This window comes from Buteo buteo, chromosome 3 (assembly GCF_964188355.1).
Source record: "Buteo buteo chromosome 3, bButBut1.hap1.1, whole genome shotgun sequence".
In the NCBI taxonomy this organism is placed as follows: Eukaryota; Metazoa; Chordata; class Aves; order Accipitriformes; family Accipitridae; genus Buteo; species Buteo buteo.
In genome coordinates, this window is record NC_134173.1 from 3,482,999 (window position 1) to 4,059,714 (window position 576,716).

Genomic DNA, 576,716 nt, shown 5'->3' on the forward strand with positions numbered 1-576,716 from the left:
AACAATTCATATGTCAGAAGTTATACTTCCATTTTAATTTTCTGTTACAGTTTAACTTTTTTTGCTCCACTTGAAAAAGTAAATTCCTAAGCAAAAGAACACCCATGTTCCCAGTGTCCTCTTGACTTATTCACAACACCTAGCTCCCAAGATGATCTTAATGACTTTGGTTTTTTTTCAGCTTAGATTTTTTTGTTTAGCCCAGAAGCCAGCAGGAATATTGTCTTTTTGTGTGTGTTATTTTCTTTTAAAATGCTGCAAAAGGTATTTCAGAAAAAGTAGAAACTTGTACAAAGTGGCACTCAGGCTAGTGGATTACAGCAAATATTTTTACAAACATCCCTGAACCTTGAAGCTGCAATTTGCCTCCAAAATGGAGTAATTGCGTGCTTTTGTATCATACTCTGCTTTCAGATTTTTTTTTCCCTTTGAGTACAGCTGCAAGGAAGTTGTTTTGCCTAAAAAAATGAAATTATGATTCCATTCAGTCCTAAAATACAGGCTACTTACTTCATCCTTGAGGCTTGGTAATAAAATAACCTCTGGCCTTTAAACAACCTTATCTCCAACTCACGTTGGTAGTAAATAAACCAAAATTGCTTAGAGCAAATCCCAAGTCACCGGGGTTTTTCAGGGTTAGTATGGTAGCTTCCTTGTAACATCTTGTGTAAATCCTTAGCAATACACGGTCAGCATCCAGGAGCCCCAGCTGCAGCCTGATGTACATACACAACATCACTGGTCTGCCTTGCTTTTCTAAGGCACATCCCAGCTTTGCATCCAAAGCTGGAGATACGATGGCTACAAAGCACCACTCTAAAGATGCCAGAGCTAGTACCACCATCTGCCTTTTTCTTTTCCATTGCAGATTTCCTGTTCTTCCAAGTTCCTGAAAGATCAGCTTCCACCTGCAGATGATTTTAATGACTGCATGCGCTACTCTGTTAAAGTGTAAAATACATTTGAGATGTTTCCAGAATTTATTTGTAAATATTTTAAAGTGAGCTTTAAAGTCTGGATCTGTAATAGGCTGCAAATTCCTTAGATTTCAAGTGTATGGAAATATGGGATGGTAGTTTGTCCACATAAAGATAAACAACTATGAAATCTATTGAAAAGCACAGATCCCATCTAACTACTTAGGAATTAAGGAGTTTCCATCCATTTCAGTGATTAATACTCATGACATATTTGCAAATACACTTTTTAAATTAATAGTAATCAAAGTGTAAGTTTCCAAGTCTTAAGGAGTCCTAAAGGACTCCTTGAAATAAATTTAATTTCAATACGTATTTGACATTGATGATGCCTTTTCACATATGTTTCTAGCTATATCCCACCTAAAAATGCACAAAATATTTTCTTAGTAAGCAATGTACTGGCTTTGTCAATTCATTTACTCATTTTGATTATTCGTTAATTTCTCAGTGCCATTTTAAAGGCAATTAAGAGGCACCTTGATTTTTTTTTAAAGGTTCTCCAATTTGTCCTGTGAATTTGTCCATTACACTATTTAAATAATAAAGTTACATTCACTTCAGTTACGGCTATGGTTTTATTGTACCTCATTTTCAGCTGCAAACTTGGTGCTGCAGGTGGCACCCTACACCCAGTAAAGAAATCGGTTGCCTTCAGCACAGTAAGGCCTCACTGGCTCCCTTTCTTCCCAGCACAGTAGCTGCATAAAGCCTGTCTTTAATTCATTAAAGAGCAAATAATGATGCTTATCTAAAAAGAATAATTTTTTACAGCCTTCTCACATGCAGTGCTACTCTGCACACTTCACTGATCTGAAGTAACATGTATGAAATGCTGCCCTCCGTGTTGTCCACCTGTTTTCACTAGGTTAAGAAACCCGTAGCTTCCGTACTTGGAGTTGAAGCTTTGGGAGCACCTAAATCTTCATATAAGTATCCAGATTTTTGAAATATTTATTCATATATTTGGAGGGCAGAGGGTCTAGCAGTTTAAATAAGGAGGCTACTAGGCAGGTCTTACAGGTGGGCAGACCACTGCATCATACAGTAATTACCTGAGGATGTAACAGCTCTCAGTACCCCTTCGCATGCTGACTTCCCATGTCTACTGAGCTCCAGAAAACATCTGCTCCGCCTTACACCAGTGGGACCCCACTCCCCACTGATATCTAAGCATTATTATGAAACAGCATGAAAAGCTTATCAATGACAACATTGATAAGCTTCTTCTTCGGGAAAGAAGATGTTTCCCTAACTTTGCTTTTTTGCTATTGTCCAAAAAAAAAAAAGCTGATTCATGATGAGCTGAGGCTCTAATTTACCATTTTATAGGTAAAATGAAATCTGAGGAAATCAAAATCCAGATGAAAGAGTGAGAAGCTGCTTTCTGATAATCTGCTATTCAAAGTAGAGCAGTCTAAAAAAGTCACATAGAAAATGAGCACTAAGTGTATTTATATGGATGCAACGCCTCCAGGAAGCACAGCTATCAGATAACACAAACTCAGACACTGAATAAGACCCTTGGATGGCAATGAAGAAGTTTATAAGCTTCATAGCAAAGGTATGAAGTCCCTTTTCTCTTTCTCAAAGAGGCACATTTCAATGAAAAGCAGCTATACCATTAACAATACACAATATGTTGAAGGGAAAGGATGTGAAGGCTTTTGCAGCTATTAATTTGATATAATGAAAATGTTATCAAACAGGTAACCTGATCTGGACACAGTAAGAGGCATGACAACGAGAAACTCACCCTCTGCATTTTAAGTGAAGCATTTGGGTTTTTTTGCAGACCAATCTCAAATTAAGTTCTAGGAACAAAGTAGCAAGTCAGCCTGTATAGTATTATGGCTGTCAGAGATGTAACAGCCAAGCATATCCATGCTTTTTATCCTGTGAGTGAATTTGAGAACATCGCCTTTATTCCAGCCTTATAATATGAACCACATGGAAAGCATAACATTAAGACGAAGTCACTAACATGTATAAATTTCACATCCTAGTGAGAAACCAGCGCTAAGGAAATGCAAGGGAGCTGATGTCCCTGAATTTACAGAAACATAGCAATGGGCTCAAAGGTGGCAGTGGGGGAGGAATCACCCAGATTACAGGTACAGCTTCAGCATGACAGCCTTAAAGAATAGCACCAGATAACACTTTTGAGTTGACTTCCAGAAAAAAAGAACCATCAGCATCATTTACCTTTCCTCCATAACCATCATTTTACTCTGGGGAAACCCATAATCTTGCCAGTGCCCCAGTTGTCCTAATAGGCAGTAATTGCCCCATCATCAAGGACTGGGGAGGCCCAAGCCAGGTTTTGGAAGGAGCTCATGGGTCTCCTCCAAGTGTAAACCCACCTGTCCTCATTGCACCAACCCCAAACCACATTTCTCCTTGGAGATACTTAAAAGCCATCTGGACACAGGCCTAGGCCACCTGCTGGAGGAAGGGTTGAGGTGATGAGCCCCAGAGGTCCCTTCCAACCTCAACTGCATTCTGTGAAACCAGCAGGTGGACAGAGTGGTTACCACCTCATTTCTGTTTCAGTCACAAAGAGAGTGCATGAAATGCTGTAACAAGACCTCTAACATCACACCAACTTTCTTCGAGATGGCTGGGCTGCCTCCCCACAACAGGCAGAGCTTTGCCTGCAGCAATAACATCCACGTACCCATCCCACAGGCTCCATCCTTTGCTAATTTCAGTTCCCCCCACCAGAGTAATCCAGCCCCTTCCCACGTTCCTGCAGCCTGCTTGCCCAGTTCTGCCAGGTTCACGGTCTCCTCAAAGAAAACCAGAAGTATCTGCGAGAAGCAAGCAGGCACACACTCCCAGCCAGTTCTACTAAAGGCAGACAGGTTCAGCTTTCTAGAAAACACAGCCTGACTATTCAACCATCTACCAAACCAAACCATTGATATTTAAGGCCTTTTCCTACTATTGACCACATCAACCTAGTAACCAACTGTCTTAAGCACATGTAGTCCCTGCAAATTCATCTACTCTTTCCATATTTCCCTGCTGAGGCCTTATTATCCAGACCCCTTCTATCACCAGCCCAGCTCACAAACCCCAAAACCTCAAACAAAAACAACCAGAACATAAAATACAACTAATTTTTTTTTACTCTGAATTATTTCAGGAGAAGTTCTCTTATCTCAGCATAGGGCTATAGCATTCACCAGTCCACTCAAGCCCAAGAGAACATCCCACAAACTTTCCCAAACTTTCTGACAGCAAACTTCCTTCCAAGCCCACACTTTTATAAGGAGGGGCACACCTGGATGGGAGGGGACCCTGCGGTCAGGGTCCTGAGGGCACTAATGGGCTTTGATGGCCCTGACCACGCTCACCTGCCCCCCCAGCCCTGCCCATGGGCCCGGGGCTCTATTTAAGCTCAGGGGGCTCTCTATCTTTTCTTGAATTGTATGTATACCTGGTTTTGGTGTTGTTTTTTGGTCTTTCTGTATTGTTGTTTGTTTTCCTGAGTTGGTTTTTGACCTGACCTTTTATTTCGTCTTCTATTGTTCAGTAGGGTGTTGGTGAAGCCTGTAGCTACCCTGTGTTCTGTCCCCCCTTGTTCAAGGGCTGTCCCTTGTTGGTGAGATCCTTGTCTGCGTTATGGTCAGTCTCTGGTCCCGGTTTGTTCTTTTTTATGAAGTAGCCTTGCTCCTACTGCTACTTGATGAATCCCATTGTCTTTATATGTGCTGTCATCCCTTTTTTTACACATCTGACTTACATGTGGGGTTGTGAGTACAGGGGTTTTCCGAGATGCTTTGTCCCATGTACAGGAGAGAGACAGAAGTGAGTTTTGGAAGCTGGTCCTACAAGCGGGTTCTCCATGTGTGAGTTAGTCCGTTGAAGGTCAGCCTGGACACGAGGCAAGTTCTCTGGTACTCTCCCCTCCCAAACCCATCAGCTCATGTGCTCTGAGCATGAGGCTCGCATGGTCATCTCCCACCCTACAAGCGCCGCGTGGGATGGCCGAGCGGAGGTACCATGCCCCTTAGCTGTGGCTGCTGTCGGGGTTCCTCATGCCCAATACTCGAGAGGACTCTGAAAAACCCATTCCCCAGACAGCAGTATAGCGCTCATTCCTTCTCCCCACCGCTCCGTCATTTACGTGTCTTTGGCAGAGCTGAAGGCCAGATATCTGCCACTGCTTTTTCACATAACACAAGGAAGCAGAGAGATTTGCCTGTGGAAAGGCAGTGGCTAAAACGTTAGGTGCAAACTGCAAATACCATAAAATATTCCAGCTGGCTGGCAGCAGAGCTGTGGGAGGCTGTGACTAAGAACATAAATGCACTGTGCATGGGGCAGGAACTGGCTTATCATTTGATCATAACCCTTATTTCTGGAAGATGTCAGTCAAAGAAAATATTACGGTGTTGGTTTTCATATTACTTTAATTGGAAAGGGTTGAGATGTGGAGCTGCTTGCTCCCACCCATGAAGAACAAAGATTTAGGAAGACAAAGGGGGGAGACTTAAAAGATGGGAAAAGTGTAAGAATGTAAAAACTGAGCTTACATCAGTATTTTAAAGTATGGAAAAAGGTAGTAAAGCAAATACTAGTTTTCTTCATTACATTCCTGGTGGTTTATGACTGTTAAGCTTGAGTTAATTAACATACCTAAGCAAAGATGTAATGTAAATACATTGTTAGTGTTTTAAGTAACACGTAGAAATTACAAACAAGATAGTTGCTAATACTTGTGTAGCTAAGTTTATTTTACCCAAAGCATTTACATATTTATCATAACCTTATACCCTGAGATCAGTGAATTCTCACATATCTACTAACCAGCTCTGCATGACATGAAAGATTTAATTTTCTGGCAGTTGCGATCTGGAACACCAAATTTATTAGGTAATGTCAGTGCCAGCATTTTTAGTACCCTTTACCCCATGGTAATTAATTGCAATGCTAACTTGACCTAATAGCACAATTGCAAATGCTAGTCTGGATATTCCACACATTTTTTCTTCCAGGACTCATACTTGTGGTTTTTCTTCAGAATGTCCTGGAACAAACATTTGTGGCATGTCTAGACCAGCACTTAGCGTTGAATTCGGTTAACTCAAGTTAATTGGTAATCAATTAACTGGAGGTAAAATAGGACCAAAACCTCTATCCTATGCATATTGCAATCCATCAGGCAACAGAAAAAGTCCTGCAGCCTGACTCTGTGTGATCCTCATCTTTTCTACTTAAGCTTAAGGTTCACCGAAAAACATTAGCATTTGAAAGTCAGTAGCAAAGAAGTTATTTGTGTAACAGTCCAGCATCTGTCTGTTTGTGCCAAGTATCTCTGAGGAGTAACTTTCTCCAGCTATAAGGATCTCCAGGGTATAAAACCAAAGCTATAGTACTACCGGTCTGCAACCAGCCTGAAGAAGTAATGTGGTGGAGATGTACGTGGGGTGCGCAGCTGTACGCGAACGCATCGCATGGGATCTAGCGCTTGATGCCGGCGGTAGCGTTTGGAAGTTTCCCGGCTGGAAGTTGTGCTTCCCCAGCTGTGTGACACGAAGCGTCCGGAGCGCTCGGCAGTTGCTGCGGGACATCGCCAGCCGTCAGGCAGTTGCTGTTGGGGGCCAGCTAGCCATAAACAAGGTTCAAAGATCTCACTGGAATTAGCTCTCGTACTTGTGCCATCAGGGTTTGTTTAATCAAGACCGGCTGAATGTGTTCTCCAGAACTCGTGGTCTCTGACCAAGTCCCCCCAGCAGAGCAGCGCATCGATTACCACAACTGCACTGGCTTTTCTTTTTATAGTACCGCATTCTTCCCCGGCATTGTCGTGTGTTCCTCAACGGGTCTTCTGGTGTTCAGGACAGCAAGACAGTATTAGTTTTTTGGTTGAGAAGTGATTGTACTTCAGCGGTATTTTTGTTTATGCTTACCAAGTGTGCTGAGAACCCAGATCTTTGTTTTGTCTCTTACTCGGCAAGTGAGGCGAGCTAATCCTATTGACAAGGTGCTGCCTGATGATCTTGTGGAAATTGCTAACCCAAGGGCTGTGTTCACATAAACGGTAGCAGTGTTGTTTACATAATATCCACAGAAATGTACACAAATGTAATGTCTCTGCAAATCTAGCAATATTAGAGGTTTTTTTTCAAGACTGAAGTGGTTATTTCAGCAGAAGTGGAATGACTCCACTGGTGTGAGTCTCCTCAATAATGCCACAGCTGCATACACAGATCTATCTACATATGCTGCTGCAATGGTCCTGTTTAAAAAACAAATGGTCACATGCAAGCATCCCTGTGCATAATAATTACATCTTTAGAGTTTAGAGACTACCTGATTTATTTGAATCACTAAAACCTGTTCTCCAATCACTTTGGCAGGTTCCCCTAACAATTCAATATTTACAAGGAGAGACAAAGAGATGCATCCAGTATTGGAGAACCTCTACAAGTTTCCATGTTTGAGTTATATACCACAGTTTGATCTTTATCTTCTGGTAGCCTAAACATGATACAGCCACTAAAAGAAGCCGGTACAGCTCAGTTTGCATTAGCTCTTTAGTCGCAAGCTTCAGCTGGGCATCAGCTTCAGTGCTAAGTGATAACGCGGTGGTTCCTCACGCTTCAGCTATTTGCCAAATCTCATTATATTATTTTGCTAATGCGTTCAGCTCTGCCTTTGTCTCCGCACAGAGAGAGCTGGGGTTGTCTTGCTGTTAATTTCCTGACCCACGGGATCCTCGGACTGCTTTTCGAATAACTGCTGGAGGTGCAATAGCAGTTCATAATAGCCAAGGTTGCCAAGCCTGAGGTTAAGCTCAGAGAACTATATTTAGGCGCTTCAACAGGTGGCCTGATGTACAAAAGTGCTGAGCCTGCGAGCTCCTGCTCAGCTACTTAAATACTGAAATCCATGGGCCAGCTGAGAGAGGTCAGGACTCCTGGATGTCCAGACATGCACTCAGTGCCTGAATATGTTCACAGGAACACAGTACGGTGTCTTTCCTTTTAATTCTGCCTACTGTATATTTTGAGTTAGAAACCGTTTTATCTAGGTAATTGTTATTTTCGCCATTGTTGTAGAAAAGCTGATGCCTGACGTCCCCCGTCAGTTCTCTCTTCCTCATACAAGCGTTGAGTCCGTTTGGTGGCCAGATCCTACTGTTAATACCGGAGGGACACTGGCTGATTTCACCTTTCCTTTAGAAAATAAAAAAAAATAGTAAAATTCAATGTTCAGTTCTTATCAGTCAGTGTTTCATGGTCAAAACATAAGCGATACATTAGTTTCCCTTTGTGCAAAATGTTACTGCCCTGGTGGGATGGCTTATGGATCACTGCTCAGTTTCCTGACAGGTTTTGAAGTTTGGGCATCTATTTCTGCTCATAGCGGGCTGAACGCAAGTTTTTGGAAGAATGTTGCAGAACAAAATTCTCTCCAGCCACACAAATTCTGATGATCAAAAAAACCATCTTCATCTTTCCAAAAGCTTCCTATGAGATGTGATAAAATACTCTGTTTAAACTGCTGTTAACACTGACACGTCTGCATGAAATGTTTCCATGTAGCCGAAATGGCATGTTTTAATGACATAAATGTTCTTCAAAAAAACAATAATCAAGATTCTTGCCGAATTCCTGAGTGTTTGAATGAATCTGATTTTAGTCTGTTATTGTTTTCCTCATGAATGTTCTATATAAGAATGCTTTTTGATACATAATACAGCTGTTGAAAGTTTAGTGATCTTTTGGCATGTGTCAATTTAAGCCATTATACCTTGCAGACAGTTCGTAAGTCCTAGACAAAAGCTAAATACTACTTTATCCAAAGTTCTTAGATGTGGCCATTGCTGGATCAGAAACTCCCTTTTTTGGTCTAGAGGCAGATCTGAACGGGGACCGATCCAGCGCAAAACAGTGCTGCCCAGATTCTGAAATCATATGAACAACAGACTTTGCCTGTAGTGAATAATTAAACAAATGAGCCTAATGTTCCCCGCCTGTGTTGATTTTGGCTTATTAATTGTGCGTGTGATCCCGTGACCCGTGCTTTGCTGCGAAGAGCAACCCCCTCGCCGGCGGTGCGTAGGGCTGCCTCCCGCTTCGCTCTCCATCACTGAACAAACACAGCATTTCTACTGTATTTAGTTTAACACCCCTATATAAGTAGGCTCAGGATTAGACCTTCTGTTTATAAGACCAGGTTTAAAGCAAGTTTGTTTTCTCTGCTTAATCCAGATTAAGAAGAGATTTGCATTTTGTGTCATTCTTCATTAGCTACAAAGCCCGCTAGGATGTATCGCTTGCTGTGTGATTGCATGGATGCTACGACACTCTCTGATCATGAGCTCAGTTATAAGGACATTCCTTATAATTAAGTGCACTGGATCTTCTAATTGCTTTAATACCATGCCTCTGCTTTGTCATACTTTTAAATTCAGCTGACAGATTGGCTTTTTGTCTTCAGAGGCACCAGCTGAGTTTAACCTTGCTTCACTTTAAGAAACAGCAGATAGGGCAAGCATAAGAATTTATCAGTCATAAATCATAATTGCCTGTTTCAAAGAAAAAAAATTATATCCGTACACTGATAATACTATTGATTTTGCATCACTTTTACATGAATATTTAAACTTTTGTTCTTTGCTTTGCTTGAGCTTTGTAACAAGGTAACCCTTAGAAGGCTTTCACAAGCTCCTGTTTTTTTTCTTTCAGGGCTGAACTGTGCTGTCATGGAATCTGATTGCAGGTCTCCTCCGACCATGGAGCTGACATTGTGCCCTATGAAAGGAAAACAAGCCTATTATCTTTTTAACACTACAAAATCATATTCAAGGTTGGTTTTTTTCTTTTTTGGAATAAATACAAGCACATCAAGGTGAGTATTCCAAACGGGTTTTGACTAATAAAACCCCAGAGATGGACTATCTATTAACCTGAATGCCACAGAACAAAACAGTGGTTTACATTGCAGGTATGAAAGCCAGTTTCACCATCGAGAAGGAAACAAACTGTGTATTATTAGGAGTTTATTATTCTTCCCCCCAGACTTTTGCAATACTAGTCCTTCATGGATTTTGACTCTTGCTTTCATTTTTGGTACATAGCCAGCTCAAGTTAAGATGAGGACAGAAAGACGGGAAGGATGTCTGTGATAGCTCAAGGAATTTTTTAATCAAAGAAAACCAGTATTAAGTAAATGCCCAGATTCAGCCTAGTTCAAAGAGCTAAAAAGGACTGTCTCTGATTCTGCTGTTCCGGCTGCTGAATGCCAGATAGTCCATGATCAATCATCTGGCTGACCCGGTACTTTTCCCCAGCACAACATACTAATTTGTATTAGATCTGTAGATTGTGCAAGTGATGTATTTCATCATCTGGGTAAGTCCAGAGATGGCCAGACCACAGCAGCATATGGCACTGGGAGTGCAGATCTTGGGGCAGTCTTTACAGCTAATGCAGCGCTTAACTGCCCCTCGCAGTTCCGTGCAGTTTCACAACTGAGCTCGTCAGCCTCATTTGTGGGAATGGGGACTCTTCCCCTCTTTGTCGAGGTCCTGGCTGAACTTCATTGCCAGCTCCGCATCTTTCTCGCTAACAGGGAAGCAGTCTGTGATCCTCCTCAGCCATCTGTGCTTCATCCATGATCTCACATGTGACTTATTCTAGCTGCAGCCTCATTAACTTTCAGTACCCACAGTCTAACACGCACCTACTTGGGAGCTCAAAAGGAGAGGAAGGGCAAGGTCATTTTCTGAAACTTGATTACATGGTTTAGCAGGAGCTGCCCAAGTCTGTTTGAACACAGTGGCCTTGAGCAAAAATTCCCTTCACTACTCCTTATCTTAGCAGAGATCTACAGGCTATTTGCACTGTTCAGCAGTTAAAGGGGGAAAAAAATCAAACCTAAAGAAATCAAACCTAAAAGCTTTTCATACAGATAACATTGAGAAGTACCTTTCTACAATGAAGGAATAACAAGCAGAGGGCAGCATGCTGATGCAAACGCGTTTTCAACCAGAGGACGTTTTCAATATTAATAATAAAGTATTCTGTAAAATTAATGTTTCGTGACAAGAGAAGAAAATGTCCTCTCTCTTCCTAAATTAGGTGTGCCCATTTCTGCCCCTTGCCTCAGACGCTGGCAGATTGCACTCACGGAGAGAGGATAGCCCAGCAGAATTACACATTGCGGTTTTCTTTTGGGGGTGCTTTTAGAAGCTGGAAAGGAGGAAACTGTGTCACATTAAAGTACAGGCTTTAGTTCCTTCTGACTTAACAGTTCAAGTGGTAAACTGGATATGCTGGTACCCAGAGGAGTTTTAGGAATAGCATGAACTAAACAAACAGCTCCTTTGGGCGTTCCTTTCTCTTGATTAAAAATGCTGTGACTGTATGATAAAAATCAGACTTTAGTTTCAAAAGTGAGATCTTTTTCCATGCATATGAAGTGCTCGGATGACTTAGATTTTGCTATCAGCCTCCCTTGTTAGGGGATGAATTTTGGCATCGCTGCTACTGCAAACATTGCCTCCGTGTTTAGCCCAGAGCCTGTCTAGTTCACCAGGATAAAAGACTGCTCACGTGAATAGAGTAGTTCCAAGTTTTGGGCGCACAGCATATCAAAAGCTTTCTAATATTGAGTCCCTGCCCAAGCCGAGAAGGAAGACGTGCCACCTTTTGTCCTAGGCAAGGGCTGCAGAGCCAAGAGCCTGTTGGTTGTGACCATCTGGCACTGCCGATGCCTCGAAGGGAACTGCTGGAGAAGTGCGACTGTTTTCCCTCTTTACCTAACACAGTTCAAGGAGACAGACAAGCAACCTCTCTGCAGGCTTGTTGATTTTTTTTCTTTACCACTTAGCAGAAGTCTAAAGGACTGAGCCGAAAAGTAAAACCAAAACGCAAACTCCTTAGCTGACTGGTGTCAAGTGGCAGAGGTCCAAGGATCAGGCCTGCAAGCTTTAACCAGCAGAACAGGTTTCTATCCATCCAGATTACATCGGGATGCCTTCATGTTTCTTCAAGGAAAGAAAAATGGACGTTTTCTGAGTTGTAAGCCACAACCTCAGGCTACAACCCAGGTAGAAGACATTTTAAAAAAGCAAAACAGAAAACAGCTCGCTGGCCCAAAGGCAACAGGATTCTTGTCCCAGTCAGCCCTCAGGCAGGAGATTTTAATTAAGAATCCTAGTAAGGAACTATTTTGCAAGTCTTCAAAAAGCCAATGTTCAAAATGGCCACCTGCAGCCCAAGAGAGACATTTAATTGCTCCCATAAGCATGGGATATGCATGAGTTCTCTGTTTGCCTATGCACAGAAATATTTATGATCAAATTTAGATGCACATTGATGTACACAAGAGAGATGAGGTAAGACCAGTCTTTCCAACAAATTATCCAGAAAACTTAAAATATCCAATGTGTATCTGCTATACATTGGAAGAAGCGGTATGCATCTGTTACAAGTCTTATTAGGTTCTACAGTAACTGTGCCCGTTTCAGGAAAATATCCTGATTTTACCGGGAAGAGTTAGATGAAACTCCGGCTCCGTGTACACCAGGGGCTGGAAAGGCAAAAAATTAATAAAAATATTTGGATGCATAAAGAATGGGATGAAAACTAATACAGAAAATATTACAATGGCTTTATGGAGATAGTTTCTTTTTACTCTTAGAATTCTCTGTCCAATTTTCATTGTTCCACTCCCCAAAATATAAACCAAACATACAGCATGTTCAGAGGTGGACTAAAAAATAGCAGAGGAATGTAAAACTTCCACCTGAAGGGAGGAAGAAAATATTAGATGCGTTTATTTTATAAAGGAAGTGAATAAAAATGAAGATGATAGAACTATTTAAAACAACGAATGCTATAAAAAGGGAAAATATTAATATCTGTGTAGTTGTCTTAGAATGCAAGCTTTCGAGGGAAAAAATAGGGGAATTCCAAAACAATGAAGGGGAAGGCTTAAAAAAATATATATGTTTAGCCTGTGGAATTCATTGCTGTGAGACCATGGTGAGGTCAAGTATATGCCGGCCCTCAAGAAAGGAGGGAGTGTTTATACTGGTAAGAACATCTGAACTTAGAAAAGTGTATTAAAGAAGAATATTTAAAACTAAAGCTGTTGTGGAATATACAAAATCATCTGCTAAATATTGTTTACCATGAAAATGGTATGTACAAATTATCTCGCAATTTCTTATGATGAAGTCTCTTGCTCTTCACCCTGGGGTAGGTGATATTGGTTACTAAGACTAATATTTTCCTGATTTAACTGTCCCCAGAAATTTGTTTATGAACTTATGTTTACAAGATTAGTAACAAGCAATTTTGCATTGAGGATGTTTATATCAGCATAGGACTCCCTACGTCAAAATAAATAATGCTTGATTATCTACAGTCACTTCACATGTTTATAAAAGTTGATATGAACACTCCCCTGTGTTTTCCTCAAAGCGCAAATATTTATTCTTGGTCCAAGCTTGGAATACACTTGTTGGATGTGTACACACTGACTGGGGAAAATACATTTTAAGTAGTATCTTAATTAGCAGCTAAGTAACCTAGGGTGCAAAAGCCCCACTATGAAGACAAGTTTTAAATGCTGTAGAAGCTCATTTTGTTGACAAAAGGATTGATAAACTGTCAAGCACACCTTCAAGAATTTGTGGTCTTTTCCTGTAAACACTTTTCCCCTTGAAACATGTTTATTTTAACCTTCCTAGATTCTAGATCAATTCACATGAAATGAGCATCTGCAATGCAAAGTGAATACCCAAAATGCAAAATGACGAACTATTTTTTCTCCTGCAAAGTTTAGTTTATACAAGTCACCAAGGCAAAACTCAGCACTATGTTATGAGATAGAAAGTGATGTGATAACAAGTTCTTAATCGGTGGGTTAATGTTTATGGTTAAAGCAAATTTTGGACACTCAGATTTTAAACTAAAGTGTGCTGTTTCCCTCAGGGAAAGGCTGTTCTTACTTATACTAGAAAATACTTTAAAAACTGAACTGAGTCTTGACAGTTTTTCAGAAGTTGTCAGTTATGGTCATGTGCCAGCAAATGGCCACCACATTCCCTGCTGTTGTCTGTTAAGTGTCTGCACTGCTTGTGCCTGCTCTGGCATTTTTTTTTCTATTAAACTGAAGAGGCAAAAAAGTTCATCACGGCTACAGCATGTCTGTAAGCAGGTTACTTTATCCCCATTTCCTTCTTCTTGTCAGTCCTTTAATGATAGAAGCTTTCAGTACAAATGTATGTGAAACATGAGCTTTTCAGCTTAGAAGAAAATTAAAGAGCAATGACATGAATTCCACCTGAAAATACAATTTGCTTGCTACGTAACGTAAACCTTATTAGTCCTCACATCACTGAACTCCATGCACCAGCAGATGTAATCCATGTCAGTGTCTTCCCATTTTCCAAGAAAGACTGATTAGCTGAGTTTTATGGTAAGATCTCATACTAGAAAGATATCATTATCTTTGATAAAATCAGTGCCAATTTCTATCAAAATTCAAATGTCAAAGAATAAGCAGCATCTTACCAATCACTCTCACTGCTGCTTCTGAGGTTTTTTTAGTTCATGTGCTCTTTCATAATGGAGAAGAAGGATTGTGCTTTATTCTTCATCCCACTGAAATGAAATTACCAGCTTCCATCGCCAAGCCAAAAAAAAATCAGTTTGAACAATGCTTTCAGCTGATTGTCGGCCAGGGAATAATTGGAAGTTTTTTGGGGTCCTTACAGAATGTGCCACACCAGGACAGACAACTGGTCCATCATAGTCTCATCTTGCTTCTGGAATCAGCCTTTGCCTCACACCCTCTCTGAAGACAGAGTTCAGCAAACCCCTGTAACCACTGTGCTGTTACCCATTAGAGTACAGCATGCACCACAGAATGAGGACGAAAATGAAGAGAGGTGAGCTCTCTGTATGCCCTTCCCTAAAATGAACTTCTCAGGATCGATCAAATGGCTTTTCAACTCAAAAGCCAGACTGTGTTAGAATATAGGCTAGTATATTTTCAATAAACTCAACGTGAGGAATCCAGAACAGAAATAGAAAATGCTTGTAGCCAACTCCTGCTGCAATGTTCTTGCAGTGTGGAATCAGACTTTGCTTCCAGTTTTATTTGCAGTCAATTCAGTAACTTTCTGAGTTGCAGCAAACTCTGCAGCCTCCCCTCTGCTCCCTAGCAGGTTTTTCTTTCTGGTGCTTCTGTGGCCTAACTCAGCAGCCTCTCCACCCGAGCATGATCTTGCCGTACTCTTCAAGCTGTACAACCTCCGCCACCCATTCCTAATCAGCCACTGCCAGGAGAGGAGCAACATTCACATCCCCTGGAGGAATCCACGCAGCTTCTTCATTTTTAAAGGAAGATGATGAAAAATGGAGAGAAAATCTACAAAAGACACACCACAGTGATGAAAGGAGGACTTTGATTTGAAGCTTGAGTTTTTGTCTGATTTTAATGGCCAGCCCTAGAGAATCGGTCATCGTTTCAAAAATCACATAAGGTTACGGCCCTGTAACATTACAAATGGTGAAGGATCCCGCAAGCAGAAATAGCTCTTAAATGATGCTTGTTTGTTCCCATTGTCTCACGCCTATGTCCTTAGACACCTTAGACATGTTTGTGGCCTCACTGACATCCATGGGCTTGAAAGCTTGAGCAGTTACAGTTAACAGTAAATTGATAAAGCGTGGATGGTTCTTGGCTGAAGGTTTGATGTGTCGGGTTATCAAGAGAAAGCAGCAGGATACACTCCCTTTAGAATCAGAGAAAATGGCTTATATATACGTGCTTACACAGATGCAGAATAAATTATTTTCAGAATAAATGTTGCTTTACAACTTCATGTGTTATTTGTCTTTTCTTTCTGAGACAGAATCAGGACTGAGTAGCCGAGACGGTTGATTTCTGCAAGCTCACTGCCTCGCTTGTTGAGGCACTTAAAGTGAATAAATCCAGTGGCTTGAGGACTGAGGCGAGGGAATCTCATGATTAAGCCCTGTAAATGCTGCCACGGTGAAGTTCCAGTGCAACGTGGAAGTTACTCCCAGAGACTTTCTCAGAGTCTCACCGCACGTGTTTCCTCTTCCTCTGCGCAGCCTGGTGTTAGCTGCAGAACATCTGTCCAGCCTAAGCTGGGGTCACTGTCAGCTGTGCTTTTAACACGTAGTGTTAAAAGTTCTTAGAGGTTTCGAAATCTGGTTGTAGGCGGCTCAGACTTGGACAGCCAACAGCGGAGGTTACTTTTGACTTCACCTCCATTGTGTCTGGTAACACTCCATCCATAAAATGGGAGTAAAATCACTTCCTCCCTGCAGAGGAGCGCTGTGAAAATAAATTAATAAACAGTTGTGAAGCATTCATCTGTTATACTACTGAGCACTGGAGGAAATCTCTTGAGGAAATTAGTTCTGTCATCAGAACCGGGCTTAAGTGGCGTGCAATGGATAAGGCAGGAGGAAGCCTTGAGCATTAAACAATGAAGCTGAAATAAAGTATCTGTGCGCATGAATTAAGCCCCCTTGCCTGTGTGCCGAAGGAGGTAGGAGTCCTCTAAGAGACTGCAAGTGTGCTTGTGTAACCAAAGACTGTGTTAAATGGCACCGTGCAGCGTGTACATCATAGAAACTTCACTTTTTTGCCCTTTCAGCAGTGGTTACATCTTTAAGACCCAGCTAACTTAGGAAAAGACCTTGCACAGAAGAAGGTGAACTTCTGTAGGACCACCGTCAGAACATCTAACAGATTATTTCCTGGGGCGGTACGATCCATGGATCAGGGCTTGGTTTTTACAGATCTGTGCAGGATCTTTGGACATGGGGTCATTCTGGAATTGTGTACCTTGAACTGACCTTCACCACCAAACTACAGTATTACTTCATATACAGTATTAGCCAGCCACCACAGGAGAACAATTTTCAGTAAGAATCAACTGAATTTGAACGTGTGATTCTGCAATTAAAGCTTGATTCAGACCAGCGACAATCTTCGGGGGCATTGCAAGTCCTTGGCTGCCAAAGAAAAAGTCTTCTGTTAAGGTGGGGTCTTCTGTGGACGTTTTCTGTGATTCAGTTCCCACTGCAGTCAACAGAAAACCACTTCTCTAAAAAAAATCGTATCGGAATCGTATCCTCGATCTGCCACCTCCTCAGTTTCCCCATCTGTGGGGTGGGAATAAGCAGGCAACATTGAATGGTAGGGTAGCAAAGTGCTTTGAGATCCTTGGATGAAGGAGGCCAAAATCCACGGTATTATTCTTGGTCTCGTGACAGACTGGATTTCACTTACACACCGTTAGTTTGAGAAGTGTGTTATGTTATTTGCCTGTCCACGCTAACAATGACAATAAATCATTCTCCACACTTCACCAAGAGAACGAAGCATTATTTACAGATTATAGTGTGGGTAAGGCAGAAATACTGTTCCCATCACTACAGTAAAGGATCTGTCAGCACTTTCATTACCATACTTTAATTCCAGTGGTTTGCAAGCCCATTTTGATTACCATTACCAAACAGACCGCTATTTTTCAGCTTTATTAATGTTAAGTGAGTAAATCATGGAAGTTAAAATTGTTTTTGTTCTCCCATAACTAAAATTGGCTTGAAGTCGAAAAAATGAAATGTGGAAAGCAGTTCAATTTGCCCAAAAGAGAGAGATAAAGAAGTTAAAGGAGTGGCCACTTCACATGCTTATGCTGTAATCTCATGATCATGCATCTAGATCTGTATTGACATGATGATATACCGGAAAAACTAATATTCCTCTGGAGTTCTTCCAATTGGTCGGATACCTACTATCATTTTTTAAAACTGCTTAAATACACATTTACGTTGTGTCTGGGTGGTCCTGGGGTTAAAGAATTTGCTTTCAATAACTTTCCATCAAACATATATTTTTTATTTTTAATAAAAAAGAGGAAATTAAAGACAAAACCCAATGTTATTTTAACATTCAGGTTTCAACAATAATGAAATTCAAATTTAAGCTTGACACACCATCCTAACTCATTCAACAATGGACTTTTAAGAAATGCCAATAATGGGAAGAGTTAAGAAGAATAAACCAGCCCTAAATGAAGACTCCTAAGTTATGTTTTGTTCCTGAAAAATATGTGGGCGTGAAGGATTTCTCCCTTATGTTTTTGTAAAAAGAACTTGGGACCTTAAAACTGTGAGCTTTACTTGATCATGCTCAGGCTTTCTTTTTTGGAAAAGGCTTGAGATGGACTCGGGAACGCCAAGCTGAGGGATTTACACAGGCCATTTCGGTTGCCTACCTTGGGAAGGGGACTCAGTAGTCCATGATACTTCTGAAGGCAAAAGGACCCCAGCCTGGACTCTGCTGAGGATTCCCCGGAGCTCCTGAATGCTGAATTCGTTCAGCATGACTGAGGAAAATGCGCATGTTCTCTCGGAGGAGGCCTTATCTTCTGTGATGAGGAATGGGGTGAGACAACCACATATGCTGTTCTTGTCGTGCCTCTGATTGTCTTTCCAGATGCAATGCCCGTGGTGCCTCATGCCGAGTACCTCTGATGGGCAGTATCGGGCTGTTGATTTGCATTTTACTGTGCGTTAAGGTCTTTTAAAAGCCATCTATGTTCATTTAAAAGGCTGCGGTGGGACAGAAAGAAGGAAAGTTGCCTGCTTGCCTTGTTTTAGCTGCTGCGCTGGAGAAATACAACCTTGTGGAAGGAGCGGAGAGGAAAGTGTGCTCTGCTGCAGGCTGCAAAGCAGACCGGGGGCAGAGGAAGGACTTCTCAGACGACAAAGTATGGCTCTGCAGCAGGAGCAGAAACTGGTGACTGCTTGGAAAAGGAGGGAGCAAACTATACAGAGGCCTGGCTCAGGCTGATGGAAAAAGACTGCCGTGTCACAAGATCTCTGAAGAATATGTAGAAAGGTGGGAAACCATTCAAAAATGGAATTTAGAGATGTATCTCTCTCTCCCTCTACACACACATGCGCACGTGCGCATGCACTGATCGTGTAGTGGTACTCTGTTTTATCCAGCAGTTCTGTGTTTTTAATTTCCACCTGTATTGTTTTAATTCAAAATCAAATAAAATCCAGCTTCGGAAATTCAAAGGTCTGTAGTGGTTTGGGGATGTTTACAATATGGAAAAAGTATAGGTAGCTGCAACTCAGAGCTCTGGCTGACTCAGGTTCCTTTCACGTTTGCATCGCTCTGCTTTTCCTCCAGCACCCTGGGCAAAAGAAGTATCTTTACTGGCCACCTCGTATTTGGAAATCCAGTTGAAGATCACAAAGTACAACATCTAATTTTTCCTAATGGGTCTTAGAGTCTGTGGCTAGACGTTTTGATGTTGAACCTTAGAGTTATCTGATCTCTACAAGGATTGCACTCAACCTTTATTTTTGTTTTCTGGTATTGGAGGAAAGATAGCTGATGCTGTCACAGAGACACGATACAAAATCTTGGCTTCCTTGATTTATTTAAAACTTCCCTCTGAGCGTTAATGCCTCTGCAATAAGACAAGTGCCATATATTAATTAGCAAATGTCAGGATTAAGCCAACGCTTAGCAATCTTACGCCACCTCATAGAGATCATTGATTAGCAGCAAACGTACAAATTTGTTGCACGAAATTGGAAGCTTAATATAAATGGTAATGAAGTAAATTATGATGAACAAGCCCAAAGCATCCTGTTTAATCTTGACTTTACATGGTGACAAAAGCACAACATAGATAAGCAGACAGATATGCAGCAGTACTGTTTTCTCTAGAAGCTAAATTGTCGGTACTAAAGTGGATAGAAAAATACATTTCTTTGTAAAACATGAATTTTCAATTGCTTAGATACAAAACTCAAAATCAGGACTTCACTGTGTGTAACTCTTGGTGGTTCATGAGAATCACAACCGAGAGAGAGAGATGAGAAAGGGGGTGAGACAGCCCATAAGCCCTTTTTCTTGTCCAAGCTGAGAGAAAAGAAAAAAAGTGGACAAAACATCAGCTGTGAAATGTCTGAAACCACAAGACAGCTTCTGAGTTTTAAAATCCTTCTTGATTTTAGCAATCTTTATGCTGGATGCTCTTTTCTGAGCATACGTATAACTGCAGGCAAAACCAAATCATGATGTTAGTCCTGAGAATAACGGGAACAGAAGGACAGGCCGTGTGTGGACAGAAATCCCCTTTTGTCCCAGTGCTGACAATTACTCCCAAACCAGTAATCATTTGGGGAGGAAACAGTTGCTTCATGCGAACACTATGATCTAGAGGTCATGCTTCCTTGCCTAAGACATATAATTTCTGCGATAAATCCCCCATTTCTCACAGTGCTACAGCTCTTGTCCCGCAGCCCTCTCCACGAAGGACGAAAGGATAGTCAGTCATGAACCATGGCCGTGAAGTACAGCACATCCCCTCGGGTGGATGCTCAGCCTGTGGGAATGCAGCTGTCCCCACAGGACAGCGAGACCCTTCTTTCTCCGTATTTCACCCGTAAACTGATTTCACGTGCCTTCTCCTGCCCTGAAGAGCGAAGAGACAAGTGCATCCTCCGTCCCCACGAACGAGGCGGCAGACCCCGTAAACGCGGCGCAGAGTTGACTCAAAGCGTGCCGAGGCCATCCTCTGCCCCAGGCGCCCGCCGCTTTGTCCCAGCCTTCCCCTCCAGAAGGTAAAACCAGGCCGGGGGCAAAATGGAAAAGATGGGGCGCAAGGCCGGGGCTGAGGCAAAATGGAAAAGATGGGGCGCAAGGCCGGGGCTGAGGCAAAATGAAAAAGATGAGACATAAGGCCAGGCGGCCCCCGGTGCGGATCCCACCTGGGGTTGTAAGCCAAACGAACCCCGGGGTACGTACAACCCTACCGGGAAAGAGGGTTTTCTGCCAATATGGAGAAGCCCACCCAACAACCTTGGTCGAATACCCCAGTCAGCTTCTAAAATTTTTTTTTTTTTTTAAGCAGGTATTCTTTAAAGCTTCCTTTTTTTCCGAACCCGCTAAACATCACGCCACAGATTTAAGACACTTGGGTTGTTTGTGGCAGCAACGCCGTGCTCCCTTAGAAGCGTACTGCCGGCGCCCTGTGAGGGGCTGACCCCGCCTGCGCCATGGCAGCCCTTCCCTCACAGGAGGCTCCTGGCGGGACGGGGTGCCCGCCCGCCCGGCAACCGCTACTCCGCCCTGAGGCGAAGGTCCCTCGGCCCTGAGAGGGAAGCAGACTCCCTCCCTCTCCTCTAGCCGCAGCGAGAGGGGCTACCGCTCCCCTCTGGCTTTCTCTTCCCCCTCCGCCGGCGGACCGCGGCCGCACTCCCTTTCCCGCCCTCCGCCTCTCCTCAGGCCGGGGAGGAGGTTGCCGGCGGTGGGCGGCGCCATCGCCGGTGGCCGCGGGGGGGCGCCGGCCGCCCTCTGCCCGGCCGCCCGTGCCGGTGAGCGGCAGTCCCGCTGCCCGCTCGGCGCGCAGCGGCCGGGCATGGGGGAGCTGCCGCCGCCGCCGCTCTGCCCTCGCTCCGCGGCCTGAAGCGCGCCCGCCCTCAGTAGATCCCGGCGGGGCAGGGGGCCATGGGCCGCCTCCCCGAGGCGCGGGGGTTGTGAGGCGTTAGCCGGCGCTGACTCGGAGGCTCGGGGAGCCCGGTGAGGGCTGCGGCCGGGAGGGCAGCGCCTCAGCGCCGGTGACTCGGAGCGGGCGGGCAAGGCAAGGCAAGGCAAGGCAAGGCGGCGGGGAGAGAGGGGGCAGCGGCGGGGGGGGGCGGGGAGCGGTGTGTGCCCGCTCCGCCGCCCGCCCGCGCCCGGCGGCGGCGGTGGATGGATGCGCCATGGCCACGCTGGTGTGCCGGGTACAGCTGCTGGATGACACCGACCCTTTCAACAGCACCAACTTCCCCGAGCCCACCCGGCCGCCGCTGTACACGTTCCGGGAGGACATCCCCCTCGCCACCCAGCTGGCCGGGGTGCACCGTCTCCTCCGAGCTCCGCAGAAGGTACTGGGGGAGGGTGGTCGTCTGGGGGGGGGCGCCGGGCGAAGGGGCAGGCAACGGGGGAGGCGAGCCGAAAAGCAGCCCCGTGGACCGCTGGCCGTGGCTCTGGCAGCCTAAATAATTTCCTTAAATCCTCGGGAGAGGCCCCCCGGGGCGGGGGGGGGGGCTGCCCCGCTGCTCTCGTGTGTTCCCAAACGCCTTCAAGGGCACCTACTGCCTCTGCGTTAAGTTGTAGCTGCTCTCCGTTTTCCTCAGGAGGAAAAAAAAAAACCCCAAAAAACCAACCCAACAACCCACCAAACCGAAGCCCTTGGCGGGGTATCGAATATTACGCGCCCGTCCCTCGCTAGCGACTTCTCAATATCTGGGGGATGTTGAGGAATAACGCGGTGTCTAAGGACAGCCGAGCTGCGAGGAGCGCGGTCGCGCAGGCAGGAGCTGAGCTTTGCTGTGGTAAGGTTTAACGAGCCAGGGCTTTGGTAAAAATAGCAGCGCGTCTGCTGCCCTTGAAACCATTGGTACCGCTAGTCCTGCTCGCAAAGAGCTGCTGTGCGTTGCTGCCACGGCCCTTGTCAAATCTTACCTATCTCTTCTCGCATACTTCTTCTAATACATAGGCTGGCATCTGTAGTTCTGCCCTTGAAGTCGGGCACCCGGGCATGATACTTGAATTTTCAAAGCAGCGCCGTTGATTGACATAATAATAATTGTCCTTTTATTACTATCTTGTATCTGCACGTTAGTTCTGCAGAGCGCACCGAAGAAAAAAGGAAAAATGCCCACTTCTTTTTTTCTGCCCAGAAAAAAAACCAAAGTAAAAGTTGTAAAACTCTTTTATTTGCTCGCTGATAAAGTGGGAGGAAAATGGTCTCTTAACATCACTTGTTGTGTTTTATCTTGCTCTTGGGAGCTTGCGGGAAGATGACAAAGGGCTGTGTGTGCCCTTAGATTTAAGGGTGTCCAGAAGCCCATAAAAGCATTTCAGAGAAAAGCTCTTGGAGCAGACAGAAGTTTTGCATTTGGAGAACGGTTTCTCGCATAATAGTTGCCAAGGATACAGCATCCAGCGAGCAGAGCTCTGCCTAACGCACAAAACCTTTGGAAGCTCTTGGTGCGCTGGGTCAATTCTGTTTTCATGTGCTCAGTCGTCCTCAATTCAGAGACTGGTCCCATTGTTTTCAAGGGAGGCTTTTTTTGGAGTCAGAGCTAATTAAAAGAAGGGCCCGATGGATTCCGACACCTAACGAAGTAAATAAAAAGATAGTTTAAAATCTAGATTTGCAGTTGATTCAACATCATTTTCAAGGGTATTCCACTGTGTTGTGTTTTGCTTTTACTTTGCTTTGAATACTGTCCTGGCATTTTTTTTTTTATAACCATGGCTTTTTTTTTTTTTTTTTTTAATAACTCTATACTAACCAACACCCCCCCCGCCCCCGTTTTGTGTCTTAGGAGCCACCCAAAATCCATGGCCACTTCTACACATTTAACTCCTGCCCTGTGTTTCAGCGTGCAGTATGTTTCTCAAGTTTAATTAGTTTGGAAACTGGATTGCAGACTTTGGATGAAAGATGGCCAAAGTCTCTAGAGGTGCTGTAAACCCAGCTATGGAAGATAGCTGCTCTGCTAAAGGCAAGTCCTGGCCCAGTGATGTGTTAACCTGAGGTTCTGACTCTTGCAAACATTTTGTTTCTGCTGTTGTAATGATGTGGGCAGGCTCACTGCAATCTGCTTACGTGGTTACAGTTACCTTTGTGTTTGCAGAACCAGGGCCTGTTTCTAGAGTGCCTTAATTACCTCTCTTGGCCTTCTCTTAGCTTCTACAAAGAAGGAGGAAAAAAAGGGTTGATTAGACTTGTTTACCTTTACTAGTTATACTGAAAGCCTAGTTCATTGTGTGCACTTGCACTTAGTGCAGCCTTTCTGTGTTTGGCATTACATCTTTGTGTGTGTGATTTTGTAGAACCAACTGATTAGTTGCTTTTTAAGGATAGGCTTTCCATTTTCTTTTTGGAGGTGGGAATATTCTTTCTGCAGCTTTTCCTCAAGACTGTATTTACTTGCTCTCTAGAAGATCACCACATTTGTTGACCGAGAAGGATTTTGCTCCATTTCTCCCAGAGATCAGGACAAACTCTGTGATCTCGGAGGAATGCAGCTGTCAAAGCAGAGCATAGGTTGAAATTCAGGTGTCAGTTCACATTGACGTATTTGAGGCTTGATCGATTAATTGCTTTGAAAATTAGTGAGCTAGTGGATTGATGGTCCGTTTAGTATCTTGATGGTGACTAGAGCAAAATATCTTGAAACAGATGTAGTAGCTCATAGCTCAAATACATAGTAATGCTGCTGTCTAAATCATTCCTGAAATCTTATAGTGTTGGTCTTTTTGCCAGCAAGTTTGAATGATCAATGCTAGTTTTCTTTCATCAGTTTTTAAGTTATCTTCATTTGACTTGGATGAATATTCACTTATTTTCTGAGCAGAGGTGCCAGCTTGCTGCCTTCAAATCACGGGCTGATTTGTACATCTCCTCGTAGATGGTGTTCTGCTGTGGGATGTACTTGAGAGACTGAAGTCGGTAGCGAGAATCCAGGTCACTTCAGTGGGTGTCAGATTTCACCATTGCTGAGTTGAAATTTGTAGTGACGATGGTCTTTTTGTAGTTAATAAAATAACTTGTATACTGCAAGTCATTGTAAGTTAAATATTATAAACAATTATTAAGAAAACCATTTAAAATTCAAATGAAAAATGCTATGACCTGTCATAGCATGTCGTTAGTAGCTTTTCTGTAACCAGCAAATATTATAGTTTTGATTCCAAAGGTCAGCATTTCTTTAGTCCAGTTCTTTGGAAGTACGACACTTGATTTCATATGTTCGTTTTATTACTTCTTCTCTTTAAACTTACAAGTAGAGTTCAGTCTGGATGCAAGTCTGGATCTATAAAGTGTCTTCTGATTGACAGTGTTTTTTAGATCCTCGTGGAGGAGCGCAGTGTAGTTAGGCAATGGAGTTCCATGAACGCTGGCTGGGATGGGCTTTACCGCCCTGAATGCATCAAGTATCTGGATGAGGGGGAGCACCTAAACTGGTTGACAGGGAAAACTGAGAAGAAAGGTGCCTGCAATCCTTCCTTCACTTGGAATTAGGTGCCTGATTGGAACCACCTCCCTCCCCCTTATTTCCCCGCTTCTCTCTGTGCACGTACCTTTCCCTACAGCCTTATCTCTGGATGAAGCAGCTTGCTGTACCTTGGCTTGCGATCACTTCTGCCTTGTGTGTGCAGCAGGCGTGCCCGGTGCCGAACTGAACCCCCTGGGGCAGGGCACTGCCGTCGGGAACAGTTGCTTTGGGTATCCCCCCTGGTTTCAGGTGCTGGACGATGACACACCATCTTAGTTGCCAATGCAATGAAGTACCACAAATTCTGTTATGGTATTTTTAGCCACATCTACAAATTCTTGCTGAGTAACTAAGCCACATTGCAGAGCTTTTTTGGGTTGCTTATGTTGATTCGATTGCCCAAGGCGCCACTTTGGATTTGGCTCTTACTGCTTTGTTTCTGAGGATTTTAGGTCTCTCTTACTGTCCGTTGTATGAATGAGAACTGGATCTAGTCTGGACTCTGAATTCAGATGTCCCTTTTGCCCATTTCCATGAACCTTGGGAAAATTCAGAACTGGATCTAAATTTGTGGCTCAGGCCCAGTGCCAATAATGCTCTTTGAATCTAATTTGGTACTTTGGGTTTGTTGGTTTTGAATTGCTTTGAGTTACTTGATACTTCTGACTTGCTGACACAGGGCCGTTAAGGAGAGTGGATATATATACATGGCCGATGTCAAGTGGTATGCTTTTTTTAGAGATCTTCTTCATTATAACTTATTCATATAATTACAGCATGCTGAGTATGTTGCCATAATCTGTTTTCACATCCCACAGTACTGCTCAGCGTTGGGGCAGCTCTGTAAGAAATACATGTTTACAATAATATAGGAAATCACACTGTCGAATCTATCAAGAAAATGTGATTGAAATACTTTGTGTAATAATGCAAAACCAAAAAAACTCACAGTGCGTATGGGGTGCTGCTGGTCACGGTGGAAAGGGGAGATATAGTGCTATGAGGGTAGTTGGTTTGACCTCCTCTTCCCTCTGAGAAAACTGGAGGCAACTTCTGTGTTTAAATCTCTTCCAAGAATTTGTAATTAGGAACAGTGTCATTCAAAAAACAGTGGTATGAGCAAATAACTCCAATGAGCACTAGAGGGATTCAGGAGTTTCATTCATAAAGAAGCCATCCAGATTTCCGCCTTCAGTTGCTATGATTTAGCCCTAGATGAAAGCCAGGGCTGACTCGGGGGGATGGTGTGATGTAAACTGATAGCGGGGGCTGTTCGGCCAGGTTGTGTCCTGGCATGGAGCTCCGCTCTGGCACTGAACTCAGTGCCAGGCTGTATCCTGGCATCAACTTCAGGTTTTCTGAGAGCAGAAAACCTACCAACTGGCTCCTTTTCCCTGGGTTTCCTTGAAGCACAGTGGCGTTAAGAAATGCCTTGGTGCACAGGGGCTGGGGAGAAGCAGAAGAAGGGAGGAGGATTTGGATCCTGATTCTGCTGGAAGTAGCGGTAAATAGAGCAGCTGTTCTCTGAAGAGGGCATTTTTGGGGTTAGTTGTTATGCTCTTCATGGGAGCTGAAGAATAGAAGATGGAAACTGGAATATCATCATTGTCCCCGGGAAAATGAACCCCCCGCAGGCAGGGGAATCTGGCTGATATCTTCTGCAAGTGTTGTTGCTGAGGTCTGGGGAATATTTTACTTGAGGGCTCTCAAGACACCTAGGTTTTTCACATTGTCTCTCAGGCAGGTGGACATCAGCCCTTTCTCATCCTTCAAGAGAAGAGGGGATTTCATACAACCGTTATTTCCAACAGGTTTCCAAAGTGTTCTGGATCTAGCCAAGTATTTCTGGAACTGACAAAATACCGTGCTTCAAGAGATTGACCCTGTAGTGGTTGTGTGTGCTTGAATTTTCTAGGGAAGTATTTATGAGGGCAGAGGGTGCAGGATGCAGGTCTGTCTTCTGACTTGAAAGCACAAGCTGCATCAGAGCCTGTGTGAAACACACTCTTCTGGGGGAGCATAAATACCTGCCCAAAAGCACAACCGTGAAAAGCTGCCCAGTCTGCAGCAGCTTATTGTCTTCTGCGGTGTGGGAGCAGAGATACCCGTACAGCAGATACAAAGTGACTGTCAAATGCTGAGCTTTATCTCTGGCGGTTTAACATGAGAGGTATTTGAAGTTCTTGCAAGGTTCTTCTGACAAGTTATAGTTGGGGCAAGTTACAGTTCAGTTCAGTTGTTTAATCTGGACTTAAAAGCTGTGTTGTAAAAGAAGGGGAGCAGACCTATCCCAGAGATCTAATTCCTGAATTTGACACTCGTCTCTTGCAAGTCTCTCAGTTTGGCTGCTCATAGCTCAAGAGTCTTTGTGGAGCTCAGTGTCAAGAATGATGGGAGCGAGCGTGCTGGTAGTTCTCAGGGTACCGCTAAATTTTGAAATCACAGATTGGTCAGATGCAGCCTCTGGAAACTTGCATCACCTTGTGTTTACTTGGAGGTTTGTAATCAAAGGAGATGAATAGGAAGAAGTTAGACTTTGCTGTTATCATACTCCAAGTCTTGTACTTGCAGTTACAAATTTTGATGTTTTCTTTCAAAACCAGGTGTAGGTACCTCCTTTCTTCCAAATTCTTCCAGAATTGTTGTATGAAGATTGTTAATGGCTTCAGCTGGCAAGAGACTAAGATGACTTCAGTCTGTATCTATGATGGTGGAGGAATGGTCAAAGATGTGGGACCTGGCACGTTGTGATCTCCAGTTCTTACCGTGTTGTCCCAAATAAGAACAAACATTCTAAAAACTTTGAGGAAGAGTTTTCTCTTTCCAGTGCTTGCACAGCTGTCCTACCTCACCAGTAATTAGGGTCTAACTGGGAGTCCCATTTGTTTCTGCCTGATCTCACTCACTGGGTTGTGAGGATAAGTATTACAATCCTTGTGCAACTGTATGCAAGGCAGTCGGGCTGTAAGTCACCCATCCATCACATTATCACCTATGACAACGCTACCTGGTTTTACAGTCCACTTCTCTGACTGGAATTGAGCCAGGACAGGTTGGTACCTCTACTCTTTCAAAACGTGTCAAGTATTTTTTTGGTGAACCCGAGTGGTCTGGGCTGGGGCTATACTCAGTGCTTCAGCAGGCTGTGTAAGATACTACTTCATTACCGGCTCAGAGGAAAGAGTGCCAGCTACTACACCTCTGTCATCACTTTCCACACCACCTGGATTGCATTATATTAATATTAACTTTATATTGTATTACAGTTATTAATAAGACAGCAAGGAATGTTGTTACACATTTTTAGCAGAGGAACAAGTTGGGACAAAAGTAGCAGTGAGCTTTCTAGTAGGCCCAGCTACCTAGAAACATCTGCAACCATCTGGCATATGAAACTATTGAAGTAAAGGTGAGACAGACTTGAAAGTTCACTTTACACATGTCATCAGCTTAACACATGTATATTAAAAAAATGCATTGCAGTTTCCAATTCCAAACACTTAAGAAGAAGTAATTCTGTCATTCCCACCATTTTAAGAATGCTTTAAAGAAAGAAAGAAAAAGGCTTAGACCTTTTCCTTTACTTTCAGTATGACTACTTGACTTCAGTAGTCATGCTTCTAAACTGACCCTCTATCTGTTTTGTGAGTAGGATATTTACTTGAATTACAAAGTCCTGGAAAACTGCTAATTGTGATCCTGGATGACTAGTGACTATTGCTAAACAAGGGCAATGCATTATTATTCATCTTTTGGTCATATCGGTCATCATTTTACATAGTAGTGCTCAGTAGGCTGACTAGCAAAGAGTGGGGTGACTGGAAAAGCAGCTTCATCTCCTTTTAGTTGTAATTCTAGAGTGGTTTTTAAGGCAAAGAAAATGAGACTTAGTCTTGCCTTGTGTTTACTAACAGTTAAACTCTTGATATCAGGAAGATGAGAAAAAGCTGCATAAATAACAAGTTGTAATACAAAGTCAAGTCAGGTACATGTGATTACATGCAGTAGTGGAGGGGTGTGTATGGTTTGAAGCTTTATAGTCATCAGCCACAAAAATAATAAGCTGTATCTTGTGCTTTGTGTAGGTAAACCAGTTGTATTGCTTTAAGCCTATTGATAAGATAAAGCAATACAATTTTCCTCTTGTACATAGCATGCATGATTATATTGGAATGAAAAGCACTTGCAGATAGCTTGTATTTCCCTATTTAGGAAAGAAAGAAAGTTATGCCTTCGTCTTGGTTTCTGTGCTATCTTCTGCTTTTAGAAACTACAGACTGTGCCAGTTAAAAGATAATTGTAAGTAACATTGATACTGATGTAAAAATAAAAATACGAGACATTTCAGTGCTGTTCTTTGAAGCTAGTTGCCTCAGATTTACTAATGAGCCCTTCAACCTTTGTAAGTGAAATTGAGAAAATAAGTATTTTCTTTAGAATTGTAAATATACTATTGCAGCCACATGTAACAGCTTCAGAAGTAAAGTAGCTGTTTCAGCTGCTGGTGAGCTGCCTAGGGATTTTGTGTCTAGCTTTTCCTGATGGTTGTGTTATCAGCAAGAAGGTGAAGTTCCTGGCCTTTCTCTGGTGCTGCTGCTAAGCATGTTCATCGTGAACCACCTGGCGTTATTTGGGGGCTGGCAAAGGAGGTAGCTGTAGCTCTCATGGCTGTGCCAGCTAGGTTGCTCATCGAAGGGTCATATGCAAGTTAAAACTAGCTGAAAAAGCACATCCTGTCTGTTTTCTTACTTCATTACTACAAGGCTATTTTACAGCAACAATTTTTTGTGCAAGAAAAGAGCACAATAGCAAGGCGTGCAACCAGAACACCAACTGGAATCTCATTTGTGCTAGTGAAATGCAAAATGGGGACTTGTGCCTGTTTTTTGTCAGGGTGGAACAGAAGTTCTGAATTTTCTCCAAAGCACCAGTGATGACCCCATTCTAGCTGTGGGGTAGACATAAATAGACTTCTAGAACTTGGAAACACTTGGCATTTTATGGGAAGTGGAGAAATCAAAAGAGCTTCGTATCTACCCTCTGTTTATTACAATACTCCAGCAGCTGTCCCTGGAGCATGGCTTTTGGCTCCACACATAAAGGGTTTGTTTTTTTTGTTTTTTCTTCTTCATCTCTAGTGTTGGAAGGGAGTTGGCTTGCAAAAATCTGGAGCCCTCTGCTCTCTTTATGGGAGGTCTTGGTGTCTCTTGAGGGGGAGACCCTTCTAGGTTGCAGGCAGAGAATTAAGGATACCTGTTGAGCTTTATTCTTTGCACCTGAGAGGTGTAGCAGTCCTGCACGGCCTGAGCAATTAAAGGTGATGAGCAGCCGGTGAAGAAGAAGGAATAAGCAACAAGGGGGAGAAAGAAAATGGTGCCATTTCCTGTGACCCTTGGAAGAAAGGGGAGATTCCTGAAACTGTAAGGTTCGTTTGTGTTGCTCTGTTTCACAGGCAGCGAGGGCTTCTGTGGCTGACCATTGCCTATCAAAAGTAAGTGATTTGTAGGATTCTCTGTGTGTTTTGTTGCAGGTTTTTTTGTTTGGTTTTTTTTTTTTGTTTTTAAAACTTGGTCTCTTTCAAGAGGGTGCAAGGACTGAGAAGGCTGAGAGTGGTGAGTGCCAAGGAGAGCAGGTGAGCTGCAGACTCACCTGTGTCTGGCTGTGAAAGTGTGTTGGTCCTAAGGCTAGTGCCTTCTGAATTTCAAAAGTTTCCCTCATGAAGCACATTTCATCTAAATCCTTTAGGTATATTTATAGGAAACTGTAATGTGATCTGAAAATGGGTGTTTTTTTGAAAAACTGTGTCCCTGAGGGAGAAAAGGTACTGCTAGGGCAAATTACGCTATTTGTGCTTTTCAATCTCTACATGTGTTTCTTCCTTGTTTTCATCGTTCTTTCAAGTACTCTGTATCATGCTACCAGTTGAGTCAAGCTTCTCTTACAAATACAGAAGGCCTGTAATTCTCCAGTGGCCACAAGTAAGGTAGGCAGGCTTTATTCAGAAGTGGGAAAGCAGGGTGTAAGTAAAACATGGTATTTTATTTCAGACAGACGTAACTGATTTAACGTGTGTTACTATTCTAAATGATTAATGTGTTGCAATGATCAGTGCTGGTCACAGTTGAAGGACTCTCATTTCACTGAAAATTTTTTGTTCTGGATTGATTATTATACATGACACGTTTTGTCTTGTGGCTGTACAAGGCAGAAAGAAGTGCAACTCTTCTGGATTTAGTATGCACTGGTTTGTTTGCCTGTGACCCAAGCATTCCCTTCCTGTCTTATGCAACCTTCATTTTAGACTGGAATACGTTATACTTGCTTGTTTATGCCCCCTTTCCACATTTTTGAGCAGAATTGAGCTTAAATTATTGAAAGTAATGTGTTTAGGTTTGTTATACTTGCCTTGTAGATGGTAATGTGTTCTTGTTTAGATGCTGAATCCAGTTGTTGCTTTTTTAAGTCTAATTAAAAAGTTAACTTGTCTGCAGCATTGTTTCAGCTACTGTATAGTGGTTTTACTGGGTGTTATGCTGCCTTGTGTGTGTGTTACTGTAGTTAGGCTTCTTGTAGACTGAATTTTGGCTTAAGGAAAATGAGCCATTTTTCTGATGAAGTTGTATGTTGTGGGGGAAGTGGTGGAAGAAATTGTGATTGTTTACAATGTAAAGGGCTATAGTTTCTGAGACTCAGGCTGTGTTTCTCAGTTCAGATGCTACTTAATTAAGCTTTTAGGTTTCCTGTCTTCTTGATGGACTTTTTTCTTGGTTTTGAAATGTGGATGAAAAAAGCCACCACAGTTACGAATGTGAATTCATGCTAAGCCTAGGGTATGCCCATATCTTTGAGTTTCCGAACTTACTATTCAGATTCTTAGAATACAGTTTTTCTGGTGCTTTTATTTTACTTGCTGAAGAGAAGTGATCAGCACTCAAAAGCCCTTTGGAGAAACACCCACCTGTAGTAAATTTGAAATGTGGAAGCTTGCAATAATGGAGAGAATTATCTCAAGATGCAGATATTCTATGTTCTTTCTTTGCTAATCAGATGTTCCTTAATTTATATGTGTTGAGCTTGAAAGTCTTCAAAATGTGCACATGTTCCTTGTAGTCTTTCTCTCTCTCTTGTCAAGGGGTCTGAAGAAAACATCTCCTAATGTTCATCTGTACAAAGGTGAAGAGAAAGAGAATACTGTTTAGGCTAGTGATCAGAAGCTGTGTCAAAAAAGATTAATGGTCCTGGAAAACTGGTAATGAAACACAGTCTTACTCTTCCTCACATCATTGATTAGAATTCAGCTCTAGTTTTAGTGTATGAAATTCATTACTGTTTGATAGATCGTTTAGCTATATCCCAGAGGACATTGTGGTGTCGCTTTTTTTTTTGTTTTGTTAGTCTCAAAACATAAGGTCTTCTAGGTCCTAAGTCTGAAGCTGTCTGTTACACAGCAAGATTAGTGTTTTCAGTTTTTAAAAAAAGTCTGTCTAGTTGCAGGGGAAAAGCCTGAAAATGTGACTCCTCAAGGTTAAAAAGACAGTGAGACCTTAGCTTTTTTAATAAAGAGTTAACACTTGAATGTATAAAAACTACTTGGCTTGAAGAAAAGAATTAAATTTATGTTTTTCAGTGTTATGAAAGACAGGTATTTACAAAGCATCCTTGCAAATGCTGTTTCAAAACAGGTCCTGTAACTGCTACCTCAGCACAGGAGTTCAGGAGCATGCAGGGTGAGGACTGAGTTGTCTCCTCATCAGCAGTATTTTCAGGGCAGGATTGAAGTGGGCTGCTTTAGCATTGACAAAGCTACGTCATCTGAGCAGCTGCCGGTGAAGGTAAAAGGATATTGATTTTCAAGGTTGCCAAAACGTTGTCTGTCTTTCATGAGTGCTAAATCACATTGAAAGGAATTGGAATGAAACTGTCATTTGTTTTAATATTTTCCTTTGTGGACTATTGATTGAGATGGGTGAGATGCAAGTGTATGCTCTGCCAGTAAAGATATCCGCTAGCACAGAGCAACTGTCTGTCTAGTGGTGCTCCTCCCAATGTCGACTCCAGTTTACCATCACGTTCTCTCAACATGTTTCAACATGTAATTGCATTGGCCTATATACAGTAACGTGGCTGTCTTGGGCTTTAATCCTGGCTGGTGTAAGAGTGCTGATTGAATTGCAGGCTAAAAATAGGCTTTACTCAAATGTGCTGTAGGCTATCAGTTGTGCTCTTCTTTGACAGTTTGTTGGTGACGTGGCATAATTAAAAGTTGACAAAGGCAATAGGCAGAATGCTGTCCAGCTACTTCTAGGATTTTATCTTGAGCGAGGTATTCTCTTAACTTGATGAAGTTGGCTAGTATAGTTACACCTCAAATAAATGACCTACTGCATTAAATTCTTTGATAGTCCTGGTAGGCTGCTGAAAGAATGCTCTTGCCTTAAACCCATTCTTTAGATTGATGTTGTTTCTGTGGGAAAGCCACTGGTAGCAGCCCATAGCATTTGGAAATCATTACAGCTAGGTGTGATTTGAGTGACAAAAAGGAGATTAGAAATATTTTTCAGTGAAGTGTAAGCTAAGCTATATTTACCTCCTTTATGTCGTTATGGTTTGTCACTGATATTCCAGCAACTATTTCAGAAAGATATATGCAGCTGACGAGGGTAGAATAGCTTGCTATCTCATGAGTAGTCATCAGCTAGTGTTATTTTAAGAAGTTTCAAGGGAGATTGATTAAAATTATGCTCTCATGTTCTTCATCCACCAAATTAGATTTCCTGAAATAAAAACAATAATCTAAATCTGAGATAATTAAGCATCAACTCATAAAATATAGTTTGAAGAAGGAAGAAATACTCACCCCCCCCCCCCCCCCCCCCCTTTTTCCTCAGTGAATTCTTCTGAAGGAAGTGGCATCAGATGCAGGCTGCCAAGTACTCAGTCTCTGTGTTTAGATGTTGGAATCAGGGAAGGGAGAATAAACTACAAACAATTACTGTAAAAAGATTACTTTCTTGGATGATTGTGTGTATATGTAGATGCAATCAAAGCAATGTTACACCTGCCTCATGCTCGTTATTTGTCCATTCCTTCTAAATAAGTTGATTCAAGACTGAAGTGTGTTCTGTAAGGTGAGTCACGGGAGGTTAATATTGAAGTTGAAGTCATGCCCGTGTGTTACTTTTTAACAGGCTGGCTGTTTGACAGTTTAAAAGTGACTCATCTCATGCTGCATTTCTATGGTTTGAGTTATTTCTGAAAGCAGATTCCCAAGAGAACCAGAGGATGATGGAGTTGGGGTGATTGTACATGAGAAGAAAAAAAAGAGGGAAGGTCTATAAAGTTTTCCTGGCCCAGAAACAGGAATACAATCATGAGCAGGTTGTTAGCCAAATTTAGTATCTCTTGCAGGCTGCAATTTGTCAGTTGTAACTTTGTGAATAGGTGTTATGTCAAGACACTTTGCAGGAGAACTATTCTAGCAAACTGAAACACCTGTTTATTTTCAGGTATCTCTGTTAAATATTGATAGGATTTGTTGTGAGAAATTGTAATTAGCTGCTTGTGGAAGTGTATGAGTGATTTGGCATGTGTGTTCTTACCATAGCCAATATACTTGTGTAACCTTGTGCCTGTCCTACCAGGGAATTTGACTCTCATATTTGCTGTTGCGGTGGAACGTATTTGGGCTTGATAGTAAAGCTGTCACCAGTGGGCAATGACCTGAGTGGTGCTCATGTTAGTGTCCATCTTTATGAGCTACTAATGGAAACAGAAAGACCTATTTATGTAATCAGATGCTATTGAAGCTAATGACTGTGTTTGGTTTTGTTACGGAGTCACAGAATGTTTATACAAACACATGGAGGTGTTTGGGCATTTTCAAAGGCCTGTGTAGCAAAGCAATGTTTGTGCCACCCCTCATTCTTTCTGCCCTTCCCCTTGCTGTTGTTCGGTATTGCAGCCCACACTGTAGCAGAAGGCTGAAGCTCAGTTTACAAGTGATGGTAGTTGGCAGGTCTCTGAGTCGGCCTCCTCCAGGAGACGGATTTTGGCCATTGATGATAACTGCTTTGTTGCTATTGATGGATCAAACCATGGTGATGGGTATCCTGTGCACAGGACAACTGTCTCAAGTAACCAGGGCCTGCTCCTTTCTTCCACTGTAAGTAACAGTGGAAGAGAGATAGCCTGGAGAGAGGCTGTAGTTTTTCAAGAAAAGAGCTTACTTTAAAACCTGGAAATAATAGTACTGTAACTTCTTGATTCTCAGGAGCAATTTCTGGAGGCCTGTCTGTGAAAAGGGTGTCACCGTAACCTGCAGTGCTAACAAAAAGATAAGCTAGTAATGAAATTACATTTAAGCTGTGTGTTACAACCCAATATTCAAAGCCTTGTGTACTCATGCCCATATTCCTTTGTTGCAGTTGGGAAACATGTACTGTTAGTTGCAGAGATGCTTGCACTGGGAAGCATAAGTCTGACTTGTAATTTTTTGATGTCACTGAGTGAGGAGTTCTGTTTGAAGTTGAGGAGAGTTAAAGCTTTGAAGCCCTTATACACAGATGGATAGAACTGGTAGAGCTCCTACACTAGTGCAAAAGGAAAAAACAAACAAAACCTTTGTAATACAGGCAAAGCCTACCTTGCCCTTGGACGCACACGTACATTTGTGGCGGAATGGGGAATGCAAAATAAATATTCTCTTTCCTGTATTAACTCTTGGACAATAGCCATTCCTTCTTCTCAGAAACACAAGAGGTTTTGGAGCGTGGGCTGTCAGCTTTTTGGGCGCAGGAGCGGGTGGGTGGGCGGAGGAGAGCGGCGCCTGGGATTCCAGGAGAAGCTCTTCAGCGGAATGTCTGCTAATGGCAAAATTGGCGTGAAGTTTAAATACCAGTGTTGCTGCTGGCAGATTTTAGAGTTAATGTTTTGTTTATGCAGTTCTCCTTTGGGTGTTATATTGTGCCCTTAGCATAGTCTCCTATAGCCATACAAAGGAAAACAAAGTACTAAGCTGATGAGCAAGCTTTTATTGGCACCTTGTTTTGTCCTTGTGCAGGAGAAAATAGGTTTGTACTTACTGTGTTATTTTATGATATGGGGGCAGGGGAATTATTTTACTGTCTTTAAATTCTTCAAGCTTCTGTAAGTGAGAATAAGGTTGAAGTATGTCTGTTGCTTGGAACAAAAAATACCAAGTCTTTCCAGGTTCCCTGAAATAAGTGTTATACCTGAGCCAGTCCCTGAGAACTTTCACAACTCATTTCACAAATGAATTGGTATCCAGCTATTTTATTGGTCTGGAGGAAAAATACTTATGTCTCAGTCTCATCACTGTCATAACAGCACGTGTCTAAATTTGCTGTGAGGAAAACTGTCTTTTTAATGTATCTTAGATGAAACATGTTTAAGTTATGGCTTTAATATACTAGTTCAATGTATTAAGAATGCCCAGTTAGTGCAATAAAACTGTATCTAGATGGACTATTTTTTCTTAAGTGTAAACCTCACATATTTGGAAGTAGTTAACTGTATATTTGTTGGAAAAGTTTTTGGGATAAAAGGTTTTACAGAATTTGTCAAGATAGTGATGTCAATACCTGCTTAGGCAGTTGATTTAGAAATGGAGTTCTTGGCAATGTTTAGTCTCCTCCTTTGCCTGAAGGGACCTATATCTCCATTTCTTATCTCTCAGAAGAGGGTTGTCCCTGTTAAATATTAGTGGACTATTCCACATTTGTGTTAAAAATAGAAATCCAATGTAAAGGACAGCAGTACCGTTTGACAATATGACACAGGCTGCCATCACCCTAGTTTTGGCATGTTGCATTATGTAGTTCATGCAGGGAAGGTGTTAATGAGACTTGCCTTTGGGATGTGCTTTTTTAATGGGCTTAGGAGCCTTTTAACTGTTGTGGTTCCTATTAGAATGCTAGTGATATTTGGAATCATATTAATGAGTAGGAACTCGGTTTAAAAAACAGTATACATTTTTGCTGTAGCAATTTAAGTCACTTAAGTTGGAAGAAAGTGAAGAAGGAACATATAAATGGGAACCTAAATAAAAATATCACATTAATCTTATTTCATTTAGGAACATGATTTTTTTGATCTACCCTTAGTTTTTGGGAGACACCATAGAAAATGAATGATGGGAAGAGATTTGCTTGCAAAAATACTTGTTGTTGAATGAATAGACCATGTTGGCATACATAGTGGGAGACTTTCTTGATGTGTAAGGTGCTCTCAATGCAAATATGTTTTAGTTAATTTTAGTCTTTCTTACCACATTGTAATGGGATGGTTGTCAGAGGTGAGGATATTTTCTCCATGCTCTTGACGACACAGTGCTGGATAATACTTTGACTCCACACCAGACCTTACCATAAGTAATTTTGGTATTTTCCTGTGTGTCTCCATAGCACAGTGATGGATGGCTGGTACTTGGAAGCCATTTTCCTAGTTGCTTAGCTTTTGCCACTGAGGTTTTCTGGATATGGGTCAGAGGAGGCATTTTTCTTGGAAGTTTGAGTCATTTGAAGTGGATGCAGTGGACTAGTAGGCCATGAGTATGGCCTTAATGTGCAGCTCCGCTGGACTCTTGAATGTTATTTTTCCAAGAGCTCTTTATAGTGAAGCAATGGCTTAAGCAGTAGGTTTCTGTGGTAACGCTATCCTTGTGTAAATTATGGTAATTATTTTATTATTCAAAACCAAGGTAGTTCTTTCAAACATATTGTAGATATTATTTGATTACCGAACGGACACTTAGTGTCTTTTGAGCACAGCTGATATGCATCCTTTATCCTGCTTTTTCTTGTGATTATGTACTTCTATTGTCTGTTACCCCTTTGTTAGCATGTTTTGATCATGCTGTCAAATTATTCAGTCTTCGTAATATAAGACTAAACAGCTTCTAGTTTGTACTTGTCTGTTGAACTTGATAGTTCTGCTGCTTTTTGTCTTTCCAGGAAAAAAAAATACACCCTGCTTGGTACTGGAATGGCTGTTTTGTCACTAGACATCATTAGGCTTGTATAACAGTCAGTCTGCAACTGCTATAGGCTTTGCATGGGATTTGTTACATCTTTTTAAAATTGTTTTAGGTTTGCCAGCAAACAAAATGTTACTGAAGATTACAGAGCTATGTTAAGCTTGACATGTTTAAGGGTAACTCAGCAGAGCAGTTTGTAAACCAAAAGTACTCTCGGCACAAGTTTATCCATAGACAGTAATGCATATAGATTCCTTTCTCGTAGCATCTTGTTGAGGTTTCAGCAACCGCTGGTCTTTCCAGCCAAAGGAGGGGCAGCTTGTTATCATGACACCGTTGTTTAGCAATCAGGGCTGATGCTTCAGGAATGGAAATTACTGAATGTCTTGAGTACGCTCTTTGGAAGATGATCATAGCGTACCAAAAAGGTCTACGACTGGGGAAAAGAATCTCTTGAATCTTTTGTGCTAAATGTGCCACTGTTCTCAAGCGTGACTTGTCACCTGATGCTGAATTCCAGCCAAGGCTGTAGCGGGAGGGAAGGAGGGATGCCTGGGTCAGACCCTGACGTGCTGTATTTTCATTTATAGGCTGAGGTGCTCTTGTAGGCCTTTCTGCAACGTGACCCTCTGTGCCCTAAAGCTACGTAAGCTTTGTTGTTGTTTTATGGATTCAGTTTTCTGGTTTGGTAGCTCACCCAACTGAGTGACCGAGAGCTGTTTCTGTCACCCTTGCTTGGACGGTTGCCTTTGCTTAGCAGGCAACCCCGCTCCCCCCACACCTCGCAGGGCCATTAAGGTGCACAAGCGTCTTTAAAATCTAGACTATCTCAGTACCGTCGGGGTAAAAAAGTTACTGCATATGCCCAGTGGCTGAAATCTTCAATCCACTGATGCTGCAGTTCTCCAGAGGAGCCCTGGTTGTGCTGCAGGCTGGCCTCTGACCGCCTCTCCTGTAAGAGTCAACGGGAGGTTGCTGGGGACCACATCAGGTGTTGAAAGCAAAACTCAAGCTAGTGAAGCGAGTCTGCTAAAATTCAAATTAATTAAAAACCACCCAAACAAAAAGGTAGGTGTTACATAGGTTGAAGTGGCCTTACACCCTTCTCATGTGGGCTCTCTCCTTTCCTTTGCCACCAGCTGCGTCTTTATAGCCTGGCACCGTTTCTCACAGCTTGACCGTCCCCTGACAGAGAGGATGAGGTGGTTGCTGCTCTGGCCTCTGCCCAGGCAGCCCGTGGCGAGACTAGAGATGTGAAAGTTGCTTTTGGGACAGGGACCGTCTGTGCCAGGACCCGCTAACCTCGGCTTTTCTGGCGTTTTGGGTGCCTGTGGTCACAGGCCATCTTGCTAGGCTGACTGTAGCAAAGGGGTAGGAGGGAGGCAGGCAGGCAGAGACCGGGCAAGGTCCTGAAACTTGGGATCCAGTGCCTGTGGTGGCCAAGATTGCAAACACTGTAGGAGGAATTTTGTTCCCCTGGTCTGCTACAGACAGGAAAACCAGCATTGCCGAAGCTAATGGTGGGAGCCTGATGCTGAGGGTGAGAGATCCCACGTAAGTTTAAATAGCAAAGCTTCGCTTGCAGGATTTCTGTCTGTCACGTATTTGCAGCGTAGCTGGCTTTTGTATGCAATGTTGAACTTTGTGTCGTGGTTCCCCTCCAGCGTAAGGACAAAGTTACCACTTATATAACAATTGCAAATTATAGTAGAAATTGACTGCGGATCTATACCGTACGCTGTTTACAATCCCCTACTCCGATTATTTAATAAGTTGTTTCTAAAGAAGGACTATATTTATTCACTAGTAATCAATATTTTCATATGGTTCTGGAAGGGCAGTCAGGACAAATGAACTGTGTGTATTAACTTTTCTATTGGTGCATAGGGCTTGCAGTTACTCATCAATGCAATTTCTTATTACAGACAAAGTGCAATTTCATATCATAAACATTATGTCTAACTGGAAAATAAGAGAGTAAAGGAGAAATATTGTAGATTACATTCTTGTACTAAAAATGTTATGTGCACCAGTAAACATAAAATCAAGACATTTAAATTTTTTGCTAGTAACAGCTCAAGATATGACTTCTTACAATTAGTCTTTTTAAGGAAAAAAAGAAAGATGTCATTCTGTTTTCTGTTCAAAAAAATAAGATTACCTTTGCTGAATAAGTTCAGGGAAAACAGCTAACTGAGACAAGAACAAACTGCCTTCAGAGCTAAACAAAATTATGTACTCTAAGCAAATCCTTCTAAGCTAGATTGCCAGAGCTTTCTACATTGGTCTGAGATGCAGGAGGTACTGAAGATGACTGTGTGTGCAGATTTGTCAAAGAGCTGAGCTTATGGTGAAAATGAGCCATGATTAAGATGAGATCCATCTCTCATTGCAGTGAGAGAGGACTCTTACTTTTTTGTTTGCTTCCTACACATCAGAACCTTCATCTTTTCCTGCTTGCTATTTCCCAATGTATTTTTTTGGCAATCTGAGAAATCTGTGTGCACAGAATCTGTCTGTCCCTACAGGTGGCCATGTTGAGTCCCAGTATCTTCTTTGGAAATTGTGCCTGTATATCTATGAGGAGTGGGAGATGTTGCCGCTAGAATAATCAGGCGAGAGTATGTTAAATAAACTTGTGAACCCAGTCTTGTATAGTGCTGCCCAAGATGGCAGCTGACATATTTCCTATTTAAGAAAAAGCATGTGATACTAATTTTTCTTTCCAGCGTTCCTTGCTTAGAATTCTTGTGCTGCTTTCTGAGGCAAGAAAAGTCTAAAATAAGCAAAAGACAAAGTTACAAAGAAAAGCAGTGTCTTCCGTTCTTAGATGGGTATGTGAGCCTTTCCTCAGGTCTGAAATAGAAGTAGGAGCTCTTGGACCTGAATGTTGGGAACACCTGCTGGTACCTTAACTGGATCATGTTAACATGCTAAACAATTTGGGAGAGAAGATGGCTCATCACTGTGGTACAGAGACAGTGTTAGCAATGGCAGTTAGTCCCTGTGCTGGTGGGGAGAAAGAGGCAGCAGTTATTGCCTACAAGACATTGGAAAGTTACCTGTTGAGGAAAAGCAGAGAGACACGGTGTACTGGCTACTGAAAAATCATAAGCATCAGGGGTTATGCATCTTATTACTTAAAAGATATTTTATAGGTCTTCACATCATTAAAGCTACAGCAAGACCATCTACTCAAAATAGTAATTTAGAAGGCTTATAGAAATGGAAACAAGCCCTTGTTTTGACCTACTTCATGTAATTGCAAATAGAGATTGTGTATTTTTTATTTATATTCATTCTGTCAAATTTTGCTTGCCTTAGTGTATGCCAAGCAAGGACAGAGAATATGCAAAATACTTCTAAGATGCAAGGACTAGGAAGACTTAATTGCTGCTCACTCTGTTAAATGATCCTAAATCCATCTGGTGCAGTCTGCACCCATAACCTCCGGATACATTTATAATAATCCCATAAGCAACTTGTTGGAAAGAAAATATTCGTGGCTGCCATGTAGGAAGAATAAGTGTGGTCTATTTGATTTCTGAGACATCTGGAAGGGCCACGAATTTCCTGGTGGAAAACCTTCTCGGTGAAACATCTGGGGCTTATTTCTCTGTCTAAACCCAAATAACCTGAAAACTGTCTGAAGCATGTGTTTAAACTTAAAAGCTAGCAGGATGTTCACTCTACCAGCGAAGAGCAAGGAAATGCTTCAGAAAAAAAAGGACACAAAAAAACCAGCTTGAAATACTGCTGCTGTAGACATTGAAGTACCATTTTCAAAAAAGGAAGAAAGAGTAGGAATGTCTTCTCATATGCATAGTTGCTCTTTGCAGTGAAGTAATGCCTAGAGAAAATGTTTTCTGATTTTTTTTTTTTTTTTTTTTTTTTAGAGGGGAAAAGTGTATTTTTAATTTCTTACTTTGAACCTTCTTCAAGCATGACAAAAAGGTGCATTCCTCTCCTGGTTTAGGATGATTGAGTCAGCTATTCTTTGCCTGGCCAAGCTGAACAACCATAGCTGTTGTTTTCTTTTTAATTGGGCTTCACAATGGCTTTTGGATCATCAGAAACTTCCTACTACTTAGGTTGTCAGCAGTTTTCCAATCTGTGGATCTTTGTTGTTGGCTTGTGTTTTGTTTGGGTTTTTTCCTTTGGACCACTGCCAGGACGGGTTTCAATGTTGCCTCTTGCCTATTTTTTTTTTTTTTTTTTTAATTTATGTTCTGCTCCAGGAAGTGAAAGCTCAGCTAGAGGGACGGAGTCAGGAGAAGCATGGGTCTCCATGGCCACAAGGATGCCCTGGGGCGCCCAGGGTTGCCATGGCCATGCACCATCCAACTACAACAGCAAAGCGCCTGCAGAGAATTTCAAAACTCTTTCCTCTTTCATGGACTGCCTTTTGAATGCGTCCCCAATGCTCAGTCCTTTTTTTCCCTCTTTTAAATAGAGCAGGGCTAGTTTATCAACAGGGGAGGGTTTAAGCACTGAAAACCAAACAAAAGGTTTGGGCCTTCTTGCATGTTGAAGGGACCTGTTTCTTATTTCGCTGACATGCTGTTGGAGAAGATGACATCATCCCTGCGGAGCCGATAAAGTTACACCGGTGTATGCGTTGTGAGGTTAGAATAGCACCAAAGACCTTGATGCTTTGCAAACTGCAATTGTTTTTATGCTTTTTTTTTTTTTACATAAGGGTTTTGCCTCCATCCTTTTACTGTGTAGTATAAGACGGCAGCTTAACTAAGCCAAGCTACTCTTCCCACTGTAAGAATTGCTTTCAAATTAATTGGCAAACAAAAGTACCATGAATAAAACAGAACTTTGCGCTTCGTATTTCAGAGTTTTTGATTGTAGCTCACTCTTGCTGTAGTGTGTGAGCTATGCGAGACGTTTGCCCATAGTGAATGAAACTGGAAGGATGAATAGGTACAGCTCCAAGGTAAAGCTTGGTTATGTTTTTGTGGTGTAATAGTGGTTAAGCTCATACTGAAAATAAATTAGTTCTTGCTGTAATTTGTAGTAAAATTATAGTAGAAGTACCAGTAGTACTGGGGGGAGAGAGAGAAATGGCTATGCTTTTTTTCTTGCATGTGTTGTTTACTTGTATCTGTATTTTAGGGCTGTGCTATTGTGTTGTGTTTTTTTTTTTTTTAAGTCAGTGGAGAGACTGTGTCATGATTATAGAGGGAATATGGAAAGCGAGAGACATACTTGTCTCTCCCTTTCCTACTAGTTGCTCAAAATGTGTGCTGTTTTTATCAGAGAGGAGGGTTTTACATTTTATTTGAACCAGATACTTTTCAATGAGATTAAAGCTACGTTGTGGAAGGGAAACCTATTTTATTAGTTGTTATTAGTTAACATGATGCTTTTTCTAGTATAAGGTAGTATATAATTAATTTTTGTGTCAGAAGAAAGCATATACTTTTGTTTCTAGACTTTAGAGAATGCAGCAAGTACCCAAAAGGCCATGTTTGGGGAGGAGGGATGAGCTTGTGATGAATGCCTTGATCTAAGGCTTGGGAGAACATTTGGTCTTTCTGAATGTGCCAAAAGCTTGCTGTGTGACGGGGGGTTAACCACCTTAGGGTTGATTCTGCTGTGGGAAGTGTGACTCTTCCCACTGCTTTAAAATTACTCCTAGCTTTGTTTCAAACTGCAGGTATTGGGCATGTTTCTCCATGTGAAAACCTTCAAACTCTTTTCAACTTTTAGTACCAAAGGTGTCTTCTCTACATGCAGCCATGTTCCCTTCATAAACCACATCCACATTCTTGTTCAACTCAAAAAAAACATAAATCAGTGTGTTTATTGCATTTTGGGTTTTTTTTTGCCAAAGAACGGTCTTCCACCACAGAGTTGGGAAGTCCCTAGTTCTGTGAGGTGAAAGAGTATGGTGTTCCGGCACCTTCTGGGAAATACCGAACCAACTAGTCCGTACAGCTTCAGGACATACGTGTACGTGATAGGGTATTCCAAATTATTTTGCTACAGGCAGCTGTGAGGAGCAGTTGAATTCAACCAAATGGTTATCAAGGCTTATCTATAGTACAAAATGTTACACCAATTAATTTGGGAGTAGAGCACCATGTGCAGTCTAGGCCAGCTCCTTAGAGCATACTCCTAAAGGCCAGATCCCCCCAATCCACATAGGTATCTCTAAAATAATTTTGACAGCTTCATCTCCAAAAGATGCCCACAGTGTCTTCCCCTTCCTCACTAATTGCCAGATATCTAAGGGTTTGTTCTTCCATAATACACTGGCTTTGGTGGCAAGTCATCATCCAACAGTTCCGGACAGCTGCTCCTGGGCTGTTTTTACAGCTTGGTGCCCAGCTGCGTTGCAGGGAAACCCAACCGTTTGTCATGAGGTAGATTGTCAAAGTGATCTGTGTTAAAAGTAACTACAAGAAAGTTGTTGCAATTCCCGGACAGAGGACTGAAGTATGTGCACGATGCTATTGGCTCTAAAATTGACAAGTGCCAGCTTGGCTGACGATGGCATTTAGGTGCCATGTACATTTGGTCTTGTAAGTGTCTGTGCACATTCCCAGCATCTTTTCTGCAGGCAAGTCCATTTGGAATCGTCAAGCTAGACATCTGTAAGTTTGTTTAATCAAGTACTGCAGAAAACCATGTTCAGTCCTAGTGGGTTTGACCCATGTTACCTGTCAAAATCACTCTTTGTGTTTTACTGTGGTTAGTCAAATGTTTTTAAAAAAATGTTAGGAGCAAGCACTGAAAACAAGGGCCCCAAGTGAATTGGTTTATACAAGCTTTTATGCTTATGGCAAAGTACAGGTACGTTGTGGTTCTTATGTGCATAGAAGAAAGAGGTAACTATGGCAGCGATCTAAAGTAGCTAATACTAGATAGTTTAGAAGGGATACTTGAGTACCACCCTAATGGACCAATTTAAATAATAGATATTGGATGGCTGATGTCTTGAAACTTACATGTTTTATATGCTTTTAATTAAAAGAAATTAGCCCTCCTATTCCTAGAAGTATTTAATTGCATTTGATCTCTAAGCCTTGAACTCTAATTATGAGCTTTATTGGCCCATTATGCACTGTATTTAAGGCTCACTTTTAAACAGTGTTGTATTTCTTTCACTTATTTATTCCTTTGTTCTGAAAAAGGTTAAGAGCATAATTGACTTTTTTTTGTTCTTGAATACCACAATCCTGTCTTGCTTTTTCTCAACCTATCTCAGTCTTTCTATTCTCTTATGGCATCATCTAGTCCTTGCTGATACCATTTAGAGCCTGTCCGCTGCCAAGGAAAATAGATCAGCAGTTTATTACTAAAGCCATTTGTTTCTCGTTATTTTCTCTCTATGCCCTTTGAAACAGGGTGATCAGAGTGTGAAGAATGAATACTGTTGAGAGAAGACTAGTAATGTTGCATTCATTTTTTCCTTACAAACTTATTTTTTACTTGTAACTGCGTTGGAGAGTGTGCTTTTCTGTTTCAGTATTGTTCAGATGTGATACTAATGAATGCAGAGGTTCTCTTTTGTTTGCCTTTTCTAGTCTAGACAACTGTTTCAAAGCTGGGGGTTGAAACTGCTTGGCAGCTAATCAAACAAGCAAGAAATGAATGATTAAAAAAATATTAAATGATGAAGCATAAGTGCCAAATAAATTCTGCTCAAGGGAAGAAAATCTGACTTTAGACCCCTTGTGCTTCTATAAAATCTGGAAGTTGTAGTTAAGAAGAGAGTCTGCAGGGTATGTGTATTTTCACCTTTTTTTCAGCGTTCTTGTATTGAGTTTCATTCTCTTAAACTTTTTAATCATGCTCTTTTAATGACTTTACAATTGATGTTTGGTTTTGAAACCATTAAGCCTTTAAGAGACAGTCTAAGTATTAGGAAGAATTGATGGCTGTAGTCATTAGAATATTGCTAGTAGACAAAATCTTTCATTTAAACCTGCAAGATTCGGGCTGTGTCAAGTGTATGATGTTCTCTTTGGTAATCCTGCCATGCTTTATTTTCTTTTGTATTTCACACAAACCCTTGGTGTGAATGTGTTTAGTGTATTTTCCTGTATCTTAACCCATGGGTTTGTGCCAGTGTGGGGTTTTGTGTTGTGTGGGTTTTTTGTGGTTGTGTGGTTTTTTTTTTTTTTTTTTTTTTTTTTTTTTTTTTTGTTGTTGTTTTCAGATAACCAACCAGAAGCCTCTGAATCAAGTTTTGATTATAACAAAAGGCAATTTACCCTGGGCTTTTTGTTGCTTTTACTGACTCTGTCTTTGACTCTCATAGCTCCAAATTTCCTGTGCTTTGGCCCTCAAAAGATTGTGACTTTTGCCAGAATTGCAGTCGTTTCAGAACTACTAACCACTCCTCTCCCTCTGAAGTTGTCTTGTTTTCCTTAAAAACTCCCTGCTCCAGGTTTCCAGATGGCCTGGTATATTGTCTCTACTTTCTCTGTTTCCTATAGTTTTGACTTTTTGTACAGGAGAGATTATAGATGCAAATAACCTCTTCCTTCAAATACTTATTTTAAGTACAGTTTATCTCAGGACTGACATTCCTGCTGCATTATTTTTAAAAGGGTGCAAATGTGAGTCATATGGATGGAAATGCAATCTGCATGTTAGGTTAAGGATGGGTATCTTACTTTTTGTGGTATATTGTCTAGTAGGTGTTTAACCACTGTGTCAGCGAAACCACCACTGCTGAAGATAGATTGGATTTACTGCTTACTGTGTGCTTGCTGCACCTCTGTAAATGGTGTGGGAGGTTCTGCTGGAGTCCGGTATTTTAGTTTTTGTGATAGGGTAGTGAGCAACCTGCAGTGTCCCAAATGCAGATACAGTAGCAATGGTGAAATCCTTAGAACAACCTGTGTCTTTTAACTGTTCAAGCAGGGTGGAGGGAGGATACTAATAGAAAGCTGGTTCTCGGGGACGTGCGTTAAGAATAAAAGGCTGCAAGTCATAGGTTCATTCTGCTACATCACTTCAGAAAATATTTTTTCAATGAACTACTTCGCAGTTTCCAGCTTAACAGAAGTACAAAAGAAACCAGATGGAATTGTTTGATAACTTTTGCTTTTCTGGACTACTACTTACCTTTAAATGAATGTTTTATGAGATTTTTAACTCAACGTTTTTCCTATACACACATACACACACTCTGAACAAAAGATTCCTCAGATGGTAAACCCCACTGAAGCTAATCCTTTCACTCCTCCTCTCTCTTTTCTTGACCTATCTCCTTCTTAGAGATTATTTCCATTTCCTTGGATACCTTCACAGTAATTCCAGGCAAAGGGTAATGAGAGCGTGTCAGCTGTAGGCATCCCCTGTGTATCGGCCAAAATGCTGTATGTCCTTCCAAAGAAAGGATGCTGTTATGGCTGCTCTCCTTTCTGTTCAGCTGAAGATGTACCTAACCACGAAGGTGAAAAGAGCTAGTTCTTTATCGTCTTGGTTAGGAAAAGCTGAACACGATGGGGAAAGTGAATGGAAGAATCTAGGTGCCAAGTTAATGACAGGATGCAGAGGTTAGGTTATTCTTATCCTGTAGGTTCATTGTGCTTACTGTGAGAAACCTAGAAAAAGCAGTAGGTTTTGGGGGTTAAAGAACTGGGAAGTTTTTGGTCTAAACAATTTGACTTTGCTAAGTTCTACTGTTGGCTGTTTGGTTTGCATGTCATCTCAAATTTAACTAATTTAACTTAAAATAATTGAATTAGGTGGAGGAGAAAGAATGTGTGTTAGTTTCCTGTGCAGCATGAAATTCTGCATAGTTTTTTTTGCACAAATTCAATTATTTTGAATGTTTCCAGTTAGCTTTTTAAAGTTCATATGGAACATTGCAGTAACTCCCATCTCTAGATGAATTTATTTGGCTTTCCTGTTCTGTGGTTGTTGACGTTTTGAGCACTCATGCACTTTCTAACAATGCCTGTGTGGCTGCTGTTGGAAGCCACGGTGTCATATTTGGACACAGATACTCTAGTAAACTCTAAATTGCTCCCTGTGGAGCACTGTGTTAAAGGGAATTGTGAAATAAAAGGTCTGCAAGTCAGTGACATAATTGTCTAAGAATAGCAACAGGTAGGCATCTACGTGTTATGTTTTCGCTGTGGTGTGTTGCCTGTATTTCAGAGCCCCCCTGAAATAGCAGTTTCAGAATTTTGAACTCTGAACTTCCTTCTGTTATTCTTAAGTCAAACCCATAATATTAATATAACAGCTTTCTGTGTTTGTTTTCAGTGTCTTTGTTATTTCAGCAGAATATTTTTATTGGCAGTGTATTGTTCCAGTGGCTCTTGAGGATCTAATGTGGCATTAATGTTTCACTTCGTGCACTGTATTACCTGACCCCAGGAGTATTTTGTGGCGTCTACCAGGCCAGAGATAAAAGCTGCTGTTTGAGACTGGGAGTGCAGGCTACATTCAAAATACCAGCATTTTCATATCAGAGTAGCAGTTCCTTTTAAAGTAATTGTGCTCCAATGGCCCTATGCCCAACTGCGCAAGCCTTTGGACTGTACTTTGTGCGTAGGCACGGCTCTATCAATACAATTGCACATAAGCTCCGCAAAGCATACAAAGTTAGTGAAGTAGTTTGACAATAGCAATTACTGTGCTAAAAATAAACCAGAGGTCCATTAGCGTTAATAACTACTCCCACAAGCTATGCTGATCACTCCTGAAGAGCTGCAGAATTGGGGAATAGCGTTGTACGTGCTAAATTACTTCTTACAACGTAAAGTCACACATCGAGCAAAACAGTTTGTTTGGGTTTTTTTGTGTGGTTTTGTTGGGTTTTTTTTTGGTTTTTTTTTTTTTTTCCCCTTTGACCTCTAAATGAGTATGTAAGAGCGAGTTTGCTAAAGTTCAGAAACCTTGCTGACTTTTGTGAGCATGGATGACTGAAGGTGGCACAGATGCCTTCTTCGTAAATGGTCTTCCATATAGAGCATGTGCTTGACCTTACTTTTAAAACTCTGACCTCATAGAAGTATTGGTTTTATTGCAATTTTTAAAGAATTTTTAATACGTTGAGTTACAAAACTGTATTTAAAAAGAAAAAAAAGCATGGGGAGAAGGAGTATGGTTTTTTTTTAAGCAATTTCAATGGAGCTACTTGGAGCATAGGGACTTTTAGATCAAGACGTGGTGATTGTATGTTGGGTTGCTGTCATACTTTAAGCGGAGAGCAATTTTTAGAGTACACTGTTAATTTTGGGCACTGATATTTGTCTTGCATACAGATTACTTGCTTTCTTTTCATCTCATTAATGTCAAGCTTTTTACCTGAGATGGGTCATGTGGCATCACTGCTGGGCTAGGTGCTTTGGTCTTTCTCCATTGTGGTGCCCAAAATGATGATGACTGGAACGTGGGTTGGCTGTGGTCTGTGGGATGCAATTAGACCATGCCCATTTTTCGTTACTCTGTGGAAACTAACAGTGATGGCAATCCTGTTACATTTTAAAGGGCCAGCGGTGTGCCAGTTCAGGAAACTAGCATCTGCTGATCTGTAACTCAGAAAATTTCAAAAGCATTAAAATATAAGGCCTTGTGAATATAATAGCATGGTCATTCTCAGTTTGAAACTTGGCCTTGGATGGAAAACTATTAAATATTTATTTGCACAAATCAGTTTGTGTAGTTTGCTTAGAAATATGGAGAATGTTTGGGCTGGTAAGCAGGCAGAGCTGGTTTGTTGGTTTCTTGGGGTTTCTTTTGTCTTTTTCCTGAGTAGAATTGGTTTTAATAAAGAAGGGAAGAAGATGGCAATGCAGAGGGAAAACTGGCATTTGTTGGCCTTGGTAACAGGATCGCAGTTGCACTAGAAACAGCTGAACCAGCAGGGAGTGTGTTTAAAAACTGTAGCTGGAGTGTGCAAATGTGTCAGGCTTGTGATGTGTAAAGCAAAACAAGGCTTTGGATTTAGAAAGGAAAAACTGAGCATAAAGGAACTTCGCTTTTTATCAAACCTACTCTGCAAAGCATCTTGTAGGTGAGTAAGGAGCATGCCAACACTAATGAGAACAATTACCATCCAATAATGTTTAAATGAAACATGAGCTAAACTTGAGTAAGATAAGGATTTTCCAAGTCTGTGCCAGAAGCCAGAATTGAAGAGGGATTTTTACTTCTGCAGCTTGATACTGGATTACTCTAGTCTCTACTTCTCTCTCATTCCCTTTCCCTGTAGCTTTGGAAACAACCAAATGAGCAAAATAATCTTGTCCAGTAGCTCCATCTAGAATTACTGGAAATCTGGTGAGAGTCAGTTGTACTTCCAGCTGGTGGCTACAAAGTCAAGTGGTTCTGGTGATTTGTAGTAACACCAGTAAATGAGCGTATCCTCCTATCTCGTAATGTAGAGCCCTTCATCCTATGAATGTGATCCTTGATCACTATCTGAACAGAATTTTTGAACGGTGCCTACCTTTATTTAAATGGAAGGTAAAATCATGAGGATGTTTTGCTCTATCTTTGCACTCACTGGCTGCTGACTTGTTAACACTTTTTTGGTATTTAGCAGAGACTTGTCCAAAATACGTTGTTCTGAATAGATTCTCAGGGCAGGGTGTTGGGGCTGAGGAAAGAGCATTTCTCTGTGATTGTTTGTTGAAAAATACAGTTCTGTGGTCTTTGAACAAACAGGGAAGAGGAGAAGCTTGTGGCTCTGATTTTTGAAAAGGCAGGAGGGTGCCTCTGGTGTTTTTCCCCCCCTTAACCTCTGCCAACCTACTGCTGCCTTGGGACAGAGAAGTTAAACCAAGCCAAAGGAAAGTCCACTTTGGACATGTACTAACCTAGCAAAGCCTTCTAGAGGAAGAGAAAACAGACTTGCAGGAGTTTGTTGGCATGGTAAGCATGTGTTGCCTTTACGTTGAATTACTTACCCACTGGGTTTCTTGAGTGAGAAGACTGGTGTGCGCGTGGAGTGCTCACAAGCGTGTGCGAGGAGGAGCAGGTGGCAGTGCTCGGTCTCGGGGTGGACGTGTGGGTTGTGTGTGTGGGGAGCAGATGTTTTGTTCTCTCCTTGCACCCTCCACCCTCTGGTTTTAGGTGTTTCTCTTGGACTGTAAGAAGCTAAAGGCAGTAGATGAAAACAATGACTGAACTCAGATTTTTTTTTTTTTCTTTTCCTTCATTCAACTCATTTCTGAAAGTGGCAGTGGTCATTTATTGACATCGGGTAACTGGCTGATCATCACCTTTTCTTGCTTTTCTTTTTTCTTTTTTTTTTTTGCCTGCTATTCCTTGCTCCTTTTGGTGATGGGCTTCACCTCTGAAATTCAGAGAAATGACAAGCTTTCCTGTTGTGCAGCAACAAGGCTTCTTTATGAAGAGAAATGGGTGTTACCTCTTTCTGTGGGTCAGTGCTTGAAACGAGAAAAACGTAATCACTGGTGTACTATTATCAAACTGTTTAACTATTTTGAGTCCTCTTAAGCTTGGTAGCCTTGTAGTGCAAATTATTTTGGCCCCCCAGGTTGAGGGACTAGCCTCTACTAGCTGGATTTGGTTACCTGTGAAAGGTGATGACAAACTGAGCTTCTGCCCCAAATTCTTGATTTGGTTGCCTTAACTTTCCCCAGCCTGTGTGTATTCACGTGGCAGACGGGCACGTTGCCGCTGAGGGCTCTCCAGGTGCTGGCGAGATGGGGATGACCCCCGAGTTAGGGGAAAACCCAAGGTTTGCAGCTCTGACCTTGCTGTGCCTGTTCCTGGTTAGAATCAAAGCCAGGACACCCTTCTTGCGTGGTATGGGTTCGCTCTGTAATGGGTTAAATGGCACAGGATGAGGGAGTGGGAAGCTCTGCTTTTAAATGTTCTGATATTTTAACCTTTTAATTGGATGTTTGTTGGCTTTTGCATAACGAATTGTACTCAACTTCTCAGAGTGAGACTTACCACAGTGTAAGTATAAACTTACAACAGTATAAATATTACTTGTAATCTTACGGTCTTTTTAAGTGTTTGCTGCTCATTTTTCTTATGTTTCCCTTACATTTTCTTACATTTCCATTTTTCTGTGGAAAATTCTATTTCAGGGTTATTCGAAGAGTTTCTAACTGTGGTGATGACTCACAAGGACATCAGTAAAATTTCTTGTGCTGAAACTATCATTCTGTTTCACTTTTAGAAAACCTATTCTTAAATACTTAGGTGTTGTAATCATCTCCACATAAGACAAACACTTATACACAAAATAAAAAGTGTGAATGTAACCTTGATTTCCCCCCCTCTTTGGACACATACATTATGATTCAGTCATTAGTGATATGATCACATACTTCTTAATTCTTCATGCCTTGCCTTATTGAAAGCACAGCGTGGTTCTGCTCTGCGAATGCCTGCAGAGTGTGTGTGTGTGACCCGTCTGGTTTCCTGAAGATGTTTGGGAAGTGAATGAAGCAGGAATCTGCAGGAGAGAAAAGTACCTCATAGTTACAGACAGTGGATGATGCTGTCCTGAAGTTCTGGTGTTTATCTGCACTTTTCTGGCTCTAGCTTCTCAGACAAAGCTGTTCCTTCCCTTCTGAGGGCTCAACTTTTTGTTCAGGGATCTGACCCTCAAATTCAGGCAATTGTTACTTTTTTGAAAACCACAAGCAAAAATGTCTAAAATGTGTATGCATGTATACACCCATACATATATACATGTATGAAACTGTTGGGATGGTGGTGTTTAGGTCTGTGTGTGTGCGTGACACTTTTCTGGTTTTCCGTTTGTGCCTGTTATGGTTGCAGCATAGGGGGGTTGGACAGTGCGGGTCAGATACCAGCTGTGATCTGAGAAAGTTCAAACATCTCTTGGTTCCTGTTTTGGAACATTTATTACAGAAAAACTGGTTTAATTTAGTAGCTCTACTTGCATTTCAGGCTGCATTATAGAAACATCTGGTTCTCTCACTGTTCTTGTGTTTCTGGTCAGTTACGGAAAATCAATGAAGAGCTAGTGAGGTCAGCGCTGCTTAAGATCTTAATATTTCAATGAGGTTTCAGTGCAAAACTGAAGATGATAATTAGCCCTTCAGTTAAATTAATTTTTAGTGAGGAAGACTTGCATAAAGACAGTCTTATTCTCCTTGCTTCTTTCATGTAAACCCAGTGGGGGGATGGCTGCTGATAGCTCTGGCTATCCACAGCTGGTGATTCTGGCTAAAACACTTGATGACTCTTGCAAATACCTTTGCTTTTGTTCCTTCACTGCTGTGAAAGAGACGACTACTAGGTACATCCACTCTTTATAGAGGCAAGAAAATTTGGGAATATCCATAGGGATTCAAAAGTATGCTCTGGATATTTTCTCAAGAAACTGTTAATTTGAGAAGACGAGAATGTAATCAAAATGCATACGTAGGGGTTTTTTTTATAGCTTTACAGAGTCTTATGTTATCATTTGATGCTTAAGCTAAAATCAAAAAACTTGAAATCTTGCAGAAGACTGACAATGGAGTAACCCTGTGTTAGACTCAAAGAAGTAGCATTACATTTGTCCCTTCTGACTGTGTGTCTTTTTGTTTATGATTCCATGATACCTGTAGTATTCTTTTAATAGGACTATAGGAAATTATGGAAAATTGCTGTAAAGCCTACAGGATTAGTTGCATTTAAATGATTTATATCAATCTTTTGGCTGTTTTGGGCGATACAGGAAAGTGCGATACAAAAAGCGATAAATTATTTGAAGGGACTGGCAAGAGAGATTTTGGAACAAATGGGTTTGTAAGCTTAGGAAAAGATCTTGGAGACTCGGACCTTGTGGCAATAGTATAAATGAGTTATGCAGTTCATAACAAAATGCAGATCTGAATTTTTGGACCAGGAAGGAATACTGAAGAGTTAAACAGAATTGTGAAGAACAAAGTGAAATAAATGGAACTAATTTCTAAAAATTTGAATAGCAGTCTCGTTCATGATTATGGAAAACAGCTCAGTTTAAATGTTCTTTGAAAGGCTGTCTTTATAGATTCTGCCTCATGATTGTCCTAAGAGAGGATGGTTATTAATAAGGATTTTAATGTGAATTATGATAAATGGGAAGAGCATGTCATGAATGAATTAAATGGGGCCATTTGCGAGGGTCTCCAGAGATGGGAGAAGTGATGCGTAGCAGATAAACATGAGATTAACATTGAGCAGAGGGGAGAGACCAACATCCCAAATTGTTACTAATAAGCACTAAGGAGTGAACATCAGCCATTCTTTGTGTTGAAAAAGGCAGGCAATTTACTAATTAAAAATAATTCATAAGGTGGCTTCTCTTTTTGTATTCTGCCTGGAAAATAACGTGCGCAAGTGAAGCTTGGAGGCAAAGTAGCAAAGTGATCCTGTATAAGGAGGATTTTAGAGTTCATTGCCTTAATACTTATGCTCCTTTTAAAAGTGTTGTTTTGCTCCTTTCCATCTCTGTGTGTACACCTGCAAAAGACGAAAAGAATCTTTTTGGCAAGACTCAGTGTTAAGTAATGGAAATAAAAGATATTACCGTTTCTCCCATTACCCTAACTCCTATTAATGAATACAGCCTATGATGTACAGTGCTTTAAAGCCTGAATGAATACTATGTTCAGCTGAAACTATGGAGATGAGATGAACATAGGTAGAATGTACTATTCTTTATTTTGTACATGAAGTACTTCCTGTTCTCATCGTGCTTTTTATACACTAAAGTCATAAGATACTAGTAAAGCACTGTTCCTTTTCCCTAATTATGCAGCACAATTGGAAATTGTGGGCAAATCTCCTAATCTCCATAGTGACAGCAGAACATTTATCTAATTAGTAGTTTGCCTTTTGGCATTACTTTGAGTAAATTAGCATTTCATTAGATACCCTGGGCTACTGGGAAAAAGTTTCCCAGAGTAGTATTTAGTGTTTCTTCTCAAGAGTGTATTCTGAATTAGCATAGGTTAATGATATCCTTTGTAACTGGAAAGACACAGAGTAATAATACTGTTGTTATTCTTAATATCAGAGGGCTGCGCTTGGAGGTGCTTTGCTTTCTTTAATCCTCAGGAGCCAGACTTAAAACTTAGTCACCTTATTTGATGACTTGCTCATTCCTCAAGGGTAAAAAAAGGAGGGGGGGGGGGGGGGGAAAGTGGAACAGGTTTGAAATACAACTTGACGTCCTACCTCCACCCTTTCCCTTTCTCTAGAGGATGAACTTTCCTTTTGGATTGCAAACAGTGCAAAGCATAGTGGTGAGGACTAACCCAGAAGTCATGCTCTATCACTTGCTAATTATAAATGAGCTCTTCTGCAGTATTTCCAGCACAGCTGATCCAGAATAATCAAAGACTATTTGTATTCTTTCGTTGCATACATAAATCAGTGATAGGAAACTGGGTGACTAAGTTTTGGTGCTGACTGCCAGATAAGAAGTGTGGGTGCTTATCATGCTTTCCTGAACCATAACTTTGATGGAAAGTTAAAAGAGGTAATTCATCAAAGATGGATTCTCATTGGTTTTCTTTCCTAGTGTTAAAAAGAGCAGAAAGAAAAATCCACGTATGTGACAAAGGGTTGCCATTTCCTTTCCTTGAGTCATTGGCTGTCGCCTGTGGCAGAGGATCAGTATGAAGTATGATGTTAAATATTCTTTTCCCAAAGTGGCCTTTGCATTTACATTTGTACCACCATTTACATTTACACCGCCGTTGTCACAGTTGCCTTTTGGTAGATGGAGGCATGTAAAGGACCCGTCAGTTGTTTTGCCAAATCCAGAGGAATGAAACGTCTTCTGTTTGGGACTGCTTGGCTATCAGGCTGGATTTTGTATCTAGTAGCACAACGCATCTGGAGCTTACAATATTTGTGAACTTGGAACCAGTTACAAAAGGGACCCCCAGTGTGGCGTTGACAGATGAAGGTCCAGAGCAGCCTGTCCAGCTGGGCTCAGTGATGGCAGTTTTTTTGCTTCTGGGCTGGGTTCTCCAAGCAGATGGTCACTTACCTGTCTGGTGGTGAGGCAGGACAACCCTGTACTTTCACCTGCCCTTTGGTAGGTGTTTTCTTGTTTCCCTGCCCTGGCAAGGCTTTTTTCCTCATTTCTTGTGATTTGACACTGGGTTATCTCATGGCGAGAGAGGAGCTCATGTTACTTTCTATCTCTTCCCTCAGGCATCTTCAGTTACCCCTCTCGATCCAGTAATTATTTTGTATTCCTGTGCAATGAGTCAGCCACAGTTTTGGGGTGGATCTTCCTAGACTTTCTGCTGTGACGAGCTCCCTGTAAAAAAACCAGGAAACTAATTTTCTAACTTTGATCAAATCTGGCTTTTTTTTAACAACAACTGGAACAATTAATGGAAAACTTGAAGATGAGGGAAGACAGGATGGAAATAAAGAGGGTTTATTAATCGCTCTTTCCCTCCTCAGCGTCATTGCAGGCAGGTTCCTGCTTTCAGGTCTGGTCCTCGGTTACCTCGGTACCCTTGTAGAAAGTTCGTACGGGTGTCCAGTCCTTCCTCCTGGTGCCTGGGAAAGTCTTCCCTGCAACCACTGAGGCCGGTTAGTGCCTGGCCCTAAAATGACAACGCCAGAAAATCTGGGTGTTGGTTGACTGCCCTCCCCCTCGCTGCAGGACCCCAGCTCTTGGCTGCCACACGTTGTACTGTCCCTCGGCTGTATCCTTCCTCACAGGGGATGTTCAGCAGCTCACGAAACAGCTGGTTCTTCTTTCCACCTCCATTAAGAGGCCCAGAAACTCTACTTAAATGTACTGTAAGAACAGAGAACAGTCAATCATATCCTAGATATACATTTGAATTAACTTCCCTTTCCTTATAGGATTCTAAAGGCGCTGTGATAAAACCCTTTAATCTCCTTCTACATGTTCAAATAAATACATTTCTCTGTGTTTGTTAGTTGCGTTGATATTGTTGTTACTGAGCATGATCTAGTGAATGTGGATTTGGGACTGCATAAAATTGCCAAACAGCACCCATTTTCTTATCCACGCCCGACATAATGGTTTGTTTTAGGGAGATCTTGTCTGAGGACCTGGAAAATGTGAAGGCGATGTTAGAGGTATGTTAGAGAGAATGACTGCTGTAATCTAATGATCTGAATTCTGTTCTACAGCTTGATGACTGCACCCTGCAATTGTCTCACAATGGTACCTATCTGGATCTCGAATCCACCTTAGCAGAACAAAGAGATGAATTGGAAGGCTTCCAGGAGGATGCTGGGTAAGTAAATGTTTGCTAAATTTAGATAAATAGGCATATTTTTCCAGAATCATTGAGGTTTTGGGAGTATATGTGGTTAACTTGGTACATTCAGGTCAGCATAGAAACAGAAAAAATAGAATCCTTTCCTCTGTATGCACGTATATCTTGCCCTTTCTGTGATTAAGAATTTTATGACGTCTCTATCTACATTCACTCTTACAGTTTCTCTAAAAGGAGACAGCATACTGTAAGAAATCTATCAAGATGAATGTGTTGACTAGTTAATAAATTTTTATAGTTCTTTTGAACTTGATAAATGCGTGTGGTTTTTTTTTTTTTGAGAACTCTGAGGTCTTTCTTATACCATAGCAGTCAGTGTAGAAGATTATATTGGGGTCGTGCTCCTGAAGTTATAAACTTAATTTCTTTGCACCTTGAGATTTAAGTCCTTTTATATTCTTGGAGAAAAAGACCTGTACTGATTTCTTTTTTACTCCTGGAATATTGATTTAGCCAGCCTGGTGTGTGTGTGTGTTTTGTTGTTGTTGTTTGAACATTCTCTTCTCTTGCCTTTTTTTTTTTCAGTTATTATTGAGGGCACACATGGATTGCTGTGTCACAGCTTTCCATAAACCATCTCTGATGAGAACTGAGAGTGAAAACAAAAGTTAGCATCAATGTGTGTCTGTGTGAATGCACATATAAAATTTGCTTTTTAGAAGATTTTTTTTTTCCTAGGCCTTTTAGGTGATTGTCTTGTTTTAGATATAAAATGAACAGACAGTCTAGAGCTATTTTTGCCTTGCTGCTTGCTATATTGGACTGGATAGTTGTAATTAATTTTATGGGTGCGTTTTGGCATGGGCTTCATGCGTGTGAGTAACATAGCTGTGCCAGAAGGAAATTAACTGCATTCTGAATTGGTCAGGGCTTGTTAACACTAAGAGATGCAGCCCTTTTGCTGATACTGGTTTCTCTACTTTTTGTGACAGCTGTCTTGCCTTTGATTGATGAATATTTCTTACAAATTTAAACTGTGCCTCTGAAGATTATTTTATGTGGAGAAGCATTTTAAATATGTGTGCATTTGTGTATGTCTTCATACATACCAATTTTTGGGCATGTTTTTACTATTGGAAAATAAAGAAACTGTTCTGTTGGAAATTAAATTAGTTAGAAGAGAGTTCCTCAATAGAGTAGCCAATACAGCTAAACCGAGCCTCCCTTCCTGTGCAATAGGAGTGTTGCAGTTGATCTAGTGTTCAGTTTTATGCAGAGGTGATAAAAATTGTTGCAAAGAACATCAAGTTTGTATTTCCAGCTAACTTTTTTATTAGTTGAAAGCAAGTAAGATGAAGGAAAAATCTTCTCTTTTAATAGTTTTTTGTATTAGTATGTGTGAGTTTGTCAAGTCACGCTTTCTTTCCCTTCCATTGATGTCTGTGTGATAATTCTGGTAATTTTCACTTCATTGCTTTTGATACCCCACAATAGCATTGCCATGCAATTCGGCAAGCCAGGGATGACTTGGTATTTTTCTTGCCAGATTTTGCACTTGAAATGGCAAGCTACTTTCCACCTTGTCTTAATTTCTGCTTCCTTTGGGCACATAAAATCAATGATACAAATTGTTCCTGAAACACGATTCTAATTTTCTCTGTGGTGCCTATCATAGGGGGAAAAAAACCCCTCAACGCAAAACATGTGGAACTACCTGTGCTGCTTGGAGTTTCATGTCTACTGTGTTGTTCTGAGCTCAAAGATCAGGTTATGTTTTTATGTACTTTGCATGCGTGTGCAGGCCTCCTCTTAATTGTGCAATCTGTTGTCAGTTGAGTAAAGTAAATTGCTTCTTCCAATGGCTTGTCCTGCCGGGTAATGTGAAGTCTGCTGGGAAGTCCTTCATTCCTCTGCAAAGATGAATAGGGAGGTATGAAACTGGGTGTACTAAGGTGCATCACAAAAGCTTGAGCTACAAATTATTATTGTAATTATCTTTTGAAATGGGTTTTGTGAAACGACAGAGAACAACTATTGTCTCACCTTCATCGGTCTTTGCCCTGTTCTCTGAAGTTGTCCCTGTGGTAATTGTGGGCCGATACGAAGTTCTGTGTTTTCACGTTTCGGCTGCCTGCCTTGGGTGCAGTACCAGGACAGGCTGTGTTAGATGCTGCCATTGTAGCTGTTGTGACCCATCTGTCTTTGATGTCTTCCTACTACAGTCCTCCTGCTTTCTTACCTTCACGATGAATTACGTAGGCGGTGGTAGTTGAAAAGGCTGAAGTGGTGAGAATGGAGAGAAGGAAGAATGGGGGGGGGGTGTTGGGGAGTAAATCAGGTATGGGTCAGGCAGAAGATGAAGAAAGTAGCTTGGCAGGAAAGGATCTGACATTTTGGGGAACTGTGAGCTGAAAGCAAATCAGTGGTTATGGTGCTGTGAAAAAGGTAAGGGGCATCCTAGGGTGTGGAGCAGGAATTTAGCCAGTGAAGCGCAATGAACTTGGTGACTTCATTACTGGTGAGGACTCACCTGGATTTCTGTATTCCATTTTTGTCCATATTTTGTGAGAGAATGGGAGGATGATGAGCAAGAACAACCAGAACTTCAGAGATCTGTGCAATAGTTTCCCCCAACGACTTAGTAACATTGTCACTTCAAGGTAAATGCAACTTGTGTGATGTTATCCAGAAAAAAGGAATATTCTAGACATAGGGTAGCAAATGCAGTCAGTCATGTCCTTTTCCATCCCAGGTTTCTCGCAAACTAAACTCCGTTTTTCGGCCTTGCAGCTCTGATCTTTTGCCCCTGCAGAGACCAAGGTGCTGAGCTGAAGTGCTCCAGAGCTGGAGCTGCTGGCTGCAGAGGTTGGGTGCTTAGCAGCAGCCCGCTGTCTGGGAGCGACTGGCCGCAGAAACCACTTAGTCTCTCTCTTTCTCTCTGGGTCATTTCAAGGTCCTGCTCTTAATCTTCAAAGCTTTTAATTTTCTGAGATTAAGCTTCCTCAGGACCTGCCTTTTTGCCATGCTGAGGCTGTTGTGCTCATCAGGGTCACTGAAGCTTGCTGAACTCTGAATGAAGGATTTAGTAGCTGGATATTCATGGCATTTTTAAAATTTTAGATCCTCGACTGTGGAAACGCCTATTAAGAGTGACCAGAATGTCCTGCAATCTGGCTGTGTTCAGCATCTTTTTTGCCAAATGTTCCTGTTTGCCCAGGCAAAACTATGAAGATTTTTATTTTTCAGTACACTGCTGAAAGGATTATAAATAAATAAACAAACCATGCAGGAGACGCAATGTTACAAATTTTTATTGGTGTGAGAGGCTGCAGGTGTCTGTTTCATCTTGGAAGGTTTGGATGAGTATAGGGAAAAATGAGAAGGATTTTTCTTCAAGAAGAAAGAAGGGGATGGTGGCAGTTAGGCTGGAAGTTTATGATGTGTATCTGTAAATAACAGGTATAAGAAACACATGCACTAATACACAATTTCAAATGAATCCTCTTCCGTTACCGAATATAATGAAAAGAGGCTTTTGGTAGTTGCTGTCCGCTCCAGCAGAATCTAAACTTCTGTTTAGGGAAGAAGAAGAAAACCCAACACACGTGCCCTCTTGGCCTGTAGAGCTAACTGAGCAAAACATGGACAGGGATGGGACTCTCTTCCTCTGTCCACAACTTTCGCTGCTGCCATTTGCACCTTTGGGAATAGCTCTGGGATTCAGGAGAATTGGATTGTTTTTATATGGGTTTTTTTTGGGGGGGACAGTCAGCATGAACAGTTGGCCAAGCAGTGAGGCTGGCCCTGCAGAAGGTATCACAACCAGGAATTGGATCAGTAAGAGCATGTAGGAAAACTGCCTTTCTTTTCAAGTCTGGCATGTATTCATGGTTTGTTTGCTTGTTGTTGTTCGGTGTTTTTGTTTGTTTGTTTTTACATCCCCCCTTGCTCTCAACACAAGTTACTTTGTGGACGCTTAATTGTGTAAGGAGGTAATGTGGAGGTAGTTTAGGTGGGCTGGCTGTTTTGTTAAGGTGCCTGTGACAGGTAATGCTCTTTTCCTTTGTTTACTTGAGATTTTATAGAGCGAGCAAGAATTGTCAAGAAATTTATGTTTTTAAATTACCATATAATTGCCCAAGTTCTTTTTATGGGCATGTCTTAACAGGCCCTAATGATAGCCCACAAGGTAATGCAGTCCTAAATCACAGAACACAAAAGTTCCTTCAGACAGCACTCTGTAAGCAATGGAGATTTGCTGAGGGAATATGTTTTTAAGACTTACGTTCAGCAGAAAGATTGTTTTAAAGTACTTCTGACGAATCACTTCAGCGCTAATGTTTTTGCATTCCTTCTAGACACCCTGTCCCAAGCCGTTTTGGCTAGGTGAGTCCCATTTAAGTTAGAAGCCAGACCTTTTCCCTCTTGATGCTGCTATTCATTCTGAGCTTGATTCGGAACCTGTCGAATGCAATGGAGTCTGGCAGGGATCTTTAATATTCTTTTCCTGCTTATGTACTGTATTTTTTAACCACTTAGACTTTGATTAGCACAGTTGTGAGAATGAAAATTTTTCGTCACTTTTTTACGTGAGGAAGTTGGGGATGCATTATAAGGTTAACCTGGTTTTTGTCTAATAAAAATGATGTGGCTCATTTCTTGAAGCAGTACGGCCAACTAGCAGATTCTATGTTGATTTTTGTATTAGTTTGAACAGAGTGTATTTGTATTAGTTCACTGTTGGAAAACTTTCTCAACTTATGACAGCTTTCTTTCCATGTTTTGTCTTGATGTTGTTTCCATGTTTCTCAGTTCCAACAGCAAGAAAAATAAGGGAGGTGCCTGTGACAGATTGTCATGGTGTTGCTGCAGACAGTAGAGACTGTGATTGCTTATTGCAATGATTTACTCATGTTTTGAAAGATGTATTAGTCCACCTGAATATTTTGATTTCTGTGATATCTAGTTATTACTCTGTCCAAATGCTGAATCTGAGAAATGTAATGGATGGTCACAATAAAAACATGGAACAAAGCAAACAAACAAAAAAACCCCCAAGCTCCACCAAACGAAAACCCCTAACAAAACCCCCGAATCCAAACAAACAAACAAAAAAACAGTCAAAACAAGCTTCTTTCTATCAAGAAGACTGAATTAGTTCAGGAAATTGGTGCACAGTTAGAGCAGGTGGGGTGTGGAAGATTTTCTTGTGTTTTGCTTAAGGTGCTCCTTGTATGTCACATATCATGCATCTGTCCAGTGAAAGATTTTGAGCCGAAAGGCTCAGAACTGTAGAGGAACATGATGCTATGTGGGCCTGAGTGACAGTGACTCAAGTGCTTCTGCTTTTCATCTTGGCTTTCTTAGGCCTTGAATAGCCTGGTGTGTTGTTCAAGGGTTTCCTGAAGTGGGACCCTCCTGCTTTCTCTCATGCTCTTTGGTTAGAGTCTAGATGTATTCAGGCTGTCATATAGCTGAGAGTTTATGGTAAGTTTTGGCAAGTATAAGACTTTATACAGGGTAGCGGTATTCCAGTCTATAATGTATCAGGCTAAGATATCGATCCACATTTTGAAGTGAACAATTAGCTAAAACTTTACTGTTGCAAAATAAATGGCCGTAAAGATTAAGTTTTCACATTTCTAATGAAATACATTGATTTTTCTCAATGGCTATGTTGGTGCTTTTTTAATTCCCTCCCTTCCAAAGTTTGAGGGCAATAGCTATTACTACCCATGTTTTCAAAACTTTATGCAGCTTTTTAACTTCTTAATTTTTAATCCTAATAAAATGTCTTTGTTTATAAAAGAAAAAATTCGTTAGAAAGAATGTTGAAATTAATCTTTAGGTGGAACTGTAGAAATTAATTTTTGTGGTTACCTTGTGATATTCCTTGACAGCAAAATGAAATAAAATAACAGGTCCCATAGACTTTCCCTGTGACAGAACAATAGGCAAGGCATCTCTGAGCATTCATACTTCCAGAGCATGTAATCAAGAATAATTAATCAAATGTGCCTGCATTTCATAGAGCCTGACAAATGAGACATGTGACTTTGAAGGATGTGCCCTGGAAGTAGGATAGAGGCAATTAACACTTGAATGTTCCACCACAGAAATTATTGACCAGTTATGAGAGAAGAATTTCTTGTCAGTGGATCTTCTCAACAAGGTATCTTGTGAAGAAGGTGGTTGTCAAATTGAGCTTTCCTACTAGTAGTAAAATGCTACTACTTTTGTAGTTAAAGAATGAAGACTGTTGTGTGAATGTAAAAGGTATTTAGAAAACAAGCATCTGAATAAATAATAGCAAACTTGAATAAATTTTACTCCAGACCAAAGCTTGTTTTCTCATGTACTCTCAGCTTTAAAGCTGGCTTGATTGTGTAGAAGTAAATATCTTCTGTATATATCTAGGTCAGAGACTGCAAGCTGCTTTGCTCGCACCAAATGAGACAAAATGCAAGACCCGTGGGGGCTTGTGGAAAGAACTGGTCCTCACCTGCTTCAGTGGGCTGGCCAGGAGGGAGCTGGAGGGCGGCAGTCAGTGCAGAAATTACGGCGATCACCAGTATCTGTGGTCTGTGGTTAAAGTCTGGGAATATCAAATGGGGCTGCACTCAGTGCACCTTACAACTTTGTTCCGGTCTGGAAAGAGAACCGTCAGGCAAGTAGCCTACAAAAAAAGTTGAGATACTGCATAGTCTCACTCTCATCGACGTGTTGATGTGCCCTTCAACGGGAAGCAGAGGTGGTCTTGCTCTTTTTCCCAGTGCCCCCAGTCTTCCAAGCTGAGCCATGTTCCTTCCAGCCAAGAAGGAGCCAGCGTCCATAGTGGTGCCTTCCACGACTTGGACGAGGAGGCAGGTCATTGCTTCGTGAGCTCTTCCCCCTCTACGTGGTTTTGGTTTTGGGGCAGCACAGCCTGGGTGGTTGGTGACCTGACTGGGGTGGGTCATGGGCAGCTCTTACGGGTGGTGCTTGTGCACTGTGAAGGGACCCAGTCATCTTACCCCATCATCTGTGAGTAGCGTCAAAAGCTCATGCAGGCTTTTGGGGTGTGGGGCAGCACTTCAAATCCCAAACATTAAAATATTCTGCAGTCTGGTTTTGTCCTGTGGAGTTTTTTTTGTGTTTTTGTTTTGTTTTTTTTTGGCAAGGGTGTTTTTCTGTGTGTGTGTGTGTTTTTTTTTTTTTTTTTTTTTTTTTTTAGGCTTGACTCGTTATTTTATAGCTTGTGGCTGTCAATACCAAAACAGCTGTGTCTTTCTCCCCCACTTTGCCTCAGAGTTTACTCACAGCTCTCTGTTGTCGAGGGAAAAATCTACATCTGTACCAAGGTATCTGTGGAAACATTTGAAGATTTGCTATTTTTGAATTTTAGTGATTACTGCTGGCAAATGAATGCCATGAGTGCTTTTCTTCAAAAATGATTTCCATTGCAAAATGTATTCAAAAATACTGTTGTGCTTAGCTCTCTCCCAGGCCATTACCTACGAAATACAGTGCCAAACCAAAAAGTGTGTGAATAATTTTTACGATTTTTCCTAGGACAGCCTTTTTTAAAGATAGTCTAATTTGGCATTCAGGTTTACATGTGAAAATAGCTGAGGAGTCCAGTATTTTAGGATGGAAATTTAAATGAAAACAGCTTATAGAAACAGCTGATGCCAGATGTTTTATTTAAAAACATTTAATTTTATTAACATTGAAGCTCCTTAATAGCTGCATTTGCTCTCTGCCCTCCTCATCGATGATGAGGTTATAAGCTAAGTGAGCAGCTCTTGAGGCTTGGAAATGTGTTTCTCTTCAATTTGCGAGGAGGAAATCCCTTCCTCTCTCCAGAAACAGATCATCTGCAGGACTTCAGGTAGGGCTGCCAGAAAGTGCTGTAGGACTGCTCTGAACGTGATTCCTGTTGTGAGTAAAACCATCCATTTGAGGATCCAAACCTCGAACGACAGCAGCACCGTGCACACCCACCGTCTGCTGGTGCAGCTTGCAAACTGGTGTAGTATTGCAGCGTAATTGCCCTGAGCGTGTGGGCAGCTGAGTGAGTTTGTGCTGGGTAATTAGTAAAAGCTGTGAATTTACTACACTTCCTATTCCACAGTAATTATTTGTGTGTGTGCGTCTACCCTGGGGTAAACACAAAGTAGATGTGTATAAGCAAGTTCAAACTCTGTTTATCCTGTGGGAATTCATCTGTCTACGCACTTCGTGTGTGTGTGTGTGTGTGTGTGTTTGTTTTACCACTGACTAAACTAAGGTAATAATTCACTTCTGATAAAAATAAATGTCTCAAATTTAACCTCCAGTTATGAACTAGCAGTTTAAACCACTGCAAATCTGTGACTAGCCCAGGATCTCCAGTAATGGAGCTGTGAAAATTGGTGACTTCTGCCAGGTTTAAGACCACAGCAGTACAGCAAAATAGTAATTTATTTCACGTGTGCTGCTCAGTAATTGTGCTCGCTAGCAAAAGCATTGATGGCCCAGCAATAAATGCAAAGCCAATTTCCTAAATAGAATTAATATGGAGAAGTGAGTGGCCTGAGGGCAGTGTGTTATATTTAAGAACTTGTATGAGAAGTTATGAAGGAGCCCTTGCCAAATATGATGCTAATGGAAAACTTCCAAAAAGCAGAAAGGGACCCAAAGAAGTATGTTGATCAATGCAAAGTAGAATTTATTTTTATGTACTTATGTACACGCATGCATGTTCTACTGCAAAGTCAGACAGTTTTAAAATAGTTCTTGCTGAGTCACGTTAAACTGATCACATCCTGAGAAAGACCTTAATTGGCCAATTAAGCCAGTAGGACGTAGCTTTGAAACATGTTCTGTGTTGCTTTGCTTTGGTTAATCTTTTCTTTAGGTTGTTATCTTTTTAGTATCATCAATGAAATTGGAAAATCGTGAAAGATAGAGTTTTTTTCTTTAAGGTGTTAGATTTCTAGTAGAAGGGAAAAAATTATGAGAAAGTTATTAAAACCATTCTTTACAAACTAAGTCAGTTTTTTGCTTATTTTTAATTATGAATAAATAATTATGAAAAAAAATTAGAGCTCTCTTTTGGTACTCTAACTTAGAATTGGGTCAGGTAGCAGGGGCCTTTATGAGAATGAAAATGATTGTGCAGGTGCTGTCTGCTTCTGCTCTGCAATTATGGAACTTCTCATGAAGTTGGTCTGGCACTTTGTTCTCCTCGAACCAAAATTGTGGGAGCACCAGAGGGACCTATTGCCTGAAGAAGTGGAAGCATCAAGTGACCCAGCTGGGGGAGATTCATTTATTTTACTTTCTTTCCTGCCCTTGTCCTGTAGGTTCTCAGTTCTGATCCCCCCCCCGCCCCCCAATCCTGATATTTCAAGGCATCCGCTTCTCCAAGTGCAAAAACGAAAATCCTAATGTAACAGGAACTTCAAAGTGCAGGTGATAGAAAAACCACATGACCAGAAATTACCTGGTGTAAAGATTCCTGGGAGGAATGTGCAGCCAGAGTTTGAGAGCTACTGACAGTGGTGGGAAATATAGAACCTGAGAATTGGAAAGCATTGGTCAAGTCACTTGTCATCTCCGCAGAAGAATGCAATGCAAGGTTGAACTAGAAGTGAGGAAACGAGCCTTCTGTTTTTGAGTTTTACCCAGAAGCAATATTATTGTTAAAATAGCACTTCTAATGTAAGTCTCTTCACCATTTGCCAACTCAAAGTTTGTGTTTTCTTAATGCAAAAATCTCAGATGAAGATTTAACTGATCATGCTATCAGTGTTTCACGATTGACAGGGTAAACTTCCTGCTGAAAACAATTACATATGGATTGAACTTTTGGGGTGGGAAGGGACACAGCTTTGTTCACGAGTAAGGACAGCTCTTGAAAAATGGTCACTTGTTGACTGCAAAGGCAGCAGTCAGCCCTCAAATATTTTAGGGGCTGTTGGAAGGTTACTGTTTTAATGTGTGGAAATTGAGCTATTGGCAACAGAAATAACTAGCATGATGGTTCAGAAGGTAGGGGAAGGGGGTGGGGAGGGGATTCTCATTTTCCAGCTTCTGAGGTTTGCTTGCATATAAACTACCAAAAAGGACAAATGGAACAAATGTTCCCCCATTTTAACTTGCTGCTTTTCACAGTGTGTCAAAGTGATTCCTTGTCTTCTGGCAAAAATCATTGCCTTGTGGTGAGGTACATAGAAGACTCCACCCAGACTTTTACTGACACGTACTCAGAATACATTAGTAATAAATAATTAGGCACTACTAATGTGGCTTATAATGCATACTTGGTGAATCCCTTGAATGTTTCACTCGACCCTTTTGAGTTTCTCATTTTCTTCCCTCTTCTTCCATTATATTTCGTTTCTATTGAAAAAGAGGAAGAAAAAGATGAAAACCCTGCCTAGTAAATGTTACGCTTGGGAAGAGTAAGTAGGTGGATGTAAAAACCCAACACCTTGTAGTGACTGTATGTAGTCCTTATTTGCACAGTTACAGGGATAAGAGTGTGTCAGCCAGGGTGCTTTTCCTCTCATCAGCATTCACATGTAACTTTTTGTACGGTATATAGGTTGTTAGTAGGGAATGAGGTAGTTAATTTTTAAATTCATGTTGGCAAACACAGAACATATTGGAATAATTTACAGGAGAAAAAACCTGTACAAGTCTCAGCATACTTTGTTCCTTTGCATACTGTTGCTTACACTAATAATTTGCAAGATTTTGCCTGCCCAGTTTTTCTTTAGGGAATATGCTGTTGGGATTAATTTCTACTGGATTAGTCAAGTTTTAATTATTTATTTATATATTTGTATTCAGGCATCTGAAGAGTCTCTGTTTATGCATTTTTATCCACTCTTGTTAAATGATTGTTACTTTAGTAAATGTGTTATGGTCCAGGAATGCTCTGAATAAAACAACTATGTTAATCAGATGACTCGCAAGTGTATTGCAAGAACAGGATGCAGACACATTCTGACTTAACGCTAAGTTTTTAGGTGGAAAAACTGAGGTAGGAAAGGAAAGTCCATTGACTTCATTTGAAGATGAGTGTGTGTGTTTGCCTCCAGCTGCCTGTCATGTACGAGAAAGGGTTACCAGTGCTGTCAGTCATTTGAAGTGTATTGGAGGTGAATCTTAGCATTTAAAAGACTGTTTTTGTAATTATTTATTTCCTGAGCTCCTTTGTTTCTATTACTCAATGAGAATAACATGAACTTGAACATGATACTTGGATCATTGGATGATGATCTGTGAAGAACTTCAAAAAGGTTATTTGTTTGGGTAAGATTTGTGGGTGACTTTCAGAGAGATTCTTAACTCCTCTCTCCATGCACGACTGTGCTCTTGCTCCCTCTCAAAAGACTTGGCTTTTACACAACTTTTTTTTTTTTTTTTTTAGAGTGTCAGGATTTTTTTGGCATCTGTTGAATCTGCAGTCGAATGGAGAAGCATATCATATTGAAACTGCAGTCAAACCCTATCTTAACAACACTGAAATCAAAACTTACGATTTATGCTGTCTGATTAATAGCAGGTTAAGAAACACTTTGCTTATTGTGTGTGTGCTGGCTTGCAGATCTTTTTCAGGGAAAATCCGATAGGCTCAAGTGAACTCTGGCGAAAATTTCATCTCTTATGTGTTCAACAAGGAATTACTTGTTTTCCACTGCTGATGTGGAGTACCTTAAACTACAAAGCGACTGACTGTGAGGCAATACCCCATTGCAGAAGTGTTTTCCACTCCCTGAAAGGCGCATGCAAGCGAAGATGGAAATACATAGGTGCTGAAATGAAAATGTGGAAGCCAGTTGCAAAAATAATGCACTTCAGAGTGTGCCTGCTGTCACACATTTGCTTCTGGTGGCATGTTATTGTCCAGGCTTCTCTTGTGGGAATCAGTGGCTCCTATTTGAGCTTAGGGATTGTTGTTGGATGTTGTTCTTATTAAGCTACTCCTCTTGGAAAAAACACGGATGTGATTATTGGAGAAGGTTGATGGTCCACCAAGAAACCCGAGTGCTATGAGAGGCTGTAACAAAATGTGAAGCATGTGTTGTGCATGTGTGCTTTGAAGGCTTTCCATGAAGAGCAGCATTTGTGTTAGGTTTTCATAATGGTTAGGTTGTTACATCAGGCAGAAGTAGATGCAAAATTTTTATAGGATAAGTCGTCAGGTTAGGCTGGCTTTAAATGCTGGCGGAGTCTGAAGATCTTGTCAATGTTACTAAGTTGAGTTCAGTTTTCATCCAGCCTATGCCCTCTTTGGGATAGAAAGGCAACAGCCCACGGTGTTAGTTTAGCTTGACTCAATAACCTGTTGTGTTTGCTTTGCTAGCGGTCATGAAGGATGATGAAAATACCTGATATTTCAGGAGAGGCTTGGGGCAAGGCAAACAGATGCCTGGCTGATCTGATACCACCTGGTTCAGAGTTGGCCTTGCTGTGATTGATTTACTGATATTGAACCTAATAACAGTGTGAAAGACTGAGGGGGGGGGGGTGTTGAAGGCTGGGGGGTGGGAAACCTTCCTGTCTAAGAGCAATTGAAACTAATAAAAATGCAAGGTGCCTATACTGTTTGCCAGTATCCGGTTTCACCTTTATTATCCCTGATTTGGTGAAACTGAAGAGGGTAAACCTTTATCTAACATGTAGGTTTTTATGTAGAGTTTCACAAGTTACACACAGGCTGCAACTGTGAGCCGATTGCTCTTTACAGCGCTCCTCGGAAGCAGGGTGAGGAAGGCGTAAGCTGTGCTCTTAGCCCAGTGTCGTGGGGCAATGGGAAAGATAAGGTCCATGCTCTGGACCTCCAGACTTAGACTCCCTTTACTGCTGTTGCCAATTTAAATTGAAACTTTTAGAACTTGTTTTCCACCATGTTTAGGTTGTCTTACCAGAAGCACCGCTGGGATCCAAAGGAAATGATACTACTTAGTTTAAAAACCAAAACACATACACGCACGCACAAACTACTCTGGTTTTCAGAGGTTTTGTGTAATTGTCCTTACTAGCACAGCAAATTACTTTTCTCTCTGAGTTACCCTCAAGAATTATCCCTATCTAGAACTGACTGATAACACTAATCTTAAAGGATGAAATCCTTGCTTGGAACAGAGTAAAGTGAGGGTCAGGTTGTGGGAATATGCTAGTTTAAAACTGCTGTGAGGATAGGGTATGATTGTTTAGTATTATTTTTTAAATTTAATTAGTATTTTTTTTAAAAAAAACAAAACAAAATCACCCCAACAAGATGTATCACTTAAAATCCAGACACCACTGTAGTTGGCTTAGTGGTATAATCCAAATTCTAGATCATAGAGTTGGGAGGGTTTCACTTGTTTGCTGATAGCCGTATGAATGTATGTAGCACTTCATGGAAGATTCAGATCCAAGGTTGTTATTACGGGGCTAAGTTTTCTTAAATTCCTTAAATATTTCAAAAATGGAAGAATGTACAGACCCTAGCAAAGAGTAGAGCTTAGACACTCTGTCTCTTATCTACATTAATTGAAAGGCCCCAAGTTGTTTGTGAACTAAAATCATGGTTTCTAACAGCACCCTACTTTGCTGCTGCTTGTGAGGGCCTTTTGATGATTCAGGTGTCCATGCTACAGATTTTTTTTGAGCGAGTATAATGAAGTACAGTAAGTTTGCTTGATATCCAACTATGTTCCTAGAGTGTGTTATTAAAACCCTTGCAGCTTATCTGCTGCTGTGCTATAAAGCTGTGGTTTTTTCCATGGTTGTCAAGTATTATGTAGAAAGCAAAACAGAAGCCCAGAAGGGTGTAGCATGACCTTTTGCAGAATTAACACCTTCCATCTAAAGATCTTTTATTGAGACATTGATCGTTAATAAAGCTTGAAAAGTAATTTTCTACTTTGCTTTTAAATGATAATGTGTTTTCAGAAGCATTAAAGTTTTAAAACAAACTAAATTTATTGAATTGAAATATCTAGGCCTTTAGCAAAATATTAGGAAGTTTGAATGGTTGCCTGTCCTGAAAGAAAGGTTCATCAGGAAAAAAAGGAAACATTGATACAGAAAACGTATGTTAATTGATGCATTCCCCTGTCTTACAAAGATGAACTTTGACAGGGAAGTGACTGTGGTCTTCCTTGCTAATAATGATAATGAATTGTAATTGGATATTTACATAAAAATCCCATTTTTGATACCAGCACTCTTTAGTATAGGACTGAGGAGGAGGGATGTCTGTGTCCTAATAAAATAGACTCCCATAAAAATGCTTTTCAAAGTTTCCTTGAAACATTCAGAGGAAAACCGGGTCTGTGGTGTGTTTTTGGTTGGTTGGGTTTTTTGTCTTTCTTCCTTTGTTTTTTCTCCTTAAGGCAACATTCTCAGTATTTCTCTTCTGGTCAAGGAATTGCTAGGCTCAAATATAGGCTTTACTTTGGAAAAAATAACTATTATAGACAACCAATTTAGGTACTATTTTCAAAATGTCATATAAATTAAGTCTTGGAAATATATAATTGAGCGAAACTATTTGTAATATATACATAAACAATGACAAAATAAAGCATTTATATTGCAGAAGACAGGCACTCAGTGAGCTGTTGGTGTGTATTTATTTACATTAACTTACTGGAGAAGTTGAAACATTCTGTGTCTTGGTAACTCCAAAGACTAGAAGTTAATCTAGTAGCGATAATGATTCTGATATCAACATAGATGTCAACAGAATGTAATGTCAGCATAATATGTGAAATTTACCTACTCTACTGCTGCTAAATTGCAGCTATTAAATTAACTCTATTAAATACTTCTTGGCTTTTTTTTAATAAATACTAGCCAGTCGCACGCACTAGAACGTACACTGTTTTTTAAAAAGTCATACCAAGAAAACTACAAGCCTTAGTTAAGAGTAGATTACAGGCTTTGTTACATGCCTAGGTTTTGGTTTTAATAAATGAAGCCTGTTTGTTTGAAATAATTTTTTGCAGGATATTTTTGAAACCTTTTTAATGCAGATGCCTTGTCTGTCCCACGACACACCCCTCCTTGTCTGTCCCGTTCTATGGCTGTTGACGGGGGTCTTCGCAGACAGCTTTGCATGGCTCAGACTGCAGTATGGTTTTATTCTTTCCTAGTCAGCCTGGTTATGGCGCCCAAGGATCTTGAGCTTACTTCAATAGTCAGATAGGTACTGACTCTTCTATACCATTATTATGTTGCTTTACCTGCTGTTCCAGTGCTATAGAGGATGTCTAGCTGATGCTTATCTGAAAGTTTTAAGTCCCCCACATCCTGTAGTCTCAGAAGAGCAAAAAATACAGTCATAAAATGATCAGAGAAGAGAAATTATATGAAGAACATAGAGTGGAAGGCATACCCAAGGGTGATGCGGGTTGGCAGGGCTTGCAAAACCCAGGGTGAGTCTGCTGGTGTTCCTTGCTCAGTGAAGGTCTGAGAAGAAGTGCCTCAACATTCTCCCCGTGCTGAAAGGGCGGCTGGTCCCGAGCAGGTCGGCCGTTTGCTCCCACCGCCCCAGGCAGCCTGCGGAGCGACAGGTCACTTGTGAGGCCACGGCAGGCAGAGTGGCCGTGCTTTCCTTTCTGTAGCAAATACATTGTGCTTTCTTCTGCTGGAAACCTCTCCCTGTAAGTCAACAATTGATTTTTAAGAAGTTAAAAAAAAAAAAAAAAAAGTAAACTTGCTTTTTGAGACCTGTTTAACTAGAAGCCTTTGTTGCTACGCTTCGTCTCCTTATTTTTGAAGACATGATCTTCTGCTGAAGTGTTTGATGCAGAGAGAACATTTACAGCTACTTAAAATATTATACTGTAGATTGTTTTCTGAAAAAAATAATAATAAACGGCTGTTGATTTTGGTCCTCGCACCTACTATTTTTTTAATGTATACACTCTTTAAAATCACTTGTACAGACCTCCTGTGAAGACTGTGTGCTGCTTAAATAACAGCAACATGTAAAGGCTGGACAAGACCTGACTCCTACAGAAGCAGGAGATGGGCAGCTGCCGCGGTCCCTGTTTTGCAGATGGGGGACACAAGGCGTAGGAGAAACTAAGCTCAAACCCTCAGAGTAGCTGAGGTCTGGCTTTTGATGTGGCACATCGGCATCTCTGTGGCCTGGCCTTACTTGAGCACAACTGTGCAGGGAAGCTGTGGCAAGAGGGGAATTCAAAGGGGGTTTGTCTTTGTCCCAGATGGAGACCCTAATCCCTGAGCTGTTCCTCTTTTGTTTCCACAGGAGAGAATTCTTCCTTTTGTCTCAAGTACTAATGGAGGGGCAGAGGTTTAGAAATCTTTTATTGTTTTTCAAATAATTACAGTGTACCCTAGTAAGAATATAATGACTCTTGTCTAAGCGCGGTGATATATCAACGAGCAATGCTAGTATTGGTATTTTAAATTGGGTACCCTGTCAAAGACTCCTCACTACCTTTGCAAATTAAGTATTCCAGAGGAGTCCTGGCACCCCTGTGCAAAGGGACAGCTGTTAAAAATCCGCAGGACGTGAGCACAGGCAAAGGCTGTGTCCAACCAGAATGGCAGGAGCAGTTTAGGTGGGCAGAGAGTCAGTCCTCAACCTGGAACTGCTCCAGGAAACTTTAAAATCCAGACTTCAGGCCACTCTTGGCGGGGGAACAGCATGTTGCTGTTTGGCACTTCAGAAGTATTAAGAGAAGGTTCACGCTTTCCCCATTTTGTCCTAATGATGTTCAAGCAGACCCATTAAAGAGCAATTTCATTTAAAGTTGGAATTTTTAAAAATTATTTTATTCTTTAATCTATAGAGAAAGGTTGCCATTCTGAAACTGGAACTAAGTCCTCTATTAGCAGGTAAACAGTTCCATGTTAACCACTTTTTTCAGTTTCTTAATGTGCTTTTTTTCCTATGTTCTTCTGGGAGCAATATTTTTCGAAAATATCTGTCACTACTTCACTGTCCTGCCTTCCCCAGCAAATTTTTTCAGGGAGATGATATAATATGTTCTTTTTTTGTTGAAAGTAATGAAAAATATTTTTGTTCCTCAAAACAATTGTGGGCAGGAAAACAATAAGATGGGGAAGAACCTTTTTTATCTGGAAAATAGCAGGTTCATTCTAATTAACTTAAAGCCAGTGGAAAATTGTGCTGAGTGTCTGTGTGAAGGGTTTGGCCCCAAAGTCTCTCAGCAGAGTCATAAAGTATATAACTGAGGAAGGTTGTGCTGGTTTTGCATTTGCCTCTAACTCTTATATAGAAGTGGGTCTAGGGTTCACGTGACACAAACTAAGCTGCATCTGAGTGTGTTCTAAAAACAGTTTTGCTTCTTGCATGTTTTCCCACGATAAATTCATGGAATCACAGAATGGCAGAGGCTGAAAGAGTCCTCTGGAGGTCATGTGGTCCACCCTCCCTGCTCAGGCAGGGCCACCTAGAGCCACTTGTCCAGGAATTGCATCTTTAGTTTCAGAGAAAAGAGGGAGAACATGCTGCTGTACAAACGGAAAAGACGTTTGGCTTTTCTTGCCCTCCCACCTTCCATCAGGTGAGAAGGTTTGGGGGCAGAGGCGAGGTGCTGGCTGTGTCCTGATGCCAGTTTGCAGTTGTAGCACCTAGAAATCAAGAACAGTGCTCTTCTCCAGATTGAAGAAATGCAGCTAATATTAATTTGTTTGAAAAATGAGGAATGTAGCAGCTAGATAGCTGACAGAAAGATAAAGTCATTCTGTTTAAGACCAGGATGGAACTGAGAGCCAGAGTGAAGGAGGACTCAGTTTTACCTCTTTGCTTGAAAAACACATCTATCTTTGTGCTTTAAAGACCGATTAGGGTACATGAGCAGATTTGTGAAAGTGTAAGCACCCTCTTGTTTGACCTTGCGTTTTCTTTTAATGCTTAACTATACCTAGCTTTAAAATATTTTTGTGAAAATTCAAATGTGTGATCATCACTTGGTAGTTCTCTAATATGGATTTCTAGAGAGTCTTTGTGGTGGATTGACCTTGGCCAGATGCCCACCAGCCACGTTCTTGCTCCCTGTCCTCAACAGAAGAGGGGGAAAATAAGATGAAAAAAACTTGTAGATTGAGATAAAGACGGGGAGAACACTTACCAGTTACGGTCGTAGGCAAACCAGGCTTGACTTGTGGAAAATTAATTTAAGCTAATTAAAATAGTTGGATGATGAGAAAAAAAGCCATAAGTCATAATGTCTTCTCTCCCCCCTCCCCCTCTTTTTTCCTAGGCTCAACTTCACTCCTAACTCCTCTACCTCCTCTCTACACCTTTATATATTTTTATTCTCTTCTTTTTTTTTAGGAGGGGCAAGAAGCATAGTATAATTCTGAGGACCCAGCTGTCAGTGAGAGTCCATGCCTGCATTGGTAAGTGAAGTTCCACATGCCTGAAAGAGAACAAATAAACAGAATTGATCTCTGAGAAGCAAATCCGGGCAATATGAATCAGACTTGCTGTGTTCCAAGTTGAGGATAATGGCCAATAAATTGATTTCTTTGCTCTGTTTGTTGCGTGCTAAAATTAGGTTGAGTTAATTACATTACCCTTAAAGTATGTTAAACAGCCCAGGGAAGTATAGCATTTGACAGTGAAGTGTGATGGTTGGGGGTGCTTTGGAGATCTTGGATTATCCGTCTTGACACAGCCTTTGTGTGTGCCTGGAGAGGACCTTGTTCTGAATTGGGAAGGGGATCTGATGAATTGTTGGCTGACAGCTAACTACTGCGTTTTAATAGTATGTAATGTTTATTACTTCACATGTTGCAGATCTTGGCCGTGTATTTGTCATTATCACAGTGTCAGTGTCTTAAAAACCCTGGTTAAAACAATGCTGTCATGAGGAAAAGTCTAATGAAAGTCATAATGTGCGTGTCATAAGAGCTTTTAAGGTTGCATAAACAAACGCTGATGTGCTGTGATGGCGTTAATATGTTCTTCAGCGTTCTGCAGAGCAGAGTGTCCTGCTGAGTGTTAGGGGCAAAGCTAATGCTCATGTTCTGGAGACGTTATGGTAAATGTTATGGGTGGCTGGTTTTAAAAAAAATAAATAAAATTCCTATATGTATGTGCCAGTCACCTGTTTTGTTTTCAACTTCTTCATAGCAGATTCAGCACCCTAACATGTTTAGCTTGTTGTTGGTCTTGCTTCAAGGTATTACAGCTGAAGCATTGAAATACAGGTATTTTCCTTAAAAGGAGGAGGAGAATGTAAAATTTTTGTATTATTTCCACAGTGCTGCTGCTGTTGGAGGGTTCAGGCTTTAAATACAACTAAACTTCTTTCCCCTGCCCCCAGGATGCATTATGAAACGGCCTTTCTGGGAATTTGAACTGAGCATAAGCAACCTACAGAATTCTTCAAATACCTCCCATTGAGAGCAATCTCTAGGCTGCCTCATGCAGGAACGGATTCTCCTCTACTGCATTTGACTTCAGGAACTACAGTAGAGCAAGCCTATGCGTTAAGTATTAGGGGAGAAACAGAGATGCTGCAAACTCTAGGCTGATTTTATAAATGCGAATGAAATTAAGAACAGCTTGGAGAAGCTTGTTCTTGTTAGGTCTGGGAATATATTTGGCAAAACAGACCAGTGCAGCAAGACAAGATTTCGTATGTTTCCTGGATTGAGGTTTTATAAAAACAGTTTTCATGTAAAAATTTTTGTTCAGAATGCAGCTATCGAGGAATTGGAGCACACCAGGCTCTGAGCTCCCACGTGTGGCTGCTTTGTTGTTATCTGCTTGCGTTCAAGCTTGCTGTGGGCAATTAGGTGTATTACTGTGCATGTATTTTAATTGTTTGTGTGTGAAGGCGTGTTCCTTTGTCAGGTGCTGTTACTCTCTGGCAGGGGTGATGCATTCAGTGGTGAGTACAGAGGAAGCCAGGCTGCAAAACTTGAGTCCAGATTTCAAACTCCTAGAGCAGAGGTGTGTTTGGATATGGATTTTTGGCTTGGTTCGTTATAGGCACAAAAGCCAAACACAAGATCTGGTTCTAATTTCCAACCCCCCTGCTGAAGTTTAGATTTTTAGGGTAAGTTTTTGTTTCAGCCCATAGCTTGATGTAATGTAGTTTCTTCTTTCTTCTTTTCTTTTTCATTTCTACATATCGAATGTGTCTTATTTTTTGGTATGGGATACTTGGGAAGAGTCAGGGACACTCTGCAGTTCTTAATACTGCCCTTGTTTGGTGACCTGTGCCTGGCAGTTAAACTTGTCACAGAAGGGGAGGGTTGTTGCACTGGCACAGTGGGTACTTTTCTTTGTCTTGCTCATACTTTCACATCGGCTGCCTGTTAAGTTCTTTTTTGAAATATAAGCCTTAGGTTTAGAGGTTAAAAGATGTATGACATGTTTGGAGTAGAAGCTAGGAGCTAGAGCAATCTGAGATGGTGTTATGTGGAATGAAACCGTCTTGCTTTGGCTGTTTTCTTTCGGTCCTCACAATATCCTTGGAAAGCACTGTGGTTAGCAATGTTACTGACTCTGCAAAGTCCCCAGTAGATATCTAGGACTGCTTTCTGAGAAGATGTGGTTTGTTCTGTAGTGCCCTTGCCACAGAGCCTCCTGTTGTCCTTGCGTTCAAGGTTTTACTTTGCTCTGAAGAACTGAGCGGTGTAAAGAAATAGCTTTTCTGTCTTAAACTCTCCCATTTGGAAGTTGGACCAATATTTTTTTTTCTTCTCCCTAACATGTACTTTTAAATTGTGGGAAGTACACAAGTGTTTATGTTCAGATGTCCAGATAAAGTTTTCCATCATTAGTGACTTCAAATCTCTGGGGAATTCATCTGGCTTTAGTGTCAAAGGATGTATTGACTTACAGGCCAATATTTTATGAGACTTGGGAAGCTTTAGCAAGTCCCATGTCAAATGGGGTGGGGTTTTTTGCTTTTAAGCAGGGCAGGGAAGGAATAAAGCTTACTAACATGAGTGCGGAAGTTGTTAATGAGTGGTATTTTCTGCCCTGTTGCATACCAGTCACTCTTAAGCATCTCACTCAATGCATTAATACTTTTTTTTTTATTATTCTCTTAATTTGCATTCTTGTCTTATGTTCACACTAAGGACTTTCAGCATGGAGGAACACATTTTCTTTTGAATATCATTCTACTTCTTTTCCCATTTTGGCTTGATTCTGATTAAACTGTCAGAACTAATTAAAAGGTAATTTTAAAAAAAATTAAGGTTTTTTAATACAAACTGCAATATTTACAATGGTTTTTTTATATCAAAAGACTTATTGCTGAAACCAGTTTTGTTCATAGAACATAACTAATTGAAAATTATAGATGTACTTTTGTATTTGTCAATGTTAAAAGCCCTTAATGGAGGAAGACCAATCCTTAAATCACAATGTCAATTGGTGTTTTGTTTTGTTTTATTTTCCACAATCTGTCAAATCTGACCTTTTATTCAAATTAGAGTTATTGTGAGTTAATACCCTGTGGGAAAAGTCTTTCTGGTATTTTTGGCAGCCGAATGACTTTTCCTTGTTTGTATTTAGTTGTGTCTTAATGTAATTCTAATTTGTATGTATTTAACAATTACAGGGCTCAGCTGAAGCCTTGATAAAGTCCAATGTAAATGAGGGTGTAGCTTTACAGGGTGAACACCAACAGTGCCAAAAACTTTAGCCCCTGAAAATAAATGGAAGGTTTTAGTCAGAACAACTCTTTGACAGTGAAGTTTTAAAGATCTTTAAAAGCTCCACTCTTCCTGGAGAGTGACTTGGTTTATTCATAGTGTCCTTGCTTAGACAGCTCTATTTGCGGCTGCAGCATTTGTCTGTTTGTTGCTTCTTGGTAGTTTTCTCTCAAAACCTGAGGTGGTCTGTGAGAGAAAAGGCACCATTTACTCTTGCATATCTGGACACAGTATCTAGCCCAAGAGAGTCCCATGTCTTCTTTTAAAATGCTTATGTCTGTGATGGGGAATCAGGAGTCTTGTCCTCAATAAGGAGAATGAGGTTTGGACAGGGACCCATGACAATGATTTAGAACGATGCTGCCAAAAGAAGTTTGACATAACCTTCAGGTGTTAATACAATGTAATACAAGAAGAATGCAGATAACAAAGGTTGATGTAATTCTGAATACATGTATTGGCCTGGGATTGCTCATACTACCGTAGCTTGCAAGGTCAGCAAATGTTGCAAGGTGTATTTTAAATTTTACTTCTCCTTTGTGTCAGTTTATTATTTAAAAAAATCCAAACGCCCCCCTCCCAACCTTCAATCGGTTATTTAAAATGTTTTTGCATTATAAAATTGAGTTTTTGTATGGTTATAGCTCCTTCCTGTATTTATGCAAAGTCTTTCTTTTGTCTGTCTATACATTAAAAATAATTTGCATAGATATTTGTGTGTATTACGTTTGCTAGCTTGATCCAGCGAGGTCCCTAAACGGTGTGCAAGTGTATTATTGCAAGAGTCTTGCTAAACATATAATACAGCTTCACTATTAGTCATTATAACCATTTTATAATCCTGTTCTATTGGCTTTTGCACATGGGCGGTTGCAGATTTACCAGAGCACGGCGCTTAAGTGATCTACAGCGCACCTGCCTTTCCCCATCCTTCTGTGGGTGCTCAGCAGTGGATTATTCCCACGTACGCGACGCGATAGCTGCCATGCCGCACGGCGGCTCTTTCTAGCCCCTGTTATTAGGGCATCTGCTTTAATCAGCGGTGTTAGCACCAATAATCCAGCCTTTCCACACAGCTCTTTGGATTGTCTCTTCGATGTGCTCTCGCTCTTGATATCTTTTATGAAATGGAGCCGTAAATACCTTCTTGAGCTCTTGTTCTGGAATACCTGGGGGAAGCTGTAAGCTCGTTGTACCTAGGAGGCTAGTAGAAGGCAGCTGGTTTTATTTGTCCTGTAATGGCTGAAGTATGCAGCTAGTCCTTTTTTCCCTGTACAGTTTTCCCTTCTGTTATCCATTATGTGGACTTGTTGCATGTATTACAGCAGATATGATTAGGTTCTGCAACTATTTATGCATCTATTGAACGTTCTGGCAAGACCTGTCCGTCCAGGTGCTTGAGATGCAAGTTCCTCCCCAGTGGAACCATAGTGCTTTCATGAAGATAAAGTCATGTCTTGAGTCTACAGCTGCATCTGGCACTTTGTTGCAGAGAAGTTAAGATACATGGACAGAAATGGGGAAAAAACGTGGTTTGTCCTCTTATGAGTATGGTATCCAAGTGTAGTTAAGGATACTGGTTAAGGAAACGTGAAATCATGTTGTATTTCATTCTCTGAGGGCAGAGTTAAGCTTGTGCCTACAACCCATGTTATTGGTACTGTCTCACTTGAGGTGCTTCTCCCTACAAATATCATTATCCTATTGCTTCTGTGTGGCATATGTGTGTTTGCAGTGTGCTGAGTGCCGCAGTAGAGTTCTCATAGCCATGGACACTGAAGCTCCTCTAGCTCATACTTTAAAAAAAAAAAAAATCAGAAAGTTTTAAAGGGAGTAACTTATTGAATTTAAAATAAACAGCTTTTTTTTGGTAAGGGAGTTTCTGAATACACTAAGAGAAAGAGTCTAATTAAAAAGCTTTCCTAAAGGAAGCTTAATTGTGGCATTCACTGTGAGCTCTTCATTTGGGCAAGTAGTGATTGATATGTTCCAATGAAAGTCTCAAGAAAGAGAGGTACTTCGGGTTGTTTGAAGGGCATATTACAGTTTTCTGTTCAGTGTTAGGCATTCCTAATAGAAAACATTTTCAGTTTGAGGGAGGGAACATGTGGAGAGCATTAGCAGTTCAGCAAAACGTGCAACCAATTCGGATTTAATTTAAAGAGGAAAAAAAGAGGTGCCTTGAGAATTTGTTGGAAGTGCTGTGGTTTTGCCTTCTTTGTGCTGATGGTAACAGGAGAGAGAGAGAGGTGAGTTTAAATTGCTTTATCAAATATCTTCTTAGCATAATTGGGACAGAAAAGACAGTGATTAATGGATTTAATGGTGCTGCACAAGGATCCTGCATGCATTATGGATTTGTAATCATGATGTGCTTCATATGACTCTTGCTGTAACTTGGTAAAAGTCCTGGCTTAAATGAAGATAATAAACAACATGTTTATTAGATGTAAACTGACATCACACAAATTGAAAAAATGTGAAAAGGAATGCCAGAGCTTGGGGGGGATTTTTTTTTTTAAGGGTTAGGCTTTTTTTAATAGAATAATTTGAGTTCTAGTTAAGACAGTGCACACAGTTCTGGGCCCTGCTTCCAGATGTGATTGGAGATATCTGGTTCAGCTCTCTTTCAATTTGACTGGAACATGAAATAGCTGCAAAGTCTGTGATAAAAATACCCTTTTCAGCTTTTTTAGGATTATTTAAATTTTCTTTCCTGCGAATGTGGAACACAGATGCTCTAAGTAAAATCGCCTGGTTCCCAGATCAGATTGCTTTGTGAAAGTCTATCTGTATAAATAACTTGTGGTTTTGCTCTAAAAATGTACACCTCTTTAAACTGAAATGTTAGACTTTTGTTGTACTCCTCATGCATGCGTTTAGTTGGCCTCCTTTGTGGGGATGAACCACGGTACTTCCCCGTAACCTGTGATTTACCTTCCATGATCTCACTGAGAAACCTGTGGGCTGGTCCCGTAGGATTTCAGAAGGTGTTTTGAGACAAAGCAGGGAAATTTCCAAGATTTGTCTCTGCGTATTTCATTTCAATTATAATCCTTAAAATAGGTTTTGCAGCAAGAAGGACTAAGAAGCTGTAGAGCAGATAAAGCCTCCATTAGCAGTGGTTGTTGCTTTAAAGTGGTGGATTCCTGCTTTAAAAAGGGCTTGTCCCAGGTTTGAAAGGACTGCTGTGGAGCGTGCTAGTGGGATGCTTTTCTCATCTTGGGAAGCTTTGTGTTAAAATGTGAAAGCTTATCTGACTTGACTTGCACCGGGAAGAACTGCAGAAATAGAGTGAAATGTTTTTGAATTGGGATATCCTCTTTCTGGCTTTTTTTTCTGGCAACTTAGATTTCCATAATAATTCCCTCTTATTACAATGTGTAAAACTTGGTAAGGGAGAAGGGATCTACTTTTGACTCTTAAACCAATGAAATTTAAAACAAATCTTGTTTCCAAATAAGCATAAATCCTCAATCATCTTCAGTGGTATCTTAAAGGAAATCATCTCCTCATAAAGCCAGGAAGGAAAATAAGTAGTACGATACTTTGCTTCCTACCTCCCAACACAAGCCCATTTAGACTTGTTTCAGGTATTTTTAAAAAGAATTATGAAGTAACATATTACTGATATTTGGGGGGGAGGGGTTGGAGAAGAATCACATCAATTTCAAAGCTGCAAAACTCCATGATCAAGGCAACCTCATTAGCTTGTTCTGCTACTGATGCTGCTGCCTAACTGGGATTTTGCAGGTCCATGTTGAGGTGCGAAGCTCCCCTTCAGCATTGCTTGTACTTAATGCGGCCTTTTTCTCACCTTGGGGGTTGTCCAGGCATCAGTCTCTCCCAAATCACAGCTCGTGACTCTCTCACTTGGCTGGGACTTTTGTGGCTTGCTGAGGGGTGGCTTTAGCCATCCTGCTACGGTAGGAATCTATAGAAATCATAGCTGCTATATAGCTAGGTATAATGTGACAAAATTGCTTTTACTTCATCATAACAGTCCCCAGATTTTTAAGGGGGTATCCTAAATTTCATTAAGTATGTAGGAGTTAGTGTAGTTTCCTTAAAATAAAATAACAAATTTAATGCAACCTCTTACATCAGTAGCTGTTGTTAGTTGTCATGTAGTTTCCCTTTTTAGCCATTTGCACTTTCCACTTTATAGATCTTTGTATTGACAGACAATGCAGTTCTTACTCTTACGGTCTGTGTTCAGACAGTTGAACATTTGCTGTAGACTGAAGCACAGCATGTTCAAGACCTTAACTAGGAGAAAAAAGTTAAGCTCATATTAAACATCTTCAAATAAATTAGTGTTACACTCAGAAAAGAACAGAATGATTTGTTTTCTGCCTCCATCTAAACCTGTTCTGTACAGAAGATACAAACCAAACAAATGAATTGGTTTCAGATTAGTTCTCTTGAAACCATGCACCACTCAGGCCTGTTTTAAGCTTTACCCTGCAAAACTTGTTAGAATAAAACAAAATTAAGCACCTGAACTGTGGAAGAGAAATTAGGAGCCGCTACTTAAAAGCTGTGCGTTTGGAATAGGAAATGTTGGTATTTCTTTGGGATGTCATTCTCAACCTTGCCACTGATTTAGCCATGTTTGTAAGGAAGGCAGAGGGATGCTGATTTTGCCCAAGTGGAATTAGGGTAAATATAGTTCCTACCTCCATGAGATGTTCCAAGATGCATGGACAAAATTTGCTTAGGTCTTGCCAACAGTCTGTAAGCGTGTATACTAAAGACTGCATTAACATTAAATGTATATTTTTTTGTCTACTAGCTTTTGTGTTTAGAAATGTGACGTTCTTCATCTTGCCCAGCTGTAGATTTTAGCTCTGGATTTGCTGAAATTTAAGGAGCTGCATAATGATCCTGGAAGTGGCTATAATGCAAGTTGTGGCTCTCCAGTTCCCAGAATTCTTGGGTAGAGAAAGAACTGGATTAGTGATGTTTATTTTTCTATAATGTACTTCTAGTGTAATAAAAGAGCAGAAGTGGTGTTAGTTCATAGAGCAAGGGGTCATGCTACTATAGAAAGGAGGCTTCTCTTCTCTTCAGAATGAATCCATTACATGTAACGCTTTTGAGTGGAAGCCCTGCAAAAAGAGTAGAGCTTTAGCATATAGCAAAATTTGTATACCCTGTTTATTTCACAGCTTTTCATGTCTTCAAGTGTTACTTTTAATCGTGAGCTGCCTTTTTCTTGTTTTTCTTGGCTGTTTTTTTTGTTCATTTGTTTGGTTTTTTTGTACAGTGTCTGTATTTCAATAATGGTAACAGCTCCTTTAAGTCTCCCTTTTCCTGCTTAAGACTCAACAAGGGACATAAAAATTTAGGCTCCAAAGGGATAAAGTTACAACCTCTTAATTTAAAAACCCAGCAGAAGTTACTGTGACTGAGCAGCATGCTATTGTAAGTGGTAGGATATCATAAGCCATGTCAACTCATATTTAGCCATTTGAGATGAGTCTGGTATGTATGAAGTTATGTATCAGGTTTCTTTTAACCTTTCAGACATTAAATATTTAGCTCTGGTCTTACTATTAAAACTTGAAGAGGAGTATGTTGGTAAACTGTGCTTTAAAAAAAAATAATAAAAAAAAATGTGTCTGCAGGTTTATTTCTCCTCGTGGCTGTTGACAAGGATTTCACTTCAGCTTTAAGGGCCAGTTATAACTTCAGAATGTCTAAAACTGGTGTATCAAGTTAACTTGTTGCTGTGCTGAGGAGGAAAATATAAGTGTTAGACGTCTTCCTTCTTCCACAATCCTAAATTTAGGTTCACCGGCCATTTAAGAGCCTGTTCAGCACCAAATGCCAGTGGAGAGATTTGCTCGCTGCTTGACTTCGCGTGAAACAGGGACAGCTGAGAGTGTGGAAAGCTTCTCGGCAGGTTGGGCACGGGAGAAGGCCTGGGATAGATTTTGCCCGTGCCTGAGGGCTGGGGTTTTCCTCAGCCCTTTTAGCCGTAGAGTTTATTCTGCAGGGTGTGGGGGCCGGGTGAGCTGTTCCAGGCAGGGGAGGATGGTGACGGTGCGGCAAGACGGCAGCCAGCTGTCATTGCTTTTCTGCGTCTTGCTGCTGAGAGGAGCACGCGTGAGTAGTTCCCTGTAACTGCATCAGAAACACATCAGGAGGCTTCCCTGCTTCTTTTCTTTTGCTGTCATGCTGAAATGCTCGGTGTTGCACTGAGGAAAAACTTGCTGTAGAAAATGTGGGTATGTTTGCATGCAAGATCCAGCGTCGTAGGTAACTAACCTGAAAATCTTTGTTAAAACCCTCACAAAGGAGTTCTGCCATCTGTTGTTCACTTCAACAACAGTATATTAAAAATTATTGATTAATTTTTAATTAATCCCAATACATTAAAATTCGCAGTATATTAAAAATATTCGAGATCCAAAAACAGTGGGTGAGGAAATAAAATCCTCCCTACATCTTTGCTGGAGCAGCCAGGTACTACTGTAATATTCTTAGGGATGGTATACCCTGGGAAAGGGGAGCCCCAGGATGCTCTGAACAGCTCCCTAAAGCCCTGGGTGTGAGCACACACTGCGCTTTTCTCCAAAGGTTAGTACAAGTGATGAGTACGCAAGCACCCGTGGTTACCCTAGACAACACGCTGTGGGATATTCTGGTAGCAGTGACTGGGTCTCCTGGATTTTCACTCTGAGGTTAGTGGTCAGCACATTACTGTCACCACAGTCTTGCTGTTTTATATTGTGTATCTGTAATTCAGGTGGCGTGTGTGGTTTTCTGTTCTGTATGTTGCATGTTTCGGACTCCTTAGTCAACAGTCATTTAAATATCTTTACTAGGACTTCAGGGGGAGTTTTCCTAACCTGAACAGCTGTGAGTTTTTGAATCTTTGTTTTAAAGCCAATAAAATACTTACAATATGATACCAACTAACAGGACCTGGAGGACTGTCTGTGAGCTGGCAGTACCTGTTTGACTAGCTGCCTGTTACCTTGGGGTGTGAGGTACCATTTCCAGCTGGCCCCTGGGAATGCTTATAGTGTGAGCAATGCAAACACAGAAATGCCCAAAGAGTTCCTAGATTTCTTTTTAGGGAAAAAACAAAACATCAAACAGAAAAGCACATGCTACACAGAACAAGGATTTTTGTAATTGTATCTGTTTGATGAATCCTGAGAACCCCAATTCCTCCTCTAAGAAGAAAAAAAAAAAAGGTGCCCACCAAAACACTCAAAACCCAAAAGCAAAACTCCTCAAAACCAAAAAACCAAACCCGACAAGAAGAAAACAGCATGGACTTATTTCCTCCCTCTTGTCTGCTTTCTTCTTCTCTTTGTTGCAGGAAAGGAGTAGGAGCCTTACAAGCCTAATTCAGCTGATAGGGAGCTTCAAGGCACTGGGTGTACTTAGTTTTCATATTGCTTGAGTTGCTCTTAACCATAAAATATCTAGGTGAAGCTTTACTGCTGCATCCCTGCCACGAGTCGTCCTCTTGTCGGCCTCCGAGTCACGCCAGGCATGCAGCTTGGCGGCCGTGTTAGCCACTAGGCTCTCTGTCAGGGGTGAGCAGAGCCTGTCTCGGGGGCACTTCGGAGCATCTCAGTTATGTTCCTGCCCTGGATTGCTCTTGTTCCATTGACCATAAAGGGAACAGATGAGGGAGAGGAACTGCCTGGCTGAGAGGTACATGTATTATCTGTTGTACCTTCCTGGTTTCTGTCTTCAGTCCTGATAGTCATTCTTGGATGACAGCAGCTTTGAGTGAAATCTGGTTCTTTGCCAAGCTCTGAAAATAGTTGCACTGATTTCTTCTTTCCTAGTTCTGTCAGGATCTAACGTGTAATTTGTATATGTAAATTTACTTATCGGAATAAGTCCTGTGAAGTTATTCTGGAATGAAGTTTGGTAAGAGCAAGTAAGGTTCAGGGATTCAGGCTATGAGTTACCTCCATTGGCTCTAAGGCCTGTTGTATGGGCAGAAGAAAATGGAGATGGTGTCTGCTCTCCGATTGTACCAGAGCACTTTGCTAGGACTGAGGCAGAAATTCTGGGTGTTGGAGCACAAGGCTCTTTCTGGGCAAATCCTCACCTCCCATAAGATGGTTTGGGGTGAGAGTTGGCCCATTCTACCTTTATGGAGCGCCAGTCTTGCACTCAAATGAGATGCTGCTCTTTGATAATTTGTACCAGCCTGTTTCCTGGGGATCAGAGGTGCGGGCGCATCCCTTCCCAGGAGAAGGGGAAAATTACAGTTTTACTCTGGTTCCCAGCACAGTGTTTCTGACAAGACCTCCCTGAGAGCAAGTGGGCTGTTTCCTGCGTTACAGAGCCTGCATGCTGAGCTGCCAGCGCTGAGGAGGAGTAGTTCTTTCCTCTTTGTGTCTCTCCCGTTACTGCTGTTGCTTTTTCGTCTCGCCTGATCTTCTGAGCCCGATGCCGTGCAGTCGGCGGTTTTTGGAGGCGGCCGCTGCCTGTGCTGCCCGTTGACAGATGGACTGATGGCAGGCGGTCAGGCAGCCCAGGCGCCGCGCACGCAGGCTCTCGCCCACCCATCCCTTTGAGGGTCAGGTCAGCTGTACTTTGGCATTAAACTCCCAGCTGGAAAGATCTTTTTTTGTGTTTCCTAGGAATAACAAGAAAAAGGAAGGGGGAGACGCTTCGCAGGCTGCAGCCGTACCTGCCCTCTGCCGCGAAAACAAGGGATCTATTTTCAGGACAGCTGCGTGTCGTGGGCATTTAAATGTGATACCTTATCGGAGGTGGCTGTGGCGCATGTCAGCATTCACCCTTTTCACGCTGGCTTCTTGCTAGATAGTGAAATTGTGACTTTCACCTGTCAATTCTGCCTTCGTTGTGCGATATCGCAGCCAGTGTTAAAGCAACCCAACTATGTCCCAGTGACCTCGTTGTATTTCTTGGGGTTTTGTACCGCTGTTCTTTGCACGCTTGCGCGTGCATGACAATATTGCTTTAAACTTTCCTCTCTTTCTTACCTTGTTGATAGTATGTGAAGTGTATTACAGCCTTAGCACTTCTTATCAGGGATAGCTTGTTTTCTCTAGGAAGAAAAAAAGTAGCACGGTTTGGACAAAAAGCCCAAATTCCTGTCTGCCCGCCCTTTCTTTTCATGAATTTCTTGGGGTTAAGTAACATCAAAATTATGCAGGGAAACTCTTATATTTACTTTTGTCAACCTCTAATTTCTGAATAAAAGTAGCTGTTGCGGATGGAGCATTTGCTTGCAGATGTGTGTTTGTCATTTTGGAGCACCATATCTGCTATTTCAATGTTAGAAGGCAGTTTCTCAGCTGAGTTAAACTGGTGTAGATCATCCCTGTCAGGATTCACCGCTGCCTTTGTCTGTGCAGAAGCGGCCTGGGCAGCTGTGTCCATCTCTTTCTGTCGGTCTAGTGCTTTTTCAGTCGATCGCGTGGTCCGCGTGTGTGTGCAGCTGAGCACCTGGCTGCTTCCCCCTGAACCCGAGTCTCCCGAGCCACTGCCTCTTGGCTGATAAAGCGGGCAGCTTGCTTGTGGCTTTCGGGGGTTTTAATCAGACTGAACAAAACGCGTGCTGGGGAACAAGGCAATGTTCGTTAGGATTATGTTTCTCAGGCTTACTTCCTTGACAGTCTTGGTCAAATACAAGGCAATTAAATTTCTTGGAAAATGGGTTCTCCTGAGGATGGATGTTTCTTTTCCATTTTGATTTGGAAGACTGCCATTAAGGACCTGTTAGTGAATAGCCTAGTTTTCTCAATCTTACATTTATTGTCTCATGTTCTTTTGAATTAGGTAACTGCCTGGTACTTTGGCCGTTCTGAACTGCGCAGGTAGGAAGGCCGTGGTGTGCTGCTTATGTTCACAGAGAATGAATGAACATCTCTGGGCACCTGCAAAATAAATTCTGGTTATTTAGACACTTGGTTCTCTGAGTTTTTTCTTTCTGAGGAGTTAATGAAGGTCTGAGTTTGCTGTAATAAATCTATTCTGATGTGGAAACAAAGGCGTAACCTGATGCACATTCAGGTGTATTGAAGGAGCCAGAACTAACCCTTATGTTCATTGTGCCAGGGTGGGTTTGTCTTAACTTGAATGTGATTAATCACCACACATCTGTTTTTCATTCTAATAAAAATGTAACTAATACCTCTTTCTGCTTGTTCTTCATCACTCATTTTTCATGGATCCATAACAGACTCAAGAAAAAAAGCTTGGAATATTTGGCTGAAATTTGAGATATTTTACTGAGACGGAGAAAAATTTACTTGGACATGACCAGTGAATTTTAATTAATATTATCTAGTAAGAATAATGACTATAATTTGAGAGAAAACAGGTCTTTGCTATATGAGCTCATTACCGTATCAGAAATAATACCACTTCTCTGTTACTACACTTTCCCCTCCTCTTGTTGAACTGCTGCAGATGCAGCACTTGCAGGGATGATTTTTCTATTGTTCCTCATGGTGGTAAATACATATGGCCTGAATGCAAGAATTTTCTGCAGACATTTGCTGGGGAGTTTTTTGTGTTTGGAAATGTCCAGCAACTCTGTGAGCTTGTTGATAACTTTTAATAATTAGGGTTTTAAGAAGGGTCATGGTGGTGTCCCAACCACTCGTGTCATGCCTTTTGCATGTGTGAGGAGCAAAATGAAATACAGCAATAGCTTTCCACCTTGTGGTCAGTTTGGTGTTTTGGGGGAGCTGGAGGACCCTGTGTGTGTTGGGTTGGAAGGGACCTTTGAAGATCATCCAGTCCAACCTCCCTGATATGGGCAGGGACATCTTTCACTAGGTTAGGTTGCTCAAAGCCCCATCCAACATGACCATGAATGCTTCCAATGATGAGGCATTAGAAGTGATGACTTGGTATGTCAAGAGCTTAATCACACCACCTGGACAGTTTTTTGTGTGGACTTTCAAGGCATTTGTGACTGGGTAGGACCACACTTCCACGAGGTTTTGTTGATCTTGCTGTTGGGATTAAGCAAGAGGTCAGAGACTTCTGGAGATGCCAAAGCCTTTTGATTAAACTCTTGAGGGTGATAAACTTGGCACATATGAAAAGTCCATATGTAATGGGAGAGCTGAAAACAGAAAGCATGTCTTCTCTACCATACTGTGAGGAAGTTCTGCTTTGCATAAAAATCTTGCTTGCAGGCCTGTGTCACAACTCTGGGCAGCATTGCCACCAGTGCAATGCTTGGTTATCCCGGACCTTGCTGGCTTAAGCTGCAAAATAAGGGAACTGTTCGTAAGGAGTCCTGAAATGAACAGTGATAAAACACAGGAAATCTCCTCTCCTTTTTTTTCTAAAAAGGAGAACTATTTTTAAAGAAAAGGTGTACTAGTGCTAAAAGACATTTGATACACTCCTCAATTTTAACCACAAAAGATAAGCTTCCTGTTTTAAAAAAATAAGTGTTTTTCCGGTAGATGCTAGACTTGTGACGATTAAGAAAAAGCAATCTGCATCATCTGTGCAAACTGGGAGCATGTCATCCAAACCAGTAAAAATGTTCTGTTGAGAGAATTTATTCCTTGTCCTGCTTTATCTAACACATTTTAAATCTCCTGATGTCTTTGTCCTCCTGTTATTTATACTCTCTGGATCTTTCTGAAGTTTCTAGCTGGAAACAGTTGAATTAATTTCTGTTGAAACTCTGGGTGCTTGGCTCGTCTGAAAGTCAGTCCCTTGATTTGTCAAATATTCATATTTTTAAGATTAGCTTTTTTTCCTTTCTGCTTTGCAGTTTCCTAGAGCTACGCACTTCAGTCATTGGTACTTGTTCACCAGCAGGCAACGTGCCGATGACTTCAGTTTTATTACTTAGTTACTTGATAATTGTGAATTTCCATTTGAAATTGGTTGAAAATCCTACAGGCGCACAGTCTGTTTTCACATGTAAATCTGTCCCACAGTGGCACAGATACGTATGAGTGTGCTGAAGGCAATTACCAGTGGGTGGGGAGGGCAGCTGATGTACCCTGTACGCAGAGGTTGGTTTACCATGGAAACTCACAAAAAGTCTCTGCAAATCTGCTACATATATCAACATTATAAAGCCACTTGCAAGGTATAAGCTTTGCTTTCCCGAAGAAAAAAAAAGAGTTCTCTACAGCTTTAGTTTTTATGCACACGGGTGTTTATGGATGTTAATTTGGAAACTCGTGCGTGTTTTCAAAACTGTGCGCTATAAAGAATGCACTCTGGGAAATCAGTGATATTTTGCACTGTTCTGTATTAAAGTCAGTTTACTACATCACATCTAGTAAAAAATCACTTTAGACAAGTATTTCTTTTCTGATAGTCTTTATGCAGGAATTTAAGACTGCAAAGGCATCCTCTGAGAGTAGTCCTCTGCTATCCCGCATTACATAATCTCCTCTATAAAGTTACTACCTAATATACATGAACACAGCAATAGCCACTTTTTTTGCTTTCAGTTGCATCTATGAATTGCTAAGTTGACCCCGTAGATCCTGGATAAAATTGAATTTCTGCTAGCAGTGCAGCCTGACATTTAATTACTGCTGACCTCACTTGGCATCCCAAGTTTGGGAACAGCTGTGTGTGCTGAATCAGATCTTCAGCCTGTGCAAACTAATTCTCCTGTAAGTCATTTGAGAAGCTGGTACAGTCTGTATGTCATTTCTATCACGTATAGATGCAAAACATTTATGCTGAGCTTTGTTACTGTGCTATAGATCCTGAGTTCAAAGCAGCAAGGAGCTTCCAAGGTGGAATCTCAGAGTGGAATGAAATCGATATTAACGTGCTTGAGGTAGAGATCAACAGTCGAAGAGTAATTAAGGTCTCATCTTCAAATTTCAGATTGGACACTTCTGTTCAGCAGCAGTTCTCCTTAACGGATTCTGCAGAGCTTGTTTTGTGCTGAGTATATTCTCATTGCATTGACTTTAAACAGTAGAGCATTGTATGTGGTATGTGTTCATTGAATATTGACAACTTAGAAATAAGTAGACAAACTTCTAGGGTGGTGGGAAGGAAGAGGTTACCACTTGGTAGCTGAGTCTTGAATTTCTGAATCTAGGCAATTTATTTTGAGCAAACTGTGGTAGGGATTGCTGCTGGATGCTGCCGTGTTGCATACCCTGCAGGTTTCCAAAGGAGCAGCTGTGAAGGCAGTTAAATTCACTGAAGACTTTCCCTGGTATTACAGTAGGGTATTTGGCACCAACAATGAAATATGAGGATATAGAAATACTCTCAAGGCTGCTAAGCTAACTCAAGGCAAAAAAACCCCCAACCCAGCCAACCCCTCTCTTCCCCCACACCCCAACCTAATCCCTAAGGGAATGCCTGCTTCTAAGGATGAGGAATGTGTAAGTGGGTGTATATATACATTACAGTGGTCTTGGTCACCATCATATCCAAAATGAACACTTGGATTTCCTCATTGCCTTAAGAAAAAACGATGGTGTCACTGGGGGGAGATGTGACAGGGCTGGTTGAGAAGCCCTGAATGCTGCTGTAAATGGATACCTGGGTTGAAATGAAACTGAGTTAATTCAATACAGGCTCACTCCTAGATGACAGGTCAGTTGAGCAGAGGAAAAATACTGCTGTAACAGATGGACAACTGCTTGGAAAAGAGATTGAAATAGAGTAAGGTAATTAGGGCAGGAGACAAACGTATTACATGACACTACATACATTGAGTAGGGCTAGAATCAACAGTTACCTTCCTGGAGGTCTTTGGCTGGGACACCAAAAGGAAGTAGTATAAAAGTGGAAAGAAAGCAATATTTCTATTATGATTTCTTTTATAGGCTTACATGCAAGGTACTTTCCAGATACTTGAAAAGGATAATCCCTGCTTCAAAGCACTCATTTTTTGACTACAGAAATGTAGACAGAGGTTAGGGGAAGGGGAACTAAATAAGGAAAGTATATGTAATGTAAATGCCTAATTACACATCCAGAAAATATTTGAAACAGTCAGGGTTAAGAGTTAAATCTTCAAAAGTTAGGAAACACTGGAATTACGGTAGAGTTCAAAGCTTTTCTTATGGTATATTTCAAAGCTGTTGTATGTGTATCTGTCATCTTGGCTATGCACGCTATAGGAGAAAGAAAGGCTGAATGGGGTTATCTGCTTATGGAGTTTAGCTGCCGCTATTTCATGCCCCTGTGTGCATTAGATGCTGGGTGAGAAAGACCTGCAAAGCACGTACCATGGGTCGTGGCACGCTCCTCTCATCCTGCAGGCCATTGATGGGCCGTAGTGAAGTATTGAAAGATCCAATCACGCCCTAGGAGCAATGGTGGGCAGTGCAATTCCCAGATGCAGCGTTATATTAAATTAAATATGGCATAGAAATGTTAGAGGAGTTCTGTGTTCAGCTTGCAAAGCTTTATGAAAAGGACTCCGACACAAATTCTGTGGTATGGCACCCAAGGCTGGGTGCAGTGCTTCTGGGGAGTCTTAGGTGAATCTGTGTCATGGACTTCTTGGCACTGCTGGTGCTGCCCTGATGGATGGCAGGGGAAGGCTGAGGTGCTCTGCAGGAACTCATATTTTGCCAGTGGTTTTCTCAGTTACTTGCTGATTTCAAAAGTATACTGGCATCGATAAACTCAGATTTAGCTTCAGGTGCTGGAGGGAATTTGCTTTAGAAACCACAAGTTCTTCTGTATTGGTAGCTTGATTTTCTAACTACTGGTAGAGGAGGAAAGGGACAAAGCACTGTTTCTCTGTTCCATGAATAAACCATTTTTTCCCTTCTTATCTTTCTTCAACTCCCTCTTTGCCTCCCAGGAGGGAGAGAAGAGGGGAGAGACAGCAGACCAGATGGCTGAAGTTTGGCTTAAAAAAAATAAACAGCAAAGACTAGGGTCTTACAATAACAAGTGTTAGGTGACATTAACAAGAGGCAAAGCTACCAGACTGACTTGTGGCTAACCTACTGATGTTCTTCTGGGCCAGAAATGTCACTCAGAGGTTGCTAAGGTTGACTGATAAAACAGCTGCTGCTTTAATCAGCACGTAGGTCTACAGAGAAGATTCTCATTAACAATTCAACAAATGTAATTTTAACTTTTTTACATTTCTGTTACTGAAATGAAGTTGGTTGTTGCAGTACACCATTGAATTCCCACCCCCCACTTTGTGTTTAGGACAGTAGTTACTCAGTGGGATAATTTATATCTTTTGATAGAAAGGCTATGCAAGAAAAGTTAGCAATAGCATATGTATTTGAGCTATTTTTCTGAGTCTACTTTCAAGACCACACTCAGCTGTTTGAATATCTTTCCAAAAGGAGGTTATTGCCAAGGACTTCTTGTGGAGATAGACCATGCGTGACTGCCAGTACCTCCAGCAGGCAATTTACTGCAGGAAAAGTGCCACGTTAAAACATAAGTACCTCAGCTGCCAAACGCTGGATTGTGGACTATAGTCTTCCTATTTGGAGCTCTGTGTGGCCATTGTATATGTGTTGTGTCCATCTCGGAAGTCCATTCAGGTTAACCTCGTTTACTACTTTTCCTCCTCCATTCCCCATCACTTCCCCACTATTATAGTCACAACCTAAAGCAGTGTAGAAGCCTATTTCTTCTCTGTATTGATACGCAAAAATGGCAGTCAAAATAGTCTACAGTTTAATTAACATAAAAAAAACCAAACAAAAACATTTCTCTGCTCTACAGCAAATCAGCCAGGAGTGGAGAGATGGTATATTTAAAATATCATCTGCTTGTTTCTTCATACCCTTTTCTAGAGATGGCTAAAACATTGAGAAGGTAAGAGCCTTTATTGTTACGTGAAATAAAATGAGTGAAATTGTGTATGTGTTCCTAGTTAAATGTAAATAGATGATATTGCTAAGGATTTTGCCTAAATTTGACCTAGTTGTATTACTTCATTTTTTTTTTTATATGATGACTTTATGTATTTAAGTATTTGTAGCTCACTAATAGTTTTGGTATCTGATTCTTCAGAAAAAAAGTATCTGTTCAGCGCTTTTCCGCCCTTTTTAGGTGACGTACACAGTAGTGTGTACATCCGTTCCCTTTTTACTTCTTCAATTTAGAGACCTTATGGAGCCTTTCAAAGAACTGTTTTCTGTAGAAGTCTTAAATAAGAGGCTAGGAGAAACGCAAAACATTACATTGCAGTCTGATGGTTACAGGCATTATGAGGCCCATTTACTTCTCCAAAGTTTAATTTTCACTGCTAAGGCCAACTTGTTGTGCCTGTCCTGCTGTTCCTGCATTCTGCAGCCACCTTCGGGCTGGCTCCTCACTTCTGCCGTAGGCTGCGCTTCTGGAAGAGCAAATGTCCTCCAGGGGCTCGGGTGAGTAAAGATTTCAAAGAGCTGGGCTGGAGCTTTGAACCATTACTGTGACCAGACTGGCAGCCTGTCTGAGGTTGCCGAATGGTATTGGTAAGTGTGTGGCACGTAGCGCGTGAGCTGCTATGTGCTGAGCTACCACTTACTCCTCTTTGGATGAGTAAATACCTCAGAGGCAGAGTGGGTTGCATCACGTTATTAAGTGTCTTCTTGGACCACCTTGACAGCACGGGGATGTGTGCACTCCATTTGGCTGGCACGTAAGTTTCTGCTGTTGCCTCCAAGTAGCTTGCTTTCCCTGCCCATGTTATTTCTGTCTTAACAACTTAGAGAAAAACAAATAAAAATCAAACTCCACAGGACAGGGGATCCCCAAGCTGCTTACTCAACTGGATGTTATGCTGGCAACTGCATAGTGAAGCTGTTATGCTATACACGCTTCAATTACAGTATTATAGTTTCAGTTCCTTTGGCTGTAGGATACAGTGTTGTTGTGGGTCATGTTTTGGGAATAAGATAGAAAATACAAAGTTATTAAAGTAGCATTTTTGTTTATCCACCTACAGGAAGGGTTGTGACATTTAAAAAATGATCACCTGTTCACATGGGTCTGTACGCACGTAGCATACACAGTTGTGTGCACATCCACATTCAGTAGTGAGAGGTTGTTCAGCCGTATGGGAAGTATTGTACTCCTGTTTGCAGAGGGGAGCAACAATGAAAGAAGTCAACAAGCAAGGGCATCAATTAAATTTCAGTATTTGAAGGAGGATTGGTCCTTGCCTCCTTTTTCTTTGTCATTCTCTAGAAGCTGCGGGCACTTGAGCCGTTTCTCTTGAGCTGAGCAACCTAAGCCGCCAAGTTCAGCTCCTTGGGAGGTTCTTCTCGAAGAAATAGTAAGGCAGTGGCATTGCTGTTTGTTTTCATTGTTTTTAAAAAAATAAATCTTAATGCATATAAATTTCAAAAGCATTTTTTACTGTAAGAGAACCTGATAGCTAAAAGGTAAGGAGTCAGTAACTACTATAAACTATGTTAAAATTTACATCATTACATCTCAACTCTGATTATCTTGTACATTATTTTTTGTAAAATCTGTTGATGTGTTTGTGTCATAATTTTGACGAACTTTATGATGGGTCATTAGACCCTTATGCCAAGTGAAGCTTTGTCTCCATTTTCTGAAATATCTCGTTCTTTTTTAAATAGACCAGAGAGATTGTTGCTCCTTCAGAATCAATGAGCTTTTGAATTTGGAGTGCCTATATTCTGGTGTGCCACAGCAATGCAACAGCTCTATAAAAGTTCAACAACTAGATTTTCTAAAGCATTGTGGAATTATTTTTTTTGTCGATGCCACACATCAGGTATCCTAATTACCTGCTAATTATATTACTGAAGTTCAAGAGAGTCCTGCTACAGCTAAATTGCTTCCTCCCTTACTACCTTTTCAGAAGACTAGTGGAATATATTCTGGGTTAGAGTGAGCAGAAAGAAGTAGTCAGGTTAATACAACATTTTCTCCTTTGAACCCCTTTTGCTTTCCTAAGGTTTGGATAGCAAATGTAGGTAATCAGATTTGGTTCCTTGCTGAAGCATTTAGCTGGGTACTAGTGGGCTGATCTGTCTGTGAAAGGAAATCAAATCTCTTCTGTAAGTAGAAACAGGTTAAGATGCAGGACAGTGCAATTACAGTTAAAGTTGGACGCAGCACTGATGTTGTCTTACGATAGGTTTGTTCTTTGTGACTGCTCACAAGCTTATACGTAGAAGAGCTGCCATAAGGGTTAACAGGTTGTACAGGTGGTCTGCGTATAAAAGGGAGTTGTTTTCTTCCTTGGTATTAACAGTTACTGAAACCTGCCAGGTTCAGCTGCTCTCAAAGCTCAAAAGGATATGGAAGTGACAAGGGAGCTTGTACTTAGCAATTTTATCTAAAGGAATTGGGTAAAAGGCTGAACAAGGTTTTAAAAACCAGCAAAAATATCTTTCCTCACCTTCCTGAGCTGATGTCAGAACAGTGCTTTGGTGTCCCAGTGCCCCATTTTTGGGAGCAGAGCCCTGCCCAAACTTCAGTTTTCAATGTCAGGTCTTCCTTCAGGGCAAAGAGACCTTCAGGTGCTGTCACTGGCAGTCAAAACTAGACTGTAGTGGCTGGGACTGTGTATAGGTTATTGGAAATTAAACCTCAGCCCGTACTGGGGCTCGGGTGCTCTGCATGCACGGGATGCACAGGCTCAAATCCACCCGTGGTGGTGAAGTGGGGTCAGCAGGTTGGGAAGGCTTTTTCCAGGTACGAAGCAGGGATGATTCTTCTCTTCTGATGCACAGTGGGGTCGTGACAGGGGAAGGACCTGCTCCTGGGGGGCTGGCAAGAGCTTGCTTACCAGCACCTTCTGACTGACTGCAGGAGGGACGCACGGGCAGCCCTCAACAACAGGAGTTTTGTATGTAATTTTCTTTTTTTAAGACAATATTTTGGGCTGTGTCCTGCAGTAGTTAATTTCCCTATTGAAATTTTGAGAATATTTATTTCCTGTATAGCGTAAGCATTATGCTTAGTTATGTTACTTATTCCATAATATATATTTTCTTTTTTGTCTTTACATTGGTAAGTAGAAAGTATAGCCTCCTGGTGTGTGTGCGTGTGTATACATATTTAACTGAAATGTATGCGAAACAGTTTGTGTCTCCCATCTTCCAGTCCTCTCAAAGGAAGGGGAACATCTAGATCCCAAGTTGTTATTGTCTTTAGATGTGCTGTATCACTTGGTTTAAGAAATAGCTCCCTTGTCACACTGCAGCTATAACTTCATGCTCAAGCCAGAGATTGAGGGGTGTCGTGGTTTAAGCCCACGAAGCTGCTTGTTCACTCTTCCCCACCAGTGGGATGAGGAGAAGAAAATATAAAGACAAGCTCATGAGCTGAGACAAGGACAGGGAGGGATCACTCCCCACTTATGGTCACGGGCAAAAAGCCAGACTCAGCTTGGGGAAAAAACAAAATAAATTTAATTTACTACCAGTGAAATCCAAACAAGGATAATGAGAAGTAAACCCAAATCTTAAAACACCTTCCCCCCATCCCTCCCTTCTTCCCAGCCCAACACCCTCCTGATTTTCTCTACCTCCTCACCCTCCAGTGGCACAGGTGGAAAGGGAATGGGGGTTGCAGTCAGTTCGTCGCACCTTGTGCTCCTTCCTCCTCACACCCTTCCCCTGCTCCAGCGTGGGGTCCCCGCCACAGGAGACAGCCCTTCACGAACTTCTCCAATGCGAGTCCTTCCTGTGGCCTGCAGTTCCTCACAAACTTCCCTGGCGTGGGTCCTTTCCGCGGGCTGCAGTCCTTCAGGCACAGACTGCTCCAGCGTGGGCTTTACCACAGAGCGGCGGCCATCTTGTGGGGCCCCCGCTCCCCTCCGTGGGCTGGGGGACACAGCCTGCCGCCTCCCCACGGGCTGCAGGGGCATCCCCTCCTCCTTCCCTGCCCTCGGCACCTGCAGAGGGGTTCCTCTCACACCCCACTCCCTGCAGGTTCCCCTTCTTAAATCCGTTCTCCCACAGGTGTTACCGCTCTCACTGATGACTCAGCCTGGGCCAGCGCCGGGTCCCACCTGGAGCTGGGGAACCTTCTAGAAGCTCCTCACAGGAGCCAGCCCTGCAGCCCCTACCCCGCTACCAAAAATCCCACCACACAAACCCAACACAAGGGGTCAAAGCAGTCTTCTGGAATAGAAGAACGAAGAGGAAAATTAAGGGTATGAAGCATTGCTAGTAACCTGCAAGCCAGCAACCAGGTGTGTAACACTTTCTAGAAATATGTTACAAGAAAAAGAGCAGGGCAGTAGCTGTGCTAGCTCTGTCTTTGATAAATGGCTGCGAACATAGTTCTTTTCAGTATTGCTTGAAAGTTAGGTTCAGGTTTCTCTTCAACACTGGAGAAAAGTATATATCAAAGAAATGTTAGTGTGATTTTTCTTGCTTGTCTCATCTGAGCACTGCTAGCTAATAAATGTTTGTTTTGCTGCTGGTGTGGTCTGGGAACCTCCAAATGTCTCATGAAATGAAAGTTACTCATGGTTAAGAGCTTCCTTTCATTTGGCCTGAAATTGATTCTTTCTGCATTTTTTTTGTTGCTTCAAGACTGCTTTCTGCCAGGCTGGCACAGCCCTGCCTGGGGCAAAGACAGATAGATGCTAGTGGTGGAGTTTTCAGAAGCTTTGTGTACCTTTGTGTATTCTTTTAAAATAAACAAAATCAATATCTCCCTTGGAAAATGGTTGGTGGTTTGTATAAGAAAGCAACAATGGTGGTAGTATCTAGCCTTGCCCCCCCCCCCCAAAACCTCAGCCAGAAGCTATCCTTAATTTGCAAGATTTTCACATTTAACATTTTAGCTTTTAAACGTGGATAGTTTCTGTTCTGAGAGTGCTACATATGGGGTGGGATGAGAGGACAATTGCAGGATGTCATGGCACGTGTTTCAGGTGTGGGTGGCAGTCCTCATGTACTGCCGTGGGGGTTCCCAGGGACTTTTTGGTAATATGAGTCCAGCTGTTTAGGAGTTGTGTAATAGGAGACTTGGCCAAGAGTTTCTAGTGTTTCCTACGCAGTTTTGCTGAGAAAATGGCTTCAGGGCTTTTTTCTTTTCTTCTTTAGGTTTAAGAAATTGGGGGGATCTGGGTATATGTTTTTACACTTGGGATATACAGTTACGATTTTTCCCCAAAGGATTCCAAAATGGGACTGAGGAACTGTAGGATTGGGTATAAATGTGAAAGGATCAATTCAGCTGATGGTTAGGGTAATTGTTACTTTTGAGTGGGGGACAATACTCTGTGTTGAGTATTTTTTTTTTGTTTGATTTTCCCCGCTGAATATAATAGACAGCTGGAAGTAGACAAGCACATTAGCATGCTTGGAGGAATGTACAGAGATAACTAAGATAATGATTTGGACTAGAATTTGTACCAAAATTTTTTTTTTTAAATTGGTCATCCTAATGCCCTGACTTACAAGGCCAGCCACCAGTTATTGCTGGGAATAAAAAGGTAGCAGAAGATCAGATTTTTAACTTCAGATCTGTTGCAGCTGGTGGGTGAACTCCTTTGGTTTGGAAAGTACTGAGAATTTGTTCTCTCTTGCAGAGTTATTTGCACAAATTTTATGCAACGCTGTCCATTTAGTGAAGCTTTTACTAGGCTTTGCTACCAGATTTTACTTTGATTGAGTTCTATATCTGATATAGTACAAGCAGCACCTCCTGCACTCAAGTTCAGGTTACCCATATTCATCCTGTGCAGTTGTATGCTTGAAGATGCTCCCTCCTTTGTAGGGATTTTAATGAATGTCCTTTACTTCATTTATTCCTCAGCTGGCAACTGAAAGTAGCCTAGTGAAGGGCTGAAGCACATGTTGCCAAGTATTTCATTTCTAGAATACAAAAGAAAACATAATGAAAGCAGATAAGTATCTTGCTTACTGCAAGGAACAGGTTACGTCTAATTGGAAACAGACCCTAGTAGCTTTAAAATCTCTCTAGTACTTGAAATGAGGTGAAGTTATACATACTGATAGCTGTTCTTCTCAAAAGATTTTGCAACACCTCACTTATGGATGTGGACAAATTCCATGGAAGTTGCCACTTCTATGAACTTGTGAAAGATGCATGGGGTTTTGCACAATAACATGGGAAAAAGGAAGCCTTGGAGTGTGGCCCTCATTTTTCCTTCCTGTGGTCAGCACTGCAAGTTCATTAGTACTGTCCTGAGTAAGCAGGAGCTTAAATTTTAAGATGTTACTGAACACTAGAGTTTTGTCGGAGGAGTGGCTTTACTGCTCTCAGTATTGTATAGGGCAAAATTGGCCTCGCTGAGATGTGTCCTCTGTGTCACAAAAACTCTGATCTTGCTTGGATTGGGTCTCCTCTGGTTGCATTGCTGAAAATGAGAACAGGCTTAGCTTTCTGCCGTGTGAGGAAACGTGTAGTCCATGCCATCTTTCTTTTCAGTGCTAGCGAGGAAAAAAAAAAACCCAACATTAAAAAGTTTTCTGTAGTGCAACTTTGTAATCTTTCATTGTTTAGAGATTAATGAGTTGGTGTTTAAATACAAGTGTTTTGATAATGTGCGGGATATACTATTCCTGATCATTGTTGTAATGATTGTTTCATCAGTTGCTAATTTTATGATATCAGAAAGCATCACATTCATAAAATGATAGCAAAATTTGGATATTGGACTGTTTTTTCTATATACTGCAGTAGAATTAATTTAGAGTTGTCATGTAACTGGTGTTGGAGTAGATTCTTTGATTCTGACTGTATGAGTTGTTTATCAGGTTTATTTAAAATATAAGGTCATGATCCTGTAAGCTTTGGGGCAAACTTAAGCAAAGCTTGGCCTGTTGTGTTTTGAGATCTATCAATAAATTTTGGAGAGTATCTGAGCAGGAGGTTTTGTTTATAGTATGCATGACTTACCTTAAGATATCATATTTAAAAGGCAGAAATATTTTAGTCCTGACTCCTACTTGATTATATATGGATCTCTAGAATCCAGATTCTGGATATGTGCAAATTAATGAGTAATTTGGTGCAATACAATCAAATCTGGACACTCCTGCAGTTGGTGTTGAGGCCTCTAGTTCTATACTATACGCAGCTTGGAGTCTTCAAATTGTATTTAGTCAGTCCCCTGGGCTGTCTCACTCTAGTGTGTGTGTCACAGTTGTGTAAAAGACAAGTTATTGACTGCAACTTTTACGTTGTCCTTAGGAGTTGGAACATATTTAGTGTGTGGCTGGAGCTGGGCTTCTAGTTTGATTTATCTCCAAAAGAAGAATGTTAGCATGCACCAAAACTGCTTTGTAGACCAAACCAGGGAATGGTTAGTGGGAATGAGTGGGTGTTTTGTGGTTTGGGGTTTGTGTTTTGGTTTTTTTTTTCTTTCTTTAAAAAAACTGCAGCTGCTATCAAAGGCTAATTTAGCTGTCAAGAGAGGTTCCAGAAATTCAACTGATAGAAATGCTCTGCTGTAGCGTTCCATCTAGCCTGTTGTGTCTAGCAGCATCGCTTATGCAACAAATTAAAAATAAATGCAGTTCAACAAAGTACTGCCATTGATGTCTTTCCTTCTGGGGGTATGGTAATGATTTGCCATTGGCTGGATTTTCTATTGCTGTCTTAAAGGTGGTACCATTGGGTGAGTGAAATAGAGAAGTGCTGCTCGTTTACAGTTCTGGCTACAGCTGTCGTCAGGCTCCAGGCCAAACGGGGATCCTGTCCCTTTTAGTGCCAGGCTGTTATTTCTAGTGATTTGTGGCAGTGGGCTGTGTTTGCTGATTAGACAACATGACTGGAAGTACAAGTACACAAACTGGAGTGTTATTTCAGAACTGGGGTTTCCCGCATGCTTACCGCGCTATGTAAAAGCAACCTGGGTGTATGTCAGCACCCATCCTCTGCACGTGGGTTACCATCAGCCAGCAGGTGTAAGGGAATCGAACAAACCTGAGATCAGCTGATCTGCTTGGCTACCCACTCATAAATGCTGGTTTATGATAGCACTAAGAAGTCTGATACTTCTACTTTTAATTTCAAGTAGCAATTGAGAAGAGTATTTTGAACTATTTTATTTTCACAATACCATAGCAATTTATTTTTCATAAATTGTCTTCAATGCATTTGATTAATTTTTCTGGTTAATTTTGGCTGTGCTATAGAAGATGCTTGAAAGCAGTGTTAACTACCATGTTTGTGTGGGTTTTTTCTCCTCATTTTTTTGTGAAATCTACATGTATCCAACTGAGCAGATCTCTAACTATATATATTTATTTTCCATATATTTTTCTGTATTAACATGGGAGTTGCAGGGAAAATGTCTCAAAATAGCACACTGAATTTGTTTTATGTTTCTGTTTTCATATCAACTTCATTATTAAAGGATTAAAAAATTGGAACAAGATGTGAGATACTTGGTTTTAGTTTTATGCCAGAAGACAGAAGTTGATGTTGGTTAATTGTAGTGAACATGCCCCAAAATTTCTGTGTTCCAAGTGAACTAGTTGTCATCATTTTGCTATATAATTAATCTGATTGCAAGTGATCTATGTCATGAGTCTAATCCGGCAGGGCACTGGTGCATATAAATAACTTCAAGCATATGAACTGACTTCAGTAGTTCTACTCGGTGCACTCTTACGCTGCAGTTGCTGTTCTCTGGACCAGGGTCTTGGAGGAGTTAACATGCCAGTAAACTGCAATAATTTTGCACCTCCCAAGAGAGAAGTATTGCTTTGTAACATTCATCAATGCCTAAATTCGAATGGTGTTTAGCATACTTCTTATAATGAAGAATACAGTCTTCATGTTTCCCATTTTTTTCCTTGTTAGTAATTTGTATGTATTTATTGAAAAAAATTCCAATTTAAGTATTAAAATGCTTACCATACTACCCTTTATATAGCACTCAACTCTATAATATGCTGTGCCTTTCTGTCATGAGAAACTTGAGAGCATAAAGGATTTGTACTCGACTCCCCAGAATTCCACTTCACATGGTGTGCAACAATACAGAGAGAGGTTTTGGGCTTTATTACATTAAGCACTCCTGTTATTCTAGAGGAAAAATATATACCATATATTTCACAACTACTGTGTCTTTTATTCTGAATAATAGCACAGTTGCCTCTTTTTTAGTGTCTTAATTTTTAGGCTGCGCAGTTTGCACCGTGTATAAATGTGCTACTGTAAATTGTATTACAATGAGGTAGTAGTTGTGACTAAAAAGACTGCACCCGTAAATTCTGTACCTGCTTTGTTCTTGCACACTTCAATTTTTTAAATTTTTTTTGGGGGGGTGGTGGTTTTTTGTTTGGTTGGTTTTTTTGGTGACTGTAAATCTACAGTGAATTCGGACTTGCATAGATTTGTTCCCTTCCAGGAATATACACTCATATGAACTGTGATGCCTAGACAGAGTGTCAAGGTCTTTGAATTCCTCATCTTTGATAAGCTTACTTGTAGGTCTAAAATGTTATTTTTATGCGTTGCTTTGGCAGTGTTAATGTGATGTCCAAGTCCAGCAATCACAAAGCTTGCGGAAAGCTGGAGGCTGAGATGTCATGCAAAAAAAGGCAAACAGAAAACCCCTAGCCAACCTACATTTGCTGCGTGTGAGGTGAATAAAGGATACGAGTTCCATAGCAGTCCTTGCAAAGTCATGGCCAAGGAAACTGTATATGTAGTCCCTGAGCATGCCAGAATTCAGGGCGAGTGAAAAATAAAAATTAAGTTTGTGAGTAACTTCTGATTTTAAAATATGAGTCCTTTCTGCATTCTCCTTACATTAATACCTTTGGTTACTCTCCGTTAACTGCCAACTGAATTGCAAAATTACATTGGGAAGATACTGTGTCCTTCAGTAGATCATGACAGATCTTTTCTTGACATTGAAATAAGTCTTTAGAAATGCAGACAGAGTGTGGTTTGTAAGGAGGTAAGATTAGCTGGTAAGGGGGACTCCAGAGAAGCCACCTGTTAGCCCTTTTCATGAGTGTTGTAAAGTAAAAATACCAGACTCTCTTCTTTGCCTAAAGTATTTTTTTCAAGGAGATCAGAAGCCATTGGATCAATTGTATGGTGAGGTTTTATCAGACGCTTCGTTTCTGGTCTTGTGTATATGTCTAATGTGTTCATATTCTCTTTAGCCCTCTACATATCTTTATTATTACCAGTACCACTCTGAGATGAAGACAGCAATTTTTCTCTGAAAATATGGGGGGTTATTTTCTGTCCTTCCAAACCACTTTAGCATGGCTGTTTTAACCATACGTTGTGTCATAAATTCAGGGTTTTAGCAAAACGAGCCAAACAAAAAAAAACCAAACCCACCTTCTTGTGTGATACTGTGTAACTATGAATATGTGTGCAGAGTTAATCAGAGATATGAATTATTAATCTGAGTTAAGTATAGCATTCTCACTTATTTCATTTTTCCTGTTGGTGCCTAGTTGTGCAATGTAGACTGTCATAAATGTCTGGGAAGGAAGAAATCTCTTAAATACTCTGGTTCTTTTCTTCCAGTATGGGCCAGTTTTAACACATCCCTTTTTGTTAAGTTTCCAGTCCTGTAAATATGAAGTGGCGCAAATTCGACCTCTTTCCTTGTGATAGTGATCCATGTTGTAATATATTTAGCCCTTAATTTCTTCCTGGTATTTTTCTATGTCCTCTCATTATTTTTACTACATTATTTTACTGCATTTGAATAACTTGTATTTTACAAAACTTTATTTTGATCATCTTCAGAAACATGGAAACTTTTTATCCCTTTGATATTATTTGGCAATTAATTAGTTTTATTTTTCTTGATAATTCAGTGCTATTTCTCTAAACACTCTAATCTTGAATTTGTTAACTCATATACTGATTCCATAACTGAGCTTATGATTCCAAGACTGGAGATAGAAAGAAGTTTCACTTGTGCTATTCCCCCCCCCTCCCCCCAATTCAATAGTTTTGCTCCACTTGTTTCAGAATTTCATATTGTAATTATGTTAATGCTGCTAATGTAGCACATAGAATTTCACCTTATCTTAGCAAGGCCCCCTATTTTTTTGGCAATGAACTAAACTGTTTTAAACTACCAGCTTTCATGTTTACCATTAATAAATAATTCATGATTAAAGAACAGAGCTAAATAAGCCAGCCATTTTAATATGTTTACATAATATGCTGATTTGTGTAGCAGCTCAGGTGCTCTCTTTACCATTTGGAGAGACTGTCACAGCTAACGCCAGAAAGCTTTGTATTTCTGGTGCCTATGGGGTTTGGTTTGGTTTAAAAGAAAAATAAATTTCCTTCTTGCTTTTAGTGTTGAAGACACCTGTTTCAGTCTGCCGTGGGTCAGCTAATAGGAGATATGCGCGTGATTCACAGGGGCTGGATGCTTGCTTGCTTACTGTGTGTGCGATCTGGCGTAGTTATGTGCTCACTTCAAGTTGCTGCTTTGGTTTGCTCGGTGCTCACGTGAAGCTCCCTAAGGCTTCTGTGCTGTCTTCAAGTTTTAGAAAAAGCAGTCCTTGCTCTACCATTTCAAATACATCATGCTAAAATTCTGTGCATAATAAAACTATGTTTAGGTTTTATTTAGCATCCTTAAATTGCTACTGACTGAGCATTTGCCAATTGCAAATCTCGTATTTTGTAGCAAATTATAAAAGTTGTTTATGCTGTTGTATATCCGGTTGCATTGTGCTGGAAAGCTGTAATTACATGTACGTATTAAGAGTTAACGTATCTCACGATGGAGCTATTTAGGAGAAACAAGGAAACCTGCAAATTCTTGGATAAATGCTTTTTTGTAACTTCTACTTTTGAACACAAATGAAATAAGGAAATGGGAAGTGCTTTGTGGGGACATGCGACTTGTTAGGAAAATTCTAATGAACGTTTTCCAATTTTTATCTGTGGAAAGACCTGGACTTGTTGAGGCCAGGTCTTCGGCAAGCATCCATCAGAACAGATCCTTTGAAGACAGCGAAGCTGTGCTGGTTAAATCCAGTTTAGAATTGAGCCCATAGGAGATGTGTCAACTGTCCTGCATTTGACTCCCTTCTGTATAGTTATCTGATGCAAGCCCTGTGCGGTTGTTTCTCCTTGCTCCCGGACTCCTGCATCCCTGTTGTTTGGTCCGAAGGACCCGTACAGAAAGGAGCAATCCTGGAAGGAGCATCTTCCAGCTGTGCTGTTGTGTCATGGCTTGTACCAAGGTGTGTGCACTCATCAATGCGGAAGCCAGAAGAAGATTTTAGAGGCTTCTTGTCATTTGCAGGGGAGTTTGACAGTTTGATGCTTCTGCAGAGGAGAGCACAACCTCTGGCAGTCCATCTGATTTCACACTCCTTCCTTTAACCCCGTCATGGAGTTAGTTCCAAGTTTTAACCCCTGGGAAAATGGAGATATTGCTACTGCCTTCCAGCTTCTGCCATCCAGAAAGAAATTGTAACGTGAGAAATAACCAAAATGAAGCTTAATTAGAAGAAAAATCAGAGTGTGATAGAAAGGTTAAGGTGACTTGCAGTGTTACATATGCAGCATTGTGCAGGTTACTTGTGTGGGTGGACGATAAACAAGGATTTTTGCTTGGTGTACGCATTTACACATGTATCATTTACTTTTGCATCTCCTTTATATACCTCAGGAGCAAGCAAGAAAGGTGGTCTTTGAAAGCTGTGTTTAGTGTTTGATCCCAAGAAATAGTTCACGTTTTGTTTTGCCATCTGATTTTGTTACGGCATTAATGTTATGGAGCAGCATGTCATGTTCAGTCCAGTGACTGAAAAAACAATTAATAGGATATGAAAAAAAATATTAATTTTCTTAGTGTTTTACAAATAATGTGCATTTTTTTCTAGATTTGCTTTAAAGTATGGAAAATGAGAATAGTTGAAAGCTCCTTTTCTAATAGGCACTATGATGGGTAGGATCTGTTCGTGCTCTCTATTTTGGATCCCACTGTTCTTTCTCTTTCGTGCTCAGGTATTTTCCACAGGTTTTTCCAACATGCAGTTTACTTAACCTAGATTCTCTCCTATGTATTCCCGTACTTCTGAAATTAGGCTTCAGAACATCATTATTTAACATACTGACATCATTTTTTAGCAACCTAAACAGAAGAGCTTTAATTTACAAAGCAGGATCAGAATGCACTCTTCTGATTAAAATCTTGGGAACACACCTGTGTATTTTGAATGTCTCTGAAAATTAGTTGACTTTTATTTCAGGTAATGGTTAAATTTTCAGCCTTCAATTTTAAAAAGTTGGCTGTAGATTGTCATACTAAACTGGAGGGGAAAAAAAAAATCACCGTTTGATTTTTGGGTCTGTTTATAATAGAGGGGAATGCAGCTTGTTCAGGTTGAAAATAAGGATGGAAACTCTAAAAACCTTGTAAGCTACCTATGGGATGACTTATGGGTCTGTGAAGTTGCATAGCTCTACAGTGCTTGAATTCCACCAAAACTGGTTGGAAAATATACTAGCACATGAAGCTGGACCGATACAAGAAGGAATTGGAGCCTGTAATTCAGATGTGACTTTTACCATTAGCGTTGGGTGTCTAAATAAAATAGGAATGCTGGAATTATAGCATATGTGTGTGTATATATATATTTTAAATATTTCTGTGTACAGACATTTAGTAAGCAGACAGAAGTGAAGTTTTCAAGATACACTGTTGTTAACACTTGAGGAGGGGAATTGCGGTAGCCTGGAGTCACTTTCTCTAGTTCCCCTCACTTGTTTAAGTCTTTCACATAACCCCCAGGATGATTTCTTGGATTGCAGCAGTGCCAGCATCCTGAAGAAATGCAGGGATGCTGCTCTGGGAGCAGAGGTCCTCTGGGAGCCACCGCCTGTCATCTTCCCTCCTTGAGGTGGAATGGGCTGTTACTCTCTCGTACTCCTACCTGTAGATGTTGTAGAGACTAGCCCATTAATACTTCAATTATTTTGAAACTGAGACAGTAGAACAACAGGCAGTTACATATTTTCATAAGTCTTAAAAAAAAATTAGGAAAACGGTTGCATTTCAGACATTGAAACATTTAAAAATCCTAGTATCTTTGTGTAATGTACTGTAATCAAATTTCTTAGCAGAACTGTAATACAGGTTAAGTTTATGTGTCTGGACAGCTGCGCAGTCCACCAGAAAACAATTCCAGCATCGCTCCTGTACTCATCCGGAGTTATTGGTTGGGGTGAAGAAATGTGGCTTGCAGTGGGAGCTGTTCCTGTGCAAAATCTAGTTCATGCTTCTCAAGTCTAACCTTTCTGCAGTTCGCCTGTAGTCTAGACTTCCTTAAGTAAAGCATTCTGCCTTGCATATTAGAAACAATTTTTCTAAAGTTTAAGTTAGCTCTCAGAAAGTTCTGGGGTTTTTTTAGCTGTCAAAACCTGTTCAGTGATGAGTATGTTAAGATACCATTAAAATGTTTCTGGATTCAAGGCTAATTCAGGTGTTTTAGGAAAGTTCGGTGTGAAGAATATTCTTTCAGTGCTTCAGTTTTGATCATGAAAGCTTGAAGAGCATTGCTTTCCACCTTTTTTGTTTTACTTCTGGGGTGAAATTAATGCTAAGTATTCCAAGTTTTTTATCAAGTGCCATCCTATAAGGAGAAAAACAAGTTGTTATTTCCTAAGACTAGTATTGGACAACATATCACTGGAGTCAAATCCTATAAACTTTGCATTTGGCCATTTGACATACTGATGTATCTTCATTGAATCTGACCAAGTAAAAGTTTGGGAGACTTTTAGATATTTTTTTTATCTAAAATAGAATTTAAGAGACACTTTGTAATTCTTGAGCTTGGGTCCTCTGAGTTGCTCTGTGTAGAGTTCAAATTATTTAATTATTTTCTGGCTGCTTTGGTGTCTGTTTTTAGAGACTTAATTTTCTAGTCAACATCTTGAAAGCCCATTTGTTTGTTAGTTAAGGAATACAGTATTGCCTGTGCTGGGGTCAAGCATATATCATCTGGTAGGATTTCCTTGTTCAGTGCTTTTGGGTTAGCACTGAAGAGTAACTACTGAAGCGGAACACGTACTCATAGCTCTTTGTGTCAAAAGCTGCAGTAAGGAGGTGTTTCTTGGCACTACAGTTTCTGGTGGTGGTCTGATTATTTTTGCATAAGATTTTCGTATGAAGGAAGGGTATCAGTGGTGTCATATTTACAGCTGTGTGTGGTGGGATAAGGTCTAAATGTTGCTCCTCTTGGTTTCTTTGGATGGAAGCAAAGGCCAGTTTAGGCCATGCGTTTTTTTAAAGAGAATGTTTTTCTTAGTCTGCAGGTGGAAAAGCCCTTAAGAGGAATATTTCAGTAGGCTGTAGCAACTTAAATGAGATTTTGGCACTGCTGCTGTCTTGTAATAATGTATTTATGACAGGTTGCTTTTGACCATTCAATGCCTAAGAGCATAGTTGGTAATTCTCTGAAAAGGTGGAAGAAATTTAACTTTGTCAGTGGTTTCAAGTATTGCCCTCTCTATATTTTAAGACCTCACCCTGCCTTCAATTAATTTGAATTTTGGAAAGTATATTACTGGCTTTGTCATAACTCTTAAGATCATTTAAATTAATACTTTGGTTTGGGTTTTTGTTGTTGTTTTGGGGTTTTTTTGGTGTGGGTTTTTTTTTGTTTGTTTGTTTTTTAAGAAGTAGTGAGAGGAGATGCTTGCCAAGGAAAAGAAGGAAAAGAGTAAAGGAAAAAAGAATATATTTTTGTATGCTTTAAATGTCAGGGAAAGGAGGCACCTGAGTAGCTGTTTTGTCTTCAGGTCTTTTTAGATTGTGTCATTTTGATCAGTATGATTATACATGCCTTCTTATGGCATGTGTTGTATTTAATATAACACCTAATGAGGAATAGCTCTTGCAGCTGCAGAACCCAATCCAAAGACTACTGAAGTTAGTTGGAGTCTTTCCACTTGCTTCCCTGAGCATTGGATCAGACTCTCCAAAATCAGCTTTCAGAAAGGCTAAACCTGAGAAAGCTTTGAAATGCAAGGAGTTGCATTTCTGGGTCCTCTTAAGAAATTGTCAAGGAGACCATGCTGTCAGAGGAGAAAGCCAGTTCTGAAGCCTTTGTAAGCAGTGGCTTAACTTCAGCCCTGAGACAAGACCTCTCATTGGACTGGAGTGCTCCTTAGATGCCCAGTTTAAGGCTTCAGAGTAAGTTGCATATAAAATGTACATAAGCCTGCTCGGGCATTTTCCATAGGAGCTGAGCGATTGGTATTCATGCCTTATCAGAAGTAGATAAAACTTCTTCAGTCTCAGGGGTTCAGTGATTGAGGTGAGTATTTATTTATTTATTTTAAGTGAAAATTTGTCTTGTAAAAATGAAAGCCGAAATTTGTAAGCAGTTTCTGGATTGCAGGAACTGTATCTTCAAGAAAAAATATTCTCTCAAGAGTGAAATACTATGATTCAGTGGGTTGCAATGTTGTGCTGTTAGTTTTAGCTATGTTTTAATCTTACCTAAGGCTACAGTTATTTATACATAGAAGTTTATCTATCTTTCATTCCAAATTTTTGTTTGTAGTAAACCTGGGTTCCCAACATATTCATTTTATGCCTATGTTATTTTATGCTAAATTGATAGGTTTATTTTCTTGCATGATTAGTGTATATATGTGTAAGTTAAACTTAGCAGGATCGCCTGCAAAACACATTACGTCACTGCTGACAAGGAATCAGCCATGCCCTAACTGAAGATGCTGTAGAGCCCAGAGCAGTAATCTGTGCGGTGAATCTAAGCTTGACAGTAGCCTTGCTTTTCTTAACCGTTGTTTGCACACCCCTTTGAAATGGTCCATGGACCAAAGCTTGAAAATTGGCAGTATAATGTAGAAAACATTAAAGACCCCGTACCGCAGAGCTCTCGCAGTCGGATGTAACTACGATGCAGCGTAGCGTGGCTGTGCCTGTGCTTGTGAGAGCTAGCTAGAGCTGGGTGAGGTAGAGCCTGCATCGTGCCGCATAATGCCGAGACGTGCTTCAGATGCTTGCTGTGACGAAGTTTGGTTTCTATTTACAGCTGGCTATTGTATAGTCTGCATTCCTGCCCAAATCCCTCCGTTTCGCTGGAGTGCTGCTCTTGGGTTGAAGTCATTAGAGAACTGCTTGAAGAGCTCGCTTGTACATTCTCCATATAATTTTAGCAGCCTGCTCACAGGCTTAGTTATGCCAGGCATGAAACTGAAGAGCATTTATTATCTTTGGAAACCGTTGACATGACAAAAACATATGGGCTGGAAATCGTTCTGTAAGCTAACGTTGTAAGCAGTTGAAGTCAGCTGTAGATAAGAATGTCCTATCTGTTCTCTGAGTAGTCGTTTCATTGATAAGTATTTTGAAGCTATAGCATATTCGGGGGAAACATGAAAGAAGATTAAATCATACATCCATTTTACTTCTATTATAATATTAATCTGTAATTTATTAAAAAAAAAAAAATGGCAACAGTTTGTAGGTGTCAGCCCCAGAATATTACTTGCTGCTTTTAATTCCTAATTCTCTGTTGAGCCTCACTTTGCAAAGATCCTCCCATTTGTCCCAAAGTCCAGGAAGGATGAAAAGTGGTATTTGTGCTGAATGCTTTTTGAGTGCTGGCCAATAATTGGTCATTTAAGTTGGTCGTGGTGCTGAAGTCATAGTGATGCTAAAGGTAGGACGATTTTGAGGTGTTTGTACTAGTCAGAAAGGAGTTAAGTGTCTTTAGTTCCCAGAAGAAAGAAAATCTCCCTAGATGATTTCTAACTGAAATCATGATGGTTTTGGATGCTGGTATAAAATTAGCATCAGTCAGATAAGGGTGGGGATTGAAATGTTAGGTCACGAGCATTATTTGATCAAGTAGCAGCAGGTTTTATTTCACAGTTTAAGGGCTCTTTGAATTCCCAACTTTTTCTGATATTTAGTTCCATTTATTTATTTGACAATGTTAAGTAGAACGTACAAAAAAAGGAGGGGAGGGATGTTTGTATGGATGGATGTACTGATGTTAAATACATGTATAAATGTGTTAAAGGCAATGAAGAAGCCGGAGTCTTGAAAAGATTAAAAATGTACTTCAGTGTAGTGTTGAAAGAAGAAGCTATTGTTAGAAATACAACACCAAGTGGGATTTGAAAATGCCTTTCTTGCCAGAAACAAGAATGAATTCCATTTTATTTTCCTGCTCTTGTTTCAATAGGAAGGATTTCTTCTCGTTCCTGTGGGAATGGTCACGCTTTTGAGTGGATTGGTCTCTCTTTAATTATGATCTTGGATATATCGCTAACCAAAGTTTCCATGTAAAAAAGCCTTCTTGGAGAAAGGCAGATGCTGTTTATGTAATTTTATTTCAGTGTGAGCTTGTGAGAGAAAGTTACAGTGAAGACACAAGGTCAATGATGAAGCATGGGATGTAGTGTGTGTTGACAGGGAAGGGCGAGATAATGAAATAACATAATTTTAAACCTATTTATGTGTTCTGGTTTGTGTTATGTTCTCCCTTTCATAAATACAGGATCAAGCCCATGTCTTCAGAGCTTTTAGTATTGCAAGTGGTTTTATGTAAAGAGGTTCTGAAGTCATATGGATGCCTCATGAAAAAAGCATCGCTTTTCACAGATCAGTTAGCTGGTGGAATACAGACTGCATGTTGCAGAGTAGTTTTTCACATACCACGAGTATCACTCCATCCTCTGGTGCTGTATATATAGCCTTCATAGTGTTTTCATGTAAGTCTTTTTATCTTCCTGTTCTCATTTCCCCCCCATATTTGCTTAAAAAAAAAAAAATCCAACAGCAACAACAATTAAAAAAAAACAAACTTGGGAAGTTTTGGTGTACTAATGAGCAATAAGCATTGGTGGTAGGTGTATCACTCATGCCCAGGTGCACAAGGATGTGTTCTTGTTGCTGTTGGCTTCCTTCAGTAATCCATGCAGCAGTTCTTGTGTTAAAACTAAAGAAAGTGTCTTTGCCCTTTTTGTCTGTCATGACAGCCATGGGCCTGAGTTTCAGGTTTGTCTCTAAGTAGCTTGTGGATGTCTCATTTCATTTAGTCCTGCTTTGCACAGATTGGAGCCCATTATGAAGTGCAGGTTTGGCTTTTGGGTCAGCATCATGTATGCATGTTCTTGCAAAATGACGACTGAAGTGATTCCAAGCAGCCTTTCTTAGAGATTAATCGTCCTCAGGGGTACTATACTCATAAAGCACTTCCACTGTAAAGTCCTGCTTCAGAGACTGTTGCACCTCCACAATATGCAGTGCTCACTGGAGTGAAAATTAGTATTTAAAATCGCAGTCTGACACGGGGGAAGCCTTTCTGAACAAACTGAAAAAAATCCATCTCCTCATTTTTCTTAGTGTTGGATGGAGTCAGACCCTCACAGGGGCCTGTGTTTATATGTTGATTACATTCTAATAATTATGTGGCTCATCTGTATTTTTCTTAGCTTTGAAGCTCACACATCTAGGATAACCTTCTCTGCATCCATGCCTTTGACATATTTAAAGGTAAATTTTAAGTAGGTAGTAAGCATTTTGTCATCTTTGTCAACTTTCAAAGATTTTCAAAATATTTGTAGGAAGAAGCAGAAATGTGCTAACTGTCTTCAATCTCCAGAAAGAGAATGTGACAATCTGGGTGAAGATTTTTGTGTGTCTGAGACAGTGTTAGATGCACGCCACTTCTCTTCCCAGTTATGTTAATTGCAATTAATATAAGGCTTTTCTTGTAACACTTAAAACCTCTTCTCCAAGAGGTGGTTGTCCTGCAAGGTGGCAGGGTGTGTTTGCGGGGTGTGTGTGGGTAATTACACTGTCCACAGGATAAACAAAATGTTTGGGAAGTGGTTCCAAGCCTTTGAATGGGCTGTGTAACCTTTTAATAAGATAGCACATGGAACATTTAAGTGGCCATTTCTTTTCTTGGTCTGTTTACAGATAGTAAAGGGCTGCTTAAAGGACTTCTGAAATGTGGTGCTTAGGCTTACTTGTGCAACCTATTTTGGTAGAGTCTTTTGTTTGCTTGTTTATTTTCAGAGTTTTTTTTTTTTTTTCCTTGCATGTGAATACCAGGAATAGTTAATTCTTTGGTTTGCAAGAAGACTTGTGGGAAGATAATTAGGAGTTGCTACTTCAGATGTCTTTTTAGTTCTCTTACTTTAGCTGAAGGAGAAATAACCTTAATCAATTTGTATTTTCTTTTGAAAGTGTTGTTAGCTGTTAGAAATTATGTGGGAAGTAGCGAAACTTCAAATTCCTGGGAAAAAAATCTTCTGTTTTCAGTTGTCCAGTTTTATCCTCTTTATTCTTATTGTACCCTCATTTTACTATGTCCTCTTTATCAGCAGGTCCCTTATGTTAGGCAAGATTTCCTGGGTGGTTAGAGGCCAATACTAGTAAGCAATGATCCTGCAGTGATTGTAATGAACCTCCGTTTGGTCTTAAGTGTGTTTTTCCCACTTGGCTTATCACATTTAGTAAATGCATTTCTGAAAAGAGGAGGGGGTTTATGTTTTTATTATTAAAACTCAAGTCAGTTTGTTCACATGCAGTGACTTAGTTAAAAAAGCTTGCAAGTCTTTGCTCCATTTATTTCTGTGGTGCCAAAAACTGAGAATACTCACTTTGTTAGTTGATTGTGGCATCTTCCTGCCTGCAGTAATTCGGTGTGGGAATGGGAACAGTTTTAATTGTGATCATCCAACTGGACTTTTAAAAACTGCAGTGTCTGCTTGTTGTGCAGAAAGAAAGATGCAAATACAAAGCAAGATAAAAGAATAGGAACAATAGAGGTGTTTTACAATTTCAAGCAGTTCTTGAAAATGGAATATTATGTGCCAAGATTTAACACATCATAAGTCTGTTGCTATTGCTCTCCCTCCCTGGCAAGTAGAGGAATAAAATGGGGCAATGCGATGAGCCTGCCATATAGCTGATGAGAAATATTGTGAAGGGAGGGAGAAGAGAGGGAGTTTGGGAAGGGAATTCAGCAACATTGCTGGGATGTCCTTTCCCCTCTGCGTGGCTGTGTGTCGAGGAGGCTGATGAATGTTTGCACCTCTCTCACTAGAAAGAAAGGTGTATGGAGAAGTCCTGCTTACATTGTATGTGCCACTGCCTAAGGGGAACTGATCAGAAAAAACTTGTCACTGAAAAACCTGATGCACAGTTGGGATTTACAATACGTGATGGACAAACCACTCCTGAAGTTACATTTTCAAACTGCAACTCTGCTAAACTCAGTGCTTTAACATCTGTATAGAGACTAGAGGACAAAACATAAGAACTAACTAATCCACAGATTTTTACTGTAGTGTGTATGTACGAGAGAGAGAGAGAGAATGAGCTTTTGACACTGTTTAGCATCTGTTACAGTGTACTTATGAAATTGGGTAATATTTCATGCTTCTTCCTATGATTTCCCTAACTGCATGTACTTACATTACAAGGAGAAGGAAGGAGCTGCTGTATGTCTGCTGGACGTTCACCCTCCCCGTGAACTCGTCTGCTGGTGTGGAAGCATTTAGGTGCGTTGGCACCGCTTGGGTCTGGGCTTTCTGCGCAGGCTGACTTGTTGCTACGAAAAGTGTTTTGAGAATCTTCACTTGAAGGGAAAAGGATAATTTACTGAGCAAGCGATAATACTTTGAAGACTTTGCCTTTGGACAAGCTCACCTTTCTCGCACTTGAAGCCACCCTTTGTAGGGAACCATGTGAATTTTGTGAGATTTGTTCTCTGCGGAATTTGTTTTCCAGGATCTTTGTTGTACTTCTTGAAAAAGGCTGAACCGTTGCACGTCAGCTGACTTTGCTTTGATTTTCTGTGGATTCAGGGTGCTCCCGATGCAGCTGCCTTTCCAGTGGTCTGGAGAAATGTCCTTACCATCTGCTACAAATCCCTTAATTTTTCCATACATTTTCCTTTTGGTGGAAAGATAAATACTGTTGGTTTTCCGTGACTCTGTCTGAGGTCAGTGAAGGAGTCCTTAGCATGGTCTTTACGTTGGTATGGGAGCAACCAAGCAGGTCTACCAGGAGGTTTCCAGTGGTACTAGCCTGGGAGGGTGTCGTGTCCACGCGTCCCAGCTGAACTGCTTGTCTGTACCTCCCATCCCAGATGTTCGTGTAGGGTCTTGGAGAGACAGATACGCCATCCTTCCTGCTCCGCTCGTGTTTACGGAAAGAGGCGTGGGGCCTAACCGTGTATTTTGCTCTCATTCCTTGTTATTTGAAACACATGACTATAATTCAGTTAAAGACTTTGCGGTAGCTTTCTCCATGCCTCTTACTCTAACATAAACGTGCTGGTTTGCAACATGACTTTTTGATCTATATAAAACCAGGAAAGAGGAGGGGGGAGAGGCGTGGGATGGGACTGAAGGGGGAGGAAATCTGGCACGAAGACAGCAGGTGGAATACATTTTTTTGCCTACTTACTTAGATAACCTTGAAAAATAATAAGGATTGGGGGGGGGGTGGTGGTGGTGTTGGCTGAGTGCCTGCTGTGAATAGAGGTGTACTTCTTTAACCTGAAGGTGGGTTATATGCCTTGCCACAAAGCTGTTTGTGTTCTTAGGATCAGGCAAACATTTCTCCTGTCTCCTCCCCTTCACTGATGCTTGCTTGAATGAAGGTAGTCTTACTGAGCCAGAATTTGCTTTAGTAAGATGTTTCATGGTTTACTGTTGCTGCAAAGTACTGGTTTTTTTTGCCCAGTGAGAGAGGTTTGGTGTTGTGTGGTGTGTCGTGTCCCCTGTCGTCTCTCCCCCCCCACAAAGACATATATTACCTCTGCCTGATTTCTCCCTCACTCGAGCACCAAGATGTTACGGGTTAAATGTGAGACAGCATTTCTGCTAAAACAAAACAGTAATAAAATGTGTTAATGTTTTATCTGATCTTTTGTGAAACTTTTTTTTAATATTATAGTTTTATAGCCTTGTCCATTGCACTGGTGGGTTTGGTTATTTAAGTTTCTTCAAATGACAAAACAAAGCTACAAAATTAGAAAAAGGAAAAAAAGCAAAACCCTTTGAATTTTCTTACTCTGTTGATAGCACGTTGTGGAATATGTTCAGAGCTACTTGGCTGCAATAGCATCTTGCATCATGTATGGGAAGGTGGTGGGACTATTTACTGAGTGACTAGTCTTCCTGCCTGGATCTTGCTTTTAACATATGTCCTGTGTTAGAGGCTGAATTCTTCCTTGGTTTTCCTTGCTTTGATGGGTACTGGGCTCCATCAGTATTTTCATTTCCTTCATTTTCTCCTTTGTCAAAACCCCCCACGATTTTGTCAAGGAATTTAGCTCCCCCCAAAGGAAGGATGAGACTTGCACTGCTGGTGCTTAGCTATTGCCTGCAGAGCAGAGAGGAAAAAACCTAAACTGAATCCCAGGCTGTTGCTATTTGTTTTGTCATTGTATTGATGGTGTTAATTTAAAATAACAACAAAAAGAAAAAGCATGTTGATCTGTAGCAGAGATACAAAAAATAGAAGACTTTTTCTTCCGTTTCTCCTCCCTCCCTTTCAAAAAGATGTTAAAACAATTCTTAAAAAACTACAGAAATGCCTTTTTTCTCTTTGTAACTTCACCCAGCACAACCAGGACAGTGTTTGCTCCTGACTCTGACATTGTCTCCTGCGAGGGGCAGGACAGCTTGTGTAGCTGGAACATGGCAGGGGTAAAGCATTTGGCATGGGATGGCAACCTAAATCAGGTGCCTACTGTACTAACTGCCTTTGGGATTGTTACTTTTGGGTATAGGTGGTGAGAGAGATTTTTGTGATGGTTTAGTTTGAAAGCAATAAATTCTTGCAAATCATACTTGCTGAAATTTGTCCTTTCATGAAACCTTTTTAGAAAGTCTTTGAGAGTTTTCATTGGGAGTGCAGTATTGATGGACTGTGCTGCCACTTTGAAAGAAACTGAAAAATCAGTCCTAATCTTTTTGCCACTATTAAGCTTTAGTAATATTTCTGGAAGAGTTTTTTTTTTTTTTTAGTAATTAAACCAAATTTCTGACAATAGTTGCAGAATGGACATCTAGACAGCTCTGTGACTTTGCTCTATACACCTATCAGTTAATTTCTTTTGCATACAAAGAAAAGGCAGTATTTTGTGTGGCTGGATTCTGAGTTTTGCCTGAGCTCAGCCTAGAAAGCAGACAGGCAATCTGTGATAGCTCTTCATCTGCAAGAATGACTAAATAGCAAGAAAAGTCAGTATTAGCAGAGGAACACCGTCGAACAGAGAATATAGACCAAATGTTTGTTAAATGCCTCCTGTGAAACTATATCTGAAAATTCAAATAAATGTTCAGAACATTTAAATAAAAAATAAAGGAAGCCGGTTATGGCAGTACTTCGATTTTGATGGTGTTCTCCCCTGCCCCCTCAAGGTTTAAGGTACCCACTTCCTTGACTTTCAAAATGAGACACCGTTCTGCTATATTTTTAAGAAAGTTGGTTCTGGGTGTAAACCAGTAAACTCTGGGCAGCTCTGGCATGTGCTGCAAGTGATGTGAGTGAGTGTTAAAAGGACTTTTGTTTGCTGCTTCCTGTGTGCTATTGTAGTTGTTTGCTGCTCAGTGAATAGTAGCTAGGCATAGAAAAGAATAAGCTAAAATAATGGACAGCACAGAAGTCCTAAAGAAACTGGTTAATGTCTTAAGTAGCTGAATGGCTCTAAAAATGCAGGCTTGCTATTGTCAGTTTTAATTTTCTCCGGGTGCATTTCACATGTTACTTGCATCAGTCATCATATAGAATAGGGCACTGGGTGTGCCTTAATTCTTTGTGACAGTGCATTTTCTACTTCTATATATTCTTTGTACTTTCACTTGTTCTGTCTTCTGAGATCCAGGCGACAAAGATAGATGCCTGACCTCATCACAAGTTAAGAAATGTCATCATTCAGATCCCTCCTTTGTACTTTCTCTAAAATATCACGGATCTTTTTGCATGATCCATGTGATATTCTTTGGTTCTTATTTGGGAAAATGTGCTGTGATGAGTTTTGGCTACTCAGTAGTAAATACATAGAGATGGAAGGGTGCTAGTGCAATTTACTTTTTCTTAACTATTATTTTAATAAATACAACCATTAATAATGATGTAATTAAAAAAAAAAAAAAGGAAGACTTCATTTAACAGCTTTTTTGAACTGGTCTCTGCTTTCAAGAAATATGGTCTAAAACTACATGATAGCAGATGTGTCAGCAGTGAGCGTGCCGTGAAAGAACCAGCCAGGACGTGTTTAGGTGGCAGGATTTAGGAGCAGTGGAGATGATGTGAGAGTACTCAAACCCTTGCACACCTAGACAGTACCCAAATCCTACTGCAGCTCTGTGGCAGCCTCTTTAGGCTGGCCTGTAGTTACTTCCATAACTAATGACAAGCTTGTCCATGTATAATGAAACTGTGTGGTACTCTGCCTTGCATCTGAGGTCTGTTTCTGGCTGAGGTTGCCAAAAAGCTGATGGTTAATACCTCTCAAATGTCATATACTTGAGATGGTTTCAGATAGACACAAAGCCCAGAAACCGATGGTATTTTGAGAAACACAGGAATGTTCACTCTCGGTGTCGGTGCTGTCAGCGGTGCCAGTATCGATCTGGAATGGGCAAGGGGCTTTCCCCAGTCTCTTCGTTACGAGTTATCACTGGGCAGCTAGTTTGAGTTGTACCCTGGCCGAGTTGTTTACCTTGTAATGGTTTTTTTTTAATTTGCTGAGGAACTGTGCATGTGTCAAGTTTTTGCCTGATTCAGGTCGGGAAGAAATAAATATTTTTTTTAACTGCTGATAGTTTAAAGTTTAACATTATCTACAAAACTGACTTGTGGTTAACTGAGTTTTGATGTATTGAGAAAAGCATGCTGTAGAACAGTGATTAAAAAAAGTAGGGATATAACTATAGGGAACGGGACACACCTATTTGGAGGAACTTTTGGCATACCTGTAAAACACTGAGTGGTTATGTAGCTTTAATGCCGTTATGCTGGAGATGAAACATAGTCTGCATGCTGCAGTAACTTAATACGGAGAAAGGGAAGGTTAATTTCATGAGTGTGCAGCAGCGGATACGCAAGACTTGAGTCTCAAAAATTCACTGTTTACAACAAATGCAGAGACTTTTATTAAAATATACTGCATTAAATTCAATTCAGTATCTCTGTAAAATCTTTACCACGTATTCTGCTGACCAGAGTTTGCTAATCACTGCTGAAGCGGGGTAGGGGATCTAAGACGGAATGCAAAGTATAGTATTAGGGGCTCTTGCCTTGTTTTTCCTTCATCATTTACAATGTTAAACAGCAGGAAGATTTCTCATGAGAGGTTCACATTTTCCTTGTTTCTAGATATCTCCAATGCCATCAAACTGCTGAGCATTATAAAGTAATTTTGTAATGTTGTTTATCAAATTAAACTTGAAGCAGTTATTCTCAAGCTGTTTATCTTGGAAGTTTGTTACTTCTATTTTAGGCCTGAAGAAGCATTTGAATTTCCTCTGTGTTTTCTTGTGTCTCCTAATTGAGTCCATTCCTGTGCTATCATTCTCTGCAAACCCTGCTTTGAACAATATACTGCATTTAAACGAAAAATAACAGCAAAATCACTAATAATTGGAATTTCTCAAGAAATTATAAACATTTAATTTTCAGAAGTTTTAAGCATTTTGCTTTTGAGAGCCTGATTCCAGTGAGGTTTGTCCCTAAAACTGAGGTGCCTAAAATCTCACTTGTTTTTCCAGCTCTGTCAGGTCTAGACAAGTTGAAATAGGTTTTAAAATGTAAGACAAAATACTGAAACAAAATTTTGTGAGCAAAATGGATGCCAGTCTAACTCTCAACTAGGTTCTGGAGGTACCTGCCTTGCCTAGTACCTATATAGGGTACATACATTAAGACAAGTACTTGAGTCCCTCTCTAACACCAGTCTCCTCTTTTCTGTCAGGAATTTAAAGATCCCCACAGCACACTCATGTAGCTCCTTAAATGTGGTAAAACCTTGCCAGACGTAGCCACAATTTCGTTGAAATAATGTCATTTTGTACCAGGAGTTATTCCTTACTGAAAAGGAATGAACCAGACCAGCCACAGTCTCCATGACACTAATATAACTGCACCCATGGTGAGGACTGTGCCAGAAGAGCCATTAGCTGATTTTATTGGCTTGTGGTTTGTTGTTTTTTTTTTGTTTTTTTTTTTTTTTTTGGGGGGGGGGGGGTGACAAGTATTTATATATTAAAAAAACCACCCAGTTCTGTAATCTAGAAACACCACCAATTCAAAAATAAAATCTTAAGGGATACGCTGAACTTAAGAATTTGAATTTTGGACAAAATGTTTCCATGCTTATTCTAATCCTCTGAATAAAGCTTGAGCTTTCACTTCTTGAGTAATCAAATTTTCCAAAGAAGCCTGAAGAATTCTTGCTTGATAGCTTATAGCTTGAATGCAAATTACTGTCTTCATTGTCATCTAGCAGTTCACTTTTAATTTCTCTGTGCTAATGACTCTTCAAGGCATTTTTGAGTTTTCTAATTGTCTTTTATCTTTTATTGGTGGTGGACATGCTTTTCTGCTCTTGTTCCATTAGTACACTAATAAATCTTCTGGAAAGAATTTATGCAATAAAAAACAGTTCACACTGCAAATAATCTGCAATTTTCTTGACTGCATTAATCTTCCATTATTTACTGCAAGCAGGGTCTGCATAGTGCCTGCAGGTAGTGCTTGTTTTCCAGCTTGTTTGTGAGAAATTCGTTGCAAAGAGCAGTATTTCAAATCCCAAGCTGTGTTGTTGACCTCTAATAAAGCCCGTGGATTAGGTGGTACTCTGATCTGTTCCCCAAAGGAAGAGCCATTAGATTAAAGTGCATTTATAGTGTAAATATTTGTATTTGCTCTCAAAATTCTCCTCTGCAGAAGTTCTCAAAATAATACTTAATGTGCATTTGTTCAGAAAATACCATTGAGATCTTCACTGGCAGCTCTATGCAACGCAACTGATGCAAACTCATTTCTCTTGAACCTGTTCGAATAAACATCCTCCCCCATACCGAGTCATGATTTTATAGTGCAACTAAGCATACATGTTTTCAATATTATTTTAAAAGTTTGATGTTTCAGAAATTGTCGATGCTGGGTTTAATCATCAGGTAAAGAACAGCTCATTTGAGAAACTTTGCAGGTATTTTTAATTGATAAAATCAAGTGCTAGACTTTGTAAGATGACTGAAACATGGGGAAGAGTTTCCACTGCAGCGTTCGTGGAACAGTTCAACAGAAGCTGTGAAAAGCACCCAGTACCACTGCCCGGGCAATGGCATCACCACTGTTATTTCAACTTCAGGCTCACCAAGATTTTGTCAAAGATAGCTTTGTTTACACAGCGTTTCCAGAATGGTGCAAGAACAAGGAAATCATTCATTCATTTTCCCTTAAACCACCTACAGGCTAAAGAGCAGGAGGAAACTATTGCTTTTGATCTGCAGTCGTCTTCCACCACAGAGGCTCTTGCCATCCAAACGCTCTCTCCTAGGAGCATCTTGAACTGCGCTTTTCTCCCCCAAACAGATGATTCCTCACTGTTGCGATAGATGAAAGCCTGGGCATCGAAGTGAAGCAGGTACTTAAGGAAAAGTAAGGAAACGCAGGATATCTAACCAAGGATGTGTGGGTAAGCAGAAGCAAGCATAGGTGTTGGGCTAAGAGCAAGTGGGCTTTTGGTTTGGAGGGAGTGAAAGGGCAGTGTTTCGGCTGACGCTCCTGTGCATAGCATCATTGCCATTCCCGTGTTAAGCGGAGATCACGGCAGCAGGATAATGCTACAAAGCAGGCCCGTGACCAAAGTGGTGCAGTTTCTTTGAACATCTGTGTACGAGCACACATGTGCATGCACTCAGCCTGTAGGAGTGTTTGAAGCCAGATGGAAGGTCTGGTTAGTGTTCACATCACCTCATAGCATTTGACATGTGGCTTCTTCAAAGCAGGCAATAGTAGCAGTGCAGCACAAGCAAAGATCTTAGCTCAGTCGCAGCCGTAGCTTTGCTTATTATCTGAACTGGATGATGCAGATGCCTTCCGACAGTAAATACACGGCAGTGGTAGTTTCTGTAGGATTTGCTACATTTGCCACAGTGGAGCTGCAGATCACTTCCATCCAACAAATTAAGAAGGCAAAGCAATGTGATGTCTATTTCTACATGTAGAAGTTGGACTAAATTTTACTTACTGTTTGAAGTAGGGCTTAATTAAGATGATTTTGGGGAGGGAAGGCAGGGAATAGGGATAAACTAGCGTAAGTACCCCTTGGAGTACCTTGATACAGAGCCTCATATGTCTATGTCAGCAATTTAAAGGGAATTTAGCTTAACTAGTTGGCATACATGGCTATACTTAAATTTGAATGAACCTCCTTACTTCTCTACCAGCCACAGAGACTTGAGGAAGCTGAGAGTAACTGCTTCAGGCCTGCAATCTGGATCAGTTACTCTGAGAAAATTCCTAGCGTGGACCCGACGTCAGCTGCAAGAGCCTCACACGGTGTGAACTGTCTGAAACTCGATTTGTCCTGCCCTGTGGGATGTACATTTAGTGGTGTCAAGGAATTTATTTAAAAATGGAGATGCTAGAAATCCCACCTGTTTTGAACCCACTGACTTCATGCACGCACATGCAGACACACATAACTGAAAATACACAACATCTGGAAGTCGGCTGTAAATGCCATTGGCTTTTCTGAACGGTGAAACGACTAGATGTTTTATGTGAGCTTCTGATAATATCACATCTAAAGAATATTATTCACGTCTGAATCATCCATTTGTTTTCATGCTGTTCTCTGTCACTACAGCTACTTCAAGACTTTCTCACATGAGCTGCCAAAGATTAGTCACCGGCCCTGTGACGTTGTGTACAACCTCTTCTCCCAAGGGCCAAGGGTTTTATTCCAGTTGTATTGTGGTGGTTGTTTGAGTCAGTGCTTTTGTTGTGGCTCTTTGGAGATGGGTTCTCAGATTTTGGCTGCTGTTTGCTTTAGGAATCGAGAGGGTATAAAAAAGATCCTGTTGTGGTAAGACAGCAGAAACATCTGCTGAAGAGTGGGAGGAGGAAGAGGAGGTTGCTAACCAAATGCAGCAGCAGGGAGCTTGCAGTTCCAACTCCTCCATTCTCACCGCTAGATGTGAACCTGCTGCAATAAAAGGGCTGGCACCACAACACAGGCTCCAGAGGGAAACAGGTCTCAGGTCAGCCAGCTAGAGAAACCTCAAAAGAAAACATTAAAACTGAGTAGGTGTTGGAAATAGTTTTGGTAGATTAATTCACTCCTTTCTGTCCCTAATGCGGTTCGGAAGTTGTGTGTAAACTCCAGGGAAGGAGAAAGCAAGGCAAGCTTGTTCAGTCTGCTACTTCTGAAAGTAACGTCAACCCTTTGGCATCAAACTTCTGATTGCTTTATTGAAAAATGAGGGAAACAGAAGGAGATAAAAAAAATACCTAACTAGAGGTAGGTTTCAAATCATACCCTGCAGTTACCACCTGAAGCATATGAATTTCTCATTTGCTGCAACTGGGTGCACGCAGCCCGTCCTCTCCTTGACTGGCTTGAGGGGTGAGAATAGGTTGCAATTCTTTTATGCGCAGCGTGCAGAATGTTTTCTCATCCTCTCAAAAGCAAGCTGCTGATTAAATTAATGATGATTTATTATTTTTATTAGGATCAGAAGGCAGAAAATTCTGGGAAGGAGTAAAGAAGATAGGGAGGTAGGTTTCTTATGAAACGAGCCAGAATCCTGATCTCAGAAGTTGCGGGTGCGAGCTTCCTACGGGAACAAAACAAATATACACGAGAAATTTTGTAAGCAAATATTAGATCATCTTACTGAGAAGATTTAAGAAATTAGGTGAAAGTTTTAAGTTCCCACTGTCTAACTTAGAGGTCAAATTGTTGGCTTTCATAGCTTTACCACATCCTTTCAACTTACTGATTTAATCAGTGTTCGCACTGTCAGGACAAGATGCCGAGAGCCAGAACAGAAACCAAGTAACAGTCCGTGCGTTTGATCTCTGCTCCGAAAACCACGTTTTCCCCTTAGATCTGGAGCTCTCCCTGCTGCAAATTCCTTCTTACGGGATCGAAAGATGATGAGATGGGTGGGATTGAAACAGAGCAGTTGTCCTACCCGCCTTGCCTGGTACCGCTCCGTGTTGAGTGTCAGGGCGGCGAGTGTCCTGAGCCCCGGCCAGCAGCAGCCTCAGCCCTGCGGGATGTCTGGCTGAGATGTGGCAGGAGCTGCCCTTGTCCCACGCTCACCAGCCTGGGGAGGAACGGGCAGGATTCTCAAACCGGTTTTGAAGCTGGTTTTTATCTCCATTTGCTTGTTAACTGCTGCTGTGCAGGGGTTGAGGAGGAGGGTGTTTGGACATACTCAAGAGAGGCTGCCTGCAGAGTCTGTGCACCGGCAGTTACACTGAAGCATCCACCAAAGACGCATTTATATTCTAAATACTTACGCTTGGATGACGCTCAGGATTGCAAATAGTGGCTTTTTGTAGAGGGCTCCACAGAATAAACCTTGGAGTGACTGCTTTCTGCCTTCAGAAAGCACAGTCTTGCAGCCGTCTTCTGTAGATGCCGTCAAGAAAAGATGTGGTTGTGCCTCATTGGAAAATCTCTTGCGAGGATCACTGTCTTAAATCTATGATTTGTAACAACATAAAGCATTTGCAGTAGCAGGTACTTATACTTTATTAGTTACACTTTATTAGTTGTGGTCTTCTAAGTTTTTATGCAGTTGGAGTAACACACATTTTGGATCAAAACTGGCTTGTAGTCTTGCATGCTGGCTGTCAAAATATCACATGGGATTGCTGCCAGATACTGTAGATTTGACAAGTTTTAGTTTTAAGTGGTACAGACAAGATGCAGAACTTATAATTGAGTGATACTGCACTTCTTGCTAGCGCCTTGGTAATCGGGTCCATGTTCACAGTAAAGCAGAAAGCGAGGTGGGTTAACAGCGTCAGTACCTGTCGTGCCTGGAGTTTTGGTGAACGCTGCTGTGCCTCAGCTTTGAAGGACAGGAAGGAGAAGGGTCATATTTATCTCTGGTGATTCATTTGTGTGCCAGAGAAGGCAGCAGACATTTTAATGGGCATCTCAGTATTGCAGCCTTTTGGTTTTAAATATATTGAAGATAATGGGAAGAGATTTTGCACGTGGAACTTATCTTATTGTTATTATCTGTGTTTCTTTGTAAAAGGTCCTTGCTTCTTACAGGAGGAGTGAATCAAGTCTGGATTGCAAAGGAGCCCAAAAGTCATGTATTTAATCTTATATTTCTGTTGGTTTTCTTTCTCTTTGCCTTTTTTTTTTTTATTTTTAGAAAAAAAAAAGCTCATTGTGGTTTAACTTTGCTTTTAAACCAGTTGAAATTACTGGTCTTTTGTTTGTGAAGGCATTGTTTAATTTGAAGAGGAAAGAATATTTAGGGACAGTAATTTGGGACCCAGGTCAGTCAAGCAGTCTTGCATTTTGAAAGTTCAGTTCCTCTCATTTCTTGCCAATTTTGGGTGCAATTTTCCTTTATAATTTTTTGTTCTGTTTTGATTTTTTTAATTTTTTTTTTTTAAACTTTAAAAACTTTCCTCCTCCTTTTTCTTGTCATTCAGTCAGAAATGTTGAGGAACTGAAGTTCCTAAAACCCCAGCTCACAGAATCACAGGTTCCTCCTGGAGATCTCTGCTTTGGGTGGGAGCGTAAGTTCATGTATTGTATTTTTGTCTGCTTTTTTTAAATGAGCAACTTTGAGTTTTGATCTGCCTAAATTGAGCAAAAGCCTCAAAAAGGAACTAAAATAATCCACAGTGTATAGAGTGAAAACCGTTAGTGATTTTTAATCCTCTGGGAAATTTTAGTTTGAGTTTTAATGAAACATTTTTTTAACATGCAAGTTTACTGGTTTTTGTATTTCTTTTTGGTTTTTAGTCTTTGTGTGCAGACATAGGTGCTGATGTATGATTTTTCCCCCTATAGTTATGAAATACTCTTTGATACTTTCTGGAACCTAAGCCATTCCTTTCTCATCTCGTGCCATGAGGGAAGAGATCGTTTCATCTCGCAGACTTCTGTGTGCCACCTGGGCTCAAAGCATCAGTGATGAATGTTCATCACAGATGAATATCCTCCTCAAAGCTTTCTAGCAACAGAAAATAAACCTCAGATGATTGACTAAAAACTCCATGTAAAGTCTGGCGAGCTCAGAAAATGTTGAGTTGTGAGCTAATGCTCTGGGATGTTTTTGCTTGGTTTGAATCCATTTTTGGTTATGTTTTATACTGTGTTGGCACTGCAGCGTGAGACCACTCTGCGCCCAAGTAATGTGACATACGGATACTTTTTGATGGTGGCTCAAAAGGGCAGTTCAGCCTGTGACTGATTCCTGGTCACTAAAATATGAGATAATATAAAGAATGAGAGAGCATGTCGGCAAAACACTGAGCTTTTTATTTTCTTGTTTTTATAGTTATTCTTTTGTGATACCTTATAAAGGAATGAACTAATGCTCCGGAGCTGGGCAGTGCTGGGTAAACTGGTTGTATTTAATCATTGTAAAGGTACCTGATGTTAAACAATGTTTTATTTCGGTGGCTGGAGGTCCTCTGCGAATGCACGGTGTTTTCAGAGTTGCATCACCTGGCGCCCGCCGCCAGGCCTGTCAGTGCTTTCATCTGAGCTGTCCTTACTGTTTCCTGCTGTGAGAAAGGATGACAGCTCATTTTATCTGCCTTGCGAACAAACACAAAAGCTGGATTTCCTGCATGTGGGTTGGTTTTTTTTTTTTTTCTTCTCCTCCGTGGGGTTGAAGGCTTGTATATGAAGAGGCACTGATTAATTCCAGCTGTTTCATTTGCAGCTGAGGACGGGTCCCAGCTGAAAGGCTGGAGACATTCACCACCCCAAGAGCCTGAGCCCAGTTCTGAGATCTGAAGCTGTTTTCCTTTGACAGGCTTTACCAAACCCAGAGTTTGAGCACCTGAGACATAAGAGATGGTAAATCTAGTTGTTAATCTCGAGACTCTGAGAGTCTTCTGCATATGTGTTATCTAATCTGTGTTGTGTACTTAGTCTGCATAAGCATGATTAAGCCATTATACCAACACTAAACTGTTTGCTGCAGGTTTTGTAAAAAGGAATTGGTATGTCACTGGAGGTCTGAGAATGGCGATGGTTGCAGAACAAGTGACTGATACCAAGCTTTTGATACAAGAGTTGAATGGAAGATCTGATTGGGGAGTTTTGCACCAGTGCCGTTCTTCCCTTCTGCTCCTTTTTATTTCTGTCCCTTTTAGTTGTATCCCATCTCATCCCTCTCCTTTCTAGAAGAAACAATGAGCCGTTTGTAGAGAAGGAACAAAATGTTGGCAGTAGAACAGATTTTTTTTTTATTTATTTATTTTTTTTAAAGCGATTATGAGGACGGCATCTTTCTAGGCAAACTTGACGTATATTATGTAGCCTTTTCCGAAAGGGGAATGGACTCTGAAGAGTGCACTGAAGTTGGTTTAGTGAACTTGATACTATGGGAAGGTCAGAGCAGAGGAGAAGGGGACAGATTAGGGGCAGGGGAAAGAGGATTAAATGTCCAGCAAATATTTATATAGTAGAAAGCATATCAAATCTAACTTGAACCTAATGGCCTATATCTATTTATGTGATTTGCTTGGTTTTTTTGCATAATTTGTATTCCTAGAAACTTGTGTGGGGTATGTATGTTACTTGGGGCATGAAATTCCTTCTCCAGCTTTGCTGACAGGTAATTGCTGATACTTGCGTGGGTTACTGCCATGTGCTGGGAGCAGGGAACTGGCTCCTTTGCTAAGGACCAGTGAAGCCTTCTGAACACCCTTTTGTACGCTACGTGTTAATGCATAGCTTTATGGTATCTGATGATAGCATACAGAAAATCAGCCATTGGTCATATGAGATTAAGCTGTAGGCTGTATACATCCCAAGAAACACTGGCAGCTGACTCCTGTCTGTTGAATTTATATTCTGTCTTAATTTGGTTCAAAAACATTTAACTCAGTGCTGTATGATTCTCATGCTGCACAGCTAAAACATACAATGCAGTGTCCGTTCAGCCTGGTACTGCACATACAGTTCTTTCTAAAAAGAAAGGAAACTTCTTCATGCTTACCTTGATTTACATGATTCTGATTTAATTTAGGATGGGGAACTGTAGAGTTAATTGGTACCATATGGGTTGGGTTCTCTATCCCCAGGTGACTGTGCATGGTGCTTTCTGGAGACCTGTTCCTGCTAAAGGCAGATGGAACATGTTCAGATTTGAATATTGTCATTAGTTTTTGATGTAAGCTTGAAATTGGACTTCGGGCATTTTTACCTGTTTTCAGCATTGAAAGCGACGGTACAGTCCTGTATCATTTTTTGCTGTAACATTGATGTGGTATATATTTTGAATTCCACAAGATAATGCTTCTTTTTACAATGCTACTTATAACTTATTTTCTTGACGATCCTGTTCTGCTCTTTCTGCTTTCCAGTAGTTATTTGGCAAACTTCACAAAGAAGTTGAGTATCTTTGAGGAATGCGTTTTGCTATATGGCAATTACAGCTGGCATGGAAGTGGCTCAGAATTATTGGTTTTATAGATAGCCTGTTTGGTTTGGTGGTTTGTTTTTTGTTTTTTGGTTTTTTTTTTTTTTCATTTTTAGAGGGGCTCTGATTACTCTTTATTTTTACCCATGATGTTTACTGTGATCTCTAATTTTCTTTCAATCAGATGCTAAGCCAGCTGGATTCATGTTTCAAAACAAGTGGCCGCCTTTTCTTATTTTCAAACTTTTTTTTTTAATTCCCCTCTTTTTAGAAATCTTATAACTTGGTAGGCACTTCTGATTTAATAAAATTCTTTGTTCTTTTGGGGGTGTTGTGGCCAAAATCTTCATTGTTTTTTCTCCGTGGGAATAAAATCCCTTTTTAAATTTTATTTTTCATTATGTAGTCTATTAAAATGTTGATGAATTTTGCAGAGTTCCAGTTTCCTGGAGAAATTTCTCAGAGATGATCCTGTCTTGCACGCAGCTCCATACTCTGTCCAGCTATCTGCTTTTACGTTGCTCTCGCACATTGCTTGACTTTCTCTTGCATCTTCCTTTGTGAATCTGCTATGTGTCCTTTGCTCTTATTTTCCGCTTTCTCTGTAGCTCCCTGCAGCTAGTTCCATTGTGGATGAAGGTTTTGCAGCTAAGTTGTCTGCTTTCTGATACAACATAGAGCATTGTAGATGACGCTGGTCTGTTTCTGTAACTTACAGAGCATTTTCATGGCAGCCTGTACAGAATGAGGATAGAGGTTGGGACAGAGACGTGTAGATTTAGCTATAAGGAGCTGTGAAAGGTGCAATGTAAATCAGTACACAGTGCTTTTAGAGTCATTTATAAAACTTGGAAATAAGGCGGCAGGTATGTTCCTCCTTGAAAGCATAGCTGAGCCTCTAAATTGCTGCCGTCAGTGGATGCTGGTTTTAGGGACTTGAGGAAGCTTTAAATCAGACTGTAAGAGAAGGGTGGCAGGAGAGTGCCAAAGATACCGAGGTGATATGGCAGAGGATGAGGTGAAATGAGAAAGAGGACCGCAGCCGTAAGAGCGGCCACGTGGCGACGGGGAGGCCGAGGCTCTGTGTGCCAGTCGGCCGCAATCCTCGCGGGTGGCTTGGCCATCCACGCGCTGCCTGGGGGATGCCGGCGGTACCAAACTGCGCAGCCAGGAGAGGGTCGGAAATGGAGAAAGCGAGGGAGGGGAAATAAGGGATCGGAAAAGAAAAAGCAATGGTAAATCCTAAAGCAATGCATTGTGTTGATGTTGCGAAGTTGCCGTGTGTTTACATGTCTTGATGTTGGCTTTCCGTTGTGTTTGTTAGAAGGAGCTGCTAGTGTTTGTAAAGGCGTTTGAAGATGAAAAATGAATTTCCAAAGATGCACTGATGTGGTCATTCCAGGCAAAGCTTGAGGCAGGAGCAAATGAGACTCTAATCAAGTTGCTGCTTATGTTTGTATAAACCAGCATCTCTGACCTATTTATAACTAAGAGGCCTTAATATCATTTCACTCAAAAGACTGTTTTAGCTGATTTTTTGTTTCTTTCAATCATACTTCATTGAAATAATGTGCTTGTGTAAGTAACCTTCCCCAATAAGAGGCCAACAAGAAATGTGTGATGAGTTCAAGTTCTGTATAACCTGTGGCAATTAAATTGCAAGGTTAAGGCTAAAAATAAAAGGTATTAATGTAGATTGGATCTGGGCTTGCACACAATGGCAGACTTCTGAATCACTCATAAAATTGTAGCAATAGAATAATTTTTAAGGTGCTGTAGCGTTCAGAACTACTTTTTACTTAGTGTGTGGGGAGTCATAAGCTCCTTTGAGACAGGAGAGCACCATCTGGGATGTGGTGCCAACTTTAAAAATACAGGTGGTTCAGGATTCCCTAGTCTGCTTCTCAAGGAAGGATCAGTTATCCAGCGTAATTTCTAAAAAACAAAATAACTAGATATTTGGACTAAGTTATCCCAGTGAATATTATCTATTACAGATGATCGTTTTGTTGCATGGAGCAGGGTTAAGTATTACTGTATTTGCAAGGTGAAGCCCAGGAAGAGGTTTGATAATTCCTCCCTACCTCTGAGATTTTTGTTTGAGGGAAAGCTTTGTAACATTTCTGATTCAAGGATCTTTTCAGCTTCCATGACTGATGACTGAGCACTTGAGAAAATATGTATTATGGCATAGATGTTGTTTTGAGTCCCAGCCTCTGCTCTGATCTTCAGTATCAGCTTTTGCTGTCCCTTGTGGGTGGTAGCGCAGCCAGCTCCGTGGGACCCTTCCAGTTGCCTTAAAGCAGATTTCTTTTGCGGAACATATTTTAGGGTAATTGCCTCCGAAAGAAAAGAATAGTCTTTGGTCTTCTCTGGTAAGCGTAAATGTTGGCCTGACTTGGGATCCTTGAGGAAGAAAAAACGGGAGTGCTGATTGGCATTGTAAAGCAGCGTCTTTTGTGTCAGAGGCCCTTGGCGCGGTACAAGCATCTTGTCTTTGGAGAAGCCTCTGCCCAATCAGTCAAACGTTGCTGCCAGCCCAAATAGCTCCGGCGAGGAGTCAATGAGCACTCTGTTCCGTTCCCTTTGTCTGGCCACGTTTTAACAAAGCGCCTGTGTTAGCAGGGTGGTGGAAATGCCATTCCTTGCCACAGTAATCTAAGTGGAGGCTACATGAAAAGTTTCCATCTTCAGCTTTTCTTAAAATAATGAAAGGAATTGTCTGGGGCAATGTTGATATGAAATGAAACTTTGAACTGTTGAGTAAATAAAGCCACTGAGCCTGTGTGCTTTGAAGTTTCGAAGAAGCCACTGTGAAATGCTTGGAGTTCTTCTTGCCTCTACCTGGAGCTAGAGATGAAGTTAGCTAAAAACCAGAAATAATTAAAAAAAAAAAAAAGGCAGAATCTTTTTTATTCTTGTCTTTAAGGTAATCAAAGTAATATTGCATCTGACATTTAGGAACCAAAACCTGCGTATGGGCAGACGAAAAGCTGCAGAGTAAGTACTTGGGAAACTCGGTGGCCTTCCCGGTGAGCGACAGGCTCCTGACTGCTGGGGCTCACGAGCCCCTGGCCTCCAGCCCTGCCTGCCCCAGGGCTCCGGCTCCCTGGGCTGTGGGCGCCCACCTCGTCCCAGCCCACAGCTGCTGCCGTGCCTCCTCCTCCTCCTCGCAGCCTTCCCTGGGTGCCGGGCAGGGGGAGGTGAGCTCCCTGTAGCCCCGGGCCCCACTTGTGCCAAGGTAGCGCCCGTGATCGGTCCGTCCCTGTGGCAGGAATGTCCCAAAGGCTGGGTGAATGAGGGAGGAAAAGCCTGGCCCTCCTTTAGTTGGCCTCAATTACATTTATTTTTTGGCAGATTTAGGCTGTTTATAGTAGCAATTTCCTGACATTACAAAATGTGGGAGCTTGGGAAATTTGCAAATTGGAGAAGGCTAATAAATATTTTACTTGATATTTCCTTGCAAAAGCTTTTTCTCTGCCTGGAATGAGTCAAGTATGTGTGTCAGTGAAAATCCTCAGGGTTTTGGTGGGTGGTTTTGTTTTGGGTTTGTGTTTTTTGTGGTTTTGTGTTGGTGGTGGTTTTTTTTTTTTGGTTTGAGGTTTGGGTTTTTTTTTTAATATATCTTTCTATCTAAAGCTATGAAATTGTACGAAAAGTTGATTTCCTTGCAGACAGGACTTGTCATTTAAATCAATATAAAGGAGGTATTTCTTTGACCTATTTTATTTATTCTTTTGGTAGAGCTAAAATGGATCGAAGTAGTATAGGTTATAGAGAAATTTCTGTCAGGTTAAGTTTTAGTGGAATACATTGATGTCTTGGTCAAAGCAGATGGATCATTGCTCAGCACTGGTGTTAGTTGCCCGGTATGGCATGTATGCTCGTAAGAAAGGATGGGAACAAAAGAAGCAAAGAGAATGCAGTATATAGAAGCCTGGAGAAAATTGCTTTTCCACTTAAGTTGTGTAAATTTGTAATACTCTTTTCTTAAAGATAAAAACATTGGCATTCATGGTGCATTATTTATTTTTTTTCAGTTTTTGATAGAGCTTACTTCTTTGTGCTTTCCTGAATATTTACTTCCAAGCAGTTTTTATGGTATTTATGAGCTTATTATTTTATGCTATTTATGAGCTCCATGTCATGCAGCTCAGTGTTGATTTCCATATTCTTCCCCCTTTACTTGTAACCCTCGTCCCTGTCCTTCAACTTCCCTGGCTGCTGTCGTAACAGCTTGCTTGTTCTTCTCCCGTTTTCATTTGAGCATATATGTTGTTTTCTTCTTATATGAAAAGATGTTTGAAGGAGAGCTGAACTACCACTTCTGAACAGTAGCTGGTAGAGTGAGAAGTCCGGTGGCAGCTGTCAATCAGGCTCTTAATACACTTGGGAAGATTTTCCTTATGTACAGTAATTTTGCAGCTACTGTGCATCAATACATTGTGGTTTCAGTCCCGGGTTTGAGGGTTGGTTTTCTTTGTTTTCTGTGTGTTCTGCATGTATGTTCTTCACATACTGTGTTTTGTCTCGTAATGTGTGAAGCCTTTCTTTTGGCTGGGAGGTGTCAGGTTTTCACTTTTGCTGTTCAGTCTAGTGGGTGGGCCTCTTCCTCTTGACCGTCCACCAGTTGCCAAAGATGAATATTTTGGTGCTATTGTTTAAGACTGAGTTTTACATTCAGAAATCTCTTGTGTGTTTGTCTAAGTAGTCGAGACACCTAAAGCAAGATTTGCTGCCTTTTCTGCTAGAGTAATTAACCAGAATTCACACTGACTTTAATCACACCAGGCTTTCAAGGGTGTGAGTAAATCTGAATCTCTCTCATGTCTTTCTAATTTCTGACTCTTCTGGAAATTGCAGTAAACAGGACAAGTAACTTCATAGAGTTTATTGAATTAAACTCTGCAACCACACATCGCGAATCTTTGACTCATTATTGGGAACGGATTGAAGTGTTCCTGGGTTGAAGTGTTATTGATGGGAAGTGAGTCAGGCTACGTATGGTCTGTGCCATCAGCCCAGGTGCTTTAGTGTGTAACTGGGGTTGCCCCTGTTCAGTTGCGGCGCTCCAGGGACAGGTGATAGAAGTTTTTTGTTCTGGGGAGAACAGGGAGCTGTGGTTGTATGTGTACCACCTCCGTGCCGAGTAGACATTGCCATTCGTTCCTTTGAATACAAGTAGCTTTATATCATATAGACCATGTAACGTGGATGGAAAGTACTTTCTGCTACAAACAATTCCTCCCTATCTCAGCAGCTCAGAAATGTGCTTGAACAGTACTTAGCATAATGCATGGAAAATAATACGTTTGTTAGAAACAGCCAACGTGCATTTGGCACTTTTTGCTCTTCTCTTTTGCATTCTTTTTCTTTTATTATTTTCTCCCCCCAGGCTGGTGCTCTGTGGGGGACACTTGTTTCCAAGAAACAAAAATGATGCTACGATATTGAAGAGCAGTGCAAAACTCAGCACTAAAGCTGCTCAACTAGTTGTAAAGTCTCAGGAAGGTTCATTACTTCACATTAAATAAGTTCTTTCACACTAGGTTGCAATTTCCTTCAGACTTGTTGCGGTCTTGCTTGGGGAATTATTTTTAATGATCAATAAAGTTATTGAACTCTGTACTTGAAACCCTAAAGCAACCTGTTGTTCGTTCAAACCAAGAGGAGAAGGTGGTGGGGTAGAACCCCGGTATTGCACGAGTGCCCCAGACCTTGGACCTCTCCCTCCCGGAGCTGCTGCCGACCCCAGCCTGAGCGAGGAGGTGCGAGACCAGGCATGTCCCAGGTCTGGCCGGTGTCCCAATTCCTTTCTTTCCAGAGGATCCAAGAATAGTTGATTGATACTCGTTGTTGGTAATACGGACAAGTCCGTTAATAAAGCTTGTTGCTTTTAATAAAACCAGTCTCAGGAGTGAGGTGATTGGGTGAAATTTTGGGGTAAATTTTTATTAGAAGGAAATTTTTAACTGTCGGGGTCTTGGAGGCTCATGTGAAAATGTTTCCTGATGCCTCCCAAGACTTGAAATGAAATGGGAAGTAAAATAACCCCTAATTTAATAATTTTAAGATGCTTTGTTTTATTTTTTTAAAAAATCTTAAAATTTCTGAGCAGCAGAGTTTGACAGCATTGGGTAATGGCAAGCTTTGAAGATGTCGAATACCTTCACTGTCAGGTATTTGTATCCAAAACAAGAGTAAGAGGCTGCAGCCTGTGGCTGGTCTCGGAGTTAGCACGCATTCAGAGAGAAAGCAGGGGCTGTAAATGTGGGAACATTCCTCTGACAGCTTGGTGTTGTGTGGCTGAGCCGCAGCGATGCCAGATTTAGCAGCAGCTTTATTAATCTATGATAAATCTTATACTCCCTTGAGTCTAGGCAGGCAGAAAGCTGTGAACTGTACAGTGTAGGATTGGGACAGCATTATTCTTCTGCTGAAGTTAATCACTCACTGCTCCAGCTGTTGGCATCGTGCTGCATTTAATGCTCACGAAGACAAAGATGGAAGAGAAGAGAGAGGAGTGTTCTTTGTCACACTCAGATTTATGTTATGATTTTGTCAGACACTTTTGGACAAACTTTTTTTTTATGTTGCTGAAATTTAGGACCAACTTAAAGTGAATCTGCTCTTTCTCATATTTCAAAGCAGAACAAGAAAATTTGATTCAGCTTCCAGAGGTTGAACCAGTCCCTACTGTTTCTTTCTAACCACATTTCAGACTTGTCTGTCTGTGTGTTTTTTTTTTCTTCATGACTGTGATGCAGCCAAGACAATCTCTTTTTCTTTCCTACCATTCAACATCTCATTGAATTTTGACTGCAATGAAACTAAACTTGTATCTCTGAGTTTGCCTCAAGCCTATTTATTAGTTCAGTTTTATTTGTGTCCAGATAGTGTCTTCTGAAACTAATATACTTGAATTGCTTAAGTGGGAGGAATACAATTCAATGATGCATGTTTTCTCTTAGACTTGCTGCCTATCAGGATTTCATGTGGTCTTACAAAACAAGGAAGACAACCGTATCAAAGACTCATAGTGATGCCAGGGAGATTAAAAAAATCCCAAATCTGTTTTGTATTGAATGTGTCCATGCATTGGGAGTGTTTTCTGTTTATTGGTGTGGGATGCTTAACATTTCCACCAAGTCTCCTGAGGCAAGAGCAAGAGAAGCAGTGTGGGGACTGGTGTTGCCACTTAGCTTGCAAAAGCCGACTGTTTTTGCAATTCAGCTGCATATAAAGGAAAATGCAGTTAAGAAATCAAACCAAACTGAACCAGTAAAGCTGTGTACAATTAGTGAATTATGAGGGTCTGATGAACGCATAAGTAACTGCCGGTTCCCTCAGAAATTTCATGCAACTCCACTTCTGTGTTGGAGGGGTAAAAAAATCTAGTTCCTTTGAGGCACAGGGAGAGAAGTAGCTGGCTGCAAATAGAAAATGGAAGGAAAAAAGAGCTTTTAAATTAACTCTTAGTCTTTGAGAAGTGCACAGGAAGACCAGGTGAGCAGTCCAGGAGGCCTGCAGAGTCTGAGGTTGTTGACCATGTGCCAGAAGGGCCTTCAGGCATTTTGGAAGGGGCCAGGAGAGTGACGGGAGGCTGAAGGAAATATTGGAGGGCTGTGAGTCTGGGGAAACTTTAGAGGGGTCTCAGATATTTTTTAATTTTTTATTTTTTTAAATCAGCCCAGGGTTGAATCCAAGTTTTTAGTCGAGTGTCAAACGTGCAGATAAAGACCTGTACAGAAACCTGGCTCGTAGCTGCTCTTTCCATTAATGCATATATAGGTGACATGTTTCAGCCATTCATTAACCTTTTCTGGTCTAGTCCTGAAAAACTAACACTGCAAATCTCCTAAATGTTACTGTGTACCTTAAAAGTAAAGCCAAATACAGGTGGACCTCCAACTCCCCAGCTGCAGCCATAAGGGGCTGGGGAGGATGCCCTTCATCCTGGGCATGGCCAGTTAATTTTTGTCTTGGTTAATGTAATTGAAAAGAAATTTTAGTTGTCAAAATGTCACCGAATGTCAAACCTATACCAAATTTTTGTTAGTGGTATTCCAGCAGCCAAAACCATACTAATTCCCCATGCCTGTTGAGCTTGCAGGATAGGAGAGTGTGATGGGGCTAACTGGAGTCAGCTAGGAGTCACCAATGTCGCTGAAATCACAAGAAGATCACTCTCGATCACTGATTTTTCTTGGGCCAGGGGTCCTTTATGGTTGCAGTCTTGAACACAGGAGCTGGAGGAATTTTTTTTCTTGACCACGTGAGGGGTGAGGTGACTGAGATATTTGTCCAGTAGTGTTAACAAAAGTTTACTTAATGCAAAGCGGAATTCTGATCTGCAATTGCCTTAATCCGCATTCCTCAGTTTTCACCCGACTGCAACCAACCACATACCAGCACTACAATAACACGCACTGATTGTGGGAGCGCACCTGTGTTGGGTAGTTTTTCTGGCCAACTTTTTGTTACTACTTTCCACTGATTTTATCTTTAGACCATAAATATTTTATTCCTTGCAAAGATTCTCTATGAAGGCAACAAATTTCTCTTGTAAAATGACTTTATCTAGATTTTTAAAATAACTTGCTGTTAGTTTAAGCCCCTCCTAAGATGTTTAGTTAGGTAGAGAGGTGTCTGAAAATGATAATACTTTCAATTTTCATGGTTGTAGTATTATATCATTAAGAAATAAAAAAGGAGACAAAATTGCTGAAACAATGAACAAGCTATCAAAATGTGTGCTAGTGTTCTGACTGCAAACCATCAATTCTGCTGCTTGAATGCATTTTATGTCATGAGGACTCTGAAATACGAGCAGCAAAAGAAAGCAAATTTTATTGGAGAATAGCCGTAAGGTCTGCTAGAAATAAAGGCAAATCCTTACTGCTGGAATTGCAGTGGAGCTGGGATGTAGTCTCTGTTCCTTAATAAAGGAATAATGTCAGTGTTGTCAAATAATGAATGTGAAATGAACTCTCTTTGTTCATTATGTCCACTTTTTTTGTGCTTTATATCAATATGTGTGTTTTAAATCAGCAGTATGCTTACAGAAACTGGTGTAGGTTTCATTCATTTTGTTAATCATTACTGCTTTCCGCTTCAGCTCCTTCTGAGTGAACTCAGCTGTCATCCCACTTGGTTCTTGAGTGGAGCCAAACTGTTCTTACTTGTCATTGATTTTTAATGTATGGTGACATAAGTGTCCAGTAGCAGATGAATAAGCTTTTTAGGAGTAGTTGAAGTAAATGATCTGACACGGTATGAGAACTTTTACTATTTTATTTGACTTTTATTTGGTTAACAGATGTATTTAATTTTGCTGCTATTCTGTAAATAATTATATTACAACACAAAACCAAATTTAGGAATTTTTCAGCAGTGAAAAAAAAATCTATGAATTCCCATGTCCTTTTGAGTCATCCTGAAGCGGAGTGTGCAACTGTTTTTAAGTTAGAGCAGGCAATATTTGCACAGGTCTTTCTGAAGTACACATACCTGCTATGTTTGTTGTATGAATGTTACTTTCTGGCTTGTAATGCTATCTACCTTGCAGAAGTTCAAGCAAATACCATCTTTTTCCATACGTAGTACAATAGTTAGATCAGAAAACTCAGTGGCTTGTTACATTAGTCACTTATGAGCAGCCTGGTGGTGTTGGTTGTCTTAGTTTTGGTCAAGTTTTCTGTTTTAAATTTCATGAGAGGCATTTTAGACTTACAGCCTAGAGGTTCATGTAGTTTCATTGTTGTTGTTAGAGTCTTCCCATCTTTGGCCTTTCTTCTCCCTTTCCCTACACACTTAAAAATCATGGATATTATTTCTGTATGTAATAAATTTCACTGCCTAGATTAAGCCTTGAGTACCAGACAAATAAGAAATTCAGGTGAAAAAAATTTGAGTCCTGCCAGCCAGGAGGACCCACCATTGGAGGCAAGGCTGATGATCAAGGAGTTAGGAAATTTGTTTAATGTTTTGATCTGGCTTTTTAGTTATGAATTCAATTGTAGAAGCAGCTGTCAGGATGATTGATTTGGGATCTGCATTTGATGGTACCTTGAGCCATAGGTGCAGTGAATTTGGCTTCTTCCCTCAACGGTGGAGGTGCTAACACCTCCAGCTGTGGCAGTTGAATTGGAAAGGAGACTAAGTGTCCTCTTCTTCCAGCACATGCTATGGGATACACTCAGTGCGGAGAGAAGCAAGTAGATGGTGTACAGTGGCAGAGAAGCCAAGGGAGGCATCAAGAGGAACCATAGAGAGAAGTCATGGTAGGGAAGACTTCATAGAGAAATAGGAATAACAGAAGCAAGTTACATACTACAGAGTAAATATATGTATTTTAGTATATTTCAGCATGTTGTTTTATCACCAGTAATAGTAGTGCTGCTTCTTAGCAGTGGCTAAAGCTGAAACAGCTGTCATGTGTTGTATGCCCCCCCCCCCCCAAAAAAAAAAAAACCAAAAAACAACCAAACCCCAAACATCTCCACATTGAGAGACAGGCCTTGAATTTTAATGCCTGTGGAAATCCCCCAAAGGACAAAAAATGTAATTATTTGCAGCCTGGATAATTATCTATGTATTGATATTTAAGTGTTGTGAGCAAGTGTAGTCACATGCTCGATCTTTATAAAAATCTGAGTCATGCTTACTACCCTAAGCGTAAAAAAAAAAATCAAAACATGTAATGCATTAGCTCCAGTTTACAGAAAAAAAGATTTTGTGAATAAAGGGCTAGAGAATAAAGTGCAGCTTAGACATAGGCCAGTGACTACATAACAAAGATTTCTTTTGTAGAAATATCAGAAAATGTATGTATTGTTTTTCTTAGTAAGAAGCCATCAAAATGTGCTCTGAATCTATACAGATGTACAAGTTGGAGTGAAAAGGATGAGCAGCATCACTTACCTCTTTGGGCCATCAGTAATTTTACTGAATGGAAAGAATTTCTCAGAGAGAGAATACTGAAAATGGTACCAGAAAGGCATGTGTTACAAGACCTGCAAAATAAGGACTTCCTTAAACACAGTGTTTGAAATATTGTGTTATTTTTTCATCTTTCATTCCATGTTTGACCAGGCGATACAGTTTCTAGAAATTCGAGATTTCTTTCCCCTCTTGTTATAAGCTGATAAGGTGATCTTCATCCTTCCTCTTCTCAGATTTACTGAAGTGTTAACAGTACCAGGGCATCAGTATGCTGCTGCTTAAGCAATCTTAGGTCTTGCTTACAATTAAGGAAAAAAAGTGGTAAAATAATGAATAGCAGGCAAATTCCAATACATTAAAATACTTCAGCTGAGAAGAAGGGAGAGTTTATGTCGCATTAGGGAATCTTGTTTTGTTCAGCATATGTTATTCAGGGTTTTTGGAGACTACTTTTTGTAGTACGAAAACATTAACCGGAATAGTGTTTTATGTGGTTTATTCTGCATGAGGTATTTCATTCCTGGATATTCCAGTCACGATGATATGCAATATGCTGCCATCTCTTGTAAAAATCAGAAGCAACCAACCAACTCCCTTAAAAAAAAACCAAAACAACACTCCTCCCCCCCTCCTTGATTTTGTTTTAGTCTAAAATGTATATGATTTATTCCTAATAAAATGTGTGTGCGTAAGCATATATACATACATAGAGCACACCCTACATAATTGCATATACATATGCACAGAAGCACGTGCATTAATAGATCATGAAACAATTGCACTCAGGTAAAGCCTGGATATAAATCATGTTTCAGTAGCAGCCACTCTGTTTTTGTCAGATTTCTGGAACTGCTGGTTAGGTATCATGGAAGAATGTATCACTTGGTAAGTGATACCATCATTATTTATAACATAAACATACACCTCTACCTTTGCGGTCTTTTGACATATATTACTTGAAAGATTGAACTTGCGGAGGAGAGATTCCTTAGTAAAAGTATTTCCTTACCGCTGTTAAAAGTTTCTCCCTCTAAATCTTAACCTTATGGAGTTCTTGGAGCTTGGTATAAAGTTGAATTTATCATCTTTTACTAATGACTAAGAACTTAAAAATTAGCATTTACCTATCTTAGAGCATAGTTGTGTGTTTTGCAACATAAAAATCTAATGCCCCTCTGGAAAGTTGGTATTAATAAATCTCTCCAGAGTGGAGGACCATTTTGCTGGAAGTAAAATGTATGTGTAAATCATATGCGATGTAAGCTATAATTCATTTTTCTGTCTTCCGCCAGCCAATCTCTTTCCTCCAGGCCCCCCTATTTCTGTTTCACTAAATTCTTAACTTTCAATTTTCAAGATAGAGTGCTTTCATGATCCTGGTGAGGATTCAGTGGAAGTAACTAATGAAACTTGCCTGTCAAATATTTATTTAAATCTTAATTACGTGCAGTGAATGAGTTCATAAGGGGAGCTATATTTGAGCGTCTGACCCTCTTGAGGAGCTGACAGAAGACTTCTAGCAGAGAGTAGCAAAGAGTAAAGGCTACGAGCTGAAAAGTTAACTCACAGCACTGCAGAATATAGATGCAGAACTGGGACACTGGCTTAGGTGGTGCTGTGGTGAAGATCTTGATATGAATGCAGCTCTTAATTACCAATTCAGAGAACCATAACTTCTTCCGCTGCCTTACTGTAATGTAAACGGCAAGAAGGGGATTGGTGAGGATTAAGATACAATAAATAGTCTCTAGAACCTAACGTCTTTTCTAAATGTATGAAAAATATCTAGGATCATAACCGTTACATGCTTATCAAGGGATTTATTTTTATCTCTTTGGATTGCTTTATGTAACTTGTAGATAGCATTTCAGACTTGGAGAAAGAATTATATGGTGCTTGTCTCCTGGAGGACCAAATACATAGAAGACAAGTAGTGTGCTGTTGAGGCTTGCATATTTTGTCCTTTGACTGGATTGCCTTCCTGAAGTCTGGTAACAGGGCCAACATGGGGATGTTTCACTTTATTTTTGTATTCACTATGGCTAGGGATATCCTGCAAATCTTTTCAAGTGGAGAAAAAGAAGATTCATTTTTCAGTAGGCTTAGTTTCGATGCCTTGAGTACTGGAATTCACATGGCTTCTTCAGTTTTTTCCTCCGCTTGTTTACTAGCCTGAATAAAATATCTCTGTATGTGAGAATGAATTTTTGCTTTGGTGCTTGGTCCCAGACTGGGGGAGCCAGAGGACAGGGTTTGGCACATCCCTACGTTACAACTCCCCAGAATAAATTTGGCTAAAAATTTAGAATTCAGACTGGTAATGGTCTGAGTCACTGGAGACGCAGCTTTTCCATGAATGCATCATGTACCTGCTTTATTCGGATTTCTTTATCCAATAACAGTTCTATTCCCTTAGCTGACCTGTGAGAGGTGTTAGTTACCTTTATTTGTGAGGAGGACGTTAGTGGTAAAATATTTTATTTGTTTGTGTGCAAAAAAACCCAAACCAGCAACCAACCAAAAAAAACCAATTCGCCAACCAAAAAAACTTCTGTCATTTAGTCCCCTGTTCAGTGAATTTCCTGTGACTTTTGAAGGCAGGGTTATGGCTGTCAAATTTGAGTTGGTTAAACCAAATTTGACTTGGTTCCCTATGATTTCTTAAAGCAGATGATAGTGAAAGACTGAATTTGCAGGAAAATAGATTTTCTTGATAGCTCTGATTTAGGAGTCTCAGAAGGTCAAGCTAATTGAACTGAAGAATTCAGAGGCATTCCAGTTTGCATATCACATAAGAAATTCCTATTTATGTTATAGTATTATGATTAACTGTGCTAGTATATTTGTTCGTTTTGGACACTAGGAAAAGCTCTAAGACACTTTGGTGTTTTGAAATGAATCACTACAAGTTTTGTTTACTAAGACCATGGACTGTTAGATACCTAGTTTAAAAGAGAAGCCTCAGCTTTCTTCAGGAATTTATAAGCATTGGAAAGACTTCTCCTTTTTTTCCTTCTTTTTTTTCCCCCCTCTCTTTATTTTCTAAAGAATCCTTTGCTAAAAGTCCTGAAGAAAAGCCACAAATCTCTTGGAGATTTACTGGTAGTTATCGCAAGAATGATAAAGGTCTGCTTATATCATGACTGCCCTTTTATTTGATGTTGAGTGCCTATTGGCATAGACCCCAGATACTGACTGAAACTCCACATGTGAAACCAAATAATTACTCCTGATAGGGATAATATATCAGCACTAGGACACTGATAGTGGTAATTTTCCATGTAATTTAGATAGTAGATAATAGCACTACAGCAACTGATAAATGATTAGCTTAAGTCCTGAAATGAGGCACATGTGTGTTTTTCTAGTTAGGTATGTGAGAATTACAGGTGACTTTTATTTATGCAGGCCTGTAATTTAGACCATGATTTTGTGAGACAGGACAAGAATTATGTTTTTTTCAGCTCACTGCTAAAGATACCCTTCATTTTCCTTCAGTACTTCAGAGCATGTGGAGAGAAAAGGCAAACTCTACAGGTCTTACAGAGATGTCCTTGAGTGAGATAGGAGTATGTATACCCCCTCCTCGGTCTGTAGTGAGTTTTCAGACATCCTCATATTCATAGGATGCTCTCTCTTCTTATGCTGCTTCCAAACCTGAATTGGACAGGGTAGGAAATGTCTGTCTTCTTGCTTTTACTAAGCTTTTGGATGCATGGAAATACCCAAGGAATGGGATTAAAGCTCTCCCCGCTCCGTGAATCCTCCTCATTCCCCCGTAAATCTGTGTCTGGTTATTGTTCATGAAGATACAGTAAACCATTATCTGTCTTAATCCAATCTCTTATCTGTTAGAGATCAAGATGTGCCTTTGGATGCTGGCTGATTATCCCACATCTGTCTGTGATGGAGGTCTTGCAGCTGGCTCTTGAGCAGCTGGGCTGTGCAGCTGTCAAGTGATAATGCCTCCTCTCTGATTTAATATAGCAATTTCTGTCTTCCTCAGTTTCAGTTTTGCATTGTGAACCGATTTTCACTTAATTCTGAAATGATGAGCAAAATCATGTATAAAATATTCATCACACAGCCATGATGCATGATGGCTTTAATGCAGCCAGATGTACTTCCTTGATGAAAGCAATGAGCCGGAGGTAATGAATTTATTAACAAGATAGAAAATCGATCCTTTGCCACACAAGCTACCTACTTGCGTACACTTGGAGCATGGAAACTGAGTATTTTGTATGCCTTTTGCTCCCCGTTAAATGATTTGTTTTCCTGATAGTCATTGATTTTTGCTATGAATTTGAATGAGTTTATATGAGGAGGGTGGTAAAAGGCACATGATAAAACTTGAAATTAAGCCAGTAACGGATGTTGTTAACAGAGGCATTACCTTCATATCAGTTTTTTGATATATATTTTCTTCTCCTAAAATGTGGCCAGGTTGGGCTTTAGCAACCCAGTCTGAAGGTCTGTCTGTGTTTGATGAAAAACAGAATATCCTGTAAGAGATGTAGAAAAATTGCAATGAAAGAAGCGACATGGAAGAAAAAGCAGATGCAAACAATTCTTTCAGCCACCCACACTGTCACAGCAAAGCTTCAGGAGGGAAAGACAGAGGTTTTGGAATTAATGTGGTTTTGTTCAGACCTTCGGGGAAGAAACATATAGGTCATATTATAAGGGCTGTGTAGATGCTCGTGGGCCCAACAGTGATGCCCTTACCCGTACTGTGTAGTACCATTCTCCCCACTTAAGTTACTGGGACTGCTTAAACAGTGCAGCACTCTTCAATGCATTTATGAGTATGAAAGTCATACTTTTTGCTGCAGAGGTGTTTTTTGGCAGAAACACTGCTTTTTGAACATTTAGGGGAGAGACGTGTAAAAATGGTGTGCTTTGTCCAAGCCATCCAAAAGTGCAATCGCAGCTGAAGCAGAGAGGAGCAGTCAGACTAGACTGTATAATCACTTCTTACAAATCTTTTGGCTGCTGGAAATGTGATCAGTCACCATAAATCCCGTTTTATATAAGGATAATAAGTAGAACTCATTACAGCTTTTTGGCTGTTCATGTTTCGCTGCTGGCTATCGATATGTGACAAGGCAACATTAATCTTGTCTCTCTGGCAGCCAAAAGAAGAAAACCGCACATGGGCATCCAGAGGCTGCAGGGGAAGCACAGAAATACACACACTGGAAAAGGTGGAGAGGTCAAGTTTAGCATTCAAACCCTGCTCATGACTAACTTAAAATATTACCCTTCAGCTGCGAAAGGCTGGATTTCAGCAGCAAATTTGACCAGACGGACCACACAATGAAGTCATCAGTGCTGAGACCCACCAGCTTGAAAAAACAACAACCCCTGGTGTTAAGACAAATGCTTTGAAGAGTGGTTGATATTAATCAGGTGGTGCTACTGGTTTGGAGTTCCTTAGTCATTCCGTATGAATAAAAATGCTGATAAAGGACATAATAGCATTATAGAGCCAAGGCAGTTTTGTAACACAAGAAGCCACAGATCTGAATCCTACTTAGGGGGAATTGGTCAGGGTCCATTTCAAAATTCCTTAAGCCAAATTCGTCTCTGGGCTAACTCCTTTGAAGTCACTGGGGTTACACAAGGAATTAATTTGGCCCTTCGGCTCTGTACGTTAGCAGAGATCTGACTAGCAATCCTGCTCGCCGTGTTGGAGGTTTATCTTTTCAGTGTGGTTTCCTCAGAGGAACTCCCAAGACAACCCATTGCATTCCCGCTGTGGGCAGCGCTCGTCTTCCCCACCCTCTCTCCCCATCTGTTTCTTAATTGCTGCATTAACAGCTGAACACAATTTTTTTTTTTTTAACTATCATGTACTATGAAAATATCTCCTTTTTTGTTTTGAATGTTTGCTTACAACTGTATTTGGTAATCTGAATCAAATTTCTAACATGTCAAAGCTGGGCACGGCCTTGGTTCACTAAGAGAAGTTAAAATTCGGTGTGCCTGGCTGCGCTCGGACTGCAGGCACAGGGTTGGATCCAGAATTGCTTCAACCTGACAGAAGTGCAGAGTCTGTTTCTGTCCTCATCTTCTTCCCAGCAAGCGGTGTTTGTCCAGCCATGTGGTGAGCTGGACCACGGAACCAAATCGATTGAAAATTAACCCAGAAAGTCCATGTTCAGCTAAATCCATTAGCTGCCCCTCAGCAGAAGAAGATGTGGTAGCAGAAATGGAGGGCTGAGAGCTGGCTGGTGACTGCCAGCGCTGGGCATGGCCTCTGATGCCCTCAGTGACTCTCCTGACCATTGAGAAAGAAGGGGAGGAATCTCCAGCCACCTGTGTTTTTTGCATTTGGGGAGGCTGCTGAGTTTTGTGTGTCCCTCATCTCTGTCAGTGGCTGTTAGAAGGGGTGACAGGAGGAGGAGAAAGGCCTGGCAAGCTAATGGTAGTGCAGAGGAGCTGCTGGTGGCCGATGGCGGTAGTCCTGGCAAAGCGAGAGGTGCTCGGGGAGCTCATCTGGTAGAGCTGTGAGATCTCAAGGGAGAGACTTCATAGCATGTGTGGTATTGATACAGCGCTGAAGAAAATTTTCAATCATACTGAAGGAATTTGATAAACTGAAGCCATTACTGCTCAGTCATTTCTTTCAGCATTTCTACCATGTCACAGAGGACAGTGGATAGTTGACTCTTCCAAGCTTTAGAGTTCAGAAAATGTCATCTTTAAAATAAAGCACCATTTCTAGGATGTCTAAATAGTACAGCAGGTGTTACTGGAAATAATATGAAATAGATTGTTCTACCAGTCTGTATCTAAGTGAGAAGAAAGTTGTGATTGAAAAAAAGCCTGTTAATCTTCCTGTGGTGCTCTCTTGTGCTTTTGCAAACTTCAGATCATTTAAATTCTTCTCACTTTTTGTACAGCAAATATTTTTAGGTCTGAATCTGAAAGAGATTTATGCAGGTGCTTAATTTTAAACATAAAACGGGATTACGCATGTGCATGAAGTTCACTATGTGAGTAGATCATGGAGCTTTATGTAGGGTTAAGGTAAGCTCCTGTGATCTTCTGTGTGCGAGGAATCTTTTGTGTTTCCTCTGAAGGCATCTCTGCAGAGTGGTCTCATATGCAAGACCTGAATCCTTCACCTGCCAACCTGATAAATCTTTCCTTAACACAGATGTGTTGAAAGGACAGTGCGAATCTGAGATTCCTGAGAATGACTGCAAAGACAAGGTTAACCCTTGTTTCTAGAGTCAGCTGAGCTCTGTGTCTTGATTTTTAACATTTGAGTGAATCCCTGATGAAAACAAGAACATTTACATCTTTACATTTAGTGGTTAACAAAGCTCCTGTCCTCCTCTGCTTGGCTTTTGAACTTCCAGGGAAGGTTGGACTCTGCCTAGGGATCCGGGCAGCTGGGTGCCACCAGAACTCTTTGGGTTGAAGTTTGTTTTGCTTGTCCAGGCCTTGTCGGTGGTGGCAGCAGCACTTGCAAGGCTGCAGGGCTGCAAAAGTGACAGGATAAATTTGTCTGGACTGTGTGAAACCTCTGGAGTTTTGTCTGCTTTTGGTTTTCCTATGGTTTGATCCTGTGTGGTTCCACATTCAGTGTTGTGGACATTTGCCGAACCCTTCTCGAGCGGTCGAGTGAATTTCAAGGGGTGCATTGGGACTTCGAAGGCATGATGGTAAGAAATTCAGTCAAATTTTAATTTAGAATATTCAGGTTGTGAGTTGTCCCCAGTCTGATTGCTGCTGTTTAGCTTAGTATATTCTTGCTTCCACCAGAATTATAGATGTTTTTGCTGACCTTGGAAAAAATGCAGAAATTATACAAGAAATGGTGGTTATGAAAACTTATATGCAAAATCCTCTCTTAGATATAAAATAAGCTGGATCAAGTAGGAGAAAGTTGTGGAAAAATAGCTTTTATTTATAGCATAATCTTTTGAAGGTTCTTCCTACCTGGAAGGTAAAGAAACATTTCACTAAGAAACGAGAATATGGTTTGATACAGTTTTTACACAATGACTCTTGGCGTATGTGATGAGGAAATACGCTGAAAGAGAGGACTATGGCCTGCCACGGTCTGATGTGGCAAATCTCCGTTGTTGTTTAAAGACATAAATGAACTTGGGTTTTCAGAAGTAAAACGTCAGTGAGTGACATCTGAAGCAAAGTTGGGCCCTCGAGTTGGATGGGCTCTTACAGAGCTGGCAAGAAATCCTCTGGCAGGCTTGTTTGCTGTATTTCTGAGGAATTTGTAGACAGTAATTGAATACAGTAGTGCACTTTTTTTTAATTAAGTACTCTGTCTGGGCAGGTATGGAGAGTATTTTGAAAGTAGAGGACAACCACTAAAAGATATGATAAAATGCCTGCTGATTAGAGTTTTTCAGGATGACAGCTCACTTGTCACGGTTGACAAGCGGCTCCTCGTGGCGCTGGCTCTTGGAGCTCGTTCTTCCAGTACTGCTCAAAGCCTGGACTAAATGGACCCCTTCTCCAAGGAGCTGAGCTGGCTGTGGCTCAGCAACTGCTGCCTGCTGGATTCTGAGCACTTGAGAACGCAGCCATCCTTGACCGCACCAGTACTTGCTGAGGTTTCGGCATATCGCAGGGTCAGGTATTGTATACGCGCCAAGGCGTGGGCTCTGCAGCCTTTGCTTTCCAGGTAGGAGCTGGTGTCCCCCCATTCATACGTAAACTATGCAGACAGCAGCATTCCTTACATTGTATGAGGCATTAGCGTGCTTTCCCTTTCTGCTTCGGGATAAATACATACCCCAGATTCAAGTTGCAGCAGGTATTAAAAAATTAAATAAGGTCCCTGAAATCGTATTTATTAAGCGCGTTTGCACGTTGTCTTTTGAAGAGCGTATGAAAGTTGACTTAAAGGCTCACGTCCTTGCGTTTTTGTTTATAAGAAAAACCACTTTGGTTCACCTTTAAAGGGGAGTGAAAATGAAAGTCTCCTATTGCTGTCTCTGATTTTAGTGTTCCTAGCAAAGTTTGTTAAGCTTTGTGTGGAAGTTACGCTAAGTTGCTCTTATTTTATTTTGCATGCATGTTCTGCAGAATATGTTTTACTTGTATTTTATTAGACAAATGATTGAAGGAATTTTGAATATAAAGTAAATCTGCATAAATTAATATAACTTTCACCAGAGCAGCATAATGGTGAAGAGAAAATCATTGTTGTTACCTAAGATAGATGGGTATGGAAGTGTAATTTGGTGGAACTGATGTATGCAAACCTATGCGTATTGGACTGAAACTCAGTGGACCTGGGTTAACGTTCATTAAATGCTTCCTTCACTGGGTCTCATTTCAGATTGCACAGGGACAATGTTCTTTCCCTGAGAGGTATTTTAATATATGCTGCTTTCCTTCTTGGGTAACAATTGTTATTCTTAGCAAGTCAGAATTTGTACTTCTTGTGAAAACAAAAGCAATTAAGGTAATAACAGCTGAATTAACAAATGAGTACTTAATTACCTGTACAAGCCAAGGCTGGAGAAGCCCAGGAGGATGCAGCCCGTGTGCATTCCCTGCCAGGGCACCATGTCAGTGTGTGAAATGCCATTATCAGAACTGCTAGGTTAAAACCAGTTTTCAAAATCTAATCTAATCTTATTTATATATGGTGTCTTGATGCAAAAGCCTCTTGAAATGTGGAGTACTCCATTTTTCTTAAATAGCCCTTCGTGCACGAAACGTTTAGAAATGTATTTAGCGGAGCAATTTGTTTGTATTCTGCTCTCTTGCCTTATGTGGCTCTTTTGTAACTATATGCTAGATTGAAATCTTAGACTATGCTTTGCTTGTAACCAAAAAGGAATGGCTTCTTATCTTTTCTGGAACTGCCATTCTGTTCTGTAGCTTACTATGTATTTTTTTGGAGTAGCTATTAAACTTCTTTCTGTGCTCTTTTCATTTTTTCTTTCACACTTGTAGAATGGCTTTTCCTGGACCCGGTGTCATGTTCAGCTGCTGACACACAATTCCTGTGAGCTTCAGTGAGAGTTGTGTGAGGCTGAACAGGGTGCTGAACCTTAAATGCTCTTTGGTTTTTGGGTTTTTGCAGTAATTTTCTAACTGTTGAACTAAGAATCTTTTTCTCATAATTTTTTTTTTAATATTTTAATACATGTTTTGACTGTTCTGACTTAAACCAAAACTTTGAGGATGATGGTAAGAGATGTCTTTTAAGAAGATAGGAGTTTCAAAATGATACTGTAGCGTAGTATACTTAATAATATATTAATATATTATAGTATGCTATAGCATGGTATAACTCCTTTAGTTGCCAAAGCCTAATGCTAATATATAGTCCTATAGCATAGTATAACTCCTTTAGTTGCCAAAGCCTAATGCTAATATATAGTCAATGGCATAGTAACCCTTGTAAGAATCAAAAACAGGAAAAAACATGTTTGAAGTAATCAGTGATTTTGCAGTATTGCACACTGGAATGACCAGGTTTTGTGTTCAGGTATGATATTTGATGAAATTATCGTTCCTAAATAATCCTAGCTGCGTTGTTTAGGTCTTATTTTAGTCATTTAGATACATACTCTAATTGGAGATCAGATTTAAGATACAACTAAAGCAACTAAATCTCGTGACATGTTTTTATAAAGTTTTTTTCAAGTTATCGTTACATGTATCTACTGCAAGGTAAAATCTCAGGAGATAAATTTTCTGTCATTATAAGATAAAACCTTGCACAACTTTAGCTTACCTGAATTGGAAAGAAGACACTTCCACCCCACCTTGGTTCCAAATTCAGGGGAAAAAAGAACATTTTTGCAAATTCTAAGTGCAGCTCATACCTCCTAAACAAAATATTTTATTTCCCTTATTATATTGCATGAATTTTTTTCTTCTGCTTCCCTCCCTTCCCCTCCCCTCTAGAAATAGTAGTTCCTCCTGAGGGTTGTTGCTGCATTAATTTTGAAGTCGCTTCATTCAGGGTGGCTTTTGCCCCTGCCAAAACCTTCTGACAAAAATCAATCTCCTAAATTGTACACCTTCTGCAGCCCTTACACACATCATCAGCACAGATCTGTCATCTTCCAAGGTCTTTTTGTAGCATGCTCCAGAGCCTGGCCAAATGGGTCAAGTCTGTCCCTGTACTGAAACAAATAAACAAGAAAACCAGAAAAGCCTCCCTTTGATCTAAAAAGTAAGCTTAGAAAGACAGAAATAATCCCGACGGGATCCAGAGCGTTCCCATCTCAGTTGCCTTCAGCCCTGCCCATGCAGTGAGGGAAGCACCTTCCCGCCTGCGGCCACCTCCAAGCCCAAGCGTGGAATACAGCCTGGGGGACACGGCCACGCAAAGCTGATTTTTAGAAATGGGGACTGGTACTGCCGCTCTTACTTCACCCGTTGTCAAGTTATACACATTCGTGTTGTAAGTTCATTGGGGATCCATGCTAGATCTGTACGGTACCCATCTCTGGGAGGGAAAGAGGACAGGAGTGTGTACGGAGCCAGGTTCGGTGGCTTGGGTTCATCTCCAGTCTGCCCCGCAGCGAGGTGATCCATCAGATGGATGCCGGTGTGGGGTCAGAAACCAAGTGGACCAAGAAAGTGGACCAGAAACCAAGAAACCACTGGACGCACCAGTTTCCCCTGACCCTGCTTGCCCGTAGCACGTGTTGCTGTTTTCATTTGGCTTTGGTTTTGTCTCAAGAGGAAAGGTGATGCTTACAAGAGAGGCTATCTAGAACTAGGATGGTCAAAACCCACTCAGCTCCCTTCACACACCTGGCTGCAAAAAAGATTTTGGCCATATGAGTGTGAAGTATCCTTGAGCTTTCTGAAAATGAATGTGTTTTATAGGCATTACAGACTGCCTTCATCCAGCAAATACTTAGGCTGAGAGTTTGCAGAAGCCGACACATTGGCCCTAATTAACTGGATCCAGTTCATGGTCTTCACGTCACTTGGCCTTATTAAATGTTTATGTGCATCTGTGAAAATTCCCCATACTAAGACCTCATTCTAACCAGTGTCTAAGTATTTCAGAACAAGTAATAAATGACGCTGCGGAACCAGTACTGACTAAACGAGATAAGGATTGGATTGCCTGTGCTTGGTGATGAGTGAATTATGATTCACAGGCTGGTGAGGCTGGCTTGCTGGTGCAAAATGAAATTGCTGCTAAGTGAAGAAAAAAATGTTGAAAAAAATGTTATTATAGATAATCAGTGATCAAACAGCTTTCATATGCAAAGGCTTTCTCTTATTATCATGCTGCAGAACAAGACCTGGGTAAATATCTGTTTTTGGCCAGAAGCAGTTTAAAGAAGAACAACTCACTCAACAGAACAGAAAATGAGTAAAAAATGATGTGGGCTCACTGGAAACAGTTGAGTAATTTGGTCTGGCAGAGCTGGTAGGCTGACACTATGTTACGAGAATATTCTGGTGAAGAGAAATAATTTGTAGGTATGCTCACTTCCCTATTTTTTCCCTCTCTTGTAATAGATTAAACACTAGTTATTACAGAAACATTGCAGTGTAGTACATATTCATCTAGCACACATTTCGCTGTAACAAATGACATGTTGCAGAGTCTCTCTCTTATGGACATAGAAGTAAATGATAATGATTTTCAAATTTAAATTCCATTTTCAAAGTTGAGTTCAATTAAAGAGCAGATTTGGTAAAGACTGAACAAATATAATACATGCATATCTGGAGTCTTACTGAAAAGAGCTGATTTTTAAGAGGTCCTCAAAACTCTTTTTGGTTTGTAGCATTTCAGATTCTGAGGGATATACCCAAGCTGTAGGTGCACAGTGTTTGGTGGACTTCCAGACGATAATTTTTCTTCTCCATTACCTTCCAGTATTAACACTTGGTCCTCTCAAAACTGAATCCCACAGTCACCTTGATGGGTCTCACACACAAATGTGTGCATATTGAGCAGTCATTCAAAAATGGTTAATTCGGTATGCTGCTCTGTAGTCCTTTTAAATTTCAGTAGTAATCTGTTACATTTAAGACATAATAGTATTACACAAGCCTTAGAGCTGCATGGATTTTCTTCACTTGGGCACGTTCGTTACAAGGTTTTATATTCTTTTGTTGCCGGGGTTTGGAAGGTTTCTGAAGGCCGAGATAAAAGCTGAAGCAGAATTTTGTCAGCTTCATGGAAGGTGGAGGCTTCTTTGCATTTGCCAAAAAAAGTGCTATTTTTATTGGCCACAAACAGATAGTACTTTGGTTTTACATTTTACTTGCAAGGCCACAGAAAGCCCTAGGTTGTGTGCACATTCTGCCTCGGAGGAGAGAGCAGTATTTACACTTTTTTCCATTAGGTACCTAAATGCCCCTTAGATGTCTTCCAGCCGCAACTAAGCCAGGCATCCCAATGCATCCTTTTTTTTTTTTCTTCTTCCTGGAGGAGAGAGGATCAGGAGGAGGTACGCAACACAAATATTTCTATTTTCAAAAATGGGACTAAGGTGAAAATGAGAGGATGATAAAATAACTGCAGGGGTCCAGATGTGCTCATTGTGTTCTATATAACTTTAGCTTAGAGGGTCTTTTGTATGTAGGTGCTTTCTTGAAAGTTTCTGTATGTTGGGGTGGGGTAGAAATAAAACCATTCTTTGGAGGAAGACTTGTTAAATCCTGAGCAAAACAGGCATATAATTTTGTAGTGCTTTTGTTTATACTTGCATGACTCTAGGCGTGAAATTAGCGGCCACAGTGCTCTGCACCGAAACGATGACTCCAGTAAGGGTCTGAGTGCAAGCTTCTCCACGGTGCAGTCTGTGCACAGAGTCAGGTCCAGAGGCTAACATCAGCCACCACGACATTTTCTTGCTCTCTGTGCCTTTTTAAAATTTCTTTATAGCAAGCACTTGGAAACTTCTTGCAAGATAAATGAACTGTGATGGCAAAGGGAAGCTGAATGCTTTCCAGGATTTAAAGAAGAGGTGTAGTATTTCAGATTTAAAGAACACTTCCTGAGACAGAAAAAAAAGTGTGTGTTGTGAAAGGTTGTTGACTAAAATACTTCACCTGTGTTGCTGCTACATTGCCTAAAATCAAGGTGGAAGGCTTTTGGTTAATTTGCAGAAGAAACCAGCAGTGTTTTAATGTGGAGCTCTGCAGAGGCACAAAGTTTGCAGTATATAGCCTAGAGTGATAGATCAACAGAGGTTATTTGAAGGATAGAAACAACCAGATAGATCAATTAAAAATGTTTGCTAGCTCTAATATTGAGTGATGGGATGGAAAAATCCCATTGGCCCTCATTTAGAAAGCTGCACCGAGTCTCTGGTTGTGGTGGTAAAATCCGTGCCCTTGGAAACGCAGCCCTTGCTGTCCTCAGGATTTTCTGTTTGATTAGTAACTGCTGAACTCCTGGCTATAGTGCATGTCCTTCTAATGCTTTGCCAACTTGCAAAATTGTTTGCTACCCGTGATTTGCAAAGGAACCCGAGTTCTGGAATTGTGCTGAGACAGTGGTTTTTCTCAAAATTACTGCAAGAACATAGCAGGCCAAACAGGACAGCATCCAGGTTACCTTGTGCTGCTTCCAAAAGCAATGCCATTAGAAAAGCTGAGGGAAGCAATCTCTGTGAAATGGAAAAGGACATTGGGAATGTGTAAGATGTGATTTAACTCAAAAATAAGACTACATCGCAAAAAGAATCGCTTGTTTTATTTTTAGCACACACGGTGGTGTAAGTGCTTGTCGTTTATGCCCGAAGCAGCAGCAGAATAAATGGTTGCTATTAGGCTGAATGACTTCTTTCTGACTTTCTTTGTCCCCTCTCTGGGTCGAAGCATCCAGCGAGAGCGTGGTACCAGAATTGAGGGCAGACACCTGTTCCACCTACACCCTCATCTCTCTTTTTCAATTCTGCTCTCTGCCCCATCCCACCCCCCTGATAGCTACTTGCTTGCATTTCAGTAGATGTGCTGCATCTCATCTCTTTGGGTGAAACATTGATGGACTCCCTGGCTGGTGCGTGGGTACTGATTTAGGGCAATTAAGTATGTCTCATTGTTTTAACAGGAGCAGCTTTAATCATCTGGCTAGCTTTCATTCAGAAATCTTTAATTCAGTCAACATGGATTTTGCTGTCAGAAAAATGAAGTCTAGCTGAGCGTGGCAAAGCGGCAGTCTGATTCTGCCAGACCTCATTGGGAAAGCAGAAAGGAGGACAGTGAGCACTGTTTGCCTCAGTGAATTGCCGATTCATTAGAAAGATGAAAAGGGATGGACTGGATTCGTGCTTGTTTTAAACTGGTGCAGGATTAGTTCTCTCTCCCTTTCCTAATTTTTTTTTAAAATCTCATTTAAAATTATGTTCATTAAAAAAAGTGGTAGTATTACTGCATGCAGGTAAAAATGCAAGACCTGTTCCAAACTATTTTCTGGAATATCCAGGGACCTGAGAGCATAAAAGCGAGATCAGGAGTGTTAGATGATGATTATTTGAAATTTCACAATAGCATAGTTTTGTTTCTACATATTGATTTAATTATTTTATAACTTTGAATGTTTGAGGGTTTTTTTTTAACTGCAAACTTTAGAACATTGGAGCAAACAAGTTAACAAAGGCAAGACTAAAAAAATAAATAAAACAAAACCACTGATGCTAATACACATTGTGTGACAGAGGTCCACTGATAAACCAGAATAAGGGACTATGAATGCAAACAGATTGTTACCGCAAATAATAATATGCAACATATGTCTGTGGTTAACAGCATGGCTTAGATGCCATGGGAGGTTGCGGTACATATTTACTGTAAAGAAGGCAGTCATTGCTAGTATGAACATAAAATTTCTGACTGTACCAGAAACTTTCTGCATGCTGAACTTTCAATCCCAAGAATACTTGGATGGATTTGCTTTTAAATCAGGTCTAAAATGCATAAGGATGATCTTCAGTTTCTGATGTAGCTGGAATTCTTCTAACATGATGAACCATCTCATTAAATTCTTTGATCGCTTCACGATTTGACCTCCAAAATGTGGCCATCCTTTGTTAGCTTTTACTGCATAGCACGTATTTTTCAAGCAAAAGATGAAGGTGCATTCTAGAAATGTGGTGAACTTTATATGTGTGTGCACGGTCATGAAAAACCATCTGTAACTTCATTCTTGAGTATTTCCTGCTCCTACTATAGAGATAATGGAAGCTGAATCTGTTTATTTTAGGATATATTCTCCAGCTATTCCATGGAAATATGAAATTATTTTAACCATCAGAAGGTTTTGAAACGTTTTTCGTAAGCAGCTGCTGAACACATGGTAGAATATTAAACAATGTATTTCAACATACAGATATCTTCTATGGGTTTTGTTGTTCAACAGTTTTGAAGTACTTGTGTTTAAAGGATTTTTATACTGACTTTCAGTCTGGCAACTTTCCTCATGCTGGTGTTTGTTAAAAGATGATTCACTAATTGGTTTCTGATAAGTCTTCTGTTGATGTGATTTATCCCGTGTTTTTAAGAGAAAATATACTGGGTTTAATGCTTTAGATTTAGTAAGCAGGAAGCCTCAAAAACGTATTACCAGCTCAGGAGTTTGGATTGTAGCGTCCTAGAAAAAAACCAAATTCGCTCTTATTATTCAACTTCTTGGAAGTTACAGTCCCACATTCAGAAAAATGGATGCCCTCCTTGTGTCCTGCTGGCTTAGTGCAGGCATACAAGCTTGAAGAAGGGGTTATGGATGTTTTGTGAGCAGCTGTGTCACCGTTGCATATGACAGCACTCTTACTGTGTAGCAGCTTTCTTAAGATGAGTTGGAAAACTTCAAAGCCATTGCATCTCCAGTAGAATAACATCTGTATTTAACCATGCCTCTCTGCGTAAGCCCAGTCTTGGACGATGATGTCTGTCCATGGCTCAGAAAAGCTGTGTTTTGGGACTTCCATTACAGTCTGAACTGCATCTGGTTCCAAATAGTTCGATGTTTTTGCTGGAGAATGGAGAAATCGTGGTGGAAACCACAGAGCCGGTTGGGATACGAGAAGTAGGATGTGTCAAGTTTTGGAATTTAGTTTCCTCTGAGTCAGTCTTTTGAGGTTAATAAGCACTCATGCTGCTTTCTGTGGGATAGCTTTCTAATCCTTCTTTCTGTACTCTTTGTTGACCACAGGAAAACATTGCCTGGAAATAAGGGAAAAAAGAATTTTATTATTGGCCAATTGTAGAGTTAGGATACAGCTTAGGATGCAGTAAGTGGTCATGTTGATGCTGTTTTCATAATTTATAGGCTATTTTTTAATTATTAACTTATTTATCTAAGAATGATGCTAAGTAGTCTGGGGTTTTTTATTGCTAGACTGTGGTGTTATTTTCACAAATGTTTCAAATTTAGAGATTTGCACTTATATAGTCATAAGATATAAATTCATAAAGATGAGTACAGAACACTGATACACTAGATGGATAATTTAACCATTTTAATAGCCCCATTATCTGTGTTCCTCAGAAGGGACTTTTCAAACAGTTTTCTATGGCAGTCCAGCAACTGGAGACACCTATCCATTTTAACTAAAAATGGCTTTAAAAGGCTAACATTGCAGAAAACAAATTAAAATCAAGGACGATTTTAACATCAAAACCAATTTTCATCTCTTGGTAATTTGACATTGGCAGAATTGAAGAGCTTTCAGAAGGGATGGTAGCCTTTTTTGCCTCTGAAATTGCTCTCACTGTGAGCTTCTCTGGTTTTGGCTTTGTGATGAATTTGCTGATCATCGGAGTCAGTCACAGGACAGCTGCCACACCGCTCTTCTGATTTGATTTATGTTAATATATTACATTAGGAAAAGGAGAAAGTCAAAGTGATTGCAGGGTCTTTCAAAGACAATTGCAGGAAGGAAAGGCCTGTTTTGCACATCAAATGTACATGAAGAAGAAAAGCTAATACAGACTGAGACTTTGCAGAAGAGAGGACACTTTAGAAGTTGCAGAAGGCATGGCTAAGTCTGCTGTATGGCCAGTAAGATTAGATTTATAAACTGCAAGGAAACAGTAATAGATGTTCATGTTTAAGTTGCAACTTGAGATTTTTCTGCTTATTTTCTTTAGGGTGCTGGCAAAATAAGTATTTTACACAAATGCTTGGCTCAAATTGTTATTCTCCTGTGGGTCTCGGAATAGATACTTGAATTGAGCAAACTATTTGGCCCCTGAAGCTATTATATGACAGACTGCTAACATATCTGCTATTACGAAATACTGTAAGCATATAACTGAAGTGTTTATTGCCATTATGAATATGGTCTTGAATCTTTTTTGGAAAGAATAACCCTTGGGTGATTGCAGTCTATGTTTCTTTAAGGTTTTTGTTTTCCTTTTCCCTTCCCTTCCCTCTTCTCTCAAGATGCCTTACAGTAAGGCTATACGTGAATTCTTGCTTTGGTAGTGACTTGCCAGTTGTTCATCTTCACAGAATTGCATAAATGTGTCAAAAAATCATTCAACTCCTCCCAAGAGTGTTTGCAAGGAACCTTTTGGTTCTGGGTTGCTCTTGAACCCCCTCGGGCGTTAGAGGAGAGGGCAGCGCGTTCCCTTGCTCCATCTTCTGTTGTGATCGGTGTCCCGGGTGGGAGCCATGTTGCGGCGTACAGCCTTTTGGGAAAGCTTACCTGATACAGCGTGCGTAATAGGGTCGGTAATAGAGCATTATCCTTAAAGTTCCTAAGATAACTGCTGTTGTGGCTCGTTGGGACATTACATTGGGTTTTTAGTCACCTTAGGAGATGAATCCTTCAACTCTTCATTAATGGACCATGGCGGTTCGGCTGCAGAGCCCTGCAGGTCTGTGTAATTGCTTCAACAAGCCAGATTTTGGCTCAATATTTCCTGTCCTGTATTTCTTGGTGGCTGAAATAGAATTGCCCAACAAGCAGCCAACTTTTACAATACAAGAGGATAGTCTGTGTGTGAGGTTTTTGCAGTGAGTGTACGTTTATACAAGTTTTGTGGGGTGCTTTCGGTAAGCCTTGTAAACCCAAACTTTCAGAGTTTCCCCTTGCTCTGCCCATATCTCACCCCTCACTCACCATTTTGTCCGTCAGTCTCACATCAGCCAGTTCTTAGCTGGAGTTCCTTTACCAGATCACAATGGTAATTTTTATACACTTTAAAGTCATTTTTCTGGTTCACAAAGTCTGCCTTATATTCTCTTTCACATGAGAACAACAGTGGTCTATTACATTAATTTTTATATTGTAAGGGAATGATATTAACTCTTGCTGTTTGGCCTGGGCCCTGGTCCAAGCTTGACAAATGAAGCCTCATGCCCAAGTATCAGTGCTTGCTTCTGGTTTTTTCCATGTATTTGCTGCCTGGGTCTTGGATCAGATGATACTCAGTAACTGCATTTCTGGTGCTTAGTCTTCACCTACCATTGTCTTAATTTTTGCAGGAACCTAATCATCAGTGTGTCCAGAAGGATATGCATGACATTTACACAGGGAAATGCAAGTCACAGAATCACAGAGTGGTTGAGGTTGGACAGGGCCTCTGGAGGTCATCTGCTCCAACCCCCTGCTCAAGCAGGGCCACCTAGAGCCAGTTTCCCAGGACTGTGTCCAGACGGCTTTTGAGCATCTCCATGGATGGAGATTCCACAACTTCCCTGGGCAATCCGTGCCAGTGCTCGGTCACCCTCATAGGTTCCTGATGTTCAGACAGAGCCTCCTGTGTTTCCATTTGTGCCCATTGCCTCTTGTCACTGACACCACTGAAAAGAGCCTGGCTAATGGCAGCTAATTATTTTTCATGTATTCCATGATTCTGTTGAATCGGTTTCCATCATTGCTGCAAACGCTACGTGGGTTATCAGCATCTTCCTGTTACAGCTCAAAATGCTGATTCTGATCTTTGCAGTCCTGGGCTGTGCAAGGTTTTGGTTTTTTTTTTCCTGTGTAGTATCAGTGCTGAAGCCACCCTTAAATATGACAAGTATCCACCTGGTTTTCAGGACGGAGGTGTATCTGAAAAATGCTGACATCAACATGGCTATCCTCCATCTTAATCTGAGCAACCAAGCCATGGGTACGTAATAAGAAGCGTGGCATACAAGGAGCTTCATGCCCCGCATCTCCTTTTGGTGGCTGAAATGGATTGCAGCGGATAGAGTGTACAATAGCCAAGCTTGGCCTAGGCAGTTCTCAAGTCCCTGCCAAATGATCATCATGAGCCTCTACTGCTGTAAGCTTAGTCTTGATTAAGATTTCATATAGCTTTCATCCTGGGCGTTTAATCAGCTGTTGAAATATAAAAGAAACATTGTCGTTATGTTTTTGTCCCACGGATACAGTCTTTGAGTCTGTGATTTGTCTCAAAGCAAATATGGCAGCACTGTGCAAAAGGGAAAAGAGATTTTTACTGTGTTGTCCATCACTAAAGAGGAGTATTATTAAATTATAATCTTTCTGCTAACATGAAGCATTAATGGAGAAAAGGAGGTAAGGAAATGAATTCCCTGATCTTATTTTATTAGATTTTATTGGATACAGTGGGGGAAAAAAAACCAGCAAAGGTGGACGACATATCAAAGTAAGACTATCCATCTAAGCTTAATGTTCTTTGCAAGTGAAAATTTCCCAATCTGTAACTTAAAGAGCTGAAATGGGTTTGCCGAGATGCGATCAGTAGACATCGTCCATTCTGTTTCTGTTTGCAAGTCAGTGTGTCTTCCAGCAGTACCAAGAAAAATCTGATGTGTAAACTGAGCAGCATTCCTTGAATAAGCTCGGTTCTTCATGCTTTTCTGTAAGTATTGTTTTTCCTCAGAGATTCAAGTGCCACAAAATTAGTTTAACAATAGCTGAAATGCAATTAGAAAATACACAGACATGTTCTTCACCTCTTTTCTTCCTTTTATGGTCTTTTTGCATAACATCTGTGCTCAAGTCACTGGACGTGGAATTAAAATGATTAATTCTTTTTTTTAATATTAGCTGTAAGTCAGTGGGCTGAGACTTACCTCTTAGTTGAGAGACTGCTGCTCAGGCAACCCGGGGGTGTGTGTGTTTGTGTGTAAAGTGATGATGGAAAAGATGACTTGAGATGCACCAACCATTTTAAAGAATTTTTATTAATTTCTTGATCTTGGAAGGGTGGCTTTTCTTGAATTTTGAAGTGCAGGAGTTTCAGGCACGTTCCTTGCTTTCGTCAATGTTTGTTAAAAACTACCTTGACTTAATTATCTAGAGACAAATAAGAAAAAGAGAATACCTGTAAATCTTACTGTTCAAGAATATTTGTATTACTACTCTGTAGTCTTTGAGGCCATATGTTCGCATAATTTTAGTGAAACTGGATCATAAGTGCAAAACATAACTGTGAAGCTATTTATGATTATTTTAAGTTTGGAAAGTGTATGCTCAAATTGCCAGGCTTAATAATGCCTGTGGAGCACAGCACAATTGTACTGGAGGTCCCACGTACAGCAGGAGGGAGCGTGGAAATTCATCCTGGGGGCTGGGTCCAGACCCAAGGCTGCCTGCTTCGGGCAAAGGAGATGTTGAATGTACATGCCTTTCTCTTGCCTCCGACACGTCGATCGAAGCATCGATGAATTTGCGACGGTATTCCTGCCTGGAAGCAGTAGAGTTGCGTGAACGCTGGAGTCTCCGTTTCCCATTGCAGACATGCCCAAAGTTGGGATCGACGAGGTGGGCACAGACAGCGGTGAGTGGGTAGAAGTTGCGTGGCTCAGCAGATCCAGCGCTGCCCTGGGAGCCGGGGTGCGTAGCGCCTGAAAAGGTGGTGTCAGCCCCAGGAACTGACTCAGCTCTATCACTAGCTTGGAAAAGAAAAATGATGTCTTTGATGCTGCCGTTTAAGCATTTACGATCCGTATCCTAGATCGCTTTTTCAAATTTGACCCTGGCTGCTAAGTCACTTCACTGCTTTTGAGAGTTATCCTGAAGCCTACAGGCAGGTTTTATTATACCATTGGGCTTTGGTAAATCCTGGAAACTGCAGGTGAACTGTCAGTTTTGCTTTTAATAGGTAATAGAAACAAGTAAGAGTTTGATAAGTACGTGGTTAAGATGTTCATAGATGTTTGAACTTTTTATTCGTTTCGTGACAAAATTTGGTCAGTGGAGGCGAATAGGAAAAAGTAGTTTATAAATGAAGATGTGTTTGAAAATTTGCATAGTTTGTAACATTCCTGGACTTGTCAGCTTTGGGGAATGAAGTGCTAGGTCCCCAGAATATTGAATGCTGCGGATCAGAGGGAACCGGGGTTCCCAAGGTCATCCTGGTAATGTGATTCAGCGGCCACCTTTCAGTTCAAGAGGTGACTGATGGCCCTTGGTGTAGGCATGTCCTGCTCCACGAGTGCTCCATCTTCCTCGGCCTTTATTCTGAGAGCACTAACCAGGTGGTTACTTGTTGTCAGTTGTGGTAGTCATTTTGTTGGTAGGTGGTTGGTCTGTGAAATAGCCTGTTCCCCTCGGTCCCTCCCGGTCTGGAATTGGCACAGATAGCTCTTTACCCCATGGCCTTCTGGATAGCACGACTCCTTGTTCTTTTCTAGTAAGTTTAACACAATATATTGTTAATAGCGGAGCTGGAAAGGACGTGGGAAAGTGGAGTTGCAAATACTTGTATTTTTGTAAATCCTCCCCGCACCCCAGCCCACCCCCATCCACCCCCCCACCCTTGGCTGTCCTCTCGTTTCATGTTTTCATTGTGCCAGAGAAAGCATTGCCAGTTTGATGCGTTTTCCCAGGCTGTGCAAAATCTCTTTTCATAATTTATAGCCCTGAGGTAAAACTTTTCTCGGTGTATTCTTGTATTTTACTAAATAAAAGAGATGTCTGTTTTTTATTTCCATACCTGGAGAACACAGGAATATGATCAACATACGCATCTTGGAATACCTTGCCGCTTTACTGGTAGACATATTTCGGTGAATTTTTCAGGCTGATGCTTTTTGGCCTTTTTCAGACGATATGTTTTAACGATGGCTACAAGACAGGTTTCTCCGAACAGCGAGCCAATTGTAGGGGCGGCGTTCCCCAGGCCCTCTTCTGGGGAAGGCTGCTGAACTGTGCCCAGGCTTTGTTCTGCTGCGGGTGGTGGAGAAGACAAAAGGTTGTGTGTAACTGCGGGCTGAAAGAAAAGGGTCAGGAATAAGGAGAAGATTGATTACCTTCCAGTAATGTTTTGTGCCTGGGTAGTTTCCCAGTATTTTCCTGTCAGTCTCTTGCATCTGAGGGGGGGTTCAGACTGTATGTCAAACCTAAGTCCAATTACAGATACGCAGTGATTTCAGAGAAGACTGTAACTAAAAATTGGGTCTGGTGCTGCAAATAACTCTTGGGGCCTAAAAGGTGATGAGAACAAATGATACGCTTAGCCCTGCTGTGGAATTTGTCTAAAGAATACAGAATAAGCCAAGATTGAAGAAGTAACACCAAAATGTTTGGTGCAATTTTATATTGAGTCCTCAGGCTGCAATTCTAGATCAAATTATTTAAAAAAAGAAAAGTTAAATTATGTCTAGGATATTTGCCCAGAAAGATAGCGTTACACCCATAATATCTTTTGCCTGTTTGGACAGAATAGTACATATAGAAAAGCCTGGTTTGTGACCAGGAGTAACTTTTTATGAGACATAGAAAGCACTGCTAACTGCCAAGCTATTCGTGGTACCGTGTTATGGCTACCAGAGGAGAGCAGGGTTGCGGTAAGGCTCTCAACAGTCCTAAAAATATGACATGAGGGATGTGCACTGAATGCTGATCAGCATTAGCAGAACTTCAGGCCTGGAAACTGCACGCAGCGTTGCTCGCGTAAGGCGCAGTTACTCGGATATCAGCAGAAATGCAAGGGCAGATGCAATGTGAGTCTCGCCGTTGTTGTCAAGAGCTGAATCACCTGAAATTTCTGGGTGACGTTCATAGCTTGGTAAGGAGGTGCCATTTAGCTCCCCGACTGCACGATGCCCATGCTGCGGTGGAGTCCCTTTTGGTTTCAGGGGAAGTGTTGTGGCAGAGAGGAAGGTTAAACATTTGTGGAAACTTACTTTTGGTTTGGGGGAGCTTCACCTTTCGATCAGTATTATTGTTCTAAGTGCCGAGATATTTGAAAACATATTCCAAAATAGCTTCTGAATTCTTTGTATTAACCTTGTGCTAATGTGTTATTGCAGTAAAAGTATGAAAGGATTCTGGGGAAAAAAACAAAAACAGAAACAACAACAAAAAATGAAATAGTTCAAATTTACAAGGTAGAGCATTCAACTATGGGAAAATCTGTAGGCATCTGTAGTTATATGATTTCCTGCAGGATTAGAAAATGAAGCAAACAGCTTCAAATGGTCAGTGTACACAAGCCGTTTCAGAGTTGGAAAAGTTGTAATCCCAACTTGTGTTGCCTTTATGGTGATAATATGGCAATAATTATAACTTTAAGAGCTCCAATCAAGTTGTTGCACGGTAAGCCATTGCAGGTTAATCTTGATTACCCACTTAATGGAATATTTAGATATTTATGTCCAAACAAAAGAAATGTCCTTCCAAGGATTTCAGTCTCATGAAATGTGAGAACTTCATAGATGAATTTTCATCAATGGAGTTTGAACATTGGTTTCATCTGAAATTGGTAAGTAGCAGGTATATGTCAGATTGTAAGAGCTGCGCTATGGCTAAGTTCTGATGTGAGCTGTTTATTTTATGACATTAAATCTTAACTGCTTAAATTGAAAAGATGTCATAAATGTAACAGGTCAGCAGGTTCTAAACTCAACTGTTTCAGCATGAATTCTGAGTTTTTTTTTTTTTTTTTTAGTGTTAACATGCATCCAGATATGTCTACCCAGATAGTTTCTCAGTTTCTTCATAGGTTACTCTCAATTAAACATCCTTACTTACTGAAAAGGGGAGGTATCAGCTGCACGATGGGACTGATGGTTACGTATAAATATCCGAGTCCAGATAGTTATGTGTTTTCTTTTGTCTGTCCAAACTGCCACCTCGTTGCAAGACACTTGATCTCCTCTTATCATGCCCCGAGGAGACCTTTCAAAAGTGGGCGTTTTAAATACGTGACATTTTAAACAATAGCTAAATAGCAGCATTCTGTTTCAGTGCTTAATTATGGCTGAATGTACCCTTTCACCAAAGGTGTTGCGGCAGCGTTTCTGGTTTCACTTCATCTGGTGGTGCTTAGGATCCAACACGATGCGATAACCTTCACTGTTTCGGGCTCTGCAGGAGCATTGGGTTATTTTTGCTGCACCGGCAGCTGTTTGATGGGGCTAAATCGGAGTGACCAGAGGCTTATTTTCTGTGAGGAATTACACAATTGACATTCTGGATTTGTGGGTGAAATGTCCCGTCCCGCTGACTGGAGACCGCAGGGCCCATAAGCAGAACAGGTGGACGTGGGCTTTTTGTTTCGGTTACAGCCCATGTCACCCCCTGCTTGGGAGCCCACCCCCCTGCCCTTCGTGCCGGGATATATATTCCCTGTGGCAAAGCAGCCCTTGGCAGAAGATCTGTTGCTTCCTTAGAGCAGACACTCGAAAGGTGAGACACATCAGGAGCTAAGTCTGGGCTGTGGTGGAGGGAACCATAGAGTTAGTGTAATGACACGGTTTATCTGAGGGATACCTTAGGAAAGCATCTGTAGAGGGAAATCACAAAGTCGGATTGGTGTAATAAGCAAGGAGTATAGATTACTTTATTTCTGTAAAGCTATTTTGAGATCCAAAGAGATGTACAGCTAATGGAGTAATTGGCGATACAGTAACAAAGTAACTATCAGGCTTCAGGCAGAACTCAAATATTCGTATGGGACAGAGAGGGAAAACTTTAAAGCAAAAAAGTGTTGGAAGCAAATCAGATAGGCAGACCAGTAAAGCAAAACAGATATTCATGGCCGCATACAACCTTTTGGAGCAAATGTGAAGCCGTCCATTGCTTTTCAGTGAAAGCAGGGTTAGATCGCGCATTCTGCCATTTGCTCAGACATCGCATACCTACAGAAGGCCTGCGTGCAGCACTTCAGATGTGAATTGAATAAACTTTGCAAGCTGTTGGAGCTACTCACTTGACATGGCAATGTGAGCAAGTCCCTGAAGTCCCTAGCTTTTATAGCACTGAGAAGCACTACCATTTTAAAACTGAAACTCATGCAGTGAGAAAGACAAGGAGATGAAATGGGAACCATTTGTCTTTAAAGTACCCCTATCTTTTAGTATTTATTCAAATGCTTTCAAAGTCTGGAAACAAGAAAAGTTCAATCATTAGTGATTTCTTGCTGTTTTTCTTCCCCCTTTCTTTTTTTTACCCATAATTTGTTCACTTCCTACATTTATTCTCTCATTTCAAAAAAACTATTTCTGGTTGCTTTCTGGTCAGCTCTCATTTTCAGCTCAAGTGAGATGATTCCTAGTGTATGAATTTTTTTGCTCCCCATTGTAAATTTGGGCTCCCTTTTAACCACTCTCTGTAGCGTCTCACCCTTTGCTTCTAAGCAGCATATTTCTGGGCAGCCAGACAGAGCTATTTCAGTGTAGCAGCCCAAGCAATTTTAACAGCTGCAGATTCTTGGGTGTAATGGATGTCTTTGGCTAGGAAAATCAGCCCTTGAATGATATGTCCCTTGCATTTGAGAGCCATTCAGTGGAGGAAAGAAGATCTGATAGTTTTCTTTAGGGCAGTGGAGACTTCACAGTTAGATGTAGCCAACTCTAGTCCCATGAAAGAGAATGCTGGAATGGGGTGTCTTGGCGTTTTCTGGTTTTATTGCATACAGCACAGCAGCTAGCTCACATGTAGTGTTGCAGAGCCCTGCTTTGAGTGGGAGGTTGGACCAGGTGTCCTCGACTTCCCTTCCAACCTAAATTATTTTTGATTTTGTAACTTTATATGGTTTTTTTGCTGCATTGGGTGTAGAAGCATGTTTGCACCTTGACTGCCCCTAGCAGGTATGACAAACTGAAACCATGGCACTTCGTAATAAAGGTAGTTCAAGAAACAAATGATGCAACAGCGATGATTAGAGGAGCTCTTGGTAGACACAGCTGATCCGTTGTTACGAGAGACAGTCCACTGCGTGGCATAGATGGAGATCTGCCTCTCCCTTGCTTTCCTTCGCCCCTCAGCAGGACGCTGCTTCTGCATCTACAGCAGCACAGAACCGAGCGCAAGAGAGAGAACCTCTGGATGGACTGAACTCTGGTTTCTTGGTTCTCAGCGCCGTTAACCAGTTTAAAGTTGTCTTGTGACTTATACAAGCCCAGACTTATATCGGAGTCGTTTTAATGCCGTGTTCTTCATGTTGCGTATTCATGGACTAACATAAGAGTAGGTTCTCCAAACTAGGACCTGTGAGCATGCTGCACAGCAGTGTAACCAGTGTCGCTCTTAATTTAGTTTGCAACAGGGGTGGATCAGGGATCAGGAATCCTCTTTTGATATACCGAGAATAGTGTTTTGCCCAGCTGGGTTCCACACCCCTTGTGTAGATATTGTAAATTTGGAGAGTGTGTGAGAAGCTGTTTGGGGAACACAACTGCAGCAGTGAAGCCTTGGTATGATGGGTAGGGGGCAGATATCTCAAGTAATTGAAGAACTGAGGAAATCTGAATTCTTGTGGTTTATTGATGGAAAAAATAATTTGTTTACAATTTCTCCTTCCCAGTGACTGCGCCCTGTAGGCACACTGCAGCTCATTTGAGGATTTGCTTATTTTTTTTTCGTGTTAGGCTTGCTGTATTTTTGTATGCCTATAGAGCAGAACACTGATTATTTATAAATGTTTTATACAAACAGGAGTTTACTGCTATCAAAACTTGTAAAGTTAGTAATAAAGAAAAAACTAACTTTTGGTGGGATTAACTACCATCGCTACCAAAACAAGAAAAGGAAGCTAGTAATGAATTCAGGTTGGGGAAAAAATTCATCAGAAAGCAAGTGAATGAGTGGCACAGCAGATACTCTCCAGAACTGGTTAGAAAGCTGTTCTTTAAAAAGCAGTCTGTTTCAACTGTCTCCTAAGAGTCAAGACTGATGCTTTTTGGGAAATTGGGTCATCTGTTTCCACAGAACTAAACAATGAAAATAAAGCTTTGAATCAGATGAATTTTCAAACAGACATAGTGGGGAAAAAAAGAGGTTGCGAATCCTGCCATCTACTCACAACTTCCACTGATACTAAAGACAGTTGTCCCATTTTAGGGTGGTTGAGCAGCATGGCCCATCATCCATTTAAATACAGCAAAGTTGCCAGCAGTGGCTGTAGCAAGCTCTGATGCTGCTTTTTGTTTGCAGTATCTTTATATTGAGCTACCTGCCTCCTTCATCTGTCAAGGAGGTAGGTCCCTCAGTATTTTGAGGTTGCCTGGACACGCTTTGAACTCATTTAGGCATCTGAATACCTTTGAAAAGCTGACACCTGCCTATAAATATTTATTGAGAAAACCAGATAAAATCACCTTGGTTTTGTTATCGTAAGCAAACTAACCAGATCTTGTTACCAGCTCAGAGATCCCTAGACCGGCTCCATACGGGCTGGCTTCAGTCAAATGGGGCGCAGTAGTTCAGGCATCAGACATCGCTGTCTTTTCTTGTTAACTTGACACTGAATGCAATGATGAATGTAGTACAAAGTTGTCTGAGCTTGATTCCCCGAGATAAAACTCGGAAAGCGGTAACATTATCCATATTTGTTCTTTAGCAAGAAAATCAGCGTCTCCCTCATTCCATACTAGGACAACTAGTGGAGAATTGACTCCAGCAAAATATGCTGCTTAAACCCACAATCTCAACTTCTGAGGTCTAAAACCCCTCCAAAACCTAAATGCTAATAATGTTTGTGTTTTTTGCATGTGATTTCCATGTGTTTTGTGCATATATATATTTTTTTTTGAATGGTGTCCCAAATTTTGCAAGCTATGGTTTTGAAAGGGGGTTGTCTTGGGATTAAGTTTGGGGAAAGAATCACTGCAGGGCTGTGAAAATGTCTGGTTTTGATGAAAGACAGAGCTTGATAAAGTAGGGTAGTTGATCAGTCATCAGTAATTTTATTACGCGTTATGGGAGACATTTATCCAAGAGTTAATAAGAGACATTCCAAGGTATATGATACGCTGAAGACCACAAAAGACTGGTGATATCCTCCGGAGCATCTCTTCCTCTCTTAATGGTGTTCTGGTAGTGCCCACAGGAGAGTAGTGTTCTCTTCACTGGTATTTGTAACTAGTCCAGGCTCAGAGTGGTTTATGCTCCAAGAAGATAAATGATGAGGGAAAGCTGGAAAGATTATTAAAAAAACCTTACTCAGTCAAAACATCTTGTTCAAAATGTAACCTCCAAACCTGGACAGTATTAGCAAGCTAACTATTTTAGGCACCATAGCACAGTAGGGTTTTGGTGAGAGCGTCATTCCTTAGCTAGAAATATAATACAAGTCTTTTAAAGAATTTCTGGTCTGAGTAACAAAATGAGATACATTTTCATCACAGAGGGACACAAGGTGAAAAGTTCAGGTCTGGATCCGCTTTGGGTTTGGTCTATTTATATGGATAAATGTGATAAAATGCAGCTGCAAGCTTCAGATTCATGTTTTTCTAATGTTTAGGAGAACTCGGAGTCAGTTGGGTTTTACACCTTCTGCAGTTTCCAAGTGTCTGCTGCCAGGGAAGGAGCGGTGCCACTGAACAACAGAGCTCAGCTTCTCATGCTGGACTCGTGCGGGAATCATGCTGTTTCAAAAGTAGATTGAAATCCTAGATCATAGAGCATCGGAGCTAAAGCATCTTGACAACTCCCCCTGCAGCCCCCCTTGCTACTCTATTTTCAAGTCTAAGATCTGCTGAGTAATAAAGCAAGATACCATTCAGGTCTCAGATCCGTGTCTGAGTAGCAAGAAAATTGCTGTCTGTGCAGCTAAGTCAAGTTCCAAGTGGAACAAAATTAGTGAAGTCGTTCGGCTCTACTAACCAGCTGTTTGGAAACCCAGGTGTAAGTGGTGCATAGCAGCAAATCACATACCTCTCAGGCTGGAGATTGACATTTTACATAATTATGTAGGATGTGTCAGATTTGCCTCTGCTCCCTTTAAATTAAAACTAATCTGTTGTGAATGTAACAAATGTTTGGTGCCGTCCTTCATCCATTAAGAAATCTATTTGTGTTTGACTTGTGCTTGTAAATCTATCATAAAACAACTTAAAGTAGCCGGCTCCAAAAGCATTTCTGAATTTCTATTAAGTATGAAAATACTGTTCTGCCCATTTTAAATAGTAGAAACTAAGCAAAAAAAATAGCTAAGCAAAGATTCTGCTGGACTGATACTTAATCTTTGCACACAAACGGTATTTTTGACTTCGGGGCTTCATTCACAATTAACAAGCACTGAGGAATTTATTAGGTCAAGGCATAGCCTGCTTGCAGGAGTAGGATTGTGTTGGCGTTGTCCAAGTGCAAACCAGTTCTTCAGCTCCAAGATCGCTTGCTTTTTTATTATTTCTGGTGTGGGAGAAAGGATTGTGAAGATACTTATGGTATAAACGTAAGAGCCGGGGAGGCAGTAGTTATGCAAGGAGAAATTTGTGCATGCAACCAGATGTATCTCCTGCTTCTCTCACCTGAAAGCTTAAGCAAGTGCTTACCTTGACAGCATTAGCTTGCAGCTGGCAGAAGCTATCAGTTGGGGTATTCAATGGGAAGGTCCCGATGAGACTTAACAAGCACTTTAGCGTGAAATCAAAACTTATCCAGAGCGTATTGGCATGCTTGGGAGCTGGCTCAGGTGCAGTTGCTGTCTTTTGTGGAGCGTTGTTTTGTTGTGCAAGTTGCGCCAGAACAGAGAAAACGTTCCTGACTGTAAATCCTCTATTCTCCCATCTTTCCTGCACAAAGAATGCTGTCTAGAGAGTTGTGGTTAAATTTAATGCTGGTAAAATAATACTTGCTACTTTGTGTGGCAGAGGCAAAAGGTGGGATTATCAGTGGAAACACAGTGTGAAGTTTGTAGTCCCAACAGTTGCTTTGCATGAAGTTAAGAGAAGGGGGGTGTACTGGAGGAGAAAAACCTTTGAGGCAGCTGATCAATTTAAGGGCAGTCGGCGACAGTGAATTCAGCCTACCAAAAAGCCTGAGTTGACACTAAGACCATTTGCAAATATCCTTTAGAAAAGCTCAGATCTTCTGGGGAAATCTAAGAAAAAGCTATCATTATATGTATTTATTTGCAAAGTTGGCTTTTTTTTTTTTTTTTGCCTGTTTGGACTGGGGAGGGCAGGAAAGAAGGTGGATAGACTGCCCTGCGTGTTACCCCTACGCAGAAGTGCCATAGCTGCTGCTACCTTTGCTGGGGGGATTTCAAGGCTAAACTCCGAGGGTTTTGGGTGCAGCCAGGTCCCCAGAATGCCGCAGAGTCCCCCGGGGCCCTGCCACCATGTGGGTCCTGAAAGCCCTAAACCGTGGTGGTAGCTGAGCAGGAGCAGTCCTGTTTGTCGCTCATGTTAGAGCTTGGAGCCTGAGGCAGGTGGGAAGGAGACCCAGCAGGCTGTGCGTGCTGCAGTGCAGCAAATGGACCAGGCTGTCTGGTTTGTTACCTAGTGTTTGATGAAAAAAACATGCTTTTTTTTTTTAGCTGAAGTTGTAACACCTCAGTGATTTGTGGGAAAGGTCAGGGATTTTATCTGATAATTTTATCTACTTTTATCATTCCTTGGCGGATGTATCACAGTAGACCATGCTGAGCATGAAATCAGCCTTGTAAAGAAAACAGCTTGTTCCCATTGTGACGGTAAATGAACACTAAAAATGGGCTTCGCGAGTTACAACAGCTGAATCCCAGCATCCTCCACAGTTATATTCATCTAATAACAAGAAATTTCACATTTCTGCCTAGCATAGGCAATGGGTGTGTGATTGGAGGGCAGGACCGCAGAACTTGCTTGATCCCCACTACACCTTTCCCTGCACCTGAGTTGCTGGCATCTGCATTGCAGTAATAGGCGATGTTTATAAAATACATTTTCTTTGAAGCCATCTCCTCAAGATTTTATTGTAACAATGCCAAATCCCAGACAGCATCACATACCAAGTCGTCTTTGTAAGTTACTTCACCAGAAAAGTTTCACGTGTTATGCACATCCCCATCTGGTATAGGTTGACCCAGCTGAAATCCATGCCTCCATCAGCATAGGATACTCCGATTCTGCTGTGCATGGCTATCTAATACAAATTTCTTGTGGATGTCTTGGTCCCAGCTGATGAGTAATTCTGTTCCATTTAATGCACTGATGTTTGTGTGAGTTATTAATTTAAAGCTGTACTTGCAATTTCAGGGAAATGCTTAGGCTGTAAATTATACTCATAAATTTTCCAAGTGGCCTAGCAATTATGCTAGCAGTAACAGGCCTTAGTTGTAATAACAATTATGCAGCTGATAGAGCATTGGGGTATCCCAGCACTGGGTTCAGCACAGATGAAAGCAAAAGCTGATGATCAGAATGGAGGGGTTCGGTGTCATATGGAAGGCAGTCGGTGAATCAGACCAATAAGCTAATCCATGCTGAAATGGAGGGGAAAACCCACAAAACCACAATGAAAATTAAGTAGATGGCAGGAAGCAATTCACAGATTGAGTTTCCCAGCCAGGGCCAGGTAGCAGTGATCTGAATATATCAGTGAATCATTTTAAAGAGGTTCGTTTCTTCTTCCAGAAGCCCTTTTCTGCATTTTATAGAACAGAGAAAACTACCTAGGGTGTCAGTTGAATGACAGAGCTATTTGCACTGTCTTAAGCAATATACAAAATAGAAGACAAATTCTGTGTTCTAAAATATATCACAGACAGTGTGAAGGTTTTATCCTGCAATCACATTAAACACTAGGAAAACCTCTTTTTTGTTTCTCAACATGACAAGCAACCAGCCACATGCTTTTCAGTTGGGAGAACAAGGATCCTGAAGGAAACCAGTGTTTTAGAGAACCGTTTTACGATCACCAGATGGGGAAGGAGTCTACATTTTAATATTTGTGCACATCTAATCCCACCCCTGTCAATGGGATTTAAAATGCCTACTAATCAATGTGATACATATGGTAGATGTCACGGAGTGACTAATGCGATGTAATGCAGTAGCCACTGTATACAGAGAAGCCTCCCATGTGGCTGTAAACATCTGCTTTTGTTATCAGCCACTCTAGAGCCGTCAGAGTTGGCAAAGGGGAAAAACAAAACAAAGGGAGGTTTGCGAAAGAGGCTTCGAGCTTTCATCTACGTGGGGACCCCTGAAGTGAAATGCCCTGTTGGGAGCAAACGGAGCTGTGTATGTTCTCTTTCTATAGGTATCAAGTAGCCACCTCTGCCCCCACCAAATGGTTATTCTTAGTTGAAGTGTCCCAGCTTCTACACACAAATCACTCTGACGAAGAGATGGTGAACAGCAGGTTTTTGTGCACGCGTGTGTGAGAGAGAGGAGAGATTTACAATACAAAGATAGCCTGTTTTGCTTTAAACTAATGCTCCTGTCCATGCTAATGATATTACTTGTTGCTGGCCGCATGGATCCTCTGACCCCAAAGCCACAGCTCAGGCTGTTGAGAGCGGTGGGTACGTGTGGTGGGCTCATCAAGCTCCCAGCTCCAAGGGAGAGGCTCCTTGCGTGGTCTGGCATGTTGCAGCACAACCTGGAATACCGTCTTTTCCAAGGGGGGTGTTGGGGTATGGACTTCAGCATCACTTGGGCATATGCCTTTACGGTCCTCACTTCTTGTCTCAAATCTACAATGCCTGTGTCCAAAAGGTGAACCAGGTCACCTCTGAGATGCTGATGAAACACCGTTTTCAAGCACAGCGTGTGGACTGTGGTGCCTCGGTGGCCTTTCCGAAACAGCGGGGGAAATTTTCATCATCTTTCGTTTGCAAAGTGGATCCTTCAGAGGTGAGGTAGCTCTGTCCGGCTGTGCTGTGTTGTCCCGTGTGAACTCAGGAGGGAGCGACAGAAATGAGCCCATGTTGATTTACTTCTTGAGAGCCTTTTTGCTGGGGCAGGTGTAGGAAGATAGTGCTGCTGTGTGTGAACACACTTGCTGGCTTGGCAGATGGAGCAGTAAGAGGAGAGCAGCTAGGCTCTGGGAAGTTACAGCTCCCTGTACCTGAAAACCTGTCAAATGTTTTAAGCTAATGCTGCAATCAAAATATTCACTTGTCATAAACTCTGTTTGCAAATTCAGGCACAGACACTGAGAATTGTGGCAATGATTTGCCCCGATAATCTTCATCTGTTTCACTTCTGTTTATAAAATTAGGCTTTCTGTTGTTTTGATAATACCCGCTGACAAGAATTGTGTGGGTGTGATATTTTAGTATGTTTCCTGCTTCTCGTCGCTTAAAGAGCAAAATCACCCTGAATCCATTGCAATGGAGTATACAGATGGAAAGCGTGATCTAAACTTTAGCCACCTCATCGACATTTTTATTCCCTAATGAATGTTATTCTAAGTTAGTTTGTATATGCATGGGATGTCTTATTTGAATACAGAGATGTAATTTAAGTGACTCCCTTTCTGAGTGTTTTGCCCTATTACTAGCTCAAGTACCTATTCCTATTTTATATAGTATTGCTCAAATACTGTAATGCAGTCAGAAAGCTCTTAAAAATACTTTCCATGTAAATGGTTACAGCTGGAATTGGATAGAACATTCTTAAGTATCTTTTTTTTTTTTTTAGCTGCATTGTTACTCTTCTCCCCCAGCTTTCCCTGAACTCACATGTGTGCATGTCCTCTTCCTCATCTTCATTACTGTTGGATGTAATTCTTTCCGGGTAAATCCTCTCTCTTGTGAACTTTTTTTGATATATAGGCTCTTTGTTTTAAGACAGCTGTAGTGTCAGGCCCACCCACACTGTGCTGTCCCCATTGCTTTGAAGCCAATATTTCAAACATAAAATAGCTGTCAAGTCTTTGCTTCGGTTCCGCTTGCTGGGGATGGCATGAAAACAAAAGTTTTTATGTTCTGGGCTTTCATCTAAGTGAACCAAATGAGTAGAAGATTCAAGAATTTCAACTAAGGGTTTGTCATGAAAGCTACTTTTGACTAAGAAGTTTAGATAAAGAGAAGAAAGTGTGAACGGTGTGTGTGCATACCGTATCTCTGTAGCTTTATTAAATTCACATTAGCTTTTTGGTGGGGTTTGTGCTTGTTTTGTAGGTGGGGAAAAAAAAAAAAAGTTTATTTTTGCCCTCACTTAGTCTCTTCAGATTTGGACAGAACTTTGTCTGTGGATTCTGCAGGCTTGGTGTACAGGAGGAGGGAGAGTGGTTTGGGTCCAGACAGCGCAAATTGTCACAGTGTCATTTTGTACCGCTGGACCAGCGCTGTGCTGCCCCACCGGACTGGTACGGAAAGGCTGCCATGTGAAGTTGTTCCCATGCCAAACCACTTACACAAATCTATTCGCGATCTGTTGCTTTAGCCTTCAGAAAGCGTTGTGAGAGAAGACAAAAACATGACCAGGGGACGCACAAACGTGTTTATCTAGTGGCAAAAGTTTTTGGTGGGTAGGTAGTGCAGTGATGCTCTGCAGGCTGTAGCCTGGGAAACAATTTCCTTCTACCTGTAAAAGATTTCTTTTACTTAGCATTTTCATAGGACAGCACCTCAAAAGGAAAAGGAAATACTCCTTGCAGTGTACTGATTTACTGTAGTTTAGTGCAAAGGAAATAACTACCAGGGAAAATTGAAGCCAGATACTAGGCAGCTAGGATTCCCAAATGATTTAACCTGCCTCCAACAGCACATGTAGCATGGCTAGAGTGCTCCAGCTTCAGGAATGTTGATTTCTTTAGGCAAATTCTGATGTAATGACAGAAAAATGGTACTTGATTTTAATTGCATAATGGAGTCTCATTTGTTTTGATAGTCTGTAGAAAGAGCACGTTTACCACGTTCAGGCTCATCTGTGAATCCAGGGCTCAAGGAGTAATCGAATCTGAAGTTCAGGTCCTGGGTTGCTTCTCACAAGAACTGTAATTTTTTTTTTCCTTTTTTTTACATTACTGTTTCCTAGCTTCAGAAATTTTGAAGTGAGTTGATTCTCTGATCGTGTATAAATAGCCAACTTGTTTATCCATGGTATTTTACTCATAATCTGTAAACTGTAATCTGTCTGTTGTCACATCCGTTTATGCTGGGAATAAGGCCAGCATGCCAAAGTAAAAGCAGTTGCAGCAGGTTTTGCTTTACATCTTTCAGGGCGTGTAATTTTTCAGTGAAATATCTCTTCTGGTATTCAAGTATTTGATAAACTGCCAGCCATATTATTGGTAGAGGAAAACAGTAGTGTATTTTGCTCAAAAGTGTGAGTAAAATGGAGACACCAGAAAGATGCGAATGGCACAATATACTTTGATTATTTGCAGAAGTTTGTGTTTGGGTGTATGTTAAGCATTCCCAACAAATTTCTTGTAAATTCATCTTATGTGATTGTTTAGTATTGATGACGGACTTGATAGGACGCAGAGCACAGATCTGGGTAGTTCCTGCCTATCCATAGCATTTGATGTCCTGAGGACTTCTGCAAGGTGTGTTACGCCCTTGAAAGAAGTGGGATGTATGGAAGTATTTAAAAATCTGACTATTTTGGCAGTGTAAGCCCTGTAACTAATCCAGTCCTACAGCAGCTAAAAGATCAATATGAAAACATACTGCTGGGCTATGGGAAGGGACCTCATATGAGTGTAATTTGTAATTATGCTTCTTGTCCTTCATTAATTTTTAGGTTTGATCTGCTCTGCTCTCATTGGAGTGGGGTTTAGTTCTGGTTTTGTTTTGTTGCCTCTCTTGTAATGAATAAGCTTTGCTAAGAGTTGAAGCAGCACCCCAGAAACTGAAAGTATGAATTATTAGTAGCTAATAAATTAGGTTGTAAGCATTTTTTTGGATAGTACCTCAGAAGCCTAGTCCCTTTCCTTCTGATTCCTGTCCGGGTCAATAGCAAGTCAGATATGATTCTCGCTGGAATAAAAGGTGTTTTGGAAGTAAGATAATGCATATGAAATTCAGTGTTTTGGTAGTGTTCTGATTTTTTTTTTTACTTGTTTTTAATGTGGTTGTTACTGCAAGCCATGCCAGCAGAAAGGCTGAAGGAGCGCTGGCAGGGATCGCTTCTGGGCTCCTCTCCTTCCCGTGCTCCATCAGCACGGGCTGTCGTGCTGCGTCTGCAGCAGAAAAAGCGGATCGCGGGAGCCAGCGACGGGTTTTTGCAGCAAGCCTCGCGTTACGTCTCTCCTCCATAAAGGCCAGCATCGGTGCCTCGAGGCAAGGCTTGCAGAGCGGGGTTCGCGGTACCCACATGCGACAGCATGCTCCCAGAGCCGCGCATCCCGACGGCCAGCTCTTTTACTCTGGATCGTTCCCAGCCGAACGTCCCAGGGTGGTTGCTGGGTGGCTCGAAACAGCGCTGGGTGGGAAAATGAATTAGTTTGGAAAATACGGGTGTCACGGCCGGACGGCAGCTGCGACCCGGCACGTTTTACAGCAAAGGTAGCTGATGTTGAAAGAATCTTGCTGGGTAGGGGCAGAGCTGCCTGCGTGTAAGCTCCTTTTTTAATGGCACAGTTCCAGCAGATGCTTGTCTTGTCCCTTCTTTCCTTGGGAGAGCAAGGCGAGCGGATCCCCGCAGCCCCCTGCAGATGAGGGGCTTCGCAGGGAGAAGGCGAGCGTCTCACGCGAGATTACGCGCTCTCTGAAACATCCGCCTCCATTCAAAGGGTGCTGAGATGTTTGGCTGTGGCTAATGTCCATGCTTAGCAAACGGGGCTGAAAAAGCAAGTGACTTTTATGGGCCTCCATCTGTCTGAACTGCGGGGTTTTGTTCTGACCAAGTTAAAACTGCTTTACGCTGTGGAGCGTGCCTTGCTTGTAAGATGGAGAGAGACCTGCTAACTCCCCTCTCAGTGGTTGTTTCTTCTATAAAAAATGTTGTTATGTCGTAAGAAAAGGACATTTTTCTCTGTATGATTTATTTAATTTGATTAGCTGCTGTCTCTGTTAATTGAACTATGAAATACTCCAAGAGGGAGGCTAGCTGACCTTCCAAGGCGTGCACGAGGAAGTGGAAGGAAAAATAACTGTCCTCTACTGACTCATGGTCTCCGAAAGAATAGAGGAGAAGGTGTAAATATTGCAGATATGCTTTATAAAGACAGCAGTCGGACTAAGCCAAAGTTGCCTCCCATATTTTTCTTTAATTGTGTTATAGGAAATGGTCTTGAATTGTTTTATTTCCTAATAGTCACATCCTTATTAGCCTTGTGTTTTTCCTTCCCATACCCCTCCTGTGGGCTGTGCTGTACGTGGGAATTTCTAGCCTCTAAAACCAAAAAACTTTTGATAGAAAAGCAGTTTCTGATTTATAGAATCATTAGTCTGTTCTTGCCTGCTTGTCTATGTGCACGTGCTAAAGTATCCCATGTTTTATTGTTGATGTGGACAATGTTAGAGAGGATTATGCAGACTTCTTAACTGGCTATTTATGATTTTACTGGTCTTCATAAATTAAACACCATCTTTATTTTAGGAGGGACATGTCAAAATGCCAGAGTGAAGGGATTGAGGGGAAAACTCCATTGTTCCCTTCAGATGCAAATTCTTTTCTCCCTCTTTCTCTTCTGCACTTTGTGGGGTGAGCAGTGTAGCACAGCTTGCCTGAAGTTTGAGCTCCTTGTTGCAGGGAACCCTGTGACGTTACCTTTGTAGTTAAACGTGAAAATTCCTTTTTTTCTTTTTTGCCATTCTCAGAAATCAATGAACTCATAGCAGATTATTCTCACTTGAACCCTGTTTACGTTTTGGAGAAAAGACCGCTGCTGTTTTTTTTTTCTTTCTCAATAACTGTATACATTTTCAGTAAAAGACATCGTCTGTGTGCATTCAGAGATTATTCGTATTCATTTTGTTTCCCCATTTTATTGGTTTGATTCTTAAATGTTATCAGTGAGTTAGAGCTGAGCTCTTTTAATTCAAATGGCATAATGCCCAATCCTCTGAGATTAGCTGGCAAGCGATTCTGGGCATGGTGCCACCTGGCATTTCTCAGAAAAGGGCTGCTAATAAAACACCGGAAAAAAATAAGATTGTTCCAGACATGCAAACCCCTGAAGTTGCAGGGAGCAAGGAGTGACAGAGCTTTCACAAACACACCCAATATTCTGTGGCATAGCTTGGAAACTGCTCAGGAAATACCATCCTAATACCTCTGCAGAAAAATGATATTGAAGTAAAGGTACTTTGAGTACAAATTATTTTTTCCGTTCTTAAATTTGTGGCTAAAATGCACGCTTCTCATTTTTTTTGTCATTTTGGCTCCGGGTTGGCCTCTCTGGGGTGCCTGCAGCGCAGCTTGGGCTCCAAGAGCTCTCAGCCTTTTAGAACCTGCAGTTTGTTCCCATCTGATTTGCCTCACCATGGTGCAGCCCCACAGCTTCCCACAGCACCGTCTTAGGGCTGAAGACCGTATCCTTCCTGGGTCCTCAGCTACAGTGAATCTAGGCAAACCTCTTTGGGATCCTATCTTGAACCTAAAAAAAGTTTGTTGGCTGCAAGAGACTTTGAATGCAGTGTTTCCAACTTAGTGACCGACGTTTTCTGATGATAACTTTTGTTTCCTTGGAAAACCTCCAAGAAAGCTCAATCCCTGGATAAATAGGTCCCAAGACATTTAGGGCTTTATAGGTCTAGACTAACATCTTAAAACTAGCACACTGCCCAAGCAGATTATGCATCATGGTTTTAATATGCTCATGAATTGAAATGCCACTTAACAAGCCAGTTGCCAAATTCTGCACCAGCTGAAGTTTTCTGTACACACTTGAGAGGTGGTCTCGTATACAGCATATAGCAGTAGACTGTAGGGCACTGATTTGCATAAAAAACCTAGCCAAGAGCAATAAAAAAGTATACAATAAGAAATAGTTCTTCAGTCTAAAGAAAAAGGATTTTTTTTTTGTCTTATGGTATTTTGCTCTTCAACTTGACTGTCTGCTTTCTGTATGGAGGGTTAGTACTGGCTGCAGACTAGGAGTGCCACTAAGGCAACCTTGAGCAAGTGGTTGTTTCTTCATGCTTTTTCTTCTGTAGATGGTAGTAATAACATGTCCCATGTTTCTTCTAAGAAACCACATTTTCCTATTTTCTGAATGTAATAGAATATAATCAGATATACAAACCCTATTGTTTTCTTGCTGGAGCTGCCTTTTGTACTCATCCTCCGTCATCATCTTTATTTTCCAGTGGCTCTGTATAGACTTTAGAAATAATGACAGGGTGGGGGGTGGAGGGAGGCAAAGGAGTCGGATCCATAGTAGCCCTCAGAACGTAAAGACTCTCAAAGCCAGTGGCAAAAATCCAGTTGACTTGAGAAGCGGAGATTTTTCATTCTCAGTTTACTGCCTTGGCTTCTCCCTGGACCTCTCTCTCCCAGGACACTTCTGTCCTTGCGAGAGTCCCTTAAATCGTGTATAATTTGCTCTGTGTGTTTCCTGGCCACTGAGTAACGTCAACACAGCATAAACTTAAAACTGTACAAAACTAAATCTGTTCTTTCAAAAAAAGAGAAGTGATCCAGCGTTCTTTTCAGGTTCAGTCTGACAACAAATAAAGTTTGTATAGGATTCCTGAAGTGGGAAAGGATAGGGAGTTATTTATTTACTCTGAGGTCTGCACTAAGCAACCTGGGCTGTCAAGTGAAAATGCGATGATGTAGTTCATAATGTTTTACACAGTTCTTCAAGGGGGGAAAAAAAAAGTAACATATGAGGCAGCCAAACCATGCAACAAACAGTTGTGGGTTTGTCAGGAACAGTGAATAGATCTTGGATTCTTGTAGCACGTATGACACTTTTTGAACTATGTTTTTTTTTAATCTGGAAAGCCTATTAGGAACCCTGAAGGGAGAATCTGCTCCTTTTAATGTTCTTGCAGATCCTAGCTGTTTGCTTGCTTCTAGTTTCATGGTTATAGACTTGTGTCAGTATGATTAATGAGAAATGCAAAGTATGCAAAAAAAAAAGGGAACAATGAAAGATTTTCCTTCTGCGAGAGACAAGAAGTAAAAAGGCAATACAGTACTTGTACTCAGTGATCACAGAAAGCAGAACAGTTTCTACTTTCCAGTTGCAGGATCTGACTCCAAACTACATTGACTTAGTGCACGTGAAGCTTATACTAAGTGGACTTGTGAATTTATGGATTTTATGTTACTATGTTTTCCTATGGCTGGGAATTTTAAAATTTCACATTACATAGCTGAACGCGTGTGGCATGTATGCTGTAGTATGTGCGTGCATCAGCTCTGTCAACTTGATGAGAAACTATGCAGAACTGTTTGAAGACTTTTCACACAATACTTCAGGTTGGATGGCACCGCTGGAGAGTATCTTGTCCAACTCCCCTGCTCAAAGCAGGGTCGGCCAGAGCAGGCTGATTAAGACTGTCCAGGTATTGAACATCTCTAAGGATAAAGACTTCAGAACCGGTTGATTTTTTTTAATTTATATACAGTATGCGTTCGTACATGATTATGATAAGTAGCTAAGGTTGTGTAATGTTGCGGCTGAAATAGGACCTGTAGTTTCATGGCCTTAAGGTTTAGCAGAGAACCATTTAGTTTTGTAGAATGTGGAGGGCCTGACCAGCAGGGATTAGTCAGGGTGACAACTTCCACATCTTCTTGTGCTTGAGGGATGTTGACTGGTTGCTTAGGGATGCGAATAAGGAAATCTGAGCATTCGTCCAGCTGACAGAGCAAGTGGTTAACTTTTTTGATATAACCTCTTGCAACAAGACCTATTTCTGCTACAGTAAATGGTAACACGTTGCTGCCCATAGCTGTAAGCTTTTAGCCTGCAGCAGGAAATTGGAAATTATTCATGTTTTAGCAGAGGGACTACAAATGTTGTAGTTGCTGGGAGACTGGCTTTTGCTTCACAGTAAATTACTGTTTTCATGGGTTGCATCCCAAGAAAAATTGTTTATCAGTATCAGCAGATAGAAGGGGTAGAGAAGAGAGTGTGTCATCATAGGGGAGTAATGCAGGATCAGTTGAATCACTTGATACAGCACATCAGGAAGGACTGAGCAGCACGCTCATGTATGAATCACTTTTGCATCAGGATCAGTGCTTGCCTGTCTTTTTCTTGATGGACGTTAGAGCCAGCCCTAATCATCACATTTGTAGTCTTTGAGCTGCAACGCGCTTTGGACAGCGGAAATGATGGTAGCTGTAGCTGAGAAGGATAGTAAAGTGGAAAGGGCAGGAACACAAAATCTTGTGTTTCTGAAGAGTTAATTGTAGCTTTCACTTGCTTATAACCTGTGTGAGATTTCTTTTTTGTGAAACTGGTATAACCCTGGATTAGGTTAGCAGAGCAGAAGAACCAGAGCTGTGGCCTCGAGGGTCACTTTGCTCTTCCAGTTCTCCATAAACAGGAGGGAAGGGGAGGCACCAGTGTGGAAGAACCTTGTATTTTGCATAGAGAAACACTTTGCATAGCAGCTGGCTGTATTTATATTACAAATTACAGTTTTCAATCCATGTGGCAATTAAGGTTTTCTTATCTCATGGATCCTCCTAAAAAGAAACTATTGCATTTATATCCGTAGAATATGTATAACTAAAATATGTAACATATATGTATTTATAAACATATATAATAGGTGTAAGTAATGTGTGTATATACTCTGTGTGTGTATAAAGTTGATATTCTCCTGATGAATTAGGTAAGTAGAGCTAGAGCTTTTTACAGCCAGTGACTGAATTAATAACGAACGGATAAAGATTTAGTATAGCTGAATGCTTTCGTGTGGCTTTGGTCAAATTACTTAGAGGTGGAAATAATCAGCGGTTGAATTAAGCGAGAGGCCTGATACATACTGGAAAACCTCCATCGTCTGTCAGATGTTTTACAACTGTGATGAATGAGTTTGGATAAATAATGCGAACATGTGTTAAACAAGTTCAGGCCAAGTGCCACACGGCACAGTAAACAGAAATTGCACTTGGGGAATGTTTGAAAATATAAATGGATGGTAGGTGGTATGTGGAGAGCACTGTGAGGATAGCCTTTCCTCTGGGGAGGGTAGAAGGAAAACTCTTCTTAGGTGCTTCAGAAATAGCTTTTTGTTGTTGTTACTGTTTTTAACAAATACAGATGTAGAGGTTTGCTCATCCTAAAAAGAATTGTTTGGGTTGTTAAGCTGCAAACATGGTATTTCATGCTCCTTGCAAACTTGCCTGGAGACTGCCCTGAACCAGCACAGGACTTAGCCGTATGGAAAGGAACCCAATAGCTTGAGTGACTTTTCATTTAAGTTACTTGTTAGAAAAACTTGAATGTGGAAGGGTTGGGGGGGAAAATCTGGGATATTTTTCACCTGTGAAAACGGGGGAGAATTTCCAAAAGCGAAGTTCTCACTTGATGAACACGGTCTTTTATCAATAATTTCCTGATGTTACTATGGTGTGGCTTTGAGCACGTCCCTTCATCCTAATCGTAGTGCTTGGAAAGTGGAGCAGCATCCTGCTTTTACCGCATTTTTAGAGGGGTGTGAAGTAACTAGCTACTTCCACCGCTAAATCTGTGCCTTCTGATGTACAGGTCCTTATAAGAGTATGAAGGTGTATCCCTGCTGCTGGAGAAGGCTTTATATTCACAACAGTCTGAGTAGCAACAAAAAATAGCAACTGAGGGACAAATAAATTGCACAGCAGTAAAGGGCAGCAACTGCAGGGGTTTTTTTGCGGGGCCGTCGGGTGCAGCGCGTGAGGCTTGAGCATGTTGGCTCCCGCGTGGTGTTACGTCCCTTCCTAGCGTGTTATCCTTTTATCGCGGTGCCTGTGCCGTGTTTTCGGGCTGCCTGTTCACGTCCCGCTTGCCGTAAGGTACGATGGGGCAGAGGCAGGAGCTATGTGCTGGCCACCCAACACGTGCCAAGTGTGACCGAGGAGAAATGTTCAGCAGACAGCAGGGACCTCTGAGCTTCCCCAGGCTACTGCCGGTGAGGACCGGCCGCGTGCTTGACCTGGCATCCCCATCAGATGCAATTCACACGTTGGCATGGATTTAGCTCGAGATCTTAGTGGTTCTGTTCCAGTTTGTTCCTGGGGTTTTCTTTTCCTTTTCGGTTGCCAAAATGGTGCATTTTTCATGTGTCCCAGCAATTGCAGAATGATGGGAAATTTGCTGACCCTGAATTACTTTGACATCTGCTAAAAGTATTTGTGCTGCACTCTGTCCTTCCGCACATCTGATATTTCTTCACTCCCTCTCTGTTGCAAATCAGCCTCTGTTAACTTAATTTCTGTTAATTTAACTTTATCCTTCGAGTGTCCTAAAGAAGCATTCTTCAAGAACCCTAAAATGCATGAAGACATATGGAAAAAGACAGATCAAGTTATTTGAACAAAGCTGGTTAACTAGCCTAATTTTTTTGTCTGAAATCACATCTGCTAGGAACTATGAGACTATTACTTATGGGATTGTTCTTTGCTGCATGACTGTAATACTAAAGCAAAACCAAGTCTTTGTGTGTTGAAATGCTCTTTCTCCTCTTTACTTAAAATCAGTAAAGCCTCAGTTGAATTGCTGTATCTGGGTTTGAGCACTTAAAGATGTGAATTCATCAGAGGATGTACACAGGAACAAGAAGAACTATCAGAGGTTTAAGAAAGATGAGCTACAAGTAAAGTTGTTTAACATAAGGAAGAGGCTGTTATATGGAGACTTTACAAGAGTTTTCAGACTAAGGAGGTCTGAAAATTAAATATAAAATTTAAAAAATGATTTTACAAATAAATATTATCATCAGTAAATGTGAAATATTGAAATAAATATCCTGGAGATGCTGTGGCATTTCCATTGGAATTTTTTGATTATTCTGGTTTTTTAATTAATTTGGGGGAAAAAATCCTATAGATGAAACTCCACTGGAGTTGGGTCCCCCCTCTAGAAGCATTCCAGAAAGGATCTTCATGACTGTGTGGCTGATGCTTCTGGGTGATGCTGAATTACAAATAAATATTAATCCTTAATACATATTGTACGTCTCGGTGACAGGCGCATCTACTGTTTTTTGTATGCGAGGATTTTGTGTTGGATGCTTGGTCTTGGCCACTCCAAATGCTCAAAACCCCCCAGTGTTGAGTTGGAACCTGTTGCCCCCAGCAGCATGGCTGTGAGTCTCACATGCATGTAGGCAATGATGATGATGCTCTTTTGCCTGTTGCCTTGCTATCAGGTTAGTGGTCCATACTTGTCTAAATTTTCAAACAACCTTTGATGGGGTCGAATGCATACACTTAATTAGGAGGCTGCATCCTCTGAGGTCTGAAGGCTGGTAAGTCCTGATGCACTCCCCGAGGATGGACTGGGATCACTGGAACAACCTAGTCTTGGAGATAACCTCTGACATATTTTGGCATGTCTTATGCAACAGTAAAACTTGGTCTGAACTTGAAGCTCAGGAGCTCATTCACGTTCTTGGCACAAACCTGTGATGTCTTTGTGCTCAGACGTTTTGCCTCTTGCCAAGCTGTCAGTACAGATAAGGCTTCCATAATTCTAGGGATAACAGGTGTGTGCTGAAATATTTTGTCTTTTTTTTTTTTGGTGATAGGTTGCTATAATTTGTTTGTTGCTCTTTGTTTACTCATACTGATTGAGCATGCAGGGCAGCACGTTGGCACTGTTCTTAAATGGAGTAAGACCAGAAAGCTTGAATCATGACTAGCACGTTGTTATTAAGTACTTGTAATTGAAGAGGCACTGATATGCCTGTTCAAGCACAAGCATGCAAGTCAGCAATTTGGAGACCTAGTTGTAAACTGAAACAAACGTTAAAGATTGGCCTCAACACACATTTTTTTAATGATTATTTTTTAGCCTTAGACTGGTTACAGTAATCTCTAAAGAAAGCAGTATGTTCTTGTATATTTTTTTCTTTTCGAGCAATTTTCCCTGGCCCCATTCGCTTGAATTATGTAACCTATATTTTAGTATAACAACTACTTTCCTACTGTATTACTCTCTAGGGAACAATTTTGCATTAGTAGGGGGTTGAACAAGATGACCCCTTAAGTCTTTTCCATCACCGCTTGCTGTAATAAGGTGCTGTAATATTTGACCTTGTTACGCAGCCTTTTCCCTTCTGTAACCCTTTGACTTTTACAGAAGAGCAGTCACAGTGTTTTTTGGACATTCAGAAGTGCCCTTCTTTGAAGTTATCAACCCGAAGTACTGTTTCCTGCTCTTCAGAACTAAAGAGCATATTAGTTCGTTTTGCATTGGAGTGGAGACGACCTGTATAAATAAATCATTGCAGGGAAGTACGCTACGGTGCCTGTTCCACAGCCGGAATGAAGAGGCTGAAACGGCAGAGGATCTTTGTTTTGTTAATATGTTGGCAAGGCTGTAACTTTCGAATATGCCTTTCTGGTGTTGCTTTTTATTTCAAGGAAGGAAGGAGGACTGAGCTGCTTGGGCAGTCTGTTCTAGATCTGTACTTTATCCATGGACCTACACAGTGTACTTACTTCGCTGCTGTTGTTTCCAACAGCAGGCTTTCCCTGTGTGTCCAAAGATACCAGTAGGTATCAGACTGGATGGGAGATGTAACCTTAAAGGGGAATTTTGTATTCTAGCTTGCAAAATGTCCCATTCTAATTTTTACCTCATAATTTAAGTAAAACCTGCTCTCCTGTTGTGCTCTCCTGCTGCTGGGCTTTCTTATTGCTTATGTCCTTTTTTCCACAGCAGCAGTAGAAGGCAACTGAGACAGGTTTCTGCAGTACAGAGTTGGGAAAACAGCTCGCGCACAGAGGTATAAAGCTAAGGGAAAAAGTACTAATCCTTTCTGTCAGCCAGCTTCACCCTGCTCTCAGCCTACATCAGCTTATACATCCTTTCACTTGCTTATGAGTAAGCAGGGCCTTAATACGCTAAGTTTGAAAAGGAAATAGAGAAAGGAAGTTTTGACTCCCTCAGTTTTTATCATCTTAGCATAATGCAGTGCAGCAGAGAGTACCAGCTTCCATAGCTGTAACCCCCAGGATCCAGCAGATGAAAACTAAAGTTTCCTTTTGCACTTAACTATATAAACTCTTGCTGCATTTTAGCATCTCCCTTTAGTGTAAATCATTGGCATTTGTTTGCCATAATGTGTACAGATAGTGTGACAAATGTTCTTCCTAGTTCCGCATGCATGTGGATGGGTCTACAGGAGCAAAGGGACAGAAATTGAGAGCTTTGTGAAGGGGAAACTCTGGCTAATGGTTTCTCTGTGACACATGGTTTGCTTGAAGCCAAGCAGAATAATCAGAAGTTTGGCAGAAGTGGTCAACAGGAGAGATCAGTTTAGACCCCTTTAGGCTCCCAGGGTGGAGCGTGATGAAGACTGGAAAGCCCCTTCTACCAGCTACAAGTGTAAAAACCTTCTTCTTTTAAATCTCACTGAATTACTTAGATGTTGCTGTAGTTTATCTGTATGTCGGTAATGAATTTCAGGCATTGCCTAGAACCTGGAACCAAGGTGGGGCAGTCTCCAGGGCGTTCAGGAATTACATGTTCAGAAAGAAAAGGACCTACGCTGAAAGAATGACTTTTCTCTTTCTGTTTTACACAAGTGATTCAGTTTCTCACTCAGTCTTTCCATGCTTCCTAGTACATTTAGTTCTCTGTAGGTGATCGTTTAAGCATTACTGCTTTCTTTAAGTATTACTGTTTTCATATTAGTGGCACTCCAGACCTTCACCTCTCCTGCTGTCTGTTCTCCCTCCTACTGACTCCCCTCTGCTTTGCTGTACTTCTCTTTGTGTTGTTTCTCTGTTGTTGCATGTCTCTGATTCCTCATCCTCAGGGAAATTGTTTTTCTCCTCAGTCCTCTGGAGTTTTCTTATTGTTACTCCTTTTCCCGCAAATGATTGAATCTCATTTCATATCTCTTGGAAATACAGGAGCAAGAATTGGGGTATGCTTCATGAGGAGGACGCTTGCACCTAGAGGAGTGGCTACATTTGTCACTGGATTTAAATGTATAATTGTTCCTGTGCTGACAGTTTTATGTTAATTCCCTTGTGACAGAAGTTAGGACGTTTGGCGCTTCGGAGAAATGTTCTAAAAAGGTTAGCTCCAGTCCTTCTTCCCAAAGTGGGGATTCTGCCCCGTGTGCTCTCCCCGTGGAAATCCAGGGGACTGTTTGTGCCCCTTGCTTCTTGCAGCAGCAGGAAAGCAGACTTCGGCCCTTAAAGAGGCAGGAAACTCATTAGGCACGAGGGTACAGAATTGCTCTGAAGTGCTGTCTGTATTGGGTATTTATCATTCCCGGTGGAGATCCCACCATGGCGTTCTCCCTGCTTGCCTGTCCAAAGCCACGGGCTCCCTGGGGTTTGCAGGTGGCTCTTTGCACCCTCTGCTTTAAGCCTCTGCCAGCGTGGGTTTAGGATACGGGCTAGGAAAGGATGTCCAAAGCTATTTTTTGGCTTTCCGTCCTCCCACTCCCCACCTGCAAGTCCTTTACGGAGAAAGGGAATAAGGTTGCAAGGTAGAAGGGGAGCTCTTCTCATGTGCGGCCGTAATAGGATCCTCTCCCCACAAAGGGTCCCACTCTCCCAGCGGGGGCAAAAGACCCTGCTCGCTGAGGGGACCCACTGTCTCACATAATTAGCTAAGCAGCTGCTGCGTGTCTGAATGAAAAGGAGGGCAGGGAGGTTTTGCTCTGACGGGGAGCCGGAGCGGCATTCCTTGGAGGCAGTCTGCACATTCCTCCAAAGCAGTCGGCACTGACGGCGACGTGGGCTCGGCGTTGCACAGCCAGGCTTCCCCACGGTTGTACACGGCCGCTTGCTTGGCCTCGGGTCCTGTATTGTAGGAAAACTCCTTTTCCTTGCTAACTGCTAATCGTTTATCCCTGGATCAGCAGGAGAATATATAGCTTGAGTTCACATGTGATGCGTTGCGCTAATTAATCACAACAAACTATTTATGGAGAGAAAATAAGATCAGATTTGAGAAAAAATGAAGATTCGTAATATGCAAAATGAAATCTCAGCAGAAGCAGCAACTGTGTTAATGCAACAGGGGGCAATGTGCCTGTGAATGAATCCCTTCTCCGTGTATTTTCTAGGGGGTCCGGGACGAAAAGGAGAGTGCGTTGTCTGGCCAACACATTTATGACTGGCTTTTGTGGACAAAAGCAAAACTAAAAAGAGAGCCTGTTCTTGGCACAGGACCAGGTCTCTTCTTAGAGGACTGCTTTAATTTGTTTGACATACAGTGAAAGACTGGCACACTGCACTAATTAGTTTTATATACAGTTGTTTTATAGATCTGCAGCACTATACGTACCCGGGGGCCCACTCGAGTAACCCAGTGAAGTCTACCAGGCTGCTTCCTGAAACCTGGTCACAGGATTACACCCCTATGCCTGACTACTTGCCGTGCCGCTCAGATTTTTACCCAGCTTTATAATTGTGTAAATCCATTCAGACAGAATAACACCCATTTAACACTGGAAAAGTGTAGTAATAAACTTGGAAGTGTGGTACTTGGCATTTGCAGAAAGATTTTTTTTTTATTGTTATAAACATTTTTTGTTGTTGTTCTTTAATTTTTTTTCCCCCATCAGTGCTGGTGGAAACCTAGGCAGTTCATTTAAATTCTAAGAGACTATTGCTGTTACTTTTATCACTAATATTTCTTCCTAGTGAGCACTTAAAACAATGTTTTATTTATTGTTGCAGGGACAAGAATTAAGTTTTTAGTTTCTAAGTCCTAGCCCGTTTGCAAGTGGCTAGCGGAGGCCAGAGTATATTGCTACTTCTGTCCCGTGCAAGGACTTTAGAAATGAATGGCAGGAAATGTTTCAAAAGTTGTTTAATTAGGTCTGCACTAGGTACCCTGCTAATGTAATCAAACATGGAGTTAATCTCCCTTTTATGTTTTTGTAAGGAAAGGAGCTTCGTCTTGAAATTATAGTTTAAAGAAAAGAGGCATGGATGGGAGACATGGAGGCCATTCAGGCAGCAGCAAGTGAAGCAGAGCAACTCCCATTTGTGTTCAGCCAGATGTTCAGGAGCCTTTGCCAATAGCTCAAAAGGCTGATGCTACATAAATTACTATATCCCAGGGACTAATTCAATGGGTGTGATGGAAGAGGAAGGGAGGAGGATGGTACCCTGTCGGTCAGAGGTCAGGTGTAACACATGGGACCGAACCAAGCAATATTCAGCCAATTCTGTTTTTTCTTTTATTATTGTGGATTGAAAACACTCATTTTCCCATAGAAAGCAGAAGAGATGTCAATACTTTCCTTAATATAAAGACCAATTATTATTTTCTTTAAAAAGTCCCTTTTCCCGTGTAGTCGAAAGAGTTTAATACCCAAGGAAATTTGAGCTTCTGATTGTCATCTTTGAAAACATAGAATCCCCTTTGAAAGCTACCAGTGGTCCCATAAAATAAAGATCTTTAAAGGCTTCTCTTGCTTTCTGAAAAGATGTCAATTGCAAACCAAGCTGCCTTGCCTCCACCTCCACATTTGTCCTAAATTCACGTAGAGACATCCCTTTTCACCTAGCATGAATTGTTTCCCTTTCCTCTCCAGGTTATTTTTACAAAAGTAGAAGCAAACAAAAACCTGGAGTAATAAATAATGGTTTTCTTTTAGAGTGTGAAGCCTTCTCTTGACCAAAGTGTGCTGCCTTTGCAAGAAAATAGGCAGTTGTGGGTTGCGCTCTCACGTGTGTCCGTCTGTATCACAAGCCTGGTTATCTTTGACACTCTGCCTGTAGAAAGAAGTGGTAAGCTAAGGCAATCTCTTTGTCTTTCAAAGATACACACCTACCCTTTATGATGTGAAAGATAATTTTAACAAATGTGACTCTTGCTTGTCACAGAAAGGTAAATGAAACTCAAGGCCATACCAGTATCTGGTTTTCTATCAGATAGTTTCACAAGATTTGACTCTGACTTTGGATGTTTGAGGTTGGCAGTGCTGATGCTTATTAATTTTTCAGGATGTCCTACAGTCTACAGATAAAAACCAGGGTTTCAAGGTTAATGAAGTAATAGCTCAGCATCCCAAACAGCATTGCTCCATCAGTGGGAAGCCCATGGAGGGACAAGAGTGCCTTTTTTTTTTTTTCTTTTTTCTTTTTTTTTTTTTAAATAAAATAAAGAAATAAGCAGTGCCCTCTAGTGTTAGTTAACATCAGAGGGAACCACCGGGGAAATTTTCTATCATCTTGCTATCTTCAGTTAAACCTATTTCACAGCCACAGATGCAGCTATTTCTTGAAGGAAAGTAGTAAAAAAGAACTGCAATAGCACAGCTTATCAGGACATAACTGCCAGAAATGTCATCAATAAGTAGATACAGTCAGGTATCTCAAACTCCCTGGCCTGTTTTATCTTCTCTAATCTTGAAATGTGTGAGTGTAGTATGTCTCCAACCTGTACCTGACCTGGGCAAGGATGAGAGGTATGTTTTACCAACGGGCCAGAGACTTCTGAACATTCAGGGAGAGATGTAGCAGCGAGTGTTCCTGCTTGAAGTTCAGAGTTTCAGTTTCTGGCATAAAGCAGTCCTGGTGTACATGTATTCAAGCTTATCTACAACATGTTACAATGAGGCAGTGAGCAGGTAGGTCTTTGGGGCTGTCCTTGGAGCACCTCAGAATTTTTTGCTTCTGGTGATAGTAGCAGGTTGGACTCCTGTTGCAAAACCACAGGCATCATTTGTTTCAGTTAAAGACAACTCTGCCAGGGATGCACGGTGGGAATTACAGTCACCTCTGTTCTTTAGCATGGAAGGCTATTTCTCAGTCTGTTTAAAAGAGGGCAACGCTTTAAATTGCTAATGTAAAACAGCAAGCATTAAAAAGCATTTGCTCTCTGGTTTCTGAATTGTCTTCAGTGTGAAAACATGGTAAGCAAATGTGCCTTTCCCTGTCTGTTTTTTTAATTTGATTTTCTACCATAGAGAAAGAGCTTACGAGTGATTATTGCCTTTCAGTTTCTGCTGATGCATTTTCATAGCCTTGGTTGCAGGCTGGGGCTTTTGGGATGAGCCCCGGGGTCCCTGTGGTGTTAAAGCTACTGTTGACAAATGGGAATCCTGTGAGGCCTTGAGAGCATCTTACTGAGTGTCCCTGAGCTGTAATCTGTGTGTGCATTGATCATTTTCTGAAAAACAGCACACAGAAATGCAATACAGGTACAAGGCTTTATGAGGTGACCCATGCAGTACCTTGGCTTATGCAGGGTTTCCTGCCCTGGGTGAAGTTCGCCCTGGACTGCGGTTTTCTAAACCGAAACATCTTCTGACGTGGCATGATGCTGAGGAGTGGCGGTCTCACTGTCCTCCTTGGGTTACGCTCTGTGAATGTTTCTGATGGCTGCCAGCACGATAAGAAGTGGGTGCCGAGACTTATGTAGACGGTCAGTATATTGCCCACATGTAAGAATATCAGGTGAAGAAGGTTAGGAACTTGTACTTCTGAGCTGATTCAACAAGATCAGCTCCACATGAGGAGAGATCTGTGACTGCGCATTGTCTCTATGTAGATTGCTGCGCCCTGGTAGCAGATACCCAAAATGAGATGACTTACCTGGACTGTCGCTCCTCAAAAGGGGTGTCAGACCCACTCAAGCAGTTGCAACTCGTGCTGCTGTCTTGTTGCCGCTGCTGTTGCCAAACTTCATGCTTCCAGTAGTTATTGATTCTTCAGCTCTAATGGTAGACCCCTTCTTAAGCTGCAGTTAATAACTTCTGTCCTCTTTGCTACATGTGAGCAGGGAGAGCGTTGTTTTTGCCGATTGCCAGGGATGATGTTATGCTCTGTGAAAAGACCAAGGAGAATAATGTTCGGCATTGTTCCTCCGAGACGTACCAAAAATCTGCACGCACCAATGAAAGCAACCAGCGTTATGGTATCATAACAATGGTTCGTTAGGACTTTACTGCGGGCCGGGATGATGATTGTTCCTGTTTAAGACCGAGACCAACAGATGGCATTTGTTAGGACATTGATATTTACGTACAAAGTTGCCAACACTTTAAGAAGTGGTGCCTTTCTTAATTAAGATGATAATGTACTGCCTTGTTTGGAGAGATTCTGCTTGTAATGATGCTGGTGAATTATGAATAGAGGGAAATTAGTAATAACAAATGCCAGATGGAGGTGTCTTTCAAAGAGGAATATTTTGTGTAATATGGCATGTAAAGTTGACAGACCAGGTCTTAAAAGACCTTTATTATTCTTTAAGCTTTCCTGACAAAATTACTCTTTATCCTGCCAAGAAATGTAGTTTCACATGCCAGTGCGTTTTTAAGCGAGAGTAATTAAAGTATGCCTCTAAGTTTATGGCTTGAAGTGAAATCGTTCCTCCAATGTTTTGTCAGGAATCTATAAACAGTGCAAGGAAGGAGACAACTTACAACAACAATAGATTTGCCAATTCTACATATTCTGCCTTTGAAATCAGAGGCAATTAGGGATGAACAAAACTACTTTCAAAGTTTACAAAAAAAAAGTGTAAGTTTTGCTGAAGTTTTACTTCACGTTTTTTCTTTGGTTGACAATGACTTGGGAATAAGAGACATTTTTCTAAAATTAAAACCTGCCTTCTTTGGTTGAAGAAAAAAATGATTACTGAGTTATAAGTGCATTGAATCCTCCAATGCTAGGCCTTCTTTGTTACTTCCTGAGAGAAAGAAATAAAATTGATTTTGTAGTGTAAAGTAGTAATTAGAAGAGAAGTAGACAAGGGCAAGTAAGAAATAAAACTTTGGGGGTTGATATTTCATGTTCTCATAAGAATATTCCGACTTCACGGGCATTCCAGCTTTGATCTCATGACATGCTGGCTGCTGTCCATCGCAGAGAAGGTCCTTCCGTGATGGTCTGTGGGTGAGGCAAAGTGTGTCATGGGAGGTGACCGTGAAGATTTGATTTTCCTTTGTAATTGTCCTCAGATTGCATTAGTGTAATAAAATTCAATTTAGGACTGTAGAAGCGTTGCATATAGTCTTTCTATCAGATATGCCAAATGTTGTAGAGCAGGAGGACTTGAAGAGCATACCTTCTGCTCCATCCTTCCATAGTCACAAATCACTTCCAATATGCAATAATAAACTTGAGATGTACACTCCAAGACTTCTTCCAAAGGCACAAACGTTTTGGCAGGGTTCAGAAAGGTAGCAGAGGAGTTGCTTTTGTCTTCTTTAAATTATTTCTACAAGTATGCATTAGTATGGGAATAAATGAAGTAATATATTTCAGTATTGGATGATGAAAAGAAGGCTTCTGCTTCGTTTAGAAAAAGATCAAGATCAGTTTTCATGAGAGTAAAACACTGTTTTGAATTATGCTTAGAACAGACTGTCCGACTATTTCTGGTATTAATGTTCATTGCTGTTGCAAAAAGGATTTAACAATAGAAAGATGAGAACATGAGAAAAGAATGTCTAGAGGGAAGGCAGTCAAGGATGGGATTCAGTGGCTCTAGCTTTGATAACAATAGCAAAGAGTGCTCTCAGTTGAGTCTTTTGAGACTAATCTGGTACTGTCAATAAACCCTAAATTTACCTTAATGCAGAAAGAGCAGTATTTCTAGGCATTTTCAAAAACTCCATAGAGAGTTGCTTCTCACTGATCTTGTTAAAGCTACTGTGAATTTACCTGGGAGATGCCATCTGCAGTTATGGACAACTAAACCCTGGTTTTACTTCACATTTTTAATGAATGAGTCCTGTATATATAAAAGACAAAGCTGCTTTCTTTAACAGCAGTGTACCTAGTGAGAAACAAGCACTATGACTCTTCCACTCCAACTCTTTTGAAAACCCTACTACTGTTTTGCCCTGTTGTCAGTTTTGTTTATGCTGAACTTCTTTCTGTTACCTTTTTTTTTTTCCCAGAAAAACTTTACAATTCCAATGGACGGGAGCTGAGACGGGCACTTTTCTCCTTGAAACAAATATTTCAGGTGAGCAAATAATGGCTGTCCATTCTGTGATTTGAATGTGAATTGAATTTCTTTTTTTAATGTAGGGAGTAATTTACAGTTTCTGGCAGAAGAGAATTTTAAGACTTCATTTGTAATGTGCAATTAGCCAATTGCTTCTTAGGGTCTTTTCTCTTTATGGTCTACAAGCTTTTTCCTGTCCCTTCAGTGTGTCTGAAGGCAGGACCAGATGTGGAGTTATGGCAGAGTTAGTGGGTGGAACCTGCCAGGAAAGGAGAGAAGAAAATTGGGACTCTTACATGGAAACTTAGGCTGCTCGTTAGACAGTGGCATAGTTCTGTATCAGGAGGACTGGGAAGGGGATGTGAAAAGAGGAGCTAGGAAACCACGGGTTGGGGTGGTGGCCCAACATTGGCCTAGTAATTGACAAATAGACTAGGTTTAAGCCACATCAAAAACTGAAAAAGGGTGAGAGAGACATGGGAGAGATCTGATGAGGAACCAAGATGAAGTGGGATTGTTCTGAAGGTGTTAGAATTTAGATTGAGGTTAGAGGAAATGATTTATTGATTAGCCAAAAAGATAGTTCTTAGAGCTGAGGAGGGTATGGTAGCGGCTGATGAGTTTAAGTTTAAGGAAGGGCATGGATTTGAATGTGAGTGTTCGTTATGGAGGAGACCTGAAATCAGCAGGATTTTGGGTCCTGTGGGGAAGTAGCCAATGTGATAGGCAAGCGGTGTGGATGATAAGAAAGTGAATTGAATGAAAAGCTTGGTTTTACTGGATAAGGGGAAGGACTTGGGAATGTTGCAGGACTGGAAGGAAACTTGTTGTAGAGAACAGGTCAGGAAAAGTGGAAAAGAAAACATTGGTGAGAACTAGAGCATACTGCCAATGTGATCCTAAAATGGAATTCAGGATGACACGTTCCATTTCTAAATGGAATATAAGTGAAATCAATAAGAAGAGCATCTCTCCTCCTTTACTAATGGATCCAAATGGAGGATGACAACATAAAATGTTTTTCAGCCGCAACACATAGGTGCAAGGGTTTCAAGCTGTTAGTTTAGCGTTTTTTGCTTTGTTTTAAATAGACATTTATTCTAAGAGTAACAACGTTTAACAATTCTGCAAGACTGCAGAATTGCAGATTTCCAAAACACACAATGCTTTCTGCAGGTTTCAAAGTTAAGCATTCAGAATTTAGAAAATGCCAGAAAGAAGATTTTTCTGAACAATAGGAGTAGATGGTGAATGGTAGACCATTTAATAGAAAAGTTTGGCAGTTGGTCTTCTGGGTCAGAAGGAAGTCCTTGAAGCTTGACATTTTTGGACAAAGAAGGAGTTCCAGCTCTGAAACAGTCTGGTCATCTCATGGCCACAGATTGGGAAAACCGTTGTCTCTTCAAAGCATTCCCAGGGAAAGACTGTTTGAGAGTCACCATGATGCAAGTTGGGTTTCCCTGTGAGCTTGCCAAGTGGATGGACTGTGTGCTCAGAGGAAATTAGGCAGGTTTCCAATAGCCTTTTCTGGTTTCTTCTCTTTTTTTTTTTCAGCTCAGCTGTTTCTGGGAAATATTTGTATTTCTTTGATTTTACATATTCCACAGGTTAATCTTGGTATTCACACGTATTTAGCAGTGAGTGCTAAGCCTCTCTTCCCACCCATCCCACAACTCGCATACCTCCCATCATGACTTTTCCCAGTTTGGGTATTCATAAATGTTCTCTTCCATGTAGGTTATTTGAAGTCTAGTAGGTAGTTCTGAGCACACAGTACCTGGTGCTTTCAGTGAACACACCAGTAAGATATCTGTCTTCCAGCTGATCAGCTGTTTTCACAGAAATGTTGTTTAAATATTTATCCTAATAAATTTTATTGAAGTTGACTGGGTTGAAGAATAATGAGAGGGGAGAGAAAAGTAATGCACACAAACCCATATCTGTATATGAATTTAGTTTTTAAGTGAAGCCTGTCTGACAGTTTCAGAACATAATTTTCCCTGAAGAATTCGACATCCCTGCTTCCTAATGTATGTGATACAGAAGGGAATTTGGGAATTATCTGTTACAGCTTCAAGTAGCTACTTCTGGTAGAACTGTGGCTGTTTGTCGAACAAACGTACCCTTCAAAAAATCTTCCTATACTCTCAAAATACAGGTTCTCATTAGTGGATAATCGGGGCCGGAGAGTATTCATATCATATGCTCAAGTATTTGAGGTAGTACACTTCAGACTGGAAAATGAGACCCTGTATGATGTAAATTCCTGTTTGCCTGTCAACTTCGCTGTCCTTAACAATAGTTACTGGCATTGCTAAGGGCATCTTTTGAGTCTGATTTTAGTTTATCTCATAATGAACCATGAGAGAGAATGTAAGATTATTTTTCTATCTGTTTTAGAAAGAAAAGCTTTTTCAATTTTTTAGTGAAGAAAAATGCAAGTTAATATTATAAGGTTATGTTATAGACCAAACACTATTGTCCAAAAGGTCATACCAAATATATTTTTTAGTCTATGACATTGAAGTATGTCAGGATTAGAAATGTGTCATCTTAAAAGCTTTTTAAAAAGTATATTTTTCAATATAAGTATCTGTTTGATTTTGTATCTCATTATATTTAGTATTTTAAATTCCTTAAGAATATAATATTTCGGAAATGAAATGTTCACTTCAAAACCAGTCTTTATTTTCATTTTAACAAATTTTCAGAGTGTTATGGAGACTTCATCATGTCTTTAAGTGCCAAGACTGTTCATAACAGCATGTTTTTGTAATCATTTCATCATAGCTGAGTTAATTTGGCACAGTTCTGTGTCAGTATCATTTTTAATTTAAAGAGCTTCAAGGTAGTGTGCAGTCTTTTATTTGCATTAAGTAGGAACAAGCCCAAGTTTTACATCAAATATGAGTTCCAAATAGTCGGAGCACTTGCTTTTTCATGCGAGGCCTCAGCAATATTAGCAACGTTTGGCAAAAGCAATGCTTTTGTTTCAGATTTTAAGTGAAAGATTCATTTGGCAAGTCCAAACTTGGAATTTCTCTTTGGTTTCTTCTGGTGGGCTGGTTTTGGCAAAATGATAAAGGTTATGTGGAGCATTTTTCTTTGATAGTAATGCCATTTTGTTCCTGTCATTCATTCTGACGGGTTGAGATAGCCACACTCATCATCTTTTGCTGGACTGTACTGCAGTATTCTTCTGATTTACCGTTATGCTTTTTGATGAACAAACTTAGAGAGTAAGGAAAGTAATCTTCAGACTAAAAGTATATGAAGCACTTGACCTTAAAAGAGCTGAAAAAAGATATATAGATATAATTGATATGTTGGAGTACAGTTTAGCTTCCCTTTGAAGGTATTTTCTGACAGACTTCTGGGTCGCCTGGTTCTTGTGTTTATCAGAGATTCGTGAATTTTGTGCAAAGTGCTAAAACCTCCCAAAGGCATCCGGGGCAGAGTCCAGCTGAACACGGCACTTATAAAATCGGGATGGAAAAACATTCTTGCATTTCCTGATTGTGCTATTGTAAGAGAGATTAAAAATACAGCTGCTTAAAACATTTAATTCAATATCCATCTTAAAAGCAGAAAAATTGGGTATGAGCACTATAATGTATGTAAATAGTGCTGCGCAATTTACGTGATATTAAAGAAGCTTATTGAACAAGACCTCTGATGTGACTAGATGTAATATAAAGCAGGCATGCTTTAGAACCTGTAAACAAAAGTGTGCCTTGTAGTTACAAAGCATTACAAAGCAGAGTTTCAAATCATGCTGATTGCATCATTTCAAAATCTGAAATAACTGGATAAGAATATGGTGCTGTAAGAAAAATAAGAAAGCTATAAAGCATGTTGCAAGTCTGTTGAAATCTATAATCTCATGTAAATCTGCTGCTTAAAGTTTTGGAAAATATTTTTAATCAATCAATGAATTAGGTTTTCTGGAAAGCAGACCTAAAGGGTATATTTTAAAGTGTTAAGGAAAAAAAGCCAGTTTTCTTTTAGGACTGCTTTCCCCACTAAGCGTCATTTGACAAAGGCAGGAGATCTCCCACTATTTTTCTTGAGGAGCCTATGTTCCCGTTTTGTGTTGTGATCAGAATATCAAGCCACAAAGTTACAAAATTCTCTTACAGAATTTTGTTCTATTGTTGAGAAATTCATTAATCATTGAACAATTGAGCTTTGTGTAAAACGTCACAAAGAACAGCTATGTAGGGGCCCTGGAAACATTAACTAGAAGGTGTTTGGATAGACACAATCTTATCAGTGAGTGAAATCGAATGTCACACACTTCAGCTGCTAAGGAGTCATCAATCATCCTTAGGGGAGCAGGAGGAGTCTTCTGTGTTTGCCTCATTGATCTCAGGGAAGGAGGCTGCTCCTTCCCCTCTTGCAAGCATGACTGATGACTCCTCAGGGTTTGAAGCTGTGTGACACTTGATTTAGGGGCTGCTGTCATCACTTGTGCAGCAGCCTGCCACCTCTCCCCTTTAAGAGCCCTCTTGAAAGGGTTCTTGATTAAGTCACGAAAAAGAGAGAAACCTTCATTTTCTTCCCAAATCAAATTCACGGTAGTTCCACGTAGCAGTTTACATATCTGTTTAATTCTATTTTACGAAGGATATGTCTCATTACTGTTTAGAGATTATAAATAAAAAAGACATGACACATTAAATGTCAAAATCAGTTTCTCAATTTCATTGGCAAAGAGAGTGGCTTCTTCATGCCTAGACAATGTTACGGGCTGAGGTCTAAAGAGTTCTTAATGAGACTATAAAATGTGAACTACTTGCACCGCAAGGATAGCCTAAAAACTTGGGAAGCCACCATTATTCGTTCTCTAATTTGTACAAATCTTTGAATTGAACCAGGAAAGCTTGTTCTGTATGGAGCCTATCTATTTTAGCTTCCTCAGGTATGTAATGCAGTGCGTGAACGTTGTTTGATCTGTTGCTGAGCTGCCATGGAGAATATCCCTGGTAGAGTCTGGTCTAGGTGACTTTTCTGGTAATTTATAATTCTGCTATTAACTGGGAGGAAAAAAACACAGTGTATTCGTGTATCTGCTGTCTACTCAAGGTGCAAAGGTTGGAATTCTGTCCCCATCAAGTCAATGGCATAAAATGTTTCTAGTTTCAGTGTTATTTTTACCTGGTGGTTGACTGCATACCAGTAGATGGACCGTGGTAAACAAACGGAGATGGTGACAGCAGGACTTTTTCTGTTCATTTCCCGCTAACTGCTTTGTCTTTATAGGGGGAGGTAACCAAAGCATTTCTGGCTAATTTTTATATAGATTACTCTGGTACTGAGGCGTGACTTATTTTTGCTTGCTTGCTTCTTGCACTGACAGGGGGAAAAAAGTTATCTGGGGAAAAAGATCCTATAATTACCTATGCCTTTGTTAACTGAAATAACAAAATATTGAAAGCAGAAAGTTACTTCCAAATGGTTCAGCTTGCTGAAATTGTAGTAGAGTTTCTTTTCCATGTTCTTTCTTTCCACCTTTTTTAAGAACTGTAGTACAGTTTGGTTCCCTCTCCTGAAAGAACGGAATACATCAGCTTATTGCTTTGTGCAACCCAAACAGGTAGCCCACCGTTTTCAGGGGTAGAACTCGATGGTAATTCTCAGGTGAACGTGGTATCATGCAACTGCAAAGTTAAGTGCAGTGAGAGCTCTAGAAGCAAGCAGTGTCACAGTAAGGTGGCTTTCTGCCTGCAGCTCCCTCACCTGATACAGGAATCAGACAGGTTATGTGAAAGTAGAGAAGTTAATGACCGAAGTCACTGAAGAAGCAAAACACCGTGTTCAGAGTAAAGGGGAAACAGGACTTTCTTGGAGAAGATGGTGGTGAAGATCAGGCAGGATCACGATAATTTGATCTTGGTAACTCAAGAAAGCAGACTTAAAGAAAGAACATAAGTGTGGCATGGGAGCAACTTTGCTGTACAGGCTATGCACCCTTTCCTTTCTAAATTTGAATTTGTCTTTTATCAACTTAAGACATGAGTGATTCTTTGGGGATCTCCATTACATCAATTGAAGATACCTTTGGTTTTGTCTTAGCAGTGCAAACTTCCCTATGTGTAAGTGCCAATATGTCTTTTACAGACTGATTATTTATCAGAAAAGTTTAGACATGAAAGACTGTAGACTGATTTTTCTCCTTGGTCTTCTTAGAATTTGTTGTATGGATCCAAAAGGAAGAAAACTCTTTATGAAGGGAAACCCAAAATCTTAATGGACCAATTCTTCATTCATATACAAATGAGATGCATCTCACTGAGGAAGAAAAAGTAATATATAAATGGGAGATGGGTGGTAATAAATGGTGTGTTGGACTTTGATAAAATAATACAAATATGAGCTGAAAGTTTTCAGGTTTTAAATTTATTCTTTTTTTATGGACACCCAATAGGAAAGAGCAATTATTCTAAGAAGTTACTTTAATTTCAGTAGACAAGATTACATTTAAAAAAAAAAAAATCATTACGAAAGTTTTAAGCTTTTAAATCTTTTCATGAATCTATACAATATTTGTTGTCTACCTGCTACCATACTTTTCCTTCTGTTTTTGTTGGCTGGAACTCGATGCTCTAAACATACCTTAACTGTGTCTAATAAACACTGATTTGACTCTGAGGAATCTCAACAAATCAAAAAGGATTTGATTTTTATCTATTACTTATTTCCTCAAGATTTTTTTTTTATATGCTGCAGGACAGCTACTGCGATAGCTACATGGGTACTGCTGGGTATCCTGGGTATCTGCATACCTGTGATTTAAGGAATTTGAGAAATTTGATAAAGACTTTAAGAATTCTTTGCATTACTGAAAAGATAGTCATACAAATGTCTTGTTTCAAGTTTACGTTTTTAAAAATTTGGACAGGTGAAAAAAAATCCAAAGATCTCTGAACCTCTTTTGCATTAGAGTACTTCCCAATACCCTCAAGCTTGAAGAAATTCTGTCTGTAAGAGAATTGCATTTTTGTTTCAAGGTATTAATTATTGGATATGTATTCACGCGTTTTGATTTGTAAAGTAATGTTAACTATTACAATATTTATTTTGCCCCCATCTATTCTTTCAACTATCTAAAAGAAATTGCAGAAGGTCATACAATTTAAAATGTGTGCCTATGTAAAGGAGGTGTGAAGTAATAAGTGTTGCAGCTTCTCTGCTTTGCTAGCAGGAAACACTGGCAATCAGTATATTTGTTTTGCTGGTATTTTTAGCGCAATACAAAATGCATTCTTGAGAAACAGCAGAACATTTATTTTCTGGACTGAGGGTATTTCAGAAGGGAGACTACAGGGGATTAATGGCTGTAAATCAAACACTTTACTCTGGGGTGAATTTCTGTATCTCTTTGTTGGTGCCAAGGTGGCATCCATAAGCAATAGTGTGGTATGTGCCAATGTGGAATTCCGTAATAAGCAATAGTGTGGTATATACTTGAAATGTTTTGATCTTGGAAAGAAAGAAAATTTATTTTTTAATGCTTTAATGGCATAGTGTTATCATTAGCTGGCACAGATGTACTTAAAAGGCTGGCAAAAAAATTGCTGGCATTTGATGATTGCTACTTAGGCAGCTTGACTCACAGCAAGGATATGCAGCGGAATTGATATTAGAGGGTGAATTTTCATTGTAATCGTCACTAGAAACCAAACTTTGCATTGCAGGCTGCTTAAATAGATTACCCCACTGAAAGTAAAGGGGGACAGTCATTTCTGTGCATGCTGTTGTAAAATGTTGCTCTATGTAAATAGATGCGAGAATAGGAAGAAAGGGAACAGTATAAAAATACCGATGTCTTTACATCACATTTTGGTCACGCCTCTATACAGACGTACGTGTAATGGGTTGGGAAGGTGTAAAGTCTGGAGGAGAGAAGCAAACAAGGAGTGTGGAGTCAGCACGGAGGAGTGCAGGGAAAAGCTTGGGGGGCAGAGGAGTGGAAGCTGCGGCACAGCCAGTGCGGGCGGTGGAACGGCTCAAGTGTGTTTGCAATCAGCAAGATACCAAGGGGAAGGAGCTTCCACTGAGGGACAAGCTGGCTGCTTGGTCCCCATCAAACCGTTCACCCCTAAAATGCTTCTGCCACCGCCTCGGTTACCTCTAGGAGCTGACTGCAGTTTGGGGACATCCCAGTCCAGGGCACCCTTGTTCTCAAGGAGTTCTTCTTCAAGGTGTGCTGGTGGGAGCGTGGGGGAAGGCAGACGGCAGCTGAACTTGCCTAGCATCCTTATCTTGGGGGAGTTTCTGAGTTGCCAAGTATGAGGGAGTGAAAATACTTGTCTTAGAGAGATGGACTCTTGGTGACAGCAGGTGACGCTCCTCCTGCTACCCCTGAGAGCTGTATTTGGTTCATCTTCTAAAAGTAGTGTCCTGACTCAAAGTAGAGCAGAGGTTTCGTGGTTTAATACAAGACTTTCCTGCTTAACCACCAACTCATCCTGTCCATCATAGAATTGTTTTGTAGCTGCTTAAGTAATTTAGGTTGAAATGGCAGTACAGTCTTGAGGGACTCACAGGACTTAAGTTTTTGTATGTATGTGTGTATATATATGTGTGTGTCTATGTTTTGGGGATGATTTCTTTCCAGATTTGTCTTCAATAGATGAGTTGGCTTTTAAAATTGACTGAAATGTACAGTGACAATTGAACTAGATAGTATCAGGCACTTCTGGATTGGCAATCTAGCATTTTAATTATATCAATAATTTTGGAATCCAAAGAGCAGAACTGTAGTTTGAAGTGTGGGAAAGTAACTATAAATTATGTCCTGGCGGTCCATGCTCCTTCAATCACTTCCTGACTATGTTTACTCAGTTTTCAAGCCAAAATGAGCTTTTCTAACTGCAAACATTGCAAGCCAATCTTGATCTATAAAATGCAACCTGTTGCTTAGCCAGTAAAAAAGCTGGACTGCAGAAATGGTCTGGGATTTCTGTTTCTAATAGAGCAGAGCATAACTCTTATTACTACATCATTGTAGTCTTGTCAATGGGAGTAATTATTTTGCTGGTAACTTTAGCAGATGGTGATGCATACTGAAGGCAGGTAGCAATAGTTAAAAATATTCTTGTGGAGACTACTGTGGTATATTTCTAATGTAGATGCTGGGGCTGCAGAGCTAGGCAGCTGAAAGGAAGACTGAGAGGAACTGGCTGTTCATTTTCCATTGCACCTGGGGCAGAGCATCATATAAGCATTTGAAATTATCTGGGGAACCTGTGGACACAAAAGCTCTCATGTAATGGGAATGCATTCTGGTCATAGCCCTGTGTTGCTACATTGCTACTGCTGCCCAGGGCAGTCAGGTTAGGAGAGAGCTATGGGGTTTGTTTTTTTGGTTTTGGGTTTTTTTTTATACATGAGGGTTTGCCAGAGCCAGAGGACTGCTTGGGAAAGAAGATCAGAAGATTTCTGTTATCCTTGCACTATTAGGTGTAGGAAGGGTGGAATAAGGACCTACCCATCATGGATGCTGTTGCTAACAGAAACCTGGATTTTATCATTCTGCCTTTATTCGCTTAGTAACAGAGGAGACTTTTCAAGTATATTGGGCAATAGTCCTGCATTTTACTTTCTTGTGGTGGAGCGCCAGATGTATTGTCATTTGAGATTTATGTCAGCAGAAGCCTGCAGTTGCGCGTGCTTTGCTCTTTGACCTGCATCCTCCTTCCTCCCTTTCCTCACCAGTCAGCTGCTGTCCCTCTGCCGCTAATTTACATCCCCAAATGAATGAAGCTTAATCTCTAAACCTTAATCCTCCTAAAACCGGCTGAACTTTGTGATCCTATCTTGACTTTGCAGGAGATTTAAAAAAAAAAAAAAAGAGGGGGGGTGGTGGTGGTGAAAAAATGTCTTTTCACTTCTAAAGAGGGTGGCCATCATTTTTATTTTGGGGGAGACTTCCTGCGAGTGCACCGGCATTTTAGTGATCCGTGTATTTTTACTTGTTATTTTATTTTTTTCACATTGACCATCATCGTCTGGGGTTTCTGTTTTAGTTCTGCCTCCTTGCTGTGCAGCATGTTCTCCTGGCAGGGGAATCTGAGCAAGAGGGGTTTCCCAGGAGACCTTGCTCTGGTGTAGCAATGTGCAGTCGGGACAGAGCACTTTCCCAGCATACTATTTCATAGATGAACCTAGCAATGAGTGAAAATTTTCCTAGGTCCCCCTCTTAAAAAGTAGTGATTTTTTCTTCAGGAGGCAGGCAGTGTCCAAATGAGCCATGCCCTTTCTGCCTGTAGGACTCTATTGGAATGCTGGCAATCTTGCCAGTTTTCAGGCAGCAGAGGAGGATGCTCCTCCACTTTGAATCCGGTAGGTTTACATTTCTCCTCTTATCCTACATTGCACAGTGAATTGGCAATATTCATCTTGTCTTTTGCCTAGGTGAATTATCACAACGCTAAAACGTGAATGCAGTACATCTCTGTAAAGTTACCTTTTTTGGTCTACAGACAAAATCAGAGCTGGCCTGAGAATCAGAGTTTAAACGTCTCTTAATAGGGATGTTGTAGAGTGACAGAGCAGAGAGAAGCTCTTCCTCAGACAGAGGGTCAAGTGCGTCAAACTGGAGCTCAGCGTGAGTACAATCCCCTCGTGTAAGCCGGCAGGCAGAGCTTAGCAAGCAGATTCTCGTGGCTATGGCTAGTACTCCGGCTGTCTGTGCTGCTCTCGCTTCTAGGCTGGATTATTGCAACTTTCACATTTTGGAAAGTTTGGTGGGTACAGAATGTGATTGCTGGCTCACTCAATAACATGTTGTGTGGAGAGCACAGGCTGGGGAACCCCATGGTTACTTATTTGAAGAAATGGACATTATAAAATGTGCAATATTTAGCTTTGTAATAGAAAGTTGAATAGAAAGTTGTTGCAGAAACAGAAGAGAATTGTACAGCATAGCATTAAATGTGGGAATGCTCAAGCAACCAGAAACAATGGGATAGCTTATGAAAGGAAAGGAAAAAACCATAAAAATGAGGTTCTCCTTGGTGGAAATCTCATAGTCAAGCATCTCATTATGATTCCTTGGAAAGACAGTACTCTGCACAGCTGTTAGCCACGTAAGAGAGAAATATGTATGTGCATATCCAAATGTGAATATTCAGTTACTAATCCAGTTTCCTCAAATACTTGGCATGGAGCTTTCAGCAGTACTTGTTAGCTTGAAAAGAAAAAAAAAAAAATTCCCCTTGAGAAACTGCGTTCCAAAACCTTGATTCTTATTATGAAGTGAAGCAACTTTCTTGTGGCATAAAAATCATTATGCTTTGGGTAAAAGTTTTCAAACATATGGCCCGCAGAAATCGCAGGCTTCAGAAAGATTTCTCTTTAACAGTATGTAAACAATTTATCTTTGCACGTGGAAGCTGCACATCAGATAATAGGCATTCTTGCAAAGTGCGATTCCTTGTAAAAAAAAAAAAAAAAAAAAAAGTCTTCAGTCTCCACCTTCAGATAAGACCCTGCAAAACTGCATTAGAGAATATATCGGATGGTACAGAGACAGGAGAACGGGTAGGAGAGAAGGGAATCTCGCCTACGCTTCTTATTCTGCTATTGGCACGTGACCATACTGTATAGACTGCTTTGATCACAGGGTTTGTGGGGTCTTTTTAATAGCTGGGCTGAGTTATAGAGGTGAAAGTATGATTTGTGCATTTTGTCAACCACATAAGCTTTAAACTCACCAGCTTGAATATGTTTAACTTCTTTCTCATTATACATTGCACAAAAATAGAGCTCTCTTTCGAAGTGACGTACGTGATCTTTTTTTTCCTTCCTCTGAGATGCCTAAAGAAAATAAGAGACATGATCTATTCCAAGTCTGTGAATGAACATGTAAAATACAGTTATCTGATGAGGCCAACGGTATCTTTTCATAAAGACTTTAAGTAGCCAGCCTTTGTGTCGCTGCACAGTCTTTTTGGTTGCAGAGCTTTGCCTGTTTTTTGCTGCTTTTCTCATCAGTGCCTTGATGCCTGCTGATTAAGGGGTCATAAATCTTTGTGATATTAGCAGAGGAGTCCACTTCCGTAGCAAATGACAACCTTTCCCTGCCTCCTTTTAACTGTTATCACACGCAGGCGGCAGCTACTCGTACGTATCCTTGTCACACACGCACCGTATATTCCGTACAACGAATGCGCTCTTCCTGGAAACCTGAACCTCTTACCACTGCTAGAGAGTAGCCTTTACTCTTGAGGTCACCTAACTTGGCAAGTCAGTGAGTTAATGGGTCTGAAAAGATTATCCTAGACCAAAGTTGATGTAAACATTCTCCTCTCAATGTAGAACGTATGGGCTTGGATGCCTTTCATCTTTTGCTGCACATTCCAGATGTTTGCTTCTTTCCTCTCATCGTATATACATGATGGGATAGATAATGTACTGAGTTCAGATTTATGTCTAGAGCATGATGTGTTTGTACTCCGCTTCATTACACCTTCTTTTTCCTTTTATTTGGGAAAGGAGAAGTACCTTAAAAGCCTTTTTTTAGTTCAGGTTTGATTTGTTTATTCAGTGCTTTCCAAAAGCAGTCTGGTTAGAGTCCCTCATCCCCTTCATTTCCTCCGCTGTTCCCCTGCAATATATCTCCTTTCAGTCAAGGATGACTCTATGCTCTATGTAGTGGTTTACTCCTTCAGCTGCTTTGAAAAAGTTCCAGAAGGCAGATCTCACAATTTGCTTGGGGAAGGTCCTTCTTTAAAAAAAAAAAAAAAAAAGTCACCAACATAAAACAGATCTTTAGCATGAGGTAGCTTGAGAATGAAATGCTGATTTTTCCCCAGATGATACTCTAATATGCATTCACTGTTTAAGATTATGGGGAACATCTTAAAGGTATGATGAGTATTTCAGTTTTTATCTTCCACTGAATGTCAACAGTTCTTAATGGCTATGTACTGTTAAAAATTTTATTTTGTTTTTTGGGTTTGACCTGAAGGTCTCTAAAGCTGAACTACTGTCAACTTCTCTAGCACAAGGACAGGTTTGGGTTTTGGTTTTTTTTATCATCCCAATGTCTTTTATTTTTCCCAAACAGGCATGTTAGGTCTATTAACAAACACCAGAATCCTCAGACCACAGGTATTCCTCCTTTTTCCTGTTTTTACAGTCTTACTTATTTGACTGTGAGTCAATCCAGAATAGATTTATTTTTTTTCCCCTCAACTCAAGGATGATGCAAACACACTTGATGCAAAACCAAAATGTCTACTCAAATATCGACAAAAGGTATTTAAAGAATAAGGAAGTGTGCTCTGAGCTAGGACACCATTATCATCTGAAAAAAATAATTGTTTATATTGTTATATATCTTGTTTCTCTTAAATTAGACAATGGTGTTGTCCAATATAAGATGCATCTATTTGTCATCAGATTTGTGGAAAAACTATTTTGGAGGATGTTTTCCCCACAGCTTTCTTGATTCTGCAGTATGCTACCAATTTCTCATAATATCTAAATTTCTCATGAATTGCTAGATCACCTTACAATTTTAAACATCCTATTTGGTCAGCCTTTAAGGATCATATAACTTAGCTCTGGTGAAAGAAGGAAATTCATAAGAAATAAACTGTCAGGCTGAAAGAAATTTGCAGTAAATGAATTGTCACACTAAAAGGCGCTTGATTATTTTATTTCCCTTGGCAGTTTTCTAAGTGTTTGCAGTGAATTCAGAAATCACTCTCGACAGAGCTATCTACTGTCTGGATCTTGGCTTCTCAGGGCTGCATTATGGGAAAGCTGAAATGTCTATCTAATAGACTGTTGTGTATGAAAACATATATTAAAAATACTCAAAAGAAGGGACTTGGCAACTCCCATGAAACAGTACAGAGTATTTTGTCTTATTTGCTGTGTTTTCCATCACGCTGTGGGAATATTATCTACTCGTGTGATATTATATTCAACACTGTACTTCCCCATTCTAAATATAATGAATTAATAGTATGTCAAGTTAATGAATATATTAACTTATAACTTAAGTTATGTTGCAATGAACACCAGGTTTAAAGTTTTGCTGTATGCACTTAAAATACTGAAACTGGAATTGTGCTAAGGCATAGAGATGGCCTTCTCTTGTTGATCCTGACACTTAAAGGCTTCAAGGATGTCTGTTTATGTGTTATGATGAGATTATAGTATCGGGGAGAATGTCTGCAAGCCTTTAATGAAAAAATCAGAAGTCATATTTTACTGATTTTAATCTTCCATAGTTGACTTAAAGGTAAAAGCTTGGGTTTTCTGGGTTTGCATTGATGTATTTAATTCTGATTTTAAAATACAGAATTCTGCTCCTGGTCTCCTATATAACAACTGTCATATCAACTTGCTTACATCTTCTGAAACATAAAGTCAACGTTGCAGGCATGCATTTGGTTTTACATTATGACATACCCTGTTTCTTTGTCTTTCAAAATTCTAATGCAGCTTTTCCTTTCTCCTGTGGCAGGATGACAAGGACTTGGTTCATGAGTTTGTTGTTGCTGAAGGTCTGACTTGCTTAATCAAAGTGGGAGCAGAGGCCGACCAGAATTATCAGAACTACATCCTGAGAGGTAAGGGAAATGCATCCAAAGGTTGTTTTCATTGCTCTGAAGCTCTCACAGGTCTGCTGCAACTTGCTGTGTTAAGTGTCTTGGAACACGTTTCTCAGTTTGGTCCTGATTCTTGCATGTTATGCAGGAAAATTAAGGGGGGATTAATACTCACTGCTGAGCAGGATGAATTGGAAAATTCAAATATTGGTAGTCTCTCCATTGTCCAGCTTTCTTGTAGATTGTACCGAAAATCTGTAATTCTAAGAAAGAAGAGGCATTCTAAAGCTTTCACCCGATAATTGTAAATGTCAAAGGTCACAGAGCAAAATAATTTCTTGACGTGTGATTAGTAGCTACAGAATAAACAGTGAGACAGTCATATCTTAAGGTCAGTTGGCTGGAAACAATTTTTAGCTACCTGATATTTTGGAGTTGAACAGGTAATCAGAGGTTTACATTCTGTTCTTTGTGCTTAAAAGATAACTGGCAAAGGTAGGGTTTGGAGACTGATGCGGAAAAGGTGTGTTACTGGATTAGAAACCTGATTTACTGTATTGTGGCCCAAATGAATGCATGCGATTTTCATCTAACCACAAAACCCAGGCTGCAAATTTGGAGAGTTCCCTCAGTATTTCAGGGGTTATGAGCAAGGGGAGAACAGTCACACCAAGGGATCTTTGCTGCCGGATGATCTCACAGTAAATAGAGAGCGCTAATGAATGCATAGTTGTGGTGGATTGCTCATTTGAATTTTCTTAGACTGACGTATATAGCTGTCTTTAAAAATGTCACTTTGATGTATTTAGCTGCCAAAACTCAAACTGCAAATTTGAGGAGTAAAACAAATACAAAAAATACGGAGAAGGATTTTCAAAGAACCAGAAATGCTAAGTTATAGAGAGCAAGGATGCAAATAGTAACTGTGGCTTCATGCAAAGAACTTGAAGATTAGACTGCACAAATACCGGCTTTTGGGGGCATAACCCAAACCGGTACCACAGAAATTACGTTCTGTGTCAGTAGTTGTGCAGTGATACAAATGTACTTGAATAGTAGCTTGTGCGTACTCAAAAGTAAAAGACTATTAACCACAATGAAACTAGACATGGACACAGGAACACATGAAAGAAAAAAGACTTTCTTTACAGCTGAAAGAAGAAATTTCTGGGAGAAAACTGGCCACAGATGCTCTCAGAAAATTCAGACTGGAAGCAAAATAAAGGTGCTGTATAGGGCAGTCTGGCCTTCAGTCTGGGGGCTTACTCCTTTAGCAGCTTGGCGTTGACCTAGTGTGGCTGGATGATGTCTTTGCCCGCTCAGGTGGGTTTTGCAGCCAAATATTGAAAATTCAAAACAAGGAAGCCCGATAGGTGTTTACACTACTTGAGCAGTGTAAAGTGTAATTGGCCTCATAATCCAGACACTGGCTAGCCCTGCAGCTCTTCTGCTCCAATGTCAAATAAGGGCCAGGGTGCTGAGCCTCACAGGCGACAGAATGATCTGCTGATAGCAGAGAAATCAGTCACACGTGAGTGTTCTCACCACAGTATTGCATGTACCTTCATCTTACTGAGATCTCATCTGACATCATCCAGGTATGGACTGAGAAGAACTGAAACTCCCTTCCACATTGCTGCGTTGTTTTTTTTGTTTGTTTGTTTTGTTTTGTTTTTTACTAGGATATACCCTAATGCATCCAGAATTCAGGGAGATCACAGCGGTCTCTTTCTTGTTGTGGCTTCTCTAGCTCTCAAGAGCTTGGTGTCCATGGTCTGAAGTTAGATATTTTCCACTGAATTAAATGAATGATAAAGCAGAGCCTTAGTGCCAGTGTCCATGGCATCACGCTAAGGAAACTGCAGATTCCTATGTTGCATTGTTACTAACAAGTGATCACAGCTTGTTCAAAATAAATATAAAACAAACAAACAAAACGACAAAAACTAACCATGTAGAAGTATGCCGTAAAGCTAAAAACCTTATTTTAAGAATATGCTTTTAGGGATTTGCATTGTACTTTCTAAAATCAGGTCTTTTTTTCCCCTATTTTGCTGGCGCGTGAAGCTGAGGTTTCTCTGTGGGTAGTGTATCCTAGTATCTCTTACATTAATACGATTTTTTTCTGTGTGATGTGCGTTTTATTTCAGAAACTAAATTGGTCTTGATTGTCTTTCAGGAAGTTCAAAGCTTGTTACAACTCCAAGATTATGTCAGCTGGTTTGCAGTTCCAGCAGCCAGCGTGTACTTTCTGAACAGGTCTGCATTTGCAATGAGATAAAGATAGGTTTGGAAGTACAGTGTAGCCAGACAATCTTATCCAAATACATTGAGGAGGGTGCTGAAAAGAAACATTAAATACGTCATGTAAGAGTGTTCTGGTATATTATTTTTGGAAGACCACAGTGATTGGTTGGATTTTTTGGTGACAGTCACGTGTATTGCTGCAGTGCTGCATTTTACTAAACCCGGAGTACTGGTGAATAGGTGAATAAACTTTACTGAAGATACATCATAGTTAGCACTGAGGTGGTCCCATAAGCTTTAAACTCAGTGTTTAGTTACAGAGATTTTTTTAAAAAAAAATAAAAATAGGTGTCTTTGTCTAGAATTTTTGTGCCTTACTGCTGTGGTGTCCCTCTTCTGCAGATCCTTTTGGAGTGGAATATATCCTCCTTATTTTCACTGCATTTAACCTGAATCATAAAGGGATGGGATTCCTCCTTAGTTTCGAATTCTGGCTGCATTTCTCCTGCACCTTTGGTGTAATTCACTGTTTTCCTCTTGTGATCCTAACCCAGTTTACAGGGTTTGTAACAGTCAGTGGCAGCCTTAGGCACAGCGTTGCCTCCTCTGCCTCCTGCGCTCACCCACGTGGGGCTCCCCATCGTCCTGACTGAGCGATTTCCAAGTGTTTCCCGTGAACTTGTTTTCCTGTACTCTTCAAGAAATAGCTTTGGACCTAGGAGGGAGAATAGGTTGGAAATATATGTATACATAAGAGTTGTAGGTGGTTCAATGAGTTCCCAGGTAAGTAATATCTTGAGGACGTCGCTTTCCTTTCTCCAAAGGTCTGTGTCATTTTGCTCTAATGTTTCCTGGTTGCGAATTTCTGCTTAGTGGTTTTGACTTGGTTCAAGCCAGACTGAGCTGCCAAAAAAATGACTAAATATGAGTCACAAAAGTTTTAGTTACTTTAATGGGTAAGTGAAGAGAAGATAAATGTGGCTTTTACATACAATACTGAGAAATCCAGACAGTTCATTGTCAAGTGCTGAGGAGTGACGATTTCTGCTCGGGTCCCCTGAACCAGGATTGTTTGACAGTACCTTTCCCAAAGTGTTCCCTTTTGTCAGTGTATAGTCGGTAAATGGTCTTAGAGCAACAGCACCCAGGGCTTCTCTCGAGAGTTGCTCTGTTGAAAGACTAGTTTAGAAAACAGCTTTTGTTCTTCCTTACTTACTAGTTCTTCAGCCTAAATTAATTCTTCAATATTCCTTTTAATTGTTATTGACATCTAAAGAAACTCTGTGTTTTGGGGGATTTTGCCCCCTCCCAGAAACAGACTTGCTTTCCTCTTTCCCTACCCCCGCTTCCTTTTTTCCCCCTCTGGTGACAATAATCCATACTTCACTCATAGCACTGAAGTTAAAAGTTTCTGTCCCAATGACAAGATTGCAGTATGGTGGGTGTTGCCTAAATATTCAAAAACAAATGGAGACGAGTGAAAGGTAGATGAAAATGTCCACAACTGAGGAGGATTAATATAAATTTTATTGTAACTTTGAAGATGTTTTGGATATAATTTTGAGGTCTTCTGTTCCTTGCACAGAATGAGAAAGCAACACATGAAATGCCACGGCTGAGCAGAGACTAATTAAATAACTGGTGGAATTATGGTAGTCTTAATGGTTTCTGTTAATTTAGCCACTGCTGTTGCGAAGGTGAGAAAGCAAAGCAGCTTGTGTAGACCAAGGCTTAATTGTTTTAAAAATATACTGAGTAAGTGAGGTATGAGGGTTCAGGGATGAGTCTGCTGATGTCATGATGTGAGAAGCTCTGTCTGATGGGATCCTGTCCTGTCCGTCCCTCTCATCCAGCGAGGAGGTTGTCAAAAGGTCATCCATCCTCTTTTGCAGAGTATATTTGTGTACTTGGATCCTTAATTGCTTGCTTATGGATTCAAATCAGTATTTAGAGGTGTCCATAATTAGGTGAAAGCTAGAGTTTGTTCCTGTGGTCTGAAAGCAGAAGCACAGTCCAAGCAGAAGGAGGCCTTGGCCTTGCCACAGTGCAAGATTTCGAAGAACCGAGGCTGAGGAAAAAGTGGGATATCAGTCTGTGCTCATACTAGACCGTGTTTGAATCCGATTCAGCTTTTGGATGCAGCTCTCTGATTTAGTGAGAGCTGTGTGCTTATATGCGGAGTAAGAATTTGGGTTTAAAGTCTGGATGAGAGATGGTTTTAATTTCATTTGGCAGGTTTGGATTTTTAGTGGGGTTTGTTGGGTTTGTTTTTGGTTTTTTTTTGTTGTTGTTGTTTTGTTTTTTAAGAAAAAAATACAGGAAAACAAGTGCTTGGAGGAAGCCTAAAAGTTATGATTTAAGGCAATATTTGTGCTTTAAGTTAACCCCTCTCCCCCCAAACCCATTATTATAATCTAAAATTCAAGATATGTAGAATCATGGAATTATTTCAACTGGAAAAGACCCTTAACCTAACTGTTAACCTCACACTACCAAGTCCACCACTAAAACATGTTCCTAAGTGCCATGTCTACATGTCTTTTAAATACCTCCAGGGACAATATAGCCAAAACTTCAATAATCTATACTTAATTCAATAATCTGGGCAGAAGAGTAGGTTGCAGGAGAACCAGTTGTGGGTTTTCCTATCACAGGCCCACTGCACTTCTGATAAAGTGATAAAATTCTGTTGGTCTCTACAGATCTCTACTGGTGCAAGCACAGAAGATGAAGGTGATGGCCCTGGGTGAGGGTTCTGACATACTCTGAGGGATGACGACATATCATTATAGAGGATTAAAGGTTCATAGGTTCATACACAAAGTCACAGCACCTTCAGTCTGATAGACCAGCAGCTTTATTCTTATGCCCTACGTTTTTTCCTTATAAATATTAAATGTAGTTTGTTTTGGAATTGCATTTGTACAAGCATAATTTTATCTTTGTGCAGATAGAATGAGTATATAACAGTGCTCTTACTTTATTTTCTCTCCTTGTTTTGCAAGGCCTTTCAGGACCTTTAAGTAATTTTATGGGGGACTTTTACCAGAAAAGTGCTATGTGAGTCCTAAAATATAAATAAGAAGGAATTGAGTATCTCAAACCACTGAAATATGTGAAAAATAACTCTGAGGCACATTCTGATCTTTGCTAAATGTTTCAATTATGTAGGGATTCATTAAAACAATTCCCTTCAAGCCCGATATCTGCAATTTGCGCAGTTGTGAACTGCCAGTGACAGTGAAGTTCCCAAGGGAAGCAGCGACTTCCCAGAGTACAGGAGTGGGAATTGAGGAGCCTGAAATTTCCAATTCCACACTGGGGCATGAGGGTGGGGGAATCGTTTGATTCCTTGCTTTTCTAGTCAGTAAATGGGAGCCAACCTTTGCAGAGGGATAGATGGAGGGAGAGGACGTAGCCGTATCTGGATAATTACCCTTTTAGTATCCTCTGCTTCCTACTGCAGCAAGGTAATTCTAAATCTGTATTTTACATGTGCTTTTAATTAATCGGTATAAGGTAGCTGACAACAACAAAAAATGGAAAGAAATTGCTGTGAGAGCTACTGGTTGTAAAGCAGGAGGTGATTTTGCTGTTGGAATTAGGAGTCGCTGATCTGTTTGACAGGGTGGGCGAAGGTGAGTCAGTCAGACTCGCTGGTGAACGCCCAGGCAGGGAGTCAGGTTTTCTAAAACAAGAGCCAAACGGCTCAATCACAGACGTGTACCAAAGCCACCGACAGTTAGGCCTATTTATAAAGCCAGAGGCACGCGATCCCACCTGCGTGCCAACTTTAGAACAAAGGGCTGTGTTGCCTGTTCTGGGAAATCAGATTAAATTCCTGAAGCGACTCAGTGCTGGATGGTGAAAGACCATCTGGTTACTGTCTGTCGCCGGGATGCTGCGTGCCCGAAGATGTCGAGGAGCTCGAGGAAGTTGAAGGTGGGGGTGAGGTTTTGCAAGCAGGCAGTGGAAGCTGCTGCTGACGACCTTTTTCGTTCTGAAAGCCAGACATGAAGTTATCAGCGAGCCCGTGGCATTTCTGCATCGAGCCAACTACTACTAGGAACGCTTGGGGTTTATAAGTGTGCTCTCTGTAACGGGGGGATGATCCTTTTCCAGGAATCGGCTGGCTGTTTTTATCAGAAAGACCCTTCGTTATTACAAGGACGCAAATACTTCCAGTGCTCTTGGATTTTCCTCCCTCACCCTGATAGATGATGTGGCTTTGACCTTTTGCGTTAAAGGTTAAGCATTACAAAGCATTGAGGATGGAGAAGCACAGTCTTTTGCAGTAAATGTATGTGAAGCACTGTATTTGTGTAAATATCGAAAGACTAGAAACAAGGTCTGTGAGAGACCGTGTCTGTATCCTAAATGGACGTGTCTTGCTGGGTTGGTACCGCAGCAGTAAAACAGATGGTAGTAATGTAAGTTTAGTAGTGAAAATAGAGTTAGTGCTCTGTATCGTGCATACCTTTGCATTATTCCTGTGTCTGTGAACTGGAGAACTGTTTAAAGTTTTCCAGGTGTAGAAGAGTATCCCAGCCCCAAGTAAATAGGAGCAGACAGTGCACAATTAGGCTTACCTTTGCATTTCTTTCTTTTCCTGAAGCCAAGTATGAAAACTTTCCTGACTTTCTTCACTTAACTTTCAGTGTGCAGGTATCCGTATGTGACTGTGAAGTTCTTGCACCTATCTCCATGTATTCAGGTTGACTTCTTATGTGCAGCCCTTAAAAGTTAGGTAAACTTCTTAGCTGATCTCAAAGTATCTGTAGTAACAGTCTGTGCTTTAAAGAGAAATCAAGTGCCTAAAACTTGATTACTTAGGAGTGTTGCATCTGAGAGGGACTACTTGCTGGCTCAGTCTCCCTGTAAGTTCAGTTCTTTGATCTTTCTGCCGAGTCCTTCAGAAAGCATATCAGAGTGGGACACTTGTCCTGCGGGGATTTGAACGTTCATGTCATTCATTTTATGCTGGACATCAGACCGAGTGCCACGAAACCATACCAACTGACGGCAACTCCACCTGGAAGCTGTTATGCCCACATAGTATGGGGCAGCTCCACATGGAGATAGAACCTAAGGTCCCCCACCACCACCAAAAAACCCCAAAACAAACCCCACCAAACCAACTGAACCACAGCTGTGTTAGCAAATTAGTGTATCTGTGCTAATAAGGGCTGTTAATGAGCAGCACTGCTGAGGTTAGGTACAGCATCACTGTGATGCAGCCGTGCTATCTCCCTTTGTGAAACAGGCTATGCCGCCAGCTTTCCATCAGTGAGCTTTGTAGGTGCCATTTCTTGTAGTTCCTATCAAAAGTAACAGTCCCAGAAAAATCAGACCTATATCTGATGACTCAGTACCTCTTCATGCTACATGTGTGCAGAAACCTCAAGTTGTGCCTCTTTTTGTGTCCTGAAAAGTCATGGAATGAAACAATACAAATGGAGTTGACATCCTGATCCATTAGAAAAACTGAGATTCCAATGCTCTTCTTTTTACCAGAAAAAAGGGCACATTAAAGTATCTCCATGATTAAGAATATAAACTCTAAACCTCCTTGGCTTGGTAGCTGAATCCTCTTTCACTTCTGCAAATATCTCTTTAAGACTAAATGTATTTGTTTACTTGTACAAGGGTAGTTGGGAGAGCTTGACCTTGGCAACCATGCAGTTTAAAAAGAGGGAGAACATCCTCTTTGCTTTCCTCTCTCTGCTTTTAGCATTTCCTTTCTCCATTTCTCATCTGCGTATTTTAAAATTATATTTATTAGACTTGATCTATGCATGCATTACATCGAGTTTCCTACCAAACACACCCTTAAGCATTCCCTTAGTTTGCGGAGCAAGCACTGCCCTCTCCTTCCTCCTTCTTCCTCCTCCTCCTCCTCCTCCCTCCCTTCTTCCTGGATGTGATTCTGATCCGTGACCCATCTGGAAGCAGAGCCAGATGGTCCTCACACACAGCGTACAGTACAAGTCCTCCCAGTCTGGGATGGGAATTGGCACTGAAGCAAATTTGAGTTCAAAAGTTTAACCACCCTGTAGTAATTTACACATCTACAAATAAACTGAGCTGTTGGTTGCTCTGTGCGTTATATGAAATGGCCTTTCATGTTGGGACTGCTCACGAGTAGGATATGGGGTTCTCATAGTCTACATGGAATTCAGCAATAACACCACCAGAAAATTATGGATTTCCCTTGTTTTTAAAGCTGACAGAGGCTGGGAGGCTTTGGGTTGCTTTCTGTCTCCATGAAAATGAATCTTCAGGTTTTGTGTAATTTTTTTTTTATGCTTTGTGAAATTCCCATGAAATGTGACACCTCAGGCTATGCAGACCCCATGTAAAATGAGGAACTGGACCATGAAAAATGCACATCCTTAACTACTAAGCAAAGAATAAGTACTTGGGAAGTAGTCCCAGGGGCCTTTAAAGCCACTGTGGATGTTATATGATTTAACTACGCAAACTTCATGAACATGCCTTGAAAACAATGTGCCGATTCCAACTGGTAGGAGCATATTACAGAGTATTTCTGCCTTTTTGTAGCAATCTTATGGCCTGAAAGTATCCAAAACCTGATTCATTAGAGAAGGAGAAAATGTGCGTAAAATAAAGATGTTCATAAGCCAGCAGAGACATGAACGCTTGCACGAACTACGCTGCCGATTTTACTATGAATTACTTGAATATATCCACATAAAACATGGTAAAATATGATTGGGAAATAGAGTTTGATTATTCCTATTTCAAGATTAGATACTTCCACAGCTATTTGTGATGGTGATTGCTAGGGTGCCACACAGAGTGCTCCATCCTGAATACAGAAGCAGGGAAAATTAAGGACTTTAAAGGAGGAGGGGGGGAGGCAGGGTCAAACATGTAGGATAATTAGAAAGTGCTGACTGTTATTCCATGAAGGTGATTATTGTGTGACATAAGGACGTGTCAAAAATGAGATTCTTCAGAGTTAATTTCCATATCCAGATATGTTTGAATTATTTTAAGTTGCATTTTAGCCCTGTCTGGATTTTTTGCGAACATGCATGCGTATGCATTTCTATCGATCATGTTCTCATAGGAGCTGTCAGAAAATGGGAGCAGTGGACTGTAAACTCTAAAATACTTTCATTACCATGAGGCAGTGACCTGGTTTAAGCCTCTGATTGCTACTGCATCAAAATATTAAAAACCATAGAGGATTCAAGAATTTAAAAGCTAAGCCATAGGACTTGCATGTATTAGCATAGTATTAATTATTAACCTAACATAAATGCTGTGTTCATACATACATGTCTAAGGAAAAAATGTACAATATTCGTAGGCTGATGACAGCAAGAGAGAATCTTAGTGAGCATATGGGAATATTAATGTTTGCTAGCAGGGGGAAGCACAGTTTCATCCCGTTCCTCCAAGTTTTAAAAGAAGTGGGGATGGATAAACTATGGATTTATTAATTGTAACATGATTTCTTTCTCACCATATTTCCCTGCAGCGAGTTCTTCCCATTTTCAGTGTGAGGCATTTCTAGTTTTTTCCATTTAAATTCCTGAAGCTAAAGCCTGTGCTGTCAAGCCAGGAGAGGAGACTGTGCCCACCTCCTGCCCCTGAGCGATACAGGAGTGCTGGCTTGCACTAGCTGCTAAAAATACAGTATCTCTGTTGTTTAGGATGGGTTTCTCAATAATTTATTACTTTGTTCAAAGTTTCTTCCCGCAAATTTTAGTGAAGAGAGTTTACAGATGTCGGTGGCGTGCAAAATAAGTAATCTTTTTCTTTTCCTCTTTTAATCTGTTGACAGCAAGAAAGCAAATATTCTTCCCTCTTCCAACCTTATAAGTACTTTGATTCCCCCCCAACACTCCTGGAGATGTCAGAAGTGATTAAAGAAAAATGGGAGGGGGTATTCAGAGCGTACGGGAGCAGGGGGGACCACAGGGCTGTGGACTTAAGGCCAAGACTGGAATGTTTTAGTCCCACAGATTGGTGTTTCCAAAAAGGAATGAGTGAGTAAGTTATAGGAGTGGGGCAATGTATACATGCTGAACTTGCTCAGTAATCTAAAAATATTCCTCCCTCCCTGTCTCTCCTGTGTCTGTTCCTGCCCTGCTATGCCCCGACTTCCTAATTTTGTACTGCAAATCCCTGCTTCCAAAAGAGCTCTGTTATTTGTAAAGTTATGCCCCAAATTGTCTTTGCCTACAGTGGGGTTTTACAGCACTTACTCCTGATGAGCTTCAAGTATCTGGAGTGACAAGGGTCCCTACTGCAGACTTTCACCCTACGGGCTCCGAATCTCGGTAGCCTGCCGCTGCGTGCAGAGAGCCGTCTCGGGGAGCGGGCATGGTTTTCTCACCCAGGCACTGTGGTGGGCCAAAGTTTGGCTTTTAAGGCAGCAACTTCGAGATGTAGTTTCCAACTTCCCAAAATTCAGTAGGGGGTCACCATAAGCTTGCTTTTAGTGTTTAGGTTAATATCGATGATGGAAACATTGATTGTAGTACTTATTAACCAGATATATTGGCTGCTAAGAATAATCTTTTATATGTGCTTTTGATAAAGGTTTCTTTTGTTCTCAAAGATGATTACGGACAGATGCACTAAGAATACTGTTAAGGTTGATAAATAAAACTCTTGAAAATTAAGAAGTACCTGTATGATTTTACCCTGCAGACATGCATGCCCCCTTTGTGTGGAAGCTGATCCCGACTTTGATCGCACAGCAGTACCTACTGCTTTTTCCACAGCTGCTCTGCTTCGGCTAGTGAGCACCATTGCACCTGTGCACTTAATGAACACCTTTCAAATAGCTTCTCTTATCATCAGTGCTTCCCAAGGCTTTGGGATTTATTTCGTGCTATGCAAACAAAATGTTTGTTTTCCTCCTGGATTTTTCTGTGCTTTGTCACTAAATGTTATCCAAGAGCTGAAAGGGCAGCATTATCTTTATGTTGCAGATAAGGAAATGAGGCACTTGGAAACAGATATATTCTGAATTCAGAAAGATTCAGTAAGCCTAAGTGCTGTTTTGGGGCTTGTCTTTGGGCTGGCTTTTCAAACTTTTAATATGGTACTTTCTGTTTATGCCTTTTTAATCTTCACTCTTAGGGATTCTTTTCCCATTTAGACTCTTGCCCAGCCCATCCTAGTTTTCTTTCTCTGATCCGTCTATACATTTTCCCCTTCCCACGTCAACTTCCTTTAACCTACATCAGTTTATCAGTTCATTTATGTCATCGATCCATTCATCAATATTCATAAACTCATTTACATGAATTTCTTCATCAGTTTAAGCTGGCTTAAACACTTTTTCTTCCCATCACCCCTTCCCACCTCTGCCCTCTGTCCTGGATTCTGGCACCACAGCTGTGTTTGTGTGATGGTGTAATGAACCTGACAGAGGAATATATTCATCTGAAAAATGGGTATGAAAAGGTAGATATTTTTGGGTGGGGAGAAAAAGGTGGATATTTTGCTGTTGCTTTGGATTTTTTCTTCTTTTTTCTTTTTTCTTTTTTAGTACTCTTGAATTACCCACTCTGGTGCTCAGTGGTGGGACACAAAGTCCCTTGCCAGCAAAACCCTGAGTTTGACCCGAGACAAATAAGGGAGAGTGTTGCAGTACTGCTATCGAGTATGTAGTCACAGCTTTGGTCTCTTATCTCTTGTCCATTTCTTTCCTCAACATCATTCACATAGTCCTAATCCCTATGTTCCCTCCAGCCAAATAGCTTTTAGTCTTTCCCATTATTTCCTTCATTTATCCCAGTCACTTCATCTCTTTTCGTAACTCTCAGATGTTCATCAGGCTTTCTGTCAGAGTTCCTCCCTTAACTCTTTCATTTCGTTGAATCTCTCTGGGTTTAAATTTTGTTTCCTTCGGTGTTCAGATCAGAATTCTCCTCTCCACCATCTAAGTAACAAGATAGTTCCTTTAGAACAAAACCAAAAAACCCTCACAAGCTGCTTGCTCTTACTTTGAGTGCCATGCCCTTCCTTGGTGGGCAGCAGCTGGGAGCATTATGGGGATCTTTTGAGCTCCAAGGATGGAGTATTCGGAGGTTTCGGCTGATTGCGTATGTTAAGTAGAGACTATTGTAAGTGTCAAACAAAGGTTATTTCAAAAACTTAAAACTACACAAAGTTTGGACACATTTTAATATGGTCTGTATGAGCTTTTTCACTGACATGACATTATAATTTTTCTGAGTTTTCCAAAAATACTCCAATTTACAGAAATATTGTCAACAGTATTTTTAATTCCAGTGAGATGTTCTCTTCCTCCTTCCTCCTCCTGCCTTCCACAAACCCACCCCAAATACAACAAGTGTTAGAAATTTTCCATGAAAAAAGAAAGTGTTGTGTTTCAAACACCACTGAGAGAAAGTTTCAGTCCAAACTCAAAACTTGAGGAAATCGTGGACAGCTAAACCCGGGAGTGTTTTCATGGGAACTGTCAGGCAATTTTAGTAACAAGCAACAATACCTGTCCAATATGTAATGAGCCTCCAATTTTAGTTTCATGAGGCTGATGGCTCTCTTTAAATATTGAAAATACATAGGAAACGTGCTTTATTGGCTAGAAGTATGAAATTATTTGTGTTGCTTTATTCTGGTCTTCAGCTGTAGTAATGTGATTTGATGGCATGACTGTTAAACCAGTGACACTCAGAGTGTAATTGTTTGGCTTTTATGTACAAAGAACTGACCTAAAAATCTTTTTAATTTAAAGAAGCGTTCTAATGTTGAGTTCTTGTATAACACCTTCATTGTGATTTAGCAGAGCAAGACCTGACTGAGAAGTAAATGTTTATCAGAAATGTCTGTTGGAATCTTGCCTTTAAATCAGCCCTTTGGAGTATATAAGGACAGTTAAATAGGTAGTAAGTGTCATTTGAAATAATCCCTTTTGGCTGGATTACAGGGCAGAATTCGTCTCAGCTAATTCGAGTTACCTCATCTCAGGTAGTTAGTTAGACTCCTTGAGCAAGAGAGAACACACCTTTATGATCGAACTGTACAATGCTGCCCATGCTGAAGGTACTTGAAGAAGAACTGATGGTTATTCTCAAGAATCTCTAATTTCTTGGTATGTGGTCAGTGTGAATAAGGCAACACATGTTCTGTCCGTGATTTATGGGTTCTCCCCCCATTCTGCACTTGTAATTGGCAGGGAATCAGAGGAGCGTTACGGCTGCTCTGTCCTTTGTGCATGGCGTAGTGAAGAGCCACGCACCAAGTCATAGCGGATCCAGGGGGAATGATCCGTTCTGGAGCACAGCTTCAGCGCTGTCATCAGTATGTGGGTTCTGGCACGGTGCCTGGAAATGGTAATTCTCCCCAAGCCTATGGAGGGGCATGGCAATGATGATATGGGCCCTTTGAATTAAACATAAATATGAATTAGGGTGAGGGTAAGTTCCCAGAAAACTTAGGTGGCTGGTTTTCCCTTCACTCCCATGTCATGTTATTTTGCATTTACTGGAATAAGTCAATTCACAGTTTGAATTCTATAACTAAAGTTACTTTTTGAACTTTCTTATCTATATGTCAGTGCATTGGCCAGATGTCAGGAATACATTGATTCAGCATGTGTTCTCAGCAGCTGTTTTTTGCCTGCAAAACTGGGGGAGAGCATGGTGAACACCAATGCTCTGAAAGTTGTAAGACCAAGCTTAAATAACATTGAGTCATTAGAAATAAATCATACTGGATTCTTTGCATTTGCAGACTGATTTCTGCAAGTAAGAGGTATAATATTTTTAAGTTTTACTCTGCAGTCAAAAGACCAAGAAGCTTGGAGGAGATTCTCGGCTAATGACATCACTCCAGACCTGAGGTTGTAGCTAAAACATAAACACATTGCTGTGGAGTTACAGGACCTGCTCCTTATCGGGTGATGGTGCTAGAAATAACGTTCCTTCTGAATCCGCACATCCCTCGAAATAGCTGCTGCTGCTGCTCCTGCTTCATGCAGGCATGATGTGTGTGCATCATGACTGAGCGGGCATAGTTCTGTCTTTAAATGGTGTAAACCAGGATAGTTCTTACCAGCAGAAATTTGCGAAGTTTTATTTCAAACTGGGTTAAGACCAATGGGCTTGATTGCATTTTTGTTTATCCTACTGACACGAATAGGGTTTAACTCTTGACGTGTGTGAAATGCACAAATTGGGTCCAGAACTCTTAAATAATAAAAAACGTAGGAATCTCTTTCATAGTTATTTGCCTGTCACTTGTAATATTCAAGCAAACAATAACATAGTAATCCTGAAAATTATGTTGATATTGAAAAAATAACCTTTACTTTTCCTACATGGTTGTATTGACATTTACTGGCCATTTTTCATTTCAAAGGCACCATGATCATTCCCTTGAAACACAAGAGCTTTTCTATGTAAATACTCTGAAATCTTTGGGAAAGTTCATTAAAAATAATCAGGGTAACACAGTGCTGCTTTAGCTGAAGAGCTTATTTTTCAATAATGTTCTTTCATGTTTATTTGTAAGTTAAAAAAAAGTCTTAAGATTAAAACTTCTGATTTCTGGATTATTCTGTGAGAACCACAAACACATTACTGTACATCATGAAATGCCAGTAGATGTCTTGCTATATACTTCAGATAGAATACATAGGACTGTGGTTTCTCTAAATACAGTGATTTTTTTTTTTAACTTTTTTTTTAATTGGCATTTCTACTCTTCCCCCAACTGTTGCGTTCCCAGCAAGAACCACATTGCATTTGAGGACTTTTTTTATATGGTCTAACAACTCAAAAGAATTTTAAATCAAGGATCAAGGTTGTTACCTGATTGCTTTGCTGTATCAGACTAAAATGTAACAGTCCAAAAGTTGAGACACAGATTACAAGTGAGGATCCATTTTATTTGCCATTTAACTCTTTTCTGTGTAATTTATTCAGGAGCAATGGTGTTTGAATTTGAATGGAATCTCATTGCTGAAGATAAAAGAAAATTGACACCCTTTCTTTGAATCCAGTTTTACTCAGGTGTTTGAGATGCAAAAATACAAGGAGAATGAAGCTCTCTAATGCATTACAGATGTTGGCTGAGAAAGAAGGCAAAATTCCCTTCCTGCCATCCTGATTACCATGCCTATCCCATCCCGCCCCTTCAGACAGGTTCCACCTGTGCTCGGTTTGCCTCCTAAAAACCAGAGGTTTTGCTGTCTTGTGGGAATCCCTATTACTGTGCAGGGTCCATTGGTTCCTGCCTTAGTGCAGTGTGGTTTTGTTTTGCAGCGTGGTGCAGCTGGTGCTGGCTGGAGAGTTGTGGAATATTTCTTCAAGGTTGTGTGTATGGCTGGTGTTCTCTGTGTCAGAATGACTGTATTTTAGTTCTCAAAATAAAGCTCTTACTCTAGCAATCTTTTTTTCCCTTAAGCAAAAGGTGACCTAAAAATGGCATCTGACTCTCTACTTCAGACTTTTGTATTGCACTTAAAAACAAAAGCCCCAGACTAAATTACCTTGGGATGAAAATTGTGTTTATTAGTGCTGTATTCATGTTACCCTCTGTTCTGCCAGGCCTCCTACTTCCAGTGGGACAGGTCATATAACATGAAATCCTGCTTTCCGGCACTGAGCGCTAATAAGTCACGTAGACTGCAACAAGCAGCCATCAATTGATATCGCATGTTGGGAGATTAACAACAGATCCAAGTGGCATCTGGAGTACTTAAGTGCAAATCAGCCCTAATTAACTAGATTGTCCCTTTCCTTAGTAAAACCAACAAGAAGAAAAGGGCTGGTCTTTGCAAAGTTGTTTTCTGAAATTAATGTAGACTGGGATTTTTCGTTATAGTCTTGACCTCGAAACACCGGGGCATCCTTACCAGGCCTGTGAAGGTGTGACAGTGCCCTTTTTGTCAGTGCTGTCAGTGGAATTTATTTGCGTATACTTTGGTGAGGTTTCTTGTAATGACTGCCTCTTCTGGTGTTCCAGTTAATTTGTGTACTTAATCAGTGAAGCTTCTGTCTCGTGGAAAGGAAAAGATAATTTGGGACCCTGGTTGTGACTTTCAATGGAAGAACCTGCTTCCTTGATACGTGTGAAAGTCGGGGGGGAGGGGGAGAAGTGGCTCTAAGGTAATAACTGCTGGAAATTGTCCAAAGAAAAGGCCTGTCCCTCTTCAGCAGGAAATGTGTTTCCTGCTGTACTAACAAAGACTGCCATAATTTAGGTAAATTAGGTTGTCTATATAGCTCTGCTACTATAATTCTGTCTCCCGAAAATAAAAGTTAATGAGAAGGTACTTCAACTTATTAGGAAGCAGTAGACTCATATTGTTTACACTTTTGACTTTGCCTTTATGGCTTTTTATAGCTTTTCTGTATGTCACTCAGAAAAAGTCAAGATGATGTGCCTGACTTCAGTTTTCTGCTCAGTCATGTTTCCGAAATGATTAATCCATTAATCAGATGTTTACTTTAGCCAGTAGAATCAAACATGCTCCTAAATTGATACCATCTTCTGCAGTGTCTCTCCTCTCTGTATGCATGTACCTATTACCAGTGGCAATACCCAGATTTCCAGTATCTCTTTTGTTCTTTGGTTTCCCTGCTCTTCAGTTATGCATATCATACCTTCTGCTTCTTATGAGATCATTGCAAACTCTGTTCTTCCTGCTTACGGCAAGAGTTACATAGTAAAGGGTATCATTTAGTCCCATTTAAAGTAAGAAATCACAGGTGTTGCTCACATGTTTCGTGTTCCTTCATCTGGCTTCAGAAACTTCTTGTGGCAGTTACTCTTTTGTTGACTTTCTAAGAGTGACACCATTATTTGTGACTCTGGTGGGACTGACTTTTTGCTCTTCAAAATTCAGGCTATAAAGATGCCTTGCATTGAAACTCTGAAATTGAAAGCAGCAGAACCATGTTCTCTCACTAAATACCATTAAGTTGTCATAAACAGTGATTTAAAATTTAACTTTGATAAACTTTGTTGAAGTGGGAAGAAAAAAAGGGGAAGATATTTCTAGATTGGTGGGGAAAGGGTAGGTTTAGAAATTTTTGAGCTTTATGGGATCTCCCTCTGCAGCCACCGAAATGATATTCTAGTAGGAATCAGTGATGAAAGTGGTGTGAAACATAAGCTTTTCTCTCCACATATATCATTATCTTGGACCCTAAACAAGGCGATGTCATCTGTTGTTTGTAGCATGCATTTTGTCATAAAAATAGAATTCTGAAACCACTGTGAAGGTCTTGGCTTTGAAAGATCTTGTACAAATAAACAGCAATCCTTTTTTAAACTAATTATACACACATGAAAGCATTTATCATGAAGTGACCATGTTTTTTTATGATACTGTAAGACTTGAATTTTGCGAGGGATGTGTAAATGCAGATACTTACCGTTTGATATGTTTATCTGTAGATAGGCATCTGTATACATGATGTATATTTATAAGCAAAAATATGTGCACAAACACACTCAAACCCAAATATTTGTTACTGCAAGATGCAGGGAGGAAAAAAAAAACGTTGCTGGACTGTAGAAATGACCTGGAAGAAGTAATTTACGCTGCAATAATGCATTTAATCTGTGTTTGGACATTTCCTAATCTTCTAGGTCTCTGCAATTTATTTGCTTAATCATAATTGTAGGTGTTAATGTAGGTGGGTTTGGAAAACTAAAAGGAAAATATTTTCCTGTTTGGAAGGCCCAGTTCTCTGCATAGGTCTTGACTGGCCTTGCTTGATCCAGAGTGTTTGTGACTGGTTGTACAAGGAAACACGCGGTAGAAAAGGTGCAAGAGGAAAGCACCACGACAGCCTGTCACACAGAGAATAAAATACAGCTAGCCTTTGAGTTCTTCATTCTGTAAACTATATTCTTCATGTAAATTAGATGAGGAATGTGTACGGTGTATGCTGTATACAGAAGGCTTGTTAAAGTTGGCAGTTTAGATTTAAGAAAAAAGGTGATGAAAAAAGACAGAGGAGGTAAATGCAGCAATATCTGATTTCAGCTTTATAGTTGTCGAGTGCTCTGAGGGCAGGCGAGCTCAGTGTGACCTTGGAAATCCACCCTGGGACTCTGGTACCTCACTAGGTCTCTGTTTTACATTCTACTCTCCAGCTTCATGAAATGTCACATAATTAAACTCTCAAAGAAGTGAAAGGTGACCGTTGAATCTCATGAGTTTAAAAGTGTCTTTTTTTTCTCCCCCGTTTTTCTTGTATTTCACTTTTTAGTGGTCAGAAGATAGAAGGACATAGAGGATTTACGACTTTTCCATGTGCATTTATGAGTAAGGATTTTTAAGGAGATGGTAAACACAGCTCAGGGTGACGAGTTAGCTCTACAGGTGCTGTTTCCATGAAGTGGCCACTTTTTGTGGAGCATGTGAAGTGCATGGAAAGGTTTTGCTTGTTTTTTTAGTTGGATCATTTCCTTCAAGCATGTTTTTAAAGCCCTTTGACTAATGAGAAAACTATAAAGTGTTTCTTTTGGCAACAGATAAATAAAATATAATGCTGGAAATCATCCCAAAAAAAGAAGACATTCTCGATGTTCAAGGAAACCCCATCTCTTACCTTCTGAAAATATCTGTTCAGAGAACGAGTAAAAACTCCTCCTTGTGTTTCCTTCTAAAAGGTGGGAGAAGGAAGGGAGGAAAGTAAAGCGAAAGGGCGGTATGCATGTGGTCAACCCAAAATTAATTGCTTTGCTAATGCTACCATTCCTCGGAGTGACCTTCCCAAGGTGTTACCATGTTTACATTATAAGCTGGACCAGCTGCCTGAAGTAGGTTGCACGGTGGTAAATGGTGTTCCCTCCCTCTGACCCTGCTCAGGAATTCAGGAAGGGAATAAGGGAATTAACTGGGTCTTTCTCAGAGGCGGCCGCAGCAGCGATGTGGGATACCTTGTTGCTATAGGATTCATTGCGGGTTTGGGGGCTGGTTTCCAGTCCTGTTTCATTTAATAAACACATTGCAAGGAAGGAGATTCGTTCTTGGAAGGGAAGAAGTGGTAGGAAAAGATTGAGCGAAGATTTGGTGGGAAAAGATAGCTCTCTACTAGCCTTTCCCTGCTGAAAAGCCGCATTAGGAAGAATTGGAAGGTTTTATGGGGACAGGGCCGTATAGTCTGGAGAGTTTGTCTAGAGATTTATGTAGTTTGGATAAGCATTCTGGCTCTGAGCCTTTTCTGTATGTTAAACTTGAAATGAGATTAAGGAAGGCGGGAAAGAATAAACTTTATTTTTTTAATACTTGTACCAGCAATGTTGATTCTTTCTCTCACCACTTCATATTTTATTTCTTTTTGTAAGGTCACTTGGATTGGATGCATTGTAGGCAACTAACTTGTGTAACCAAGTTAGAAGCTCTCTCACAAGTTGGTATGCAAAAATGGGGCTCTCGGAGATTGACACGGCGGTATTTTGGAGTCTCAACACTTTCTTGGGAAGATGTAAAACAGTTTAGTAACATTTATTATGCAATGGTCGTGAAATAATTTTTTACAGGTTTAAATCAGCTATAGTACTGCAGTGTTGATTTTGTAAAGCTCTTTGAGATTTTCTTACACAGTAGCAAGCAGCTGTCCTTATTTAACTGATAACTACTGTTTACATTTATTTTTTCTGCTAATTGACTGCAAAATGTGAATTACTGGCTTTCAAGCTCTTCTGTTGCTTTTGCACTTTGTGCTAACATAAATTTCAGTGAATCAAAATGAGTATATTTTAGTTCCATTTATTTTCTTTATTTTCTTCACCAATAAAGCAACTCAGATATTTTAACGTTTAACTTTTCTGTTACTTGTGCTGTATGAAAAGTGAAAGACTACCCTTCTGCCTTGAGCAATCAGAAAGGATGAGATTAGTGAAAACTAATTCCCAGTTACAACTATGAAAGAAAATTAACAGCCCTAGAGATAGCAGTGATCATTTTGTGTAGAGCAAGAACTCTTTCAGCTGAAAACAGCATACACCCACTTCAGAGTTCAGTTTTATGTGGGCACAAATAAATAATTTACCCCATTTTGTTTGACAACCTTTCATTTTGCAAGCAGAAGTTGTTCTCGATGGCAATGATGATCAAAGCGTTAGCACTTGCTGCTTGCAGCATTCTACGAGATGTAAGGATACCAGCCCCAAAACCAAGGTGAGATATTTGTTGAACGGATGCTTGGAGCTAAAGGTGCCCTTCCAGGACAAGTGGGAGGCTATAGGAGCAGCAGCCTGGAGGAACAGTGGCCTGGAGCAGATCAGAGGTCTTTTGTCTCTCCCCATCTCATAATCTTCGCTTGCTAGAGTTTGGTGTGAAGAGCGGCAGGACGCTTATCATTCTGTAAGAGTTTGGTAGGGTGATGAGAAAGTTTGGGAGTTCGGTGACATTTTATCACTGCTGCTGTTGAGGAAACAGGGATAAAGAGAGGAGCTGTCCCCAAAACAGAGAATAGATTGGAGGATGACCAAGCTGTGCGTGATGGGTGGTGGGTGGTGTTTTGTGGAACGTAGGAAGAGTAGCTCAGGGATATCAAAACACTTTGATCTGCGAAGTACCTCTAGATGTATCAACCTGAATTATTGTCCATCTGAAATAGCTCTTGCTTCTTCAAACTCCCAAGTACTGTTGCAGTGACAGCCTCAACTTTTTGAATCATATCTGATGAACCAATTTCTGACAATATGACTTCTATTATAAACCAGAGATGGTTTGTAGATTTGTTTGTTGTTTTGCTTTAAGCTGTGTAAACACTTAATAGGAGAAGTATTTATTCTCTTAAATTAAATGGCAAAAACCAGTGTGATGAACCTAGCAGTTTCATTCCATTGGGCATGATGTGGGGTTTTTTTACACACAACCCTTCCCCCCTTTTTTTTTCTAAATGAAAGAGGGGTAGCAGCTAAAAAAAAAAAAAAAGGTAAAGGAACATAATGTTTTTTAAACCCAGGTTTTCCAGACACTGAAAATAAGGCTGCTAGTTCTCAGAGCTCAGGGGGAAAAATGGGGGTAGGGGGGTGGTACTCATTTTAAGGTTCCTGACGTGGGGGGAAGATTTTAGCTGAACCTCTGCCGTAGTTTTAGTATGTAATGTACTTGCTAGGCAAGTAATTTCAATTCAGCTTGTCAGAAAGTATCATTATGTTCCCTGTTCACCTGTGTTCATCCTTTTCTGGGGGACTAATCTGAGACCGTACTGCACAGAGCTGAACCTAACCTCAGTTGCAGCTCTTCTGCGGATACTTGAAGTACTATTGTATCAAAAGGTATTGTCAAAAATCAGATTATCGGGTATCTCAGATGTGACATCCAGAGCTAGTGGAAGCTCCAAGTTCGCTGCAGAACAGAACAGAATTGTTTCTTTACCTCATTGGGGTGCTATGCAGAAAATGTATTCAGACCTGTGAAGCACTCGCTATATTGATGAATATCATAGAAAACCCTGCAGGAAATGAAATATTCTGTCTTCACAGGAGGTTTGCATTAAAAAATTACTAAGACCACACATTGAGAAAGTGCTTTTTAGACAGTATTTTCCAGCACTTGCTTTGAATGAGGTAGTGCTCCAAAGCTCAGAAATAATGTTTCTTGAAATTGATTTTGACGTAGTTAAGTTTGTGCACAAAGTAGGCTGAATGAAGTTTTCTACAGGAATCTTAATTCTGTCATTTCTTAAATTTCAAGTGCTTGAATTTTGTATGCCTAATTTTTTTTAACTTTTTTTCTAAGTACACAGAAACCGTCAATTACCCATGATTTGTCTTGATCGTGAACTAACTATGCCATGGTTGCGTAGACTTCTACTCCGGTTATGCACAGATGGTTTAGGTTCAGTCCACATCACTTACTGAAGGAGCGTTGTGCAGAAGTGTCCATGATACTTACTGGACTGGTTTGGGTCTGGAAGTAATTAAGCCGCTTCCATGCGGAGCCTAAGGTTATTGCTCACAGAGCAGACCTCGGCAACCTTGCTCCGAACTGACTAACAGGAGGAGCCATTAAACTTCCCTGTCTCCAAACTGCCTCTTCACCATCTTCTTCAGTGTTAGTGTTATCCAGGGACCCCGGTCCCATATAACTCCTGCTAATGAGGTGCTGACCAATACAGTCATAGAAACACGCTTGCATTCATACTAAGGATCACCAATAACGCTATGGTCACGGAGTTGTAATAATGGCAACAAAATGGAATAAAATCACCCCAAAAATGTTTTTGGAAATAAAATGTGATTGTTCAACCGTGTTTCTCATTTACATAGTTACTGGTAAATAAGAAACATAGACCATCCAACTTGAATAAATCCACCACCTTCATCTTCATGTTTAGCCAGTACATGATTGTCTCTCCCTGCCACCACACAGGTGACAACTGGTCACCAATGACAGACCTCACATTTTAGATCAAACGAAGCTTATGCCCTCAAATATTTTTCTCTTGTTCTGAATATATTTTATTCACTTTTTAATATGGTAAGGAAATAAAGTGAAAAGCAGAGATTCTGTAAACTGCCTTTCTGTCAATCAATAATTAGGATTTAATACTTTTTTTAAATGTATCCTTGCCTGAGAGTTTCAAGAAGGGGAAAAAATGAGGATGGTGTGCATTCTGCTTAAGCTATTCACCTATCTAAATTCAGTCAGAGAGGAGAAGAGTGAGCATGACACTGATGGAGATGATTTTGCTATGTTTCTCTTTAAGAATTGCTGAAATAAGATGGGGTTCAGTATTCAAAGGAGTTCTCGCTGTCACCGTGCTGAAGGGAAAAAAAAAAAAAGAATAGAGGGATTAGAAGAGAATTACAGTTAATTTGGAAGGAATCTTTGCTCATTATCTGAGATGAATGAGCAGAGACACAAATCAGCATTTTCAATCAATATTTTGGAAAAGTGTGAGCTCTGTACTTTAAAGGGATTTGTAATGATGTCTCTTCCCTGCACCTTTTTCTCATGGGAAGTCCACTTCAAACAGAAGATATGAACTTGTGACTTGAGCACATTCTTTACTCTGCGAGATTTGAAAGGAGACTGTATAACCCTAAATTTCACATAGCAGCAGACACACTTGAAACAAAAAGAATAAAAAGCACATTTAATGAAGTGTTGTATCGATCTGCTTTCTGGTGCTGACTTTGGCTTTGTTTAGCTAGTACTTGAAGAATAAAGGCTTTCATTAATTTGCCCTAACAAGCATAAATTCAGGAGATGAAAGTGAATTCTTTAATGGCACGCACATTACTGCAGGGTGGAGTCTATCTGAAACGTTAGAGACAAGCTGAGCATGCTGAAGAGCAATAAATATCTGAAAAGTATATCAGGAATTCAGTTTTGGCATCTGTCATGGTGTAATTACAATGTAGAAAATTAGAAGGAGATATTCACTGTTGGTTTTTAAGGCAGCTCAGTGAATAAAAAGTGACATGTGTTTTTTTTCATAAAATCATTTGATGTTGGGATGCATCCCTCAATAGACAAAGTCACAGAGATCTTGATTCAATCAGCTTTTATTTTCAGGCTGTTTGGTTTGAATCTTTTATAGCCAGCACACTATGATGAGGAGGCTGGGACACTGTGAGAAAGCCTTACTTCCAGTCTTGTCTTTGCTTTAAACAGACACACTTCCTTCTCCTGTTTTGCTTAAGAACTATTTTAATATAGTTGCTGAACTTAAAGCGTAGTGAATTCTTTCTTATCCTACTGATTTCTGCTCTCAAGTCAGTCCTTCATGGGGGACTTCAGCAGGGGAGAGAGCTTTTAATTTAGCATCTATCAACAATTTTGGATGGTTTGGAATATAGCTAGGAAAAATGTGACTTTCTGTGCTCTTCTACAGTGATCTTTAAATGAGTTGGTTTCAAGATGACAAAAGGTCAAAGAAATCTTAAGTTTGTATTGAAAAGAATAATTTTTAAAAGTAAAGTTTCTTTATCTTTTTGCCACCAACATTTCAAACTCTACTCAAGTGTCCCCAGAATGATCTTAATACTTCTGTGCTGTTTGTTCACTTGTTGCATGTCTGTCTATTGAGATGGAGAAAGCAGACGCGTCCCTCCATAGGAACTTTTGCACTTGTCTAAAATCCTGTAGGTCATGTCACTTTAGCAACAAGTACTGAGAAATAGCAGAAATGATACCTACGTAGAGATATTTTGTAGTGCTTCTTAAAATAATGTTTCTTCTTCTATTGTGAAACTTTCGCACACAGTCCCTTATTTTGGGAGAAGAGGGAACACTGTTTGGAATTCATTGCCACGTGAAGAAACTATGTGAGAATTAAAAACCAGCTTAATACAGAAAGAATATAGCTGGAGAAATTTACTTGTATTTTTTGTTCTCAGTGTAGCTCTTCCATGGTATTCCCGAAGCACACCTTAGGCTACCAGCTAGAATAAACAGTGTTTGAATTTTACTGAGAATTGGATGGCTACCTAAGTGTCACTTTTGGCAGCACACTTTGTTTCCTGCAAAACCCTCCATGGGAAGTGATGTGGAACACCGGTGCTAGGATTATTGTTTTTAGGGACTGTCATTCATCTTTTTGTTGCTTTTCTGTCCTTCAGGAGTATTGTGTGCATTGTTTTTAAAGCCCATGCTTATGGAGCTTATGGCACAATATATGAATTTGGGATACTGGCTTTTGGCTTTTGAGTAGCAGAAGTAACTTTACATGCCACCTGAAATTGTTTTGACTCTGTATAAGCCTCCCTGCCAAAGTTCTGGTTTAAGTGTATTATCTTTCCTTAGCAATTGCAATGCTCATATTTCAGGATGCTAAACCGGGCCCATGTTTACCTGCCCAGCGTAGCACTTTGGACAATGTTGAGCTTAAAAAACAAGGAGCTGCAATCTTGGGAAATACCAGTGCTTGTGATAGCAACGTGTTGCTCCATGAAAACAGAACATCATTGACCAATGTTTGTGCTTTACAAAGATTGTGCTGAAGTCTACTGGGTAAAGCAATGTTCAAAGTTTCAACTAGCACAGGAATTAATCTTTTTTTCTTTTATTCCTCTTACACAGTAATACTGGGCATTCTTGTGTTTCATCTTTCTGCTTCCCAAGAATCTTCCTTTTTGCTTAGGAAAAATGTAAATATTAGGAAATGTGATGCTTTTTTTGCCAGAAAAAAGAAAAGCAGTCAGTGAGAATCCATAATTTGTTCACTTCAAAACTGACAGGTTTCATCCTGGAAGGTTTACTGTTGTACTAAGAAGAAATACTGTTCATCACTAAAAATGCTTGGTATATGAACACTTTTATCCCACTGTATGTCCTTTTCCTGCTCTAGTGTTAGTCTATTTGTTAAACAGCCCAGCTGTGTTACCCTTGATTCTCTTTACTTCCCACATAGGGCAGGAACCCTATGTGCTTTTTTTCATAATCACCACAAAAGTGCCTGGCTGCAGTCAATGAAGATCCTATTGGCATATAATAGAAAAAAAAAAAAGTTTCATGTATTCCGTCAGTTTTCTCTGCCCCAGGTGCAAAGGCACACAGAGTCTGACAGTCAAAATAAGCTTGTTTTGCTAAGACTGAATCTTGATTGCATTTTCTTCCAAACTCATATCTGACTCTATGGTCTTTCCCAGTCCAAAAGCTGAGTTCATTCTCAAGGCTTAGCTTTTTGGCATGTAAAAGAGATGCTGGAATTCCAAAGTGATGTGCTGTATGTAATTGATAATGATTGATAAAAGACAGCTAGCACCTGCGGGACCTTTCTTTGTGCAGGGTAAATAGGTGTCTGAGGAGTTCAAGAAAGGGAGCTGCAGAAATTATCTTTTCCATTCTGCAAAGGTTGGTTTGTGTTTCCCTCTTTGTACCTTCAAAGTCAGGATTAGTATTGTTTACACAGACAGAAGGCTTATGTTCATGATGATTAATGGAGAGGGAAAGGCCTTGAAATCCATCACATCTAGCACATTGCCAGACTAAATTACTCAATCGGCTCCCAGATAGAAGGGCTAAGGTATCGCTTCTTAACTTGGGAGTCTCGCTACGTTTCTCTAGTTTAATGCTAAATTTACGGTAAATTTTCTTCTCTGACTTCTAGCTCAGTGTAGTTATTGTTTCCTGACTATGCGTTAATCTTCAATTTAAATTCAGTTTAATTCAATTTGAATCTTATGGGAGGGACTAAATATATGATTGGAGGGAGTAAAGAAGACAGAACCGGACTTCAGTGGTGCATAATGAGAGGACAAGAGGCAAGACGTGGGCACTAGCTGAAATACAGGAGATGTGATTTAAACTTAAAAACCAAACCAAAAAACCTGTGAGGGTGAGTGAGCACTGGCACAGGTTTCCCAGAGAGGTTGTGCAGTTTCCACCCCTGGAGATATATTCAATGCTCAACTGGCCAGAGCCCTGAACAACCTGCTCTGGATTTCCCTGGTTAGAGCAGAGGGTTGGACTAGGCAGGCTCCAGAGGTGTCGTCCAACCTCAACCAACCCGTGGTTCAGTTTTACTGCTGTTGTAAAGTGCGTGGATCCCTAAGCATGGGAAACCCATTATAAAAAGTTTAAAATACTTTTAAAGATGAGTCTTCTCTGAAATCAATGTGTGAACTATTTTATTGGAGAAGGGACACCTAATCCTTAAAAACAGACCTTCATTTCTGCCCTAAAATGAAACCATTTCTCTTTTGCTGTAGCATCAGTACTCAGTGCAAGAAATCATAGCTGGGAGTTCATTGGAGTTAATTCTTTAGTATTTCCATGGGTGGTGTCCTGCGCTGGCATGATACTTTTGCAGAATACTTCACCTCACAAGAAGATCTCTGTGGCAATCTCACCATTGTATCCTCCCTGAGAAATGAAGTTCTGTGGGCTATTGTGGAAGTCTTCTCAGAAAATCCTTTAAAACTCTAGAAGTGTAAATTCTTAAGAAAAATACGTAACTTCATACACACATTGGAAGAACATTATTCAGTGTTATAGCCTATATTGATTCAATTAAGAAGCAGCTGCCTTAATTCAGCTCTATATATCCATATATTATGTCATCTTAGTTCAGGGCTACGACACATTTTCTTTTTCCACAGGAGTTTTGCTTCATGAAGCACTGAGGATGAATGGTCGTCTTTTAAAATCATCAAGTTAACCTTTTTTTTTTTTTTTTTTCTTTTTCCCTTCTCCCATCTTCCTTCTTCCTTAGTACTTTCTTTTTTCTTTTTTTTTTTCATACTTTCATGCTTTTACTCAGCTTGCAAAATAGTGGTCTAATGCTGGAGTAGACTTGCTCATTTATTAATAAGATATTTTAATTACATATTTCTTTTTAATGAGGCAATGTTTTTACCTTTTGCTATGTAAGCTTTACCCAGCTTATTGTACGTTGGTAAGTGTTATTAATCTTGTAAAGCATGCTGGAATATAGTGCATTTAAAATGTGAGGGCCACAACATAAAATAATGATTAAAACAATTATGACTAATCATGCAAAGCTTTTCTAATGCCAGATTTCAGTTTGTATAAAAAGGCACTCAGCAGGTTAACTGCTGACAGAGTCAAGTGAGAGGCTATTCTTCCTTTGCGCTCAAGTAAATTGTAAGAAATACCATAAAAGAAATATTGCAAGAGGAGCAATTCTGATGTGCTCCTTTGGCTTTGGTGGGGCTCGTGCACTGCCACAGGTGTTGTGCGGTATGTATAAAACACCAGCTTTTGCTGAAACGTTTGAGCTCATTAAAGCTGCCTTGTGCCCCTTGACCTCGCTGCGTGCTGGTTTTTAAAGGAAGGAACACCAAAAGAAAAGGGCGGCCGAAGAAACACGAAAAGGAGAAAATTCCTCTGTAAGAAGTTTCTGCGGTCCTGGATTTGCCATGTGTTGGCCGGCCCTTGGGGAAGGGCTGCACTTCTCATCGCTTGAGCCCCGGGGACGCTGAGAACCATTGGAAGTAGGCTGTAGGGAGAGGAGACGTGTGTGTGTGAGGTTCAGATGGTAACTAGGGCTCTTCTCGTTAAGGAGCCTCAGAATAGGGAGTTATGGAGGCACTGACCATGCAGGTACCTTCCCCTGAAAAGGGAAGGGGAGGAGAGGGGACCTGCTCCCCCCCCCCTCCCCAAACCACATCACAACCTCCTTTCAAAGTGAATAATTAAGCTTGTAAATGCGCTGCGGTCTCTATGCCTGCTTTATTGCCGAGGCGTTGCCAGCAACCAGTTTCTGAGGACCAAAAGTAGTTGTCTGTGTTCTTTGTGGATGACTTCTGAGTACCTGCAGCACAAATGACTGTAAATGTCATCGATGCTTCAAAACGTTGACACGTTTTCCCAGACTCTTGGTCGCTTGAAGCTCTACTCTGAGTCCAGAGCTGGCAGCCTGTGCCCCTTCATTTTCATGTAGTAATCAGCAATGAAAGAGCGTTTCTTTGTGAACGGCCCCTGGGGTTCACCAAAACTAAGATTATTGTTAAAGACGGACGATTATGTAGAATGGAACAATAATAATAATAATAACAACACAGATCTAAACGTCTCTCTATTGTGCCAGGAATGTCAGTGTTATAAAGCTCCTCCAGTGTTTCCTGTGGGATTTTGTGGATGGTGGAAACTATTGCTAGGCTGTGCCATTTAGGAACCCGGTGTTAAGCATGGAGTTTTAGCAGACTGATTAAAATAATAAGTGTCAAAATACGCGTGCTGTCTCTTTAGAATCAAAATAATGGCAAAGGCACATTTTTAGACACCAAGTAAAGAAAGGATTTTTGTTTCTTGGTGAGCTCGACCTTGATTTTTAAATAAGGAGTGCTTTTAAGGGCAAATTACAGCATGCCGCTGTTGTACCCGCTCGGTTATAACCACAGCCAGCAATGTACAGTGCAGGACCTGAGTGTGCTGCAGAAAGCTGTGTTGCTTGCCCAGGAGAGCAGTGTGTCCAGCCGTCCTGGTTTCTTTGGATTTACCCAGGGGTGACCTCTGGCCGGCAGCTTCCCTTGAGCCTGTAATCCAGGGGAAAATTCTGGTTGTCACTTTTGTCACTCATTTTCAGTATTAAAAAACAGGTGAGTTTTATTGTATCTTTGTACATGGAAAAAAAAAAAAAAGAACATTAAGTTTGATCTGGAAACCTTTTGTCTCTGCAAAAGATCTGAACTTTGGATAATACTTTAGGTCTGAAACTAGCGTGCATAAGTTTCCAAATCCTTATCAGTTATTGAAGTACTGCATAAGACTAAAAGCTAGACTTTAAATAGTGTCAGCAAGCATGAGAACTTCTGATTTACATTAACAATGTAACACTTTTACATCTGTACAGAACTGTCTTTGCAGTTTGAGTTTATAACATTAGTTCTGTGATGTGTTTTTTTGTGAGAAAGTTCAGTTCCTGGTTAATACAGTTAATACAAGTTCAGTACATGGTTAACGTGGGAGTTCTGAAAATTATTTTCTTAGCATGTTTCAACTGTGGTGCATGTGATAATGGAAAGAACAAATGAACAGAGGGTAAAAAGAAAAGATTAAGAAAATAGTTGGGATTTAAAGAAACTTTTACAAGAAACAAAATATTCATGCATTTGTGGCCAGGAATAAGATTGTTTTTATCTTCCTAGATGACATTACAGGTATCTTCAACAGGAGTAAAGAAACGGGACTAGGTGTATAAACAGCAGATTTTGCACTGAAGCTAAAACCACCCCATACAAATAGTAACAGAGGAAAAAACAAAACAAAACCCCAAACCTAAAAATTTAGCTAGTTCTCGCCCTGTGGAATGAGTGTGAGTCATAAGGTTTGGCACAGTGCTGCTTTGTAAGATCATTTTCAGAAGCAGTGGAGAGGCCAGGTCATCTATTTTATCTGATGTCACCTCTCAGAAGCAAGGAGCTCTGCTTCAATTTTGTTAGTTTTCAAATAGCTGGATGGTACAAAAGTTGTATTTAATAATGACTTCTCATCAGGAAAACCACTATCCCATATCCTTGGATATTATGGAGACAATAGCTGTTCCCTAAGGGTGCGTGTGCAAGCACTGTCGGGGGGAACGTGCTACAAGCAGAAGTAGCAGCTCCTGACATCCAGCGTGTTGGGGCTGAGCTGAGCTGGAGATTTTGTGTTCAGGGCAGTCCCGCTGGGTGGCTGAGCTCTTGCCTCTCTCTAGTGAGGAAACATGGGGAAAGAAGTTTGTGAGGTAGGTTTTTTCCCTTCAGAATTATCAACTAGTGCTTTGTGATAGAATACTAGATAACTATTATCTCCTTCCTGGGATCCCTCACTAGAGAGATACTGAAATTTTGTGCCTGATTGGGACGTTTGCTTTGATGGAGTATGCCTTTTTGGTGCCCAGGATATAGTGTATGTAAGCTAGTAATCTGTTTTCAAATGGAATGAAGGTAATCACACAGACCCTTAATTTCTCACTGATTATGATAAGATTTTAACTAGCAATTAGAAAGATGACTTTTAGCAGCTGGCTCCTCTCCATTAGTTTCGTCACAGCTCTGTCTGTCGTTCACGCTCGCCCGTTGTTGTATACATACAGCGTGTCGCATGCACCGCGGCTGCTCGTTATGAAGCGCCTGGTGAACCTGGGCCAGAAGCTTCCTCGGGAGCCGAAACCTGTGGCGGCAGGGTCTGGCTTTGGCCTGCTTCACCCTCTACGTTTGCGTATTCTGATGGAAACAAATACCATCACAAGATGCATCCTTGCTGTAATTCTTGGTGTGACGAATGGGTTTTTGACTCACAGGAAACTGTAAGAAAATAGTGTTTATGCTTATTCAGTGCTGCTGTTTTCTCTAAGAGTCTTGTGGTAAAATGAGGAGCAGGTGTGTGAGCAAGAAACAGCTTTGAAACTTTTGATACTCTAGGTGGGAAAAGCAGACTTAAAGTGATTGTATTGGGTTTTTGTGGCAAGGTTTTGGTAGCAGGGGAGTTACAGGGGTGGCTTCTGTGAGAAGCTGCTAGAAGCTTCCCCCGTGTCTGACAGAGCCGATGCCAGCTGGCCCCAAGACGGACCCGCTGCTGGACATGGCCGAGCCCATCAGCGATGGTGGTAGTGCCTCTGGGAGAACAGATTTAAGAAGGGGGGGAAATTGTGGCAGGCACAGAAAGTGCAGCCAGAGAGAGGAGTGAGAAGATGTGAGAGCCCCAGCGCTGCAGACCCCCAGGTCAGCGCAGGAGGGGAGGAGATGCTCCAGGCGCCGGAGCAGAGATTCCCCTGCAGCCCGTGGGGAAGACCACGGTGAGGCAGGCTGTCCCCCTGCAGCCCAGGGAGGTCCACGGGGGAACAGGTGGATGCCCAAAGGAGGCTGTGGCTCCATGGAGAACCCACATTGGAGCAGGCTCCTTTCAGGACCTGTGGCCCCATGGAGAGAGGAGCCCACGCTGGAGCAGGCTCCTGGCAGGACTGGTGACCCCGCGGGGGACCCACGCTGGAGCGGTCTGTGCCTGAAGGACTGCAACCCGGGGAAGGGGCCCACGCTGGAGAATTTTGTGGAGGGCTGTCTCCTGTGGGAGGGACCCCACGGTGGAGCAGGGGAAGACTGTGATGAGTCCTCCTCCCCCTGAGGAGCAAGGAGCAGCAGAGAAAACATGTGATGAACTGACCCTAAGCCCCATTCCCCATCCCCCTGCACTGCTGGCGGGGAGGAGGTAGAGAAAATCAGGAGTAAAGTTAAGCCCAAGGAAGAAGGGAGGGGTGGGGGGAAGGTATTTTTAAGACTTAGTTTTTATTTCTCATTACCCTACTCTGATTTGATTGGTAATAATTAATTTAATTTTCCCCAAGTCGAGTCTGTTTTGCCTATGACAGTAATTAGTGAGTGATCTCTCCCTGTCCTTACCTCGACCCACAAGCCTTTCATTCTATTTTCCCTCCCCTGCCCAGCTGAGGAGGGCAGTGATGGAGCGGCTTTGGTGGGCACCTGGCCTCCAGCCAGGGTCAACCCACCACAGTGATGTTCATTGTAATGATGTTTTGTGCTAGAGTTTTTCCCCTTTGGTCCTGTAAATTTTATATAGGAAAGATCCCAGGAGAGTATCAGTGCCAATACTGGCAAGTTTTTAGAGGCTTTCTTAAACCTCTTATTTTACAGAAATCTATGAAGTTTCTGGCTGGTCTGTCCTTTTCTAGCCTAAGCCTTTCCTAAGAAATCCGGCAATTTTCCACTTGAAAATAGCTATGGGTAAAGTCACACACTACTTTCACATAAGATTAAGGGTTTGACAAGGGTAGTGGGAACAAAGAAATTCCAAATTAAGTCTGCTCCGTATTTAAACCCCCCTCTCCCAGCCCCCTGTTGCACAATAGCAAGCTTTCCTAATGCAAGTAGGTTGTTGATATACTTCCAAAAAGAATTCCAGTTAGCTGAGAGATGGGATTAAATGGATTAAATAGCCTCCTCATTTTTCAGTGAAAAAAAAAAAAAAAAAGGAGTTCAGTCGAAGGCATGTACAAATGCGAACTTTAATGATTTTGGACTAGATTGGCCTTCCAAACAACCTCAGATTGCCTTGCAAATTAGCGTGCCCATTCTTGGCGAGGCCCCGCGTGTTGGTGGTGGGTGTGTGTGCATGCTGACACACGTGTGCAGGGTGGTGGGCGCATGGAGTTTGCGCTGTAGCTGCAGCGGTCATGGGCCGGGAGGTAGGCTATCAGTTGGGTAGAAAAAACTGCAAAGAATATAAAACAGCGTAGAGTGCTCAGTGGCCAGTCTGTCTCCATTTAGTGGAAAACTGGTGTGCCCTACTCAGCCAGACCCGAGCCCTGGGAGAGCCCAAGAATTTCCAGCCCACCAGCCTGCTCTTACGGTGGCGGTTTTGGTGGCCTCTTCCATTTTGCTGCCGTGTTGTGTGATTACTAGGTGTTACCTTTTCTTCCTCAGCACAGATACTTGACATGGTATGAAAACCGACTTTCTCCTCCTTTTAGGTCTTCTCGTGGACTTCTTTTCCTAAGAATTTATAAGGCATCAGCTTTGTACAAAGTACATACAGATTCTCCCTAACTTACTCTTCCTCATAACAAAAGTTGATTTCTCCTCAACCCTGCATATCACGTCTTGCTTTCATTTTTCTGATCCCTGAAGACAGGAAATAGCAATATGAAGCTCCACGCCAAGGTCTGTCAGCAGCTGATAACTTCATGTGCAGCAGATAATTACCGGAGTCATGACTTGTATGTGGACAGCCTGACTCCGTAGCAAAGCTATCTTCATCTTGGTTGTTTCACGGCGTCCTTTGTAATTCTTTGTCCTGTGAAACTTATTGGCCACTTGTTCAAGCAGCAGCAGTAGTGGTTTTTTCATTTGTTACTAATTTTTCACCTAAAGACCCATTCTGTTGTTGGAAAGATGCAGATACTACCATATACTTAGGGGTAGTATTGATAATGAAAACAAAAATAAAAAAGATGGTGGGAGTGGTTGGGGGGGCAAGATTAATGGTAGCAGATGAAAATTGTCAGGAATCCCTAAAACCTTTTTTGGGTTCTTTCTAAGGACCACTAATTTGCCTTAACCTATTACTGTTATGAAGAGTCACATCCAAGAGACTGAAGGCTAATGCATCCCAGATCTTATGCATCCAGTCTAACTGGTCTTAAGTATAAGCAGTGGAATAATTTTGTATTGTGTGCATGTTTTCCCTGTAAAAGCAGACTTCTTGCTGTCTTTGATTTCTATATTAATTTGGAAAGCATGTGCCAAGAGTAAAATTTGTTTCACATTTGTTTCAAATTCAAATCAAATCCCTTCACCCCCAACCAAAGAATTTGCAAGGAAAAAAAAAGGGGGGGGGGGGGATTGGTGACCTTATCATGACTGGATCTCATCCTGATGAAAGGCCAAATCTTTTTAGCATTGAAAGGAAGTAAAAGCAAAAATTAAGAACTTTCTCTGATTACCGCTGGGATAGCAGTGTTCTCCTCTTTCCTCTACCTGCAAGGAAATGCTTCAAAGCAGCCATTTATTCAGGCAGTGTAATTCTTATCTCTTTTCATGATCTGGCTTACATCTTTTATTTTACCTTAACACTTGGGCCTGTGTCCCTCCCACCTGATTTTATTCACCTGAGACGTGCGTCTCTGGAGGGTGGTGAATGATTGCTTCCTGGAGAGAAGGAGCGGAGAGAGATCGGCATACCCCAGCGGCAACGCAGCCTGCTTAAGATACGAGTTATCTCCTTGCCGTACCCTCTTGCTCACTTTTTCTCCGTCTTTATTGACCATGTAGGGTGACTTTGCTTCTAGCTTGGTGTTACAGATTAGATAAGGAATATTAAGTACCTAAAATTAGTACCTCGGGGATTTGTAACTCTAAGTCAACCAACTAGAGCAAAGGAAAAAAGAGGAGACAGTGTAAAAATGAAAGTTAGCTGCTTAGCTATAGAGGTACTTAAGAGCTCGCCAAATATTCTTGTCTTTGAAAATCTGCCCTCAAGGAAAATGATGCTGCACTGTGCACAACCTGTGCAAAAGTTAGCAAGCATTTGGAATGTGTTTGGCAGATTAATAACGTCGTAATTTTCCTCACCCTGTGGGTTTTTTCCCTTTTCCCCCATAAAGCGGTGTACTAGGGGCTCGTCAGGTTGTGCGTTAGATAATTGAGTTGTTATGCCAACAGGCTGTGCTGAAAGGTGTTACATCAGTGATTTCTTTTTCATCCCACTGTGCTTTGATCTCCTGCTATAAAGCAGAAGATCTAACAGTGGAAACTTTTGAAGATGATAGATGAATTTTGCTAATCCACTTTTCATAATCTATACGAAAAATGTCTGTCCTTATCAGTCAGAAAAGATTTAATAGCTGTTGTCTCTAGAAAGTCTCATATTATCAGGATTGCAAACTATGGAATTACTGTTATGAAATATTTTACTAGTATGTTTTGAAATGTTGTTGTAAATGCTTTAGAATAAATGAATAAAGATGCTTCTTTGTTAACCATGCTTTGTTTGTTGTATTTTCTCACTAAAATGCAAAACTAATTTGCAAGAGAGCACTGTGCAATGGTGAATATTTGGTGTCCTTATTGGTGTTAATTGCCCTGCTTTAATTTCATGTTATTGGAATTCACTGAAACAGTCAACTTAATCCAAATATACTAATTCCAAACATTATATGGTGCTGAAACAAATGGTAAAAGTCTTGTCTCACAAGATGTAAAGCATTGTAGCTGATGGAACCCTTGCGACAGTAAGCAGTGTATAAAATACTGTTTGCAGATGTTGGGGCAATAAAATGTGGCATCTTCTAGGAAGGAGCAAGTGCCTGTGCTTGTCCCTGGCTGAAATTTACACTTATGTCATCCAGATGAACTCAGTAAAGTTACTGCAGTTGCCCAGGACTTCATCCAGCACAACCTTGCCCAATACATCTTTAGTTAGTTGAGCTCCCCATGTCTCTGAAAAACCCTGGTTATAGAAAATTGCCAGCAATGCTTAGGATTATAAAAAGTATTCACCTGGTCTGATTATATTTTATCTCTTTTCTTTACAATAGCTTTGGGCCAGATAATGCTCTACGTCGATGGAATGAATGGAGTAATAAATCATAATGAAACCATCCAATGGCTCTACACACTTATTGGGTCAAAGGTAAGACACTCTCCAAAATTCTTATTTTATATGGTTTTGGTATTCTTTAAATACATTTTATTTGTATTACATATGCATTTAGGGTATAAACAGGCTGCATGTTAGGTTCTAAATGAGTACATAACACTGCATGGAAACCAGGGCACACTGAGCTGTTTTTTTTTTTTTTCCTACTGTTTTTATACTCTTTTGTGCTGTTGGCACACACTCTGCTCTTAAAAGCAAAGATACCAAAGATGCCCTCGTTACTGTCTGTGCTGCCATTGCAGTTGACCATGGAGAAGATTTTTTAGTCTTGCAGTTGCAGTCCCCAAGACATTCTTTGGAACCACTTTTTGGGGTGTTTTTTTTCCCCCCTTTCCATTCTGTGAATGCAAATCCTTTTCTACAGTTTCACCGTACTACACTGCTCAACTTTGCAGAGCACTGGGGGAAGACAATTCTGAGTGACTTCCTTCTTAGAACAGAACAGAATATTTCAGTTGGAAGGGACCTAGAAACGATCATGTAGTCCAGCTGCCTGACCACTTCAGGCCTGACCAAGTTAAAGCATGTTCTTAAGGGCATTGTCCAAATGCCTCTTAGACACTGACAGGCTTGGGGGCATCGACCCCCTTTCTAGGAAGCCTGTTCCAGTGTTTGACCAACCTCTCTGTAAAGAAATGCTTCCTAATGTCACGTCTTCTTGTGCCTGAAGAGCCCTAGAAGACAAAGTCTGGTACCTGCCTGCTGGGTATTCTTTGTTGGTCCCTGCCTACAAGGAGGCAAAAGCTGAAGGCCAGAATATATGCCGCTTGGGTTGGTCTTCTCCAGTGAAGTAGCGATTTATATAGTGCACAACCCGCTTTTAAGGCCATCTTTGTTGGAAGTTGAAAAGGAAACAGAACACAGATTCTTCTGGCATGCCGTCCTGAAGGGCTGTAGAGTAGGTAGTAAACCCACAAATACACCTTTTTCCACTCTGTTGGCTCTCCAACTTTAGGAAGTTTATTAAGGCCTGCAGGGACTGCTGCTGCTCTTGCCATGTAGACCTGCTTGGGATAGGTTCATGTGATGCAAGAGCCGGAACAGCGTATGTTAGCTATTGTTAGCAACTCAAAAGTGCTGTAATTGGTGGAGCTCAGTCCCTAGTTAGAATTACTAAGGAATTTACAGGAACTTCTCCTCAAGTGGCTGAGTCGCAGAAAGTTGCTGTTGATACATAGAGATGCTGCTGCTCTCCCCCTTTCCCCTGATATCTTTCATAACACCAGCAGAAAAAGAGCTCGGTGTCCCAGGGGCCTTTTTTAACCACTACAGAATTTTTTTCTAAAATGTGCAAACTTTACTGCTGCAGCAGATTATCAAGTCAAAGAACAGATGCTGCAGTATTGAAAGAACTGATTTATCTTGGGTTGGTGTACCTATATTGGTAGATACGTAAAAGTAAGATAATTATGGTTATGAAATCTCGGGCTTGCAGGGAGTGCTTTATAATTGGAAGAAGATGAGGAGAAACTTTTCCCCCATTTAAAATGTTCGACTGTTGTCTGAGCTTTACACTGGGCAGTTTGCCCTCTTGAAACAGAGAATGTTAGCCACGGTTGGAAAAGTGGTGCAAGACGAGAGAGAAATGATTTGCTTGGTGTAGATCCTGATTTTCAATGAAACAGCTAAAAGAGACAAGCAAAAAAAGGAAAAAAAATATTGCCGTGTCCACAATTATTTTAATTCTCTAATGCAACTAATGAGAGTGGGATGGGGGAGAAACACGACTGTATTGCTACCTTGCAGATTAAATCCTGTCTAGATTTTCTGGACAAGAGTATTTCAGCTCTCAGGTCTGTAAGCTCCTTTCTCCCTCCCCCATTGCCAGCCCAAATGATTATCTCCATGTCCTGGCTCGGTGCCTGCAGCTGAGGAATGCAGGCAATGTGCTTTGAATAGTTTGGTTTCAGGTAGCATCAAAGTTGCTTTTTCATTATTCTTTGACTGTCTTGGAAGAGATCTAAGTCCCTGTCTGTGTGCCAGAAGTTAACTGAAGGTATGGCAGGCTTACTGTCACAGTGTGGTGGAACAGCTGCTTTATGCACTTAAAGGTGGATTTGACATTCTGTGAAAAATGAACCCCTGGAATTTGCAATGCACCTACGGTCTAATTTGCAGCCCTGCTATGGTGGTGCCTTCTCTGCAGCAAAGGCGGCGAAAAAGACATTAACACTGCTGAACAAAAAAGGAATAGTGAAATTGCCAATTAAGTCTTGGGACAAATCCCTCTAATAGGATGCAGGAGGGATACAGTCGTTCAGCTGCCACAGCTGCGACGCATGGTTTCTCACCCTCTCAAAAGCTCTGACAGGGTTTAATATACTCAGCAGTGGAGGTTGTTGAATCTTTTCCACTGATTTTTTTTCTTTTTTTTGGTCAAATTCTAGAATGGTTTTGACCCTTCCCTGTTACTTGTGTAGGGCTGCTCACCTGGAGTAGTGTATTACTCTGTGTGTTTGTCTACCGCAGCACTCGCCTTCAGCAGCGGACCTTAGGGTCTGGCACACTCAGCACTGCATCACCTGTAATTTTGGTACCCAGCTCCAAGATCACTTTATGCACCTAGCAGTACTTCTGTACTGGGATAAGGGAATGGGGTGGGAAATAAAATTTGAAATCAGTGAGAAAGAAGGACTGTAAGCAATTTACTGAAAGCCTGTCTAGGTTGTTGCCATTATATTCCTTACTGTTGCTAGTTGTGCTGCAGTTTTACCCCTCTGAGCATCAAGAGATGCTTCTATAGATGGATTATCAGAAGTTGCTGGTAGCTTTAGCACTGTTGTCTAAATTTGCTCTGAATAAAGTTACTGGGGAGGTGGTTAAAATTCTAACAGTGTGACTGCACTGGTGCTGCTGCCCTTATGCTGGGTACGATGCACCAGTGGTGTCAGCATGAGGAACTGAAAAGCAGGAAGAAAGTTAATCTTAGATGACTTGTTTGTTAGTGGACAGAAAGACCCTACCTTCTGTTTCAGATCGGCACTAGATTGGAAATTTGAAGTTAGCAGTACCCTTCTTCTGCCATGTTATTTAAAGAGAAGAGCATTATCAGCACATCCCAGACTCTTAGGGCCACTGCCGGTCATTTGCAAGACACATCCCACCATGTGTGACCACACCAGTGTGTGCCACTGGCCTTCCACAAGCTGGCTGTAGGCTGCTTTCCAGTCATCAATGGCTGATATATCCTTGGCATAAAACATTTACAGCATAATCCCAATTTAAGTGTACATTACTACTATTTCATCATTAGTTATATAGGCAGCAATTCATCAGTCCTTCCCTGTTTAACAAAGCATTCAAGTATGTACTTAATTATGGGTGTTTGGTTACATGCTTCCAGAGAACTTGAATACATAACTGAGGTCAGCGGCGTACTGCTGTAGGAGTGCAGAAGAGAGCTATAGGAGGGCCAAGGCTCTCACCATCTTATATAAGCTAGAAGTTATGCAAATAGGAAATATGCGTGTCAACGAAGTTTTCTTTTAGCATTTGTTGGTAGCATGGAAAATTCATGCAAGATAGTTTGCTTTTAAAAAGACAAAACTAGGAGTCAATGAATGTTAGTTAACAGTGCTTTCAGAATTGCTTCAGTTTTACTTTTTTTTTTTTTTTTTTTTAAAGTGAGTAAACTAACCTCTCAGGGATGTTGCCTTAACTGACCATGTGGCATAACACGTGTTTCAACCTCACAGCAGCTGGGAAATGATATTTCACCACTTTCTCGGTGTTTCCGCCAGCTATACGTTGTGGCTGCTGAAGTTGGACTTAAGTTTTTGCATTATATTGCAAGTTCTATTTAGCCTGGTTGTAAAGGGACCCGAGGCATTTGTTCATGCTGGCAGCTGGCACCCCAGAGCCCTGTGGAGCTCGATGGTGGATCACCTGCAGGTAGTGTCTCGGTTTGATGGTGATGGCAAGGGCTCTTGGAAAATGTCTCTTACCCAAAACAAGGGACACTGGGTTAAAGATACATATGCACTGAGCCAGATTAAGTCCTTATCATTATTTTTCATCTGTTAGCATGTATGAGGTTATATATATATATATATTATCTTTCATATGCGTTGGTATTCCCTCTGACCTGGTAATAGAAAGTGTACAATACTGTGTCAGCGCCTTACCCTCTCCAGGACTAGCTACTGAGTGTTTACAAAAAGTACATTTCTGCACCAAACATCTTGGAAAAACCCCAGGTGTTTATATTGTCCACTAGAGAAGCAAACGTTCCTTTGCATCAGAAACCCACAGGCTTTTGCCACTCCACCTCGATCTTCGAGGGCACCTCTAAGGCATTAAGTGGTCCAAAACCTGAGTCTGGTTTCACCTTTTCTTTCCCCCCATTTCTGACTGCTACTGATAATGAGTATTTTTTCCCATTTGATGATCCAGGCTGTTCTGATTTGCCCCAGGGGAGCTAAAGCCCCTTTTTGGCATTGTTTTCAGTGGAAAGTAATCCATTTTCAAAGTGGTGCTGGGTAACCTCAGAAGACAGGATGGAATGCTGGGCCCAGGCTGATACAAGGAGGTTGATTAAAGATTCCTATCTCACATCTTGTTTTAATTTTTTTTTTTCTGCTTTGTTTCTGTCTGGGTCCTAGATTGCAAGGTTAAATACGAACTATAACTAGAAAGTTGTTCCCTGTGCCTTGTGTGAATCTTTTGCTTCCCTTGGTATTGAAGTAATGGCTTTTTGAATGTTTTAAAATGTAAGTCAATCCAAAAGAATTAAAAAAAAAACTATGTCAAAGCAAAAGGGAAAAAACAGCATTCAAACAGCACATAGTTGTAGTGGGTGAGTTTGTTCATTTCAAAAGGAAAGTAGTGTAGTAGGGCTGCTTTTCCTGCATGGTGGCAGTGACATGTTAAAACAAGCACATGGTTAGTAAGTCATTTCATGAGAATTTTGAGAGAAATAGTCACAAAAAGCACTAAAATTGCTTTTACAGGTGAATTATTTAAGGTATATAGAAGTAAATACTCAGTTTAAGCACTTGGTTAAATCGGTCTCTGTTTCAGAAGTCATTTATGCATGTGCTCAGCTGAAGTCATAAGCAGAGCAAAGAATACCGTATAACTTGCATTTGTGCTTTTCTTTTCCTCGGGAAATTTCTTGCCAAATCTTATGCAAATGGATGTTAAAGTGGGTCTACATATATATATACCAAAAACTGGTTTGTCGTCATGGAGGAAGTTACATATGTAAGGGGCTTAACAGGTATGAACAGTACTGAAATAGTAGCATCAGTAGTACTAAAGCACAAAGCACGGTGAGCTAAATCACCACCAAAACTGGATGGTATACTGTCCTGTTAAGGGTCTTGCAAATAAAATGTTTGCATCTCATTAATTTTTCTGGCCATATATTTTGAAAATCATTGTGCATATGGATGACTTATTCTGAGTTAACATTGCCTGGATGATGAGAGTGAATATACGTAGGAATATGCCTGATCTTTGCGAGCAGGAGGTTGTCCTGAAGAACTGTCCTGCGCTTTATTCTTAACAAGTTTGGAAGGTGATCTAGAAACGGTGGCCAGCTAAAAGAATGAAGCATCCAGGAAAAACTACACAGCTTGGGGACCTACTGTGATTAATTTCACGTGTTGTCTTCTTCCCAGCCGGCTGCCTTGATGGTTAACGAGCTCTCTTGCAGCCTCTGACAAATGAGACCCCACACAGAGCTAACCACAAGCTACGTAGAGCGCGTTGTCTCTCTCACCTCCAGCCACGACTCTGATAAGCCTGTGGTTTTGTTCTGTTTCCAGGTCTAGTCCAGGTAGAAATGTCAGTTAGGTGTCAGTCTTACAAGCTCCTTTGCTTACTGGAAGGGTTCCGAGCAAAGCTGAGATCTCCCCTCGAGCCCTAAAATCAGCACGGTCTCTCCTGTGGGGCTGCCCCATGCGCTCGAGACCTTGAGCTGCGGTGAACAGGTACAACTGCTCTGAGTTCAGTGAAACTCCGAAGATTCATGTCAGCTTAGCAGCTGGCTTTTAAATTTAATCCGCTATGCATTTGGCCATTGAACTATCGTTAGGAAAATTGTCGTGTGAGGGAGAAACAAAATCCTGGATTTATAGGAATTTTCCTACTTCCTGCCTCTCAAGGGCTTGAGCCAACGCTCGCCCAGGTCGGCAGAGAGCTTCCCTCCTCTTTCACTCAGAAACTCTAACGGCACTGTTGCATGAATGGAGTTTATTTTGAATTGTATTTAATTAGTGCTTTGAAGATAAGGATCAGGATGTTGCAGTAAACTTGGAATAGGATACGCCAGCCAGTGCAGACTGTGTTATGCGCTCGCTTTGGTTTGTCCAACTCAGCAGACAGACTGCCACGAGTGCTGCTCTTCTTTACTAACCGTATTTGTAGGTGGGTTTAAAAGTCATTCCATCAAACATGCGAGTTTGCAGTAGTCCAGTTGTGCAGTGATAACTATTCCTGTAGCTCCGTCTCTTGCATTCGCTTCTGAGTATTTTGAAGGGCTAAATACCCATTTTTCTGTGTTCAAAATGAACTCTTGTAGATTAAGGCGATACTAGAAAACACAAAGTTCCCCCACATCATATCAGAGATCTGATTTCAACTCATTTGAAGTGGAGAATGAGAAAATGTAATGATTAACTGCCAACAATGTGGCAAATGTTCAGGCCCAACTTTTCACTCAGTCTCATCTGTTGAAATCTGTATGAGAGTATGTCCTGTTAGCGATGAGTGAAATATGTCCAAATATTTCCAGAAAATACCATGTATCTATGCAGATGTACAAATTTCTTGTTGCGAAGGACAGGCATGAAGAAAGAAAAAAGCAAGTGTGATACTAGAATTAGATGGGGGGGGAACTGAAAAGCAACCTAAAAGTCAGTGCTAGCTTTTAGAATTACCTTGGTCTCTCTCACTACAGTAGTTCAGTGTCACAGATCTGTTACCGTTCACATTTGTGAGCAAATTACTGTGCCTCAGGCCCTAGCTATTAGTATTTTCTATTAGCTGCTAGTGTTTTCTAACAGGCATTATGTCCAGCATTCCTGTGAAAGGAGAAGGGTGCAGCTGGAAAGTTTGTCTGTATTGAGGGATGAGACTAAAGAAAATGGAGCCTACTTTTTCCAGCATGCTTGAAGCTGCTGGTGTGAGAGGTCTTTGACTATAAAATCAATTGCCTGGACAAGAAAAAGAGAAAATTTTCAACCATAAGTTGTCAGGTGGAAAAGAGTGAAGAAATACGAAAGAGTTGCTCCAAGGATAAAAAGCAGCTGGTTATAATCCAAGCTTATAGTACACACCTGAGATTTTTATGCATATCTAAACACAGAAATCAACTTGGCCAATATAAACCACATTGTAGTCATTATGCCAAACCTTTTGGGATAGCTAAGTTATCGTTTTGCAGGGCAGAAATATGACTAGTTCTAAGTCAGGAGTTTAGTAAGCTGCATTTTAAGGAGTGTTTTAAAATTAAAATAAGCAGTTATGTCTGAACCTTTTCTGGAAGCACTGTTTCATGAACTCGGGTGCATAAGGCTTCAGTTTGCAGGGTTGCCTGTTTTCTGGTCTCTGTTGCTCTTAGGTGATGCAGGGATGTATCTTTTCTGGCAGGGGCTGTGGTGCTTGGTAGAGGGAATGTGGGCTATTAGAAAGTTTTGATGAAGAGCAGGGAAAGCTTTTCTGGTGCATAGTCAGTTACTGAAAGGCCACCAAACTCAAATTGGTGACCTTTAGCGAAGGTCAAGTGATGTAGTTTTTTAATCTATTTAATAGTTAAAATAGGTGTATACAAAAAGTCCAGGTAATGCTTCACAGTAAAGTACTTCCTCTGAATTCCCTCGTGGGTTTTTTATCATAATCATTTCCCTTTGGTCTGCTCCACTCGGTCATATTGAAGTCCAATTATATGATGTTTTTAGCACTGCCGCAGAACTAGGATGCAGACTGCACAGGTAAGCGCCTCTTCATGCAGGCACCCATGTGTGGCCTTAAGTTTAGGCATCCTGGTGGGAAGCCATTTGGCAATCCTTCCTTGCTCCCCTGAGCCCTCTTCTCCAAGGCGGATATTTTGTGCTGCCAAACTTGACAGCTTCTGGCATTGGAAGAAGATTTTGGAAGTCATTTTCAGTCTGATACGACCGCGTGCGTTATCAGGTATGGCTGTATGTTAAACTAGCTGTTGTGCCAGTATATTGGATGACTGATTCTGGTTTATGTATTTGCACTCATCAGTAAATGGGTATCAAAAATCAAAGTCATAGGCTCATGTCAGTAGCAGGTATCGTTTGTACTCTGTCCTTGTATCCCCGTTTCAGCAAGCCACTGGGCAAGTCCCTCCAGGTGCCATCAGCAGTAGTTTGATGCAAGGAGGCCTTGAATCATGGGGAGTGGGGCCCATGTGTGTGCCATGTGTGGTATATGAAATAAATCAGTACAAAAAATAAGAAAATGCACCATAGTGAATGGGTATGTTTCCAGAAAGTGCAAGTACCAGTACCTCACCTGTACTTACTGCCAAACTGTTATATCGTTCCTCTTCCCTCTGCACGATGAGACCAGTATAAGAAACAAACCTGGTGTCCAATTCTCCTGAGTCTTAATTAAGTGTCCTGAGTTTTAGACAGAGCTTTTGGTTGTTCTGCCAGTAGAAAGCACAGGGGGAAGGGGCTGCGCTGAGGTGACTCCTGCAATTCTGTAGGAAGAAAGGAGGTGGTCAACCTTTTGCATTCTTCAGTGTGTATTAATGTTCTGGGGTTTTATGACTGTTGAAGGGCATTATGGTTAATTTTTACTTATTCCCACAGATCTGAAGAATGTAGGTAGTCTTTCCTTATCTTAACAGAGCGTTGGGCTTAACTTACATATTTATCACAATACCCTACGATATTCATTCTGTGACAAGCATAGTTTAATTAATTTATAGGATACGGGTAGGATGCTTTTGTTAATCACTTCATTTTTCTCATTGTTTATAGTAAACTTTTGGAGACTCAGACTTTGTTACCAAGTTGCTGCTTCCTCTTACCTCTATTTTGATGTTTATTGAGTTGTTATTAAAGATTTTTGAGAAGAACTGCACTGTTGAAGTAGATCCTTTTTACAGGATTTTGCAGAAATGCAAGTACAATTTGTGAGGCAACAGCAGCAGAAATTCCACACAAAGTCTGTACAAATTTTTGGCTGTGCAAAGATCTCATACTCCTCTAAAAGTATGGATTGAATCCGCTGTGTACTCTCTGTCTGCTGATGTGAGGCATATAGGATCCATCTTTTTCTGCAGAGCTGTGCTGCTTAATCTTCTCTCGCAATGTTTTTTCTGAATGTCCTATCTTTTGGGAAACTCCTTGAGACAGAAACTGAATTAGTCAATACTGCATTGCCTTTATTTTGCTTCTTAAATGTGTCTTAATTTTCTTCCTAAATTAGTCTCTGTCCTGGTTGCCATATATATAGTGCAGTAGTGGAATTCTGCCTGCAGGAAGGAAGGTGGTATCCAGCATTTTTCGCAGCGTCATGTAAACCAGACCCGAGACAGTTCAGCCAACACAGCAGTTAATATACCAGTGTTTTGCTTGTAGCTTAGCCTGGAAGAATGGCCCAGCTAGAGAGGCAGTCCATACATTGGGAGACCCAGGCTGAATCCAGCTTCCAAGCACATTCTTGAACCAGTTTCAAAATCCCTTTGTGCCCTGGTCCCTCATCTGGAAAATTGGTATTTGGATTTTAGAGCCCTGGGGGAAGAACATGAGGGAGTGGAAGGACAGATTATATGTGTTGAACACAGATACGTAGGTGAAAGTTGAACCTAATACTAATTGTTACCATATCTGTCCTTCTGGCATCACTCAAAAATGCTTGTCATTCCTTTATTTAGATACAGTTGTTCTTTAAAGCAACAGCTACTAGCTGAAGGTACTTGGATAACAGTAAAAAATACGCTGTATCAAAAATGGACACTGCCAAAACACGTATGATGGCTTTACATTCAGCATGTATTGCACCCCACGGCATGTCTGAGTTGCAACCAGCTCAGGTCCCTCGCCAGGTTTTTGCCCGAGGACTCATCGTGGTTACCTCATAGATTTTATGTTGGTCTCCTCAGTTATAGGATTAGTCCTTAGGAAGGAAAATGTGTGGACTTCAATTACTTTTCATAAGATGAAGATCAAAAGAAAGGTTCTCTGATATGTTGTCTGTCTTTTTTTTTTTTTTTTTTTTTTTCTCCACAGTCCTCTAGTAGTACTTTATACCATGTAAAGTCTTTTCAGAATAATTTCCAGCATGCCAGCAGGTTCTCTAGCTGGCTCCCATGATACGCTGAAATGAGTCTCATCTGGACGTGCTGTGTACTCTCTTTCCATATTCTGATCCTCTTTGATCACAGCAATCGAACAAGGAGTTCAGATGCTTCCTGGTTTGCCCCCCTCTATATCTCTCTACTGTTTTCCTTTTTGAAACCACATTAATGAAAAACAAGGCTGTGGTGTTCAATATAAAAAATACAGTTAATACCTCAACCAGCATGGAATTTTTATAGATTGCTCCCTTTTATTTTTTAATTTCCTCCTCTTATTAAAAGACACAGAACTGTAGCAAATGTATGCTTTGTCTTTTTCTTTTCCAGCAGCGTGTAGCTACTTCCTTCTTTAGTTTAGTAATAAAATTAAAGCATCCCCTCAGAAGCCATTTTTTTCTCCGCTGCACTTTAAATTTCACTGTGGTTGTCTAAGCATATTACTGTTATGATTTTGGAGGGAAATGCAACACTTTGCTAATTCACAGTTTGAATGCTTCCCCACTCGAGCTTTGCATATGACAGCCTTTCTTGCAGAATGTAAATGGAAAGAGTAAAATGGGATAAGAGACCCCTGCAGGTATTACTGTATGGAATTGCCTCAAAAATGTTAATCCTATGTGGGTTGAGTTTCTGTTCACCCCGTTTTCCTTTAAATAGAGAGAACAGAATTCTACTTCTTCGTATTTTTTTCTGCTTGTGTCACTACCACTCTGTGGTTTGCAGTACTCTGTGCCCAGGTAGCTGCTTCTTTTTTTCTTGCTTACTGCAGTCTAGCTTCCCGATATACGTGCTTTCATATTTGGTGTCCATTGGGCCACTCTCCCACGCACAGGGGAACTGTGGAACCCCCTGTAGTAAGGATTCTGCGTGGCCGTAAGGGGAAAGACGTGATGGACCACCTGAAGATAGGTTTGCTTCCAGATCCGCACCGCTTGGTGATTTGCTCAGGTGGACATCTGTACTAGCTGTGGATCGGATAGTGAGTTGTGTGCCAAACTTGCTTGGAATCGTGAGATACTTCAGCTTTTGTCGCTGGCCTGCACGATGTCCCTTCTCGTTTCCTTGTCATCCCCTTCTGATGCTGGGGACGCAATGTGAATGTCCGAGTTTGGTTTCTGACAGTGGGAGACCTACATTCAGAGCAGAGCATCAGACGGAAAATGTCACTTCACTAAGTAGAAATTGAAGCATATGTCAAAGAGGATAGCCTTGCTGTTTACTAGGGTGGGTTCTGTATAGGAACAGCAAGTGCTCAGAGGGTGTCCCAAGGCGTTGGGCCGTGGGACAGGATCTGAAAACTGAGCGCAAGATTTTCCTGATGTCATCACCTGATAGAGTAATACTGCCATTACTCATCTAGGGGGTTGTTTTGTTTTTCTTTGCTTTTGCTCAGAAGGGTGGGTTAGGATTATTCGTCATCTTTGGCTAAACAGACACAAAGTTATGTGGAACAGATGGACATCACCAGACTGCCTTTACCTACAGGTCATTAGCACATATTTTGATGGGTCTGAATAGTTCAGTCGCAGTCTGCACCAGTTACGATACTATGGATGTTTAAGCACAATAGCATCCTGCCATTTCAGTTATTCTTTAGTTCCAGAACAAGAATGAAGCCTGAAAAAGCATCCTTCCTATTTCCTCCCTTTCAGAGGGTTGCCTTCTAAAGTTTTTTCAGTAGATTGCCTTTCCTAATGGAACTCAGTTGTAGTTTGAGAGGAAAGAGGGAGATATTTCACTTGTCGGAGCTTCAGGAGGTTTTAGACTTACCTTTGAAACCATGCTATTAATTTGTGTGTCTGATTTAATTTTAAATCCTGCTTTGTCAGTAAAATAGTTTGCTTAAATGTCCTGTATCTTTAGAACTAAAGGAAAAAGCAGATCTGGAAATTTTTTAGAGTAGATATTAATACCTCCTGCCTCCATCTGAGGTTCCTGCTTTCCTGCCTGGGTATGGATGCATGCAGATGAGCTGACACACACGCGTTTTCTCTGACTGCTCTGGAGAAGCATCATCATCGGTGGCGGCCACCCCATGCCTGCAGCAAGTAAAGAACAAGAGAGGACACCAGACAGGACACATCTTGTATGACCAAGATGCAGAAAACACTGCAGCTGTTCTCAGGTAGAAGGAAAAAAAAAATGTGAGAGGAGCAAAAAAGCAAGCTGCCTTTTCTGCCATAGAAAAGCCATCCCACAGCACCATCTAGCAGACACAGATGGATATGAAGAAACAGACTGAGGACAAGGCTGGAGCAAAATGCTACTGGGAGAAAATGATGTTGAGCAGGACTGCGTGCTTTAAAAGAGCTGTTCCTCCTAATACCTTGCACAGCTCATTGATAGGAGTGGAGTTGTGCTGTCCTTCCCTCGGGCAGCTGTTACCCTTTAGTATTGGGTATTTGTAGCCTGATGCAGCTAATTAAACTCTCTGCATATCTGATGAAATACATCTTCAGTTTTGGGGGAGGAGGTTTGTACTCTGGAGTTGTGCTCTTTGGGCCCATGTATTTGTTAACACACCTAGCTTAATCGGAGTGATGGCATTAATTGCCTTGTAATTTAGTCCGAGGTGCCGTGGGGAAATTGCCCAGCAGCCTGCTGAGGAGTTCTGCCAGAGCAGGAATTTTGAAGAGCCCGGCGAGCACAGCCTGGTCCCACCCCTGCGGCTGGGGGAGACGTGTTAGAAAATAGTTAAGCTGCAGCTGCTGGCTGCTTCCATTTTTAAAAGTAGTTGTTTGACATGTTTGCTTTTCTAGGGGGACCAGAATACGAGCTTGCTTTTAGGCTGCGAGTGTCAAGTATTTATTTGTGAAGCCGTAGCAGTCTATTGCCTTTACTTTGTTACTTGATTAATCTTGTTTGTCTCCGTGCCTTAAATTGTCTTTTAGCCTTCACCCTGCCATCCTAAATAGGTGGATATGAAAGGCTCTGGCAATACCCATTTGTGGGAGGCTGTCTAGGAGCTCAGAGGAAATATTCAGGGCTGCAGTTGAAGAGGTGATTTCAGAGCACAAGTGGTAGTTGGTTATGCTGCACTAGAGCAGCTCTGGTCCTCCTATGAATTGTGCCGTGGGTATATGGGTTAGAAAAAACATGACTCATTAATAGGAAGGAGTAGTAGGACTTAGGCTTGCAAAGATTTTTAGTTTGGCATTATGCGTGTAGGGAGATCTGCTTTACTACTCAGAGGCAGTACAGAGAGATCTCTGGCAGCAAGACTGAAACCCGGTCCCTTCCAGGTTCTGAGATCTTATTTTCCTGGTTGAAGCAGGCGACTGGCTATCAAGACTCTTAACTGACTCTTAATTTGCTCTGTAGCATTTGGAAAACTAGTATTATTGTTGTTGTTGCTATTGTTATTGTTGTTATTATTATTATTATTCAGAGCCAAGAACTATACAACTAAATCCATATATGGACACCTAAAATATTCTTTCAGATATTGTGAGACATTTTACTTTTATGAAGGGAAATGTGCCTATGCAGTACCTTGGAAAATTAAAAAAAAAACCAAACAAAACCTTTTTTTCTGGTATTTCCATGATCACTGTGGTAATATCTTCCATGCCCTTCACACAGTTGCTTTGTGATACTTCTCATGGCTTTTATGGAACTGTTTAGATGTTTAAGTAAATGTTCCTTGTCAAGTGCTGCAAGAACCTACCATGAAACATTTTCTAAAAGCAGGCAAAATAACACCAAAAGTAAGTGTTCAGTGTGATCTTAGCGCTCTCAATAAAGTCACCTCTTCAAAAATTGTACTCGACTGAGTTGAAAGGGTCAAATCTCAATTACATTTGGTTTTGGGTAAATCCATAGGAACCATTCCCATCAGACATTACACAGCTACCGCAGTGCATTTCAGTTGAGCTTTCTGGGATACAAAGGATCATGTTCTGCAGCAGTTTATTTTACTGCTTTTGTGAACTGCTGCCCCTCGTTAGGGCATCACTGTATTTACTGATTTTGCCTGCAGTTACTCTTGACTGCAGAAGAAAGTGGAAGTAATCTGTTGTGGTTACTTCAGGAAAAAGAAAGGCTTGGGGTTTTTTTCTTCTCCTCTCTCTCCCTCTTTCCATCTGTACTGCTCCCAAAGAACTGAAACGACAGCCCAAAATTGATCTACGATGCAAGTCAAATCACTGCTGATTATGATCTCATGCTTCTGTGGGTTCAGCTCTTTGAATGACCGTGGCAATTACTTGGCTAAAAACTATACGAGTCCCAGATGTTGAATAATTCTCAAATACTGCATCTCAAATATGTTTCATTCTGACAGTAACGAAACTGAAACGCATGTTAAATAATGCCATAATAAAGGCACATCTGACTGTGCAGCGGCTTGGTTAAATGTGTTTAGTCCTCAGGTTCAGAGTAGGGCTCCGAGAAGGGTCAAATGAAGAGAAATCTGGGCTCTGCTGCTCGGCTCGCTGCTCCTCTGCCCTGGTCACCAGTGCTGCAAACCTACCTGTGGCTTGGTAGCTACAGCCTCCTAGGAATATACATGCATATATTTGATTTCTGTTATCTTATTACGTTGCTGTTTGGTATTTTTAGACTTGTGGCAAGAATGGTCACGTTGCAGGTGAGTTTGGCGGATGACCTGTGGTACTTCTGGGGCTCTGTTATCTCACTTGGGAGATAAGGAACCTGGTCCAGGCTCATCCAGATTTCCAGGACAGTAGGCTGTAGGGAGACTTTTACACACAGGTGTGTGAGTTCAGAAGCCCTGCTGGACCTGTCAGTTTTGAAAATGAGTTTCAAAGCCTTGAATACTTGTCATAGCCATGTTCTGAGTCTGAGGTATAGAAAACATGTTTCTAACCCTTTCAGTCTGCTGTCAAACTAGACTGAAACTAAGGATTGCTGTCACTGTGGTACTGCTGAGGAACTGAAACACAAATTCTGTGAGTCATAGGAGGTTCATTAGCAAGTCACTCCGTATTCTCTTAAGTGCTTGGCAAAATTAAATCACTTAAGCTACGATATCACAGATGTCGACTGTGATCCCAGACCACACCTGGTCTACAGAGAACTACTAGAATCTCATTGCATAAAAGGTCTTATCTTCAGGTGATTTGTGAACTGAATAGTACATTTTTGGCATTTGTATGAGCATCTGAATCTTAACATATGTAGGACTGCTTTGTTATACCAAAATTAGGTAATCACTGTGATCTGGTGAAAATGACAAGTGCTATAGATCTTTTTGCACCCTCATGCCCCTTTCAGTATATTTGTGTTTGGTGGGTGGTATGGGTGTGTGTGAGAGACAGAAAATAAATTGCAGGTGCCAATCTTTGAAAAATGAAGAGCGCTTTAAAATAAAAATCCAGGGGTCTCCATGTTTTTATTCATGTTCTTGATATAGCTGTTACTATTTAGTCACATTTAATCATTTAGACACGGTCCTGGACAACGAGCTGTAGGTGGCTTTGCAGGGAGTTGGACGAGATGACCTCCAGAAAGGTTTCTTCCCACCTCAGCCCCTCTTTGAATCACACAAAGTTCCTCCTTCTTTTTCTGTTGTAGTGATACCCACGTACATATGCCTTATACTTTGAAGAAAACCATAAAAGCCAGATCTTTTTTATGAGTTGTAACAAAGAAATTTGCTTTTATTCAAACTGGAGCTGGGATCTGGGCATGGAGATGAGTCTGAATATTAGAGTTCTCCCAAGGATGTTAACAAAGCTGAAGTTGGCGTTGTCTAATCTGCAAACCTTTGGAACCCAAGTGAATATGAGTGTGATTAGAGTTAACCCCGACTTGGGCTTGGAAAGCCTTTGCCATGTTACCAGGAGAAGTATGTTTCTGTACAGAAACACTTCTTTATTATCCAAGCAGGAGTCTGAGGGGTCTCTTTGCACCTCTTTCTGTGATTCAAAACTAAGCATACATCTTTTCAGTTTTTATGTTTGTTTGATTTGCTGTAAAATTGAGGGTAGATGTGACGAGTTTGGTTGATACAAGTCAGGGGAAGGAGGTAGCATGAGATAGAGGAATTACATTATCGCCTTGAACGCTGAACTTCGTATCTCTTGCAAAATAGTTATTGCTGTGATATGAGGGTACTGTTGCACACCATAATAACATCATATAATCTTGCCATTCTCCAGCTGTAGGCAGAAGTTGCATACCTGCTAGCATTAATGAAAATGAAAATTTAAAACATCTCCATCTCGGTCCTCTTTCAATGAAGGAGGAAGTTAGAACAATGTGAAATTGCTGGGACTATGTAATTTAGCAGTGTCTGCCTTAGCTGATACACAGTGACTTGTGCCCCCATAAATCAGGTTTCTAAATGCCAGCTGTGTGGAAGATTATGCCACTCAGCTCAGAAACCCACCACATGGGAAGCTGGGAATAAGCTGGGAATGTGTCTGGGCTCAGTTACATTTTTGCTTTGTATCATGGAGTCCTGTGGTTTTCGAGAAAAGCATCTGCACTACACTGAAGTGAACTGGGCTTGAGGATAGCCACCTTTTCCAGACTTGGGAGAGCTGTGACAAATAGATGATTGCTGGAGAAATGTGACTGCTTCCATTATGTTTAGATGCTCCTCAGAAAGCAGCTTTATTCATTAACTTTATTTCGCAAGTTGTCCAAAGGTAAATAAATCGGTCTGGTTTTGCAGTCAAACCACTGCTTCCGAGTCCTTTTTTGTGCCTGATAATACTCAAAAGTTTGAGAATAGAGAAAAATCTTCTGTCTACACATACGGCGAAGTACTAGTACTCTTACCATTCCAGTAATAAGTGGAATATATACATATATATATCTCCTTTCTCTAGTTTTACTTTATTAGTTATTCTTTCAAGAGGAGTTTGTGGTGGGTTTGTTCCATGGTTTTATGTGTGATATTTGTTCTTTCAACAGTTTTATTATTTCAGTAGTTCAAACCACTAGTATGTTGCTTTTTAGGGTGCCTAAAAAGGATAACCTGTTAACAATTATTTGCTTAAGAAAGATGTTGCAATGGGTAACATATTACAGTTTGGACTCTTTGTTAACACACTATCTTCAACCATTTCCACACGTTTGATACATAGGTTGTTTTGATTTTGACTTTTTGCTGTTGAAATGTTGTCTAAGAGATTGTACAGTGTCAGGAAAGGACTGCCAACAATATCATTAAACTTACAGGGGTTTTCAGGTGAAGTTATTTAAACCCAACCATACTTTTGGTATTTAATATGAGTACTTTTTAATGGAACTGTTGAAAGAACAAATTTCACGTGCATAAAACCACAGAATAATAACAGAGTAGTTTTCCACTGTACTTGCAGACTCAAATAGTTTTTTCCCCTAGGGCCCTTGAACTCAGCCTTGGTATTATTTAAACAGGACATCGCCAAGGCCACTAACTCTAGCGAGTTGTTTCAGGAGCAGTCAAACTAATGAAGCAATTTGTTATCATTGTTCTCCTCCTCCCTTGCTTTTTCCTTCCCATCCCGTACGCTCTCGGTACCGTCAGTTCTGCCGTGTGTCCCGTACCTGCCTCTGGGACAACCGGCAGCCCGCGGTGTGGCTGGTGGAAGGCTGCATAAGGACTCCTTTTCTAGCTGGCTCCCTTTCAAAATGGCTGGAAACTTCCTTTTCTCTTAGGAGAATGCTGACTTGGGGTCTTTTGTAATGCAGTTTTCAATTTGAGTAGGAACGTCGCTCGATTACTGTCAAATATGACTGAATTCAGCGGGCAGATCCCATAGTTAGAGGGAAGAGTTGGTCTACAAGTGGCCAGTGGCACAGCTGCCTAAGGAAACGAGGGTGAAAATGGGGTGCTCCTCATGGCTGTCGTGGAGAGGGTTTAATTTTGTAAGGAGGCTCTGAGAGAAGGTACTCTGATAGCTTCCTTATTTCTCTTTTTTCCTCTGGCTTTGACCATAATTGAGCAGAGCCCCACATTTTATCGGAGATGACTTTCACAGGCAGGGCCAGGGTCACCTCTGAGCTCCACCTGAGCCGTTCTGTGAATTGACCAGGAGGAAGGCTAACTTCATGAAGGTGCTGAAGTTTTGAGATGCTACTTTGTACGCAGTTCCCACATCAAACATACTGCAGGTCTGCAGCTTGTGAAATGCTCTCTACCAGTGTCATGAGGAAATTCTTTTTTGCATCACCTGCAGGCCAGCCTGTATAAATGAGAGGTCTGGCTATGACAGGAGGTGGGTCTCAGAAGGAAGTTGTTTGGTATGGAAAAATCCATGTGGAGCAAGTGGACTTCCTTCTACATAGTTTCTAATCACTCGTGAAAATGATACAGTAGTGCTTTAATCTTAAATCTAAAGCCTGCAATTAGAATTTGAAACATTTCGGAAAACATGCATTAGTCAAATATTTACTTGGAGGCTTAAAAAAGGAACTAAGATGCAATGTTACATCTTCTGTTTGCCTTTTAAGTTCACAGTACTTCAGCTTTCCCGTATATAAAATGTGATGAATTGCACCATGCTTCATAGAACTATTGCATGACTTGATTAATTGTAGAAGGCTTTCAGATCCTTAAATGCTTTGCATGAGGTAAGTAACACATCAGTAACTTACCTTAGTAAGAGGTTATCTATTCCCTTCTCTCTTTAAAATTGATTGCCTTTTGTCTTGAGTACAGTGACATTGTATTACATTAGATGCCTTCACAAACCAAGATGTCACTCAGCTGCAAAATGAAGGCTACAGTAGTGTGATATGAAGGGGATTTTGGAGACGGGAGTGAACATAAAGTCCTGTCCGCAATTAAGTTCGTAAAAACTATTTTCCTCTCCCAGTTTTTTGGAACACAGCTAAGGAAATATCAACGTGGCCCTGCCCAAGGAAAAGAAGTTGCTGAAACTGCCATTTTCCCACACCTTTCCTGTTGCCAGAGGTTCAGCCCAATGACCATCTGTTGAGGACGGTGTAGTTCAAGGCTAACGTCATACATCAATGTAGAGGGCTGGTGGGAAGGCTCGGCATGCAACTCTTCTATTGTTATAAAAAGAAAAAAAAAAGGTGCCAAATGCCCTTAATCCTATTTCTCTTATGTAGGCACACATACCCTATTCTCGTGATCAATTTTTGTTTGCATATTCTTCTTTTATGTGGAATTCTAATTCTCTGTGGTTTCCTATCCTGTTGCTTATTTTCTACTCATCTTCCTATTAGCAAAACATGAAATATCACTGTTAGGTCTGTTGCTGAACAGATCATCAGGGTAGTATTCAAGAGAGACAAGGTTATTTTTCATTCATTCTGCTCATCAGAAATGCACATTTCGTTTAATAGACATATGACTAATTCCTAAAGACTCCTCTTGTTTAAACAGTGGGACATACTCTTAAACTACTTTAACTGTTACCTATAGACCTTAGGGTCATGCATTTGCAGTAATTCCCAAAAAATCACCTAGTCAGGCAGTACGTTTCCAGATGCTAAGTTGCATTAGAATGACATTATACACATCACAATATTTTTTTTAATTTTTGCATAAGGCTAGTTTAGTATGTGCCCAACCGATGTTAAGTTATTTAATGAAAGGAACAGACTTAACTAGGCAATCTTACTCTATGATCCGTAATATGAAAATACTAGAAAAGCCTTGCTATATATAAACAGAGGTGCATGTTTGTAGCAGAAAAAAAGAGAAGAAAAAGGTCTGTTCCTTATCAAAATCTGTTTGATGGCATATTACACTCTAGCATGAGTTTTAGCAGAGACTGTTTCTCATGTTACTGTATTTTCTCTCAAGCTAAGTGTTTTATACCTTATCTAAGATAATACAATCACAATCTTTACCCAGACACAGAAGGCAGGTCTAGATGTACTGATGGTGTTCATTTGGGTGGACTCCTAGAAGATACCAGCCTTTGGGAAGGGTTAATAAAAGCATCAACAGGTTGAATACGATGAAACTGCACAACATGAAGACAGAAAGAAAAGAAAATCTTAGTGTAGATCTTTACAAGTGAAGCATAATTCCTGTTCTGAACACAGGCTTATGGCAAATTTCCAGTGAAATATTTTTGTTTTGTGTTTTGCAGTGGAAAAAGCTAAAAATTTAGTTGAAACCAAACCCATCTGTTTCAGCAATTTCCGAAAGAGCAAAAGAGAAAGGCGCTCAAAGCTGGGGAATACCTAATAGGTCTGTGATTGGGGCCCTTGGCAAAGGTGTGATGACACCATCTCAAGAGTCGCCGGAGACTAAAAGAAGTGTGATCCTTTCATGTCCTATAATCTCCAGGTCCTATCCTGTCCTCCTTTCTGGATGAATAATTATATGTAATTTTCACACAACAAACAGTTCTCACAGGAGAAACCGAGGGGATTGGTCTGGTTGTAGGGAAGGAAAACAAGATTCCTCTCACTTTGTGTTTTGTCCTGCGAAGCTGTGAATGGTCTTCAATTCTGCCTGTCATAAAACAAAGAAAAATGTCATTTTAGACTATTCCATGGGATGAGAAAGTCACTTCCCCACCTCAGAGGAAGATTGGCATTGATATTGCAAAAGGGGGAGCAGGGAATGGCCAAAAAACCCAGTAGCATCTCCTGTCTCCTTCCAGCCTCTGCAGCGCTTAGTTTTTTAAACAATGTCTGTATGACATGGTGGTTGCTGCATGAGAAATGCAGCTACATCGTTGGTTCATTACAAATGGCTTAATACAGGGCTGATTTCTACCCCCAACGTATTCTTATAAAACTCTCATCAGAATTGTATGTGTTCATCTGAGAGCCGCTTTGGCCTATAATATGCTTTGATTTGTTATATGAATTGCCTGCTTCTGTGTACAGATTTTTTTCATTTTTCCCCCTTCTGCTTTTGGACCGTGATTGATGATGTAAATAATCATTTCCAGGCATGAGCCTTTTTTTTTTTTTTTCCTGTTGACCAGTCACTAATCACTACTTGCTCATCCCTGTGTTTTTTTGGTAAGCCAGATGAATTTCTTTTTAATGGCCTTCTTTCTCTTCATGTCAGAAATCTCACCGCAGATAAATAACAGATACACACCACATATGTAACAGTGCGCAGACCTTATAATCATTATCCAGTACGTTTACAGAGTTCTGAGAAACTTCATTTTAAGACTAGTAAATGCATGCATTTCTCTGCCATTCCTAGCATTACATGCTCTGCAGAGAGAAAAGCTTAAAGGAACATTCAGAATTAAAAGACTGTTGTTTAATTGATATTTTTTTGAGCATCTAAATATATAGGGTTTTTCATCTCAGTCTAACTCTCCTCTCTGCAACGTCCATGCCTTCAGTCCTGAGCTTGCAAAGCACTTAACAACAGTTAAGTTGCCTTATCTAAGCATCTCTCTGAAAATTTGAGTGAAAATGGGGTCTAGTGTTATTTTAATATACTCTAATAAAAAATCCAATGCTTAAAATACAGAGATGGCATTGCACACGTTCTTATTTGTTCTACTGGTATACCAGCTCACGGAAACGTAGATTGTTTAATAGTTACAGCCCTAATGATATAAAATGCCCAATTGTACGCAATATTCAGCACCTAGAATGGGGTTATTCACTTACTTTACGCCTGCTGTATTTAAGCGCTGCTTCCCATGCATCTCGGCTTTGTGACACCTCCACGTGCCCTGCACACCCTGCGACTTGGGCAGTGGTGGCCTCTCTGATGAGAAAGCGGAGGGACTGGCATGCCTTCAGCGCAGCCTAGAGAGCAGCTTTTAAGGCCCCAGCACATATGAACTCTTTCTCCCTTCTAGACAAGGGTGATCATGCTCATTTGAGAAGTTTTGTGGTGTTCCGTAGGTTATTTAGACTTCCAAATTCTTCATCATTCCCCCTAAAAGAGGCTGCCTTAAAGTTTAGATGGAAAATTAAGCTGACTAGAAAGACTTGGCTCAGGTGACGCAGAAGGATCTCATTCTTCTGATCGTTCTTGCATTCAGGAGCTATGAATAGAAAGGAACTGGATTACTAAACGGAGTCATCGCCCTTTTTTTGGAATGAAGTAATTGACCTCAAATGTCAGTTTGGGAGAAGAGAGTCAAAGAACAGAAAGAACTTTGTTTCTATGTTCTGTAAAGCATTTGCAGATCCTAGTAATAGGGGTCTCCAAATGTTTTACCCCTAATGTCTTTCCCCTTGCTTGCTTGACACCCGCACACCCCACTCCGGTATATTTTTGTCTGGGTTACATAAACACTCTGTACAACACATTTACAAAGCTATTTGCTCTTGCCATAGACATTATGGTTCTTTCCCACGTATAGCCAGCCCAGCATACATCTGAGACAGCTGGTCTTTATCTGATCATTTATCTGGTCATTTTATCTGAGGTGGCTCTCCCTGCTTGTGCGCCCCGTGCTGGCATTCTTGGCTCCTTTCTGCTGTGCAGATGTGGGAAAGGTCCAGTAAGATGCTGGCTGCAGCAGAGACATCCTTGTTACGTAAATACAGGTGAACAGCTTGTGAAATACTGAAATGACATTGTTCCAGACATTTGAGAAAATTAGTATTTATCAGAAAATACTGGGGTGTTGTATGTATCAGGTAAATTACGTTTCTAAAAGACTGGCTACAGACATGCATCCTTGGCAAAGGGCTTTCATGTGCCACGTGTGCACATACCTGGCACTTATTACCTGGTTGAGAAATAAGATTAGCCTCCTTCTGCTTTGTATGCATCCTGGTTTATGGGCTGTAAATACCTTAACTTCTACCGAACCCCGATGCTATGCAAAGGGATGCCAACATAAGATGATCCAGTTGTCCTTCCTCATTATCGTCTGTTTTCAATATTAGATTTCTGATTTCAAGATTAGGTGTTTCTATGAGAACAAGGGCAGACGTGCTCCAGGTGCACTTTTATCTTCCAGGAAAGGAAAGAGAACAAAGAAACTGGCACGGTTCTGGGAACTGCCACAAAATACAGACGCCTTATGCCAGAGCATTAGGAAGATAAGACAATAAAACAATTGTGTTTTGCGGTCATTAGAGGCAAACCTTCTCTCATACAGAATAGACAGCAATCACTGCCCATGGCCAGTAATGGTGAAGTTGAAGCACAACGCTGAGGCTTCTGGTACCATGTAAACCAACAGTAAAACAGTAAGCTGGTAGAAAACAAGGTTTTCTTCTAGTACATATGTTCTTCTAATATATATACTAATCTCTTTGTGTATGTGGAAGAGTGTGTGTGTCTATCTGTAGTTTCACCAGGTGCTGAAGGAGCTTTCTGAACTATTAGATATGACAGGAAACCATAGAGCTGGGTACAAACTCAGGTTGAATCCCAAATTATAATTTGGAAATGTTAGAAGATATTTTATCCTTGCCCATCTCATGAGATTCATCCAGAGACGTGTAAGCCAGAGCTGCGCTTCAGTCTGACTCCCCTGTCTGAACAGGAGAGGCAGATTGGGAATAACAGTTACAGAAATATATGGAACATGCAATGTTGTAAGAAATCCTAGGAGCATCTCAATGCTTTTTTCTTTATGCACATCTAACTTTTTGATAGATAAAGTAAACACGTCTTGTACTTATTTCTGATGGCCTTAGCAGTAATGCTGCAAGCTCAAGGTGAATGTTTTTAGGACTGAAGTTTTCTCATGGCAGGTGTTAACTGGCACTTCTTGTACATCTTCCTTTTCTGCCTCTTTTCTTCATTTGCCGGTGATTCTTCCTTTAAAATTAACCCTTTAAGGGTACGGAGTCCTGGTAACTCTTCTTAAAAATCAGGGAAAATTACAGTTGTTTCTTTTAGCATCACAGGTGCTATATATAGAATTTTTTTATATCTAGAATTTTTTTATATATAGAATATATTATGTATTTTACTAAAAATGTATAAAAAATCTTCCATTCCAGGAAGAGCTTTCCTTCTCTTGTGAACAGAAGGTAGTTTTATCCCCTTGTGAAACATGAAACTGAGCCACTTTGCAGGTGCTGGGGGGACGCCAGCGGGCTGTTCTGGCAGCACTAGATCTGAAGTTGGGCGCATCTTTGCACCCCACAAGAAAGAAGGGTTTCAGCTTGCCCATGCAGCTCTCACCAGCAGGCTGGACACTGGTTGCACCGCATATCTCTTTAGCTGCAGCTCTGCCTGGCTGTGTCGTATCAACAGGCTGAGTACGTGGCCTATGAGACCATGTCTGCGCTTGGATTAAGCCTCGGAGGATTTGGCCATAGTAAATCTTTAGTTAAAAATCCAATGCCCATTTCTCCTTTAAATTTGAATAGCATAAGTCCAAAACGACTACATCGCTCTGAGTGAAATATTAAATTTTTACTCAATTTTGGTTTTGCTTTCTTCCTTTTTTTGAAAAAAAAAAAAAAAAAACCAAAAAAAAACAAACCCTAATTTTTAAGCCTGAACTTTGCAAATATTGCTTTGGTTTCTAAGTTAATTAACTTTCTGACAACATTCCTTGTAAAGGCTAAAGCCTTTCCTGGCAAGTGATTAACAGCTGGGACAAGCCCTTCCATGAGACATGAGTTTTGCAGCCTGTTGTGTGGTCTCTTTGGCTGGGTCTGTAACACATTTCCGATTGTCTAAATATAAAGAGATAAAAAGGAAAGGGACTGCCAAACCCCACTGTATAATGTAAAGCGAGTCAGAGGGAAAAGGTTTATAATTTTTCTTCTTCCTTTTACATTGCTGGCTACATCTTATCTGTAGCCAGAAGATGCTAACATCATTTCCTCTCTATAAATCAGCTTGCACGTGATACAAAAACACAATATGACTTTCTTTTCTAACTTAATAGAAGTTTTGATACTTGGATGTTTTGACATTCAAGAATCCTGATTTAGTCTCAGAACTGTTAAAACATCACTTTACCGAGCCAGTGGGTGTATATATTGCCTCAATGAGCCTTCTTTTTTAACTAAGCGGTAATATTTAGGATGGAAATTTGGAATTAATTGCAACAACCAGTGTTTGCAAAGTGATGATTCTAGGACTTTTTCTGAGCTAGCACAGCATACGTCTACCTCTTTTATGGCTCTTCTGACATCTAATCCTATTTGAAGTAACAGTGTGATTGCCCCGTGGATTTTAAGAACTGTGACTCAGTTGAAGCTGATTCAGAAAGAAGTTGTGCCTGTCTTCAATACTAAATGAGAGCCCAGTAAATCTAAGAAACAGCCTTAAAAGCCATCATGAAGTTTTTAACAGTGATTCAAATGAATAGTGATTCACCTACTTGTGTATGAAATATGAAACTTGTTTCTGTTGCTCCCATTGTTGTGCCATCTGGGTACATCATGTGAAATAAAACGATACCAGTGACTGGCAAAAACTCCCGTGGCTTCACAAAGCAAGAAAGTCGATGAATTGCTGCTCTTTTTTCCTGTTAAGCAATCTCCCAGTTTTGAGATTTACAGTTACTTTATTTGCAATGTAGCTGTCTACTATATAAATAATGGAAAAGGCGTGCCCTGCAAACACATTTTACAATTCACTCACGAAGATATGAGGCTCTCCCACTTTGACAGTCATTGTAGTTGGTCACAAATGGAAACTTTCTGAACAGCTCTGGTATTTTGAAAGTTGTGAAACAGTCATTCTCGGTCGTGGTTGAAACCCTTCCCGTTGCGGTACCCAACACTTAACGTGTCATCAGCGGCATGCGTGAGCTGCCACAGGCAGGTCAGGCCCACGGGAGGTCACGGAGGGATCATTTAACAGGTAGGACATTGTATTGGAGGCCACGTAAGAAAATACACCATGCTTCACGTGGGTCTTGGCAGCAAGGATCCCTGGAACAGACCTTGGTGCCGTGGTGTATAATTAGAGTTGATTTTAGCGTCAGCTTATCGGGCTCTGGACTGTCCGTGAATTTGGGGGTGACAGGCTGTCTATCAGATGTCTCGGAGGGGCTTTGGCTGGCTGAAGGCTTCAGTTTCCAAGGGACAGTGCAGCTGTCAAGAAGCACTATTAAAGCAGCATTTAAAAGCCCCGTTGCAGGATGCGTGCAAAGGTTGCGTGGGTCACAGGTAGCTACTAATTCCCCAGTGTAGGCGTCATGCAGCTTAGTCTAGGACTGCAGTATTTTGGTTTTGTGCTTGCCCAAGGTGTCCAAGGCAGCATGCAAGCTCAAAAGTGCCCACAGGTGTCTTGGATGCCATTTTCTATCAAGCAGGAAACAGTGTTTTAAATGCAGTTTTTCTCAAAGCTAGTGGCTGCGCTGACTACCAGCAGAAAGCTGCCATGGTGGTAGGTACCTTCACCTACAGACACCTCCGCTTCCCAGGGCAGATCGACTATTTTGTGGGGAGTTGGATAAGCCCTGAAAATTTGCGTGCTGAGGAACTGAACTTACGATGTCCTTCTACGAGCTAAATGGCAAGCAAAACATAGCTTTTTCTAATCACTCCTTTTCTCTGGGACTGCTTCTGGGTGGTATTTATTCCTTACGCTGTCATCTGTTAGCTTGTAAAGCACAGAAGATTGACACGTGCGGACAGCACCCAACTAATCAGCCGGCTCGAGCCCTGGTCTGGTGCAAGGTTTCTGGTGGAGGTTTCACAGGATTTGCAGCGTGGCAGATACAAGGTGCGTAGGGACTAGCTCCTTATTACAGCAGCTGCCAGGGACAGCAGACAGCAGTTAGAGCAAAGGTATTGCAGAAGGTCCTTCTTTCCGGAAGAAAAAGAGGTTTGCAAAAATAGACGTAAGCCCGGTGTGTCCCCCACTGATTCCTGTCAAATGGAAACGTATGGGAACTTTGCTATGGAGTACTTATGTGTAAATGCATCCTGTTGTCACCACGTGGCCAAGCCTTGAGGTTTTAAGAACCATCAAAAGTAATATCCAAAGCTTCCTTTCTAGGGAAAGGATCCTGATCAGATCAGTAAGTAGTATGCAGGTGGATATCTGGGAAGTATGTTGATACTAGAATTGTTGACAGTAATCTGGTAACTCCTATTTCACAAAGTAACTTTACAAAACACACGGAGACTTTTTAGAAATGCTTTCAATGTGTCTATTAAACAGTTGAACTTGATTGCTAAGGGAGATGTCGTTGCAGAGCAGAAACAGTGAGGTATTGGCCTTACAGGCAAATACACAGATGTCCAGTGCAATCGCGGGAAAATTATTTGTTGGTGTGTCATTGGATATCAATTTCCTTTAATTTGACCACCCCGTGTATCTGTGAAGTATCACTGCAGCAGTACAACTGCAAGTTAGGCTAACCAAGCGTCTTAAGGGACCTGGTCAGGTTTGTCACTGGGATTTCCTGGCTGTCAGCCCTAAACGTAACAGATTTGATGATACATCAAGTCTGAAAGAGTCTAGATTCAACAACAGAACATTTTGCATTGCTAGTGGCATCGCTGCAGTGCACTTAGCTCAGTTCAGCACGAGTGGGTAAAACCCAAGAAGGTAGGGAAATAACTGGGTCACTGTTGACACTAAATGATGTGTTTGTAGCAGCAAGCTACATTTTAGCTTGCTACCTTGAAGTGAGCTCTAGTACGTCTCTGTAAGTGGCAGTGGGAAGGCAGTGGCTTGAGTCTGTGCCTGCACTTGCAGTCTTTTTTAGAATACATAGTCGCTGGTTTTGAGTGCATCTATGACATGACTAATAGTGATTCTTTGTCTTTTAGAAGAGTTATGTTGAGAGGACTTGAAAAAATGAAGGAATGGGAATGAGCTAATACTGGCAGAAACTATATATATCCCTGAAACAGTTTAGCAATACAGTATAATGATTTTATCCCCCCCGGGTGAGACATTTTAATGACCAGTCAGCTATGTTTCAGAGTGCCTACCAACTTAATGTAAGGAGACAAAGACAGGGATTTTCTGGAGCATGGCTTATCTCTACATGAATGCATCCTAAAGTAGATTTAAAAATCTGTCAATGGCAAAGGAGAGAGTAATGACCACATTACTGTAGCTGTCTCATTAAAAATCTTACACATTGTTGGATAGATTTGTTGCAGAACAAGGCAGCAGAAAAATACAGTAAACTTACAAATACCTGTCTTTCTGGAGCTTGATTCAATTGCAGTAGGTTGGAAATTGTGTTTCTGGGACAAGGGGTGTAGCACCATTTATTTGGCTTTAAATCCATTATTTAGATTGAGGATATAGCGGATCTGACCTAGAATCAATTCTTCTAGTAAAAGCCCTCTCAGCTGGGCATGTAGAACCCTGCCTATTAAAGTCCTCTGCTTTCACATCTCTTTTTATTAAAAACTCCAAATATTCTCTTAAGTAAAGAATTGGGTTTTCATATACCTGATCATGACAAGCAAGTCCCTGAAAATTCTTACTCAGTGCTTTGAAAAATATCTAATAGTCAAATGATCCTCTCTGGAAATGGGAGATCTGTGATGAAACTGATAGAGTTTAGCTATTGATTTCCAGTAGGTCTATTTTACCAATGTTGAGTCTTTGCTGAACTCACACTCCTGGGGATGTACAAAAAACTGAGTTTGAAAACTTGCAGGCAGAACGCTCAGTTCCAGTAAATCACATGTTTTGTGATGGGGTGGGATAGAGATTAAACACACTTTTTCCCAAGCTGTGTTAAACAGTGAAGATCGATCTATTTAATAATTTAAGAATTAAATAGTAACGTCATAAGAAAAGAAGAAAGCATGAGGAGAAAATCAGCCCATTATACAGCAACTTGACAGCATTAGAAACTCACAGTGAAAGGGGGAAATAAATCTTGTGTTGAGAAATAGAGGAATATATATGTTCTTAGCTCAGTAGGTTCTGTGTACATCAAACTTTGGACAGCAATGTTGGGGATAGGTGCACGCATAGGTGGGATGTTCAACCTTTTATTACACGTGGCAGCATATTACGCTTTCGTTTGGATTCATTGACTGTTGAGACTTCCCTAGGAGAGCATTGTCTGGTGAGTGAAATTTTCAGCCAGCTGGCTACCTTTCACTTTTTCGGTCCTGGCTGGCACTGCTTAATCTTTTCCGTTCATGTGTTATTACCAGATCTGGATCGGTGTGCTTGTGTCTTGCCCGCTGTCATTTAGCACATCTGGAAATGCTGTGGTTTGCCGAATGACAAGTTGCACTCTTTTCTTCCAGTTCCGCCTGGTGGTAAAGACAGCACTGAAGCTGCTGCTGGTGTTTGTGGAGTATACCGAATCCAACGCACCGCTTTTAATCCAGGCAGTGTCTACCGTTGATGAAAAGAGAGGTGAGTAGCCTTACTTGGGGGGTGCAAAATCCCAGCACCGCTGAGACCAGGGTGGCATTTCATCACGGATTTCGTTGGTTCTAGAGTTGCTGTCATGATGCCTGCCTTGCGCGACGTACCCTTCATTTCCTGATTAAAAGCATATTTTAAGTGTTCATGCAATTTAAGATTGTTTTGAGGGATGAATTATAGCGGGAAAGCGAAGAGTGAAAGGCTGAGGAACTCGGCTGCCTCCCTGGGCACCGCAGTCACTGCCCCTTCCCTGCACCCATGCGCACAGTCAGCCTCTTTGCATCTTCCGACCTCGCAGGCTCCTTTGGGCCAGGCTGTCTTTCCACTTCCTTCTGAGAAGCAGCAGTCTGATTTAGAAGAGAAAATGATATCTAATCAGTGTAATCCCTTTGAAAAGAAAGACGAGGTCAGTAATAGTACAGGCTTTATAGTAAAAGCAAAACCATCTGTTGTTACATTAAAATAAAGCCCTTGAGCAGATATTATACTATGCAATCTGTTACCCTTCAGGCTCATGAAAAATACTTGAATATGTATACTGTATTTTTTACAAATAAATAGAACAAAAATGGTTCTTTCTTGTTCTTCCCACAAAGCCATTGCTAAGCTCCCGGGGCGTCCTCTCCTGATGCAAAACATTCCTTTGCCTCAAGGAGAGTTTTTGAGGTTGGGAGAGCCATTGTTGTGGTCTCAAACACATGGAGGTTGAAAGCAGGATCCCCTTTGTGGAGCAACTGCCTCCATGCTGAACTTGTTTGAGGGACTTGATACGGTAAAAGTGAAACAAAAAAAGTCGGGGGCTGGGAAGAAAGGTGGTGCCAGAAAGAGGAGAAAGTAGCTAGATTTTGCTTTCAGCTATCAGAATGAGTGCATTGAAAAGACCAAAAAAAAAACCCCAACCAGATTGTCTCATATGGCAGGAGAGCAGGCAGGGGCATTTCAAAAACAGTACAACACTTTAAACAGTGGACTCTTCAGGTTGGCTTTCTGCTTTGAATTAAAACCAATAAACCTTACAATGCCATAAGCAGAAATGTAATTACAATATTCATGTAATTGTGAGCACTGTGATTTATTTTTGCAGTCATTCTTAGTATTTCCTCAGCTCTCTGAACTCACTGGTATTCTCAACATGTTCAAATTGCCATCTGTTCACGTGCTAGCAAACCTCATTAGGGAAAAAAGAGAAAGAAAGGGGGACCCTAAACACACTACCATGCGCTTCTGTATCTGTAGAACAGCCTTAGGCAAGCATTTACATGTCCCAAAGTAATAAAACAACTTAAGTAACAACATAGAACATGTGAAAAAAAAGTGACGTGTGTAGTCAGATGGATATGTTAGGAGCATGAGGAAAGAGTTTATGGGAATTCTCATACCAGTTGGCAGATTGCCTCATGAACTCTTGCAAACAACTTAGCCCCAAATACCCAGTTTTTCTTTCTTTCTTTCTTTTTCTTTCTCTCTCTCTTTCTTTCTTCTTTTCTTTGTTTATTATTAAGCAGTTGCACTTAGCTACAATAGAGATATATTTTTTTTTCTGGTTTATATTTAGTTCTTTTTTTAGGTCATCAATGTAATAGCCCTTCAATTTTAGCTGTGAATGTGCTGTGTTTTAATTTCTATTTTGAAATTAGTGGCTTATAACTGAGGAGTACCTGCCTTTAATGACTGATTTAATGGAACAGAAATAGAGGAAGAAAAAGCAATGCGCCTTTTCTTGAAATGTTGTCATAAATCTTGCAGGTATATAATTAAGTTTAGCACTGCTTTGACAAAAGTCCAATGTTTCATGTATATACAAGGTGATGAGATATGACATAATTCCTCAACATGTGTACCACACATGATTAACATAAAGAACCTCATATTAACTCAGCCTAGTTTCAAAGCAATCCCATCTGTGGTTCCTATGGGAGAATACATCCATATGCAAACTGAAGTACAGAGATCCATGGAAGTGCTGGCTTTACTCTCAGATACAAGCAGACCATAAGTGAATAACTGCATGGCCCTCATCGTATAGAAAGTTGCTTCTACTTATACTTCCATCTAGCCCCCCCTTTCTTGTTTCAGAGCCCCAGAGGAATTTGATCTCTTTTCAGTCCGAGCATACTGGGACTGTGGGGGCTCTGGCAAGTGGAGCTGGTGTTGCACTCTGCTGTCTGGGGCTGCTTTAGGACAGAGATTAAAGCCCTGTGACTGACCTGGACACTGTCACGTACTGTTAGTGAATTAAGTTTCTGCTACCTGACTTGTTATATTATTTGTAAATGGCCTGCATTATAAGTTCCCTGCTTTTCCTGCCATTTCACGCATAGTTAGATACCCACTAAATTAAGGCCCATACTGTAGGTATGATGGAAGGCTGGATGTTCACTCAGATTTAAATAGCTGGAAGTACAAGATGTTGTGGTCTTTCCAAATCTGTTACTACCTTTCCATCCTATGGCTACTAGAGACAGGCACTCTGTAAGTTGGTGGCAGTCCTCATGTATGGTTCTGGCCTGATGCGAGGTTTTTCATACTTTATACATCCTGTGTAGTTGTGATGTCAAGATTTTGCATCGTACACGGACAACAGCATTAAATGAAATACGTAAGAACATTTAAAGGGGAAACTGAGAAAAGACTGAGACTGAAAACTGTGGGCAACATCATCGAAAGAATAGATTGTATTAATTTAACGTAGGCTTAATTGTTGCAACCCCACAGTTCTCCGCGTGTTTATGCACCGTGTGTGTGACTACTCAGAGTGCTGTAAGTAGCATCAGGGTTGAGGTTCCAGCCTTCCTCTTGGAGTAGCCACGATAATGAGGTGTTCCCAGTGAGAAGCCTGTGAAAGGCAGTCGAGCAGTTCTTGGTTTACCCATTAGAAGGCAGAAGAACACGCAAAACTCAACCTCTGCTGTTTTACATCGGTGAGCCTGTTTCATCGCTCCCATCGATTTTGATGTGAATTCTGCATGGAACTCATAGCCTTGTGGGAACATCCCAGTCTGCTCCTAGAAGAATCACTGGGGTGCTACGTCATCATTCTGTTACGTCATCATTCTTCTACATCACGATCGGGTGGAGGGGACAGGCAGGAAAGTAAACCTTTTTTGAGAATTGGCAAGCATACATGATTACACTTACTATTTTTAAAAATAAACTCCATAATACACAAATATTAAATAGATTTATGTTTTTTACTAGAAATACATATACATTGCCAAACCTAGATTTGAGTTTAGGTTTTTCAGGATTTGTTATATTCTGATCATTACACAGAAAATGGAAGCTGTAGATTTTTAGCTCTGCATAATACTTTCCTCAATGTTCTCCACAATACAAATAACCTTTTAAAGGAAAAGAGAAAAACATACATCATGTTTTTCATATCACTTGTATGAGCATCATTGTTTTACTGCAGCAGCCAATGAGTTTAGAAGGGTCAACAATTTTTTTAGTGAATTATTTTCCAAGGTATCTTTCACAAAGCTTTTCTATGCAGCTTGAAAGGAGAAGGAGTTTTTTCACTATCATCCTATCGTTACAAAGATATTGCCTTGAAAATTAATTTTTTCATGTAGACTGCAGCCTGTGGTCTCATTTCTAAGCGGTGACTCTCCAGGAACCACATATTTGGAAATCCAAGCTCAGGGCATGAGAGTGGATGAGAGAAGACACCTGTTTTAGATCTGCCACATCCCATGGTGTCTCCTATGTTGGAAACTATAGGCTCTCATTATATGTTAGCAAGGAATATTAACCCAAGTATAGTAATGCATTAAGTTCATGGTGCAACTTCCACACTAGAACTGCCTTGTCCCCTTATGGCTATTTCCATGTTCACTCCTTGACTGTTCAGCTTGAGATCACAGTGAGGAAAATAGCATTTAAAAAGAAAGGTTTAATCTGGTGCAAATTGGAGTAGCTCTATCAAAGTCATTGATAGTACTGTCTCCTCTTGATTTTAGTTAGGAAATAGATGAAGAATTTCAAATTTAAGGCTAGATTTTGGAAATTGCCTAAGTTTAGTAGCAGCACCTTAATTAAAGCCTTTGAAAGATGGATGAGCTATTACAGGGCTGCCTTACTAGTAAGTACGGCTGATAAACAATTTAAAAAAAACTGTATTCTGAAATAGAGAAGCAGCATGGGTAGAAGAAAATTATATATCATCCTTGCAGGAAAACAGCAAGGTGATCCTGAAAATATTCTTTTATGACAATGGAGAAGTACTGAGACATTCAGGAGAAAAAAATAATCAAGCACCAGGATGCTATCTTTAATAAACACAACAGGAATGTTCCAATAAGAATAAAACCTGCCTGCAAAATAAAGGCATGTTTCCCTAGAAGGACTCTCACTGAATAATGCAATGGATTAAATAATAGATTTTTTATGTTATTGTCAACTCACTTTTTTTCCAAATGGCATTGTCATAAGTCAGATTTGCATAGTTTCCCCATTTTGTTTCTCTTTCTTATTTTCTTCAATTTTTATTTTTCACTGGAAACCACAGGAAGACATTTTTGTAGTGAGGATGTCATTCCTGCTGATCATATATCATTTGTGAGCCGAGTGAATTTGTTCCACATGTCTTTTGAACATGTACTGCAGAAAATGTCTGGTAATATAGAGAATCTGGTAAAGAGGTGTCTAGTGTATTTTCATTACAGCTGTGTATTTGAATTAGTATTTAATTAGTAATGCACATAAATACATCTGGAGAGCTGAGAGTGAATCCCCCCCCTCCTTTGATTTTTGCTTGAGATAAAGAAGCTCTGATTTATTATTCAGTAGTAAAGATCAGAGACTGTCTCAAAAAGAGGGGGAGAGAAAACAGGAGAAATATCACTGTCTGTGCATTCATTAATGGACAGGTTTTTCCACACAGTGCACTGCCTTCGCCTTGAAAACGGAGATCCTTGGTTAGCAGAGATTTGATGTCTGTGTAGCAGGATATTTATATAATATCAGCATGAATAAACAAGGGCCGTTATCACTGTGAGAGTAATGCAGAGTTTTAACCTTGGGGTCACTGATCAGTCAGTGACAAGTGGTTGTGGTGAAACGTTTGCATTTTATTGCCTGATTATACTCAAACTATCGTCATCCCCATAGTGTTTCGGGGATGTGGGCTGTTGGAATACTTTGCAAGTTTCCCTCTGAAATTCAAAGACTTTCACAGTTACGCTCGTGTAGTTGAATTGAGTATCTCTAAGTTAGGGTTAGCTTTCTGCTTCATCCTCCTCACCTTTAACTTTACTCCAAACAAAAGACTGACTTACAGTCTTTGATTATTTACTTCAGTTTCCTAGGTATAATAGTTATGTGGTTTTTTTCTTTAGTAAATGCAGCCATCTGCCTTTTAGCCAAATGGAACAGGATGGTTTTACAAGGTACCTTCCACAGAAGAGGTTATCTTGAGTCTGGCTGGCATTGGCTGTCTGATGTTTTTGGCACAATAACTCACTAAGCCACTTGGGTTTAGGCATCAGATATGCCTGCAAATGCAAATCAACATACAAATCAAGCAAATGCATCATAACTAGAAGCAAAAATTTTGATCTTACTTAGTGGAAAAATGAGAGAAACATATCTGAAAGTTCTGTAGAGGACATTCTTACGAAAATAATTTGAGTAAGAACCACAGCAAAACTCTTTTCCCCTCATTGATCATTTCTTTTATCCAAGATACACAGCCTGTAATTTGAGAAAACTATGTTTCTCTGGTGCACTGTTTCATTAACAGGACTTATCTTAATGCAGCGTAACTCAGTAATAGCACTAGGAATGTGAGCAACAAGCACACTGAGAGCATAGTGTTTAGGTTTTTGTTGAAGATTTGTCTAAGCCTATGTGAACCTACGATAGGTGGGGTAAAATTCTTCCCATGTGATTTTTAGGAGTTGAGTGTCAATCAAACTGGGCTACCAAAGCTTCCTTCATCATCAAGGGGGAGAAATTGGTACCTTTGGGGAAAGTCCACCTGACATATTTTAGATCCCTGCATTAGGATGCACGGTAGCTTTCACTGCATTAACTTCACACTCTGTGAAGGAGGGGAGACTGCAGAGGAACTTGGACCTTTCCACTTGATCCTCCACCTGGCCACATATTCCAACTTGTGCTACTTTTTGGATAAATGTTGATGCTATAGCTTTCCATTTTGATCACCGTCACCAATGGTTTCTGCTTTTCCTTTAGGAGCCAAGCCGTGGTCCAACATCATGGAGATCCTGGAGGAGAAGGATGGGGTTGATACCGAACTACTGGTTTACGCTATGACCCTGGTTAACAAGGTTTGTTTACGTTGTTAGCATAACTGGTGGAGATAATGTTAGCATTTTCAATTGTATAATGGTCTTCCCTGTTGAGAATATATGACAAAGGAGACCTGTCCCGGAGAAGTTGCAGGACCAGCTGTAACCAGTCAGCACGCTCTTGTTACTGGTGTTGCAGTCACCCAGAGGTGGTAGCTGGGAGCAGAATTGCTTTTTTGCTGGATGCTGTGCGGAAACGTGTTATGACACGGCTCCTCTCCCAACGCAGACAGCACAGTGCAAAACGAAACTCAGCAAACTAACTCAATTCATTATCCAAGGAGAGAAAGAAAGCAAGTGCTGGTGAAAAGATCACATGCTCACGAAGGCTTACATTGTGCACAGTTTTCGAGTTCAGATTGTTTACTTTTTTTTTTTACTGCAAACCAAATATGATGAATTTAGCAGGTCTGAGTGCTAGTAAGAGTGTTTCTGCTCTAAAAAAACCAAAGTTACATTTTTTCTTCTTTCTTTATATTTTCTGGTATCCTGTATTACAGGTAGTAGTTTTGCAGTAAAATCAAATGTTTTCCAAAGTACTCACTTGTGCTTTGAGGAGGGAGAAGGTGAAAGGCCCATAAAAGTTAGAAATTTGTTAGTGTAAATTCCTTAAAAATTAGCATCTAGTCCTAAACAAATGTTAGGGTGACTAAAATTAAAAATGGATTTTTTAAAGAGCACAGAAGATCAACATACTACTATCGAATCAAAATAACTGTGTGTTTTATGATTATACTTAACAGGCCAGAGTATTACAGAATATTATTACTATTGATTATACTCATTTAAAGATCCTGAGTTTGTTGTTGGAGGTCATAAATCAAGCTGCCAACTTATTATGGTGATGGCTACATGGTTGGGGCTGTTGGTTGCTTTGGTGTTTTTTTGATAAAAAGATTTCTTAATGGCAGATATTGTCCAGCAAAGATGCCTGAGAGGGACTAACCTCTCCTGGTGACATTGCTGATGTTACTGTACTTATGCTTAGAGCTGCCCTTGCTCCTGCTTCCATACTAGTAAGGATCCTCTTGACTTTAAAAGACCACCTTATCTCTCTGATGTACTCTTTCTGAAAGGCATCACCAGCTTTATATGCTTCTGTCTGGAGCTGCTATTAAAGCCAAGGCGACTAGTTTTTAATCTCTCCATTTTACACCTCATTGTTTTGTGTACCATTTCCTCTTTCTGAGATAAATCTCTTCTTCATTTGCACAGTCGTAATCTACCTGGTGTTTGACTTCTTCAAAAATGTTGTTCTGTGTTGACTCTCTTATTATCCTATAGTTGATTCGTTTAGTCTGAGTTTTTCACTACATTTAAAGCTATTTTTAGGAGGAGGTAGTTCTTTAAAAACACACAAAAAGAAAAAGCATCTCGCAGTCAAAGGATCAAGGCAGTTATGAAGATCAAGGAAGAGAGGAATCCCACAATACCACACTTATAATTATGATCTGGCTTATGGACAGCTTTATGATGTTTTTAATGGGATTTTTTTCATGATTATAGAGAAAACTGCAAGCAGCATGTCACAGTTGTAATTTTTTTCCCCCGCAGAGAATACAAAGAAGGCTCAGATGGTTTCAGCTTCTCTAGGCAAGGAAATGTCAAAGTTTTCAGTGCAGACAGAGTCCTTATGAGGGATTTGTCTTAAGGAAGCATACTTCTGCTCCTTTTTCTGTCACCATGTATACATTTACAGTTTTCCTTCCTGCTCAAGAGCAGAAAACACATCTGCCCAGACATAAGAATTGCTCCCGTCCTTTTATCCTCTCCCTCTCTTTTGTTGATGCTTCACCAATTGACTTATGCTAACATTTCATTAATGTTAACCCTCTCTTAGTCTGGGGGGATTTAGGCATTAACGAATCTCTTAAATGAGATTGATCCCAATGCAGATACTTCCAGTTATGTATAGTTCCAGTATAACCTTTGTTATCTTCCTTTCGTTAGTTCCTATGATCTGTTAGATCTTATTCTAGTCTCTACTTTCTTCATTTTTATTGCTGAAGTCCAGATAGATTAAAGCCTTTGTGTTTCCTTTGTATATTAAAAAAAAACCCCAAAACCTACTTACCAAATGCAGAAAGAAAATCCTGTGTTGCATTCAATTCACTTTCTATTTAACTGCTATAAAACCTCTTCATTACTGAGATTATACTAGAAGCTTTGTAGTTGTAAGATTACTGTTGATTTTCTCGTTACCTGCATTTAATATTGCTTGTTCTCTCATATCATACAATAATTTTTTTAAAAAATACATAGATAAAATAATTAGAATGTACATAAAAATTAATATGCTTTAGTCGGATTAAGCACTGATTGTTTTTTAGCAGGTCTCGTATAAGACTAGAATTTAAGCACCAGCTTCCAGGCCAGTGGTTATTAGTGGGAGCTTACAGTACCACCCACCAGCAGTCCATCAGCTGAAAAAGTGCTGTTTTGGGGCAGTGTGGTGTTAATACAACAGCTGGCACATCAATTTTTGATGACCTGCATTAAGAATATCGCAACTGCCACACCGGAGCAATGATCATCTTACGGCCTGTGTCTGACGTTGGCCACACCAGATGTTTTAGAAGTTGCAGGACCTGGGAAAACAAATACACGAGAGAGGCTTCTTCCTATCCCAAAGCAATTGAAAACTTGGCTTATGCCCTTAAGCGTGTTTATTTACCAGCTAGTGCGTTTCACCGTAGCACGTGAGATTTACCTAATGTCTCTCTGTCAAGTGCACAGCCCTCTAGTGAAGCCCAGTCTGTCGGATGGTTAGTAACTACTGCTAGTAGTAGTCTTGCGTTACTTGGACTTGCATGTAAAGCACTGCACACCAAATGGCCTTTCTGTTGTCTGTATCCTCTCTGAACCGCTGCTTTATGCTGTGATTGTTTTGTAAATGACAAAAGGCAACATGCTTATTAGTTTTACTAGCTAGTATCATCCGGGGCTACGCATTTTCAAAACTGCAAATAAAAAGAGCCTTTCAGTCTGAAGCCAGGCACAGACTAGCACTAGCTCATGTCAGGTTTTGTTCAGAAACGTAACTGAGGATATGTAGTGATAAGAATATAGTGCTATTACCAGTTGAGTGTGTTGTCTAATAGGTTCTATCATCTAGGAAAACATTTAGCTGTTACACTCCCATAAAACTCTCATTTTTTGTTTTGGTTTGATTTTGTTTTTTTTTTTTACCCCCAATACAGCTTCATTAGTTTTCTTGCCTTTCTTTCCATTGGGACTGTTACATTTAGTGGTAGGTAAAATGTATTGTTTAGGCTTTGGTAAAAATGCTGTTAAGAAGATATATCAGGCTGAAAACTCTTGGGCTGGGATTTTGGTTTTAATTTAGTTCACTATTCCAAAAGCAGCCACTTGAGAGGGAAGAACTCAAAGCTGCACAGGCTTTCCCACAAGGGCTTGGGAAAGCAACTTGGAAAATCAGACAACAAACAAATAAAAATCTTAATTCAGGGATGTTTCCTCAAACCAAAACTGGATAGAGGCATAGGAATGAGTCTTGACATTCATATTTATGTTTCCTTTGTACACCTGAGTTCTGAAGAGTTTCAGATTCTAAATCCCAGTTTTGGTCTAAGGTAGCGAGACTGTAATAAAACTCAGCAAGCAAACCACAGAGTATGGTTTAAACACCCTTCTCCAAGGGGCTACATTTTAATTCTCTAGACAGCTTTTTATTTTGTAAGGCTTAGTCTTCAGAGCAGGAGGAGCTATTTGGGACTTGTATATGTATTTTGATATTGGAGTATCATTTTGAACATAACCAGGTACTCGGGAAGGAGCAAGGACCTTGGAAGGACCTGCCCAATTTACGCCTTCTCCTCTGCTGTTTGCAACTTTTGTTTCCTTTATAAAGCCACCAAGAAAATTGCGGCCCACTCTTGTTTTCTAATATCACAAGCCAGAATTCATTTATGCAGCACTTCATGTCCCTTGTGTTTAGTTACTGCAGAAGTCTTTCTCCTGTGCTAGACTGAACTGACCTTGTTGTGACACCAGGCGTGCCCTTTTATATCCCATTTTATAATGTTAGAAATCGAATTCGATATGCATTAGCCTCTGAAAATGGATCTGTGAGTTTAATGACAAAGCGTGCAAAGGAAAAATATTTGATTCCTATACTTGGGAGTTCAATTGCCCAGCTCTGGCCAGTAGCATGCAGTGAAAATTGGATTTCCACTGCTGCATGATTTAAAATTATATTAACCAATAACAGGCTGCTGACAAAAGCAGGGTTGCCAGTAAATACTACCTTATGCTGCTGTTTTCCCTGTCTATAGCCTGCCTTACCTCAGATTTTAAAAAAGCTGTACTTGAAGTTGGGTGATCTGCATATCAACGTTGAGACCATTTCCTGATATTTTAAGAAGTAAATGCTCAGAAGATCTGTGCAGATAATCTGACTCTCTTGTCGCCCTTTTGCACATAAGACATCACATCTTACTGTGCGTGAAGACACTCAGGTCAGCGTAGTTGCTGTCTACTTCTTTCATAAACAAGAGAAAGCCTGATAAAGAAAATCATTTTCTGTTACAGTATTTCCATATCCGTGTTAAAGCTCCATTGAATTTACAGCATGATAGCGTCATTTGCTGAATCCTCAGACTTTTACTCAATGCTAGGTGTCAATTTAGGAAGGAACAAAATGTACGTCGTATCTATTTTCAGCACTGTTCAGGAAAATGTTTCATGGCCTTCAGTGGGTTTTACACAGAGGCTTAAATACTGTTCTGGACAGAGACAAATACTTAGTTAGAGCCTGAACATATAACCCTAACACTTCATTGGTGTTTGTGCTAAGCATTCCTGTTGCAGTGGACCTCCCCAGACATCAGACAGTAGTCCTGTAATGACCGAAGAAGAAAATGTTGCTGTGCTGTGTTTAGTTTAAAGAAAAATAAAATTAAATTTAAAAGTACCTTGGTGATGCACATTTTCCAGTGCCTCATTTCACAAGAAAGAGGTGCTTTAGCAGGGCAGGATACGTCAGCTGTCTATTCCCCTCTCTTGTTAGTCATGTCACTCAGACCAGTTTTTTTAGGATGAGAAGAAATGGCCTCAAGTTGCAGCAGGGGAGGTTTAGATTGGATATTAGGAAAAATTTCTTTACTGAAAGGGTTGTCAGACATTGGAACAGGCTGCCCAGGGAAGTGGTGGAATCAACATCCCTGGAGGTGTTCAAAAAACACGTATATGTGGCACTTTAGGACATGGTTTAGTGGGCATGGTGGTGTTGGGTTGACAGTTGGACTCGATGATCTTAAAGGTCTTTCCAACCTAAATGATTCTGTGATTCTGAATGTAAAGCTTCTCGCTGTAGGGAGGCAGCCCAGAGTGGCTGCTCTCTTCTGCACTCTGCTGCTCAGAGCCACTTTGGGAAAACCAGACACTAGAAAACCAGTATTCTCAGAGCACGGTTCATCCCATCCTGGGCATGAGAAGATGAAACTCTTTCTGGAGAGAGCCTGGTTTTTGCGTGTGCTGTTTCTATCTCTTGCTCTTTCTCTAATTAAGTAGGAGAGAGGAAACTACTTTGGAGTAAGCAAGTCTCTGGTGAGTTAATCCAGAGCAACTGTGTTGCCTGCAGTCTGCACTCTCATGTATTTTGCAGAAATGGCTCTGTATAGACTGATTCTTGCAATGAGGTGTGCATTGCTCTGCACGTAGGTTGCACAGTACGTTCAGTTGTTTCTGCTCAACGTGTGCAGGATTACACTCATTTTTCTGTGTCACCCATAAGAAGCTGTAAAAAATCAGCACAAGCTGAGTAGAAATCAGCGGCAAACCAGAATACTGGTGTTTTCTGTTGCCTTTGTAAAAGTCTGCAGGACTCTGGTGGATGAAGTTCACTTGTGCTCTGAACAAAGCTGTGCAATGCCCATGACCTCTTCCCACGCATCACTCTGCAGTAAAGCTGTGAGTGACTTGATTCAATCCCTCTTGCTACATATACGGCAGTGTCATGCTATGGGATGCATGGCATGCTGCAGAAGACCATCTTCCTTTTCTCAGTTTTCTGAATTCACCAAAAAAATGGGAAGTGACTATGGTAAGAAAAGTGCTTTCTCTTGAGTGTAGAGCAGGTGCCATAGAAAGCTCTGAACTTAAACAGTTCATTTTCAATAGCTGTTATTATTGGCATTCTTTATTTTCTCATAGGCAAAAGCTCCTCTCCGGTGCCACTGGTAACAACTTGCCTCATAATCAGGAATTAGTAACTCTTTTAACGTTTTACAAGAGTTAAGGAGTCAGTGTACCTTTCATAAGGCTTTTCAAGTTGAAAGGGAGGAAGGGAGGAGTTGATATCTCTGTAACATAAACCAGTTTGTGCGCTGGGAGGATGACCTCTGCTGCAGGTGTGGAGGACAGTAGGCACATGGTGCAGGATATTTCCTGCTGTCCTGACATCACACAGCTGTGCGTTGGACTTTTTCTTCTTAAGGCCAAACTTAAAGGAATCAGTAGGAAATCAGCTTCACTCTTTTTAGCTAAACTGTTTTTTTGTCTGTCTTTGCTTTTATCCCTGTGTTTGATGCTTTAACATTCTCTGTTCTTTAAATCTGTACTTGAATGAAGCCAGGAAGAATCCAACTGTGTATTTTAAAGGCCCACATTTTCCATACTTTTTTGTATGAAATAACAACATTGATTTGTTTTGCCAATTATTCATTTTTCTACACAGTGCACAGAGTTGTTTGTTAAAAGCTGTGCCACTTGTTTTTTATTTTCTAGCGGTGTCTCTAATCCCACATCATGGGTTTAACTTTATTGAAATCATACATAGCACCACTTGCCACCCGCTTTTAAAAACCTTTGTTTAATTCTTTTCAAAACAAACAGATTTAAATGTTTTTCCTTTGATTTTTAGACTCTGTCGGGGTTGCCAGATCAAGACTCTTTCTACGACGTTGTGGACTGTCTGGAAGAGCTAGGCATTGAAGCTATTTCACAGAGACACTTGAACAAGAAAGGAACAGACTTGGACTTAGTTGAGCAATTTAACATTTATGAGGTAACATAACATGCCCTGTTTTATGCATCTTACAGCTTGTGCAGACTTCAAAGCCAAGAGGAGGGGGGGAATGTAACCTAGGTGAAATTTGGTTATCTATTTTATTTTAAAAGGAAAACATCTGGTTGCTAGAAGTATTATACACATTCGTATATGTGGCCTGCTACGGTACGTAGCTGCGTTTAATGCAAATGCATTTCGTACTAAAGCTGGGGCATACTCCAAGGCAAACAAGCGTATTTACTAGCCTCCTTAGAGGCAGTTCTGCCTGCAATTAAAACTTTCTCAGACTGGTAGTTACACATCCTGAAGTAAGTAGAAGTTCTTTCCATATGCAAAAGTATTCAGCTCATGAAAAAGGTTCGGCTGAGCTCAGGTTCACAAATACCACTTGTTCTGCAGCTGAATACCCAGCAAGTCCTTGTTTACGAGTTTACACTGGACCAGATCCTATACAGTTTGCAGCAATGGAGTAATGAGTGACTCCACATTCACCACCTAAGTATAAAATAACTACTTCAGAAGTATTTATATGTAAGGGTAGGATATCCAGTTTCTTAATTATTAGCCTCTTTTCAGACTTTGGGAAGTGTTGGAGTGGGGAGGCTTAGGCTGAAGTTAATGTAATGTAGATGTGAATTCGTGTTCTGATGTGATGAAATGAAATGACTTTATCTCACTCTGAGTCCAGCGAAGGATTTGGTAGATTTGATTCTCCATTTTCTTCCTCAACTCTACACCCATGTCACTTCACTAACTTTAGCAGAGTTAAGTTTTATATACAGCAGTTTGCAGGAAGAGTCAGGCCAAAATAAGAACATGAGAATGGCAGGGCTCCATGTTCGTCTTTCTTTTTCTGTTGTCAGAGGCATCAGCTCATAAAATCCCTTTTAAAACATGATCATTAATCTTAAAAGCAGGTTTTTTAGTGCATGCTGTGCCTACTGAAAGACTTGATTGCAAAATTAGCAGTTGGCTTAGTCGGGTACCAGCTTTTTCTTGATGACCAGACTAAATTTAGACATGCTGTCGTGGTTTAACCCCAGATGGCAACTAAGCACCATGCAGCTGCTCCTTCCCTCCTCACCCCCTGCAGTGGGATGGGGGAGAGAATTGGACAAAAAGTAAAACTTGTGGGTTGAGATAAAGACAGTTTAATAGGGCAGAAAGGAGGAAACTAATAATAATTATAATAATAATAATAATAATAATACAGTGACAATAATAATAACAATAAAAGAATTGGAATATACAAAACATGTGATGCACAAAGCAGTTGCTCACCAATCACTGACCGATGCCCCCCCCACCCCAGACAACTCCCCTCAGTTTATATACTGGAAAAACTCACAACCCCTGGTTAGACTATGCATGTTCTTTCTTTTTTCTGCCATTGTTGTTCTTTATCTGAAAAATCTTTTCTTCTCCACTGAAGTAGATTTTACACCCTAAGCAGAGATATCACACTTCCCCCTGCCTTTGTTTTTTTAAAGTCACTTCTGGTAAGAATTATCAGAATAACAAGACTGATAGAAACAGGAAGATAGGCATTCTTCTGATCACCCACATCGCTCTCTTCTGCACCCTTGCCTATTTGAATGGATCTTTCTCATATAAAGATTACTTAAATGTTTCTGCCAGCAATATCTCTCCTCATGTCTCCTAAGGTAGCACTTGCTCCGTTTCTGTTAGAGGTATGTCACATTGGCATCCCAGCTGCGTGCTGTAGTTCAAGATACTAGATGTTGTGCCTGTATTTTACTCCTCTACTATTTTCAGCTGATGAGCTCCCATCCTGTGTCAGAAGTTTTTGTCAAATGTCATTGTGGCCATGCTATTCTCAGCATCATCCTTTTCCGATATTATATATATGTTCCCCTGTATTGATGGTGCTTCTGAACTGGCAGGAAATACTGAATTTTCCACTGAAAAGCATACATGAAAGTAATCCTGCTAACCTAAAAATTGGGAGGCTTAGAGGAGATGTGTAGTCTGTGTTTTTTCTTTTAATCCGTTGTGATACCAGTTCACAGAAATAGTTTTGTTTGTGAGGTTTTTTCTTTTGTTTACTTTGCAGGGAGATGTATGAAAATGGAGATTTTTAAAAGGAATGCAGTTACATACGTATCTGCTGATCTCTTCCTTGGCTGGGAAGAAATGATGGTGCTATTCTAAAATACTTTCTAAAGTAGTAGACAGTAACTTCCACTCGATCATTACAAATGTCATGTCTGAACATGAGGAAAAGTTCAGTCATTCAATGCATGAGAGTTTTTTCTGTTGATTTCACTAGAGCCAAGGCTTCACCTAAGTATTTTGGAAGGAAATAAAGAGCAGTAGGTGTCCAACGCTGCTCAGCTTCCTTGAAAATTAAGTCTTACATAAAAAAAACCCACACAAACTAGGAGATATATAAATGTGTTGCTACAGGTCCTGTAGTGTTCTATACAAGGCATCAGTATTTAATTCCATTATTAGAGCTGCTACACTGCGCTAATGGATAATCAGCAACTTCCAGGGATAGCTATAGAAATACTGACGCTGATAGGGGTTAATGATGTTGAGGTCAGTTAAGTTTTAAAGCCTGGGTGTGAAGAGCGGCGGTACCTAAAGGCACCGTGTCCGAAGTGTCGCCTTTCTTCCTTTCTTTCTCAGACGACGCTGAGACACGAGGATGGAGATGAGAGTGCTGACCCCCCTCCCAGTGGGCGCAAGGACCGGCGAAGGGCCAGCCTTGGCACTAGCGAGCGAAGGGGCTTAGAACGCCGGCGGAGCCGCAGGCACTCGGTACAGAACGTCAAAAGCACTTTATCGGCCCCTGCGAGTCCCTGCAGCCAGTCAAGTCCTAGCTTCGTGCTTGGCCACGGGCAGCGTGTTGAAGATCTCAGTGAGAGGTAAGCGCATGAGCTGGGGAATACTCCTTTCTTTTCCTCTATTAGTTTCCATTACGTTCATTGCACTTTATTAATCTGACATACTTTTGTTTTCTTTATTTCCCTCTTTCCGTTGAATTAAAAAAAAAAAAGCATATTTAGAGTTAAAACAAAAAAAACACCAACAATGAAAAGAAATGGATTTGTAGTTGACTTATCTACATAGCCAAGTTCTTTGGCACCATCATACCCTAAGCAAGTGGACCCAAACCACATGAGATAGAGCATTTGATATGAGAACTAACCAAGGGTAATTTCATCCATTGACAGATTTTATATTCAATATACCCACATAATAGAAGATTGTAACAAGGGCATAGTCACATTAATGCAGAGCTATTTGTCCTGTGTATGTTATAGTTAATTCTTTTTTTTTTTTTTTTCCTTTTTGCAATCAGCTTTCCAGCATAAATATTTTCCTTGGAGGCTATGCTGTAGTAGTGAATATATCTAATGTTTTATAATTAGTGAAAGAGAGACAGTAATGACTAGTTGAGCAGCAGCCTGCAATACCGGATTCAGTCGAAGCTACCGTCATTGCCAGTCCCGTAACGGTTGGCTGGGGCTATGCATGCTCAGGAAAAAAGAGAGCTGCAGATCCTCAGCATGTCTGACTACTGCACAAGAAGGCTGAAATTAATTTTGTCTAAGTGAAATGTCTGATCAGCTCGCCTCCCTTTGATGTCAGTGGCGTGCAGCAAGCACTGGTAGGCCTTCAGTTATCTACCGTATTCTACATGCCTGAAATTTCAACCAAGCTGAATCACGCTCTGAAACTGGCTGTTTCTCTTTGTTGACTATAAAGGGAATGTGGCTGACTAGCTCAGGTGAAGATCCTGCACTGCAGAGAGCTAAAGCTGGACACTGTCATCCAGTGGCTGAAGGTGCAATTTGCAAAACCGAAGCGTGCTCCACGAAGAGCGTATCTCGTGTTGATTATAACATTCGGGAAGTTCTTTGGAGGTTCCTGTTGGTTAGCGCTGGATGTGAACTTAGAGCCTTAAAATCCTGCATTACGTGTAAAGCAGCCCTTCTTGCAAAGCAAATTGAGTAGAATAAAGTTTAATGGCTTCAGGCAATATGAAAATAGAAGACTCCAGATAATTTAAACAGTAGTTGAATGTCATATACCTCATAATGGCTTTTCTTTTTTTCTTATGTTTTTTCCTTCTTGCATTTGGCAACACATTCATGCTTGTTTTCTTTCACCTTCTGTTGGCCGGGTCTTTAGTGGGCTGGCAGCTGAGAGCCCCATAGTCTTACAGGCTGCTGACAAGGATGACAGTGCGCTTGAGGCTGAGTTTAAAGCATCTTCAGCGTGAGTACAGCTGGGGGCTTCAGCCGCTCTGCATGGGATGCCTCGTGCATGACCTTGGGCCCTGCTTCATGACTTACAAATGCGACTGGGAATCTGTATCTGTGGATGTGGAGCAGATATTGATTTTTTTTTTTTTTTTTAACTGATGAATTTGGGTTGGAAATGAAGAGATGCTTCAATTCTACAGAAACTGTTGATTCTCTAACTGTAATTAAACAAATACAAGTCATGCAGGACAACAACTTCTACCGATACGTTTTCTCACTATTAATGTTTGCTTACTAGCTTTATTTTGCATTCTTCAGTAACTCCTAATGAATTTGTGTTTGAGCTGATTTTTAGTATTGGGGGAGTAGAAACATGGCAGATGAGTTTCGTAAGTTCTTTGAAATATTTTTTCACCAACATAGCATAATTTCAATAATTATCCTACTATTTTGAAAAAAACTACCCAGTTCTGCTCCACACCCTCTTTGACAGTGACATAATTTAGAGCATAATTTAAGTTTAAAACCAGGAAAGAAGTCTTCATTTAAGCAGTCAAATTTAATTTCATGTTGCAGTTATCCTTGGAATCTTCTCTAGGAAAATAATTAAATTCCCTTCAACTCCATTTGGAATTTCTAACTTGTTCACCTGCCTCTGTAAGGAAAGAGGCATTCAGTTATGAATGTATGTTACACCAATCTTTACTTCGCTTATTAGTTAAATAAAATTCCTTCCCCCCACTCCCCCCATTCTCCAGCCCTCTTAGGAGGTAAAGACAGGGAGTATTACTTGTAGCTAGCAAGTTGGTTTTTTTCCTATTGGACATTACAGACCGCAGAATATGTTCTGGTACCCAAAGATGCAAGTTCTACGCCCAGTGAAATTTTAAAAGTTGCCATAACAAGAAGCTAGTCAGCTGTTGGCTCTTCTATAGATCCCACTAGGTTTCTGGTAAACAAGCATTTCAGAAAAGCAGATTCTGTCCTTCACATTTTTAGTCTCATCATCTGCCCAAATCTGTAGTCGTGGTAGGAAGAGGAAAACCAGCCCTCCTGCTTTATCATAACCCAGTGAGTCTCTCAACTTACGGTGAAATAGTCCAGATGAATGCAACAGTATCTCTACATCTGATAGCTAAACTGGGACAAAAAAAAAAAAAAAGCAAAAGCTTTATGGCTTCTATTCATTAAGATTTAAACAGAAGAAGAGTGAATGGCTCGTACAAAGTTTTTACACAATTATAAAGTTTGAATTAACCTTAAATGGAAAGAGGTTTTTCTCTCTGCATTGTTCCTACTGGAATCAAGTTTTCAAATTGGCCTCTGACATGGTCTCTGATGCAACATACTTATTGGTTTGAAGGATTTTAATAGGCCATCATAAGTTTAGGTCTTGCTGCAATTTGTAATGAAATTTTAAAATCATATGTTAAAATATGATGCAGGCATCACCTGTGTTTGTCAAAAGAAATGCTTGTTGTGTCCCTTCTGCTTCCATTGTTAATGTTATAGAGAGGAATCTGTACAAATGGATAAAAATTGCTTATTACCTCTCTAAACTCAAAGTAACTCTTGTTCATCCAGGAAAGATCTGTCTTCTGCTAGTGACCTTTTGGTTCATCATCCTAGTCCCTCTCAAGGAAGGAAAAAAGTTCGCAATAATTTTTTGCAGTGCTGTATTTTCTGAAAAATAGTCTGCAAAATGGGTTTCAGTCTCTTTAGTCCTTCACTACATTTTCTTTACCAACAGGAAACATGTAGCAATATCAATGATAATCTTATTGTGTTGCTCCTGCTGGTATCTAAACTTTGTGTGTGGTTGCAGTTGTCTATGGTTTTACAGTGGATTAGAACCACCAAGTTCAGTGGAATTGCTTCTGACGGACATGGTTAGAGATTAAAGTCAAACTCTTGCACTGTACTAAATTTTATTTTGGGCAATATTCTTGGTTATTTTTGGACTTCACTACCAAAATCAGTAGAAGGTTCAAGTTCTTCCTCAGCCTTCTCCTTCCCACAGTGTTCATGTTTCTTTTCTTTCTAACTCTGTCAGCTGGTTTGGCAGTTACTTTGCTTTTGTTTACCACATCAAACAGGTTGTTCACAGTCATCTGCTTTGTGTCAACCGATAAGTCTTCCAAAAAGAGAAAAATCCGTGGTGCCGGTAAAACAAAAAAAGACAATATTGGCCAAATTCTGTTCTGTCTCACAATGCTCTATATCCAGAAAAGCTGTCTGAAGTCAATGGAGTTGCTCTGATTTACGCCAGGCTAATTGAGAGCAGACTTTGGGTTTTGAGCTGGGAAAAGTTGACCGTAAATGCTAAGGGCAACCAAAAGGAAAACTTGCAGGCCTTTTTCATCCATTTGGCAATCTTCTTCCAAACTAAATGTATTGCTTTTTTGCTTGTGGTTCAAAACAAATAAAGACCCAAATCTGCTTTGTGTTAAAATAGTTTTCATGGAGAGTGAAACCCAGCCTAATGTGCCTGTTACTAAATAAATAAATAAAGAAGTTGATAACGACTACTAACTAGGAAAGGCTGAAGGTTGGTTTAAGGATATGTAGCTGCTGCAGTGTACATTAAAATGCCAGTCCTGACCACCAGCAGGTTTGCTTTGCTGAAAACTTCTTTCTTTTACTATGATGGCATAGAGCACCAAAAAGCCTGGGGGGAACTTCAGTCCTGTTAACATGACATTTTAAATGCTTCGCTGAGGGCACCTCCTAAGGTTTTCTGCCCTGGTCCAAATTGAGTGCTCTCAATCTGTGGTCTAGCATACTGTTTCTTAAGTGGTAGACTTTTAAAAAAATTCTTCCATGTTGGTTTTTTTTTTCATTTTAAAGTAAAGCTAGCTTTTTCCAACCACACAATGGATAGAGTCGGGGAAAAATGTAAGGAGTGGCCTGGAACTTGCACTAGATTGATGTTGTTATTGTATGCAGTGATTTCTGGCTATATAATCGTTAAAAACCAAATTGCTGTCTGTCTGTCTTTCAGTCTCGTCGTGTCTGGTGTCGAGGGAGTAGAAGTCAGGTAGTTCAGAAATTCTCGGTGCATTCTTGAGCACTGGACAGGTGCTCCGCAGGAGCCCTATACTAAACATACAAACCAGAAACAGGTACTTCTCCCAGTTTTTCAAGTCAACGTGTTTCACATTTTGCTGCGCATTTCCCTTTCTTCAGTACTGCGCAGCAACCGCCCCGTCTTGCTCCCTGGGTGTCCCAGCAGAGCTGTGTCAGCCAAACTTAGCAAACACACTCAAGGGAGCTTCTACGCGATTTACGGTGACGCCTCTTACCAGCGTTTGAGTGAACGGCTCTGTCAAAGCGTTGTGAAATGAGTTACAAAGGCTGAGGTTTATAAAGTTATGAATGGCTGGGATTAGGTATTTGTCTCACTTTGCCAGACTCTCTGCTTTCTTCTTCTTCTTCATAGCTTTGATTTGTTTTATATCATCAAAAACGGCCAAAGAATTACTAAGATTGGTCATATAACACTATACGTGTTCATCTAGAGATAGCCAGGCAGAGTTAGGACTTTCTTGTCAGTATTCCTGTGTTTGAAACATAACCGACAGAAGAGCTGACTGCATCTTAAAAACCCATCAGAGCAGAGGCTGCATTCTGGATCAGTGACTGAAGCCGTCTTTTTTAGACTGTGGGGCTAAAAACGTACGAGTAAGACCAACCGTTCAGGTTCACCTGAGGCTTCTAGATTTTTCAGTCTGAAGAAACTTGGCCTTCAGGAGAGCTGTACTGATTAAGGAAAGAACAGCAGAGGAACAAACAGGGAATTATGTACCTATAAACAATGCTTTTGTTAGGGTCCTGCCTAGAAGGCTGTTCTGACTCTTCCTCTGAGCAAAGAGTAGCACAGGGAATTCCAAAGTTTCCTGCAAATCGCTGGGCTAGCAGGACACAGCACCATTGCACGGTGCACATTGAGCTCAAGGGCTTTCACACCCTTTACAGTCCTAGAAAAAAATGGGAAAATTGTAGTCTAAATAAAGGAAAGCTGCGCTAAGAAGTCATAAGGATCTGTTTGTCAGAAAATACATGTTTCTGGCGCTTGAGGATTGCCAAGATGCAGGAAAAGATCGTGACACTATTTTGGTTTTACCAGAAAACAATGAACACAGCTGAACCTCTGATGCTAAGCATTTTTTCTGCTTAATTTTGGATTCCTGTCGAGTTTCTAACCAACAGCACAGACCTTAGTTTGGCTATTATGCCCCATTAACTGATTATTCAAATTGCTTCATGTAGAGCCAGGCCTGCAGGGGTGGTTTGTCCAAAATACAGCTGAGACTTCTTTTTTATTATTATTATGTTTTCCCATGTTTTCAGACATCCTAAACCATAACTAATCTTTGATTTTTCTCTAGCATTTACTGTGGCAAAATTCTAGTTTTTGTCATGATGTTTCAAGTTCTGGTGACTTTCCACTACACTATGTGAAATGTTTTGACAATGTAAATACTTATGGCTGTAAATCAAAGTGCTGGTTACAGTGGTGGGTGGCGTTTATATTATTTTATTTAGGGTGGGTACATTCCACATCTCTTAGAGTTGCTGTCTGTGACAAATACAATGAGTGGTATGACAGGTATGAAACAGCAAGGTGAGGAGACTCAACATCAGCATTTAATGCAGGACTCAGGCTGTGCTGTGGATTATTAAAGGCCCAGAAGAGAAAATAAATTAATTTATTTTTATTGCTGTAATAGAACGAAACAAATGTATTGTTTTCCTAGATGTTTTTCTCTGGTTCCTGGTTTTGGATATTTAAAACACTGAGGCATGAATCTAGACAAAGAAAACATCTCCAGGATAAACATGCAGTCACTTCTCTGTGGATATGCTAAGGATCTCTTTAATACATATATGTATGAGCTGAGCTACCTAGCATTTGCGGGGGCTTTGAAATAGAATGGCATATGATCGGTTATGGGGAAGACAGGAACTTTTTTTACAGTTTAGTTGGCATGGGCAAAAATGGAAATGGGATGTAAAAGCAGTGGTTTTGGAAAGAAGATTTATCTACGAAATTAAAAGGCTTGGTAAGGTAGCATCTGTTCATAGCATCAGACCTTTATTAGTCTTTGACAACAGTAACATACAAAATCTGATCTGCTATTTTAGGTTTGGGGCAGGGAGGACACGTTTCTTTCTCTTGTGCAGGTAGGGTTATGGGAAGCATGAAGTCAAGCAGATGTGAAAGGAGAGAGAATAAAAATGTGAGATTTGTGATCTTACTCTTTGTAAGAATATCTTGGAAGCTCCTGTAAGGAATGTAATAGAGGAAGAGACATGAGATGGGTTAAGAAAAATTTTCTTGCAAAGCCATACCATCGACAAAAGACTCCATTGATGTGTAGGCAGGGATCGACCCACTAATGCATGAGTAATAATAAAAAAAAAATCTAAAAGTTACAGCTTGATGAGTATCTCAAGTACAGGTCCTGTTACTGTCTCAGGTTGATACCAGCACTTTTTAGCTGAATTAAAATATCTCTGTAGAAATGGCAGGTTATGTAGTAGGGGTACGATTTGCTGATTGTGGGTCTTGCGGAAAGGAAATGTTTTATAGTTGGTATACATGCAGAGTCCCATAGACAGCACTGTACTTTGCTGTAAAGGCAATGGTAGATTTTCCCTGTTTGAATTTCAAGAGGAATGAAGAAAGCACTGAAACTTAAATGAGGTTATAGCTGCATGGCAAATGAAAGCACAGTGTGACTTAGCCTAATTTTTTTTTTTCCTTTTTTTTTCCACTGTGTATTTAGCTTTAGTGAACTACCTGAGGAAATGTAAGGCCAAACCAGGAGGTGAATACATCTCTCCGGAGGTCCGTGGTAGCGCCTTATGCACTGGACTACATGTGCCTGAGAGAGTTCACCTCCACACTGTGTTCCCGGTGTTTGTAAACATGATCCTCTGAGGCCAGGAAAGTTTTTTTACACATAGGATGCGACGGGAGGAAAAAAAGACAGCAGTTTGGCAGGATGCCATTTCCCGATCCCTCCCTTTGAAGTAAGGGGCAATAACAGTGACCTTCAAGTGTCAGCCAATATGCAGTTCCAAGCTCTGAAAACACCGTTTCTTCTCTCGTTCTGTATATGTTTCAGTACTTATTGCTCCTAAAGTCTCTCTGCGTCATGATTCTCTTTCTTTACCTCTCTGCTCGTACAGATGTGAAGACAGCAGTGCTGTTCGATGATCAGAGAGTTGGGACTCTCGAAGTCTTCGCAAAGCCTTGCCAGTGTCTTAAGCGAGACTCTGCTGTCTCGCTCTGCTTTGATGTGTCCTATATAAACCAACTGCAGCAGGGCAGCAAGTGTGGAGGCATTACCTAGGTATTACTTAGGTGTGAAAAGTTGTTGCTGATCATATTTTAGGGAGAAGAAAATAACAGTAACCTAAAGATAAAGAACAGTGTAATGTGAAGACATAGTGAATACATGTACTTCACATTATTTGTCATTTCCTCAACTTTTTTTTCTGAGCAGTTTTCTTTATTTAGGGCAGAAATACCCTAAATAATTTTCCCTTTGACCTTTGTAATTATGCATCTTAGTTTCCCTTCTGTGCAGAAGGCCAAATTTTGAGGCTTTGCAAGTAAGTCGTTATCCATAGCATTTCATGTATTTTCATCTTCACATAATTGCACCAGCTGCAGTGGTCTATCACACATAGCAGTGGAATGGAAATGGGCAGGGGGGTTAATGGCTGGTTTCTTTATTTTTTTTTTAATGGAGGAGGAAGTATATTGCCATATTTTTATATAGAGTAACAAATGATACAATTAAATTATTACCACTTTCACCTTTCACATAAAAGGATAGTTGAATCTGTTTTGGCAGCTAGGATAAAAGAAAGAAAGAAAGAAGCAGCAGAAGTGTACCAAAACATTTGTTTGTTTTGCAAGGGCTTAGAAATTTGGCTATGAATTGTGCTGTCTAACCTATGAAAGTGGAATTTCACTCATAAATTGAGGACAACGGCAAGCGATTGCAAGCAAAAATAAAACTACATCCACTGTGGCTTGTAAAGATCTCTCCTTGATGGAACATTTTTCATTTTCTGTTTGTTCACCTGTGAGGGGTTGAGGGAAGCAGCTTTCAAAGTGCTGTGCGAGAGGTAAAACAGGTCAGGCATTTGAAGGGGGGAAAACAACCTGGAAAGAAAAAAATCGAGAGATCAACTGTAGTATTTAATTTAGAATAATATTGTGGCATGGCTAATGGTGGCCTTACTTCACTGAATGTGGCCTGTAGTCCTAGTCAGGAGCTGCTCCCCTGAAAGGCAGCGAAAGTTGAGATGAATGTAATTTAAAGAAGCTAAACTGAAAAGCGCTTGATATAATTACAAAAATACAGGGAGAGAGAAAATTCGTCATCAGTAATTAATGGCACATCGGATGATTTTCAGAGAGTGTGGGAATAATGGCCGATAGCTTTACAGTTCCCCAGTCGACTTCTCTGGGTTGCTTTGTAACTCCAAGGCCCCTTTTTTCACTGAAGTCCAGCGTTCACGTTTCTTGGGAATTTCTGTATAATTCTGTGGATGGTCACAAAAGGCACAGAAGTACACTTAGGGCCTTGTCTAATAACCTGCAAAATTAAGAAGGAAATATTTAGTAAGACTTTAGTAAAGGCTAAATGAGCTCTAAGCAAATTGGAATCGTATACCGAAAAGGAGATATTTTAATGTGCTGTTATCTCATGAATTAACTTTTATGTGCATTGTATGTACAGACCAAAACGTTGGTAGCCTAATTATGGCAAGACTATCCTTTTTTCTGTTGTTCTATATTCAAACATCGGTGGTCAAATTCTTCCTGAATTAAAACAATTTATAGCATATCTTTCACTTTAAAAATTTCCTGTGATACCAAGCAGAGCAGAATGTGTTTCTGTACTCATGCTTATTTTCTGGCTTTGGGTTTTTTTTTTTCTTCAGCACAGCCTTTGATTTTTCTATTAGCTGTATCTTTGGGGCGGGGGCGGGGGTTGGAAAGGGGGAGCGAGAAACTTGTGTTTCTGGGCTACAAGCTAGAAGAAAGAAAGCCTGAGTTCCTTCAGGCTGCCTTCATCAAAACTCTGCAAAAGGAGGAGTTTGGTGGGAGCCTGGAGAGGACAGAGACTGCATAACCTTGTACGCTTTGTTCAGCTCTAGGGACCGGTAAGCCAGAGAGCATTTTTGGGTGCTTTGAGTTCTTGTGGAGTGAGAGTTGCTGTCTTCAGAGTGATGCCTTAGTTTTAAAATCACCTAGCTGTGACTAGGTTCGGCGTGTGTTACGTATGATGCCTAGCATCTTGTGGACTTTGCCCCTGCCTTCAGCTAAACTTGTAGATGAGTCCCTTGATTACCATTTCCTTTCATCAGTCTGTGTTTGTTTGTGTTTGTGTCTCTGCAACTTAGAGTAGCTATTTAGCTATTTAATATCAGCAGGACAAGTTTGATTGGCACTCTTTTTATTTATTATTATTATTTATTTTAAAAAGGAGAAAGGTTAATCCAGTAGTTCTAAAGCCTTTGCCTAGATTTCGCTTTGATGCCTTAGCGGTTCTCTATCCATAAACTGCACTTTCATAGTCTTTTTAAACACGCGCATATTTTGAGGGGCTATAAATACCTTAATGTCAAACTTTAGTTGAAACAACTGAGCAAAACCTGTGCCCTAGTAGATGCTTGTTAGTTGCCATGACTGATGATATACTTCACAAAGATTTGTGAGGTTTTTGGGTTTTGTTTGTTTGGTGGGAGTATTAGCCTGTAGCAGTAATCCATTTTAAAGATGAAAATAAACACAGCGATTGTTTTGAAATTCGTTTTCACTGCTATAAAGCTTTTGTTTAAATACTTCTCATCTGGTACTGTTATCATGGAACTGAAGTAACCCAGCAGTAGCCTTAATTAAGGTTAGCTGAATATATCTGATCCTCCAGCATTAGCTGAAGCCCTTCCTTCCTGCCGCAGGATAAATATTTGCATTTTGTTGGACAGGATGGGTTCCTCTGTGCTACTGAAAAAATGCACTGGCTTCTGCAACCTAGTTTAATTGAAAAACCTGCCTGTGAATCGTATTTCTTAATTTAATTCTACTCTTGCATTGACACCAAATTTGCCTGTGTACGTAGGAGGGAAAGTGAGCTTTCCCACATCATCCCTTCTCCGTTGCACACAAAAATGAACATGCAACCCTGAAGGGTCCAGATGAATTCACAAATCTGTCTGCTCTTCTGTTTGAGCACCCCACTGTGTGATGCTCTGAGCTTTACAAGAACGTCATCCGTCTGTAGTTGGTGTTTTCCCATTTTAATAAATATTCAAGTGGAAGTTTTCCTTTTCTACCTTTTAGGAAAGATTTAGCTAACAGGTGCTACCTCTTTTCACGGACAGAATATCTGTTCTCTAACAATACTGCGAAACAACTGCCACTATCGCTGTGGTTGAAAGAAGAGCACAGGATTCCTGCCGGTGAGCTTACCCCTCTCCTCTGACCTGAATCTGATCCACTTTCTGGGGATAGCGCAGGGGTCTGAAACTGCGAGTTGAGTTGCCGAAAAAGGACTTTCCAAGCGTTGAGCATCTCTCCTAAGCACACGCTTACCTCCATTGTGCAAGTTCCCCCGACCAAATTGGCTCCCCCAGCCTGGGGAGGGTGCCCACCTCTGTGCACAGCACCAGTCATCTCTGCCGCCGGCACACGCGGAGCCAGCTCCTTCCTCGGGCTTTTCCGACCAGTTCCCGTGTCCCTGCTGTCCTCCTAGAGTTAATATTAGCAGAGGAAGAGAGCTTCCCAGTCAAAGCTTCTTCCAAGCTTTTGATGTGGAAGTCAAGGAGATGGGAGGGAAGAGTCCTTGGCCCGACAGAGGAATGATCTCGCTGGATTCTCGTTAGAGATTAATCCAGCAGCGACGGTATGACGATGGGCTCACAGAGCCACTTCACTGCTCCTGGGCAGCTGGAGGGAAGGGAAGACGTCGGTTAACTTCGGGCCTCTGCCGTAGGAAAAGCTGAGTCAGGAGATGATAGAGGTCCTCGTTTTGGGTCAGGAGTAAACAAACTCATTTTCCTGGTTTTGTCCATCTGGTATCTCAGCAGCTGGCTCTTGGGGAGCAGGCTCTGCTGTCAGCAGCCTTGGAAGCGCCGGTCCCCCAAGCCGGTCACTCGAGTAGGTGTGTAACGCGTGCTTGGTGTACTCCGTGAGCCCTGAGCGGATGGGGGGGGATTTGCGTATGCTTACTTCTTAGAGCCCACCCAGTTAATTCAGTTTTCTTTGTTATTATCCACAGTTCAGAAATACATGCAAAAATCAGTAAGAGATTAACTTCCAACAAAATACTCAGCTTGGAAGCAGTACTCATTAGGGGTGTGTGCATGTCTGATTATAAACTGTAAAAGCAAGTGTGCCACACAGGGTTGCTGTACATGCATAGTTCTTTTGAAATGTGATATTTTCAAATAATGTACAAATTAAGGGGCTGTTACTCTTGATCTGCTCCTTTAGAGTACAGCAAGTCATAACATGAGAGAAGTGGGCTCTTGACTTTTTGCTTCCTAAGACGAAATTGCAGATAAACAGCACAGCAGACAGAAGTATTTCCTTCATGTGACATTATTAATAGTTCATGACCCGTCGTTAAGGCGGACAGGGGCTAAACGTTCTCTTTGGCTCCATGTAGATCATATCACCTCCTGGTCCACGTTCTGTTTCTCATTGTAGGCAGGAGTGTGTCTCTACCTATAGACTGAAGCCAAATCCTTACACATCCCAAACTGGTCTTTATGTGATAATGGTTTTCAGTCCAGTAACTGACTTAAAGATTAAAATAATTTCATGTTTTGTAACAGCTTTCAGCACGTGGATGTATTGCACAGCCTACTATAAAGAAGCATGTATGTAAAAAGCTACGGTGCTTTAAGCATAGCTATCTTATATAGATTCTGAAAAGCTGTTTCTATTTTAATCTTGTTTTTAAGTAAATGCTAGTGCTTATGGAAAATATGTCATTGATGCCTCTGAAAATTGAGATATCGCAGTTCCGTTTCCTAGTTTGTTTTTCAAATGTTAACCTGAGCTTATATGGGCATTTCTGTTGTAACTCTTAAAGCTGCTTGGTTTTCAGGATTTTTTTGCAGACAATTAGTCCTTCCAGGGTAAGGTGCAGTAAAATTTTTGTGAGGGACTGGTCATATATCCTTATTTTATGAAGGCTATTATATACAGGCTTAATTTAGGGTGTTTTCGTACTTATAATTGAGCTAGTTGTGTGGGAATCAGTTTTTCCTAATAATGGATTCGAACAATATTTTGCACAGCAGTAAGAAACCCAGAGGACTGTATTTTAATTGATTACTGCTCACCTGTAGTATTTAATGTATGGTTCACTTGACAATTATACACTTTCTACACAGAAGCTCAGAGTTTTCAAAAATGGGTGCCTAAAATTAGAATAGTAAGTCCCTGCTTAGTTCCAAACTCCAGCTGGCTCTAGGGAAATAGACTATACAGCAAAAGTAGATTCAGGCCTTTAGGTACCAATTAAATGTTCTAATCTGACAAATAGTGATTACAAAAACTCTGAACGGTGGGGAAGGGAACAGCTTTCACTGCCGGTATATAAAAGACTTGATATCAAGTAGGTTCAAGGTTATAAACACAAGATGTAAAACTAGGATGGCAGGATCTCAAGGGAAATACCAAGGATGTGGTGCTCACCTGGCACGTGTTAGTGTGATCACTGACGATCCTGAGTTATCAAGTGGTCCTTAAACGTGAGCTAACCCTCTTGGTTCTGGATGCTTTTTTCTTTTCAGCTTCTCTTTCTGCTCAGTGCAATTATAACTCAGTGGTCCCCAGTTCAACCCATATTGTATAAACTCCTGTCCTTACTACCACGCAGTCGTGTGAACGAATAAGTTCTCAAAGAACCCTTTCAAATTTATGAGATACAGCAAATCAGATAAGTATTTCACTTATGATTTGAGGCATTTTGAGACAGTTGAGGAGAGCGAGGAATTTGTTGTCATCAATCTGGAAACCTGGTGGGAGCTTAAAACACAGTAATAAGGGGGCTGCTCTTGTTTGTATAAGCAATAGCTGTGCTATCAGCATTATAGGATGCGTTGTGCTCTTATCAGAGAACCGTGATCCCACAGAGCTTCATGAGTTGTTTCCCAAAAGTGATTGCTGTAGGACTGGCAGATGCAGACATTTGCCCTTCACAGCAGATAATAGCAAAGCTAGTCTTGAGCTGCTCACTAGTAAGGAGAATGAATGATACAAATGCTCCCTGATCAACTCCTTTTTTCCTGTTTTTTTGGTATACCAGTGTGGAAGTCGAGAGGTGTCTTTGTAGGGGAGGTATATGTTTGTGAAGAGGACAGGGAGATGGAGAGATGACAGCTGAGATGGTTATGTCACTATGATACCTTAGGAATGGTTGTAAGTGTTTACCTTGTAGATGTTTGCCAGAGTATTGGAAAAGTTCCAGGTGCTGCCATTTTCCTGATTATTCTATAACTAACTCCATACAAATGCAACAAATTTTGGATTGACCCTTTGCATCACACTCGATGAGTTCGTGATCTCACATTGTAAATATTCATTATTCTTATGACATGGAAACGAATTCTGAATGGAAAAAAATGCACAGAGCATCCCTTCAGAATTAGAGAAAAGAAAACCAGCTTTCAGGAAAATGCAAGGATTATGAGCGTCTTACAAACTTTATTACTGTTTATATGTTTTATTTTTTGCATGGAACGTAACCTAATGGTATACATCATTAAGTGGAGAACTGGATCAACTGCAAATGCAAAAGAAGTCCAGAGAGAGAATATTTTCTAAATCTTCCACGAGTCTGTTGGTTTGGGGAGGAAAAAGCATAAATGGGAGGGAAAGGGGGCAGACAATGTAGCCTTTTTTGTGTTAATACAGTTTTCTTTTTTATTTTCATGGTTTGTAGGTTATGGAGGCTTTATGCGTGACTTACAATTCTCCTCTGCCAGAATTACTGTTGAACCGAAGCCTGCTTTGACCATACTAATGACTCTTTACTGAAATATTTCATATACTGGCATCCAATAACTTAAATATTGCTATTTGCAAATAGTCCTGAACTGATTTGGTCTCTCTGTTATTTCTAACTTAATGGTTCACCCTGTTCTGTTTTCCAGTTGAGCTATCAGTTGCTTAACAGGAATGTTTTATTTGTGTTAATTTAGAAAGCGTGATGTCCAGTGCCAGCTGTCCCATGCCAGCACAGCGTGTACTGTCCTTTAAGCCAAACAGACAGAGCTTAATGACTAATGAGCTGACCATTGGTATTGTCGTGAATGTTTTCCATTAATGCCTCTGCAGGTAGGGCAGCAGCAAATGGAAAGCCAAGCTCAAGAAAAAACAATGGTGTCTCCAGGATCTTAAAAATTAATAGTGAAAAACGTAAATAGGGGAGAGGATAAAATTTTTGTCTCGGTAGCTACGCTTGCACCAGCACATATTTAGCGGGAAGTTTTAGGTGGCTTTCTGTCTAACAAGCGGGGCCATAACTCCCCCCCCCTTCAGTGTTTTCCTTCCATTTCTAACTTCATTGCATTTCTTTTTCTGGAGACTCACGTCATTTTCTCTTCCACCTTCTCTCTTTCCATCCCACTGCATGCCTCTTTCCTTGGTCTGACCTCAGAGAGGAGGAAGAGTATGAAGAGGAGGAAGAAGAACAGCCAGTCACAGAGCCCAATACTGAGGATGAGGGGGAGGAAGAGGCCAGTAGGCAGGTCAAAGCCAGGTACCGGGATTCAACTTTGTCCCTCACCTTTTCCTCAAGGCTCTGGCATGAGCTCACCAGCACAGCGTGTGGCAGCTTCTGCCTTTTCACTCACGTTCCTAGATCACCTGTTAAAGCCACCCCCGAGGAAATCTTTCTGCATTTAAAAACTTTGTCGGGCTGTGTGTGTGTTAATGGAAACATGTTTAATTATATAGGCTCAACGCACTAAGAACTGTTTGCGCTCACTCCCTTTGTACAAAATGAGTAATGCTCACAAATCTTAAACGATTTAGCAGAAAGCATAACTTCTAAGCATGGCTTAGGTTTATCTTTTTAGTTAAGGCAATGGTGAAACATTGCAGCACTTTGCTGAGGATGTTGCTTGGTTTCGTAGGTTTTCATGCCTGTTTTCACGATACAACCTTATTAGCAGTATCTGTCGCTATGGAGAAGATTGACATTTTTTTAATGCTGCCTATGATTTCTGTCAATTTTGTTCATGTTTTAATAGGAAAGAACTACTTTGAGGCAAAGCTGATAGATAGATAGATAGATAGATATCTCATTTTATACATACCTGCCCATCTGTGTATATATGGATATAAACAAGCCACCTATCCAAACAATATTCTCATGTAAAATTTTCCACTTATTTCTGAGGTATATATAGATTTGGCATCTGGCAGCTTTATCCTAATAAATTGGAAGAAAGAAAATATGTTCTTTCTTCCAGACAGCCATTTGATTTAGGTTAAATTGTTTGGCTTTGCAACTCAGCAAATGAGATTGGATTTTTTTTTTAAATAAACCACATTCATGCAGACGCTGTACAGCACGGAAGGAAGAAAGGAAACTGTTTAATGTGTGAATTCCAAAGAAAATACTGCACTGTTGTTATTAATATCTTCCAGTCTGCAAATCTTGCCAATGGCAGCCTGAAATTTCAAAATTAAGTGATAATTTCCTCAAATCCAATTCTTAAAAGTCAAAGTTAAGGCGTAAGTTATTAGTAAATCGCATGAATACACTAAAATACTGTTAAAAAAAAAATGAGGAAGAGCCATGTAAAGGGCATGATGCGCTTTTAAGTCATTGGTCTCTTAAAATAATAATCACTTTGAGATAACTGGTCGATATTCCCATGGCTTTTCTAAATACCTCCTTTCACTGTCACTGTAGCATAACAAAAACAACCTGTACCATGGCCGTTCGAGTTAGGTGCTGTCAGGACAGGTAAGACTAGCCTGGCTTCAGTGACCGCTGTCATGCACAGCTCATGTGAGAGGTGAAGGTTTCCAGACTGCCCATGGAGCTTTTACCTGGTATATACCTGGTGATTAACTTCATAATATCCTAACATACATAACACGCATTATGTTTTTGTTGCATATGCTGTGCCCAACCCGCACTCCTCAGAGGAGGGCCGTGCCTCGCGTGCCCGTAGGTGGGTTGCAGAGGCGATCTCAGGAGAATGAAATCACCCACCTGCCGAGTGATCCAGCCCAAAACCCATGCACAGTGTTTATGCTGGAGATAATAGCGAAAACAGATATCCCGGAGTGCAGATCCCATGGCTTTTCATCTGCCTTGCCGCTTCTGTCGCTCACCGACACCTGCCTTCACCAGGGCAAAGCAGATGTGGTTTCTGTTGCACTTGATGCAACTCCACAAGTCTATCTAACACCAACGTGGGATGCTGGCACTCAGAGAAATTAGTGTCTTCATACCTAGGCAAATGACCTGGTAAGGTGTTGCTTTTGAAATCATTCTAAACATTAATTTTGACAGAACAGTGCTGATTGAGTATATTTGATTTTCATCTTCGGTACATGAGCATTTTTAGTAAAAAGATCAGCTCACCGGGGAAGATGATAATCGGATATCTGGCCTTCTAGAGGCAGTCATGCAGATTGTATCTTGAAGCATCTATACTCTGCAGACCATGTTACCTAGCATGTTGAGACTGCTTTGTACTGCTCTGACAAAGCTTACAACCTAACTTGAAATACTTGGAAATTGTTCGGAAAATGGTTGTGAAAAGGTTCGTGAAAATTAGTTCTGAAGCCTGTGGGTTAAACCCCTTCCGTTCCTTTAAACTGAGTGGCTTCCATTCCTCAGTATTTCCAACCCTAAGAAGAATCCCACTGGGATACAAAGATGTGAGTTCTCTTACTTTATGTGCAAAGACACGATGATTGTCTAAATTTGGGAATTTTTTGCTTGTCTGACTCTCCTTGACTTTTTTTTTTCCCCCCTCCAAGTGGTACTATCTATTGATCTCTCTTTTCCCCATTTTTCTCTCCTTTCCTTCCCCTTCTCACAATATTTTCCTCCTGCAGTGGGGTCCCAGGTGCATGGGAGGCTGTGAATGAAAACCTTTCACGGTGTTCTGATTCTTCAACCGTCTCCAGTGCCATTTCTCCAGCTGAGAGGCCTCTCTCCTGCTCTAAAGCAAAGAGCTCTTCTAGCAGCTCCTCTTCTGTGCCTGACTCATCTGTCTCTCATCATAACTCTGTCCTTTCATCACCATCTTCACCTGCGGCAGCATTGCTAAGCTCTTCCCAAAATTCATCAGCATCCATTACTCCAAAGGCATCTCCAACGGTGGAGAAATTACCTTATGTACCACATACTCCTTTTCACCTCTTCTCGTACGACTTTGAAGAATCTCCAGCATCTGTGAAAGAAAAGGAAGCAGAACTGATGAGGGAAAACAGGTAGATTTTATACAGCTGACATTAATTTTTAGATAAATGAGTAACACCTTTCAAGAGTTTTATAGTAGTAATAATGCACTCTCTGTTGTATTATTTGCAGAACATACTGTATTAGTTTTAGTCCTGTAAGCCTGTATTTTGATTTGATTGATATTCTCCCCTTGCCTTTGCTGCCTTCATTTTGTCTCACTCCTCCTCAAGGTCAGTAGTTAATAAATATCCTGGCCTCCCTGTACAGCAGGAGATAAATAACCTGTGATTTGGGAAATCACAGAAAGGAACACCATTTTGCTGTCATTTACAACAATGTAATTTGCAGACATGATTTCATGAAAATTAATGGAGCTCTTCTGCTATAAAACCAAGAGAGATCAGATCAGCACTTGGAATTCAGGGGTGAAATCCTGGCTTCAGACTGAACTGCCAAATCCCAAATTTGTTGTTAGATTACAGTGCACATCCCTGTCATTTGCAATTTCAACTCGTGCTTGTAATAAGAGAAGTAGATTAAACCCTGTAAAGAGAATATAGCGCTCAGAATAGGCAGTTTTCCCTCCGCAACATCTGCTCAGTTCAATTGCTCCTCATGTATTTCTCTTAGTTTTTATTTTTAATTTTTAATATCTCCATCCCACATATTTAAAAACAAAAAGAAATTGTTTCATCTCAATCTGTTTTCAAGTAAACCAGACTGGCAATATGTGGCACTAAAAACAATGCTAGAGAATCACCTTGAAAAGAGTTTGATGACTTTTAGCTGTCTCTCCCAACGGTCAGCGTTCTTTGAATTAGGTGCTGAAAATGTACACGTATATTGTGAGTGTATTTATTTCTTCCTTTTTCCAGCAGTCCTTCTGAATTTCTGCATGTGAACAAATATTTTGATTCCTTTGATCCTTTTAATTTTCGATCTTTCTCTTCTAATAGGTGGGTGGTTTTTGTCACTTTTTCATTTCGCTGAAAAGACTGTAAATCCAAGTAGCTGTTGACAAGGGACTTAGTTCACATATCTTTCCCTACCTGCAGCTTGAACACTAGGATTCCTCTAAATTTACATTTTCCTGCATAGGTGCAATTTTCCCTGAGGCCTCTCACACTCATTTATTGCTTTCTCATTGCTGCTGCTGTTAGTTATACTTCTTAGAGAGTAGATACCCATTCCTGGAATATTTAGTATTTCTGCAGTGATTTATTTTCCTCTGATCATCCTTGTGCTTCTAGTTACCACATAGGATCAAGGGCATGGTGTGGGGGGAGGATTGTGCTGGGTTTATTTGGAGAAAAAGGAGGGCAAAGCTTACACGATTTGGGCAGTAATGTGTTCATAAAAGAGGTAAACGGGGTTTCTTCAGAGTGAAGGCTCCTGGGGCAAGGCCATTGCATCTGCATTGGTATATGAGACAAGAAGGGAAAATGGAAGGACTAGCCACTACCAGAGGAAGATTAGAAAGATAAATATTGTGTACAGGATACAGACTTGTCCTGGTGTGCTGGTTTTGCCTTGCTACTCTTCCAGCATCTCTGTCTCCTTCTAAATTTGATACATAGGGATGCTGTGTCCAGGCCAGTCCCTCTGAATTTGATTTTGTTAATGCTTGTAGGTCTGAATCCATAGAAGGTGTGTTCTCTCCATTTAGGGTTATCTTTGGACTAATTGAAATTCCTTGGTCCGAAAAAGGATTCTGCACTGTCTCAGCTTTTTCATAGGGTGGAGGAGAAAAAAAGCGAATGTAATGGTTGATAAGAAGGTCTTCTTTTAGTTGATTGAAATGGAAAGGGAGGTTTCTGTTAGTGTCAGGAACATACTGAATGAGCTCCCAGTTGTTTTCGGGACAACAAGTTTTCTCATCGCTCACTCAGTACGAGCACAGGCAGAACATTTTGTGAGCTGAGCCTGCCCAAGAGAAGACCCAAGCCAGGTCCGTGCTACCAGGGAAGTCCCACACTGTCCAGCGACACAGCCCTCCACTGGGCCACTGTCTCCGGTTTCTACTTAGTTTTCTTCTAGGGCAGGAATGCCACGAAGGCAATTATTTCCTGCAAAATTCCTTTTGTAGCTCAGAAACGTGCACGTTAGTGTTTTTTTCCCAAAATTATTCCCCTGTTCCTGGGTAGTCAGCATAGCGTCTCAAAAATAGATGGTCGTGGTGATGGCATGTTTTCTAAAACGTAAACCTGGAATTGTTGCCAAAGGGGGCATGTTCTCTAAAGCATGATCCCTTCCATTATAAAAACCCCTGACTAAAATCTATTCTGATCTTAACACGGGCCTTGGCAGGCAGCAATGCTGTTTTGTACCCTAAGGAATAAAGCTTGAAACTTTGAATGAAATTTTGCACGGCTAGATGAGTGTGCTAAATGGAGCTGAAGGAAACCAACCAGCTTTTTCAAATAAAATTGCTGAGTGAAATTACTGAGTGCTGATGTCTGTGGTAGAAGAAGCAGCAGAGAAAAGATACGGTGAAGGGGAGTATATTATATCTTAAAAATTATAATAAGGAAAATGATGTTGCCCTTTTTCCTGGCGTGAATTTTTTCATTTGGATGAGTTGGCCTTGCAGAGTACTCACCTACAGAGCATCATATGCTTTCCACGTGGGAAAACAGTATCGTCTGTGAACAGAAATGTTAACATTTTCCCAAATCAGGAATTTCTCCTTGACATGTTGTCTAAGTACGATGGTTAAAAGACATAGCAAAGCAACACAAGTGGCTTTTCTATTCGGTACGGGAGCCAGGATGAAAACATTGATACAGGGGACTCTGGGGAGGTTGCCATTCAACAATTTCTCTTTGATCAGCAAGCTCACATTGAAGTCAAGCAGGTTTGGGGTTTTTTTTTAATGGAGGGAATGGCCAATAGAAATTTCTAAAGCCATGCTTCCGGAGACATGTCTTTTTAACCATGGTGATGATTTTTTACAGACATTTTAAGAAATGGCACATAAGCTATGACTTATGTTGGGGGGTGGGGGTGGGGAGAAAATACTGCCTGCTTTAATTGAAAAGAAGGTGGATGCTTTCCATTTATAACGCAAACATTCGCAAATCATGGATGTCCATGTTCAGATCATGTCTCAGGAACGCTGCTGTTTTCCTTAATTTCACTAGATATGAATACTGCTGACTTGGACTGTTTTGATCCCTTTTCTAACGGCTGGGTATCGGCTCCCAAAACAGCTAATAATTTTGAATAACTGAGCAGTGATTTAAGTATTCCTGCTCTGAGTTGTCGCTTTGGAGGACCATTCTAATCTCTCCTTTTCCATACCAATAGCTCACTATTTGAATCAAGTATGTCTGTGACACAGATGATAGGTTGCGTATTTTGAAGCTGGGATTAGAGCAGTATTTTCAGAAGGTGGATGTTTGAGAAGTTCAGGGGTATGGGATCACCGCCACCCCCTAAATGAGAGGATTTACTGTTGCATGCCTGCTTGCTGACGGATTCTTTCTGTCTCTCCCTTTCTCCTGCTTTCCTTCCCATTTCTTCAGATACAATAGCTATGGCAGCAGCTCTTACTCTTCTCCGCGACCTTACTCTGGTGTGAGTGCCCCTACAACACCCACTTCTCGTTACGGGACAACTCTCTCACCGCCTCAGGAGACCAAATCTGACAGGTTTGTGAATTAATCAGTGTTTTGACAATATTTCCTTTATAGACAGGATAAAGGAGATAAGCGTAAGCTGTTCTGAATGGGCACTGGAAATATCTTCTAGCCGGATATTTTCTAATGTTGGAAAGAAAATGGACAAAAATCTAGACATGTTCATTCTCCACTCATTCTCAAGCCTTTCTCTGACTTGGTGTTAAAGGCTGGTTGTATTACCGTCCCACTTCTGCTTCTTCTACTTAAATGGATAAAACAGAATTGCTTCACACATATGGCGTTCTAAGTATTAAAAGGTGAATTAAAGCACATTTTATTTCTTTCCACTTAAAAAAAAAAAAAAATCAGACAGATCTCTTTTCACTTTTATCATCTTAAATCAACTATAAAATCTTGGAAGGGTGCTTAGCTCAGAATTTCCTAGGCCATAATTTTGTCCTTCCTTGGAAATACATGATATATCTCATTGTATTTCATCAAGGGCAAAACGTTTCTTGGTGTAGGTAAAGCAAACTCATAATAACCTACCAGTTATCAGCTCACTTTAAAAAAAAGGGGGGGAGGGGGCAGGGAGGAAGCCCACACTAGCAATGAAAAAGCAGTATTTTGAACAATCAAAATACTCTTTTGATTTATGTAAGGAACTAGGGGAAGAAAAAAGATAGGAAAATGTTATGGATACATGAAAGAAATTCTTCTTGGCAAGAGATTTGGACCACCAGAAATTAACTGACTGCTGCAACTTGAAAGTAAATGACAGCTTGAAAGAATGTCATGCTGAGTTTAAGGAGGAAAGGTAGAAGTTTTTAATTAGTTTAATTAAATAGTTTAATTAAATAATTTCCAATTAGGCCAGGAGGGCTTTGGATTGTTTGTTGCCAGACTGGCCTCTACTTCTTATAAATATCATCTCCCACCCTTTTTTTGAATGGAAGGCTTTTTCAGGATCCTTTGTCTGTATTCCAGTTACTTTTTATTAATGATTTTTTTGAGTATTTCTGTATGTGTATAGAAAAACATGTGTGTGTGTGTATATATATATATATATATGTTTGTGTGTATGTATGTATGTTTCAACCTACCTAATGCCTCACATCCTTTCCAGTCTACTACTCGGAATGGTTCAAGTTAGGTTCTTCCAGCATGCGTGTATTTCTAGCCATGAGGTATTGATTTAATCCTTTTTTTCAAGTGAGTAATTTCATTAAGTTTATCTTTGGAGAAAGGCATTGTTTTTCATTTGCTCATCTTCCTAGAGTAACTTGCCTCAATTTGTCTTTCCTGATCGGAATTAAATTATTGCCGAGTGAAACCATAATAAAAAACTCTGAACTGGCATTTTCACCTCCTTTTACCTCAGCAAAATAGATGCAAGATAAACAAGAATTAAAAGTATCCCGCTGCTTTTGAAGTTTTAGATTTCCAAGCCCCCGCTGTTGTAAACTTCTGATTGCTACTGCAGCAAAGAAACCCCAAAGTGGTCAAACGCCGAGATGGCTAAAGGTCATTGGGCCCGTCCCGCGAGAGGTTGATCGCGCTGGCCCTGGTTCAGAAAAAGAAAGCAAGCTTTCATTGCAGCATGCACGTAAGTGTGGTGCTGGTTTGGAGCCAAAATGCCTTGGCCCCACAGGATGAAGCTGTAAAATTCACAGATTCATGGAGAGTCAAGCCAGAGGGGAGCTCTGTAATCATCTCTTGTGACCTGTACTGGGTCTCACAGAAGCTAAATGAAAGACCCCTGTACCTTCATGTGTTTTCAAGTGGCAGCGCATGACTTCTGCTGGAAAACATTCCAGTATTTATCATCACTGCTAGGAGAATATTTCACATTTTGAGGCCAGTTTGTCTAGCAGCATCTTCCAACCATTACACCTCATCCTGCTTTTCTCCGTGAAACTGGAAAGTGCTCTGCCTTCAACTATTAGATCTCTCTTACATGTTTTAAGTGTCTGAACACAGTGCTCGGAGTAGTATCTCTGTCCTTCCACTTCACATGATAAAAATCTCTCTGCTCTTGTTTAAATTTGCAGCTTGCTATTCATGGTAGTTGAACTCATCAGGATTTCTGCATTTTTATATTTGAGGGATGTTAGAGCCTGATGGTTTTTTATATTGGTCTCTTAAGAAGTGTGAAAAATGCGTGTACACCACAGCTACGTGTTGCCTGCAGAATAGATGCAGTTATTTCTTGAAAAATAATTAAATTTACAGCTTCAGATGCCAATTTGCATCAAGCCTTGTTCTTTTTGAGTGCGCTGCCATTGCAGATGTATAGTTGAGCAGGCTCTAATGCAATGACTGCTTTGAAGAAGGGCAGAAGCCTGCTTTTATTTCATTGTCCTGAAAGACACGGGTCACAGAAATGCCCGAGCAGAGATCGATGGGTAGAATTTGCTCATTGGAGGGTAGGCTGTGTAGTGCATGACACAACACTCGGCACTGATTAGTAAGTGGAAAGTATTTATTGTGGAAGTTTTCACAGTCTTCCGTCTATGGTGTTCACCTTCGATTATATAAACATTATTTCCTACCTCCTGATGGTAAAAACTTACACGGATTCAAACACACAAAAAAGTTAAAAGATGAGCTGGGGGGAGGAAGACACTTGATAAGAAGCAGATGCGTATCTATGCTTAGCTCCAAGGTGAGTTTTCTGCTTCCAGCTTACAATTACAGTTATCCAAAGCCTCCACAGAAAGATTCCTGTCTTTTATCATGCAGGGAAGAGCTTCAGATGCAGTTTCCAGTACTGTTTATCTGACCTTTGAGAACGAGGAGGAAGGAAGAAGCAGCATTTAGAGCATTGCCCAGTGAAATGATTCACGCTGCATTCAGTTACCTTGACAGGCCTTTCAAACCCTTGGCTGCATTTTGCTTATGTAAACAAGAGCTACAACTTTGGTGGAAAGAAGCAATGTGGTTGATATTTTGACATTCATACGTTCAAAAACCTCTTTGGCTACGATCAGTAGGGAGTCCAAAAGAGCAGTGCAAACGTAACTACATTTTCGTCTTTGAAATCCACATAACATATATATTTCTGATTGTACAGCAGAGGAAAAGGCTTACTTGACTGTTTCTCGGTTTCTAAATTCAGCTGCAGCCTTTTGCCAACTTCTTGCAATACTGTTGTTCTCTCTCATTTCTCTGGGTCCCCTGTGGAGAGCCATGTTTCTGAAATGCATATTGCAGCCATGGGAATCCTGCTGAAGGAAGGCAAATTGCAGGGCACTTTCTGTTCAGCCCTTCATTGGGAGAGGAGAAAGGATATGTGGGTTCTCTCATAGCTCTCTGCTTGTGCAAGTTGCTCCTAATGCGTAAGAAGTATAACCCAGTCCTCCTGTTTGCAACTGCCAAAGGCTGCTTGCTCCATAAATGTACTGCTCCCACTCTTCACGACTGAAATCACCAATTAACTCTCTCCTCAGTTCCTAAAGGAAGAAAAAAATTATTGGTCTCAATTTTTTAACCTCCTAAATTTTGGTATCAAAGGGGAAGAGCAAGACGTGGCTGGAGTGGAGCACACCAGGGAGAAAAGCATTTTTCTGTACCTCTGAGTTGCTGTCTTGCCTGAGGGAAGAAAGTGTTGTAAGACTTTTCTAAATTTCCTTGCCTTTAGCTCACACCTAGGATATTTCTGGTTAGCCAAAGACTGCCTTCTCAGACTCTGAATCTAAGACAGTCACTCTAATTGAAAGCTGCAGGCTGGAATCTGTAGCTGGACAGCAAACTCATTACTGGCAAAGCTTCACACCCTCTCGTGGTGTGTTTTTGGTGGCGAAGCGTACGCATTACTGGTCATGGCCATAGCTAGAGGAGATCTTGAAGGAGTCTAACTTCTAAGGCAAGAGCTCCTGAATTCAGCACCAACTGTAATTCATTCCATTGCCAGAAAAATATCCTGCTGGTGTGTTTGCCAAGGTAGGTTTCTTCTCATGCACTTGCCAGGAGGTGGTTCCCAGTGGGCTTGATAGTCAAACAGCGGTGCGGTTAGCCTAGCTCGAAAAGCCGCCTTCTCAGGGCACTGTGTGCCGAGGGAGCAAGAGTTCGTGGTCCCCGTTCTCTTGCCTCTATCTGTGAAATCAAATGCCAGAAAGTTCAGCCTGCAAACCTCCCCTTCTGGATCCTCTTGGCCAGTCACTGTGAACTTAGTCTCCACCTCTGGCTGGTCCCTCTGAAGTTCTTCCAAATCTCCAATCTTGGTAAGGGCCTGCTATGGTGTTTGCAAATTATTCCTGTTTGATGCACTCTCCAATTTTCCAGGCCATTAGAAAAGAGACTTAAGAAAGGTGAAATATGTTTCACATCCCTTAATCTTTTTTCCGTCTTACTTGCTTTAGGTTCTACAGCAGTACGTTACCTTGCTCTCCTGTGATGCAGGGCCTTGAATGTTGAGCGTTCATCTCCATGTTCTTATATATCTTTTAAAGGAAGTGGACTTTCAAGCATTTATTTCTCTAACAGGTGCACACAGACACTGAGATTAGCATGACTAGGTTATAGGTGATTTTTTTTCTCCACTGATTTTAAAGACACCTTAAACACCATACCTGAAACGTAAACATGAAGTGCAGTGAAAGTCTGCAAATACTCTTCTTTTGAATTTTATACCCTTTCCAGGTGCCTGAAACAGTGATTTCCTGGCAATCTGCTGCTTTTTTCAAATTTGTGTCTCTTAAAAGCAAAACAAACAAAAAGCAAAACAAACAAACAAAAAAACCCTGCTCGAGAATGTTAAACAGCTATTCAGTTAGACTTCCTACTAAAACTAAAGGTCCCTGTAATTGACAACACCAGGGAGATGCTGCTGGATGAAGCTTCTTGGCAGGTTCTCTTTTTTTCTTTTCTTTTTTTTTTTTATTAGCCATCTATCGCTACTCTGCACTCTGGAGTTACTTTCGTCCAGTTGTTAAGCACTAAGGGAAAACAAGAAACCTGTGAAACAAACCCCACTGTACAGCCTACAAAGCTGCTGCTCTCCCAAGAACAGCTCCTCTTCCCGTGGCTTTCTATGCTTTCTGCTTCTACCATCTTCTATGTGTCTTAATACGTACTTCTGGGCTCTCAGACCAGAGACCGTGCCTATTTTTTCTTGTGGTAAATGCCAAGCACATCCTTCACTCTGAATAACATAATGAGGAAAGGATAGCTTGGTAGTTGATAATAGTGGTCCAGGGCAAAAGCCTCAACTTTATTGCTGAGATTTTAAGAGGAAAAGCGACCTTAGGAATTACTTGATGATTTACAATTTGGGAAGCGGTGGCGGCTTATACTGGCTTAGCTGCTTGTCGAACTACTGTGTAAGCAGTATTCTTGATTGCAGCTTTGTAGGCTTCGTTGTAGGGCATGTGTTTAAACAGAAAACGTGAGCTGGGTTACGGTTTCGGACTGCGACGTGTTGCTGCGCTGGTGCTCCGGGGACGTGTACCTGAGCCTGCATTGACGGCGGGGCTCTCTGCAAGCCACTTCCAGGCAATTTGGGATTCTCACGAGGATGAGAAGCCACGGGTTGGAGAAAGAAACCCAGCGTAAAACCTGTAGGCGGCAGGCTGCGAGAAGAGCGCGTGGGTAGAAAGTCCTGGTGCGTTGCCCTGGCTCTGCACAGCTCTGCCCCGCTGTAGCTTTATTTTGTGTAGCCCCTCAGGCCAGCTAAAAGCCTAACGTTAATCAGTTCTCCTCTTTGTCATTCTCATGTTTCTTTCTCGAAGGAAGCATTAGTCTGTAGTTTTATCTCTCAATTTTGTGTTTATTTTTGAGGGAAGTTTTGTAAAGATTCCTCAAGTAATGTTTAGTCTGTTTGCAAAATCTTATATCAACATGCTTTTGAATTTGCCGTGTCATGTAGGGAGACATAACACACAGAGAGTTTCTTTAACTGTGAAAAGCAATATGGCTCTTGGCAGCTTTGCCTCCTCTTTTGTCTCTTTCTAAGCTGGAAAGCGGATTTATTTTGTTAAAGCCAAGAGACATTTCGAGTTACTTAAGGCCTGAGTAGGAGCTGCCGACTGTTATTCCCTCTCTGTAGCATTCCCATGACTGCTGGAGCAGGAGCACTTTGGAAAAATGGGTAACTAGTGCTTCCTTATTAAGGTTATTAATGATTCTGACCCTTGTTCTATTAAAGAAAATCCTGAATATTAACCTTATGACCTAAAGGGATTTCCTCTCATAAGTCATCTGTTAATTTTTTTTTTTAGCTCCTAAAAATACCCATTTGTACTTTGTATTCTTGCTATAGATACCCATTTCCATTTAGCAAATTTTAAAAAATCCAACTAATAGAGGAAAACGCAGCCACAAAAGAAGAGTATTTCAGAATTAACATGAATGAAGAACATTTGAAGTTGGTAATTGCGATTTTTCTATAACAAAGTGGCTTAGAGTAAGACAGAAATATTTTCTTCAATTTTCAACAAGGTTAGAGTAATTCAGGTCACATATTCCCCTTCACAGTGTATGGTCTGTGATGGAGTATTGTCGGAAAATTGGAAGTACTTGCAAAAAAGGGTGAGATATCTTGTGTCTCCCTGAGCTTGTGCTTTTAATAATGATTACTAATTTGCTGCTGTGTTAAATGCAGTAGGTCAGGTTAGCTGAATTTATATTCAGAATAGTTTTGGCCTACAGTCAATGTTTTGGCTTTGTACCCTTTGCCCTGTGTATATTTTTGTTGCCTTCTTTTTCCTCTTTTTTTTTGCTGTTCTTTGCTCTTTCATATCTTCTTGCAACCAGATAAGTAACTAATGACCTCTTGGTCCCAGGTCCTAATGCTGCGGTGTGGAGCTGTATTCACGAATCCCCAGACTTAGACGTATTCTTGCTGTGTGTTTTCTTTCTGGAATGAGACTGTAATAGCATAGCTTGTTTAGCTTTTGCTGGTTTTAACAGCAGGCAGAAGCAAGGTTTTCTTAATGTTTTTATATTAACAATCCATTCTTAATAGCCTTGTGTTCTCTACAAGACTAAAAATAGTAGTCAGCATAAGCGTCCTTCTGGGTTGTATTTGCGGAATTGAAAAAATGGTTGACATTACCAGCTGGTAGCATATGATACCAACGTTAAAATGCTGGCATATATTAGCTATAACGCTGTTTTTTGAGTGATCACTCTATTATGCTTTCGGTGAGTATTCACATACTCTTTTCTGTTAAAATCTCTTACCGCCTTTGATTCAATGCCAGGATATTTTTTAGCCTTTTCCTTGCTTACCCATTTTTAAAATGCAGCCTATGGCAGTAAGACTTCAATATTCCTGAGGCCTAAGGGTACTGTCATCCTTTATACAGCATCAAAGCACCAAAATTACCTGAAGGCTCAGCCCCAGCCTTCCCGCCGGCAGGTTTGGCCCGTCCCGCTGCCTTTTGCAATTCAAGTATGAGTTCAGCAAAAGGGAACGTTTACTTTAAGCGTTATTACCAGGGGAATACAGAGACAAAGAAACAGATTTTGCAGACAAACCAAAGATAGACAAATCCCTTTTCAAATTGGTTAGAATATTTGAGGAATACCTCTTACCGCTTGCTTTTCGTTCTGGCTGTTTTACAGGTTTGCGCACCCTGAAAGTAGCACCTGTTTCCTCCAGGTTTAGTTTATGCACATGTACAAAATTAAGGAGAGTTTACTAGATACTAAAATCTGCTCATTTACAGTTGCAGTTCGTATTAAAAAGAGGACTGATGTACCCAAATACCAGCTGAGTTACAGAGTTTGACAGCAGCAATGAAGCTGTGAGTTTATGAGGTTTCGTAAGGCAAATGGTCTCTGTGTTTGGGGTGAGCTGTGGTCTTCACCGAGGGGACACGTGTCCGGTCAAGTGGGCTGGACACTGCAGGGTCTAACCACTAAGTGAGCACTAACTCAGCGGTATCAGTGCTATTTCTTTGCCCGTCCTTTTCTAAATGTGACTGAAAATCCCAAACCTGACTATTTGTGTTATAAGAAGTCAGTGCCACTCAAGGAGTCAGCTGGCCATATTCCTGTCTGTTTAATTACGACCTGTTTCAACAGAACCTTCTCGCAGCTTTGACTGTTAGTTTTGACCATTTCATGCAATAAACTGTTGTATGCAATATGGTAGTACAGAACTGACCGTGTTTGGGACAAATGAATTAGGTATGTGTGTGCACGCTATACTGTAGCTTGTAACTCAGTTGAAGTATGGACTCATAAAACAACTGGTGGGAAATACCAAGTTTTGGCAGTTATTATTAATTTGATTAGTTTCCAAGAGGTGGCAAACGAATATGGCACACGGATATTCATTTTCAGTTTCTTAGACACTGACTTTTTTTCTGGCTATATGGCTGTAGATCTTTTACTGAGATTGTGAGGCTGCTGTTCACACATCTGCAAATTTTAGCCGAGTGAGCAACGCTAGCCAAGCTGTGCTAGATCAAACCTCCAAACAAGGTGTTTTGGCATGTGGAGACATTTTACTACCAGGGTCAGGTTAGAATCCCGTCTGCAAGACTAAGCTGCACATCTCCATGTGATTCCCCTATAATCCCCAGGATAAGAATGTGTATTTACTGTGGAGCCCCAGAGAGCTTAGTCAGAGCTGAAGGCTTCCAACCTGCTAGATGCTGTGCAGACCTACAATCACTCTTTTGGTCTCTCAGCATCACCCCATCCTTCCCCTTAATTTTCCTTCGGGTTTTATTAAGTCATAACTTCCTTTGACTCCAAATGGAGTTTGCAGACTTCAGGGTAGCTGGATGGGGTGGGACGGGATGGGCTAGCAAGCTAAATACACAGCACAGACTTGATAGGGACCCTCTTTTTGCCATCTCTTCCAGTTTGTTTCCAGATGTCTTCATGTGGAGACATTGTCCAGTTTTCCCCTTCTGAGAGCAATTTCTGATGATATATCCAACCTTATTGCCGTGGTTTTTCATGCTACCACAGCGATGGAGCTCTAGCTTTTGAATCTTAGTACAGTGGTGCTACTGTTTCTGCTGAGAGCTTTCTCTTGCAACACGCACTAAAAGGTCAAAAGTTAAAATAAATTTAAAATATGTTCAAGGGAAAATTCACCACATGTACTTGACTGTCAGGGTTTGAGGATTTTTTTTCTTCCCCCTTTTCTTAGGGCTGAGACATATTAGAGATTTTTATGGGTTTGAGTGTGATCCAGCATTGATACTGTAGCTCTGGAGGAGTGCCAACAGGGCGGCTTACAGAATATCAAGTTTTATACCATCTTATGTAATGTTTATGCGGGTGAGATATGACATATTGAAATTCAATTTATTGAAATTATTGAAATTATATTCATACTGCCCTGCTGCCAGTGGGGCTGAAATGGCTATGTTTTGTGGCGTTCCTGCTTGCACAGACATAGACACTCGGGAAAGATAGGTTTGTATTAATGTTTGTCTTCTCCTGCACCTATTTTCACTGGTGAACTGGTGCCACTACACTAAATGCCTACATTGTGCAGCCATAGGCATGGAAATAAACATGGGAAAGGGTCTGAGTTCTTAAAAATAATGGAAATTTATTCGGGTTTGCATTGCTGGTTTAGGAACCTTCTTTTAGATGGGGTTTAGTTTCTTTTCAGAAAAGGCAGTGTCTCTTTCTTTCATTAATCCTTTCAGTGCAAAACTCATGTTACAACAATGCACAGAAACCGCTCTACATGAGTTATGTCTGTTTGATTTTATCAGTCTAATTCAATCAGTGTGGGTACATTTACATCTGTATAAAGCTACTCTGTACAATACAGATTTGTCCTGTCTAACAGACAGAAAGACAGACGTGTTTTACTCGGAGGTCGCTCTGTTGCCATGTGAGAGGTTGGTGGTACCAGTGCCACCATTTGGGGGGAAAGATGTGCGAGAGGAACCACTCTCCTAGCCAAAGTAGAACTTGCAGTGAAAAAAATTAAAAATCTGTGGCGAGACCAAACTATAAGTGTATATAGATGTAGCTTTTAAAGTGTATTTGCTACTTGAAGCTATTGCATCTCAAAGAAAAAATCATTTCTATATTTGAGAAGTCATTACTGTAGAGGCTGCCATTTGTGATGAAAAAGTCCTACATTTTTGGGTGGGCATTTACGATCTTATCTTGTGCATCTTAACAGCTTCCTGAACAACAGCTAGAGGTTTGATACACATAGCTTGTGGTGACATTGAGCCTCCTTCATTATAGTAACCTACCCTACAGCATCCAGTTCATAGTTATGGTCAGAGGACTGCAAAGTCCCCTTTCGGACTAATGCTTGCTTAGCTGTAAAGCAGGTGGTAGCAAACTGTTCTTTTTGTTCACTGTGGACAAAACAGGAACAAATTGGTCTAAATGGCAAAAAAAAAAAAAAGGCAATTTAAGCTAGATGGCAGAGAAGCCTTTCTTGCTGGCAGACATAATTAAGCACTGAAATAGATGGGTGTGGTACATCCATCATTAAGGATTTTTAAGGCAGGTCAGACACACAGTTTTCAAGAATGGTTTGAGAAGACTAAATCCTGCCCTGGGCAAGGAGAGGAAAATGGGTGATCTGTTCTCCTTCAGCCCCATTTCCTCTGATTTTTTTAATAGCAATTTCAATGCCACTTAGTGATTATTATAACTAGCTGTGCTGTCCCTGTGTATTTTATTGATGTTCACATATGTGATTCGTTTTGCTCTTGCAGCACGTGCAGCGAGGAAATCATGATAACAGAATTTGTTAATGTATAAAGGAAAAATATGCCCCTACTTGAGAGAGCATTCAAATTCTGAAGGGCAGTTCTTACATCTTCTTTTACTTTTGTTTTTCTGTGTACAGGTTTCTCAGGTGTTTGTGACACATCTGTTCTTAACATCATTGCATAACATGTTTGGAAATGCTGAAAAAATATTCCAGCTTTTTTTTTTCTTTAAAATTTCAAAAATTCAGCACAGGATTCAGCTTTTCAGTCAACAGGATTATACAGTTAAAAAAAAAAATTTAGACAATATTGCAGCTGAAACAGACTGAAGAATTCTTACACATACTTTATTTGTGCTTCAGAAATTTGGCAATTGAAGAAGCCTACCCTATCTGTCGTTCTTAAACTCATCACAGTATCTAAAATCAATTTAGCAAGAAGATACTTAGCCAGTGCTTTGAAGCATCCATACATAAATATTGCCATGTCATTCTGTTGGTTGGGATTATGTTACTTACTGGATGATTGCTCCTTATTTTTTGCCAGTATAATCAATAAAAGTGACACTGAGAAATCTGATCTTCCTTCTCTGCAGGCCAGCTTTGGGTGGTCTCCTTACATCATCTTTTCGGCAGCACCAGGAGTCCTTGGCAGCAGAAAGAGAAAGACGACGTCAGGAGAGAGAAGAAAGGTTGCAAAGGATAGAACGTGAAGAAAGAAACAAATTCAAGTAGGAGCCAATTTTGCTTTCAGTCTGTTGCTTTAATGCATGATGGGTCTGTAAATCATTGAGACATTGAGTTGCAAAATAGTTGAATTGATGGATAGTTCGTGTGTCTCGTTAGGTACCTTTCTTGCTCTAAGTATCTTAAGAACTGATCTATTAAACACATCGAGATGAATCTTGGCATTTAATAAACCAGCAATTTTTTTAAAGATAGCTATGTATTTGCCAGTTATACTGACTGGATATCTGCAGAGGCCAGGTTTTATTAGCTAATGTACTCCTTCTCAAAGTATAATCTCAGTGAGGCATAGGGTTTGAGGATGAAACGGTGGGAGGAAGGTGTCAAGAAGGGAGGAAGGGACAGCAATGAGATATCTTTTTGCTTTTATGTTCGGCAAAGTAAAAGTGGTAGTTTTTTTAAACTGCACTTTTTCCTGCTTTTCTGAACCTGCGTGTCTTCCTCCTGGAAACGGCAACTGACAGAAAATAATTATCAAAATTATTGCTCAAACCGGGGCCAAAGACCCCAGCTGAATACAGACCTCTCCACTTTCACATCTGAGACCATGCGGTGTGTGCTGGGATCCCAGGCTGTGCTGCCTGCGAATAGTAAGAGGCAAGTCCTCTCCCCCTGTTAAATCCATGCCTGGAAATCCCAGCACAGGCATTAGCAAGGACTGCAGTGAGCTTAGGATAGATAAGGTGCCTATACCTGAAGTGGTTTGCCTACTGTCTGGAGGGTGTACGCTAAGAAAGCAATTTGTTTCCTCATAAACAGGAGTGAAAAGTAAGCATATGTTTAGTAGTTAGAAGACCTAATGTAGTAATCTAAAGAATGGTAGGATAAATAGCCTTAGAGTTGATATTTATGGAAAAGATGGCACTGGGCTTCATGTGAGCTTGTTTATTGGTATGCAGGATTGTTTTCACTGTAATCATCTCTTTAGTAAGAAGTGGAAATGGCCTGTGTCACAGTGAGTTTGGAAAGAGGAGTAACTTGGTAGTGGTTGGTTGGTTGGTTGAAGGAGATACTCTCCTGGCTCCAGAAGATAGCTAGTTTAGAAGAAAATGAGAGGCGGAGGGAAGGTGGAAGAGCACCATAATAGGATCTTTGGCAGCCAACAGCTGCCCAAGTTCTCCTGAAACAGAAACAATCAGGTCTCAGTCTTCAAGCCTCTTCCAAAAACTCTCCCTCTAAGTGGTATCATCAGGCTGCAGCAGGCTGCCATGGACAGCCAACATGATCTTTCAGAAAGGAAACTCCCAGACCAAAAAAGCCACCAGGACATTTGGCAGCTTGACCTGTTTGAATAACAGATCTGCACATTTCACTAGAGGTTGGCTACAGTAGTTGTTCTGTCACTAAAAGAGCTTCCTTAAAGTCAGAAAACCAAATTTTTTTAAAATATTCATCTTCATCCCGTTACTCAGAGTCAGATACTAGTTAACTAAATGTCGTGACTGTGTTGCAAATTTAAGATGACAATTTTTCAATGTCCAGTGTTTTCGAATTCTAGGTTTGAGTTCCCTGGTCACCCAAAAGTTATAACTTGTGTTTGAGCAGAGGGTCTCCAAAGCCACCAAACTTTGCAGACAGACAGCATCCCACAGTTGATTAAACAGTCTGGCAGGAGGAGGACAAAGCCACAGCAAACAGTCATGGACAGTTTCATAAGAGTTCTTGGGATTACATTATCATATCATCAGTCTGGCTAGAAACCCAGTCTCTGAAGATGTATTTTTGATTAAAAATAGCACTTGCAATTCACAGCCTTTAAACTCGTGAGCAGTACTGGATTTACCATCATGACTCATTTGTTATCTCATTCTTTCCAACTCTGCCTCGAGAACATTGCACTAGGTTCTGGCACCATTATTGACAAATTGAGGATAATTTAAAGGAGAGCATCACCAGTTGTGAAAGAGCTTGGTTTTAGGAGAGGTGTTAAAAAGCTTCATAAGCTATTGCTAGCAAAAGGAATGCTTTACATAATGAACACTTTTCTCAGTAGAAGGACTGTTGTACCCGTTGCGTATATAGAACAATATGTCCTAAAATACAAGGGTTATTCTTCAGCTGTAGGGAAGGGTGAAAGTTGTTAGAGGGGAAAGAGAAACATTAAAATTTGCCTGCTGAAAAATCCCTAGATTTTTTTTTTCCCTTGGAGTTATTCCCATAGCTATTGTAATTCCAAAGAATACTCTGAAAATATGATAAAAGTATAACCAGTTCAGGGATTCAAAGGATGTGGAGATAGCCTGAACCAGTAATGTGTGTTCCCTGTTAATGGACTTTTGAAGAGCACTTGCAAGCAGATATTTGATAGCTATTGGCGTAGTAGCTTACCAGTAATTCATTTGATGATATAATATAAAGAGAAAAAATAGTGGTTTATTCATAAATGGAGTAGTTCTGAAAAATCTTTCTGGTAGTCAGAGGTTACGACGTGGAAGAATCTAACACATAAGATGAAAGTTTTGTCCACCAGATTCAACAACATATTAAAAATATATTGTAAGGAGCTATCTTGCTGCGATACTGAGGCAGGCTGGACGTTCACTGGGTTCTGCTGTGCTCCAAGTTAAATTTGCATCCACATTTGTGGATGTGACAGGCCTGCCTGAAATCACAGCGCTCAGGCATCCAGCAAAGTTGACTTGGCAAAACCTAAATATGAGAGTTACTTGAGGAGCTGCGGGAGGGGCAGCAGAGATCAGGGAGGGTTTGTATCTAAAACTCAGGGTGAAAAATAAAGCAGTGGAAGGTTGTTCCCTGTCCGATGATCCTGCACGTGCCTTGTAAGAACAAAGAATTGTTCTACTCAGTAATGCCATTCTGCTGTCCCATTTCCAGCCATGGCGACTAAAACAGGCTGAGGAAAGGTATATTAGAAAGAGGGCTGTTAGGGTATGCTCCCTGCCCTCAGCTAGCCTGCCAGGTGCCACAGTCACTGCTTCGGGGCATTCTACATGGAGCAAATGAGGAATCATTTAATGGCCACTAATTTGCCTGCTCATTATGGATGAGTCCGGTTCATTGTATCTAATTTCAGGTACCAGGTTTCAAAATGTGCTTCAAGTTCTTCACTTTTTGGGTGTTTCTTATAATTACTTGTAATGACCTTCCGAACTACGTATTTGATGTACGCATACCTGTGGTGTATGCATGGATAAGCATACACACACACTTTCCTGCCTTTTTTACAAAACCAAACTAATTTTTGTTGGCAACAGCCTTCATCAGCTCTGATCAGCTTGTTTGTACTGCTCTCAGTTTCTCCTACTGTACTTATACTTCTGTTACTTACCTTATTCTTCTGGTTTCCTCTGCAATTTACTGCAATTCTCTTTTTAGCCGAGATTATTTAGACAAAAGAGAAGAACTAAGACAAGCAAGAGAGGAGAGGTTTGTATATAATGCATCCATCCTTCCCTTTCGTTGTTTGCACTTCCTATATTCTTCACTGTGGAGCTGTGTGTATTTACCTTTTTAACTCTGCATGCACAGAACACGCTTATTCCAAAAGACTTCTATAAGCAAGCGGTTGTTTCGTTAAAGAGGAGAATGAAGTCCAGCTGTAAGCACAGCAATAAATGAAGAGCAGTGGGACTGGAATGCATAAGAATGATTGATGATCTATCTTTTATCTATTTGTGTGGGAAATAAGCTTACTCCATTTGCCTCAGAAATTTGCCCAAATTTAGTGTAGTTATAAATTGAATAAGCCTGTCTTTCTCACCGAGGGGGTCCCAAGCTTTCTGGAGGGTCAGAAAAGGCAACTGAGGATAAAGGAAATTGGGGTCACAAGCATTGCAAAACTGCAGTCACAGGCTGATGGAAATGGTTCTGACCCAATCCCAGCATATTTTTATCTTTCGGAGCCAAGTTTTGTTTGCCAATCTCTCTAAACATCAGCGAGTAAATTACAAAGCTTAGCAGCGTTTATCATTGGGGCATTGTTTTCTTTTTATTTAAATCGCTTATTTAAAGAGGCTGGGGGGTTGGGGGTTTTTTTTCTTCTTTTTTAATTCAGTTAAATAGTTTGGAAACTCTGGGCTAGGCTGGGAGCTATGTGCTTATGAAAGCACATTTTTCAAGGAATAGTCGACTAAAGACCTTTGCCTTTCAGTAGCTTCATCTCTACCTCCACTAGTAATTACACCCTGGAGGGAGGGAGCTCTTGTTTTTACCTGGAAAATATGCATGTTACTGAAGAAATAGTAGATGAAAAATTGCCCAGATTGCTTCAGTTCTGCTTTTATGGTCCTCTAGAGGTTACTCTCTGGAGATACTTTTGGATTGTTAAGAATTGGAATTACATTATCAAAGTATGAGAGCAGCCATCTCAGAAATCATTGCATTGCTGCGTTTTGTTTTGGAGTTTGGGGGGTTTTTTCCACAAAATTGTCATACAGCAGGCAGTTCTTTTCTGCAGACTGAAGTCTGATCTATTGTGACTGAAGTAGCTAATGTTAAAAAATTATTTTGACATTTCTAAGAGTAAGAAGAGGTGGATGGGCTTTCCTTTGTGCTTCCAGCCAAAACAATTACAAACAGTTCAAAGCATTTTCTGAAATGAAATGCGTCAGAGCACATAGGCATCATACATTGACCTTAGCTGAGTAAAACCTTTTACAGCAAGCATGCTCGTCAGCAAGATTTGAAGCAAATTAGAAGCGAGCTCTCCAGCACTTTCAAGTTGTAAGGGAACATGCCAAGGAAACTGGAGTATTTTGGGGGAAGTGTTCACCAGCAGGGCACCGCTGCTGTGCAGTCTGAGACAGTTTCACTGGTCATTAGGAACATGTCTTTATCCTTAGGGCTCTTTTGAACTGAAATATTAAACTATCCGTTTTTCCTCATAAAGAGGAAAGACACATGTTTCCTTTGACAGCACATAAATATCGGAGAAAAATTCTGCAAGTGAAGTCTTGTACCAGTGGTCCATTACATTGGCCTTCTGTAACTATGTTTTTTTAAACAAACACCTTTGCACAAATGAAGTTTCATTTCCTATAGCAAGTTGCATGTTGACTTGTTTTAAGAGAACACATAGACTGTAAGAAAATGCTATAGCCAAGGTGCTAAAATCTTAGTTAAAGTCTGGGTCATACATTTCCTCCGTACCGGTTTGGAAAAGTAGAAGGAGATAATATTGAGCTCATAATAAAGGCTCTGTTAAAAGCCCTGGTTTGTCTAAATTCTGCCAGCTCTTTGGAGCATTCTGTGTACTGTCGTGTCAGCCTGCAGCTCCAGAATACAGGCACCCGCTTTTCCAGTGGCTCTGGGGTGGCCTCGGTGTGAGGGAGAAAGATTCCTGCAGTTTCAAGGGGTCTGAGTGTAACTCAGCACCGTTCCTTTCACGGGTTCTTGCTGTTTGATGATTTGAGGCCTTTTTTACTTTGCTTGGTTGGGGGTTTTCCAATGGCAATTTAAAAATAAACCCAAGAAAGGTGAGCTCCCAAGCCCTCTCTAGTGTGATATACAGCTCAAATGCTCTCCACCCCGTGACTTTGTTGGTACATAAACACTTTAAGTCACCCTCAGGGCATTGCTCAGAGACCTAGAGAACTTGCAATGATATTTTCATCTACTCAAAGATGGTAAGTGGTATGTCATGTTCATGAGGTATACCTAGGCACGATGATGTCTGCAGGTTTCCGTGATTTAAAGGAGTACGGCAGTATATAGAGAGGCAATGTGTCAGTCCTGTAGCGAAGGAACTAATTGCAGCAGAGGGATGGTAGCTCATCCTTTCAACTCCTTCAGATTTTGGTGTTCACGAGACCTTGTGTATTTGGTGCCGGCATTCATTCATTATTAAGACATTGGGCAGAAACAAAAAATAACCTAAATAAATGTCATTTATCAAGTGTGAAGTGTTAATAACTGACTCTTGAATGATTTTATTCATCTCGTATATCTGCTTATTAGGCTTCCCATTTGATAATTAGTTATGCTGATGTGCTGCCGTGAGAGTTGCTGTTCTGGTTCCCTTTTTTTCTTTCAGTATAATGACCACATCCCTTTTGAGAAGGCGCATCTTGATGGTAGTCCTCTGCTTTGCTGGTTGGCTGCGCAGCGCACAGCTACAGAAGCTAAAAAGTTAAAGCAGCTGAAAAAGAGCTGAGGACAATAAAACCTTGTAGCTCCCCCCGTTATAGAAGGATCCATCCAGATCTTTGTTGTAGTCTGTTGGCAAACTGCAAAACCCTCCTCGGCGGCAGCCAGCTGGGCTGTACCTGTTTGAGCGAAGTGATCGATTTGAATGGTTCTTTATGAGTCTGAAATCCCGTCTGCTCCGCTTGTGAGGAGGCGGAGGGCGCAATATGTAAGTGACCGACGTTAAAAGAGAGACTGGCTTCGTGAACTGTAACAAAACACTATGCTAATGCCAGCGAAAGGCTTTCTCCTCTATTGAAAAGGCAAAAATCATTCTCGAGAATTGGCTTCATGTTAGAACTGTAAACAGTTCCTATTTTATAACCATACAAGTATGTGGCTTGTTATATTTTCATCCAGAGTCTGTAGGGGTTCTTTTTCTTGCAGCATTTGTTCAAAGCCTGTGCATACCTCTGGAGGAATAAAAGAAAATGAGTTTGTTCTTCATTATTGCTGTTTGCAATAAAGCAAATTGCCTCTGAAAACACAAGGACTACTCTTCAAAGACACGTTTCTATGCTCGATACGAATGTTTGCAGAAGTGCATGCGTGTGTGGCTACCATATGTACTAAGCATGTTTGTTACCGCATATGGCTGGCTTCTTTACACCGCCTGCTTTTAATGCGCCCTCGTACACTAATTCAGGCTGTCAGTGGAGCAGAAGGGGGGAGGAGAGGTGTTCCCTCTTACGAAGTGTTTACAGTGCTGGGTTAGAGGAGGATGACCACAGCGTTTCACGGACATAAGCAGTAGTCTTGATTAACCTGTTTAACAGTTCACTTGTGGGTAAGACAAACAGTCTAAAGCCCGATCCAGCTGTATTCATGAATTTATTCCTTAGCAAATAATGGTGGATAAAATTAGCAGACATCTGGAAGAGGCACATATTTCAAAGTTATTTTGGTCGAAATGTATAAAGCACACTATGAAGAATATGATTGGTAGCTGGTCTTAATAAACAGTTAGTGAGTTCTGCCTGCCTAAAATGCAAAACAGATGTATCTTTGTTCTTTTAAAGTGACTTTGATGAATAAACTACATGTGACGTCAGGTCCAAGCTATTGGATGTCTGAGTCCGGCAGAGAAATTTTTTAGAATAAAAAAAAGAAAACTTTCCATTGTAGACTCTGGAGAGAACAAAGTGAATTCCAGTGCATTGCTCTCAGAGCAAATAGAAGCAGGTTCAGAGACTTTAGATAGTCAATCCAAACATTTATTATTGGTATTATTTTCAGGGAGATCTGTTTTTGTCTGCTGCACTGAACCATTTTTCTCTCCTTGCAGCAAGTCTCAGACTTTGGCTATTTGCATCAGTATTAAGGGGCTCTGGCTTTGGAGGCTTTTTTGCTGGGGTTTTTTTTTTTGCTTTTGTTTTTTTTTTTTTCCCTCCCGTTATAGTTTTGGGAGAGGGAGGGCTGGGAGGAGGAGGAGGAGGTGAAAGAGGAGGGTGAAAAGGAGGACAGACAAACGCTTCCAAAAGGAGAAGGACTATGCAGACACAATACTCTATCTAAAGACTCTTTAACTCTGCTGGTTTTTGCTTTTGTTTTGTCATGAGCAATTTAACGTTTTTCAGGGCAATAGTCTTTGCTTTGGTGTGTGTTTTTTGGCAGATTGAGGAGGCAGGCAGTTTAGTGCTGTACCCCTTGTGTCAGGAAGTCAGCTCGTTCTCTGCAGGTGTTTCATCCATAAACAAGCATCAGCCACAGACTTCTTTTTCTTTACGGAAACCCTCTGGAATTTAACTTTCAGATACAAATACTTGGAGAGGTTGGCAGCGGAGGAGTATGAGAAGGAGCTGAAGAGTCGGAGCGTAAGCCGAGGGAGAAGTGAGCTGTCCTTGAACCTGAGATCTCCTTCAGCCCCATCCTCACCTGTACCCAAGTGCATCAGCCCAGCATCCGTAGAGTCCCAGGAAGAGCTGAAGACCCCTTCCACCCCTTGTGGGACCCCTCAGCCCTCAGAAGGTAAGTGGAAAGGAGGGCAGGGGAAAGAGCAGTGGTTTTATCACAGTTTCTTTTGGCTAACAGTGATTTTTGATGCACGAGTGCAAGAATATAACCTCTGAGGTGCCAAAGTAAAGGGTCTTATAGAGTTTCATACTGTCTTCCTAAATTTCCTCTTTTTTTGCATAGATTTGGATGTCGTCTAGTCTATTCAAGCAAAGAATACACTGCTAATTGTTGCTATGATTTATATTATCGTTGTCTGTTGCTATTAGAATGGAATAATTGGAAAATACAGCATACAGAGGGTCTTAATTTTAGCATCATGTTCCTTGTATATTAGAAGTTACTGAATACTAAACCAACAATATTCCTGCCAACAGATTTTGCTTATGTGGATTCTCTGAAAGAAATGCAACAGATGAATGCCAAGACTATAATAACCTTCCAGCAGAGCACAGGCTGAATGGGACAAACAGAAAAGGTCTTGAATTGAAGGCAGGGAGGGTGTGTTGGTTATTTTTAACACCACCAAAAACTCTTAAAATTGTAGCACAAGTAGTAAAGGACTTAAAAGAGACCACAGACAATTAGTAAAAAGGAAAGTATAATTAGTGTTTGCACGGTTGGTTTGCTGTCATATAATTTATTGGTGTAGAGAGCAATATTTTTTGTGTGTGCACGTCATTCTGCCACTTGCATCATGTACCCCTCCTTCAGTCCTCAAAAAAACACCCACCATACAGATTTGTATTTGCGCCACATGATGTTGCATTAACATTAGGAGCTAGAATGCATGTTGAGGGTGAATTATCGCCATCATTCATTTTTATTTTATTTGATTTCCTGCTACGTGCTATTGGTGATTAATGCATTTGTAACTTGCACTGCTTGGTTTTATTGAGTGTTATGGCTGGTAGCATGCTATAAAGCAAGGCAATTTAAGAAAAAAGTTACAAATACTGAATGTTGCATATGTTTATCCTCACCGTACTAAGTAGGTGAAGTTTATTTAATTTAGGTTTATATATTTCCCCAATTATATTCCCAGTTTTCTTGTCTGGCACCTTAAAAGTCTCAGTGGAATCATTTGAACTTAAAAAACATGGGTATTTTCCTGTAACACTGATATTCAGAAACATCCAGATGCCCTTTTTTTTTTTTTGAGTGCAATATTGCTTTTAGAGCACATAAGCTGGATTTTTCCACCATTAGGATTTCAGAGCTGGGTAGGGAGCAAGTATCTCTTTTATGGTGATTATTTTAACATATTTCTCCTGGAAGCATTCAAAAAAATTGCGGCATGAAATGGAGCAGCGCAATCCATTTGGAGAATACATTTAGAGCAGGTGTACAGGGCAACTTCAGGCAGCCAGAATATGGCAAAGCTATCAACACGTGGGTAGGCAGGACATCTCTACTAAAACTCCTGGCAGCATCAGTAGGCATCAGAGGGCAGCACCTGGAAGCCTGGCAAATGGACCGCAAGGAGAGAATGTATGGACAGGGCAGGATAAGCCCCTGGCCAAGGGCACCTGCAGGTAGATGGCCAGGACAGCACCAGAACAGGGGCCTGAAATCTGCGTCCTTCAGCGGGAGCTGTGCATGAGGAAGGACTGCTGTTCCAGGCCTACTCAAAGCTGTGGGAAGGTCATACGAAGTAATGAGCGTGTGGGCAGGGCAGGCTCTCTCGTCTGGAGGTGGCCAGATTGTTGGACATCAGCCAACAGCTGGCAGGCTTCTTTACAGATTCTGTGCCGTGGTCTCTAGACTCTTACCTGAGTTCCTTATGCTCCGTAATGAATTAAAATCTCAGCTTTTACTGCCCTTAGGAAATGGTATGAATCCCACTTAAGAGACAGGGAAGCTGAGGCACTAACTTGCTTAAGCCGGTTGTAGGAAAGCTGAAATAGAGCCGTGGACAGAACCCAGATTACTTGCACCCCAAGCAGTTGCTTTGAGCATGGAGGTCACCGTCTTCCCAAGCAAGGATGAAACTGCAGAAGAAAAACAATTCCTCGGGTCTGTGCACGGGACCCTCCAAAGACTCTACAAGAATGATGTTAGCGGATGCGTGATATTCACCTGCAGAATTCAAAACCTGAAGTCAAACCGGAAGTGTGTTCCTCTGCTAGCAAAACAACGTGATTTTCAGAGTCAGATTTATTTTATGCCATTTGTGCTGAAGTATCCCTTGGCCATCCGGTATCTACTGGGCTTAAGAAGGAAATGGGTTTTGTCTGTCGAACTTTGTCCCACACTGTGAAATGTCTCAGTATCGTTACCCAGTATAAAATCTGGACTTACTGAGCTGAAGCGTTTTCTCATATAAAACAATTGGTTCCACTAAAGTAATCAAGTCTTGTAAGACTTACTCTTGTAAAACTTGGGCTATGGCTTTCAGAGGAAATGAAGGCAGTCCCATAACTGCGAAATGGAACTTAATATTTTTTTTCAGAGCAGCTACTTCCTCTTTTGTAATTTCATTGGATAATATTTTATGAAGTGCACATGTGCAGTAAAGGAGAAGCAACAATAACCAAGACATCTCTGAAGTCAATCCACAAAGGAATTGGAGATGAACCCTTCTCTGAGAGGAGCAGCTGTTTTAGCACTTGAGGAAGTAAGCAGGGCAACCCAAGAGTTAGTTCTGACTTGATGAAGAAAGAGCCAGTTCCCTACTGGTGATCTTTCCATCACAAGGAGTGGGGTGGGGGTGGAGAAAGAGAGACAGTCCCTGCTGAATTCACAGCAAGAGGAATTCTGCACTGGAGGAACTGAGGGGAGATAACCACTAAGACTTTAAGTGATGCCCAAACAGTTGAAGCAAGAGGGATTGGGTAGATATAGCCATCTTCAGGCTTACTGTATGCATCCTCAAGAGACACTTAGCATATGTATCTCCCAGCTCCAAGTAGAGAGCAGAGAAAATAGGTGAAAATGCAGTTGCCTAATCTGTTCCCCTGGTAGGGGATTAGATGTGGGCCTGGAGGGATGTTTGTTCTCTCTGAGGGCTTATAGGACTGGAGGGTTGAGGTCTCATCAGCAGGTACTAAGGATACAACATCTTGTGTCTGCCTCAGAGTTCATTTAGAGTTGAGTATTGAAAGAAAAGTCATTTCCTTGCACATCCCTGTAGAGCATTATAAGTTCGTAGCCATGTTTTTCAGAAGAGAGCATCTTGCTGTCCTCCCTAACCTTTCACTCAAAAGAGGGCTGTCACCAACATCTGGTCAGACCATAGCAGGTCAGGTTGCTAGGGCTTTACGTGACCAAGTCTTGAAAATGTCAGAAGATGCAGATTACACCATCTCTCCAAATGACAAAATGTTTACACGTTCATTGAGGGACCCTGCTACCGTCTCTTTTAGTGATGAGGTTACACAGCTTCTTTGGCAGATTTCATTCTTCCAAGAAGTCTTCGCATTTTTTCCAATAATACATTTTTAGAGATGAAGTTCTGGCAGAAAAAGAAGTGGGCATGTGACTCAAAAATTAGTCCTTAAAGCCACATTCAGTTTTCCTCTTCCTGATTAATCCAATTGCAAGTAAAAGTTCTGCTCATTTCAAGACCTCAACTCGCTCATTTGTTTTAATAGGGGGCAGAAAAAAAAAACCCTAAGCCTTGAGAGAAGTGTGAAAAATCACATATTCAGGGGAGAAGAGATTACCTCTACTACTGAATCTGGCAATCCCAGTTTAGGTTTTAAGAACTGTGTATGCGTAAGAATTGGGTTTTTTTAAAAAAATAATCTGTTGCTTATAATGGCATCACACTTCTTAACGTCTCAAGAACGCCGCCTTTGCTGTTGATGCTTTTTGATCTGACCGTGCTTGCTTCCCTGAGTCTTTGCGCTTTCCACCAGCAGAAGTCTGAAGACAAGGGACAGAGCCTGGTCTGTTATTTAACTCCATTGCCACCTGCAAGGTTGCCACTTAGAGTAGTGTTTGGTCTGGTGTGAAAATGGATCCAGCAGATATGGGACTGAAAGTTCCAGCTCATTTCAAATAGGCCACCACCAAGCATTCACGGAGAATTGTATTTTTTAACATCTTAAGTTCTCACCAATATCAGCACAATAGATCATACGATGGAACTGAAAGCGGTGGGCACACGTCTAGCTTGCTGGCTTTGTTCTCCTGCTAGTGTTTGCTGACAGATATGATTTATGAACTGCTTTTTAAGGGAAGCGCTGCTGGACTTAGCTCACTATTTATAAGTTATTTGGGTTATAGGTGGCTTGTTTGAGATTATCCCTAAAGAGAGAGAGAGAGACACCGTCAAAATGAGTGTCAGCATACCCTTCTTTTGTTCTAGAAGTGCTTAGGGTTTGATTCTCCTTGAACTCAAAAGAGCAGCCTGTGTCAGTATATTGCTTTTTACTCCTTGTTATCTATTAGATTCTGCTAAGATACTGCATCTTTCCAGTATGCGTGGAATATTCCTTGTTTGAAGAGTATCCAGAATTCTTTTGAACATTTTCATTTTCTCAAGCATTTCTTATGTCTCCCCTGACTTTATCTTGTTGAATCTTCAGTGTAGCTTCATGATGACAAAAGTGCCATAAGCATTAGCAGTCCTGGCCATGTTCTAGTCAGCTTTTTCCTCCACCTGAGCTGCTAGAGTTGTCCTTTTTGGTTATTGCATGACAGCTTTTGTTTTTAGAGAGAAACATCTAAAATTCGTACGAAACTATGATTATTCAAGGATGAATTGATGGCATCTGTATGTACGGACCGTTGCAGCATGGCAAGCTCAGAGTCTTTCATGCTGCAGTAGCATGTTAGTTCCAGGAACTCCTGAAGGATTCCTAAGCTTCCATCTCAGTTATATTCAAATCTTGGCTTGACTTTAAAATGTTCTTGTGCTGTACCTACACGCTGACAGCTGTGGTCAGAAACACACCAGTAGGATTCAGAGTGTCTGCCAGCTTCTTGCCAGCTCTCCATAGTTTTGATTCTCTCATAGGCAGTGTCCGGGGTACGGTCGTAGGTAAGGTACGTTTAGAGAGACAAGGCATGTGCAGAGCGGCTCACATATCTAATATTAGACTTTTAGATGCTGTCCATGTAGAAGAGGGAGAAAAGTAAGCTTCTAATTGGGAGTGTTTTAAAACAAAGGGGTTTGAGTGAGCGTGGAGTTTATATTAAACATATTATGTATACATTTCTTTTATATAAATGTATTATATATGCATGTCTGGTTATTTAACTAACTACACATTTAAAATCAATTGTGAAAGTGCAGAAGCTTAGCTCCAGTGAGATCAGTGGCAAAAAAATAATTTGCCGTTTTGTACATGTAAATTATATGAAATGAAGTGGAATAGTGTGGTACTGAAGATGCATTACTGAAAGCTAGTTTAAAATTGTATGTGTTATTGTAAAGATAGGCACAGGCGTTATTAGAAATCATTGTTCTTTGTTGTGGATGTCTCAGAAAATAGGATAGGCACATAACATGAAACAGTCTTAGGAAAACATTGTGACCTTCATTATTTTGGCTTATACACTTTCTCAGGATAAATCTATTTACTTGCTAGCTAGAGGACTGAAATGTTTGGTTTGCATTCTGGTGTGATACTTTTTTTTTCCTTCAAAGGTTCATGTAGTTCTTGAAGAAAATCTCATTGTATGTCATGTGCTCCAAAGACCATGACAAGTCCGGAGGGCTCTTTTGCAATATTGATGAAAAATAGTTAACAGAGGGGAAAAACAAGAGTATGACTTGGTCATTGTAGTTCAGCCCACCCAATACAAGATTTAGTAAAGAGGGAATTTGGGAAGTATGCAGAACTAACATGCATGTCCATTTTCATCACTCTTGCATGGCCATTTCAGTTTTCAGAAAATTGTGAGCTGCTTGATGTGAATATGTGTGGATGCTCTTCAGTTTCTTTGCAGCATGCAGAAAATACTTGCATGTGAAAATCTGCTGTTATAGCTAAAAACCCTAAAGGTGAATGAATTAATTTCACTGTCAGTGATAAAGCAGGGAAGAAGAAACCAAGTGTACTATCAACAGTGTTTGCTGTGTGCCAACGGATAAAAAAGCTTATCGTATGCCATATGCCAACCAATTGGAAACTAAATTTGTGCCATATGCCAAGCAGTTGGAAACTTTGTTCAGTTTTAATGTGGCTATTCTGAAGTAAATATGCATGAAAGAACATATGGTTTTTGTCAGCCAAATGTGTGACAGTGCCATTTCCAGACTGTGCCATTCAACTGTGTTAATAAAACTAATATTTGTATTTTTTCGTTGAAGTGTTCCTCATCAGGTGAAAAAAGAATTCTTCCAGAACCCAAAGAAAATTCAGCCAAAAGCCACAATCTCCCTCCTTTTTGCTTTTTAAAAGATCTCTTCCTTCCTGGCTCTGTCTAGGCACTGAGTTGTCCATGTCACGCTCAAGTGGGATGCCCATTTTCTGCTGGTTCGTTCCAATCCTTATGCAGGTCCAACACTCCAGCTGTGGAAGTATGTATAAAAACAGTGGGCTGGCTCCAGACAGCAAGCGAGGGGGTTTGCCAGCCCACTCTCACGTGCAATGCTGTTGTCGCACAACATCCATCAGTCCGTTGCTCCCAACGTTCAGCGTGCCGTGGACTTGCCGTTTATTTTCTTTCCATAAGGCACTTGTACAGCTTCCACGTTGCTCTCGTTTAGAGGGGTGAGCCTGAGACGACTCCACTGTTAAGTGAATCTCTTTCTCCCGTTGTTCTCTCCACCAGTGAGTGCCAGTGAACCCGAACCAGAGACAGAGACAGAACCAGAACCAGAGCAGGAGGCTGAGGCCGAGCAGGGAACGGAGACACCCAAGGAAATAGAGGCTACAGAGGTGGGACCAGAGAGTGAGGTGGAGCAAGGACCAGAGAGAGAGCCAGAAGAAAGTGCGATACTCAGTGAAAAAGAGAGGCAGAATGAGGAAGTGAATGAAAAAGACAACTGCTCTGCATCCAGCATATCCTCAGCAAGCAGCACTTTAGAGAGGGAAGAGAGAGAGGACAAGTTAACCAGTGACAATGAAACTGGTAAAGTGAAGCTTTTTCAATAACGGAGGGTTTCTGGTGGAAAAAAAAAATGTTACATTAGCAGCTCTGTTGTTGTGTTAATTAGCTAACAAACCCTCTGCGCCTGTCTAAGGCTTTCTTCACCATGGCCAAGTCTGGACTACTCTCTGCTTGGAAATCCACAGACTTTGATGGGGTTTCTGTGTTTGAGGGGCAGTAAGGCCTTGATGAAATGAGGATTCCTTTGATTCGAGACCATTTTCTTCCCCTAGGATTAATATATTAACTACTGAATCGTTGTGTTGCAGCAACTTACATCTCTAGCTCCCAGAGATTTTGGGGAGGTTTTCTACCCATAAAACAATGAGACGAGGGGCTGTGCTGACATGATTTGTCATGAGATTCCAGATGCCTTTTCTGATCCTTTTAGTGGAAGAGGAAGAGCAATGAGGGCTGGGATGTTTGCCCCTTCCCTCCAGTTCTCCTGTCTTGGTTAGGCTTCAGAAAGCAGAGAGAGATACATAGGAGCTGCTGAAGATAGGTCTGGGCTGTGGCCGTCTTCAGCTCGTGTGGAGGAGCACATGAAATAGGCCTTGTCTGGAAAAGTCCAGTTCCGTAGTGACCAGTGGTTCTGCTCAGATATGCCACCAGGCACCTGTAAAGGCCCAGCCTGGAAAACACCTGAAGAACCAGTTTTCTACCTGGAGAGATAAGGACAACCAGAGCTTGTCATGCAGCCCAGGCAGGGAGGGAGTAAAAGGCAGATTTTGACTTCTGTTGATTCTCTTTTCCCCTTTTTATAGGGAGGCAAAGGAATGTAATGTGATTAGGGCATTTGGTTCCTAAGTTTTCTTAGGGCTGAACAGTAGAGTGCGTTGTCCTAGGTTTTCTAAGTTCTAGATAAGAAAACAAGAATTGTTTCACAGTGCAAAATAGTTTTGCTCTTTCCTGAAAGAAGAGGGAGGGATAACTCTGAATCACAAGGATTACCTCGCAGAGATAAACTGTCAGAACGTACTGTTCGTGTTTAAACCCTATCACTTTTTTTTTTTTCTGGGAAGCAGAAGTTAATTTGATTCTAAATTTAAGAGCTATCTTCTTTTCAACCAGCACCAAAACTGAGTTACTTAGAATGCTATTGTACTCTTAAAGAATGTAGATGGATATATACGTAGGAAAGGGAGAGGAGGTATGACAGATGAGGAGTGTCATTACACTGTGGCATAGTCCAAGATAATCCAAATGCAAGTAAGGGAGAACAGGTTACAGGGGTTTTCCCCTCATCTTGTCTGTTACCAACCTGTTACCATTCTAATTGTTTATGTACTTTTTGTTAAAAGGTAAGAAATGTACCCTATTAGCAAAAAATTGACATCTTAAAATTGACCTACGTTACCAGTAGACCAAAGATTTATTAGGTTGTCCTATGTAGGAGGTCTCATGTAGTGAGTCGTTTGCTCTCTAGTAGGCGAGGAGATTCAGAAAGAAAACGAGAGTGCTTTCTCCAGCAGTTCCCACATTCCCAACAAGCAGTTTGCCATTTACGAGGCGGCCCATTGGTTCTGCCCAGATGCGTTAAGGACAAAAGAATAAAGCCATTGGTCCTGGCTCCTCTTTCATTAGCCATCCTGCTGAATTTGGCTTCCCACAAGTGTTGTTTCCCTGATGGTATTTCAAAGCTTCACCTGTGGAGAGGAGATGTCCTGGTTTCGGCAGAAGGGACCACCAAGGTAGCAAGAGTCTTCACAGCAATCATCTTTGATCAGCTAGGGCAGGGGGAGGTGGACTTGGGGAGACAGAGATTGTCTCGGGGGGAATTTTGATGAGCAGTTTTGCAAAGGGATTAAATCCTGGAGGATCCCAGCTGGTGAAACTGAGAGCGGGTAGGTCACGTGGGATTTGTAGGAGGGATCCTGGGAGCAGTCTTGAACATCTTTGAAGGAAAGGTGGGAGTAGGGGGAAATCCTCTGGGGGGAGCTCAGCTGGGTAAAATCTATGGTGTGGGCAAGGTGTTGTCTAGTGAAACTACCTCAGAGACAAATCTAAGAGACTACCTCAGGTGACAAATCTTGGTGAGAAAGCAATCCCGTGGATAAAGTCTGAGGAAACAGGTAATGGAAGCAGTCAAGCCTCCTGCAGGAAAGTAGGGGGAAACACTTTTGGAGGTCGTATCCATTGCTGAAAAAAAGTCTTTCTTTTGTCTGGGGTTAAACCTCTGGACTAATTTTAAAATGGGGTTTAGAGGTTGATCGGAATAGAAGTGAGAGTCATTGCTGTCCATATGCTTTGTCCTGTGAGACCCGTCCTACCTTTTAACACGGTGTTATTTTAAAGCGGCAGGGGGTTGTTGTGGGGGCCTGGATGTGGATCTTGCCGAGGGGACATCTTCTCAGAGCGCAGAGCTAGGTGTCGTGGTAGGAAAGCAAGTCCGTTGAAGAAGGAAGCCGTAAAAGATGTTTAAAACTCTGAAGTATTGAAAAAGGTGGGAGCGTAAGGGGAGAAAGAAAGGTAAAATGGAAGTTAAAGAGAAAGGGCAACTGACAGGTATAAAAGAAAAACTTTAACCACAAGGAGCCAAAAGGAAGACAGGCTAGCAATCCAAATAAAATGTGTTTAAGAAATAGAGTTAGAAATAATATATTAATAAAATGTGTAAAGACTATGGGGAACAGAAAGAATCACATACAGGAAATACAGTAAGTGTGAAGAATTATCTTTGTCCATGTTTAATCACTTCATCTGATGCCCACTGGAAAAAGAAGCACCATAATTTTTAGACACATTATCCACATTGGTTAGCAGTATTACATTCAGGGAAATGTAGTCAGAGATGCTTACATCATTTATTTTTACAGTTTGACCGCTATAGTTTGTTATTTATGGTGCTGTCTCAAGCGTAGTATTTTGCAGATTATTGTTGAGACAAGTAGTCGTCAGAAAGATGAAGCTTCATTACAGTGAGATGTTAAATGATCGTGATGTGGGAAGGCGGCCATCAGGCTTTCAGTGCCGTCATATATTACAGGGAGGGTAACAGTGGTTGATGAGCAGCAGTTTCAAAAATCTTTTATAAAGGTACTCATACTCCTAGAAACAACTTTAAAAATCTTGCTTATGCTTACACTCACTGAGTTGCCCTGAGAGCTGTACCCGGGGTATGCAGCCTGCTCTGGGGTTCAGATAGTCCGTGTTGTGAGGATGGCCAGGTACCCAGCCAGGAGGTCTGAGCAACAGCCAGATGTGGAAGGTGTCCTCCTCTAGCCAGCAGGGAGGGAGGAGGAGGAGGAGGAGGAGGAAGCAGTTACATGTTGACCTTGACATCAGGCAGGGAAGATCTCTTTTATAAGGAAGTTTTCCTGGGGTGGTTCCAGTTTATGGCCAGGTGAAAAGTACGACAATAACCTATTTTGTGCCGTTGTCGTGACATTGAAGCCCCATTCCAAATCACTAAAGGTTCTGAGCATTTATGCGCTGTATAAAATGAGCTGGGCTAGTAAGTACAAAGTGAAACCTGACAGATTTCAGGAGAAACCTGAACCTTGAAATCCTGACAGTTATCTAGTCCCTCCGGAGCTGCACTGATTATTTTCTGCTCCCATTCCTTTTTTGAGAATTACTCCCAGCCCATCAAGGTTGGGCCATGTATCAGCACTGTCACTTACTTCAAAATTTTCAAAGCTGCTGCTTGCCCAGCTTCAGACTAATTGTGCATGTGTCCCCCAGATTTTTTCCGGTGGGTTGAAGAGTGTTCTCGGTGCTCTGGCTCCCTTCCCTTGACTCTTCCCATCTGTGTGTGTGTGATTGCAGGTCCATGGTCGCAGACCATTCAGGATGCTGGTGTGAATGAGCAGTGCAGCAACATCCTCAACAACAAGCGGTTTATGCTGGACATGTTGTATGCGCATAACAAAAAGCCCAAGGATGAAGAGGAGAAGGAGCTGGAGGCGAAGGAGGAAAAGAAGGAGACGGAGGAAAGCGAGGAGTCGCTCACTAGCCTAGCCAGTAGGATCTCTATCCTCCAGGCCACGAAGCAGGCCAAAGATGAAAGCGTCAAAAAGATGGAGATTGGAAATCTGGACAACCAAGGCAGCGTGAAAGCCTTTGCGGAAAAATTCAACAGCGGTGAGCTGGCCAAGGGGACAGCCGTGCCTGAAGATGAAATCAGTGAACAGGTCCCTGAGAAAACACCAGCACAGCCAAAGAAGGAATCTGACTACATCTGGGATCAGCTCATGGCTAATCCTAGAGAACTTAAAATCAAAGACATGGATTTTACAGACTTGGGGGAGGAGGATGATGTAGATGTGTTGGACATGGATATGGGTCCTGGGGACTCCCTTGTTCCCCCTCCTCCACCTCCACCTTCTTTTCTGGGTTTGCCTCCTCCACCGCCTCCCCCGCTGTTCGGATGTCCACCTCCACCTCCGCCCTCTGCTAATTTATTGGCTCCTCCTCCACTCTTCAGCACTCCTCAGGGTTTAGGGTCACCCCAGGTTTCCAGGGGTCAGCCAGCATTTATAAAGAAGAAGAAAACCATCCGTCTGTTTTGGAACGAGGTACGGCCATTTGAGTGGCAGTGTAAAAACAACAAACGCTGCAGAGAATTCCTGTGGTCGAAACTGGAACCCATTAAGGTGGACACTTCCAAACTGGAGCATCTCTTTGAGTCTAAATCCAAGGAACTGCCTGTCACAAAGGTACAGCTTGTATTCGGCTTGCTATTATTTTGCTATTGTATTGGTATTCATTCTGACTTAATCTAGGTGATTTATGTTGTTTATATGAAAACAGTGGAAATTATGGGATGTGTTTCTAGCTTGCCCTATGACGGAAGATATTCCATGGCCTGAAGGTAGGAGATGAGCCTAGGGTGGTGTACCTGCCAAGCTGTGCTCCTGTCTCAGGTCTGCCGCTTTTCGGGTATCCCTTCGGGTGGGGAATACCAACAGATTTCACGCTAGCTTGCTTGTAGCTGAGTGCCAAACTAGGTATTGAAATCTGAAATATTTTCTGTTACATTCGTATAAAGGTCACGGTGTGATGATTCATATCTGTGTCTTTGACGGTTCTTCACTTGGTAATATTTTCCTGATCATTGTGTGGAAAGGTTAGAATGTCAAACTGGATCTGCTGCAGAGAGCCTACACGTGTGCTTTGCTCTGAAGGATCGATTTATCAGCTGGATCAAGTTTACAGCTAAACTCTGCAGGGGTGTTGGGGGTTTGTTTTATACTGGCGAACAGGCCTATTTTAAATCCTTAACTTGTACAATGTGGCCATCCAAATTTTAGGATAGAAGCTGGCACAGGAAATAACCTCTGTAGCTAGGATTCCCTCTTCCTTAGTATTGTTATAAAATAAATTCACAAAGGCTGGTGACATGGCTGTTTAACATTAGACTCAGCAACAAAAGGAAGTCTTTTATAGTTACATTTAGTAGGAATTTGAAGTAGCATTGAAAAAGTTATTAGCTTGAACATTTGTTTTTCATGGCTACATAAACTCTTTTTGTTCTAAGCAGAATAGTCGGTATCAGGGAAACAATGGGTTTTTCCAGTTAAAATGCTAGTAAAAGATGTCCATCTCTCTTACTTAAAATAAATGAATCACTTGTATGTTTTCTCTGTATGCCTATATGTTTTGTAGTGACATAAAAACCAATCAGCACCTTGAATATTTTACTTCTCTTTGGCTGGCAAAAGTTGTTATATATATTACTTATCATATATTATCGTTTGCTCTTAACCTGGGGAGACTGGATGTCTCATGGTAAAAGTTCTCCATGTCACTTGTCTGGGTTATTAACTCAAAATTTTCTGATAGTCATTCTTGATCTTCTTGGCCAAGTGAAAACATTGCAATTTGAACAATCAAACCCCTCACCGAGTACCTAGCAAACAACAGGTACATAACGAGATGGCTCGCGTAGATCCTGCCATCACTGTTCTTAGCTGAATTTTTTGTGCCGCAGATGCATGTGGATCTGAAACGTATGGTGTATTAGCTCAAAAACCACGTTCAGCTGATCATTCATTTGGCCAATGCTGAGATTAATTTCTCTCTCTAATTCCTTTTCTGCTGAGGAAGGAATGCTGGTGACGTCGTGGCATGTTACTCCTCATCTCTCTCCCTGTAAATACAAATCTGCCACAGATGGTTCATAGATGGAAGGAATGAGAGCGTTTTCTTAGATCCATAAAACATTTAATTCCTCGAATTGAATGTGGAATGATGACATATTTGCCATTTCCAAACTTTAGCTTTGTGCTAAGTGCCAGTATTGTAATGGATCACTCTGGCTGATTCTTAATCTTTCATTCTCACCCGAAATGTTGATAAAATGTTAAATTGTTGGAATTTTGACTTGTTTACTTTTCCAGTCATTCACCGTCCATGTTCCCAAACTACCTTTGGCCATTTTCCTTCCCTCACACTTGCTTCCCAAACCTGCCTGATACTTTGGCACAGCTTTTGGCTTCTGGCTGGAAGATGAGTGAGCAGGTTTCTTTGAAATTAGTGCAAGTCTGAGGAATGATTTAGGTGACTGCTTTCCTCTTGGAGACTAATAACTGCTCTCTGCATGAGACGTTATACTCTTGGCTCTCTTTCCACCCCGTCCCATAACACAGACATAGAAGTCTCATTGTCTCTGTAGAGAAGACAATGGTGACGGAGGAGTTCGGTAGTGGAAGTCTACCCAGACTTCTGAGACTCCTGCCTGGTTTTGGTGAATACCAGCAAACCTTCCAGGGTAGGAGAAGCTCCTTAGATCAAGTGAGAGCGGGAATAATTAAGCAGACCACTGAATCCGTAAAAGACTTGAGGTTTGATACGAAGATTGCACTGAAATTAGAATAGATCTCGCTTTTTCCAGACTGCTTGGTTTATTTCCAGGGAGTACATTCCCCGTTGTGTCTAGTTTCTCCTGTCCAATGGCTGCAATCCAAAACAGGTTTATTCTATAATATCGTAAAGTCCGACTCACAGCTCAGTTGGTTCAGCTGAAAAAAAGAGGGCAGAGCAACAAATCAAAAGTCAGACCTCTAGATTTCATAGCAATAGATGGAAGCAGGTGCACGGAAAAGGAACAGTCCAGAAGGATGAGAAGAAAAGCGAAGTCAGGGTGCGTAGGGGGGGCTTGGCTCTATCTTGCACGTATGCTCTTTCATACAGCTGTAACCAATTTTACTCCAGTTTCTAATCCTTCACTGTGATTTCCACAACACACAGCTATAAACAGCTACTTCCTGGCTCATGAGAAGTTTTTCATTAAACACAATAGACTGCAATAAAATAAAGTGGATTTTAAATTGTAGGATATAATATGGGAGTTGGCGGGGGGGTGGGAGGAGGGGGCGCTGGGAGGGGAGATTCTTGATTTTAGGAAAACTTACGCCACACTGGACAACTTGCACATTGATTATAGTTAGTGGAGCACCTTTTGTTGCAGAATGTTTATTTTCTACAACAGAGGACCGTGACATTATATTTGCGAATAGAAAGAGAGCGATCAGGTATCCACTCCCAGCCAGTCTAGAATTTCTTTCCTTCTCACACCGCCAAAGCAAGCAGGTATTTTGGCAAAGTACTTCAAAGTGTTTATTTTTATGTGAAGAGAAATGAAAACACGCAGACACCACTGAATCAAACGTCGTTCAGCCCTTCTGCCATCCGCTTGGATCTGCATATCATTTGAAATAACTATTTTGCTGATTCATCTGTACCCTCTGGAATATAGTGATCCATCATGTGCCCACAGACATAAGAACTAATTAGGAGGGAAAAATTAAGGAATCTGTTTTCATGAACACGTGTATATACATGCCTAGACACATATTCTTTTTGACAACGTTTGTTGCAATTTGAATAAATGCCAAGGCAAGTCATAATGTGGACCAGAATTTCTGAAAAAGATTATATATATATATATCCTGGACAAAGTCAGTGGCAGCTGAGTGATTCCATTTTAAATCCCCAGTGCTAAATCCTTGCTAATTGAGATAGAAATAAAAAAATTGCCATCATGCCATTAAGGGATTGCCCATTTTTTTCTGTACTACTGATGCAGATTGTTCTGCAAGTTTAAATGCAGGAGATATTTCTGGCTTGATGCTCATATATCATTACTTATTTATATGACCACTGGAAAAGTGATTTAAATATTTCTGTTTCCCGTATTAATGAAAGCAAAGAGGCGTGTTTTAGACTATGTGCTCATCAGACCACAAATCACCTTCTGTGGGACGGTAACAGTTTTTAAGTAACCTATGTGGACTACCCACGTTCAATAGAGGTAACAGAATCTGGCCAGTTAGGTCTTGTAAAGATCTAAATTCACTGTAATTGTTAATACATTGCAGGAGCATTTGTTTCCCACAAATGATACCACCTGATATATTTTTTTTTTTATAATTAATTTTGTATTTGCATTTAATAATATAATATTCAGCAGTTCAAGGACTACTTTACACACTGACACATTAAAATATAAAATCAAGTGCACTAGTGCACTGTTCCCTCAAGCATTTGAAGTCATTCTCTGTTAATGAACTTATAAAGCACGGTCTGAAGTCACCTAATATTGTAATAGAAATTAATAGTGGTAGCTTATTTTAACAGTCAGACGCTTACACATGTGCAATTTCATTGCAGACAAAAAGCAATTCTTTTCCTAGCGGTGAGGTAATAAAGTTCACAGTAGTAAAATCTTTCTCTTTTCTTCATCCTTTTATTTATTTGGAAAGGATTTCCTTGTAACTCAGCCATCGTCCCCAGAATGGATTTGAAATCTCTTCTGTCCCTGTTCTTGAAAAGACTGACTTACCCCCAAATTTTATACCCCAGCTGCAGTTATAGCTCTGGAAAATACCTACATGCATACGTCCCCTATACAGCTCATCTGTCTTCCATAAGTCACTGCGAAGGAGCGAGCGCTGTTGCAGTCTCAATCATCCCAGCGGTTAGCATCGTATGTCCCTCAAATGAATACGTCTCTCTTGTCAAACTTAGGAGCTTAAAAACAGAGCTGCAGATCTGAGGCTTGCTTACCCACACCGCATGTGGGAAGCCTAAATTTAACTCCTTTCCCCCAGCCTTTTCCCTTCTGCATAAATTCTTTGGAGCTGTGTCATTGTGTGCGGCGAAGGACAAGGTAAAAAGTGGTGGTTTAAAAAAGGCTCAGTGCGATACAGCCTCAAGAGGAAGCAGTCTCTGGTGAACCCCACTTGTTTTTATGTGGTGTCGGCCACTAACTGTGGTCCTGAAAATGTGATTAATGGCCCTGGAAATAAAAATGACTGCTTTAAAGGAGAAGCTGCATCTCCGATCCTTCAGGTAGCTCCCCAAGAAAAAAAGGACTCTTAGTCAAAGAAGGGAAAGTTCGAGAAGGCTTCAGGGGTGCTTTTAAGACGTTAAGAAGAGAGCAGGTCTGACAGAACAGGCAAACAAAAATCGAAAACAAATGTTATCTTTGCTGTCCTAAAGTTTATCCTGTTTACTGCAAGAGTGGTTTTTTTTTTTCTTTTTAAGTTTCAAAAACCCAACCCTCTCATTACTTTCAGAGATCCTACCCGTGTGGTAGTCCCCAGCTCCTGTAAAGCGCACTTGCCTTCGGCGTCATCCACCCGCAGAAGCTGCATCGTGCCGCGTTAACCGCGTGGGTACGATGAAAGGGCTGCGGTGCCGCACGCGCGCTGGGCGGGCTGGGGGGACCGGTGGGCATACCTCTTGCTGTGCAGGCAAGGAACCGAGCTGTGCCAGAAAAAGGCATCTTGGTCATGACAGGTCATGACACAACTGCATTCCCGTTATGGGCTGACCCACAGCTGGAGGTACTTTGATAAAATCGTGTTGACTAACTTAGACAGTTCTTCCAACGCAGAAACAGCATGTGGACCTGGCAGTAGGGTGTTTTCCGACACGGTGGCTGTGGTGCAGACCCAAAGGAGGTGGAGAAGAAAGCTTTGTGGTCTAAAAAGCAATCCTGAGCACAGGCTGAGACTCGGGCAGTAAGAGTCTTCTCCTGGGCTTCCCTCAAATCCACAGGAGATGCAAAAGACACCACTGCTGTAGGCAACACAGATGATTCCCGGTTCTGAACAGCTGTATGGGCTGCCGCGTTGCAGCCTGGAAAGAGGGATTGCTTAGTCTCTCTTTTTGTCCCTTTGAGGTGCATTTGCGCTAAGGCTGCTGCTGCTGGAGCCACTAACCAGGGTGCAGGTAACGGGCTCTGCAGGGAGGTCACGGTCCCGTCTCTGCAGCCTGCGCTGCATTGGAACGCAGGTTTATATATATATAATGAAGCATCTCTGCTCTTGCTTGCATCAGTGTGCTGGTCTTCTCCCTAAATCCCTGTGCTTGACAGCATCCCTCAGCCCATCTCTGATAGGGCAAAGAAGGGGGAACAGAGAAAACGTGTTTCCAGAGTTCATGTGGGTGGAGAGGGAGGAAAAAACCCTGGGTATGAGGAGCAGAGTCCTCTCCTCTTGCAGCTGCCTGGTATATGACATATGTAGTTGCCAAAGAGACACCTAGCAGGGGATAATGAGAGAGAAAGAGGCATGCTGGGGTGTGCAAAGACCACACGTTCAGCACTGCATTATGCCATATATGTGATTTGTGACTCATTGCCTAGTTGGTTTGCATTTTGCCACTGTGAGGATGGGGAGACAGAGGAAGAAATTTCTTGGGTCTTCTCTAGAATAGAATTTAAAGCGTACGTTGTTAGTTCCTTGTGCTTTCATTGTTATTTATACTGTAGCTTCTGCTGGAGGTAAGATGCAAAGATTGTGTCTAGTTTCAAATAAAACTTTGAAAAAAGTAGGAAGGTTGAAATTGTTCTGTACCTGTGAACGGCTTGATGGACCTATCATGAGCAGCAAGGTAGAATACCCTTCCTCTGGCAGCCAGAGGTCAGAAAACCATGCCAGCGTCTCCAGAAAGGCTTCTACAGCTCCTTCACCAGGGCTCGAGGGGGATTTATAACACAGGAGGGTGCTGGCAGGCAGGTGAGAACCACCCTGCCTGTTCCCTAGCCAGCCATGCAGGCGAGAGAGGGTCGGTGACCGCTCCGGATTGATGCATCCAAGGGGGAATTGAGTCCTGGAGCCCATCAGCCGCTGGACTGCTGCCCCGTGGTGGCCAGTCCTGCTGTACAGCAGAGCTGTCGGCCAGCAGAGACAGCTTCACACCTTTTTTTGGACCAACTCCTGCCCCAAACCGCAGCGTTCCCAGCCCTCGCGGGGACTCCTATGTCTCAGGCTAGTTCGGCTTTGCACAGCATCTGAGGCTGCGTTCAGGTCTCTGGTTAAATCCTGGCAGCTCCTGCTGATGCCAGCAAGGATGTGGTAGAAGAATTCAGCTTCTTTGGATGACTATAAATTAATTAGATTTACATTCAGTGTCAGCACCCTTGAGTAGGGGAAGTCATTAGTGAAAGGAGCGACTTTTTCTTTATGAAACAGACTGGAGGAATAATATTCTTTTTCTCTTCTTTACCAAGAAAACTGCTGCAGATGGGAAGAGACAGGAGATCATTGTATTGGACTCAAAACGAAGCAACGCTATTAATATTGGCTTGACTGTGTTGCCCCCTCCCCGCACTATCAAGACTGCTATTTTGAACTTTGACGAATATGCCTTAAACAAGGAAGGAATAGAGGTAAGAAAGAATCGTCGATGTCTTCAAATCTGGATTTTCTATGTTTCCTTTTTTTTTTTTCCGATGTTGCACATGGTACAGGCCAGACTTTTCATGGAAGAGGGAAAAGGCGATGTACTACATCATGACTGAGCGCTGAAACTCCTCAAATCAATGCAGTGTGCTCAGAAGCATGTAGTGTTCACCTGAGGTTGGGCATGCTCAGTAAACGTGGATTCTCTGCTTTGTTTGTGTCTAACTCCGAGTAACAATGGCCTTAATTCCCGTCAAGATTTCCAGAGTATTATCTGTTCCTCTGAAGCTTGACTGAAATATTGCGAGCAGCAAGAATAGGCAGTGAGTTACTAGGGCTGATGCAACTGGTACAGGGTTTAATAAAGTTCATGCCCAGCTAGCTGTCGGAGTCATTCTAGATTGTATATCTAATGGAAAACAAATACAGTGACTAGTTCTGCTCAAAATAGCATTTCTGTGTTACTGTTGTTTGAAGAAAAGCAGTTGGTATAAAGATTACAGATGATGTAATTTTTACCATTACATGTTTGACTTTGCAGATATTCTTACTGAGATCCAAGATGAGCTCTGTTTATTATTTTTTTTATCAAAACATTTTTCTTCTATGAAGTGTAAAAGCAGCCTGCTGCTCCCCTGGTTTTTTTCATTGTGGTTGTATTCGTTTCAACTTTTTTTTTTTTTTTTAATAAGCCTATATCATCTGGGAAGAGTAATCTGCACAACTACAAATCTCAAGCAGTGGCTGAGCTGCAGAGGTTGTTATTGATTCACAGTCACCTTTCAGTGGTTTGGCGCTGTGTTTCATGATTTCCCCCTTTCCACCTTCACTGTGCTGACTACAGAAGAAAATGAGAAAAGCTGGCTGGAATGGAAATGGAGTTGCCAGCAGTTACATGCAAAAGAAATACTTGAGGCAAAAGATCGTTCTAGCTAGAAGGCAAGGCCTGATTTATCCCTACTAGAAAATAATTTCTCCCCAAAGCTTTATTACTTACTTGCTATATACATACCTTACTGATGAAGGTGACAAATCACACTAAAAAAGTAATTTTTCATGACCCAGCCCACGTACCCACCACTGCAGTTTGCAGTGGAAAGCTCTGAAGTGTTGGAGAGAGGTACCCCTCCAGCCAAGCCCAACTCGCAGACCACCAGTTCGATCTCGGTGCCGTAGGCGGTGTTTCTGTACAAAGTCCAACATGAAATGGCTGATAAAGGAGGACACATCTTCCTTATTTTCCGTGAATCGTCTCCTTTGTCTTGTGTCCTTCTCTGGCACTCTTAAGAGAAGTTCAGCTGCTCTGCACAGCTCACCCTCTCCAGTGCCAACATTTGTAGGTGGGCTGTCCATCTGCCAACCACCCGTGGTGCCCACCAGCGTGGCTGCCTTGTGCCACCACACCCTCCTTTGGGTGGCCTCTCCATTAGCTGCCAGAAACCCCTCATTTCGTTTAAAATATATACGCAGGTATCTTTCAAACTAAAGAATTCAGAAACCAGGAAATGATACGCTGTTTATATACTTGCCCGGTGCTGAAGAAAATGGGATTTCTGAGTCCCATGTCCACAGCTTGAAGCTAAGGGTATGAGTAAGCTCGATGTGATTATTCAGATATTTGAAATCAAGAGAAAGGATCAGTGGAGCAGAATCCAGGTACTTTGCACCTTGAGAGATTAAGCCTTCATTGGTCAGAAAGGATGATGTTCATGGAAAAAAGAGCTTTTTTTCCCTCAATGTTCCACGTTTATTTACTTCTTATAAGGTAATAGCCTGCACTGAATTCAGATTCCCTTCCCCAATCCCCACGTTAGAGATTTTTCTTATAGCACATTGTTATAGAGTCAGACAGGCGTTGATAGTGAGATAGAGGGCTGGATTAAGCTATGCAGAATTGGCCAAGAGGTGCACAGAGAGATACAGAAATGCATCACTGTGAGTCCCACGGTTTTCAGCAGAGCCCTGCCTCATTTTTCCAGACTGCCCCTTTGATCTACAGCATGGACAAGCTTTGTTTCCCGTTTCTCTTCTCGGTATCCATCTGTTCATTGGCTTTAACCTTAGAGTTAGCTTAGAGGGAAGAGGGGTTGTCTTTTCAGTCTAGATTTTTGGAAAGTTTTCTGGTTCGTATCTATGGTTCCTAAATATTAGGAAATAATTGGTAGTGCTGATGAATGAATCAGTGATAGTGTCAGTATCAGCTTCATTCATTTAAAACACAGAGAATAAAGCAAATTTCTTGCTATATAATATGTTTTCTAGCTAATCTGTGGGTTGAATGAGGCAGGACTGGTATGGAAAAAAATTTATGCAACTGGCCTAATTAAAAAACTGCATCACAGTGGGTACTCAAAAGCCTCTTCTGCGTAGTTAATTGTCTAGAAGACATGTCACGGCTAGTAAGCAGAAGAGGGAGATGTAAGGAGAGCAGAAGAGATGTAATGTGAGTGGTGAGGACGTAACATTCGCTGCTAAAATTTCAGAGAAGCTATAATTTAGGATCATCTTCAGCTGTTGGCGGATCCAACACAGAGCAGAGTACCAAGAGGGGAAAAAGTCACTTGAGCCGTCCTTTGCCTTGGCTGTGAGCTCTGTGCTGTGTCCTTTGCTGAGGAGCATCATCAGCGTCGTGTTAGTGTGTGTGTGGCTTTAGTTCTGCACCTTGGTGGATAAGTTCAGATTAAATGGTATCTTAAAACCGACTTTAGCAATTCCTTTAAGGACAGTGGACCAAACTAGCGCTGACAGTAGTGCTAGCAGCAAGGCAGCGGTGCCGTGGGATGCAGGCTACAAGTTTGTGATAGCCCAGTTCATCATCAAGTTCCAGTAAACCCTCCGCTGCTGTCCTACATTCTGCTGAATGCCGCTTTGCTTGTGACATTTAACTCTCGTTAGTAGTCCATACTTTGCTTTTTAACTTCCAATATGTAACTAAGATAGGAGAAGAAATTCTCCAAGTATTTTAAAGCCCTCTATACCTGAGTATATTGAGTATTTTTAGACTACATGTTTGAAGTGTTCAGGTACGCCTGAGTTGTGAAAAAGGGCAGAAAATGGGGGCATGGTGCTAACAAGGCAGATGTAGTCTATTTAGTATGCAGAGCAGGCGCTATTAGAAACGTACTTTCAAAGGAATGCACAATGTGTGTCTGCAAGCATGCGTCAATCCAACTAAAAAAATTTTTGCCACCTTACATTTGCCAAAGTGGTTGTGTTTTCCTTTCTTTGAAAGCTTGGCATTCATTGTGTTCAAACAACTTGGAGCTCGCTGCAGGATAAAGAACTGCCTGCTTAGCATGGATGAGGGCTTTCTGTGAGCTAAGCTAGAGAGGCAAGCTTAAAATCCTGGCATCTTATTTTTACGAGGTATATCACGGGCAACTGCAAGAATAGAGTCCACCAAAAACCAGTCCTTGGTGCTTGTGTTTAGTAAAGGAGATGAGTGGGTCCCTCTGTAAGGTGCTACTCAATAACAGAACATGGATCAAAATCAAATTATACCAAACAGCATGATTAATTTAGCAGAGTAAAATTGGGGTGATGCTGTGAGGAAGTTAAGGTGGGTTGTTTTGTGTTTTTGCAATATAGATTTGTGATGCTACACCATATTGATTGCATTGGTAGGTATAGCTTTTAGTAAAACTATTTGAAATGAAAAAACTCTCCAGGTGGTAGGCCCTCCATACCCACATTTGTTAAGTAATTTGAAGTCCAGGTGTCTGGAGTGGCTAGGTAGCCCTGACACGTGAAACGGGGTAAGAAATGAGAGCCTGGCGTTAAAAAGGCAGATGGCGACATGTAAACAAAAAACAAAGTTTGATTTTTTGGAAACGATCAAGGTATTTAAGTTTTTGTTCTGATAATTGCCATGGTACGTTGGCATTTGCAGTTTCCAGTTTGTTTAGCTAATGCTTTGTAAAAGTGTGATGGGATGTTTCAAATTTTGCTAGCTCGTGGACCTGAAAGAAACACCTCTTTTCACAAGTCTAGACAGAAGAGAGAATGGACTCAACAGAGCCTTGCTGGCCATATACCCTGGTCAGCGTATTGCTGCCCTAACAAATTCCAGACTTTATTTAAAGAAAAAAGCTACTTTCACTCCTTGCAGCGGACAAAACATCTTCTACAGTTTCCGTGACCGGCAGTGGCACGTTCATGTGTTTCAGTAGACAGCTGAGGAAGGTGAGCGGTCTGACCGGGGCAACGGCTGTCAGTTCCCAATTTGCAGGGATGGCTATCAGGCATTTTAGATGTAGTCCTTTCTCTGAATTGGATCATTTTTGGAGGAGTTGAAATAAAATTAGTGCAGGCGGCCTCACTCACTGTGGAGTCCTGACCTTCGTATGCTTTTATATTTTGTTAGAGTTTCTGCAGGTAATGCAAACCACTGATGTGTCTCATTAATAGCTGCCTGGAAAGCTGAGGTGGGAGAGCCTTTTTGGAGCTGAAATGCCTGCCGAGGCCTGTCAAATATCTGATGAAATACCCGCTGATGAGTATTTGGTCATGCAGCTTACAAATTTGTGGGCCTCCAGCCACAGAAAGCTTTGGACCCAACAACAACCAGATATTTAGTTTACTAATTTTTTTGAGGCTCTTGTTCACCTGGTAAAATCAGCTGAAACCAAATACGAAACCCAAGGCACCCCTGCAACCTCATCATCACTGAGAAGGACCTAATTTTTGCAGAGGCTCCGAGCTATTTGCAGTCTCTGATTAGGTGCTTCCTTGTGTCCCACACTGATGCCCGTAACCCTCAGGCATATGGGGTTTATAAATTTTGCCCTGTGAGCCTCGTAAGGCTTTCCTCTTAGAAATTTTTGGAGATCATACAGTCAGGATGGCTGAGTCCAGGAAATAAGCAGTTTGATCTCTTTGCTGAAAGTTCAAGAAAGGGGCTGGGTCCAGCAGTCCAGGAGCAGAATAATTAGGATCCATCATCTCATGCAAACAGGATCTCCAAAAATCACTTTTTTTTTTCTTCCGTGAAAAGATTTGTGCACTGGTTTTCCTCACAATGGCCCAAACGGTTTTGTGAGAATGCATGGAGGTGGAATACGTGTGTCACGCATGTTAGAGGATATGAGCATATGGTTTGTTGATAACCAATTCTTCTTCAATTGACCTGAAGAATGCCCTACTGGGGAGAGCATTATGAACTAATGATTAGATTCAAAGCTATTCATGATTTAATGGTCACATCAAGTGCCAGTAACCTTCTGCCCTGCTGTGTTTTCATGCTACTTTTACCGTCAGTAATGTTTAAAAAAATAATAAAAATAAAAATAATAATAAACTGGCAGATGGTGTGCTCATCAGTTTCCAGCGCTGAACAAATGGCTCAAATTAGTCATAGGGTGGAAATCGAGAACAGGAACCTTTTACCGCTTGCTCAGGGGCACACCAAGGATGATGACCGACCAGCAGGATCAGAATTATTTGCCCAGGCAGATTAGAAATGAGCAGGTCGTCGTTCTGGGGGCAGTTGCACCCGGGATGGTGTGAGACCTGCCAGCAGCTCTGGTCCCATCAAGGCAGGGCTTTTGGCAGCGGGGGCAATCCTCGGCAGCTGGCACCGTGAGTCCAGGCTCTTTTGCTTGGCATTCTCCGTTCCGCGTACTACGGTACGCAGCGCAGCAGCCTCGCGGTGCTGAGACTCGAATGCTTTTTGTCAGCTCCATCTGGCTCGTGGTGTTTACATAAAGCTCGAGGAGGAGGAGAGTCCCTTTGGAAATAAAGCGTACTGTTTCATTGCTCTCTTTAAAATGCCCGAAAGCAGTGCAAAATCTCTGGAGTGAAAGCCCTGCACCGCCACAAAATACTTGTGGGATCCCGGGGTAGCTGCCAAAAGTCCTAGTTATTTGTAGGAGGCAACTGAGAACGCTGCTGAAGCGTTAGCCTGCAAAAATGCATCAGAAGCATTTTTACATCCGTCAGATGGCTACTGCTAAACTCTCCACATATGGGTGTTCATATGATCCTGTTTGCAAGCTGCCCCGACTCAGCTGAGGGTGTGTTTGGCTTCTTGTTGCTGTTGAAGAGCGGGGTAGGCACTAGGAGACCTGACTTCTTCAAAGGAACTCTGCGAACACCTCTTCTTAGGAGTTTCAGACTCAGTCTCTCTTTTTTTATTATTTTTTTTTTTCAGATGAGTATTGGTTAAGCACTGAGAAATGCCCTGAAGCAGGTACTTATAAATCTAGTTTGATGTTAGGTCTGACCTCAGTTACAGATTTCAGCGTGTGTGGATGGATGGATGGATGGATGGATGGATAGCACGTCTCAAAATCAATACACAAATGCTATCAATCAGAACAGGTGGACATCAGAATATTTTCCAAGCAGTCACTGACAGAGGAAGGAAAAGCACCAGAGTGTACTGAGGGATTTCCCTCCTCTTCTTTTTTCCTTAGGATATTAATTTATTAAGGTAGACGCTTGCAGTGTCCCAGGAAGGAGGTTTGGTTTTGGTTTTTGTTGTTTTTTTTTTTTTAACTGAAAGGCAGAGCCAACAGTAACAGAAAGAAATGCTTCTTTATTTCTGTTTGGAAGTCAGCATAAATAGATGGACAGCAATACAAATGCTGTGGCTGAAATGAAATAAGTCCCAGTTCAACAAATTGAACATTATTTGCTTGCCTAACTCTTGTTCTTCGCCTGATTGCCCAGGAAAAGTCCCTTGCTCTCCAGGCTTATCTCCAGTGCTGTACGAGGAGCCGGATGAATTATCGGGACTGGAAAGGGGCAGTTGTGCTACTTTGATGAATTGGCTATGTCCAGCAGTGGAACAAGGCTGTAGTTTGGATTGGCAGGTCCGATAGCTCTTTGGCTTTATTTTTATTATTGTCTCCTCCCCTCCAAAACAGCCTCTATCATTGTAGAACGCTACAGCAAAAACATGTCATTCCTCAGATGAATAAACATAACTTGTATTGAAAATCTACTGCTTTGTTTTAACGAGGCATTGATCAGCAGGGTAAAGACCTCAACTTATCTGATGCCTTTGTGTTGTTTTGCTTTTGGTTTTTATTTTGAAGTGCATTTATTATGTTAGGAACTAATTAAGAAGCAATACCTTAGAGAGCAATACTTTGAGAAGGAAAGCTGCCACATGTAAACAAGGATGTAAAATCCAAGAATTAAAGGGAAAACTGAAATGTTTTGAGCCATACTGACAGCAGAAACTGAAAATACTGAGATCCTTTTTCATCAATATTTTAGACTTTTGAGATCAAAAGAGAAAAAGGCCATATGTTGTGCAGTGCATGATTCAACGTCAAATTCAATGCGTGTTCCTTGGGAAGTTGTCCTCCGTTCGGGTGAAACTGTGGGGAGTGACCTAATAAGCTGCAGTAGTTGTCGTGTTTCATAAAAAACAAAACAGACTGATCAAAAAGTAATACATGATGAGAACAGCAAGGGACAGGAGTCCTCAAGTTATTTCTGTATACCTACAAGTGCGCTAGAAGATTCGTAGGTATTGAGGCTAAAAGGGACCTTAATATCTAGTCTGACCTGCTATAAATCACAGGCCACAAAATTGCACTCCTTCTACCTTCACTTCCATATGTAATTTGCAGAAAGGCGGCTGGTTTTGACTTAAACATACAAAAGCTGAGGAGAGCAGTCCTAACCAGTCGCCCTGTGTCTCCTTCAGTGTTTCATCCCATGATTAACCATATCTACCGAGTACACATTTAAAAAAAAAAAAACAAAAAAACAAAAAAAAACCAAAAAACCAACATTTTAATACAGATGTGTTTTTCAACAAACTGCAGCTGTTTGAGATAGCAGTCCTTGTTTTGCCCTCTTGTGCAGCGGGTTAGTTCTTGGTCACTACAGCACCCTCCTCGTTTACCAGCCAGGGAGTTGAAGACTTCTACCGTTGCCGCTGCGACTTCTCCCAACGCCCAGCCCTCGCGTGCCTCTCGGCCCCGCAGCTGACGCCTGCCTTTTGTCTCCTTTCCCAGAAAATCCTGACCATGATCCCGACCGAGGAGGAGAAGCAAAAGATCCAGGAGGCACAGCTGGCAAACCCTGACATCCCCTTGGGCAGCGCCGAGCAGTTCCTTCTCACCCTCTCCTCCATCAGCGAACTCTCTGCCAGGCTCCAGCTCTGGGCGTTCAAGATGGACTACGAGATAGTGGAAAAGGTGAGGGGGAAGCGGGGAGATGGGGTGGAGACTCTTGCGAGGCTTTGCTTAATATTGCCCTGACCTTGTTATTATACGAGCCTGTATTTTGAGGAAATGGTAAATGGGGCGCTTTTGTTTCGGTGGCCAACCAGGAAACAGCTAAAATGATCCTTCATAATCTGTTCATTCTATAAAAGAAAATTAGAGTTTATGTCTTATGTCTTCCTTCCTTTAATTAGTCAGTAACGATATTGAAACAAAGAAGAGGGCTAAATCCTTACCACATTTTCTCCAGATGATGTTATTCAGGAAATTCTTACTTCAGAGCAGCAGGAATTTTTCTTTGGATAAAGATTGAATGAGGACTACAGTAATTCAGCCTTACATCGTGAAAATGACAGTATTGATCTTCCATCCATTTGAACTAAGGAAAACACCATCCATTAAAGTTTTTTCTGTTTATAACTCTCTTGCAAAGTTACAAACAAAAGATAAGACATCCTTCAGGGGTGTTCTGTTCAGTTCAGTCACAGACAGTTGTTGCCACCTTCTTCGTGGATGGTACTTATTCACAGAACGCTGTCATTGGGTTGTCTGTCATGAATGATGAATCACAGACAAAAAAATTCAAAATGACAGCGTATAATTTCGGTGCATAGGTGAAACAGAATGAAACTGTGTAGGCAATTTTAGCTCCTTGCTGACTTTCACAAGCCCTTTTGGGAATCTCAGCGCAGGAGCCTTCTGGCTACACTTCTGGGGCATACCCCATGCGTTGCTTTTCAAGCAGCTCTCTCCTGTATATATTAATTTTGTATGTGCATCTGTGTGCATATATGTATATTAAAAAAATCAGTATAACTTTATTTGATATGGATTCTGAGAAGTGGGACATGCTTCTGAAAAGCCTCGTGTTTACCTAGCTGTGGTTATTTAGCAAGTTATACAGCAGTGGCTTGATTTGCAGTTGATCCTGTCAAGATTACAATCTCTGCTTAATTTTCTTAGATTTTAGGAAATGGAATCGCTCTAATATTCAGGACTTTTTAGTTGTGACATTTTAATCTTAGACATTTACGTTTCTGACTTGTAAAACATAAAATACTTGTGTCTGGCCTGAATAGTTTTTAACCAGTTGGTTTTGGTTTTTTACTCTGGTACAGCTATTTATTCTGCTTTGAGGTTACACAAGGCTAAATTGTTCCTTTCACGTAAACTGAGTTAGCTGTAGCTGTTAATCTCTGTGTGTACCTAGAATTTTGAGCTTCCTCTCAAATCAAAAAGTAGCATCTGAAGCACTGCTAAAAGCTAAAGAAATTCTGATAGTTTTCCTATAATGTTTATGCTACAAAGTTAATGAGTTGCTAGCTAAAATCCATGTAGAATGGATGCTAGTATAAAATGTCTTAAATACCTAAATCGTTCAAAGAAGCGATTGCTGGAGTGAAGATAGGACCAATATTTTTATCCCTGTTGAAAGGTAGATAGGCCTAAGTACAGTACTTACTTAAATGGTACAGGAAATAACATACGATAACTCTGATAAAACAAGAGGAGCATGTGATAAGAAGCCTAGCAGATAAGCATAGATATGACAGATAATTTGGGTCTTAGTTGGGTGAAGAGGAAGATACAGGATCAGACACCAGAGGTACAAGAGAGAGAGAGCAGTCTCTCCAGTAACAAAAGGTTAAAGTCAGAGTTTAAGTTCCAGGTAACTAATAAACACAAGCATTATTTAGGCTGAGGTAAGATACCATGAACATATTCAATTAAAAAATGCAGTAGTTTGCATTAGTGATTAGGACAGTAGAAGTCCCATGACCTGCTAAAATTCTTCTGGTCTTGACACTATGTTTTTGCAGAAGATCCATCTGTAAATGGGCAAACCCTTCATGAAACTTAGGTGCCAGATCACTTACCTCCATAATTGTTGTCGTTTATTTTAATCCAGCATTTGCTTGATTTTTTTTAAATTTTAAAATTAGGAAAATTCATAACAGTTCAGAATGCACTCATAGTAGTTATGAGGTCACACATGTATTTTATGTAAGAAATGAATGAACCTTACTGTTATTTCCATGAATCTGGAACTTTTAGATGGTCCATGCTATCAATGTGTGAAATACCCGAGTGGTTGATGTAAGGCTGGCGTTCTCCTTCATGAGACTCTTTTGCTAATCAGCCGAGAACAGGGTTTTGCCAAAGGTCTTGGCTCCATCTCTGACAACCTGAGAGGAAAACAGCATGAAATTCTTCAAGAAAAGGGTTAAGTGAGAGATTGTTCATGTTCGTAGAACAGCTTTCCGGGCATAATGAAGGAAGTCATCTTTCTTGGATTGAATTTAATTAAGTAAAGCAAGTCAGGGTACATTTGTAGGGAGCAGCCTCAGACTGTGAGGGGCTGAACGGGATGAATGAATCCTCATTCTTTGCTCTTTACAGAAAATAAAAAAGGAAAACCCTTTCCAAATGATCTCTTTGATAATGTGTATACTGTTTTGAAATGTTAACATGTTTCTAAGGCTGTGGATGCCTACTGAAGGTCATCAGTGGAACAATAATTTTTCTCACCTTTCTTTTGGTATCATATTTTAAAGGCACAGACAAAGGAGGTAGAGTTTCAACTTTAAATCTTCATTTTCAGACTTTTGATTGCTAGTTCTTTGTACTGAACTATTTATGATGCAGATGCTGTCAAATTTCATTATCTCAAAGGGAGTTTAATGGTCTTAGAAAAAGGAATAGAATCTTTAGTTGTCCTAAATCAGGTTTTTTTTTTTCTTAAGGTCACTGTGGGCAAATATATCCTTATTGCTGACAACTTTAAAGGATCATAAATGAGTATAAGCTGGTGTAGAAATGAGAATAGTAGAAATGGTAAAGAAAAGGGCTTGCTTCAGTTTCTCTTCTAAGCAGAAAGATTACTCCTGACTCTAGTCTCCCTGGAGATACTGTGCTAGAGAAATAAGCGTTCAGAAAGATTCATTGCACCCGTATAGTTGAGTTCATTTGTGCATGTGCATCAAACATTTATCAGGCATTATCAGATGTCTCACAGCCAGAAATTTTGGACCAATCCTCAAATTTCATTCCAGCATAGGTGAAATGTGAAAACATGATAAATAAGGGTATGTGGTAGCTCTGTGTTATGTATCTGCCCGCTTTAGGTAGAAGGTGAGTTTCATAGGGAGCAAGAATGGGTATTTCATCTGATTATACAGTATCTAGCACATTGGGGTTTATTGCTTTTTAATGCTACAATAAAATAAAAAATAAAGAGTAATTATAAATGTGTAGTATGTACAAGAAAGTCTAAGCTTGGATAACTTGCGTGTAAATAGCTAAATGAAGGGCTACAGTATGGCCTGCTTTGGAAGCCTTTTATGCTACCTTTTTATTCACCCTCAGAATGTTTTAAATTAACCTTTTAGGAATGATTTTTTAACAGTTTGCAAATTGATACAAGTAAAAAACTTCAAAAGCCTGTGTTTACAGCAGATGCAGTTTGATTCATCCCCATAATGCAGCAAAACAGACTAAATCACCCCTGACTTTAAAGCAACTCAAAGAATTCTGTGCAGCAGTTTATTGATTTTAGTTTAACTTGATAAAGTCTTGGATTATTTAGCACCTCTCCTCTGATGTATAAATTACTTTGCTCACTATGGCATCTCTTAATTTGTCTCAAATTTGCCATGTTCTTTTCTTTTCAAGAGATGAATTGTTCTCTAGTGACTAGCAATGCATGTTTCCTTCATCTTTGTGCTCTTATTTATGGTAAAATATCACTACAGTTGTTGAATGGCCCATTGTATTTCTCCAAGAGAGTGAAGTTCTCAGCTATTTTGCCTCTTCGTCTAAAATAACAGCTTAATTTTGGCTTTTTGGCTCATAAAGAGCGTAATAATTTGGGAAAAGAATGCTGCTCACGGATGCTTTGGATGGCATTTGGAGATAGAAACAATGTGAACTGTTACTGTGCATACAAAATAAATAACCCTGGGCCTCACACAAAGACATAGAAATAAGCTCCGTCAACTCAATTACCCTCGCCCTCTTCCTTTGAACTCTCTGGTGTAGTTCACTTCCCGAGGTAATGGAACAGAATTTATGTTTCCAAGCCTTATCAGTTTACATACCTATACTCAGATAACATGTGGATGGAAGATGCATTAAGTTAAAAGATTAAAATGAGAACACTTGTAAAGCTTGATCTTTACAGAGGGTTGGTTTGGGGTTTTTTTTTCAGTTTTAAAGTCACACAAGCACAAAACCATATCTGAAACTCAGAGGTGGCCATCATTTGAATAAAGCTTTAGGGTCAGGCTACAAATGTCCAGTCAGCTAGCATGCTAACTTTTTGTTTGTTTGTTTTTCAAAGATTAGAAAAGATAGCTGTAAGAAGCTTTTTTATCAGTTGGGGCAGGGGGATGTTCATGCATCTAACTCAAATGCAGCAGCCCCTTCTCTGATTCTCTTGTTTGAAATCACAGAATAATCCCCAGGACAAGTAAGGCTATTGCACACATAAAGAAGCAACGTTAGGAAAGTATTTTATGTATTTTTTTGCTGTCCTTGCCTGTGATTTATTAGCTGGAACATGGAAGCAAGCCAGCACACATGGCCAGTTTGCACTCTGCGAGACGCCAGTTCAGGAACTTTTTGCAGTAATTAATCTAAACCGTAGAATTAAAAACTCAAAGCAGCTATAGCCAGCTGCAGCCTTCACTTTCTTGTTTCTGTTCTCATTGCAGGAGGTTGCAGAACCACTTCTAGACCTGAAGGAAGGAATGGACCAACTGGAGCACAATAAAACTTTGGGATTTATCCTTTCTACTCTACTAGCCATTGGGAACTTTCTGAATGGAACCAACGTAAGCCTGATGTCCCAGTTTTTTCCTTCAAAAAACAGAAGTCCAAACCATTATGACAGTTGCAACCAAGTATTTATTTTGTACCAGAAAAGTCATTTAGAAAACAGAACCAACTTTTTTTTTTTATTGTGTGTCAGAGTGCTCTTTGTGTCTTTCAGCATAACCTGAAGGAAATGTGGAGCTAGGCACACTTCTGGTGTAACTCCCTTGAGTTTAGTGTGGATGCTCTCCATTCAAATTGTGAGAACTGTGTCATGAGTCATTTCACTGCAGATGGACTGATTTTAGGCCTACTCTTCAGCAAGTTAAAAATAAATAAAAGCAATAAGTTTCTTTTGTAGGATACTTCTTCTTCTTTCCCCTCTGCTCCTACTTGGTAATCATTTTTGTCTACTGATCTGCATGGGAAAGAGTAAACGTTTTTATTTATAATTTCTTCCCTTTTTTTCCCCCTTCCAGGTCAAAGCTTTTGAGTTGAGCTACCTCGAGAAGGTTCCAGAAGTCAAGGACACGGTGCACAAGCAGTCCCTCCTGCACCACGTCTGCACTATGGTGGTGGAAAAGTTCCCAGACAGCACTGATCTTTATTCAGAGATCGGGGCCATCACTAGGTCAGCTAAGGTACGTGTAGTGGGTAAATGTATATATATATGTTTTTAAAAATCCTCTTTAAAGTGAAACATTTAAGATTTTATCTTATTCTTTGATTTTGTTCCTCCCTAGTCACAGCACTTTTTATGAATGTGGATTCATTGTGTCATCCCAACTGAATTTCAAAGATGCCAGTACTCTCTCTTCTGAGCTTTATCTCCGTCTGTCAGGTGGCTTCCTCATCAAGGCACTAATAGGCAGCCACATTGACAGCCATTTTAATGTTATATACATCATTAATGTATATAACAATTAGGAACTATTTTCAGGTTAAAACTTTATTTGACCAGTATCTACAAATACATTTATTCTGTGGTTTGGGGGAATCTCTTTTTTAAGGCAGATGCCTGATTGTATTTTAAGGGCAATGGAAGGAATGAATTTTGGTAATAAAATTGTTTCCAGAATGAAAGTATCCTTGAAATATTCTGTTTAACTCCTTTTCTGTCTTCCTCCTGATAATAATTTCGATGATTAGGAGTTAGAGAAGATAAATAGAAATAAAGGAAACTTGTGGCAGCACCTCTTTTTAAGAAGTGGTAATCCCTTGGCTAATGCATAGGTCTGGTCAGTGGCTCAATTTGGTATGCAGATTATTTATTGCTGCTGCTAGCAGGCATGATAGAAACACTGTAACCTCACTCTTGGAGCTCTCAGAGTGTGAGATATCATGGATGACCCTTAAAAACAGTATATTATTTGATTAATGGAGTAAACATGACAGAACACCATCAAGAGATAACAAACATGAAAATTCTGGTTTGGAGTCATGTCCCATGTGAAAATGGAAATAATTACAGCAGTTAATACTACTATCCATCTAGTCCAGTGTCTTGATTCAGACAGTGGCCAGTACCAGCTGCTTGAGAGGAAAGTACAAGAAGCTTCGAAGGAGGGGGAAGTTCTCTCCTGGAAAAATCTTATTTCGTGAGCCATAATGGTCATTATATGCATCAAATGGAGGAATGATTTCTTTTCCAAAAGAGCCCTTGTTTGGATATTTGAGGGAGGGGAACCCTGTATACAATTTTTAAAAAACTGCAAAAATCAAATCTTAATTTGCCTCCTAGCGCAGTTCTTGTGACAATGAATTCATAGTCTAATTTTGTCTACAGTTGGATTTGCCAATTTCAGGATTTACTGTCTGAATATATTGAACAGTTGAAACTTTTTTTATCTATTTTGTAGAATAACTTAGGTTGGAAAGGACCTCTGAAGGTCATCTGCTCCATCACCCTTTTCAGTGCAAGATCAAATTAAACCAGGCTGCTCAGATCCTTGTCTAAGTCTCAAATAATCCTTCAACATCTTTTTTTTGACACCATTTCCACACTTTGTCTCCATCTTACCTTTTAGAATGGGTTAAACAATAGCAAACCCAGTATTCCAGCCTCTCCTTATAAATGTTATATGCCTACTATGTTCATCAGTTCTGCTTGCGCTATCTTTTGTTAGATGTCCTGAGGTTTTCTTTGTGTTTTTTGACTGCTGCTATTCTTTTGACACTAGTCGTCTTTGGGCAGTTCACAGGGACATCCAGGCAGTCTCCTGAGCAGATCGGGCAGTTCAGAACTCAGCCCGATGCACAAAGGAGTCCGATGCTGCCTGCAGTGTGTGCTTTATTGCGATCTACGGTAATGACCATGATCTGCTGAAGCAGATTTACTGCTTATCTCTCAAACCCCTAATTATCTTAAATCAGGACTAATCTGAATAATTTCTTGCCATCTGTAGATTTTACCCTCTCAGGGTGCTTCCTTGTTTCCAGATAACTTTGAAATACAAAGTACAAACCATGAGACACCTGCTGTTAACCCTGTCATCAGATGGGAATCAATATGTGTTCCTTCTTTTCTTTTGCTCTCTTAACCTCACACTCCATAGGTAGCCTCCCATGAGGCTCATGTAAAGATTTTGGAAGTCTGCTTTTCTTTACTTGCTCTTATCTGTCCACTATTTTATAAACATATTCAGAATCTAGTGATTATTTTGATGTATTAAATTTCCTGTTATTCATCCTTTCAGCTAGGTTACCAGGTATTGCAATAAAGCTCGGACCTCTAGAGTCTCCTCAATCAGCCTTGCTGCTTCTGTAAAGATAGGTGAAGCTTTTGCTATCCTCTGATTCTTTAAGTTACAAAGTGTAGTGAAAGCATACTCATTTTAGCTAGTGGCTCAATTTCTTTATTTTAATGGCTGTCAGAATTCTTGTCTTCTGCTTGTTTACTGCTTTGTAAGATACTATCCTCCTCCAACAGATTTGTTTCTGCTAGCAAGTATTTGAACCTTGCTATTAGTTCATGTCTGTTAAAAAATGAAATATAGAAAAATAAAAGCAGGAGCCAGAAGAGGTTTCTCCCCAACATCCTCTGTGGTGAATTTAGATGAAAAGAAGTCATCTTGCTTCCCTTCCCTAACTTTGTCTTCCTTGGTTTCTTTCATCCCCAGTGATCCAGTCATGCTATGTATTTTCATTTTTTTGGATACCATAAAGGAATTTGTGGCTTTTGTTTTATATCCTTAGATATGTGCTCTTTGGATTCCATCTCTGTTCTCCTAATTTTCCTCTTGTACAGCCTATGTTTAGGCTCTGTTTTATTGCCTTCACTGAGGTTGGTTTCTCATGTTTGGAAGGTTTTGATTTTTTTAATGTTTTTTTTCTTTGAGGGATTCTTCATCTCTTAACATTTAGGTATATCGGTTTCTTATTTCCTGCTTTTTCTCATTGTCAAGAAGTTATTTCACTTTTTTTTAGATTGGGACCAGGTTAATCAAAAAATGAAAATTACTGTAAAAGAGAAGAGCCCTTATTTTCCAAAATCCACACCACCATGTATGGTGTACTCTCAAGCGAATCTTCTATTTTTCAGTCTTAGAAAGTGGAAGAAAGATTAACCTAATGCTGTCACTTACAAAAAATTTTTAGGTCTAAGAGCATACAAAATTGAGCACAGTCTTTCAGTCTGTGGTTTGCTGATCTAGTGGCCCTGCCCAAAGCGGACAAAATTCTGAAAAGGCCAGACAAAATCACATTAAGAGAAATTATAGCCTTAACCTTCCCCGTGACGCCCAAGGTCTCCCTCCTTGGGATGTTCCTGCATGTGTTATACCACTGATGGATTACTGTAACAAGCTCTATTCCCACTTGATCTTAGCTGCCACAAATCAAAGAGTTAGGACATGGAAGCCATCCAAGCTGCCCTCTTCAAGGGAATGTTCACAGACGAGGCGAAATCTTGGTTTAGGAAAGCTGACAGGAAAGGAGAACTAATATTTCACTGTGGATTAGGCTGTATTTTGAGCTCCATTTTGTCTACAGAGATCTTTCAGAAACCACAAAGGCTAAACAATTTCCATCCTGTAGATAAACAGAGATGCCCCTTCCCCTGAGATGCACATCATATGAGAATTTCCTGAGCCTCAGTTCATGAAAAAGAAAAACATAAAGAAAACAGGCTGCCTCACCAGAAAGGAGTTAGAAAGACCAGAAACAAAATGGCATAGTTATTGCAAAACTTGGGGCTTTTTGTTGAAGGGCTGAAGTCATAAATGGCAAAAAAAGCAGACTCAAGTGAAAAAATTACCAAAAAATAGAATTCTAGATAAATAAAGGTATTCATGGTTGTATAAAAATATATAAGATCATGCAGGGCACTGATTGTTTAGCATCCTGTGATTAAAAGCACTTGCTGCTGCTTTTTTTTTTTTTTTTTGCTTTTTATTTTGTAACATATTTTAAGTTGGAGTTGTGCTAGAACTGATGTACCTAATATTGAAGCAGACCCCCAGATTTCTGCAGTTAAAGTCACCATTGTTCCTAGAAGTTTCCTTACTGGTATGTCAAGGAGGGGTTGCATCAGCACTAGGTTCTTCTCTGTTAGTGAATAAAAAATGTATTCTGAGGAAAAATGCTCATCTTCTCTCTCAACCCCATAAATATTTTTCCCCATGCATCTGAAAGCTGGCCAGCTCCATAGAGTAAACTAGTAATTGTCCTTTTCTCCCCCTAATTTTAATTTACTTATAAGATGCCAAACTTCTGGCTGGTTGTTAACCCCTGCAGCGAGACGCTTGGATTAGTTGCGGATACTAGGCAATGGAAAAGCAGGCAGCTTTTAAAAGCAAGCCATAGGAAATGTTAACAACGCAGGGGACGGGGACAAGGATTGCTGGTGGGAAAGAATTTAGGACGAGACGAAGACCTGCGCAGGGGAGGAGGAAGCCTGCAGCTGCCCTCCGAGGGACTCGGCAGGGAGGCATGGAGAAAAAGGAGCTGGTTGAAACAGAAGTGCCGTTCTGGCGTGCTGTAGCTTCTGCTTGACGTGCTGGAAAGCAGAGAGAGGAGAAAAGAAAAACGTAGGGAAGATTGTGCTGCCTCCTGCGCTGCTTCAGTGGAGTTTCTCTTGTCTCGCTTGACAGCAAGTATTTGTGCACAATTATCATTCAAGTATGCTTTCCCTACGTTATTTTAAACAAAAATAAATGCCAAAAGTCAAATTATTTTCCACAGAAGAACGGGGTTGGGGGATGCAGGGTTTCTTACAGTTTATCGTTCCTGGCGATGCCCGCTCCAAGGACTGCGGCACCTGCCCCGGCTCCTGGCGCGGGCCAGCGGGAGAAGGGGGAAGGTGGAGCGGGATAAGGCAGATCCTGCCGGCTGCAGGGCAGGCCAGGGTGAAGGAGCTTTGGTGGCAAACGGGACTCGGAGGTTTTGTCTGAAAGAGAGCAAAGGAAGCTTAGCGCGTGCGCCAGCACCGTGGCGTTTCGATAACGGTGCAGGTGAAACGACCGTAGCGTTGCAGGTAGGAGGACGCCGTCTGAAGGGACCTCTGTCCTTTAATTTTTAATGAGCGGATCGTTTCAGGCGTTCTCATTTCCAGAATTATTTTGGCAGGATGCCACCTCTTCCCCTAGGATTAGAAACGTCTGGGCAGAACCTCCTTTATATCTTGCTCACTTTTGAGAGCTGGCATCTACTTCACTTAAAATGTGAAGTGTGCAAGTCAGACTAACGTTGGTCTTGGGATAATTCTTGTGACATTTGGTGAAGCAAGCCAGTGTGGAAATGCTGGAGGAGACAGAGTTTTGAACGTATGCCACAGAAGGTTGCTGCACTCAGATGATAGTGTGTTTGCAAGGAGCAATTCTCAGAATTTCCTTTGGCGCTGAACCAGCTCAGGAAAAGAGGAAGATTTCGTGTTCCCTGCCAGAACGCATCCCTGTAATAATGTGAGAATGTATGGTCTGACCCTAATTATAAACAGCTCAGACTATGCTGTGGTCTGCTGCAGAAACTATCTTGAACTTTGAAGAGAGAAAGATTTTGTCAGTGATTATGTATATCTTTCTATGACGTGCGATAAAGTAGTTGTCATTTTATTGTATGTGAATTTAAGGCAGAATAACATTTATCATTGTGAAATCATCGATCTTATATTTAATGCACCTTGTGGGTAGGATAGAAATGCAGAGATCCAGGTCTTCCTTGGAAAACATCTGGGTTTGAGATGTTCACCACTAAAAGAAACAAGCTGTAGCAATAAACAATAAATACAGTATCAAGCAATGGAAGGCGCATACAAGGATACTGAGGCTACATAACAAGTTATTCACTGGCCTTCAGAACAAAACTTTGGATAATTGACAGTGATTTTGAAAAGAAGTGCTTTTTAAGCAGAAACCTCAGCTTCACCAGTTTCCCTTCATTTATTAGTTTTGTGGGTTTTTTACTTCAATCCCGTTGCGACGTTTTGGACCCTATTCAAGGGCTGAATGTAAATGCAGGAGGCAGGAAACTCAAGTGTAATCAGGTGCAGCATCTTTGATTTTAGGACAGTTCTGTACTCTGAGTAGTGGCAGAGCTTAGCCCAGAGACTAAAGGAGATTTAGCTGGAAGAGGAGACGTGTGTGTAGAGTGCATTCCAGCTGAGGGAATGCTGAAGAAAAATGACCTGTTATCTCACAGCGGCTACAGTCGTTTGCTGTGCATGGCAATGCATACCTGGAATTGTATACGCTGCGCTTGGGAATATATAGTGGAAGGCACTTTAGGTTTGAGCCAGTGCATTTAATTCCCAGTGTCACCTCAAAGCAGCCCTTCCTCTCTCTCCCAACAAATAGTAAGAATCCAATTCCTGCGTGGCCGTGAGATATTTGTGGCCACAGAGAGAAATAATATCCCGACCCAAGGAGCAGAAAGGCTCCCTGGTACGTGTCCTGCCTGAATGACTGGGGCATGGTCTGGTATTTCATGAATTAGGAAGTTTTACGCTTCTATATGCAGCAGGTGATATCGGATGTATGGCATGGAGTTGAACTTGAAAAAAATAGGTCCTTTAAAGGACCAGTGTTGATGGAACCTGAATGGGCAGGGAAGTGAACGCTGAGCCATTTGATGGTGGTGGTGGTTTTGAGTCAGGTGAAAACCAGCAAGAACAGAAGTCATTTGAGCAGTAGGTGTATCGTGTGATATTGAATTCTCAGCCCAATGAAGTGAGAAATCTGGTAGAATTCTTTTTTGTGTTGTTGTTTATGGCAGAGTCATCTGTTACTATAGTAGCAAGCAATAAATAATGATATAAAGGGATTAAAATGAGTGCTGGCGTTGCTGGCATGTGGTTGGAAGGTTTTATTCTTTGTCTGAGTGTCATTTGTGCAAAATATGATGGTGCATTAAATTGAAAAATAGATTTTTATGTTTAAAGTTGTCCATTAGTGATGGTTTCCTGAATGAGGCTGACCCTGCGGGGCTTATGTCACGTAAACTAGTCTTTAAATCCTCTTTGGATAGACTCTGTCTGGCTACTCCACTCTGATGCAACAGTGTCTGCAAAGGCACTTCTCAGAAGACCGAACAGTGGGCCTAGGAAGAGATTTCACAGATAAATAACAAATCGTTATGAATATTTTTCAGTAGTGTGGTTGTGAATGAAGAGGAACCTGGCAGGAGAAAGGAGGAACATATCAAATATATCCCAGGAGCATTTAGAAAGTTGCTTTTTTTAAATTGGTTTACAAATGAAAATAAACATTACATAGTGTCTGAAAAAGAAGACATTTTTATTTTGCATAACAGCCTAAGACCACTCGTTCTTTTGCCTGAGGGAAAAAGAAGAGATTTCTTTTTAGAATTGTAGCAGAAGGTAACAGTAAGCAGGACCAGCAAGCTGCATGTCTTTTGCACATATATGTACTGAGGAGGAAAAAGAAGAATATATGTTTCCACCTTCCTCCAAATCCTGGGGCCAGATACAACATCCATGGGCTGCTATCCAGGGAGAAAGCTGTAAAGACAATTTCATATTACAGCTTCCTTTTATTCAGTGGACCCTACTTATAAAATAGTGCCACAGCAGTTCTTGTCCGAGACCTCCTATGCTGAGGTCTCCTGGAGCCACAACTCATCTGAGTTCCTTCTTAGTCCCAGCATGACCTTGCAGCTGCAGGCAAGAATTGGTGCATCTTTCCCTTCAGGAAAGAAAGAATGAAAAAAAAAAAGTAATTACGTCTTTCTACCATTATACAGCATTAATTCTTTTAGTAAAGTTTTGGAAATAAACACATAAATAAAAAGGTGCAATCTGTGCTTCCTTGGGAATGCTGTGTGGACTGGCAGGGAGGTAGGTATGGTATTATATATGCATTTTCATGTTTCCTTTATGCATATTAGATTGGATAATTGTCATTATTATTATTCCACACAAGTTCTTGTTCTCCTTGTCATAGCAACACGTAGTTGGGGGATCATTTATCATCATTGTTACTGCTACATTTGTATATAACACTTTCAGTGTTGGAAGACATCCTAAACAGAACAATGACAGCAAAAATACAAAAAAAAAAAAAGGCAATTACAAGGATATTTCTGAATAATGTAACTGCTTTTAAACATTTGTGCACAAATATTAGATCTAGGTTTGGACCACTGTGCTCATCTTTCATGGTTGGTTACCTCAGTTAAAGTGAGGCTAAATATTTGCTCTTCCGGCGGATTTGTATTTTACTTACATTTTCCACTGATGCAAGTACCCGTTGGTTTATGATAGAAATGTGCATAAAGTGGAGGGGCTTGTTGGCTACCTAGTCATTGGACTTCTGCTGCTCTGAATATTATAAAAGCTTCTTTATGTCCATGAGGCGTTTGCCTTCAGAGTGAAGAGAGAAGAGGATCTGAGGATGTCAAATTCCTTAGGATCCTGCTTTTCAGTGGAATTTGGTGCTCATAATTAAGGGAATTAGAAGCTGTCTGGGTTAATATTCCAATGCATTACAAGGCTTAGAAATTGTAAGAGTTTGCTGAATAAGAGCATATTACTTCAACAGGATTTTGGTGTATTTTATTAGTTAAAAATGCATACTGCTTTTTCAGATAGCCGTGGAAAGCCAGCCTGTGTGAGAGTTCATACATGTGCTTAAGAGACACTAATTGCTGGCATGCAACCTGGATGTTATATTCCACTAGCCTAGAAAAAAATATCACCTGGATCCTGTGTACAAGTGTCCACAATTGCAGCAGAGTCCAGTTAGAAGATCAGTGGTCAGTGGATCTTTGGCTTTACTGTGCCAAGAGGTTTATGGCTGATTTCTTACCTGAACACCAGCACTGAAGAAAAAAAGGGGGATGGCAGAGGAAAGATGAGGGCAAGGTATGTAAATTAAGGAGAGAGGAGATAGAGGGAGGGTGACTGTGATTCTCCCATTACACTGTTTCCCACTGGAGAGCATCACTTTAGTGCTGTTGCTGTTAGAAGAAAAAGCAGGGAGCGGGGGAAGCTTGTTTTCTGTGCTTTGAAATGTCACACAGGTAGTACTGTAAAGCTGCAAACTATCAAGGGTTTTGATACGTTTGGTAGGAGGGTCCAAATATTTTTAACTTCAGAATTTTCCTTTTCAGCCGATCCAGCCTGAACTTTTAAAATCTCACTTCTGCAAGATTTAGTAGGAAAAATCTTGTCAGCAGGCTGATAAATGCTGGTCGTCTTGTTTGGTTGCTTGGTTTTTTTAAGACAGATCTGAAGGCTTAGCTTTGTTACCTGGTGCTCTGTTGGGAGGCAGTTTCTACACCTTGGGTAGAGGAAAGGGATGTTCTGTGGTGTATCGCGGGTGAAGACGCTTCACGTAACTCCTGGCGTGTAAGACCTAGAGCAGACTGAAATGCAATGGATTCTGTGTCTACCTGCAAAATTTGCGCTGGTGAAATAGCACTTCATGAAATATCAAGTGGCTTACCTGGTTGTCTGAAAAATTTTTACTTTTAGTATTTCACACAGGGATATTTTTCTGTAAGTGTATTCCTTTCTGTCCACAAACAAGTGACCAAACTCTGGAGAGCTGGCAGCCAGCAGATTTTAGATTTCGTGGAGGTTTGTCACATTCTTGCAGGCGCAGGACAGTCTGCATGTGGGGAGCGCACAAGCACATTATCCTATGTTGGATTTCCAGCTTGGCTCCTTCCAGGAGTTTCCAACTTCTGCTCGAGCAGAGCCACCTGCGCTCCACAGAGGTTTATTCCAGGGGAGCTCAGGTGGCATTCTTCTTGCTGCGGTCTCCTTAGGACTTTCCCAGAGGTGGGATTTTTTGTTTGTGCTCAAAAAATTCCTTTGCATCCCTCAGCCCGACCTGCCATCCCCAGTCCTTACTGGAACTGCCCACTCGTGTGAATGCACTGGCTGTTGGGAGATTTCAAGGGGCAGGGAATTCGCCACGTCTTTTTCCCTGCAGATGTGCTGTTCTCCAAAGATGTCTCTTGAACCCCTACAGGCTTGAAACTCAGAGCTTTTTGACAGATTAAAACTCATTCTGTTCTCAGTGAAAGCTGCCATGAAATTAAATTTCTCTGCTGAAGGGGCTGAGAGACTTCCCCAACCAGGTTGGATAATTCGTACTAGTAAGACCTAGAAATACCTCCTCTTGGCTTTTTGTTCTTAATAGGAATGCTAGTATTTTTCCCCATGTGTGTTTTAGATATACGATCTATGGAGAGCAGCAATGTGTTTATCATCAACAGTGAAAATACTGACCTGGAAAGGACTTTTAAAACATATGCATTGATATGGATATAAGGAAAACAAAAACCCCGCAGCTGCTCCGCCTGCAGGGCTTTTCTGAATAGCTGAATGGATCAAAGGATGTTTTTATTTCCATGTGAAGAGGAAAAATTCATCACTTTATAAATCACAGCAAAAACAAATCAAATCAATACCAGGAGCTTTTTAAAAATAATGCATTTCTTATGGCTGTCCTCAGTATAGGTCTCAGCAGCGGGTGTTGCACACAGCTAAAAAGAGTGAACTAAAACCTGTCTGTGACACTGGTTTTCATTTAGCATTAAGGAATTAACTGGAGTACCACACTGTAACATCCTGAACACTGACGTGTTTAGAATCTGAGAGCTAAATCTGTATTTTGTAGCTTAAGTTCATCTGAACTGTGAAGTGATATTATAAAATAAATTTTTCCTTTCTTCAGAATTCAAGAACATGTTGGGTAGTTTGACTTTCTTCATCTGTTGTGTGCTGTGGCTGGGTCGTTAATGCACTTTGTCCAGTTGTTAGCAACGCATCCTGAATGTCTCCTATCGACCATTGCGATTTGAACACCTTTTTTGGTTGATGAATAAAGGAGAAGCTCTCTCTCACCTTCTGTGGAATGTGTTGGCTTCTGTCATGATAAATGTTACTGTAGGATGCAGTCATTTATTTTAACCGCGTTGAGAGACTTTCAAAGCCCTTGTATGATCTTGGTACAAGCCAGCAAATTCGTACTGTATATCAAGGGGTGAAAGTTAGTGCTGAGATCACTAAATAACACTTACTTTTAATAGAGCTTTAAAAAATTCTGGCCCGTGAATTTTGTGATTAGAAATGGATCCTCTATTAACAAGTCAGTGCAAGGCTAGGGAATAGATCCAAGTGCTTCCTAAATTGGAGAAGTGTTGGCTGGGTACAACAGCGAGCTGTAAACAGGGCATAAAAAGCTATGAGTAGTAGAGAAAAGGATTAATAAAAAGAGAAAGTTTTGTATTACCTCAGAAATAACTGAGTCATGCAGTTGCTTGGTGCAGGCATGAAGTTATTAGCAAGGGAAAAACCACATCACAATATTTTATTGTCCCTTCTTTGGGTGTTAGGCCTCCAAGACTAAAACCAAGTATATATCTATATGGGTATTTCTTTGTTTTCCATACTAACGTTTCATGTGTAGACAAAGTGCGACAGAGAAAGCTATCTCGTAATTATTTAGTAGTAGTTAATAACGTGAATTAATGTTGTGCTGCCACTACATTGACCCTTTCTTATACATACATTGCATTGTTCAGATATCCAAGGATACTACCCCAGTGTTTTCACTTGAAGTGTTACATTTTCTTTTCTTTTCTTTTTTTATAGGTTGACTTTGAACAACTCCAGGAAAACTTGTGTCAGATGGAAAGACGGTGCAAAGCGTCCTGGGATCACCTTAAGGCTATAGCAAAGCATGAAATGAAGCCAACTCTAAAGCAAAAAATGTCCGAGTTCCTTAAAGACTGTGCAGAAAGAATCATAATCTTGAAGATTGTTCACAGAAGAATAATTAACAGGTACAGAATTAGAGTGGTGACAGCAATATCTTGATAATAAATGACTTGCGAAAATTATAAATTATGACATCATAAATATGTTTTTATAAGTGTTTAATCCACATTCCAGCAATTAATGTTACCAGGATGTATGTGGTGCATACTTTGTTATAGATGCCATTTAAGAAAGATCCCCACTCCAGAAGGTTTCTATATTTCTGATGAAAAGAAGCAATGATCCAGGCAGTCATTTATTCCCAAGGTGCAATAACTGGGTCTTTTAAATCCTAAAAGCTAGCAGCTTTACGGTTAAGTTGCTATATTTTCTGTCCTGAATACTTTTGAGGGGGGTTGGCTTACTGTCTGATAAAAAAGAACAGGCCGTAGCAAAAAAATCCTAATGACAAATTTGTTATATGCAGAAGTCAAAACAAGTCTTGTACAGTGAGTTCTTCTATAGGCAGCACCACTCCTATTTGCAAGATCTACAACTGTGTTCCTGCTTATTAATGAAATTTTGAGTGATTTTCCAACTTCTGAATAATTTCCAAATTGCTGTGGTCAAAGTTAGGGTCTGGATGCCAACTGATCCCAAATTTGTGGATATACATTTGAGAAGTTGATTCAGCTCTTCTTTTGTTTTCATAGTGAGTGGGTTTTCATGCCATAAGTAAGCAGAAATCCCAATTGCATTGGAAGGGAAGGGAAGTGAATTCACCAGTTTCCTGTTGTGTTTATCATATGCATTGTACAAAGCAGAAAAATATTAATTTTTTCCTATTATGTCCTGCAACTACTACTATAGTTCTCCAAAAATGTATCCATGTACTTGCATCTTTCTAGGACCGAGAAGACTTTTTATCATCAGGGATGTAGATGCAGTTAAAAGGAATTCCCATACATTTTTAAGCATTCAGCGCACTATTGTAAATCATGCAATACAGAAGCAATAGTAAAAGTTGCAAATAGTGCGAAAGCTCTGAATGCCACAAAAGCAGTAAAACTGTGAATTGAGAGTATCCCAAACTAAAGTACTTGGTAGATAATATAATTTTATGGTCAGTTTTGTGAACCAGAAATTCTTTCCTTCTTGTGTTTGCTAGCCTGTAAATCTGCATTCTTCTTGTCTAGACTTTCCCCAACATCCTAACAGCTTCTTTGAAGTTGCTTAATACAAATAAATAGAATTGAAACTTAATAAATATTTTTTCTATAACTGAAATGAAATTAGTCATTCACACGCCAAATTAGTCATATAAAGTAGATGGAGTTCCATAAACATCTTATCTCCTGCATCAGCCTGGGAAAGTGGACTGGGATGAAGTTACCATAGACAAGACTTTCATGGTTTTGATTATAAAACATGCCAGTGTTATGCAAAGCATCCATGAAAATTCTGTAGCACAAAAGAAATGATGGGAGCTAATAAAGTAATAAATGGATTCACTGAAATGTGTTTTTATTTTCCCAGAAGCCATCAATAAAGATTTTTTTCCCTTTGCATTTTTGAACTCATTGTTTTCCAGGTTTCACTCATTTTTGTTATTTATGGGCCATCCTCCCTATGCAATACGTGAAGTCAACATCAATAAGTTCTGCAAAATTATTAGCGAATTTGCTCTGGAATACCGCACCACCAGGGAACGAGTTTTGCAGCAAAAACAGAAACGAGCTAACCACAGGGAAAGAAACAAGACCAGAGGGAAAATGATAACAGATGTAAGTGGCAAAATGTATCTCCCACAGCATGGATTTTTAAAACTTTCTTTCATTGAATGTCGTATATGAAGTGTTGTTACTCTTTATTTTTATTCTTAAGAGGTTCTTCTGCTGTAGGTAATGATTGTGTATATTTTTTGCTACGTTCCAATTTATAGGATGAGAACAAACTAAAATTAAGCATCCAAAAAGAGCATCTCTGTGTGTTGCACAGACAGTGCCCAAAACATCTAGAAGACACCAGGAGCTGTGTGTACCTGATCAGCCAAGAATATGAAAAAGGAAAAAAAACCCTAGCAATTAGGCTTCTAATTGAGGACATGATTTAAATGATGAACCATTGTAGCCATTTCAGTGGTTACAACCAAATTTAAATGGATTTTTTTCCTCCATCTTTGAATATTCTAATATAGTCTTTAATCTTAGTATTTTATCTATTTTTATGTATGTATATATACGCATGCACACACACAGCAATTTTCTTCTTAACTTTAAAGCACAGAACAGCCAATTTTATGCGAACAGACTGCTTTGGGGTTCTGAAAGAACAGGCAAATTTATGATCACAGTAGATGTTACCCTGCAACCTTTTTGACTCTATGATTGCATACTGATAGTATAAATTAAAATAAGATTATTTTTCTCAGCATAGCAAGCTTTAAAATCCACTTGATTTTTTTTCTCTTTTTTTTTTAAGTTGATGTAGTTTGACTCAATCCAAATAAAGTTTTAAGAAGTGCCAGTACTTAATAAAAGTTTCCAGCTGTCTCAAAATCCAAATCTGGAGTCTCGATTAGATGCAAGTGGTTCGTTGCATATGAAGCTACCCCTGCCTTTGGCATGAAAAGCCCTAAGCTGATTACAGTTTTATGGCTCAGGCAACATGGGTCAAAATACATATATGTATTGAGACTGATCTAAATTGAGACTGTATTTAAGTCATTGACTCACGATCATTTGTAGATCTTTCCTGGCAATATCCTCTTTGAATTTGGAAATCTGCCCCATCTAGAGAAAATGTTAAACCTGTATTATTATCTGAAAAGATTTTCCTTTTGGTCTAGCCTCAGGTTGAGGAAGAGGCTCTGATTTTATGCAAAGGGTATAATATAGTCATACAAATTTTTAAAACTACCGCTGGGGAACTGAGATCACTTTCTTCAATCGCTTCTCGGTTTTCCTGACATATTCTAGAGGAGCTAAAAGATAGCATTAACCGAAGAGATTAGTAAATTAAAATTTTCATTTCCTCAGATAGCTTCAATACTTTTTACTAGTTTAAACAATACTGAGACGTGCAGGAGTTACTGTTTTCCTACTATAGGATGTAGTGTTTCTGTATTATCTGTCCTGAAGAACTGGCTGTGGCAGGACAGAAAGCTTCTCCATGTCCTGTTCCTGCAGGAAATGCGAGGGGGAAAAGGAAATCTGATCACTGGCAGCCGGGTTCCAGGAACGGAACAAAGCGACCCTTTCAAACCAGGAAAAGGCTCAGGGTTGACAGGTAGTGGGTGAGGAGCAGAGCCAGGGACAGTGGCTGTTGTCTGAAAATGTAAGAAAGGAAGAAGATGTCTTGTTCAGCTCAAGATAGTGTTGAGATTTGACAAGAATTAAATGCCATCTGACAGTTAGCGTTCCACCTAAAAATATCTTGCAGGTCCCCAGGAAGGGAGCACTTTTTGCCCATCGCTAATTTACAATTATATAATGGTCCTATTAGCTTAAAACCAAAAATCCTGCTGGAGTAAAAAAACACATTCTTTAAAATTCCCGTTATGGAGATGTTCTTTACGGGAGTTATTCAAGTGGCCATATGGTTATTTCGGGACTTACTAAATCTCTTTAACTGTAGCCCAGTAATATGGCCTCATTTACTCTTCATTTGATTGCAGTACATGGTAAAACAGAATTAAAGTTGCATCAGACTATTTGTCCCAGCTTCCTTTGACAACTTCAAAGTCAGATCTACCTCAAAACAAGTTTCCAAGTCAGCAGGATGGAAGATATTTATGTGTGAAGAACGATGAAAAAGGGGAATTTTATTGTAGTCTTTTGTTGGCCATGGTTTGTATCTGGTCTTGATTTTCTTAGTGTTTTACATTTGAAGGCATTGGAAAGGGAAGATATCACAGTAATGCATTGACAGTATGTTCAACTAGTTACAAAACGCTGATAGAAGAAAGTTTAGCTCTTGACATTGGAAAGAAACTCTTTGTAGAAAGTAATTCTAATAAGAAGTAGTCATGTGGAATTTTAATTTTGGCTTTTGGTGACCTAGAAGGATTGTGCGGTTATTTGATATTTACCTCCCTGCCCTTTTGAAAGTTTCCTCAGGATCTCATTTTTATCACCTTACAGTGCATTGCTTTTAGGCAGAAGAAGAGGGGATTTTAGCAAAAATGGGAAAGGAATAAGCCAGCACCATCCCAGTTCTTAAATGAGAAGGCACGTATCTCTTAAACCTTGGTCCCCCCTGCGGACTTGGAAGGCAGAGGGGTGCTGGCTCTTCGCGTGGAGAGAGTCTGCTGGCTCTTTGCGTGGAGAACTTGCATCAGCTTCAGCATCTGCTCACGTGGAGTAGGGCTAAGAAACACGATGGGGAATATTTCCAGTCTTCCTTTCAGCCTTTTACCACGGAGATCTTTATATGTTCTTTAATAGCTGAAGTGGACTGGACACTGCCAGTGTAAATCTTGGTGAATGTTGTCTGCAAGAGAGAGATAGATGGGGGCAGGGGGGAGGGTAAGGAAAAAAAAAAAGGAGAGGAACAGTGAGTTGCCAGGTTTGCAGGGAAAATTGCCTAGTCTCTGTAACCTTATATCTGGCTTTAGCCAGTGATAGCGCTCATTTCAGGCACACTAAAAATAACAAGCAAGCAAAATAGGGAAGAAATGCAATTATAGATGGAAGTCTGAGCTTTTTAATGATTTTTAATAATACTAGGTAATATAAGCATCTGTCTCCCAGATTTATGAAGCTCTGCTTTTTACGATGCTTAAGAGTTTCAATTCCAAAATTGCTATGTAATAGAAATAATATTTTGAAATGGCAAATCCACCACATAGAAATGCTAGCCTAAAGGAAGAAAGGGAGGGAGGGAAGGAGGAGGATCTCAGATTGTCCTGCAACATCCGGTATTGGATGACAGAAGAATCAAGCAGCCTTTTATTCTTGAAATTAACATCTTGTGTCTGCAAGAGGTATTCAGTATACCAATATTCTTTCAGTGCTTTTTGGTAATATTACATGTTAAAAATTTCCTGATTTATTAGTCTTTCTCAGTGTGTTTATAATGATGAAATGAAGAAGGAAATAAAAGGCAGGATCTAGACACCTGAGTGAGAGCAGATTCCCTTGTGAAACAAAAGCGTATTTATTTTGCTACTTTGACTCCCGTTATCAGTATTTGCTGGGGGCAAATGGCTCTCCAGACATGGAAACGTGACGGGGATGATGAACTGCTCCTCCTGTGCACTGGATTAGCTTTGGGTGTAGAAGACAGCGGTTCTAAGTGTGAGCCCTCTCCACCCAGAGCAGGACGAAGGGAAATGGTAATGCCCTGGGTACTGGAGAGGAGCAAAGTCAGAGAGGAGTACCTTGCCCTTAAAGTAAGTCCACAGCAGATCACTTTTAGCTAGATTAAATGGGCAGGAAGGCTGGCAGCTGGGACTTCCCCTGTAAAAATCCAGCTTGATACAAAATAATAATATAATACACTTTTGTTTGGAGCACGCTGTTTGTAATGTGGGTACTCTGCTATTTCACCTTTCCCCGAGTGCCTTTTGCATATTATTTAGCTTAATTTCCACTCCTCCTGCCTTTTATTTATTCGATAGATCTACATATGGATTAGAATGCAAGTACGCTCTTGCTTCCCATTCTTCTCCTTTCTGTTTCCTATTCATGCCAAGAAGTGAACAGTGGCCTTGTTCAGAAGAATTGCTTTATGGTGTGACTCCTTGCCCCCCCGAGGGATGGATAAAACCCAATGGATCTTTTTAATGTAAAGGGGACATACCTGCTGAGGTCCCTCTGCAAAACATCTGCCTGTGTTTCTGTCAGTGCCTCTGTGTCCAAAGAAGAATAAGCATCTCACTCTTTAAATAAAACATACCCTTAAAAAGTAATGTTAATGTGCTGCTCACCACTCTCACAGCTAATCTTCTTATGGAGATTGTGCTGAAACTAAGCTGAGGGCCAAAGTAAATCAGGCTTTCATTTTTAATGATGAATGTTTTTGGAACAGAATGTATCAATCCCAGACAGAAATCATAGCTGAGATGGAGATAAGGTCAAAAATATGTATTAGTAACACTAGGGAGGGGAGTAGAATTGGTGGAATGCTTCATCTAAAAAACAAAACAAAACCCACAAATAAAAAAATGCATCGGATTTCTGGGCTATGTTTGCACTTCAGGAGCAATCAAAATGAAAATTATGGAGACAAGGCACCCAGATACCTGAGAAACTGTGTTTTACTTTGGGAACCTTCCATGTGGGGCATCTTACGACCCAATGAAGAATTCCCCAGGCATTTGGGAACACAGCTCTAAATAGTTTGCTAATTCCCTGTAAAGCCCCAAATTTAAGAACACTCCATATGCCACAATATTTTGATATGCCTTTTGCATTTATCGTAGTGTAACTGTCAAGATAGTTTTACACGCCTGCTGTCACAGAGGGTGAAATCCCTGAATGACAAAGGATAATTGCATCTCTCTAATTTCCAGGATCTGATATCGGGCAGCTACTGAAAAACTTTAAGCATTTATTCAAAGACTACTCAGCATTTGATTTGAGTGCTCTGTTAAACTGGAAGTTAAAAAGCCCCAGCTTAAAAAAGGAATTAAAACAAGCACTGAAGTGTAGAGAAAAGGAATTGCCAAGAAGCCGACCTCTGCACTGGGAGAAAGAGCAGCCAGGACCTCCCTGTGCTGAGCAGAGCTGCAAAAAGGAGAAGGGAGTCTTTCCTACTGCTCTCAATTTCCACAGGGCAAAAAGTAGGCAAGCAACCGCATGACTCAAGGGAGAGAAATAGGATGGGTTAGGGGTAGGGTTCATCATTTCTCTAAGGAATATCAGGAAATCTTTATATATGCTACTGACAGGGACAGTCTGTTCTGTGTACAATTAACTAAAAAAAAAAAATCAGCAAGCTGATTGTCTAAGGAATTAATTCCTTATATACTTTGTATGTTTATGTTTTCCTATAATTGCATAAACAGTACTGTGGTTACCTCTTACTCTGTCGTGGTTTGACCATACTGTCTTTCCTAAATCTTGCTGTTTGTCCTTCTCCACCCTGTCCTTTGTCTCCGGTGGCAGACCGATGAAGAAGAGGATGCTGAGGTATGGTTCTCTGAAAGAGCATGTCATTCCCATGTACCTGGTGTGCTGTGACATCTAATTTCTAACTCAGATAGTATGGACTGCTCAACTCCATCTGCTCAGTGGGAACTATGAACCATGACATTTTTCTCATAGCTTTTTGGCTCAATCATAAGAATGCGTTTTTACAGTCAGCTTCACCATATGCATACCTGCTCTCTTGAATAAGCATATCCTGATCTGAGGCTTTAAGAATTTTAAGTTTCCTCATTTCTATTCCTTAATGTCTGTTTACTAAACTGCAAAGTATCCCCACTACCCAAAACATCAGTGATCTGAATGTTATGGAGATCATCAGTTACCTTGGGCCACAGATTACCATGATAATTTCATACTCATTATTAAGCTGTGTAAATCCAAACGGTATTATTTTATAAAGTGTTCAAAAGCATCAGGATATAGAGTTGTAAAGCAAATTGTAATGGTTCTCCTTGCTGTATGAATTGCAAATAAGATACTCCAGTCACCGTAGAGGTGAGCCATGGAGTAGTTCATGTATTTGTCAGAAAGAGCTCCTGAAGGTGATGTTGAAAATGAATAAAGTGAATAAATAATTTAAGAATTATAATGTGCTAGCTATAGTCATAATAAAACAATTTATTGGTTTGAGGAGCATCTATTGTGCAATGCTTTTTTTGTTCAGCATTAGAGCCTTCTTCAGTTTGCTGAACATAAACAATGTGGCTTAATGCTCACTGTTTCATAATGGCAGTCATTTGCTCAAGAGGCTGGGGTTTGGGCATTAATCTACGGCAACATCTGAAAATTAAGGAAGTGAAATAAAACTTCTCGCTATAGGCCTTCTCTCCCAGTGATGATTTGTGCTGTATAGCTTGGGGCGCAGAAAGAAAATCAGATGATTTAGCCTGTTTATGCCAACACGTAACTAACCTGTGTGAATAGTAACTAACAGTTATGTGAAGACTATCCTTTTTTTCTGAGATGGTATTGATTAGCTTTGCAACCCATTGTGTATAAGAGAATATTCTTAATGCAAAACTGGCATGCACTTTTAAAGAAGTTTCTCTCTGGTTTTTTGTCTTTTAATTTCACATGTGAAACTCTAGCACTTGCGTACTTTCCACACCAAAATGTTGCAAGCTAATATTTTAACAAGAAAACAAATTTCTCACTATCAAAAATAAATCTCACACTGGTATATTTAGCTCAGTGCCTTGTAGGGATTATTGTTTTGCTACTCATTTAATTTGCTATCCTACCCCGAAAAGCCATTATGTTAAAATAGAATTATCCTGTCATTGATTTCCAGATTAAATATTTTCAATTTGCAGTCTTGACAGCCCTGGGGACTCAATCAAAACTCTGAAAGTAGGGCCGCATCTTTTCTTTCAATTTACCTTCCTTTTGACAGAAAGGCTCTGCAGGCTTGCATCCCTGTAACTGACGGGCTCAATACCATCAAGTGAATAATTAATGTTGTTTATTATGCAAAGGAAGAAGAGAATGCAGCACACCTTCTTTCATCTGTGCTGAACTGGTTGGAGTAAGAAAGATTAAAAGGAAAAAGAAAATGTATTTGAGTTTCTGATGCCAGAATGATGTGACTGAGAATACTGAGGGGTATTATTGTCTGTCGGCGCCTGTTTGCTGTTGACAGAGCTGGTATTTTTCTGCAGCCAGGACTGTATTTTAAACGTGCTTCAGCCTCTCTGTAGATGAGAGCAGCGGAGCAAAGACCAACATCGCAGCCCTTTGTAGGCAGAGGCTGGGAAGGGAGAGCAGCCCGGCCATGCAAGCTCTTCTCCTCCTCCCTAGAAAGTATCTGTTTCTGCTGTTTTCATCTGTTTCTAGATGGCTGTTTTCGGTAACCGGTGGAGCTGCTGCCTCCCCGCACTACTCGTGCCCAGCTAATGCAGCCGCTGTTGTTCACGTAGTCGTGGTGACAGGGAAATCACGGGGGAGCCGGGGAAGCAGAGGGCAGATTCCTAAACCTCTTGTAAGGTTTTGTTTGTTCCTCTAACTGCTGACTGCAATTTTTGTGTTTTGGCCATGAAATAATTTGGCTGGCTGTTTTGGGACCAGGGAGTTTTTTCAGCGTTAGTGGTAATGCATTTTAAGGTTACTTGTAGGTATTTGTGTTATAGAGCAGTTTGAGAGTTTTCTGTGCAGCAATGCAGAGAGGCAAGAGGGAAAGGACTCTCTTCCTAGGCTGCTCTCCCCGTTTGGCTTTGTTACTAAAAGGTGACTGTACCAAAAAAACCCTAATTTCTTATTTGTGTTGGGTCTCGTGCTGTCCCCCTCGGTGTCGTACCTGACCCCAGATCAGGCCCAGCCTGGGTCAAAGGTTTCAAAGCCCGTCTTCGCTTTGTCCCTTATATTCTCAGAGAGAGGATCAAAATGATAAAAGCTTGAGCTAATGCATCTGGTTTTCCTCTGGTTGTGTCTGCTGCCTGCTGTCGCCCTGTTTCCAGTTTATTTCTGCTCAGGGTGCATGCTCTGGGAGAGGACTGGCTCTTTTGGGAATAGCTGCCCTCCAAACCAAGCCCGGGAGGACGTTGTTCACCTTGCAATTCGCGGTCAAAGACCCCGGCCTATTCTCCGTCCCGTTTTCTGTTAAAACAACAAATCCTTGGTTTTTTTCCCCTCCCGCAGTCCGGCAAGTTCTCCAGCAGCTCTCCCCCCTGCCAGAGCCAGCCCCAGGGGCTGCAGTACGCCGAGGACGCTGCAGAGCACGAGAACATGAAGGCCGTGCTGAAGACCACCTCCGTCAGCGGGGAAAGCACCACGGCGCTCGGGGTCCGCACTCGAAGCCGGGCCAGCCGAGGTAAGCGCCAGCGGGTTCCTTTCGGCCACCTTTCTTCTGGTGCGGTAGCCACACGGCGGGCCGAACGCGGGTCACGGCCCCCTCGCGTAGCGCCCGTGGCGGAAAGGGTCGAAGGGGAAGGAGAAGACCCAAGGGGTGTTTTCCACGCTGGAAGTGGCTACTTGGGGCACGGGGATGTAGAAGGATTTACCTGAAGTTTTAACACGTGGGTCACGGCCCGCGTTGGGGGCATTTGGAGTCCAAGCCTGCAGAAATTCTCACCTCTCCCCCCCACCGTGAACGTGGCTGCCTGCTTAACACCCCAATTTTTAGTCTTGTTCTCATCATGAAAGCAAAATGGGCCATCCGGGGAATCCGTGATGTGGTTTTCTTTTTATTTTCAATAGAAGCAAGTAGAAAGTAGCAATTCAAATTGAAGCGAAAGGGCCCTGCAGCATTTTAGGGAAGGGTTGGGGAGAGGAAAACAGGTAGGAAAAAGATGATGAATCTTTTAACTACCTCCCTGCTAAACGGCAAAGGTAATGGATTAAGCGGAGCCTAGGAGCATAAAAAGCTGCTGTGGACAGCCCACACCTCCTTGCTGTCGCAACAGATACCACTTTCTCTGAGGTCCACGGCACTCCGCTGTTTCTAAGCGTCAGCACGGGTGATTGCTGAAAGCTGACAGGGAGGAAATGAAAATCTGACCCGATCCGCCGATTCCAACACCTGATACTCTGACAGAAGAGCTCAGTGGTACAACTGTTCTTGGCAATGAGATAGCCTTGGGTTTTGTCCAAGACATGATTCGTTGGTACACCTCTTCGTTTAAGCAGCCAATAACCACTTTCTTCACGCTAAATCATTTTACAGACACCGGGTTCACCGGTTTATTTTCTTTCGTCTTCCCCTCGCCCCCTCCCATACATGTGATACGTGGAAGTTGGTTTTGGAGAAAAGATGATGCACCAAAATTTAAGTCTTCAGTTTTCTGTTCTGGTATTTCTTTCCCCTCACATCTGGATATCTTACACTTTCTTGATTCTTTTTTGATACCACTGATAGATAGCACATCCAGAGCATCCACCACTAAGTCTGTAGTTTATTAAGGCTTGAAACCATGATCCTGTCTAATTTAGACGTTTCACAGCCCCAATTTAAGAAGCAAGTCAACTAGCTAAAGCACAAAGATGAAATAATTCAAGCTGCACTGCAGCAAACTGAATAGCTGAAGTAATCCACTGAATGCTAACGAGCAGTGTGTCCTGATAATGAGAGTCAGTTTGTGTTCCCCTGAAGAACAGCAGAGGCAGAGGACGCCTGAGCCAGACAGAAGCTCGTCAGGAGCGTTATCGTAATACAACTGCTCTTGACGAGAGCCAGGAGACAAGCAGCAAAGTGCAAATCAAAGCTGTTGTTTATTGACATCAGGGACGTGATACAGAGTGGCGTCACCAGCGGATTTTTAGCTGCAATTCTACCACACCCACTCTTTTGCAGAACTCTCTGTCAGCGTTCACACTGCATACTAGCCTTCACATGACTTAAAACCAAAAAAAGCACGCGGAACAGTAGTCTGTAGTGGAGGAACCCAAAGATGCGACTGACGCAGCTCCGTGGAGTAAGGAGTGCCAGAGCCTTGGGTTTGGAGACATGGCTCACTTGTTTGTTTGTGGTTTTAACCAAAATTGCTTATTTAGCTTTTCAGCTTGCCAATGACTCTTGCTTTTCTGCTCATACCAGAGCACACGCAGTTGTGCCAGGACACATACAGCTTTGTGATGAGAAGGTGAGTTCTTCGTTGTGAAAGGGACAACGAGACATGTCAAACCACACTTTTTGCCCGTTTCACGTCTTCTTTGCACTAGGCTGTGATACAGATGCTCGGAAGTTGATTCTTTCTCTCTTTTGGTACAAAGGACCTGTCTTGCTGATTTGCATCAGTCTCTAAACATGCGCTGTGTCTTCTAGTCTGTGTAATAGGAGCGGAGGGAAACATGGTCACATAACACTAGCAATCCTTGGCTTATGGACAGTCTCTAGCAGACTTTTGCCAGTTGTATGGTCAAGAATAAGATGCTGAGGCTGAAGGGAACAGAAAATTATAATTGCATTTGAGCTCTCGGTTCTCTGCTGATACAGCAGAGAGTCTAGGGTATTATTTAGACATATTCTCCATTAGGCAGAGTCTTCTCCTTTGGCCAATTTGAAGTAGCGATGACTGAGCTGCCTGCAGTAATTCCCCCAAAAACCCAACTGCAAAACCAAAGTGACGCAAGGGACTTTCTGTCTTCTTTTCCCTCAATTCATTTGCTGGACTTTTCCAGGCCGTATCGGTTCGTGGAACGCTGGCAACGACGATTCACCTAATGCAACGGATGACGCAGCAGATGAGATCATGGATCGCATTGTAAAGTCTGCCACCCAAGTGCCAAGCCAGCGAGCGGTGCCTAGAGAGAGGAAGCGGTCACGAGCAAATAGGAAGTCATGTGAGTATATGGCTATTAAATTCCTCACCATAAGCAAATGTGCAAATATTTATGTGTATCGGTGTAGGAACCAGGCATGTTAGTAGGCAGACGTGCATTGGTAGTTCATGGTAGCTTGAGTGTGTACTTATGATTGGCGTATATTCCTCTTACTATTGTTTAAATGATGTTGTATGCAGTGGGAACTTGAAATGTCCTTAGCAGTAAGAGGAGTGGTTTATGGTGCTTTAGAGCTGTTGACAGTACTTATTCATAACTAGAGAAGTCAGATCAGGACCTCAAATGGAGACTGCTTAAAATGCTGTAAGGTACTGTGGACTGGCATAAAGATTAATAGTTCTATCTGTAGCTGAATGTATTCATAAAGCAAAAAGTAGTTTGAGCTATTTCACCTTTTAAAATCTTTCTCTCTCATGCTGTGTACTATCCTTCCGCAGCCCCGAAAACAAAATGTCTACTGCTGCTTGGCTGCAAAGTGGTTATAGAGGAGCTTAACTTCCACTGGGAAGAAAAGGTAGCACATTTATAAGGTGGTCTTTCAACGGTGTAGTGTGGCCGTAGGGCTGAGCTGCAGCACCCAAGTTTGAGCAATTTGATTTCATGCTTTAGTAAATACAATGTTTAAGAGGTGACGATCTTTCTGGGTCTTTTTTTTTCCTTATGTGCAGAGACTACTGCGATTACTGTGAGAAGGATAACTATCCAAAGAACATAAGATTTTAGTATTTAATGTCATTCACCATATGTGGCTTTTTGACTACCTTTCCATCCATCTTTTTAGCATTTCTGGGAAGTTAGGACAAAGAGGAGACAACAACAGTGAGTGAAAAATCACACAGATTTTCTTTTTTGTGGAATTGTTCTAACATAGTGGGTGATCAAAACCATTTGGTATAAGCAGTGATTGCTATAAACTAGCATGTGCTGAAAGCATATTCACTTTCCCCAGCTTACTAAGAAAGGACCTTCTGCATGTGGCAAGAGCAAAAGCAAAATGGACACTCTAGTTAGATGAGCCAGATTCTAAGCAAAGAAAATGAGCTGACACTGGATTGTCTGTCTTACTTTCCGTCATACACTGTGCCGTACCTCTTTGTGGCATCACCCTCTGCTGCTACCCACTTCCCCACACGGTTCTGATGTTCTGCACGTGCTGACTGCCCTAGTTGGCTTGTGCGTATCAGATAAACCTCCTGTACGTTTGCCTTTTTCCATGGTTTATCCCATGCTGAAGTATTTCCTCTGTTAGCGACACTACCTTCACGCACACACACCAAAAAGTCTTATTTCTGCTTTTTACCAGGTACCTTTTTCCCAAGGAAGCACTTGCTGCAGGAAAAAAAAACCAAAACAAAACAGGATAATGATAATAAAAATACTATATATTTTTCCATGGAGCTGGCTTTTATATTCAGTGTAAACATTAACAGGGATTAAGCATTCAGTAAATGTTTAGGCTGGGACTGATTTCCATTGTAATTAATCATGACAGAATCCAGCTCTTTTGCTTGTTTGTTCTTCAAGATCTGGATGAGACTCTTTAAGTGGATTAAAAGGCAGTTTCAAAATAAACATAAAGTTCAGTAGTTTAGCATCCCTTTCAGCTGGCGTGCTGAAAGTGTGAAAGGAGAATATCTTAACTGAACTGTTTCACTCTGACATACCTGGATGTTGAATAAATGAAGCAGTTTAAAATGCACTCAGCTGGACTGATAATATGGCACCTCCAGGAAATGAACAGAGACCAGCCCTTGTCAATGCATGGTGTGAGTTAAACGAGCAGAAGATCTTCCAGATAGAAATGTAATACAAGTCCTCCATAAAGATATTAGAAAGTAGATTTTTAGGCATACTTCAATGACTTAGATTAGCAGACGCTGTGACATTTCTTATCTGCAGAGCAAAGACACCCTATTATCTGATGGGTTTGATTCACCACCTTCAATCTTCAGGCTGCCGTACACATCCTTTGGCTTTTGCTGTGAGCTTGGTACTCAATTTATTCATGGACACCAAAGCGAAAGTCAGTTGAAAGGAAAGATTTTCACTGTGCATCGTGTTGCATATGTCTTGTTGCTTTCAGTGCAGAACTGGAAATCTTGTCAGGCTTACTTAGCATTCAGAAAAGATTTTGGTGAACCTGAGATATGTGTTTTTAGCAAAATCAGAAACCCAAAAGATTGATGTGCAATTGCACTGTAAACATTTTGTGTGGTTCAGGTAGAAGGTTCTCATGAGCGAGGGATTTTTTTGCCAGAAAAAAAGACAGAAAAATGTGAAGTAAAAAGCAAGTGATGCTCAAGTCATTTATAACTAGGAGAAAGTAGAAACAGGAATATGGAAAAGGTTAAGTTAAATTCAAGAAATAGTTGTAATGGGAAAATAAGGCATTTTGACATGTTCATTTGAACCATTCTACCTTTTGTAATTATAGAGCAGCATGACTGTATCTGGTATGCAGAGAGCTTAGTTAGATCTTAATGACGTAGAAGAGTTTGAACTCTCAGAGTAATCAGCAGAACTGTAAATTGGGAGGACAAATAAGGCAGCGAGTCATCCAGCAAAAGACAGATGGAAACATATGTATCTGTTGGTTGAAGATGCAAAGGCTGACTGATAAATCCAGATAGGATTGAAGTTGACTGAGACCTAGCAGGAAAAAATTTGTTCGGTGGGAGCTGAAATGGACTCCAGAAAGCTAAGGTCCGTGGTAGGTGCATACCAACTGAGTTCTGTGATGTTCTGCAGAGAGAGGACTTAATTCTGTAAGAGATGTCAGTTCCCTATATTTTAAAAGCATAAAATACAAATTGGGTTGAAAATATACTGTTTGTGTTCTTGAAGACTGAGGGCAGCTTTCTGTGAGAAAGGTTTTTATAACATTATGGGGAGCTGTTCAACTTAGGAAAGAAATAAAAAATAATATAATTAGGATTGTCTGGTTCTCCCATAAGGTTAGGGTGACCTTCACAAAGATGCCATAACAAACAATGAGTGCAAAGGAAAATTGGGATAAGGAAATTTTAAGAATCACTCTGATAGTCCAAATTCCAAGGAATACAATTGCTGAAGTTAATTTTAGCAGCTTACAGAGCAGTGTTACAGGCGTTGCACCAATGGATTTGGGGAAACAAAAATTCAACTCTCTGTATGAGATACCACTGAGATTTCAAAAACCAGACAAGAAAGGAGGTTATTTAATACAGAGAGCTGAATTAAAAAAAAAAAAATAATACAAGGTAGATGAGCAGAGTTTGCTGTGAAGATTACAAGAAGTGAGGTAAGAGAAGAAATTACATAAAGAATAGGGCTGCTTAGAAAATCTTGTTGCTAAATGAGAGTTTCACACCATGATGAACCAGCCTGTGCCAATTGCTTCAAATTGCGGGAGAAGAAAAACAGGTCTTATAGCCATGGCAGCTTTGAGGCAACAGAAGACATACAAAGACTAGCAGTATCATCCATAAGATAAAAATTTTATTTAAGTACATTTAATTAAAAGACCCCCCCCAAAACTCCGTAATAGACAAATAGAAAGATAACGTTGTTTTCCTTCTTGTCCTGGCTGTTTATTTAAAACATCCACTCCCTAACGTAAAATCAGTTTTCTCAGGATTAGACTCTTACGGAGGTGCCGTCTCTGTCCTGGTCTCATTGAACCGAATGGATCTGTCTCAGGAGAAGGATATGATTCCCATGAGTCAGCGTCACAAAAAATCAAACTCCAGTTTAATGGTCGTGAATAAGCATGTGGAAGGTATTCGCACTAATTCTGGCATACACAGAGCAATACTTGGAAATTATGAGCCAAACAGGGTTGATTTCTGACCTCTGTGAATGGCCATGGCAGGGCTCTGAAAAAGGACCAAGAGAAGGTCCTCAGGATTTGTTACCTTGTTCAAGTGCTGATTAAGCCACAGGGTACCAAAACCAGACCAGCTGATGAGCAATTACCTTAAGGCTAAAACATGAACCTGCAACTATCTTCCTCCTCCTTTACTAATTGTTAGTATTAGCAACCTTCACGCTTGAAAACATGTCTCCTGGCTCCCTAAAGTCAAGGCAGTGGTCAAAGAGTGAGGATCCCGACGCGGTCTTGCAGACAAATAATTTCAGATAACTGCCCCAAGGAAATGGCTCTTTAAAGATGGTTTGTCTAGACTGTTTGCAGCTGGATCTTGGGCTGAGCCTGAATGGTAAACCGTAATGTAAGGCCCAGGTGTGACTAATATCTGATGGGGAGTAGCGCAGTGGTGGTTGTGTTGGGTTCTGCTGGAGACCCTGCATGAGGACGTTGCAGGGCGAGAGGCTTGTTTTCCTCCCACGTTGTTTTATCTCGCAGGGTCTCTCCATGTGTGTGCTCTTATTTTGCTTAGATTTTATTAAAATTGAAAATCTGCTTTAGATTTGAGTTAGAGAAATGGGTTTGGAGCAGATAATAATTGAATCAGAATTTAATCCAATATTCAAATGAGACAACTTGATCAAAATTATTTGTGATGTTTAAAAAAGAGAGAGGAGAGACATGATAATGCCTTGTTCTTTTATTAGGCTTTGGAATCACACGTCGGCCTAAAAATATACCCTGTGACTGACCCTGGATATATGGAAACATCTTATAAGGATTTATTGATTTATTTGCATAACGACTTGCAGGGAGTAAAGAATTCTTACAGTCATTACGCAGAAATGGATCTGAGGCACCACCCAAGTAATCTGTCAGGCTCATAGGAGTAGACTGTGGAGGAGATAGGAATTGAGTCGAGATTACCTGAATCCTAGACAAATAAACTCAGGGCCGGTGGATTAAACTTAACTACAGAACGTCCCTGGTCAGGTATTTCATCCTAAATTCCACCTTCAGTAAAAGTGAAATAGGAGTTAGCGCACTGTCGTCAGGTGCCAAAACATGGGAGAGAGCTCTGCCAAAGGCCAGGCGTGGGGACAGCCTTCAGACAGGTTTTAGTAACACGTGCAATGCTGCTTTGGAATAAACACGTTTGTAAGCAAACAAAATACTAGATGGGAGACTATTTGAATCCAAAGGTGTGTAATTTTTGTTGGGCATTCATAGGGTGCTTGGTTAACTTTTTCTTCTTCTTTTCTTTGTTTTTTCATTATTTTTCATTTTCATGTCTCTCCACTTACTTTTTCTGGCTATGAAAAGATACAGAAGTGCCAAAATACCAGGAGGGAGACTGTTCTTCTGGTATTTATAGCCTGACTAAAAGCAGGAGTTAATGGAAATTGTGCTTTTAAAAAAATAAAAACCTTACAAGAAGAAAGTCTTTACAAAATGCTTTAAAGGCAAGCAACTTCACTTAGAATTTGCAACTAATTATTTCGGATTTGAGTAACTGGATCCTCTCAGGAGTTAGAGAAGGGGGCAGAGTAATCCAGTTAGTGATGCATATTTAGCAACTATTCTTTGCATTTAGAAAAAGTAAATGTATCACCGATGGTATTCAGTATCTGTTTGTGCTCACACAAAGTACCGAGCCTTCAGAAGGTCAATACCCAGTTAATAAAAATCTAATTATTGAATGAAAACAGAACGTGAGATGAAGTGCTTAAAACTCTGGCAGCTGGAAGGTTATCTCCATCAGATGCCAAGATAGCTAGTGTCTTTTGGATGTCTTTTAAATACTACATTCTTTCATCCTTAGGATGGCAAGATCTTTGCAAAAATGTCAGAACTAAACTCTGTGCTCTACAATAAATAAAAATACAAAGAATACATAAAAATTATTAATAATAGTTAATGAATGAATAATAAATCCAGTTGACCACAGCAAGCGGTAGAAATTGATGTACTTGATTGGGGTGAGGCCTGGGTAGACCATATCTCATCTGTGCCAGCTGTAGGAGGACAAATACGAGAGGTGGGGTCAGTTTAGTAGCTATAGATCTCCTCATGAGTTTTAATAGTTGTAAATCAGTGTATTTATTTGAAACATGAGGCTGAATAGCTGGTTCCGTATTTTCAGTTTTGTCTATTGTAATTGATGACATATAAGTGTGATTGTTGATATTAATACCATTTCTAAGTAGGTACATACTTATTTATGAGTGTTCGGTTTCTGCTTTACAATGTGTATTACAGGGGGTTTTATAGCTTTCTTTTAAAATAACTGATCTTGACAGACAGGGGCAGACATTCTGCTTTTTAACTGTTCAAATGTGTAGTACCCATGTATTTTGTTGGCAGTCTCTGTGAGTTTCAAACTATATCTTTCATAGCTCAAGTTTTGTTCAAGAGTGTTTGCCTGGTCCTAGCACTCTGAAAGTGAAATAGTTATCATTCTGTACAGTTCTACATCACGTTGCCTTCAAAACAAAAGTTTTTTTGAAAGCCTGGTTTAAAAATCTAGTAAAAAAATTGCTTGTAAAAGAGGCTTAAATTCATTTTCCAGTCACTGTTTTAGAGGAATCTATGAGTCATTTCTAGAATGAGTTTTATTCTGATACAAATGATTTGTTTTGGGGCTCCTAACCTCATCAAACTTTCTGCTTGAAACAGCATTATCTTTTTTATATAAGGAAAGTCAGATATAAAATTAACCCAGCCTGCACCATTAAGTACATTCCTTAACTTTGCATTGGATTCCAGTACCGGTGTTTAGAGATACTGTGGAATCTAGTATTTGCTCAAAATTGAGCAGCATTGTTTTAATACAGCAACTGAAAAAAGGGTGAGAAGTCATTGCTCTGATCCGGGAAGTCAGAATTAAATATGCAATGTTTACAAAAAGTCCGTACCTTTTATCCCTGTTTACTTCAGTTCAAAGGGGGAAGACAGAGACGTTGAACACTACGCAGACATTCACATGCACGTGTATGTTCTGGTACCTGAGCACAGAGGACGTGGTGTAGGTACAAGGAGAAAACTGCTGCTATAATGGGTTGTCCCTAGCGATTTTAGAGTGGCTAAAAAAAAAAATAAATCCTAAATTCCTCACCTCGTGGGATTAAATGCCCACCCAGACACGCTGCTCTGTGGAGGAAGAGGTAGCCACTGCTCGGTTTTTGCTCTTAGTAAAGGGTTCATCCTGGTGGGGGGTGAAGCCCGTGTCCCAGCAGGATCCCGCAGCGTGGGCAGACCCTCGGCACGTCCTTGTGCTGTGTCTCCGGCGCTGGGAGAACCACAGAGAGGGGTTTTTTGGATGCAGCTTCCCATCGGCTGCTAGACAAGGATTTACAAGCGCTGGAATTTCTCTGGCCGTCTTCTCTTGGCCAAATGGCGCTTTCTTTATTGCAGGGAAGACCAAGCTGAGGGTAATGTGGGAGAAACTGGCAGGGGATGAGCAGCTGATGAAGAGCAAGTGATGTCAGTATACATAGGAAATAAAGTTGTTCATGCTCCCAGGTCACAGAATATTGGTATTGACATTTTCTATATAAATACTTCTGTTACAGTATACACTTTTGCTACTTCTTCAACCATAGTTCTGTAGAAAAAATAATTTTGCTTCATTTGTTTGCATCTTACAAAAGATACAAATAGCTGTTTTTCACTTTTGCCAGCTTACAATTCACTGTGTCAGTGAATTCGTCTGTGTTACCCTCTGTTTTCATTTCAGTTGGCATATTTTACAGGTCTATTTCAAGGTTTTTGAATTCTTGTCACAGGATTCATTCCCAGAAGTGGGATACGTAAGTTTTAAGTATTGAAAAAATATGTATGGTTGAATTGCACACTGTTAGCCCTACGCTGATAGGATATGTATTTTGTTCGGTTTCTTTCTGCGTTAAAGTGGCTTGCAAGTTTATCTCGGGTCGGTAATTTACTCCTCATTTACATCATCCTTCCTGCCTGCCTGAAAGATTTACGTTCAGCATCCAAGTAAGAAATGAGCAGCAGCGAGTTGCTGGCTGACAAGCTCACAGAGCTGTTGTGGAAAGCGCTTCGTGTGAGAACGAGAAAAGACAGGGCAGTACAGGGTGGCTTTTCAAGGTGCCTTACAAAAGAAGCGCGGTAACAAAAAACCATCTCGTATGTGGCTTTCCAGAAGAGCATCGCGATATCGCAGCTGCCAAAGAGCCCTCTGCTGCCATGAAGGGGTTTAGCACAAGGATCAGCGAAGGCAGGAATTTGGCTGCTCTTGGATGCGAGCGTCGAATGGGTTTGGAGGGAAGTGTCTCTTAGAAAATGAGTAAAAATGGTTCACACAAAGCTACCTTGAATTTATCTTGCCCCAGCAATACGTTAAAAAATTATATCTATATATATGGCTGTCCCTAGGTGGAATAACACCACCTGATTAGCATAATTACAGGATCATTTTTAATCTGATGGGCTTGTAGAGATGATGCCTTTTACTGTTTTATTTCCCAGCGCGGATTCCTAATGGGGGTAATTAATTTGCGTTCCACAGAGCTCGGGTGGGCAAACACGGTCACGCTCCTCTGCCCAGTCCCTCTCCCACAGACAGCTCTGCCTTCGTAAGCCTGAGCTACCCCCTTAGTGGGTCATTTTAGAATTTCAAATGGGATGTAAAGGCTGCGTGCCTGAAACACTTGCGTTAGATGGCTTACTTTCTGCATCCCATCTCCTGCCTTTTTTTTGTCCTGTGTGTTGTTAAGGTATAGTCTGACCTTGAAAATAGTATGTAGGGCTTACATGCAGACTCAGTTGCTGGTGCACTCTATGCTCTTGATGCTTTACCTGTTAATGGTGGAAGCACTTCTGACTGGTGAGATTAAGTGGCAGAAATGATGATAGAGATGGCAGCTTTCAGCAGTAACTTTTTATAGTGGAATTCACAGAAGTCCTGAAAATTAGCGGGGGGGGGGGGTGTCATAGCAGACTTTCAAGGAAGGAGTTAAATCTTCTTTTCTGTTCTACTATTGGGACTATGTAAATGATGATCTGTGAAATACATAAAGTTGGAAACTTTAACAGTTTCAACTACATGTTAAGTATTACTTTAAAACCCCTATGTTCTTCATGCAGCCCACGTTCTCTAAAGCAATGTTACTTTTTGTTCCCTATAACATAAGCCACCTGGAGATGAAACACAAGTTAAGCTTTCCTTACAAAATGCCACTTTGTCCTTTTCCACTGCTGCACTCCTCTTTACGTCACAGCCACCATAAATTACACCTGGAGATGGTTGCGAACTATAGAATTTCTTGTTAGGAGAGACTTGTGCCACCTATGAAGTGTCAGCAGGACTCAAAGCAAAGCTGCAGGGCAGTAATAATACATACTAATGCATTGTTTCCTGGAGCTTTCTATGTGGCTGACCCAGATAAAGACCACATTTTGGTTGGCTGGAGTTCTTCAGAGAAGCGTGTGATAAAATCGAAAAATTCACCTACAGATCTCTGGAAGAAAATCTGTACACAGAGTGTTTTAGTATTTTTATTAAGCATTTAGGCCTACTCATATTCAGCAATGATATATGCAAAGTTATCATAAGTATAACTTATATAGATAGTGACATAAAAACACAAATGCAGAAAAGGATTAAAATAGGAGAATATGAGCAAGACTGTCTGGATTGAACTTTTGAGTTGCAAAGTGCCGTTGCTGGACTTGTTGGAGTAAAGTCCAAGAGAAAATGTTAAATGTAAATATATGAGAAAATAGACTGAGTGTGCAAGCTGAGTGGGGATAGGTAACAGAAAATAAGCCCAAGATACATTAAATGAAATGAGATGATGGAGCTGGCCTGTATTGCCTCTTATAATCTGCCCTTCCTGTTGTCCTCGCTATATAATTTACAGCCACCTGGAATTTTCTTCTTTCCAAATCAGCAACTAGCAGCTGCATTACCTATGGAGCTGGGACCAAAAGAAAGTTCTGTGGCTGCCACATCTTTATAATACAAATGACACTGATTCTGTGACTTCTTGAGCGGGAGAATGGTCATATCATTTCTGCATTTCAGGTGACTCATCCATACAAAAGTAGACACACATGCCAAAAGCCATCGCAAATGTAAGAATAAAAGGCACCAGCCAGACTGATCTTTACTGTTCGTTGCATCTTAAAAAAATAAAAAAAAAAGGTAGGGGCAGGGGAAATTAGGAATGCTATTTGCTCTTTAAAAAAACCAACCAAACCCTAGATAATCATATTCTCTGACAAAGCTACACTTGGGGAATTACTCTTTTTAAAACATTCCCAGTGTACTGTGAGGGCTATGTGTCTGTATAGATTTTGACCCAACAGGCAGAGTCAAATTCATCGAGTTCATTATAAGCACACTGCATTCTGCCAGGATATCAAATAAAATTCTAGATTTCCTGATTAACAAAGAATATCATACCCTCTGACCCCAGAAAAACAACATTTAGTTTCTTGGTTATGGGATCTCAGCAGGCCTTGCTTGTGACAAGAGTAAAAGTTATTTTCTCTCTATGTTATGTTTCTTTAGCAAATGTTTTTAAAATTGCTTAAAGAACCTAAAAGGTCATTTGAAAGTCTTATTTTTATTGTCACTGCCTCCAAAATACATTCCATAACTCAGTTTAATGTGATCTGCAGCAGGCCAAGAGTTTTACAAGCCAAGATACTATGTCTAGTCCAGTTAGAGACACGACAGAGTTCAGTGAAGAGGGGAGAGTGAAGATCTAGTTTGAGAAATGTAATTTTGCAATGCCTATAAAACATGGAAGGGGAAAATATGTCTCTGCATTCAATTTTGATGACTGAATGTGTTCATGACCTTTCCTAAGGTAGAGGAACCCTACCAAGCGCTTTATGAGGAAACAGACAAATGTCTGAGGACATCTGTTTAACAGCATGTCAAGACAAGGTTCACCTACCTCCCAGAGTAGTCCCCGCTCCTGTAGATAACTCAGCTTTCTCCTGGCTTCATCAGCAACAAGCCTCTGTAGTCTGCAAGCCAGTGCAGAGAATAGTGGGGCAAGAACTTGTTGTTGTGTTACTACTGATACCGTATCTATCCACTGTATCTTCAGATGAGGAAATGTACTGTACTTTGCACATGGTAGTTATAATTTTCATATAAAGAGACCCTTTATCAGGCCACTTTCATCTCCCTAAGTACAAAATACTTCAGACTACAAGTAGATTCATCTGTGTCAGACTGGCCTGTTGCATTTTAGGGGCAAGAATTCACTCATTTGAGTCTGGACTGTGATTCTGTCAGCTGTTATCCTCCCGGTTGCCCGTTGATGCTGGACAGCCTTGATCTTGCCAATAGTCACAGTACTTTGCAGTATTTGGCCCCACGTGCTTAGTTTATACCAGTCAGCAGCCAGCAGGGTTTATGGGAACCGTTCTGTCACTGAAGAGATTCTTCACATCTTTGCTTTTAATTAACCGTTTTCCTGACAATGTCATTATGACCACCAAAGTCCTACATGGTTTGGAGCTCTTTTCTCCTAACCACTGGCCTTAAAAGCTTAGGTCACGGGAAATCTTAAATCCAACTTATCTTTCTCTGTGTTATAAGAGAGCTGAGATAAGTTAGAACAGTCAACTGAGGGATGCAAAGAGATTGTTTTGTTTAATTACAGCTGCGTATGTCCCAGCAATTCATCGAGTATTGTCATGCCTACTTGTTTTGCAGTGGCACAAAAAGTACAAACCTGGGGTTAGCCTCCCTTGTGTGAGTCATACAGCAAACCCAGAACAGGGCACTTGTCCTTGCCACACGCTGCATACAGTATTTCTGTTTTTTCAGTCATCTAAGGGCTATACATGAGGTCCTCAGACTAAGACTTTAGTCCGTTTGATAGGTAGGTATCTGGAGATTCAGAGACAAATGTAAAGACGGCTCCTTAGTTTTTGTGCTTGTTTGTCCGTGAAGATGGTTTCTACCACGGTATTCTAACTCCTGATTATGACTTCTGAATATAAACTGTCATTTTCTTTGAAGAGACCTATATGTTACTGTAAATTCATTTGGCTTTCCCTAGTAAACTACTAATTCTGTAATGTACTTATCAGGCTGATGGCGGAATTTAAACAACTTTATTCTGCTTAGTGCAAGTTACAGAGGCACACATTTCCTTTCCAGTTGTTAGATAGAGTCTCAGCCACAGTTATTTGTGCAGTAGTAATTGTACTGACCTAAAGAGGTTTATTCCGGATTTACACTGTCATAAATAAGACCAGAATTTTGATTTTTCCGGTACATGACCAGCGTTAGCAGAGCACCTCAGTTCCTATTAAATGTTTACACAGAGTAATAACAACTGCCTGTTCCCTCACTTTTCCTGTCTCACCATCTGAAAAGAAAAACAGCTTTGTTTTACTGCGGCTATTGTGCTCAGTTTGCAAATGTGTGTGATTGTGGTCTGAGAGAGTTGGGGAAATGTGTGAGAGCAGTCATGAATACGTTTGGTTTGACACTTCTTGCCAAAGTGTCTCAAATGTGGAATTTTGTTCTGCATACAGTTTCCCAGTTCACTTTTGCCTTCAGTGGGAAGATGTAATGTCGTCTAGACAGCCATCTCGTGAAAGTTCAGTCTCCTGTACGCATATTTGTTTTTCTGATGAGGGACAGTTTACTTGGTTCAACAGTATAGCTGCTGTGGATAATTCATGTCCACAGAGGAGGAATACTCTCTTAGGGAGCAATGTCCAATCCCACTTTGAGTCTAGTGGCAGAGACTTTTGGCCGGTCTCTGATAAGCTCTTCTTAAAATCAGTTGTATTGGCCTATGTTAACGTGACTCTACAGTTCATCACACCTTGTCTCTGCTGCTCCTTCCTCCTCAGGGGCAGGACTACTCACACTCTTCTCCTGCTCCACCGTGGGGTCCCTTCCATGGGAGACAGTCTTCCCTGAACTGCTCCAGTGTGGGTCCCTTCCCCGGGCTGCAGTCCTTCAGGCACAGACCGCTCCAGTGTGGGTCCCCCGTGGGGTCACAAGTCCTGCCAGGAGCCTGCTCCAGCGTGGGCTTCCCGCAGGATCACAGCCTCCTTTGGGCACCCCCCTGCTCTGGCGTGGGGTCCTCCCCGGGCTGCAAGTGGAGATCTGGTCCCCCGTGGACCTCCCTGGGCTGCAGGGGGACAGCCTGCCTCACCACAGTCTTCCCCACGGGCTGCAGGGGAATCTCTGCTCCGGCGCCTGGAGCATCTCCTCCCCTCCTTCTGCACTGACCTGGGGGTCTGCAGGGCTGGTTCTCTCACATGTTCTCACTCCTCTCTCTGACTGCAGTTTCTGTGCTGCTGCAACTTTTTTTCCCTTCTTAAATCTGTTATCCCAGAGGCAATACTACTATTGCTGATGGGCTCGGCCTTGGCCAGCGGTGGGTCTGTCTTGGAGCCGGCTAGCATTGGCTCCATGGGACATAGGGGAAGCTTCTAGCAGCTTCTCGCAGAAGCCACCCCTGTAAGCCCCCTGCTACCAAAACCTTGCCACAGAAACCCACTACAGTATGTCATAGCTTATGTCTAAAAATAAACGTTTGTCACTGTGGACACTGGGATATCAAATTTGAGAAGTATAAAAGGGCGACAGTGATGAGGACTGACTCGAAAGTCCATGTTGGGTATTCTGCACCATGGAGACCAGAGCATTTTTTGAAGTGTATTGCTCTTCTGGTAGTACTTTTTTAGTCTTTCTTAATCTGGGCTTTATCAGTTGCATTTAACCTTGTGCTGCTTTAAGCTAAGCATTGTTAAACTTGGAAGATTTTGCTCATTGGTTTTGTAGGAAAAAGCGGATATCATCAAAGGCTGCCATGCAGACTCCTAGCGGTGTTTAGTAAGTATGCAATACTGTAAGAGAAAGTACAGGGCCTTGAAGAAAAACTTTGAAGTAAGGGTTTGATAATGGAGGAACAATTACACATGTGGCACCCCCAGCTCATTTGATTAACCTCAGTAACTGATGAAAGCGGTTTGACTATCACAGATCACATTTCTCCTACCTGCATGGTATCAAATGTTCAGCTACGCCGTATTTTCCCTTTCTCTTATCCTCTTGTTTTCTATTCCGATGCATTCCCTCCTCTCACTCCTGCTAGACCCTTGAGTGTGACCACCCAGTTTCAGTTACATGGACTGAATATCTTAATAAGTTAGAAGTCTTAATCGTGCTAGATGATAGTGATGCAGGAAGTGCTTAACCTCTGTCTGCAATTGGTTTCTCCAAGAGTTTCCTCTAGACTTCATTATTTTGGGGCTCCGGATATATATTGTTCAACATAAAGTCATTTTTTATGCTTTGCATGCAGCTTAAACTTCTGAATGTGCATTTTGTACTTGAGGAACGTCAAAGTGTAGAGTGAATACCCCATTTGTGTCTTGAGCTAAAGCACCAGAGAAACTAGGAGGACATTAATGCTCAGTGTGTGTAGTCACATAGTCACTTGTTTCTGAATAAAAAAGGCAATCACAAATTTTAAAAGTTTTATGTCAGGGCTAGTGTTCGGAACACTTTATAAAAAATTAAGAAGCAAGATTTTGGCCTAGATTTATCATTTAGGTTCAACTAAAAAGCTGCAGACTGCTAATGGCAAAGATGACACAAATGGGGCTAGGACAGGGGAACATTACAGAAGAAAGGGGGGAGCGTGTATGAATACAGTAGTTTTAATGGTTTGAATCGACTACAAAATAGTCACATTTTTAATCTTTTAACTTTTTGGGTTGGTTTTTTTACACCTTTAAAGGGTCACGTAGTATTTAACAGCGATAAATTCAATTAAGCCCTGTAAAGATCCAAAAGCTCTTTTAAAAAAGCTTGATGAAACTATAAAATAATAGGGCAGATGATACTTTCTATGGACTGAAAATCAACTGATACAAATTCAGAGAAAAAAAGTATCTTAAAACGCTGTGGTATTTTTCCTTAAAATGCTAAATGTCCATGACAAATGTCTTTTTGCCTGACTGGAGTTGCTGGGTACTTGATGGTCCCATGGATTTGGCATAGGGCGTTACTCAGTACTTCTGAACTTGAGGCCCTGAGTACATAGCAACTTTTGATTTGACTCACCTTGCATGTTAACAGGGTTTTTTTCAGCTGAAAGTCTTGTGTAATTATCTCTCCTAATTGTTTGCATTTTCTTTGGTTTGTTTTTTTTTCTTTTTTTTTTTTCTTTTTTTTTTTTTTTGTGCCTGCTTTGGGAATTTATGACCATCCAGTGAGAAGGACACTAAAGAGTGGACTGACACCAGAAGAAGCCAAAGCACTGGGCCTCATCAGCACCTCTGAGATGCAGGTTTGACGTCCCAGAGGTGTCGACAAGAAGAGCCGTTCATCTGAAGCACACAGGCTGACAACCCTTCGGTGTGGCATCGACCTGCCAGCCTCCTCTGCTGCTCCCGACTTCCCATCCTCTCTTAGTTCGATTTTAATAAGCAACAAAAAGTGAAACACCCCCCCCACGGCCAGGGCAGAAGAAGGGTGTGCCACAGCTCAGCACAACATCTGGACAGTAACTGAGAAAGCGCGTGAGTGCTTGTAGGTGAAAGCGTATGGCTGCTTCGCTCGTGGTGTGTTGACGTGGGTAGGAGGGGGCTCTCTCCGAGTTATCTGTCCGGTGAGCTGTGTTTACGTTGGCTTTCCTTGTGCCCCGTTTTAGTCATTGTAAATGTATGGCATTTTGTCAATGCAAGGAACAGTCCTTAAAGAGGCAAAATAACTCCTGTTACAGCGACCCTAATTTTCCTGAAGCAGATTCATTAAGCAAAGATGCGCAGTCTGTGCGACCCTGTGGTTCGGTTGGGTTTTTTGTATTATTTTGCCACCAAAGAATGTAAAAATGTATGTGTACCTTTGTATATGTACAGAATGAATGTGTGGACATGCGTGCGTGTTTCTGTACACACGCAGTCATGGCGTGAAATCGTGCTCCTGCTGAAGCTAGCTGGACCATGGTTTTCACTCTGGGGCCTTACCGTTCCACCCGGACAGGAGGAAAAGAATGTCTTTTTGTAGGAACTCAGTGTTATTCAATGGGATTCACCCTATGGGGCAGGAGATGGCCTGCAGTACAAGTGGAAGGTTCAGGATCCTGAATTCCTGTGTATTAATCCACACTCATACTGTACATAGCAGCATGCACATAGAGGAGGGGACACAGAATACCTCCCTCGTGTTGAGCTATGGCTGTACTGTGCATTTGTACAGTTTCAGAGAGATCTATGCCAACAGTTTTACATACTCGATAAATGCATTCAGATGCTAAGGTCAAGAAGTTTTGTTCACTTGCCTGTGCCCTTCATGCTGCTTTTCTCTGCTGCAAGATAATGTGGTGGTGATTTTTTTTTTTTTTCCAAATGAATGGATCTGAATATGAAATGGCCCTGCTAAAAGCCTGCTGTGTTTTTGCTGTTCTTTACTCTTTTTTTGTGATTATCCTCGATGCAAGTGGAGAGGGTACCACAGTGAACACTCCAATATGTTTGCCCTTATCTTACTGTTTTATAACTGACTTTTATAACTGCCCTCAGCATGTGTGTTTGAAGAACCTCTAGTCAACTCATCTGCCTTTAAGTGGAGGACGTATACGGCAGCAAAGATGAATTGCACACAGTCACCCTAGCCAGTGCTGAAGCATTTTGAAGAGAACTGCAAATAACAATAACGTAAAAGGGAACTTTTTAAGCCAAAGTCTGTATGTGACCAATTGATCCTCAAGGATGCACAAGATTATCTCTTTCCATTGCCTTAGCCTCTAAGATTAAGGGTGTGTCTGCACAGCAGTAACAGTTGAGGCTTGCTTCAAGCTAGTTAACTGGGGAACTAATTAACTAGGGTAGCTAGTTAACTGGGTTCAATTTTGGCTGCAAAACACACTTGAAAAGTAGGATGAATTAGTAGTCTGTGCTGGGCTTCTAATGCCATAGCTATGTTGCTTCTGGCACCCAAGCTAGGTCAGGTACGTCAACAAGTTATTCTGCTCTGCTCTCATTAAGGACAGGATAATCGCTGAAGATTGTTCAGGATAGTTGAACCAAACACAATAAATCTTTGAAACCTCGGTCATATGTCCCATCTCACTGAGCACAGCATCCAAGTGATGAGAGAAACAGGTAGCAGACAACACTGCAGTGAGATCTGTGGTGGAACACGCTATCTACGCTGTCCCTCTCTCGATCCTAACATTTCATCCCTTATTTGCCCTCGCCTTGGATCTTCACGCATCAAAGTCCATAGGTAAAAAGTCACTAATGAGCAAAGGTTCTCAAGGATAGCATTGAGTTTGATCTGGCTTTCCCCTCAGCTCGTTAAAAAGTCAGTTGTACAAGTAGGCAGAAGGCAGTAGTTTTGTAATTAATAAAATGTGTTGTGTATTTGAAAGCTATGAAAAGGAGGAAGCTGGTTAGGAAATAGAAGTGGCATATCACTGTAAACTAAGTGAGACCTACAAGCATCTGGATTTTAAAGTGGATGTTTATGTGCTGCTCACCATTATGGACTTTTTAAATGTCTCTTAAGGATGCTTAGAACAAAGAAATGAAGGTAATGGGGGGTTTGTGGAGGTCTTGGAGGTCAGAAACAAGAGGAAGACACCCTGAATGTAGCGGTTATGTTGAACCGTTATACTGGTGAAGTGATAAAAGAAGCCAAAATGTAACAAAATACATTTACGTTGACAGAGGTCCTTATATTTGATTGGAGGGAGAAAATCAAACAAGTTTTTAAAACTGAATATTTTCATTAAAAATATGCTGAATGTGCAACGCAGGTGGCTGTTGGTGACCACTTGCTAACAGGAAACAAATTTGTGTTTCATTTAGACGTAGTACAGCATCTGCACCTGAAACACAACATAGCTGGTGAATTACTAATAGCTGGGCATATGTGTTTTCCAGGAATTGTGCAAAAATTGTGCAAAACTTCATATAATCCTTATCAAGGAGAAAATTAAATATGGGGAGTGGGGTTAGAATAAGTTCAGGAAAAAAAGCCAGTTTCTTTCAGATTCTCTGGATGCAAGTCTCTTACATGTGAAGCATGTTATTCCTTGTTCATTTTTCCACTATGTTTGTTTCTCTGGATTTTTGCCTAAGTTCCTGCTCTCTATCTGTAAAACCGATATTGATTTTTCTGAAGGATACCTTGGTCTTGTTATGCAGTGGTATACAGTAAGATTAATTCCACTGTCCTCGGTGTCTATTGCAACAAGATCATCAAAGACAGTAACAATGCAATAACTACAGAAAAGATTTCCATTTTGGTTCATGATAAAAACGGCCAGCGGCCCAATGTGCTAGTCTGTAAGGTGGCAGTAGTTCCTCTGGAGTCTGCTAGCATGTCCTGACTGGGGGAATAACATTTGTTCCACTTCATCTAACTAGTGGATTCCAGATGAAATGGAGGGATTGGTTATGTTTGCGTGCCATTTTCTGTCTGTCTAATCGGGTTGTAGCCTTCAGGATTTGAGTTGCTGCCTGCCCCTCCGTCGTCAAAAGAGCCCATCGCACGGGTGTAACAGTTCTTTTAAAACGCGTGTGAGAGAAGGATCATTTTTGTGACAAACATAAAGGTCTTGGAAAGACGACGTAGTAACGTGTGTTCCCATTTCTCACTTAGAGATCCATGAAGGCTGGTTTTAACCACTTGCAGCCATGATAACTACCTCTCTTCTCTTTTTCATAGTACCAGTCAGCTGCAAATGTAGCGCCCAGACTTTTGTGTCTCCACCGAGCTCTCAGAGTCGCTGCTGGTGCTGGTTCCAGCACCCATCTGCTGCCAATAACTTGTCTGTCTACCACCGTAATGCCTTCCTGATTTGGATGCCGAGGTAAACTTTAGCATATGAAATGGCCGCCAAAGGGAAGCTATCCTAATTTCCTTTCATCTCCCTTGGTGTTTAAAAGGAGACTGCACACAAATACTTTGTATTCCCTCGCTCCCAACTGAGGGATAACTTTCAGTAGCAGTTATGTGGCTGCGGTGAAGAAACACCCCCAGGGAATGCTGTGTGCCACAATGGAGAGTGAAAGATCCCTCACAAAAATTAACTTCATCACTCTTCACCTCTCAGTAAGGCCAGGCACCAGGCTCATGGATTCCAGATGTTTTCTAGCCCCTTGGCTGCTATGTGTGACCCTTCTGTTTGATAGATCCCTGTCCATAATCCAAAATCAACAAAAAAATGGTGTTTTAATGAGGGTCTTTCTTGCTCCGATAAATACTGGGAACAGCGTCAAAAGCAGTTTTCGAAATACATTTCTTTTTCTCTTTTGACCCCCTTTTATTGTAAATCTCTGTAGTGATTGACTCTGTCAGCAAAATAAGGCATCAGATTTGTAGATAGACAAGACTTTGGCTTTAGCTTCATAGAAAGTCACATGTGAATATCTAGATAAGAGTTCATGTCCCGATTTAACAGAAATTTGGAGCTGGAGTTTTGATGTGAGTGAACAGCAAGGGGCTCCTGCAAGGTGCTCCATTCCCCCTCAAGGTACTAGATAACGTAGCAGGATGGCACCTTAAACCCCCGGTGTGCTACACTCTAAACGTGCCCTGGTGAACGCTAAAAGCCATCAAAAAGTCACAAGTGAGGGCTACAACACCTACTGCAAACCTAAGGGGCTCGACGCTGCCGTAGGTGCAGAAAATGGTTCCTTTTGTCAGGCTGCTCTACACCAGCACCGCCGGCAGCGATACCAGCAGCAAGCGTCTCTCCAAAACGCTTTAGAAACCGTTCGGCCGACGGTAGTAGTCCCAATTCAGGTTATTGTTTTTCCAGTGCTTTGATTTCACTGAGGCGAAATGGGGACAAGGTGGTAGCCTACCAGTTCCACGTCCTTCATCTTCCCACTACAGCTCGTAGGCAGGTGAACACGCTGCCTGCCTCTATCTAAAGGATGTGTAGGGATGACGGAAGAATGAGCGTATTCCTCTCTCTTCGTATGCTCGCTACATGCGTACCGTTCCTCTCGTTATCGTCAAGGCGGGTTGCATGCTACTGTTGAAAATGAATTGCAAACGCTTGACTGACGTGTAAGGCCCACCTTCCTTTTTTTGGCGTTTCAGATGCGATCCCAAGAAGTTTTTGGCAAGCAGTTTAATAGTTACATAGCAAGTAACGCGAGGAGTTTCAGAGATGTTGTATAGTTTTATGTTTACGCAAAAAAAAAAAAAAAAAAATTAAAATTATTTCTGATTAGTCCATTTCACATTGAGTGGCAGATAGAGATATATTTTGTTTAATCACTATCTAATACAGAGGCTTCTGTGAAAGAAAAGGTTTATTTGTAGCATTGGGTGTATTTCTCCTTTTTAAAGACTGTCTTTGCGCGTATAGTGTCCTTTTTTTGTGAGCTGGGAATTGTAAAAAAATGTAAAGTAGAAAAGGACGTGTTTCTTAGACGAAGGAGAAATACTGTAAAATTGTGTAAATGTCACTACTCGTGTTTTTTCATGTTCTGTGTAGCATAGTGTAAAATAGGCTTTCCGGCAGTGTTATTCTGTGAATTGTAATTTAAAAAACAAGCCATGCATGGTCAGAGATATTATCTACAGGTCCTTTTGGTTGAGTTTTTGGTTTTGTTTATTGTTTTCTCATTTTAGGTGAATTCGTTTTATGTTAAATTTAATTGTCCATGAAACTGCATTTTTGTTTCTCAGTTTTATTTCATAAAGAACTTGAATTACTCTATAAGATTTTATTACACACGACGCTCACCTACCATTTGTATTGATCCTTCAAAAGCTTTGTCACATTTAGTGTAAACCAGGGGGATTTTCTTTTTAACACACCCCTCATCTGCCTCTTCTGCCCCCACTCTCCCCACTTTACTGTCTGGAAAGATGCAATCACACTTTTGTTTTGTTTTTTTTTTTTCCTGTGCCATGCAGGGTCACTATGGAAAACTGACCACAGACCTGTGTCCAAAATTTCTTGATATAAGTAGTTAAAAAGCTCACCTCTACAGCATTATGTAAACACATCTTGCAATAAAGCTTTATAAAGCACTGATTGGGCTGGTTCTGGTTTTGTTGATGAAGCCAATCATGGGAGCTTTGGTGGGAAATGGGTGGGAAGGGGGGTTCACGGGTTGTTTTTTTCATATCCTCTAAGTACCTGCAAAGCCAGCATGTCGACAGCAAAAAAGCTGCCATTAAAGCATCTGGGTGGTCTGATCCTAAAAAGCTGATCTTTTACCCCTGGTTTCACAGTTTGAGCCTAGTTCCTAATCTTGAGTAAAGAAAATGAAAACGTGTCTCTGCTTCTCCAGGATTTCAGTAATCCAGCCCTACAAATCCTCACTAAACATACAAAGTTACTGCTCGCTGCTATTGGCTTGGAGTTGGTTCCTGCCTTAAAAATACTCTCTGCACAGAGCGCGTTGCGTAAAGGTATGAGATTTATAGAGGCAAATATAAATAAAATGAAAGACTACCTGCGCGCGGGGGAGCGTTTCAGATCGCCTCTGCATCAAGACATGAAACGCTCGGCGTGTCTGCCAGGGCTTCAGAACTGTAAAGGTGGCCAGCGAGCGAGCCATGCCTTTGACTTGGCTGAAATACATTTCGTGCATCACCATGGTATGTAATTTTCTGGTGGCCACCTATGAGCGCGCCTGGACAGGCAGTGGTCTTGCAGTTTTCTCTATTTGCCGTTGTCTGATTCTTTCTTTTCTTGCAATTGCCCAGCACTTGAGAGAGACCGAGCTGACGAAAGGGATGTCCCCGGAGGGTGAGCCGTAGCACAGGGATTCTTGCATCTGCTCTGCCCGCAGGTTTGATGACTACAACGAGGAGGGGGGTCAAAGTGACACGCAGAAACTCAAAATGCTCCGATTTCCCCTGCTGGTCCTGCAACAAGTTGCTCGCAAGTAATTGCTCTTTAGAGTCGCACACGCAGTAAGGTCAAAATACATTATTCGAAGACAGCTCTGTGTGTTTATAGTGGCATCCTGGAAGATAAACAAGGTTAACTGAGAGTCTGATGGAGAATTTTCGCCTATTGTTTCTGAGATTGTAGGAGCTGATATAAAATGCTAGGTATGTAAGCCTCCGTAGGGAAAAACACCACCTTCCTCCTTTTTAATTAGTTTTTAAAGTTATTTCAAATAAAAAAAGGTGCCTTTTGGGACATGGCTGCATCCCTGAAAGAGCTGCTTAGCATTCCAGATGCACTGGTGTAAAGTCTAGAGGATGAAAGGCTACTAGCCAGAAATGTGGTAATGCTTTTTAAAATAAATATATAAACCAAGTTTATTGGCCAGACACTTTTCTTTTCTATCACAGCATATCCATTAGCAATTCTAAATTCCAGATGTGCAATGACAATGCGTACATATATTTTTCAGACCTGGTGCCCAGTCAGAACTCATACGTTGTCACAGAGAAGCCTCTGGCCTGTAGTCAGGGAACGAGTAAGTATGCGGATTATCCATTGCACAGCTGCATGCCCTGGTTTATAGACCCTTCAGAACAATTTGAGAACACACAACTAAAGAAAAGAAATACATTTTTTTCCGATTATAACTTCTCCAAGTTTTCTGATGGGAATGCAGTTTGGAAAAGGGAGAGGGCTGTTCCTGAAGCTTTACCTCTTGTGAGTTTCTTCGCAGGAAATGAAGAATGACGGCTGTACTCCATTAGTCAACTCTCTGATGAGACGGACCTCTGCTGGGAAATCCTGAAAGGAACACAGTCTACGTGAGGTGTCATGCCAATGAGGGCCTCTCTTCCCGGCTTTTCCTGAATGATTTTTGAGCGGGACTCATCCATCTGCAGAGGTATTCTGCTCAATAATATTGCTTTTCAGTTCCCGGGAGTCAGAAGGGGCTGTTCTCCTCCCCAGCGCCCACCCCTCTCCCAACACTCCACCGAGGTTGCTCTCTTGCTTGGGCCAAGTCAAGAGCCTTTCGTTTAGTATTTGGATCTAGCTGGAAAACACTGTGGAGCATGTCAATGTACAGAAGACATGTACCAGCACGGGAGAGGGTGAGACCCTTTCGGTGTCCCAAACCGGACTCCCAGGATCGCCGGGCACATCCTGTGCCGTTATTTCTGTAATGGTGACCAGAAATGCTTTAAGCGTATGTTAAAATCTTACAAATAAGTTTATAGCCCTCTCTTGGCGAGTGTTCAGATCTCTCTGCCTAGACAACAGACAAAATGACTAGTCTGAACTTTTATATGTATTTTCCTTTGTTTGATCCATACTTAAGGTAATACAAGAAGAGCAGCAGTTAACAAGCAACAAAGAAAAAGAAAACAGCAGCAAAATCCAACAGCAGTTGAAACTGGACAAACTTGAAGGCAAAGGTGAGGTCAAAGCCATGTCATAGCCTCCAGTAAACATTGTACTGGATCTGTCTCAAGGCAACATTGGCCAAGCCTGTCTTAGAAGAGCCCTGCATTTGCTTAACAGCAGTGGTTTGAAATCTTCTCCCTGGTAGAGGGAGCAGAAAGCCCTTCCAGAGCCAGGCAGGGCTCAGGTGAGGGGCTCACAGGTGGCAAAGGCTCTGGAGTGCATCCATCACCGCAAAGGCATGTGCCGTGACCGCATGTTGGATATAAACGTTTGTGCTAAAAACCTCGGAGTAACCTGTGAAAACACATTTCTTGCAGGTATCCAAAAGCTACAGCCGCGTGAAAGTTCTCTTTTTTAATAAAGCAATGAAATATTCAGACTTTTGAACGAGAGCTCAAAAAAATGAATCCTCCTTCCATCCTTGTCCAAACTTCCTATAAATATGCACTGGGAGGCTTAAATAATCTTGGCAAGATATAGTAAAGGAAAATTATTGTTAAAAAGAGGCCCTGGATATCGTTTCAACAAACTTTTTCCCCACATAAACTTACGGAAAATTATTGACCTCATAGCAAAGTCAAGAAAGAAAGAAACCTCTTCTTGCAAAATGCCAAGATACCTATTTGAACGCAAATGAGACTGCCTTCACATAGGTGTCTGGAACACCTCCCAGCCATGCTGCGTTAATTATAGGGAACAATAGCTGCGCAGGTTAATAAATAAAAATCTAAATAATCACAGTGTCAACAGTGATTATCTATATAAAGCTAGCTGTGAGTATAATGATAAAGAAAGTATATCGAATATCAGGCAGTAGGGACCAAAGCCAAATGAAAATTTGATGCCATTGGCTCTGTGACCATTGGAAAGAGCCTGATGGACTTCAGTGAGGTTGAATCAAGCCCCCAAAGATAACTATTAGAATGTTAAACTTGATGGAAAATGGAATTGTTTCTCTGACAGAAAGGCTCTAAATCATTTTAACCTCACCAGTTTCACTGGGGAATTCTCTTTCAAGAATGGAGAGCACACTATAGCCTGAAAACCAAGAGTGAATCCTTGTTTCCAGAGAAATTATCTCAAATGTGTTCAGATTACAAGCATGTGGGACGAAACACAGCTAGCATCCAAAAGTATATAGTCTGGAAATTCTGCGTCTTTTCAGAAGCCAAAACACTGCAAAGTCTGAAAACAAAGCAACCTGAAGCAGTCAATTGCCTTTTTTTTTTTTTATTATGGAACATGACAACCATTGAATTTCCTCATAGGAAAAAATAAAATTTTAGTAGGAACTCTATTATTGTTACAAAATTCTTTACCACATCTTTACAGACAGACGTTGGTAGACAGGTTACTAGAAACTAGTAAGTTTAAGCTTAAGGCTGGTCTTAAGAACTACTGATATAAGAAGTTTCTTGCCATGCAATTTTGCTTAATGTACTAGTTCCTTCTCCAAACCTGCATCCTCCATGCAATGTTAACTTACACCACCTTTAGTTTTGTGTTATTTTTCCTATGGCAGCAATAGTTGGTTGGCATATAGAATGATGTGCTAATGGCTTATTATCCAGTAATATCCTATAAATCTTTCTAAAGGTAATCAGGGTATTCATAAAGTTGTGATCAGTTGGTATTAGTTAATCTGAGAGTGGGCTTTACATTAAGGTATGTAAAAGCTAAATATTCGTATTTTTAAATACCTCTCAGCAACATTACATAAATTGTTCGTGGGGAGTGCATCTGTGTGCATATTTATGCTTATGGCATGTCACAAGTGGATTTTTGAATACGCAAGTGGATTTTGTAATCTGGTAACTTGTTATTTTGACTTCTGAACATACTTTTGCAAGGTGCAAAAGCAATGAGATGGTTATCTGAGCAGTTTAAGTTGTGCAAAGTATGTATCGGTAAGGGAGATTGACAATATCAGAAAGTAGCAAGGCTTATTGCTCTTTGTATCTTTCAGAGCACGAGCTTTCCAACCAACAATGATGCAGAAGACCTAGTACACTGGGATATGGGTCTCCTGAAGAGTCATCAGCAGTTTGTTACCTGTTTCTTACGTGTTCTTAGTGTTCACTTCTACAATTACAACTTCTTACATGTTTAGACATCATAAGCTGACAAGGTCCCAGTAAGGGGGAACACCGAGGCACACGCGAAAACTCTGACTCTGTCAAAGAGGGTTCCTGCCTGCAGAAAGGACACTGGGGGAGAAGGAATGAACTAATTTGGCTAACAAAAAGGAAAGCAATATCAACACCCAAATCAGCAGCGTAGGGTAAGAATAAGCGAGGGAAAGCCTTAATGACAAAGACAAGATTCTTATTTTGATATACAGGTGAAGCCAGCAAAGAAAACCAAAGAGACCGTTTTATCAGCAACGCTTCAAGTGTTGGACTAAGTGAAGCCCAGATGCAGTAGTAAGTCCGAGGGCTGCGAAGGGGACATTTAGCTGAATGTGCAAAGTAGAAAGGCTGACTTTTACAGAAGTTGTGTATTAATTAAACTACATGAAAACAAGAAGGGGATGGATTATGACCTGTGTGACTATGAGAGAAGGGTAGTGCGTACAAAGAGAGAGTATAAGAAAGGGGACATCATACATTTCCTGAGTGTTAACTGGATTTGCCTTAAGCAGGCTAGCTAAAATCTGTTTTAAAAGAGTTTGATAATTTCCCAGATTTCTTCTTTGCAATGAGCACCAAAAATGTAAATGCAACATAAAGGAGGCAAGGGTCACCGAAAGGAGCCGTTCTGGGCCTCGCTGCCTTCAGACAATCACAAATTACTTCAGTGTGTGGCAGCGAGGACATCACTTCTTGTTGGGCTACAGTAAAATCCTGGCTGGGGTACACGGGGGTACTTGCAAATGTGTATCTCCCCTGAGGAAGCAGAAATTAGGGTAGGATTACGTTGGCGGTTCTGAACGCTCAACGAAACACGCAGTTGGTCGCTCCCCTTGGTAGTCAAGAATCTCACAAATATCACTGACAACCTTTGGTTAAACTGGGGATTGCTTTCTCCTTTGTCAGTCACTCTTTGTCCCCGTCTGATGAAGTTATTCTCTCTTAATAAACTGTCTGGGTCAGCAGATACAGGGAAAGTTTAATGCGATTCATCCCCAGCTGCCAAAACTGATCAGAGGAAATAGGAAGATGAGAGTCAAATAGCTCTGTGGTCTCCCCAGTCAGACTGTTAGCAGCTTAGCTTTCTCCTTGGCAGTGAAAAGGGTGTAATTGTGGAGAGAAAGCTGGCTTACTGCAATGCAGAAAATGTATATGTTTTCTGCATAAAAGGACCACAATTTGCAGGAAACTCTAAAAAGTCTTTACAGAAGGTGTATTGTTCCTGACAACATTGCCGTCTTTACAGTATTCAGGGGTAGTTTTCTTGCAAAGTCAGAATACGAAGAGAATAAAAGTCCTTGAGAAATGTTTCTACTGCCAGGTAGGTAGTGGTTGCCTTTCTCTTTGATCAGCTTAAAGGTTCCAGTTACTCATTGTCTTATGTTTTTGTTCCTTTTCATTTTTTTTGGCAATAGGTTCCAGGAATTCATTGCACGTGATCTATAAATTTCCTTGTGTGGTCTCTGACGCCAGAGTGCTGACCCAGGAGTAAGAACAGAGTTCTCGGAGCAGACCCCTGACAACACGCAATTTCCCAAGTAATATCGCTGTGCTCCCTTTCTGTCCTTCCTTCCTGGGCCCACTGGGTTGAAATACTCATTTTCTAATGTCAGCTTAATATCTAATACAGAAACTACTGCTAGCAAGTGAGGAAGATAAACAAACTGATGCTCTTTTCTATTGCATGCAGAAAATTTTTCTGACTAGGTTCTATGATTACTGGCACAAATGTAGAGACTTTGAAAAAGAGGGTTTGAATGCAGAAGTCATCAGAAAACTCAGAATGTTAAAGGGCAGAAGATTAAAAAAAATGGGGGGGAGACACAAACATTATGGAATTCAGTCTGGGAAATCGAAGTAACTAGAACGGATCTGGAATTTCTTGATGAGGAAACTAAAACCAGCACTGTTTGGAAAAGTGGTCAGTCTTGCTGACCCTCCTGGAAAAAAAAGATATTTTTTTTTAAATCTGTTTCTATCTTTTCAAACAAAATTTACATTTTTAAAGTTCAAAAAATAGATTAGTTTTGAAAGTCTAATAAATATAAAAGAGTTAAAAATCCAGAAAAAAATCAAAATTAAGATTTTCATTTTCAAAAGGTTTGAAGCTTTTTACTTTCTTTGTACTAATTAAGAGCCTGGTACCATTCTAATACCTCAACTGTATTAACGGGACAGAAAATTCACTTTCTCTCAGGTTATGGAGGTGCTAGATCAGCAAGCCAAGCCAATCTCGATATAAGGACATAATGGAATATGAATGGCTCATGTAAAGGAATAATTACTTATTATCTACAGTTTGCTTATTGACATATCTTCAGTGGGAATTTGAGACCTAGAAAAACTGAAGTTGGAAGAAAAAAGGTCAAATTTAGAAGTCTATGTTCACTAGACTGCAGCTGTTGAAATCTAGTAGCAAAATCAAGTGAGCCAAAGAATTCCATAAGTCATCTCTTCATTTAGACTGAGACAATATGGAGAATTATAGGTAACACCAGTGCTTCAAAAAGAGCATAAGATGCTACTGCTAATATCCATACTTATGGTAAAAGTTCAAGAAATCTCTCAGAAAAAGGGAGTTGAAAACAGAGTGCTCTGACATAATGTTTTTGGGCTATGTAAATGAATGTATAATTTTTGAATAGGTGATGGATTAAATTTTGTAGGCAATTATATCTGCTCAGCTCTGTTGACTTGGCAGATAAGCAGAAAACAGAATCTGAGTTTCAGTTACTACTCCTTTATTCTGATACCGTAAGATTTTCTTGCACTTTTATGAGCTACAGGTTTAAGTTGAAATTTGACCTCACGGCACAAACTGATGGAGAATTTCTTCCTTCTGCTTTAAACCACATTAGACACCTTTGCATTTGGAACTCTAAATGCATTTCAGAGTAGGCTGCAGTACCACCAGATACAGAATTGTTTATGTAACACTTAGTCACAGTTATCGAGAGCCCGATGTTGAATCAGACTGAAGGATGCTTGCGCTCAGTATGACTACAGTATAAAATGGCACTTTGCTACAGCAACAAGGAAAAGAGGCAATCTTTGCTTGTTCCCATTATAAAATGTGAATGCAATCTTGAGTGCACCAACGTCAGGAAATTTCTGGCTATCATTAAAGCCTACATTATTCTTAAATGGATTTTCCACTATAGATCCTTTTCTGAGATGTTTTGACTTTGTAGCACATCATAGCAAATGACTTCTTAAAAAATACATGATCCTTAAGAGCAGCCCTGTCAACATTTCAAATATTGCAACCAATCAATTCAGGTTCTTAATTGAGAGGACTGTGGTTGCAGGATAACTGCCCTGTGGCATGTGTTTTCAAAGTCTTTACTTATACTTGGCAGAAATGACATTATCCACAGCTTTGGAAAGAACTTTTGGCTGAAGTTTCTGGCTGTGATAAACCTTATGAATATAGTTATGCCCAGAGGGTAATTGGAGTTGAAGTAGACCATGAGACTTTGGAGACCTTTTTTTTTTTTTTTTCCTAAATGATGATAGTATTCTCTGTCACTTCTGAAGTTTTAAACTTTGTGTATGAGGCTACAAAATATCCCTGCCATGTAAAATGTATGTCTTTTAGATTATAATGGGCTGATTACTGCTGACCTGTCAGCTGGAGTAGTTGCAACTGCTACGATTTCACTGTGTGTGTAAACAAGGGGTTTAGTGTTTAGGTGTAGGTCAGTTGCATCTCAATACAATATCCTAATGACTATTTCAGCACATAACCTTTTGTCCAGACGTTCACAGAGCACAGCTGAAATGAAAAAAAAAAAACCAAACAAACCAAACCCAGCCCAACCAAACCCAATAATTCTAGAAGAAGGTCCCGAAAACTCTCTCAGGGCCTGTGGGTGATTTCACACCCCGGTATACTGCATGTTTGATTAACTTCTCACCAAGGAGGCTTCTGAAAAGCGGAGCTGATGCCAAACCTCACAGAGGCGACAGGACATCTCAAGTCGTCCAGACATCACCTGAAGGAGCACCCGGTAGAGACAAGCTGGTGCACCTAGGCAAGGCTTTCTGAAGTTGAAAGGCAGCTGTTGTTAAGTGTTTAATGCTGCAGATCATATTTTGGCCAGGGACGAGCAGAAGCCCAAATTTTGCTGCGGGTGTATGTGAGTAGCTCCCAAAAACCTGAGGACATGCGTGTCTGAAGGAAAGGCTTAACTACCGCCTTTAAAGCGTGGCAAGTCCAGCTCAGAACAGGTAATCATCGCTTAGCATAAATGAATATTGTTCTTTTCACCTACTCAACCTCTAACATGTGCCAGCAGATGATCCGCATGCATAAAATCACCTTTGTAAACAGGCACCGAAGGCATGTGGGGCTTGGGACTGTGTAGGTAAGGCAGAGATAGTTCTTGCCTTAAGGAGTTAAAAAATTTGATAATGCGTTTGCTTTGCATGATAGCCGAAAATCAAGTAACTGCAGCTGCCCTCGCTGTACCAGAAGAGCCTAGGAAAAGAATTGTGCGATGTGGAGCAGTGGCGGGATGGTTCAGTCCACTTGCAGGTTACAACAGCACCTTTACCTGGTGTCGTAGGGAATATCGCAGCGCCCACATGCAAAGTGGGTAGGACGGCGGCCGTAGATACCGCCAGTCACAGATAGAGCTCTGCTGTTTTAATGCTTTGCCATTAACATGGTAATCACTGCTGCATTGATATCCTAGTCTGTTGGAATGTGGCACATCAGAAAAACAGCTCTTAAAGCATTTGAAGTGCTCTGTTGACACTTTGTAGCATCCATTTGTATTAAAATGAAATGGAATGCATTTTAAAAGAGTTAAATGCCTTCCAGAATGCCTAATATAGATTATATCTGCTTCATTACTTTTATAATCCAATCTTGTTTTCTCATCAAGTAATGACCTGTAGTTTGTTTAAATGAACTTATTTCCTACAGAAAAGCACGCATTAATTATATCAGTGTCCTTGAATACCTCCAGTTGGGGCAATACCATATTAATTTTTCCATTTATTTTGTGGGGGATTAATAGGAGCCTGCTGTAGTCCACCAGGTTCTCCCCCCTTGCCCTCCCTGACTCCTACACAGTGTTTGCATTCTGGAATCCTGCTGGTATTCAAAGTATTATTAAAAGTTCATTCCCCTGGACTAAAGATCCCCCAGCAAAAACTTTCAGGACTTTTGCATTCAAGTTATTCAGACCTGATGATTTTTTCCTAGTTTCTTTCTTACTGAATACTGCTTAGCAGAGTGGTTAAAAACTTACTTTTCTCTTATAAAACGAATATCTCGTTCTGCTTTTTTCCAAATGCAGAACAGAAATATTAATGCCATGCTTCTGTCTTTTCCCCATCAACATTCCTACATTAACAGTTTTACTGCTAATGAGCTACCCTATGGCAAGGACTAATGTCTAGTAAATGCAAATTTCTTCTTAACATTCGTAGCTCTGCCAGTCATCATTTCTGTTTCTACCATCATCTTTTTTTTCATTTGACATTTATCACCTTATAGATTTCACTTTACCACTAAAAAAGTGATGAGCTTTTAGCCAAAGTTATCTTCTTTCCTCATTGGAAAATCAGGAAACCCAATTATCTAATCGACAGCTCTCACAGAACTCCAAGTTTTCATTCAGAGTTTTCTCTCAAAATTTTCCATGTCACTTTTTTTCCTCTTCCAAATTTTTCAGACTTAAATACCAAAAATAATAATACATGGAGCTATTCTCCCTGCATATATAAGCTGGTTATGAGCACAGTGATTTAATATATTTTTATCTGTCATTAAAAGGTTCAAAAGTTAGAAAGTGTTAGAGAGTTATAGGGCAAACAGGGATTCAGTTACAGTGAACATCCAAAAAAATCATAGTTGTAAATAATGAACATGGCAAGGTTCTTGAACAAATTCCCGTACTTATCTACTATGAGATTTATTGGGCAAAATGTAAAATTGTAAAAATGTCAGTAATCACATTGCACTTTTTCTGAACATGGCTCCACATATATACTGTCTATCATAAACGCTGTAACTACCCATTTTTCAGTCCAGTCAATTTGCGAGCCTGCCAGTTAGATTCATATATTTTTTGGCCCTATTGCCTTGAGGAGAAGGTGAATTAAAGAGCGAGCTTAAAAGATGCATGGAGTATCAGTGTGTTCTCGCAGAATGGTAGGATTGTTTTTGATGGTCCTTACTTGCTGACAGAAGAAGGCATGGTTAAAATCATGCTACAAGCAAGTTTCTATTTCTGTGTACCAGTCCTGTATAAGTCAGAGCTGCACTGTGCTGATGCAGGCAATTAAAGCTTGACGCTCTTGCCTTTGCTTGAAAAGTGCCACTGCAGAGCTTATCACCGAGGTAAAGCTTTTGCTTCTATGCACTGGATGAGAGAGCACCATGTTGGACCCAACCTGTTGGGTAGAACCCACGTTTGTCCATGCAGAAATTCATGTGTACTAGGGAAGGGCGCTGATTTCACGCCTCTGCCCAGGGAACTCCAGACACGATGAAGTCCTCATGTTTCAGCTCCATACCTACTTGATTCAAATCCTAGAGTCTAACTTAGAATATTTCACATTTAATCCAAAATGGTTTTATTTTTATCCCTTGTTCATAACAGCACTTCAATACCGCTTCTCATGAGTATTCTTATCCCATTGGTAATCCCTTTATTTGTAAATAATCCATACAAGGGATGAAACAAGCCTTTTGGAAGCTTTCTTCTCATGATGTAGAGATCTAGCAATTTTGGGTAGGTTAGATTAGTCTAGAAAGCCACCTTCTCCTAAAAGTTTAGAATCCTACAAGTCCTTTTCCTGCTAATCTGGAAATGCCTTTGGACATCCTACTTTTCTAGCCACCTAAGGAAGCCCTAAGAAAATATTTTAATCTACTCTGAAGAGTCTGTAAAATGTAAAATGGTGGCTGGGAATCCTCCTCCAGCCTCCTCGGTTTTTTTTGGTTTTCCCCTGAGGAAGAGTTGGGTCAGGTGTAAGACTCCTTGCTTCAGAGCCCCCAGACAAGAAATCCGAATCGAGACCTGCACTGCTCAGCTGAACTAGTCATGGAGGGCAGAGAGCTCGCCTACCAGCAGCCAACGTGCTTCCAGACCACTGCGTGCTCCCAACGACCGCTCGTTATCTAAACGAACCCAGGCTCTCTGCTCCCACCCCTCCTTCTGCCATCTCCTGGGTTTTTATTGCTCCCTTCCTCCCACCCTTCTCTTACTCTTTCCTAGCTTTTGGCTGCTGCCAGAGGTAGTTGGCGCGTCTCACCTTCAACTGGAAGAGAAGAAGCGTCTTGTTCTCGTGGGGACGTCGGTATGTCAGGTGGGAAGCGTGGACGGGACGCCAGCCGGCTCGCACACGCGCCTCTGGGGAGGGACGGAGGGAGGAACGTGGCACGTACGCTGACTTCTTGCTGGACTGCACGCTATCTCCCGACTCTACCGCTTGCTTTGAAACGCCTTTCCGTTTCCAAATTTTTTGAGCGAACGCTTCCGCAGTTTGGAACGCTTGAGGAAAAGTGGATTCCTCGGCTTCTGGGCAAGCTAAGCAACTCGGTCTGCATCCAGTTTGGGGGCAGGGTTTAATAAATCGGCTCATAAGCTGATTGCTTTTGTACCTTTCATTCTACCTGCACGTTCGCTCAAAATCATCCAAACAGAAAATCAGCACCTCTGACCACCAGACTGGGAATCTTTATCCTGTCTCACCTACCTTTGACCACACTGACTGACCAAAACATACTTCTTATTACCAAGTTGGTAACAACCTGCTGACTTTTGATCCCTCCTCCCATCCGTTAAGTTTAGGATTGGGCTGTGCAGCTTGTGGCTCTCGGAGCTGGTGCCCACCTCCTTCATACGACCCAAGGAACATCTCTCAGGGAGGAGGGTGCTTGTTCTTACTGTGTTTCCACAGCTGCTGGAGCAGATTGAAGGCCATCTTCTTGCCGTAATGGCAAAAAAAGCAGCCTTACATCTTGGGAGCTAGATGCTCCGGAAAGCACGAGGCTGGAGAAACAGCTATACACAGTAAAGGATATTTCCTATCTGTGACAGCCTTTGAGGTCGTCTTTGGCTTTTGGGTGAATTTTATCTCAGTTTTAATGAAATACTAACCAGCTCTGCCACTTAGTACATTTAGCCATAGCTGAGGGTAGAGTCTCCCACTGAATAATCTTTATTCATTTACTCTGGATGAAGCTGGCAAACCAAGCAGAAGGTTGCTGTCTTTCGCCTTCCTCCCCCTCTTTTTTATTTCATTATCTTGCAGGCCTGTATTGCAAGAACAATACACTGTGAGCTGAATTAGGCAACTGTCAATATAAGCAGCCTCATCCTGTCACTTCTCATTTTAACCCTGATGGTTGTACTCTGAGGGTGTCCTTGGCCAAGGATATTTCAGGCTAGTATATGGAATGACGCTTGAACCTCCTGTATCTACAAGCCTTGAGTATTTGAGGGAAAAGCCTTTCATCTTGAAAGCTAGAGAGACTAAATAAACATCTTTAAGCTATTTAATCAGCAGAGAGGGGATGTGGTGGATTACTGGGTTACACAGAACCACGTCTTATTTGGAGGGCACAGTTTTAGGACAGGAGTGAGTAATATTGGTGCACTCATGAATTGATGTTGAAACCAGATACAACTAAGATGATCTCCAGGGTATTCCTCCTGATCCTTTTTATTACTTTGTTGTCGAAATTGTTTTCTAATGTTATTTATTGTCTCAAATATCACGTTCCCATCTCTTGAAGAAAAAAGGCTGCCCAGTCTTTCATCTTCTTCTGGTTGTATTTCTTTGCCTCATTACACATTTGTTTTTATGAAGTATTTGATCATATTTTCCAAAAATTATTTAAGCTTTGGGTATCTTTCTAAAAGATATTTTTTAGTTCAGCCAAGAAGTTATGGGCCTAAGGCCCATCTCTACAATGACAGAAATCAGACAAGTTAACTGTTGTAATGGATGTTGAGTGGGCCACAATAATGTATAAACACACTGCTGACCTTATTATAGGGTAGTCACTGTATGAGTACATTGATTAAGTCTAAAAAGAGGCTGTAAGGAAACAATGACTCAAGATAAGCCATTCCACAGGAATAGGATAATAGGAGACCAACTGGCTCCGAGAACACTGGCGTGATTTCCTGCTGAGACTATTGGACTGGTTTTGTCTAGAAGGGCAACAGCCCAAGAACTGACAAAAAACAAAAGGAGTCCCTCTTTCCAGAGAGGAGCTGGTTATTGGAGAGGGAAATCATACTGATCTCAAGACCCGCAAGGCCCCATATGTAGAAAGAAGGACTGTTACGAGCAGATGGTAAGGTGAACATAAACATACTATGAACTACGTTTAAAATGAATGCGCACACGCTTTTTGTTGGTTTTAAAACAGTTTGTGGGGTTTCTTTTTATTCTGTCATGGCTAAGGGAGCATTATGCAGGTCTCTAATTTGCTGTGATCTGTAAGCAGATTTGGGGGGTTTATATCATTTTCTATCCCCTCCTTTAGTAAATCTTGTTTGTAATGAAGCTGCTGGGGTTACTATCTGCAGGGCAGCAGCAAATTGAAGGAGTTTCTGGAACAGCGGCACCGTGATGTGACTCCCATGTGGTGATTTGGGGCCACATTAGTGCCATGATCCACCTCTCCTGTCACTGAAGAAGGTGTTTCCTGGGAAATTTGTCACCTCTCTTTCACGACTGCTTAGATAGACAAACTTAAAATTGTCCATACACACCACTTGTAAACTCAGGTTTCTCAAGTATTAGGGAACTTAACCCCCAAGGACCACGTGTTTCTGAGCTGTGGTTGTCCCTTGTGTACATTTGCATCAGTATTTAGTGGCATAACAAGTTTGAGTTTTGAAAAAGCCCTGTTGCTACAATCTGGTTTTGGCTGTGCAGCCTGGAAGATGTCACCTCAACCTCCTGCTAAACTCCACCTAAAAGACAATCTGTTTCTGTATATAAGATAAAAATCTGGAAGTTGTAATATTTTACCTGGTTCCTCTTTTTGTATGATAATTCCTCTGTCGGGTTGTTTTAGTTACCACCAAGAGTTAGCCAGGTAACACAAGTATTTAATTGCACTTTTACTGTTAGTTATACATGGTGTAATGACATTTGGGGCATATGTGCTCCTTGCATTGAAGCTTGACACCTGGTAACCTCCCCTACTACAGGTGTGTGCACACGGGTGTTGTTAACCACATTACAGGCTGGGGGGAGTCATTATCGTCCTCGTCAGGATGTCTAAAGGGGTCCTGAAGGTAGAACTACAGCCTGCATCTGCTTCTTTGACAAGCTTTGATCAGGCTCAAAATCCAGAGTTGCTTCTTTTGCCCAATTGCTAGGAGAAAGGCCAGCCACTGCTCCCTGATCTACACCACGTACATATCCTAGACTCATCTCAGTTTTCACACCTGCAACCTCCCCTGCAATGCAATGCACCTGTAGTAGCAATACAGAAGACTGAAAAAATTCAGTCTGCACCTCAGAGCCCAGCTGGAGAGAAAAATACCAAGCATCTCTGCAACAGCAATCACTGTGAAAGGAAGCAGGGGTTTCACAAAACATCGTTTTATTAGTTACTGTTCAGAGCAGAAAACAAGTGCAAGGCTACAGCTATCTTCTGGTTTTATGCTAAGGATATAGAGAACCTTGAGTTCCTGAAGTCTGAGGACTAGTACATGTCTGGGAGCTTTTCAGGAATCCTGTTTAATTCAAGTTGTGTTGTGATAGTCTCTGTCTGGGGATTGTTAATCTTCAGCAAACTCTATCCCATCCTTCTAATGCTTTTCTTAAAACTCTCGCTCAAAGAAGCAAAATTACCAAGGAAAAGAATGTTAAAGTTCAGAGTGTGTATATACCCTTCCAAATGTACAGTTATATTGCGATGTTCTTTTTCTGCTACTTTGACAGCAACAGCTGAAAATGAATGTAAAAGTTGATTTAGCTTTCCAACATTTGTATAAATGCCCTGAAAGATGGCCTTGCAATTTCCTCAAAGAACAGATGGATGATTTCAGTGCAGTCTCCTCGGGAAGTAAACATGTCCTCTTAGATATTCTGTTATAATCTGGCTTTTATGAAACTGGATTGCCTACACTAGACTTGCCCATTTAGCTAGGATTGTCCATAGTGCCAATGTCTAGTGTTAACTCTTTGGAGTCAAGAATCCATCAGAGCAAAAGCTTTTTCCGTGCTCAGCACCTTAAAAGTCTGCATAGACCAAAGATTTTCTGAGCTCTTGAATTCCCACACCAAGGTTCCCTACTGCAACATATCTTTCCCCTTAGCTTCACCTGCAGGATTCTTGATAGCAAAGATGTATTCCATCAGGTATGTAGTTTTCATGGTTGCCTTGCAAAATTCCGAACTAGAAACTTCAGCCTGCCTGCTTTCTCCTGCTGGTGTCAGTCCCTCTGCCCTGACTTCTAAAACATATGGAGAGAAAGGGTAGACTGATATAGTAGAAACTTGTCATAAGGCTTAATGAAGCGGGACACCTTGTCATCCATCGTCCCACCACAAGGATAATATTTTTCTCTGAACAGTTTCTAGATATTCTTGCAGAAATGTCCCTAATGTGTCCATGAACAATCCAAATTCATCACCATCTCTTGGGCCTTTCCCTTACACGTACCTGCGTCAGCCCCCTGCCAGCTTCGTTCATTGATACAAGGCACCTCTGTCCAGTTGACTTAAATATCCTCTCCAGATTTCTCAGTTTTGTTTTCTAGGAACTGCTTGACTTTTTATGCCTCTTTTTAGATGCTACAGGTCTTTCTTTTTATTGCGGATATACTTTAAAATTTCAGACTTGCAACAATAATCTTAAGAGAAATTAAAATATGGGGAAAAACTGAATCACAGCAAACAAATATGTTTTCCTAACGGACCGTGATATACGCTCCTTATAAATAGTCCTAGGTAAGGTATTCTTGGCTTAGTCTGGTGAATAGCTTCTGTTTCTGAAAAATCATCTCTCTGACCACTTCTGTCAGGCTTTTATCTTCTACAAAATCCTTCTCAATTTTATACGCTGCATCATTGCTCTGACAATTTTTGTGATTGCTAATCAATCATTAATTTACTTTAAGCAAGCACATTTAACAGTGTTCAGGTAACTTGCATGTCTTTAGCATTTTTTCTGTTAGGATTTGGTAATAAAATGTGTTGCAGTGCATAGTAAAAATTGCACACATCAAAGTTGTTTTTTACAGAATTAAGAGAATGACTCCTAATGTTGTAGGCAGGTATTTCTGGAATCACTGGAGAGTTTTCAGATATTAATCAGTTCCATATTCACAGTAGCTAGTACATCATGAAAGGCATCTTCATAGCACATTTAAAAGTAATTAGCATAGATACATGTTTGTATGTGACCATTTATGGATACTATGCTGTAGATGTTATTTTTTTCTGTTTTTCTGTAGAAGGCGATATTAAGGGGATCGTTGAAGCCAGATTCAAACCTATCAGTACTCTGTCTTTTTTGTGGCTGAAAAAGAAAGGAATATAACTACCTGTAAGTTTGCTGTATGGGTTGCAGAACATCTGGTGAACAGCTGCTTTCTAAAGACAAAGTTATTCAGATAATCTCACTGAATAGCTTTAGGGTGCTGTCTAGCAACAAATGGCAGAAACGACCTTATTATGGCTCATACCTAATGATAGCCAAAACGTCTCTTTTTCTTTAAAGTACTTAACACCCAAAAATATGTAGCAGGGCATGTTTCCTGGGCATCTTCACAGCATTAACACTCGCAATCCTGCTGCCTGTAAAAGCTGCTCTGAAGTCCATTTGCAAAATGGATTGTTTCTCATTAAGGACCTTCATTCCCTTTGGTTGCATGCCATGAAGGGAAACAGCAGGTCACAAGTTATGTGAAAAATTGGTAATAAGCCCATGCAAAGGAAATAAATACACAGCGGCATGTTGCCAGCAGTTTCTGGAGCCTTGCTCAGCACTTGCACATCATATCTTCAAAGCTCTGAGGAAAAACATTGGGGTGGGGGATGTTCAGGCATACCTCAGCACACTTGTTCTCTCTATCATTTGCACCGTTTCTTTAAAATGAATGAAAATCTGAAGAACACTCTAGAAACATCTCTCTCCCATTTAAACCTCCTGTGGGCTTTATCCTGAATTTGAAGACGGACAAGAGTTCTTTTTTCTAGAAAACTTTGGGATAGGAGACGTAAGCACTTGGCAGGCTCTCACCTTGTTGATACTTCCATCACAGACCTAAGAACAGCAGTAGTTGCATGGAACTGGTAGTTGAAGTGGGGAGAAAAATGATGGAGGTGTAGTTTAAAGTGCACCTGAAGCACTGTTTTGTAGAAGTGAGGCACCAGATTAGCAAAACAAACTTGTGAAGTTTCATCTCAACATTTTTGTGTGTGTACCCTGTTCCAGGCTGGTGGTATGAAGTAAATCAGGATGCAGCAGAAGTAATGCAAATACTTTTATGTTTCCATACAAAAAACTGGTTAAGTTTATGGAAGCATGAGATGAAAAGTCTTAGAAAATAGGAAGAAACCTCCAGAGCCATCCTGTCTGATCCTCTGCCCCACAGCAGGACCAGTCTTTCCTGAGCCATCCCTGGCAGAACTGTATCTAGCCTGTTCTCATGTCTCCGGAGATGTCACAGCCTCCCAAGCAAGTGTTGCCAGAGCTTTGTTAGCCTCGCTTATAGAGTTGTGCCAGTGACTAACTTACATTATTATATTTTTACTTACTGTAGAGATGAAGATGGTACATTCCCCTAAGTATCTGAAGACTGCTCTCGTTGGACTAAGAAACGCCAATTTTTTTCTCATGTGCCATGTAATCAAGGAAAAGCACATAAATAACAGGGTTGGTGGAAGCTCTGGAAAGCTATACTTCACAAAATGGGACCTGCTATTTTGTGCTGTAAATCAGCCATATGCTGCACTTGATGAGGTGAAGACTCATTTGAAGTCCGTCTCGCGTACAATCTGCTATGTATTGGTTCTGCAGGTAACCATCTCTTTAAACAGGCTCATATCCTAGTATACAGATGACCTGTAGGTCTACAGTAGTTTTTGTTAGGATATGTTAAGAAAATGGGCAGACTTTGTCTTATACAGTAAAAAAAAAAGTACATATGGCTCCATATATGTCTCAAATCTCCAAAGGTAGGGAAGTGCTGTAAATGCTTCATTGACTCTGTGCCAGATTTTTGTTTTGAATCTTCACGTGTGTAGCAGTGTGATGATAGGTCCAAAAGAACCTCAAATTCAGTTGTTTTAAAACTTTTCTCTTTTGAACGCCACCTAAAGAAATTAAGGCAATTAGACAACAGAAGAAACACTCTAGTAAAGACTACAAAATGCACACACAAAAATCACAGTCCAATTTGATTAACTTCTAGACAGTGCTTCAGTCAAGTGGATATTGTGAGCACATTCATCCTAAAGGACAAACTGTATGTGGAAGAATGAAGATCGCTTCCACAGAAGGCTACTGGTGCCAAATGACAGTTGAAATTTGTCCCTCTTTCTTTTGATATACTTAGGGCTAAAGAACTGATTTAAAGTCTCACCTCCAATTCTCCTTGCTTCTGTTAGGCATCAGACTCCATAGTAACACAACAGATGTTTTGTTTTTTTCCAGTGGTTTAAATTCCGTTTTACCTCTCTGGTGAGGGATTCTTGAGAACTAATTCATGCAAGTGCATATGAATGATACAGATAAAAAAGTCTTCACTTCTGCAGTACAGGCTATAGCTGAAGAGATCTGAAAATAAATAACATGAGATACTATGCAGGAAATTCAACTTTTTATAAATGTTACTCCTTTATGGTAACTCAAAGTGGGTGCAACATCAAAAATATTTTCAGAGATGGATTACATCTTTATTTTGACTTCATAATAGTCATCATACTTTTGTCTAAAGTAAGAAGGGGATGTAGATCAGCACTGGAAACCGCCTTAGCAGGCTACTAGACCAAGAAGAAGAAAGGTCCTACTGACTTCCAGCTTGGCCTTGGAGAATCGTATTTAAATTTGTATTAATTAAGATTGCACAGCAGAGCAATATTTTCATTCTGCTGAAGGGAAATATTTCATACACAGTAGCTTGCTTCAGGGCTCAACCATTTGTACGTACCATCTCCTCTGCCATCTCACTGACAGCAGAGCTAGACTGACAACATTTGGAGTTCATAGCCACATATTTTTGTTGCTATGACAAGCCCTGTCTGGAAGGTCGGTTGCAAAGCAGCATAACGAGGGAGGTATTTGCAAGAAGTGTTCATCCAGAAGACAACTCATTTCAGAGCTGCTTTGGCCAAATTTTGGGCCATAGGCCTGCTCCACTACCTTTGCTACTTTCAGTAAAGGCCATCATGGGCCATCCTACTCTATCAGCATGTAAGGAGTCTCATTTTAAAAGTGCTAAAAAAAAAAAAATCCATCTGCAAATCCTGATTTTAAGTGTTGAGAATAACGTGAGGAGAAAAAGGGTGCTGGTTGATTCTAGTATGCAGTTAATTAATGGCAATAAAGACTCACATCAAGTGGCCCTGGTCACTTCTGTGACCGTACAGAAGTGGTGGCCCAGATGCTCCCCACCACTCCATTGCACGCTGTTATCTTTAAGAAGAACTTGCCATGATGGGAACAATTCTACTTCTATTTTGTGAAACTGTCATTCTTAGAGGGGTGGGTGACTTGGTTTTTATCAAAACAACATATTTTCTTTAAGATCATATTTGCTTTGAAAACTGTATGTTTTCTTCTGTGATTTTTATATAGTGTATTGTTAAAGACTTCTGTAGACTTCTTCATCCGAAACCATATGTGTGAAAAAGGGGTGAAAAACAGCAGCAGCCAGTGCCAAAACCTGCCAGATAACCTCTGTGTATTTACATTCATTCAGGGTATATGAGAAGCTCAAGCGTGCTCTGCCATTAGAGAGAGATCCAAAGTCATTATTCACCATGAGTCACACCAGGTGCCACTCTCATCAGCTTCTAGCAGAGACCTGGGGGGTTTTTTAATGATTATGCAAACCCCAGTATTCAGTCTTTAAAACAGCAAAACTTAAATTACACTTGTATTATGTGCTCCTTCTTTGAAATGAAAAGACTAGCGTGACATAAAGAACAACTTTCCCTACTTAGCTGAGTTAGGGATGTTTTCATAGTTAAATTTTTCACACTTTCAGACTTCAGCATGTGAGCCCTCACTCTACTGAAGGGGAAGAAAGGCTGGCATGATGCTGATGGTAGGTCCTTCATTTTCACCTACCTGCCTCCTTCCCTGGGTACATTTAGAAGGGCTGCTTGAACCTGATGCCAACAGTATATTGCCTGTTGCAGCTGTATACACCTTTCCTTGTTCGCTGGCAGCCTCCTCCCTATGGCCTTTCTCTTCATTATGAGGTGGAGGATGCACAGCTGAAAAGCAGATCAAATGCATGACATTCGTTTATATGATTTACACTACCAGCTTTACTGCTATAGAGATGCAGACAGATGTCTGCAGGAGGAAAGCGTCTACTCAGGTGCAATACAGGTTTGTATGCCAGAAAGCTTGGCCCAAGAATAGAGATAGATAAGTCTTCATTTTGAAATGTGTCGAGGAGTGCGTATCTCGCGTGTTGTAAGTTGCCCATCCCAAGTTGGTTCGGAGGGAGAGGATAAATTTTCAATTTAGACTGAAATATTCAGAGAAGTGTTGAATTAGAAGATGCTTGACATACTAAATGTATTCTTGTTATTCAGTTTAAAAAATATCTAAATGATTTTTTTTCTCTGCTTCGGCTTCAAGCTGACCTTAGGCTAAGGTTGGAAATGAAAGAGCATTGTTCTCCTTGAGATGCAGGAGTCCTTTGCAGGTGAAACATTAAAAAAAAAAGTCCTGAATACACATGGCTTCTAGGCACCCTGACCTTGTTTCAGTGTTAGAGATGTCTAGAACTGGGATTCAAAAAAGCACAGTAAAAGGACTTTGTAACTGCACATCATAGTCTCTGTACTGAACGTGGCATCTGTCGTGAAATGGTTATTTTTCCAAGGTACCTCAACTCTACTGCCTTAAATGATATGCAGCTGAATTCATACTCTTGCTAGGAGGAGAAAATAAATGTTTCTTCAGGTCTGTTTAGACCCATACTTTTTGTCCACAGCAGACAAAAGTCTGGCATCTTGCTTGTGGTTAGAACATAAAACTTTTCCCATTACATTTTTGATAACATATCAAAAAAACACTTCTTCTTGTTACAAGGAATTCAGAGTTGTGCCTTAAGCAAAATAAATGGGAATTAAATGAAACCCCCAAAAGTGCAAAACTAAAAATTATAAAACCACAAAGAACAAAACAAAAATTCTAAGAAACATAAATCTTCCCGGAGGACAAACACCAAGCGGGACAGGAAGTAGTGATATACTGTGTGTATATGTATATTAAAAGATGCTTATCCCTTAACACAAGGAAGCAAGTTAGATTTGTATTTGTTGGGTGGTGTTTTGTTTTGTTTTGTTTTTTTTACTTTCAGCATTAATCTGCCTCACTCATTTTCACCATAGTAAGACTTTTGGATAAATCTTTATTTTGCTCTGTTCGATTTCAGCATTGTCGAGCCCACCACGTTTCTCCCCTCTGTGTGGACTTTCAGTGAAAAAAGTGGAAAGCTGTGGTCTTTTCTTTATTTCAAACATGGGTTTTGTCTCTCTCCGGAAGGAACAGATTCAAGTTAAAGAAGACGCCTGCATTTACTGAATCCACTGAGTAGACACGTCTCTAGCAATTCTTCTCCTGACCTGAAAAAGATGAATTGGTGGGGTGACGGTAGGTCCAGGTCCTCGGACCTTCCAACCCCTACAACTTTTGTTGGCGTGGGAGAGGACCCTGGGACCTTCCCCGACAGCAACGGCAGGTGTCAGAGACAGAAGCTGTTTCTGCCTCTCGGTCGCGCAGCCCGTAGCTGTACGGGCAAACAGCGGGGCAAGGAAAACAAATGTGTTTGCCTCGGTAGCGATGCCTGCCAAAGGAGCTGCTTCAGTGGCTGCAGCTCTGTGGAAGGCTGTAGGTTATCTGCGTTTGCAACCATCTAAAGATGAGCATAACCATTGGGTTCAGTTACGTTGTCAGTCTGTTTCTTTGCTCTTCATTTTCCCAATGGGTGATATATTATTTTTTTTTATATCTCACCACAATGGCACAGAGAAATATTTATCCTAGTTTTCAATTCATGGTTAGAAAGTATGGAGTATATTGGCTCCATATAACACATCACGTTGGTGACAGAGCCAAGCATTGAACGCAGAAATCTGGAATCCCAGGGCAGCCTTTAACCCACAAGGTCTTTGTTGCATTTGGAAGGAGACCACAGAGCCAATACTGTCTCTGCCGCAGTATCCCTGGGAATTATAGATAGCCATAACCTTTATCGTTCACTAGCATAGCTGGATGTTACCCTGGGTATATGTGAAATGTGACATAGAATAAGAAATCCTACATGGAGAGAAGTTGTTTTTCTGCCATAATTCTGATCTGTATTGCTTCACTGAGATACAAATAGCTGAAAATTCATGTTAACAATGCATTTTCGTGTTTCCAATATACAGGCTTATTATTGCTGTGATGATAGGATATTCCCACTTTTTACTAGAAGGTGTCATTTTAACAGCTGAAAGTCAAGAAATCCAGGAGTTTGTCCTTTAAAATAACTTTTTTTACTACAGTAACCCTATAAACTATTCAATATGACATCATGCTCATTTCATTCCTAAAGCTGAGAACAATCCTGCAATATGACTTTCTATTTTTTCCCTCCCTCTTTGTGGCGTTTCAGGATGATTTGAGATATACATATATATATATTTCCCCTCCCCTGGCATTTTATATAGTCTTTGCAATAAAAACCATAAGACTTTCAAAGTATTAAACCAAAAGACATTTGGAAAAAGAAGTTGACTTATGTCCTGTATTATATACTCTCACAGTATTCAGCAGCGAGGAACTGATCTTTGATCATACTTCCAGATGAAATATTTTTGTTACTTTTTTTTACCATATGAAGTATTAATTGAACAATGATGCTTTAAAAATGTGCATATGGAGACAGTTAGATCCACCCATGTTATTGTAAAGCGACTTGTTTGATGTTTCATATTGTTCAGCACAAGAACATCGTTAGAATATCCTGTCTGGCAAGGGAGGCTATCGTGTTGAAAATGAACCTTTGCCTCGGATTTTTATTTTTTTTATTATTATTTTCTCTTTATTTTCAGTCTCAATCAGAAACTCCCCAAATATGCTGCTGAACTGTGTGCGTACAGACCAGACCATGAGGGCATTGCAGACCCTACTGTCCCTGTCTTCCCAGGACACCAGGTCAACCCCCACGGCGTCAGCCCCTGCCCCAGTGATGCCACGGCGGGGCTAGTCTCCAGGCCGATTGACAAATTGGCGATGCAAAAACACGTAGTAAACATTTACCGTATCGTGAATGCCGTAAAAATGACAAATGGGGCGGGTGCTGAGCTGGTATAAAGAGCAGAGCCTTGATGTGCGCTAGCTGTGGAACTGCTTGGCGCTGGCTAGCAGGTACCACGCAGACGTAGCTGAGATGCGCCAAGACGCCCTTATACATCCATTTAGGCATGCACTTAGGTACTTATCTCAGATATTACTTGTATAAATCCAGTCCTTCACAGTTTAATAAGCTGAAGGTAGTCACCGAGATGGCTCAACAACATACTCACCAATGGTGTTTGACAGACATCTTAATATTTATCCAGTTCCCTTGGTACACTGGCCTGCGTGCAGACCACATCCCGGCTGATGATGTTTTGGCTAGCTCATAGTCTTTTGGATACGGACGGTGGATATATTTATATGGTTTGCCTGAGAAACAGACTACTCTCTAGAAAAAGCAAGCTTCCAGATACGTATCTTTGCCACTGGCTGGCAACTGAGCCAATGCATGCGATATTAAAATACAGTCTGATGATTTCTCACGTTAATGAAGTGGAGCGAGTCCAAATTGCCCCAATAAAAGCATCTTAGCAGATGTGGAAATGAAGAGTCTGTGTTACCCTCCCTTGCAATCCGTGTTGACTCAAGAAATGGGTAGGGTAGACTACTGCCTACTACAGAAGCCCACGGATCATGGCAGCCTACCTATCCTTCTAGCCCTAACGTCGGCTACTGTGTCCCCAAAGAAGAAGGTGTTTCCATTCGCAGTAGCAGCAATTGCCCTTTCCTCTAACCCCACCAACAGCAGGAGAAGAATCTGCTTTATCTGGGGATCCCTGTCATTTCCCCAAACTTGATGCTTTCCTTCACTGCTCGGGGTGAGGGGCACTGGGTAGGAAGGAAGACAGGAGAGTTGCGTCTGAAGACTTTATAGAGCTCTTGGTGTGGGGTGCTGAATCCTGAAAGTCTGGCAGAGTCCTTTTTATGGGGAATAACAGAGAAGTGTCGAGCTGAGGAAAGAGCAGAGAAAGCATGAGACTTGTGATTGTCACTGCCTTATTGTCACTCTCCTCTCCTGTCTCAGAGATACTCTCGTCCTTCAGATTTCACCACCTCTTTCCACATACCTCATCTACTCTCCCTCCCACTGATACTGCCCACCCACCTCCTCTCTCCTGAATAAGATCCCAGGCTTCTGCCACCACAAACCTGAGTTTCTCCCTCTCTGGCCTAGAAGCCCTCAGCCAGCTCCACCTTACACACTTCATCCATAAATCAATCAGCCACGCATACGGGATATGCATCATCTTCTGATCTTATTTTAGCTGTAAACTTTCAATCTGTTTCATCAGGTTCTACAGATTTTGACACTGACTGATACAATCTCTGATGATGCAAGAAGTTCATTTGAGCTTTCAGGAGCTTAGTTTTTCTGTTTCCCATATTTTATACTGAATTCTTGCATTCGGCCCTTCTGCCTTTTATTTCTTTAGTTTTTTCTGGAATGGATTAGGAATTAAAAACTTCTTTCTCATTTCAGGCCATCCTTGTACTCAAATTTGACTTTGGCCTTGTCAGTCATCAGTAAAAGCAGCATATAAATACATCTTGTCTCACGTTTATTCTGATTAGGTGCAATATATAGTGCATGTAGCTCATTTTTTATTATTTGCTCTGGTTAGGTAAGTGAATCTGCAGTATCTTCTGCTGGATCTGAACCAACTTAAGTTTCCTGTTTCCAAAGGTGCCAGAACTGCGGGGTAATTCTCAGGTAAGACTACAAACCATATGAGGCAAATTACCTTATTCCACTTCTCCACCAGATATGGAAATGGATAATAATCCACATAAATATATGTCAAAGTTTTGTTAGACATAAAGTCACTCCCTCTTCTTTCCTTCTCCATCATTTTTGGTCAGACTAGAAACAAAGTCCTCCAGCATCACTGAACAAATTGTTTTCAATCTTCTTTTGGCGTAAGTAGACACTAGAAGCTTGTGATTTATAGGTCAAGAACTAACTGGCCAAGATAGCTTGCTAATTTCAGGGTACCTTTACTAAGAAAATCTCTGAATTTTTGAGAAAGAAGTTACCCCTGAGAACTACATAATGCACATTGCATCTCTCTCCTGACTCCTTTGAACTCTCTAAGCTCTTCTGGAACATAAACATATGCTTATTGTTTAATAATAAAATAATTTTTAATAATAGAATGCTTGAGAGATTGCTGTGATACTCCACTGTTACATACTGCAGATCCTTTGTAACTAGTTGGACCACGGAGCCATAAAGCTTAAATAAAATTGATGAGCTGTGCCCAAACTTTGTGTATATTAAGCTTTTAACAGAGATAATGTTCGGCTGCTGATTGTCTTTTAAAGCTGTGCTCAAAGCTGAAGAGCAACCAGTGAAATAATAGTACTCTCTCTCATTATTTATTATTTTATGTATTCACAGAAGCAGCTACTGTTTTTTCAAATGGTTAAGTAAGAGCGGATGGGGTTTCAGGCTTGTTAATCTGGCAAAAACAACACAGGTTGGGGATGCTGAGCTAGACTATACCCAATTTTGCCTATCAGCAGCAGAAATATTGGCAATTGATGGTTAGTTACTGGTCACAGAAATTTTATTGTTGAAGACAAATAGCAGTGCTTGAACGTCACATTTATCGCTGGGCCTGTGCAGCTCTGTGCGTACCATCTTGATGGCAACTGCGAGGCTGTTTTAGCTCTCGGCTTGACGCCAGTCTCTGTGACAAAACCAAGAGAAATGCCTGTTTATCAAGGAAAAAGGAGAGTAACTGGCACGGACCACAGAAATAGCTCTCCTATTACTGGGTTTGTGACAGACCTATTTCCTCTTTAAATGGGGGGCGTTGACTGGGAAGCTATATTTCATGGTTGATGGTTAGAGGGTTGGTTAGAGCTTTCAGTAAGCAAATGGAAAATATTTGAATCAGAAGGAAATGAAGGGCAATAAAATAGGAATCCCACCACGTCTTTCAGCTGGGTAGCTGCTCACAGCAGAACTGTGAGTGAAGGAGACTCTCTTCCAACTGAAAAATCCACTGTATTTCTTTCATGAAAGCCCTGATCCTTAACGAGACCTTACCCTGGCCTCCTTCAGCGTAGCACAGGTACGGGGGTATAAACCGAGGCTGAAGGAATCCGGCTGGTGGAAAGGGAGGCATATTGCCTTGAAAGGCAGCATCAGCGTGGTCTTTTGAAGGCAAACCAGGCTGCCAGGTTGCCAACAAGATCACATTCACATGACTTAACCAGTGGTTGTTGTCCCACGCAGCCACGCGTGAAAGGCTGAAAGCCTTTATGTTTTTTCTAGCTACGCCTTATCGCCTAAAAATGTATTATTCTGCCCTACGAATCGCTTCTTAGATTCTTAAGTCATTGTTACAATGGTACTGCTACTACAGCAGGGATTCACACATAAAGCTCCTGCTGTTTATAAACAGGAATTTGGCATCCAGCTCCTCATCCATCAGTTTCATAATCTACCATTTTTTGTCTTAAGATTTTCAATATAATTTTAGAATTAAAGAGATCACTTTCCAATAAGTTGGTAGATGACTGCACCACTCAACAGACATCAGTTTTAATGTAAACTACGTGGCAAAATGTTCTACCTACCGTTCTGTAAACTTATCCCAGATCTTGGAATGCATCCTCGCTGCTGCCTAGGTAATGCAATGATGGTGGATTTTTTCCTTTGTACAGATAGATTTCCCCCCAAAAGTGGTGTTTTTTCCTCTTTTATAGTGGTCTTTAAAAACATCCTTTGATGCAAAATACAGTAGATACTACACATGGTCTCAGTAAATGGTTCTTGTTCAGAGACTTCCTTGAAGACTCTCAGTGGCCTCTTCTGATATTAAAGTATGCCACTAGGAATATTAAATTACTGTCCCACCTGTTTCCTATAGTGTGTTATGTACTCTAAAAGTTCTGCCAGAAATATGAACAGAGTTACTGTGTTATCAATAAAAGGCCTTGAAATTACATTACATTGCATACACAGGTATTGTTTTGATACATTTACAGATGCCTTTTCCTATGCTGTTATTAGAGGTTTTTTTTATTTGGTAAACTATAAGGGTAGTATAGCTGCATACATCTGTTTGTCACAAACAGTGAAAATATACACAGGTAAAAGTTACAGTATTTCTCTATAGCCTGTTCTTTGTTCTGGGTGAATGCTAAGCCTTCTCAGTATGGAAAGGCAGCTTATTATAGTCACCATAGCCAAACTGTTTTCACCAACATCATTTCAGGGGCAAATAGTTATTCTCTGGGTTAATCACCAAGTTCTGCCAAGTATTATCTGGCTGTGTCCCAAATTGTTTAGTTAGACCTCTGAACATCCATAAGTTCTAATCCACAAAGCAGTGAACATGATAACATCTAATCATGATACCAAACAGTATTTTTAATCAAGTATTCATAAACTACTTTCCATTCTGCAAAGAACAGAGACCGGGGCTGAGCTTTGCTTTTACTGAGATAAACCTATGTTCTGGAAAAGCTAAAGAACCTTTTCATTTTAGCTCTCTGATGCTGCTCATTTCAGAAAGCTTGCAAGGTAAGGGCTTATCTTGAAAAAAGAGAGAATCTTGAAAATCAGAGAATTTTCCCAATACAGTTCAGACAGGCCAAGTTTTGCTACCGATCACATTACACAATCCTTCAGCTGAAAACAAGTTTGCACCTCTCCAAACCTGAACAGAATCTGACTCAATACTTAATTTTGATTGCTATTAGCAAGGCAAACTGCTGTATGAAGGGGAAAAAAACCCCAACAACCTACCCAATATCAGCTATCAAAGCAAGAATGTCAAAAGGAAGCAGAATAAGTACTGCTGTTGCCATAGTAACACATGAATTGTAAAGAAACGGCTAGCCCTCTAAAAGCTTAAATGCATCCATATGCAACAGCTTACATGTATGTATGTGATTTAAAGGATTCTTGGTCTTTTCCCTGGTAAAATTATATGTCTCCAATTGGAGGTCTTTTAGTATCTCTTAGTGTCTCTAATGGAAACCAAACATGCTAGAAAATGGCACATAAATTGCCTTTACCACATTATACCACTAAGAAGAGTATAACTAGGTACTAATTTAGGTCATGTAAGGTAAAAGGGAGCCAGAAGTGACGTCTAGTCAGCTTTCCTGCAAGTATTTTGACTAGAGCAAAGACAGCCTGGGAAAATCTGTGTGGTGAGCAAGCAAGATATTTTAGCAGATAAAGCTTGCCAGCCTCAAGAGCTTAGGGAGAGAACAGCATCTCCAGAGAAAGCAGGAGAGAGGATAACATTTCATCAGAAACCAAGGAGAAGAGATAGAGAAACAAGAAAAAAAAACACACAGTATTCTCTGGCTGGTCCCTCCATGAGTCATCTTTCAGGCAACCCAGCAAAGGAGCTAATCATCTACCTGGGACCTTCTTCAAAGGCAGAACGGCAGTGGCCTATATACACACACGCACATTTGTTATGAAGGTATCTAATTTTTAAATAACTGGAAAGAAAGGTTACTGAGAGAATCACACTTTTTCTCCTACAAAGCAAAAACAGGCTGTAAAAGTCCTATTCCACAGGAAGCTCTATTCTTGGTCCAAAACAGCTATTTCCTATATTTACCCTTTTCTGGGTCAGGAGTAGATTCTCTGAACTTTTCCACAGTTAGATTTTAACTAGCCAAAAATAAATGGGAGTAGATGCTACTTTCATTTTCTCATAATTTTTCAAAATGCCTGATGCTCTGTAGTTCTCATTACACAGCTCAAGTCTTTTCCACTCAATTCAGCATGGCCTGTGTGCGAGCCTGAATTCACTTAATGGTAATTACACGAGTAGTCAGGGGTGCTCAGTTCAGGACAAATAGGCAGCAGGCTTATGGCAACCCGGAGGCACGCGGCTTATGGAAATGCAGACTTGGCCACAGCGGGCACTCCGAGGTTGCGGAGATAGATAAAAAGTGTGTAAGCACCCCTGTTTTGTGTTCCATGCCAGCAGTAGGATACGATTATACGCCATCTGCCCACGCTATGCTCAGTAAGCTCCATCTGCAGCACACTGATCTCCCATCCCTGACCAAACTGTTATGCTCTCCCTCACCAGTTCTGCTCAGTAGGTTGTTTCCCTCTGTCACGCTGTTTCTACAGACGCTGCTTCTTCTTCTTCTTCCTCCATCCTTCTCCCATTCACTCCTCATCTGCTCCCTTTCGCACCGTTGCCACGCTTCTCAGCCCTCGTCTCCCACATAGCCCTCTGCAGGGGATGAGCCCAAAGCAAGGTGAACGCAACTCAGCTGGCACCAACCCTGGGCCCAAAACAGTATAACCGCCCCCAGTGCTTCCATAAACACATCCCTCTCACCCAGCACTTCCTAGGAGTTATCGGTTTTCAAAGTCCCCCATGCAATCATAGGCAAGTGTCCCCGTTGGAAACCTGTTGGTGGCGCGTTTCCTTTGCTGTATTTACCTGAGAGAACGGGTTATGGTGGTGGTCATGTATATTATATTTAACATTCCATCCCATAGATGTAGATTTCAAAATCTGCATCTTATATAGCTATGAATTGGATGTATTGAAGTTGAAAATAAACTTTATTAAGTAGTTCTTCATTTGCTGGAGAATTTTGGAAGGTACACGCCACAATATCATACAGAATACCATGTATACCTTCCAAAGAGCAATTTGGCATGGGTTTGTGTTATTCTTGTACTGACCAAAGACTTTTTGTGTTGGGTTTTTTTTTTTTCCTTTCTCCCTGTTTTCCTGCTGCACTCTTTTCAGAATGTACCGTTGGTTCAAGATGCCATGTTCCTCCAGACCTCACCAACCAGGCTCAACGGGGCACATGGTTCATCATTCTCCCTGTCTCAGCTTTTTATCTTGTATTTGCATGGTAGACTTTCCAGGGAAATACATATGATATCATTCATGTTATATTAATGATAATTAGCTAATTCTATAGCCATTTGCCATGCAATTGCATGGCTTGCCCTAAGAAAATAGCGTGACTCGGACTGTCCTGCCCCATTCATAGTTTCTGGACTCTTTCATTTGCTGGTTGCAGTAGGTTCTGATATTATTTTTTTCATTGCATGTCTTCTGGTTGTAGGTGTGTGCTCGTGCTGGTCTAGAAGCATCAAGCCATACGTATGTCTTAACATCACGTGCTGTGTCAGACTGCTGCTAATGCCTTGGGAGGGAACGCTTCTCCGCGCTGGAGAGGCTGCTGATAGTTTTTTCTTCAGCACTCATTAACAGGATCGGAGCAATCGTAACTGTCTGTTCACGTTGGCCTTTCGCCCGTCTGTGTGTGTTGATGATGTGATGTGATTGAATTCCCATTCACAGGTAAACTGTACAAATTCACTGGAATTACATTCCTCTGGGTCCTACTTTTTGGGCTATTTTAGCGGCTGAAAAGCTTTAATATTTTCTTTAGTGGTAGCTGCAGGAGCGTCTGACAGCTTGTCTGAGTCCCCAAAGCTTGAATACGTGTATTATAGTGAGGATTGCCCACTTTTCCTTCCAAGCTAGCTGTGTGTGCGGGGAAGAGGGAGGCTGGGTGTTCTGATGTGTCGGTCTGGATTTTTTCTCTGCTGCCTGTTGGCCTGCATTGCCCCACGTAACAACCCTGGTCAGCTTTGATCGCGTTTGGAGAGTAGGTGCTGCATCTGGCTTTTGTGAGAAACTCCCTTCTCTGAGCTGGCTTACAAGTGTTTTTGTGATTAATTCCTCTTCCCTGTGATCTGGGTGTGATTAGTCAAGTGCTTGTATATGTGATGCTATGTTGGACGCTTGGTTTCTCTTAAGAGTCCACTGTCCTTAGGTAGTAGGTAAGGCTTTTCTCCTGCTGTCTGGCTGTTCTGGCAATATGATGGACGTGAGCACTTGTAAATCTACTTTGTGCAGTTTCCTCTAACATTCCTGCTGGCCACTGCACAGAAACTGGCCTGTACTGACGTTTGCTACGCACATTGTATTACGCGCTGATTAAAGACATTTTTCATTTCTTACACAAGACGTTTCTTAGGAACATCATATATTACCTCAAGGATTTCACATGGCTTTTCTATGTCTTCTCCAACATGTCTTGTCCATTGCACATAATCCTGTCACTGTTCATATTTTCATTTTTCTTCCTTTCTAAGCCTGTGTCAGAAATTCTAAATTCTTCCATCACGATCTAAAAAATATCCAATTTATAAACCACAGTCCTTCATGAGATTTGCTTGTGGATCTGGGATGTTACCATGACAACCTTTTCTCTCATTTATTTCACAGGTGTTCTTTTGCAACATTCTTTTATCCCTTCATTTCTGCAGTATTTCTACATTCTGACTCCATCAACCTGCTGAGTTGGTTCACTTCTCCTGCCTTACTCATTTTTCAAGTATACAATGATAACAAAAGCCAAGGCAGTGTGGAATACTCAGGTTTTACCTCCTCTCTTATGCACACCAGTACATATTCCCAAATCCCCGTTTTAAGTAGAAATTTTTAATATTTAATTAGTCCTTTGGAAAAATGCAAATAAGTCATCCTAGGAATAAAGTCTAGAAACTCAGCTAGCTTTGGTTCCCATATTGACCGCAGTGAGGTGCATACCCACCAGCCTAGAAAATCATTCCTTTGCTAAACCTTTGTCTGCGATAGCTCCAATTTATTGTTACTCCGTTGATGTTGTAACACCTTTAGTAAGGGAAAGAGCCATCTCACTAGTACATAGCCTATGACTGAACAAGTAAGTACACAGCCCTCAGTGGAGTGTCCTGAGCCCCATCAAGAATAAAAGTTAGTCCTGGGTGTTCCCGTACAAAAGGAGAGTATCAGCCCAACAGTTATTTGAAATGAAGGAATGGCTCACTTGGGGTTACTGAAGGACTTAGGTGCTTGCCATCAGAAGACCATTCAATGCTGTTAATTCTGAGTTTTACAAGCGTTCTTCTTGCCTCTTTCAGGGCTCTAATCTTCACTTTCCATGGGTTTGACTTATCTCACTTTCTTTTCTGAGGTGGTGCGTTTTCCCATTGTTTTGTGAAGGGATGTTGTGCCTAGGTCAAGACTCTGAATTCTCTCGTGGGAGCAGGGGGCACAAAGTTGTGTTTTCTCAACTTGTGGCTTGCTTAACAGGGCTTTTAGAATTAGAAAAAGCTGTGTTTGGTCGTGTAGAAGCAAGCAAATACTGGCTGCAAATTTTTACACTAGGAAGAGCGTCCATACCTACAGGTAATAACCACAGCTTCTCCCCTCTCCCTACCACACAGCAGTGGCACTGCTGGGAGGGACTGCACTAAAAGAGATGAGTCAAAAGGGAGTTAACGCATTTAAATATCTGAGAAACCCAGGTTAGGCATTCCGATTTGTAGTGTCACAGTGCCTCAGATCCTCTGTCGAGAAAGGCTCGCTTTCCTATTTAGTGCCATACTAAAGTGCCTCCTAATGGAAGGCTGGTGGATTATAACTCTCCACGTAATGCCCAACGGGAGCCTGAAGCCGGTGTTGCACGACCAAAGGCCAAGTGCCTGTTGCCTGTCATATCCCAGCCAGCCCCCTCCTCTTTTCACAGGACCACGAAGCAGCGAGGGTGGCCCTGTCACCATACCTGTAGAGACAAAAACCTATAACGCTTGTTTCATCCAGGTTGTTCTACCTTCAACCTGGCGCTGCAGTACCTGCTGCTTGCCCAAGCAAGCCCTGTTACAGCAGTCCGCCGGCTGCTTTAACTTGAAATGACCGTACTTGAGGTAAGAAACGATAGTCCGAGATGCGAACGGTTTTGCTGTCACGTAAGTTCTCACCAGGCCTGTGTGTAAGAGGAAAAGTATTTACAGTCATGAAATACCCTTGAGCTTTCACTTTGGAAGCAACCCATTCAGTCCTGAGTCATCTGCGCTTGTCTGATTTGATGCTTTTCTTCAAGCTCCTTGGCCCCCAAAATGAGAGATCATAATGGAAGACAGTGTTGTAGAGGGTTGGTGTGTTTTAAATAGCTGTTTTAGAGGCAAAAAAAAAAAAAATCCTTATTCTTTGCCTGGAGCTGGTGTGATTTTATTTAATGTTTTCAGCATAGTTTTAAGATTTGGGGTTTCATTTTGCTCTACGTTTCTTTTTTCTTCTTTTCTTTTTTTTTCTTGCTAGCTGTACAAGTGTCTTGTGATTTTTGGCAGGTGTTCTGGGCTTGTTCTTCAGCACAAACTCTGGACAATGAGCTCGTGAGTTCAGAAGCATTTGCTTGTCTGAGTTGGGATCTCTGGCTTGCACCTCATTCCAGCACTAGTTTTGGTGCCATACAGAACTTGCTGGCTGGTTCAAAATGATGACACAGACAATACTATGTGCTTAGAGGAGAGTCATTCCAACTGTCCAGGCAGGAAAATTAGGCCACAAAACTGACAAAACCAGATCTAACCTGCAGCTGAATGCTCAGGGCCAGATCTTCAGATAGATTAAATCATCATTAGGTCATTCATGTTAATGGAAGGATGTGCTGATTTACCTCTGCTGAAGGTTTTAGCTGGCCTGCGTATGTGCCTGTTGAAATGAAGAGGGCTTTCCAATAAGTGATGTGATTTTGAGTCATTTGTTTAGTACATTTTTTCTTTTATTCCATTTTTACTGTCTGTCCTTTGCTTAGCAGGGCACAGTCACCCCCTCACTGGCCCACTCAAAGATTATAACTTTCCCCTTTCCAGGTCTTGGATAACCAAGCATTAAACAATCACTAATACCAGGACAGTATATAGATTATTTAGTATGAAAAAAAGTAACCCTTTCTGGTGCAGCTCTTAGTGCTTTCCTGTAAACAACACGATGTTTAAGTCCCTTTGCCCCAGCCACTGTCCAGGCAATTTACACAGAGCTTAGATCTTAACCACACACCCAGGTTTCAGCTATAGAAGAGAACCAAACGTATTACCGCTACTCAGGATATTTGTTTTGGCTTCTCTTTGCAAACAAGTATGAAGATAAAAGAGCTCCAGTAGGTAATTGTTTAGAAAATAACAAATGCTCTTTGTACATGAGATGCCTCCAGCTTTCCGCTCTGTCATGAGAACGTGAAGAAAGGCAAGAATGGGAAGGCAACACATTTACCCTTGACAAAAACCACATCTTCTCCACAACGCCTGATTAACCTGCGGAAGTCACTGTCCTAAGATACTACCGAGGCTTCAAGAAATAGGTTGGGTTTACTATTATAGCCAGACACGTACTAGAATGAAAATAGTCTGTACTTCAGAAACCAGTAACGGAGCATTGAGCAGGTTTTTCTGCCCGCTGCATTTGAAATTTATTTCTGTCTAAAGTATTTGGTAAGGGCCTCCTCAAGAAATTAGTTTCATGCTATGATTCAGCCTGCCATAGAAAGTCTTATATTTCTATATTTTGATACGCATACACAATATGCCTTTGCCAACTAAGTAGCAGAACAGTATTCAGTCTTTATATAAGACTTTTTATTCATATATCAAAATACTTTCCAAATAAAATTTATGGATATAGAAACTAAGGCTTAAAGGAACAACCCCATTCTTCTGGTGTTATAGATCACAAATAAAATACAGGTTTCTTAAATTAATCTAATGACTTTTTCAATTCTTCCTGCTTGAAGATTAACTTGGAAAATTCATTTGTATTCTTAATTAACTTTGCTTTGAAAAGTCACATTATTTTTAACAAACTCAATTTAAGATAGAATTTTTTTTTCAAGAATAATTAATATTCTTACTTGATGCTAATGGTAATTAATACATTATTACATAACTGGAATGTCTTTTGGAAACATGAATAGTTTCAACATAAACGTCCAGTGATGTAATGTTAAGAAGTCTCTCTGAGAAAATTATATGGTAGACTAACAGGCTTTTTCCTAAAAGAGGTCCTAGGGACATTAGAAAGTAAAACTAGGGAATAGTAGAGTTCTGGGAATCCACAGACTATTGGTAATTAAGCCCCAAGCTGTAACTAAGAACAATAAGCCTATTATCAGTAGGATTATATTTGCTATACAGCAAAATGCGGCTCCACTGGAAAATGTGTAAGGACCTGCAAACCAAGCAGGACGGAAGGGCACTGCTCTGAACAGATCGCACATTCCTGCTCCACAACAGGCACAGAACTTGAGCAAGCCATGATTTCCTCTTTTGTTGGTTTTGACTTTCGAAATCCAAATCCTGGCTGCCAAAGGCTGTATGGGTTCAAAAACGTAACTGAAGAAATTTGTGTTAGAAGTGCCATTGAAGGCTGTGAAGTACAAATCAAGAGGCATTAGGTGTAAATCAGCGGAGGTGGAGAAGGTGTGCTGGGCAGTAGCATCGCATGATTGTCCTGCTCTTCTGCTCCCTTCTGTAGGCGTCCACTGGAGGTCAATGTCAGGGATGGGGTACTGGAAAAGAGAGATTTCTGGTCTGCCCCGATAGAGCTGTTCTTGTGTTACCTGCCTTCACAGATGGGCACTGTCGGGGTAGAGTCTTCTTGCACAGGGAAGGCGTATCACCAGTTGCACGCTCCGTCTTCTATGTTCGGTTCTGGTTTGCTTTGTTGTGTTCTTATAACATCACGTCCTGTCCCATTTCTCTCAAGAACTGGAGAAACGATCCATGTTGTCTGTTTGTGGATCAGTAAGGTCTTTTTGATCCTGTTAATTTCAGAGTGCTAAAAGCCTGAAAAGTGGGATGAAAGCAACATTTCTGGTAAGGAGTTTTCAAATGATACCGCACCCAGTGGCCACCAAATCAGGAAATCTGGCAGCAGTCCCCTCAGAGAAATTTCCTTGACATTACAGCACATGCATGGGCTCTGAGCATAGATCTCATAGTGGTGCCGGCCAACTTTCTCATCTGAGGTAGCCCCTTTTGTCACTGAAGCTGTTCCTCCACATTGGGCAATAGGTCAGAAAGTCACTGTCTCTGGACTATTTGCTGAGCTTTAGTCTAGACTTAGAATCAAAAGTCTCTAGTTTCTGTGCCGCTCTCATGAAAGTAATTTCCTAGAACAATAAATAACTGGTCCAGGGTCTCAGATGCTTTAAAAGCTACACTTACAGTTACAGTTGGACAAATACTGCACATTTTTAATGTAAATAACCGTATAAAGTTTTAAATGGTGCATGGGTCAATCTCACACTCCTTTTACATTCATTTCTTTGGAAACATAAAAGTGATGGAGTTTTAGCAGCACTTACGTTTGTGGGAACAAATTTTTGAGGTCATTTATACTAACATATTAGCGTTCATGAAAACTAGACTGCATATGTAACTACTCAGATCAGAAGGGCCTTTGGTTCACATCCCTACTCCAACTCAGTATTTGCTTGTGCACGCTAACCATACCCAGAGTTGCAAAAGTCTTCTGTTACCCCAAGGTGTACAGAAGCACCTAATAAGAATTTCAAAGCTTTGAGAAATTTCAAAAAAATACCACTTAGGTTTAGGTCCTTAAAGGACTTAGATATGTAAAGATTGACTTAGACACTCAAGTCTAAAATGTGGATTCTCAAAGTCCTCAGTAGGTGTTTATGTGTTGAAGTCTGTCAGTGCTCAGGCTTCTGATATGAAAGTTTCACAGGTGCCCAGAAAGCCACCTGCTGAATTAAAAACTGTTCCCTGAAAGAAAGGAGTGACTCTCCTCTGGTTTTCTGAAGTATGGCCTCACGCACCAGTCTTCAAGAGACTGCAGTGTAATGAACCCAAACTAGAAAAGATCAGCCCATCAAAGGAAGGACTTAAGGCTTGCTGCTGCCTGAATGCCTTTTTATTGATGGGTTTCATTATTTTCTTGATCTGAAGCTCCCAACCCTGTGCAATGTGTGAAGAGTCCCAGCATCTACCTTGAACTATGGGTTCTGCTTGAGGGTACTCTTGTATCAGATGCCATAGTGCCCATCTTCTTTAGTGGTCTTTCTGAATCTTTAAGCACCTCGTTATCTTGGAAAATATGACTAGCAACCTTGCCTGTATTTGATACCCACAAATAGATCTAAGGGATCATCTTGCTACCTCACAGAGAGGGTTCTTTCACTTCTTCATTATTTTTATAAAGCTCTAAACTACATTCCTAATGAGAAGAGGGGGTGAGCTGACAAATACTGAACTGAACAGATGACTAGTGTGCTGCAGCAAAAGAATTAGATTATGCTGCTCAGATACATTTGTTACAAATTATTCCCCAGTTACGGCTAGTTGTATAAAGGCACTAGTGTGTAGTCTCTCCATAATTCCCATCTTGCCTCTTGGATGCTTTAGCTCAATAACAACAAAAGCAAAAGCATCTGTAAGATTAGGTGCCAGTGGTGAAATCCCTCAAGTAAAAACTTGCATTGACATTAATTGAGATGTTATTTCCCCTTCCAGACTTAAATCTTGACTTTTTGGGTCTTGACTTTAACAGAGTATCCAAAAATTGCTGACTGAAAGGACATCAGAACTGTAAGATGTAGTGGCTGAACCTCTGGTGTGCTGCCTGCAGGGTCTTGGTACAGAACACAAGGGCTTTTAGGAGTTTAGCACCTTGCTGGATTAATCTGAAAACTGAAGGAGGACTATACTTCTGTTGAATATAGAGCCCAAGTTCACTTCCCCGTATGTTAGCAGGCATTTTATCAAACAGTAGTGGGGGAAAATTAAGAAGGACTAACCTGTGAAGCCACTTAAAGAGCAAAGTGAATGGGGCATACACGTGAAAGCAATGGGAGTAAGGATCAGAGTGTAGTTTTGGAAAGGTTTTCTAAATGTGCTGCAGACATTCTTGGCTGTCTGCAATCATCAGATAAGAGCCTACATAAGGACGGTGAAAAGAAGAATAATAGCCACATTTAGAGGATTTGCATGCCTGGCTTAATATCTCAAGGCTAGAAGAAGTTAAGTTGATCTGTAAGTGAGGAATATTTAGTAGGTGTGAGAAAGCAATTCCAATCATGTCTTGAACTGGAACATAGTTCAAATCCATGAAAAGCAATCAATGACTCAGTACCATCAGCTTAGAAATGAAATGTAATGAAGCACTGAAGTTCAAAGAAATCTCCAGGCCATATTGGAGACATCAGGCAGAGCCAGAAATAGGTAATACAGCCTTGGCAGAACTTCGCTGTAAACAGCTGAGCCTCAGCTGTCACCTGACTTTCTGAAGACAGGACAGCAAAATAGCAACTGTTCTCTCCAAAGTGAAAATAAATGTATGGCTTTGTTCAATTTGAAGTGGCACTTAGTTCCATAATCAGACAACATGAAATTCAAAGAGATGCTAAAGGTACATACACCCGGATTTACTACATGTAATAGTTCAGCATACCTATAGCAAAATGACTGGCTACAAGAAGAGAAGTCACTAGTAAAGCCAAGAAAACTATCAGATGTGAGTCACAATAATAGAAAGACTCTACAATTCTTGTTATTTAATTGTTTAGAGATATCCACTACTTAAACTTGGAGAAGACTTGTAAAAGAAATAAATAAGCATTATTTTTTCCATTCAACTGATGTATAAACTCAGGCACAGACAGGTTTCTCTGGTTTCTCTCATCAGCTATGCTGTCCCGAGACACGCGGCTTGTCACAAGCTCGGCGCAACAGGTTTTTTGTGGGAGCTCTTTAGTAAATTACTAGCGGCATAACACTGATTTGACCCTGGTTATTCAACGGTTATCATGAACCATGAACTGCTCTGGGATATGCAAGCTAATATTACCTTCCCTAATCTCATTTGGCCTCAGCATTAGACGCTTGAGCCAACAGCTATTCTTTTCTGTCAGGAAGAGATTGATCAAAATGACAAATTGCAAATAAAGTTTACAGATTTTTCCTTTTAAATGGGACCAAACCAAGTGCTGTGGGGAGATTTTTCCTTTGATCTATTGGAATAGTCATTGGAAAGAAAAAACACCCTACTCCAAACTGAACATGTTGCTTCAAATCTCCATAACAATGCGAGAGATATATTGGCAGAACCTGTTTGCTCCTGAAAAATAGCATCCAAAAAGCGAAGTCCTGACAATTCTTGTTTACATTTTTTCAGTAGAAATTCGATTTGCCAAAAATTGCACTACAGAAGAGAAGGCCTCAGTAACTGAAAATTTAGGCTTGTGTTCATTTAATGATTTCTCCCATCCTCCAGATGCCATTTTAAATTACCTCCACTCCTTGTATTTTTAAGTAATTTCTAAGAACATTTTAAAGTCCTATTCATTTCACTAGTTAGATAGGATATAGCAAAACAGAAAGCCACACCGGGCAATGAAACTAAGGGGCCATTAATTTTGCTAATTGATTTTCTGCAAACGCATCCGTTTCGGAGCTCTTTTGTCCATGCTGAAGATGGCCGACTGGCTGCAAGCCTGATGGAAACCAGACTGGAAAATCAACAAGCAAGCAGGCAGGAGATGGGTAGACGAGTGATAAAAAAGCAGAGAGGTGGTAAGGTAGATAGCTTACATTTACGCAAAATGCAGCCTGGCTTAAAGGCAGTCTTGCCTGGAAATATCCGCGGAGAATAGGAAGCGATGTCTTTATACTCACCCATACACACCCTTCTACATATGTACAAAAGTAGTTTTTCATACTGCAGCACGCTAGCATTCAGCTCTGATAGCAACTGTATAAAGCAAACTTCTGACTTCTCCTCCTCACAAGGCTTGCAAATCATTTGCAGGCCCTCATTAAAGAGAACTTTGTTTAGCACAGTATGCTAAGAAAGCATTGCCACTAGATGAGAGCATGCTAAAGCTACAGCGAACCATTAGAATCAGGTATCACTTTTTCCATGTGCAATGCAAGATTTTCCAAGTCAGTGTCTGGAATTCAAACCCAAATAAGTCTGAATCTCAGATGAGGCTTTTATCTGGAGGAAAAACACTCCCACGAAACAAGATTTCAAACTAAGAACGGAGCAGGCGTAAAGATCAGAAATGATTTACCTTCAGTCTCATCTCCATATTGGCTTGTTTGCCAGGACTGCAAAGCCTGCAGTGTATCAGCGCGAGCTCCCCCCCACAACAAAAATGCCATGAAAATACTGAATACATGAGATTTTTTTAGTACCTGTGCCTGTTCCTTTGCAGCTTTCTACGGTTGAATTCCATAAAAAACACAGAGTGCTGTTGGCCCTAATCGCCATAGGCCCTGCAGCCTGACAGCTGACCGGCTTCGTTACGGTGCCTCTGTATTTGGAAGGTAATTAGCACAGCACAGAACACACGCTAGAGTTCAACCTGCTAAAAGGGCCTTTAAGAGTCTGAGAGAGTTTCCCGGAGAGGGACTGCAGCACGGAAAACTCTTGGACAGTGAATTTAGGCGTTTGGTCAGGAGACACTGGCAAAGAGAGAGAGAGCTCGGTATTCCTCAATCTCCCTGTAATTTTGCTGCAAGGCTTTTCAAGGAAACAGCAAAGGCTGCAAATGTTCTGCTGAGCCTTTCCCAGCATTTCTCTTTTTCCACAATAAATCGGAAAGACACGAGATTACACAAGGGCAACTTTCCAAAATGAAGAGTGTTCTTTTCTCCCCTGCGAAGTTGTCAGAAGGCTGCATGGACACTGGGGAAGTCCACAGTCATTCAGAAGCCATTGGCAGAACGAAATGAGAATGAGCTGAAAAGCGATTCCCAAATTCCGGCGGCAATTAGAAACTATAAAACACCTCAAGCTCCTGCCTTCTTGGTGTTTGAGAGTTTGCAGATAAGAATTAGCCTAAGAGCCGAGTTCAGCGGGGTAAAGCTCCTTCACATTCTCCAGTCTATGAGAGAAATGGGGAGACACTTCTCCTTGGAGCCAGGTACTGGTTCCAGACAGCAGGGTTCATCCGCTGGCATCCATCCAGACTATGTCAACCAATCAATTCAAAAAAAGGGGAAAAATGTAACGCTGTCTTCCAGAGGACGAACAGCAGGTCTTGGAAACACAGCAAGGAAGAGGCCACGCGGGGCACCGCAAAAAGACCCAGCCCCATTAACCTTCCCCAGCCTCCAGGAGAGAAGTCTTTCTGCGGCAATAATCACACCTCCCTGCCTCAGGTAATCATCTTAGATGCCAAAATTAGTAGTCTAGGGGCTTCCTAGGTGTCTGCAGTTGATGAGGAAAGAGAGGTTTCCCAGAGTGCCTAAAACGAGCTCCTCCACTGCCTTGCTCTGGAAGACCTTCCACCTTTCTCTGTTGACTGCAGAAGGACAGAAGGATCATAGATGATGAGTTGATTAACTTCTGCTGAGCTTAGACTAACTTCTCTTCTACTGCTGCTCTGTGCACTGAGACCGAAAGGAATTCCAGCTGAGAGAGTGAAATCAATATGCAGTTTCATAAACATTTCCACACACTTAACACCTTCTTCCCTCCCTTCCCCTCAATTTCTCAAGGGCATTCTGGAAAGCTTTTTTTTTCTTTTTTTTTTTTTTTAAGGAAAGCATATAAATGTTTCTCTTCCAACAGACTGTCCTGACTTAACACCTTGTTTTGCAGGCCCTGGGATGGGAAATGCAGAGATTTCTCAAAATGTCACTTTTTCAGACTGAAGAGCTTTTCTCACAGCTGAGCACAGCTGTTGCCGTTAGGACTCAGAACTGCTGTTTGTGAGATTCTATAAACAATTCCAGGTTGCAGTGAATTGTGAGTCTTATTATTTGATAAATCATTTTAAAATACATAAAGCATAGCTTTACTCTAAGGCATAAATACAGGGGTTGGAATTAAAGCAGACCTTTCAAACTTCACTCTGCGTTTCCTGCCTACTTGATTTAACAGTCTTCTCTTTGCTTCAGTGTTGGTTTTGTTTAGAATAGAAAGTCCTGTATCCTGCATGTCAGCCGCAAATTCATAGTTTAGACCGCCTTCTTCCCCATGTCACTTAAAACCCTCATCAGATTGGTTTAAAATCAAAATACTTTAAAAAAAATAACATCACATTATCTTTTCATCTGCCTTCTTAATTTCCAAGCACTTAATGAACCTTTCTCAGTTGGATAGGTGGCAAATTCCCAAATATGTTCTATGCTGGCTCTACTCCCAGGTGTCTGGGGTGTTAGGATTCACAAAGACCCAGCAAGGACGAGTTGAGGGGTAGGAATATAGTGGGATAAAGAAAAAGCGTTCCTAGGATGCTGTGGACTACACGTTGGCTAGAAACATGTTCTACAGGTTTCACACGACAAAAGTTAAGACAGATCTGGGTTTCTGGAAGCTGTTACATGTTTAGGACAACATCAGACTTTTTATGATCTGCTGGTCTTGGAAAAGATGGTGCATAAAGGCAAAAACAAATTTCAAAACCACAGGGCTGTTGAGGGAATTTGACAGCAAATCTATCTGAAGTTTGATTTTTTTTCAGGGATCTCTGAGCCTGCTTGGTGAGATGAATGAGGGCTGATAACATTACAAAGTGCCTGGCTAGCTACTCTCATCTCTTCTTATGTCATTCAGGCATCGAAGAATGTTCTCTAAGACATCCTAGAAAGATGTGAAGGTCCTGAAGCATGACCACAGACGATCATTTGGCATCCTTGCTGTGCACCGTACGTCTCATTTCAGAAGATGAAACTACTAGATGCTTCGCCCAAATTCATTGACTGATCTTCAACAACCTGGTACAGGGCATACCCAGGGAGAGCTGCAGTGCAGACCCTGGAGTCGAAGAACAGCTGCAAGTGTAAGCAGACTTCATCCCTAGATCTTAGTGACTTCTAGTAATCACTTCATTTCTCAGTGTATTTGAGAACTTCGCCTCTTTGGTAAGTACCAAGGCAAGTTGGTAGCAGCTTGTGCATAGAGTTAAAAAACAACCAGACACTTAGTAGTGAAATGCTCAGACACCCAGCGCATTGGTGTAGTCTTATAAACCTTTATTATGAGAATGTTTTGTTGCACCTGTAGTTAAGGTAAAACTGAATGGGAAGAATACAGCACACCCTCTCCAAACTTGCAAAAGACGTCTATGCGACTTTCCCAGTGTTTAGAAGGACAGCCTAAAATGATCTGAAATGAAGTAAAAATGAGTTCTTTTAAGAATGTTAGCATCCTTTTTTTTCATCTTTCTTTCCAACAATTGGTACTTTCAAACTTTCAGCAGTTCTACTGTCATGGACCTGAGCAAATCTCCCCCCTCCTGGGGGTCTGGCACCCTGGGCTCAGGGCCAATTTTGATAATAGAGGTGTCCAGCCTTAAACCAGTGCTGTCAGAAGCTGCAGTGGGGGTCTGCCCCTCCTTCAGGGGGTACTTGCTCAAGGACTCAGGCTCTCGCTCTCTGCCCGAGCTACGTTGCTGCTTCACCCATGCCCGCTCTTGTACCTCCCTGATTCTGGCCCTGATCCTTACCCACTGGCATGACTTTCCGGCTTCACCTTGAACCTGCCCCATCCCTACGGACCTGCCGGGTGATGAGGACTGTTAGCTGAAGCTGAAACTCACCGTGAGATAAGTGAAGGTGAGCTGGGAGCCAAGAGCCACGCCACGGCAGGCAGAGGCAGCGACTGTGCCCCACACAGGCGCAGATCCACAGCAGTCAAGCAGGAGGAGCAGAGCAGGTCCAAGTGTTGGCACGATCTGCTACTCAACATCTTTTTTGCTTCAAACATGAGCAGCATTGCCTTCTGGCTTCCTCTATGGCTAGTGAAATACAACATCTAATGGGTGATGGTGGTCAACAGAGGGACTTGTCTCATATAAAATCTCATCTGTATCCAGCACTGGTCCTCAGATCGGGTCATTGCACAGACTTTTGACCTGTGGACTCCTTTAACTCTCATATGGGAACATATCTTGTGGAGAGGCAAAAATAATGGTGATAATTTACAGAAGAGCCAGGCATTGTGTCACTTCCTATTGGGGTCAGAACTAGCCATAATGATTCACGGTTACTGTGAAGCCGTAGAAACTCAGGAAGGTCCATATGCTATATGAGATATGGCAGCCAACTTGCTAGAAGAACAGGTTGCTTGGAAACTACCATATTACTGCTTTCTCCCATACAAAGCCCTCAGTGTAACAGACTCACATTTAAGATGTCTGTCCTAAACACTTAAAGCTTTCTATCAGCTGAGATGTAGATGCTTCAGGTACTACCTCCCTTTGTATGACTACCAGTTTCCAAGGCAGTTGTGTTCCCCTGGAATTATAAAGCCATTATAATCTGGACAATAACATCCTCACTTTTCTTGGAGTCTCAGAGTTAGGACTGGACCCAATAGCAGATACTGTTCCACTGGGATGAAGCAATTTCTCCTTCTCCCAACATGAGACTTTGTATTAAATGGCCAAAAGGACCCTCTGTCATTAGAAGAATATGATGTGACTGTTCTGTAGTATCCCATAACGCTCTTTCTGGGCCTTGAAAGAATAGAAGACATACTCTGAAAAATATCTTTGAGATGAACCTTAGAAGAATTTTATAAAAAGATAAATCATGAGGACAGCATTTCTCTATTTCTTTTTGAACTGAATGTTTATGATCCACCCATGACAAAGAACTGCATCTCCGTGTTAAATACAAACACTTCTCTGGCACTGTCTGGCTTCCATATGCCTTTTAGTCTAGAGAGCATTTTTTCCTTTTGTGGAATGAAAAGAACAACCTAAAATGTCATCTTGCTAAGCAGACTGAAAGAGATTGTTACCTGTGTTGTTTTGACACATCTATATCTATGCTAAATTAGCTCTGGTAGACCAAAATACAATTTTGCTTTTGAACTGTGGCATATCAGTGTTTCCCTGTCTGCAGCATGTGCAGGACTGAATATTTTTCTGAAAAACAGGAAGAGTCAAAAAAACTGTAACAGTCTTTGCCCATCAACATTATTTCTTTATTAACTTGGCCCTGCCTGATTTTTACAGCCGTGGTGTTGAGCTTGATTCTTTTGTCATCCTTCTTTATTTACTTCTCCAACAGTAGTTACTCATTGCCAGAAATTACATATGCTGGGCAGATGCAGAATCCAGATATTATTGTGAGTTTTATTTCTCCAGGACCGATATCTGATTTTACCTTTTGCTCCTTTCCTTGTTTGTTTGAAAGCCCTTGTAATGCCCTTTTTGGCTGGTATCGTGGCTTTGCAACAACAATTTCACATACAGTGCCAGCTTCTGGGGTCAGCTGAAAAGAATCTGAATGCTGTGACTCAAGATCATCTCTGAAAAAAATAAGATGTATAACTCAACTCTCTGCTTAAACACTTCAGGAGCAGCCATTTTAGGATCTGCTCTTGTTCAGACTATAATTAAGAGAGAATGTTACTGTTAATTTTTGGGAAGCAGAACAACCCCTGTATAGTCTAGTTTCAAAATTTGGAGAAAGAGTTTACTTTCTGATTTAAAGAAGCTTCGGAGGAGCCTAGTTATGAAGGATGAGCATAGAGGAATTTAACCAACATAGCATTCATGTCTGTAGTGCAAGACTATCACTAGTGTGCAACAGAAACAAATCAACGTCCCACACTACATTCTGGAGGACATCTGAGACAATAAATCGTCTTACTTGGATTTGTACGTGCTTGCAAACAGCTTACTCGCTCTTTACTAAGCGATACAGCTTACTTATCGTTCATTGACATACATCATCCCAAGTAATGGGTACTGTTAGAGCAGGCTTATACTTTGATATTATTTGTTCCATCCCTCCTCCTTTCTGAATTCTGATGGCATTGTTGCAAGATGCATCCATGCTGTTCCAGAGTAAGGGCAATTCTGCAATGATCCCTAACTCCCACTGATTTTGACAGAGCTATTTATACTTATGCTGGGCAGATGCTTGAGTATCTTGCTAATTAAGACCTTAAGCCACTACATTCACCCGTTGCTTTCTTTTATCCTTGCATAAAAACACAAAACCTCTTAAGTCTGATATTTGAGCATAATTTTTAAGACACAGACATCTGGGACAGCTTCTATTATAAATGTATCATTAAGTAATTCAGTGACTGGAGTATTACGCAGTTATCCTAGAGAGTTAATAGGTTTACTCAGCTGGTACAACAACCCACACATTACTCTGTACTAACTTCACTGCTGCTGAGTGAATGTCATAAATCATTCATCTCTACCATTGCCTAAATGATAAACGACTCATCTCCAAGACGATGTTCTGAAGCAGGACTGAGAAGCTGAACTTCCTCACTGTATCCAGGTGGATCTGGAAAAAGTTACAGCAAGGTACACCTGGAAAGGGGTTAGAGAGAGAGGGGTGAGGAATGACTCATATAAATATTGCATTGCCTAATCCTTCTAATGCAATCCGATAAGAATGCATAAACTATTTGAACAATAATGCTTTGAAAATTGTTATTATTAATGACATACACTTATGTTGGCATAATAATGAGAATGTAATTTTGAACTTTCCGGATTTTTTTTTAGCACAAAGATGGGTGTAATCACAGGTAAATGCTATTGAACTTGTCTTACGATGAGTGAATCCAAGATACAGAGGTCAATTTGTAGCCAAAAGCGATGCTAGTTTTCCTGATTCCCAGTACAACTGCTAAATATTGAAACAGATCCTCTGTGTTCTCAAGTCCCGACTGTGGCAATCGAAGTGGAATAGCAGGTGCCTCGAGGAGGCAAGTCAGGATCCCCCTCCTAGCTCCATCTCTCTCCCAAAGGACAAGGGATCCTGGAGAGATGGTATGGTCGGGTGTCTTCTGTTTCCTAACAGGGAAATCGTTTCTGGATGCTTTACCTTTCAGTAGGTGCCAATTTTTGCCTTGTTTTATTAGAAAAAGACTTTATCCCAAAATTAAGCTATTACAATTTATTTTGGCTTGTGCAAATTAGCTAAGATAGCTAAAGCTTGGTTTGGGTTCTGGTAGCTCTCTCCAGTGAGACTGAGTCATCGCCATCAGCCTCAAGAGCAAAGCTATCAAACTTTTCATTACAAAGTCTTTTTTGAATGAAAAATTTACTTCCCATTTTTTCCCATTTATTTTAGTTTTCACAAAAATAAACCTAAATTGAATGCCAAACAGATTTTTTCCCTTTTTTCCCCTTTTTTGCCTCCTCATATAAGAAATCGTTGCCTACCATCTTCCCTCTGTTCCTTTATTTTTATACACAATTCTTTGCTGTGCCACAAAGTTTTCAGCACTTCTACATCTTTGAAAAAATATGTGAGTGCAGATCTGATAACTGTTTCAGAATTGGAGCAAGTATGAATAGTTGTAGAATAGCAAAGAAGAAAAGTAGTTGAAAAAAAACCACCCACCAACCCAAAATAAACCTTGAACTTTGTTCATTTTTTACACTCAATGGAAAAAAGTAGAAACAGGAAAAAATAACTATTTGAATATTCTTTTCTGAAAGGTCACAAACATGTGGGTGGAAAAACTAAAGCCTCCACTCTTAAGTCTTCAGAATCAAAGAAACTTCAGAATGGCAATACATTTTGCAAAATTATTTTTCCATTATTTGAACCAGGTCAGGACTAAATGTTCAATTCTGGACAAAACTCACGTCAACCACTGTAGTAATGTTTAATGGTTAGAGATCTTGTATGAATCATACTGTGATTTATACCTTATTATGTGCAGAGAAGTTAATAGGATACTGGGGCAATTGTCAGGGAACTGGTACGATATCTTTCGTGTAGCTTGCCAGCAGGACTTAAGATTTTGGATGATGTGTTAAAATACTCTTATTTTAAATCATGGAGATACAGCAGTAAGCTGAATAGTCCCTATCCAAGAAAAAAGCTGCCCAACCAGATATTAATGAAAAAATAGTATTGTGTGTGTTCAGTCCCAAAATGCTCTTTTTTTAATCAGTACAGATTCATGCAAGATGGGCAATTGTCAAATCTGGGATTTAGATTTCCTCAAATTTTGCAGTGTTTGAAATCCAGAACCAGATCTGAATTACACCCTTCAAGCCTAATAAAATAAACACAGGTGAAGTCCATGAACCTTACAGAAATCAGTGGGAGTTTTATTATGTGCTCCAATGGAGAAAGAATTTCACTCCAAGATGCACTTGGAATCAGGGACCCTCATTGTATTAACGTTACGCAAAAATATAACTGTGCATGACTGAATTGGTCCATAATCAGAGAAATGGGTGAAGAATGAAAGGTGCTATTAACTTTTCCATTAAAGTCCAAAGAATATGTGTGTAGACTACATCTGTTACACCCAGGCTTTCTAGATGAATGAACACCAGGATTAAATCAAGCTAAATTTCGGAAAGCTACATGTGTATGTGATGGCAGGAATGCCTCTAATCATGGATTTTCATTGCCAAAAGGATTTTGGAGTTCTGCCATTTCAGAAGGGTCATCAGGCAGTAGCATCCCATAAGGACAAACTGAAAACTCATATAACTGAATTACAATAATACATTAGCAGTTATTTATCATTATTCCTGTTTAGGAATTCACAGCAAAACAATTTTGATTACAATGTATAACACAAAAAATCCATGGAAAAAATGCAAAAAGTACAGTCTAGAAATCAAAACAAACCGAGTCTGGCTTTTGGTGCAAATAACTTTCTCTGTAATCTTCTTTCTGTCCTGTAAATAATAAACGTATTTCTAACACTTGTAGGATTTGGATTCCTGTTGATACAGAGCTCTAACAGCAAGCCATGTGTGACTCCAATAAGACATGATAATATTCTGTCAGCTCATCAGTTGGACCTTTATACTGGAAATACCTGGCTCAGTCACTATGTGAGAAATCATGCCAAGGCATGAAAATAATGTGATTCTTTTAAAGGGAAAAGTTGTTTAAAATATCATATCCTGGTTTATAGGCCAACCATCCAAGAACAATTATAATACTTTGGAGCTATTGGAAGGCAGATAAGCTGAAAGCACGTTTATTTTTAAATGGTATACTATATAAAAAGCATTACATGTCTCAGTAATTTTGACACATTCCTGTTTATTTTGAGTAACGCCTTCTGCAAATTACTTTGTAAGTGCTAATCGATGTGATGTTTTGAAATCAGTCAGAGCGAGTGAACCTGGCAGACAGCTTCAAACTGTCCGAGTGTCCATTTGACAACATTTTGGGACAACGCATGTTGTGCCAGAGCGTTTTTCGGGAGCGCAATGATCCATCCTATTTACCTAGCTCAGTGGAATAGCTAACCACCGGTATTAACACCACGCGGAACGGCAGCTGCTGTAAGCAGCACGCGACGGGACCCTGACTTGGCCAGAGCGTTAGCGAGAAGCTGTGTCACTCCCTGCCTGATCTCTGCCCAGAAGCACCGTTCGGATAAAAGGAGGCCTGGGCGGTATCTGCCCAGCTCTAACTGGTTAGACAATTCTGGCTTGCATTGGAAAAACAAGGAAGCGTAGGTAGTTGCCACACAGTACCTGAAAGCACTGCTAAAGGAGACCTGACCTACGTCTGCCTCCTCCCATGGCTTAGCTATGTGCTGGGAGACCCAGGTAGTGCGGTATGTGTAATGAAAAGGACTTCTTCCTCTTCCTCTTCTTCCTCTTCCTCTTCTTCTTCTTGCTTTTCTTCTTCTTGGACTTCTTCCTCTTCCTCTTCCTCTCCTTCTTCTTGCTCTTCTTCCTCTTCAAATGTCAAAGAAACAGTGGCTGCAAAATATAGCTAAAAACTATCTGCTCTTTCACACTCATGGAAATTAACTCTTTTTTGGTTGTGTTTTCTTACATTGAAATAAAACTAGTAGGGAGTGGAGAGATATGTTTTTCTTTGTGTATTAAAACCACAATGAGCTAAATCCAGCTTTCCTCGTACAGCTAGGCATGAAATCAATAGTACAATCCACATAAGCAGACGTAGCAGGATCTGACACTCAGTCTTCTATACAGGTAAAACCAAATTCATATGTGAGTAGTGTGGCTCAGCAGAATACATTCTGCAACTACCCTGTGCATATGTCTGCCTGACAAAGATGGGATGTGCTCACTGAAAGTACAGCATATAATAGAAAATTTCCTCCATATAAAAAAGGTAGTTCTTTTTCACTTCCATGTAGTCTCACCGAAATTAATGGAAATTGCACATAAGCAAATGATAGAATATTTTGACTACAGCATCACAGGGAGGAATGTCTCGTGAATGAGAGAGGAAGAGGATTAACTCACCCAGTCAAAACACAGTATTTAATTTAAAGCAGTCACAATTTTTAAAGTTTGTTAAAATTTGGGGGGTTTTCCCTTGTTTATTTAAAACTGTGACATTTTTCCTTGTTGCTTTTCTACAGAAAAATCCAGCTAAGGATATTTACAAGAATGATTACTCAACACCAACACATCGTTACCAAATTAGATATTTTCAACAGAATTTCTTTACCAAGAATAAGATAGTGTCGCTAGCAATGGTAATCCTGCAAAAGCTCTTTGTGTCACTCTTTTATCTACTCAGGTATGTAAAGTCTTAGGATATATCTCTCAAATTGACTGGTCTGGAGTAAGAGTAGCGTACGCTCTATGCCTTCAAGTTTCAACCTGAAGGTTGAAGATGTATTTTGTAGTGTACATCACACCAACCTCGAGTACTAGCAGTAGCAACACAGGAGCAAGTGTGAGCATCTAAAATGGTGTTATTGTTCGGGAATGAGCTACAAGCCTTGGATAATGTTGGCATTAGCAATTTTTTAAACAGAAGAGGTCGTATTCTGAGGGGTTAAATAACTGCAGTTGTTAAAGGGAGTGACTTATTTAAAATAACTTAGGGTCTCAAGTGTAAATGAGTTGGAATTAGTCTTCCAGGTGGCTTGTGCAATGTGAGTTATTTAGGTTACAGAGGTTTAGTATCATGTTAGTTTTTATGACAAAAACTGCTGTACCAGATGCATATAGGCCAGGATTTGCCAGCCTGGAAAAGTGATGACAGAGTGGTGATAACAGAAGTCTGTGAGCAGCAGTAGAAGGAAAGAAAATGAGTAGGAAGTGATTATTTATAGTTCCTTGCAATACAAAAAATAGGGGAAATTAACTGAAGTTATCAGCAACTTAAAAACACACAAAAGGAAGTAAGTTTTAACAGAGAGTAAAATAAAACTCTGGAATCCATTGTTATAGGATAATTGTGGACATCAAAGTAAAATTGGATTTAGAAAGGAATTAGAAAAATTCAAGGAAGAAAATCCGTCAAACACAAGGGTATAACTTCAGACATGAAATATTTTGTTACTGAAATGGTATTTGCACACACTATATTAATAAAATATATTTTATATTTGTGACTAGATTATAGCTGTTCCTAAAATTGCTTCACACTAGATATAGATATTTTTGTATCATACATTTTTATAGATCACCATTTTTTATATCTAATAAAAGATATTTCTTAAAATTGCCTTTTGGGGACAGTTTGTTTTTTCTTTTTTTCAATTTTGCTACTGAATGTAAAGAGAAGAATATTTCTTATTCTTTCTCCCCCCTGAGTTTTACCATTTTAGTCCTTGTTTTCTTAGTTTTGGGTTGGTTTGGGGTTTTTGGAGGTTTTTTTGGCAGTTTGAGTTTTTCCCAAAGATTTGTAACTGTAAAACTGTAAAAGCTACCACAAGGCAAGGAAACGGGGGTGGGGGTTTATTTTGAGAAAACCGAAGAAAATCACAATGGAAAAGAAATATAATTGTACTGATGTCAGGGGAAAGTCCTAGTGGACCGTTCCTAACTGTAGTCGGAAGAGAGGTGCCTAAATCGTAACTCAATCAGGTGTTGACAGAGAAGGAGAAGAGAGGCAGACGCAGTCAAAAAAGAATCCCCCGAGAAGATGACAAAAGTCTGTGGCCTGACGGGGTCCTGATCTCAGCCTCTCGGCCTTTAAACTTCTCGCAGTGTAGCCAGTCATTAGTAAACACGACGAGAACAGGGCCACGGGAGCCAGAAACACCGTGATTAATGATGTTCTGCAGACACGCAAAAGCACTCCATGTTCACGGCATCAAGCTCAGCTGCAGTCTAACAACGACTCCTTAATTGTTCTCTTGGCATACGGCACATGGCTCTTCTTCTAAAAATCATTTTATATTAAAATTCCTGGTAAACCTTTTATCCAGACCAGAGTGAACTAAGCAGTAAAGCTTGTCCTGGGGGAAGAAAGAAATAACTTCGAGCAAAATGGCTGGAGAAGTGGCGGAGGAGAAGGGTCTGTCTGGAGCAAAGACTAAATATCATGCTGTAGTCAACGGCACCACTTGAATCGCTTGAGGAGTAGCGAAGTGAAAGAACAGTCAACTTCACACATGCCCTGTCTAAGGAAGACATCTTATTGCCAGGGAAAATTTGCCTCTGGCAAGAGCAAAGTTTTCTCTGGAGGCGAGCGTGAAGGGTGAGGCTAGAAGTGGCGGGGCAGGGCTTGAGTTGCTCTCCTGATGCCCAGCCAGCAGACCTGCTCCTCTGACCCCAAACCACAACCACCCTGCTGCAGCGCCAGGTAGAGGCAAGGTCTGGTTTGCTGCCCCAGGGTTGGGAGAAAGAATAAAAAGGCTTAGTCTTACATTTACATTCGCCCTTCCCCCAAGCCAGAAACATCATAAAATCTCCCAATTTTGACGTCCTTTCAGCAGTCAGATGCCACCAAGTCTGTTGACAGTTGGCGTTCATGGCAGAAAATGAACTTTCTTGTTTTTCTGTCATGATCTTTGCCAGCATGGCTACCTCGCTGTAATTTTAAGGTATATGGGTGGTTCCTTTTGGAAGAAAAAATTGATAGCCCTATCAAGCAGCCCTCAAATTGGGAGCCATTTTTACCTTTTGCTAGCCTAGCTCTTGGAGCTACTACCACCACAAGGTGCAATTCCAGTGAAGAAGCTTAACACAGAAAGCTCTAAAATATTATAAAAACAATCTAGATGCAGAATAGTTAGTCAATAACTTAAGATTTCAACTGAATGGTTATTCATTACATATCTTCAGCTATTACAGCCCTGGTTAAAGAAAAAAGTTGCTTTTCAATCTGCTGTCTTCAGAAGAGGTTTGCTTGGAAGCTCTTGGTTCTCTTCAGGGATATTTTGTCCGAAGATTGCTTTCAGGGTCTCTATTCTATTGTTTCACCATGAAAGCTTTCCCCTAGAATAGCTTTCCCCTTTCTTAAAGCATAATTTTGCATTGCTCTGCCCAGGACACAAAGGTTAAGAAGAGAGTCTCTGAGGTCTGATCACAGAAGCGACACCCAGTCGCTCTGCCAGTGGGGTTGGCTGCAGCTGGGCTGGGATGGAGGAAACAAAAAGTACAGCTCTACCAGAAGGTGCGACCAAATGCTCATCTCAGAGGATGTTATTAACGGGAAGGCTGTAACCCTAGCGAAGCTGTAAATGCAGGTAGCTGCCGGCAGCAGAGGTGGTCTCTCTCCCTACGGTTAGATGGGAGCCGCTCACTTCTCTGCTTCTTTTTTGGTGGATGCTTTGTTTTGGCACCTGCTTTCCTCTTGGACTGAGCAGGCATTCAGAACTGACTTTCCAGGCACGCTGCAAGATCTGCCTAAGCTTTGGGAGGGCTGTGATAGGGTCTGGAATTTACTGGTGAAGGTAATTCCAGTTTGGGATTGATTTAATCTCAGGCTCGTTGGTTTCTTGTACTCGTTTGTGAGAGAATAAACCAGATGGCTTTTTCTTCTATGCTGTTTTTCTCTAGCAGTATAGAAAAGCACTTACAACCCAGAACAGATCCGTTTTCTTATTAATGGAAAAAGGTAAATAATTGATAGAAAGGCAAAATTTACAATCTATAAACCAGTATTTGCAGAACAAAGTGAAATACCAACCAGTCTTGCTATAGACATCAACTTTCCATCCAGCACTCCTTAATGAAAATAAAATCTAGTGGCCACATCTAACTTATCAAATGATAACTCGGAGCTGCAATCAGAGGTTCTACCTGGGTAGCACCTGGTGGCACACAAAGCATTTATCTGAGATGTGCCATCAGAACCTCTCATTTACCACACACACACAGACAGAGCAAAAAGCATTCGTTAAACAAATAAGAGTAGAAATGGGAAGATTTATTCTGGAGACTGTTGAAAGCCAAACAGGAAAGCAGATTTTATTCTTATCAGCTGGGAAAACAATTGCAAAATATAATCTTGTTTTGCCTGGCTTGCATTTTGCTCTCTTTCCTTTCGTTTTTAAGATGATACCAGCTCTGACTTCTGTGCAACTTTTTCATTTGTTTCACAGTCCATTTTTTTTCAGAAATTCTTTCACTGGCAGCTACCTTTATGTCACTTTTAATTTCAAAGTTGATGCTTAAAATCTGTTCTGTGGCACCAATACAATTAGTAGCATGTTGACTGCTATTCCTTCTGGTTTTTAGTACTCTAATCAGGTAAATTTTACGGTCCAAGCAGGGAGTATGGAGCTAAGTGGATCTTTTCACAGCAGACTGGAAGAAATATATTGCTAGCAATATTACTGTGACAATATATATACTGTAATATTAAAGCTATATTTTAAATTGAGAGTAGTTTGTAATCAAGAACAAAGGTAAATGTAAAAAATTGGTGAATGTTAGTTGTATGTAATTTGAGCTCTGGAAAGCATTTCTTAGATTATGGACGATGCAATTGCAAAATAGAAAAGACAGTCACTCAAATCAATAAGGGCTCATTTGAAAAGCTTCTTCCTACTTCCTTGGCAAGTACTGCCATCAGCAAAAGCAAAAGCAGGACCCAGTGTGCCTCACTGTGCCGTTCATTGCACTGCAGCGTTCACAGCGCCACGTGCCTATCCATATCCAGCTCAGAATAACAATCCTGAGTGTAGGGAAAGCTCCAGCCACGTTGGTTGAATTCCATTTTATCTTAAATCTGGTGGGCAAGGATATGCATTTAAGACATACGCTCGGCGGTGACTGACTGCACACTGATATCAGTGAGAGAGCCGTGGGCTGTACAAACTGGAGGTGAACTCCGAACGCTGCTGTAGGACTGCTATACACTGGTGGCATTCTGCTGAGGTCACTGGTGGTGTATACCCTCACTGGTACCAGTATAAGAAAGGTGAGAATCACCTTTGCTATAAACTCAGATTGTGAGTTTACGAGTTAAAAAAAGGAGGAAAAAGAACTGGAGACCTCAGTCTGGCCTTGCCATGCTGAGAATGGATTAAAATTTCACTTACAATGCAGACCTTCCCCATTCTGCCACAAGCCTGATGGCCTCTTGATGCCAAATACTGTTTTCAGTGGTTTACCAACCCTCCAAGTATACTAAGACTGAAAGCATTTAGCTATGCATCTGAACATCACAGTGATCTATAAAATTTCCAGGCTTTTTCAACTGTTAATCTAATTCCTATGTGTTAGGGTGAAAATAGACCTGCAAGTCATGTTTCAGTGCCTGAGTGATTCCTACTCCAAGCAGCAAATTGGTCTTAGGCTGGTAAATTTTCCACTCTAAAAGGTCAAAGTTTGAGGGTAGAGAGGGCAGCATCGACTTTCTGGTATTTCTCATGCTGAATGGGAGATGACCCTTAGGAATTTTTAGCAGGCCCTTTTAAGTCTTGAAGCTCTGCCAGCGTATAGCTGACAGGTGGAGAATGGTAAGGAGTAAATGCCATCATGGCAGATAGCAAAGACAGACACTTCAGAATGAGGACAGTTGGCAGCCATGCATTGAATCCTGAGAGGTATTATACAGTAAAATGAGGCGCTTGCTGTATAGGTACAGGAGATGTCAGCTCAGGACTATTGTCTGTGGTGTGTGGTTACTCTCAGTGCACATAACAAGCTTCAGATTTAAAAAAAACCCAGGCTTGCAGTCATTCTGGGTGCGGATTTCAGGTCATTTTCAGTACAAATCATACGCTAACTGGAAGCAAGCATTGATTGCTTGGGGTGAGCCAATTTCTTGATGATATCATATGAAGTCTGTTGGCATAGTCCTGGTACCTTACGAGACCAATGGAACTGACACAGCTCAAGGCTGCTGGAGCTCCTTCCTTATAAAAGAAGCAATACAGGCAGTTCTGGCAATTAATACCTCCCTGTCCTGCCAAGTTCATCTGACGCCATTTCATATTCATAATGCCCAGATTACTTTCTTGAGCTTTTTGGAATATCCAGGGTAGAAAGCAATGCTGAAAAGATGGTCTCTTGAGTACAAGCAAATGGAGATCTGTCTTAATATGGATAAACTACCTGCTTTATACGATCAGTTGTTGTGTTTCAAAAACAATATGACTGTAAAGTTTTGTTTCATCTTAGTAGAATATGTATTTATCTGCAGAAAATCTTGTCTACCTGTGCTGTGATGACTGTGTTCAAACATGCAGCTGATCATCCTTCTCTCTTAAAATGCTTTGAGTGATTCCTAGGTGAGACAGCTGGATTATTTCATTCATTTATTCATGAAACAAGAACGACTTTGATCACAGCTAAATAGATCTGATTCAAAATACCAGGCAGCAACCAAGAACTATACAATGAGGAATTGCTTCTACATTATTTAAATATGCTTTAAAATTTTTTCATTCTTTTTTATCTCAGCCCTGGACAGAGATGGGAGGACTATCCAGAAATTAGTTCTGAATTGTTGATGATCAGTACCATCACCCAGTGCAAGCCAAAAATGTGAGGAACTGCTTAAATTTACATCACTGATAAAAGGTTCCCCTGAGGGGGACATTCTTTCTGCCATTTTCTGCCTGGACCGCAGTGAGAGCGGTATTACTACGGCCAGGTGATAGCAGAAGCTGTTGTGAGGTACAGAAGTTTACTTCAGGCACTTCATCACATTGGAGTTCCTTTCTGCAAAGAAAAAAACAGATTATATGTATCTTAACAGTGTGAATCATTAGTGTGCACCCATCCCTTGATCATACAGAAGAATACTCCAGTCCATAGCACTGTTAGGTACATTTTCTCTTAGGATTGTTAAAAAAATGGATTTCTACATACACTATGAAACTCAGGGAAGGAATTTTAGTACATAATGATTATATGACAAGTTTGTTACTTAAAAGGGCTATGCAGGTCTTGGATTTCTTCCACATTCTTACTTTTAAGTGATCTTTGATAACCTGCCTTGAAAATAACAATGTATTATATGACATTTTTTATTTTCAGCACCATATAGTACTGTTATTGTTGGGTATCTGCTGAAAGGGCAACACAGCAGGGTGCAAGAATCCAGGAATTTCTGCAGTTTAGGTACACTTCTTTAATACAGATGCTGGATGAGTCAAGCACTGGAGGTGCCTCTGCTGGATTCCTTACTCGTGGATGAGGAAATACTGTTTGAAGATGTAACACTCAGTGATAATCTTGGCTGTGATTACCATGAGAGGATAGAGCTTAATATCCCTTCAAGATGGGCAAGAAGGGGGAAACCATGGGGCTACCTGCTAGTCAGCCTAACCTCAGTCTCTAGGAAATTTATGGAGCAAATCCTCCCTTGTGAGACCATGCCTGGACAACTGTGTCTGGCTTTGGGTTCCTCAGTACAGAGAGAAAAGCAAAAAACTGGGAAAGTCACACAAAGGGGCACCAGGATGGTTAAGGTGGCATACAAACAGAGACAAGGGACCTGTGATTATTTGGCTTGATGACAAGAAGGCTACAGAAGGACCTAATTTCAGTCTTCAGTTACAGAGAAGGCGGCTCCAAGCTCTTTTGGAGGTGCACAGGGAGAGGCTGAGAGGCTACAAATGAGTTGCAAGAAAAAGGAGATAGGAATGAAACTGTATCTGCTATTTCTAAACCACTAGTGACACCTAGTTTCCAAGAAAAATACTAGAAGCTACATTAGCACTGCAACTTAGAAAAATGCATCAGATTGCATTTATGATGCTACAGGTTCAGTAATTTGAAGGTTCTGGTTAGCATAACCCCAAACTAATAGACCTTGATAATAAAAATATGTGCATTAAATCTCTGCTCCAGTAAAGGACACAGAGCTTGCAGGTGTGGCCTCGCAGTAGAAGGCACTGATGCTGTCATGCATCAGAGAAATTTCCACGTCTGTGTCTGTGCTGTCAGGCTAAATCATTAATTTCTCATTAAGGACTGACTCCCTGATTGTCCACACACTGTACATACTGAGACAACCCTTGGGTGCTACCATCTGGCTCCTGAGGTGGGAAATCTTGGACTTGAAGTGGAAGCAGCTTGCTTACGTGCAAGTCCTACTCTCACTGGCAAGAGAGATGCAATTGAGGTGGGTCTGGCTTGAGCTGCTCTGCTTACGGTACTCCAAAGACAGCAGAGTACTGGGAAGGACGTGAGCCTCCTTTCCCTCACACTGGCCCCAGTTCAAGTTAAAACAAAAGCGAAGCGAACAGCCAGTCTGCGTCGTGGAGGATTGTCCAGGAGAAGGTTGGATTCTCCTTTCTGGGACAAGAGCAAATCTCTGGCAACTATGTTGGTTTGGAAGTTCTGTTTGATGGGGATAGAAAGTCACGGGTATGTGACACAGCATACAGCTTCTGACAGCCAGAAGAGGGGAAATGTCAGACAATGCCTGTGGGCAGCCACGGTCTCCCAGCATTGCTACAGCACTCAGCTACAGCATCCTTACCTTGCTCCCAAACTTTCCTGCCCCCTGCTCACCATTTCCCAAGAGAAGTAAGAATCCCGCTTCCGTAGAAATGAGGGGCTTTTACTCTAACTGGGCAGCAGCTGTGGCCAGATGTGACAGTATAGGAGAGTCACCTAGTGGTAAAGCATATGGTGGCCTGGACCACTACCAGACAATGACAGCATGTCTGGTCACCCCTTGATAAACCACAGATGTCTGAAGAAACATGGACTTTCCACTGCATTCACAGCTGACTCCCGCACACAACTGCTTATCCGTCACGGACTCTGACTACGTTTTGAGTCGGGTATGACAAAATGATGGCACAGAAAACAAGTACGGCAGAGGACCACGTCACTAACAACTACTGGCAAAATTACTGTGCTTGAGTCATGTTCCTGAAGATGTTGCAAGAGCAAACTAAGAACTCTTACTGCCTGCACAATCTTCCTTTCCACATACCCTCTCCTCATTTATTTCCTTTCCTCAAAAAGCGGGCTCAAAAATACAGTTTTGGGGTGAACAAATAAACATCCCTTGGAAACAGCCACCTAGCACTCTGGCAATTCTTAGGTGTGCTTTCAGTGCAAGGAAGAGAGAAGAGCTAGTATGCATCAAAAAATACATGGATTTTATTTATGGACCCCCCCCCCATGCATTTGGGGAAACTGCAGCTATTCAAGTAATTGATATTTTTGACAACATAACTGACAGCTAGCATGTAGAAGATATGTCTGACGGCTTTGTAGTAACAATTCTAATAACAGCAGACTTTTCCATCCCACTAAGCCGGCTCATTGATGAGTAGGAGTGTGAAGGTAAGCACACTCCAGAAGACAACAAGTACCGACTGTACTGAAGGATCCCACTGCCATGCAAGTTAATCTGAAGAGCTCTACATGATAGGAGAGTGATGTTTTGTAGCTGGACAACCTATTGTGCTATGTGAATCCAACTGATTGATACAAGCCAAGCAAGCTAAGCCCTAAGATGTAGATTTGTACTTGAGCCTGTACAAGTACAAACCAAGTCGTACAAGTATATCGCTCAGCAAATGTGAGTAGTATAGTATATAGATGTAGTCTAGAGCTCTACTCCACCATCCTCCTGCTCAAAGCAGGGTCACGTACGAGGTCAGACCAGGGTGGCCAGGGCTTTATCTAGCTGTCTTGAGAATCTTTGAGGATGGAGACTGCAAAACCTTTATGGGCAACCTGTTCCATTTTCTGACTCTCCTTGTGGTGAAAAAACTTTTGCTTTATATCTAGTTGGAAACTTCCATTTCAGTTTATCACCGTTTGTCAGCCTCTCATCATGCATGTCCATTAATTATTCCATTTTCTCAGTAACCTCCTCATAGGCATTGGAAAGCTGCCATTAGGTTGCCCCAGAGCCTTCACTTCTCCAGGTTAAACAAGCCCAGTTTCCTCTGTCTCTCCTTCTGGGTTCTGTGCTCCAACCATCTGACCATCTCAGTGGCCTTCTGCTGGACTTACTCAAGCTTATAAATATTTTTGCTATACTAGGGGAGACCAAAACTGAATGCACTATTCCAGATGTGGTTTAACGAGTGCTGACTAAAGGTGAATAAGCGCTTCCCTTAAACCTCTGGCTATGCTTGTGGTAGTACAGCACCGTATGCTGGCAGCCACCGCCTCCAAAACCAAGAGCCGAGTACACCGTAACAAAAATACAGTGTCTGCTTCCTACAGGTGAATGGTTTCTGAGACATCATGCTCTCTACTGGATCACAAAGGTGAATCAGCCCATTTCCTTTGATTTAAAGTCAAATATAAATTTGCGTTTTCAGAAATTTCAAGAAGGTTCTTCACACAGTATATCAATACATTGCCGAGTTTTCCTTTTCCTCGCAAAGATAACATTATTTATTGTTAAGAATGTGCTTTATTACTTTTATGCTGTGACTGAGCTATATACACTTTAGGGCACATATTAATGATTCATTAATATATTGCTCAGATGTTTAAAATTATTCAGCCTAATGTTTCATGCCTTTCTGCACACCTGAGTTAATACATACCCTGGAGTGCTTCCTGCATAGTTACAGCACTCTCTCTACTAAGGAAAACTGGGACTTGATTGCATCCATATATTAATCACAGTGTATGTTTACATAGTATGACTTCACTTAATAGCATAATGATGAAGAAGCCGGATGTACATAGCTGTCTGGCTGAATGCCTGACTTAGGAAAAAAAAGAAAGGTTTTCTACAAACATCTTTACATCTCCACAGAGGGCCAAAGAAATCACAGAAATGCTAGAGATATTTTTTTTTTTAGCTTGTATAATGCATCTTTCTCTATAGGACATGGGAATGTCTTGCTGGATCATATATACATATCTCAGTAAGTGGTTTTTGTTAATCTCTGAAGTAGCAAGTGATTTCTGCCTTTAATGAATTACATTAAAAAGGTGAAGTGCTTCATGGCAGGAACTCATGTAGAAGAACGATTATTCACTCTGAGGTTTTTGGCTCCAGTAGGCAGCTCCTGTAAGTAACTTCAGTGAGCTTCTTCCTTCCATTTAAGCTTTCTTTTGTTCCCTGCCTGCAGGACTTCACACTGATTCAACTCAATTTTTTTTAACTTATTTATTTATTTATAGTTTCTGCCAGGGATATGCCCTCTTGTTATACAGGTAACAAATGGGGTTTAATGTTTCTGAAGAAATTACCCAGATGAACTACCATCTCTCAGTCAGGAATCATTTTACAGCTGTATTTCAGGGTCTTCTTTTTGCATTTCTCCATTGTCATGCCCTTATTGGGATATGGAAGTAGGATCATTTACACAGAATTGGGTCATGAGATGCACAAGCATATTGTGACAGATGGAAAAATATTTTTCAGTATGAAACTTCAGAAACTGTTATACTGGATGGATTGGACACTTGGAACAATAAAAAGGAACTGATATGCCAGTGTTGTATTTTTGAGATCCAGGTAGCAATTGGTATGCTGACCAACACAAATTCTCAGGCAGGAAACAAGACTAGAGAAACCTCATTTCTCCTTTAATAATATTTCATCTCCTGGGTGGGACTATTTGAGAGAGAGCTCCAAAACAAAGATAAAAATGACAAAACGCCAGCCTCATACAGGGAAAGATCTGGTCTGTTCTGATGCAAGAGCTGGTTTCAGCTCAAATCCCACATGGCTGATGAGTAATGTTTAGTAAACCAGTAAACACATAGACTGTTTTACTGCTCTGTGTAGTGCTGTAAAATAAGGGTTCCTAAACAAATCCAGTGAAGCATAGAATATTACTAAGGATAAATAAATTATCTCTGGGCTTCAAGAGAAAACAACTTCTAAAGATGACAGCTGTAAGGGGGGAGTACCAGACTGGAGTGCCCTGGAGGAAACAAAGTTAAAATTGACTTTTAGACTGAGACATGTTCATATCAACAAACCATGGAATGAGATAGGTAGGCTCAGTGAGCAGCAGTCAGGTGGTGTATATTTTTAACGTAGTCTACACCTCTTAGATTTGGCAGGTAGAGTGCTGTTCTGCAGAGCAGTAGCAGCCAATTCACGCTGAACTGACACTGCTGGAGCACAGACAATGGCAGTTTCACTGGGGCTTTGCCCATTTTGCCTCTGGGCACTCTTAACCAGCACAAACTGCCACCTTTGCCACTCCTTTGGCCCTACCTGAAAGCGGAGAGATAAGAGACTCAGTATAGACAATCTGCCTTCTCTATCTTAATGCTGATCTCCTCATTTTAATTTCTGCCTTTTGTTGCCAGTTTCAGATAAAATATCTAAACACGTATTGTCTTTTGTTATCTCACTTTTAAAATGCTTAGTGAAGTGTACCAGGAGCTACGCCCAGCTAGATTTGCTGAAGGGCAGTCCAAGAAACAAGGTTCAATGTTCTGCTGATCAGCTGGAGTGGTTCAGGCAGAGAAAGAGCACACATGCTGGTGTGTGGCTTGGAATAGCTGCTTTTGAGACAGCCCTATGGCAGAGTCAAGGTGTTGTGTGCCCCAGCACCTCACTAAAGCAAGCCTTCTCTTTGAATTAAGACTAGATAATAGAAATGCTCAGATATTTGCGGGGGGGAGCAAAGATGTGGACTGATGTGTTTTGGTTTTTTTTACCTTTCCCACAATGCACCATAAGCATTGCTATTTCAGACACGGATCAGCCCTTCCAGTGCTTAAACACTTCCTAGGATTCCCTCAAGGTAACAGAACATAAAACTTCCAATCATTACTAGGGTTAAATTCCCCTCTTATGGAAGGTTTTGTGTGGATGTCCTTGGTTGAGGGGAAAAGAGAAACAAAAAATCTGTGGCCAGCATATGAAGTGTAAGGATGCTATACAGCCTCTTGGCGACTGCAGTCTGAAATGTAATTACAGCTTTCGACTACCCAGAGCTTCCCAGTCCCACGTTCTACAAAAACATCAACAGAGTAATTTATTCATAGTCATTGTCTTACACTTGCACAGGGCTCCTTTCTCCAGGAGCAGGAAAACACAGCAAACTACCACCAACCCACGGTGGTCAGACAGAAGGGAAGCAGTGCAGAATTTCATTCTTAGGGAATGAGAGGAAAGCTGTTATTACGGTTTGAACACAGGAACGGGTGGAAGAAAACTTGCCATCTGTTGGCAACTCCGCCCCTGCGGACATGGGTGAATTTTTTTAAAGGCAGGTGAATAACGTCTGAATTGTTTCCGAATGAAAGTTGAGGTTTTCAAAGCTCTGCAGCAAACGGACCCTCCATTGTGCATACTTGCTGTCTGAGAGTCACTTCACTTTGAATAAGTCTCGTGGTAAATTTCCATTCACTGACTGGATAAGCATAGCTTTTAAAATTAGATTACTGATGTAAACATTTACGATTACAAATTTAAAATGTGCTATAAAGATTTACGGGGAAAGTAAAATATCAATTTTGCTGTACATTATATTATCCACTAGATTATACACAGACAATAAGTCATTCTCTTGGTATTTAAATATATTTATTTACAGAACAAATACCTATCTCAGAGGATTTATTCTTGTTTGTAAAATGTTCTGATAATCTGGGATAAAAAATGCAGAGGAAGCAGTAATAAACATTTCTAATATCATTAGTAAAATTCTCTACCAATTTCCTGCTCTTTTTCCTTATCTTTTTTGCTTTAACTTCTAAATTTCACTGTTTGTTCCTAGATACTTTTTAATCTAGTCTTGTATGTAAGAGAAATGTTTCTTTCTCCATAGTTACCCACAAGTTTCTCCTGCTAACGTCAGAATGTATGCCTCCAGAAAATGGTATTTGAATGTTAGTTACTAGATTACCATTCATATTTCATTTTTCTCATGCTTGCATCTGTGTTAGCTCTGTCTTAATTTTAGTTCACTGGCCAGTTCTACTTAATGCCAGAGTGTCCTCTGCTGTACATAGCAAAAATAGCAATATATTACAGGTTCTTTCATTCATGATGATCAAAATGCAGTGAAGTGATAGAAAAAGAGACTCTGTAGGGATCTGTGCAACTTCTTACTTAAATTTCTCTGTCAAAAGCATTTTTGCAAAATCCTTTCTAGTCCCCCCCAAATCATTCATGCTACAGATGATTCTGTAAATAGAATTCACATTAAAACCTCCTAACACTCCCACCTCGCCCTCGCCAATGTTTTATGTTTAAAGGGAAGATTTCACTAAGAACAAATATGAGGAAAATTGCCTGAAGACAATCCTGTGGGACATCGTCTCTGAATGTGAGGCATGAAATAGGGAGAAAACTTTGTAAAGTTTTAAAAATCCTCTACAGATTTTTTTTCATAACTAACTTTCTGCTGTTTGGTGAGGACAAACTGGATCTGTGAAAGGTTATAGGAATACTCCATTTTAAGGGTTGCTACTTAACCATTGACAGGATGTCCCAAGAGTAAGGTATATGCATATTTTTCTAATTAATACACACATAATTTTATAGAAATATTAAAAATACTGAGAGAGACATTATCTGCAGTGATCATTATTAGCTACAGAACTAGGATTCAGGACAGACCTGTAGGAGTTAAGGTGGATAGTTCTCTGAAAATGACAGTTAGTTGGCAATGTTTCAAATAAGAAGTGGTGTCATGTGTTTTTTAGAAAAGCAGCAGGAAGGCTAGAAAAAGCTTACATTAAGACTAGAAATACTACTCGTGTCAGGCGGCATAGAGCACCTTCCACGTGAGGAGGACTGACTTGGATCCTTCAGCCCGAAAAATGCCTGCAGATGATACAATGCAAAACCTATGCAAAGGTGAGCAGAGAAACTTTTTTATTCACTATTATTTCCAAAACAGCAGAAGTAGCAAGGATTCAGTAAAGATTTAAGGGAACAGGTTTGAAACACAACTAAGAGGAAACACTTTTGCACGTCATCTTGTCATCGAACAGCGGAACCCTCATGATACTGTCAACGCCAGAAAGACAGTTTTTAAAAATGAAGCAAGACACATTCGTGGAGTACGTGTCCACCTTGCAAAGATGAAATACCATGCACCTTGGCTCACAGTAAGTTCCTTAACCTGCTAGGTGAAAGCCACTGGCAGGCCCAGTTTGCCTTGGGGCCTTTTTTGTGTTTGGGTTTTCACATTCTTTCCCAGGGCAAAACGCTGACATAGCTGGCCTTTTGTAGTAATGGCCCCTAACTCTTGTTTTTCCTCACTGCACCCTACAGCCTCCCAGAGCTTACTGGGAAACCTCTCCAAAGCCACTTGGTAAGGCACTGCTGGCACACACACTCCGTTCACCCGGAGCAAGGAGGGCTAGCGAGGGAAGCCTGAGGAAAACCTGAGGAAAACCTGAGGAAAACCTGAGGAAAACCTGAGGAAAACCTGAGGAAAACCTGAGGAAAACCTGAGGAAAACCTGAGGGGATCCCCCCCGCCGCCTGAGGCGGGCCGAGCCCCGGGAAGGGGAGAGCCGCGCGAAGGCTGCTGGGAGAGGCGCGAGGACGGCGGGCGCTGGCGGGGCCCGGCCCCGCCCCGCTCCGCCTCGTTCTGGGCCCCTGCCGGAAGTGAGGGCAGGAGGAGAAGGGGGGCGGGGCGAGGCGGCTCTCCGGGAGGTTCGGCCGCCGCCATTTTGTCAGCGCCGGGCTGTCCGGGTGCGCGGAAGTGGCGGCCGGCGAGGCGGGAAGGGACGGGACGGGGCCCGCCCGGCTCCTCCCCTGCTGGGGCGGAGAGGCGGGGACTGAGCGCGGCCGAGCCGGGTCGGTGGACGAGGAGGAGGAGGAGGAGGAGGAAGCGGCGGCGGGGGGGGCCGAGCCGAGCGCGGCCCGGCGATGTCGGCGTTCTCTGAGGCGGCGCTGGAGCGGAAGCTCTCGGAGCTGAGCAACTCGCAGCAGAGCGTGCAGACCCTGAGCCTGTGGCTCATCCACCACCGCAAGCACTCGGCGCTCATCGTCAGCGTGTGGGAGCGGGAGCTGCGAAAAGGTGAGGCTTGGCACGGCCGCCGCCGCCGCCGGGCCTTTTCCCGCCCTCGGGTGCCGGGTAGGGCCTGCCTGGGGGGCGGCGGCGGCGGCCGTGGTGGGAGGAGGCCGCCCTCGGGTGTGCGGCTGCTGAGGGGAAGGTGGTAGGGTTCCTCGGCTTGTCGAGCCGGTGAAGGAGGGAGGGAGGGCCGGCCGGCCCGCCCCGGCGCCTGGGGAGAACGGAGCTGGTGGGGCAAGTGTTAAACCCCGGGTCTCAGGTTTTTTGTTATTGTGGGCTGGGGGGGGTGCTTCTCCTTCCTCTTTTTTTCCCCCACTCTCCTGGCTCTTTTCTTCTACCTCCCATTCCGTCTTCCTCCCTCAGGGAGATGCTTCTGAGGAGGCTCGTTCTCACGTTTTACTCCCCTTTTTTGCGGAAGGAGAGAGGAAAGTGGGGAAAGGGAGGGAAGGCGGAAGGCACGGGGTTTAGGGCTTTTTGTTTTAATACTGGCAGCTACGGTTCTTCCAAGACGATCCTTTTTAGGTAGTCTTTCATCATCTATAGCAATAGTTAGCTGTAATACTGGTCAAGTTTCCTGATGCGGTGGCTTTGTCCACTTGTGCCAGCAACTATTCTTTTAGGGAAGCTGAGGAGGGGAATACTCAGGGGGAAGAGCAATTTAATGTGTCTAAAGTGGTTTTTGCTTACTGTTTTTGCAGATGGCTAATACCGATGTTGGCAGAATAAAGATGTGTGTTTCTTTAGCTGTACTGAGTATTTGATGTTGAGCCTGCAGACTTAGATTCTTACGTGGCTTTCCTTTTAACAGGAAAGAACTTGAAGCTGTAGGCAGTGGCTCAGGGACTGAAAGGCAAAAATGGCATGTGAAGGTTTATTTGATCTGACTGGCAAATAACTTTATCTTAAGTTGACTCATTTAAGAAAAAGAAAAATCACTTGCTAGAACTCTACCTCGCTCTAGGAAATGTTACTGTATTCCAATAGCTTCCTTTGGAGTACCATTAATATGTGGATCTTTAATGGGAAAAGTGGAAGGCTAGGTTTTCAAGCTGAGAGGAAAAACAGCACTAAGCCATTACAGGATTTAGGAAAGAGAAAGCAATCTCTTAGTTTCACGCAACTAAGAAGAATAGTCAACTAGCAGAAATGATGTGTAATGGAATACAAAGAGTGCATGGCTGGATCACAACTACCTCTTGGTTAGGGGGCATAACTTCACAGCAAATGGATTGAACTACCCTTAAAATAAAAATCTTGAGTATGAATTATACAAAACTTTACAATATAGTATGGAAATATGTTCCTATAAACTCTGTAGCTTTTCACATGGCTACTGTGTTTTTGTTTAATATATGCTTTTTGTGTGAAATGTTAACTTTTCAACTTTCAGGCATGAGTTAAATTATTTTTTTCTGTTGCCTAAAGAAAGACATATTTGGTGGCATATTTCATCTTGTGAAATAAACACATTTTCACTAAGTGTTTGTTGCAAGCTTGCTTTCTTGTTCTGAGAACAGATGAATGGATCTCCCATCTGTGTCTGAAACATTTCACGTTTCTGGGCCTTCTAAACAAACAACTCGAATGTTTGGTGTTCTGAATGATATCAGAAAGGTATCTTAAACTAACTGGTACAGAGCCAGAGTTTTGGTTGCTCGTCTTAATTAACATGCGCAATACCAGTTCATAATAATCTATAACATTAGTGGTCAGTCCTTAACTTTAGTATTAGCATAATTTTCTTGTGCTGTTGGACTAATTGGAGAAATGAAATGGGCTATATATTTGAAGGTGGTATTGAGAGGCAAGGATAGTGATCATCTTAAGAACTCCTGGGAATGCTTTGCTTTTTCTCAGCTTTCAATGTCTGGCTTCCACTTTTAAGCCTGTTCTGAGGGCGTAGCTTAGGAGCTTCGGATGAGCATAGCTGATGCAATTGGTTTTATCTTCAGTTTGTTGAAGCTGTAGTCTAGCTTTTGCTGCTTCCAAGTAAGATTTTTCTGGTGACCTCTTTTCAGAAGCCAACCTTCAGGGGTCTGTGGAAAGTATGTGATAGGCTGCTTCCGGTAGGAGTAGCCTAGTTGCTTTCAATGTCCTGTACCTTTTCTTCTGGGCTTTTAAGGCTTATGTGAAGTGTTTTTTCTTCCCTATGTTCCTCTACCACTTCATTTGAAGCTGGTGTAGTTAATATAGGCAGGATGTATTTTAATTTTCCATCTCTGATAATAGTACCTAAGCTTCATAAATGTTAGCTTATATTTGGCTGGCACTAACTTTTTGCTAATAGCAGCACAGAATTGTAAGATGGTCCCTAATCCTCAAAGGGTGGATTTAGTGGTCAAAGCAGACAGCATGTGGAAAACGAGAAGGAAAACCAGTATGCTGTGAAGTGACTTGCATAAAACATCACAAAGCAGAATGCTGGCAATGAGGCCATAAATAGAGTAAGTTTAAGGCTCCTGAGTTGCCCACCATCCAAGCTGTAGAAACGTGATTTCCCTCCTACCTGAGAGGAAAATGATCTCTATTTGGGGAATACAGACACAAAAATTATTGGCATTGTCTGCTGCTATTGCTAGCCAGTAGTGTCCTGGAACTGAAACTTGAACCTTGCCTTTCTAAAATTTATTTCCTTTTCATTGTATCCCTTTTTTGTTGTCACCCTTGTCTCCAGACCTTCCTTCCAGCCTACTCCCTTTCAGGCTCATGGAACATTGTGTAACCGAGTTGCACACATAACAGTGTGATACTGCGTTTTTTCTGGATGCTTTCAGTTTTGGTAAAAGATCCCTTGTGTCAGATCAGCTTGCATGAACCTTTCTGAAGAAGTCTTTAGTTATTCGTGAAAACAAGTGCTAGGATCACAGCTCTTTCGTTCCTGAATGTTTGGTTCTGATTCTTTTATTTTTAAAGTGGTCATTGTCTTTATATCACGTTGGAGTAGTAGAGGTGGAGAGGCAGCTTTTCAAATGTGCATATAACTTAGGTAACATAAAATCTTAGTCCCTTTCTGTTTACTTTGATTCATTGATAGTGTTTAGGTCCCGTATTAGGCCATCTCCACAGATCACTGGTTCCATACACCTTCATCTACAGGTTTTCTACAGTTGAGCTTCCATTGATTTTCTTGGTTAATTCTTGCACTTAGATGTAAACAAAACTTGCACATCTTTGTCATAACTTGGAGCAGTTATGTAACACTGGTTTTGTCTTGCTGTACTCCAGTGTTGCTAAAGTTGTATTCAGGCAGTTGTTGTAACTCATGATTACTGAAGGAGAATGCATATATGCTTTTTCCCTAATACTACCATAGCTTTTATATGTAGTTCTTAAAATACTGGCATGTAAAATTCATAGGGTCATTCTTAGAAATAATCAAAAATTGGAGGAGAGCTAGTATAAGGTATTCTGGAATTGACTGTATTGTGAAAGTCCTGATAACTCTGAATTGTCCAGACGCTTCTAGTAACATCACAAATATTTAAGGAAAGGATGTTATTTTATACAACCAGTAGTTTGATGAAATTATGATAAGGAGTTGCATATAATATGCTTCAAGAGGCTGAGTGTAGAGATGTGCTGTTTAATGACTGACCTCAAATATGTGCTAATGAAAAAAGTATGGATGAACTGTGCCACTAGTGTAGGACTGTGGCAGAGCTGGTGCTCTGCCTGGGGTATTAAATATTCCTGATTCTGCATCTGTGCAAAACCATTCATGTGTTACTCAAAGTACTCCAGATTTCAGTGGATGTATGTTAGTAATCTGTTACTATGATTAGTGGAGAATAGATTCTGTAGTTCATTGATCTTTTGTTCATTGATGAGTAAAATGATGAGAAAAGATGACTAGAATGCCTTTAACTTAAATGACAACTGTAATGAAATAACAAAGATTTCTCCTGTTTTGACAGATAAGCAGAGGTCTACAATGACAACAGAACAGCTCCTTTTCCACTCTGCTGTTGGTTAAATATGTCTTTAATTATTCTGATGGGTTTTTTGCTGACAATGTCTTGTACTGGGCTGCTGCTGAAAATCCAGCAAAACCAATAATTAGTTTTGAAATAGATGAGTTCCCTGATGGAAAGCTGGTGCTGCCGCAAAGGAGACTGAGGATAGTATTGTCCCTTTAGGCCACAGCCTGTTTTAGCGCTGGCTTATGCTGATCATGAGTCTGCGTTCTTTTGAATGTCATAGTTGATTTATGGAATAAATAATTTGGTGGGGAGGCTGCTCTTTCAATACTTCATTTGTAGTAAATGTCTTAATAACGTGAATCTCATGCAGTTTGGATTTTTATTCTAGAAAAGTGTGGCCTTTTTTTTTTTTGGTACTTGTGATATGGCAGCTTCATGATTGCTTCAGAGTAACTCGTGTGGATTAACTTTTGTGATAATGTGGCCACATAACCTAATTATTTTACAGAGACCTTTTGATTGGGGGTTAGGGAGAATTTTGTAAAGGCTTGAAAGGTGTGCATTGAGGAAAACGATCCTGCTTCAGCTAGATTTCAGATGTATGAAATGTAACACCCAAAGTTAAATAGTTAATAACTTAGTAGACATAAGCTGACTCAGTAGTTAAGTAGTAGTAATTAATTAACTGTAATGTGACTACATGACTCATTCCAAAAATGCAATGGTGGGCCCATTAAAACTATTTAATTTTGTGTATCCATAAAGAGATTAACTTACAGGTGTTTTTTAAACTTAAGTAGTGGCATTACACGTACAATTTTGTTGTGTAAGCCTGCAGCCACTGAGTGGCTGCTGAGAAAACCCTTAGGAACCCCCTTGAAGAGGCTCTTCTGAGATTGAGGCTGTTGAGACTTATTTTCTGTTATTTGCAAATCAGGTATGTTCTCTTGCATACATCCCTTGCTCCCTGGTTTCAGGATTCTCTGCAACTGTAGGGGTTTGTTGTTTGTGTGTTTTGTTTTGAAATGAAAAATTTCAATTCCATAATTCAAAGCATCAGCCTTCAAGGGTGAATGGTAAGTGCTTGCTCAGTAGGCTTCATGTGCTATTTGCTGTACTGGGTTAAAGTGTGTTCTTTTTAAAAGGAAAAAAAAATTGCTAAATGTTGGAGTTTGGTAATATGGTAATTTTTATTTCAAGCTCCAGTTAGTTGTCTGTAGTATCTTCCTGTCAGCTCATTTTCTGTTAGGTTTTCCAGGTCCAGCTCTGTCACTTGTTAGGTGTTTATGTCCTAGTGATATTTTAATAGTTGTTGTGTTGTGTCTTTAAACCTTATTTCAGATTCAGGTATCTGTTTCCTCAGAGCCTGACATGGCATCTCATAGATTAGTCAGTCTCAGAAACTGATGCTGGAACACAACATCCTCCCTGCCCCTTAGTCACTTGTCCTCTTGTTTTAGCTTTCATCTGTCACCCCACCCGTGTCACAGGGATTGTTGTCTTCACTGCAAAGCTTATCCAGGTTAGCAGAGCCATTGTATGTTTTCTTTAAGGCAGCTACAATTGCGTAAGTGCATCTGGGCTGCTACAGAGGGATGTATTTTTAGCGTTCCACTCTGCCAGTTTACCTGCTGTTCCATTTTATTATGCTTGAACTTTTTTGGGGGTTTGGGTGTTGAAGGCATTCAGTGGTATAAAATGCAACTATTTTTGCTTATTTATGGCTGTCTACAACTTCTGCTGCTGGGATGTATGCTAGTGTTTGGGTCCTCACTCATTATAGCTGTTGGCATTGATGCAGTACATTTTTCTGAAGCTAGTGGCTGCTGTGGCAGTTGCTCAATGCTGCTGAAAATTGGAAGATAGAAGATCTTAGTAGGCAAATTTAGAAGGCCTAGCAACATTGAAGCCAGAATTGAAAGATGTACTACATCTGAATTACTCTGATATTCAGTCAACTGCTTTGGAGCAGAACCACAGCCAAAAGTGGTGGAAATATATTGCCCTGCAGATGTGAAGTGCATTTCAGGAAAACAGTTCCTGATTTAAAGCAATTCTTTTCTGTACTATGTAGTGTAGTTTTTCTACAAAGAGAAGGAATCTTTTTCTGCTGGTGGTTGTAAGATTATTTCACTTAATGGTGGTATAGTGTCATGGGCCAGTGTGATACATTTGAGAGAATAAATTAGATTTTGTTTTATTTAAAAGAAACAAAACTATGGCTTACTGATTTTACTGGTTAGTAGGTGTTCTTGAGGAGGCCAGTAATATACTTAAGACGGAGGTGCTTGTGGGTACCTTCCTGATTATCCACATGAATCTTCTCATCTATGCAAAAAGGTTTGGAGATCAACCAACAGTGCGAAAAACTTCAGGTGAATGTGAGTTGTTGAGTCAAGTTAGAGATTTACAAAATTACCTACAGTCAGGAGCAACAGATTAGCAATATAAGAATCTTTCACTTAAAGTAGTCACACTTGGATTGTGTAATCCAACCTGACTCATTGACTCTCTGAGTCTTGAAAGAATGCAGTGTATACAAATCTATATTCATTTATTGCTGTACTACTTGTGTCCTGCTATCTTGCCTGTACCTGCCTGTCTTTCATCGTTCTGGTTCTGAATACTTAAGTGCAGTGTCTTTTTCCTATCCTGAAACTGTTGTTATTGCTGTTGATTCATACCCATCTTGGCATTGTACCAGCCAGGTGATGCAGTGAAAGGAATTGGTTTGTTTCACATGTTTAGGTAATTCAGGATACACTAAGTGCGGTGAGAAGCTTCTACAGAGTAATTATGTTGGAATGGTTTCCTTGGTTTGTGACCAACTTTCTCGTGTCTCTGGTAATTTGATGCTGATGGCCTCTTTCCCAGCAGTGGCTGTATGCTGTGTTCCCTTTGTCTACTAGCCTCCAAACTCAAAGTCAAGATACTTGGACCCTCAAACCTTGAACACATGTTCTGTGGGCAATTCCCCTCTCTGAAAAGGAGACAGCAGTTCTCAAACCTTGGTAAAATTCACCAGGAGAATCAGGTGACTGCAATGTTGAACCCTTAGTTTAACTTTTTCTTAACAGAAGGTTAATTAATTTTAAGATTAAGTGCTCGTTGTACCACATGCCTTTTATGGTTTTATTATCTTTGAATTGTCCTTTCTGGTGGTAGCCTCTCAAGTGACTTTTTACAGATACGCTTTCAGTTATGTTACCAAAGATGCTGCACTTAATCAGCTTGCATAAAAACTCAGGTTAGCTATCAGTGTGAAGGGTCAGTGATCTTGCACTCAAGTTTCGGTGCTGCTTGACTTAAAAAAGATGAGTTGGGTCTTGTAATAAAAAGCTTAAAAGCTTGTCAGGTGTTTACAAAGATGTCATGTAACTTCTTTTGGAAAGATATGAAGCATGCTACGATACAGCAAGTGTCCCAGGGATTTTAGGAGAAGTGCTGACACTCATATACTCTGCTGCATATATGTAGACTAATGTAATTCAAAAGCAATTGAGCCAAATCTATTTGAATTCATATTAGAGAACTTCAGTAAAAAGGAAACTGGTTAGTGCTGATAACTGTTGCGGATTTTAACCTACTGATGCTCATTTTCTCAAAACCTCTTGTTAAATGATACTTTCATTTGAGGTCAGTTGGCATAGCAGAGCCGGCCTGTAGAAGGTTAAAGCCTGATGTAACATTTTCAGATGGGTCAATAGTCTATGTACTTGTAGTGGGATGTAAGTGAAATCTCTTATGCTTGTGTGTTTCTCTGTAGTTTCTTCCTTTATGTCTAAGATGGCAAGTATCTCTCAGCTCTAGGGAAGAGGTGTGGAACAGCATGAAACTAGTGGGCATGTTTCTAGCAATCTTCATGAGACCTCAGTTTCCAATGCCAGGAGGTAAACCTGGAGAAGACAAATATGGGTGATTATGCTGGCTTTGATTGCCAGAGTTAACCTCAGTGAAAATAACATGCTTACTGCCTTCCAAGGTAAAATACTAGAGTTTCTTGCACTAATGTGGTGGCTCGTCAGAGTTCTCTAAGTATTATGGACTCAAGCATACAATGTCAGGGCATCTATATTGAACTGGCAGAGAACCAGGAATACCCAGGCCAGGCTAACAAGTATGCGTTCCAAAGAATTTAAGACTTGATAATGAGGATGTCAAGTCTCTCCACCATAGATGCCTGATGATGCTGCAGAGTATCCATTGGCAGTTAAATATGTCAGATATGTATTTTTTTGGGGACACACTTGGTTTCAGTTGCGAGGTGCCAATCCCAGTTAGTCTCATTGTGGATGCTTTAAGAGTAATCTGCTTAGTATGGCCCTTACACCAACCAGCACCATTGACATGTTAAAATATTTAAGAATCCAGCGCTTCAGGGAGCTGCTTTGGTGGGTAAATGGTAAATCGAACTGAAACAAGCAGAGGAGTTATGTGAACACTGCACAGAGCTTCTGAAAAGATGATTCAGTCCAACATGGATGCTTTCTTAGCAGTTTTGTGTTTGCAGACTGTACTGTTAGTGTACCAGAGGTGCTGTGGGCTTTCATTTTCTTCTGACAGTAAGACTGCTTTTGCTAATAGCCTTGCCACGTGTTGAGGATGCTTTTTTTAAATAGTCTTAACTGTTCTTTGATCCATTTTGGTGTTCTGAGATACATCAAAGCGCAGGGCTGAAAAGTTAGTGTCACTGCTACTGAAGAGAGATGCTTTAAACATAATATTTTTCAGAACAGATCTATCTGGTCTGGAATTTTGTATTTCAGACTTCAATAGCTAATTTACAGTCATAGCAGCAATAGAACACTTTGCGTTTTTTTCAGCTCAGAGTTGTCAGCCTCAGTTGCTAAAGGTTACGTTGCCCTTTAGTCTCCTATGTAAGGCAGAGCGGTAGTAGGCCAGGATGTAACTACTGAAGATTGGTGAAGGGGACAGCTTCTTGAGAGTAGGCATAATTTTTAGCTTTGAACTTTGGAATTAAATACTACTTCACAATGTTCTTTGTGAACATAAGGGTAGAATATTAGTTGAATTTCTAACCAAAGCCACAGATAGCTTAATAGTGTTTTGATGATTTTTGTTCATTATATGCAGCTTTGGTTGAATTGTAGTAGGAAGCTGGAAAGGTGATACTAGAAGAAAGCTTGAAAGTGACTTTCTGGATTTTAGCGTGCTTTTTCCAAACCTGGTATATTGATCTATTTAACTGTAGTGAATAGATCAAGTCTAGACTTTGTGACAATCAACATCACCTGACTTCATGGCACTGCATACATCTGTCTTTACCAGCTCAGTTGATCTGGTTACTTGTTGCAAACAAGGAAGCTGAGGTCTGTCACAAATGAGTTGCATCACTGAGGATTAAAACATGACTTTTCTTTCTGTGAAGTGGACAGACAAGGACCTATTGTGCATGCAGTTCAGAGGATGTGGAATGGGGAACAGTCTGCTTCATTAGATTTTGAGTCCTAATTCTGGGCTTATTTAAGAAATGGGGGTGGCAGGCATGGTCAGCTTTGGTCAGTGCTAGTTAATTTTCATGCACCCATGAGACAAGACCTGTTTTTTAAGATTCTCTCTTTGAGTAATTCAAAGCTTTCTATGTGACAGAACTATGATTTACTTGAAACATAGGTAGGAGAGGTGTTGCTATATTGTCAGTTAGTTTTTAATATAGAAATGAAGTAGCATATGTTTATAAAATCTACATTTTAGTTCAGCCAGCTTTTGATCCAAATAGATGAATTTCCTGGGTGTCTGCATGTAGTGACCTCACTGTTTGGAGCAGACTTTTAATAGATCCACCTTGTGTGGAGCACTTCCAAACTAATTCTTTTTTGCCCTTTTTTAGTTTTCCTTGATTCTAAGAGATAGGTGCATTTTTACTTTTAATGCAAAGGTTTCCGCCCCCCCCCCCCCCCTTAATCCAGAACTCTCTTGACTTGTTGGATATGTCTGTCCAAGAGGATGGGAAAAATTCAGTACTCTGAGGAGAAATCCCTCAGAGGAGTATTTCTATAGTGCAGAATTTATTCTCAAAAACAATTCCTTAGAATGGAAGCATATCAACATTGAATTTTCTGTTTGTATGTGAGGGTGCTGATTCTGCTTGTTTGAGAGGTTTCAGTGGAAATTAACAAAATCACATCGTACTGGGAACTAAGCATGAGTTTTAAGAAATTCTAGATTGGCTTTACCACAGTGCTGCTTTCCTCGAGAGAGCGGAAAAAACTTAAATCCTGTCTCTCAAGAGAAACCTCTTTTTAAAGTCACAGCATACATACTGAGACTGTATGGTGATAATGGATATTGGAAGTTTTTCTGGTGTTAACACAAGGTTAGAAGGGTTACAATAAGAGTTGCAGCTCTGAGAAACCTGTAGACTTACGAAGATTAGATGAAGTGTGGTGGTAAATGAAAATACCTAAGTAGGAACACTTAGAAAACATGGAAGAGAATTTCAAAAGCAGCTTGTAAATATGAAGCTTGTAATCTATTGCATGTTAATGGGAATGGGGTAGAATGCTTAAGATGCTTGGAGAAGAGATACATTGCAGGAGCCTGAAAGTGATTTTTTTAAAACGTTTTCTTGATGTTACAGCTGCAGGCACATGAGTGTTTTAATGATTAGGAGATGAGGGAGGGGAGTATCATGGTGGTATGGAGAGATTGACTGTTCAGTTTGCTCAAGTATGAGAATGAGGGGTGGTTATGTAAGACTGAGTGAAATTCAAATCAAAAGGAAGAGGTTCTTCACATGAGTGATTGTGGATCTGTGAAGCTCCTTGTCAGAGGGCTTCATGGGTGTAAGAATTTTATGCAGGCTCAAAGGGAAACTGAAGTACTTTGAACAAATCCATGAAGACTACCAAATGGACAAATCACATAAGGCTCAGGAAAATACCTGGAAATAGTTGGGGGCTGAAGAACACTTTGGAGTATCTTTCTTTTTTTTTCCTGTTTATTTTTGGAGGTGGTGCTAGAGGGAGCTTATGTCATATTATGAAGGAGGAAGAATCTGAGCAAAGAGTTACAGCAGAAGGGAGAGAAAAGCCACTGGGTGACCAAAGTCGTTTCACGTTTTTAAATACAAAATCAGACTGAAATGTTGTAAGCAGTAATGGGAATAGGAAAAACACATTTGATTTGGGTTTTTTGTGTTTAGTGTAAATGTGGATAAATAGGTATTAGTTGGAGGAACTAAAATTTCTAATAATTCTTGTTTATCTCTCTTTTTATTAGCAAAACCAAATAGGAAGCTGACATTCCTGTACCTGGCCAATGATGTCATACAGAACAGCAAAAGGAAAGGACCAGAATTTACGAAAGACTTTGCTCCAGTAATAGTGGAGGCTTTTAAGCATGTTTCAAGGTACAGTAAACCATTATGTGCACTGTCCTTCATCATCCTTCATCATACTGTATTTGAGGGGTATTTAGAGAAGTCCTCAGTTCATCTCTTCTGACCCAGCTAGTCCTTGTGCTATTTCTGTACTTGCAGTCTTGTTATTTTAATTTGTTCAATTTTCTTTAGATCTTGGATAGTCTTAATACCGTTGCATAAAGTTACATAGTAAATTCATCTGCATTCAGTCCATTTTGCCTTAGAAAGCTGTTAGCTATGCCTTAAATTAAGACTTGCTTTCAGTCTTTATAGCATTTATGTGCTACAGCAGTTTGCTATGTTTCATTACTGGTGTTGCATGATTTGTTATTCCCCAGCAGCCATTCATCTTGTTGCATGAGGATGCTAGAGTCTTGGTACAGAATTATTTTCACATGGTACGCAGCTGTTGAAGCAACACAAACCTATTTGCAGTGTTTGCGTAATAGGGTTATAGATGTACAGATTTATGGGTTGAGCAAGCAAACAGAAAGAGGGGACTGGGCGTTGGCGGTTTTTTTATGTGCTTGCTGAGACATCTTGAACTGGTCTTTGCTTTCTTTTCTTTAAAATGTGATTTTGTTTTCTGAGGTTACTGGACTTCCGGTACTTTGGTATTGCTAAGGTATGCCAAGGTCCTTCTGTGACAGATAATCATATGGCAGTGCTGTACTTTTCCCTAGTGCTGATTTTTGCTTTTTTGCCTTGTAACAGTGAGTCTGATGAGAGTTGTAAGAAACACCTTGGCCGAGTGCTCTCTATCTGGGAAGAAAGGTCTGTTTATGAAAATGATGTATTAGAACAACTTAGGCAAGCGTTGTGTAAGTATTTTGTGTGTGTATGAAGATTGAGTCTCTTGTTTGAAATGTTATTTCCCTGACTCCTCTGTTTTGTTTTCATTTAGATGGAGACAGAAAGGTGAGGAAGCGCACATATGAACAGATAAAAGTTGATGAAAGTAACTGTTCACCTCGAAGTTCTCCCACTGACCCTCCACAGGTAAAAGCATGTTTATAAAATTCTGTATTTGTGTATGGTTTGATAGAGAATTTTTCAGTTACTCTTGTTTTTGAATGGTCTCTATTTTTCTTTTTAATGAGGTACTGTTTGGGTGAGGGTGACTATACCTGAAACTTTTCTTCGCAGTACTTCAGGTTACAAGTGGAGCACTCTCTAACTTTAGTCAGTTTGATGCTAAACCAAAATGTATGAAATATATATCCAGCTTTGTCCACATCAGGATTTCAGCATTAGTTTCTACAATGTTTTGAGTTCTCATTTGGTTTCCAGGGTGGTAACAAGTAACACGTGTATTAAAATAAGATTGTTATCGATTTATCAATAAAATACTTCTCAATGTTGCAATCACTGTTTGGGAAAAGTTCTTGTCTACCTTGCATTGTTATAGCTTCTGTAATTCTTGTGGGGTTTTTGTTATGGTGCTGCCCCATCTCAGAAGGCTTTTTGTTATGGCAAGGAATGACTGTCCCCAAATAATCACAGTTTAGTACGTTTCTCTGTAACAGACACCTGGGCTTCTATGAACATCAGCCCTACTTCCAAAAGAAGTGCAGTAATCTAGTCTGATGTGATAGTCTGAAGCAAAAATACAAGAAAAATAATTTAAAAAATGTATAGTAAAATAAAAGGTACTGTAAAATAATCACTACTGTCAAAAATAAAACTTTTATAAGTAGTCCTATACCAAGAATTTAAATGAAAAATCTATTTTAGGAAGGTGACCTTTAAAACTAGGAACACTTCAATGTTGTTCTGAGAATTAATGGCTTGGGTTTGTTTTGTTTTCCATCTGAGAGGGGATAGAATGTTGGTATAGTGCTGATATCATAAATGCTTTTAAAATTACCATCAAATTGATTCCATAAGCTTATTGTGAAATGCTGTTTTGTACTAGGATCTGTTTATTTAAACTAGTTACCAATCTTGCATGCTTTTTTCAGACCACAGATCTCATTAGAGCATTACAAGAACTAGAAAACGCTGCCTCTGGGGATGCAGCAGTTCATCAGAGAATAGCTTCTTTGCCTATAGAGGTCCAAGATGTGTCCCTGTTAGACAGAATAACAGGTGAGGGTTGGGGATCCAGTAACTGAAATGCTGTTCTGAGAACTTAACAGTATGTAATGAAATCATGCTTTACTTGGTTTTCTCTGCTTGCTTTTTAGATAAGGAATCTGGAGAGCAGCTTTCCAAAATGGTAGATGATGCATGTATGTTGCTGGCGGATTACAATGGCAGGTTGGCAGCTGAAATAGATGATAGAAAACAGCTAACTCGAATGTTGTCGGACTTTCTCCGATGTCAAAAAGAATTCCTTGCAGAGAAAGAACATAAGCTGGAAGTGCGTAATGTTTTGTTTTAGTCCATTCTTCACTAGAGCTTGTTCTTGCAAATGTTTTTAGTTTGCCTAAACAATTTTTCTCTCCAAAGGTAAATATTTAATTGCTGCTGTTAGGTCTTTGCTTCCAGCACATTATTAACAAGATTTCTTTTGGTTCTAATGTTCTAAATCTATTAAACCAGCTCAACATTAGGTAATGTTACAACTGTAATCACTTTAGTGGTTTTCTTTCTGGTTTTTAGCCTATTCAGTCTTCATTACATGTACAGACTTAGTTTCATTAGTGCAGATAGAAAGTCTTATCCTGAATGGTACAAACTTAATTCTTCACAGAGTAAATTTTTTCTTGTTCTTTTTATTCATTGTTTTAAATCTTAGTTGTGTATTACATTGTTTAATAATACCCTTTTAGTGAATAGAATGATCTTTCTGGTAGTTGTAGGTTTGTGAACGTACCCACTTAAAGGGTAAGAATTTAATTTCTGGTTTCAGCACAACTTTTTAACCTGACTCAAACATCCATTGGGCCCAGTAAAATATAGTTTTAGCTTCTACAGCCTCTGACGTGGCTGGTTAGCAGCACTAGCACTATTGGGACAGGGCAAATCATTAATAGAAGAAGGACGCAGAGTGAACAGCTCATTATGAGCAAATAATCCCCTAAGTTACTCTGTTCTTTGCTACTACCAGTCATCTGTTTTCCTTTCCTACCATGTAATACTGTCAAGCCTCCTGTTGAACATCTGGCGTATTCTAAGTAGGTCCATAGTTTCATGTCCGTTGCTTCCCAAATACCTTGTCTCAGCTTTGAGACATAGGTTCCAGCGTTAACTTGAGCATTACAGTAATTGAACTGAAGCTGCATCTTTCTGCAAGGGGAGATAGCTGAATGGTTGCAGTGCCCTGTAACTGCAGCATAAGCATACATGGTGCACAATTTAATTGCTTTTCAGGTTTCATCACGTAGGCCTGTCAAGAACATTTTCTTCACTCTGTGGCTTCTTTACCCTTTTATAACTTCAGAACTTGAGTTCAGATTTTGTGGTGTCTTTGTTCAGGAAGATGCTGTTCACAATGTGTCTGAAGTGATCATTCAGATCAGTTGTGTCATTCCTAGACTACTCTTATTTCTTGACTCCCTTCCTTTGCTCTATGCCTCGCAGAAAAGCAATTGATGAAGGTTCTTCCTGTCAACTTCACTGTGTTTATCCTGTGGGAAGAATGTCAACCAACTTCATGTAAGATAGGTGGTGTGCACAGTAGTGCTGATTGCAGTAGCAGCCGATCCAACTGCACAATGGAACCTGCAAGATTAAAGAACAGGAAGCCTTAAGCTTTTCATCACCTGCCTTACCTTCCCTCTGTGTGTGTAATGTGTTTGAAGGATAAGTTCCCACAATACCAGCGTAGGACTGATTGTCTTGAGACGCTTCTTTTTGTAGATCATTACTGGCAGTTAGACCCTGTTTAGGTGTAGTAGACTGCTGGGATAGTGAGTTGCTCAAAGGGCAACTGTCCTTCAGATGGATGTATACTTCTGTAAGAAGAGATCTCAATTAATCAGAGATTATGAATGGAGCGCAGCTGTGAACAGACTCCACCTGTTTGTTGTTTTCAACAAATAAAAACCAGGTTAATTTCCCAATATTACTAGATCAAAGAGTTTGTAACTGTAAGAGAAAGCAATTGCTTATTCCCAGGCTGTCATGGTCCTTAAAACTGGGTTTCTTGGCTGTATTATTTTAACTGTTAAAGGATCTCATTCCAATACAGCATACTTCCTGTTTTGGACTGGTTTCAGAGGTCTTTCTTTAGAAAGCAGGAGACAGTATTCAGTATCTGTAGCAGTCTGTTTTAAACAGATGAAGTCCTAGGATGTTGAGGTATACTGTTAGAATATTTTTAGACTGATCAGTGTCGTATAAATGCAGGTTACTAATAAGAAACTATGAGCCAAGATGGTGTCAACCCTGGGTACTAATAAAGAGCTATAAGGCAAGAGATTGTAAAGAACAAGAACTTTAAGATCAAGCTTCTAAACTTATGTTAAGATGAGTGAAGTGACTTTATGCTCACTACCAGTTTGGTTTGGGAAGTGCAGGCTGATAAACGTTCTGAAGTTTTGAAATGTAAGATCAGGATGCCTTCATGATACTGCCTACAGGTCCAGCTGACTTAGTTTATCTTTATTATTTTTAAGAAATGGCTATCTTCTGATATAAACACCAAATATCTGTAGCCAGATGCATTTGTTTTCTGAAGCAAGGACTCCTGTTTTTACAGTCTTAGGAAATACCATACCTCAGATTGAGCGTTGCTTCTTGGCTTCTCATTTGAAATAGCACTGGAAAAGGGCCTGTCACCTAATTCTTTGAGAATGTATTTCTTGAATTGTCTGGTCCCTGGGTTTTGCTGCTCAGGTTTCATTTCTGGTGAAATTAATTTGCTCTAGACAAGCTTGTTTCCTTTGTTAGAATTCTGGCTACTGACATTTTGAGTATGACATTGTCTCTGGGTTGTAACATATCAAGTCTTCGTTTCTTTCTGAATTAGTATCACTGATCTGTGAGAATATTGCTGAGATCCTACCTTACTGATTTGTCAAACACCCAGGTGTGGTAAGAAACAAGTGGTTGTATTCTTAGTGGAATCTAGAAATGTTACCTGCTGTTGACCTGGTTTAACAGTATTAGAATTTGAATGTCCAGAGAATTCTTGCCAACTTGAAACTTTAGATGGGAGCTTTAGACCTAAATTTGCAGATGTTTTATCTTCTGAAGAAAATTTACAGGTAAGTAACTTTGAATAACCAATCTTTCCATGAGTAGTTTTTTAAGAATAACAGTTTCTCTAGTAGTAATTTCTAAACAGAAGTGCATGATTCCCATCAAAATCAAGGTAATGTATGCATTAAATCTTGACAGGAAATTTTGACAACAGATAAGTAGTAGGAGCTATCGTGTCTGCATCAAAATTTAACTGTACTGCTTAGTAGGTGACTTTCATTAAGTCTGCTCTGGGTAAGTAGTGTCATCTTTAACTCTTAAATTGTTTTCTTTAACATCTGTCTAGCTTCTGTTGCAGGTGGTGGACATGGACCTATCTTCTAATGATGTCACCATCCATTAGTACAGACATCCTGCTAAAAATAAATTTAAGAATCAAAATCTTGTATTGTCTGTTGTTTTTGAAAACTGAAGAGGAGGAATTCTTTAACTACTCATACCAAACCTCTGCTATTTTCATCTATATTCTCACAAACGTTACTGAGTTTATGCCTGAGATGGATAAGTACTTATCCAGTGTCATTCCTTTTTCTTGAAGATTAAAACTTTCACATGGTTATTCGTAAAACCCACAAGTCCTTTCGGTTAAATCGTTCAAAATTCCAAATGCAGAAGTTTGGGTGTCACTTGCATTGAAGCTGCCATTACCAAAAGGAAAGAGCTGTGAAAACAAGACTTTTTCAGACTTTCGCTTTTTAACTTACACTCTAGCTGTTGGGTTTACATGAACATCAGAAATGAAAAGTGATGGATATAGAACTTGTCCTTCACAAGCACAATAAAGAATTTTCACTTTATTAATATACATCTATTTTACATTTAATGTAGGTAACAAAGATGTATTTTATAATTGCTCTTATGCCCCTTTAGAGCCTACCTCAAATTTGGGATCATCCTAAAGAGTATTTTCCCTTCACTTTTGTAAGTTTTAAAGTAGTATAAATATTTAAGGTTCAGTGTACTGTAGCTGTATCTGGAAACTTGTATAGGATTTATAGGTAGATGTGATTCTGTCTGTTAGAGAAAATGGAAATATTTGCAGAAAGATCTTTGTAGGAACCCTTTTTTCTCAGAACTTGGAGGACTAATATAATTTCCTGTTTTCTTCTACTTTGACTGACTCTTTCCTCTCTGCTTCCTCCTTGTGTCCCTCTCCTACCTCCGTGCCCATCCCCTAGTTTTTGAACAGAAATGTTGGTTGATCTGTTGATCTCACTGAAGGCTGATAAAAAGAGCTTTTTATGTTAATCAGTAACAGAGAATTTGGTATACATTAATATTCAGGTGCGCTCATCTCCTTTTGATAAAGACTGTCCTGTAGACATTCCAGAATTAACATGACCTTAAAAATACAGGGATGACATGAACAAGAGAAATACTTTTTTCATATTGCTTTGCTTTTGTCTCATCCACAGTCTCACTGATTACAGCGTAAATAGACTCTTACTAAGTTTCAAATAAAGCCTTTGATAGTTCAGATTCTTACGTGACTTGTTAACAAGTGTGGGCAGGGGATCATACGACCTTTTTCTAGAAAAACAAGACAGCCTCCTCTCGCCTTCGTTTTGATGTTACGGAAAAACATAGCATTGCTACACTTAGCATATACTAGATGATCCAGTTTCTTACATAGTGTTTGTATCAACTTACCACTTTAAACTGGGGAACATCTTGCCACTAAATCCAAATTTTTATGAAGTAAATGCTACTCTGGGAGGCCTGCTGTGTTTCAGCAGCTTGCATTTAATTAAGACACTGTTACTGATGGTGTTGCCGTCTTGTGTTCCTTATTTTCTACAGCTTTATAAACAATATTCATATCCTTACACTCACACATCTGGTTATAATTGTTTGTGGTTTCTTAGCATGTTGAGAGAATATTATATGTTCAATGCACTTTTATTTCATGATTGAGCTTTATAGCTAGATATATATAGCTTGAGTTGTCTTCTTAAAGGGTTTAATTTTGTCATGGGATTTTATGGGTAAACAGCAAGCAGTTAGTCATCCTAGTCTGTAGCACTGGAGTCAAAGGCTTTTGCTTTTTTTTTTTTCCCCTCCCCTTCTGTTCAGTTCCAGCTTAATGGCTTCAAATGCAGACAGAAACGTTAAGTGAAGAATTTAGAGATGGCAGTGGTATAACAGGCCTCTTGTGTTTAAGTTTTGTTTTTCAATGTGAGAGTGGATTGATACCATTGTCGACTGTTTCCCTCCACTATGGCCTTTGTGGTGTTACAGGGTGTAGTGCTTTCCTTGCTGGTTTTTTTTTTTCTTTAGACCCCTTATACTTACTTACCTGGTACCTTTTTGTATGCTAGCTTCTTTCATTCAGTGCCAGATGAACTTAGAGTGATACATTCAGTCATGCTTCATACTTTTCAAGTCAACTTAAAATAATTGGGATTCCAATCTTCATAATCTTGCAGCTGAGCAGCTAAAGTATTTTGCTGAGCTTTGGTTGAGGAAGATGCATTTGTAGCTTGAATCTTACACTGCTTTTTGTTATGGGGTGGAGTTTGCAGCCTTGCAGGTGATCTACAACTCCTTAAATGTGGCAGAACCACAGTAACTCAAGTTAATCTTGAGTTAGAACTGAGCTGTGCTGTACCTGCTGCTAACACCACAATGATTATAGAACTGGTAGCTGGGAAATATCAGGAAGTGGGCAATATGGTTCATCTGTACTCATCAGGACTATTTTGAGTATTTAAGATCTTCTGATGCATGCTTGGCAGCAGAAGACTCCCTGTAAGTAGTGATACCAAACAGACCATGTTGTGTGGTCTCTTGACATTATGAACCATCGCGTTCGTTTCTGTTCAGGATTACAGCTTCAGAGATTGAAGCTGGGTTGACAGTGCTTCCCATTCAGGGAGTATATGACTTCTACTGAAAGCGGTGCTTGAATTGATCTAGATAGTCTTGGGCTGAGGGGAGCATGACTGTGGATCCCTTTTTATAATATAAAAGGGAGGAGAGCCTTCACCAGAATTACTTTCTTCTGTGGGCCAATTTCAAGTAACTTCGTTTTTTCAGAGAAATGTATGTAGCACTTCATCATCAGGAGGGCAGCGTAGGCTAGGGATCTCTAATGGACAGATTCTTTTCATTCTAGTTCTCCCCATCCTACCCTGTATGAAATTGAATATGATTCAGAAACAGGCCCCTATGCTTAGAGATTTGTATAGATCGATTCAAAGTCCTTGCTTATAGGTTGGCTTTGAATGACTATTTGAGATGCTTTGTGCAGTGTAAATAAAGTTGAGTTGCATAGTACAAGTCCTTTAGTGAATATAATCACTGGGGGTTTTGTGTTTCCTTTGAGAAAAAACAAAGCAAAAAAACCCAACCTGCCCTGTGTCCCGTCCTGTTCCCCCCACCCCCCCCAAAAAAACCAAACCCAAACCCAACCAAAACCCCCCAACCAACTAAACTTCAGTAAGTTTCAGTAGTTTGAGTTATCTACCTGAAGATGACTGGGGAAAATTAAGCAATCACTGCAATACTAATTTCTCCTTAAGGTTTATTAGGTTAGAAGTTAAAGAATGTGAGGGGATGTTTAAAATGAGACACGGGTTGCATTTCTGATCTACAATAGAAGTAGAGTTGCTAAGCATGCTTATAGGTTGCTAACCTGTCTTTTAAATGTGGTGGTTCTTTTGTTTCCATGAGCATTTTTTTCAGTGGCAGGAGATAGAGTTGTAAAGGTTAAGTTTTGTAGAAGTAATCTGCTGGACTAGAGTGGAGAACAGCAGCCGTTGTGTCAAACACAGCAAAGCAAAGTCAAGTGGTCGGTGCATTTTGTTCCTCTGTGCTGTACCCAGAGAATAACACTTATTTGCCCTATTTCTTATAACAAGCTCTCTGTACTTGAGCAGTAAATATCTTTTTTTTTATATTGTGACTTCATGACTGCAGCCTCAGATACTATGGTACATAGTTTCTCAATTTGTACCTGAAAGAGTGTTAGACTTCAGAGCTCTGCGTTGTCATTCAGAGTAACAGAAACACTTGAAGACTTCCACTTCTTAAACTGAATTACCAGATATTTGAGTATAAATCATGGCTTTTCTAACAGATTGGGCAGGTTGTAGGTTGTACTTTGCTGATCGTTGTAAAATAAGGATAACCCTTTGCTTCAGTTCATCATGTTTTAAAGCATTGCTTGTCACATTGAAGATGCTCTGTTTTTGAAACAGTGTAATAAAAAATGTTACAACTTCTGTATTTATAAAACTTTTTACCAATTTCACCCTTATTATTTGTTAAGAGTGGGTTTTTTTAACCTTAACTCTGCAGCTCACCCATTACTTTTTATTTGAAAGAGAAAAAAAAATGTACAAGATACTAGATACTGGGTACTTTAACACCCTTGAGGTACCTTTTGAATTCCTCATGATAAAAATACCAAGAGAAGATACTGGTCTTATCTAGGTAGGACTTGCTGCTGTTTGTGAGACTTTTAGACAGTATGTTCCTGGCTGTTGGAAGCCAAAAACTTGATACTGTTAACCAAAATGAATGGATCTATTTGTGTCATCCTCAGAAGAACAAGTTTTGCAGGTATGTAATGGATTCAGTTTTTGTGCAAACAAACATCTGAGATGATGGGAAATTGAAAACGGAATAATCGGTGCTGTATCTAGAACTTCTCAGGTTTTTGAAGGACAGCTGTAGATTGGCAAGTGACTTCATCTGGTGCTTTCTGCAGCAGATATTCCCTTTGATCAGATGTTTGCTGGAAGAAAAAAAACAAACCTGGATATAAGGGACGGATGTAAGAACTGGATGTAAGAAATATTGCAACTAGTGCCTATTTATGTCAGTAGTAGCAATGTAGTTTTTCAAGTTAAGACTACACCTTTTCTACAAGCTTTAATTTCCCACAGTAATATTGTTGCTGTTTAGACTCTTTAAAATTCTGGTGTTCCTGTTGCTAGACCTACTAAATTTAAAGAACATATTTTTTTAATCTGTACTGTGAATACAAAGTCAGCAGAACTATAAAACCTGCTTGTATCACTCCTACAACTAGAAGCTTGCTTTTGGAATTGCTGTTTGTTGAAGCAACTGTAAACTCTAAATAGAAAGATAAGATGCCACTGGAATGACAGGTAGTAACTACACAGACTGAACATTGGGCTTTTGCACTCAGTTTGAGAGTTACAAAGGAAATGTTTGTAATCTAGTTTCAAAAAAGAAAATGTTATGGATGGAAAGGAAAAGGGAAGGGAAGCTATCAGAAAGCTCTGCTCCACAATTTGAGATGACTTGTATAAACAAACTGAATAGAAATCTGTTGCTTTAGCTGCTGTCTTCTGGTAGTTTCATTTAGCAGGAAAATAAGCCCATGTGTATTTGAAGATAATTGTGTTCAACTCAAATGCTGTGCTTCTTAGAGTTTTCTTTAAATTGTGTCCTAATTAAAGCCTATGTCATTAGGCTGATACTCAAAAGTTACACTTGGAAAATTTTTCTGCCATCGTTAAGATCTATAAACTTTCTTACAATTTTTTTGATCTAATGAGCTTCTATATGAAGTTAAAAGGAAGCACCACACTCAAGTTACTCTTTGTTGTGACCTATACTGGTAGATTTTTTTGTTGAATTTCTGATGCTGATTTGGCTGATTGGTTGGAAGGGCTGACAAGCAATGCTTCTAGGAGTCTGACAGAAGAAAAAAGAAATGGCTAGAACATCAGCTTGCTTTTCTGTCCAGCCTTGCTGAAACAATGCAAAGCAGATTTCATTCTCGTTACAAACTTTTGATGTTTCCACTTCAAACCAGCACAGTGTTAGAAAAAGTGATTTTGTAAAATCTGATGCAGAATGTAGCAGCACTCGTGCATTTGTGGACAGGGCTGATACCTTCTTGAAGAATTCAAATGTGCACAGCAAGGAAACAGTCTGCAAGTGGACAACAACTAGCCGTTTATGAGACAGCATTTAAAGAAAATTTGTATCCCGTGTAGTCACTGTAGATCTTGGGCAGAGTGCTGATATTTACCTGTGTCCTCACATATACATAGGAAAATAATTCATCAGCTGCTGTAATAGTCTGAGGCGGCAGATATTTCAGAGCCCATTAATGAAATAATAAATTACCTTTTGTTATTAGTTGTCTTTTAATGTCAGCATAGGGGAAAGTAAAGTTTTTACTGGAAAAAATGTTACCTGGCGCAAACTAATTAGTAAGTATAGCTGATACCTTTATGACAAAAGCCTGTTCGCATTTTAAAAAAAAATTGTATTGGGAGTGAAATATTCTTGCTTTAGAATACGTCAGCATTCTGTGGTACATAAGGACAGTACACTTTCCTTGGGTTTTTTTGAAACCCAGAGCTTGAATTGAAATTAATCCAAGTCCATCAGTTATGGGTAAAATATCTCTGAAAATAAGAATGTTGAAGAATTCATATGAAGCTTGCATGACTGAGATAAGGATCATTTTTAGTTAGTTTTAATAATTCTGTTGTCAAATTGATATGAGTTCATAATTGAGCTTCTTTAATTGGACACCAAAACTATTTTGTTTCCCTAGTTTAAATTCATGATGATCTTAGGTAGTGGTACTAGTAAACTGGTCACAAGGTTTACTGTGACCATTTCAGACATTTTTTTTATGTTCTGTATTCTCTTTTCAAATAGCTACTAATGATCTGAAGGACACCTTCAACTTTTCTGTTAATTATATATTCTCCATCTGCAGTTCTTAATAAAGGTACAAGTATTTAGACAAACATTAGCCAACAGGTAGAGTTTTAACACATGATGGTAGTGAGGTCTTTTTTTTTTTGACCAGTAGCTCTCTAATGTCCTTTTTTTTAAGTAACATATGCTAATTGCTCAAGTGGCAGATCATGGAAGTTACTAACTTCCATATCTTTTCAGTTAAGGCTAAATGTAAGAGGGCAGAAATACTGTTCAGTAGGACTCGAAACTGAATTTTATAGATCAAAAACATCACACCCCAATGTCTAAGTCAGTATAGTAAACCTGGGGAATTTTACTTCAAAAAAATAAAATCCAGACATTTTATAAAATCAGATACTCCTGGTTCTTAAAAAGAGCTCAAAAAATAGTAGGCCACTTCATGGAGCAGTAGGCCAAGAGGCCCAGCTGAGACAGTATGAAAACCGTTAGGGAAAATAATGCTTCTCTTAGCTGGGCTGTTGCTGAAAAATCGAGTTCTTGAAAAACTCTTTATCTCTCTGTTAAAGCATGCAGGTGAAATGCAGAGTTTTGAATATTTCCTTTCAGCTAGTATCAGCTGTAGTTTAGTTAATACTGTCCTGATTCTGAAAATTAATCTCCAAGAATAACGATAGCTGTTCTCCCTGGAGAAGCCAGTCTGGAAGGCTTACCTCCATCCTGAAACACACACGATGTGTGTACTCTGAATCAAAACGCTGGGGGGGGGAATGGGAGGAAGAGAACTGCAGGGCTTTCACAGGATGCAGGAGCTACCTGGTAGGAGTGTTTATTCTTGCCTTGATTGGAATTGGAAGCTGAGATTCACGATCACGTATATATTTACACAGACACAGAGTTTTGGTTTTTTTTCCTAGCACATTATTTCAAAATACATTGTCTTAGAAGCTGCATTATTTTCTTCATAGCTAGATTTCCCTGATTGAGCGGGATATGGTACAGGTGTCTGCAGGGGGGGAGAACAACTTGGAAGCTGTGAATGGATGAGGATAATGTGAAAACACCAGCTCTAATTATTGACTGTCTCTTGCAGCTGTATGCATTAGTTATTCTGGGGGGTGTAATGGAACAGTAAGAGAGCTATTGGGAGAGCTATTTCAGCAGCAGTGAGGAAAGAATGTATTCCATATCTGTTGTGCTTGCTGAGAATTAGTTTCTTAGCTGGGGAGAAATGGAAGTTCTTTGTCACAGCAGTGCTCACCATTGACCCGATAAGGGTGTAATGCGGTCCTTAAAAATTTTGATTATAGACCAAAGGAATGGCCAGAGTACATTTACTTCTGCATTCAGGCTGATACAGTTGTGATGTTTTTCAGTTCTGCCAGAAGTAAGAGTATTGGATTAGTCTACTTTGGAGTGGTTAAAGTTTTTCTACTGCCAAAATCTGGAATACTGTGGATTAAAAATGGTGGAAATTGGGAGAAACAGAATGCAGGGAGACAACTTGGGATGATGCATAAATCCTGTAAATAAACTCCATGATGTTTTATTCTACTAATATAGTATGAAGATGTATCTCTGAGATAAAAAGTGCATTAAGTTGACTTGATTACAGAGGGCAAACCATTTTTCTAACACTTCTCAGCTACTGCTGGCAGTGATTGGCGGAAGAGGAGGGAGTAAATGGCTCTTACAGAAGGCTTATAGGTTTTGTGCTAGTCTGATTTCCTAGGAGATTTGACTGTTGCAGTCATGCTTCCAGTTATCAATTATCCTTTCATTTGACAGGGATACAATCTTAATAATTCAGTTCCTTAAAAGTTTGCTAAAATTAGGTTTGTAAATAAGCGGATAGAAGAGAGGCCCAAAGGAATGCTTCAGTAGCTCTTCTCCCCTCAATTTGCAATCTAGTCAGTCTGTGTAGCATGGAACCAGCCATTTGCCACAACAATAGTTGGGCAATGTAGAAGACATTGAGGGATATTGGGATGGGGAGGAGAGAGTTGGAGGGGGCACACTGGGTGGGAGTTACTGTGGGATGGAGAATTTGGCTAACTGGGATGGGGTTAGAACATTTAGCTGCTTGACAAGAATCAAATAGCATCATTGTTCACTGAACATCCTTTTACCACTGTGCTGTCTGATCTTGAATAAATGGTACTATTGAGGGTGTAAAATAGTTGCATGTGGTAATAGGATTGAAACAGTATTTCTCTGAAAGTATTAGTCCGAAGAGCCAGTGGTTTGAGCTGCTCTCTCCAACATCACTAGCTGCTTTATTTTCTTGCCTGATTCACTACTAGGTTAAATTCTTGTTTGTTTTTCACAAAAGCACCTTTCTGTTTAATTTTCTTCATCTGTGAAATTGACCTCACAGCAGGTTCTAAATTCTCAGTGGTTTGGTAATTTAGAAATATATTATGAATTCAAATTGATTGAAAAAAAACTTTGGCACAGTTATTAAAGTACACTGGTCCATCGAGGAAATGAAGAAAAATCTGCTGTCATAACTTTTTCAAATTGAAGAAGAACTTCAGTATTTGAAATGGGATGTTACATATTTAAATGGGAATATTGGGAACACTTTGTTGTCTAAACATCAAAAAGGAATTTTAGTTACTTGCTTTTCCACACTTTTACACTACCCAATTTAGAAAAAAACCACTTTTTTTTAAGTGAATGATAATGGTATTTTTGAAGGGCATAGGCAGGAGAGGAGTGTACTGTCACTTTTTAGGCAGAAGGTTTAGTGAACATAAGGGACAAATAGGTTTTACATTTTCGTTAGTGGACAAAATAAGGACTTAGAGGAGAGAAATTACTGTTAACAGCGTTATCTGGCCCCAGCCTTACCTCCCTGAATCAGACTGATTTCTCAGTGCAGGAGATCAGTTCTCTCTCCATAGCTGGGTTGGTTTGCCATAGCATACATATAATTTGTAAGTGGGGGTGAGGGAGGAAGCTGAGTAGGAAGAATGCCACATGCTTTTTAAAATAATTGTAGAAGTGCACCAGAGGGCTGGAATATTAATCAGTATTTTGTCATTTAGCACAAGTCCTGAAGTATTTGATGCTATTCTGCAAGTCTTTGATTTAAGCGTAGGCCAGTGTTAACTAATAGATAGAAATCACTGTAAAATTAAGCCTTTGATCTTCCTGCAAGTTAAATGTTTCTCTCTGTGTTTTGGGGTTGTTTTTTGTTTGGATTCCCCCACCCCTCCTCCCCTTGCATCCAAACCAGACTTTTGTATGCTGCTCCATCTTTGAGGCCCTGTAAATCAGATGTAGAGATTCAGTTCTGCAGTCAGCACGTGCATCGGTTTTAAAGCTCTGCTGCATGCAGAGTTGGGGAGTAGGAAATGTGTAGTGGCTGCTCTGTTAGTTATTACGTTGCAAGCGGGGGAGAGTCAAGTTTTGAAAGACACAGCATTGAAAGTTGGAGATAAGCCTTTGAGCTTTGAGTTCCACCATTCAAAAGATTTTTGTTTTGAAGTCACTTCTGAAAATAGCATGTTAATGACTTGTCAAAAATAGCAATAAAACAATGTGAAGAAGCAAGATTTACATCTGGCTGTGGTCCTAGAGGTCAAGTAGGTAATTACTTTGCTCTAGTTCCTCAAATGATAGGTTCTCATTACCCCTTTCCATTCCTAATTATGTATTTTTTTTTCATTCTTTGATTCTCTTCAGTCAACAGCATTCAGATAAGGTTCATTTTACTCCAACCCAAATACTCATTCATCTGACAGCAAAGGAGGTAGAGGGACAACATTGTTTGTTCCAGAGTTGTGCCTGTAAACAGGTTTTTAGATTTTATGTGGAGCGCTGAGTTCCTTGCAGCTTCTTTAAAAACAAGTCTCAGATCTGTCCTGATCTCAATAAATGTGAGCCCTTTCATCGTGAAGACAGTAGAAGGCAGAAGACTGAGCAGACGGTATATCTCCCCCAAGTGTTACACTTGGCAATGTTTCAAACACACAGAGTTTTAACGTAATTTATTTCTAGTTTGCTAGTAACTACCAGAGTAGGAGGAATAATTCTGCAAGGGGAGTAGATAGGAAATCAGTTGTTTCCTGTGTCACATCCTAACTCACTATTTGTAATCTGACCCATTGATTTATTTCTTCTTTTCTGCACTGTTACTTACTCTGCTTTCTCCTCAAACCGTGATTACTAAGAACACACTGAGAATGTTGTGTTCATATAGAATCTCCCTCCACCTCGTCTTTGCTATCCTACACATCTAGACTCAACAGTGACAGTGAAGCTGAATCTGGTGCTATTCATTGCCGAAGACTTCAGAGTATCAAAGTGAAACCTGGTTAAATTCTATATGTATTCTAGAAACATCATAAAATCTCCCATTTTAAGTTACATGTTTTCTGATGGAGGTAATTGACATCCATCAGCCATAGGGAACCGTGGTCAAAAGGTGGTGGCTCTTTTTATAAGGTCAGTATATTTGATAGGTCAAGCGAGCGAGCTGTGCCATCACCATACCAGATTTATCCCAGATACTGATAATCATTTGGCATCCAGAAAGATCAGGCATCGAGTTAAACTGATACTTGGTGGGTAGCTTCCAGTCATATCTTTTCAGTCTTTCACTTGTCTGTGATTCCGTAATAACCAATGTAAGTGACGGATACTGCATCAGTGTCAGTAAATCATGTTTCCTCTTTCCCCATTTTCTGCCTTCTGCCCTAGGAAATCGTTTTTTTTGTTGTTGGTGGTGATTTTTGTAGCTGCTGTTGTTTTTTAAACCAGTGGTACTTTAAACAACCTTTAGTTTTAAACAATTTAGATGTAGAAGCTGTACCACTGCAATTAGTATTGCGTACACTGACTGTTTAGCAAAACAATTTAGCATGCCATCGTGAAAGCTGGGCATTTCTTGTGCTTGCCGTCACAGGTCATGTAGTGAATTGAGTGCCATTCCCATCATTTAGCATAGGATGATATTAGATGCAACCTCCGTAGAGAGAATTAAATTCTGTCTACGTGTATACCTGTTAATTTGCTCTTTTGGCCATAGCACAATGACTGTTCTTAGCTATGGCATTATCTGAAGATACGGAATGGAAAGTCCCTATTTATAATATTCTTATCTGTGGAAGAAATCAGGTGTTCTTGCTCAGCAATGTTATCTCAAAGCCTTTTTATCCTAAGGCTGAAAGGTTGTGGAATAAAGCAGAAACAGTGATGCAGGTACAAACCCAAAACAGAAAGTAGAGTCACTGTGTGCTGGTTTGGTTCTGGGGAATCTACATGAACTTTTTCAGACATGTTCCTCTCAAGAACTAATAATTCCTGGTTTTCTGGATTTCTTCTTGTATAATAGTGCTGTCTTAGAACACAGATAGCGGCAAGAAATGTAACATGACTAGGCTATCCTCCAGAAAGTAGTCTTTAAGCCGTTACTCCTTTGGTTTCCTGGCTAGCTTCTCACCTGTAATTTATGTGGATTGTCAATGCGTTCTCTTGCTGCAATGCCTGTAAGTGAAAGTCATCCTAATACCACTGAAAATGTAATGGGCTGTTTCTTCTGCAGCCGTTTTGTACCCATGTTCTCAGCATTTCTAGAAAGAAGCACCCTGAAACAAGTTTGTTTTTTTTTTTTTTAACCTCCTGGCTGATTAGTGTCTTCTGCCTTATGCAGAGAGAAGAAACCAGGCCAGTTTTTTGGAACACCGAGATCTTCCTTTATTCCCAACCCACGCTCCAGTAGACCTGTTACACCTAGTGCTAATCCTTGAGTCCTAGAGGGGTGCTGCTTTATTATTGGGCTAATCAGTGTTGCTAAGATTGGACTCCAAAGGATCATGCAACTGCTTTCAAGCCAGGTAGTTGAAAATTGTTGGTTTGATGTATATGCAAAACATAAAATAATTATTAGCTTTTTTTTTTTTCAAATCTTACAGTTCAAGATGGAGAAACTTCCTGTCACTGTGCTGACCAGGAGCATCTCATTTATTCCATTTGTGTCCTCTGCACTGTGTGTATGCATGTACAACTTGGCAAATATCCTAGCCCCAAATCCTTGAAGCCATGCTGGATAACAGCCAGTGTAGTCAGTGGAAAATTAATGTTCTTTTCATGCAACATGATCAGAAGAATTGTGCACACTTAGTAGCAGCTGTAGGCTTTAACTTTATGCTTCTGTTAAACAGCAATAATTCTTGGGCTTCTGAGGGTCATTCCATATGTGGGCTGTAGAATAATCTTGATCACTTGAACTTCAGTTTTAGGGTTGCTTGTAAGTCTTCATTGTCTTCTGGTGTCTGAATAGCTCACATCTCCAAAGAGCAAGAGAGTTTACAGAAGCTACTCTTAAAAATACCAAAAGTAATAAAGACTGTGATGTATAATCTAAGTTTTAGCTATCTTCAGTTATAAAATGCTGAGCACAAACTCCAGATTTGCATTGATAAAGGCTTAGCATTTAAATATGTATTTGTTAATTTAAGAAATCATAATTGTATTATGTAATTCATGATTTAGAGCAATTTTATTTTCTGCATGTGAGCCAGCGCCCAAGTTTCAGTAGGAGAAAGTTGCTGGAAAATACTGAATTTCATTAGAGCTGCAATAAAAACAAAGCTGTCAGTGAAAAATGTAAACGCACAGACGAACTGTTGTGAGGGAGAGCAGGCAGGCTTTCCGTGCCTTCGTGGGAGGGGGAGAGACTGTACAATTCTGACAACTCTGCAAAGTCCAAACTTGCATTAAAACAATTTCTGCAGGAGATACGTTCTACACAGCCCACAAAATGTTTAATGGCAGAAAAGCTTTCTCTTATGCTGCTGCATACAGGCTTACTTGTTAAAGCACATTGCTCACTTTTTCATTGCACACGTGTGTTTAACAATAATTTTTCTTCCAATATTTGAGTACCTAGCATACTTTTATGCTACATCACACACCTTTTGCCATGTTGCACAATGAACTTTCTCCTCCGAAGTTCAGTTGATCTGGCAATGTAGTGAAGTACGCCCTACGTAGTTGCAGATTTCAACCTACGTATGAACGACTGTTGGGAGGGGTTTTTGCTGCTTTTACTTGGCCCCGTTGTCTTGACTCTTCTTGATAACGTAGCTGCGAGCAAGTCACTTTCCCTGAAGCATGGCAAAAGCATGGTTTTGTGGTTTGTTCTTTTTAGCTGTGAAAGGGGGGAGACAGTTGTGCTCTCCGTGCCATTGGCAGTTATTTGCCCTCTCTCAGCCGAGGCTCCTCTTGCTGTGTTGTTGCAGCATCAAGGGCCTGCTAGAGCTGGCTAGGAGGCACTGGGGGACTCGTTTGGGCTGCTAAACTTGCTTGTTTGCAGTGCCTGGTTAGCTTGATTTTTTTCACTCGCAGGTGGGTCTGCAGGTTGCCAGTAGAGAAATTACCTTTTTCTTTTTGTAAGGCGAGACCTTTAAAAAAAAAATAAAAAATTTAAAAATCTGAATGCATAGTGACTTTTACGGTCGCTCTTTAAGATGGTATCTTAAGTTTGGGTGCAAGTCTATATTTTAGTATAAGTCATGGTTTAATCAGCCCTGTATCTCATAGCAGGCTGGAAACATACACCCAGAGGGCATTTATATTGTTCTTCATAAACACTTACTCTACTCCGCAACTGATTATGTCTAGTAGACCAGAAATCTTAAAACATGTCCTGGCAGGCTGGTTTTGCTGTGCCAGCCAGTCGATCCAGCTCGTGCCTGAAGTTCAGCTGCAGGTTCAGACCTGCTGCTTTTGTTTCCGTTGATGGAAGTCCCAGTCATCAGATGCTAGGTGTAGTTTATTTTTATTTTTTCTTTCAAACTTCATGTTTATGAGAGATCTGGAAGCACGAGTTTATGGACAGACCAGTCTTAAGTTTACTGAACAAGTAGGGAAGAGATGGATAATTATTCTAAAAAAATTCTTAAATTGTCCTACAAGCCACATATATTCAATTTGTATTTGATTCAATTTGCCACAATGGTAAGCCCTTTTCTGCAGCAAGAGTACAGTATCCATTGCTACTTCAGGTCTTGTTTTCTCAGGGAATTTGAAGCAGCTCACCAGTGAAATGAGACAGATGTAATTATTTTGTAATTTGGACATCAAATCTGATAAAACCCACGTACTTGTCTGCTTTCCTGAGGTACTGTAAGGAAAAACAACATTTTAAAAGATTTTAGGTTCTTATTTTAGTGTGTACAAATGACAGTAGAGCCTGAGTTTTTCTCTGGAACCTTTGATACAAATTTAAAACAGCATCAAGTTTGTGAGAGTGGATTTTGTATGAATAAGGGATGAATTTGGAGTGTCTGTCATATGAAAAAAACCCCAGGGTGATGTACCCAGTGAAAATGTACCCAAGTGACTTGAATGAATACTGACATGCAAGAAGCACATGGCAAAACAGAGAATTTGAGTGATTTACTACTTTGTATAATTTCATTTTTTTCAACACTGTGGACACCCAAATAAGTAGTTTAAGAAATACAGCAAAGGAACTGATGAAGAAGAGTAACTTTTTAGATATTTTATTTCTGCCTACTGGATAGTCAGAAATCTCAGTCATTAGAATCTTTATCAGGAATATCTGAAATGCTGTACTTTGCAAACAATGATTCTTCCCTGTGTTTCCCTTGATTCCAAAATTACACATTTATTAAAAACTGGATGAAAATTGAAAGACTTTTTTACATTATTTGCATTTTTTCTCTGTAACACATCTACTGAATTACTTGTGGTTTCATTTGTAAATACCTTAGTAATAAATTACTTTAACATTTAACTTACTATGTTCTCCTGATGACTTGATCTTCCAAGGTCACTTCATCCACAGCTGGATAGAAATACAGACCTACAAAACAGAAAACCCCACAGGTACTCTTAGAGCTTCTATAAAAACCAGAATAATAATTTTAAGACCTTTTTATGAAACACAGGTGGCTTGAATGGATGAAAGATGCTTTAAAAAGCTAAGACATTTTAGAAATGATTGCTAACCTCTGATACATGTTTTCTTTTATCAGTAGATCACAGAAGGATGTGCATTAGTGGGGTTATTGTAAGGTGTAGGCTTTTGGGAGGAAAATAGTTCATAATGGGAAAGAAGACTTCAGGGAAAACACCGTAAATGGCTTTCCATGTTCTTTTTAATGCTCCTTACTTGTTCTGCTTTTTCTCTAGACTTTTTCTTCTCTGGTTGCTCATAATTTCTGCTCTGACAACCTCTTTTTACCCCTTTTATTATAAAATAAAACTAGCTATTTGAGTGATTCAGAATAGGGTAAATAATGTAAAAAATGGGCAGGTGTGCCAAATTTGCTGCCTGAAGTTGGTTGTTTGATAAGAGACATTTACATTGTGAATTTTTCTTGTAATTGTTCTGTGCTCTGTATTGGTATGGCTTACCTTATGCAAAACTTTCGCATCATAGTGTTTTAATACTAAAGCTTGAGGATACGCACTGTTTTTTAAAAGATGGAACTTGTATCTATGTGCATTGTTAGGAAATTTAAGATTCTGCTTCTTTCTTGTTGGCTGTAGAAGGGGTGTGGTTGGTTGCTTACATCACGCATGGTAGTTTTTATTGGAGATATTGCTACAGGACTTATGAGGGGCAGTTTCAAGAAGTAAGTCAGAATATCTACTGCTGCTGTGTAGTTCTCCCTTTCCAACTTTACCTTTCTTGTGCTCCCATCCCCATTGCTGAACACTGCATTTGAAGTATCTATTTCACGCTCCCGAAAGGAGAGGAAAACAAAATTACCATGCAGCATATCAACAGTTTGTCTTACACAGATAATTATTCTCATGAGTCATGTAAACTATAGTTGCAATTCTCAAGTGACGCTGAGCACTTTCAACTACCATTAAAGCAAATCAGGCTTGTGAATGCGTATCTTTGAGCTGTAACTAAATCCTCTTCTTTAGAATCCATGTCTCTAAAATAGATGTTTCAACCTACTTAATGAAATTGTGAGAATGTCTTGACAAGTGTAATACAAAACTGTCTAGCTGATGAAATTTATTAGTGTATACACACAGTGGATGACCCCCTGGCATTTCTTGGCTTATTTTGAGAACCATTCTTTAAAAATCTCTTTAAGAAATAGCCACATGCTTTTCAGGTAAGACTGTTCTGGAATTGTAAGGTGGTTGTCCTTCACAGCTGTTTCTTCAGGTTGGATAGGAGTCATTTATGAACTGGGAAAATAAAAAATTTAAAAAACCAAAGAACCGAAGAATTAGTTTGAAGAGCTTATGCAAAATGTCCAAGAGCAGTTTTGCACAAATATACCTGCACTGATCGGTTACTTAAATGAACAAGCTCAGCAGCTGAGGCTCATCTGTAGCAGAAAGTTGAGGTCCTCTATCTGTATTTCTTTTATTTATTTCACTTGAAATATAGCTAATACCCAATCTCAGGTCAATAAAACACTTGATTCAAACACTTCTCATTCACTTTTTTCCTTGCTCACAGTTTAACACCGAGTGGCTCTACACTGCACCTGCAAAAGCTATGTATATTAGCCTGCTTTAAGCTCTCTGCTGCTTAGACTGCTACTAGTAGTTAGCCTTGCTACAATAGAACTAGGTCTCATGCTTCTACTTTATGTAGATCTGGCTTTGACAAAAGAAAAGGATCTGAAACAGTGGTCTCTTGGCTGGCTATAGATAAATCCCCTACCTAGTGACCTGCAGTGTTACTTTCATTCTCAGATTCACTTTTCATCTTCAAAATAGTTACATGTAGTCTTGGCTTTACAGAATTTTCATGCTTTCAGATGTCCTTGTTACATAATGAACATCAAAGTCCACATTTTTGTGGTTTGACACCCACAGCATTAGCTTCAGAAAGATGAATTGCACATGTGGAATCTGAAGTTGGAACTGAGACTGTTGTAATGACCTGCAGGTGAGGGTTGTGTGAAAGGAGGAATGTGAGTCTGATGTATGCAGTTTTTACCATTCAGCCGTTAGGTACAGTAAATACTTGAGCCTGAAGACTTTACACAACTCCTTTTAAATGCATTGCCAAAGGTGTTTTGTTTTTTTTTTTCTATAGACCATCAAAATTTTTCATTCATAAATTCCTTCAAAATTGAACCCTGATATCATTTAATTTGGATTTCCTTCATATCATTTGTGAATAGGTGAAACTTTAAGAAGCTATCACTAAGCCTGCAGCCATTTAATTTTTTTTATTATTTTCAAAACTGTTCTGCTTTATCCCTTGTAAGTGTGTCCGTATAGAGTATCAACTTGAATTGCTCAGAATTGTTCTGAAGTGCCTGATTGCTTGTCATCAGAAGTTCTCCAGAACTTCATTCTGTCAGCCAAGATTTGAAAATTAAGAATTCAGTGTAATTTAAACATCTCTTGGAAGTGTGTAGCTTTGAGTTTATTATAGTGGCTAAATTTTCAACCAGATAAAAATGCTGTATCAGATAATAAAACACAAGGAGACCAAATTTCACCTCAAGCAGGCATTTTTCATTCAAGCTGCTGCTGCTCGTATCTGCTATCCTGAAATGCTTTAAATCATTGTGCCATAGAGATTCTCTAATTAAATCAATGTCTTTAAATAGTAATTTATTTTATAAATTAATATTCATCACTGTGGAACCTTTATGATTGAATGGAGGTAAATATAAACTAAGTAAGCCTAGTAATACTCCTGGTAATTAAGCTTCTAAGTCCCTGTTTTCTTTAACTTTCCCAAACACTGACCAACTTTTTGCCAACACAATCTTCAAGAATAAAGCTATGGACAAGTTTGTAATAAAATAATCTTAAAAGATTACCTTTTCTTTGAGATGACATAATTCATGTTCTTTCTGGAAGTATTATGGAATGGGGAAATCCTTCTTTCAGTCAGGGACGTGCATTTTGATATACTAATGAAAATCAACCTGAATTTAATGAAGTTACAAGCCTTTGGAAAAGTCTTACTTTTATTAGGCTCATCAGAGGTTTCTTAAAACATTACTAACTTCCATGAAGAGCTTCTCCGCCAGAGAGTTTTCCAGCTTGGGCTAAAGAAGATTTCTTCTGCAGTTGCAACTGTATACAGTTGTTCTCTAGGCTGACTATGGGCCAGGCACCTGACATGAGAGCAGAGAAATTCTTCCATGGGTGGGTTGTCCGTGGCTTCCATGAGTCTAAGTAATCGGGAGGTGGAAGCCGATGGGTTTGAATGCAAAACTTGGACAAGTTCCCATGGAACTTGGCACCAGAGGCTGCAGAGATTAGGAAGGGATCCAGGACTAGACATTAGAGTAAAGAACAGAATAGGAGATCTGCTGGCTGAGAAGGAAGGGAGTGACCGGCCAGAAAAGAATAACGTCATGTAGGACTGAAGTGGGAGGAACTGGAATTCCTTTGGACTAAGAGAATGGAAGCAAAAACTGGTATGAGGTGATAGAGAGATCTGATGGAGATATTATGTAGGCAGAGAACAGGGACAGGCTGAGTATAGGAGTGGGGAGAAATAGCTTGTACCGAAACCAGATGCAGCCGAAACTATAGACGAAATGATAAGTGCAGACCAGGATTGGAGTGCAAGGAATTCAGGTATGGAGCCAGAAAGGAAGGAAATGGGAACAGTTAGGCAAAAACCAGTTGTGAGTGTGTGTATAGCATGTGAATACAGGCACGACAGGAGGCTGAGAGGCATTGAACAGCCTTGCTGGACAAAGGGGTTGGTTCTAGGAGCAGTGTTCAAGGAATGGAGATGGAGTCCAGGAGTCAAGTCTGGCGTGAACGAGATTTGAGACCCAGCTTTAGGCTGGAAGGAGCTGGACAAAGAAATTTCAAGGAAAGGGAAGAGTAGTTTGTGACCACTGTGAAGGACTTCACATTTCTTCAGATGGGAAATGTCCTGGTAAAATGCTTTATTCCTGTTTATTACTGCTGCACTCAGGAATTTATGATTTGAAGATCTGCAGCGTATTCCTGTCTGTACCACAGCATAACAGTTAATGGTAGACAAAGTCACTTAATCAAACTTTCCCCAGATGGTCACTAATTTAGTTTGTGGGTTTCAAACGTCTGAGTTCCTTGCTTCCTGTTGCTTCATTTGCAGACAAGCTGAGGAGTCTAATATTTTAACTTAATGCTTCAACATAAATTTTCTAAATTAAGTTCTTGGTAATTTTAAGTACTAAGAAAAATGGGATACTCAGAGGATGCATTTCATTTTGATCTCTCAGCTCAAAGAAATTTTCTGAAGAATAAGTTGTGTTTTGTAATGGTGAAGTATGGCATTAGAAAACCTATGAAAGTATTAGTAAATCTGTGTACAGACTAATGTGTACAGTAAGTAATGCATAGGGCGATGCATAGAACAATACGGAATAAACAAAGTAGTTACTAGGGAGGTGCTCGTTTTTTCAGTGCTATTTATTTTGCTCTAAATGTGGTAAGACCTAATGGAAAACTGATAGATGATAACATACTTGAAAGTTGAAGCTTTCTTCCAAAAATCTATTTTCTAGTAAACAGGCAAAATGTGTAATGGAAGGTTAGCCAAGTCAGTCCTTTCCTAAGCTTGTCATAACTGTCCTTGATTTTTCAACCGTGTGTGTGTGTGAAGCATATGGATGTGTTCAGACTCTGTTCAGGGTCTTAAATGAAAGTTATTTCAGGGTTTTGTTCATCCTTATCACTGTTAAATAGGTTGAGCCTTTAATCATACTGGTGACGAGCGTAAGCCATGCCAAATTTTTAAAGGCAGCACAAAATTTAACCCTGCTGATCTGTTTTCCAGAGTCATAGTGAGGCTTATCTGACTCCTTCAAGCCTCGTTGTCAGTCTTGCTTGCAGAAAAATACCCAGACTAGGTGAGGCATTAGATTTTAACAAGGTGGAGTCGCACACGCACATACTGTGTTTCTGAACTTCAAAACCTAGATACCAGGGTACCACACGCCATTTGCCTTCATCTGAGCCTTTGACGATTTCTAGTGGTTTCTGTGCTGTTGGACAAAGTGCATGAGAAGCCTTTGCTCTGTACAGCTCCGACATCTGCACCTGAAATCGGAAGGTTGGAACGGACCTAGAAAGTCAGATACCTCAGTTTTAAATACCATATATATACAGGCCATGGATGCTGAAGTACACACATGCCCTCAACACCTTAAAAGCCTTTAAGCCTTTTGGGTTTTGTTTTTCTGTATTGAGAGTATTGATTTCCACCTTACCTTCCTTTCTGTAGCCAGCCAGGGTGCAGATTAAATATTTGTGTTTTCTGCAAACCTTTTATTCTTGCTTTGGAATCAGACTTTGTTTCTTTCACTTTGCTGTACATTTTCTGCCACGCAGTATTTTGATGCATGCCATAGCCTTAGTGATCACTTGAGGGTTTAAATCATACTAATGTTGTAAAAGGAAAGCATATCCATGAAGTTCCAAGTTGTTTTGGCTGTAGCATCTTTCTACAGTAATTGCAGGAACTTTATATTAAGATCTATTTCAGCCTATTTCAGTTGGAAGGGAAAATATTCTATGCAGTACAGAGTCTGTTTGGCCTGCCCACATTTTTATTATTCATGATGATTGTAGTTTCTAATCAAAAGTTATTTGGCTTGTTTGCCAGGTACTTATTTGATAGAGAATTACTATTAATCTGGGTGTGGAATCCATATGTTGTTAGCATTGCTTTCACAAAATATCCATATTCTACACTGTCAAGTAATGGAAACTGTGGTAATCAGTGGGATTCTAATGAGCAAAATAAGTTCTTCTAATTATCTCATAAACCTACTTTTATGACTGGAAGTACAAAAAATTATTGTTTGAAAGTAGTGTTATCTTAGACTGCTGAAGAAACTGAAGAGACTTAATTCTGTACATCAGGTTGCTCATATAGCCCAAGAGTAAAGTTCTCCATAGGCAGCAAGCAATGCGAATTATGCTCACTGTAGCAAAAGAAGACATCATACTTCTGCCTGGCCTTGACTGTTTAAAGTAAATAGCTTGAATCTTGCCTCATTTACACAGGGGTAATTTGAATTATATCTTAAAATCAACATAGTGAAAATGAAATTGAAATTCTCCATGAGGATTTCTGCAGTTAGAAGTGTCAACAATATGGGTAAATTGATACTTGGTTATGCAGTATACAGTATTTCTAATGGAGCAACAATATCAGAAGTAACACCAAGATACCCTGTTCCCGCTCCTCTGCTTTAATTAAGTCACACTCTCAACGTATACATTGAGGAAAAAGGTTGTAGGTACATGTGCATGCTTTTATGATAAAATATTAAAAGCTGTACATATAACGAGTATTGTTGATAATGAGTACTTGATACTTGTATTCCAACAGTCCAGGACTACTCGGGTAATGCCAGGACTATATTAGCAGCCTTAAAAATACATAAGCAAACCCTTTCAGAAGTGACTAGTATTTTAAATAGAATCAAGCTGTGAAAGCAGCCCATTTGAAAGTACCTCAAAACTCCTGTACTTGAAAAACAACCCTCTTTTGAACTTGCTCACCAGTCATGAAAATGGGACATTTCCAGTGATTTCTAGCATGGTTTTGGGAGTGTCATGGAAAAGGAGCTGCTCTGGATAAGGTGAATAATATTTCTACTTGTGAGGGAGGATTGTCATGGACGTCTAACCTGTAGTCGCAGATCTCACATATGCTTTGGATTACCAAAATTGTATTAAAATTGCATTCTGTAGCTTATACTGCATCAATAATATAATGGATTATAAAATCTAATGTAATTTTTTATTTAGTTTTGTAATAAAAAGCTTGAGCAAACTTTCTCTGAGGTCTCTACTTTCTGAGAAGGCACAAGGAACAAGTTTTGACTCCCTGAGAGCGTGCATTACACTGAACGTATTGGCAAGAGGAAGACTATTATATGGGAAACTGAATTTATGAGAACACTTTTCTTAGCGAGAAAAAGGGACCTACTGTCAGTAATATTGATCAAGCTGATATTCACTAGGCAACAAGTCCCAGGCAAAACGCATATGGAAAATGCTGGATGTCAGAAATGTGATGTTGCTATGGAAATGATTTATTATCAGCTGAAGGGAATTTTAATGCAGTCAAACAACTGACAATCTAATTTAAGGCACATTTCAGGTTTTGGAGTAAAGTCTTGTGAGAATTTAGCTGCTAAGTGTGATCTGTGCGTATTTGCCTAGCTTCACACTTCGAGTTTATGAAGGGATACTGATTTGCTGCTTCACATTCTTCATTGACAGAGAATGAACTATCAGGATGCAGCTGATTCAAACATGATTTACAAGAATTAACTGCTGGAATTATTTTATAGTTAATTTCTTTTACTAATTTTGGGCCTTTTGGGTGTTTTGATTCTGCCTACAGTTCTAATCCTCCTCTTCAGTACAGCAGTACATCTTTCACAACAGAGGCCAGGTCTCCTAGCATCAAGTTTGCTCAAAGCCCTTGTTGCCCAGTGCTTGATCTCCAGCCATCCTGCTTCTGAAAATAGTGATTCTGGTCACCTAGTGTTCTGTATATTGCCAAATTGTTTGTTTTACTAAACAATGAAACCTATCTCTTCCTCTGACATTAAAATCTATTCCCTAAAATAATAGTCAGGAGTGTATCTCTGCAATATGGACTAAAATAGATAGTGAAAAGGGCAAGAAGTATTCTGTTACTGGCTTTTTACATGCTGGCAAAGGACTATGACTCTTGCACAGGATCAGCTCACTGACTTGCGATTTTAAGACTTTTTCGGTCATCTGTATCATAAAAGGAACACTGCTTTGCCCTGTGTACTGTCACCAAGTGTTTACAGTTCTGCTGACTAGGCATCTGTAGTATTTTCGGTGTGTTTGGTATCTCATAAGACTCTGAACTGTATGTAATGTTTAGTTTTAAAATATAAATGATATCAAGGAATTGATGATCCTAATTCAGGGACATTTTTTATCTCTTTCTATGTAAAGATTTAATTATTATTTTTTTTAGCTATGCATTACCGTCTCATTAAGAATTTAAGATTTGTTGTGGTTCTCTTACTGCCCTTGGTAAGAAGGCCACACTGCTGCTAATAGTCGCAAACTTTGGTTTTAGGTGTGTTGGATCTTGTCCAATAATCCTGATCATGCCCCAGGTATTTAATATTTGCACTACTGTATTGGGTTCTGCTACCAAAAGGTCTTTTCGTTGGCCTCCCTTTTTACTCCAGCTATTAACAGTATAGGAAAATGTTTAAAATTATGTTTAGACCTTGTAAATAGCATTATTATCTTTTATAGACATTTGCACAGTGTTTTCATACTCGCTAGAACATTCAAGTGTTTATATTTGGCACTTTTACAGGATGATGTAGATTTTTTTCCCCGCTATTATTTAGAAGTGGTTATAATCATGAGATCTTGGTTATCCATGGGCTGATTATCCAAGTTGTACATTAACTATTTCTTGTTATTTCCAGTCGTTCCCAGGCTGCAGCAAAACCTGCAGCTGCACTAGAAAGCATCTGAATTTGTTGTGTTGGGAATTACAGTATATTTTCGTGAAGCTCCGCTTAGTCTCTTCTGCTATCCAAAGAAATGTGTTTCCAAGTTTTTGAAATGTAAATATTCCTGTAAACTGTACCCTGATCTTCCTACAGTTTGGAATAACTGTTTTCATTTTATACAAGCTGGTATTCTTCTCCATTATGTCTCGTATTCTTAATAGGTGAACACTAACTACATTCTAGTGCACTGGCTTACAGTGTTAAATACTTTATCTTGTATAATGTTGTTTCATGTGAAAAGTTCTTCATAATAATTAAATATATGAATTATGAGTGGTTTGACCTGTATTCCAACACAATGTGAAATCCTAAGCCCCCAGATCTAAAAGTTTCGATCCATAAATGTACTGATGCAATATGGTTTTTATTATAAAAGTTAATAAATACTTTTATGATTGGTCAGCTTGGTGGGGCTGATCACCAGGCCTGGTTAGGTGGTATGTGGTTGGTTTTTATTCTTTCATCAGTATGAGCTGAAAGTAACTTCTTTGACATCAGCAAGTTTATCCTGTCATACTGGGAGTGACAGCAGAGTATGTGTGTCAATTGTCCTTAATACAGTTTCTAAGAATAATCCCATTCTACTAGTTGCATGGAGAAACATGTGTAGCTGTGTTAACTGGGATTGTCTTCCTTGTTTAGCATTTATGTACTTAACGATTCAAAGCAAAATAATCCCATGGCTACGCTTCCGAAGTCAGATGCTGAGAAAATGCTAGACCTGATGTCTCTCCCTCCAAAACACCCAGTTCTCTGGGTTCTCACCTGTTAAAGGATGTTTAGTCATCTAACTTGCAGATGGAATACTTTATTTGGAAAACGTCAAGTGCAGTAAGTAGCAGAGATGGTATTAGCAAAAGAGCCTCATGTTGAATTCTTCTGCATTACAGGAGTACAAACGCAAGCTAGCCAGAGTGTCCCAAGTACGGAAAGAACTCAGGTCACGCATCCAGAACCTGCCTGATCTCTCTCGACTTCCCAATGTCACGGGCAGCCACGTACACTTACCGTTTGCAGGAGACATCTACAGCGATGATTGATTACAAGAACATCCTTCCAAAACCTCTACTTTTCTGTGAAATGAGGGGTAGGTCAGAATGATTGGTACACTTGTAGTATTATTTTTGTATATTGTTGGAGAGTGTCAGTAAAAAAAACTCTAATAATTTATAAAAAAATGGTTTAAAAGTTGATTTCTTTACTATTTTATTGGCGAGTGAACATAAGGGTACATTTATAAAAGTGGCATCTGTGTCTGTTACATTGAAGAATGGATAATTATCTTATCTTTTGTAAAGATTTTAGTTGGGTGCCCTCAAAAAAACATGCTAAGGTTTTTCTTATGTACCCTATATTTAGCGTAGATCAACATATAATCAACACATACTTCTAACTCGAGACATTTCAGTTGCTAGTGAGGGAGTGAAATGCGGAAATCACAAGCTTATGTTTGCAAGAAGGTTGATGCAATTTAATGCAAAGTTAAAAGTGATCTTACTGTCCATTACATTTAAATTACCCACTCCCAAAACAAGTCAGGTAGGTTTTTTTGCAGTAAATGTTAGTCACCAACTTTGTATTGGAAAACATAAATCATGTTACACTGAGCAGATCTTTAAATGACTCAAAATATTGCAATATTTTAGTATCACTTAAAAGTCAGTGTAAGAAACTATACAATCGTCCCATTTAATTATGTTTCAAAATTGTAACCTTCTTTTTACAGCTGCTTAGTTTCTAAATTGAGGGACCATTCATTTGTACTCTAATCCCTTTCTGGAACATCCGTCTCCATCTAAAAAGGTTAATCCCAGAAATGTGAAGCCATTTTACAGCTTTAATTAAATTGAAAGGTCATTCTCTAAACTGTCCCAATTGTTAAATGCCCATTATTAAAGTTCGACAATGCTATGTACCATCCACACACGCAGCACCACGATGATATAGCCATGCTGTACATCCTCTTCCACTGAGAAACCCTGGAGGCCAGCATGGGCTTCCAGCCCTGCACCTCCACCTGCTCCAGCAAACATTTCTAGATCTTGATTGTCTTTTCTCACATACAGGAGGAGACAGTTCAGGCCTGTGTGTGAGTCAAACAGTGGAAAATTATTGCCGACTGTCGTTTTTTAAAAAAGTCCTTTGCATGGCACAAATGTGGTACTTGTCTACAGGTAGCTGAATTTGTGAAAAGTCCTTGTTACCATAATATGCACCAGCTTTTAAGTTCACTTAAAAACTTAAAAGATACAGACAGGCATCTAGCAAATTGCCAGAAAGTTGAGGCTTTTCAGTCAATTGGAATTAGGCACGTAATTGTTGAAAGAGGTATATAAAATTGCCTACCTGTGCCCTTGGCATTTAGATGACCTTAAAAACCTGAGCTGCAAGTGTTTGAGTTGGATAGATCATCGGAGTGTTTAATGATTGCATTTTGCTCGTGGGTTTGCACTTGTCAGGCATTGTTTTCCATCAGTTAAGTTCCCAGTTTACAAGTTTAATTCTCCTCACATGAAAGCAAATTTTCTTAGAAAAATCTGTTCTTCCTTTTCAAAAACCACAACTCAAGATAGTCCTGGAGTGAAACTGTTGAAGATAGTGATCTGTCACTTGTTATTGACTTCTACAGGCCTAATCACTAGAATACTTGTTGGATGCGAATGGAGAATAATCTTTTTCTTTAAAATAGATACACTTGCTCATAAGCACCTCAGTCCAATTATCTTTTCTCATGGAGGTTGCCATGAATTAGACCTCAGTTAAGTCAGGAAGAAACCCCAAAAGATAAAAATACAAGCTGTTGACATAGCATTTGGTAGCATGCAATGTAGAATACTAATTTCATCAAAAAATCTGACAGATAGGAATGCTGAAGATAGTTCATCAGAGCTCGCTAGCTGTCCAAAGATTTGTAAGTTTTGAGTGGCAGTTTTCCACTCCATAGGAAAAAGGAGCTAACTATAATGAATCCAGAGTGTTTCTTTAGTTTAATATGCAAAATTAAATAACACTTATTGGCATCTTTTCGGCATAGATTCTTGATAAGAAAGTGAATGTTCAGGTACAGTTTTAATGTTTTGAATATTTCTGTTCTAGTACATTAAACTCAGCGCATAAGTTCTTATATACATGTATGTGCATTACAGTTGCAGTTAAAGCTCAGTCTTGCTAATGAATAGCACCAAATTTGTGTTAAATGTTAAAAAAGCTTACTCTATTAAGAATTATGAAACAAATCATAAACAAGAAGGATAAATAGTGAGTTCACGGTTGAATCCCATCCATAGAAAACTTAATTTGTACCCAGAGGTGGTAATAAGTGCAGTGGCATGGCTTGTTCAGGGTGCATTGAAGGATCTAAGTCTTGGATACTCAAAACCACAGGGAATTAAGCTTAAACAGACTTTTGCTACCTTAATTAAAAATAGTTATAATAATAAAGTTGGATGCTGAATTTCCTTGATCTCTCAAGAGTATTAAAAAAGACATGACACTTTTACTTCACTAGGCTTGTTTTTCCTATTCATAACTCTTAGTGATATTGTTGCTTATCTACAGATAATGTAGAACTGATAAAAGGAGGAAAAATCTCAACTTCCTGATTGTATATAGGTTTTAATTTTGAGAAAGTGCTATTTTCTGGATATATTTTTCTTTATTTTACTGTGAAATTGTTTACTTCAAGGAATATTTCATAGCTGGGGTTTTGGAAATGATCCCTCAACATTTGTTTGGAAAAGAGGACTTGTGGAAGGTAAAGGTCACTCTTATAGCAAGTGTCATATATTAGTGGCTGAATGGTATGTTGTTTGTTATTTATATGGGAAAGGCATCAGATATCAACTAGTTAGAAGATTTATATTGTAACTGTAATAGTATAGCAGGAGATAACATGGTACGATACAAATGCAGCCCTGTAGTATCAAAAAATACCTCCAAATTCTCAGGTTCCAAAGCTTAATGTACGTACTTCTGACATTCTCAGGAAGAAAAGAGACTGGGTAGGGAAAGGAAGGGTGCCTAGGAGCTGAAAGGGAGAACATGCCTGGGTGGAAATGAAAAGCAAAACAAATGTCAGCTTTTGTCAAAACAGAATAGCAGTGTGAAACTGGGCAGCACAATGTTTTAGCTGTAGATGGGATTACACAATAGAACTGCTTTGGGGTGTTACCACCCTGGGAAGGAAGATGTGTGGGTGTACCCTGCCCGTCTCTTCTAGCGTGGTCTGAATCTACTCAAACCAGAACACCGACCCTACAGAAGGCACAATTATAAAATATCTGAACATTTTTCATCTAATAATGAAAGCATGATAATTAGATTTTTTGCTTCACTATATTGCACTTTTACTGAGCATTCTCCAAAAAAAGCAACGAGATTCCTGCAGCTCTTTGCCGCATGAGAATGCTTACCTTGGAGGTCACTGGGACTGCTTGTATATTCTACTGTTGGCAGGCTCAAGCTGTGTTTCTGCATAATGTCTTGAAAGATTTCAGGAATATTACCCCACTTCTGTGGTTTTAAAAATAAATGTGAAGCCCTTAGTTACAAAAATTACCATTCTTAGAAATTCTGTTTCATTACTCCTTTTGAAAATTAAACTACAGCCTGCAGTAACATTAGCTTGTCTGTTTCACTCTGTTAATGTTTGTATTAATATATTAAAACAAACACCTCAGTTAATCCCTAGCAACACATGCTTATTATGTATTTTATCTGAGTAGTCTTCTGAATGTTGAACTGAGAGCTTTCATTATGATAAAATTACATTCCTGTTTCCCTGAAGTTTAAAAAGACAATGTGTTAGGATTTCCATAGACTAATACTGCTCTCACAAGTCAGTGGGAACTCAGTCTGGTAACTTCAGTGATGACCCAAAATACATGCCTAGGATGCAGTATGTGCAGATGACCATGGAAGACATGGGAATCATACATAGGCTTGGCTGGCCCTCTACAGAAGAGCTGGCTTTCAACCTTTTGAAACGTAAGCAAACAGATTAATAGGTGGGGTTTTTTTTAAGTGGAAAAAATTAATGAATTATTAGAAAACCAGCACGTCTAAAATTTGACGGTTACATTTATAAATATTTAGGGCCAGTTCTGCTCATTACTCATGCATATAATCACAGTGACTATTCCTGCAAGTAAGGAAAGCAGACTCAAATGTAGTGTCTGAAGTGGAATTTTTTTTTTAATGAATGACCAATTTTGTCTCAGCTCCTACTTCAGTGTGTCATTTATCTTGATTAAGTAGTAAATCTCTTCCATCTTGTTATTTAGAAATCTAATTCTGATTTCATCTTTACAATATTTAAAGTATCCTACTAAGCATGATGTTTTTGTGGGAATTTGCAAAAGTTCAATAGCACTCGTTACTTGTTTGCAACAGAAATAGACTCATTTGTTAAAAGCTAACAAGAAAAGTTTGAAATGTAAAGATGTTTCATTATTGTGCTTTTCTGACAGAACGTGTAATCCTTGTGTAATTTATGTCCTCAGAATAACACCTGTATGTATGCTCTTTCATATTTAATAGAATAAAACATTGTTGTAAAAACATCTTTGAAATCATTGTTTATTGCTTGCCTACTCAATCTCTTGGTGTGAAATGGCTTTAATGTAAACTGCTCACTATACTTACTTACTTAGGAGTCAACCAAAATCTCATAGTGATGCTTGGGAAATGGTCAATGCTAATTTTGAAGGTTATTACTCTCTGCATTTGTATTTTGTGTGACAATTTTCAGTGAGGAAGCAGTGCATTAAGAAGTTTGAGGTCATAGCTCTAGAACTGTAAATTTCTTAAAAAGAAATACTGTTCACATACCATCTAGTTTGGCTGAAGTTTGTGTTTCTTCAGACAGGGGTGGGTGTGGGGGAACCAGCTGTGATATGCCAGCTGGAGGTTCCCAATACTCAAAAATGGGAAAATGGCTTAAACTGATGTTTCAAAATAAAATACGCTTTAGTTGAGCTGGTTATATGAAGACACACTTTGTAACATTTTCAGTATATGGTATAATGCTGTTACTGTCAGTGATATACATACCGTTGCCTAAGTAGAATTTGTATGAGCTGGGAAATAACTCTCACTCTATAATTAAATGCCTGTACACAGGGCTGTATGCTAACAGAGAACCTTCTTGGTCTTGCTTTACAAAGTCTGGGTGAAATTCTGGCCTCACTGAACTCAGCAAGGCTGTTTGCTCTCTGTAGAGTCGTTCTTCCAACACAAACCAGTAAGGCTGCATGGCAGAGGTTCGGCAGGGAGGCTCAGCAATGGTCTGTTGCAGCCTGCAGTTAACCTCCAGTGTTTCATCAAGTACAGGAATGTAAAACATTCTGAAGGGAAGAGTACCTCAGGTGCGTGTATATGTGTACATAGATATGTGTGTGTATATATTTAGGTGTATGCATATATATGCATCTGATGTGTGTATACATGTCTATACCTATATACATCACAGATACAGATATGTATAAACATAGATATGTGTGCATGTCTATATATATATATCTATCTCTATGGTGTTCAATGCATTGATTCTGTGAAAATCCAGGAACAGAAAAAGACTGTATTAGAGGCTTAGGAATAACATAAAAGCACTTCAGATGATAGATAGAAAATGCCAACATTATTTCTGCCCAGCATTTTGAAGCACACTTGTAAAACAAGGAATGGCACATACTGTTGGTTTGTTGGTTTTTTTTTTCCCCACAGTAAAGTCTGATAGCTTGCAATAGCGATCGCTTACACCACCACATCTGGACATGTCTGACAACTCTGGTAATTACAAAGAAAAAGATGGTGTTTGGAGCACAACAAGACTCTGCCTACCTTTTACCTTAACAAATAGCACATTGCAATAGTAAGGGACCTGGAGTGCAGGATACCTGAAGGTCAGTGCCTGCCAACCACGCTACACCTCTTGGAGATGCCTACTTCTGACTAGCTCTCCTGTGATCCTGTGGGTAGGTTGCCCACGAGCGTTCGCAGCACACCGGTTGCACGCTGGATCACGTCTTTTATCCATTATCTGTAGTTTTATCAAAAAAGAGGAATGTGACTCATGTACTCAAAGGCCACTTGGTATTGCGTAAAACACAGAGTGAACAGGGACAATTGGGAGCTCTGCTTCAAAAGCATACTCTTGATTTGCTCTAACACACACATTAATGTTGGTGCACCTTAAAACATAGCAGATGCCCATGCTGGTTTCACGTAAGCCTCATAGGCAGCACGGCAATAGAGTACCTAATACGTGTACTTTTATATTAAAAAATTATTGCAAAACTTATTTTTCAAATACTTTTGTATAATGCACGTTTACCATCAACAAGATGATTGAAATATATTTTTCCAGAGGACTGGATCATAAATAACAGCAACAACAGGTGAATTAATGCCAATTCTGCATTGGAAAAGGCGTAACTCTAAGGTCCATACTTCGATCAAAGAATGACAGTTAATTTGATCCTACACGTACCTAAGGAACAAACAGCAGCGAACCTTTCAAATTTATTGTGCAAGTGTACAGCACATATAGATATAAAAAGGTTACATGCCAATCTTTGAGACTGTAAGTAGAATTTGCAACTATTCTCCCCTGCCCCAGATTGCTTTCGAGTCTGCCAACTTACCTGCTGGTCCTATTTCTTAAGTGGTGTTCATTGAGTGTGAATACACTTACTTAAAGGAAACTATTAGAATACACACACACAAAAAAAAGGAAAATACAGACCTTTAAACACAAGAATTTAAATGTTTTTAACAGACTGATTCTTTTCAGAGGGGAACTCTGAAGCACAATTTGCAGAACCGTCACTGCAGGCTATACACAGGCCAGGCCATGAACTACATACTGAACAGTGACTTTCTGCTGTCCTTTCTCACCTCTGTGCCAACTTGAAAGTGTAAAATCTGACAGCGGAGACCACTTTAACCTCGACAATTGTCTATTCACATCAAAACACTTCGGTGCAACGAGGTCACTACTATCCAGGGCAAACCTGGTTTTCGAGACTGAAGTCCAGGAAGGAAGCAACTCTTGACACCTGATAAAACCAAAAGACATTTAAGAAAGAGGTTCTCTCCTTAGTCATTTCTGAACGAGACAAAAAAGTGACCCATTTTGGTAGCACCAGAGCAACTGGAAAGGAAGCATCCCCTATTCTTTATGACTGTGCCACTCTCATAGCAGTAACAAATCAGGGTGCCGACAGCAGTCTCATAGCGTGGAGCTGTCGGTATTGAGAGCATCCCACATTAGACCAGTTTTACAAGGCTCTGCGTTATCCTGAGACCAGTATCGTCCGCAGTCCAAATCACAGAGAACATTCTTAAGAAAAAGAAGAAACTTGATCTGGTGATACGCTGTTTTCTCTCTCTCTGTATATAAGTAACTGCTGTCTTAAGGAATAAAAGTAAGTTATTTCGGAACCTTTGTAAAGGCTGTGTTAAAGGCTGTGCTTAAATTAGATATCAAAAGACAGCGACACTACAGGACACTGCATTACGGCCTTGAACGTAGCGTACCTGCAGAAAGTGCCAGTGAAGGCGTCTTAGTTTACTCAAACATGCAAAGCAGGGATGAGATCTTTTAAATTCTGTTGTGACGCATTATCTTAAAAATAGTGGGAGAGTGAGATGGAGCAAACTGCAACCTCCCCACACCCAAACTGCTTTCAGGTCTGCCAACCTATCTGCTGGTCCTGCTGAACCCACTGATGGATCCAGTACTGTCAGCTTCCTCAAAGGGCAGATCCTGACTTTTAATTCTTGGGCTACTAGAGACTGCAAAACATGTTCAAGATTCCCAAGCATATTAGACTGGCTATTTCCTCATCTCTCCCTTGCAGACAATCAGTCCCCTTAGAGCTTCCTTCTAAAAAACACTCCTTTGAGCATCCTTCTAAAAAATATAGTCTATGCTTTCACAGGGTACATGCTGTGAAACAAATCACTTTGTTGATTTACTAAAACTGGAACAATACTTATTGCTGTAATCTTTATTACTTTGAAATAATGTGCAACTAAAGTAAAGTCAAGAAGGTTTTCAAATCTGCCTTCTGGCTTTTCTCTTTTTCTTCTAGGTTAAGCATCCGTTTTAGTTTAGAAAAGTGAAATCTGGAGTTTCGGGGAGTCTTGGAAGCAGAGCTGGTTGTCGCCTGTCCGGACACACGTGTTCTGAAAAACAAAAAAGACTCAAATGTCTTAAAGGTGAGGAATGAGAATTAACATTAAGTAACTATGAAAGTGCACACGTACAATTTGAGTGAAAAATTTTGAACGTAAATAGTGTATTTTCATGTGAAAGGCAGCAGTCAGATGTGTAACTTTGTTATGAAAATTTTAAGCCAGACATTTCACATTAATGACAAAAAAAATAATGGGACATTCTTTGCCCATAGTCGCTTTTCATTAGAACCTTGGATTTTAAAGGCTGGAAAGTTAAAATTGATCTCGTCAATCAGAGCACTGAAGAAAAATACATAGTTATCAATTGAAAGTTTAAGCAGTGACTGATCTGAAATCAGTACATGACACCCTTTCCCAACAAGACATAATACACTCTACTCGGCAAAGTGCCTCTTTAAATAGGAGAGAAACAGGTACCTGGGAAGTGATGAGGGACTGTTCCCTTTGGATCCCAACCTACTGCAGCTTACAGGTGTCACTTTGTTTGCAGATGGAATTTTTACATCTGGTGTCCTCAGGCTAGACTGAATACTTGGAGTGCCAGACTTTTGTGTCTTGGTAGCCAGAAAATCCCTGCTTTTACCATAATGTCTTGTTGTTTTGTTGCATGAGTTGCAAGTAACCAGCTATGGAGAGAAGAAAGAAAACATCAACCATTCTTTCAGTCTTTCCACCACTATGTTATAAAGCCATTGTAAGAATTACCCAAACGATTCTCCAAATATCATAACACAAATATTTGCTTAAGTAAAACACAAGCTATTAAAAAGCAACACATACTTTACACCTAGAATTTTATTCAGGCTTCTTAAGCCAAAGACATCCTATGGGTTTATCTAGAAATGACTCCTATCCTTTAGCAATTAATTTCAAGAGACCCAAAATTCTGAACGTAACGTTGTACAGTGAAATACAGAAAACAACCCTGTCAAAACAGAAAGATGAAACAGCACCTGAACTGGATATATGCTATCTTGAGTATACATTAGGGGTATTCGTATTTTGTTAAAAAACATGACATAACAGTGTGATCTAAATCATTAGCATATTCTACCCCGATGAAGTTACATTACACACTTCCAGTGAGTCTTGAGATAAAGTATTTAAATTACCAAACTCTCAAAAATAGTCATCCATAACTAGTAACAGCAAGTCTCAGTGAACAAAGGAGAGGCTTTCTGTTAGTGCAAAAATACTTATTACAATACAGAGGAGGTTCTAAACAAAAGGCACTTTCTTTTCTGTTCACTTCTAGGCTGCAGGGAACTTCCAGCAGCACAGTATGTTGCAGAGGTGCATCAGAACTGATACTGTCAGACAGTCACAGAGACCGTCAGATATTCCTAATATCCCTTACTGCCATGGCAACTACTCTTATTAAGAGACAGGAAAGTAATACAGCCAGACAACTTTTTGAGGCACACAATTACACTGACTGAAAAACACAGCTACGTGATGTTTCGGGTTAAAAAACATACTCAAAAGCATGTCACAAACATGTCTTAAGCAGTTTTGAAAACATCTATACTAGATCATTCTTCATTTCAAAGTGTGTAAATTTACCTAAATTCAGATTGCTTAGAAAGAATTACATTCAGAAACGCCGAAATGAAACGTTTTCAGTTAAGTGTTTTGACTGTCTCTCGACACTATTTTGTCAGCCTAACAAACTAAAAAAGAGAAAGATAATTAACTTATACAGCTCAGGTATTGACGTATTTTTAGTTCTTCTAAATGAAATTCAGACAGGAAAAAAACCCCAAAATGGCATCACATGACGACTTAGCACTCCACAGAATATAGAGGTGAACACCTTACAATGCAGGAATTAGAGGATTAATCATAGCACTGCATAGCTAGTTTCCATTCCCTGAATTGCATATGCAGTTAACTCCAAAAATTTTAAAAGCCCTAAAATAGTTCCTATATTATACGCCTTTTCATGGCAGAAACATTCGCAAATCAAGTTCTGCTTGCTAAGAAAGGTATCGGAGGCACAACCTGTCACACTGTTGCTTGGTTTAATTTTCAACCGTGCTCAGATTTTCATTTTCGCAGGTCTCAGGTATTAGATTATAGGAATCTACATTGCTAATTTTGAAAGCTGTCAGTTGCTGACAGTATTTTAAATGCTTAAGACCAGAAATACTTAAATCATAATCCACAGCACAAATGCAAACAGACCTGAGCAGAAAACAAGTGCAGCAAACTGTAATTACATCCCAAGATTAGAATATTACCCAGTTTAAACTGGACCTATTTAAAACTGAATTTTAAACTACTCATATGAATGCACAGTGCATCCTACAAACCTCTCCAGCTACAGAATAAACCTAAGAGCCCATAGTTCCGTAGGACACCGCTCATCAGTTGTCTGAAGAGACAGTTCTTAATGTACACTAAACGTTTGTGATCCCAGAAAAATAAAGCAAAGATTCCAGCTTCTCAGATGCCCTTTCTGCTGCTCAGCTATGATCTACAATTTGGAGAGTAATAGCAAAGGTGCCGTTCTGAAGTGCCTTATTTTGCCCTGACAGCAGAGAGCCTCTGTGATACTTCCTCAATTTAATTTTGTGTTATTGACTCTTTAATAATTTTTGCTTTCGCAGGTTTTACTCCCCAGAGCAGCAGACTCTCATCTGAGAAAATGCCAAGTGTGCCAGCAACTGCTGGGCACAACAGGGTGCTGTCTCATTTATCAAAACATCCATTCACATAACCTGTTTTAATAGTACTGCATGCCTTGGCAACACTAGGTTAAATGTATACTACTATTCTTCAAATAATAGTAATTAGTATAAAAAATAGTAATTAAACCTTACATTCCTGAGTAATTTTAGTAAAAAAAGAACTGAAGCCCGAAGAGCAACATTAACTTGTTTAAATTACCTATGTGGTTAGGTTTTGAAAGACTTCCTATAAACAGTAATATTCAGACAAATGTAGAAAATTCCATTCTTACAGAAGGTAGCAAGAATCTGATGTAGCCATGAGAGTCTACCAAAATAAATGAAACAAAGCTCGTTAAGTTGAGCAAATACGTTTTCACACAACTAACTGATAAAACTGAAAAAAACCTGACCACCTGTCGGTCACTCAAGCCCTTCTTCAGAGCTAAAACAAAAGCAGCAAATGTCAAGCTACACGTACTAGCAAAACCAGCCTGAGTTCAGCCACTGGCATGTTCTTCTTCTTAGGTATGTTTTGGGGTATTCTTAGCAACGGATTTGAACGGATTCTAATGGATTTTAGGATCTACATGGCTGTATTAAGGCTCTGCATCTAGCAGAGTTACCCGGTCCTAGTTCTGCCACATTCATAGTAAAAAAGGAACAGGCAAAAATCTGCCACTCCTGCCATTTTTTGCAAAGCCATGCAAACAATACAGTAGCTGACAGTGGAAATGCTGGAGCTTCCTGGCGGGAAGAAATTACTTAATTTTCAGCAAGATCTTGGACATCTGCAGCGTCCACCCAGACGGCTGCTAAAGAGATCACGGGGAGGGCTGAGCTGTGCGTGTAGCTTCTCCGACATGTGGGGTTGTTGGTTTTTTTTGAGGGGGGAAGTGTACTGTTCTGGTCATTGTGCTCACGATCTCTCTGTTGCGGAGGGTAGATTTTAAAAATGTTGGTTGTGAGCAGAAGTTAGCCCATAAGAAAGGAAGAGTTACGTGCTCATGAAAAAAAGAAATGCGTAAGTGTGAGCTCCTCTTCTAAGAGAAAGATTTCCATACCTTCTTCTTTATGCCACTGAAAGTTTTCAGGGAAAATATCAGGTATTTGGCAGTTCCAAGTAAAAATCCTTACCAGAACACTTCTGGACTCCCTGTACTTCTTCAAAAGCTTTGTCTGTTTCATATTAAGTTTACGGTTCTTTGCCTCTCGTTTAAGAGCTCGCTCTATCTGTGGAGTCACCTTCATCTTTGGTTTGAGACGCACGCGGTAGCTATCAGGAACCAGGAACTGGAAGCAGTAAGGACATACCCTTTCTAATCCAAGTTCATTACCTACAGGTTAACGGAGGTAAGAGAGTAAAAGTTACATTAAGCGATTATGTTTCATGGGCAAACATTAAAGTGGCATGTTTCTATTTTAACATCACCTAGGTAGAAACGTTTCCGTTTCGTTTCAGCTGAGCACGATTCGCGCTGAGCGTTACTCGCAGCGTCCCTTCGCGCAGCACGCAGATCGCGAAACCTCCCCGAAAAACTGCAACCCCTTCCTCAAAAACCTTTTTTGAGCCTCGCGATCCCGCACGGCCGGATCGGCCACGCCGAAGCCTCCCGTGCCATCTAGCAGGTACGCCGCTTGCTCCCGCCGCACGCCCTGGCGGACTTTTGTTGGGGCGTAAACGGGTTAAAAAACAAAAAAAAAAAAAAAGGGGAAAACTTGCATTTTTTTGGGCCACGCTCCTGCCCCCCACAGGAGACACCCCCCGCCCCGCGGTACCACCACCTCCTCCTCCTCCTCCTCCTCCTCCTCCTCCTCACTCGCCTCGGCGGTTGCGGAGCGTCCACCTGCGCGGGAGAAAGGCAAAAGCGTCACGTCACGTCACGTCGCGTCACGGCGCGTCGCGTCGCGTCAGACCCACCGGCCCCGGGCCACGCGCGCGGCGGCAGGCGCGAGGACAGGGGGCGGGGCCGGCCACGTGCGTCACCACCCAGCTCCGGCTCACACCCCCCCCCCCCCCGCCCCCCTCCATCTCAGCGCGCGCCGTCTCTCGCCGCTTTCGCTTCCCGCCCTCCGGCCCTGAGGGGCCGCCGCCGCCGCCGCGTCCCGCTTACAGCAAGAACCGCGCCTGGCCCGGGCAGGCGGCCGTCAGCCCCTCCGCCGCCACCTCCAGGAACCGCCGCTGCCGCCCCATATGGCCCCGGACGGAAACCGCCGCCAGACAGGTCCGGCAGCCGGCGAGGGGAAGGGGAAGGAAGAAGGGTGTGGGGGATGTGCAGCGTTTCGCCGAGGCCCGGCGGGTACCCGCGGCCGTAGCAACAGGGTTCCGGGCTGCGACGGACCCGCCGCGCTCCCGGGGTAAGGGGGGGGGGGGGGGTGCACGGTGAGGGAGCGGGTGGTTTTGGCGGGCGGTGGGCTGAGGGGACGGGAGCTCCTCGCCCGTCGCCGTCCCGTGAGGGAGCGGTGTCCGTGTGCGGGAGCCGCTTGTGCCTTCGGCCGTGTTAGAAGGCTTTTTTTTTTTTTCTTTTTGAGGAAAGAAAACTTTTCCCTTTCGGGGGGGGGGGGAGGGAGGAGGAAAAAAAAAAAAAAAAGTCTCTGTCAAGAGTTGTCATGTGAAAAATCTCAACCAGCAGCTCCAGAATGCCGCCTGACGTTCCAAAGTGCTGAAGTTCAGCTATCTCCCGCTCCTATTTAGATGCCTTTTCACGAATTTTGGCAACTACGTGCTTTGCTTTATCGCTCTGCTCCTATTAAAAAGAGAGGAGAAAAAAAAAACCCCCACAACCAAACCCCTCAGCTTTTCAACGTTTGATGTGCGTTTTATTAATTCCCTCGGCCCCATTCATTTGCTAGACATTCTTCTTCTTTGATCTATTGGTAATGGTGTTCATTTAGGAGAGGTATTCATCTGAGCAGGCTTCAATATTCTATCAAGGAATTTGAATAAATATAATTATTTCTTATTTTCTAACACGGAGTAGCCGAGGGCTTTGGAAGTAGAAAAGCATGGGAAAAATTGAATTTCTGGGCTTCCTTTAATAGGAGAGCTTTACAGTGCAGTCAATCAGTCTGGGCTTGTTAATGAAATGTTCATAATAGCTACAATTAGGGCCTCTGCTGACTTTATTTTTGAATTAAAAATAAATTTTTCAACGGACCTTTCAATATCACATATTTTGTTGCCAAGTTGCTGGCTTTGTTGATGGTAGGTTTTGTGTAAACTCTGCCTTTCCTGAGTGGAAGAGCAGGGATGTCACATAATATCTATTTAAAACGCAACCAGTGTTCATCAGTCAACAGATTTTCAGCAAATGAAATAGTCCCATTTATTAATAGCAGAGGGGAAAAAAAAAAGGGAAAGCATTTTTTGAACACAACAAAGCAAAAATAACTTCAACACCTTTTTGGGGGGCAGGCCTGTTTTTATCATTTTTAACCATGTTTGCCCCTTGGGGACTTGGTTGCAGAGGAGGAATGGGGGGGACAAGAGTGCCATGTTCTTTCCCAGCCTCTGCCTAGCCAAAGAAAATGTGCTGGGGATTTTTCTGTTGTCTGGAGCTGGGACCTGACTCCTCCCTGCCCCTGGAGCGGTGCAGGTGGGCCAGAGCACTTGCGCCAGCACCTTGGGATAACTTTTGGTTTTTGTGAGGGCAAGTGCCTGAGTGACTTGGTTAACAAGCACTGTACTGTAGTAATTAAGCAGTGACTAATACAATGCGAAGGATTAACTTTTATTTCTCTCCCGCCCCCCCCCCCCCTTATACTCTTCTTATCCCTGCTTTTTTTTCCCGTCAGTCTCTTCCAGTCTGTCTGAAATGCTTATCCATTTTTTTTCTTCTGTTCCTGAAACTGTACTGGGCCATTCCCTTTTTCAGGTTAGTTCGCTGGTTTCTGTTTGCATTATATTTCATCTTTGCCCCAAAAGCAGTGCAAACAGCACCTCCCACTGCCATTCATATACCATTGACATGCCATATCATGTGTCTTGTCCCAGTAACTGTCTCATGAGGCAGAAACTGTGTTTCTTATGTTAGGAGTGGTGCTGAAGGTGCTAAACAAATAAAACTCTAGAGACAAAGGGAAAATGACCAAGAAACCATGGCCTGCAATTCACGGCTCTCTACGAGCCCCTTTCTGCAGAACTCCCATCAAAAGTCAGTATTGCTGTGCAGCCAGTGCTGGCGGGACCAGACCCTTAAAACCAGATAACCCTCAGCTCCCTGGTAGAGTATTTATGGCACCGGTGGGGTGAATTCACCCGCATTTCAAGGCAGAATGCATTCGTCTCTACTTTTTCCTGGCTTTTGTTCACCAAAAAAAACACATTAGCAGACCCATGTTACTAACTGCTTCCTGCTTCTGTTGTTTAGTGTTTTGTTGCTACCGCGGCTGGCCAACAAGCTGTAAATCTTGCCTGGTGTTTTGTAACAAAGGGAAAAATAGAATGATTTGTGTTGACTTTTGGTCATCGTGTATCATTATTGATTTGAGGTAGGGCGGTGGAGGAGAGCCTACTGTGTATCTGTTGCTTGTGGATTCTCCAGCAAGGCTGTGTTAGCTAGCAGTCAGTAGAGGGCAATAGAGAAATACGGTTTGTGATACCTAAAGGATTTGAAGCACTGATTATGTGTTTACAGAAAAGAAAAAGAAGAAAAGAAGAGCCAGGAGGATAGGTTGTTCAGTTTACTACTGGAGACCTGACTGTGACAGACCACCAAGAAAACAACATTTTCAAAGAGAGCAAAGAAGACCTTCTGCAGCATCTGCGAGTCTCTCCTTTTTTCTTCAGTTACGTAGGATAACTTAGCCAGAACTTATTGATGACTGCATGTTCGGTGGACTCGGGAATGGACTGGGAGATGCGGGAAGGCACTCTTTGGAAGGAACAGAAGAGGAGGCATTTCAAAGATCCTGCAGGTGACTGAGGTGAGCAAACTCGCAGCTTCTCTTTCAGGTGAGATAATAGGTATTCAGTCAGCTGTATAAAAGTCATGAGCAAACTGAGTGATTGAAATTATATGAAAATTTTGCTTTTCCAGGCATGCTGGTGCAAGACTAATTTTATCTTTGGGGAAAAAAAGGATAGCGATGCTACAAGGATAAGCATTTCTAAGCATATGTTGTTTTGGCGACATGCTAAAACTGGTTACTTGTTTTATGTATAATATTTTATATTAGAACTGTTTGAAACATGCTTATCATTTTACAAGGTTTATGTGCTTTAGTTCCTAGACTCTAGTTTACAGAGAAATATATAAAGAAGATGATGTGACTATTGTTGTTCCTTTTAGAGGGGATTTTTGCTGAGCTTTTGGACAAATGTGACTTGGAGGTTTGGAGAAATTTGCTAAGAGATTTTGGATGCGTGGTGGGAATGCCCTCAGATTCTTCAAAGGCTTTATTATCAGAAAGATACTGAGAAGTGATGACAAAGAAAATAGCAATAACAAAAGGAGTTAAGCCACAGAAATCAAGGGGCTGACAGAGGGTTGGGAAAGCAGAAAAAACCCCAAGAGACTAAGTTAGGAAATAAGCATATGAAACACTTTTCCATTGCCAAGATCTCAGCTGGTGTCACCATAACACTTGGAAAATATCCCCAGGATGCTGGGAACCATTAAAGCAGTACAGATTATCAGAGGATAAACTTCCCCTTCAGCTGCCACTGGTACCAGAAGTGACCAATAAGGAACGTTTGGGAAATGAAAGATGAAGAATTGGAGCATTGACATTCTGGGGATATCACAGAGCAAGTGCAAGGGTATCTAGAGGTCAGTCAGACAGTACCCATCTGAAACAAGGCAGGCTGATAAATAAAAGGAATAAATCATGTTCTAAAAAAATACCATCAGCTTTGAAAAGCTAATTAAAGGAAAAGTTATCTAGTGTTCCTCCCGAGCCTGGATTTATTTTTTAAGTCATATGATAGGTAAGGCTGCGGCACAGTGATTTATTTGTGCTTTGAGTGCCAAAATAAGTAAAAGATTAATATGACGATTGTTTGTTTATATATTGTTTAGAACACAGCTTCCTTGCAGTATGTACCCGAGGGAAGTGAAAGGTAACATATATAAAGCATGTCACTATATTCCATGGGTTGGCAACATCCCTCTGACAGGGAAGAGACTCAATGAGTATCAGAATCCCCCTGATCTTGAAAGCTACGAGTTCCAGTTCCAGTCTCCCATTTTTTCTTACTTTCATTCCATTTCCAGTGCTCTAGATTTTCTTCTATACCTGCAAATCCATTCTCTCAAAAGACAATAGGAATTAAAGATTGTATTGAACAAAAACCTTAGAGAGAAACATACCTGCAATTTAAGGAAATCCATACTTGTGTACCAACTCTTCTTTAAAGCGGTCTCTGGTAGAAGCTATTAGTTCTTTCTCTAAAATGTGAAGCTCTAGGGCAATAGACATGCTCTTATAGCTGATACCTATTTTCAGTGAAATTAGCATGATTGCTTGCTGGTGTTTGCTGAAGAGTATTCTCATGGATCATATCTGTACAAATATAATCAAAAGGATTTTTGTAGTGGGGAGCCACACAGGTCAGCGGCTGGGGCTGAGAAATAGGAGGGAGCTACTGCTTGTTCAAGTCCAGGCTTGGCTTTGCCTCTGTGTCACTTTGTGGTACGTTAGGCCTTTTTATGGTCAGCTTATGAAGTGGCCAGCCTGGCAGCCTGCCCACGCTGAGGGCTAGGCTTTGAATAGCAGGCTGCAGATGTACAAGGAGGCCCTCCTTGCACAGAAGTTATGGGAAAGGCCACCATCTGGTTGCAGTGTCCTTCAGTACATAGACAAATATACTCCTATGCCAGTTCTGGATATGAGTCCTTGTCACCTTCAGCCATAAGAAACTATTCCTTCATTTTCACTCACAAAACAGTTGCCTAAAAATGTTGAAATCTCAAGCCGAATTTCCACCTGTGAAAAAGATGCTGCTAATTAATGTGTTAATTGTCATGTAAACCTCTTTGCTTAATGAGATGTGAAATAGCCCCTACTGTTAGGAATATCAATGTGCACAGGAGTTTGTCCCAAGCCCTCAGGGTCATTTACTGCTGTGCTGCAGCACAACCCAGGGCTGCTATTTCAGCCTCTTGTCAAAATAGGAACATTTTACTTTCTGATGAGTCATCCATCTGGGTTTCACTCAGATCTCTTAAGGTTCCCCCACCCTGTTCTTCTCTGCTGTATAGTCCAGGCCCTGCCCTAGAGGCCTTGCTTTCCCAGCCGAAAGATGGGGTGGAACCCTCTTCAGCAGCTGTTGGCTCTGTTCCTCAATTAACTTGGAGGGGACTGCAGATGAATTATACGGAGCATTTTCTCTGTCACTGGAGCTGAACGTGCAGCATTCCTAGCCTTTTCTGGCCTGGAGTGTGGCAGAGCAGTGCTGGCAACTGAGTCGGAGTTTGCCACACGCTGTGCTAAACGTTACCTGCATCAAGACAGGAAGGGAACTAGGTCAACCAAAGGAGGCAGCTGTAGATATTTTCCATATTGGTCATATTTACTTATGAACAACGCAGAAGAGCTGTATGTTTCAGGAAAACATTTCTTGCCTATTTTTTTTTCCTTCTGGTGCAAAAAGGGGATAGGGGAAATCTTCATTTTTTATTTCTTTTCGCTTTAAATTATTTTCATTTTCTTTTAATTCTGAGCGACCTGTTCTAAGGTGGCACTGGTTTGAGCATGAGGTTGGACTAAATGACCTCTAGAGGTTTCCAACCTTACCCTGTAATTTTCAACACTCATGCTCTTATTTTGGATTCTTCCTGACTCCAAATTACCTGGGAGAGGAAAAAAACCACAACTATTTTAAGATAATTCCCCCCCCCCCCAAGTTATTATTTTAATTCATTTGAAAATAGACCAGAAAGAATAAAAATAGGTACTTCCAATAAATAACTGTGTCATGGAATAGTTCTTTGTAGTCGTCGGTTTCTGGGTTTTGTGTTCCTGGCTTTTGTCATAAAACGCTTTGGCTGCCATGTTCAGGCTGCTTAGTAGAATTGCTATTATGCAGATATTTAGTCAGCTGAGGGCTAAACTGTTTGCAGGCTCTACTCCCTGCTGCAGTCGAAACATAGCTTCTCACACTTGTTTATAGTATTCAAAGTTGGTCTCATGTCTGAGAAGCTGGCATCATTGCTGATTCTTCCAGCTTTATGCTTGGTGAGTCAGATGGCAAGTAGGGGCGGAATATTTACTGCTAGACTATGTGAAAGAATATGAACTTGAAAGATTCATATCAGTTTTTCAGTAATCAATTTTGCCTAAATTCATTCAAAATTAAACTGTCCAGCTCACATCCTCAATTCATCACCCTTGCTGAGACTGAGATCTTCAAAGCCATTTACAACAGCTAAACAAACATATCTTCCATTACCTTCGATTATAAAGCTTGATAAAGTGCTCAGAAGATCTGAATCTTTAGAGGTGACAGTGCTGGATATAATTTAGACACAAGAGAGGTAACAGAATCAGACAGATGCTTAAATTGAACTTTAAGCCAGAGTTTCACAGTCGAATATGGGTGGGTGGTACCGTGCTCCTTATCTGTTTCAAAACTGCTGCTGAGGCTCAGTGGTAGCACAGCATATTGTACCTGTATTGGGAAGAGAGCACTTGAGTCTTCATTGCTGGTAATGTGGCATTGTCCCCAAAACTTATTCCTCTTTTAAAGGAAAAACTGGAATGGAGAGGATATAACTACTTCATAAGTCTGAAACAGCTACGGTAGAGAGGAAAAACTCCACATGATGGTAATTTAATTAGACTGCAGTATTATTGCTTTGACTAGTGATGGAAAACAGGAAACTTCTTCAGTGAGGGTTATATTACAGCTGCGTAATTCCCCCAAACTGAAAGGGGCTAGCCTTTCTAAAGTCGGCCTGCATGTAAGGCCCTCTGCTTTCCTGTGTTCCTCAGATTCTGTACAAAAAACAAACCAGCAAGGAGTAGATGATTCAACAGAATATTTTTTTCTAAAATCCCAGAGGTCTCTGCTTAAGCATCCCAAGCCAGAAAAATCTCAAAGTAGTTACATGCACATATGTTTAACAAACATCATCAGAGTTGTCATTAACTTGCTGCTTACTTGAAGTGTGGGGAGGGGCTGATGCAATTTCTAGACTTTTTCCAGAAGGCCCAGAGCCATATGTTTTCATGTATTTTTTTCACTATTATTTGATAATGCTAACAGTAGTGTTCATGTATGGTCTGCATCAGTCTCAGGAAAGGTCATTTTGGCCCTCAGTGAGGAAAAGACTTGTTTTCTGTCTTCAGAAAAGTAATTTTGAAGTGGCCAGGCTGATGGCATGGCAGACATAACAAAGTTTGTCAATTCATAATTGGTTTGTGCAAATGAAAATTTTTTTTTTTCCTTACCGTGTCCTTAAGCAATGTTTTCCTGATGAAAATATTTGTGGTTTTTTTTTTTTTTATTAATCTCACCCTTTCTCCTAAGCCAGTCTGAGGTCTCTGCATCCCTTAGCACTGTTTGGAAAAAAAGATCTGGTTATTATAAGAGCATGGGTGAAAGATAGAACAGTGGAAAGCCCGAAGGAGTAAAGGTCCAGATAGAGATGTACTGGCAGGTCTGCGAAGAGCTTGTCACAGTGCCTGTTGGCTCTCTGCTTCTGTTTCATTTGCTCTGCTGGGTAATCATTTGCTTGAGTGCTCAGGTACCATGGTGATGGACACACTACCGGTGCCACAGAGCCAGCATGCTGCATATTCATTAAAACATTATTTTTTTAAAGGAAACCCAAAATAAATACAACTTTTGAAAATCTTCAGCATAGCTAACATTGCCGTTTACTTTCCTCTCTAACAATACGAATTACCATGGTAGGATATAGACTTCTTCCTCACATTTTAGGTTTTTTGTTCTGCTGTTGATATCCACAGCTTTCTCATGAAAACATAAGTGGTTTGAAAGGCTTCAGACTTCTTCCATATGTTGAGTATAGCACATTTGTGCATTGGCCTTTCTGTGCAGCTATTGAGATGTTCGTTCCATTGTCATCAATATTAAAATCAGGGAAAGGGCCTTGGAATAAGAGCCAAATGCGTCTTTGGTCTATTAAGCCCAACAGTTTGCTAGTGTGACCTTTGTGAAACTAGGGGTATAAAGTGCAACTTTGAAAATCCTGGCCAGCAGCTCTCTGCTGGAATGCCAGTTGGCAAGCTATTCTTCCTTCTTCTCCAAATACGAAGCCTTCTGACTGAATAGCTCCAATGCAGCATCTCTTCTGCAGTGTCACGTTGAGGTCTGATCCTTACACAGACCTCTGTTGCTGTTGTTACTTTTTATAGTGCAGTGCTATTTATATCTCTTATTGAATATTTATGGTGGCCACCACTGGAAAGTTAGCACTGAGCAATAGTTTCCCACAGAGGGCATTACCGTGCTAGCATCCCTCCAAGATAACTGCACAGAATATAGAAACAAACGTTACCTCTTTATCGTGAGTACAGTTTGCTCCTGGTTTTGGTATCTTGAATTGCTTCACAACACTGCTCTCTGAACACTGGTGCCTGGAGCAGATTGAACTAGTGTACTGGCAGTCTATGAACCCCCAGCACATGATGTGCCCAGGAGGCAAACGCAACCACAGAGGGAATTCAGATAGAGCTAGATGTAAGGTATGCATCCACTGGAGCTGGATGGTTGTTCCTCAAACTCCACTGATCATAAAAGCTTGCTTTAACTTTTGTTGCAGCCCTCAGGAAATGGAAAAGACATCCTTTCCCTCTTACATTTCCCTCACGTGATAAAAAAAGTACTAAATATTTTCTTCAGGCCTATCTTACTATCTTCTCTGACAGCAATTAGCTCACCAATTCATGTGGGCCGAGTTCCATTAATATATGGTAAAAGCGTGCAGAAAAGCTCAAAACTCAGACAGTGATGCAGAGATGCTGTTTATGTCTCCTTGGCACAAGGTAGGAAGGGCATGTGATGCACTGATTGCCAGAGCTTGGAGACACTTACAAGCAGCGTGAAGACAAAGCAACACTATTTGAATCTCCCGTATTACTGATAACAAAAAAAAAAAAAAAAAAAAAGAAGTATATTAAAGATACTAAGTATGGCAATCCTGTTAGCATTTTTGAGCAAAGGGTGAGTGAGATTTGTGGGTCAGGACAGCGGTCTCCTCCCTAGCCTGCTTCCTGTAAGATCTGAGCTGATGTTGTTGCAGGGGTGGTGGGAGGGAAGCCAGGACTTACCCTTTAAGGATTTAATTTGGAAAGCATTGGAAGTGGGATCCCCTCATCTCTATCCTTCTGCAGTATGGGACTTTCCACCTTGGCCCCATCCAGTCCTTGAACTCTCTAGGATCCACCGAACCTTGTAAAACATACAGGATATTTCACTGGGGAGAAAGAACAGCCCTTGAGTGGAAAATGTACTCTGCTTGCCTCCTGTGCCTCTCCTGACTCCAGGAGCCAGTGCAGGTAGAGTCACATCCCTCTCCCAGGTGGAAGTTGGGCCAGGCTGCACAGGAAGGCACCAAACAGGGTGCAGGATAGTATTGTGGGGTGTCAAAGTAATAATACCTTAACAATCCTGGCGCCTGTAGTACGATTGCAAAACTGGGCTGTGGCATCAGAATGTAGACTACTACTATTGAGATGGCAAACATCTACAGTGCAGAATCTATGAGTTGTCCTGTAAAATGTTTTTGTTGCTATGATGTTGCCAGTCATGCAGGCAACCCTTCCTCCCAACCATTTGCTCTTTTTCATTAATCTGCAGTAATTTCTTTAGTGATCCTTTGCATTAAATCTGAGGGGTATTTGTGGCATTCACAGGTATGGTTCAATTAACTAACTCCCTCATCGTTCCCTTCCCAAGGGTGTTCCATTTTTGAGAACCACCCTAGGAACATGTGCGAGTTGAGCGTGGATAGAGGCATCTCCTGCCAGCAGATCTGTGCACTTGTTTTTTTTCCATGGACTATTGTCTGGAACTTGGCAAGCCTTTGGAATCTTTCCTGGATGAACAGTTCTGGATTATTCACCAATTTTTTGTGAGCTGAAGTGAAAATAAACATGAGCTTAGGACTCTGAGCTCAAACTCAAACCCAGGCTTTCCCAATGTAAGCCCAGAACTGAGAGTTTTAATTTGGCCCTTTATGGATTACGATCCAGCGACAGAATTAGGTTTTGAATCTGAATGGCATCCAGGTTCTGTGATACTCATGTAAATATACTAGCTCAGTGCTTGCAGTATGTTTACATCCTGCTATTCTTTTCTAACTAGTGGTGTTTTCCTTTTCGGCTACAGTGGGAGAAACTGTGGGCTTTACTGTTGGTATTGGGTTTGGTACCTTATGATGGTAACAAAATCTGCATATTTAGAAGCATGATAAATGCTCAGATATGAGGGTCAGAAATGAGTAAATTTCTAAACAAGCTTAAAGCCTGTTGGAATGGGCAGAGAAAGAGTTTATGTAGGTTGCACAACTGCAGCCATTGACTGTTCACTTTCAGAAAAGCAGATCTGTGTTTTTTCTGTCCTCAAACACTTGGTAATTTTGGTTTAGAACAGTAGGCCCAAATCCAAACTGAGTTCAAATTTTGCAAGTGTCTAATTAACAGCAGGTGTTGGTACACCTGGAATGAAAAGTCTGTAAGGAAGGGAAAGCAATCACCTGGTCTAGTGCTGAAAGGGTTAATGAGGAATTAAGGAGAGGGAAAAAAAGGCTGCTAGAGTTGTGTTTAATTTTTCAGTCTCTTTGCTGTCTGTCAGCCCTTTACATGAGTGCTAAAAATTTCATTAAAAAATTAAAAATATATTTTAAAGACCAATTTAAGAAACTGAACATGCAATACTAGCTCTGGAAAACTGCAGCTCTATTTTCTGACACAATCTTACATTTGTGACTAAGGGAAAACTCAATTATTTCAGTGGATTGCTGGAGTAGATGTGAATCTCACTTTATCCATTCTCACCTTAACGGATTGACTTGGAAACCTTCAGTTTCAAAGAAGGTAAAGGTGTCAGAGTGAGTTCGTATGGAACAGATGGGTTTTCTGCAAAAAGCCTCCAATTTGATAAACTTCCAGAAAAATTTCACATGACTGGCAGGAGACGAAGTACCTTTGTTGTGAATGTCTGCTGGTCCCACTGAAGTTGATGCTACTTTGGGAATTGACTTCAGCTGAGATTAGGACTTTGGTTATAGACTGGTGTGAGTGTTGAAGATGAAGACACTGATCATTAAAGCTGTGTCAGCTTCTCAGAAATGAACTGATGTTCTTTTTGGCATAATGCTCTTTGAATGAGAACTCTTGATTTACATTAAGTATTTCTTAACTATTCTTGGGGCGGGGTGTTAAGCTGATGTCTTGCTACTGTTTGTGGAGCCACCAAAGAAACAAGCAAAAAGGAAAAAAAAAAAACCAAACAAAGAAGAGACAACTCCACAGAAAATATTGATTTAAGTTTGGTGGCTGCTGTTGAATGTGCTTGTCCTTCCCTCTTGCAGCTACAGAACATACTGGCATTAGAGTTGGGTTGTCCAATGGCTCCCTTTTCGGACCATTGCCAATCCTGCTTCATGGATCAGCCAACAACTGCCTCCTGAACTGTGCTTGCACCTGTTTCCTCTTCTTCTGGAATAAACAGTTTTGTCTGAAAAGAGCACTGACAAAGGCCAAAGTTGCACACCTAGCCTGGCCCACCGATATAAAGGAAATCACATTTTCTTGATGCTTGTAGAATGGAAGTGGCAGCTGTTACCATGGAAATAGTCACTTTATGAAAAAAGTTTTGAGGAGGCTGAACATCACCACTAATGTAAGAGTTTGCAGTCAAGACAAAAGGTTAAAGTTGGAGATGTGCTAATTAGGAGATAGCTGTGTTTCTGATAATGTGAGGATGGATACAAAGGAAATCTATTTGATAAAAATGCTGTTGTCCTGTCTAATCCCTTGAACATATTATTTTGGAAACACAACATGGATTAGGTTCATCCCTAGTATAAATCCACTGATTTGTGTTCAAATAGGTGTAAACTTAATGGGTATGAATAGGTACTCTGTCCTGGAAAGGTTCTTTCAAATACTTCCTTAAACTGTATTTTAAGAGTAATTTTTTCACATTCCCTTTTTGGAAACCTTTTTGGGTTTGATTTGTCTTTTGCAAGTACTGATGTCCTCTCTGTCCTTTTCTCTCTGCTCAACACATTTTCTGGGGTGTAGAAATTTTTGTGGTTCTTCAGATTTCTCCTTAAATGTGCTAAAAATGTTATCAGCTAAAAATGTTAAAAATGGAGAAAAGGCTTTGTTATTTCCACTGCAGTTCCTCTGTTGATTGACTGTGCCAAGACAAAGTGAATAATACAGTAAAGTCATCATCTGCAAACAGGAATGTTTGGGCCAGATCCTCTCTGCTCATACAAAGTGCCAAATCTTCACTCTCTTTGGGAGAGATGCATCTCTCCACCAGTTCTAAAAATACAGCAACATACTATTTCTGTTAAATTTCTCAGCTTTAAAGCACTGAAAACCCATCTGACAAACGCCATCTGAGCAGCTAATAACAATTTTAAAACAATCCCACAGTTTGCCCTGGATTATTTCACAAAAGACTTAATTATTCTTAATTAAAGCTCCTGTTGATTGTATTTTTGTGAGCCCTAGCTCTTCAAATAATCTTGAGCCCTACATTCTTCTGTTTATTTATTTTCATTACAAGTAGCCTGCATATCGCAAAAGCCCTTATCTGTGTAATTAGTTTTACATGGATTTTGTAATGAAGACTGTATGTGAAAAATGGAATGGTAAATGTTGTTGGATATGTCCCCCAAAATTACACCAGTAACATCAAAGCAGTAAAAATATCACCACCACACTATTCATGGAAGAGCTAAAGGACATTCTTTGACCACTGGACACAACCAATGGGTCCGGGCAATTTAAAGGGTGTTGTAGCATGTGATAATTTCAACTGTATGTCAAGGTCCAACTTAAAGAAGCCCTAACTCTTGTATCTGGGAGACTATTTGAGAAACTCAAAGGCTTATTGCTAGGTTCCTTCTTTACAGCCTAGATGAATGCATGGCATGTATACTGCCTTTTCATTCCCCCTCCCCCCCATGCTATTGTTGCTCTTTAACTTAAATAACACTTCTCCCGCCTGGAGGTGTCTTCCTCAAGGGTTTTCTAGGCAGCAGTTATATCCTTACTTAGCTCCTTTATTGCTAGGCTAAACAACTTAGCTCTGTTGTTAGCATCTTTGGGTAGAGGATCTCCATTCCTTCACTCATTTTAGAAGCTATTCTTTGCATTTTTCCCCATTTGAGTTCATCTTTCTTGAATGTGTATAGGATTTCAGGTGAGACACAAACCACACTTTGTACATGATCACAGATGTCTCCCGGGTTCTACTGAAAATCTCCATCCTCATGTCCTACAGTCTCACTTGCCTTTTTCATCATGTTACCTGTTTAGTCATCCTCTCATTGGCAACTACAGTCCGCATTTGTCTCTACCTGGTCATCTCCCAGGTTACATTTGAATTTTCTGCACATGACCTTGCTGTTTACCCCATTTCTATGGCTCCCATCTTCAAGCCGCTCTATTTGTATAGTTCCACTACTCTTCTGTATTGACAAGTACAAGAGTGTGCAGGTACTCTTCTATCTGGGTCACAATGATCAAGAGCTATGAAAGGACAGCAGAAGCCCCAGGATGGATCCTGAAGACCCTAACTGCTAATCTCAATTGATTTGATGCATCCCTTCTTAATGGCACTTACCTCTTACTACTCCTTTAGCTGTTTTTTAGCCATCAAAAAATTCTTCTCCTTAGTCCTCAGATTCCTTAATAATGTATAATGTGGTGTCAAATGCATTCCTAAAGTCCTGAAAGATGACATCTATTACACTTCATTTGTTCAGAAAATCACTTACCTCATCTAAGAAAATTATATGGATAGTTTGTATGGTGTCCCTTTGGTAAACTGCTGTTGCACTTTATCCCATTTTTCATTTATCTCTGTGTCTTAATATATTTTGTCTCCCTCAAAATGTATTTTAAGGCCTTTCATACTAATGAGGTCAAATGAAATAGCTTGTAATTTCCCAACTGCCTTCTCCTCTTATTTTTCTTCACATATTTTTCTTAAGTAAGGAAACCATATTTACTATTTTTCAGTTTCTCTCCCAACTTGATGGTGCTATTAAAAATATTTGTCACTGGACCAGCATTACACGTGTCAGAAATTTTTAGAAGTCAGAGATAGTGATTAACCAGACTTCAAGCTTGATGCATTTTGAATCGAGCTTTTGCGTTAGCTGTGGTAGTTTCTACCTGCATACCCACATTCTCATTGTTCACCCTATCTTTGTCTCTAAATTCAACTTAAAACTTCTGATTGAAAACTGTGGCAAAACACTTATTCAAGGCCTTTCCTTGTGTTGTCTTTAATCTCCACTCTGTCCTTACACCACAGTGGCACAGCATTTTTCCTGGTCTGTTTTTATTTATACTACCAAAGAGCCTCTGACTATTCGTTTTCATATTCTTTGCAAGATATAACACAATTGGCTTCTTGGCAGTTCAAACTTTATCTTTGTACTTCCTGACTTCTCAGATGTTTTTAGTTTGTGGACAGTACCTTTGGCATTCTGTGTGGACTTTGCTTATTTCCAGTACCTTCTTTTTGACATAGTTATTCATTCATGTTGGACCTGGGATGTCTTCTTACAAGGTCCTGCTAGTTGCTGGCTGCAGCTCTGTAAAAGCTACTTGTTCAATTTACTGCCCTTTTTCTGTACTATAGAATAGACATAACTTGAGAGAGCTTAAATGCGTTTTTTACTGTCATTTTACAATGCTTTACTATGTTGGTGCAAATCTTAAGTTCCTATGCCTACCTTGCTTCTCTCACATAAATAATCCTCCTCATGTCATAATCAAAGCTATGAAGATTATTTGTGTGAGAAAAGGGTTGCAGATCAGGGTCTACATTCCTTTAAGTACTTTCACCAGGTGCAGCATTTTCTCACAGTGGTGGCTTTTTTAGCTGAACTGTAAAAGCTGTTTAAGAGATACACGTGCAGTATCAAAAGAAGTGCAGAATATTTTGGAAGATGAAACTGCTTGGAAACCAAAGGATGCAGGGATTTGTCCAGGTGCCCAGTATTTCTCTAATAGCCTTTTTGCCACTTGACTCAGGTTTTATTTCTGTCTTTTAAAGTATTATTAGATATTCTTTGGGCACCCTGGTGATTTGCAAATGTACAAGTACTGTACTGAGTGCTCAGGAAAATGGTCTTTCACAGAACTAAATTGTTGCATGGAGAACGTTCCTTGGTAACTGCTTATTACTTGGATTTTTGTCAGGTCTCAAGATGTATCATGGCTGTGTTGCATTAACACTGGAAAAGCATATTCAGCAGCAGACTCTGCCCCAAAGAGCTTGCAAATGAAATGTAAAATACATTCAGGGCCAAAGGAAGCAAACATTTTTTTATGGTTACTGTGAAATAAGCCAGTGTCACTCATCTAGGGCATGACCAGTAGCTGAACCCAGTATCCTTGACTTCTCAATTTCTCTCTCAGTTGCAGGAAGATTTTTCCTATTTGCATCCACTACAGTCACTAACAGGAGTAGGAAATTTCAGTAGGATATTGGGAATGAAAAGAGACAAAATTTCATTTATTTTCTTGCTATTTCACTTACTTTAATAATCTGTCACTATATGACAAAGTAGTTGGTAGAAGGAGAAAGCATGGTATGTTCCCTACTGGTGCCATTGCATTTTTTAGCCCGTCCAGTAGGGGAGTATGTATTAGCTATTAATCTGTTACAGGGAGAAGGCAGCGGATGGGTCAAAACCTGATTTGGCTGTTAATTTACAAATTTTGAGCAATGAAATGACTGAACAAAGAAGTAGATGACAATGCAGAAAATACTTTTTGGTATACAAAAAGCTTCCTTTTAGATTAAGCCTACTCATAAGTAATATTATACACAATTCTGAGAAGATATTAGGAAGTCTCAGTACATTTAGATTTTCAGATTAGCTGGTGAGCTGCACAAATGTGACCTGAATTATGACTCTTCTGTGGTTTCTACTTACAAATCCTTTTTCCACTACAAATAAATTATTAAATACATTTAAAATAATGAGTTCATGAAAAAAGAATTTTTTATTTTTTTCAAATCTAATGGACACAGCTACTTTGAATAGCGTCATTATTTGCGGTTGGAATGACTCCCCCGCCCTGCCAAATCTCTTCTGTGTATACATTTACTTCAGCAGCATCTTAGTGAATCTAAGTTTGACCAGTAAAACTTAGCTGGAATGTCACTCCTGTGCATGTCAGAAAGATTCAGGAGAGATTAGTGAGAAATCTGTATGTGATTCAGTTCTTAACGCCGTGTCAGCTTCACAGCAAGGCAGGATCCTGGGTCATAGGAAAGAAAAGGAAATAGAATTTTGTTTTGAAGAGTGTCATCTCATGTACGTACAAAGCTATTACTTCCTTCTCTGGCAGCGAAACTACATATTGTATTTACCAAAAGAACATCAACAAATCTCATAGAAGTGCTCACATAATGTTATATTAAGGAATTTCAAAGAAATTCTGATCAAGATGGTACTCAGACTCTGAATACCTACAGAATTGTCAGGTACCAGCACAGTGTTGTAAAGAGCACTACAAAAGGGTTTCTGCTGGCACCACTGTTGCAGTTACTCACCCAGCAAATCTTGTGCTCAGTAATTCATCTCAACAAAAAAAAATCCAAATAATTTCACCACTGGTTATGGCTTTTTCCCCAGTCTCTGTTCTAAAATAGCCAACACAAATCTTTGTTTTGTTCTCTTGTTCTGATGGTGGGTTTTTTCAGGGAAGGAGGAGGTATTCAAACAATTAGAAACTTTTCCATCAAGAATGTGGAGGGAATAGGTTAAACAGAGATGATAAATCATGGTAATGGAAAGCTGCCCATTCCCGTATATTTGCTGGGTTTCCGAGCAAGATTTTCAGAAAACAGGATCTTAGCCTTAGAATTTGTACTACTGCATGAACTTTTCAGGAAAACAATTCTACTACATCAAGGACGCTCCCTCTATTAACAGCTTGATAGAGTGATGGGTGTTGATTTAAAATCCAGAGAGAAAAAAAATAACTGGTTTAATTTTCAGAGGTGTAAAATATACAGATCACTAGTTGAAAGAACATGTAATTTCTTTTAATGCTTATTTGTTAAAAATAATGCATATTTTTGACTTGGCTTATATGTCTATGTTGATTTTTCTTAGCTGTGGAGAAAGAGCTACAATACAAATAACATGGCATAGGTATTTACTCAGCAGTCTGTCCAAACAAACTGACCTGATTAAGGTGAAAATTTTTCATTGCAGCAGTTTTCTATTGGTGCATTAGGAAATTTGTAGTGAAAGGCATGTTCTTTTTGCAGGTTTATTTTAATAAAAAAACAAAACCACCTGAAAACCCAAATATTCAACCACAAAATCATATTCTTTTTAATTCCAAAAAGGCTTCATAATACCTTCTGAGTATTACAATTTAGATGCTTCTTGCTCCTGTTCTACTTAGGGGCCTGTTTTCCTGTCTGGACCTAATCTTCCGTGACATGCCACTATCTCTGCTTTATGGCTATGGACATAGCCTATTCTCTGATGAATTGAGGAAAATACAGTCTAATAATGTAGCTACACAAGGGAATGAGAATATGAGTCACTCAAACTTTAATATCTGTGAGGGCCAAAAGCGTGTATTTAAAGCTCCCCTGGAAAATTGAATTCTTCTCTGCAAAGGAAAAAAACACAAATATTTTTAATTACCTCTGGACACCTAGTTCTCATTTACTGTTGAATACGTATCGTGACTTTAGTAAAATTAGTTCACAGGAAATGATCTTAGAATTTGAAATGTGAAGAAAAATAGCGATGCATGTGAAAGGCTCAGTCTGAATTTATATACAAATGACTTCATCTGATAGGAGGAAGAGAGGGGTGATGGTGAATTAAGAGCATGTTGGGCTATTGGTATTCTTCAACCATACTCTATTTGTATGGAGAACTTTTTTGTTGATGGCTCTATTAATCCTTTCTCTCAGTTTGTAGCATTTGAGATAAAAGGCATTTTTTACACGAGTGCTGTGCATGTGGCATGGCCCACACAACTGAAATCCATCTGTGAACTATGGTGTCAGCTTGACATCAATTACTGTCTGTGGCTCTAGGATAGGTATCTTTAAGCATCGAACAACAAGCAAAAGTTGTATTTCAAAGCCTTGAAACTAGCTGCTGGTCTGAAAGCTCTCCAATTTGGATGGAATATTCTCAGGTTGGATTGCTTAATCAATGTTCTGTTTTTACTTCATTGGCAAAAAATAATATAAAAACAAAGCTTCTCTGTTAACAAATTGTTTCTCATTTCCAAGCTGGCTGCAGAGGTCTGTGCAGTCATGTCTACTGAGTTGCTAAATCTTTATGCTTCCTCCTCTTTGGAGAGTCATTAAGCTTAGAAGCATTAGCCTCTAAGGGGCTGATCAGGATGCCTTGTTTTAAAACATGTCAAAACTGTTGGAGAGCAGCTTGTTAAAAACTTCCACATTATGGATCATTCTGATTGACTGGGCATAAATTAGTGCCAGTTCTGTTGTTATTTTTAACACAAGTTGCAAAGATACTTATACCTCATAATTGAGCCTTTAGGCTGTGGTTGACACAGGTATTTAGTGCATCTGAGCTCTTCCAACTTTTCATTAACCCAAAATCTTTTATATAGTCTGTCTATTAATTAGAAATCTGAGTAACTGTTACTCAGTGCAACTACAAGACTGTTGAGAAACTGATTTTCAGAAAGGCTGTTCACCCACATCTTCATTTGCTTTAGCTCAAGTCAACAGCGTCACTGCTTCTAAAGCCTGGATTTGTACAGGGTACGCCACAGCACTACAGTTAACCTGTAGCTCTGCGAGAGACTGTTAACTACAGGCCAGCTCTGCAGACCAACACTTCAGACCAAACGGGTTTGCCAGTGGTTCCTGTCCACACACAGAGCAAATGACGAGTGTGCGTGTACCTATGCCAACCATGACTTCCACCGGGTGACCTTCAGTGCGTCCCCTTTGTACCCTGGTGTTTCATCTGCTTGAAGATAGGGAGTGACCCGTGACTTGGAGGGGGTACGGAGCAGATGTACGTTTCAGCTGACATGGCCTCTGGCAGAGGGGCAGGTGGGGGCAGCCTGTTGAAAACCTCTGTGCCAGAATTCACTTGAGGTTGTCCCTTTGGTGAATAAAAGGGGCGGGCGGGGGGGGAGATGAAGGAGAGGGGAGCAACCATCCTCCTTTCCCCCCTCGTATTTCAGGGGGATTAGTCCCTAGCAGGGAGAAAGGAACAGTCACTGCCCACAGGAAGAGCTTTTTGCTCTCTGCCTTTGTATGCACCATGTGAGGGTGTGAGCTATGTCTTTCCTCTCATCCCCTCAGTTAGTTACACCACAAAGACAGACTCTCCTCCTATAATTAGGTTTTCAGAGCTCAGCAGCAAAGGTGCAGGCCCACGTTCTGCCAGGATATGACTTGACATTTTGTTAGTGCCAGAGTGAATTGGGCTCTGGTATCCAAAGGCAGATTTTAGGTCTTTTTTTGAAGGCTATGCTCCAAGTTAAATCATTTTGTTGTCTGACCAATTCATAGGGAAGCATTACATCTCTCTGTTTCCTGTCTTGTATGCTATAAATACAATTTGAGTATATTATTTTTATTATACTTTGAACTTTAAGTATTTCCTGCAATTTCCAGGAAAACTTCCTTTAAAAAAGCAATAAGCTACTGACCAATATGTAGAAATGATTTAGCAATTTGTTTTTGGTAATGGAGAAAGTCCAAAGGAAAAAAATTCATGGCCTACTGGGACAATTTATAAGGAAGAAAAAATAGGAGGAAAATTGTCAGATAAATGACATAATATAATTCACCCCGGTCTAATTTGTGACTTGCAGTTTTTGAGCATTTCTTAATTTGATTTGCAGGTGATGATCTGCTGCCAGAATAAATAAATGTTAGAAAGTGCCGAGACTGCTCAGCCATTTGTCATGGTATCACTCCCCATGAGGAACCTGTATCATCATGTTTCTTCAAGTATCTTCTCTCCTGTGGTAAGTTTTTCAGACATACAGTCATCTTCTGTGTCAGGAGTTTTAAGAAGAGGGAGTGAGGTGAGTTCTGAAAAGTCCAGCTCTGGTCCTAGATTTTGTTTTTGTTGGAAGCTATACTCAGTAAACCTAGTTGTACTCATATTGAACACATGTAAAGTTTGGTAAGGCTGTGGAGTATAGTAAATACCACAGGACAAAATTACAGGTGTCACTAACTGTAGTTTGTATTTCCTTCATCCCCATAAAGCGGACCACATTAGCACAGTGTGTAAAATTTCTCTACTTGCCTTATTATCTGAAATTAATTTTTTAAATACTGGCATCTGTATTTGCAACTTACGACTTTCAAAGCAAAGTCAGTCCCTCTAAATAATTAAAAAAAGAGCCTCTCATCCAATATTAAAACCAAACAAACAAAAATCCATTAATAATTCTGACAACTGACCTTTGGAATGGAGACCTGATTAGTTCTTATTGAGCTTAGTCCAAAGATCATTGAAGTAATTTGGAGTCTTTCCATTAAAGTTAATTGACTTTAGAGCAAAGTTCTTTCTCAGACATACTGGTTTAGCAACACAGGGTAGCAAACAGTCACCCTGTCACCCATCAGCAACATCACCCACAGACAGAGTGTGTTAGGTGTTCTATTTGACATTGTTTCTGGTAAAGATGTTGCCTAAGTTGATGATGCCCCCGTGGGCATATAGAGGACGTGGGAAAAACTTTGTGTCCTGAGTACCTGTTTATTTGGCAGTCACCAAAGCCTGCAGGTTTCACTCATTCCAGCTTCACTGTGGAGCTTTCATCAGAAGTGTCAACATTAACAAGATTTTAAACTGCAGGCGAATATAGAACATCATTTGATCCTGGCAAAGAACTGTTTGCCTCAGCACTTGTGGGATAATGTAGACTAAGCAGCAAATCATTGATGAATCTGTAATGCAACACCAGTCCCAGGAGTGCTCAGGCAAAATTGCTGCAAAAAAGAAGGAAAGACACCAAAAGTGATTAAACGTGGTGATAGATTCAGACCTTGGGAGACCTCTAGGGAGACTCTTCTTTTAAAGAAAAAGAAAAACATAAATGAAAAAAGAAAAAGGGGTACAGAATTATGTGCTTAACCCTTTCATTCTGGCGTAATAAAAACCATAAGGAACCCACAGATGCTGAATGTTTACGGAACCTTAATGGGCCTGGAATCATCCTTGCAGTTACTCTAGTTTTATGCTTGTATTGTTGACTTCTGGCCATTATCCATGAGTTTCTAGTGAAACTTTTGCACGTTCTATCTCTAGTGAAACTTTTGCACCTTCTATCAGGCCAGTAATTCTCGTCACTGTTAAACACCTTATTTGCTTTTGCTGTCCAGAGAGATAATTAATAAACATTGGGAAAAAAATTGTATAACATTAATAGAGCAACTTATTTAATCTTTCTTTGTACATTTAAAACATCTGGCAAATACTTACAGCAATACTTAAATGGTGATTAGAGAACTTCAGTGGAATTGCATTGTCAGAATGTTACAACACATCTGTCAACACAGACAGTTGGTCCTTAGACTAGCATTTCAATGGATGCTTACTTGCTCCCCATCTCTGTTTTGTTTTGTATCTGGCTGCCATAGTTCGAATATTGACCCAGTGGGGTCAATGCACGTTCTTCCATGGTGATGATTGGGACTTGTACTTAACATCTTGGCATGTGGGAGATCCCTGCTCAGTTTCCATATCTGTTATGTGTTTGCTCTGGAACGTAGGTGAGTCACTCTTGGGCCAGCCACAATAGGGTTGACAGAGCTTCTTTCTTATGCCCTGGCTGCTTGGATAGTCTGCTTTGTGACAGGGCTGTTTCCTACTGTATTTCTCTACCTAGGAAGTAGGGTTCCAATTCCATTTGGTACCTCAGGTTACATAACATAACAAATTTAATTTCAAATAATGACATCAAGATAAAAAAAAAAATCCCTATCACATTAATTATCCTCAGAGCATTCCACTCCCTTTGCAAATTTATTTTGGAGACTAAGCAAGGTTATACTACAGTATTAAATATAGTCATCTGTTTGGATGAAAGTAGTTGTAAAGCTCCGGCTAATATTCACATGAAGTTTAGATTAGAGTGTACGTTCCACCTACTGATACCAAAAATACCAAGTTAATGTACCAAAAAAAAACATTCATGTAAAGAAAACAAAGAAGCTTTTAAGTGATCATTCTGAAAATTTCAATGGCATTTTGCAGTCATTTGCATTGCATGATTTGGGCTTAAAATACTGTTTCCTACTTTCTCTTAAATATACTTCTCTATTGTTTAAAATTAAGATGCCTTTTACTTTGCACTGGCTGCAGTGGGGATGTCACTTCAGACTATATTGGCCTAAGACAATGTAAGGATCTTTAGCTTCATGTTTATATCCAGGCCAGTGGACATCCAAAAGAATTTTAGTCTCCAAGGTACCATCAGAAAAGTGGCAGGCAGTGTAGATGGACAAAGAAGCCCATATGTGGGCAATGAAGCCCTGCCTGTTCCATAATAAAAGGTCCCCACGAGGCTTTTCAAATCTGTAATAAAGCACATGCTCAAGGGATTAGACAGGAGGGAAGAATCTACTAGGTTTTTTCTGAACTCACAAAAAAAAAAGAAACGTTCTCTCTCAGGCATAACCAAGATGGAAGGCAATGTCTTACTGACAGAGAAACATATATTTAGCACCATGATTTCTTGGGAGTGTTTGTACTTGTTTCCCAAGAAATACATGGAGCCTCTTGATAACACTAGATGATAGGCTTCTGCCCTGTGGGCAGGTGTGTACCTAATGGATGGTGCCTGAGGCATATTTGCCCACATTTGGTGAATTCTCCTTTTTTTTATGTTACTATATGGTTTAGTTTTATTATATTAACTGTTGAGAACAGTATCTCCTTAATGTCAGAAATCAATACCTTATTTATAAGTATGCAGATTTTAATAATGCAATAACAGTAATGATTTTTTTCTAAGTGTATGGTAAAAATAGTGTCACTATTTTCCTGTGGTTGAAGATACTTTAAAACTGGTGGACTGGTCATACTGATTTTGAAATAATCTATTTTTGCTGTTGTTCCAGATGATGTAAACTCATGGAAAATGGTCTCAGAATCTGGCTAGACAATGCTTTTGCTTGTTTGAGAGTCTGTGCGCTATGTTTAAGAGCCTTGCTCTATGCTCTCAGCTGAGATTGAGATGAGGTCATTTTCCTTGAAGTTTTGTTGTTAAGGTTCCAGATCAATACAGGACTTATGTTTGCATGTATTCAAGTACACAAGTAGTCCTTCTGAAATCCGTGAATAAAGTTCTGACTTCATTGATGTCAATGCCAAAACTCCCACTCACTTCAGTGAGGCCAGAACTAATCACGTTTTTCAGTGGAATAGTTTTGGGGCAGGGAAAGGGAGACTTGTTTTGGTTTTTTACCAGTGAATGAAGGGTAGTCAATATTTTAAGATAACAGATACAGTGCAGATATCCATGGAGAACTGTCAGAAATAATATTTTCAGTTTTGTGAAAATCCTCTGGTTTAGTAATGCCAGTTCTTTATTTTGTCCTGACTTTTACATTATATACTAATGTGAACCATATTACTACAAGGACATGACATGTAATCTAAAGTGCTTTAGATAGCGTTTAGATACAATTTATGTAAAGCTTCTTATTAAATCAAACTGAAACCATTCAATCATATAAAAATAAATTGTTTTGTCATTATTAAAATGCTTTTGTTTTAGATTCCTGAATCTCTTTTCTTCAAGACATTTGTTTAATGCGAAATTCTGAAGCAGTGACATTCTTTCTGATTTAGAGCATAATCAAATTCTGGAGGGTCAGGATTTCCTGCAGAACAGAAATTTCCATTTTGACTATCTCTCAGTGCAGCAAGTACTTAATTCACTGTGACTGTTTACCAACTTAATGAAAAGCTGGGTACTAAAGTGCTGTGCAAATTTGGAACTTAGCAAGCTAATGTTATTCCTGGTCAAAATGACATGAACATATGATCAAACTGCTGGTCAAATACGTTGTATGTGGTGCCTTGATTTTTCAGAAGATAATGACTATTGTTATGGTTGCTCTTACTCAGACACTCTTTCCCATTTCTGGTTGACAAGATTTTTAGAATAGAACACAAGCTTTTGTAGAAAATAGAAATGTAAATGTTTCTTTTACCTTCCTTCTGCACTCAGAAAACAACTTCAGGACCTACAGTCAGAAATAAGTCATAGTCACAAATAAATCATAGTTTTACTATTAAAAGCTTTTGCAATAGATTGATGTGCAATATAGCCTCTTTTATTGACTGACCCTTTTATTCGCTTCTGCTTATTTCTTAATTTCATGGTAGTCTTAATTTCTTGGCAGAGCACCATAAACTAACAACAACTCTTTATCCACTTACCTGGTAACTTCATCTACGAACCACAGTGTTGTTTTATTTTACTGTAATGGTGACTGGCTGGGATTGACTGTGACTTTACACTATTTTATACAAATATGGTACACTCAGTTTAAGTGGAATGTATCCCAATTTATACATGTGGCTGCAAAAAAGAACTTTTGGACATTTCATCACATATTGAAAGTGCTGAACTCTTGGGTAATACAAATGCCTGGCTGGTGGTAATGTCCTCAAAAGGTTTCTGCTTGTTTCCTAAAATATCTGTGTTATCAGAAGTTTTGTTCACACAGATTCACGGAGCCCTTTGTTCAAACAGGGCTGACTATGGTGTAATAACTGTCTCCAGCTGTTTGATGGGAACCTTTCACATACAGGCTGAGTGACAAGTAGCCACATAAACCTTCCTCCACTGTTGTAACAGACCTTGAAAATCTGCTAAGCCCAGGAGGACAAGGGAGGTGAAGGAAGGGCAGGGTGTAAAAAATAATATTAACACATCATAAGCGGAAGCAAACATAGTGAGAGCTTTGCATTTAAATGAAATTTTATATACTCACAGGAAGCATCATCTAGTGGTTAAAGTACAGAATTGGGAGCTGAGTGATGCCGCTTCTATTCTTGGACATGCTGCTGCAGGTTTTGTTCCAAATAGAGAAGGGCAGAGGTCAAAAATATACCTCTATAAAAGAGCTTTCCATTTTTAATAATAGCATGAGATAAGGCCATATCCCAGAGCATTAAAGAGAATCAGAACTTTGATTGTAGATAAGATTTTTATGAAAACCAGCTCAGAATTTAAAAAAAGGGACAGATCAGAGTTAAATGAAAACAGGTATGAGAGGAAAGTCATATTCAGTCTGAAATCATGTGAAGAGAGGTATGTAAGTATAATCTGGGGTCAGCAAATGTTGAAAGCACCAAGGGTAGTAGTGGCACAATAATTAGTTAAGGGGTCATAAAACGTGTCCATCTCATACACCCATGAAATTTCAGCAGCTGCCTAGCATAGGATATTAAAAGCCTCCTTTTGTATGAATGTGAAACTACTTGTATAGAGAGATTTGTGAAAAATTCATGGTAGAATTCATGGTCTCCACAGGGTTTGTGCCTGCAGTTGAATGGGAATGGATTCAGACAAGTTCATGCCCAACTGTGCAACTGTGCTCAGCTACATAGGTAGAGTACACATGTGAAAATGCCACATGAAAAAAACAGAACTTCAACTGAGATAGCTTGGAAAGTTTGACCCCAGGTATGCAGAGCTTGGTCCTCATTTTCTATCTCCTAGCACACCTTGATGCCATCACCAGGTTCCCCATGTATCTGTAGTATCCAGGATCTTACTGAGCAGTTTAGCTCTTCGTTTACGAAGCCTGAATTAATGTTCCCCAGATTTCTTTTCTGTTTACGGGCCTGCTGCTCTGTGTTTTAGATTTGGAAGCTAATAGCGCTTGGACATGCTGCAAGTATGAAGGTATATATTTCCAAGAAAAGAAAATACATAGGTCTTTGCAATCACATATGTGCAGAACCACTTGTCTCTGAATATCAGGTGTAGTCTAAATGTCTAATATTAAGATGTCCCTGATGTGCCTTAAGTCTTGCTCCTCTACATGCCCAGAATGTCTCCAGCCTTGACATTACTGAGCAGTTCAGCATCTGTCTTGCACCTCAGACCTGTCAGGATTTCAAACTTAGAAATGGATGGCTTACCTGCAGGATCCAATATTACAGGTATTCTTTGAGCATGGCATTGACACCCTCAGTCTGATCTAGTGGCATTCATCCAGTAGTCAGGAGATCCCACTTCAAATCCCACCTCTGCCTGAGTAGACATGAATTTGCATTTTCTGCCTCACAGGGGAAGCAGCTTAAACACTAGGCTATAGAGTAAGCTTTGAGAAGGGGTGATGGCACATGGAGTCAAGATTGTCCTTCCCTCAGTTGAAGCTCTTCCAATTTCTAGGAAGTGATTAAATGTTCATTAGACTGAGGGGGTGGGGAATGAATGAACTGTACCAAGGGATAGAGGAGAAAGGGCCAAACACCTTAAGACATTTGAAGGATTTGAAGCTGGGATTTGAGATCCCAAGCAAGAGCTGCAAGGAATTTGGAGAGGATCTTGTCTGTATTTTGTGAGAAAGGGATGGCTTAAGTGTCCATCTTCAGGAGAGGTTCATAACTATGAATTGCAGGAGAAGAGAAGCACCAGCTGCAGCTCAGGATAGCAGCTATGTTGGGAAGGAGGGGGAAAAGAGGGGCACCTCCATCTCCAGCAGTGCCACTCAGCCAGCCTCAGCAGGGTGGCCTTCCACATGTCCCATCCTGAGGCACCTAACTGTCCCCATGCACTATCTAATAGCACATCAGTATCTAAGTCAGGATATGGATTGTAAAGTGTCAAAGCATCAAAGAATATTTGTCTTTCTGAGGATATAGTCCATCATATTTTATACATCAAGAATCCCAGTGGTATCTGTTAAACCTCTTTGTAAAGCTCTTTAAAATCTCCAAATGAAAAATGAAATGGCAGTAGTTTTTCTATTCAGAATGGATTAAAAAAAAAAATCTAAGAGAGGCAAGATTTTAGAGGAGAGATTATCTCTTATTAGATCGTCTATCTGCTACACTAGGAAGAAGCAGGCCAGCTTTCAGGCATGCATCTCTTCATTGTAATCCTGATCACCGCTCATTACCACAAGGTGTTGCAAAGTCAACCTCAGTTTGTCTCTATCTTTTTCTCATTTTATTGCAGGAAGTTAGTTGCTTCCTTTCTGTTGCTGATTTTGTGATTATTCTAGTTAGTCATCTTGCCTGGAGTATAATTTTCAGAAGCTGGACTGCATTACTTTTTACAGCTCCAGAGACTTCTCTGCAGCAGCAGAATACCCATCTGCCATGCTCCATCTGGTTTCCACTTCTGCCTCTGCCACCACCACCTGACTGCAGAGAGCCAGAGGAGTGGGCCCAGCATTTTGCATTTAGCATGCACATGTGCAGGAAGTATATTTAATGATTAAATATTTAATAGTTAATTAATAAATTTAAAAAAAATGTGGCTCTAAAAAGAACAGCTGGTGCTTAATTTTTTGAAATTAAGTTACCCCAATGCACTTGGGTTCATGGTTAAAAAAAGTTAGTTCCTTGAGGGTTAAAAAGAAGAGAGAAGCTGGGGACAGAGAGGAAAAATAAAAATTTTTTTTTTCTGTATTTCCAAAATGTTTGTCAGCTTTCTGTGGAAAGTTAATCTGCAGTGTCAGTCTTTGTGTCCATTCACCTGCTGTTCTTGGACTTCAAAAATTCTAGCCCAGCATCCACTATTTTCTGCAAATGCTCTGCAGAGGTAACAACCTGTTTGTTTTCTGTTTTCTCTTTAAAATCTTTGTTAAGCTTTCAGAATTTATACATGGATATGCATCAATGAGAAAACAGACGCTGGGTGAAAAAATGAAGTAGGTTTTCAATTAAGTTTGGCTGTAGCATTTGCCCCCAGTAAACTGAACACTGTTGTGCTCTATTTAAAGATGTCCCCAGGACCCAGTTCAGTTTTGCATCTGTCCAAATTCAAGGGGTTCTGAGAGAAGCTTTTGTCTCAAACTGAGTCCTCAGGCTGGGGTTCAGCTACTGAAACACTAACATACCTGTGTATTTTTCCTTGTAAGCCATTTTCCTAAAATTTTGGTTGATCTTTGTTATTTTCAGCTTCAAAATACAAGCAAGTCTTCTCCCAGTCCCCAAAGGTTCATGAATATACTGGTTATATCCATATGAGGCTAAACTGTGACAAGCTAACACCTGTACCTTATGCTATGAGTTCAGTGAATTATTTATGGAGCAAAGCATTATTCATAGATATTAATAAGGGTAATGACACACTGGCCTTTTGTTTTCCCTTTTTCTTCCTGGTCCTTCTAATAAATAGACAAAATATAAGGAGGAATTCAGGAAACTTCACTTTATGGGAGGAGTCAAAATTAAGAATTGTGATGATACAACCTGAAAATTGCCAGTGAGAATAACAGGGCATAAAAAAAGTCAATTACTTGCAAGGCATTGGGAGCTTGGGAAGAAAGTATCATAATGGATCCATTATGTGATATTGTTATAAGACTATAGATGCTTTGCAGAGCAACATTAATGAGCTCCTCTAAAACTTTGGGGAAGGTTAAACAAGTCTAAACTCACTTGCTGCTGTGGTCTAATTTAGGCATACATTAATGTCTCTACAGTCACTTGATGCTGAGCAGTGGAAGGAAACCTGCTATAACCTACTAAATATGCTGTCATGTCGTGTTAACAAAGCTATCAGAATTAATAAAACACTTGGTATTTAAAACATTTTAAATATATCAGAAAATGAGTTAAAATTGCAAAATAAATTATAATACAGTAAAGCAAAATAATAGCAAATGCAAATAAGTGAAATATTACATTTAACAGTAAAATATACTGATACTTTAACATTTTACATTCGTGTGCTTTTTAGAAATTACTAAAATGATGATTTAGGATTTGATGCAAAATTTATTGGCCAAGAACTGTTTCCAGAGCAAGGCACCACTGTTTGTTCTAACATCACTACAAAGAAGCATGAGTGTACAAAATTTCTTGACATTGCTGAGTGCTCTGAGCTCAGATAGTGTTATCAGTGGAATCCTCTCCACCCATTCTTCCATCTCCATTCCTTTCAGCATTGTAGATATGCTTCTGTGTCTCATCAGGACATATTAAAATGTAACACATTTCTTAAAAGCTATTCAGTTCCTTCTCTTTTATGCAGGTGCATGAAAAATGCTTTTGTTGGCTCAGGCATTGATAAAGTAATAGCAGTTTCTGCAAGCTTAACTATTCAATTTCATTATTTATTTGGAGAAATTTTATTGAATGAGTCAGGGGAGGTGAAATTGAGGGAAATTTATTGCAATTTAGAGTTGAAGAATTTGGTAATTAGCATGAAATAAGAAAGAGAAAACAGAGCTTTCCTGTATTTAGTTACTGGTAAGGTTTGGGGTTTTTTTTTTTTAATATGAATGTCCTTTCCTTCCCCTTAGCAGATGTTTTCAGTGTATGACCCGTACCTATCTGAGAGTGTGAGTACCACTCCTAATGTGACTGTAGAACTTTGCTAAGAAAATCAAGTCTACTGAGTAAATTTTAAGGAGCTGCAAGCAAAAAAGGTTAAAAACTAATGCTATATGGTAGTACCAGTACAGAGGCAATTTTTTTCTAATATCATTATTAGGCTTTTAAGGTCTTATCCTAAAAACCTTGAAGCCACCAGGAAAACTGTTAATGACTTCCAGGGACTTAGGATCAGCATCTCAGTTTATTGGAGTTTTGTTTGTCTTTAATGTCTAAAATTGTCGTGGTTTAAACCCAGACAGTAACAAAGCACCACACAGCCGCTTGCTCACTCCTCCCCCCCGGCTACGGTGGGATGAGGAGAAAATATAAAGGCAGGCTCGCTGGTTGAGACAAGGACAGGGAGGGATCACTCACCACTTACGGTCACTGGCAAAAGACAGGCTCAACTTGGGGAAGAAACAAAATCAATTTAATTGACTACAAATCAAATCCAAACAAGGATATTGGGAAGTAAAACCAAACCTTAGAACACCTCGTCCCCACCCCTCCCTTCTTCCCAGGCACAGCTTCACTCCCCATTTTCTCCACCTCCTCCCCTCAGCAGCACAGGGGTACAGGGAATGGGGGTTGGGGTCAGTTCATCACACCTTGTCTCTGCTGCTCCTTCCTCCTCAAGGGGAGGAGGACTCCGCACTCTTCTCCTGCTCCAGCGTGGGATCCCTCCCACAGCAGACAGTCCTCCACAAACTTCTCCAGCGTGAGTCCTTACCACGGGCTGCAGTTCCTCACAAACTTCCCTGCTGTGGGTCCTTTCCACAGGCCGGTCTTCAGTCACAGACTGTTCCAGCGCGGGCTTTACCATGGAGTCACAGCCATCTTCAGGGACTGCTCTGGCGCGGGCTCCTCTCTCCCCGGGCTGCAGGTGGGCATCTGCTCCCCCACTCCCCTCCGTGGGCTGCAGGGGCATCAACAGGTCCAGGTCCTCCCTCACTAACCTCAGTATCAGCAGAGGGTTCCTCTTTGCTGCAGATTCCCCTTCTTAAATCTGTTGCCCACAGGTGTTACCACTGTCACTGATGGGCTCAGCCTGGGCCAGGGGTGGGTCCCACTTGGAGCCGGGGAAGCTTCTAGCAGCTTCTCACAGGAGCCACCCCTGTGGCCCCTACCCCGCTACCAAAAAACCCTGCCACACAAACCCATAACAAAAATGTATGTAAGAAGATGCTTGAATGGCAGTAATTAGAATTTCCTAACTTGGTCATTGAGCAGACAAGAGTAGGATGCTAGAAATTGGCACTACTGAGTGTTGTATTTATGCTTTTCCATTGACTGGCTGTATGACCTTTGCACACTGACTTGCCCCTTCAGCCCACAGTTAATTTATCGTGAAGAGTCAGAAAATACGAAGAACCCATTTTTTTTTCCTTTCAGAATCCAGCAGCTGTGAAATTTAAAGTAAAGTATCTTCAGGGATTCTTGGACAGTGAAGGAGACAGAATGCTTGAAGGCAGGAAAGCAGAGGTTTCTATGCCTGCAGACAGATCCACAGTGGCTGGTAGCCAAAAAGAGGAAAAAAATTGCATGTGAAGATACCCGCACAAAAAGATTTTTCCTCATAATAATACATTCTTCCAGGTACAATGGAGCATAGAATAACTCTACTGAAGATAATGCTGTTACTGCAAGAACAGAGCTGAGTTTGGCCCATGAGGAACAGAGATCTTTTCCCTTGTGGAAACTGCCATTCACAGGAAGATGCAGGGAGGAAATAAGAATGATGTTAAGGAAAAAAGAAGTTACAGGAGTGGGAGGCTGCCATAGTGATGACCAACCTTCCACTGCTTTAAGTCCTGATGTGTATTATGTTGTGTGTTCTGGCTTTAATTATGGTGCTGGAGTGTAGTGCTAATAAGGCTGCACAGTTTTGTCTTCTCCCTCTCTCTGAGGCAGAGCTAATTAAAATAGGCATTAATTAATCTGTGCTTTGAGGTCCATGAACTTTAGGTGATTAAAATATTATAAATAATATATTATAACTTAGAGCACATGGATCCCGATGAAAGAGTTTAAAGTCACTGACTGTAAAATGTGACTAATCTTTAATGCCCTGCATGGTAGGGAACAGAGCAGTCTGGAGTGACCACCACCATCTCCATGTCCCTGGAAGAGGTCAGGTTAGCTGTCAGTCCCTGGGCTCCCTTCTCAAGCCAGCCATGGGGGACATGAATGGCAGAAACTTTCCATCTTTGATCTCACTGCCTTTTTCTGATGCGAAGGCTTTGCCTGTTAGTCAGGTGCTTAACAGACTCTTGCTGGTTTTATATCTGCTCTAGATAAGTTGCAGGTTTTGAGTAAGGCTGTTTTTTATGGCTTTGTGCTTTTAGTTCTCCAATTATCCCACAACATCTTTGTCCTCTTGTTGTGGGTGATACATAGGAGATAATGAATTAAATATTGAAAACATTTTTACTAGCTTCACAATGGCTTTTGTAAGTTTTCTCTTTGCATCTATTGCTGACTTTTTATGATGGTTATGATCAAGCATGTGCACTGTCAGCAAACTAGACCTCTTGGTCTAGAATACTTATTTAGAATATAAATTCAGTGGGCAGTAAATGTGGCAGTGAATATTAATAAACTCTGTTAGTACTTGGTACATGCAAGAGTGAAGACTACCTTAGTGCTAAATAGGGAAGTTCCCGGTCAAACGGGACGGCTTTTAAATGATCAGCACAGTGGTGCCACCCTTACAGCCACCTCAGGGATGACGATGCCTTCTCCTTCACACCCCTGCTGAGAGGAGGAGGTTCACTTCCCTGCTAGGAGTGATCTCCTTCAGATCTCCTTCAGACAAATTAGCAAGTTAGACAGTCTTCTCACTTTCAGGAAAAGGGTTCAAGATCTGCTTTTCAGAATGACCTCTCTGCTCCAGCCTTCCACCCCCACCCCCTCCATACACACATTAAAAGCCTCCTGTTAGAAAGGACTCGAATCCATCCATTACCCTGACTACTGAGAATTTTGAATCTGTATCCAGATTTCTAGGCTACTGTTTGGTGCTGATTTCTTGTTATAATCACCATGGCAGCAATACTTAACTCATTCTGTTAAAAAAAGAAGCTTTTGAGACACTTTGTCTATGAAGCACCATGCCAAAAAAAAAAAAAAAAAAAAAAGGGAAGATAATTTTTGTAATTTATTACATGACAACACAAAATTGGAAGCCTGCAATCAGTGGGAAGTAAAAGCTTTCAAAAATAAAGCTCCAAGGTGATAAGTTAAAATTGCTGGTTGTCACATCTATCCTACTGCTTTTATCCATAACTGCTCTGTTCCTTGTATAAAAGCCTGGCATTACTAGCATCCACTGGAGGCCTTCAGACACCATAAGCCCTCGAGGCTCCCAGGTTAATGACTGGTGTTAATTACTACCAATACACAAATTTCTAAGGCTGCATACCAGTTGCTATGTTTTATCTCAGGTGCATGTAAAAATCCAGTCTCTGACTTGATTTAATGTCACTGGCTTCAGCACTGAGCATTACTCTAAGACAAGGCCATTTACAGGTGCCATGAATAGCTGTATTTGTATTTGACTATAAAAAGGGTCAGAGTTTATTGCAGCAAAATGGGCCTTCACACAGGTTTCAAGGAGGGAAAGGGAGCTGCTGCTTTGGTCTAGCCTCCTCTCTGAATGCACAGTCATTCCAGATCTTGCAGAAATGAAGGAACAAGGTGATTGATCACTTATATAAAGGATAAGGAAAAAAGATACAACTTTCCAGACTTCTTCCTGGCCTAACGGTGTCTGTCTTATCTTGTATTTGAAATACAGCCTGACTCTATATTGCTCTTCCTGAGCCTGTCTTCAGTGCGCCTGTCTTCAGCACTATATTCACAGAACCACCTATTTGGGAAGGTCTGAGACAGCCGTGGGTACCATCTCCCTGCAGCTAACCCAATAGGTTGGTCCAGCCTACAGGCCATCTTCCACGTTCTCTACGGTTTCCAAACCGACGCTTCCATGCTTTCCCCTCGGATGTCGCTCATGCTGGGGGACTACTCTCTGCAAATATCCATCAACCTCTACTTCATCAAAACACTTCAAAACTATTTTCCTCTGTAGCTCCATTTATGAGTTACCAACAGAGTACATGACAACATTGACAGCCAGTAGGCTGACACCTTAACTTCCCACTGGCTAGGGCTGTCTCATTCTGTTCTTCCCACGACAGGTAGATGACTTGTGAAACTCCTTGCCAAAGGATACGGTAGATACTAAAAATTTACAAGGGATGACTGAAGCTCGTGAATATAAATCCACTGAGCATTGCAAAATACATAAAGCCCACATTCAGAGAAATAAGGTCCTGAGCTAAAATCATTAAAGGCAGAGAGAGTATTAGCAAGAAGTTTCATATATGGTTGTCCTGTTCTTACTGTTCCATAACCATCCACTTATGGCCATACTTTGGGGGGTTTTTAATCACGACACCAGAACAAGACATTTTCAGCAGTCCCAGGAGCAAAAACTGTGTTCAGAGATCTCTTAATATCAATTCTATAAAAACAGAGTGCTCTCCTGGAGCGGGCAGACCTTTGGTCTAACCCACTGTGGCCATTCTTAGCTTTTGCTTTTATGTATCTCAAATGGGAATCAAAATCAGAGTATTTAACTCTCTGTTACCCTTTTTATTGTTTTTCCTGTAGCACAGCTAAATTAGTTACACACACACACACACACGTGTGTGCGTGCGCACGCGCACACGATATTGAAACAGTGGCACCCAGGGCAAAAAACGCAAACCTTAAGCTTTACCCCCACATCCCAATGACAACAGAGATGCTCTGATAAGATGTAAATTTGAGAAGGTCAGTGACATCCTGAACCACAGTCTTGTCTTGGAGAGCTGTTGTTTCAATAAGAGGGTGAAGCAGGCCCTAGTGCATCTTTTACAAAGAATTTTGTGATGGTTTTTCCTGTGATTTATTCAGTCACACAGTGTGAGAGGCTAAAACCCACTATGGGTTTTAGGTATTTTGTCCAGTGCATTTTCTGCCAGTAGAAATTTAATACAATCATTTTCTGCCTTTGAAATACCCGATGCCATATTGATCTTTCTCTTATAAATGCTGTTATTATGGATTTTGATGCCTCCCTGCTTTTAACAAGACACAGAGATTTGTTGTAGAGCATGTTTTTGTATATGTTTTGTAAATGAGCAAAATTTTGAGTGATGGAGATTGCTTTTCTTTTTTACTTAAGTTTGAACTAGAAAAAACAGTATTTACAGGAGGAAGAATTTTTGAACATTTGAACCCCAGAAAAGGTTTTTCTTCTTTAGTTAATTTCTCCTTTACCTGCACTCTTTTATGTGGAACTATAAAGGTAATCTGTCTATCTGAATACTAGAACAGCTACAGGGGCTAATTTTACCTGTCTATGGCCTCTTAAGGAGAAATACAAGTCCTCGTTTACTGAATACTAGTATTCCCTTTACTGTAATTTTTTTTGTTGCTTATACAAATATATTATTTTACAAATTTCCCAGACCGCCACCTTCTCCCACCTCTGTAGGCGGTATTTCCCAAGCTGGAGATGAAGCCTTCTCTGGATGGATTGACAGATGACAGCAGTAATACCATTTTATACACAAATCCTCCAAGATTATTTAAGCACACATTCTTCTGTTGAAGCTGACAGGAGGTTGGTGCCTGGTGGATTTTAGCCCTGCTGCGCCGGAGTGCTGGTAAAAACTGAAGCAGTATAGCTCACCACCAGCTTCATCACAAGGGTCAGCTCTCAGCATCACATTTCCCTGCTGTATCATACGCACACACAATCTGCGCTGGTCGCCTCGTGCTGCTTCTCACATACAGGCAGTCCAGACTACTTGTCATGGTTTAACCCCAGCCAGCAACTAGCACCACACAGCTGCTTACTTATTCCTCCCCCTTCTCCCAGTGGGATGGGGAGGAGAATCAAAACCAAGTGAAACTCCTGGGTTGAGATAAGAACAGTTTAATAATTGAAAGAAAAATATTATAATAATAACAATAACAATAATAATAATGTAGTAATGAAAAAGAAGATAACAAAAAGAGAGTGAAAAATAACGCAAGAAAGATAAGTGATGCACAATGCAATTGCTCACCACCCACTGACCAATGCTCAGCCAGTCCCCGAGCAGCGATCCACCCCTCCCAGCCAACTCCCCCTGGTTTATACGCTGAGCATGGTGTTCTATGGTATGGAATATCCCTTTGGCTAGTTTGGGTCAGCTGTCCTGGCCATGCTCCTTCCCAGCTTCTTGTGTACCTGCTACCTTGCAGAGCATGGGAAACTGAAAAATCCTTCTTAGGGTAAGCACTACTTGGCAACAACTGAAAACATCAGTGTGTTATCAGCACTGTTCTCATACTAAACCCAAACCACAACACTATACCAGCTACTAGGAAGAAAATTGACTCTACCCCAGCCAAAACCATCTCACTAAAAACTGCCAGTTACTCTTGCTTGTCTCTCATACATACATGGCTGTAAAGGTTCTCCAGCTCTGTCCTCTCATCTGACTGACTGTAGAAAATGTACAGAGCTCCAAGTTCCTGTCGCATCCCACCAAAAACTTCTCTGCTGTCCCTTGGCATCCAACTCGACTGTATTTGCTATCACTGGACAGCCTCTGCTCTGGAGCTCAGCCCGTGCTGAACCAAGCACTCTTAGCATGCTCTGGTCACCACTTACTGTCTTTAAATTAATTTACAGCCAATTCACTTGAATTAAAATTGGATCACAAGCTCTAGTCTAGATTTACTCAGGGACACTTTACACAGATGACACATGCACTCCGTGTAAATGCATGATGATGATTAATCTAAGCCATTTTAATTAACTTAGATAAAAAGTCCAACCAAAGTATTTTTTGTTGCTGCTGGTTTTTACTAATGATGTTGCAGAAGAGCTAGTGACACCTGTAGGAACCAAAGACTATACTGCTGAATGATTCCCATAAAGAATGTATAGAGACTCGATACCTTTGTTTTCTTTTTCCCTTTTCCCATTTTCACTCCCACAGCTGTCTTTGGGAACCTTCTGTTCTCTTAGCTGTTCATTTCATTCCCAATATCGAACACGATGCCCCTGAAGTTGGCCGAAATTTGAGGTTTTCCACCCAAAGCACCTTTGACCCTGGGAAATGGGGAAAGCACTAAATGATATTCAGGAGCACAGGTTCAGTGTCTTTGATCTGTCTACAGCACTTTGAAAGGGCTGTCTCCCGAGTAGGTGCATGGGTGATGTCCTTTGCCTCCTCTTCACCTCCTTCCATGCGGCTGCCTTGGAGGGAGGCAGCGGACGATGTGCGTGAGCAGGCTGGGAAAGCCATGCACTAACGTGCTGGTCTTGCTAGGGCACATGCTCTGGAGGGCATTTCCCAGCTGTACCAGAGGATGTGCTTTCAGGCTCACCCCTGTCCAGCGGACATGTTTAGTTTTGAGAATATAAATATTCTTTGCAGCTTTGATGCTGCCCTTGCCAGACACTGTAGCCACCGTCTGTGTGACCTCAGACTAGTTACTTACTATTTTTGCGTGTCTGTTCTCCTTCTTTTGCAGCTAGAATAGTCATTGAAGTATATGAAGTGCTCAAATAACTGTACTTCAATAGTCTGAACTTCAAAAAATGCCTTGTATGTTATTTCTTCCTTAAGTGAATGCTTTTGTTCTCTGAGAGGGCTGGGTTACAGAAGGGCGCCTATGGACAGGATGGTAGCATAGTCTTTTATGTTCCTTAGAACTGGAATGGACATACTTCTGCTTGTTCAGAGTCAGAAGGACTTTGCACAAAAATTTCACTGAATTAAAGAGTAATCAAAGACATAGAGAATACAGCAAGATGATTCTCTGGTAGGTGGTTTCATCAGGCTGTCTCTGCCTACATTCTTCACTACCAAGCAAATGCAATAAAACAGGAGGTCTGTGCTGAATAAACAGGTATCAGACATATCCAGTGCAAACAGTTTCTTACTGACCTTGCCTCTTCGCCAATGTGGTACAGTGGGACCTGTTCAAAAGCAAATACTGTAGTCAACTCTGTTGTAGGCACTTTAGTAAATGGCTATGCCTGAGTGCATGACTTCTTAGTACAGTCACAGTTACAGCTTAACATGCCTAAGCAGCAACTAAGCTGGAGCTAACGTGTGCCCTGTGGCTAGGATTCTAGGTGCAATACTTGTATAGTGTAATAATTTAGTATAATGTTGTATGCTCCATAATTTGGTATGTTCCCACACAGTTCAGCATAGCTGGCACTAACGGAAAACAGAGGGACATGAGTTAAGCTGTTGCACTGAATTTGGTAGCAGGTATCCACATGAGTTTGCCATAGCGTTGCTGACAAGCCATTGTGTAAGCAAAAATTACCAGCAGGGGTGCTGTTCTTAAACGTATCGATCAGTACATGGGTGAACACACAGTCACAGCCTGAGATGTAGCTGTACTACTACCGCTGTGGAAGAAGAGCCTGGGAACATGTACACAGCAGACCTCCGCCTTGGCGACACGTTTCCAGCTGATACGCGTTTCACAGTCGTAATCACACTTTCCAGGCTGGTGAACGAAGCAGAGTTTAAAGAATGAAATAAGCTTTTTTTTTTAAAAAAAATAATCTTGTCTTTTTCCCTCATTTGTGAATTTCTGCAAGAAAAGCAACCGCAGTCCCAAGTTTTGGAATGGATCCAGCTATCGAAGTTCAGTGGTGTAGCGGCAACTAACTACTTTAATTCAGTTTGAAGTTAGAGTAATTTAGCAAGAAGGGAATGTATCGCAAAGAGCTATTCAATCCCACACATACATTAGACAGCAAATGGACTGTACATTATTATTATATCATTTCAAATTTCTGTCAGTTGTGCTGTGGGAACAATTTTTTCATATAGAGTATTTAATTCTGGAAGCAATAGTCAGTGCTTAGGACTGGAAGGAAGTAGCAGTGGACAAAACCACCTACAGACCAGCAAATTTAGAACATCTCTAAATCCATCATAGGCTCCATTATTCACTATGTTTCAATTACATACCACAGACAACACCGACAGGGGCTTAACAGTGAATATGGAAATTAGTTTCTGGGGAGGCGAAGTTTACAGGCTTTGTTTGCACTTCGGATCCGGAGGCTGGCTGGGAGGAGCTACGTGGCAAGTGCCGCGCATGGCTGACGGCACCTGGGAGGCTCCTTGCTGTACGTCAGGGTGGCACACCAGGCACGCTGTGTCCAACCCTATTTTCTGGTGCCCTCTGGACACCGGCTCAAAACCTGCAGAGGATTTTTACATACATCAGCAGATGCCTGTTCAGTCCCGGCTCTAAAATCTTATTTTCATTGCTGATTCTGCCCCATGCTTTCCGTATAACTGTAGATAAGCTAGTGAGCGGCAGCACTCCCAGGCATAAAATGACTGTAATAGCTGCTCAGTTCTCAAGGAAGCAATATTCAGCGGCATGTCTCCAGCCCGTGGAGACGTTTGTCTGAAAGTCACTGTATCAATGAAGAGTACCACTAGATGAGACTTTTTGTATAGCCACATGCCTTCCCTTGGTGCTATTTCATTTAATTAATTAGGTCAGTTTTATTAACTGACTGCCTAACTCTGTTTTGTAAATTGGTACCGAGAAAGCGGTGGAAAGACGGCGTTAAGTGTGCACAAGCAGGACACGAGCGCGTTTCTGTGGGAGAAGGACAGCTCAAGTCGCAGCTGAATAAGAAATGGGGAAAAAAAATATGTCCCGTCATAACGACAATGACAGTCTCCTCGTGCGTCCTCACCCCACAGGAACGGGGAGGCAAAGGAGCGTGGACGGTGCAAGCCGCAGCAACCCCATCAGAGAGCGCACACGCGCGGCAGCCCGCACGTGCCCGTGGCTTCCCAGCCAGGAGAGCGTGGCCACGCAGAGCGAGCCCACGGGAGGACAGCACTGCCTGACGAGACGGAGCTTGCGCCGACAGCCTTTCTCCCAAACTGATGCCGATCCTGGGGTGAAAGTGGCAGTTTTGTGGGATTTCTTCCGCCGTGACTGGAAGTGCTGGGCCAGCTGCCCCTCTCTTTTCCTTGATTTAGGAAAGAGTCACTTTTTGTTTAGGAATTAGTGCCTGGGACACTTCTGGTTTTCTCTGTGGAGATGGGCTTTCTCTGTGCTACTCAAGCTGCTGGGTAATGAACTGCAGCCCCCTCACAGCATAAACCAGCTCTGCCTGAGGAGGGAATGCTTGCACAGGGTCAAGTTTGCTAAATACTGATGCTGGAGAATCACTAGCACAAACATTTTCACCTTGACCTAATGCTCCACCCTTCTGGGCTCCTGAAATAGCTGTGATCTTGATTGATTCATGCACTTTATGCATGTTTGCTGTACAGCTGGAATGCAAGCAACAGATCTTTTGACTTTCAGACTTTCTTTGGAGGTTGATGCAGAATTTGGACAGATTCTCCAGAAACACAGTGGCCAGGGTGATTGAATACATCAAGCATAACAACATGAAGAGATATCATGGGGATATGATGCAAACTTTCTCAGTTCAGTGATGAGGGCTGTCAGCAGAAGCCTCAAAATAAACACTTGATTTGTTGAGACTGTGGGCTTTTTTTGGGCCTCTTTCCAGAAGTGAACATATACAATGGAAATAGTCAAGCAACCTCCAAAACTTTGCAAAGTCATGATGTATGAACTGATGGTAAAAAACATGAAGGCTGACTTAATAGAAGACAAATTAAAATGTTTGAAAAAATCATAATGGATACAGGAAAGAAAAAATCATTCCCAGAAGGCAATACATCTAAATCAGCATAAAACCAGCAGTAGCCTTTCATATTTTGTCTGGTGGTGCAACACCAGCTCAACGGAGTGTGAAGCATGACAACCCCTCCGTGGCAACTGCAGGCCTTCTTCATACCGCAGTTTGTATGCTCTCGTAGGAACGAGACTCAGTATCTCCCAAGTTACCATTGTACCGCAACTCTAGAGTAACCTCAGTGTTCAAGAAGAGACATCGAGTATGAAGCATGAAGTGAAGCTCCTTAAAATAAAGGCCAGATGAGATACTTACCCTAAAGCGGCAAGAGCCATTGAAATAATTGCTAGGTCCTTAACCTTTCAAGAAAAAATTAGCTGAACTGTAAAAAATGAAGGATTAAAAAGTGAGGTGGGGGAGAGAGAGAAAACTAGGAAGAGAAAGACGCTTTTAATTTGCAACCTGCTCTCTTCATCAGAATTACTTTAGGATAATCAGGCAGATGCGGATGTTTCCTGGAAGGTAATGCTTGAGTGGTGAAGGTAGAATGCGATGGTTGGATAAAACATGCTTGCAAATTTGACAGGTTACATTATCTTTTATTGACATCCGAACAGAACTGCCAGACTCTGGAGGCTTTATTTTTGCATCACCCTCTTTTTTTTATGACATCTGCCATCTTTAGAAATTAAACAAACTTTTTATTGCTGAGTTTTAGCAGATTATCTCAAGCAGTCTTGACTGCTTCTTGGTAAATTGTGTGATATGTGGTGTGCTTCTGACTTTAACCTGCATTTTTTTCTCCTTCCTTTTTTTTTTTTTCTGTAAAATCATTCAAAATAATTTATGAAATTCACTCTGTGTTATAATCTAACTTTGATCGGGGGAGACAATACCAAGGCGAAATAGAAAAAGATGGATTATAGTTCCTACATTAATAGACTTGCAGCAAAAAAAACCCTTGCACTTTATGAAATGAGAAAGATAAGAACATGAATTAATAATGCTTTAACAGTGGTGGCACAAAATCCTTGAACGGTAATGCTCTAAAACTACTCATATTGATTTAAAATCTATATTTAAGACAGTTAGGTCTAGAAGTCCCCCTTCAGCCACATCAGATATAGATTTTCAATTTACAGGATTATTTTAAATCACAGTCTTTAATTCAGAAAATATCACATAATGCTTTCCATGTTTAAAAGTAAATTCCTTCCTTTCGCTCTCCAAATTTATGCTAGTTAAAGTTTAACAGTCACCATTGATAAATGCTTGTGCATGACCATGTGAAAGCAGAACTGTCACATGTCCCGCAGAGGCCTTGTCCCAGGTTGCATGGTTATAAGGCTTTGGAGTCTGGAATGAGGGAAATCCCACAGTGAATACAGATTAGAAGAAGATTGGGCTCATGGAGAGCTTAAGGTCACTGAGGGCCAAATTCTGCCTGAGGTGATGTGTACCTATTGAGTACGACAAGGGTTTGTGTTCATGCAAGGGCAGGGCTTGTCAAAAATGTTTTAGGAATAATAAACAGAGATTGATGTTCTTAAAAATAAAGTTAGACAATTCTTTGCTTTATGGTAAAGTAGCAGCAGCAAGAGAATTGATTATTGCTTTCTTGCATTCCAAAACAGTTCTTGAGGACTTTGCTGGAAGTGTGCACTGTTCATTTAAAGGGAAATGATTACAGCCTGCAGCTACATTAATGTGCTAATATGTAATTAGTACAGTGTCACCTTAAACACCAAATTAATTCACAGTGGTTAGGTAAATTGTAACACATAGTCACATTTATTTTTCTATAAAATGACTGAATTTTTTAGTGTCCCCCAGCAAGACTGTCCTCTCCAAAGAATAAGGTGAACTGGTGTGGAACAGATGTGAAATTTAATTAGAAGAACAAAAGGGTATTTGTCACAAACTCAAAAATTGTACCAAAGAATGGGAGCTGGGAAAGAAAATTGATTCCAACAGTGGCAAGAAATGTCTCCCTTAACTAATAATAGTAATGGGCAGAGAAGGCAGTATCCAGATCCAAAGGAAAGTGCTAGTTTACATTTAATGGCTTGAAGATGAGGACAAATCACCCTGGCTCGAGTTCAAATTCACATTCTGTGGCTTCAGTATCCCTGTGATGTGTTTCTGGAACTGGAAAATAACCCCCTTCCCATTTTGGGTCCAGCCACGCCACCAAATTTTAAGGGTATGTTTGGTGGTGGAAGTCAGAAGTCCTCTCAGACCTCCAGTTTAGAGGTTTGATTTGATGGCCGGGTCTGGAACGGCAGCTCCTCACCCTGGGGAAGGACCCCTTGGACCCTCTGTAGTCATATCAGCACATTATATCCGTTCCTGCTCCTTATGCAAACCAGAGAAGTAATGACTGTCTGGCTAATGATATCGCCACTGATTGTTCCCGAATGGCTCACTGTGAAGATTACGCTGGCCAGCTCAGCTGAGAGGCCAAATTTCAATGATCGTTCACTGCAGCTTGCCATACCAGCTTCCCACTCACGTCGGAGGAGAGGGGAGTGAAACACCATGCAAGAGGTGATTTGCCAGTCTCTCCCTTGCCCTCCGTCCCATCAGTATTCATCATGACTCAAAGTTTATAGCCATGGAGTGAAAGATGATTGTACTGCCAGACTAGGGAAATGAATCCTGAGGAATGAGCAGGTTTCCCATTTATCCATAAATTGACTTACCCCTGTTGGTAGTATAAAACAGGTAAAAGGATGCGTTGTATAGAGCAGGCTGCAGTGCTCTTTGAGACGTCGCACGGAGCAGACAACGAGACTGTTCCAGAGAGCCTTGTGAACTCAGAGTAACTTCTCTTGGAAACGCCTTCAGTGAACAAAACTGAGGAGACACGAAAGAAGGAAATATAGACTAATTAAGCAGAATCTTCTCTAACCCAAATGATTTTCATACTTTTTCCACAGGGCATCAGCAAATCTTTAAGGATGTAATTTCAGCTCTAACCTTGAATTTCCTTGCTGTAATAGGGATGGAGTGAATCTTTTCGCTTTATCTGAACATAATTTTTCTGTAAAAAGCAGATTAATTCTGGGTCCCAAGTTTCTAGTACTCTGTGTTTTGATTTCCTTTTAGTGCCTATGTAGGCACAGTTTAGGGAATTGGTAAGACAGATGGAGCTTGGCATGATTTTTTTTCACACTGAATGCAAAAATGGTTGGGTTTTTTTTTACTATGCAGCTGAGATAAGAAAGGCAGGTGGCTGGAAATAACTAATTTCTAGATAAACTATATAATTCATAGCAAAAATCTCAGAATACATACACAAAAGGATTTGGGGGTTCTTCAAGTTGCAGATTAATGGCTGAAAACTGTTGTTGCACTTGTCATTAGACAACCTTAAGAGCCACGTTATTGTCAAAAATACTGACGGCATTCCTTTTGATGCGCTCATATGGAAAGATCTTGTAATTCATAGCTTTGTCCTTTGCCTAATCTGAGCTGTGACTGGTTCAACTGTACTTTATACCATGCGAGCTAAGTCTGGAAATGAACAAAGCTGATAGCTGTGAGCTTTATTTGAAGTAGATAGGAAAGTCTTAAAAAAAATTTTAAAATCTTTCGAACAGAAGTTTGACTTTTTAGAGCAAACAGCTTATGTAATTTACTAAATTCTATTAATATGAGTACTTTCATCAGAGTGCCTGAACAGGCATTCAGTGGGTCATCTTCATAAAAATAGCAGCTAAGTACACTTCATTTCCTCTCCCACTTCTTCGGGTTTGTTTGGAGAAGCAAAAGTACCAAACGAAGTAGCGACAGCATAGAAGTGATATGTAGAGAGTCAGGGACAAGAAAAGCAATAAATCTGCCAAAGATATTTTGAACAGAGATAGCAATAATCTTGTCTTGTATACCTGGCTCCAAATTGCTGATCTTTATTGTAATGCACAGCAATGTACTGTACTGGATTGACATTTATAAAAAAATAAAAATCTTTTCAAGCTCTCCCTCTCAAAACATTTCAGTTGGGAATGAACTGTAAGTCCACAAGGAAAAGAACACATACAAGTAAATACTGTGCTCATAAGAAATTCAACAACAGCTCTGAATATTTTCGCTAGCATTAATTTATGACTTGAGTTGAGCAAGCAGTAAAAAACATGCTGTCCTGTGAATATCCGCTTGGATTCATAAGTGAATTCCAATTTTACTCTTTTAACCATTTCTAGGCATTGTTTTCTGTGGATATTTGGCACGGAGCCTTATTAGCAGAAACTATGCTCAACAGTGCCCATTTTAAATTCCAAAGTTTGAATGTTTACCAAAGGTGATTTCTTGAGCTGCATATCCACAGTGTCAGTTAGTTAATTAGACAACTAACCTCATCAGGAATAAGTTTTACATGGCTTACATAATTAAGAAATGCACTGTGATTTGCAAATGTTCACAACTCCTTACGAATGATCTGCAGACCTGGAACTATTAATTATGAAGGCATTCATAAATAATTCTGCATAACAAATTTGGAAATGTTGTGATCCGTGTAAGGGCAATTTGCAAACAAGAAACAAAAGGCAGAATTTGTTTATACATGATTAGTTGCTAATTATTTGCTTAGCCTTATCTGCCAC

At 40.7% G+C, this 576,716-nt stretch overlaps 3 protein-coding genes and 1 long non-coding RNA gene across 11 annotated transcripts; 3 read left to right on the top strand and 1 right to left on the bottom strand.

Annotated features, from left to right (window-relative positions):
• Positions 1-21,420: 21,420 nt before the first annotated feature.
• FHOD3 (formin homology 2 domain containing 3) lies at positions 21,421-410,410 on the top strand. Of its 6 annotated transcripts, none has more exons than XM_075022703.1 (30): positions 21,421-21,943; positions 57,150-57,256; positions 75,537-75,601; positions 196,286-196,353; positions 210,821-210,926; positions 246,581-246,675; positions 276,002-276,113; positions 282,324-282,418; positions 289,323-289,466; positions 292,122-292,360; positions 293,631-293,717; positions 307,402-307,503; positions 309,825-310,202; positions 311,052-311,129; positions 313,698-313,823; positions 325,041-325,175; positions 328,528-328,578; positions 333,089-333,303; positions 340,015-340,314; positions 344,101-344,990; positions 351,794-351,952; positions 359,936-360,118; positions 364,858-364,977; positions 365,437-365,598; positions 377,016-377,206; positions 378,712-378,904; positions 384,230-384,253; positions 386,906-387,077; positions 389,384-389,545; positions 404,619-410,410. In XM_075022703.1, exons 1-30 carry the CDS (start codon positions 21,779-21,781, stop codon positions 404,699-404,701), a joined length of 5,007 nt encoding a protein of 1,668 aa, XP_074878804.1. In that variant the 5' UTR covers positions 21,421-21,778; the 3' UTR covers positions 404,702-410,410. The 6 variants fall into 6 exon arrangements, with proteins under 6 accessions (XP_074878804.1, XP_074878802.1, XP_074878800.1 ...); XM_075022701.1 differs by lacking the exon at positions 311,052-311,129 and adding an exon at positions 390,327-390,364; XM_075022699.1 differs by lacking the exon at positions 311,052-311,129.
• Positions 410,411-412,046: 1,636 nt separating this feature from the next.
• On the top strand, positions 412,047-415,228 carry LOC142029418 (uncharacterized). Its single transcript, XR_012649913.1, has 3 exons — positions 412,047-412,178; positions 412,614-412,710; positions 414,666-415,228. It is a non-coding gene; the product is annotated as an uncharacterized LOC142029418 (long non-coding RNA).
• A 61,580-nt stretch (positions 415,229-476,808) lies between these two features.
• Positions 476,809-523,346, top strand: RPRD1A (regulation of nuclear pre-mRNA domain containing 1A). Of its 3 annotated transcripts, none has more exons than XM_075022706.1 (7): positions 476,809-477,167; positions 488,324-488,453; positions 489,180-489,286; positions 489,370-489,464; positions 490,427-490,553; positions 490,652-490,827; positions 518,659-523,346. In XM_075022706.1, the coding sequence occupies exons 1-7, from the start codon at positions 477,017-477,019 to the stop codon at positions 518,806-518,808; spliced, it is 936 nt and encodes a 311-aa protein (XP_074878807.1). In that variant the 5' UTR covers positions 476,809-477,016; the 3' UTR covers positions 518,809-523,346. The 3 variants fall into 3 exon arrangements, with proteins under 3 accessions (XP_074878807.1, XP_074878808.1, XP_074878809.1); XM_075022707.1 differs by lacking the exon at positions 518,659-523,346 and adding an exon at positions 493,900-493,994; XM_075022708.1 differs by lacking the exon at positions 518,659-523,346 and adding an exon at positions 493,912-493,994.
• Positions 523,347-526,764: 3,418 nt separating this feature from the next.
• Positions 526,765-531,889, bottom strand: RMP24 (ribonuclease MRP subunit p24). The gene is made up of 5 exons (XM_075022709.1): positions 531,753-531,889; positions 531,463-531,485; positions 530,776-530,975; positions 527,387-527,595; positions 526,765-526,957 (listed from the first exon to the last, which is right to left on the bottom strand). Exons 1-5 carry the CDS (start codon positions 531,830-531,832, stop codon positions 526,804-526,806), a joined length of 666 nt encoding a protein of 221 aa, XP_074878810.1. The 5' UTR covers positions 531,833-531,889; the 3' UTR covers positions 526,765-526,803.
• Positions 531,890-576,716: the final 44,827 nt, after the last annotated feature.

Coding starts and splice junctions, on each gene's coding strand:
- FHOD3 (XM_075022703.1), top strand. CDS start 21,779: ATGGCCACGCTGGTGTGCCGGGTACAGCTGCTGGATGACACCGACCCT. Junction 21,944..57,149: donor TCCTCCGAGCTCCGCAGAAG/GTACTGGGGGAG, acceptor TCTGTTCTACAG/CTTGATGACTGCACCCTGCA. Junction 364,978..365,436: donor ACTTTCTGAATGGAACCAAC/GTAAGCCTGATG, acceptor TCCCCCTTCCAG/GTCAAAGCTTTTGAGTTGAG.
- RMP24 (XM_075022709.1), bottom strand. CDS start 531,832: ATGGGGCGGCAGCGGCGGTTCCTGGAGGTGGCGGCGGAGGGGCTGACG. Junction 531,486..531,752: donor GGCCAGGCGCGGTTCTTGCT/GTAAGCGGGACG, acceptor TCTCCCGCGCAG/GTGGACGCTCCGCAACCGCC. Junction 530,976..531,462: donor GACGCTCCGCAACCGCCGAG/GCGAGTGAGGAG, acceptor GTTAACCTGTAG/GTAATGAACTTGGATTAGAA.
- RPRD1A (XM_075022706.1), top strand. CDS start 477,017: ATGTCGGCGTTCTCTGAGGCGGCGCTGGAGCGGAAGCTCTCGGAGCTG. Junction 489,465..490,426: donor CTCCCACTGACCCTCCACAG/GTAAAAGCATGT, acceptor TGCTTTTTTCAG/ACCACAGATCTCATTAGAGC. Junction 490,554..490,651: donor CCTGTTAGACAGAATAACAG/GTGAGGGTTGGG, acceptor CTTGCTTTTTAG/ATAAGGAATCTGGAGAGCAG.